Source organism: Ornithodoros turicata, chromosome 8, assembly GCF_037126465.1.
Source record: "Ornithodoros turicata isolate Travis chromosome 8, ASM3712646v1, whole genome shotgun sequence".
Lineage (NCBI taxonomy): Eukaryota > Metazoa > Arthropoda > Arachnida > Ixodida > Argasidae > Ornithodoros > Ornithodoros turicata.
Genome location: NC_088208.1, coordinates 37,283,422 through 37,770,121, shown reverse-complemented (window position 1 = coordinate 37,770,121; position 486,700 = coordinate 37,283,422). Strand labels below are relative to the sequence as shown.

At 46.6% G+C, this 486,700-nt stretch overlaps 34 protein-coding genes, 8 long non-coding RNA genes and 3 other non-coding genes across 63 annotated transcripts; 20 read left to right on the top strand and 25 right to left on the bottom strand.

Moving 5' to 3' along the window:
- Nucleotides 1-7,267: 7,267 nt before the first annotated feature.
- Nucleotides 7,268-13,981, bottom strand: LOC135366250 (patched domain-containing protein 3-like). The gene is made up of 5 exons (XM_064598921.1): nt 12,912-13,981; nt 10,510-10,842; nt 9,848-10,053; nt 8,903-9,240; nt 7,268-8,304 (listed from the first exon to the last, which is right to left on the bottom strand). Exons 1-5 carry the CDS (start codon nt 13,906-13,908, stop codon nt 7,374-7,376), a joined length of 2,805 nt encoding a protein of 934 aa, XP_064454991.1. The 5' UTR covers nt 13,909-13,981; the 3' UTR covers nt 7,268-7,373.
- A 1,396-nt stretch (nt 13,982-15,377) lies between these two features.
- On the top strand, nt 15,378-20,407 carry LOC135366249 (programmed cell death protein 6-like). Its single transcript, XM_064598920.1, has 3 exons — nt 15,378-15,563; nt 17,633-17,932; nt 19,996-20,407. Exons 1-3 carry the CDS (start codon nt 15,394-15,396, stop codon nt 20,270-20,272), a joined length of 747 nt encoding a protein of 248 aa, XP_064454990.1. The 5' UTR covers nt 15,378-15,393; the 3' UTR covers nt 20,273-20,407.
- Nucleotides 20,408-31,776: 11,369 nt separating this feature from the next.
- Nucleotides 31,777-82,190, top strand: LOC135367228 (unconventional myosin ID-like). The gene is made up of 22 exons (XM_064600389.1): nt 31,777-31,982; nt 65,573-65,781; nt 65,900-65,993; nt 68,005-68,170; nt 68,860-69,009; nt 69,086-69,205; nt 69,353-69,550; nt 71,616-71,758; nt 72,577-72,802; nt 73,081-73,140; nt 73,259-73,404; nt 73,577-73,631; nt 73,689-73,766; nt 74,208-74,374; nt 74,581-74,788; nt 77,273-77,394; nt 77,464-77,565; nt 79,079-79,223; nt 79,599-79,700; nt 79,885-79,998; nt 80,121-80,278; nt 81,041-82,190. Exons 1-22 carry the CDS (start codon nt 31,894-31,896, stop codon nt 81,204-81,206), a joined length of 3,018 nt encoding a protein of 1,005 aa, XP_064456459.1. The 5' UTR covers nt 31,777-31,893; the 3' UTR covers nt 81,207-82,190.
- Nucleotides 34,576-39,111, bottom strand: LOC135366248 (uncharacterized). The gene is made up of 3 exons (XR_010414122.1): nt 38,755-39,111; nt 35,309-37,161; nt 34,576-35,089 (listed from the first exon to the last, which is right to left on the bottom strand). It is a non-coding gene; the product is annotated as an uncharacterized LOC135366248 (long non-coding RNA).
- On the bottom strand, nt 40,624-46,943 carry LOC135367227 (uncharacterized). The gene is made up of 3 exons (XR_010414395.1): nt 46,638-46,943; nt 43,144-45,791; nt 40,624-41,674 (listed from the first exon to the last, which is right to left on the bottom strand). It is a non-coding gene; the product is annotated as an uncharacterized LOC135367227 (long non-coding RNA).
- LOC135366247 (uncharacterized) lies at nt 51,062-54,680 on the bottom strand. The gene is made up of 3 exons (XR_010414121.1): nt 54,415-54,680; nt 52,274-53,642; nt 51,062-51,589 (listed from the first exon to the last, which is right to left on the bottom strand). It is a non-coding gene; the product is annotated as an uncharacterized LOC135366247 (long non-coding RNA).
- On the bottom strand, nt 58,464-60,407 carry LOC135366246 (TNF receptor-associated factor 3-like). The gene is made up of 2 exons (XM_064598919.1): nt 60,083-60,407; nt 58,464-59,366 (listed from the first exon to the last, which is right to left on the bottom strand). Exons 1-2 carry the CDS (start codon nt 60,218-60,220, stop codon nt 58,863-58,865), a joined length of 642 nt encoding a protein of 213 aa, XP_064454989.1. The 5' UTR covers nt 60,221-60,407; the 3' UTR covers nt 58,464-58,862.
- On the bottom strand, nt 60,953-62,516 carry LOC135366245 (TNF receptor-associated factor 2-like). The gene is made up of 2 exons (XM_064598918.1): nt 62,289-62,516; nt 60,953-62,079 (listed from the first exon to the last, which is right to left on the bottom strand). The coding sequence occupies exons 1-2, from the start codon at nt 62,481-62,483 to the stop codon at nt 61,582-61,584; spliced, it is 693 nt and encodes a 230-aa protein (XP_064454988.1). The 5' UTR covers nt 62,484-62,516; the 3' UTR covers nt 60,953-61,581.
- A 2,380-nt stretch (nt 82,191-84,570) lies between the features above and the next one.
- Nucleotides 84,571-88,258, top strand: LOC135366244 (uncharacterized). Its single transcript, XM_064598916.1, has 2 exons — nt 84,571-84,804; nt 87,672-88,258. Exons 1-2 carry the CDS (start codon nt 84,736-84,738, stop codon nt 88,134-88,136), a joined length of 534 nt encoding a protein of 177 aa, XP_064454986.1. The 5' UTR covers nt 84,571-84,735; the 3' UTR covers nt 88,137-88,258.
- Nucleotides 88,259-99,972: 11,714 nt separating this feature from the next.
- On the top strand, nt 99,973-106,070 carry LOC135366243 (uncharacterized). 2 transcript variants are annotated; one of them, XM_064598915.1, is made up of 4 exons: nt 99,973-100,127; nt 100,795-101,095; nt 101,869-102,274; nt 105,420-106,070. In XM_064598915.1, exons 3-4 carry the CDS (start codon nt 101,885-101,887, stop codon nt 105,657-105,659), a joined length of 630 nt encoding a protein of 209 aa, XP_064454985.1. In that variant the 5' UTR covers nt 99,973-100,127; nt 100,795-101,095; nt 101,869-101,884; the 3' UTR covers nt 105,660-106,070. The 2 variants fall into 2 exon arrangements, with proteins under 2 accessions (XP_064454985.1, XP_064454984.1); XM_064598914.1 differs by having other exon boundaries at nt 100,653-101,095.
- Nucleotides 102,999-103,070, top strand: Trnad-guc (transfer RNA aspartic acid (anticodon GUC)). The gene has a single exon. It is a non-coding gene; the product is annotated as a tRNA-Asp (tRNA).
- On the bottom strand, nt 103,694-103,765 carry Trnaq-cug (transfer RNA glutamine (anticodon CUG)). The gene has a single exon. It is a non-coding gene; the product is annotated as a tRNA-Gln (tRNA).
- Nucleotides 103,773-103,844, bottom strand: Trnae-uuc (transfer RNA glutamic acid (anticodon UUC)). Its single transcript has one exon. It is a non-coding gene; the product is annotated as a tRNA-Glu (tRNA).
- An 8,397-nt stretch (nt 106,071-114,467) lies between the features above and the next one.
- LOC135367221 (uncharacterized) lies at nt 114,468-181,902 on the top strand. Of its 4 annotated transcripts, none has more exons than XM_064600381.1 (4): nt 114,468-114,618; nt 127,870-128,053; nt 179,345-179,879; nt 180,266-181,902. In XM_064600381.1, the coding sequence occupies exons 2-4, from the start codon at nt 127,966-127,968 to the stop codon at nt 180,405-180,407; spliced, it is 765 nt and encodes a 254-aa protein (XP_064456451.1). In that variant the 5' UTR covers nt 114,468-114,618; nt 127,870-127,965; the 3' UTR covers nt 180,408-181,902. The 4 variants fall into 4 exon arrangements, with proteins under 4 accessions (XP_064456451.1, XP_064456450.1, XP_064456452.1 ...); XM_064600380.1 differs by having other exon boundaries at nt 179,342-179,879; XM_064600382.1 differs by lacking the exon at nt 127,870-128,053.
- LOC135367224 (uncharacterized) lies at nt 117,895-120,338 on the bottom strand. The gene is made up of 3 exons (XM_064600386.1): nt 119,975-120,338; nt 119,084-119,302; nt 117,895-118,235 (listed from the first exon to the last, which is right to left on the bottom strand). Exons 1-3 carry the CDS (start codon nt 120,023-120,025, stop codon nt 118,044-118,046), a joined length of 462 nt encoding a protein of 153 aa, XP_064456456.1. The 5' UTR covers nt 120,026-120,338; the 3' UTR covers nt 117,895-118,043.
- LOC135367223 (uncharacterized) lies at nt 128,892-130,292 on the bottom strand. Its single transcript, XM_064600385.1, has 2 exons — nt 130,014-130,292; nt 128,892-129,805 (listed from the first exon to the last, which is right to left on the bottom strand). Exons 1-2 carry the CDS (start codon nt 130,098-130,100, stop codon nt 129,311-129,313), a joined length of 582 nt encoding a protein of 193 aa, XP_064456455.1. The 5' UTR covers nt 130,101-130,292; the 3' UTR covers nt 128,892-129,310.
- On the bottom strand, nt 134,072-135,414 carry LOC135367217 (uncharacterized). Its single transcript, XR_010414392.1, has 2 exons — nt 135,120-135,414; nt 134,072-134,912 (listed from the first exon to the last, which is right to left on the bottom strand). It is a non-coding gene; the product is annotated as an uncharacterized LOC135367217 (long non-coding RNA).
- On the bottom strand, nt 138,663-140,000 carry LOC135367215 (uncharacterized). The gene is made up of 2 exons (XM_064600373.1): nt 139,703-140,000; nt 138,663-139,496 (listed from the first exon to the last, which is right to left on the bottom strand). The coding sequence occupies exons 1-2, from the start codon at nt 139,787-139,789 to the stop codon at nt 139,002-139,004; spliced, it is 582 nt and encodes a 193-aa protein (XP_064456443.1). The 5' UTR covers nt 139,790-140,000; the 3' UTR covers nt 138,663-139,001.
- Nucleotides 147,887-149,243, bottom strand: LOC135367216 (TNF receptor-associated factor 5-like). The gene is made up of 2 exons (XM_064600374.1): nt 148,915-149,243; nt 147,887-148,707 (listed from the first exon to the last, which is right to left on the bottom strand). Exons 1-2 carry the CDS (start codon nt 148,999-149,001, stop codon nt 148,213-148,215), a joined length of 582 nt encoding a protein of 193 aa, XP_064456444.1. The 5' UTR covers nt 149,002-149,243; the 3' UTR covers nt 147,887-148,212.
- On the bottom strand, nt 152,757-154,065 carry LOC135366241 (uncharacterized). The gene is made up of 2 exons (XM_064598913.1): nt 153,794-154,065; nt 152,757-153,585 (listed from the first exon to the last, which is right to left on the bottom strand). The coding sequence occupies exons 1-2, from the start codon at nt 153,878-153,880 to the stop codon at nt 153,091-153,093; spliced, it is 582 nt and encodes a 193-aa protein (XP_064454983.1). The 5' UTR covers nt 153,881-154,065; the 3' UTR covers nt 152,757-153,090.
- LOC135366240 (TNF receptor-associated factor 2-like) lies at nt 156,379-157,675 on the bottom strand. Its single transcript, XM_064598912.1, has 2 exons — nt 157,415-157,675; nt 156,379-157,206 (listed from the first exon to the last, which is right to left on the bottom strand). The coding sequence occupies exons 1-2, from the start codon at nt 157,499-157,501 to the stop codon at nt 156,712-156,714; spliced, it is 582 nt and encodes a 193-aa protein (XP_064454982.1). The 5' UTR covers nt 157,502-157,675; the 3' UTR covers nt 156,379-156,711.
- A 1,308-nt stretch (nt 181,903-183,210) lies between the features above and the next one.
- On the bottom strand, nt 183,211-186,262 carry LOC135366239 (uncharacterized). The gene is made up of 3 exons (XM_064598911.1): nt 186,088-186,262; nt 184,554-184,783; nt 183,211-183,746 (listed from the first exon to the last, which is right to left on the bottom strand). The coding sequence occupies exons 1-3, from the start codon at nt 186,155-186,157 to the stop codon at nt 183,459-183,461; spliced, it is 588 nt and encodes a 195-aa protein (XP_064454981.1). The 5' UTR covers nt 186,158-186,262; the 3' UTR covers nt 183,211-183,458.
- A 1,767-nt stretch (nt 186,263-188,029) lies between these two features.
- On the bottom strand, nt 188,030-189,503 carry LOC135367598 (uncharacterized). Its single transcript, XM_064600887.1, has 5 exons — nt 189,464-189,503; nt 189,106-189,391; nt 188,853-188,865; nt 188,554-188,756; nt 188,030-188,180 (listed from the first exon to the last, which is right to left on the bottom strand). Exons 1-5 carry the CDS (start codon nt 189,501-189,503, stop codon nt 188,030-188,032), a joined length of 693 nt encoding a protein of 230 aa, XP_064456957.1.
- Nucleotides 189,504-192,353: 2,850 nt separating this feature from the next.
- LOC135367225 (peptidyl-prolyl cis-trans isomerase NIMA-interacting 4-like) lies at nt 192,354-193,927 on the bottom strand. 2 transcript variants are annotated; one of them, XM_064600387.1, is made up of 4 exons: nt 193,740-193,927; nt 193,227-193,347; nt 192,605-192,724; nt 192,354-192,533 (listed from the first exon to the last, which is right to left on the bottom strand). In XM_064600387.1, exons 2-4 carry the CDS (start codon nt 193,344-193,346, stop codon nt 192,375-192,377), a joined length of 399 nt encoding a protein of 132 aa, XP_064456457.1. In that variant the 5' UTR covers nt 193,347; nt 193,740-193,927; the 3' UTR covers nt 192,354-192,374. The 2 variants fall into 2 exon arrangements, with proteins under 2 accessions (XP_064456457.1, XP_064456458.1); XM_064600388.1 differs by lacking the exon at nt 193,740-193,927 and adding an exon at nt 193,485-193,730.
- An 83-nt stretch (nt 193,928-194,010) lies between these two features.
- Nucleotides 194,011-197,713, top strand: LOC135367222 (thioredoxin reductase-like selenoprotein T homolog CG3887). The gene is given in 5 exon segments (XM_064600384.1): nt 194,011-194,229; nt 195,883-196,120; nt 196,689-196,776; nt 196,871-197,013; nt 197,425-197,713. Coding segments are annotated over 4 exon segments (615 nt in total). The 5' UTR covers nt 194,011-194,059; the 3' UTR covers nt 196,990-197,013; nt 197,425-197,713.
- Nucleotides 197,714-197,806: 93 nt separating this feature from the next.
- Nucleotides 197,807-206,339, top strand: LOC135367219 (deleted in malignant brain tumors 1 protein-like). Of its 5 annotated transcripts, XM_064600377.1 has the most exons (9): nt 197,807-199,695; nt 200,692-200,730; nt 200,813-200,860; nt 200,932-201,096; nt 201,653-201,922; nt 202,890-203,023; nt 204,695-204,844; nt 205,835-206,125; nt 206,189-206,339. In XM_064600377.1, exons 4-9 carry the CDS (start codon nt 201,066-201,068, stop codon nt 206,303-206,305), a joined length of 993 nt encoding a protein of 330 aa, XP_064456447.1. In that variant the 5' UTR covers nt 197,807-199,695; nt 200,692-200,730; nt 200,813-200,860; nt 200,932-201,065; the 3' UTR covers nt 206,306-206,339. The 5 variants fall into 5 exon arrangements, with proteins under 5 accessions (XP_064456447.1, XP_064456445.1, XP_064456448.1 ...); XM_064600375.1 differs by lacking the exons at nt 200,813-200,860; nt 200,932-201,096; XM_064600378.1 differs by lacking the exons at nt 200,692-200,730; nt 200,813-200,860; nt 200,932-201,096.
- An 887-nt stretch (nt 206,340-207,226) lies between these two features.
- On the top strand, nt 207,227-217,347 carry LOC135366238 (deleted in malignant brain tumors 1 protein-like). Of its 5 annotated transcripts, XM_064598906.1 has the most exons (10): nt 207,227-207,378; nt 208,064-208,200; nt 209,634-209,672; nt 209,755-209,802; nt 209,956-210,029; nt 211,927-212,157; nt 213,312-213,445; nt 214,846-214,995; nt 216,636-216,926; nt 216,990-217,346. In XM_064598906.1, the coding sequence occupies exons 5-10, from the start codon at nt 209,999-210,001 to the stop codon at nt 217,104-217,106; spliced, it is 954 nt and encodes a 317-aa protein (XP_064454976.1). In that variant the 5' UTR covers nt 207,227-207,378; nt 208,064-208,200; nt 209,634-209,672; nt 209,755-209,802; nt 209,956-209,998; the 3' UTR covers nt 217,107-217,346. The 5 variants fall into 5 exon arrangements, with proteins under 5 accessions (XP_064454976.1, XP_064454977.1, XP_064454978.1 ...); XM_064598907.1 differs by lacking the exon at nt 208,064-208,200; XM_064598909.1 differs by lacking the exon at nt 211,927-212,157 and having other exon boundaries at nt 207,231-207,378; nt 216,990-217,339.
- Nucleotides 217,348-220,553: 3,206 nt separating this feature from the next.
- Nucleotides 220,554-231,052, top strand: LOC135366236 (deleted in malignant brain tumors 1 protein-like). Of its 2 annotated transcripts, none has more exons than XM_064598904.1 (8): nt 220,554-221,384; nt 222,691-222,729; nt 222,812-222,859; nt 224,976-225,284; nt 227,498-227,631; nt 229,233-229,382; nt 230,515-230,805; nt 230,867-231,052. In XM_064598904.1, the coding sequence occupies exons 1-8, from the start codon at nt 221,381-221,383 to the stop codon at nt 230,972-230,974; spliced, it is 1,083 nt and encodes a 360-aa protein (XP_064454974.1). In that variant the 5' UTR covers nt 220,554-221,380; the 3' UTR covers nt 230,975-231,052. The 2 variants fall into 2 exon arrangements, with proteins under 2 accessions (XP_064454974.1, XP_064454975.1); XM_064598905.1 differs by having other exon boundaries at nt 230,515-230,809.
- A 6,745-nt stretch (nt 231,053-237,797) lies between these two features.
- On the top strand, nt 237,798-240,395 carry LOC135366235 (uncharacterized). Of its 2 annotated transcripts, none has more exons than XR_010414119.1 (6): nt 237,798-238,588; nt 238,648-238,750; nt 238,814-238,896; nt 239,006-239,083; nt 239,261-239,391; nt 239,789-240,395. It is a non-coding gene; the product is annotated as an uncharacterized LOC135366235 (long non-coding RNA). The 2 variants fall into 2 exon arrangements; XR_010414118.1 differs by having other exon boundaries at nt 239,006-239,110.
- Nucleotides 240,396-259,932: 19,537 nt separating this feature from the next.
- Nucleotides 259,933-366,176, bottom strand: LOC135367213 (dual oxidase-like). The gene is made up of 31 exons (XM_064600372.1): nt 365,890-366,176; nt 330,900-330,992; nt 323,604-323,762; nt 319,115-319,302; nt 298,444-298,651; nt 297,695-297,861; nt 291,152-291,212; nt 290,349-290,445; nt 288,204-288,282; nt 287,431-287,527; nt 282,471-282,643; nt 274,416-274,594; nt 272,541-272,659; nt 272,246-272,383; nt 271,486-271,590; nt 271,215-271,420; nt 270,572-270,757; nt 270,142-270,364; nt 269,764-270,036; nt 269,209-269,251; nt 268,980-269,143; nt 268,390-268,620; nt 267,512-267,605; nt 267,377-267,426; nt 267,011-267,171; nt 264,001-264,121; nt 262,836-263,065; nt 262,489-262,653; nt 262,232-262,387; nt 261,206-261,334; nt 259,933-260,678 (listed from the first exon to the last, which is right to left on the bottom strand). The coding sequence occupies exons 1-31, from the start codon at nt 365,969-365,971 to the stop codon at nt 260,553-260,555; spliced, it is 4,503 nt and encodes a 1,500-aa protein (XP_064456442.1). The 5' UTR covers nt 365,972-366,176; the 3' UTR covers nt 259,933-260,552.
- Nucleotides 310,285-314,370, top strand: LOC135366234 (uncharacterized). The gene is made up of 5 exons (XM_064598903.1): nt 310,285-310,852; nt 311,398-311,604; nt 312,158-312,627; nt 313,091-313,379; nt 313,819-314,370. Exons 1-5 carry the CDS (start codon nt 310,394-310,396, stop codon nt 314,233-314,235), a joined length of 1,842 nt encoding a protein of 613 aa, XP_064454973.1. The 5' UTR covers nt 310,285-310,393; the 3' UTR covers nt 314,236-314,370.
- A 4,673-nt stretch (nt 366,177-370,849) lies between the features above and the next one.
- Nucleotides 370,850-373,783, bottom strand: LOC135366233 (neprilysin-2-like). The gene is made up of 2 exons (XM_064598902.1): nt 371,709-373,783; nt 370,850-371,633 (listed from the first exon to the last, which is right to left on the bottom strand). The coding sequence occupies exons 1-2, from the start codon at nt 373,552-373,554 to the stop codon at nt 371,053-371,055; spliced, it is 2,427 nt and encodes an 808-aa protein (XP_064454972.1). The 5' UTR covers nt 373,555-373,783; the 3' UTR covers nt 370,850-371,052.
- A 561-nt stretch (nt 373,784-374,344) lies between these two features.
- LOC135367597 (neprilysin-2-like) lies at nt 374,345-377,272 on the top strand. The gene is made up of 3 exons (XM_064600886.1): nt 374,345-374,573; nt 374,817-375,228; nt 375,351-377,272. The coding sequence occupies exons 1-3, from the start codon at nt 374,345-374,347 to the stop codon at nt 377,230-377,232; spliced, it is 2,523 nt and encodes an 840-aa protein (XP_064456956.1). The 3' UTR covers nt 377,233-377,272.
- Nucleotides 377,273-378,878: 1,606 nt separating this feature from the next.
- Nucleotides 378,879-387,328, bottom strand: LOC135367210 (putative glycerol kinase 5). 2 transcript variants are annotated; one of them, XM_064600370.1, is made up of 17 exons: nt 387,182-387,328; nt 386,258-386,375; nt 385,743-385,836; nt 385,551-385,626; nt 385,258-385,351; nt 384,395-384,484; nt 384,051-384,092; nt 383,672-383,809; nt 383,263-383,336; nt 383,144-383,204; nt 382,341-382,467; nt 382,173-382,277; nt 381,499-381,549; nt 381,383-381,426; nt 380,711-380,874; nt 379,983-380,116; nt 378,879-379,426 (listed from the first exon to the last, which is right to left on the bottom strand). In XM_064600370.1, the coding sequence occupies exons 1-17, from the start codon at nt 387,229-387,231 to the stop codon at nt 379,275-379,277; spliced, it is 1,614 nt and encodes a 537-aa protein (XP_064456440.1). In that variant the 5' UTR covers nt 387,232-387,328; the 3' UTR covers nt 378,879-379,274. The 2 variants fall into 2 exon arrangements, with proteins under 2 accessions (XP_064456440.1, XP_064456439.1); XM_064600369.1 differs by lacking the exon at nt 387,182-387,328 and adding an exon at nt 387,012-387,128.
- Nucleotides 387,126-389,231, top strand: LOC135367212 (uncharacterized). The gene is made up of 2 exons (XR_010414391.1): nt 387,126-387,348; nt 388,710-389,231. It is a non-coding gene; the product is annotated as an uncharacterized LOC135367212 (long non-coding RNA).
- On the bottom strand, nt 388,639-393,384 carry LOC135367211 (octopamine receptor beta-2R-like). Its single transcript, XM_064600371.1, has 6 exons — nt 393,136-393,384; nt 391,411-392,106; nt 390,547-390,905; nt 390,143-390,269; nt 389,229-389,282; nt 388,639-389,027 (listed from the first exon to the last, which is right to left on the bottom strand). Exons 2-6 carry the CDS (start codon nt 392,096-392,098, stop codon nt 388,660-388,662), a joined length of 1,596 nt encoding a protein of 531 aa, XP_064456441.1. The 5' UTR covers nt 392,099-392,106; nt 393,136-393,384; the 3' UTR covers nt 388,639-388,659.
- Nucleotides 393,385-395,388: 2,004 nt separating this feature from the next.
- LOC135366232 (uncharacterized) lies at nt 395,389-397,117 on the bottom strand. The gene is made up of 2 exons (XR_010414116.1): nt 396,811-397,117; nt 395,389-396,579 (listed from the first exon to the last, which is right to left on the bottom strand). It is a non-coding gene; the product is annotated as an uncharacterized LOC135366232 (long non-coding RNA).
- Nucleotides 397,118-397,286: 169 nt separating this feature from the next.
- On the top strand, nt 397,287-405,104 carry LOC135367209 (male-specific lethal 1-like 1). The gene is made up of 8 exons (XM_064600368.1): nt 397,287-397,821; nt 399,047-399,234; nt 399,308-399,531; nt 399,593-399,648; nt 400,225-400,292; nt 400,516-400,646; nt 400,723-400,795; nt 401,921-405,104. The coding sequence occupies exons 1-8, from the start codon at nt 397,387-397,389 to the stop codon at nt 402,027-402,029; spliced, it is 1,284 nt and encodes a 427-aa protein (XP_064456438.1). The 5' UTR covers nt 397,287-397,386; the 3' UTR covers nt 402,030-405,104.
- A 1,671-nt stretch (nt 405,105-406,775) lies between these two features.
- Nucleotides 406,776-409,875, bottom strand: LOC135367208 (small ubiquitin-related modifier-like). The gene is made up of 5 exons (XM_064600367.1): nt 409,729-409,875; nt 409,589-409,648; nt 409,138-409,215; nt 408,949-409,020; nt 406,776-407,426 (listed from the first exon to the last, which is right to left on the bottom strand). Exons 1-5 carry the CDS (start codon nt 409,744-409,746, stop codon nt 407,367-407,369), a joined length of 288 nt encoding a protein of 95 aa, XP_064456437.1. The 5' UTR covers nt 409,747-409,875; the 3' UTR covers nt 406,776-407,366.
- Nucleotides 409,876-410,139: 264 nt separating this feature from the next.
- Nucleotides 410,140-432,932, top strand: LOC135367206 (ATP-citrate synthase-like). Its single transcript, XM_064600364.1, has 27 exons — nt 410,140-410,300; nt 418,223-418,401; nt 418,984-419,106; nt 419,197-419,259; nt 420,008-420,106; nt 420,183-420,274; nt 420,345-420,424; nt 420,879-421,009; nt 421,665-421,783; nt 421,891-422,027; nt 423,313-423,374; nt 423,442-423,559; nt 423,962-424,110; nt 425,027-425,119; nt 426,020-426,188; nt 426,676-426,791; nt 426,918-427,022; nt 427,921-428,012; nt 428,109-428,213; nt 428,292-428,373; nt 428,482-428,720; nt 428,805-428,898; nt 429,124-429,429; nt 429,659-429,802; nt 430,631-430,744; nt 430,826-430,985; nt 431,964-432,932. The coding sequence occupies exons 2-27, from the start codon at nt 418,249-418,251 to the stop codon at nt 432,065-432,067; spliced, it is 3,249 nt and encodes a 1,082-aa protein (XP_064456434.1). The 5' UTR covers nt 410,140-410,300; nt 418,223-418,248; the 3' UTR covers nt 432,068-432,932.
- Nucleotides 432,933-433,669: 737 nt separating this feature from the next.
- Nucleotides 433,670-437,057, top strand: LOC135367207 (ribonuclease H2 subunit B-like). The gene is made up of 10 exons (XM_064600366.1): nt 433,670-434,069; nt 434,196-434,261; nt 434,405-434,512; nt 434,572-434,636; nt 434,742-434,853; nt 434,982-435,152; nt 435,764-435,845; nt 435,947-436,004; nt 436,280-436,357; nt 436,958-437,057. The coding sequence occupies exons 1-10, from the start codon at nt 433,982-433,984 to the stop codon at nt 437,039-437,041; spliced, it is 912 nt and encodes a 303-aa protein (XP_064456436.1). The 5' UTR covers nt 433,670-433,981; the 3' UTR covers nt 437,042-437,057.
- Nucleotides 437,058-438,240: 1,183 nt separating this feature from the next.
- Nucleotides 438,241-445,022, top strand: LOC135366231 (uncharacterized). Its single transcript, XM_064598901.1, has 7 exons — nt 438,241-438,491; nt 440,261-440,575; nt 441,060-441,335; nt 441,738-441,931; nt 442,130-442,388; nt 442,752-442,876; nt 443,655-445,022. The coding sequence occupies exons 2-7, from the start codon at nt 440,272-440,274 to the stop codon at nt 443,820-443,822; spliced, it is 1,326 nt and encodes a 441-aa protein (XP_064454971.1). The 5' UTR covers nt 438,241-438,491; nt 440,261-440,271; the 3' UTR covers nt 443,823-445,022.
- Nucleotides 445,023-445,605: 583 nt separating this feature from the next.
- LOC135367203 (remodeling and spacing factor 1-like) lies at nt 445,606-468,015 on the bottom strand. Of its 2 annotated transcripts, XM_064600360.1 has the most exons (18): nt 467,874-468,015; nt 467,149-467,240; nt 466,967-467,059; nt 465,583-465,782; nt 464,594-464,709; nt 460,999-463,241; nt 459,870-459,887; nt 459,601-459,660; nt 458,766-459,102; nt 458,535-458,641; nt 457,764-457,868; nt 456,628-456,707; nt 456,476-456,527; nt 456,174-456,381; nt 454,267-454,498; nt 453,970-454,070; nt 453,785-453,905; nt 445,606-448,440 (listed from the first exon to the last, which is right to left on the bottom strand). In XM_064600360.1, exons 1-18 carry the CDS (start codon nt 468,013-468,015, stop codon nt 447,054-447,056), a joined length of 5,694 nt encoding a protein of 1,897 aa, XP_064456430.1. In that variant the 3' UTR covers nt 445,606-447,053. The 2 variants fall into 2 exon arrangements, with proteins under 2 accessions (XP_064456430.1, XP_064456431.1); XM_064600361.1 differs by lacking the exon at nt 459,870-459,887.
- On the top strand, nt 449,944-453,649 carry LOC135367205 (uncharacterized). Its single transcript, XR_010414390.1, has 3 exons — nt 449,944-450,209; nt 451,492-451,730; nt 453,504-453,649. It is a non-coding gene; the product is annotated as an uncharacterized LOC135367205 (long non-coding RNA).
- On the top strand, nt 459,379-482,499 carry LOC135367204 (mannose-P-dolichol utilization defect 1 protein-like). 2 transcript variants are annotated; one of them, XM_064600363.1, is made up of 6 exons: nt 459,379-459,403; nt 469,597-469,662; nt 470,316-470,448; nt 475,879-476,083; nt 477,080-477,262; nt 478,952-482,499. In XM_064600363.1, the coding sequence occupies exons 1-6, from the start codon at nt 459,391-459,393 to the stop codon at nt 479,009-479,011; spliced, it is 660 nt and encodes a 219-aa protein (XP_064456433.1). In that variant the 5' UTR covers nt 459,379-459,390; the 3' UTR covers nt 479,012-482,499. The 2 variants fall into 2 exon arrangements, with proteins under 2 accessions (XP_064456433.1, XP_064456432.1); XM_064600362.1 differs by lacking the exon at nt 459,379-459,403 and adding an exon at nt 468,406-468,549.
- Nucleotides 482,500-486,700: the final 4,201 nt, after the last annotated feature.

The window sequence follows — 486,700 nt, the reverse complement described above, 5'->3', positions numbered from 1 at the left end:
GTACAAGCTTTCGCGTGGAGGTCCACGCTTCCTCAGGTACAAAGTGAAGTGGTGACACACATAAGTATATATAGTATACACGACTAAACACACTGCTGTACAAAGAAAGGGAAGAGGAGAGGAGATATGGTGCCACATGTCTGTGTACAATGAATAGCTGGGCAGACGGATAGGTGACCTCTAACCGTTTAAGAACAGTAAGAGGTGTTATGAACAAAAAGGCTCGCCAACCCAGTTTCGCGGAACGGGGGTCAGGAGTATGGGAAACGAGTGGCCCAGAATGGACAAAAGGGAAGGTTACGGATTATCTAACGGAGTACCAGACGATGACTGAAAGTGGGGATTCAAGAATTGTGCACAAATAAATGTAGATATATAGCTACTAAATTTACATAAGCGGATATAACGAGCCAGGACTAAGATTCAGACCATTTGGTGTGAGACACTTGAATTGCGAAATTAAGTAGGACTCTCTATTCTTACGTTTAATGTCGGTGCGGAACCCAGATTCTAGCAATATAATTTTCAAATCAGTTTCAAAATCGTGATTAGGTTGATTGAAGTGAATGGCGACAGGAGTTTGGCGGGCATTTAGGATATCAAATTTGTGGCCATAAAATCTTTTTCTCATTGTGTTGGAGGTTTCAAGATGTATTGTGAATTGCACTTGCAGCAGAATATCAAGTAACAAATATTGGGTGAATTACAGTGGAGTGAATGACGAATTTTCAAACAGAAGTCACCCAAAGTGCTACGGGCAATGGTGGACGGCGCGACAAATTTACAGGTCTGGCACCGTGTACTACCACAGGGATAACAACCCGGCGAGCGCTTCATCATGCATGATGACGTGAGGATGTCGCGCAAATTTTTCGATCTACGGAATGCTACTAATGGGGGAGTGGGAAAAATTTCCTTTAATTGCTCGTCAGCATGTAATATATTGAGGTGGCGTCTAAGAATGGAATTGGTATTGACAAGTGATTTATGATATGTGGTGGATAAAACTACATTACTTAAGTCCTCTTTGCGTTTCGGGGTGAATAAGGACTCCCTGGATAGGCTAGATGATTTGGCAAACGAGTCATGGATGAGTTCAGATGGGTAATTTCGTTTTTCGAAATCAGATACCATTTGCTGAGCATGTTTTACAAAATCAGTCTGATCTGAGCAGATTCGTTTCAGGCGCAAGAACTGACCATATGGAATACTCCTTTTCTGGTGATTGGGATGATAGCTTTCATAGTGGAGATATTGGCGCTTGTCCGTTGGTTTCTTGTATAGTTCAGTGGTCAGCCTACCAGATTTACATGACACTGTCACATCAAGGAAGTTGATGGATGACCTTGAATAGTTACAGGTAAATTTAATTTTGCTATGCAGAGAATTGAAGTGATCAAAAAATGACTGCAGAGATGCCTCATCACCAGACCAGAGGACAAAAATGTCGTCGATGAACCTGAGATATATAAGTGGCTTAAGGGGGAAAGAATTGAGGGCTGAGTTTTCAAAACGACCCATGAATAAATTGGCAAGATTAGGTGAGACCCGGGAGCCCATGGCAGCGCCATGAATTTGGACGAAGTGTTGATCGTTGAATACGAAGTTATTACAGCTAAGAACTAGTTCTAAAAGGGGGATGATAGCGGGCATGGGAAGAATATCGGAAGGGTGAGAATTAAGGAAGTGTTCAACAGCAGAGAGACCTTCGTCATTGGGAATGTTAGTGTATAACGAAACGACATCCATTGTTGCCAACAAAATGTCAGCATGGTTACTGAAATGGTCATGGACAGCGTTAATTTTGGAAAGGAAATCGTTTGTGTCTTTGACAAAGGATGGGAGAAGGGGTGGGATGTGTTTGATGCAGTGGTCAGCAACTAAGGATAATTTCTCTGTCGGTGTATTTATTCCTGAAATAATGGGTCTCCCAGGGTTATTGGGTTTATGAACTTTGATCAAAAGATAAAAATTACCTGGTGTGACGTTCTTAGGACGCAAGAATTTGGAAATATGGGACGGGATAAGTTTACTAGTGACGAGTTCATCAATTTTCTTATTAATAAGAAGACAAAAGGAAGGGGTTGGATCCTGATCGATAGCTCTGTAGAATGAGCGGTCACTCAACTGCCTGTCCGCTTCTGCGATGTAGTCGGATGTATTGAGAACAACTATACCGCCACCCTTGTCCGCTGGTCTGATGATAATGTCATTACGGGCTTTAAGATTTCGTAGCGCTACTTTCTCACAATTAGACAAGTTATCAGTGTGTACGATAGATTTCGAATAACTAGTCTTGATATCCTTGTGAACGGCCTTGATGTAATTATCAATGAGGGGGCTAGTTCTAGAGGAGTCCGGCGTCCAGCTAGAGGGGTTTCGGAAGGGCGCAGCATCTGAGCTAGGTTTATCGTGAAAGAAGGTTTTCAGGTGCATTCTCCTACCTAAGTTGTGCAGATCATGCAAAATTTCAAATTCATCAATATTACGATAACCTCCAACACAAACCTCCAACACAATGAGAAAAAGATTTTATGGCCACAAATTTGATATCCTAAATGCCCGCCAAACTCCTGTCGCCATTCACTTCAATCAACCTAATCACGATTTTGAAACTGATTTGAAAATTATATTGCTAGAATCTGGGTTCCGCACCGACATTAAACGTAAGAATAGAGAGTCCTACTTAATTTCGCAATTCAAGTGTCTCACACCAAATGGTCTGAATCTTAGTCCTGGCTCGTTATATCCGCTTATGTAAATTTAGTAGCTATATATCTACATTTATTTGTGCACAATTCTTGAATCCCCACTTTCAGTCATCGTCTGGTACTCCGTTAGATAATCCGTAACCTTCCCTTTTGTCCATTCTGGGCCACTCGTTTCCCATACTCCTGACCCCCGTTCCGCGAAACTGGGTTGGCGAGCCTTTTTGTTCATAACACCTCTTACTGTTCTTAAACGGTTAGAGGTCACCTATCCGTCTGCCCAGCTATTCATTGTACACAGACATGTGGCACCATATCTCCTCTCCTCTTCCCTTTCTTTGTACAGCAGTGTGTTTAGTCGTGTATACTATATATACTTATGTGTGTCACCACTTCACTTTGTACCTGAGGAAGCGTGGACCTCCACGCGAAAGCTTGTACAAATTAAACTTAAACTAAAATCTTCAGTGTCGGTTTCTGTATTTTGTTTATGTTTGGAAAAGGGGGATAAGAAGTTGAGGAGCACGGCCTTTGTCTGGGGTGCAGAACGGAAGGATTTGGAGGACATCCACCTCGTTTAGGTGGGGGGGGGGGGGGGGGCTTGTGGTTTCGGGGTAGTTGCATGCTCGTGTATGTTTGGCAGGATGTATGGGTTGAGGAAGCTAAGAGGGGTGGGAGTTCAGATTTGGAAGTCATTGTGTTTGTGAAGCGAGGAAGCAGTTCCGAGCAATTCGGACATCTCAGCTCGCTATTTTTACACTCCATTTTTACAAACGCACAGAGGCGGGCTTCATCCGTGGACAAACACAATGCTTGGGCTCATTTGGCTTTTTTGTGAATTACTTATTGACTTGCACATCGTTTGTGTTGGACAATCGTCCGTACTTGCACATGTCATCATTTCATTCCAGTCGGGCGTCTAAATTTTTGCTCGTTGTTGGTACTGAAGCCACGTGATCAGGGTTGGCAAAAGGGGGGTTACAGGGGTTAGGGTGGCCCCCCCTGAATTTGTGAAGGGGGCGCAAAATTCCCGTGGAAGTGACGCGCCAAAGTGTTATCTCAGGTGCCGCACGCGAATAAAATGCCCTCTTCCTGAATCGACCCAACGATCAAATTGCCAGCATAGCATAGTCAAGGCTTTGTCGATTGATGCGGTGGAACTCACGAAGGCATGACCTGAAAGTGTTCACGGGTTGCGGGATGTTTTACACAACTCTCAGTCTCATCTGTGCCATGAGCTGTCATTTTTGCCCCCTTTTCGTCATTCAGAATGCCTCGAATTTTTGGGACCCGGGCATGAATTGGTGATGGTGGGGGAGGGGGATGGAAGGGAGCACCGCCCCTGCTCATCAGTTTTTCTTCGCAACTTCTGCAAAGTAGTACGGGATACGCGAAGACAATATTGCTCACTCTACTAGCGTAAATTTTCTGCAATAATATATTTTATTGTAGTAAAATGTGTGGAATGTACCAGAACCTTTGCACACGTACCTATGTACGAAGGAATAACTTGAAACAACACATGTAATATAATACAAAGACATATATGCAAGAATCAAAGTGTCGGGAACGTAGCCCATCGTCATCGTCAGTGTATTTGTTGTTGGGAAAGAACTCGGTGACGTACGCCGGTGCGGGATCCGGGAAATTTGGTCAGAATAAAATTGGATTTTATTCTGGCTTTTGTAGCTTTGGCTTCGATCCAGCAGTTTATGTCCCCGTTTCTCCCGTATTTTGTCTCTGCGCGGCGGCGAATTGTTCGTAGCCGTTCATACTCTGTGTCGATACTTGTATACGACTTTGGAACGTTGACTTGCTTGCTGGTTGCTTTTAGGTTAGTATCTGCAATTTCCCGGGCAAATTCTTTCGGCATGTGTCCTTCATTGAGGGATGCTGTATTTTGCTGGCTGAAGCTTTTCCAGTTCTAGTAGATTCTTAATGTTCTCCTCTGGGGCTTTGGGTTGTATTCATCATATAGGAGATGAGGTTTGGATATATGGTCACTTCCTCTTGTCTCAACGTCAACTCTCCTGCCTAGGTGAGCTGCAGTGTCACGTGTGCATATGGTGAGGTCCAGTGGAGAAGAATACGTGGGTCCTTATACGTGCCCCTCCCACACACTCACCCACGCATGCGCGCACAGACACACACACAGATTAAATATTTTCGCCCTACGTACATATGGTCAGCTTTTAATAGTGCTGGAAAAACTAACGATATTAAAGGGGCTGGGACACGTTCTTATGGATGTGGTTCCTTACATCATGAACGCGAATCAGCTCCCGTGGCGTAGTGGTTAGGATGATCGCTTTCCACGCCGAGGCTGGGAGGTGACACGGGTTCGAATCCTGTCACCGGCTGTGCTGTCCGAGGTTTTCCCTGGGTTTTCCAAAGACTTTCCAGATGAATGTCCGCACAGTTCCCCCTGAAGTCGGCCCAGGACGCCCATACTAACCCCCTGTCCCCCACTCCTTTCTGCTGTCCTCTCTCCACCTGTCCACATCTGTACGACGCGGTGCTAACACAGAATAAGCATAGCGAGATAGAAGCCCTCCAACACGCTCTCACTCCCGAGCAATGCGCCGACGTCAGAGAGCTCAGAGTTGCGTCCATTCCTATTGGCAGCCGCAAGCACGTGACTTCTCGTGCGCTACCTCACTGGCGGCAGCGGCGGCGGCGAGGGCTGTGAGGTCAGAGATGCGTGAGTTTCGGTATTCGCGGTGCCCGTTTTCTTCGCTTCTAATACTCTTTTCGCCGTAAAGCTTTCAAGGCAGGTTCACATTGGTGCAAAGAACCGTCTCTGACGTTTATCTGGGATAACGTGGGATGACTAGTCTCAACCCCTTTGATTGAAATTTCCGAGTACAGACAATATCTGTGTATACCAGCTGTGACTACCATCGCATAAATCTATATTGCCCAAAATACTGCGCAAGATAAAAGCACTCAGGAAACTTTGCGCGTCAGTCTACAACACCTGAGAGAGGAGGAAAAATTTTTTCTCGCTGTAAATCCCCATTTGCGGCGCGAACGGCTCTGATTTCCAAGTAAGCCCTTGATTTTCTCGAGCGATCCCTCCGGATAACGAACCGATTAAAGCCGCGGGAGCACTACTTGTTCAACCAATGGACGTCATTTGGCCCGATGTTGTTTTTGTAAACCTTCTTTCGGAATTCCCGTCATTGGTGAATGAACTAAGAAGCAAACACAGGCTCACAGCTGTGTATAGTGTAAATGCAAGTAGTCTAATAAATAAGGCTCAGGGAGAGAGTTCCCGATATATGTATATTATCGGCCCCCTAGATAGGTCATTGTTTAACAGAGGGGCGTGACATATACATCGCAAACATTCTTTTAAAGGAAAAAAGTATGTGTGAATATCGTCGTAGTGACCTCGAGAGTTAATCGAAAGAGGTCATATAATCAAGAACCCTAATTTACTTTGACGAAAGAAGAAAGTCACTGAAAATGTTAGCCAGCTGTAGGACTCGAACCCACATCTTCTGGATTACCAGCCCAGGGCCTCTTTCCTTCTTTTATCGTTAATTTCTTAGGCACTTAAGGCTTTGTACATATTTGTCCTTGTATGTGTTCCAGCCTCAGAACACCAATTCCCATCAAGTAGTTTATTTTGTATATTATTATTTTGCGTTTCGCTTGCTTCAGAAGCTCGGTTCGTTAGAAGGAATTTGTGCATATTTCATCAAAATATTAAGCATTTCTTGGCTTTTCAAGGTCGTCAAGGGCAGTCAATTCAAAATATTGTTCAATATAGCATGTTTCTTGGCCAAGTCAGCCTTCGTGTTACAGAAGTCAAAGCTTGTACGGTATCATAGCTTTTAAACGAGCAAGCTTTCCCTGAAGGAGCATTGCAAAACATCCACAAAGTCAAGGAGCTCACCAGATTAACACTGATTAATTTTTGAATTTAATTGCCTATTTATTGTCTATATTAACTTTCCAGCGGTTCACAGACCCAGCCTTCTCCGGTGGTTCAACCGTTCAACTCAACTAGCCGGAGCTCAGAAGTGCGGTGCCAAAAAAAGCCAGCCTGAGCCAGCCCTACACTCTTAAAAATGAACTTCACCGCATAGCACGCTCCTAGCCAACCATCATCTCAAATGATATCGTTATCTGCCCTGATTTGTTGAAAACGGGAGGCGTACGCCTTTTTGTGACAATTATGAACAGCATAAGTGTCACAAAAAAGGCGTACGCCTCCCGTTTTCAACAAACCAGGGCAGATAACGATATCATTTGAGATTATGGTTGGCTAGGAGCGTGCTATGTGGTGAAGTTCATTTTTAAGAGTGTACCAAGAAAAAGTAGTAGTGCAATATTCGCATCACATTTTAGTGGCTCCATCTATCTTAACGTCAGTGAAACCTGTAGCTAACCTGTGGCTAAAGTGCTTTCGTGCATCGAGCCTAGCATGTTCTTTTTTTAAATGTTTCTGTCCAGTTTTCTGTCTCTCTGCGTGATTGGGCGAGAGACCCGAATCATATGGTCGCTTGGGCTTCTCTGGGACCACAATATGTCACGTGGCTGCAGCGCAACATATGTGCAGATGTTCAGGCTGAAACGGTGTCAGGCGCGTGGCTCGTTCTCGATTCCAGAGAATGAACTTCAAGAAGGAACGTACGCGCAGTAGTTTTAAGAATTTTCTTACGTGTGTATCATGTTACACAGACGCTCGCTGCTGCTGTCATTCGCCGGGAGACTCCGTGGGGGTTGCCAGACCATGCTGTCCGTCGTCGGTTCGCCGCTCAGTTTGCGTTTGACGTCTTTACTGAGTTGGCCATATGAGTCCGCCGTCAGTATGACTGGTGGAGGTGTCTTGCAGCCGTTAGGATGGGGCGGAATGAAGAACGGGTGGGTCAATATCGCTTTCTTCTGCTTGCGACACAAGGATTCGGAAAGAGAAAGCAGGACAGGAAGGAGCAGGATGCCATGCAGGGCACCAAACAGGATGACTAGAAGGACGGTCTTGAAGAAGGTCAGGAAGATGTAAGAAGGTGCAAAGGCCAGGATAACGATGCCTAATATAGTGGATAGACTTCCCTGGAAGATAGGCATGCCTAGAGAATGCAGAGCACACTTCATCTTATCGTTAGCAGTTAAGCCATCGGACGATAAGTAAGCGTACGAGATATGTGCGGAGTAATCTACAGAAAAACCTATGCACATGATGAGGTTAATCATAGATATGGAGTCCAGGTTGACATCCCATAGGGTCATGTAGCCGATAACACCGATTTCAATAGAGCAGATGGAGAAGGCGACCCAAAGAGCGCAAGACACACTCGGGATGAAGATAAGAGCAATGATCATCATAACAGCAGCAGCCACTCCAATGGACTGAATTGAGGTTTCGCGAACCAGGATGAATTGGTCGAAGAAGACAAACAGGGTGTGGAAGACCGTGATCTTCTGATCGGGGTAGGTGTCCGCGATGCGTCTCAAGTCCAACACCATGTCCTTCTCCAAGTTAGCGTCCGTGATGTTGGTCGCTTGTATGATGCACCTGGAGGCCTCGATGGCTGTGAAGTTGGCGTTGAATTTGATGTCCTTCTCGAAAGTGGAAAATGGAGGAAACCTGCAAAATGGAAGAGTACTCTTAGTGATTGCTCGAGGGAAGGAATTTATAGTTCTTTCTGGCTGCAAGTCGCCAGAACACTGAACAGCTGAAATGTTGCCCTGAATTTGTCTTGCTCAGTTGCTCAGTACTAGGATCATCACTGCTGCTGGTATAGCCTGCATACTGCGCCATTGCGGTGTAAGAAATTAAGGTAGCTACTGGTGACTAGTTACTAGTCTGAGACAATGACAGACAGAAGGACTACAACTGCCTTGAAAGGTGCACTTTGCACCAGAACACAACGTGCCAAAATGTCGCAACTGTGTGATGTTAACTATATAGTACAGTGTAATCCAGCATAATTCGAACCGGCACTCAGATCCTGTCAAAGGCGTGTGTTTCAATGAGTGGTGCGCGACAGTTTATTCGAACACGATTGCCCAGCCGCGCACCGGACGGCACGCTGCTGCTGTGTCACTGATCTCTGCTAGAACCTTTAAAATGTAAGCTTAATGAAGTGTCTACGTGACAGCAGCAGTGACAGCAATGAAAATGTCCCAGAGCTTTCAGATGGAGCTCATCTCGTAATGTTTGGAAAGCGTTTGTTCTTACCCACCTGAGCATGAATCGTAAACCCTGAATATAGTCATGCTGATCTCTCAGGTCAAACTGTGCGAAGTAGCCCTTGAGTGGTCCTTGCTTGGCCTGCTTGTGGAACTCTCGGAACCAGCATTCAGTGAGTGCGCTGTTCTGGACGAAGGAACTGTTCTCAAAATCTTCGATTATATGGACCAGTTTATTGTAGACTTCTGGATCCCAGTAGTCCATGGTCTTGTTCATGACTACGTGGATGCGAAGGGGAAACTGACGGAAGTACATGTCGTCTGTGTTGAAGAAGTCTCGTGCATAAGATGTGTCCATGCCGAGCTTGTAGCGTTCCAGTCCTTCTTTGACCTTGGTGGGACAAAAATACCAGTTAGCTGCTGCTTCTACACCAAATTACATTGAAGCGATGTGCTGCAGGATAACACATGCTTGTTGTCAGAGCTAAATGGACTGTTGTTTTGGGGAAGACCAATTCAGCTTACTTTTACCACGGGACGCTTCCTTGTCGGTTTGTATATGGAACCTGATTTCACCTGAGCATGGTGCCTACCACATTGCAGGTGCTTTTGTACACTTACCATGTACTCGAAATATGGCGATTTACTCAGCCAACTCACATCGAACGTATCTCTCAGAGCAGAGATTTATGTACGATTTTCGTTTCACGTCCAAGTGAACACCATGGTGAAGTGCCTAAATATAGAAATTCAGTGTACTAGGATCTACAATCCAAGACAAGGCAAAAGCATACAAGTTGCCTCGGCCGAGGCAACTTGTAGACACTCTCACTTCCTCTAGTCCCTCTCTTGTTAGTGTTTGCCTATGTTTGTTGTCTCCCTCTGCAGGGCTGTGTGGGATACCTCATACCTGCAGGGGAAATCTGCGAGATACCCCGTGACTTCCCTGCAGGCATAGCTAGCTATTCCCAAAAGCTATGGAAGACAGTTATGTGTACCTGTGTGCAACCCCAGAGTCCAATGCCGAGATACACAAGGAACAAAAGGATGACAAGGGCCTTGGTTGGTGGGTGGCTGAGCATTCCTCCCCAGGTGTCTCGGAAGAAGGTCATCATGGCGTGCTCCTTGTTGTCCATCGGGTTGTCTGGGTCATCAGGGTTGGTCCCTCCAGTGCATAGGAGACGGAACAGCCAAGATTGCCCTTCTGCAAGCACCATTTAACACTGTTAGCGTATTTGCAGTATATAATAGCCATCAATACACAAACCACAGCAGGCAACATGTCTGTGTCGTCTGCTGTGCTTTGTGCTCTCTTCTGGTCGAATGCGGACCCATATAAACCTGCCCCTCTATCAACTCTCAGTACATCAATATGTCATTATTTTTCTGTGACTTTGGCATATGTGACACTGCTGTAAACAGACTGCCCTGAAAATGCTGCTGCTGCCGCTTAGTGGCTAGTTTTTCTGTGATATAGCAGCACAGCATCGTTTTGGTCCACCTCGATCAGAGTACTCTTTGGTGGGATCCGAGGTGTTATCAAGTGGGAGGGATATCCCGACAGCGATTTCGTGATATATCAAGCCTTTTTGTCTTGCCTTCCGACGGGGACATGGTACACCGTGCAGAAGTGATCTTCATAATGCCTCAAATTACTTACTTGCTTGGGACTTTGGCATCGTGGGAAAACACAGAAGTCCATGGAGATTCTTCTCTTCAGCATAGCCGGAGAGCGCCAAGCATCCTCCAAAGAAAGTTATCTGGTAGAGGTAGGTGAAGAGCACGGCTACTGCAGTGTAGATGCAGAAGATATTCACCGATGGAAATGGAGTAATAGCTCCGATGCAGAAAGAGATGAAGTTTGTAAGCGAGGTGATAGTGATGGAGACGGCAGCTTCCCTGTACGTTTCGCCCATACGTTCCACGACGGGCCTCCGGGGGTCCGTTCGCCTCCAGGCGGCCAGGAGGACGAAGGTGTCATCCATGCCAATACCTTGAAAACATGAAAACTATGAATGCTATGCTCATTTCCGGTCTAATCTGACTTCCGGTTGTCCACCTGCAGTCAGTGCTTGATTCCCACTTTGACACTTTCGATGTTTCAATTACTACATGTAAGCCCGTTTAATTAATCTTTAATTAGCATCAACTACTTTCAATTACCCCGTAATTACCCTTGAATTAACTGATTAACTTAATGATAATCTTGAAATCCCTTTCCTTACTTACCTTTAATTACGTTTACTTTCCTTAATTACTCTCAATCGCCCATTAACTGACGTTAATTACCCATAATTACCTCCGGTATAACCTGCGGTGACCTTCGGTATTCCTTAATTTCGTTTAATCTTACTCACCTTTTTTGTTTTAATCGCCTTTAGTTACCTCTAATTACCTTCAATTACCTCTTACTCTTAATTACCTTCAACTGCTTCAACTTTAAATTATTTGCCTCCATTTACATTTACCCTCCCCTGTACCCTCTATACCGCTGTCTCGGTGAGACCTCACCATCTCACACACGGACACGTACACACACATACATACAGCTCTTTCCTCTTCGCTCACGAAGAAAAGCTAAAAGAATTGGAATAACACTGACATGCATGCTTCTGCATATAGTCTTATGCCTTATAGAATAGTCTTATGACCGCTGAGGACCGAAAGTAGTAGTCGTTCGGATTTTAAAGCGATTGAAATCCACAAAGTCACACAACCGATTCACATAATTTCGATGTTCACAACGCCCGCCACACTTTTGACTGGTTTCGATATCGCACGATACACACAAAAAGTTCGTTTTCCCACCGCTACGTGGCCGCGCAAAGCGCCACCTTTAGATTGTGCACGAGGCGTATTGCACTCGACTTTCAGTACATTGTGGTGCTTGGGGTATAATTTTAGCTGAAACGGAAGTCACGGCGACACGAAACAATCATATCGCTGCACACACACACACACACAAACAGCAGTGATCCATCCATCGAAAGCATACAGATTGGAAATCTGATATTCAGCATAATTCTACTCTGCTACAGCCTTCATTGAGATACGGCAATTACAAATAAATGCTGTTCCGCAAAAGGGTGATGTACGCTTTGCTGCATTCATGGCGCATAGCCGGGCGTCATAGCTTACAGATACAAATCTGTACAACAAAGTTCAGCAAAACGATAGGACGAGATGAAGGTAAGCCTCGGGTGCAAGTCATCCACGATCCTGTGGCAGACCATACACGCAACTCGCTATCGGTAATTATGACTCAGAGATTGGACAAATCCTTGAAAACATCATGCTACCACAAGATGTAACAACATGATACGACTGCCAAAGCAATCTGCTTTTGTCGGTTTCAACAACATTGCGACCACTGAGCCAAAAGTGAGTCAGAGCGTCTGACGCATCAGTGAACGCTATACCTAGGAAGAGAGAGACAGTCTAAAGGCCTCTTTCCTTCCGACCAAACCTGGGTGGCGTTGCTGGCATCTCCTGAAGATCGCGACATCGTAACGCCGCTCATTGCACAAGCACGGACGGCGTTACGATGCTGCGATCTTTAAGAGATTGCAAGAGGGATACCAAACGGATAAAGAGGGAAGCACTCGCCGTGGCTTTCCCAGAGAGGAAATCCCACCAATCGCAGCCAAGGAGCAATCTAAACCAACTGTATGTCCGCGAAATTCGAATTGCACAAACGCAGAAGAGAATGACATGACTGAACCGGAACACACGGCATTAACGGCACGCAATTCATTATCCCACCGATGACTCTACGCCTTTGAACTATAGCATATGAAACACATACTTCGCAAGGCGCGAACAATGATACGTGAACATGTGACACCCGTAAGTCCACGTGCCGATATCCAACGAACGTTCCAGAAAAGGGAACGCCGTCCGTTTACTTGCATGGCATCACTTTTACAAAACGATCGCTAGCTTGGTAGTGAGCATATCCTGCTTTCCGCCTTGTAGTACAGGAAGGAACGTACAAAGAAGGAACCACGCACATCAGAAGGCGTACAAGAAAAACAAGAGGACGAAAGTGAGCACACGACTTACCGAGCATGAGAAACGGAGCGGCCATGTTTATGCCGATGAACTCTAAACCCGTGTAGATCACCAGGCCAAAGCCAGCAATGACCGACACCCCAGCCGAGATGCAGCCCAGAATCCCAAGCCATGGTTTGCTGCGCACCGCGTCCGACATCACACACGTAGACACTGTAAACAGCAACATGATCACAACAGTAATGCTGAAGAAGGGAGTCACGATCGTTGTGTTCTTCTCCAATTCTTCGGCTAGCGATCGGGAAGTGAACCAGGCCATTCGCAGATGTTCCAGTTGGAGTGTCTCCATAAGATCCAGGAAGGCGTACTCCCATGCCTGCGATCGCAAGTTTGCCTTCCTGCTCGACGTGTCGAGGTAGTAGAACAAAGCCATAGCTTTGGCAGACTTGATGTATCCGTTGCCATCGGGCACAATACCACCCATAAGAGCACCAGTAAAGTACACCTTCTGCCTAGCCCTGTCAATCCGGAGCGGATACTCCAACTTAAAGCTGCCGTTCTCGATCTCATCGATGATGGGGTAAAAATCGAGCAGGTCATTCGGATAACACAGTGGCCCGTCTCGCGCACATATCTGTTCATACCTCCAAACATCGTCGTCCCACGCCACCGTCATGTTCTTGATGATGCTGTCCAACAACATGATCTCGTCCCAGATTTCGCGCCGAAGCAGATTACTCTCATCTTTCGTCACTACGATGAGCCTGCCAAACTTTTCGGGTTTCGTCTGCCTTCCGATGTCGAAGTTCCGCGACGTGTTCTGCGGGAAAAGCGCTTCGACGATCTTCCGTTCGTCGTGAGATCGGCCGTTCACGGGGCTGAAGAGGTATTCCGGGTCGTCCACGTAGACCATCCGTTGAAGTCCCGTCGCTAAGCATGCTGCTACGAGTAGAGGCACGATGACAAAGTATCCAGGGTAACGAGCAATGTACTCGCCGATCACCTGGAAAAGCCAGGAGACGGCGCGGTCCACACAGTCCATCCGCATCTCTACCTTCCAGTCGGTTGGCAACACGCGACAGAACGGCCGTCCGCTTCTGGCTAGCGCTGAGGATGCTCCGTCTCCCTCGCCTTCCGAGGACCGTCCAATGACTTGCGACATAAGTTTCCGCCGCGGTGTTTGGAATCTTGTGTCGACCTTGAGTGACTCGAGTGGCCGCTGGCAGAAGGAAGATTGCTGACAATGAAGGAGTTTCGGACCACGTCATACAGGGATTAGTTTGGGGAAGAAAAAGACCTTTGTGTTTTGAAAAGGGGGAGAAGACGTTGATGAGCATGGCCTTTGTCTGGGGTGCAGAACGGAAGGATTTGGAGGACATCCACCTCGTTTAGGGGGGGGGGAGGGTAAAAATTCAAAATTCCCATGGAAGTGACGCGCCAGAGTGTTATCTCAGGTGCCGAATGCGAATAAAGTCCCTCTTCCTGAATCGATCCAAAGATCAAATTGCCAGCATAGTCAAGGCTTTGTCGATTGATGCGATAGAACTCACGACGATATGACCTGAAAGTGTTCACGAGTTCCAGGACGTCTTACACAACTCTCAATTTCATGCGCGTTCCACGAGCTGTCATTTTTGCCACTTTTTGTCATTCAGAATGCGTGGAATTGGTTGGACCCGTGCATGAATTGGTGGTGGCCCTGGTTGATGGAAATGGGCACTGCCCCTGCTCAGCAGTTCTTTTTCGCAACTTCTGCAAAGTAATGTAGGATACGCGAGTGGCGAACACAGTTGCTCACTCTACTAGCGTAAATTTGCTGCAATAATATATTTTATTGTAAAAACATGCGTGGGAGGTACCAAAACCTATGCGCACGTATCTATCTACATACGAATGACCTGCAGCAATACATGTAATATAATACGAAGACACATAAGAATAATCAAAGTTCTGGGAACGTAGCTGATCATCGCCAGTGTATCTGTTGTTGTTGTTGTTGGGAAAGAACTTGTGTATAACAGATAAGTGACGTGTACAGTACGTATGTGTAGGGTTCACGTATCCAATACATATTTGAGACATAGAATATATTATGTATTTTAATTATTTTCCAGTGTCCCCTAGCAGCCGGCAGCCCAAAAGTGCGGTACACCGGTGCGGGATCCAGGAAATTTGGTCCCGGAATGTTCGGTCGCTGGCGGCGTGCCGGGAATAGTGGTCCCGCGGCGTTCCGTGCGGCCAAAAAATATTCGTATCAATGATATCAAACGCATATGAACCCTTTAAACTGAGTTCACTCGCCAGAACATTGGAACCTGGAGGGTTTCTCGTGTCAACCGGGTTATGACATTCAGTGACTGTAACAACGAATTCACAACGGCATAATGCCAACGTCATGCACGGTAGATACACGTTCAACATACGATCAACATCGACCATCAACAACGCGATCGTGATCTGAAGTATGTTCCACATATTCTGGGGGCCAAGAAGTAGCAAGAATCGTCATCAAGAAGAAGACGGCGACTCGTCGATGGCCGTGAAGGAAGACGAAGTTGCGTCTTTGGGGGACTGTTGGACTATAGTCACCATCACAGACTATTACTTTTCGTTCAAGAGTCCCCGTGCAATCCATCGAGTTGCTTGGTCCCCCGGGTCTTTGTTTGCTGGAGACGCTTGCGTTCTTGTGGAATTTCCGTACAGGTGAGTGTGCATGCGTGGCTGTCGAGAAAGGACATGCGCATATAGGCTGGTGCAGAATCTGCTTCAGGAAAGAATGGATATACAGGGTGTGTGCAGAAAAACGTTACCCGCATTTTTACATGTAACTCGTTGTCTACTTTGCCGAGGAACTTCCGGTGGCGCACGGCGGCGTATTTATGCGTCCGAAAGCTACAAAAAAATCCTGGAAGCCATACTCAGCGTAAAAAAATAAACAGAGCGCGAAAGCATGGTCTTCCATGCACTAGAATAGGGCGGCCATGGCAGTGCATAGTAGTGCATTTCGGTCTCAGGAGAGTTATGTGCAGGCACCGCTAGGGGTACTGCCGATGAGCATCCATGTGGGACATCGTTTCGATTTATGCACCGATAGCTCCCCTAGCGGTACTTGAACACAACTCTCCTACGTCCACCGTGTTGCCCTTTTACATACACCCTGTTGTCCACCATGTTGCCCTATTCTGATGCACGGAAGCCGACGTTTTCGTTGTTCCGCTTATTTTTTAAGCTGAGTATGGCTTCCACAATTTTTCTGCAGATTTCGCACGCATAAATGCGCCATCGTGCGCCACCGGAAGTTCGTTAGTTAGGTAGGCAACAAGCCATGTGCCTAAATGCGGGTCATGTTTTTCTGCACACACCCTGTATTTCGTAGTCCATAAATCAGATAGTAAAAAGTCCGCAAACCTTCCATTCACGCTACGCTGCAAGTGCTGAGGGCGAATACAAAAACTACAAAGATTCGGTAAATAAATACTGAAATGTTCGGCTTCATAACTTGAAGGTTCCTCGTACCACTGCGTAGCAGGTGCGTGACTTCCCTTACGTTAATTCTCTCATATACATGTGCGATTCTGTCGTATGTTTGTCGTCTGTCTGTCATTCGTAGAAGTTGACGAATGTGTGTTCATAGTAATTCCGTAGTGACTCGCAACTGCAGTACGAAAACAGCTATACGTCAGCTGTTACGCATGCCACCTCGGAAACGGAAGTTTGAACGGATACCGATAGCGAGTTTTAGTGAATAGCGTTTCTGGCCCAAACGGTTCCTGAACGGTTTTGCCACGACCCAGTCAGATGATTACGTTCTGAGTCACTTCCCCTTGGCTCATAGCGATACGGAAAAGGAATCAAAGGGAGCTCACGACTTCCTAAAACTCCCTAAAACACCTCTAGGAAAAACTCCCCATTAGGGAGTCTTATGAAACTCCCTAAAACACCGCTAGGAAAAACTCCCTATTAGGGAGTTTTAAACCGCGATCGCCCTCAGATTCCATCATCGTATCGCTATCAGCCGACCGGCTAGTGCTACGCTGATAGCTGATTGGCTGATAGCGATATGGAAAAAGGAATCGAAGGGAGCTCAGGGTTTCCCAAAACTCCCTATTGTCGGCGAGATATCTGATCATGGTACTTCCTTGACTTTCCATACGCTTCATGACTAGCAGCTGCTCCACAGTTTTTTCAACACAGACGAATAGAACAAAGTGCAAAGTACTTTGAGTATACAGCGGCAACATTATTGATGTTTGATGTTTGATAAATTCCTTTAACGAAACAAGTAAAATCGGGAGATCGTATAGCTGTCAGTATGAAGCTGTTCAGATACAATAAAAAATACTGGACGGTTACAATTGTGTGATGTGTAAAGCTGGGATGAGCGGGGACAAGAATATTACTGAAATCGGGAAAAAGCGGGACAGGAAACGCTGAAAAATCGCGACACTTTTCGGGACAACCTACCCGTCTCCTAGTATATCAAAGCTGCTATTATTAGCTTCGGATTATTTTAATTGCTTTACATCACCGAACCTGAAACTGAAACCGACACCGATGGTTTTGTGGTAGAGCCACAGCAAAATTTCCCAAAACCTTCCGTTAACAGCTACCGCTGTAAAAAAAAACCGTTAATACTTGGCCGGTCCGCATAAATAATGTATCATGCGACTATGGCAATTGGCATATGTACGGTACAGTGATCTGTGCACGACAAAGCCAACACCTCTTCCTGCATCCACTGAACTTTCCACGTCTTTGAAGTATCTCTGCAGATATCCTGTGGTCCCACTGACCAGCATGAGCAAGACGCCGTCTGAGACATCCCTCATTGAAAAGAAGGACGTGGCCTATCTGACGTCTGTCTTCAAGTCTGTGGACCGAGACCAGAGCGGTTTCATCAAGCATATCGAGCTGCAGAGGGCCTTGGCCAATGGGTGCTGGAAATGCTTCAGCGAAGACATTGTATGCCTCATGATAGGCATGTTCGACCGAACCTTCACGGGAAACATCAACTTGGAACAGTTCATCACGCTTTGGAACTGCATCACCGACTGGATAAACTGTTTCAAGGCGTTAGTATTCGCTTTCGGTACTTAATTGGCATCATAGTGTACTATCCTTTCCGCACTTAATAGGAGTAGCGGGTTTTGTGTGGTGCTGACGCTCTCGCTCGGAACTGCGGCCAAACAAACCTACAGGGTGTTCAAAATTAAGCTTTCGCTAGCAGTTTATAAATAGGCGAACAAAAGAAAACTGGTGCTATTTTATTCTGTTCCTTGAGTAAGAAACAGGTGCTACATAATTAGCAGCGCCTGTTTCTTACGCAAGTAGCGTAAAGTTATCATCCGATTTCCTGTCATCGCTGTGTTTGCGTAGCGCTTGTGAAAGCTTAATTTTGAACACCCTGTATATGACCTTTCTTGGAACAGCTTATGAGTATATACCGTGCCCCTCCCACACACTCACTCACGCATGTTCACACAAACACACATACACAAACAATATTTTTGCCCCACGTCATATGGTCAGCTTTTAATAGTGCCGGAAGAACTAACGCTATTAATTGCCGATCACAGACAGAAACTGTGTATACCCGCTGTGTACACCATGGCATATAGTATCTATATTGACCAAAATACTGCACAAGATAAAAGCAAGGCAACTTCGCGCGTCAATCTACGCAACCTGAGAGAGGAGGAAAAAAAATTTTTCGCCGTGAATCCCCATTTGCGACGCGAACGGCTCTGATTTCCAAGTAAGGCCTTGGTTTTCTCGAGCGATCCATCCGGATAGCGAACCGATTAAATCCGCCAGAACGCTACTTGTTCAGCCAATGGACGTCATTTGGTATTCCCGTCATTGCTGAATGAACTAAGAGGCAAACACAGCTGTATTTAGTGTTAATGCAATTAGTCTAATAAATAAGACTCAGGGAGAGAGCCCCCGATATATGTATTATCGGCCCATAGATAGGGCATTACTTCACAGAGGGGCGTGACATATAGGGACATTCTTAGAATTAAACATGTACAAACATGAACACATTTTATAAGAAGAAAGTATGTGTGAATGTCGTCATAGTGACCTTGAGAGTTAATTGACAGAGGTCATGTCGTCAATAACGATAATTTATTTTGTATATTATTATTTTGTACTGTTGAACGGCAGTTTGTTCGTTTTTGCGTTTCGTTTGCTTCAGTGCCCAGGTTTGTTGGAATGGATTCGTGCATATTTCATCAAACGATTTGGAATTTCTTGGCTTCCCAAACGTTCCAACTCAAAACATTACTCGATATAGCGTTGTTCTTGACCGAGTCAGCATTCGTGTCACAGAAGTGAAAGCTTGTACGGTATCATGGCCTTTAAACGAGCAAGCTTTCCCTGAAGGAGCATTGTGAAACATCCCCAAAGTCAAAGAGCTTACCAGATTAATGCTGATTAATTTTTTAAAATTTAATTGCCTGTTTTGATGTTCCTGAGGACCTAAACGCCTGCCTATCTCCGCCGCATTTAGTGCCTAAAATTCCGGGCCCTGGTCATTACCTAACGCTACGAAGTAGGCAGGTACGAGAAGCCTCTCTCGGATAGAAAGCACCTGATAGCTAGAGCTCCTACTGTAAGGTCACCCTTTATTGTTTGGAGGCTCCTGCACGGAACAAAAGGTGTGTCTTCCGTTGGATGAGCGGTTGAGAAGTGTCGCGTTCGAAATATCGGTCACTCCTGGCACGGCCCTTTTAAAGCGATAGGCCTTGTATGTTCGTCCGTGGTCTTATACGGCCACGTGACAGTGATCTTAAGCACCGCATGATTGCCAGACCGTGTTTGCGGCACGTTGAAACCGCCACAGTGACAGCGAAGTAAAAATAAATAAACGAGTTCACGAAACGTTAAGAGTACTATCTCTATAAAAACTTATTAGCATTTCAAAAAGAATTTCGCCAAAAATTGCTGTCTACGGTAGCCAAAAAAACAGTGATACAACCAGTTTTTTCTCTCTCTGCTTGTTGTCGAACGACTACAAAGTACGTAAAGAACAGCTAAGGATAAGGCAAAACGAGGAGCTCGAGCGAGGGTCACACATAGCTGTAAATGTTCACGTAAAACCCGCTTCGCGCCATTTCATGCACTCGCGCAGGCACAGCAAGTCCTGCAAGGGCCGCATCGACAAGGCGGAGCTGCAATCCTGCATGACTGAACTCGGCTACCGTCTCTCTCCCGGCCTGTGTGCCATCATGATTAGACGGTTCGACCAGATGGGTGACTACCGGATCGGCCAGGACGATTACATTCGGCTGTGCATCGTTCTCTACGATGCTCTTGACGCTTACAACAAATTGGATCCCAACAAGACAGGCACTGCCAAGATAAACTACGACGACTTTTTGCACATGATGTTCACCATGAGCAAGTGAGCGGGCTTGCAAGTTCATCGGGTGGCAACCAGCGATCCTTGATTTCATTTTTACGTGTGAAAGTCGACGTGACAGCGACCCTTCCAGCCGTTCCGCGAAAGGGCGAAGCAAATAAAAAGGCGAGAGGAACTGAAACGGTTCCGTAGCTTAATTTTAGCCGTAAATGAATGTATATATTATGCGTGAAAGTAGGGGAAGAGAGGTTGACGCAAAAGAGCAACAATAGTATTCGCAAGAAATGATCGACAAACTTCCTTGACCCCGGTGAGGTACGTGTACAGGTACGAAAGGGGTTTTCCGATAAATCCTGTCTCAGGAGCGAGAGTGCGAAGGAATGTGTAGCGGAAGTACGTCAGAAGAGAGGGAAGGACGACGCTCTTCCCTTGCATTGTGCAATTTTAATTAAATTTTCAGTTTTGTTTCAAAAGTAGCAACAAGTGTAACATGTGGGGCTGGGGTGAGTATAGCATGGTGGTAATAGAGGCTCCCAAGCCGCACCGTCAGTAAAAACAACAGCAACAATAATATTTCAAGCACTGTGGCAACAAGACATTAATAACCAAACAAAGCAGCACTACTGTTGTACTGAAGGACTGGTGCTAAAATGCCTATCAGTTTTCAGGCGCACAGGAATAAGGAAGCTCCTTCCAGAGTTTGACGCCATAGCATTGCTGTTGACGAGCCCCATAGTCGTTATTTGGCCGGAAACTAAAAAAAATACATTACTAATTAACTGTAGATTTACACAAGACAAGACAAGCAGGATTATGAACACTTCAGTTTTTCCAACAGCACTATCTAAATTCTGAGGCGTGAATTACTAAAGTTAAGTTAAAGTTAAGTAACTAAAGTTACTATTAAACTAAGGCGTTGCGCAACTTTTCAGCTGTTCACGTACCCTTCCTTCTCCCTGGACTCAACTAATTGGAGCTCAGAAGTTCGGAGCCAAAAGGAGCCAGCCTGAGCCAGCCCTACCGAGAACAAGTAGTAGTGCAATATTCGCATATCATTTTAGTGGCTCCATCTATCTTAACGTCAGTGAAACCTGTAGCTAAGCTGTGGCTAAAGTGCTTTCGTGCATCGAGCCTAGCACGTTTTTTTCTTTTTTTACCTGTTTCTGTCCAGTTTTGTGTGTGTCTGCGTGATTGGGCGGGAGACCTAAATCATGGTCGCTTGCACTTCCCCTACTTCCCCGGGGCACAATATGTCACGCGACCGCAGCGCAACATACGTGCAGGTGTTGAGGCTGAAACGATGTCAGGCGCGTGGCTCCATCTCGATTCCAGAGAATCAACTTCAAGACCGAAAGTACGCGCAGTATTTCTACGAATTTTCTTACGCGTGTATAAATTAATTCCAACTTGTTATGGTGGATGGCAGATTTGAACCAGTCAGCAAAAGAGCACCAACGTACGTTGTGCACGTGTGAATGCGTCCTCTCTGAATACTGAATCTTGAATTCTAAAATCCACAACGACGAACCTGAGCGGTGCAAAAACACGTAGACAGCACACCACAGCAGCACAAAAATATAGATAAAGATAAAAATTTAATCTCGAGTCCTCCTACATGACTCATATACTCATCATGTAGCTTCCGTTCCGAATCATATGATTCCTGCGTCAGTCCTGAACCCATCTGCAATTTCGGTAACCGCAAGGCAGGATGAATACCCTGTCCGAACGCCTTACCGTGACGCTGCTGGTGCCTTTTGATCAACTGCCATTCTTTAATCCAAGTATGCCTCATTGCCTCGTGTCATTAGTGACTTTGAGTACATCTTACGCTATCGTTATAGTGAAACTCAGTATATTGACTCAGCTACAACCACGTCCCACATGCGCGACACGACCATGCTGCCATCGAACATTTCTCATAGAGACACCATAGGAAGTAAAAAGAAAAAGAAATAAAAAAAAAATCTCGCAGTAGACAACTTCCGGGGAAGGCTACACATTTAGGGCGTGCACATCGAGGTCATCGTTAACAAGGTTACGGCTGATAAACGCAAAGTGTGCATTCAAGCCACCAAACTCGCGGTATTGAACCATAACTGGACGGCGCGTTTCATAATCAAAGGTGGTGGTGGTGGTGGTGGTGATGGTGGTGATGGTGGTGGTGACGGTGGTGACGATGGTGACACCAAAGTCCCTTCGGTACTGGTTCGTGAAGATGAACTTACCAGCGGCACTGCAGCCATATTTGTGGTACCACAATATATTTATTATTATTATTATTACTGTCACCGGCGAAAGTTGGTTTCGGTTTTCGTTTGCTGCTGTTTAGAAGCCTCTTACAGGAGTCGTGTCACTTTGATACAGCATGGACGCATTGTTCTGCACACCAGTATGTTGAAGAAAAAAAAAAACAGACGAGGTACAAACTCCTCTGCATACGCACGCGTCAAACTCAGACATAACAGGAGTGAGAACTATTAGGGCCATTCTCATTGGCACTTGTAAGCACGTGGCCTCTCCCGCGTTGCCTTACTGGTGGCAGGGAAGAAAGTCCAGTCCAGCGGTGACACAAAGTTGCTGGCGTCCCTATAGGCCGGGTTCGAACCCGCGATCTCGGGATCAGAATGCGAACACGCTACCGACTGAGCCACCGAGGCCGTTTTTCTTTTTTTGCAAATAACCACCGTTAATAATAAGCTCCGTACTGCAAAAGTTGATTCGCAGACAAGGATATTGCACAGAGTCCATAGTATACACTACTCTACACGGAGAATCGAGACAATGCCGTTTGGCACATTTATGACACTCCGGCAGCGCCGGTAACGGTTGCTGTACTTGTACTGTGTACTTGTTCTAGCGACAGCTCAAGAGCAAACGTGATTTAGTATCTTAAGCCAATACCATGCTTGATGTGCGCCGCTGTATTAGGAGGAACGACAAATAAACTTGCATCATAACGAGCAGCTCAGAAAGTGAGCCAGCCATAGAATTGTAGGTACCTTGAGTACCGCACTCAAAATAGTGTTTTTTTTTAAATTGATTAATTTGTATTTTAATAACGTCCTCCGCATTTCTTCCGAGAGGTATCTGTACTCTACTCTGTTTTACTTTCGTTTTCACTTTTTGTTACTTTCCGTTATTTTCTACTCAGTATTATAATTACTTTTATTTGTCTCTTTATTTTCAAATAATGTTGAGGTTCGCAACTACTTTTCGGTGCCTTCCCGTAAGCAATTATTATGAGAACATATGAGAACATATGAGACTCGTCTTGCGCGTTTTCTATAATAATCCGTTACTGCGTCATCAAAATTTTCAATTGGTACCGAATGCTACTTACAATTTTACCGACTACCGGGTTAATTTACTTCGTGTACGTACAAGTGAGTTAGCGAACTGGTACTGTTCATGAAAATAAGCGATTCGGAATAGCCACTGCCATCCGATAGATTTGCACAGCATTTTCCATCGGGCTTGACGTTTCCTATACAGTCAAACTCCTTTATAGCGAACACCTTTTTAACGAAAATACCACTACAGCAAATTTTTTTGCGGTCCCGCTGGAGCCCTATTGGTCCAATAATGGACATCCTTTTTAACGAAAATACCTTTACTGCGAAATTTTGTTGATGTCCCCTGAGTTTCGTTGTAAAGGAGTTTGACTGTATTCCTTCTGCTACTGTGCTGATCCCAAAGCTGAGCGCGCCGTATGTGCTTTTCTTGTTGTTTCTTGTCTGTCTGCCTCCGGTTATTTCTGTCTCAAACTTGACCTTTCATCCCCGCGACTTTTCATTCGAGGGGTTCATCCCACGCGAATTCAACGGTCCTTCACCTCCGGAGGAGGGAATTTGGTGACTCGCATTACGAAACTTGAGACTTGTCGCGCTGGCAAGTCAAGAGCGCTAAATCTGTTCCCCATTACGTCTCTTGGAGAAAATCGAATATTATCTACATTCATGGAGGATGAAATGAAGTGAGTTAAGACTGTAACTAGAGGCTCCGTTTGAAAACGGCCGTCTCTCAACCAGCGCCTTTCTTCGAAGAACAACCTTCTTGGACAGACAGGGGTTACACTGGACCAAAAGGATTTCAAGATGTCGTCATCTGCCTTCAAAACGCCGGGTTACCATTAAACAAAGTGTGCGCCTTTCTCGTTCCATTTTGTGATCCGACACCTATGTGCACGAAAAGCTAAAGCAATTTAGACGAGCACTGCTATATATACATTACGTGACGGCGGTATGCCTGCCAGAATGAGAGCAAGGTACCCAAGAAAAGACAGATAACAACAAAAAATAAATAAATAACACACATACACGACACATGGCAAGACTCCGTACGGGGCAGTGAAGTGTTCATGCGCGACAACAACAACAATAATACATGAAGATTAACAGGTGAAGCAGAAGTGAATGTGAGTGAGTGAGAGTTAGTGTGAAGTGAGTGAAGCGATGAAGCTGAAGAGGTGATGATGACACGTGTGAATTTGTTGAAGTGAGTGAAGCGATGAAGATGAAGAAATGATGATGACATAGGAACGACACGTGTGAGCTTTTTCTGCGAGTACCGATCGAAAATTCCGTCCTTGTGTAGTTAAATGACTCCTATGTGGGGACTTTCCCTCATGAAGACCAGTAAAATACTTTTGCTTTGTTGACACTAGTCGGTTGGAGTAAACGAGGGATTAGGGCCCAGGTCCTTCATCTTTTTCATTGAACGTCTTCTTTGGTATTTTGGTTTTGTGCAATGAAGTAGTACGTGTTCAAATAAAAACAACAACATCATCAATGACGGTGGGATCGGGTGATTCTCCGCAACCATTGCGGTACCATATCTCAGTGCATGTGTTTTAATACCGTAAAAGTGTTTTTCTTTTTTTCGCGCGGAACGATTTTCCGCGTTTTTCGCGACCGCCAAAGATTCGCGAATTTAAGTTCCCGCGTCAGCAATTGCCTCCACCAAAACGCGAAAATATGTTCCATCACGCGAAATAAACGACTTTTACAGTATATGAGTGAGATGACAATGAAAAAGATGAGGCATACACACTCGTACGCACACACAGGACACACCTAAATGAGATATCTCACACGCGGGTGCGCCGTAAGCCACGAGGATAGGAGTCTGTAGTAATACGTGTTCAACAGTCGCATGCGCGTCGCAAGGGTGCATGATTCAGCATTCATACTTCGGCCCTTGAGGTAGAGGTCCTCCCTTTGCCTTGGCTACGCTTGTATCGTTCTCAGTGTCATTAGTAGAAACGTGTCTTCTCTAGTGAAGCTCCTCGTTATGCTGAGGGGTGGAGCCGTTTTTTTTTTCGATGTTCTTTTCTCGGGGTGAAGTTACCCAAGCAGCACAATGTACTGAAAGTCGAGTGCAATAGGGGTGGACGGTATGTGTCTTATCAAAGTTCTGTAGTTTCACGAGTCTGTTCAAGGCCGCCCACCTATCCGTCCACCCCCATTGCACTCGACTTTCAGTACATTGTGCTGCTTGGGTAACTGAATTTCGAACTCGAATGGTATTTGGAATGGTTGGTAGAGAGCAGGAGGAAACGATGTTGTGTCTTGCTTGGCTAGAGTATGAGCTCTCTCATTCCCATATATGCATGTCCTTGTGTGATGATACCCACTGCAGGGTTCCTGTATATTGCCTTCAACATTTAGTTTCTTTACAGTTTGCAGAATATATCGGTTGCTTGCTGCTGTGGTCATCAGTTCTGCCAGGACTGAGGTCATTTCGGCGTCTCCGGATGATGATGATGTCCCTCCCAATCTGTTCGTAGAGCCGGGCTCTAAAAAGTTGTGGCGCTCGTTCGAACTTCTTTGTCTACTGCTGCATCTGTGAATTGTAGCAAATTTGTAGCGATTTGTAAATATTTGTGAAAATTTGTGAATATATGAATATAGATGATATTCGTTTCTCTCCCAAGAACGAAATCAGGCAACAGATTTTGCGCTGGTGACTTGCCAACGCGACGAGTCTTAAGTTTCATAATGAGAGACACCAAATTACCTCCTCCGGAGGTGAAGGACCGTCGAATTCGCGTGGAACGAACCCCTGGAAAGAAAACTCGCGGGGAGGAAAGGTCAAGTTTGAGATAGAAATATCCCGAGACAGGCAAGAAACAAGAGAAACACACACAACGCGCTCACATTTGGGGTCAGCACAGTAGCAGAAGGCGTATATAGGAAGCGTCAAGCGCGATGGAAAATAGTGCGCAAATCTATCGCATGGCAGTGAGCTATTCCGAATCGTTTTCTTTCATGAGCAGTACCAGTTCGCTAAATCGCTCGTACATACACGAAGTAAATTAATCCGATAATCAGTAAATTAGTAAGTAGCATTCGTTACCAATTGAAGGTTCGAATGACACAGTAACAGAATGTCAGAAAGTGCTGGAAACAGGTCTGGGAAGAACATCTGGGATGTTCTGGTACTTCCACGTAATAATTGGACACGGAAGGTCACGGAAAAGTAGTTGCGAAACTCAACATTATTTGAAAATAAAAAGACAAATTATAATACTGAGTAAAAAATACTGAAAACGTAGCTAAAACGGCCGTAGCAGAGTACAAACGCCTTTCGGAAGAAACGCTAGGGAAGATATTGAAATACGCAGTAACCGACTGAAAAAAAAAACAAAAACAAACAAACAAACACTATTTTGAGGGGGGTACTCAAGGTACCTACGTTATGGCTGGCTCTGATGGGTTCGCTGGCTAGAAATCACCCAGCGATCACTGGAGCAGTGTAATAGTTCACCCTCGAAACACTGAAGCCGAACAAACGCCTTTTGGTTATAGCCTGAACAGTCTTTTATCCATCTCATTTCATTCTCATATCACTCATCTAATGCCCCACTTGTAATGGAATAAGGTACTACCCCGGGTGGTGTAATCGTCATCGTGTATTTTGTTGCCTCCGTTGAGGCCCAGCCTAATTAGCCTGGTAGTTTTCCCGGCATTGTACAGAGACACCGATAGGGCACACCGGAAGTGTCTCCGTGATGTTAGTGTCCGATGGCCTGAATCGAAAGTGATTCACGGTTGGTGATCGAACGGTGTTCCACTTTGAGAGGAACCGGTTCCCACAAACTGTAATCATCTCTTCCACACCCTCCTTTCTCGTTATTACGGTCTGTGCTAAACCGACAGACGCGCAAACCTGACTTTGCTACAAGGGTATATAATATCGTTTTGTAATAGTTCTAATAATTCTGCGTATTGATTTTATACCCTATTAACGGTGGCGGTGGTGGTTCACTCTTCAAAAAAAGGGTGTACGTTGACTCCTTTTTCTTGCCATATACATCACTCCCTTTTGGAGGGTGCAATTACTCTCAAAAAGGAGTCTCCTCACCCCCTTTAGGGAGTGGGGTTACGCTTTCACTCCCTACTGGGGAGTAATGTTACTCCATTGTGGGAGTGAGGAGACTCCTTCTCGAGCGTAATTGTACTCTCCAAGAGGGAGTGATATATATGTGGCAAGAAAAAGGAGTTTAAGTACACCCTTTTTGTGTTGTGTAGTGTTGTGAAAGGGCTCGCCGCTGTCGGCCTCACAGAGGTGGGCGACGTCACGACTAACGAAGTGGGGGAATGTGCGTCCTGGGCCGACTTCTAAGGGAACTGCGCCGACATATAGTATGCCTGAAAGCGTCTGAGGAAAACGCAGGAGAAACCCCAGGCAGCACAGCGGGGTTCGAACCGGGGTACCTCCCTCTCTCGACGTGACATGGCCAGCACGCTAGCTAACCACTGAACCCCATTATCAAGTTCTTGACCAATAGCGCTGACGACGCAAGTTATCAGCGAAGGTTTCATAACGTGGGGACCACATGATATATCGTACGTGTGCCACCAAAGGTCATGGACTATATGTGCAATGGACAAGCCAAGACAACATGGTATAGCCAAGGTCGTGCTGAACACTGGGAGGTGCTGGGTTCGAATCCTACCTCCGGCTGTGCTGTCTGGGGTGTCTCAGGTTTTCCCTCGGTTTTCCGACAAACCTTCCAGACGAATAAGGCGCAGTGATCCCCGAAGTCGGCCGAGGACGCGCACTAACTCCCCGTGTCCCGCACTCCTTCCTGCAGTCCTCTCTCTATCCGTCCACGTCTGTACGTCGCACATAGCCACAGTTGCTTCGCGGCGCTAACGCGGAGTCCAAAACAAACAAAACAGAAATTATGGCTAAGATCCCGACATTACAGTTTCAACCCGACTTTTTCATTATTCTTCGGAAGCACAGCGCAGCAACTGTCAGTATGAGTGTCATACAGAGGCAGGCAGATGGAGAAAGGACAGTATAGGCAGGAGTGGCAGACCGGGGCGGGGGGGTTTGCGTCCTGGGCTGACTTCGTGGGGGACCTTACAGACATGCGTCTGGAAAGTTTATCGTCCAGACCTCAGCATGGCGTCGGAGCTTACGCCCCAACCAGCGAAATTCTGCATCCAATTCACACATACTGTAAACGCATTTTTATTCACGCCTGTATTAATTTTCGCGAATCGCACATTCAGTCATTTGCGAAATTATTCGTGTGTATTTGATTTCGCGATTCCAGGGCTGTTTCCTTTCGCGGGATAAACGTCAAACTGTGCTCGCGAGTACAATTTTTCGAGACTTTTTAGCGGCCGCGAAATTCGCGAAAATTAATACATCGCGAATAAAAATACGTTTACAGTATGCTGCTGGTTAACACCATTCCTCTTCGCACTGTGGTATTATAATTACCTTTTCAAGATGCATAGCTAGCAGTTACGGCAGTCTGATCTTGAAGGAAGTCTGTAAGTCGGAGAAAATATAATTATGACGCGAGACATTAAGGCCCAGAAAAAATAAAGCCTGCAGGAAGGTTCAACGCACGCCTTTGTTCCACACTTACCCGAATGGTGATTCGAGCAGATGGAATAATTGGTAGATGAGTGCTATTTTTTTTTAGCACGAGAGCAGCGGATAAACACGTAGAGCTGCGCCTCATGCATCGCTGGAGTTGACGTAATCAGCCGTCTGTTTATCTACGCCAGAGTGCATGGATAATGCAGATAAGGCCAGAAGGAGCGTGCAAACTCATTTGCTTGTCAGCTTGAACACCGGGAGTGTAGTCGTGTCGAACAGTTGCGATGAGTTTATGCTTTCGCGTTTATCAGGTTGTAACGACTCGGTGAAATGATTCGTGGACATTGGATATCTCACAAGATATACCAGGTATAGCCGCCGTCCGAAATCTGACATCAGTAACGTTGATCATTATCAAATTTCAGAAATCTGACTCCTGGAATGTATAGTCCACTAAATGTGCTCGCAAAGAAAAAAAAAAGAAGAAAAAGAAAACGGTAATAAAGAAGAAACGAGAGGGGAGGATGTGTTTATCAAGAAAAAAGAAAGGAAAGGTCAGCCAGACGGAGGTCGGCTTGATATTCCAAAAAAAAGGAAAATGGGAGACGAAAAGAAAAGGAAGAGAAGGAAAAAGGAGAAAAGGGGAAAAAAAGAAAAGGAAAAGACAAAGAAGAAAAGAAAAGGAAAGAAAGAAACAGGGGCTAGGAAGGTGAACGTAATTGATGAACTGGGACCGGCGATAGGTCATTAGTTGAACCTCTAAATACACAACGCGATAAGCTATTTACACGTCAGCATAGTATCAGCTATTTCGCTAGTACCGATACAAGAATACTGTCTATCGAATACTGAATGCGCGGTATAGTAGTTTATGCAGTTGTCGGGTGGCCAAGGAAGTGCGTGAACAAGCGTCCCGCTGAGTGCCGTTTTCAATAACTTGTTTTGTCGCCCAGATTTTCTCGCCGCGGCTAGTTACTACGTGGAAGCAGTGGAAGACCCGGGACTTATTTCTCTCATTAACATTCCAGTACTGCGTACATAAAAAAATTAATTGTCAACGAGCGCTACTTACACATTTACCGGGTAACTAAAGCCGACATAATTTATTTCACGCACAGATGAGTGATAACTGGTGACGTTTAGATGAAAGAAAGCGATTAGGAATCACCACCGCCTACCGATGGATTTGCACCTGGGTTTCATTGGAAGGGGTTGTTCAAGGTTTTGATGTTGGGCTGATGTTGAAATGGGTGTCACCTCCTTACTGCCAGGTCCAGGCATATGTAACATACGTTCAGGTAACATACGTTCGTGCAAAAGAGAGAGAAAGAGAGAGAGAGAGAGAGAGAGAGAAAAGGTAGAAAAAAAAAGAAGAAATTTGGGTGGTCGTAAAATGTTTTTGGGAATTGGAAGGCTGTTGGGTGATACTCGAAATATTCCTGAGCTTAAGATTAGATAAGATAAGATAAGATAAGATGACTAGACCTCTCCAAGAATTAAGTGATTAACTCAATTAAGGCATCCGATCGCTCCAATAAACTGCTTACTAATTTAATCTCCCTCCCCTTGCATCTCTGCCCACAGCATGATAAATGAGTGACACGGGCTAACGGACATCCGGTGAACATCCGCGAACACTGACTGCCCCATGTATGGACATCAACGTGCCTTCAGGAGAAACGAGCTGATAAGATAACACAGCGGTGCTACTGCTACAGAGAGGCTATCCTACTGAACTATATCCTGGCTGGGGTGCGACGTCATACAGACGTGGTCATCGTGACAGTGTACTGAAAGAATTTCATGTGTGTGGCTCGTCTTATCAGTGCGATGCTTCATTTCGCAGGAGTGAGACAAAGAAAATACCCCAGGTCCACACTTATGCTCCGCCACTTTCAGTACATTCTGCTGCTTGGGTCGAAATTCCACCGATAAGCTCCCAGGAGCATTTTTCCTGCAAGGAAAAGCACCAACTCATAACCCACGCAGGTTTATTTTAAATAAAAGTTTACTTTCAAATTTGTTTAAGCAAACTTCTGAATTTACGTGCAAGTAAGACACGTTTTAAAGAAAGTTTCAAAAGTTTCATTTGAGTAGAATTTGCGAAGAGACGTGAAGAATTAACATATTAGAAGTAAAATATATAATTGCACCTGATGCAAAGTCATCACACTGATGCAAATTTGCAATGCTACAATTGCTAAATCTTTGATGTGGCGAATAACGTTTATTGACACACTGACACAAATTTATTTCAATGAGAAAAAATATAAATGTAAATGTATGTATTCTGTCACCAAATACACCAAAGTACGTTTCGTTATTTATTATTATTATTATTTTTGCTGTGTCATATGGATCCCCTTGAGGCACTGCCACACACCCTACCCATCCTTCCCTCACTGAGTATGTCTTGCTCTATTTCCGCAACGCACAAAATCAGAGGTCAGAGGTGACCACCAAACTCGTTTATTTCCAAACACACTCGAGCGAGACGGATTCCTTTTCACTTTTTCAACTCTCGCTGAATACTCCACTTCACCGCACGCGTCACCACGGACAAAGAAGAAAAACAAAATCTACCAAAAACAGAACTCTACGCAACCGCGATGCGGTGGCAACTTCCTGTCTGGAGCAGACGACACATACCGAACGATCACTGACGTCACAGCTCTGGAACGCAGAAGCCTGAAAGAGTGAAAAGCAGGGGGAAAGAGATTCCAAGTAGAGGAGGCAGGCGAGGTGCGCCGGTGGACCCCGAAGGGCCCCGTGTGTTTCTTCCTGTGTTGTGTTCCGTCGTGCTCGCTTCTGTACCGAGCCACAATGGCCGGTTTCGAAGATGTCGGCATCGGAGACTTTGTTCTCTTGGAAAACATCACATTGGATGCGTTTATGGATAACCTCAAAGTGAGGTAAGAGCCAGCAAAAGAGTCCGCAGAGAGGCAAGGGCCGGGATCCCGATCTGCCGGGTGGCCATTGAGCGCAGCTGCTCGCGGGACGAAAAGTTTGAAAGATAACGCGGGTGTACTCGACGTTGTCGCTATCGTACTTTGTGAAAAGTTCATTCGGTGTGCGCAGTAATGTATAACGCTGACACGGTATGATGATCGCGGTTTGGGTTTGCGAAGCGACTCAAAATGTGACGTTCAGTCGCCGGGACGGTCCCCTGCGCGGCGCCTAACGTTGGAAATACTGTCTTGTCGTGTATATTGTCCGAAGCAGTGTTGTGAATGCTTAAATATTGTATAGGCGCCGTTGCTAGGCAGAGATAAGATTTACAGCGCGTACCCACATGGAAGTTATTGCAGAAATCGAGTTAGCTCAAAGGGGGAGCTTTTTATAGCAACCGCCTGTCAAGCAGACGAAACCGAGCTGTCGCATAGCAACTGTCTCGAGCATAACATGCAGACGAACGGATTTTGTATTTCGTAGCAGACGGTAACCATGTGTCTGGATGCGTTGTCGACTGAATGACGGCATGACTGTTCTTATCTATTTATACATTTACAACTGTTCTGTAGATACGTGAGTCATGAACATCGTGGTCATCGATAAGAATATGACATCATGTGTTTTGAATGGGAAGTAACAGCGCCGCGCCCACATGTGCGCTCGCGTGTCACGCCCTGAAATATGATCGAGCAGTTGAGCAATTGTAGCAGCGAGAGAGATACCACGTGACGGAATGCGTCAGGTCGATTGTGGCAGAACAAACACACGGACGATAAAAGAACGGAAATGTGCAGGTGATTTTGGCTTCTCAGTACGGCTGTCGTCACGACCAGGGGGTTGAGCTGATGGGATTCTGATATCTTTTATCCTTTTTATGTAGCGTGTATAGCGATTGTAAGGCTTCCACCTGTTTTTAGCTGTGTTCAAGCTTCTCCACATAACTACTAGCAATGCGGTAGAGCATCACCCCTGGCGATTAAGCTCCCCATTCACCATCAGAAAATAAAGTACTGAATTGTTGTTGTTGTGGTGGTGGTGGTGATGGTGAAAGGGCTTGCCGTTGTCGGCCACACGTATGTGGGCAACGTCACGACTGACGCCCTGGGGAAATGTGCGTCCTGGGCCGACTTCTAGGGGAACTGTGCCGACATATGTCTGAAAGCGTCTGAGGAAAACCCAGGAAAAACCCCAGACAGCACAGCCGGCACCGGGATTCGAACCCGGGTACCTCCCAATTGTTGTTGTGTACAAGCTGTTGAAGCTACGACCAATGTGAAGTCCCAGACATCTCGCGACGGGTTAGGGATTAAAAAGAAGAAGAAAAAGAAGGGGTTAGAACCACAGCTTGTTCCATCATATGGTGTAGCCGAGGGGGCAGTGACAAAAAGAGCAGTGGTGAGGTCAACACCAGTCATGGGCAACGTGTCGAATGACAATGTTCCAAAGTATTCGTTCTTTCTGTCAAATTTTGCGTTAAGTGGCTGCTCCGGAGCGCGAGTGCTCGGCACTCCCACCATTAGTTCGATTAGTTCGTACCACCCGTACCTCGAGTTTCGTACGCGAGCGCATTCTATGGTGAGCTATGAAAGGGTATCGTCATGAGTATCGTGATCCGTCACGTGACCTCTTCCCCCCTCTCCACGAAAGCTCTGCTGAGCCACTGTGTTGGTTTCGGTTTCGTGGTAGTAGCTTTGCCGATAGCGTCTTCCATTTCCTCGGCTTCTGCTACGTTTGTGCGTAGTCCATCGCAGTCAAGCAGGGTGTGGCGTTGTGTCTCAGCTGCCCTGCCACATAATTGGCACGTGGAATAGTACGTCTTGGAAAGAGTTCGCTTTTTCTGGTATTTGTTGGCAGGTACCGGGTTCGTGCCTGGAAAAGTATGACACTTACTCTGTCGCCTCTGTATTCGCGGGAGACGCCTGGTTTTGCTCGTATGTGTTGTATTCCCCGAGACTCAGCTTTTTCCTGACAGTTTCTTTCCAGCCTTCAATTGTGGTGGCGTCGATTTCTCCAGATGTAATTTTCGTCCATTCTCTTTCGTTCTGGCCCTTGTGGCGATCTCTCCCTCCTTGGAGGCGATAATGGCATGGGTCCTTCATGCGCGACACTGCCGGTAGGGGACACGCGTGCAACGGGCTGGAGATTCCCAACAAGTATGTGGCAAGCACCGCCTGAGTAACTTATGGAGTTATGTTTTACAGTTACTTTAAACGAAGTCAATAACTAGTTAAAAGTATCGAGTTATTGTAATGAGTCACTACAAAAAGTAACGAGTTAATGACTTGCCGAACACTGGTTAACACCTTAATCGCAGAAAGTCCGTGACCTTTCAGAAAAAGGACGGCGCACTCCCCCCTGAAGTCGACCCAGGACGCATACTAACAACTGTTGTCCCCACTCTTTCCTGCTGTCCTCTCTCCATCTGTCCACGTCTGTACGCCGCTCATAGCCACAGTTGTTTCGCGGCGCTAACACGCAATTTAAATGAATAAATTTATATAAGCACAAAGAGCGAGTAGTGCTCCAAGTGGTGGAGTAAAAAAAAACGCTGAATCATCGTTTGATTCGTAATTTATTGGCTGAGCGTAACACCAACAGAGATGGCATTGTCCACAATGTATCCTTGTTTTTCGGCTTCCGTTACTGATATGGCCCTGCCAAATCCCCATAATTTGCGGTTGCAACCATACGTCGGTCTAGTGAAGTACTGTAGCGTGTCAGACGAAAATGTCGAGATCGTCTTCGAAATGTCCAACGTGTGCGTCGTCGGATGGAAGAGAGTGAGGGTGTAGGGCGTCCGGAAGGGCCACGCGAGGCGCTGGTCTCTGCGACCCTTGCATAGGCCAAAGAACAATCCCAGCCAGAGTTCTCCGTCCTCTCTGCGAGACACTACAACGGTCAGTCGCACTGTATACCCGTTTAGTTCGTAGTAGTCGCTCGTGTGGTCGACTTTCCCTGCGACGTAGCCATCAGCAATTATTTCACGAATCCGTTCCACGTGCCATTGCATCGTAGAGGTTGACCTCTTGAGTCTCTTGAAGACTGTAGGTACGGCCGGAGAAGAAGCCTGAAATCATGCAATATGGAAGTACATTTTTCAGCGTCACCATTAAGACATTCCCACACTTTATTGCCAGTTAGGCGGGGTAATTAATGATAAGACGTTTTACATGCCTAATGGGACAACTATGAATAAGTTTACGAGCACGAGCAACTCAATAGTGATAGCATTCATTCATCTCAGACAAAGGTTCTCCCTGCGTACAGATGCAAAGATCCAACTCACATTTCTGGTGTCTTCCCCGCTCATGCAATATACAGCTGATACCAGATATGCGGCCAACAGGAAAGTCAAAGGCCAAAGTGACGGTGCCATGATGACCAGCGTGTTTGCAGACCTTCTGAATCGCAGGGCGAGTAATTTATATCCCATCGAATGAAGACTTATCAGTTAATTATCAGACCGAGATATCATTCAAAGTGTGATTGGTTGCACTCTTGACGACACCTTTCGTGAAGCAACTGTCACACTAAGACAATTGGTAGCCACAACTGCCAAGTGGAAATGCGCTCTCAACAATATTATCTGCATCGTGGTGCATGTACTTGATTGAATAACAATTGCGCTTATGCACACACCATGAGGAAACGTCTTTGTCCTCACAATCTGTAGAATGGAATGTGGGCGGAATGACAAGAATTTTGCCGCCTTGGTTTATTGTGCGGTGTGCGTTATACATCGAACTTGTTTTGTAAGTTCAGCAACTCGATCCTGCCTGTCATATCTTCAATGTGACGTCTTGTAGCCTAGATGCAGTTCTGACCCAAGCAGCACAATGTACTGAAAGTCGAGTGCAATAGGGGTGGACGGTATGTGTCTTATCAATGTTCTTTAGTTTCACGAGTGTGTTGATGGCCTTCCATCTACCCGTCCACCCCTATTGCACTCGACTTTCAGTACATTGTGCTGCCTGGGGAGCACATATGGATAAGGTGGTCTAGCGATAACGGTGAAATGGCGCAGACCAGCTGGCTCATAAGGAAAAGGGGGAGACCCCAGGCAGGGAGTTGGAGTTGGAATAAAGAGAAAAATATGAGGCAGGAGAAAAATCAACAGGCGACCATTTCTGAGAGAGAGAGGAATTGAGAAATTGTTGCCCGGTAATTTTCCCCCCGTCACTGGTCTTCTCCTTGTCAACAACGACTGTGCCCACCATGGCGTCATAGAGGAGAAATAAGTAATGCTGAGAAAATGCGAATCGCGAAAAACCCAACTTGCCCCCGTGTTCAAGAGCGTGTTGAGTACAGTAGTTATTTATTAATTTATTGATTCATCTACAAGTGGTATACAGATAGTAGAACGAGGGAGTTCGTACGTCGACGGTTTGTAGTTCGAGGACTGACTTCGAACGGCGCAGAAAAAAAAAAAAAAGAAAGAAAACGGGAAAAAGAAAAGAAAGAAAGCAACTGCCCCAAAGCCAGCTCTCATGCCGTACGGAGGAAAAGAAGGGGCAGCCCAGCTAACCATTGAGTAAACAAGGGTAGCATGCCTGCTGAGCATGGCCAACCTCTCTTTTCCTCTTAAAAAATAATAAAAATTCAAAAGGAAAGAAAACGTGAAATCATCGCCCTTGTCTAGATTTACAGATTGAGCTTAACGTGAACAGAAACGGCATCGTCCACTATGTAGCCTTGCTTTTCAGCTGACGGTACTGGTATCATCATGCGGAATCCACGCATAGTGTTGCAACCCTTTTTTGGTCTCTGGAAGTGGTACAACACTCTAGGTGTAAATACAGAGGATGTCTGCGAGATGTCCATCCTACTCGTCGTTGGGTGTAAGAGGGTAAGAGTGTAAGGAGTCCTGAAGGGCCATGCGAGGAAATCGTCATCAGGACCTTTGCACAGGCTAAAAAACAATTCCAGATAGACATAGCCTCCGAGATTCCATGCATCCAAGGACATGCGCACCGTGTACCCGTTCAACACAAAAGGCTCGCTGAAGATCTCTTGTCTTTCCACCTCTTGCGCTGCACGAATTAGTTCACCAATCCCTTGCACGTTCCAGCTCATCTCTGTCACCTGGCAGGTTGACCCATGGAGCCGCTTGAGAGTCGTCTGCATGGCCGGCGAGGTCGCCTGGAATGGTGTAACACGCAGCGTATTTTCCGTGGACAGTGTTGAAACGTTTACGCGCGTATTTTATGAATCGTGCGGGGTAATTACCATATTTTCCGGTGTACCTATAACGCGCAGCACTCATGTATAACGCGCGCACCCCTAAAAACGAGTCGAATTTGAAAAAAAAAAAAAGTTCGATGTATATAACGCGCAGCGCAATGTTGCTACAGGATTCTGTACTGCCACCATTATACGCAACAAACCGTGGCGGCGTATCATATATATGCATGCTTTATTTGAAACACATTTAGTCAAAGCCGTTATAAACTCCGATGCAACAGTGTCGGCATCACAGTATATACTTCAGTCTCCTCCTCGCTTTCGGTTTCTTATCCTATCTTAAATGAATGCATGATCATTGATTGCTCAACAGCATCGCTAAAGGTACTGTAAAGCAGCACCGATCAAATGTCATTTACTGTGGCTATTCGATAGTCCAAGCCACCAGGACAAAAAACGCGCAAGTTTCATTCCAATCGACGGTACAATTATTTAGAAAATTACAGTTAAAGATTACGGACAACACTGTACTAGGTATTCGAAATGAATCCGTACTCCTGACACATACGGCGGCAACTACATTGCGTACGTATAACACTGGGCCCGACATAACAATCCACCACAATCCACCATAAAATCCGCCCCTGCAATCCACACAACGATCCACATTTGAGGATAAACGGATAAGCGAACTGAAATGAAATGCTCCCGCCGTTGAAAAAATGTGTGAGACATTCTAGAAGCCAGACAGCGTCGGGACCTGTTTGTTCACAGAGGTTCACAAAGGGAGTTTGTTCGTTCGAAAGAGGCCGCGAACAGAAGGAGCGCGCAGGCGCAGCAGAGAAGTAGGGAGAGCCTCCATCGAACAGCGGCCAGCTCTGGGTTACTTCGCAAAAACAGGGGCTAACAGGTTAAACTGTTAACAGGTGTTTCAGAATGCATAGGTAAACAGGAAAACTAATAATATGGTTACCAAAATAACGAAGTTCCGATGTAATAGTGTGTAATACCAATTTTCAGTGTTGCCGACTGTACAGGGGGTTGTTTCGCACTAGGCGTCGCACCGCTCCACTACGCCGCATCTTTCATGGCAAATTAAAAATATTTATAGCGCGTTGTCGGTCGTACGGTTCCGCATGTGGTATTTAGAAGCAACAAAGTCTCTAGTCACATGACCGGCATATCATGCTTGTCTACTGCTTTACAGTACCTTTAAGCTTTCGTGAAGTCCAGTGCCCTTTTGTGCCTGATTTATTTGTCACTGACCCTAAGGTATGGGTGAATGCCACAGCACATCCTGAAAGAGGCTAGAATTTGGCACCGACCTGAAAAGGCACGCTACAGGAAAATATTTCCGGGTATAACCCGCACGATAACTCGCAGGACCTCCTCAGAGCACTTTTTTACTGTTTAACGCGCGCGTTATATAAACCAGAAAATACGGTACTGAAGCGCTTTTTTGACATAACGGCGCAACTACTGAACATGTGCCATCCCGAGCAGAGCCGTAGCGAAGGTTCTTCGTGACTGATGTGCGTGGATTTGACTTACATTTCTAGCGTCCCCGTCATCATCCATGACATCCGCTGTTGACGCCAGATGTACGGCACAGAGGAAAGTCAAAAGCAAAAGCGACGTCGTGGTGGCCATCTCGTATGCAGACTTCTTGGACTTGACTCTCTCAGGGCGAACAATATGTGTACGATCGTATTTGGCCTTACCAGCAACGGGGTCTCCGATATGTCGTTCAAAGTGGTACTAGCTGCAGACTCTGCGACCGCTTTCGTGAAGCATAGTAGCGCTAGAAAGATGAGGAAGCATATAGTTGTAGGGTGGAAGTGTGCTCTGGACAGTCTTATCGTCGATACATCCTGGCAGTTGTACTTGCTTTAATTACATCCGTCCTCCGTCATAGCGAAATGGCATTTTCTTTACATATGAAGAGGGTTGTACAGTTGGGCGATATTCGATAGCCATTCGATAGATATTCGATTCGTTGCCTATATAGCCAAGGCCGTGCTGAAGGCTGGGAGGCGTTGGGTTCGAATCCTATACCACCAGCTGTGCTGTCTGAGGTTTTCACCGGGTTTTCCGGCAGCCTTTTCTTTTGAATATCGTCACTGTTCCCCCTCAAGTCTGCCCAGGTCGCACACAGAGCCCCTGCCCCTCATTCCTTCCCGCTCTCCTCTATCCCATCTGTCCACATCTGTGCGCCTCTCATAGGCACAGTTGGCTCGCGGCCCTAAAACGGAATAAAAAATATATTATAGATAATATAATAGGTTCGCTTCCCATCGCAGGTTGTTGTGTCGCAGGACTCTTTTTCAAGTTTCTGTGCTCAAGTTGTTGGATCTGCGGTTTGTTTCGATGCAGTATTCCTGGTATTATCTGTCTTGTCTTATTGCCATCGTGTCATAGAGAGAGAGAGAGAGAAATACATGATGACGATGATATGGGGATGACTTCCGCTCATTGAGCAGAATGCTACCCCATTGCTATTGGGGGAAAATGAGAGGATGGTGATGAGGATGATGCTGACGACGCTGACAGGGTTTTAGAGAGAGTCGATCAGGCCGGTGGTTTGCAGGAATTTGATGAAGGGTCGTAAGACATCGTGTCATAAAATACAATGCAGACTCGATGATTGAATTGTGAACGACCAAGAATTTCTGGAAAATCATTTATAAATCGAAATGTAACGGTTCGTAAACCGAGGTTTCGTTAAAATGGAACGGATCCAAAGTTTCCTAATATATGAATTGAGAGCTAGAACTTAGTAAAAACATGCTTTGAAATATATGGGCCTTCTTACTCGGGGAGGGCTTATGCCTTATGGCTTGACCTGCACTCCTTTTTCCTGTCTTTCTCTCGCTCTCTCTTTCTCTCTACCTTTGCTATATCATATATTCAAAGTGACGCATTGTAGCCTAGATGCAGTTCTGAGCAGATAGGATAAGGCGGTCTAGAGATAACAGTGCATGCAAGGGCGCAGGCTAGTTGGCTCATAATGAAAAGGATGAGACCCAGAGGCAAGGGAAAAATCAACAGCCAACAATTTCTCAGAGTAATCACGAAATTGTTGCCCAGTAATTTTTCTCCTGGGACGGGTCTCCTCCTTGTCAAGGTGGTCTTTGTTGAGGACAGTTGAACAATTTTGTTAATAGCTGCCAGAATAATCGCGTAAATTCTACCACAATTCGTTAACTGAATCGCCAAACCCTCGAGAAAAGCTCCTCAAATTACAGTGGTGATAAAATTTATTTCGTACGGAACCAAAATGACAGGCTACACATTTTCATCAACTTACCCCGCCCTAAGGATCAGTTGAGGACATCAAAAAATTGCTGAGGGTTTAAATTTTGTCTTTTGTTTGAGCCAGCCGAAAAGGTCAGCCACGAGTAATGCACACGGAAACACAGGGCAGTGAGACAGCACCACGATGGCCATGTCATGTTTTATTAAGCTAAGAGCAGAAGTGAGCAAATTAGTAGAAGTCAATGCTCGCGAAAGTTACGAATGGACCGAAAACCTCGACCTCTTATCTCGACCACATCTGCAAAAAACAGCGTCTGACGTATTTCTGAAAAGCCACGTGCAGAACGTTAACTCGTTGATCCAAAGCCCAGACAACGACTGGTTGTGGTTGTGTCCATGGTGTCATAGACGAGAAATAATTATTGGAAAGAAGATGCGACGCGAAGAAGAAAAACTGTCCCCAACTTGCCCCCCGTGTTCAAGAGCGTGTTGAGTACAGTAGAGGTCTACAAGTGCTATACAGTTAATAGAACAAGGAACTTCGTAAGTCGATGGTTTGTAGTTCGAGGACTAACTTCGCACAGCACAGAAAAAAGAAAGTAAATAACTGCCCCAAAGCCAGGTCGCATGCATGCGTACGGAAAAAGGGAACGGGCAGACCAGCTAACGGTGGAGGAAACAAACGTGAAATCATCGCTCTTGTCTTGATTCACAGATTGAGCTCAACGTGAACAGAAACGGCATCGTCCACTATGTAGCCTCGCTTTTCAGCTTCCGATACTGTTATCAACTGCTGGATTGCACGCATCCGGTTGCAACCCTTTTTTGGTCTCTCATAGACTACAAACGTCGTATTGGAAAATGTATCGAATACCCGCGAATTGTCCAGCTCAGGCCTCGTTGGGTGTAAGAGGGTGAGAGTGTAAGGAGTCCTAAAGGGCCACGCAAGGAAATCGTCATCAGGACCTTTGCACGGGCCAAAATGCAATTGCAGCCAGACAATGCCTGACAATGACCTCCATATATGTAAGGACATGTGCACAGTGTACCCGTTCAATACAAAGGGCTTGCTGTAGGCTTCTTTTCTACGGAGTTTCACGTCTTGCATTGCACGAATTAGTTCACCAATCCCCTGCACGTTCCAGCTCATCTCTGTCACCTGGCAGGTTGACCCATGGAGCCGCTCGAGAGTCGTCCGCATGGCCGGCGAGGTCGCCTGGAATGGTGTAACACGCTCAGTGTATTTTTCGTGAACAGTGTTGAAAAGTTTACGCGCGTATTTCATGAATCATGCGAGGCACTTAAGGCTGGTTCACACTGTCACGTTTACGCTTGCGGCTACGGGTTACGGGCGCTTACGGGGGGGGGGGGGGGTGCCATGACGACGGAGAGATGGCGCCCGCAAGATCGTTTCCGCAAGGAGTTGAGGCAACTTCAACTTTTCTCCCGCAAGCTCCGTAACCGTAAGCGCACTGGCCAATAGGATAGCAGAAAAGTTCGGATGCCGCGCAAGCGTTTTGCCTCGCGCGTCTCCTTGCAAAGATGGCGGAAACACTGGATGTCTTAGAAGCTCTTATTCTCCAAGTTGAGAAGTTTCCACGAAAAAAGAAAACTCATGTATGACAATTAGCACAGCAGTGGGTCTGTCAGGTGATATCTTCACTCAATTAACCTGTCCGATGTAGCGAGTTGTACGTTGCACTGTCGACGATGGCGTTAAGTTAAGAACAAGAGCAGTGAAGAAGAGCAGTTGACAGTTAAAAACATCGTCAAGGAATGTCTGATTGTCTTCCAAAGCAGCCGGCATCGGGGTGCCGGACGCTGGACGTCATGCTACTCTATGGCTTTATTTCACTTTTCTTCGGAAGGATGGCGCTCTAGGAGGCCGCTCCTCATTGGAGGAACGGAGCGCCGAAACGTAGTAATGTGAACGATGGAGGGACGCACCGGGCAACGAGATGGGTACTACGTAAGCGCAACCCGTAGCCCGTAATCGCGAACGTGGCAGTGTGAACCAGCCTTTACGGTATTTTCCGGTGTACCTATAACGCGCGCACCCCTAAATACGGGCAGAACTTGAAAAAAAAAAAAGAAAGAAAAAAGGAAAAGGTTCGTTGTATTATTATTATTTGAAACACATTTAGTCAAAGCCGCTATAAACTCCGATGCAACAGTGTCGGTGTCATAGTATACTTCGGTCAAATCCAAACTCTTTTATTAACACCAAACTTTAACGCCTTACTTTACATACTGTACTTTAAGTCTCCTCTCCGCTTTCAGTTTCGTGTACCTTTTCAAATGAATTCATGATGATTGATTGCATAACAGCATAGTTAACCTTTCATGAATTCCAACGCCCTTTTGTGCCTGATTTTGTCACTGACCCTAAAGTATGAGTGAATGCCACAGCACATCCTGAAAGAGGCTAGAATTTGTACGTCACCGACCTGAAAAGGAAATCTACGGGAAAATATTTCCGTGTATAACCCGCACCGTTAGATAACTCGCAGGACCTCCTCAGAGTACTTTTTTTTTTACTGTGTGACGCGCGCAATAGACACCGGAAAATACTATGGTACTGATGCGCTTTTTTTTGACATAACGGGGCAACTAATGAACATGTGCCATCCCGAGGAAAGCCGTTGCGAAGGTTCTTCGTGTCTGGATTGCGTGGATTTGACTTACATTTCTAACGTCCCCGTCATCATCCATGACATCCGCTGCTGACGCCAGGTGCACGGCGAAGAGGAGAGTCAAAAGCCAAAGCGACGTCGTGGTGACCATCTCGGTATACGGGCTGCTTGAACTTGATTCTCTCAGGGCGAACAATATGTGTCCTTTTTCCGTATTTGGCCTTTTTCCAATATCGTTCAAAGTGTGGTACTAGCTGCAGACTCTGCGACCGCTTTCGTGAAGCCCTGTAGCGCTAGAAATATGAGGAAGCATATAGTTGTAGGGTGGAAGTGTGCTCTGTACAATCTTATCGTCGATGCATCCTGGCAGTTGTACTTGCTTTAATTACATCCGTCATGCGTCTTAGGGAAATGGCAACTTCCTTTGCGCATGTAGGTTGTACACTTGGGCGATATTCGATAGCTTTGCAGGTATAGAGACATCCACTCGTTGCCGGTATAGTCGAGGCCGTGCTGAAGCCTGGGGGGTGTAGGGTTAGAATCCCTACCACCAGCTGTGCTGTTGTAAAACTGTATGCGGCCAAAAACGGGTCTGCATCAGGACCGGCTGCGAGACGGAGTGACAAGTGGCTGTCACGACACATCCAGGAGAAGACGGACACCGAACTCCAGTTTCCCAAGAAGAAGACGGGAAACTGTCTCCCTTCTTCCCGTGACTCAACTGATTTTCTTGTTTCTTTGGCTTGTTCGAATTTGGAGGCCTCTGGACCCCAGGAAAAGCCATTAATTTTTTTTTGTCGCGAAATAAACCTCGCCGAGCAAAGACGTCTTTGTGCTACGTGGCTTCTTATCGGTCTTTTGTACCGAGCCAACGAGAGCTTCGAGGTGTCATCCATATATTGTGTAACGAGTGGGACCGATATCGCAAGAGATTATTCCAGTACAGTGGTTTCTGTGGTTTTCTCTGGGATTTCCCGATAGCCCTTCCAGATGGATATCGCCACTGTTCCTCCTCAAGTCTGCACAGGTCGCACACAAAGCCCCTGCCCCTCATTCCTTCGCCTCTCCTCCTCTATCCCATCTGTCTACATCTGTAGACCTCTCATAGCCACAGTTGCCTCGCGGCGCTAACGCCGAATGAAAAATATATAACAGGTAAGGATTCTCTTCCCATCGCAGGTTGTCCTGGCGCAGGAGTCTTTTTCAAGTTTCTGTGCTCGTTGTTTGATTTTCGTTTCGATGGCGTGTTCATGATATTATGTGCTTATTGTCTTACTGCTAGCGTGTCACAAAATACGATGCAGGCTCAATGATTGAATTGTGGACGGCCAAAAATTTCTCGAAAATCATTCATACATCGAAATCGAACGGTTAGTAAACCGAGGTTTCGTTAAAAATGGAAGGGATCCAAAGTTTCCAAATATACAGAGGCTAAAGAAAAAATGGAGTGCTCTACACAAATGGAACCAACTGTACGTGCTTGGCCAGTTGTGTGGTCTATCCAAAAATATATTTTTCATCGTCCCTTGTCAATTAATTAGCGATAATTAATTTTTAATTATAAAAGCTACGAAGTTGTTCCAATGAGAACATCTGATCGTTGATTCAAAGCCCAGACAACGACTGTGCTCACCATGGCGTCATTGACGAGAAATAATTACTGCTAAATAAATGCGGCGCAGAAAATTCAAACTGTCCCCAACTTACCCTATACTTCATCCTAGTGACACTCCTATAGCATGTTAAGTACAGTGGTTATTTATTTATCTACACGTGGTATACAGCTAATGGAACGAGGGTGTTCGCTCGTCGACGGTTCGTAGTTCGAAGACAAACTTCGCATAGCACAGGGAAAGAAAAAAAGAAGAAGAAGAAAAAAGTAAGAAAGAAAGGAAAAAAAAAGGCATCAAACTGCCACAAAGGCAGCTAGCATGAACGCCTACGGAAGAATAGAACGGGTAGCCCAGCTGATTAAATCTCATTACGGCCGAAGTCTCATTACGCCCGATGTCCCATTATGGTTGTTAATGTGGAGGACGCGTCTTTTTGGCCGTGATGAAACATCTTTGGCCGAAATGAGACTACCTTCAGCCCTATTGAGACTTCGGTCGTAATGAGACTTTCGGCCGTAATGAGATGTTACCGCCCAGCCAGCGGTGGAGTAACCAAACGTGGAATCATCGCTCTTGTCTTGATCTACTGATTGAGCTGAACGCGAACAGAAACGGCGTCGTCCACTATGTAGCTTCGGTTTTCAGCTTTCGATGCTGTTATCATCTCGCGGAATCCATACATTTGGTTGCAACCCTCTTTTGGTCTCTTGAAGTAAGGAAACGTGGCAGTTGAAAATGCGGAGAATGTGTGCGAGATGTCCATCCTTCTCATCGTTGGGTGTAAGAGGGTGAGCGTGAATGGCGTCCTGAAGGGCCATGCGAGGAAATCGTCAGCAGTGCCTTTGCACAGGGCAAAAAAGAATTCCAGCCAGACACCGTCTTCGCTGTTCCATGCATCGAAGGTCATCTCCGCAGTGTACCCGTTCAATACAAAGGGCTTGCTGGAGAAAAAATATTTCTTGCCGATTGGGGGTACCTTCGCCGCCGTGCTAATTAGTTCACGAATCCTTTTCACGTTCCAGTTCACCTCTGTCGCCCTGCAGGTTGATCCCTTGAGCGGCTCCGGACTCATGGCCGGTGAGGTCTCCTGGAATGGTGTAACATGCAGTATGTATTTTTCGTTGACAGTGTTGAAACGTTTACGCGTATTTTATAAATCACGCGTGGTAATTACCGTATTTTCCAGTGTACCTATAACGTGCACCCCTAAAAACGAGCCGAATTTGAAAAATAAAAAATAAAATAAAATATATGTTCGATGTGTAACGCGCTCCGCAATGTTGCTATACAGGCTTCTGTACTGCTACCATTATACGCAAGAGACCGCAAGAGACGCAGGGCGGCGTATGATATATGCAGGCTTTATTTGAAATACATTTAGTCAAAGCCGTTATAAACTCCGATGCAACAACCTCGGTGTCATGGTATACTTCGGTCAAATTCAAGTTCAAAATTATTTTATTAACACCATACTTTAACGCTTTACTTTACATACTTTACTTTAAGTCTCCTCTCCGCTTTCGGTTTCATGTCCTTTCTCAAATGAATTCATGATGATTGATTGCTCAACAGCATCGTTAAGCTTTCGTGAAGTCCAGTGCCCTTTTGTGCCTGATTTTGTCACTGACCCTAAGGTATGGGTGAATGCCACAGCACATCCTGAAAGAGGCTGGAATTTGTACGTCGCCGACCTGAAAGGGACTAGGCATGAAAATATTTCCGTGTATAACCCGCACGATAACTCGCAGGACCTCCTCAAAGCACTTTTTTTTTTTTTTTTACTGTTTAACGCGCGTGATAGACACCGGAAAATACGGTGCTGGGATGCGCTTTTTTTTTTTTACATAACGGGGCAACTAATGAACATGTGCCATCACGAGCAAAGCCGTATAGCGAAGGTTCTTCGTGACTGACGTGCGTGGATTTGACTTACATTTCTCTCGTCCCCCGCGTCATCCATGACATCCTCTGCTGACGCCAGGTGTACGGCGAAGAGGAAAGTCAAAGCCAAAGCGACGTCGTGGTGACCATCTCGTATGCAGACTTCTCGGACTTGACTCTCTCAGGGCGAACAGTATGTGTTACGGTCGTATTTGGCCTTACCAGCAACGAGGTCTCCGATATGTCGTTCAAACTGGTACTAGCTGCAGACTCTGCGACCGCTTTCGTGAAGCATAGTAGCGCTAGAAATGTGAGGAAGCGTATAGTCGTAGCGTAGAAGTGTGCTCTGGACAATCTTATCGTCGATGCATCCTGGCAGTTGTACTTGCTTTAATTACATCCGCCATGCGTCTTAGGGAAATGGCAACTTCCTTTGCGTATGTGTAGGTTGTACAGTTGCGCGATATTCGATGGCTGTGCGGGTGAAGACATGCACTGGTTGCCGGCATAGCCAAGGCCGTGCCGAAGGAGGTGACGGGTTCGAATCCTACCACCAGCTGTGCTGTCCGAGGCTTTCGCCGGGTTTTCCGGTTGTCCTTCCCGATGAACCTCGTCATCACTGTTCCCCCTCAAGTCTGCCCAGGTCGCACACAAAGCCCCTGCCCCTCATTCCTTCCTGTTCTCCTGTATCCGATCTGTCCACATCTGTACGCGCCTCTCATAGCCACAGTTGTCTCTCGGTGCAAACACGGAATCAAAGACATAATAGGTAATGGTTCGCTTCATTGCAGGTTATTCTATCCCAGGAGTCCTTTTCAAGTTTCTGTGCTCGTTTGATTTGCGTTTTGTTTCGATGCCGTGTTCATGGTATTATCTGTCTTGTCTTATTGCCATCGTGTCACAAGATACGATGCAGACTCAGTGACTGGATTGTGAACGGCAAAGAATTTCTCGAAAATCATACATAAATCGCAATCTAACGGTCCGTAAACCGAGGTTTCGTTAAAATGGAAGGGATCCAAAGTTTCCTAATATATGAATTGAGAGCTCGAACTTAGACATATGGGCACCAACCCTGTCTGGTGTTTCCTGTCTGCTCCATGTCTACAACACGTCATGGAGAAAAGGGGAAGTGCCGGCAAGCTGAAAAGATGCGTTAGTTGTCCCTCTGTTAAAGCCGAACAAGCAACCTTCTGATCTCTCCTCCTTTCGTCCTGTCAGCCTGACAAGTTGTCTCGGTCAAGTTTTGGAGCGGATGGTACTGCATAGGCTAGAATGGTGGCTTGAGGGACATGGAGCTTTCCGTGCAGAGATGACAGGCTTCCGTCGCCATTGCAGCGCCATGGATTTGGTCCTCGACCTTGTCACCTCCGTCGAACAAGCCAAGAGCCAGAAAATTGTCATGGCGGTTTTCCTGGACGTCAAAAGAGCTTACGATACCGTCAGTCACCCCTCTGTGCTGCAAGCCCAGGCCTCTAACAAACTGTTCTTATGGCTGACGGATTTTCTGCGCCACAGAACACTCTCTGTTCGCACGCATAAGGGGTCCATGCCGAAGATTGGTTTAGCTCATGGGGCACCACAAGGGTGTGTCTTAAGCCCAATCCTCTTCAATCTGGTAATGGCAGGCCTAAAGTCCAGCTTTGGCCGAAGAGTTAAAATTTCCCTTTATGCCGATGACATTTGTATTTGGACAATTGGGAAATCAAGGCCAGCCATACGCCGTCGTCTTCAGCTTTCGCTGGATAGGATTTGGGGGCATCTCACTGAAGCGGACATGGATATCTCGGCTGAAAAAACAGCAGCGCTAGCCTTTACCAAGAAGGATATGCGCCAGTGTCAGCTTTGCATTGGTAATCAGCCGCTCAGACAAGTTAAGCACCACAGATTTGTGGGCGGCATCCTGGACTCCAGCCTGTCCTTGAAGAAGCATGTCGACCACTTAGACACCAAGGCCCACCGGTGGATATCTGTCATCCGTCACTTTGCCGGAGCTAACTGGGGAATGGATGAGAAGTCCCTTCTGGCCCGCCATCACGGTTTAGTTCGTGGCACACTTGTGCACAGCCTCCCTGTCATGCATGGCGTCTCCCAGGCTCAAGAACTGCGACTTCGGTGTATACTTGCGCAAAGCCTGAGGATATGTCTTGGTGTGCCAAGAGCCGCAGAAACTCGAATGGTGATAGCCGAAGCCCATCAACTACCGACAGAAATCCTACGTCAGATGGAAACCATTCGCCATTACCTGCGCCTCAGAACACACCACCGTCGTCATCCTCTTCTAGCAAAAATTTATCGGCGAAGCCAAAGTGCTGTCTTGAAATGCCGAATCAAATTGAGGCCCAAGCTTCCTCCGTTCATAATCCGCCCAACAGGTCCAATGACACCTCCGTGGTCGCTTCCGCTCCCATTACTCTCCCTATCTGTCTCTGGCCTCAAGGTGCCAAACCTCGACCTCTTACCTCGACCACATCTGCAAAACAGCGTCTGACGTCATTTTGAAAAGCCCCGTGCATCACGCTAACTCTTTGATCCAAAGCACCGACAACGACTGTGCTCAATAGTAAGTCTGTCTCAAGTCTGTCTCAAACTGTTCCCGTGTTCAAGAGCGTGTTGAGTACAGTTGTTATTTATTTATTTATTTATTGATCTATGAGTGGTATACCGTTAATAGAACGAGAGACTTTCCACGTCGAAGGTTTGTAGTAAACATGGTGATAAACATGACATGAAACACATAAACATGGTAGTAAACATGATGGAGTAAACAAACGTGAAATCGTCATTCTAATCTCGATTTACAGATTGATCTTAACACGAACAGAAACGGCATTGTCCACTATGTAGTTTTGTTTTTCAGCTTCCGCCGCTGTTATCATCTGGCCCGATCCAACCATTTCGTTGCAACCGTCTTCTGGTATCTCGAAGTAGTGCAACGTGTCATTTGAAAATTCAGAGAATGTGCTCGAGATGTCCAGCGTACTCGTCGTTGGGTGTAAGAGGGTGACCGTGAAGGGCGTCCTGAAGGGCCATGCAAGGAAATCGTCATCCGGGCCCTCGCACAGGCCAAAATACAATAGCAGCCAGATGTCGTCTCCGCGATTCAGTACATCAAAGGACATGCGCGCAGTGTACCCGTTCAATACAAAGGGCTCTCTGGACTTGTCTTTCCAGCTTCCTACCCTGTCCGCCGTACGAATTAGTTCACGGATATCTTCCACGTGCCAGTTCACCTCTGTCACCTTGCAGGTTGCTTCCTTGATCCGCTCGAGACGCATGGCCGCCTGGAAGGGTGTAACATGCAGTATATATTTTTCATTGACAGTGTTGACACGTATTCAACAATGCGTGGCAATTAGGGTATTTTCCGGTGTATATAACGCGCACTCATCTATAACGCGCGCACCCCTAGAAACGGGCCGAATTAAAAAAAAAAAACAGTTCGATGTATAACGCGCACCGCAATGTGGCTACAGGCTTCTGTACTGCCACTATTATACGCAACAAACCTGGGCGGTGTATAATATATGCATGCTTTCTTCGAAACAGATTTAGTCAAAGCCGTTATAAACTCCGATGCAACAGTGTCGGTATCATAGTAGACTTCAGCCTCCTCTTTGCTTTCGGCTTCTTATCCTTTCTTAAATGAATTCATGACCATTGGTTGCTCAACAGCATCGTTATAAGCTTTCACGAAGTCCAGTGCCCGTTTGTGCTTGCACACCACAGCACATGCTGGAAGAGGCTAGAATTTATACGTCGCCGACCTGAAAAGGCACTCTACAGGAAAATATTTTCTTTTCTTGTTTTTTTTTTACTTGTTCGAACTTTGAGGCCTCTGGACCCCAGAAAAAGCTATTAGTTTTTTTAGTCGCGAAATAAACCCCGCCGAGCAAAGACGTCTTTTTTGCTACGTGTCTTCTTATCGGTCTTTTGTACCGGGCCAACGACAGCTTCAAGGTGTCATCCATATATTCTGTAACGAGTGGGATCGATATCGCAAGAGATTATTCCAGTACAGTGCTGTCTGTGGTTTTCTCTGGGATTTCCCGATAGCCCTTCCAGATGAATATCGCCACTGTTCCTCCTCAAGTCTGCCCAGGTCGCACACAAAGCCCCTGTCCCTCATTCCTTCCTGTTCTCCTCCTCTATCCCATCTGTCAAAGTTTCCAAATATACAGGATGTCCCACCGGAAATGGACCATGGGCTAAAGAAAAAACGGAGTGCTCTACACAAATGGAACCAGCAAAGAACCGGTATCCCAGGTTGTATCTCATTACGGTCGATGTCCTATTACGGTTGCTAATGTCGTGGACGCTTCTTTTTTCTTTTTGGCCGTCATGAAACATCTTCGGCCGAAATTAGACTACCTTCGGCCGTATTGAAACTTCGGCCCTAATGAGACACTTAGGGATTAAAGGATTTTCGGCCGTAATGAGATGTTACTGCACAGCTAGCGATGGAGGAAACAAACGTGAAATCATCACTCTTGTCTTTATTTACTGATTGAGCTGAACGCGAACAGAAACGGCATTGTCCACTATGTAGCTTCCGTGTTCAGCTTTCGAAGCTGTTATAATGTTGCGGAATGCATGCATTTTGTTGCAACCCTCTTTTGGTCTCCTGAAGTTCGGGAACGTGGCAGTTGAAAATGCGGAGAATGTCTGCGAGATGTCCATCCTACTCGTCGTTGGGTGTAAGAGGGTGAGAGTGAAGGGCGTCCTGAAGGGCCATGCGAGGAAATCGTCAGCAGTACCTTTGCAGAGGCCAAAGAACAAATCCAGCCAGACACCGTCTCCGGTATTGAATGCATCGAAGGTCATTTCCGCAGTGTATCCGTTCAATACAAAGGGTTTGCTGGTGTACCAGTATTTGATGCTGTTTGGAGCTGCCTTCTCCGCTCTACTAATTAGTTCGCGAATATTTCCGACGTGCCAGTTCACCTGTGTCACCTTGCAAGTTGATCCGTGGAGCGGCTCCGGACTCATGGCCGGCGAGGTCGCCTGGAATGGTGTAACATGCAGTATATCTATTTTTCGTTGACAGTACTGAAAAGTTTACGCACGTATTTTATGAATCATAACGCGCGCACCCCTAAAAACTGGCCGAATTCGAAAAAAAAAAAGTTCGATGTAAAACGTGCTCCGCAATGTTGCTACAGGCTTCTGTACTGCCACCAGTGTACACAATAAACCAGGGCGGTGAATCATATATGCATGCTTTATCTCAAAACTTCCGATGCAACAGCATCGGCATCACAGTATACTTCAGTCTCCTCCTCGCTTTCGGCTTCGTATGCTTTCTTAAATGAATTCATGATCATGTGTTGCTCAACAGCAGCTTTCATGAAGTCAATCCAGTGCCCTTTTGTGCCTGCATGATTTTGTCACTGACCCTAAGATATGGGTGAATGCCACAGCACATCCTGAAAGAGGCTAGAACTTGTACGTCACCGACCTGAAAAGGAACTCTACGGGAAAATATTTCCGGGTATAACCCCCACGATAACTCGCAGCACCTCCTCACAGCACTTTTTTTTACTGTTTAACGCGCGCGTTATATACACCGGAAAATACGGAACTGAAGCGCTTTTTTGTCATAACGGGGCAACTAATGAACATGTGCCATCACGAGCAAAGCCGTATAGCGAAGGTTCTTCGTAACTGACGTGCGTGGATTTGACTTACATTTCTCTCGTCCCCCGCGTCATCCATGACATCCGCTGCTGACGCCAGGTGTACGGCGAAGAGGAAAGTCAAAAGCCAAAGCGACGCCGTGGTGACCATCTCGTATGCAGACTGCTTGAACTTGACTCTCTCGGGGAGATGAATATGTGTGCGATCGTATTTAGCCTTTTTCCAATATCGTTCAAAGTGTGGTACTAGCTGCAGACTCTGCGACCGCTTTCGTAAATCTCAGAGCGCTAGAAATGTGAGGAAGCATGGAGTTCTAGGGTGGAAGTGTGCTCTGGACAATCTTATCATCGATGCATCCTGGCAGTTGTACTTGCTTTAATTACATCCGTCATGTGTCTTAGGAAAATGGCAGCTTCCTTTGCGTATGTAGGTTGTACATTTGATAGCTTTGCGGGTAAAGACATCCACTGCTTGCCGGCATAGCCAAGGCCGTGCTGAATGGTGGTAGGTGTTGGGTTCGAATCCCTACCACCAGCTGTGTTCTGGGAGATTTTCGCCGGGTTTTCCGGCAGCCTTTCCAGATGAACATCGGTGTATAAAAAAATGCGACACGAAAAACCCCAACTGTTCACAAATTGCCCCCGCCCCCGTATTCAAGAGCGTGTTGAGTACAGTTGTTATTTATTGATTGATTGATCTAAAAGTGGTATACCGCCGTTAATAGAACGAGGGAGTTGGGGCACGTCGGCGGTTTGTAGTTCGAGGACTAACTTCGCACAGCACAGAAAAAGAAAGAAGAGAAAAGAAAGTCAGTAACTGCCCCAAAGCGAGAAAGCATGCATGCGTACGAAAAAAGAACGGGTAGCCCAGCTAACGATGGTGTAAACAAACGTGAAATCATCGCCCTTGTCTTGATTTACAGATTGAGCTTAACGCGAACAGAAACGGCATCGTCCACTATGTAGCCTTGCTTTTCAGCTGACGATACTGATATCATCATGCGGAATCCATTCATAATGTTGCAACCCTTTTTTGGTCTCTGGAAGTGGTGCATCTCTTCAGGTGAAAATACAGAGTATGTCTGCGAGATGTCCATCCTACTCGTCGTTGGGTGTAAGAGGGTAAGAGTGTAAGGAGTCCTGAAGGGCCATGCGAGGAAATCGTCATCAGGACCTTTGCACAGACTAAAAAACAATTCCAGGAAGACATAGATATCGTAACCCCATGCATCTAAGGACATGCACACCGTGTACCCGTTCAATACAAAGGGCCCGCTGAAGATCTCGTGTCTACTTCCTTTCTCCTCTTGCGCTGCACGGATTAGTTCACCAATCCCCTGCACGTTCCAGCTCATCTCTGTCACCTGGCAGGTTGACCCATGGAGCCGCTCGAGAGTCGTCCGCGTGGCCGGCGAGGTCGCCTGGAATGGTGTAACACGCAGTGTACTTTACGTGGACAGTGTTGACACGTTTACACGCGTATTCTATGAATCGTGCGCGGTAATTACCGTATTTTCCGGTGTACCTATAACGCGCAGCACTCACGTATAACGCGCGCACCCCTAAAGACGGGTCGAATTTAAAAAAAAAAAGAAAAGAAAAGAAAAAGAGAGTTCGATGTATAACGTGCGCCGCAATGTTGCTACAGGCTTCTGTTGTGCAACCAGTATACATAGTTATTATTATTATTTGAAACACATTTAGTCGAAGCCGTTATAAACTCCGATGCAACAGTGTCGGTGTCATAGTATACTTCAGTGTCCTCTTCGCTTTCGGTTTCTTATCCTTTCTTGATTCATCATGATTGATTGCTCAACAGCATCGTTAAACGTTCAAGTCCAGTGCCCTTTTGTGCCTGATTTTGTCACTGACCCTTAGGTATGGTATGGTAAGGTAAGGTAAGATATGGGTGAATGCCACAGCACATCCTGGAAGAGGCTAGAATTTGTACGTCACCGACCTGAAAAGGAACTCTACAGGAAAATATTTCCGTGTATTACCCGCGCCGTTAGATAATTGGAAGGACCTCCTCAGAGCACCTTTTTTTACAGTGTAACGCGCGCGTTACATACACCGGAAAATACGGTACTGAAGCGCTTTTTTGGCATAACGGGGCAACTAATGAACATCTGCCATCACGAGCAAAGCCGTAGCGAAGGTTCTTCGTAACTGACGTGCGTGGATTTGACTTACATTTCTCTCGTCCCCCGCGTCATCCATGACATCCTCTGCTGACGCCAGGTGTACGGCGAAGAGGAAAGTCAAAAGCCAAAGCGACGTCGTGGTGACCATCTCGTATGCAGACTGCTCGAACTTGACTCTCTCAGGGCGAACAATATGTGTACGATCGTATTTGGCCTTACCAGCAACGGGGTCCCCGATATCGTTCACAGTGTGATACTAGCTGCTGACTCTGGTACGGCTTTCGTGAAGCCCAGTAGCGCTAGAAGTATGAGGAAGCATGTAGTTGTAAGGTGGAAGTGTGCTGTGGACAATCTTATCATCGATGCATCCTGGCAGTTGTGCTTGCTTTAATTACATCCGCCATGCGACATAGGGAGACAATATATGTACATATATGGCGATATATTCGATAGCTTTGCGGCTAAAGACGTCCACTAGTTGCCGATATGGTCAAGGCCGTGCTCTGAAGGCTGGAAGGTGTCGGTTTTCGAATGCAACCACCAGCTGTGCTCTCTGAGGTTTTCGCCAGCTTTTCCGGTAGCCTTTCCAGATGAACATCATCACTATGCACCCTCAAGTCTGCCCTGGTCGCACACTAAACCCCTGAATATAGTCCAATTGCCGGGAGTAGACATCTTTACTAGTTTCAACCGCACCGGCTTTCAACAAACATAACAAAATACAGTTAACGTTTCGGGTCCCATTCGGGACCCATCATCAGAATGACGTTGTCCTGGTCATCACCGGGTATTTACGTAGAAGAGGAGCGTAGCATTCTGGGAGGGGGCCTGGTTGTCGATTGATAGCTTCTTTTGTTTCTTTATGTGCCATGACTCCAGCTGTCTCCTCACCCCCCATTTGTTCTTTTTCGTCAGAATGCATGGGTTGTCCAGGTCTAACACGTGTCCTGTATTGCGCGCGTGTTCACACAGTTCTGTTGGGTTTGTTGCTGATTTCTCGATATCTTTCTTGTGTTCCTTCATTCTTGTTCGTGTCTTCCTTCCTGTTTCTCCGATGTACACGGCAGGGCAATCTTGACAAGATACCTTGTATACAATGCCTCGTTCTTCTTCCGGTGGTGTTCTGTCCTTGGGGTGGCTTAGTACGTTCCTCAGTGTTGTCGTGGGCTTAAATGCAGTTTTAATGTTCACCTGGGAGAGCACCCGTCTAATTGGTTCTGACACACCCTTCAGGTAGGGGATGGTAACGTACATGGGTCTTTCTTGACTACTTTCCGCCTGTTCCGGGCGTGTATTCATCATTCGGTGGTATGTATCACAGATAAATTGCTCGGGGTATGCCCTTCTTCGTAGACGTGTAATTGCTGACGCCAGATGTACGGCGAAGAGGAAAGTCAAAAGCCAAAGCGACGTCGTGGTGACCATCTCGTATGCAGACTGCCCGAACTTGACTCTATCAGGGCGAACAATATGTGTCCGATCGTACGTGGCCTTTTTCCGATATCGTTCAAAGTGGTACTAGCTGCAGACTCTGCGACCGCTTTCGTGAAGCCCTGTAGCGCTAGAAATGTGAGGAAGCATGTAGTTGTAGGGTGGAAGTGTGCTCTGGACAATCTTATCGTCGATGCATACTGGCAGTTGTACTTGCTTTAATTACATCCGTCATGCGTCGTAGGGAAATGGCACTTCCTTTGCGTATGTTGGTTGTACAGTTGGGCGATATTCGATAGCTTTGCGGGTTGAGACATCCACTCGTTGTCGATATATTCAAGGCCGTGCTGAAGGGCTTGGAGGTGTTGTGTTCGAATCCTATACCACCAGCTGTGCTCTCTGAGGTTTTCGCCGGGTTTTCCGGCAGGCTTTCCAGATGAACATCCGTCACTGTTCCCCCTCAAGTCTGCCCAGGTCGCACACAAAGCCCCTGCCCCTCATTCCTTCCTGTTCTCTATCCCATCTGTCTACATCTGCACGCCTCTCATAGCCACAGTTGCCTCGCGGCGCTAACACCTGATCAAAAAAATATAATAGGTTAGGATTCGCTTCCCATCGCAAGGTTGTTCTGTCCCAGGAGTCTTTTTCAAGTTTCTGTGCTCGTTGTTCGGTTCGCGTTTTGTTTCGGTGCCGTGTTCATGATATCATGTGCCTTGCCTTTATTGCCATCGTGTCACAAAATACGAAGCAGACTCAATGATTGAATTGTGAACGGTCAAAAATTTCTCTAAAATCATTCATAAATCGAAATGTTATACCCCTGTCACACGGGCATTTTCGATCCTGCTCGACCGAACCTGCTTGAACCCAATGCAGATCGGATGGTGCTACACGGCCGCTTCCAAGCAGGATCGAACTTTGATCCTGCTTGACTCAAGACAGTTCCCATAACAGGATTGAGAATTTCAAGACGGCTCGACGGACGCCATTTGCATCCTCGACCCCGGTGAACTGTCATAACTTAAGACGGACATGCGCGCGGAGCTACAAATGATGCTTACATCGGTATACGATAAATTACCACTAATATCGCTGTTATATAGGAAACGCGAAATTAATGAGTCCCGTTTATTCATTTGCACAAGTCAACCATTCAATGCGCATTGAAAGTGGCCGTGTAGCAGCGTCAAAACTCGAGCGTGCTCGGGAAGTTCGATGCAGATCGGATTCGAGAAGGATCGAAATGCCCGTGTGACAGGGGTATAACACTTCGTAAACGGAGGTTTCGTTAAAATGGAAGGGATTCGAAGTTTCCTAATATATGAATTGAGAGCTAGAACTTAGTACGAACATTCTTTGAACTACATGGACCTTCTTACTCAGGAAGGAGGGGGGGGGGAATGTTTATTAAGAACAAAAGAAAGGAAAGGTCAACCAGGCGGAGGTCGGCTTGCTATTCACAAAAAAAAAAAGGAAAATGGGGGAAGAAAAGAAAAGGAAAAAGGAGAAGAAAAGAAGAGGAAAAGATAAAGAAGAAAAGAAAATGAGAAATCATCAAATAATTGTTAAAGGCGCGTTGAAAAGTCTGCATGTTCCCAGCCTTCACGTGGCGCAATGAAGAGAGAGAGAGAGAGAGAGAAATACATGATGACTATGATATGGGGATGACTTCCGCTCATTGAGCAGAATGCTACCCCATTGCTATTGGGGGGAAAATGAGAGGATGGTGATGAGGATGATGCTGACGACGCTGACAGGGTTTTAGAGAGAGTCGATCAGGCCGGTAGTTTGCAGGAATGTGATGAAGGGTCGCAAGACGGACATCTGCTTTCGTGTGTCCCATGGTCCCAAAATGAGTCTGAGGTCAAGGGGTCGGCTGTCAATCCGCGCAAAGTCGTTTGCAAACAAGTGACGCTCCCTCCTATAAGTGGGACATGCGATGATCACATGGTCCGCGGTCGCTGGCACACCACACTCCGGGCACAAGGGACTACTGGCACACCCTATCTGGTAACGGTAGTACGGCGAAAAGGCAACATTCAGCCGTAAGCGATGTAGGAGGGACTTAATGACGCGCGGTAAAGATGTCGGTAAGCGACACGAGAATGTTGGGTCTACAATTCCCAGTATGGTACTGGCCGGGACATCCCGACGCCATTGTTCGACGGAGGCAGCCCAGTCACGAAGAAGGGACCGTCTGTCGCCCCTTGGGAGAACAATCGGAACACACTTGCCCTGGTGGTGAGCGGCCGCTGCGGCAGCGTCGGCAACGTGGTTGCCAGAGATTCCGCAATGACCCGGAATCAACCGCAATGAACATTCGACGAAAGTAATGAGTAATGCCACGCTCATTAGTCAGTCGAGATGTAATGCGTTACCATTACTCATTACTCGTTGGCAAAATGTAATTCATTACAGTTACTCAAAAGTGAAGCATTAGCGGTAATGCATTGCTCCCCACCTCTGCCAGGCCAGCACAATGTACTGAAAGTCGAGTGCAATAAGGGTGGACGGGTAGGTGGAACGCCTTGTACAGACTCGTGAATCTAAAGAACATTGATAAGACACATACCGTCCACCCCTATTGCATTCGACAGTACATTGTGCTGCTTGGGCAAACTGTCCCCAACTTTCCCTACTTTACCCTAGTGACACTCCTGGAGCGTGTTAAGTAAGGTGGTTATTTATTTGTCTACACGTGGTATGCCGCTAATGGAACGAGGGAGTTCGCTCGCCGACAGTTCGTAGTTCGAGGACTAACTTCGCATAGCACAGGAAAGAAAGAAAGAAAGCAAAGAAAGCAAGTAACTGTCCAAATGCCAGCTCGCATGAGCGCGTAAGGAAAAAAGAACGGGTAGCCCAGCTGATTGTATATCATTACGGCCGAACTCTCATTACGGCCGATGTCCCATTACGGTTGCTAATGTGGTGGACGCTACTTTTTTCTTTTTGGCCGTGATGAAACATCTTTGGCTGAAGTGAGACTATACCTTCGGCCGTAATGAGATGTTACCGCCCAGCTAGCGGTGGAGTAACCAAACGTGGAATCATCGCTCTTGTCTTGATCTACTGCTTGAGCTGAACACGAACAGAAACCGCATCGTCCACTATGTAGCTTCGGTTTTTAGCTTCCGATGCTGTTATCATCTCGTGGAATCCATACAGTTCGTTGCAACCCTCTTCTGGTCTCTTGAAGTTTGGGAACGTGGCAGTTGAAAATGCGGAGAATGTCTGCGAGATGTCCATCCTACTCGTCGTTGGGTGTAAGAGGGTGAGAGTGAAGGGCGTCCTGAAGGGCCATGCGAGGAAATCGTCAGCAGTGCCTTTGCACAGGCCAAAAAACAATTCCAGCCAGACACCGTCTCCGCTGTTCCATGCCTCGAAGGTCATGTACGCAGTGTACCCGTTCAATACAAAGGACTTGCTGGAGTAGAGGTATCTCATGCTCCTTGGGGATGACTTCTCCGCTCTACTAATTAGATAATTAATCCCTTTCACGTTCCAGGTCACCTCTGTCACCTTGCTGGTTGATCCGTTGAACGGCTCGGGACTCATGGCCGGTGAGGTCTCCTGGAATGGTGTAACATGCAGTATATATTTTTCGTTGACAGTGTTGAAACGTTTGCGCGCGTATTTTATAAATCATGCGTGGTAATTACCGTATTTTCCGGTGTACCTATAACGCGCAGCCCTAAAAACGGGCCGAACTTGAAAAAAAATAAAAAAATAAAAAAGAGTTCGATGTATAACGCGCCCCGCAGTGTTGCTACAGGCTTCTGTACTGCCACCATTATACGCAAAAACCAGGGTGGTGTATCATATATGCATCCTTTGTTATAAACTCCGATGCAACAGTGTCGGCATCACAGTATACTTCAATCTCCTCCACGCTTTCGGTATCTTGATTGATTGATTGATCGTTGATTGCTCAACAGCAGCTTTCGTGAAGTCGATCCAGTGCCCTTTTGTGCCTGATTTTGTCACTGACCCTAAGGTATGGGTGAATGCCACAGCACATCCTGAAAGAGGCTAGAATTTGTAAGTCGCCGACCCGAAAAGGAACTCTACAGGAAAGGCATTTCCGTGTATAACCCGCACCGTTAGATAACTCGCAGGACCTCCTCAGAGCACTTTTTTTTACTGCGTAACGCGCGCGTCATATACACCGGAAAATACGGTACTAAAGCGCTTTTTTACATAACGGAGCAATTAATGAACATGTGCCATCCCGAGCAAAGCCGTATAGCGAAGGTTCTTCGTAACTGACGTGCGTGGATTTGACTTACATTTCTCTCGTCCCCCGCGTCATCCATCGTCACCGCTGTCACCCTCGTCATCCCCTCGTCACCCTCGTCATCCGCTGCTGACGCCAGATGTACGGCGAAGAGGAAAGTCAAAAGCCAAAGCGACGTCGTGGTGACCATCTCGTATGCAGACTGCTCGAACTTGACTCTCTCAGGGCGAACAATATGTGTCCGATCGTACGTGGCCCTTTTCCGATATCGTTCAAAGTGTGGTACTAGCTGCAGACTCTGCGACCGCTTTCGTGAAGCCCAGTAGCGCTAGAAATGTGAGGAAGCATGTAGTTGTAGGGTGGAAGTGTGCTCTGGACAATCTTATCGTCCCGGCAGTTGTACTTGCATTAATTACATCCGTCATGCGTCGTAGGGAAATGACACTTCCTTTGCGTATGTCGGTTGTACAGTTGGGCGATATTCGATAGCTTTGCGGATTCAGACTTCCACTCGTTGCCGATACTTTCAAGACCGTGCTGAAGGCTTGGAGGTGTTGGGTTCGAATCCTATACCACCAACTGTGCTGTCTGAGGTTTTCGCCGGGTTTTCCGGTAGCCTTTCCAGATGAACATCGTCACTGTTCTCCCTCATGCCTGGCCAAGTTGCACACTAACCCCCTTGCCCCACCCCCCGCTCCTTCCTGCTCTCCTCTATCCCATCTGTCCACATATGGACGCCTCTGATAGCCACAGTTGCTTCGCGGCGCTAACACGGAAAAAACAAAAACAAAAGAAAAGAAAGAAAAGAAAAAAGGTAATGGTTCGCTTCTCATCGAAGGTTGTTCTGTTGCGGGAGCTTATTTGAGTTCCTGTGCCGGTGGTTTGATTTGCAGTTTCGATGTGCAGTGTTCGTGGCCGCATCTGCTTTGCCATATTTTATTGTCAACGTGTCACAAAATACGACGTACCGTCAATGAGCGATTGGAAAACGGCGAGAGCGTCGAGAAAGCTAATACAAACGCTAACATTACATGACGGGAGCGTTGTGTTAGCCTTCACGACGCATCAAGTTATCTATCGAGAATTCGGGTGGTCATTCCATGGCAATTTTTTTGTCCTTCTTTTTTTTTTTTTGCCTGATCCCGCCTGCTCTCGCCACTTTAGCCATCTCGTGGCACTTTTCGAGCGCCAAGAATTTGCAGGATAACACTTTTTTTTTTCGCCCGACCTCGAAGTGTCCGGGCAGCGGATTGCCCAACTACGTCCGGTGTCGTCATATCCGCGTCGCGAGGGCAGCGAGCGCCCTCATTGGCCAGCACGGCGAAGTTCAGGTGGGTAAGCAGACGACAGGACCCGGAGACGAGCGACAGCGATGCCCCTATAGCGTGATCCAAGCGACTAAAACCGCTAGATTCCTGGCACCCATCTTCTGGAGGCAACGGTCACGTGATTGAGCTCGGGCGCCGGCCTAGGAACTTCCAAGCGCTAGGTCGCGTTGCCATGAAATGACCACCGAAATTCGCTATAGACAATCAGCGAGCATAGCGTTCACTACAGATTCAGCTTAATACGAACAGAAACGGCATTGTCCACTATGTATTCTTGCTCGTCAGCTTCCGACACTCTTATCACCATGGGGAATCCGCGCCCGGCGTTGCAACCGTCCGTTGGTCTCTTGAAGTTCTTGAATGTGACGGGTGAAAATTCCGAGATGGTGTTCGAAATGTCCAACGCTTCCTTCGTCGGATGGAGGAGAGTTAGAGTGTAAGACGTCCTGAAGGGCCATGCGAGGAACTGGTCCGTGGGACCTTTGCACAGGGCAAAGAACAATCCCAGCCATAGTTCTCCCTGTCTGCGATCTACTCTAGCACTTAATTGAGCTGCGTACCCGTTCAGTACGAAGCGATCGCTGTACTGGCGGCGTGGTCCTAAGCTGTGGGCCTTGCTAATCATTTTACGAATCCCTTCCACGTGCCAGGCCATCTCTGTCTCCTTGTACGTTGGTCTCTTGAGCCCCTTGAGGATCGTAGACACGTCAGAGGAAGACTCCTGAAATCGCGTAATATATATTTTTAATTGACTCTACTAGACAATAAGTTGATAGGTAAATTAAAAACAGTACTAGAACATCCACACGCGTCTATTATAAATTAGGCATGGTAACTAATCGATATCGCACGTTAGTAAACGATCACGGTGCTTTTGGTTCATTGCTCTCTGACGTACTCTCACACCAAGGTTCTTCGTATCCGACTCACATTTCCAACGTCCCTTTCTCCCATGGGATCCGCAGCTGACGCCAGCCATACGGCGGACAGGAAAGTCAAGGGCCAAAGTGACGCCATGGTAGCCGTCTCGTGTGCAGAGTTATTGAGACTGACTCCCCGTGCGAAGGATATGTCCGGTCTTATCACTAACTTTGGACTTATCACTAACGGCGACCGCGATATCATTCAAAGTGGCAATAACTGCATTCCCGAGGACTGCATTCAAGAAGCCTATAGTCCCACTGTGACAATTGTCAATCCTACAGTAGCTAAGTCGAAATGCGCTCTGAACAATCTTATCTGCGTGACGTCCTGGTAGATCTACTCGGTTCAATTGCAATTGCGCTTACTGCGCGTCTGTCAATGCGTTATAGACAATCGGCTTTTTCTTTGCAGGTTGTACTGTGGGCGTTATTTGACGGGCACTGGCGTGATGTGATGTGATAGAAAAAAAAAAAAAGCTGAGGATTTAGGTCAAGACAAAGTCAGACTGGCTACCTCAGACCACTTAGACGCAGTTAGTTGAAATAAATAAAAAAAGGGGGAATACCCAGTAGTTGGGGGGGGGGGGGAGAGAAACATCTCGAACTAGTGGGAACAGTTGTCACAAACGAGGGACAAGAAAGTGTCACAAAATGTCAATCGGATCCGTTTCTTGAAGGAAAACTAGGAACGCTTTCAATGCAGTCGCTCGATGATGGAATGGCGTTTATGGAATGGCTGAGGACCATGGCTAACCTGGCTATGAGCTTTACAAGGTCGCCATGTTGAGTGCGATTTTGTCGGGGGCACAGAGCACATCCTCCTCAGGTGCTGCAAGTGTGCCGACAGTTGCAAGTAAATATCCTGCACAGAAGATGTCCCTCAGCAAGGACACTATAGCTTTGGCAAAGGCAAGCGAACAGTATCATTAGCAGCAGTTGGTTGAACCTCGGTTGACCATTTCTGCAAAATTTCGAAAGGTCCATCTACTGATTGACGTTGCTCGAAAGGTTTTCCGTTCTTCGAAACAATGTCAACCACGTGCGACAGCAGCAGGTCATCAGCGAGGTCCAAAACCGAAACCAAACCACCTCCGGCCCGCCTCCTGAGATCACCGCTGCTTGAGGATTCCTTGACCTGCAATCTTCAGTGGTACGGTACATTATTTAACGTGATTCACTAATTCTATGCAAATCACATCATGCCCATTGTGACGGAGCCTAGCGATAACCTTCCCAAAGCTACACAAGTGTCTGTCGCACCTTGGTCCGTTACGAGATCAAGTTCATTTCCGTATCTATATGCTGTCTCACGATGATCCTACCGATACGTTTCAATGGGGGCGCGCGAGCGTGCATACAGTGCCTTTGACTGCGTGCAGTCGGCCGTGTCATTCACCAAGGCCCCCCATGGATGCGTTTTGATTAACCGCACAAGGTCGCACCTGTGAAAGACGTACCTAGAAGGCGGCACAGCTACACACATAAGATCTAATCCAATAACAACAACTAATTCATTTGAATGATGATGAGTAGGGAAAAATATCCAATCCAACCCAATGTGATATGTTGCTTTCCCTATAGTTTGTTCTGCATTTTTATTTATGAAAACAGTGGCAAGCGACGCGAAGAACCGTTAGGGAGCGCGTCAAGGTCATGAATGCTTATGATGATGATGATGATGATGATGATAAATACTTGATGTATCAGTTATGAACTGGTCTCGGGTCACTAATTAGAACCCGACTGAAGATGCTAGTGTGGCATTGATGATATACACGTTGTTTGAGCACGTGGTGCTTCTTAGACAGGGGTCATTGAACACGGGATAACATGGCGTACAAGTTGGGGTTCGGGGTTTTCGGAGTTTATTATGGCCTCAGCGTTCGGAATATTCATCGTTTATTTATTTTTATTTTTTGCACCTGAGTTATTATCCGAAATTCTGAGAAACAGCAACGACTGTGCAACGGCGTACTCACAAAACGGGTGAGAAGCTACCTTAAAAGAAGCTTGGCGGAACTTTTACAGGACTACATCTCGAAAGGTTCCGTCTCTGCATTACCATCACCTGGCGACGTGACCCGGATCACCGGATGCGTAATAGCCCGGACGTTCCTCGCTATAGTGGCCAGACAACTTTCGCTTACGTCCCATCTTACTGTCTCCATTGCAACAACTCTCTGTCCGAAAGCAATTTGTGTGTCCTCATACACTTTGTGGACGACGGGAAGCGTGATTTACAAAAAAAGAAAAAAAAAGCAAAGGAGAACCCATGTGGTTAGACGTTTCTGCAGTAGGCCTGGAAAATGCTCTACCTTCTGAGACTCCAAAGTCGAGGTGCCTCTATACAAGGTTGGAGTTCACGCGCGTTACAGGGATGCTTCATGCATTGTCAACTAAAAGACTGCTATACAGTGAATTTAGGTCGAGAGAGTCTTCCTTTCTGGTAGTGGGGCTGGTATGCTGCAATCGAGAAACGAAAATGAAACCAAACTTTACCAGACCAGTTACCAAACTTTTGAAGAAGTAATTGTAAATATTGAGTCATCTCTGCTGAATATGCGCATCAACACGCCATGTTTCTGCGATCGCGCTTTACCAAGCTATTGCGGTCCGAAGGTCACGTGCTAGGCTCTCCGCTCTCCTCCTCCTCGCTCTTTTTGGAGTGACGTTTTACCGTGGAGAAAGGAACTGAATACTTTCCGTTTCCATGACGACACAGGCGGTTGCAAACGTTGCAAAGAGAGACGGCCACTGGAGAACCGCCTTCAGTATGGCGACCTTCGGGTACTTCGGGCAAGCGTGCGCAGCTAAAATGTCACTTCCGGCCTGTCTGTCGACGCCTCTCAGCGCTGTTCGGCGCCACTGTCAGCGGTGGCTTGAAAAAAATCGCAGTTTTAAAAACCCAACAGTCCGAAATCGTTCAAATGAGGGACTTTGCGTGTCGAAGCCACGGACTAGATCGTATGAAGCGGAACTACACATTTAATGTGCTGCATATGGCTTCTTAACCCCTTTAAACGCGGGACGCTGTTCTCTGTGACTGGATTGCTCTCAGATGGACGCATCCGTGCATCTACGCAATGACATCCGTGATGGACGCATCTACGCAATGACATCCGTGACATCTCTCGCCGTGATCTTATTTTGTTTTCGCCATGAAAAATAAACGTAAACTAAACTAATAATAAAACTGTTTAAACTGCTAATAGTATTGCGCGATTTGGGGCCACACGCTGTCCAAATACAGGCAGCCTAACCTCTCGGTCACGTCTTTCTTTTCCTTTGCAGATACAACGGTGGGAAAGTTTATACGTACATTGGAGAAGTATGCGTCTCCGTCAACCCGTACCGCACCATGAACATCTATGGCGCGGACCAAGTAAACGATTACAAAGGAAGGGAAATATTCGAACGTCCACCGCACATATTCGCCATTGCGGACGCTGCCTACAAGGAGATGAAGCGGAAATCCAGGGATACCTGCATAGTCATTTCAGGTCAGTTGACCTTCCATTCACCATGTTGGATGCGCTGAATTCCTCGCCATGGTTGAACGCGACCAACACGTTCTACGTGTGCTTTCTCTGCTATATATATTGCTTTGTCCTTGAAAAGGTGAGAGTGGCTCCGGGAAGACGGAAGCCTCAAAGATCATCATGAGGTACATCGCCGCAATCACGAACGTCACCGGGCAGCAGGAAATTGAAAGGTACGATTACTGCCACGTGTTTAGATATATAGGTGTGAATATGTCTATAAAAAAATGTTGCTTTAATAGTGTTACGCAATCGCACAGTTAAGATCGATCGTTCAGTTCGGGACATTGGTGTGCCAGAGGATCTTTAACCTGTATTCATTGTATTGCATATGCCGCTTTCAAAGTCGTTACGACTTTACGATATGACGTGCCGTGCTCGGCCGTTGGCAGCGATACAGGTAGAATGTACCCGGGAGCAACAATGGCCGTACAGTTGTAGGGCGTTTTCTTCGGTTAATGATCACGCGCATGCTCCAGTTCCCACTTCGCGGTGTGCTCCAGTTTGATGCGTCTGGTCAACTCTATGCATATCGGGACTGCTATCGATGTCTGCTGGTCAGTGAAAGCGAAAACGAACTTAACGTCGCTGCTTTCCGATGGCTGCGTACACCGAGCTTGGAGTGAGCATGTACTGTGAACAGATAAGATGAGGATTGTGTCTGGTTTTGCCTGGTACTGCGGACACTAACATGTATACTGGCTGAACTGTGACCTGGACTAACATCTCCATGTTTTTCAATTTCATCTGGTCTAATCTAACCTATATTTTGTCGTAAAACCCGGCATGGATGTCGAAATAGAAGTAACGTTTTTTTTTTAATTGTTCAAATGAATCATACCTCGTTACATTGTTTACGAAAATATGGGCAACAGCCCTCGGACGACCAGCTCCCGTGGCATTGGAGGCGAATGCCGGCACAGTTCTACCTGAAGTCGGCCCAGGATGCATACTAACCACTCCACTCCTTCCTGCTGTCCTCTCTCCATCTGTCCACGTCTGTACGCCGCTCATAGCCACAGGTGCTTCGCGGCGCTAGCACGGACACGTACCCGTCGTACTTTGTATTCGACGGTCCCTCGGTTCGGTAATCAAGAAACGTATCCTATCCCAGATCCAGTTCCAGATCGTTGCGTAGAGCTCCCATAGCTTTCTCTGTGGACCACGTCAACTGCTATCAGTTTCTTCTGCGCGTAGTCTCTTCTCCTTTGTCCCGTGTGATGGACCTTATGCATCTCCCATGAAGTCGCTATCAGACTTATGGTTGCACAACTGCGCTGCCATGCTCTACTAATAATAGCTAATGCACATAGAGTGAGCGATTAACCTTCAGGGTTCCCATAGCCTAGCTTTGTGTTGATCCGGTTTCGTAATTGAACGAGGAAGTCAAGGCGTCATTAGTCGCGCTTTCAGGCTAACCACTCTGTCGTTTCTGGTCGCTATCACACCGTGGTGCCGGCACGTGCGAGTCCGCGGGGCGGATAATTGCCTGTGGTACCTGACCTTAGCTCTTTGTTCGAGGAAGTGTCCTATAGCTATGTCAATATCTTTAATGCTTTCGCACTCGCTGGCTTGCTTGCTTCCTTCCATGCTAATAATGTGTGTATAATCGTATAACACGTGCATGGAAAACGCCGCGGCTCCGCAGCACATCCGTCCAGCGATTCGGGCTCCTCCGCCATGTTCTTTCAGTGCACCCGCCCTTAGCTACATGGTCGTTTATGAACCGCCCTACGCTTGTTTGCTCGTTCGTCTGTTTAAAGGTTTTTGGAGAGGTCGGTCAAAGCAGGGCTGACCTTGTTCCTGCTGTCTGCAATGGCTATAGCCGCATTATTCTACGTCGCGACAAATCGTGCACCGACACCGAAACTATAGCGTCCCCATACGTGGCATCTACTGCCGATGCAGTGAGTTCTTCGGCGGACTAACTCTGTTTGGGGTCGTCGAACTACATTTTGTGCCGTTCTTAGGTTGAATATGGGTCCGCCATGGGTTGAATATGGGTACCGCTTGTTGGACAAATGGAAGTTGCTTCGGTCTTCGGCGCGGGGTATTGTTTTGATCACACTGTATAGCCAAACGTTGCGCCTGCGACCCGTATTACGCGTTCGTAATGGTTTGTCGGACGTGTTTGTATATATGTATGTGACATGTTTCAACGTGACTTTTCTCCCGTACTCTCAGGGTGAAGAACATCCTGCTCCAGTCTAACTGCATATTAGAAGCTTTTGGAAACGCAAAGACGAACCGCAACGACAATTCAAGTCGTTTCGGGAAATATATGGACATCAACTTTGACTTCAAAGGCGAGCCATTGGGAGGCCATATCAACAACTATCTCTTAGAAAAAGTATGTGGATATTAGAGGAGGTCGGTTACGCAAGGGTATTGATAGTCATCAATAGCTCACCAGCTCCAGTTCGACTAGACAGAAAGTACTACCGACAGCGTCGACTACTTGATGTGATACAATATTTGACTAAACTCCACTGGCGGTACTGGTAGACAAAAAAAAACAACAACAACAACAACAAAAAGAAGGGTATCGTCAGCGGTGCCATACTGTGCGTGGTGATGTTGCTTGCAAAAGGTTCCCGTCTGACAGTTCTACCAAAATACCTGAAGGGTGCCGACGGGTCGGAAGAAGAAGAAGAAGCGAAGAGGAAGCTAGTTAGAACTCGGGCAACGAAGAATAAAACGAAGGTTCTTGCGTTGGGCATATTACTATACTGACCTACCCTGAATCTGCCATGGGCACTGATAGGGACAGAGTTAATGGTTTGCCTTATATATTGGCGACTGAGAGTAAAAATAGTACCACTGTGTGAAGTTAACAATTTAGCATTTATCTTGTTGAAGAAACCAAAATCTCAGCGTCCTGGAGGTGTTCACCCTGCAAGAATGTAGTACATCAGTAATACCGTCGCTAGCACCGTCAGTATCACATTAATGTCTTGTGTTTGTTGCTGGAAGGAGTATTCCTGCGAATGAGCTTTAAAAATTGCTGTAACGTAACCCGCTTATCCTTCGAACACGCAGTCCCGAGTGATCTACCAGCAACCAGGCGAACGAAACTTCCACGCCTTCTACCACCTCTTGTACGGCGCACCGGATGGCATGCTCTCCGACTTCGGGCTGAAACATGAACCGCAAAAGTACTTCTACACAAAACAAGGAGATTGTCCAAAGGTACCGAGAAAACGCTATTGCATTTACGGTGTTCACGCTGGAGAGTTCACGCTGCGGATGTTTTTATTGGCTTCAGGTCAACACTATCAACGATAGAGCAGATTACAAGCAAGTCTGCTCCGCTTTCAAGGTGCTAGGGTTTTCTCAGGAACACTGTGACACACTGTGGAAGATTGTAGCCGCCATCATTCACCTGGTAAGAGCTGTTATCGCTTGCGCGCACGGCGCATGCGAGTTTCTGGTCCCTTGTCCCCTTCTGCACTCCCCGCTTAGAAGCAAGCTCATCATTTACCTTCAACAGTTACGAGGTGTGTCTTTAAGTCCACTTTGTATTGTATTCTAGGGCGAGGTGGAATTTGTATTGGACGGCGACGAGGCGAAGGTGAAAGGGAGTTTAGACCGTCTGGCCAAATTGTTCGCAGTGCCGAAGGACATGTTACACAGGACCCTCTGCCAACGAGTCATTGCTGCAGGGGGTGAAGTCATGGAAAAGGCACATACTGTTTCTGAAGCCCTCTACGGCAGGGACGCTCTGGCAAAGGTAATGCCTGTGTCAGTGTTAGCGCCACGAAGCAACTGTGGCTATGAGCGTGCTAATGACTCCACATGATGTCTGTCTATATGGAAAAATGCATCTTATGGTGCAAAGGATCATTCGCACATGCGTTTCAAAAAGCGGCGCCGCCTCAGCGTTCGCGGCGCGGCGGAGAGGACCCTGCGATACATAGCCGAGCAGTCAGCCTGCAGACGCGTTTCGTTGTTGTCAAGAGTCAAGAGTACGTCAAGAGTTTACTGACACTTCTTGCGCTGTTCGTCCAAATTTAGATTGTGAAGCATTTCTGCTTGCACCATCACTCGTCAGAACGACAGACGGCTCTTTCTCGGTGGGAAACGGTGAGAACTCATGGATTTTCGGATCGATGAAAAACAAAAAGACAAATTTCGCAAGCAAAGCTCGTTCGAGCTTCTTTCAAAGCTTGTTTTCCAAGCTTGTTCATAGCTATACCCTGGTCTGAATATGTGCAAGGTGCGTTGCAAACGCATCATGCACGGCGGGCGGGAACGTCCGAAGAACATCTCGCTTCTCGACCATGAAAGGATGAAACATTCACGATAATACATGGCTCAAGTTCTGGAGATTGCGTGTTCCGTGTGAGATACTTGAGCACTGTACTGTTCGTTGATTCACACATGCGTTTCCTGAGGCGGCGGCGGCGCCGCGTCCGCGGAGACGCGAACCGTTTCCAGCCGCTTTTCGAGAAGCGCTCCGTGCTACAATTCGGCTTATTTGCACAGCGAAATTTGGCAATTTATATTTCAAGGTACGTTCGCTTCTCAGGATGTTTAATAAGGACGATGGATTTGATAATGGCTGGCTCTAACTCTGCCATCTGCATTTCCCAGAAAACATCTAATTAATAAGTTGATTAATGAATTTTAGCTTGAGGTCACGTGTTCCTGAAAACGAATAGGAAGAATAGAGATTGGTCGTTTTGATGATGTCGATGTCCCGCAGTTACGATGACTGCAGTTAGCACAAGAGCGTTTGCTCCGTTAAAAGGTCACTTTTGGCTTTAACGATTCAATTTGATTTTATATTATGAATAAAAGTTCCACGTTCTAGCGGGTAGTATTTGTTGTCTGCAAGTTTGTGAATGAACTGATAGGTCTTCAAAAGTTATGGTTTCGGGAAGAGGTAGGTGAAGTCGCATGCCCGTGTTTCTCTCCTATACCCACAACGAAGGCTCCACCGTTCACTCTTGGAGTAACAATGTTGCCAGGGGAGCGATGGATCTCACTCATCGTTTCGAAAGCTTTACGTAGCATTTTGCCTTATAGAAAAATAATGTGTTCCCAGAATGCAACGTAAGGCCTACACGTATTAACTGCATTGATATTGCTCTCTTTTCTGTGGCTCCTCGGGCGAGCAGTATAACACATCCTTATTAAAGAGACGGTCGCACCCATCCCAGTCGATTTCGAAATTATGGTGTCATTTTATTCTTCGTTGACCACTGACCACAGTATCAATAATCGAGCGCGAGGCAGTGGCGCAATTTGACAGCTCTTCAGTGGAATGCGTGACAAGAGCAAACGCCGGACGTTGAGAGTATGCCGGACTCCGGAATTTTTACAGGAAATTCATCGATTTCACTGACTTTCGAAATCGATTACCGCTATGTAAAGCCGCCAGGTTGCGCAGTGTCAGCACAACTGGCGGCGGCGGCGCCGCAGAAGAGGGTGGTACGCCAGGGCGCCAAACTCGCCAAGCGCCTGGCTCGTAGCTCTATAGGCGGATGATGCCGTTCTCTGAGCGAGACCCTTTCCACTCCTCCTGTTAGGGAGTGATGTCACGCTGATGTCGTTGTCACCGGAACCTCCGCAGCTGCTGGAGCAGCGCTGATCCTGAATATTCGTTTATTGAATGTCTAAGCACTTTTTGAAAAAAAGAAAGAAAGGAAACTTCTCTATCGTAGAGTTTCTGGATGCGACCAGCCCTTAAATTAATCATGACTACCAAAGGGCCCATTATGACACCGCATTATGTGCTTACTCGCCAACATAATAAACCAACATGCAAGCTTTCTCTTTGTATTATCACATAGGCTGTCTATGAAAGGATGTTCTCCTGGATAGTCGGCCGAGTAAATGAAGCGATTCAGGTGCAGTCCAACGGTTATGGGACGAAAAAGAACACTGTCATCGGCGTGCTTGACATTTACGGCTTCGAAATCTTCGACAACAACAGGTAAATGACAGCCAGTTTATCCCACCTTGTGCTTGTGTTAAGTTATTCAGGGAGGCAATAAACTCTCCTCCCTTCCCAAATTGGTTCTACTGGTTTCAAATATTTGCGAAGGCGTTATAATAACATTTATAGAGCATAAGTGTGAGCTTGCGTGGTATCTTGGATTGTGGTCGTCTACGTAGCTTTTCCGTAACATTAGATCAATTTCATGGTCGCACTTCAAAGCTTTATCCACTTGGACGCCGTTAATTCGAATTCAGTTCCACTTACGTTACGGAATTCAGTTCGAGCGCTCGATAAATGCCGTTTATGACTGGCCGTTAATTCGACAGCTCGGTACAGCGCTGTCGATGAGTTAATCGCGATTCCGGTTAATTCCACGGCTCGATACGGTGCCGTTCATGAGTCCCCATTAATTCGAAGCGTTGATACCGTGCAGTTTGTGAGTCGATGTTAATTCGAATTCGGTTAATTCGAGAGCTCGACACGGTGCATTTTATGAGCCGATGTTAATTGGAATTCTGTTAATTCGAGGGCCCGATACGGAGCCGTTCATGTGCCCCCTCAGTTCGAAGGGTTGATACGATGCAGATTATGAGTTGATGTGATGACGTTTGATGCGCGAGATATATACGGTGGCGTTTATGCGTCCCCGTTAATTCGAGGCCGCTTCGTGTAAAGTTTTACTCCGAACAACGAGCTTTCATTCCACATGTGCAATACCAAGATTTTGATATGCAAAACAATTGAGTATATTCATACTGGATATGCTATCTGTAGTGTGCTTACGTCATGTACTGTTTTCCAATCGTTGGCAGCTTCGAGCAACTGTGCATCAATTACTGCAACGAGAAGCTGCAGCAGCTCTTCATTGAACTGGTGCTCAAGCAAGAACAAGAGGAATATCGTAAAGAAGGGATCGAATGGCAAGATGTGAAATACTTCAACAACCGCATTATCTGTGATCTGGTGGAGGAGCCGCATCGAGGAATACTAGCCATTGCTGATGAAGCCTGTCTGCAAGTTGGCAAAGTTAACGATGTGGTGCGTCACTTTTTTAAGCAGTATCGCATTTACTCGCATAATGAACGCCCTTGCGCAACGACCACCCAATATGGGAGCTTCCACTCGTTAATGCTTTTAACTGGGCATATTTTTAGCACATAATTCTTGGAACGCGTGCTCAAACGCTTCCATATATAAAGGGTATAAAGTTGAATGCAGCCTGAGCTTCGAGATCCACCTTTTTCCTTGTGTAACGAAGCTGTAAAGTAAAGGAAAGACAGCTTATGTCTGCCTTCTTATCGAATCAATCGTTTCAGATGCTTCTGGAATCTATGGACAAAAAGTTGGCGAACCACAAGCACTACACGAGTCGGAGGGTGAGTATGAAGTTTCAGGTAGAACCTGGAAGAGTACAGCGACAAAACTTGCACATTGCTAGAGATTAAAAAGTACACTTGCGCCTCAGATCATCAAACAGTGTCTATTCCTTTGCAGCTTTCACCAACAGACAAAGCACTGGAGCATCAAAAACACTTCAAAATTATTCACTATGCCGGCGATGTGACATACTCTATCGAAAACTTCATCGACAAGAACAAAGATACGCTGTACCAAGACTTTAAGAGGCTACTCTACAACAGGTAGGTTTGATGGACGAAACGTCACATTGTAAAGCCATTGTTGGGTGCACAGCACATCATGAATTTCGTTAACTTCAATGTGCGAGCCTTGTCAATTGACTGTGTTGAGGCCTAGCTTTTAATATTTTGTACAGTTGAGCAGTGTTACAATTTTATCATCTCCCTTCCACAGCTCGGATCCACTGATAAAGGAGATGTGGCCAGAGGGCGCTCAAAATGTGAACCAGGTGTGCCACCATCTTGTTTTGTTCCTATCTGTATACTAACATAATAAATCTTTGCAGGTGAACAAGCGACCACTCACAGCAGGAACCTTGTTCAAGAACTCGATGATTGCACTTGTGCAGAATCTGGCTTCCAAGGTACAGTTCTGACGTACAGATAAAATCGAGTTTAATATTAAACAAATATTATTTCCTGAAAATGGCTGGAAATACTATACACTTGCATTTTGAAATTCAAGAATTTCCCGTGCATGAATATGCAAAACCTGTTTCATTAAGTCTATAAAATTATCATAGGTTTGAGGTTCCAAGTGTAGTGTTGAATTAAACTTGGCATAGCCTCGATAATTTGATTTTTTTTTTGCTTTAAGATTAGAGATGACTTCTTGTTTATTTATTCAATATTATGGGTCACATTTAACTGAATTTCATGTCCACAACTTTCCAAGTTGAAAAAAAATGTTTGGAAATTTAAAGTCGTTTAGTACACTGCCTCTATAACCTATCCTGTTCATGCTGACATAGCCTGCTGCAACGGCACGCCGCAAGTACTTACGTATCTATTGTCAACTTTGCCAGGAACCTTTTTATGTCCGTTGCATCAAGCCAAATGAACAAAAATCACCCTTGCTGTTCGACGATGAGCGGGTCAGGCATCAAGTTGGATACTTAGGTCTCTTGGAGAACGTGCGCGTTCGCAGAGCGGGCTTCGCATACAGGCAGGACTATGCACGCTTTCTCAGAAGGTAATGGACATTATTCTGTACATAATGGATAGCTTTGGATCTGATATACAGGATGTAGTTTGTTGCGTATCAATCGACCGGCCTTGGGTGGATCAGTATAGGCTCCTTGTCGAGCTGATTCCAAGGTCGCAGGTTCGAACCCGATCACGGCGGGGTACCAATTATGTGTAAGAATTTCTAGGCGTATATGCGTACTCACTTCCCAGGTACAAAATGATCACACAGTTTACATGGCCCAACTTCTACGGTGGAAGCGAACAAGAAGGCTGTCGTGTGATCATCGATGAGCTTGGCTTCGGAAAGGACGTCAAGTATGGGAAGACGAAGATCTTCATCCGTTCTCCACAGACACTGAGCAGGCTTGAAAATGAGAGGCTCAACATTATTCCTCGCATCGTTATCTTCTTGCAAAAGGTGAGATACCATACGAAATACAACGCGTCGCCACTAACAAACGTGCTTGCAAGGCCACATCATAGCCTTTCGAGGGCATTGACCATAATGGTCGTCCGACTAGTGCTGAAATTAGAGATGGGACGAATCCAGAATTTTGCGAATCCGAATCCAAATCCGAATCCAAATTCGAATCCGAATCCGAATCCAAATCTGAATCCAAAGAAGGTTCTGCGAATGCACGAATCTTACGAATCTCGAATCTTTCGAATCCTTTCTTTCCTTTCCTTTCGAACACCCGTCGACCAATGAGGCCTTCGGCGGACCCCGGAGGCGCCATTTTGAAAAAGAAACGAGCAAACATGGTCGGTGGATTCGAAAGATTCGATTCGCCGTTTTGGGCATTGGGATTCGGATTCCCGAATCTCGAATCCCTGTCTAGGATTCGTGGATTCGTAGGAGTCGTGATTGGCACATCCCTAGCTGAAATAAATGTCACCTCCTTATTGGCAAATACTGTGATTGTTAAGAGGGTTGAGCTTCGTTCATGAGCGCTTGTCCCTCGTGTACAGCCCACTATTTATACTACTTTGGCTACTCGAAGCGGAGTTAACCGTACTGCCGCTTCGACTGGCCGAGCGGGAGGAGAGCTAGCTTGGCGCAGAGCAGAAATACAGGGGGAATGGTGTTTCGGCATTCTCATTCCACTAAGAAGCATGCCCGTTGTCGTGCGCAGGAGGGTGCTCAAGTGAGCTGGCGCTATCAACGCAGCACTTGTTTGTGTTTTTGACGATCATACATGCTTGGTGCGTTCTAGTAGACATTGCCGAAAAAATCGATATCATCGTCCCGTTGGAACGCACCTGGAAATAAACGATTGTGCATCCGAACCGGTCATCCGTAGCGCGCTATTGTTTGAGTGAATGAAATGATAACTGCATTTTGTGGCAAATTTATTCAGCTCACAATAAAGCGGAATGCGAAAACGCTGGTAATGATTACGAATGGTGCTATGGAAACTGTGTTGATGAGTATTGAAGCAATAAAGAAACAAGAAACCACAGGACGGTTACGGTTGTGTAACGTGAATTTCAGAGATAGCACTGTAAGTCATTTTAGCTGTGTAGATCAAACAGTGCATGGCAAGTCAACGGCAGCGCCGTGAGATCATTCTTGAACCGCAAACAATCGCACACCGACCAACTGCACCCAAATGTGTTCTCACTGAATTGCCTCGTGAATTTGTTGCTCCTTCGGCTTTCACTTTGCCTTGACTCCTCTTTGCCTCCGCTGCGTACTGCAGGGTCTTGCCGCAGGGTCCGCATTGCTTCAGTGGCACGCACTGCTGGGTCTTCGCACCTATGTTATTTTGCCTCAGCTTGGACAGCACGCGCGTTGGGATCCTGACGTCATACTGTCTTGCCTGCGGCATCGGCTGCACAACAAGCTGGGTCTTCGTGAGCTCTCCGCTTCCGCTCGTGTTCGCGTGCTGCCGCAAAGCTTGTGCGTCAGCAGATCCCGGTTGGTGTCTGAAGCACTATCAAGGGTGTTTTATACTCAAGCGCCATGCTAGTGGATGGTAATGGTATGGAGGGCTAGACCTTAACCATAGTAATAGTAATAGCCATAGTAATGGTAATAGACAGTTACCATAGTAATTGGGCTTGCCCTCGCGTTGTCCTTCTCCTCCTCCTCGTCGTGGTCATTAATGGTACGCCATGCTGGTTGTTTTCGTCGTCACGAATACCGTGTTCGCTATTGCTTTCCGCGGACTACGCCACCTACGCCTAAAGCTCCCCGTACGCCGACGACGCCACGATCAAGGGAAACGGTGTAAAACGACTTTCACCGGGGCTGTGCCCCATCTCACGTCTTCTCGGAAGTTCTCGGAAGTCCGGCGTGTTTAGCACACAAATGTTGGTGCGCATGCTAACACACTGTTCATACGCAACAGCAACACGTAAACATGCTCACTTGCAACAGATCAGTGGGAACGGGAACACAGTAGAAGAGTTGGTGCTCCTGGTCTGCGCAAGGTACACTGTAGTTCGTTTAGAGAGTGGGCTGATCCTCTGAACTCATGATCTCGCTCCGGGCCAGGGGCGTGGTAGTTGACTTGCTGGGGCGCTGGGGCGCTAGGTGATCGTACAAAGATCCAGCACAAAATACATCAAATAATCCACATGAGAAACTTGTCACACCGTACACTAGCCTGCTCTTTACCTGGATGAGGTTTCCTTTTTTTCAATGAAATACCCCATACACTCGCAGCTATTGCCAAGCCAGCAGACACCACGGCAAGTGCTCGTAATCTTTGGCAGGAGGACCTTGCGTGATGAAGGCTGTTTTGCATAGATGAACGGCAGCACACTGTGAAAGTACCACACGACCGACAAGAAAAAGAATGTGATAACTATGCTACATTATTTAACAGTTGAACATGCTTTTTTCCCTTGATCTTTTGGGCGACTCACGTAAGCTTTATTGAACGTTATGAAATTTCAGATGTGGAGAGGTGCAATTGCCAGGATGCACTACCGAAAAATCAAAGCTGGACGCAAGATCCTGGCGCACTATCGCAAGTACCGGACAAGAAAGTACATCAGTGACTTGCGCGTGTGCTTTAGGTAACATTAATCTCACTTGTGTGTAATGCAACACGTTATGAGTTTTGAATGCGCGCCAATTTATCTAAGGAACGTGCATCAGATGGAAGACTACGGCAAGAACATCGCTTGGCCACCGCCCCCTTGTGTGGTCAAGGACGCTGTACCTGGCCTCAAGGTGATGTTTGCAAGGTGAGGTTATGTTTGAAAGTGTGAAGTGACGAACCGAAGTTAAACATTGAGTAAATTTCACGCTTGTAGTATAGACATGGTCCTGTAGATAGCCCCAGTATCTCATCATCCTTTCACTGTTTGTTAGCCATCTTTTCTTTTGTCATCTTTGTCTTTAATCTGTCTCGTCCTTCTTTCACAGTTTGTTGATCTAATCTTTACTTCCCAATTCTTTTATTTTCTTTTTTATTCATTTTCTTCTTCTTTCTTCACGTTCATTAATTTTCTTTTGTTGCGGAATAGCAAGCCAACGTCCCGTTTGGCTGAACTTTCCCCGTTTTTTCTCTTTCGTCTAATAAATAAATAATTCTTTGTTATCCCCCCCAATAAAAACTAACGTTTCTTCTTCTTCGCGTTACAAACAAACCTACATTTCATCCTCGTCGTATTGCACTTTATGTCTACGATGATGAGATCGCGTTCGTACATCTGGGGCGCGTTCCTCGCCACTTGGTAGCTTCGCGAATTCGCATTTGCTCCGCCTTCGGTGCGTGGAAGGCTGTTGAATGGTCGGGGGCGTGTTCACAGCCACGTCGCGGACATGCAAGTTTGCATTGAGTCCGCTTATCACCGTGCCAACAGGCGGGCCACGTGATGCGCCTCGCGGACTGAGCGCTAAGGAAGAATTCCCTGCCAGTCCGTCCGCCTGTGATCGCCTACGTTGGGAGAGGAGATTGAGTGGCAAACACGACGTTCGCTTTCGAAATAAATCTTTATGTGCACTTAAATAAGAAAGTCACCGCTGATGACGACCAAGTGCGCATATACCTCACTCATGGGATGCCTTCACTACCATTTGAGGAAAACGGAATAAAGAGAGCCTGGTCACAAAAGTATTTCAAATTAATACTATTAGCTTTGTGATCCATGTGCTGATACTAAACTTGTACACCATTCAAGTAAGATGTGTATCGTGCCCTGTCCTGATCAATGGCATGGCTTCAATATGAAACGGAACCTCTATGAGATCTTCCACGCAGTAATTTCATGAAGGATTAGACATGGCGAATAATACAAAAACAGTCAATGGACGATATAGAGTAGAATGCTCTATTCTCTAGCTCGACTGTTGGCGTCGGCTTACGCTCATGGACTTGCACTATGGCCATTGGACAGCCCTTGATATAGCGCTGACGAGGGCGGAGCAAACGCGAACTTGCGAAGCTAAGAAGTGGCGAGGAACGTGCCCATGTGGATTGGTCCGAGAAGTTCTCAGGACGCCATCGTGCTACGATGAAGTTTCGTAATACTAGCGTAGAGGCAGGTGAGCTGGGGAGCGAACTTCATCCTGAGGAAGCCTGTGCGGTAGGTGACACAGGAAAACACTGTGGTGTGTGTGTTTTTCTTTTTCGCCCATCACTCAGGATTCCCTCCCAAACATTTCACCAACAAAGATATTGATTGGGGATACTATCACATGCAACTTCCATAAGCATTGGCAAGCATATCACAAAGCAACCAAACTATATTGCAGATGGCGAGGGTGCATGCTTCTACGCAAAGTCCCACGGACCGAATGGCCCCAGCTGCGACTGAAGGTGACCGCTGCAGATGTTCTCGCAGGACGACGACCCCACTGGGGGCTTTCGAGGACATGGCGAGGAAACTACCTTGCAGATGTAAGCATTCATCCTTCTGCAGCGATGTTTGCAATTAGAGCTGTTGCTTAGCCAGAAGCTCTTGATTGAATCGTAGACCTACACGAAAAATCGGACTGTCTGTGACAGCCACAGGAGTAGTTAGCAAAAGAGCAGGAGGTACCACCTGTGATAAAAACATTACCAACCACTTCCGATAGTATTGAGAAACAGCATCTTAACCTTATAACAAATCATTCTTCATGAGCATTAGGAGTCATCTCCCAGTTTTTTTTTTACTTTACTATTTTTTCTGAAGCAGTTACCAACATGAGGAGCCACCCTGAATGTTTTCTACCAGTCTTTATTGATTGACGATTATCTTTGTTCGTTGCAATGTTGTGTTTTCTTATCCAGACATCTGAAAACGACGCATGCCTACCATACATCACATCTGTCACTGGACTAAAGACAAAGGACAAGTTCGATAAGATCGTCTTCTCGAGCTTTGTGAAGAAGGTATGGGTTATCTCTGGTCCTCCTCCTCCTCCTCCTAATCCCAGAATGGTTGATTATCTTCATCGTGATATCCTTCACATCGGCCTCTGTCTATCAGTTGATGACAGGTGCCTCTACTGATCTCCAAGATTGCTGGTTTGAACCCACAGTTTAGGTTGATGCTGATACCTTTCTCTCTGATCAGGTAAACAAACACAATCAGCCAGCAGACAGGGTACTGGTGGTCACTGACACGGGCATCTACAAGTTAGATAACAAGAAGTTCAAGTCCCTACGTTCGGCTATTCCCATCACCGATGTGAGTATTCTCTGTGGTGCTCGTAAGCCTTTCCAAAAGCCTTTTTCTGTCAGTGCTTGCTCAGTCAAGTTGGAAAGGAGTGTACCAGATGCCAGGGCAAACTTGTGTGTGGATTGTTTCAGCTGACAGGAATCAGTGTAACCCCAGGAAATGATCAGTTAGCCGTTCTGCACCTTCGAGGCAACAACGACTTGGTCATCTGCCTGGTTAACTCAGCCTCACCATCGGATTCACATCGTGTTGGAGAGCTGGTGGGAACGGTTGTTAGGCAGTGGCAAAGGTGAGACAAAGAGAGACTGAAGAAAGGAGGAAGTTGACTGTAAAGAGTGGGAGGCCATCAGTAGTGGTAGATATACAGGGTGTATGCTATAAAAGGTCGGTCACATTTTCGTGCAAGAAGTGATACCTCCTTGATGCTATACCTCTATCACGAAAAGACTTCCTCTGCCTCAAAGTGAATAATTTATGCTCGAGGAACCTACGAAACGATTGTGGTTATCTAGCATGCACTGTGTAACAAAATAAATATGACCATGCAAACTTTCACCTCCATCTATCGGTATTGCGCATAGGAAACACATGAAGACGAAAGTTTCCGTGGCCGTGTTAATTTTATTACGCAATGAATGGTAACCACAATTTTTTCGTAGGTTTCTCTGGCATAAGTGATTCACTCTATGGCAGCACAAGTCCGTCTCTCAAATAGATATAGTGTCACGCGCGAAAATGTCACTGACCTTTTATAGCATACACCCAGTAGATAGTTAGGGGGAGCCTGCGATGACCTGTTACAACTCCCCCCCCCCCCCTTAAAAAAACGATTTAGTACAAAAAGATTTCGAGGGTTCCTGATGTTCCTTGATCCGGGACCATACAGCGATGTGTAACTACCATACATATTTTGCTCATCGTCGGTCGTATCAAACTATCCACAGGTTTCACAGTATTTCCGACATTGCTATGGAAGAACTTCCCGTTTGTCCTGATAAAGTGACCGCTTGTTGTTGATAGTGCAATATGCAATACTGCCTTGCCATTGCAGGACGCAAAGCAGAAACCTACGAGTGATGGTCTCAAACCAACCGCAGTGTATGCTGGGAGGAAAATCAAAAACAATATCCGTGGAAACGACGTCCAGTGTGACGACACCAACGTTCAAGAAGGCTGCCGCCAACTGCATACTTCTCCTGTGGCCATCCAGCTCCTGAGGTTACTGCAACGAACTGCTCAAAATCAAACATTCTGCACCACCTGTAGTTTGCAAGTCAGAAGGCAATGGTGTTATAATTGTATTTATATACTTTTAATTTACGAGCCTTTGCAAACTGATGCAATTCAAACTTGTCATTTTTTTTAGTCCGGCCCTAAAATGAGTTCGGGGTGGAATTCAGTGGCACGTTCAGTTGTGAGTGAGAGCTTTGGGTGTGTGAGAAAAACACATGACAACTTCATATTTTAGTTTTATTGACATTGTTTCTAACTTGTCATGTAAGAAAGACACTATGGAGCTTCTACTAAACAATTATTCACTGATGCAAAATAATTTCTTTCGATCGGTATGCTAGATAGCATTCGACAAACATCTATGCAGATGTGTGCTTTTTAGGGCCACTTGTATAGTGACACTAGCTTAGCTGGGAAGCATGAATGACAATTTGATGTGTCCGCATACTTAAATAGCGCTGTATAGTGTTTCGTGGAAATGCATGGAGCATGTGTACATAGATAGTTATTGAATGGGAACCAGAAAACGCCTCCTGTGTCTCCTGAAGTGCTCATGAAGGTCTTGCTTTGCACGTGAAAACGCTTGATGAAACATTATAGATAGCCTAAAACAATATGTATAGCTTTTTTTCGTGTGTAATATTGTTGCCTCTTTTATGTTGTTTTGGTTACAACATCAACAAAGTGTGCCTTTGACGTGCCGGAGGAATCTACGACGTTTCTCTAATGAATTAGAGAATTGCAAATGAATTGTGTAACATACATCAGTGCCAAACGTATATCGTTGCTGTATCGACTATAATGGTCAATACCACGTCGCGCTGTTGATGGGGTGTACGTGACATAGCCCTTTTCGAGAGCCTTGAATGCACTGTATTTTAATGAAATGTGTTGTGCAAATTTGTGACAACGAAGTTGTGCTTTGAACCCTCACGAGATGGAAGAGAGTAAAATATTATTTTACATAATGCCGAGTCCTCGAGTCCTTAAAAAAAAGGTGTTTGACTTACGTGTTTCCACCCACATTTCCGTGCGCATAATACATATACATAAACAGCGCACGCGATTTGTCTGCACGTCATACTGTTTCTTTCTTATTCCTGTACATATATCTGAAAAATATCCAGTCGTACCTGTGAAGGCAAACACAGTGAAGACAAATCTCGGCACAGTTACGCTGTGAAGTCTGCCCAGGACGAACGGTCCCCTCCACGAGCAACATGCCGCCACGCCGGCAGGCAGATTGCTCGGAAATAGCGAAATACGGAAATAGCATACCACCACCACTTCATACCCGTGTTCAACTTGAGAACGGCACTGCGCCTGAGAAATTATACTGCGCCGCCACCAGGGGCCGCCCACTGTGCTTCTATAATTTCGGTATCGGCGCACTACTCGTCGCGACGTAGAGTGATGCGGCTGGCGTTGCAGGCAATATGAACAAGCGTAGGGCGGGGCTTGAATGTGCTTCTTTAGATGAACACCGCTATAGAAACAGGCCAGGTCCTTCCCTAGGCAAGCGGGAGACTTCTCTATGAGGAACGTTCTCGTTGCATCTTTGTTGCATGAACATATATAGAAGAGCTTGCTATATACACTCGTCGTGTTTCGTCTGACGCGCGATTAGGCAGCCTGTTATGCTGTACGCATGAACATTTCTGTAGTTATATTGCTCCGTTATTACAGTTCGCATAATTACTTGTCATAACTTATGGGACAAGATATGACCCGTTTGGCCGTGCTTCCGTCCTGTTTACTTTCGGTAGTTACAGTACTTGTTGCCAAATGCTACACGCTCGATCTAAACGCGCCAGCGTTTGACAGCAGTGTGCATTTCCTTCGGTACTATACTCCTAATGCTTGTCTGTGACAAGACAAGACACCGTCATGATCACAACTGGCTGTGAAAATCTGAGCAAGGCCAGAGGTATAACTGAGTGGATACAACATTCGCACGTTGGTGGTTCTCCCATACCTGGTAGATTCTCCAGACTTGCCAGACGTGTAGTTTGCCCAGGTGGCATACTATTCCGTCCCACGCCTTCCTACTGTGCTCCCTCCGTTGTTGGTAGTCTTTGGGCTGTTCACAGTTGCTTCGCGGTGCTAATACGCAATAAAAGTACTTCAGGAAGGCTGCTTATCCGTCGTAAGGCACGACCAGGGAACGCTGTGCATGATGCCTGTCCGGCAGAGCTGAGCCCCAGTGTTTCAGCATCTGTATAGTTCGCCTTATCTTATTGCTTATCCTGGGTGTGATGTACGCTTTTACTTTGTTCTTCAACCTTGTTATCCCGACGGCGACGTCATGCAATTGAGGTCACTGTCAGCACTGACATCATGGGAGCCTTCGTGGTATGCACCGCTTCACAGCCTCTGGAGCATGGCCTTTGTACTCGCCAGGTCAGGTGAATCAACATTCACCTACTCCCACGGAACCACCACTGTGCCGCTCTTATAGTCCCCTCTAATGAAATTCAGGGCTTTAATCTTGAAATGTGATATCACTAACCTGGCACGTGCGAGTAACAGCGTACCACCAGTGATGAGTAACGGAAGTGGGCATGGCCCGTATCTTTGTCGGGTAACCATTGTGCTTACGACTACGAGACGAGATGCTTGACTAGGTTTGCTAAATTTTGAGCTAGCAGATGACGCACTTGGTAAGGTGCTAATAGTCAAGAAAGAATGGTTAGTATTTGATGTGAATGGCATTCTTGTTTGAAATGCGTTTCTTTGTAGCGTCCACACTATCGTGTCACTTAGTCATCGCTACAGATGTGTCATACACGTATCTAGCCAAGGAAAAAATGGTCAGGTAACCTTCACAGGTTACGACTGCGCCAAGAAGCTTTCCCGCGTGACACGGCCAGAACCATTCACTGCGTACGGCGTCGTGGATGGCGTCTACTGCCTACTTTGCTGACGTCTCACTGACTACAGGTTATCCTGTCTCAATTACTGAGAAGGCAGACAGCGCGTCTCTTGTACATAATACGCGAAGTGGCGTACACTCCACATTCAACAATTCAGAAGGCAGAACTATAGTCATATCCTTACCTGAAACTCCGTAAACCGGAAAAAGCTCGTTATCCAAAGCACGCGTCTGTTATCGCTACCGGTAATTCCGTCCTGACCCTTACCGACATCGATCTTCGTCCTGTCATACAGTCTCGTCTCTCCCTACATTAGCCTGGTTAAAATTGCAGGTACGCTGCACCACTGAATGGTGTGTACTGAACTTGCAATGGGGGGGGGGGGGGGGGGTTGGATGTCGAGCATCAGTGGTGACTACTCTATCCTTGCCAAGGAAACAAACTACAGCAGTAATCCTAGCGTCACCGTGCTGTCTTCTTGCGACACGCGAGGAGCAGACGTCGTCCGAAAACTTCCGATGCACGGCTGGTGAGCACCGAGGGCACGGTGCTGCCAACGGAACACTTTCCCCGGCGACACGCTAGGGTACACGTGCCCTATAAGAGTCCACATCCCTTCGTCTGTTGGCTTCTTCTGCTTATGATGTGGTCTTCGGGAACAGCCTGCGGTAGAAGGACGAAGAACATGACACTATGGATATTTGTCCAGGTAAGCACGATGCAATATCTCGTGGTACAAGACTTAGTAGGCAAGGTCTGATTTGAGGTGACTGGATTGTGGAGTCGGGTGAGCGTGCATTTCAGTTAGGCGTACCATTCCAACCTGATCGCTTACAAGATCAAGGTTTTGCACCCTATTATACACCGTTAGGTTCTGTCCCGAAATTGAAGTATTGTAGTGCAATCCTGGATAATCACTAGTCAAAAGATCCGTTGGTAAAGTAATGTTTGGATGCATGCGCGAATGTATGTACTGCGTATGTGTGCCTGCAGTCCTATCCTGCGGCATGTGCAGCATGTCGTCACACCATCATGGGCTGACTCACGTTACGTATAGTAGGTCTATTCCAATTTATTTGTGTCGCTATTATTGTTCTTACATTATTTGGTGTCGTTTTCGCACGCCGTACTCATGACCATTGTATTACTGGCCTTAAAGAAGGACTGTATGATAAGTAAAAGCGCTATGAGCTCTTCTTGAGGCCCTTTCCCGCTTGTGCCGCCGCCCGCGATATTCGGCAGGCAACTGAACGCCACCAGTTGTTCCGCCCTCTTCTTTCACTTGTGAGGTACAGCAAGGATCCAAACATACGACTGGTCAGTCTTGAGTGCGCTGTAACTGAACCTTTACAGTATTTTCTGATCGATGGTGCGCCTGCGTGATTCGACATCACTTGTACGCCGTGCCAGTATAGTGACAGCTCATCAAGTTAACCTAGGCAGCCTCGACAGCCATTGCAGCGGTTTTCAACAACTTGCGGGGTCCCACTCTCCTTAGGAGCCTGTGACATCGTGGATGGGACAGCGAAAGATCGGTGCCCCACATGAACCCTGTGACTGACTTTGACTGCCCCCGGAGCTTGATTGGTTTTACTTGTTTTTTAATTTTTTTTTTCAACTAAGGAATAGCGAGCCTGGCTGACTTTTCCTGCAAAATAAAGGGACTCCCCCCCTAGCTACCGTGTGCATGACCCATTCTTTCTAGCACTCCCTTGAAACTAACCGACGAGAAAACCGTGGCGTCGGCCGGCATCTCGGAGTGGTCTAAACTCAGCGCACGCTGTGGAATGAGGCAGAGGGGAGCCAGTGCTTTATATTTCGGAGAAGGGCCCCTTGATAACGCTGTCCGCCCCTGGGTGGGCCGTGTCTCTGAACGCGCGGCCTATAAAACGGTCGTCGGGGCAGCATCGCTTGCGGTACTGTCCCCGAGAAGAATTTTTCCTATCTCTGGGTGTTCCTTACTTGATGACAGTACACATCTGTGGGAGCCGGTACTTCATAGACGTCACAGGGACGTCATCACACTTACATGTACCCAAATCAGTTTCAATCACCATATGCCCAAATCATAATATGAAGTTATCCAGGATCGTGTTGGTCGAATCCACATGTTCTCAAATAGACCCTCGTCTTTTGCGGTTCTATAGTTTTCTTCGAAAATCAGGGCCAAAAATTAAGCTACTGCTTTTAACCTTTTTTCGGCTTTAAAATGCGGTGAAGTGGGTTGATACCAGGACGATCAGCAGATTTTTGTGTTGTAAAAAGGTTTGGCATTTTAGTTGAACACGAAATGCGGAACGGCTGTGCTGAATACAGATTACCGCTCTCCAGTGCCCGTATTGCCGGCTGAATTTTAGGTTTTTGGCGAGTCGAGGTTCTTCGAGCTTTGCCCTAGGTGACGAAGATGCAAATAAGGACGTACACACGGTTCCTGCCGCGCTTAACCCTGAAGCAATAGGGCTTTATTCGCAAACAGATGACGTCCACTGACAGATTTCGTTCTATAAGATGGACAATTGATCATTTCCTTCTGCCCAGGGGTTGCCTTTTGTATACTTGGCCGTTACTGAGAGGACACAAAGATGCATCACGTAACACTCGGACTCCGGAATTGCATCGCGTGCGGCGCGCGTACTTAGGACCGTGACGATAGGCGTCGCCTGCGAGTCTCCGGCTTCCACGGGACAATCAGATGTGTGCTCCACATTTCCGCCTCCCTGTATATTAAAATGGCAGCGTGCATTCAATTGCAGATTCCATACGAGCGGCGGGACGTCATCCTCCGGAACGGGAAACCGACTCAAAGGGAATCTCTTGATGCGGAGTCGACACGCACGTACTCGTAGGCAGCTTCCACGTTCCAAAAGCACGCTCTTATTTTTTGCTACAAACGTCGAGGTTGAATTAGGAGATTCGTTAGGGCGGCGCATGCGCCGTACTTGAACAGTCCGTTTGGTCAATAATTTAATTTCAACGCAGCATGCTGAATAAAAAAAAAAAGAGAAATGAAATGCATCCAGGGAAGTGGGTGACGTCCTAGTGTGCGCGTAACGAAAGATGCAAGGAATACATGCGCAGCGCTGCGTGGACCAACGGTGATATTTCCACACACTGCCGCGGTGTGGCGGCGTGCTTCGGGGAACGTGCATCCAGGGCCGACTTCACAGGGAACTGTGCAGACGTTTGTCTTTAAGCGTCTGAGGAAAAGCAGAACGATTTCTTTTTCTTTTTTTCTTATCAAGGACCAAGGAGGGGAACCCGAGACAGGGATGAAGAGACGACACAACAAATTCTCAAAGATTCTCTTTTTTCTATGAAACAGGAAAATGTCAATGTACGCGCCCCACCTACATCGTAATTTATCTCCGTTTATGTATGTCGGTTGCGGCATGATAGAGTGAAAGCCTATCAGATGAGATGCCGCCGAGATTTCGAGCAGGTGATTGTTTTTTTTTGTTTTCATTGGGCCTAGTATACAAGTAAAAGTTATGCACTGGCCCAGTACGGTACCAGCCAAATCACCGACAGCAAAACAGAAGAGAGTCAGGCGCTCTAATCACATTATCTGTCTTGCAGAATGCCCTCAACCACAAGCGAACTCTGTTCGCAGCGACGTTCCTGCTGTGCATTATCGGCGCCTCTGGGACTTCCTACGGTGCACCCGCTCGAAGACTTGACCACGGCCACGCAACGTACCGATACCGAGATCATTATATGCCGGCACGTCGGAGCGACCATCACAAATACTACGCTGAGAAGTACTACGATGACTATGGCAAGCACGACTTTGAGTTTCTGCTTCCGCTGCTGCTTTTGTTGCTCGCCCCGCTGGCTGTCGGTGCTTTCTTGCTCCCGGTCACAGCTTCTCTGATGACCAACACGCTGTTTCTCGTGAACGGCGTCGGACCAGCAGCAGCTATTCAAGGTCGTCGACGCAGAGAAGTCAAGGAGGACCTTAGCCTGGACCTCGTGGACGCAATGGAAAAATTTGAAAAAGCGATGGAGAAATATGGTTTGTTACCTGACTCTGCGGCAGGCTGAAAACGTGCTGAAGGAGCTTGAGGGCAATTGTGGATGAAAGTTTGACGTTTGAATGTGTGTTTCCGACGAGCATGGACATCGGAATTGTACTTGGGTAATAAACACAACACTTGGGGCTCGAACTGATGTTCTTATATGCATTGTGGTGATCGAATACATTGAAGTCTTTATAAATAAGTTTTGTGGCGGCTAGGTTGCACCTGTTGCATATAACGCACGCGCGGCCTTCTGCACTGTTCCCTGCACACGGCAGTTGTCTTGTTAAGTATTTTCAAAATATCGTGTCATAAACGAATTGTATAAATCGTATTCATCTCATTTTGTTGTTCTGTTCAGCCACCGGTACCCAGTAGCCTTTAAAGAAGCGATTGCTGATATTCTTCTATAGGATACCCATGGGTGACGGCAACGAACTCGATGACAGTCGGATGATATCCACCCTTGGATAGCATGTCGTCTATTCTTTGCCGGTCACAGCACGGTCTCGTGCCGAGGCGCTGCGTGACCCTAGACGTAACCGGAGGGAATCTCCGGTGTTCTAGCGCAGAGCGTCTTCTTCTAACCCAGCGGTGCAGAGCGTGTTGCTCCTGAATCTGGGGCGGGAATATCAATGGGAAGGAATGCTATTTCAAGAGGGTCAAGAGCTGGCGCTAGTTAGCTATAGGTTCTCGTGTGATTGCAGAAATTCGCTTTTCAGAAACAGGGTTTGAAGCAGGAGAGGTAAGGAAAGTGGTGGGGCTGAAGAACTGAACTGTGCGGTGATGACTCATAGGGGAGTATGTGGCAGCGGTTGCAGGAACAAATCCAGATGGGAGAACGACAGGCTGATGAAAAGTAGAAGTCGCCTAAGTACTTTGTCTCTCAATAAGCTATTCGTCCGTGGTTACCACAGGGATGGCCTAGCTACCATGTAAACCACTCGTAAATTCATGAACGATAGCGTGTCACACGAGCGCAATGCATTCTGAACAGATCTTGGTCACCGGTCATTGCAACCGCCAACGTACGCGTGACGATAAAAATAGTGGCTCCAACGATCGAACGAAAAATCGTGCGTCAGCTGTTGTAACCGTGGTTCCACGGGCATGGCTAAAACTACCGATGGATGGATTACATTGGTGAACGGCATAGTTATCGTGTCGTCTTCGACGCAGTAAAGACATGAGGACGTGATCAGTCCTTTACAGGCGAAAGGGCAGCGCTGAGGAACAGTGACGACGGGTGTGTTAAGGTTTATGTTGGAATCGACGGAGAGTGCTGCAAGGCACGCCAGTCCACGGTGGTCAATAACTTTCGTTGAGAAGGACCGGATCCCTCTGCGTGGTGACGAGGTAAGCTTGAGAAGAGAATTTCATCCGTACTTTAGACAACAAAGTACCCCGTGATCCTTCAGGAAGCTCTGCCCTAAAATTATGTCATCTGAGTATGAGGCAAGGGCGACAAATTATACGAGGTACTGCACAGCGTCTGTAAAAATGTGGGCGGAGCTCTATACGATAGGAAGAACAGCTGTCCCTGTTCAGCTGGGTTCAGATTTTCCGCAAAAATTTGCTGTTTTCCGAGGTCACAGAGATGGCAGCGCCTCTGTCGAATAGAGCGGGGATACGTGATGAAGGTCTTATACTTATATGACATTGCCATGACAGGCACGTGTTTCAGCATGAGACAGATGTCTAGTGATGCGACAATCGCGAACAGGGGTACTTTCAAGGCTGTTGGTTGCCGCAAAAGACGCTACAGGTTTTTTATGACCCTACATTCTGCCCTACATCCTGGGTAGTCATCAGACCCCTCTTGCTGTAGTGCGGCCCTCACAAAGAAAGGCGAACGAAGTCAACCGTTCTCCACCGCCCTCAAGATATAGTCCTGCGTTTTACTGTGGGCATTTTTGTGAAGGGACGACAGGGTAAATTTACCTTGGAAGTCCTCTGGTGGCTTTTTTGGGGAGCGAAGAAGACCGCGACAAACTTGTCGCTCGAGGTATGACATATTCCATTCCGAGCTGCCGCTGGATAAAAACCGTTGCGACTGATTCAAAGGCTCACCATCGTATTCTCGCTTCTCCCTCAGGGATCGCTCGCGTTTAGTGCTCCTTCAAGCGGCATTGTCTTTCCGCCACATTCTCGTTTCGTCTTCAGGGATCCCTAGCTCAAGAACCTCCGGGCGACGGGCCCCCAAGGGCGACGGTGCAACATCGTTGTTGAGTTTGTGGGATACATCGTGACGTTAAGAACAGACAACTACTTGAGTTACTGCAATAATATTTGACAAAATTACTGAGGTTGAAACTGGCTACAAGGTGGCCCACAGAAACGGCAATCTCGTTGTCTGTATGATGACACTCGCTGTGATATGAGCGTGCCGGACAGCCGTGGACGTTGGCCATGGGAGGCGTGCTATAGAGCGCGTGCCCAAGAAGCACGCGTAATCTTTTCCGAAATAAAGGAAATTGGAGAAGATTTACGCGTAACTTGTGTCAGCCTATTGTGTGGCGACATGCTGTACGTGGCTCATGGGAGGACTGCGGATAATTTGGACAATCTGGGGTTCTTATGACGTACGCGGGAAATCTCCTACACACCGTACTGCCAGCAATGTTAACATCTCCCACATCTCCACCGTCCCCGGCCGGATTTCCGAAATACTCTTCCACCAGCCAAACTGTGCATTTGTAGTTTTGCACATCCCAGTGGAACCAAGCTTACAACAGATTACGCATGTTTTTTCCCGGCGATCGTGGGCACCGCCATTTTTATTGTCAGGTGCACGTTGACGGTTACAATGACCTGTGTCTAAGATCTGCCCAGAATGCACTGCGTTCGTGTGGCATGCTATCCTTTATAAATCGATGCACGGCAGGCCACCCCTGTGATAACAACGAACGAACAGTTTATATTGAGCGACAAAGTACTTAGGTAACTTCTGTATACTTTTCCTGGCCAGAAGCAAGACATCCCCAGCTTTTGTGGACAGCGACGCCTTGCGCCCTCTCGCGGTCGTTGTGTGAAACTTGCAGTTCAAACAATAGGCACGAAAGCAGGGTCTGTGTGCAGATTGAAAAGGGTTTTCAATCTGCAAACACTTTTCAATCTGCACACAGAACCTGTCTTCTTTTGGTAGGGGCACTTTGATAGATTAGCAATGTGTTTTTAAGCAATAACTTTTTTGTGTCGCGCAAGTTGATTAGTTGATGTATGTTTCTATACATGTTAAAACTAGTAGCACTACGTTAGGTAAGAAATACTTTTAGCTCACCATAGTCACACTATCATGCAGTATCACTACGAGTCCACACTTTTGCCGTGAATGATCATCATCGCTGTGGCGCTCGGTATCTTCCAGCACGAATATAACTTTACTGCATAATCTTTCACGACACAATTCCCGCGATCTTGCAGTCTACGAACAACTCGTTCATTACCAGAGCGAAGAGAATTCAAAGACAGTGCCCTGAGAGAGAGAGTAACCGTCAAGTCGCTGACACTGCATCAGTTGCCAAGTAGGTGCATCTTATGACAGCACCCATTCACCACTCCAGAGGGCGGTGCTGTTGAAAGTGACGCTTTCTCGCTTGTCGATGCACCCGTCAAAGCACGTCAAGCTCCGGTAGTTACGCGATACTCGGTCAACCATAGGCGCACCCCCCTGTGTCACATGTATGAACTATATATACAGGGTCTGCAACATGTCAAAGTGAATCAGACGGTGAGACACTTTCTGCTGTCGCGGTCTTGGAGTTGGGTGCGCTGCCCTCTCACTTTTGAAAAGTGCTGTGTACTGCCAGACAGGTGAGTTCTTTGAAGGAATCTTCTCGAAACCCTAAGCCCTCATCCGGGACATCCCGGGAGCTTCGATCCATCATAGGCTGTTTTCTTCATTTCTATGTTTAATGTGAGATAAGGAGTTATCGTGCTTCGATATGGTAGCTTTTCCTTAATTGGACCTTCTCTTTTTTTGCATGCTTTCTGTGTGCTTCTAGGTTGATATTCTCAATCGCCGCGTTAAAACCGTGAATGTCGACTATAAGGACGGCAACATAACCATACCATACCCATACCATAACCATAACGGCATATCGGCAGCATAACCATAAGGACGGCAGCTCCAGGTCACATTGTGTACAGGCTTTAATCTCCAATGTCCGCTAAGGTAGCGATTCCATGATAGCGAAACCCCGGAACGAGGAACAAAGAGGGACATGCTCGCCACAACGAGTGTGTGTATGTTCCTCCTTGTTCCCCATTTCGGGGGTTTCGTTACCGTTGATACATTTATCACCAGCTCGCTTACCGCCCCCGCCCCCTGGTGGTCTTTGTCTCTGAACGCGCGGCCTATTAAACAGTCGTCGGGTTAGTACCTGTTGCTGTGCTGTTCCCGGGAAGAATTTAAAAAAAAATCCTTTCACTAGATAATCCAGCGACGGATTCTATATCCTGGTAGCAGGGAGTCAGAACATGGTTGCTTCATTCATTCCACGCGAAGCGGTTGAGGTTATAGTAGTATCCACTAGTTGTCTACTGGTCCTATCCACCACTCTACGATTCATCACAAGTAACTGAAGCACATGGGTGTTTCGGCACACCAGGAGAAGCTACGCTGTGGAATAATTTTTACTAACATAGCAGTACACATTCTAAGCACCGAAAAGCGCTGGTAACATTGGTGTGCGTTATATTAGTATCATCTCCTCCAGCTTAGTCTTGATATCCATCCCAGTATAAAGCGAATGTTACTCCTGTATTCTCTACAGACATGGGTATTGTGTTGCGTCGCTTGTTGGTTATTGTCGAGCATCTAGTACGCAAATAAATCGATCCACGTTATGAATGCGTGCGCAATGTACACAAGGACCCTTTGTCTGCATTGTCCCAGTGAGACAGTGGCCTGAATCAGGACCGTGAATCGTGCAAGAATGGTTGACAAACATAGCAGACGACGCGTCACCTGCTATGCTCAGTGTTGCATGAGAGATCTCTGTATGCAGACGGCGCTCCAATGTATGACGTCAGCTTCTGTTTCATAAAACCACAACTGCGGAACGGTCTTATGTAAACTCCCCGATCTAGACCTCGAGGCTTTGTGTCACTGACCTCTGTGGTAAACAAGGTCATATCGGATCACGTTTGTTTGAGCGTGCACTGTGTCATATGTGTGGTACGGTAGGCTAACGCGAACTAACAGACGACTTTCGTGCGCATAATTGGTGATAGCCGAGTAGTCTTGTAACGGCGCAATCGTAACTAAGTAGGCGGACCAAATAAGTACAACGTCTGAATTTAAATGGCATAAAGCCAGGAAAGTGCTCATATTTCTCGTCATGAACATATCGAGCCTGCGAGACTGAGTATAACAGAGCGAGGACCACTAGACGCCGAAACCGGACATCAAAATTGGTGTCCTTTGAATAGTGGGCAGACCTCGTGATTATGCTGGATGAGTGGTATGCATTTGAAAACAAGAATTTCAGCTTTCATTCCCCGTATAATCATTTCCTGCCCTGGTACTACCCTACCCCACCCTGTTAATGTCTTGCCCTGGCATCATGATACTTCTGTACAGCGACTATTCATTAGCAGACGAACATCATCTCGTTTCCTTCATCTTTCATTCCTTATCTTCTGCTTTAATTCACCTAAGTGTGCGTCCATACATTGCAGACGACACCAGTACAGCATGGCCACGGTATACAGTCTACTGACAGCAGCGGTTATCCTCGCAACAGCTACGTTAACGACAGCATCCAAAGTTTTGTTGCGACACGACCGCTCTCTGGAATACATCCCTGGCATCGGATTGGTGGAACCACACGCTCTCTTCCTGATTGCAGCCCTGCCATTGGCTGTCATCTTTTCTGTGTTTTGGCTAGTGGTGCCCATATGGCTCAAGCTTGTGCACTTCTCGTTGCTCATAGGAGCCGTGCCTGGGGCAGGACTACCTCCTCCCGTACATCCTGCTGGGCGCAGAAGGCGGGACCTACATGATCTTACATTTCGTGCACTTCGAGCCCTCGATGAAAGTAGGCAAAAGTATTCGCCTCTGCTTAAACACTTCCGGGATGTTGATCATCTACGTAGAAAATCTGATACAGCTGAAAATCTTCACTCAGCTGCTGAGTGAAGCTGAGAAGTCAAGACGCTGTCGTGGCTTCGTGCATGAAGAACGTCTTGTGTGCTGACTATTGACTATTTCGAAGTGCTTCCACAAGAATGCTCCAGGCAATGCTTCAAGTTAAGGAGGATATGTAAATAATGTTCTTTTCTGTTGTTTTTATTAAAATACGGCAATATCATGAATTTCATCTAAATGTTTTTGCATTTAAGGCTCCTTGTGTCAGCTTGTCGTTATGAAAATGTAATGTAAACAAGTAAATGTAAGAAAGAATTGACGACAAAGACCAGGATATACCTTCGTTAGCATTAAGGCTTTGTCGTGTGGACTTCCGTTCAAATGTTGGAGTCAGCTTTTTCAATAGTGTGCCTGGAATCGGGGCGCCATTTTATGTAAGAGTTGCTGCAAAGCCTTGGTTGGCTTTTGTCCGGCTAAGTACCCATTCTGTAAATACACACGTACTAACGTCTTTGCCCAAATAAATTCCCTTATAATATCGGCAGTGCCTCTGACCCTCTGCATTTACGTGTGAAGCAGCCACAGGAAAATTTTCTGGGATCTTGGCGTTCTTGCCGGTGCGGCGGTGAGGTAGTCGGAATGTATAGCGGCATATGGTTGACAGAAATAGCGGTAAATATATGTATATTTACACATAAGAACATGGTTTATGACGAATCTCATTGCTATCCTGTTATATTGCTGTTCACCTTGCTCTAGGATTGGTGCACGTGGGTTGACCGACTGCAACGTCGGTGGGCTCAGGGAATCAACCTCACACTTGCCTCAACATGCCATTTTTATCATGCATAATCACCATGATGACTTCACACATGCATAAGCGTATGTTATCCACATGAATATTCACACCTGCATTTGCATAGTGTTGAAGACGCAGTTCGCACATTCGATATGAGGTGCAATGGGGGTGCAGGACTGCAGGTCAAGGTACCAGGAGAGTCGAAGTCCATCGTCATGTGTGGATAATCACTTTCCTTTAATCGCATTTTTCTATAATTTCTTTTTTTAACGCTACTATAGAACACCTACTCATTTCCTTCGATTTCTTCGTCTTTCTATATGTACTTACAACAGTGATTCTTAAATGCGAAAGGGAGTGTCACGATGTGTCGCCGAAGACGCTGGACATAACAGAAGACTGCGGTGTTCTTTCTGCAGGTGAGGTTCACTCCGCGACCTACTGTTGTAGATCAAGTCTAGATTCCGTGATGAAGCCCACTCAATATTAAATGGTGACACATATCATGATCAGATGGTGATCGCCGTCAACATAGACGGGGAAGCCCTGCCAAGATCAGATGCTGAAGTCCAGTCAGTGACGAAGCCTAGTCAAGCCATGTGAAGTGTATTTGTTTCAAACTCAAAACCTTTACAGTTTCAAATGCGAAAGTACCTAGTACGGTGCCGTAGTGGAGACGCAGAAAAGGCATGTAGCCCCGTATCTGGACCACTCGTTTTTTTTGTAACGAAAGAAAAGAATCACAAATAAACAAACACTTTTACCTGAAAGAAGAAAAAAGAATGAACTGAATGGAACAAGAATGAACGACGTATGTTGTCTGAACCATGTAAAAAATTAATTTTTATCGCCGGTTTCGTCAAAACGGTCCGCCATGTTTACGGAAGAGGCAAAAGCGCATAAGCTGCACAGTCTGATGTTGGCACCGCCTGGCGCGTGCCCGGATCCCCCCAAAATCTGTACGAGCTCTAACCTGGACTAACCTCAATGAGATGAGCTAACCTAACCTCATATGTACGCTTCAACGCTTCCCTACCTTTCACAAGATGGCGACCTCCGAATCCGATAGGCTTATCAAGGCCGTGGATTTGCTGCATCAGAAGTGCCAGGGTGTTAGACAAACGCCTATAAATAAGGGTTCAAGGCCTCACATTTTTTAATTCTTATGTTTTTGAATTGAGCACGTGACCCTCTTTCACTTGTAGGCAATGTTTAGCATTTAGACGCTCTCGCTAATTCGTAAGACCGAGTGGTCCTGGTACGAGACTGTACACACGTGAAAAGTAAAAGATCTTCCATGATACTTTCGAATGGTGAAAGGCATGACTACGTTGCTTACTGACGGCGACCACGTCGGTGCAATGTTGAGGGTGATGATGGTGATGTATCTGTGGTAGGACGCGGATAACAATGCCAACGGCTGAATGCAAAAAGGTACAGTGGCTCTCAGTGGTCGTCTGCATAAACTGTGACCTTGACTGCATTTTCCGCTCAATCCACAATAAAGACAACGTGCTGCTTTGGTCACCCTACCACACGTTTGGCTAAAGTCTAGGAACGTCTTCAACGCTTACTCAAATCGCTGTCGTCTTTTGTACAATATCTTGAAATTGTCGTTTCGTGATGTAAAACATCGATTTATTATCATTGCTATATTTTGGAAGCGTACCTATAACGGTACATGATGACAAATAACTACAACAACGAAAAGATCTCTTCCGAAGTATTCGTCCAAATATTTCTCAGTTTCGCGTCTTTATCTCTCTAATTGACTCCAAACGTGATTCCCGTAGACGGACGTAATTCCGTACGTCAAAGTCAAAGGACACACGCTGTCGTAAACCTTCATGGCTTTGGTTCTATATTTGTACAGGTGCTCGAAGACGTCGCCAGCGGGCTTCAAGTTGCATCTCAGGACATTTTCGTAAACTTCTCAAATGCTTGCTCCAGGGCGCGTAAGGTCTGCATGGTGAGACCCTCTGGGAGGAGGTCCCGACGGCGTCTTCGACCAGTGACAGTGGCAGCGGTGCTGACGGCAGCGCCAGCAGTGCTTGCGGCAAAAGTTGCAAACAATGCCCCTAATACGGGCAGGAAGATGATCCCTGCTCCGAACACAATGAGCAGAGGGAGCCAATAGATTATGTCACCGATACCCTGCAGAGAACCAAGAAAGGTTGCTGAATGATAGAGGTAAACCTGGTAAACTGCGTCCAGTATGAACGTAGACAACTACGTATACATAGTAGGGACTTCTGGCAGTAATCTTGTCTACAGACATTGTGTCATGCGTCTCATTGCAAGGGCTCTTAAGTAACTAAGGAAGTTTGACACAAAATACACACACACAAAAAGGGAACTTCAACACACACACGCACACGCGCGCGATCTCCGAGACATTACTCATTTAAAGAACACAAGTCATTGCTGGTGCTGATGGCACCACCTCAAGCGCGGACTCTAGCATGGATACGGCATACTGCACACACCTTTTCACCATGATAGACGTCGTGGTATCCGTAGGACTTGGAACTCCTTCCAGGACTGGACGCTGCCTGTTTGAGGTTCGATTCACTTTTCTTCTCGGCAGATGGTTTAGCTGTCGTCTGCCCGGTCATTGGGTTAGCATGGTTTGGGAACGTTCTTTGGGCTTCCAAGGAATGGATCATGAGCAGTAGGACCAGCAAAGTTCCAACATGCGTTCTGACTCCTATAGAGGAAGCTGCAAGACGATAATCTTGATCAGTGTTGCATGTCTTAGGACGCGTTCATCCAGCGTGTACCGTATAATTATAGAGCCAGCTATTAGACGTAACATGCCGTGTAAGTCCACGATTCGACATGCTGAGATCGACATTTCTCTACCAGTGACTCCACTTTTATTTACCGTGTGCATAGTTACGGTAACATGAACTGACTCTTACGCAAGTTCACTCCGCTATCAGATAACGAGTCTCTAGGTTTCGTCGCTCAAATTGAAGCAGAAAACGAGACTGTGTGCCAAGTTTCACCATCGAAAGATAAGCGGATATTAGTGAGTTTTAGTGCGTAGTACGCTATCGCCTTTGCGTACGTAGGGGATAGCATGATGATTCTGCTCACAGCGCTAAGCTCTCTTTATGTTTTGCACGTGCGTAGAATCAGTAACGCCATCCATTACGTACCCAAGGGCGATAGTGTACGATGCGTTAAAACTCACTGTAGTGTGGAAGACAACGAAGCCGTGCCCCTGTCACCGCCTGCTCCTGCGCGCATGTTATTATATGTTAGTTTGCTAGTGCAAGCGCTCCTGAACAGTCACATGTTCCAGCTGGAGTCGTTCTTTTCCCGTACTTTTTCCCAACACTCCTAAGGGGCGAAAAAAATGACTGTGAGGTCTACTTTTGAAGTCCCTGTACTTCAGTCGCTGTGCAAGCTGCGTGAAAGTTTACTTTTATTCTACCAACCCCATTCCGGAATCCATATAATGCTTCGAAATTGCCACTATCACAATGAGTGTTAGTGTTCTGGAAAGTTCCGGAGTGAAGATCTGAAGCGAACGCCATAAAACTCCATTTCACTTACCCATAGCGAGCTTGAAGAGACCAAGATCCACAGGGTCCACACGGAGTCAAAATGTGCGTCCCTCCCCTCCGGCATCTTATATACCTTTAAACGTACCGAAATCCGTCTTCCTCGATCCTGTTCGACATCCGTGTTGTGGCAGACCGAGCGCCGACAATGGGACGAGAAACAGCGTCCATTTCGGCTAACAGATTTACTTCGAGAAGATCTCTTTTCAACGAAGCATTCAGACCTTGACGTTGCCCATGGAACACTGCGAGACGCTTTTCTCGGTACGTGTCACGTATGCATATTACAACCCCAACGAGGTGTTCACAATTGGTGGTTCGTTCCTTGTCGGCGGGGTGATATGTTTGAAGTAAAGCAGGGATATACCAGAAGTGTGAACGAAGTGTGGAAAAATTGTTTGCGACGGCAGATTTTTCGAGCTCGATATTTCTTTTTGTCACGCTCAACAGCATGCTGTAAACAAGAGGTTACTTCGGCAGGTATAAAACGCCTTCGTCACACTGGGAAATTAAATGCCAGGATTTTTAAATCTGCAATTCCCGGTGAAATACAGCGTGTCCGACCGGAAGTCAATGTGACAGTTTGTGAAGATGGTCGCGTGGGTAGAAATTGAACGGAAGCTGGTTTTGTCTGGAAAAATGAGAAAAAGATTAGGAAATTTTTTTTTATTGCTGTTGATTAATCGAGCGTAAAAATGACCCGTAAATGAGTTTGGGCGATAGTTAGTTAAGCGTCCGCCAGCCATGTGGCGGCATCCTGTCTTTTGACGTGGTGGCACTTGTTTGAAACACCGCACAGAGTCAGCAAAACATCCCCAGTGTCGGGACTCGATCCTGGTTCAGCTGCCAGTACTGGAGTGGTCCGCTGTTATAGCTCTCTCATCCCTTACGCATAGTCACCTCACGACATAGCCATGGAGAACTATTATTCCGTCCCTTATGAGTTATGACCTATGGTTACGGCAAACGGCATGACGCTATGGCCCACTCAGGCCAGTGACCCAAGCCACGTTGCAAACAAATCTGTTTAGCCAATCCAATTCAAGACTTTGTCGTTCTCTTGTAATGTCTTGGCGGACTACATCTATACTGAGTGACTGCTTATTAGTTTTTGTCTGTGTTTTCCATCGCACGTTGCCAAGTATGTCAGTGATGTGGCCAGAGGTGGTCTACACTATTCCTGCGTGGACGTCGAGGTAGGAAAGAAGTTTACTGCGTTTATCTTGCGCAGATGTAGACCATGAAAACAGATGTCAGTGAAGCGTAAGACGTTCCAAAACCGCGGATTGCCTGTGTGCCGGATGTTGGTAAGTAAATTGTTAACTTTATCGGAAACGCCCAATAGATAACTTGCATGATAAGGGATATCGCCAAGTTGAGAATGCTACTGAACGATTTTCAGGGCGTCGGGAACTTTCGACGCAACCGCCTCCTATATGTAGTCTGGTTTCAGACTTTTTTGTGTGTCTCTAGTCGATCGGTAGTTCTTTCGTGAACCATTGAACCAGACTATTGCACGTGTCTTCGAAGATGGACTTTCCATGTGGTTGGACATCGGTGGGTAGTTCTCCTATAGGTGTTGGTGTGCACCCTTTCCTCCCGCACTCGATAAATTCCTGTACGTTTTAACACAACATTACTGTGCTTATGTGTTAGTCCGTAATATACCCAAAGAAAATATTTGCAGCTTATGCCTAAAGAAGCACTCCTAGGTAATATGCACGAATGTTTCTTCCGCAATTAAACACCCTATTTCGCAGAAGTGCGCCACCTCGACTCTTCAAATAACCTCCCTGCTGGAAACGTTCAACTGCCTTTATCTCCGTTTTAAGATGACTAATAATAACACAACTTCACCACTGTCATCCTCGCCGTACTACGCGTAACTCTGCAGACTCACCTCGGCAGGGACTGCAACGTCCGTCGTGCCCCATAACCCTTAACCGGCTAACCAACAGGCCCATTAAGACAATGCCTCACATAGATTCCCTCACATGGGCGTCAGCCTAGATACAATACAGGAGTCTTCTATATGACCAGCGTCGCGTGTGTGGTCTGCTACTCATTCCACTTCTGGTGCAGAACCGGAGGCTCATCGCACCGTATCATTTTGTCCGAGCCATTGTTGATGTATATCTTGTTTCGCCCTGCCGTGTCGTCCGCCGTGCACGGACCGCTGGTCGCAAGGTGAGACTTGCCTTGTATCGGAATCCCCCCTCAACAGAGCGTGCACTGCTTCCGCAAGGTGGAGCGCATCATCTGGACGGGAGAGACCCGTATCCGATCGCTATTCACACGTGGGTCTATTTGGTTGTCTCGGTGCGCGGTGACAGAAGACATCGTCCGGAGACATCCGGAAGGTCGGAAACGGTGCTCTGTGGTGTGGGTGAACGTGCATCGGGGGATATCAGCTGACACCGGAGGGCAGTTCTTGCCGGAGTTGAGGAAAAGAGTGTCTGTTGCAAGTGTACAGTTAGTGTTTTCCGGTGCAGTGCGCCAAAGGTACATCGACTGAGGCTTCTCAGGTGAGTGTGTTTTAATCTTATCTTTGCATAGAAATTAAAATAGATCGATACGACTATATAAAGCGAAGTCACCAGGCTGCTATACAAGGACAGTGCCGCATCCGGTGAATGTCTTGATATATGACTCATATAACTATTCTCACCTAACTCATACAACTATCCCCGTCGAGCCTCATATGATATGAGGCTCGACGGGAATAGTTGTACTCGACAAGGCTCGATGCGAACTGCTGTAATGGACAAACTTGCCAAAACGTTTACTGTGGGAAAACTTCAATCGCGCTTCCTTACCGAAAGCAGCAGCTAGGTATACCTCAGCGAGGTAAATGCGCATATTGGATTCTATTACGAGTACATTAAGAGTACAGCAGCCTTCTTAACGTTTTCAAAACATGTAAAAAAAAAAGTCAGTAGAACGTTCCACAGTTTTGATTTATCCGCAAAAGTTCTGGTGATATGTGACGTCACAGGACGGGGGCTTGATCAGCACCCAGGCTGCCCGTACCCTCGAAGGATTTGCTTTGGAAGAGGTCACGGGCTTGGCAGAACCAATAGGAATTATTTAAGATAGTCTTTCTTGACGTCTTCGCTAGCGGTCTCTCAAGAAAGCGTATCTCGTTAAACACGTGGCATAGAAGCAAAATGCTCTTTCACTGGTTACTCTCGCAGGAACGGAAATTGAATGCATGCATGACGTAGCTCTCTGCGCCTTTATACTCACTAGAGATGCAGTGTAGCACTTTTTAAAGTATACACACCCTCTGACATTGCAGAGCGACTCATCGTCCAATGACTCCTCGCCGGCCATCACACGTGCTCCAGACGACGCTAACCTTCATCCTCTTTCTGTCCGCCATACCATCGCAATCGAACGCGGGGAGCCGTCGAAAGTCGTCCAAGTACAAGACGACCTACTACATTCCCGCCGAACATCGCTCCACCTACTACTACCAATGGCCTTACCAGGACCCCAAGTTGTCCAGGCGCTCATATACCGCCTGGGACGACTCTTGGGGTGACTCGTGGAGCGGAGGAAGCGGGGGCATCACCCTGGTCCCTTCATTCAAGGGATTCTTGGATGGAACAAATAAGCACTTTCACCTCCACCGCGGAGGTGGAAAGGGTCATGGCTGTGGCATCGAGATTGCCTTGCTCGGGATACTGGTGTTTCTGCCTTTGGTACGTTGTGGATGCCTTCTCTCTTCTGCGTGACGACGTGTTTGAGAAAGTTGCCCGTAAATCATTTAGGACACGCGCGTGCTCTAGGCAGGGAATTCCAGCATAATTCTCAAATTCAAAAACGAAGCGTAGTGAACATAGACAATCGCAGCAACAGGGCCGTCAAGATTCATACGGTGGCACACACCAACATATGCTCCAACATAAGCATAGAAATCATAAGGAGAGAGGCTAGAAGAAAAGATGGGAGAGAGAGAGAGAGAGAGAGAGAGCATGGGGCCTTGTACGGGGGCGATACCTCCTCCCAGTGTCGAAGTGAGGGTGGCGCCGTGATGGATTCGGATTCGGCCACAGCCTTTCCAAGCGCGAACGCCAGACCGCTTCGGCGCCCTCTTATCCAATCCAATCCAAGTCGTGCTTTCCTCTACCGGTCTCCGTGTGCCATGCCGTGTGTGTGTCTGTGTGTGTGTGTTTTACCTGCTATATCGCCATATGTTCTTGGATTGCGTCCTATTCCATAAGGTACAGGAGCCGAGATTCAACATGCGAGAACGGCGCACGGAACTTGTATTAGATCTAGTGTTGGGCCTGTCGAATCGATCTTGACGGCTCACTTATTGAGATGCTCCTCTTCGCTAGCTTGGTTTCTGGTTATTATCAGAGTTCTATGAACGTGTAAGGCCTTTACCTGCTTGCATCAGCGCCACGAGCCCTTAACTCGCAGTCCTCGTTAGTATAGTGGTCAGTATCCCCGCCTGTCACGCGGGAGACCGGGGTTCGATTCCCCGACGGGGAGTCTTCTTTTTTTTCTGTTGTTGTGTGGCGTTCATTTATTTGGTTGTATACTATATTTTTATGTTGTTGTAATCAATCAGCTTGGCCGCATTTATGAGATTTCATTCATTGTATAAACTCCATTGTTTACACTGTGTACGCAACAGCTATGGTTGTCGGATCACGGCACCTTGCAGATCACGAAAGTGTCACAATTTTCCCATTGCATGGAAGCGAAATGCGTCACCCGTAAGCGCAGTACCTGGATCAAATGTCGGAATCATAGAGCGCTTACGATTCTAAAAAAATTAAACACCACTGACCTTTGATGATGCATGACGATTACTTGGGCGCCGCGTGGCGCGTGAAACTACACATTGAGGAATTTAGCAACATTTCTCTGTCAGGCGAACGTTACCATTGCAAAAATGAAAAAATGGCTAGGAAGCAAGAGAGCTGGTGAAGATTATGCGTAATGTAAAAACCCCGAAACTAGGGAACACGGAGGGACAAAGACAAAATCGAGACTTCGTGTTGTGTCTGCCCTTCGTGTTCCCTAGTCTCGGGGTTTTTACGTTATGCGTTACCATTGCGACCGGTTGCAGACAGATCTGTGAAAGGTAGTTGATCGGCTCCAAAATTTGTAGGTCCCACCGAGATTTGAACTCGGATCGCTGGATTCAGAGTCCAGAGTGCTAACCATTACACCATGGAACCACACAACTTCCGATGCCGGGAATCGAACCCGGGCCTTCTGGGTGAAAGCCAGATATCCTAGCCACTAGACCACACCGGAGCGTGACTTCGTGTGTATTAGCATTCAGTCGGAAAGATCGAGGAACCTGCATATTGACAAGTTACTGGGGTATTAGTTACACAATGGACCTTTTTGCGTCGTATCCTAGCAGCTGTCCAGCAAAACACGATCGGCGCGCGCCACAGCACACCTTCCCTATGTAGGCTTCCTACAGCCGAATCCCTACGCCATCTATTGAATATGTAGGGAACCCTCTTCGGCGCCGTTAAGATTCACAGAGCATGCGCAGAGGCGTTGCGAAAAAGGTCCATTCTAAGGGTGCAAAAAACTGTACACAGTTCACGCAGCAAGCTCATAACACAAAGTACTCGTTTCGCCGGACACTCCGCCTTCCTCGGGACTACAGTTGGTTGGCCTCAAAAAGTCACATGGTCTGCCACGGTGACGTCACAGTCAAGCTACAGGGCGCTATCCGGTGGTTCTATCACGTGATTTAAAATAGATTAGGGGAAACCTGAACGATAACAGTTAACTGTAAAACAGAACAACTTTATTTTAGTGACGATGATTGGGGCATTTCATCACCAGGGGCAACCGTATATACGTAATAACCTCATCGGCGTACAACAAATGATTAGTAATTTAGGTCCATGAAACTTCCAGCCAAGTGTGCTTTAGTCTGCTTTTTAGATTACTTCGTGACCTTCTAAGCTGTTTCTTTGAATATAAGGTGGTAAGAGCTAGAATGCAAGGCAGGTTGCTGTAGACGAGAAGTGGGTATCCTTACACCGTGTTGTGAGACAAAAAACGGAACACGAAAAGTCGTCACCGCCATCTCTGATGTAATCTGCGAACCCCACCAAACCATTCACGCGGCTTGAACTTCACGTGTGAGGTCTGGAATATTGCCAGGTGTGCAGTCTGCGCTTAGAGCTATATCTGTCCCTAGAAAGTGGGAATATCTTTGCTTCTCAACACTCACTAAAACACAAACAAGGGGAACGTCGTACTCTCAAAAGCAAACAATAAACATACAAAGCAAAGATCACAGTACCCTCCAGAAAACCTGAGATATCGCAACACCTTATCAACCATACCCGTCACCCTTATCAATGAAGATTTTCTGTTTGTGTGAGAGCATCACCGTAGGACTAGAGGGCGTTTTTCTAGTCGCGTAACCGCCCAAGCAGCACAATGTACTGAAAGTCGACTGCAATAGGGGTGGACGGTATGTATCTTATCAGTGTTCGTTAGTTTCAAGAGTCTGTTCAAGGTCTTACACCTACCCGTCCACCCCTATTGCACTTGACTTTCAGTACACTGTGCTGCTTGGGCGGCCCCTTTCGTCGCTTATTTAATTTATCTATGGAGACGATAGCCATTGATAACAACGACTGGGTGAAATATGATGGCGACCGTCTATCTTCTCCCTGATATTATCTATGACAATTTTTATAAATAAGACTCAACGACAAAGTTTATATTTATATCATTATATGTCTGTCAGTCACTATCTTAACATCCATTTCTCCTTACCCTGATTCTATCGCGTGCCGTCCTTGGTCTTTACGGACATACAGACGAAATGAAACTGAAACGCCTTATTCCTCGCAGATCAGCCTCATGGGACTTGTAGTTCCCCTCCTGCTCTTCATCTTGCCCTTGTTGATCGGTCTTCCCTTGTTGCAACCACCTTTCGCTGTGGGCCCCATTGTCGGCGTTCCAGGGGACGCCATCGGACCTCAGGGTCGAAGAAGACGTTCCGCGTCGTCAGGACGTCCCGTTCTCGAAGACGTCATAAGCGGGGCTCTGAGCATGCTACAAGAGGCCATTTCAAAGTACGGCGGACTCTAGAACTGCCAGAATACGTCGCATTTACGTCGCAAGTAGACTGCCATATAGTAGAAGGGAATGAATGAGAGCTTTGCGTTATTTATTGAATGTTGGATTATGTACGTGCGAGCGTGTTTGCGGTTGGTGTTGTTGGGTTTGTGTGTGTTTCGCGGGGCATCATTTCGGAGTATGTGGCGGTGACGTCACATCAGATGACGTCACATGCGTCACACGTTGGCAATAAAATTGAAGTATGTACGACTGGCTGAACATTTTGCTCGCGGTTTGGTATGCTGGAAGAAAACAGCCGCGGTTCTACTGCAGTGCAGCTGAATTGTGAGAGAAACAAAGCATCGCATGATTTCGTGTTTAATTATTGTGCTTCAAATAATTTATTTTAGCAAAATAGAATAAACTTTTTGAATGCTTCTATCCCTTTAAATACTTATTTCATTTCGTGTTTAGTGCAGATGTTTTTCTTTCTTCTATTTTCCCCAACTCTTCGACAGCGATGGGCAACGACAAGCGGTCATCAGCGGACGCTTAGCTCGTGTCATCCTTCGTCTGGGAAAGGGAAGTCACTCCTGTGAATAATGGGTATTAGAGTCACTAAATAGCTACGTAGCTATTTAGTGATTCTAATGGGTATCGTAACTTTCCGCCGTCATTTCGTAATATAAGCCAGAAAGTAAGAATATCTCGCAACTTCTTCCTCTACCGAAACGTGGAACGCTTGTTCGACATGACAGGATCCATCTTTGCCGTCTGCGAACATTCATCTTGAATCGGCGTCTCCGTGCGTAACCGCCTCTGGTTTTGAACTTACGACGTTGCTAGCGGAGAGGAAGTGGTCTTCATATGTCGCTCTCGAAGTAGGCCGGCCTAAGTCACTGTTGTTGAAGAAGATGACGCTCTACCGGGCTCTCATCATTGGATATGAATCATACGAGACGCCGTCCGGGGCCCTCATCTTCAACTTGTCGTTATCTCATAACGGGCGACAAATGCATCACTTCCGCCCGCGATTCGCCACGAGCTCTCGCGCGAGCCTATCAAAGCGCCGTTGGAGCGCGCGCGAACTTTAAATATAACGATAACGATCGCTAAGTGAAAGTTGAAGACCGCGGCCCCGGGGCAACACCACCTACTCGTCGACATGACGTAACAACTAAGAGTCAGCCAATCAGATCGTGTTTTCAACGACGGTAGCCAATCACGAACGTGCTTTCTGCGGTCGTAGCCATGGTGACGAACCATCGTCGTGTGCGAGTAGTGATTGAACTTCGCCGCGCACTAACTGGGAAAACTTTAAAATACAGCGCAAAACGGTCCCATATCTTTCTCAGGACCGATTTTCTGGAAAGCGTGTTGCACTTTTTGTCTGCAGATTCAGTTCTACAGGTTCCAAGTTACCTGCAGTCATTTGCGAGTTCTTGAATTCGCAGAACGGCGAATCGCTGTAGCAGACGAATTCGGACTTTATATGTCGCCGTAGCGAAGGAGAGAGAGGAGGCAATAAGCAAGCCTTCTGTATCTAGGTGGCGCTGCCCTGGGGCGGGAATGCCTACGTCACCCCCACCCACCCCCAGGAAAACGCTGAGTGGAGAATAATTTAAGTATTCGTTCCAACCGTAGCAACTGCCATTTTCGTACGGTATAGTATTTCTAGCATATGAGGTTACTGGTAGTAATTCTATAATGCAAGAAAAAAAAAGGGAATTATGGTGTGTTTGTCGTGGCGAATACCCGTTCGTACATCAACGTGAAGCAGAAGACGCTTGGAGGACGTTTTGCAGACGACAGTCTGTGGGTCTTTAGTATGCATCAGATAACGCTTGAACGTGATTCAGTATATCAACCATATAACATTGTAATTGGCAACTAGACAGCGCTGGAAGGGTGTTTAGTATGAAGCAGACGAAGCTCCAGAGGTCTTTTTATATCCTCTACCTAGCTTATACGACGACTAAGCGCGCTTCAAGATAGATGGTGCAGACGACACTTGAGTGAAACGTAGTCCAGATATACCGCTTACTAACGTGGCCTACCCTGAGGACAGAGGTGGGTTAAGAACACTTCTTCGGCTGCCCCAGACAGACCCCAAGGGTCCTCTGCATACACGCTCCCGTATAGGTCATCGTACGCTTTGGTACCTGAGGCACACTGTCGATGTATATCAGCAGAGGGTACCGTTATTATAGTGATCGAAGCCTGATGATCGGTGCGCCGTAGCAGGCGATTACGCCTTTTTTGAACGACCCGAAGTAGTTAATCCATTTATCAGGATAATGGGACAGTAAGGACGCGCACGGGTTTTCCTGGTTGACGACCAGATGAAGAAAATGCCGCTTTCCTGATTTTGGTATGGAGGGGGCGTGGAGGACCACAGGCGACCGCGAATTTTTTGACGATAGTGTTCAGTGAAGATGGCGCTTCGATCGAACTTGAACGTGGTTTAAAGACGACAACTGAGCCTTGAGCACTGAGCCGTGTTTGGCATGGTCGTTGGAAAGCAACGAGTGGCATTGGGGAATTACTCAAATTGTGATATTTCAGATGTCATCAGATAAGACTTCGGTTCTCTCTGAACTCGAATGTGATGAGTACGAATGTTACAAGTTAAAGCACAAACGCTGGCTATGGTTACCGATTGGTACTGTCTCCGCTGGTATTACTTGTATAGTAGTACTGGTGCATTGTGAATCGAGACCAGTAGTGGCTCTCCAACGTTTTATACTGCTTCGTACTAACTTTATATAACTTTGCTGTTGCGTGTAACTATATTTAGGTACTATAACTATGCTTACGCCCCCTCTCAGGAGGTATTGATGGATGAGTTTATAAGGAAAGTCACCAAAGGTTGGTCCCTATATGGACCGGGTTCACTGCACCCTCATTATATGAAATGAGCGCTGTGCAAAATGTGCCTGACTGCGTTTTTGTCTTGTTTTCACGGATATTAAAAATGATTACGAGGAAGTAAAACTGCACAAAGGGTAGGGGTGGAGACAAACTTCGTTCGCATGCGTGATTCCTGGCAGATACACCATGTGCGTCTGTCGCTATAGCAACCTCAGCCATTGTGTATGAAGCGGTATATACAACGCGACCGCCGCAGTTTCACTAGGTTCGAAACGGCGGAACGCGTGAAGGAGTCAATATTTCAATGAAGTTTTGCAACAGTCTGCACCGTTGTGCACCTACACTCTCACCTGCACGTATATTCCCTGTAACCGTTTCTGAGCAAGTCACTGACCCTTTTCATGGTCAGCGTCGAGTGCACGCGCAGGAAACCTGCCCCATGCACGGTGGAACGTTACATCATTTCATTGCCGTCAGGTGTCGCTTTGCATAAGCAAACTGCCACTTTTTCCTTACACGACTCAGGTGGAAGCACTTTCCGGGCACGACTCTTGTGCTCACGATGTTGATGACGGCTTCCATCAACGTCAAGTCTGCGCTGATTCGATACTCGATCTCGTTCCAGTTATTGCGTTGCATAATAATTACCGAGCTTGTTTTCCTTGTGTTTTTGTACTTTCCCCCTTTTTCTTGTTTCGCAGCACATGCATGTTACCGGAGCCGTGTTGTAGCAAAGTATGCTGTTGTACAGCACGTAATTCGATGCAGTTATTCTTGTAGACGTCGTTTTGCTATGCATTTGTTCTGAAATATTACACGCTATTAATAATGCGGTACCACCGTTAACTATAACAGCTAACTATACTAGCAGCTACTTAACTGTAGTAGCACTGTCGTTAACTATAACTGCTTAAGTACGTTTCTTGTATTTTCCCTTGGGACTGCGTAACACTAAATAACTAAGTAAGTAAACTGACGTTCCTAGTTACAGTTCGATCCATAAGTCGCTTCAAAACAATTCCTTTCAAATGAGTTGTGTTGACGTCTAGGTAAATGACGTCCTTCATTTTGCGTGGAGAAAATTTTCCAATTTAGCGCCCCCTTTAATTGAGATGAAAGATGTTGGGTTGGGTTGGGTTAGGTTAGGTTGGGTTAGCATAGGGTAATATAAATGCCAACGAAACTCTGTAGTTTCATTAGCATTTGATTACAAATCACGTGCTCTGACATCGTCAACCGGTACTTTCGAAAGCTGAGCAAAACTTACGAGGACGCAAACCAAAAGCGACGTAAATGTCGTCACGACAATCACGACGAACTAACACTTGTCAGATGACATCTGCGAGCTTCTGTATATCTCGCTGTATAGCACACTTATAAGTAGCTTAACCCATAGGAGATGATAGGCGTGTGATCTGGGACGGGTAGGCGTCTCTCCCCGCCCCGGACCTGCCGCCCTACTGAACTTGAAAAAGGGGGAACATGTGGGTCTCGAGGTCCGCTATAGCCGGTTTTCCTGTGCGTAACTGACCGACCGGGAAGCGACGGAGTCCGGTCTCTTCACGGTACACTCTTTAATTCCGCACACACCGGTGGAGGCACTGCTCGCATCAAATACCTTCGACACTCGTCAAGGAGGAGTGATTGCTTTGGGGTCGGAGGACCGTCGGCGGGTGGCTTGCAGCGAGGAGTCAACAGGGTAAGCACTTGAGTCCGGTGATTGTTCAGAATGATGTTCTTTAAAGCGTGGATTCCGGAAGATATGTGGAGAATTGAGTTCCGTGTTGACGTAATCTTTCGAGACGTGTTACAGAGCCCGTTTTGAGACACTAGCTGCTACGGTACGATCGAGTAGAAGTGCGTTGGTATGAGTTCATTAACTCTGTTTTGGGAGGTAGTTCTTTGCGTCAGATAAGAACGTAATGCGGCACGCGTGGTAGTTAAGACTATATTTAAAAAACCATCACGGTTGCGGAGTATGGTGAAAATGTTCCAGTAAGTAATTACTTGCTTTATGGAGAGACGAGTTAAGCCTATCCAAACATACATATAGATAGGAATGAAACGGAGCACGTGCAATTGGCAATTTGGAAGTTGAAATCCGTGCCCTCGTGTTTCTTTTGAAGACCGCGTCGACCCTCTGGAATCCCTACATCGAGAATTTGTTGTCGTGTGTGGAATGTTCCTCTGTCTCGGGTTTTTTTCTTCCATCATGTATAACCAGCTAGCCTGCGTCTTATGTCTTCTTCATTCGTGTTTCCTATTTTCAGAAACGCATCTAGAAACTAGCAAGATTATAGCAGATTGACATCGCGTCAACTTGCACATGATCAAGATGAGACCTGTGACGAGGTTTGGCCTGATGCTGCTTCTCGCATCGCCACTCCTGACAACGACGTCATCTGCTTCCAATGGAAAACAGGCGGTCGAATCTATTTTTTCGTGGGCAAACTTGCAGAGATATTCTCCAATTGCGTTGGCTATATCATTGATGGCCTTGCCTCTGCTGCCGCTGGTGCTTACGGGTCCTGCAAACCTCGCCGGGACTGGCCATGCTATACAGGGATTAAGCGGCTTTAGACCTGGTAAGTGGTTTCTTCAGGTGGTGCCACGAATGACGTTCGTCACTGTGACGGTTTGCTGCTACATTCCCTAACTTTACCGTTGGTTTCTCTGCATATGCCAGTGTGAGCCATTCATAGTTGACGCTTTGTGATTAAAGTATGGACCTGTTGTCGTTACAACCAGGCTTCCAGAGCCTATCTCTCCCAAACTGCAATTTTTGAGTTCTTTGTAGGGAAGCAATCTATTGCCTAACGTGCTTGCATCCTGCACGACTGATAAATTAAAAGTAAGCCCTGTAGCGAAATAGCAGTAGAAAGAATGGAGGTCCGTCCGCATGCAGCAGCTTTCTATTACGTGACGTAAGCTCCAGGCTAAACTATTCTAAATGAGGACTCCCAAACAGAAGGCTACAAACCCTCGTTAGTGGTTGTGATGGAGCGGCATAAAGTATCCTCTAATCATTTTGTGGTTGGTTGTGGTATCATGTTGCGTATCGATCTGTGCGTCAGTATGGCGGCATGTTGCTTGGGAAGGGTAGCCATCTGAAAGTGATCAGCGCCATGGCCGAGTGGTTACAAGCATCCGCACCTTGGTGAGAGCCAAGGTCGTACTGGAGACTAGGAGGTAGTGGTTCGAACCCTACACTGTTAAAACAGAATTTCGCCACATAGCACGCTCATATAGCCAATCATCATTCCGAATGATATCATTCTGTATATTGATTTGTTGAAAATGGGTGGAGGCGCCTATCTGGGACACATTACCTTGTCCCAGATAGGCGCCTCCCGTCTGTTTTCATCAAATCAGGACACAGAATGATATTATTCGGAATGGTGGTTGGCTAGGAGTGTGCTATGTGGTGAAGTTCTGTTTTAACAGTGTACACAACTAGCAGCGCCGCCTGAGGTATTTGGTGCGTTTTCCTGCAGACTTTCCAGACCAATGTCGGCGCCGTTCCCCCTGAAGTCTACCCAGGGCGCATATACTATCTCCCCCTGTCCCCCACTCCTTGTAGCTGTCCTCTCTATATCGACCCACGTCTGTACGCCACTCATGGCCACAGTTGCTTCGCGGTGCTAACACTGAATGAAAATATAAAAAAATTCCTGAAATGTGCAATGTCTATATCATTATAAATTCTAACTATTCTCCAGCGTACGTGTCCCGACGGTCGACGGAGGGAACGACGTCCAGCGGTGGCCTGCTAAGCAGCACTCCCGCACTCCTGGCTATGATGGCCCGTGTGGATGAAGCCTTCCAGCGCTACGACGTCGCGGAGCCACAATGTCAGTTACGTATTGTCTGCGAGCTTCACCAGGAGGGCCTCAGCCCACAGATGGGCACCCTCGCGGACAGGCTCGTCCGCCTTCTTGGGTAAGCAAGTGCCTTGTGGAGTACAGATTTGTAGGACAGGTATATATTCCAGGTCGACACTATCGGGAAACAAACGAATACTAAGCATTAACGAAATTCAGTGCTTTGGACTCCCTTTAAGAGGCATTAAAATGTTACTTTCTCGGGGCTAGAACGTTTTGTGTAAGACTATGACACTCCCACGCCCAGACGGCGTCAAAATCGAAGCGTTGTCGAAACGCTTAAATTCGCGGTGCCTCCGAGTGTCAGTATAGCCACTCAAATAATAGATAAAATATGACGCTTACGAAAGGCGCCAAATAAATTAAACTTACGGTAAGTGTTTTGCTGACAAAACGGGCCTCTTTTAACAGGCAGCTTTCAAACTATATAATACACGCTATGACACCTTTTGCAATACATGATGCAGCGTCGTGATATGGCTTTTTTAATGGCAGCAGGGTACTCGGTAAAGCACTAACGGGGTCTTACAGCGGATAAATAAGGCGCTTCCACAAGAATATCGATCATGTTTCAGTGTGGAGCAACGTATCCAGCGTTCCAGCTTTGGCGCCGGCACCAAGGCACTGGTCCAGGATCTGCTGAAGGCAGCTCGCTACGGCATGACACGCGAGGACTGTGCTCAGCGATACTCCAGATGCTCTTACGGTTCAGATGAGATCCTTAAGGGTCGATGAACAAAATCATTGTCGTTCTTTGCATCTTAGCGTTCCTCGTGGTCAGTTACTCTATTAGAGACCCTGTCACGCGCGAGGATAATCACCAGTACGTATCGACGGATGTATCGACCAGGGCCCCAAAACCATCGTAGTTGATGGCCCTCAGGTATTTGCTGGAATTTCATATCTCAGAACGCGTGTTATAATCTGGACGGTACTGTGAAGGGGAAAATGATAAGATATTCGATTAAGGATGTAGATTAGCGTCAACACACTAATTCCTTCAGCATAGATCACCTGACCCTATGCATAGCTGGTGGAATATCACCTCGTAAAAGCAATGAAACATCTCCATATGAAGTCCTTTAGTGCACGCATAATTAGCGCTCTTTACCGCTGCACATCCACGTGACTGGGTCTCTGATTACAGTAACAAATTACAGTCCCTCTGTGCCTGAAATTTCACTTGTACAGAAGTGCCGAAATTACCCTGTGTACATTACATCCCAGTTACAAGACAAGTAGACCCCACACACAAAATTGCTTCCGAAGTACGACATGCTTATACGATTCCCCTCGTCTGTAAGGAGTAGTCTTGAGGAAACCGGGCATTTGAAATGAGATCTCAGTTCTACGCTAAGAAACAAAAAGAAGGATTTCTGGGACTAATATCTCTGTGCTTTCAACTCCTTCACGCCTGGCTTACCACGGCGTATGCTTGCTCGGCGATATGTTTATGCTCTCCCACAATTCACCTGGAGCAAACAGACGTGAACGCCGGCAGACAGAAATGCTGCCAAGACACTCACTGCGCTATCAACGGTATACGTCTTGTTTATTTATTTTACTGTTACAAAAATGACCTGTATCCAAAATGTATTCATTCTGAATACTTCTGTCCATTCTACGAACGATCTATATTCATTTCTCAAGTTCTAATTATGTGACACATACTTCACGTTTTTTTTTTTTTTTTTTTCGCGTACCACACTGAAGCACCGCACTGACAACGCCCCCTGTAATCATCCTTATACACTAGAAGTTTAACTTCACCACCCCCTTCCTTGTGTACTATCAGCATACCACACATGTACAACAGGTACAGTCACAGAGGGACTTCACATATGCTTCGTATAACCCATTGCAACGTCGCTGGCCGGTTGCACTTCCCAGGCTGGATCCTCAGATCATTATCATGCTCTCTCTGTGTGAGTCTATCATGCCAAGTCTGTCACTGCTTATTTATTGCTGCCGTGAATTTTACGGTTATCGCTCGTCTCGCTTTTATCGATGTGCAGGAACTTGCTCTTATCTTGTGCGCTGGCGCTGCAGGTTTGTGTATCTCGTTTACCAGCACCAACATGTGCAAAGCATTTCAATTGTGCCATGCTGGCGGAACGAGCCAGTGTTCGCTTAATAAATGTCCACGAAGACAATGTGTATTCACGTACTTATTCTGTGCTGAAGCTCTGTCCGCACGTGCCAGCCCTTCGAACCAACCCAGGAACGACCAAAGTCTTGTAAGTATCTTCGGAAAAGTGCGCGTTTGAAGTGTGTTCCCACTTGACGACAAACGCCTGGTGATTGTCTCTGCTGTACTTCTATACGGTTCGACCAGTCAATTGTCGCAAACACGACTTGCTTTGTGTGGAATCCTGGCCATACGACTATCGTCTACGCGCGAGCCAGACCAGAGGGTATTTGCAATGCAGGCCTCCACAGGATAGGACTACGGATAACTTTGGGGAGCGGTTACAACCTCTAGTCTCCAAGTTCCGGGTACTTCCTATATCTTAGTCTCCTGGCTCTGAACTTTAATCCCAAACACGGCAAGTAGTCCCATAAGTGTCCGTGGATTTAGTCCAGAAAAATTGTAACACCTGTGGCGATGTGTCTACTCCCTAAAAGCTAAAATTAGACCCTTTTATGGAATAGGTAATAGACACTGCTGCGAAAGGCAAAACGAAATTCCTATTCATTCGAATATCGCCATGAATGTACCGATACAGCAATCTATCCATTGACTGGCAAGTATCTACCAACATCGCAACACATATGCATGATGCCGTTCCGTTTTTAATAGACCTCTGCCGAAGAAACGTCACCGTGACGTAATCGTGACGTTGGGAGACATAATGAAACCGAAACAACGTGGGCGGAGAACGCCGCTATTTCACAAAGCCATATTCCTTCACGAAGGTGACGGGTGGCTTCTTTGTATTAGTGGTGTACACGAATGAGGACACGTTTTTAGTCGCTTTCGTGCCTTCATTGCGTTTCCAGTCCATCGCGGAAAGAAAAGAAGGCTTCATCCCAAAACTTGCATCGTCTGAAAGTCGATATAATATTAGACTTCTACACGAAAAACGTCATCATGACGTTGGTAGACAGACTGAAACAGAAACACATCGGAAGGGGAGGGCTGGGCTCGACGAATGGGCACTTGTTCGCTGCCTTCTATTGAAAGAAAAGTGGGACCGAAGGTCGTGTGGAAGTAATTCCCTCAAGACCGTGGCCTTCGGGCGCAACCGACCTTGTGCGCCCCTGAGCCTCCATTGTAGTTCAATTCTACCAAATTGGTGGCGCCGTCGAACACTATGACGTCATTTGTCTACAAACAGGGTGATATCTAAAGTGAGCGGAATGTGGCTTGTTATTACGACTTAGTTCGCTCTTTCTTTGTATAGAGACACCACTTGCGCTCGGAGAGAAACTCGTGCCGTTCAGGCTCCAGAATATGGAAGAGCTGGTAGCCATCTTTAGAAAGGGCTACCGGTAGGATGGAGCAGAACAAGGCCACACAACTAACAATATGAAAAAAAAAAAAACGAAAGAATCTTACACTATGAGAGGCCACATTTAAACATGTCTTTTTTGCGACTTATTGATTTCTTTCTTTTCTTTCTTTTTGAAAAAGTAGTTCCTGTCTACCAAGTTGGCGGCGCTGTTGTACCATCTGACGTCATTTGTTTGTGAACAGGCACGGGTCTACTTAGAACCACATTTCTGTTAGCGCGACCTCTGTACATTCCATGTGGGCGTTCGACTGCTTTTTATGCACGCCCCTTTTATCATCGTCATCATTTAGTCATACAATACATAACCTTATACTCACTAACCGCATTATAGAGGCGACGGTGCTTGACCTTCAACGTCGTCATGAACTTGACTTTCACCTTTAACCGAGCATAGCCTATTTAATAACACCGGTCGTAATAGGATTATGGAGCCCAATATCGCATACAGAGTCCATTAACCGTGACGGGATGAATTGAGTGACGCTACTTATCCACTCATTCCTAACACGTGTATGGCCCCTCTAGGGTTATTATACCTAGGCTGCCATATTTACATATTGAATGATCTACGCTGCCTATCAAAGGCGGGAAAAAAAGCATGAAATAATGCGGTTAAGGTGTCATTGATCATTATTACGGGCACAACTTTTGGAGGGCTAATGCTTACAAACCGCAACAACGGTCCTTATCACTTTACATCCGCGTATTTTTATGTGACTTATGTTTCCGGGATTTCAGAGGATGCTACGAAAAGCGAAAATAAAGAGAGTGATCACACCTGCAGCATTCCACCCAAGAGGACCTCTATACAGGAAGTGAAAGGATTTTCATTGGTCTGTTAGTAGGTTTGCACGTAAGGTGACACTCGGTATCCGCAGTGAAATGGTGCACGCGAGGAGCAGCTGACGTTTTAGATGACACCGGGTTTTTAAAGTGAAAACCTCCGACAGAACGGAAGGCGCAATGCGTCTCCAGGGACTTTAGTACATATAACCGTTGAGCCTCATATCGATGACGTTAAGACGCGTTAGCCCATTTTTGAGCACCATTTTCACACTGTCGTTTGGGGTGAAGACTTCAGCCGCTGTCATTGTGCTTACTCTGTCGTCCGCGGGACATTAGCAGGGGCCCTTGCACGAACGTCGAGGAGACCCCTCAGTGATGTCCTCAGCAGCTACAGCGATTCTCCGGGCCCAGAGATCGCGGCCTCAGACAAGGCCACTTGATTTCGAGACCGCTTTTTACAGCGAAAGCTGTTTGTGCCGCGTTTCTAGAGATCGAAGCGCCGGCGTCGTCCGGAGGCGGAAAAGCGAACCTAGTATTAGTGACGGCGACGAAGTGTGCAATGTTACCATGGTTACCATGGCGCTTGTATTAGTGACGATGACGATTAAGTCAATGTTAGCATGGCGCCTGAGAAAAAAACAGGAAGAAATAGTAGTGATTGTGCCATGATTTCGCCTCATACGCCATACCTGGTCCTGCGGACGTATAAACCTTGCTGCGGGCACGAGAACGCAGAGCTCACGAAGACCCAGCTCGTCGTCCGGCCGAGACCGCAAACAAGAGAGCACGATGTAAGGATCCTAACATGCGTGCCGTCGAATCTGAGGCACAATAACATGGACGCGGAGGCCCTATACAGTGCGTGCCGCCGAAGCAGTGGCAAAGAGGCTTCAGAAGCAAGTGAAAGCCAATGGATCCACGAACGGCTTCAGTACGCAGTTCAGGAAGAACCCACTTTGGGTTCAGTTACTCGGTGAGCGATCGCTTGTGCCTCAAGAGTGATCTGACAGCGCTGCCGTTGACTTGCCATGCATTGCATCGACTAGAACTGGACGTTAAAATGAATGCCCAATACCGACGGTGCTGTCGCTGAATTCGCGTTACACAACTGTAACAGTCGTGTGTGTTTTCTTTTTCTTTTTCAAGTCTTCTCCAAGCGCTCTCGAGTGTTGCATTCCAATTAATAATTGGAATATTGGAATGCAAAGGCGCTCAGTGAAGTACTATTTATTTTAGATATGTATATGTGCAGATTAGCTTGATCATTATAGTATTATATTTACTTGGCGCGTCACCGCACTCGATCTCTGTATGGCGCGCACAATGAAGTTGACGTCACTGAACGCGTCTTGCGATGGCCGTCAGCCTTCTTTGGCGTCGACGTTCCTGAACGGCAACCATAGACCGATAAGGTCAGGATCTTCGGTGATGTTCTCATCTGGAATGAAGATTGGAGTCGTAAGTGCTGCGGATGCTTCGGCTTCCGGAAGGTCCATCAAGAGAGATTCGTTCGACTCCGACAACAAGAAGCTTCTTCTTCGTGACAGCGCCATCTGAAAAGAGAGTAAAAAGAATAATAGCCACCATATTTTCACGGACGAAAACAGACGAGCGAGATGGCGAATAATCGGCGAACGGTCGGGCAACATTTGGTTAAGAACGTCCGCCGGCTCAGAGATGATAGAAGTGAAACCAGCATGTCTATGGCCCTTATAGTTTTTTTTTTATAACAAATCTGTATCGCCTAGGAAAAGACACCCTGTAGTACCTTCGTATGTTCGCCATCGGTCGACAATGTACTTGGCTCGTTCCGAAAAGTGCTTAGATGTTAAATCAACGAATTTTAAAGAACAGCGCTGCTTCCGCAGCTGCAGAGGTTCCGGCAGCAACTACATCCGCGTGACGTCACTGTCTAACAGGACGGCGGCATCCTTTCGACTCTGATTGGTGGTGTAAGGAATGACGTTTTCGCCCTTTTTCAGAGAGGGAGCTCTGACATACTCGCAACATCCAGGGTGTGCTCTTGTTATGAATTCCATCGAATAACGGTCAAACCTCGTCAAGTTTCCGCGGGAGATTTTAGATAATGTAGTCACTGGTCCTCGAGGAATACAATGACACGATAGGTTCGAAATAGACTGTAGAAGATGCGACCATCCCTCTACCAAAACATGTAGAATCGACTTCGACGTCCGCCATCGCCTCGTGTGCACCTGTCGGTGTGTGCTACGCTCAACGTGGAGTACGCTATTCGCCGGCGGAGGAATACTTCTCTAACTGTAGCACTTAAGTTATCACGGTGTGTGCTAATAATTTTAAGAATAGTCGAGTCGCTTCAACGAGTAACAACTTGCACTTAGAGATAATATCGACGTTAGTAAAGAAAAGTTTTCATACTCACCTGGTCGCTGAGTTGGTAGTAAAGTAGCAGCGCTCCAATAGCGATAACAATGGCTATAGCGATAGCAATGCAGACCACGCTGCGGATACGATCGTTGGAAGTACGCAGGACACTGGATTGACGAAGCCATCGTTTTATCCGGGCTTCTCTCACGGATGCATCCAAATTCTCAGTTCCTCTTCCTCCTCCTGGGGAATCGGCGACGACATTGGTATGGTGCTGAATAATGTTGAGATGATGACGTCGACTTGATTGACTAATTCTTTTACACTTGCTTTAAAAAGGCACAACCTTTACGTGTAATAGGGGGAACTAGTCAGTTCTTAATTACTGATTAAGATATTAATATTATAAGATTAATAATTAGTAACTGCATGATATGTAAAATATGGCCCAGTCTACTTAGCCACTGAAATTAGCGTATGCTAAAGTGTACTAAGAACTTCTACCTTGAACTAACCGATGGATATTCCATTGGTTTCCATTTGAGAAGCAGTACTAAGTAGCGGCATTAAGGAACACCCGTGAAGACAGAGAAACATTGTGCAAATTGAGGGTCAAAGAAGTGTGGTTTTTGACCTTAGTCTCTGTGAAGTTACCCGAAGAGATCAGGGAGGGGCTTGCACACATTGAGGGTTTTATATTAAAAGCTTGAAAGGCAGTAGTAGTCTCGGAATATTTATTAGCGACGAACACCAGCATTTTCAGAGTGTGACCACAATAGCCCGCCATCTCTCTGGATGTGCGACACGTCAAGCAGAATATTGAACCTGCGCTCGTATTGTTTGTCCAATATTGGACGTGCTGCAAGGCTTTGTTGAGGTGTTGAACGGCCAGTGCATTGAGCGAAACAGTAGTATAGGAAAATAATTTCTTGTAGTGCGAGCTTACCTCAAGGCTGTCTGTCCTTCGCACACCGTCCCGTGCGTCGGTGGCTGCCATTTTCTCACCATCTTCTTCTTCTTACAGAAGACGCGTGACCATAGTCGCAGCTCTTCTTCTTTGCCACTTGTGTGGTGTGAACTGTCCATCATACTCGGTGGTGGTGGCGGTGATAGGGCTTGCCGTTGTCGGCCTCACGTATGTGGGCAACGTCACGACTCACGCCCTGGGGGAATGTGCGTCCTGGGCCGACTTCTAAGGCCATCATACTCAACCATAGACCTCTCATAACAACTACCAATCAAGCCAGAGAAGAAAAGCATCTCAACACCCTGTTGAAAAAAAGCCAAATAGGTTGTATGCGATCCTATTTATCCTATACAAATTGATGTAGGATCCTTTATGTCCTATTTTGTATCATGTGGGAAGGTTGTGGGATCCTACATGTCCTATATTCACTCACATATAGGTGAGTCATAGGATCCTACATGTCTCATATTAGGCTATGTAGGAGAGTTGTGGTGTCCTACTTGTCCCATATTCGGCAATACAGGAGAGTTGTAGGACACTACATTGCCTATATCCGGCTACGTAGCAGACTTGTAGGATCCTACAAGGCATCAAAAAGGAGCTATGGGAGATCTTACGTGACCTGTTTGGTTTCATGTGTGGAGGACGTGGGGAATTATTTTGAGATATGGAAGTGATATATTAACACAGCAACAAACATTATTTGATTGCATATATTTATATATATCCTTCAAAACTGGGGCCTAGAACGAACTAGTCATATTCAATCACGTTTGCCAACGCGCATACATACGGCAGGTTATCAAGTGCGAATTCTATTAGAACCGCTGCAAATAAATATATATTTTTAGGTTAAAAACAAGTGAATGGACTGGTTGCATTCATTTATGGAACATGCATAGAGTATGTCCATTACTAGTCGACGAACCATCAAGCATACAATGATGCGTGCATTCCTTTGAGTGCTATTTAAGCACAAACTTCGACAGCAGTGCGCAACAGGTCGAGGTGGCGGTTGAACCCCATCGAGCGACATTGCGGTGTCGATGGGGTTCTCGGTCTAATTTCTAGGACTAAACCGGTTCTATCAGGACGCGGTTTGTTGTCACGGATTCCCCAATCCTTCGCCTTCACGTACACGCTCACGGCTCGCGGGAATCCTAAGAGTAGTCGAGATACTTGAAAATTCCAGGCCTCCGTCTGCACTTCCGATGCATTCGGAGCTCCGTAACATCCGCCCCGCTGGTCATGTCGACACCAGAATTTCCGTCCTAGTAGGACTTGAGTCGCTCTACGATCGGTCAAATGGAACCATGGGTCGGTCTTTAGCGGTTCGGGGGTTGTGGGCAGAGACGCGTTCGTAACTCTGTTTTTCTAAGCTTTGACGCCCTTTTTCGGACGGAAGCCCGCGATGGACAGTTTTCATCTTTCTAGAGTGTACTCGCCTCAAATCGGTGAACGTGGCAAAATTTACTACAGCTGTCAAAGTCTTCTGGTTCTCGAGCTACAGGTTTCCGTGTTTACAGTACTCACAATACATGGGACTGCCGGCTGTTTTTTCCCTAAAACCGTTTTAATAGCACCTACAGAGTCGTGTTTGACATAGTTTTGAAGCTCTTGACGTGCTCTTTCCAACCGCTTCAATCCCGTAAGCGCGCGACTCTCCGTTCCCCAGATATGGGCTTTGGAGTTGGAGGGTCATGGCACTGGCGCCAGCAAGTCTGGCTGACGCCGCTCGGAGACGCTTCCGTGAGTGCCGTTCCTTTAGTGCCGTAATCTCGCTTACATAACGTCCAATTTACTGGAAATTTTGGATGCGTGTTCTTCGTTCTTTGCTCTACAACTTTTCAATTCGCACCTTCCGTCTATTTACTACAGGTTATGGCGTTATTCCCGAAATTCCTTAGGCTGACTCTTCTAGTTCTGCAACCTTCGGCCCTGTTTTTAGGTTTGAACCCTGTGGGAGATCTGAATCACCTATTAACGGATTCGTGCACTCCGAACACCGAACGGCTAGAAACTTGCGGGATCTTTTTATCTTTCTCCATTCTCGAGTGAGGACAACATGGCAAAAGCGGCTCGTTATACATGGGACTGGGGGCATTTTTTTCGATGTCGGTTGTTTGTTGGCGTAGAAATGTGATTGAAGACTTATTTTGACGGGAAAAACGTCCTCCTTCCAATGGCACTGGTCACCCGTACGCGCGACTTTCTGCTTTCTGGATGTAGCGCGAGGAGAGCATGGTGGAGAACCGTTACAGCCAGGTGGCGCCGTTGGAGCTTGGAATTCCTCCAGCTCATTTGGAAGGGAAATCTTAGAAGCGTTCGGACGCATGTCCAGAGAGCTCTCGTTCGGGAAGCGTCTTTCGTCGTAGTTTTGGTGGTTTTGGTGCCCCGCAGTGCTGTGACTGTATTTCATGCCTTACTAGTGGTATCTGGACCTGTTTCTGTGTGTGTACCTTGGAAGACCGAAAGCTGTTGGATTTCGTGAATTGAAGGTTAGTTGTGTGCATGTTTCGTGCACCTTTTGCGTTGTATTCTTCCTAGCGTGTGGGTTCCTATAACTTTATCCGCTCAGTGCGATTATTACCCTATTGTTACCTATTTCCTTATGCTCCATCTGTAATCTTGTGCTCTTACCCTGTTGGTTAACCTGTATCATCACTTAACATCAGGTTGATATCATGTGTGATGCTTCAGCGGCCCTGCTACAGGGTATCGGTGCTCTAAAGATACAGATCTTCCTTTTTTGGTTATTAATTCATAATAACTCAGCTTGAGTCATGCATATTTTCCCCGAGTGTGGAAGGAATATGTACAGAATGTAAATAATTGCGGATATTATGACTCAACGTGCATTGTTTTCACCCTGTTCAGGTAATGCCTTACTGACACCCTTGCTGTAGCCCCAGTTGTCATAGTTAATTGATCTTACTGCTAACAAACAAAACCATTGTCTTTGGACCTCAAGTAACAGCATATGTGGGAAGTCTGGTTAACTTGTGCACGAGTTTGGCATATTTTATGTGACACATAATGTATTATCCCTTGTTAAATCTAGCTTCCTAACTCACTTTATTGTTTCAGATGCCTACAAGAAATGTATCTTAGAGCTATCATCTAGCATGATCTGTAAAGGTGTTGAAGACGCTGTACATCAGGCAAGAGCGTGATTGTTCAACAGTCATGTCAGAGGGATGATGAACGATATCAATAAAAAATAAAAAAAACAGAAGCTGCATGATTTGTTATTTCCTAATATACACAGCACAATAGAGTGCACAAATTATACAGGATCACCACGAGAGACTTGGACCTATTTGCATGTAGGACCCAACGTAGGTCCCACAATCAAATAGGATCCTGTTTATATGTAGGATGCATTTGCATGTAGGTCCCACAACCAAATAGGATCCTGTTTATATGTAGGATCGCATTTGCATGTAGGACCCACAATTAAACAGGATCCTATTTGTATGTAGGTTCCTTCATCATGTAGGACCTGGTGTCATAATACCATATGGAGTCAAGTAGGAATTTCCAACAGGGCATGTGAGCCGCCATGATCGATACGGTAGGCCTAGCGTTTTACGAACGGTGGTACCTGCGAGTTCCCTGCGCTGTTATTTCATGTTTCAGCACATGGTTTCAAACCGTACGATACTCGTTCCCTAGAGAATCCAAGCGCGCAGGTGATGGCAGACGAAACAAATACACTTCGCACACGGCATGGTACGCGGAGCAGAGCGGAAGCGGAAGCGACTTGCATTGGATTGGATAGCATTGCGCCGAACGTGCCTACTCTTCATATGTGGAAAGACTGTGGCGGAATCCGATCCAATCCAAAATATCGACCATGGCGTCTCCCGGACTTTGACATTGGGAGAGAGTCTTGCCTCGGTGCAACTCCTTTGCTCTCCCCCATCGCTCCCTCTCCCAGCTTTTCTTCTAGCCTTTCCACTTATGATTTCTATGTACTCAACCGTGGAGGAGTGATCCCAAGCAGCACAGCGCCTTGGCCGGATCTTGGACCAATATTGGCAATGCCGTCCCGATATTGGACCAAGATTGAACCCATATTGTCAATATCGGTCCAATTATTGGGCCACGACGTTGCGATGCTTGGGATATGTCAACTTTTAGCGCCGGGACTTTGACGTCGAAGGGGTCAGAAAAGGTCCGGGAGGCCTCACACAGTGTCAGCACCCGAAATTGTTCATTGCGTCCGTGACCTCATTTTGACAGATCAGCGAATTCCCGGCTAAAACAATTGCGGAAGGCTTAGGCATATCCAGAGAACGCGTTGGGTTTGTAATTCATGAAGAGATGCGGAATGATTAGACGCCGTTACATCTAAAGTGAAATTGCATCCATCGAGCTGGGACATCCAAACACGAGAGAGCCAAGTATAGAGCCCAAATACTTGAATGCCGATGAGAAACTACGCTGAGTGGATGCCTCCAAGTTGATTTTCCAGCTTTTTTTTTAGCGTTAGTTTATTATCGCGTCGCCGGTTCAGTAGGGAGCTTTGGAAGGATGAAAAGAGATCTAGCAGATTAGAAGGCCTTTACAGTAACGGTTTCGAATATAGGGTACGCCAAGCACCCGATTCCTTTGAAGTGGTTGGCATCACATTGCTGATCTTGTATTTGAAAGCTTCCGTTTTTGGTTTTCTTTTGTATCCGTGGAACACTTCCGAAGTGCCTAAAGCTCCCTAATGTGTGCTTCCTCTTGATTTCCCTGAAACGCATCCAGCTGGCGGTCTTTCACACCGCTTACCCTTTCAATATCTGCGCGCGCACCTGTCACTCTCTGTTTTCATCCATTCTGCCGCGGAGTGGCGAGGAGGCTTTTGGTTCCACAGACACGGTGGTCTCCTGAAACGTTCCCGTTCAGAGCAACCACTGTAAAAAGAAAAGAAAAGGAAAACGAACGGCACGGGAAGCTACCGAAAGGCTCTTTCCTTTTTCAGGACAATGCACCGGTTCACAAAGCAGGCAAGACAGTTGTTCTGGAGGACTAGCGACTTGAACGCACGGCACGGCCGCCGTGCCCGTGCTGGAGTCCCCATCGTACTATTTTTTGTCTCGCAACATGAATACGTTTTTTTAATGGCGTGTTAGCGTCGCTAAGCAAGTGTGGCTATGAGCGACGGGCAGATATGGACAGACGGAGAGAGAGGACAGCAGGAAGGAGTGGGGGACAGGGGCATTAGTATGCGTCCTGGGCCGACTTCAAGGGGAACTGTGCACACATTCCTCTGGAAAGTCTTCGGAAAACCCAGGGAAAACCTCAGACAGCACAGCCGGCGGTAGGATACAAACCCACCACCTCCCAGTCTATAGCACGACCTTTGTGAATAAGTTTTGAAGAAAAAGCTGTTCTCGGAGGACTTGGAGGTGATCGGAGCAGCCGAAGCCTCCTCCGGAGAGTAGACGTCGGATTTCTTTTTCTGGTGGTTACAAGTTTTAGGAACTGTGCGAGGTTGAACTTAAAAATTATGAACTTGATCGATGTGCAAAGATGAAGTTGCACTGATCTTCGAGCCGAATACTTTGAATGACACTATAGCTTGCGTTATTCCTTGTCGGGCAGATAACTTTTCAACACATCGTCGTATTCTACGTATTCTGTCATCGTACTCTATAAAGTCCCGCTTTTAGCTTTAGCTAGGTTCGTCTTCTGCTCAAACGATCAATCCTTATCTAGTCCTACCCTCACTTTCGGCTCATCTTATCGCCTCATTTCCTTACACTACTGCAGTCTAAAGCAAACCGTTTGCATCATCACCTCGAGATGAGTAGTTGTCCTGTCTGCGTAGTCATGTGACATGTCTTGCTTTCGCATCTGGCATTGCGAAGGCCACGCCATGATGGCGCATGCGGCAGACCAGGAGTCACGATATGTTGTCTGCGGCAAACGATATTTTTTTCACCCCTGCGACCTCACTTGCCGCCTTGACTAACTCCATTCGTAGTCCAAACCGAGATTCCTGTTGGGTGCGTGCACTCTAAGAAAAAAGGGGTGAAACGGGGAGTAATTGCAGCTTCTACTCCCCTAGAATGCAATTACTCCCCATTTTGGTCCCCTAGCCCAACCTTAGTCCCGACATTTACTCCCCAGGACTGCAAATTATCACTGAACTTCGCGAATGGTCTCCTGAATGCAACAGCCAACGTAAATATGTGCCCTTGGTCAGTTTGAACGGCATAAGGCTGTGTAACTCAGCCAACGTAGCAATTTTCCAGCCACTCAGAGTAAGAAACAGTCAGCGCAATTTTATTCGCAAATTGTGCCCTACCAGCGAGCATGGCCGAGTGGGCTAAGGCGGCCGCTCGTTGGTGGTAACCAATGTCGTGCTGTAGACTGGGAGGTGGTGAGTTGGAATCCTACCACCGGCTGGTGCTGTCTGAGGTTTTCCCTGGGTTTTCCGAAGACTTTCCAGACGAATGTCGGCACAGTTCCCCCTCAAGTCGGCCCAGGACGCACACTAATCCCTCTGTCCCCCACTCCTTCCTGCTGTCCTCTCTCCGTCTGTCCCCATCTGTACGGCGCTCATAGTTCACAGTTGCTTCCCGGCGCTAACACGCAATAAAAAAAAAGTTGTGCCCTATGTATGGCGCAAGGTTTTTTATAACTCCACATATCACGGTTGACTGTTTGCTCCAAAGTATTTTCATGCATGCACACGAATTATGTACCTGGGACTCTTACAACAGCGCGTGAAATGCAGTCTCCACTTTGTGACATTCATTTACTCCCGTGCATTTACTCCCGAAAGGGACTATTTTTTGTGGCAACGCATTTAGTCCCCCAAAGGAGTAAAAGTACTTCTTTTTTTCTTAGAGTGTGGAATTGTTAAAGTGAACGGTTTTGCGTCGCAATGTCATTCTTTTTCCAAGCGTCTTGTGTCTTTCGTGAGTTAAACGCAAGTGTACGTGTGAGTGGCGAAGCAACGAATTTCGCGCACTGCTTTGCTGCAGTTCTGCAAAGACAACATATAGAGTAGCCAGCCCAATGTAGAGTGGGGCCAACCTCTCCGTGCTCTTCTTAGTTCAAATCAGCAACGTAGAAAAGTTTTTCTCTTTGTTTGAGACTCGTAGCAAATGGGCTACCATAGTTTCTACTCGGCGTTCTGTCACTTGTGTGTGTCACACGTTGGGTGCAGGGATTTCCCTACACCCCCCTCAGGGGGGGTGTACACCCTCCCTGCATTTTTGCAACACCCCCCCCCTGAAATTTCTCAGGTGACTTCACCCAGCTCGGCCACCAACACGTTCTGGTAGTGAGTCCGGCGCACCGAACTACATCCTGTGCTGTCAAACTTGGGCTGTAGGACCACAGTCATGCAGATGATCGTACCATGCATTTGTCCAAAATCATTTGAAAGTGACTGTGCAATGCATATATTGCACGTATGTACGAGCAAAAATGCGTGCGGCCACGCAAACTCAATGTGGATCATCAAGAGCCATTTGCGCCCAACTCAACCAAGCGAGGTATTCTAAGGTTTTCGGCGTTGATTGCTAAGTGTTCGTTGACAAGATGGTAGTCTCTTATCTTTGTGGGTCGTGTGATTATGCATCTTAATGTTGAAATGCCGTTCACAATGAATCTCTATTCTAATGTACGGTGTTCTAAAGTAATAACATGTACAAATAAACCGGGAAAGCTCTGCAGATATGTCACCGTTGTGCCACGATTCTTTTCGTGTCTAAGAAAAATTCTGTAAGTGGAACCTTCACCAAGCATGCCCCCCCCCCCCCTTGAAAGCTCGGCACCTCCCAGCTGTGAATTTCTGGGGAAATCATTGGTTGGGTGCAGCGAGACAGACACACAAGGAATTTTCAAACTGAACCATTGTACCTTTTCAGGATTACCTACGCATTTTGTGTGTGTGTGCCCCCCTACGGAGACATGCTGGGATCACGTGGTGTGCCTTGCGTACTACCTTCTGGACTTCTCCTGGAATGGTGATGTGTTCTGTTTACGTGCACGTTGAACATGTTGTGGTCACTGCTCCAGATCGACTCTGCCTGCGTTGGATCGCTGGTCATGGTCAGTCAAAGCTATTTCTTCGTTTAGCGGCCTATAGTTCGCAAGAAATGGTTTTTCAGTATTATTGGCATACAGGGTGTCCAAAATTAAGCTTTAACGAGCGCTACGCAAACACAGCGATGACAGGAAACCGGATGATAACGTTACGCTACTTGTGTAAGACACAGGTGCCGCTAATTATGTAGCACCTGTTTCTTACTCAAGGAACAGAAAAAAACAGAAAAAACAGAAACAGAAAAAAAAAACACACAGTAATCAAACAGTTGGGACGTAAAAAGTGTGACATTTGCTTTCATGTTTCATCAGAGATTTCGATGTGCAGTCTAAAGCTATATCCACTTTCTCTGCTCGATTTGGCAACGTCTCCCTTAGAGTCGTCGAACGGTTTGCTTTTGGGACCTCCTTCTGGAAAATATTATATCCTGTATAACGAATTGTCTATAAAAGGTTAATAAAGGTGAAATTTTAAAGAGTGGCCTGGGAAGCTGATGCACTATACCCATACCAAACGTGGGTGACGTTTTGGCCAGAGGCATGGCGGTCCTGCTGCACAAACACTGTTATACAACGGCTGACATACGGCGACGATAGTGACAATAACCATGATTGCATGTTAAACCAAGTGCAAAGGCTCGAAGACAAATAAGATATTAACTAACACGCCACCCCAGCGACTTTCAGAGTGCGTCATCTGAAGGGACAAACCAGCCACTACTCTCACTAGCCACTACTCTCGCTGCGCTGCGCTGCGCGTCTGGCCAAAACGTCTCTGGCCAAATGCCTCTGGCCAAAACGTCACCCACGTTTGGCATGGGTATAGTGCATGAGCTTCCCAGGCCACTCTTTAAAATTTCACCTTTATTAAGCATTTACAGACAATTCGTTATACAGGATATAATATTTTCCAGAAGGAGGTCCCAAAAGCAAACCGTTCGACGACTCTAAGGGAGACGTTGCCAAATCGAGCAAAGAAAGTGGATATAGCTTTAGACTGCACATCGAAATCTCTGATGAAACATGAAAGCAAATGTCACACTTTTTACGTCCCAACTGTTTGATTACCATCTGCGCAGTCATCACTTGCTTCGTGGTCCCAATAGACCTTTCGAGAAAAGCGCCCGCGGCCCCCAGTGAGCGACGCAAGGCACAGGTGGTGCTGGTTTTTCTCAAAGGGACTATTGTATGTATGTACGCGTACAGAGAACGACTAGCGCATAATGGGGCAAACAGACGGGGAATCATCATCTTAATCCTAATTTACGGATTGAGCTTAACACCAACAGAGATAGCATTGTCCACTACGTATCCTTGTTCTTCAGCTACTGATACTCGTAGCAGCTCAGGGAATCCCCATGACTTGTTGCAGCCGTCTCTTGGTCTCTTGAAGGAACCGAACGTTGCAGATGAGAATGACGAGATGGTCTTCGAGATGTCCAATGTCTCGTCCGTTGGATGGAAAATAGTTAGAGTGTAGGGAGTCCTGAAGGGCCATACGAGGCGCTGGTCAGTGCGACCCTTGCAGAATCCAAGATATAATTCCAGCCATAGTTCTCCGTCATGGCGAGCCACTCTAAAATGTAGTTTCGCGGTGTACGCGTTCAGTACAAAGTCATCGCTGAACTTGTTGGATTTTCCAGAGCTGAGGGCCTCACTCATCATTTCACGAAGCCCTTCCACGTGCCAATTCATCTCTGTCGTCCTGCAGCTCACTCTCTTGAGTCTCTTGAGGATCGGCAGGGCCGGAGAAGACCCCTGAAATTGTGCAACATGTAGCATATTTTTGATTGGCAGTATTCAAGCGTTCGCACCACTCATCATTATAAATGACGCGTGGAAATGAATAATGCGATATAGTTTACGTAACGGGTCAACTGGGAACATGTACGATCACGAGCAAAGCCGCGGTTCATTTCTCGGAGAGGAAGGTTCTTCGTTTGTGACTCGCATCGATATGACTTACATTTCGAACGTCTTCTTCTAACGTGACATCTGCAGCTGAAGCCAGACATACGGCGAAGAGGAGTGTCGCAGTCCAAAGGGACGCCATAGTGAGTATCCTCCGCAATCTTCTTGACGTTGAGCCGAAGGGCGAGCAATTTATATTCGATCGTATTTGGTCTTCTCAGTAAACGGGGCCGCGATATCATTCAACGTGACAATGGCTGGACACTTCACGACCACATTCAGGAAGCACAGTCGCACTAAGACAATGGGTGAGCGTGGGTGCCAAGTGGAAATGTGCTCTCAACAATCTTATCTGTCCCTGGTGTGCGTACTCGATGTGCATATTCTTAATGCGTCATAGAATGCGCTCCTTTTGTATGGCAAAACGAATGCAGGAAAATATTGCCCCGGAAAAAAATAGTCCCTGGTTGTGTGGGCGGAAAAAAGTGGTCCCGGGAGCGCTTGCGCAGCCAAAAAATACGGGGGCGTAGTATGCAGACAGTCGACGAAGCACGTCACAGTTCACTGATATACGGTGTCTCGGTTTTTGTTGAAATTGCGATCTACACCTGACTACGTCCAACGACGAGCACGTATACAGCGACCGTGAAGATGGAGCCACAGGATAGTAAGCATACGCGTTAGATTTCGCTCCCGGATGAGCCGACTCCTTGAACGCGCGACCGATACGACGGGCGTTGGGGCGGAACCGCTTCCGGTCAAGAGGTCCAACGCCTCAAGAGTTCCATCGAGTCAGGAGATCCAACCGGTCACGTGAGAGGCGAGTCAAAAGATACAAAGCGTCAAGAGTTCCAACCCGGTCAAGATATCCAACCAGTCAAAGTGTCATACTGGTCAGGATTCCCGATGAAAAAGAAAGTCTATCCCTAACCGTATTCGTTGCAGAACGATTGCGCTGTACGTAGTATGTAGTTATGAAGTAATATGCCCGGTAACAGTGAAGACTTTCCGGTGTTTTCTCTCTTCTTACCACACATGCACGCGCGCAAAACAAAGTAAGCGAGAAAATCCTGAGGTTGTGCTGTAGGTTACGGCGGCGAGTCCCCCTTTTGCCTTTGCACGTTTATGTCCATTGTCCCTAGCGCCGTAACACGCTAGCGGCGTAAACACGCCGTAACACGTATGCCAGAACGAATGCTTGTTACCAAGAGTATTAAGCTCAACTTACACAGAAACGTAGGCCGCAGGGCTTAAAACTTATCCTGTATCGCATTCTTTTCATTGGCCCCCACCCTTATCACATTATTCCATTCTTTTGCTGACCATGCTGGAAAATACAGTCTGACTATGCTTTCCACTCATCATTGACCTGTCACATTCATTGACCTCAACCCCAAAATGCAGGGCATACTGCTGGACTCGGAGTTGTCTTTGTACTTTTGTGTCCACGTTATGCTAGAACTGAAGTTTGCTACAATAATAATGGGCCCAGCTGCAAAGTGCTTTGTCTTTGTACTTTTGTGAACGCCGGAAAAAATTAAGGGAAAATTTGATACCGAAATCAGCTGAGGTCAGCTAGAAGCTACGGTCTTGAGGTGATTACGATGATCCCTGGACGCGACCTTCGGTCCTAGTTTTCTTACGATAGGAGGCAGCAAAGAGGTGCCCGTTTGTGGGACCCAGCCCTCTCCGTCTGGTTTGTTTTGGTTTCGGTCTGTCTACCAACGTCATGATGACGTTTCTCGGGTAGCGGTTTATTTCCTAAGCCACGGCGGTTGCTTGTAGGTTAGGGTTCTGTGGCTACTAGGGAGAAACATCCCATGTCATCATCACTTCTCCTTTATTTTTTTGGTGGTGTTGTTGTTGTTCAAGATCAAGACGTGCGACACATACTCCTTGCCTGCCAGCGGTCCGAAGATCACCGGTCGGGTCTCAGGCGCCGCCTTGCTCATCTTGGCTACCGAAAACTTTCCCTCGCGGTGTGGCCCTTCCTCGTACTCTGAAGTTGCGTCTGCCCTGACACGATTCCTTCGGGAATTTAAACCCCTGGGTATTCTCTGATACTTCATATGCGCAACGATTAGTGAAGGAGCTGTTTCTTCTGTATTTTTTCATAATTTTCTGTGTCTCAGTTCCTTGTACCTTCTCTTGTTTGCTTTATATAGCTATTGGGAATAGCGAGCCTACGCCGTGGCTATCCTTTCCTTTCCCTTTTTATTTTGTTACTTTATTATAACATATTCCCTTCCCCCTTGTTCAAGATCGGCGCGCCCATATGCTCCGCACATCCACTCGGACAAGATCACCGCGGTTTCGTTTTCCTTTCCACTTTCCACCTCTCACCAAGTTGCCCTTGGCATCTCATGTTTCTTTGTTATAAGAGAGAAACCGAAACGAAACGTTGAGTGTACCGTGGGGGAGTCACGACGCAAATACAACTGTTGCGTTTAGGTGATATCGTTCAGTCGTATTTGTTCTCGGCCGGTATAGTTTAATGAGGGTAGGAGCCGCCGCTGGACAAACTCTCGGTCTACTTAGAAGAATCTGGGGCCCCAATCCAAGGGAAAAAATGGGCATGCAGGTTGGTAACACTGTGCTGACGACCTCTTGAGCCCATGAAGGACCACCGGAAAAGCAGTCGTGTTATTCTGAAAGTTTGGGTGGCAATTAAGAGTTGATTAAGTTAATTAAGAGTTCATGGCTGATCATAACTTGTCGATGACGTCCGATGAGCTCCACTGCCTGTGCGGCGTCCGTTGCTTACGAGCATCACAATATAAGCATTACTGCCACGATGGTGGTGAGGAGACTGTAGGGGCGATTAAGGTAATGGCGGCCGCTGACAAAAACAGTTCGGTATAGCATATCTGTTTGTGTGCCAAGCGGGAGGTACACTGTAAACTGAAAAATACCCTTATGGGTGTAAATGGCCTGTCCTATAACTCACACCACTTTTTATACCGTATGGTCTGGAACGCCCTTTGCAGAGGGTAGATGGATAGAAATCCAGCGAATCGGTAGAGATGTAGGAAGGGAGTTGCCTGAGGACAGAAGCCGCCGATATTTCGAACAGAGACTGTTGCCCAGAAGAAGAACAGTGTCTGTTCGAAATATCGGCGGCTTCTGTCCTGAGGCAACTCGCTTCCTTAGCAGAAGGTGTATTCTGTGTGAAACACCCTTTGAAAGGGTGCTTTTCCTTGAAAACGCCGTCTATTGCACCCTTTATACAATGTTGTTTATATATGTTTAACAATCCTAAACCATCCTAAAAGTGTGTCTAAAGGCTGCAAAAGATGGTATTTTCAAGAAAAAGCGCCCTTTCAAAGGGTTTTGTACGCAGAATACGCTCTCTGAAACGGGTGTTCCAGACCATACGGTGTAAAATGTGGTGTGAGTTATAGGACAGGCCATTTACACCCATAAGGGTGTTTTTCAGTTTACAGTGTACCCGCATCATTTTCATTTTGTAACGTGCCCTTTCATAACATGTTTTGAGCTCCTTCTAGTAAACCATTCACTCTCAGTTGACGACCGCTATGTTGTCGTTATCAAAACTTCAGTTCCATTCTTCAGTTCCATTCATAGAAATCATAAGGTCTCCTTATGATTTCTATGGTTCCATTGGAATGGAGACACTCTATATGTAGATAAGTGTGTTTACAGGATAAGTGTTCACTTCCATCGTGAACTATACCTTATCTTTTATCAAGCTAAACTGAACGGAGTCACGGTAGCTCATACATCTTTGTAAGTACCTGCAGAAGGATGTCGAAGGCTTTGTCTTCTCATTCCATTGTTCCAACGTTCTCAGCTGCATGCACACTAAGGGGCCGTTTCCGCAGAACGAATCGACAAACCCCGTATCTGTGTACTGTTTACAGATGGCTCAGGCAGACACCCGCGTAAGATGTGCACAAAGTTTGCATCATAGCCTCTTATTTGTCTTCGAGCCTTTGTGCTTGGTTTAACATCATGGTTATTTCCACTATCGTCGCCGTATGTCAGCGTTGTATTGTTGTGTTGCCGTACCAGTGCTTGTGGAGCAGGATCGCGATGCCTCTGGCCGAAACGTCACCACGTTTGCCATGGGTATAGCACATCAGCTTCCCAGGCCACTCTTTAAAATTTCACCTTTATTAACCATTTACAGACATACATTGGATATAATATTGTCCAGGAGGAGGTCCCAAAAGCAAACCGTTCAACGACTCTAAGGGAGACGTTGGCAAATCGAGCATAGAAAGTGCGTGTATAGCTTTAGACAGCACATCGAAATCCCAGGTGCAACATGAAAGCAAATGTCACGATTTTTACTTCCCAACTATTTGATTACCACATGCGCAGTCATCACTTGCTTCCTGGACCCAATTGCATGTATGTACGCGTACAGAGAACGACCAGCGCATTGTTCAAGCACATAGTGAGCAAACAAATGGGGAATCATCATCTTAATCCTAATTTACGGATTGAGCTTAACACCAACAGAGATAGCATTGTCCACTACGTATCCTTGTTTTTCAGCTTCTGATGCTCGTAGCAGCTCCGTGAATCCCCATGGCGTGTTGCAACCGGTTGTTGGTCTCTTGAAGGAACTGAACTTTGCAGTTGAGAATGACGAGATGGTTTTCGAGATGTCCAACGTCTTGTTCGTTGGATGGAAGATAATTAGAGCGTAGGGCGCCCGGAAAGGCCATGCGAGAAGCTGGTCAGTGTGACCCTTGCAGAAGCCAAGATACAGTCCCAGCCATAGTTCTCCGTCAGAGCGAGTCACTTCAAAATTTAGGCGTGCGTTGTATCCGTTCAGTACAAAGTTATCGCTGAACTTCTTGGATCTTCCAGAGCTGTATGCCTCACTTATCATTTCACGAATCCCTTCCACGTGCCAATTCCCCTCTGTCGCCCTGCAGATCGATCTCTTGAGCCTCTTGAGGATAGGCACGGCCGGGGAAGACCTCTAAAATTGTGTAACATGCAGCATATTTTTGATTGGCAGTATTCAAACGGTCGCATCACACTTCATTATAAATTACGCGTGGTAATGAATAACGCCCTAGTTTATGTAACGGGTCAACTGCGAACATGTACGATCTCGAGCAAAAGCCGTGGTCCATTTGTCACAGACGAAAGTTCATCGTTTGTGACTGGCATCGATATGACTTACATTTCTGAAGTCTTCTTCTAACGTGACATCTGCAGCTGACGCCAGACATACGGCGAAGAGGAGTGTCGCAGGCCAAAGGGACGCCATAGTGAGTATCCTCCGCAATCTTCTTGAAGTTGAGCCGAAGGGCGAGCAATTTATATTCGATCGTATTTGGATTTCTCAGTAAACGGTATATCATTCAACGTACAGATATCATTCAACGTGACAATGGCTGGACTCTTCACGACCACATTCAGGAAGCACAGTCGCACTAAGACAATGCGTGAGTGTAGGTGCCGAGTGGAAATGTGCTCTCAACAATATTATCTGTCCCTGTGTGTACTCGATGTGCATATTTTTAACGCGTCATAGAATGCGTCATTGTCCCTTTTTTATGGAACGAATGCAGGAAAATGTCAGAGGGCGTAGATAAACAGCTTGCTGCTTGTAGACGTGGAGGAAAGAGTTGTGCACGTGGCAGAGCATCTTTTTTTGCTTTTTATTTGCCAACGAAATTGCTGTAATACGGCTCGGGCCGGTGTCTGGTTGTCCATATAATCATCAATTCATCGGGGAACAGAGGCAACAGTGTTCCCAAAACGATTTACTGATGGGAGCTTTCCGCCGTATGTTATTTGACGAGTAATGCGAAGCTGGTGGCAACGTTCGACACATTCTTGTCCGAATTTTCGAGTTTCATTTCCTTTTACTATAAGTGTAGCTGGGACGAAAATTGTGAAGTAAACTGCAAAAGGGTTTAGGTTATGCAATACATAATCCTTTTTAGATAGGATGTCTACAGTTTTATAGTACGTTAGGCAAAAACGGGAAGATGAAGTGCTTGGCATCGCTGGTCGCTCAGGCTGAGTGCCCACGATGGTGATCATGGTGATGATAGTGAACGCTATTTCCCTACTGACCCGGTGTTGCAAACTGTAGGGAAATTTGACTAGATCTAGGGGATTTCTAGGGGAAGTCGTCCTGGGGAAAAATTCCTGCGAAAGCTAGGGAATTTTACTGCCGTGACACTTGTACCAAAAATTTTATGATAAGCAGGCTCAAGCAAAGGAAAAACGCAACCACAGAATGTCTTGGGCTGATCGCACACCGTATCTTAATAGACCTCTCCCTGTTTGTAAACAAGTGACGTCATAGTATTCGGCAGCAACACCAATTTGGTAGAGTTGAACTACGCTATAGAAGCTAAAGGCGAACAAGGGCACGCCCCAAAGCCACAGTATTGAGGTGATTACGATGATCCCCGGATGCGACCTTCGGTCCTACTTTTCTTTCGATTGGAGGCAGCAAAGAGGTGCCCATTTGTGGAACCCAGCCCTCCTAGTCTGGTTTGTTTTGGTTTCGGTCTGTCTACCAACGTCCTGATGACGTTTCTCGGGTACAGGCTTATTTCCCAAGCGACGGCAGTTGCTTGTAGGGTAGGGCCCTGCGGCTACTAGGGAGAAACATCTCATGTCATCATCACTTCTCCTTCATTAATGTGGCGGTGTTGTTCAAGATCAAGACGTGCGACACATACTCCTTGCCTGCCAGCGGTCCGAAGATCACCGGTCGGGTCTCAGGCGCCGCCTTGCTCATCTTGGCTACCGAAAACTTTCCCTCGCGGTGTGGCCCTTCCTCGTACCCTGAAGTTGCGTCTGCGCTGACGCGATTCCTTGGGGAATTTAAACTCCTGGGTATTCTCTGATACTTCATATGCGCAACGATTAGTGAAGGAGCTGTTTCTTCTGTATTTTTTCATAATTTTCTGTGTCTCAGCTCCATGTACCTTCTCTTGTTTGCTTTATATAGCTTTTGGGAATAGCGAGCCTACGCCGTGGCTATCCTTTCCTTTCCCTTTTTATTTTGTTACTACCACCACCTAGGCTACCGAGAACTCACACCTCGCGGTGTGACCCTACTCAGCACTCTGAAGTCACGTGCGCGCTGACACGATTCCTGTGGGAATCTAAACTCCTGGGCATTCTCTGATACTTCATATGCGCAACGTGCGCAACGATTAGTGAAGGAGCTGTTTACTCTTGTTTTTTCTCACAATTTCACAATTTTCTGTGTCTCAGCTGCTTGTACCTTCTCTTGTTTGCTTTATAGCTTTTGGGAATAGCGAGCCTACGCCATGGGTAACCTTTCCCTTCCTTTCTTTTGTTACTTTACATTAAACATATTCCCTTCCCCCTTGTTCAAGATCGGCACGCCCATGTGCTCCGCACATCCACTCGGACAGGATATCATGGTTTCGTTTTCCTTTCCACTTTCCGCCTCTCACCAAGTTGCCCTTGGCATCTCATGTTTCTTGGTTATACTGAGAATGTGAAATAAAATGTTGCGTGTACCACGGAATCGCAACGCAAATACAACTGTTGTGCTTAGGTGATATCATTCAGTCGCATTTGTTCTCGGCGCCGTAGCCGGTAGTTTAGTGAGGATATGAGCCGCCGCCGGACAAACTCTCAGTCTACTTGAGGGGAATCTTGGGAAGTTTTCTTCCCCAACCCAAGGGAAAAAATGGGCATGCAGGTTGGCAACACTGTGCTGACGTCCTCCTTGAGTCGATGCAGGGCCGGAACAGCTGTCGTGTTATTGTGAAAGTTTGGGTGGCAATTAAGAGTTGATTAAGTTAATTAAGTGTTCATGGCTGACCATAACTTGTCGATAACATCCGATGAGCTCCGCCGCATGTGCGGCGTCCGTTGCTTACGAGCATCACAATGTAAGCATTACTGCCACGGTGGTGGTGATGACACTGTGGAGGCGATTGTGGTAATGGCAGCCGCTGACAAAAACCGTGCGGTATAGCATATCTGTTTGTGTGCCAAGCGGGAGGTACACTGTAAACTGAAAAATACCCTTATGGGTGTAGATGGCCTGTCCTATAACTCGCACCACTTTTTACATCGTATGGCACCGTATGGTCTGGAACGTCCTTTGCAGAGAGTGTTGCGTAAAACACCATTTGAAAGGGTGCTTTTCCTTGAAAACACCGTCTTTTGCACCCTTTATACAATGTTTTTTATATAACTTAGACCACCCTAAGAGTTTTTTAAAGTGGGGAAAAGATGGTATTTCTCGTGTGGCATATCAATGTAACCTCCTTTCTTCGCAGTTTTGCGCTCAAACTACAAGCCGTCAAAAAAGAGACGGAGTCAAGGGCTCATTTCCACGGAGTTTCGGCGAATTTATTTCGGCAATTGCCATTGTATTACGAGTGGGATTATGGCCTATACTGAGTAAAATGACCACGGGGAACCCATTTCCGCAAAGAAAACTTTAGGTTGCCTTGAGAAATTTCGAAGTTCAATTCAATATATTAATTTTCCCTCAATTGAAATGAAATAAGAATGTTACCAATATGTGGCAAAAGTTATTGGCAGAAAAAAAATCCCTTGACCACATGTCTCTCCGGGGCCTACGTTTTTTACTATGAATTTCCATCATGGTTGGTGGACCACCCTGTATAGCAGTGCTTGTACAGCAGGATCGCTATGCCTCTGGCCGAAAGGTCACCCACGTTTGCCATGGGTATAGTGCATCAGCTTCCCAGGCCACTCTTTAAAATATCACCTTTATTAACCATTTACAGACAATTCGTTACACAGGACATAATACTTTCCAGAAGGAGCTCCCGAAAGGCAAACCGTTCGACGACTCTAAGGGAGACGTTACCAAGTCCAGCATAGAAAGTGCGTGTAGCTTTACACAGCACATCGAAATGTCTGATGAAACATGAAAGCAAATGTCACGATTTTAACTTCCCAACTATTTGATTACCACCTGCGCAGTCATCACTTGCTTCGTGGACCCAATTGCATGTATGTACGCGTACAGAGAACGACTAGCGCATAATGGCGCAAACAGACGGGGAATCATCATATTAATCCCAATTTACGGATTGAGCTTAACACCAACAGAGATAGCATTGTCCACTATGTATCCTTGTTTTTCAACTTCTGATACTCGTAGCATCTTAGGGAATCCCCATGACTTGTTGCAGCCGTCTCTTGGTCTCTTGAAGGAAACGAACATTGCAGATGAGAATGACGAGATGGTGTTCGAGATGTCCAATGTCTTGTCCATTGGATGGAAGATAGTTAGAGTGTAGGGAGTCCGGAAGGGCCATACGAGGCGCTGGTCAACGAAACCCTTGCAGAAGCCAAGGTACAGTTCCAGCCATAGTTCTCCATCATGGCGAGCCACTTTAAAATTTAGGTGTGCGTAGTGCCCGTTCAGCGTAAAGTCATCGCTGAACTTGTCGACCTTTCCAGAGCTGTAGGCCTCACTTATCATTTCGCGAATCCCTTTCACGTGCCAACTCATTTCTGTATCCCAGCAGGTCGATCTCTTGAGCCTCTTGAGGATAGGCACAGCCGGGGAAGATCTCTGAAATTGTGTAACATGCAGCATATTTTTGATTGGCAGTATTGAAACGTTCCCACCACGCGTCATTATAAATTACGCGTGGTAATGAATAATGCGATAGTTTACGTAACGGGTCAACTGCGAACATGTACGATCACGAGCAAAGCCACTGTTCATTTCTCAATGACGAAGGTTCTTCGTTTGTGACTCGCATCGACATGACTTACATTTCTAACGTCTTCTTCTAACGTGACATCTGCAGCTGAAGCCAGACATACGGCGAACAGGAGTGTCGCAATCCAAAGGGACGCCATAGTGAGTATCCTCCGCAATCTTCTTGACGTTGAGCCGAAGGGCGAGCAATTTATATTCGATCGTATTTGGTCTTCTCAGTAAACGGGGCTGCGATATCATTCAACGTGACAATGGCTGGACTCTTCACGACCACATTCAGGAAGCACAGTCGCACTAAGACAATGGGTGAGCGTGGGTGCCAAGTGGAAATGTGCTCTCAACAATCTTATCTGTCCCTGGTGTGTGTACTCGATGTGCATATTTTTAATGCGTCATACAATGCGCTCCTTTTGCATGGCGGAACGAATGCAGGAAAATATTGCCCCGGAAAAAATAGTCCCTGGTTGTGTGGGCGGAAAAAAGTGGTCCCGGGAGCGCTTGCGCAGCCGAAAAATACGGGGGCGTAGTATGCAGATAGTCGACGAAGCACGTCACAGTTCACTGATATGTGCTGTTTCTGTTTTTGTTGAAATTGGGAGATGTACTTACATATTTTTTAATTTTCATGTGTTAACGGACGATGAAATCTGCATTGCTAGCATCCTGCTTGACTTCGGATCTTCACCTCACCGCGTCCTACGACACCCACGTACAGCGAGCGTCAAGATGGAGCCACAGGATAGTGTGAATATGCGTTAGATTTTGAACGCGCGGCCGATACAACGGGCGTTGGGGCGGGACAGTTAACAGTGTACCCGCATCATTTTCATATTGTAACGCACCCTTTCATAACATGTTTTGATCTCCTTCTAGTAACCCGTCGACTCTTAGTTGACGACCGCTATGTTGTCGTTATCAAAACTTCAGTTCCATTCTTCAGTTCCAATCAGGCTCCATTGAAATGGAGACACTCTATGTAGATCAGTGTGTTTACAGGACAAGTGTTCACTTCCATCGTGATCTATACCTTATCTTTTATCAAGCTAAACTGAACGGAGTCATGGTAGCCCATAGATCTTTGTAAGTACCTGCAGAAGGATGTCGAAGGCTTTGTCTTTTTATTCCATTGTAGCAACATTCTCAGCTGCATGCACACGAAGGGTCGTTTCCTCAGAACGAATCGACAAACCCCGTATCTGTGTACTGTTTACAGATGGCTCGGGTAGACAACAACAACATAGATGAATGGATGGATGGATGGATGGATGGGTAGACACCCTCGTAAGATGTGCACAAAGTTTGCATCATAGGTTATTATTTGTCTTCTAGCCTTTGTGCTTGGTTTAACATGCAATCATGGTTATTTCCACTATTGTCGCCGTATGTCAGCCGTTGTATAGCAGTGCTTGTGCAGCAGGATCGCCATGCCTCTGGCCGAAAGGTCAGCCACGTTTGGCATGGGTATAGTGCATCAGCTTCCCAGGCCACTCTTTAAAATTTCAGCTTTATTAATCATTACAGACAGTTCGTTGTACAGGATATAATATTTTCCGAGGTCCCAAAAGCAAACTCTTTGACGTCTATAAGGGAGAGGTTGCCAAATCGAGCATAGAAAGTGCGTATAGCTTTAGACAGCCCATCGAAATCTCTGATGAAACGTGAAAGCAAATGTCACGATTTTAACTTCCCAACTATTTGATTACCACCTGCGCAGTCATCACTTGCTTCGTGGACCCAGTTGTATGTATGTACGCGTACAGAGAACGACTAGCGCATAATGTCGCAAACAAAATGGGGAATCATCATCTTAGTCCTAATTTACGGATTGAGCTTAACACCAACAGTTATAGCATTGCCCACTACGTATCCTTTTTTTTCAACTTCTGATACTCGTAGCAGCTCAGGGAATCCCCATGGCTTGTTGCAACCGTCTCTTGGTCTTTTGAAGGAACCGAACTTTGCAGTAGAGAATGACGAGACGGTGTCCGAGATGTCCAATGTCTTGTTCATTGGATGGGAGATAGTTAGAGCGTAGGGCGTCCTGAAAGGCCATGCGAGGCGGTGGTCAACGGAACCCTTGCAGAAGCCAAGAAACAGTCCCAGCCATAGCTCTCCGTCATGGCGAGACACTTTCAAATTTAGGTACGCCATGTGCCCGTTCAATGTAAAGTCATCGCTGATCTTGACGGCGTGTCCAGAACTGTAGGCCTCACTTATCATTTCCCGAATCCCTTCCACGTGCCAGTTCGCATTTGTCTCCCAGCAGGTCGATCTCTTCAGCCTCTCGAGGATACGCACGGCCGGGAACCCCTAAAATTGTGTAACATGCAGCATATTTTTGATTGGCAGAATTCAAACGTTAGCACCACGCGTCAATATAGATTACGCGATCAATAATGCGATATAGTTTACGTAACGGGCCAACTGCGAACATATACGATCACGAGCGGAGCCGCGGTTCATTTCTCACAGACGAAGGTTCTTCGTTTGTGACTAGCATCGACATGACTTACATTTATAACGTCTTCTTCTAACGTGACATCTGCAGCTGACGCCAGACATACGGCGAAGAGGAGTGTCGCAGGCCAAAAGGACATCATAGTGAGTCTCGTCAGGAGCCTTCTTGATGTTGAGCCGAAGGGCGAGCAATTTATATTCGGTCGTATTTGGTCTTCTCAGTTAACGGGGCTATCCTTCAATGTAACAATGGCTAGACTCTTCACGACCACATTCAGGAAGCACAGTCGCACTAAGACAATGGGTGAGTGTGGGTGCCAAGTGGAAATGTGCCCTCAACAATCTTATCTGTCTAGGGCCCGGTTGGGTGTGCTCGTCTCGATATGCATATTTCTAATGCGTCATAGAATACGTCCTTGTTCCTTTTGCATAGAACGAATGCAGGCAAATATTGCCCGCCCCCCCCCCCCCCCAAAAAAAAAGAAGAAATAGTCCCTGGTTGTGTGGGCGGAAAAAAGTGGTCCCGGGAGCGCTTGCAAAAAATACGGGGGCGTCGTATGCAGACAGCCGACAAAGCGCGTCACAACCCACTGATATATGCTGTCTCGGTTTTTGTTGAAATTGGGAGACGTGCGTATATGGATATATATATATATATATATGATGATACAGATGATGAAATCTGCATTGCTAGCATCCTGGTTGACTTGGGATCTACACCTGGCTAAGTCCGACGACACCCACGTACAGCGAGAGTGAAGATAGAGCCAGAGGATAGTAAGAATATGCATTTGATTTCGCTCCCGACTCTTCGCCGACTTTCGCCGACTCTTTTAAAGCGCTGCCGATAGAACGGGTGTTGGGGCGGGACGGTTTTCCAGATCATATGTTTCCTTAGAAAAACGCCATTTAATATATTTCACTGCGTCGTGGCCTGCAGAAGACATCATAAGCGTGGCTTTCGTTTGGTCGAGCAAATGGCGTATGGCTAAACCACGTACAGTAACCCACCATATAACACACATTCTTTTTACCGCGAGCAGCAGGTTTACGTCGGGGTGGCGTTGATCAACAGCTTGCTGCTTGTAAATTTCACTAGATCTAGGGGATTTCTGGGGGAAGTCGCCCTGGGGAAAACTTCCCCCGAAAACTAGAGATTTTTCCTGCCGTGACACTTCTATCAAACATTTTATGACCAGCAGGCTCAAACAAAGGAAAAAAAACAACCACAGAATGACTTTTGCTGATCGCAGTTCGTACCTCAATAGACCTATCCCTGTTTGTAGACAAATGACGTAATAGTGTTCGGCAGCACAACCAATCTGGTAGAGCTGAACTACGCTAGAAGCTATAGGCCGAACAAGGTCACGCCCGAAAGCCACGGTCTTGAGGTGATTACGATGATCCCTGGACGCGACCTTCGGTCCTACTTTTGTTTCGATAGTAGGCACCGAACTGCCCAAGCAGCACAATGTACTGAAAGTCGAGTGCAATAGGGGTGGACGGGTAGGTGGAAGACCTTGAACGAACTGGTGAAACTAAAGAACATTGATAAGACACATACCGTCCACCCCTATTGCACTCGACTTTCCGTACATTGTGCTGCTTGGGTGGTGCCCATTTGTGGAGCCCAGCCCTTCCCGTCTGGGTTGTTTTGGTTTCGGTCTGTCTACCAGCGTCATGATGACGTTTCTCGGGTAGAGGTTTATTTTCCAAGCGACGGCAGCTGCTTCAAGCGGGGTTTTGTCTTGTGGCTACCAAGGGGAAACATCGTGTGGCGTGTACCTCGGAAGGCAGGCAAGGACCATCAGGCTGACTGTCGTTGTCAGAAGGAATGCGAAAGCGCGCAGAAGCGGGCCCGTGAGCTCGCGTCACATTTTATTGCAATCGTCGTCGACGGGCGGCACTGATAAGTGGCCGCTACAGGGCTCTCCCTGCCCGAGTAGCCCATGTAACGGTGTGGCGAGGTTTGACAGCAGGTGGGTGAGGGGGCCAGAGACAGAGGACCCTGTGGCAGGTGCAGCAGGGGTGTCGACCTCCTGGAATATGGTGGTTTTACCCTGTCGAGGGAGACCACCTCAGTCTGCGCTTCGATGTCCAGTGTGATGGTCTTGTCGGTGCGAGGAAAGGACCGTCTTGATAGGGTGAAAAGGTCTTGCGGGGGGCGTCATGCGTACGAAAAACGTGCGTGCATGTCTTGAGATCGGGGTGGAGAAAGATGGCCGGGGAATTGGAGGTCCTGGGGGAGGTCGGCGAAAGGCGTCGGAAGAAGCGTCGGAGTATCTCGACGTAATCAGACTGCCGAGTTTCAGCATGGGAGTCGATCTAGAAGTCGCCGGGGAGGTGCAGTGTCGTTCCAAAGACGAGCTCTGCGGCGGAACAGGAAAGCTCTTGCTTGAGGGCAGAACGAATGTCCAACAGCACAGTCGACAGATGGTCTACCGAGGTGACTTGGGCCTCACGAGCAATAAGAGGTGCCTTAAGCTGGTGGTGGAAGCGCTCTACAGCACCCTTGGAGGCCGGATGATAGGCGGTCGTTCTGATGTGGTGAACTCCCAGCAGGGTGTTCAGAGCCTTGAAGAGGGTGCTTTGAAATTGCCTGCCCTGGTCGGTCGTAATGCGAGTGGGGCATGCGTAGCGGGCGATCCAGGTAGAGACGATCCCACGAGCATCGGGGTCGGCGGTCATGTCGGGGATGGGTACAGCTTCAGGCCACCGGGTATACCTGTCGAACATGGTAAGAAGGTACCAATAGTCGCGGGATGGTGGTAGAGCGCCGGCAATGTCGACATGGAGATGACGGAAGCGGCAGTCTAGCAAGTGAAACTGGCCGACGGGCGATTTGGTGTGACGGGTTATTTTGGCCCTCTGGCAGGGCATACAGGACCTTGCCCAGCGTCTCACGTTTGCGTTTATGCCCGGCCAGACGAAACGGGAACACAAGAGACGCTGAGTGGCCCGGATGCCGGGATGAGCAATGCTGTGTAAGCTCTGGAAGGCTGGGAAACGGAGCGAAGGAGGGAGATACGGGCGCGGCGGATCACCGGAAACTTCGCAGGCGATGTCGCAAGGCGCCATGGGGAGGGCTATGTACTTGAGCTGAAGGGACTTCTTGCGTTTGCCAGCAGACGCATAATCTCGGAGATCACGGTCATTTGTCTGTGCTTCCGCGATGTCTTCGAGAGTGATGCCCGAGACACGGAGAGCCTCGATGCGGGAAAGGGCATCCGCTGCTTGGTTTTCAGCACCGTGTACAAAGCGAATGTCTGTGGTGTACTCAGAGATGTAGCACAGGTGACGAAGGTCGGTAGAGGAGTACACAGCACGGTTAGACTTGAACGCAAAAGTCAGAGGCTTATGGTTCGTGAGCACGTGGAAGGTCCGCCCGTTGAGGAAATGGTGAAAGTGTTCAAGCGCGTAATAGATGAGCAGGAGCTCTCGACTGAACGTGCTGTACTTTTCCTCAGAAGGCTTGAGTCTCTGGGAAAAGAAGGCCAGCGGGCACTAACCGGATGGGGAATATTGCTGGAGCACGGATGCGTCGACCATGAGGCGGAGGTCTGCCGAAGGATCAGGATGTACCAGTAGCGCGGCATCGGCCAAGGCGGTCTTGGCACGTACGAATGCATCCAGAGCCTCGGGAGTGAGGTGGAAAGGCTTTGCTGCACTCCCAGAATTGCGCAGCGTGTCATGAGAGGGCGAAGAATGTCGGCTCAGTGCGGAATTAAGCGGCAATGAAAGTTGATGAGTTCCGGGAATTCGCGGAGTTTCCGAATGGAAGTGGGGGCAGGGAACTGCTGTATCGCCTGCACTTTGGATGGGAGAGGCCGAATACCCTCCGGAGTTACCTCGTGTCGCAGGAACTGCACAAACGATTGGCCGAAAACGCATTTTGCGGAGTTGCGCACAAGGGCATGCTCGTCCCACCTGCGTAACAGCTGGCGCAGATGTTCTTCATGTTCACCGGGAGTCTTGTTGGCGACCAGTATATCATCGAGATATGCGAAGGCTAAAGAGAGCCCGCGCAGAACCTTGTTGATAAATCTCTGGAAGGTCTGCGCCGCGTTACGCAGACCGAAGGGCATGCGGACGAACTCGAAAAGGCCAAATGGTGTGATGATTGCTGTTTTTGGGATGTCTTCTGGTGCCACAGGGATCTGATTATATAGGCCTTTACGAGGTCGGTCTTGCTGAATGTGGTCGCGCCAGCGAGGCCTAGGGCGAAGTCGCGAAGGTGTGCAAGGGGATACTGGTCTGGGACTGTAGAGGCGTTCAAAGCTCTATAATCGCCGCAGGCGCGCAAATCCACTGATGACTGCGGAACCGTACGAAGCAGTGAAGACGACGGACTGGACGATGGTCGGAGCAAACCCAGCTGCAACGTATTTTCGAACTCTTGGCGGGCGATCTTGAGCCGGACGCCGGTGAGGCGGCGTGGCCGAGCCGTCACACGTGGACCCGTCATCACAATGGTGTGGGTGACAGCATGCTTCGGGACAACAGCCAAGTGCAGGGCTTCGCGACGGAAGGGAAGTCGAGCAGAAAGGAGGAATAGGGAGACGAGATATGCCCGAAATATGGCTGGGAGGCAGAGATTGTGAGGCCGGTATGCGAAGTCGGCAAGTTGCTTGCGGGCGATAGTTATGTCGAGCCCGAAGAAAGTCGGCTCCCAGAATTGCGTTAGGCATGTCGGTTGTGACAATGCCCGCATGATTTTCATTTTGTATAACGCGCCCTTTCATAACATGTTTTGAGCTCCTTCTAGTAGCCGATTGACACTTAGTTGACGACCGCTGTGTTGTCGTTATTAAAACTATCAGTTCCATTTTCTAGTTGGTTCTAGTTGAAGCATGATTACAGGATGAGTGTTCACTTCCATCGTGACCCAAGCAACACAATGTACTCAAAGTCGAGTGCAATGGGGGTGGACGGTACGTGTCTTATCAACGTTCCTTAGTTTCAAGAGTCTGCTCGAGGTCTTCCACCTACGCGTCCACCCCTATTGCACTCGACTTTCAGTACATTGTGCTGCTTGGGGAACTGCCTTATGCTTTATCAAGGTAAACTGAACGAAGTCATGGTAGCCGATAGAGCTTGGTAAGTACCTGCAGAGGGATGTAGAAGGCTTTGTCTTCCCATTCCATTCTACCAACGCTCTCAGCTGCATGCACACGAAGGGTCCGTTTCCGCAGAACGAATCGACAAACTCCTTATCACCAGCGGCATGGCCGAGTGGGCTAAGGCGTCCGCTCGTTGGTGGTAACCAAGGTCGTGCTGTAGACTGGGAGGTGGTGGGTTCGAATCCGACCGCCGGCTGTGCTGTCTGAGGTTTTCCCTGGGTTTTCCGAAGACTTTCCAGACGAATGTCGGCACAGTTCCCCCTGAAGTCGGCCCAGGACGCATACTAATCCCCCTGTCCCCCACTCCTTCCTGCTGTCCTCTCTCCGTCTGTCCACATCTGTACGTCGCTCATAGCCACAGTTGCTTCGCGGCGCTAACACGCAATCAAAAAAAAAAAAAAACTCCTTATCTGTGTAGTATTTACAGATGGCTCAGGCAGACACCAGCGTAAGATGTGCACAAAGTTTGTATCATGGCCTCTTATTTGTCTTCGAGCCTTTGTGCTTGGTTTAACATGCAATAATGATTATTTCCACTATCGTCGCCGTATGTCAGCCGTTGTATATTGCAGTGCTTGTGCAGCAGGATTGCCATGCCTCTGGTCGAAACGTCACCCACGTTTGGCACGGGTATAGTGCATCAGCTTCCCAGGCCACTCATCAAAAATTACACCTTTATTAACCATTTACAGACATACATTGGATATAATATCGTCCAGGAGGAGGTCCCAAAAGCAAACCGTTCGACGACGCTAAGGGAGACGTTGGCAAATCGAGCATAGAAAGTGCGTATAGCTTTAGACAGCACATCGAAATCCCTGGTGCAACATGAAAGCAAATGTCACGATTTTTACTTACCAACTATTTGATTACAGCTGCGCTGTCATCACTTGCTTCGTGGACACAATTGCATGTATGTACCCGTACAGGGAACGACTAGCGCATAATGGCGCAAACAAATGGGGAATCATCATCTTAGTCCTAATTTACGGATTGAGCTTAACACCAACAGATATAGCATTGCCCACTACGTATCCTTTTTTCTCAACTTCTGATACTCGTATCAGCTTAGGGAATCCCCGTGGATAGTTGCAACCGGATGTTGGTCTTTTGAAGGAACCGAACGTTGCAGTTGAGAATGACGAGATGGTGTTCGAGATGTCCAACGTCTCGTCCGTTGGATGGACGATCATTAGAGCGTAGCGCGCCCTGAAGGGCCATGCGAGAAGCTGGTCAGTGTGACCCTTGCAGAAGCCAAGAAACAGTCCCAGCCATAGCTCTCCGTCATGGCGAGCCAGTCCAAACTTTAGGTGTGCGTTGTACCCGTTCAATGTAAAGTCATGGCTGAACTTGCCAGCTTTTCCAGATCTGTGGGCCTCACTTATCATTTCACGAAACCCTTCCACGTGCCACTTCTCCTCTGTCTCCCTGCAGCCCGCTCTCTTGAGCCTCTTGAGGACAGGCAAGGCCGGGGAAGATACCTGAAATTGTGTGACATGCAGCATATTTTTGATTGGCAGTATTGAAACGTTCGTACCATCCGGCATTATAAATTACGCGTGGTAATGAATAATGCGATATAGTTTACGTAACGGGTAACTGCGAACATGTACGATCACGAGCAAAGCCGCGGTTCATTTCTCACAAGCGAAGGTTCTTTGTTTGTGACTGGCATCGATATGACTTACATTTCTAACGTCTTCTTCTAACGTGACATCTGCAGCTGAAGCCAGACATACGGCGATCAGGAGTGTCGCAATCCAAAGGGACGCCATAGTGAGTATCCTCCGCAATCTTCTTGAAGTTGAACCGAAGGGCGAGCAATTTATATTCGATCGTATTTGGTCTTCTCAGTAAACGGGGCTACGATATCCTTCGATGTGACAATGGCTGGACTCTTCACGACCACATTCAGGAAGCACAGTCGCACTAAGACAATGGGTGAGTGTGGGTGCCAAGTGGAAATGTGCTTTCAACAACCTTATCTGTCCCTGGTGTGCTCGTCTCGATGTGCATTTTTCTAGTGCGTCATAGAATGCGCTCCTTTTGCATGGCCGAACGAATGCAGGAAAATATTGCCCCGCAAAAAAATAGTCCCTGGTTGTGTGGGTGGAAAAAAGTGGTCCTGGGAGCGCTTGCGCAGCCGAAAAATACGGGAGCGTAGTATGCAGGTAGCCGACAAAGCACGTCACAGCCCACTGATATATGCTGTCTCGGTTTTTGTTGAAATTGGGAGACGTACGCATATATTTTTCTAATTTTCATGCGTTAACGGACAATGAAATCTCCATCGCTAGCATCCTGGTTGAGTTGGGAACTACACCTGAGTACGTCCACCGACACCCACGTTCAGCGAGCGTGAAGATGGAGCCACAGGATAGTAAGCATATGCGTCAGATTTCGCTCCCGGATGAGCCGACTCTTTGAACGCGCGGCCGATACAACGGACGTTGGGACGGGACTGTTTCCCAGATGATTTGTTTCCATAGAAAAACGCCGTTTAAGATATATTACAGCGTCGTGGCCTGCAGAAGACATCGTGAGCGTGGCTTTCGTTTGGTCGAGCGAATGGCGTATGGCTAAACCACGTAGAGTAACCCACGATATAACACACATTCTTTTTACCGCAAAGCTGCAGGTTTATGTGGGAGGGCGTAGATCAACAGCTTGCTCTTTGTAGATGTAGCTGAAAGGGCTGTGACAGAGCATCTTTTTTTGCTTTTTATTTGCTAGCGAAATTGCTGTAATACGGCTCGCGGCGGTGTCTCGTTGTCCATAATCACCAATTCGTCTGGCAACAGAGGCTACAATGTTCCCAGGAACGATTTGCTGTTGGGAGTTTTCCGCCGTATATTATTTGACGAGTAATGCGAAGCTGGTGGCAACCTTCGACACAGTGTTGTCCGAATTTTCGAGCTTAATTTCCTGTGACTATAAGTGTAGCTGGAACGAAAATTGTGGCGTAAACTGTAAAAGTACTGAGGGCTTAGTTTACGCAATACATAGTCCTTTTTAGATAGCATTTCTACAGCTTTACGGTACGCCAGGCATAAACGGGAAGACTAAGTGCGTCACATCTCTCGTCGGTCAAGCTGTGTTCCCGCGGTGATGATCATGATGATGATGGTGAACGCCATTTCTCAACTTACGCTGTGTTGCAAACTGTAGGGAAGTTTCACTAGATCTAGGGGGGATTCGTGGGGGAAGTCGTCCTGGGGAAAAATTCCTCCCAAAACTAGAGAATTTTACTGCCGTGAGACTTGTATGAAAAATTTTATGATCAGCATATTCAAGCGAAAGAAAAACGCTACCACAGATTGAATGGGCTGGTCGCTGATCGCATTCAGTACCTTAATAGACCTATCCCTGTTTGTAGACGAATGACGTCATAGTGTTCGGCAGCGCAACCAATTTTGTAGAGTTGAACTACTCTAAAAGCTAGGGGCGAACAAGGTCACGCCCAATAGCCATTGTCTTGAGGTGATTACGATGATCCGTGGACGCGACCTACTTTTCTCCCGATAGGAGGCTGCGAACTGGTGCCCATTTGTGGCAACCCGGCCTTCCGCGTCTCGTTTGTTTTGGCTTCAGTCTGTCTACCAACGTCATGATGACGTTTCTTGGGTAGAGGTTTATTTCCCAAGCGACGGCAGTTGCTTCATGTGGGGTAGGGTCTCGTGGCTACCACGAGGAAACATCACATGCCGTCATCACTTCTCCTTCGTTTGTTTGGTGGTGTTGTTCAAGATCAAGACCAAGATCACATACTCCTTGCCTGCCAGCGCCACGAAGATCACCGGTCGGGTTTCCGGCACCGCCTTCCTCATCTAGGCTACCGAGAACTTTCCCTCGCGGTGTGGCCCTACTCAGCACTCTGAAGTCACGTGCGCGCTGACACGATTCCTGCGGGAATCTAAACTCCTAGGCATTCTCTGATACTTCATATGCGCAACGTGCGCAACGATTAGTGAAGGAGCTGTTTACTCTTGTTTTTTCTCACAATTTCACAATTTTCTGTGTCTCAGCTGCTTGTACCTTCTCTTGTTTGCTTTATAGCTTTTTGGAATAGCGAGCCTACGCCGTGGCTAACCTTTCCCTTCCTTTCTTCTCTTTTTTTTTTTTTTTGTTACTTTGCATTGAACATATTCCCTTCCCCCTTGTTCAAGATCGGCACGCCCATGTGCTCCGCACATCCACTCGGACAGGGAACCGCGGTTTCGTTCTCCTTTCCACTTTCCACCTCTCACCAAGTTGCCCTTGGCATCTCATGTTTCTTTGTTATAAGAGAGAAACCGAAACGAAACGTTGAGTGTACTGTGGGGGAATCACGACGCAAATACAACTGTTGCGCTTAGGAGATATCGTACAGTCATATTTGTTCTCGGCGCCGTCGCCGGTAGTTTAATGCGGATAGGAGCCGCCGCCGGACAAACTCTCAGTCTACTCTAGAGGAATCTGGGGGAAGTTTTCTTCCCCAATCCAAGGAAAACTAATGGGCATTCAGGTTGGCAACACTGTGCTGATGCCCTCCTTGAGTCGATGAAGGACCGGAACAGTAGTCGCGTTCTTGTGGAGGTTTGAGTGGCAACTAAGAGTTCATTAAGTTAGTGAAGAGTTCATGGCTGACGATAACTTCTCGACAACACCCGATGAGCTCCACCGTATGCGCGGCATCCGTTGCTTATGAGCATAACTATATCAGTAGCATAATATAAGCATTACTGCCACGGTGGTGGTGATGACACTGTGGAGGCGATTGTGGTAACGGCAGCCACTGACAAAAATCGTTCGGTATAGCATATCTGTTTGTGTGCCAAGCGGGAGGTAGACGCATGATTTTCATTTTGTAACGTGCCTTTCATAATATGTTTTGAGCTCTTTCTAGTAACCCATTCCCAAGCAGCACAATGTACTGAAAGTCGAGTGCAATAGGGGTGTACGAGTAGGTGAAAGACTTTGAAGAGTCTGGTGGTACTCAAGAACATTGATAAGACACATTTCGTCCGCCCCAATTGCACTCGACTTTCAGTACATTTTGCTGCTTGGGTTGACTCTTAGTTGACGACCGCTCTGTTGTCTTTATCAAAACTTCAGTCCCAATCAGTTTCCACTGAAATGAAGACTCTCTATGTAGATAAGCGTGTCTACAGGATAAAGTGTTCACTTCCATCGTGAACTACCTTATCTTTTATAAACGTAAACTGAACGGAGTAATGGTAGCCCATAGGGATTGTTAAACAGATGGATGTCGAAGGCCTTGTCTTCACACTCCATTGTTCCAACGTTCTCACACATGAAGGGGCCGTGTCCGCAGAACGAATCGACAAACTCCTTATCTGTCTACTATTTACAGATGGCTCGGGCAGACACCAGCGTAAGATGTGCGCAAAGTTTGTATCAAGGCCTCTTATTTGTCTTCGAGCCTGTATGTCAGCCGTTGTATAGCAGTGCTTGTGCAGCAGGATCGCCATGCCTCTGCCCGAAACGTCACCCACGTTTGACATGGGTATAGTGCATCATCTTTCCAGGCCACTCTTTAAAATTTCACCTTTATTAACCATTTACAGACAATTCGTTACAATGGATATAATATCTTCCAGGAGGAGGTCCCAAAAGCAAACTATTTGACGTCTATAAGGGAGAGGTTTCCAAATCGAGCATAGAAAGTGCGTATATAGCTTTAGACAGCACATTGAAATCTCTGGTGAAACATGAAAGCAAATGCCACGATTTTTATCTCCCAACTATTTGATTACCGTGCCTGCGCAGTCATCACTTGCTTCGTGGACCCAATTGTATGTATGTACGCGTACAGAGAACCACTAGCGCATAATGGCGCGAACAGTCATCATATTAATCCCAATTTACGGATTGAGCTTAACACCAACAGAGACAGCATTGTCCACTATGTATCCTTGTTTTTCAACTTCTGATACTCGTATCAGCTCAGAGAAACCCCAATAGACGTTGCAACCGGTTGTTGGTCTCTTGAAGGAAGCCAACGTTGCAGTTGAGAATGACGAGATGGTCTTCGAGATGTCCAATGTCTTGTTCGTTGGATGGAAGATAGTTAGAGTGTAGGGAGTCCTGAAGGGCCATGTTTGGAACTCGTCATCGATACCCTTGCAGATGCCAAGAAACAGTCCAAGCCATAGTTCTCCATCAGAGCGAGACACTTTCAAATCTAGGCTCACGTTGTAAGCGTTCAATAGAAACGTATCGCTGTAGCTGTTGGCTTTTCCAAAGCTGAAGCCGTTACTGATCGTTTCACGAATCCCTTCCACGTGCCAATGCCCCTCCATCTCCCTGCAGACCACTCTCTTGAGCCTCCTGAGGATGGGCACGGCCGGGGAAGACCCCTGAAATTGCGTAACATGAGCAATATTTTTGATTGGCAGTATTGAAGCGTTCGCACCACGCGTCATTATAAGTTACGAGTGGTAATGAATAATGCGATATAGTTTGCGTAACGGGTCAACCGCGAACATTTACGATGACGACCAAAGCCGCTGTTCATTTCTCACAGACGAAGGTTCTTCGTTTGTGACTCGCATCGATATGACTTACATTTCTAACGTCGTCTTCTAACGGGACATCTGCAGCTGAAGCCAGACATACGGCGATCAGGAGTGTCGCAGGCCAAAGGGACGCCATAGTGAGTATCCTCCGCAATCTTCTTGAAGTTGAGCCGAAGGGCAAGCAATTTATATTCGATCGTTCTCAGTGAACGGGGCCACGATATCATTCAGTGCGACAATGGCCGGACCCTTCACGACCACATTCAGGAAGCACAGTCGCGCTAAGACAATGGGTGAGTGTGGGTGCCAAGTGGAAATGTGCTCTCAACAATCTTATCTCTCCCTGGTGTGCTTGTCTCGATGTGCATTTTTCTAATGCGTCATGGAATGCCTCCTTGCCCTTTTTGCATTGAACGAATCCAGGAAAATATTGTCCCGGAAAAAAATAGTCCCTGGTTGTGTGGATGGAGAAAAGTCGTCCCGGGAGCGCAGCCAAAAATACGGGGGCGTAGTATGGAGATAGCTGACGAAGCACTTCGCAGCCCACTGATATATGCTGCCTCGGTTTTTGTTGAAATTGGGAGACGTACGTATATATATATATATTTTTAATTTTCATGTGTTAATGAATGATGAAATATGCATTGCTAGCATCCTGGTTGAGTTGGGAACTACACCTGAGTACGTCCGACGACACGCACGTTCAGCGAGCGTGAAGATGGAGCCACAGTATAGTGAGCATATGCGTTATATTTCGCTTCCGGATGAGCAGACTCTTTGAACGCGTGGCCGATACAACGGGCGTTGGGGAGGGACGGTTTTCCATATGATTTGTTTCCTTAGGAAAGCGCCATTTAATATATATTACTGCGTCGTGGCCTGCAGAAGACATCGTGAGCGTGGCTTTGGTTTGGTCGATCAAATGGCGTATGGCTAAACCATGTAACCCACCATATAACACACATTCTTTTTACCGTAGAGCAGCAGGGCGTAGATCAACAGCTTGCTGCTTGTAAATTTCACTAGATCCAGGAAATTCCTAGAGGAGGTCGTCCTGGGGAAAAATTCCTCCGAAAGCTAGGGAATTTTACTGCCGTGAGACTTTTATGAAAAAGTTTATGATCAGCGGGCTCAAGCGAAAGAAAATAGCAACCGCGGAGTGACTTGGGCTGATCGCAGTCCATATACCTCAATAGACCTATCCATGTTTGTAGACAAATGACGTCATAGTGTTCGGCAGCACAACCAATCTGGTAGAGTTGAACTACGCTAGAAGCTAAAGGCGAACAAGGTCACGCCCGAAAGCCACGGTCTTGAGGTGATTACGATGATCCCTGGACGCGACCTTCGGTCCTACTTTTCTTTCAGTAGGAGGCAGCGAACAGGTGCCCATTTGTGGAACCCAGTCCTCCCCGTCTGGTTTGTTTTGGTTTCAGTCTGTCTACCAACGTCATGATGACGTTCCTCGGGTAGAGGTTCATTCCCCAAGCGACGGCAGTTGCTTCCGGTGGGGTAGGGTCTTGTGGCCACCAAGGGGAAACATCGCGTGGCGTGTACATCGGAAGGCAACGAAGGACAACCAGGCTGACTGTCGTCAGAAGGAATGCGAAAGCGCACTGGCGCGCTGAGGCGGCCCCGTGAGCTCGCGGCACATCTTATTGCGATCGTCGTCGACGGGCGGCACTGATAGGGGGCCGCTACAGGGCTCCCCCACCCCGAAGAAGGGCTGAAATAGAACAAGACACAGAGAGGGGAGTAGCCCAGGTAACCGTGCGGCCAGGTTTGACGCGAGGTGGGTGAGGGCCGGAGACAGAGGACTCTGTGGCAGGTGCTGCAGGGGTGTCGACCTCCAGGTATATGCCTCTTTTACCCTGTCGAGGGAGACCACCTGAGGCCGGGCTTGAATGTACCGCGTGATGGTCTTGTTGGTGCGAGACCGCACACGGAAAAGACCGTCGTAATGGGGTGAAAGGGGCTTGCGGGGGGCGTCATGCCTACGAAAACCGCTCGTGCATGTCTTGAGATCGGGGTGTAGAAAGATGGCCGGGGAATTGGAGGTCCTGGGGAAGGTCGGCGAACGGCGTCGGAAGAAGCGGCGAAGTAACTCGACGTAATCAGACTGCCGATTTTCAGCATGGGAGTCGAGCCAGAAGTCGCCAGGGAGGTGCAATGTCGTTCCAAAGACGACCTCTGCGGCGGAGCAGGAAAGATCTCGCTTGAGGGTATCTTATCTTTTATCAAGGTAAACTGAACGGAGTCATGGTAGCCCATAGATCTTGGTAGGTACCTGCAGAGGGATGCCGAAGGCTTTGTTTTCCCATTCCATTGTACCAACGCTCTCAGCTGCATGCACACGAAGGTGCCGTTTCCTCAGAACGAATCGACAAACTCCGTATCTGTCTACTGTTTACAGATAGCTCGGGCAGACACCAGCGTAAGATATGCGCAAAGTTTGTATCATAGCCCCTTATTTGTCTTCGAGCCTCTGTACTTGGTTTAACATGCAATAATGGTTATTTCCACTGTCGTCGCCGTATGTCTAGCCGTAGCAGTGCTTGTGCAGCAGGATCGCCATGACTCTGGCCGAAACGTCACCCACGTTTGGCATGGGTATAGTGCATCAGCTTCCCAGGCCACTCTTTAAAATTTCACCTTTATTAACCATTTACAGACAATTCCTTACACAGGATATATTTTCCAGAAGGAGGTCCCAAAAGCAAACCGTTCGACGACTCTAAGGGAGACGTTGCCAAATCGAGCAAAGAAAGTGGATATAGCTTTAGACGGCACATCAAAATCTCAGGTGAAACATGAAAGCAAATGTCACGATTTTTACTTCCGAACTATTTGATTACCACCTGCGCAATCATCACTTGCTTCGTGGACATGTTGTATGCGTACAGAGAACGAGTGGCGCCACTGGCTGGTGGCGCAAACAAACGTAGGTATCATCATCCTAATCCTAATTTACAGGTTGAGCTTAACACCAACAGAGATGGCATTGTTCACTACGTATCCTCCTTTTTCAGCTTCCGAGACTTGTGTGACCTCGGGAAATCCCCAAAGGTTGTTGCAACCGTCCGTTGGTCTCTGAAAGTTCTTGTATGTGACGGGTAAAAATTCCGAGATGGTATTCGAGATGTCCAACGTCTTGTTCGTTGGATGGAGAAGAGTTAGAGTGTAGGGCGTCCGGAAGGGCCATGCGAGGAACTCGTCAGTGGGACCTTTGCAGAGTCCGAAATATAATCCCAGCCATAGTTCTCCTTCATATCGTTCCACTTTAACGTTTAGTTTCGCGTTGTACCCGTTCAGTACAAACTGACCGCTGTACTTGTTGGCTTTTCCAGAGCTGTAGGCCTCACTTGTGATTTCACGAAGCCCTTCCACGTGCCAATTCATCTCTGTCACCCTGCAGGTCGATCTCTTGAGCCTCTTGAGGATAGCCACGGCCGGGGAAGACCCCTGAAATTGTATAACATGCAGCATATTTTTGATTGGCAGTATTGAAACGTTCGCACCACGCGTCATTATAAATTATGCGTGGTAATGAATAATGCGATATAGTTTACGTAACGGGTCAACTGCGAACATGTACGATCACGAGCAAAGCCGCGGTTCATTTCTCACAGACGAAGGTTCTTCGTTTGTGACTCGCATCGATATGACTTACATTTCTAACGTCGTCTTCTAACGTGGCATCTGCAGCTGACGCCAGACATACGGCGAAGAGGAGTGTCGCAGGCCAAAAGGACATCATAGTGAGTCTCGTCCGCAATCTGCTTGATGTTGAGCCGAAGGGCGAGCAATTTATATTCAATCGTATTTGGACTTCTCAGTAAACGGGGCATCGATATCATTCAATATGACAATGGCTGGACACTTCACGACCACATTCAGGAAGCACAGTCGCCCTAAGACAATGGGTGAGTGTGGGTGCCAAGTGGAAATGTGCTCTCAGCAACCTTATCTGTCTCAGCAGGGCCTGGTGTGTGTACTCGACGTGCAATATTTCTAATGCGTCATAGAATGCGTCCTTGCTCCTTTTTGCATGGAATGGATGCAGGAAAATATTGTCCCGGAAAAAAACTGGTCCCGGGAGCGCTTGCGCAGCCAAAAACATGGGGGCGTAGTATGCAGATAGCCGACGCTTTGCCGACGCTTTGCAGCACGATCGTGGCTGCTCCAGTACACACGGGACTTCAGGGTATACCTGGCATAATACATTATGTGGAGTAGACATATTATATATATATATATATATATATGTATATGCACATCTTGAAAAGTTGGAGTTGGGTCGGACGGCTACGTAATTATAGTTGAAATAAATGGGAGACAGGAGACGAAAGTACGGGAAGCAACAAAAAAAAAGGTTTATTAAAACTTGAAAATTCTAAAAGTTAGGGTGGATGTCTAAGTTATGGCGGAAGCTCCGCCTTCTTCGGGTCGTCCCGAAGAAGGCGGAGCTTCCGCCGTAACTTCTAGTGTCATTTACTTGTTTCTTTAATGACTTTTTTTTCTGCATTATAATTCACTGGCTTGCACTGGGGCATTGAGGAGTGCTCAATCACCCTCCCAGGTGTATATCGCTCGCTGAGCGACCCCTGGTTTGCCAATTCCGAACGATGCGCAGCTACCCAGAGCTGACGAGCCGCAAACACGGCGAAACACGTGTCCTCTGGTGCTGTCGCATCGTTCGATGAGTATATGTTTCTCTGCGTGCAGCCATAGAAGCCATCTTATTTTGTAATTTTGAATTTCAAACACGTCTAGTGTCATTTACTTGTTTCTTTAATGGCTTTTATTTTTCCTCATTATATATATATATATATATATATATATATAGGTATTCAATAAAAATCAGAAGTGGAGACGGTGCTTCTACAGGACAAGGAATAAAAGGGGAACTTTATTAAAAACTAAGAGGGGTACTCGACGTTTCGACAGCAGCGCTGTCTTCAACAGGCTGTTGAAGGCTGCTTCACGATTTTTTTGCGGATGATCTACCGAACGGATTTTTGTTCTGAAAACGGTTTTGGTACCTGGTGACCGAAGAGATCAGACGTTCTCATTGGAGCAACTTCGTAGCTTTTATAATTAAAAAGTTAATTATTGAAAGTTAATTAAGACATTGCCTTAGGAGTCTGTTAATGCCCCCGTAGGGAGTGCCCTTCAGCCACACATGTAGTACAAGATACTCAAAAATGTATTTAAGATAAGATAATAAATACTAACGTTAGAATGTAATTAAGATACAGTATAAATACATGAAAATTAAAGTAATTAAGATAGAGTACAAAATACTTCAAAAGTATTTGAAATACAGTTAAGATACTATTTATCATTGAACGCAAAAAGTCACTGGTCAATGCGGCATGTCGCCGCTATGTGACATGAATCACCTAAACTTCGCGCACTATATACGCTAGCCGCCGCTGTGTGATAGGAGTCATCTAAACAGAAGTCCCGAAAAGATGACGAAGGTATACCACGCCACATAACTCCACTAAATATATGTGACCCAGAACAAAGAAACTGCTAGCAAGTCCCTGCTTGGCGAGGCCAGAATTCGGCGTCACGGCGTCAGGGCACACATAATAGAACCACGGTCGTGATAGAACCCTCACTGGCCAAGGATTAGTACACACGGGACAAGATCTCTAAATGGGGACTTCAAAGAAGGGCCAATGTCCTGGTCAAGTCTGAGGAACTCAGGAAATTTCCATTGAACAAGCAAGATAATGGAAAGACGAGACAGAGAAAGTTTGAGAGGGTGATCCAAAATATGTAATTAGAGTATTGAGTAGAAAATACCATAAAATGTATTTTAAATAGAGTACAAATACACAAAACAAAAAGTATTGAGTAGAGTACCAAAATACCGCAAATTATATTTAAAATACAGTATTTTAAATACAATACTCCAAATACATACAAGTCTGCTTCAGCATATGCTATATTGCAATTGATTTCATCTCGGAAAAAGTGATTGATATATTTTTAAAAAATCTATTCACACTTGGCGTGGACACCCTGTATATATATATATTACATATTTGTTGTGCATTTTGTATTTGCTTTGTTCGAGGAAACCCCACAGCAATTGCTTTGACAAATATTCACTTGCAGTTTCCTGGGTTTAAGGTTCTTCGACTTATCCCCTTACTGCATACAATGTTAGTTGGTTGTTGATGATTGGTTGGTTGGTTGCAGCCTCAGAACACCAATTGTCTCTTGGTTGGTTGCTGGTCAGTTTGGTTTGGTTTTGCTGCGTTTAGTTTGGTTTGGCTTAATTTGGCTGGGGTTGATATGGTTTGGTTTGGCTGCGTTTGCTTTGGTTTGGCCGGGTTTGCTGGGATTGGTTTGGCTTAGCTTGGCTCGGTTTGATTTGGCTTTGCTTTGCTGGGTTTTGTTTGGGTTGGTTTGGCTTGGCAGGCTTTGGTTTGGTTTGATAACTCAGTTTGTGTTGGAGCAGGGTGGCTGCCTGTTCGGCAGCTCCATTTCACATGGGTGAAAAACGCGGTTCACGTGATGCTAGCGTTAGGAGCGGCTTGCTATGCCGTTGTCCTATAGGAAAGTACATAGTGCTTTAACGGCTTGGGTGCTGTGTTCCGTCTTCTGCCAGGTCCCCATCATTTTGCGGAAGAAGAAAGGTCTGCTCTCCATCTTTTGGAGCGCTGTTTGGAGGTGCATTGTGTAGTCTTTGTGGTCTGGACACTGGATCATGATATGGAACGTATAACTCGGTACTGTACACATCCTGCACAACCTTGCGGTGGATGCTCCCAGCTTGTGTAGGGCAGTGGCCGTGAACATTGCTCCCAGTCGTGCTGGATGGATTGCGGTCATGATGTGTCGGCTGATATCATAGAGGATGGAGGCTGTGGCTTCAGGGTCGATGAAGGAGAAGCAGTTATCTGGTCGAAGGGACTCCTTCCATGCTCTGCGGGCCAGATGGTGTTGTTCGCGATGAAAGCTTTTGTATCCTATTTCGCGAAGAACTGCCGATAGCTTGGTTTTGGTGAGGGCGTCTTTGGCTGTTTGTTCCGCTACTTCGTTCCCGGGAATCTCGCAGTGCGATGGTACCCACTGCCCCCGTATGATGTGGCCTTTGGCTGTAGCAGCGGTGTTTGCCTTCGAGATTTCGTATATGCGAGAATGTCAGTTTCGCCCTGTCTTTGAAGGGTTTCCAGCGCAGCCTTCGAGCCCGAGCAGATGGCCCAGTTCTCCGCTGGGGAATTCTGGATGTGCCTGAGGGCCCTCAGTACGGCGTGGAGCTCTGCTGTTGTGGACGATGTGGCATGGCTCAGCCTATATAGCGTTTAGCTGTGTCGCCGACGGCAAAAGCGCTCGATACCCTGCCATTACCGCAGGAACCTTCGGTGCGGGTGTGTGTGGAACCTGGGTAACTGCCCTTCCAATTGGGATAAGGAGAGCGTGGAAATTTGTGGAACGCGGAGTTGTGCTTTCAACAACCTTATCTGCTTCCCGTCCTCGCGGGCGTACCTCCTTCAATTCCAAGTAACAACTGCGCATCTTGTACAATTCCTAACGCGTCATGAAAGAAATTGCTTTGTCTTTGCGATATGTAGGATCGACTGTGATGGCACCTATTTTAGGGTACCTATTGTTTGATTGCAGACTGTTCACTCGCCAAGCAGGTCACTTATGCCACATTCTGTTTGGGCTTCTCAGTAAAGGGTTCCTGATATCATTGTTCGCGATAATAGTTGCACTCTTGCAAATCACTTCTATAAGACAATGAGTATAGGACAGTGACTAAGGCGTAGTTATCCAGTGGAGATAAAACATCTGGAATGGCTCCACGTATGTGCGTTTCCGATTTCGTTTTGTTGTAATCGCAAGAATTATTGCACATCTAGAACTGAATTTACAGTCCTGCGCACCGACGTTACACGACGAGCGTTTGCAAGTCCCCTATACCGGTGTTCCCCTAAAACAGCATGACTTTTTTTTTTCTTTCTTTTTTTTTTCAACACTGATATTATTCGGTGCTGGTGAAAAGGCTCGCCGTTGTCGGCCCCACAAAGATGGGCAACGTCACGACTGGCGCCCCGGGGAAATGTGCGTCCTGGGCCGACTTCTAAGGGAACTGTGCCCATGCACATATGTCTGAAAGCGTCCGATGAAAACCCAGGAAAAACCACAGACAGTACCGCCGGCACCGGGATTCGAACCCGGGTACCTCCCAGTCCCAGGATATTATTTGACTACGAAGGCTTCATCACGTCTTGCCAATGACGTGTCATCATTCGCTCATCACCTCATCATCATATCTCGTACTGACCAACGAGCCCTGATTGGCTAGTGGGCCAATTTGCACACTTATCGTTTCTACACGTACTTGTTGTTACTTTTCGATTCATAGTCAGTAGACCTCTACCTGTTTGTAAACAAATGACGTCATAGTGTTCGACAGCGCCGCGAGTTTGGTAGAGTTGAACTACGTTCAAATGTAGTGGCGAACAAGGTCGCGCCCGCAAGCCACGGTCTTGAAGGGATTACGATGGTTTCTAAAAGGGACGCGACCTTCGGTCCTACTTTTCTTTCAATAACCCAGCTCTCCCCTTCCGAGCTGTTTCGGTTTCGGTCTGTCTACCAACGTCATGATGACGTTTCTCGGGTAGAGGTTTGTTCTCACAACTTGCATTACTCGGCCGCTAAGATATCTTAAAATATAGTGTATATCGTTCAAAAGGAAACCGCCTCCGAATCAGCTGCCATTGGCATGCGGAAGTGACAAAGAACGATTTGCGCCGTGGAGGTTCGAATAAGTTGAACCTCTGTATCCCAGAGTGGGATAAGTCGACTTATCCTCTGCTCGGTATCTTTGCTGCAGTGATATCTACAGGGTGTGTGCAGAAAAACGTAACCCGCATTTTTACATGTAACTCGTTGTCTTCTTACCCGAGGAACTTCCGGTGGCGTACGATGGCGCATTTATGCGTGCGAAAGCTACGAAAAAAAAAAAACATCCTGGAAGCCATACTCAGTGTAAAAAAATAAACAGAGATCGAAAACATCGGCTTCCATGCATTAGAATAGGGCCGTCATGACAGTGCATGGTAGTGTATGGCGGTCTGAGGAGAGTTATGTGCAGGCACCGTTAGGGGCGCTATCGGTGAGCATCCATGTGGGACATCGTTTCGATTTCTGCACCCATAGCTCCCCTAGCGGTACCTGAACACAACTCTCCTGCGTCCGCCATGTTGCCCTATTCTGATGCACGGGGACAGATGTTTTCGTTGCTCTGTCTATTTTTTAAGCTGAGTATGGCTTCCACTATTTTTCTGCAGATTTCGCACGCAAAATTGCGCCATATCGTACCCCACCGGAAGTTTGTTAGTTAGGTAGTGCCTAAATGTGGGTTACTTTTTTCTGCACACACCCTGTACATGCCTGTATGCCACTGCCAAATAAAGATTTTCACCGTATCGCAATTTATTGACTCGCTGCAGGAGGGTAAGAAACAGGAAATGTATATGTGATTGCGTGTCAATGGGACGGAGAGGCCAGATCGGGCCCCCCTGCTCTATACACATACAGAAATGGTGTAGCTTAAATTTTGCTACGTTACACGCATGAACCTGGGCTTCCACTCGGGAGACATATATGTTCTCCCTACCTCACTTGATCTTGTCAGCACTACCGTGAGCGTTGTAATCGAAAAGAAGTGCGCACCAAGCTAATAAGTCATATTATGCTGGTCTTCTAGGACATTATTTTCAAGACTGTGCTCGTTAAATTAAACAGCACGAGAAGCCTGATGCTGGCTGCTCCACTAAACGAAGGTGACTTCACACTATACCTTGTGTCAACGCTGTTCACCATCACCAATTCACCATCTGTCCGAAAACCATGTGCGTGTGTGGTGTTATATTCGAAAAGGGGACATGTCGTGCTCCTAGATTTCGTCCAATTTCTGAGTGTCACGCACCCGCAGAAAGCTATTCTAACATTTACTAGTTCCACTCGGTTGATCTCATTCTCGCAATTACCTCTTGTGCCGAGTTCAAACTATAGCTATGGGGTGGGGAGGGGAGTTCAGTTTTACGTCAGTAAGTCTGTGGAACTCGGTACCTACCCATCTGAAAGACATTCCTTCGTTTCATCGTTTCCGTCATGCCCAAGCATCATCTCTTGATGACGGTGACTTAGTCACTGAACGCTAGATCACATCTACAGCTACCTCTTGAATCCCTCGTTCTCATTCATTCTTCTTCTTTTTTCTTTTTTTTTTTCGTTCCGTGTCTTCTGTGTTTGCCAATTGCTGTATATATCCACTCAGTTGCCTGTACGTGTTGTTTTCCTATTTGTTTCATGCGTATTTTTCCTAGCAGTCCTACACATTTTATTTGACCTTGGGTAGCCCCTCCACCAGCTCTGCTATATATGGGGTCCCCGTTGCTGTCATTGTACCTTGTATCTGCAATAAAGGATTTGATTTGATTTGATATGACATGCATGTAGAGTAGGCACATACATATTTGTTACACCTTTTGCATTTTCAGATTCGAGCAAACCGAACTACAGTTACTTTACCAAATATTCATTTGCAGTTTTTCCGGTTTAAGGTTTTTTGACTTATTGATTTGATTTGTAAAAGAAAGATATCCCAATTACCTTCCCTTATCCCCTTATTGCATACAGGGGTTCACTTGTGTGTTGCACAGTCATCAGGTCCATACGACACGATGGCAGATGCCAGTTTTTTTGCTCTAAAAATCATACAAAATGCGCATCGCCTCCGATGGGTGCTTTCCCATCATCATCAGTGTACGCAAGAAAGAGCTTGGAAGCACGTGCAGGCGTTGCGCTCTTGAGCATGTCAGTCGAAAGCTTGTGACGTAGTATGACAATAAGGTATGAGTCGAATGTAATCAGGGGCGGAGGGACAATGCCTTGAGGAATTTGATGAATTGATGAATGGATTTGATGAATTTTGAGAGTTGAAGAAGGTCTTTGGCTGCAAGTGAGACAGTTTCAAAGGGGTCGTGCGGGGTTATACCTTGTGGGGTTATGCCTGTGAAGGCAACGTCATACCTCAAATCAAAAAGCTGCTACGTGTAGCTCTCACATACTGTTACACTTGTGATTTTGTTGTGGTCCTATATACTATATATTTACACTTAGTAGTGAAGGTCATATACAATAACCTTGCCTTTACTTAATGTTTTCTTGTTATAGATAAAACATGGGCGATTCGTGGTTAAACATTATTTATGGTGATGATGTCCTCACAGGCATAACGCACGTACCTCATATTAACAAAAAACAAACAAACAAAAAATGATGGAGTGGTACAGTTACACCCACACATATACCGTTACATTTGTAATTTTGTTGTGGTTTCATATATTGTTGGTCTTAGTGGGAATATCATTATGCGAGGTTTGGATTCTTGAGTTTATATTTTACGTTATCAGTTCGTTGTATTACTATTTCGGAGAAAAATTATTAATAAACATAAAATAGTAAGCAACAAGGGCTCTTCCAGTAGATATAGAAAAAAAGGGCTACGTTTCTCGTTATCGACGGGAGGAGTTTGTTGGAGCGCGTAGGGCCGTTTTTCTTCTTAGAATTCCCTCTTACCAGACGCCTAAAGACCGGGAAGTTGTAAACTTTATCGCCCGTTTTATTAGTTCTACTGTCATCAAGACCACAGGCGGCATTCGTCTCGAAGCGTCTCTTCTTCCTTCATCTGCGCTCCACATCTATAACATCTAACGGTGCGTACCCAACGACCCCCGCAAACTTTCACCCAAAAACTATTGCTGTCGCCTTTTGATTACAACTTTCCTGTTCGTGGACGTTCAAAAGCGCCTCCCACGACGCGTTTCGACGAAGCTCGGGTCGTTCAACCGCTCCGGGCATCCACTACTACTACGCCTTGCACCCGGAGGCACTCCCCGAGTGAGCAGTCTTGGGAGTATGGACATAACCTCATTCTAAAAATCCATTCTCCTCCGAAAAAGTGCCTTTGACCTTCAGCCGAAGGAGGCCTACATCATCTTTTTGCTCTCGCGCACTGATTTTCCTTGTCGGCAGCGAAAGCTTGATCCACTTCTGTGTCTTCATTACGGTCGGACGCGTGTCTTCGCCGTGGTCGCTGCTTCGCCGCTTTTTCTTCGTTTTCTCTTCAGACCGGTCGATGGACTTTACGATGGACTTACATTTTTCTAAATGTGAAGTGGTGTCTTGACATGTTTCCGTTTACGTGTAGATTAATATTACTCATTCGTGTCGTAAGTACAGAGCTAGAATATATGTTTTCAATAATTATTTTTTCTCGGGTGCTATTTCCTAGTGGACCTCGTTCGCTGCTAAAATAGTTCTTGGCGATTATGCTAGTTTTGAAGCTGCAGTTTCGGTTTACGTTCTTGAAAAATAAATTGACGTACAATCTCCTCTGTAACGACTCCTTTGATGGGATCAACAGTATTTCAAGTAAATAAATAACGTGCTGGTTCTTCCTGACTACTGGACGTGGCGGTTGATCTTCTTTATGGTGTACTTTTGTCGCGATACATGCGCATGAATCGATTCTTACACCTTCGCGTTTCGCAGGGGCCAACATCTCCATAATTTTCCTGTCTATAGCTCACTTTAACTCACCCTGGTATTTTGTGTGCATCGGTGTTTGCATTTCCTTCGTACAGTCGCAATAATTGTTCATGATAACACGTGGTGCATCTGGATGTAGTGAGAGCAAAAGCTTTCCACATATTTTCATGCTGTCTGTCGAATGTAACTAGAAGCTTTTTCTTTATCATCCCTGCGTTGCGTGTTGCAAGATGTTGATTGATTGATTTGTAAAAGACAAAGATGTTTGTGAAGCTTCATCACATATCTTTCCTGCAAATTCTCATTTATATTTTGTTTTCTGCACGTACTAGTCATCGACAGTAATCTCGTTGAGCTTTGCCCTTCTCTTTTTCCTTTTTGTTGTCTCGTTGTTTTGCTTGAATTTTTCGAAATCTTTTAGCGAGGATGGTGATCATTCTTGTGAAGCACAGCTTCCAAATTCCGACACATTACCTTAATTTTTTAACTTCGTGATAATAGACTCAACTGAATAGCAATGCAGCATTATTGAAATGAAGTTGTACTCAACAGAGTTCAGTGGTGTAGATCATGCAGGTTGTGTGATGTTAGAAAGTAGTTCTCTTACCAGCTATAATTATTTGTTCTTATGTAAAAAAAAAACACTGTTTCTAACTTTTTTTTAAAACTAACACGCTTCTGTTAAAACTGGAATTACGAGCGATACAAAAGCACAGAAAACGAGTGTCACTTGCAACACTGTCTTTCAAAGCAGGGAAGTGTGGCACGAGAGATCCAAGTAGCCTAACCGCATACGACTTTATATTCAAGAGCGGACGACCCTTGTCCACGTGTCCAAAGTGGGCCACCATCTGCTGCTGGTGGTGAGTCAAGCGAGAACACGCTTCGATTGCTCCGATTAGCGGATATGCGGCAGGCGCGGTGCTGCGCCTCTGGACATGCACCTTGTTTTCCTCTGCTAACTTTTCTCGCCGTCTGCGCGACGGAGATGATCGAACTCGAAAGCTCGCGCGCCGATTGCCCCGTTAACTCTCTATCCGTCGCCTGCGGCTTAATGACGAATCCCAAGCTGGCTACATTGACGAGAAAATGCCAATGAAAAAATGGCTAGGAAGCAAGCGAGCTGGTGAAGATGATGCATCATGTAAAACCCCCGAGACTAGGGCATTGTCCTTTACGCGCGTAGTGCTCTGGCGTAGTGGTAAGAGTATCGCCCCCTGGCGATGAACTCCCCAATCATCATCACAAGATAAGGTGGTTGTTATTAGCGTTATATGTGGTTAGAAAAATTAGGAAGGTCGTGTGATGCCGTGGCAGTCGTGAAACACTTCGTTAGGTGTCCTCTTGATTTGTAGCGGACATGGGCAGTTTGGCACAAGTTGGCACAACAACAACTGCAACATAGATGAATGGATGATGATGAAGTTGGCACAATTGTCCCAACATTACCGGCAGCCAGACAGCTTGGTGACGTGAGAGTATAACGCCGCCACCACTGCTTATACGTATACTAGAATGTTTCCTGGATTCTCCCACCTCATATAGATCCTTGAAGGCATATGTCTGCTAGGACCCAAAACTTCGCCACGGAGCACTCTAAACACAGATCGTGGGGATGTTGCAGCCAGCCGTTGTTGGCCTCACAGCTGTGGGCACAGCACTTTGCCACGTAACAAGCTGAAATTCAGCATTCTGGCTATAGGTTGGCCATTAGCGTGTCCAGCGGTGGAGCGTCTTTAGAGGTCACCGTCGCACCATTATGTGCAGACCAATTGCTGTGGTAATAAAATGGCGTCCCAGTTTGTGCCCCCTTTCCTTTTTCTTAACACTTCTAACACATGGCCGCTGGAGACATTGACTTTTCAGTGCCACTCGAGGACAACCTCTCTCGCTGTCAGCAATCCCCGATCGCAGAAACAGGAAGGCTACCGACCCCGAACCTTGAAAAGCGAAAAGTATCGTTTCAGAATAGCTACATAGTATACAAACGGCGAATGCTTTTCCTGTTGACCTCCAGTGCCGTCTCGCCGTATCGGGTTTTTCGTGGTCCCTTATCCTCCCATGTGTCGTCTCCCTTCCGCATCCCGCTGGTTCTCGAACACGGAAGGTGTGCCACCATATTTCTTGAAGCCGCGTCTGTGACGCTAAAGACGGCCCTGGCAGTGACCTTTAATGCTTCCTTTTTTGTTTTTTTGTTTTTTTACGGCCTGCTTTCGTAGAGTCTCGCCTGTGCCTCGTACGCGGTATACAGGAAATCGAGTGCGGGGAGATCTTCTGGAAGATTGCGGATCTAATGTGGCTTCGTAGTTGGGTTGGAAGTTGTCATTGAACTATGAATTTATTTAGTGCCGCAGCTTAATCGACAGAGACAGACATAGAAATAGGCCACTCATTAGGCATTATTAGATATATGGCACTTATTAGGCGTACTAAACATAGACATGGGGCATTTGGTATAGACACAAGGTCACAAGGTTGGACACTGGACATAGGACAGTTATTAGACATGGACGTAGGACTCCTATTAGACCCTAGACACATTTATTAATTATCTAGCGTAAACGAATAATCTGCCACGCAGACGGCGCTTGGCTTTTCGCGTTCATGTGTCAAACTTTTTAACAGCTGCACACATAAATGTTGAAAGCAAGGTTCCGGACGGCTTTACTTTGCGCCTAGATGCAAATTAGCAAGGAAGTGACTGGTTAAAGTACAATATCCTAAAGGGACGTGCAACAACAACAGCAACTTTATTGCGAGATGATGAGGGGGGCGTGCAATTGGCTTGTATAATATAGTTTTTACCACTTATTACCTGGGTCTCTCATACCATGCCCCATTGCCCTTAGATATACACATCTTGCGTCACAGAACACGAATTTTGCGAGGCTCTGCGAAGTCTGGTGTCACGATTTTTCAATTTATCAATATAGCGAATAGAAATAATACATGCCTTCCATTGCTTGAATACAACGAATAGAAAGAATGCTCGTGCTGTGTAAAATACTCAAGTGGTATATGATACGTTCTGTTATTTCTATACAAAGAATGGAGATAAGGCACGCGTTATGTAAAACCCCTGAGTGCCGCGATATTTTGCGTTCGTTACTTTGGTGTAACGAATAGCATCAATTGACGAAGTGTACGTCTAATAAAAGCGTATACGAAGTTTCCAAAATGGATGCGATATGTAAAATGCTCCAGTGCTGCTCTCACTCTCTAATATTTCAATACAAATAATACAAAGAATACACGATATTGCGATACATCCCATTATTTTACTAACGTATACACCTTCCATTTCCGTACAACGAATAGCAGGGACACGTGCGACATGTTCGCGCTATACTGTGGTGTCAGTATTCTGAATCACGGTAAACACTGTATAAGATGGGTAGCTCTATATAGCAATCCAATCCGATAAGTACCACATTATGGACGCCGCATATCTAATATAGCGAGTGCAGACGGACCCTACATTACACGTCGGCTGTTACATACTTGGCGTAACCCACACGCCTTGCATTCTCGCTCTCTTTGTAAAGTACACAGTTCTACATCGTAGGCAAGCACGTCCTCAAGTATGTCAAGTTTCGCGGACTCGTCGTCATAATGGTATTCAAGGCAGTGGGCGTGCCTTGTAGTACATACTCTTAGAATGGCTGCCTGCGCTCCGTATATGCGGCGGATCATTACAAGGACATGGCACATCGGATGCGCATGCGTGACATACTCGCACGGGACGTGACCCCAACACGGTGGGTGAAGCAGGATCAGCAACAGTCTCGGTCACAGCAAAGGCCTATGTGGCATATTGTAACGCTGGCCAAAGCCAGTAGGAAAGCTCGCTGTGTCTGACCAAGTATGGCGTAAAAAACTTGGTTCACAGTATTATGCGACACGTTAGGAAATTCCAATGCACAAGTTCGTAGGAAATTAAGTGAATAAATATTTCCAAGGCCATGCTAACGACTGGGAAGTTGCGAGTGCGAACCCTACCACCGGCTCAGCTTTCTTGGTTCTGGATTTGTCGACACACTTCCCAGGCGGAAGTCTGCCCAGGAGCCATACTACACCCGCCAGGTCTTTCCTCCGCGTTCTTCTCGCTGTCCTACGTTCAGCTGCCCACCTCTACACACACACGGCATAGCCACAGTCGCATCGCGGTGCTGATACCGAATGCTACTCAATTAACAACTCAGTACAATCATCGTGCGCACGAAGCACACGCATTTCCGGAAAACAATGCCGCGTACACTCATCTGTTTTGGAAACATTTCTCATCGAAAAGCTATCATCCTGTCATCTTGATAGATGCATCCTCTAAACCATAATTACATATAACTCGTTTTAGACGAAGTGCCACCAGGTAAACTCTCTGTACGCTAGACGGCGCTATGGCATGACACGTCCTGGTGTCATAGCAGGGAAACTGCAGCTGTCCAGTTCTTGAAAAGAACCGTTCAATAACTTTGACCGCGGGCTGTCATCCCGGGGCGCTGCTTTGATGGAAGGCTTATCACGCTTTTCATACATGCGTCCTCATTTCGACACTTGAATCTGCTGCGCCTTTTATCGGGTCGCGTCTTTCTTTTCCATCATCTTCCATCATAATAGCAGTTTGTGATTTGAAAGCATGGACTACCGCATTGCCCTGTAACATTGAAAAGTGGTATACTGAATTATGCAATATAGGGCGCAGTTTTTGCGTCCTGTACTTAAACGTACGAGGACGTGTAAATACGTACACGACGCAGAAATATATCTGCTATACGCAGAGTATCGCGTGTGTGATTGTGAATTGAGTTTATTTATTTTATTTTATTTTTCATTAATGAACTGTGACGCTTACGCTTCAGCGAAGACAAAGACTATTTTCTGCAACGCATGAGTGATTTAAGTCAGAATATTGCAGACATGGTGTCGTGTTCGCACCTCTTACTGTCTGAGGTCGCAAAGTTCACCCATTATGTTAGTCTTCGTCACCGGAGCGACCCTCCGACGCACTATCAAGTACCAGGATGTACTTGAGTATATTTTGTAGATGGGCGCCAGATGTAGACCCTGTGATAGTCCCAGTCCTTCTGTATGCAGCCGTACCACACTACAGCAGAGCTATTTCTATGGAGCGTCAGGGTGTCCAGCAAAACGTGACAGAGCGTCCCCTAGAGGACCGTGACACCGTACACATCCAACACGCCGTTACGGTCATTACATCTCCATTCGTTGAACACGAAACTTGTGCACACCGCCATCTCTCACAACACGTTTCACATATCGTCTCTCACCGCCCTTCTGTCTTACTGTTCACGAAACAGATCGTACACACAACGCTTCCTCATCATCCGTTCGTATGGATGGCCATCAACACCGCTGAGTGCATTTCCAAGCGGACCCTATACGGTAATAGTACGAACAGGAGATGATCGAGTGAGTCTCACGTAAAAACCAGACCGTGACAGACTGTGGAGTCGCTTTCCTTCAAAGGCAGGGAAATATGTTGCGAAAAAATAAAAAAAAAAGAAGCGACCGGACACACGATGAATCTTTACGTGAATTCTCACGTAATGGCCTCTCTTATAGCATATACGAGGGGTGTTGGCCCACACGCCGTAAAAATGCAAGGACGTCGTCGTCGTGCGAGCATAGCGTGCTCCATTAAAAAAAAAAAAGAAAAAAAAAGAAAAGACCGTGCTCGAATACGATGCCATTTTTGGAAAACTTCGTAGTGGGTCATTGCACCAAGTTTAATGCGTTGTGTTGCGTTTAATGTTCGCGTGAACGCTGAGAAAGTATAGCGTGCATTAAAGGTATAAACTAGAAGGAAAAGTAAGAGATGTAGAAAGTTATGCGTACGGTATACTACTCGCCCGTGAATGGCGTGTTTCAAAGTCGATAGCGTAGAGAGGCGGCCTCAGTATGGTATCACGTTTCTTACTTTGCACCATGGCTGCGGGGTTGCCACTCCGAAGTTGGAATGATTCCTGAATCTTTCCTCCTTTATAGAGCCAGGAATGGAGTGGGAATGAAATGGTAACAACGAAATTATTAGTGGAAGGAATAAGGAATTATTACTGAATGGAATCAGTTCGCTTCTTCACAGGCATGAAATGGGAATGGAACGGCCTGGGTGACTCTGAGAAAGCTTTGTGTTCACCGCTGTGTTCTTTTGCACCTTGAACCCGCGATCACGCACCGCACTTGTCCAGGGTCACGTGCCCGACTGCCGGGCTTGTCTGTTGTCTGCTGTTGTAGCGACGCACCTTCGAAAAGCGTTCTGAACCACGACTATGGCAGATACCTCCTTCCTTGCAGCCAATGTTTGTCAACAGGAACATATGACGGTCGTACCTTTGATCAGCAAGATAGCTGGTGTTTCTATTCAATATTTTGTAAAAAAATATCCGACAAAGTCGACTTACCACGATGTCAGGTGCATTAGTGTCGTTCTGATGTAGGGAACCCCAGTGCCTGAACCCCTGTAGGTCTGAGGAACCCCTGTGCACGTTGCCTTTGTGCATTTTTGTTCCGAATGGCGTCACCCACCCCAGCACCGCTAGGCTGGAAAGTGTCAGACTTCTTACATACTCCATTTGTATTGCCTAGTTTATTTCTTTCCGGAATTGAAGGAATCCAGTGGGCGCTGTCATGCCATTCCAGTAATGGTAATTGACCATGGCTCCCCACTCCGAGGAATTGAAAGGAGTGGAATTAGCACATATCTCCGTTCATCGGAATGGAATTGGAATGGAATGGAATGGGGGAGGGGGGCGTAGGGGTACGAGCATATATAACCTCTCAGTTTGGAATGGGCTACCTAATTCTGCAACCCTGCCCTGCATCGTCGAGAAAAGGTCCACTCAAGAGTTGAAATATAGTTGATATCGTGTATGGTGAGTTGACATAGGATTTGAGATAGTGGAAAGATTGGTCTCAATATAGTGTAAAGTAAGATGCGTCTCCCCTATTTTTTTCAGTGGTTTATGCCACCTTCCAGGTGGGCTGGATTGGTCTTAGCCTATAAGCCTTGTGCATGTGGGGGTTTTGCCTGTTCCGAAGACTCCCCGTTCTTTGGCTGACAATGAGTTTTGTGCTGCTTCTCTTTTTTCTTTTTCATGTTTTTGAACCACGAGACACTCAGTACTTTTCAGCACTGAGTGTATACATTCACCTGCAGTAACTGTGCGCTAGAGTGACAGTGCCAGTGCGTTAGACGGTACTCCGTCTGCGAAAGGCTATGGGATGAATTTTAAAAAAAAGTTCAGTGGGCAAATCCAATTTGCAGGAGTGGAAGCTAGTATTGCAAGTTCAACGGGAAAGTACAATTAGCAGGAGCTGGAGCTCATACTGCATGTCTAACGAGGAAGCGCAATTTCGAGGAGTGGAAGTTAATATTGCAAGTCAAATCGGCAAGTGCAGTTAGCAGTAGTGGGTGCTAATATTGCAAGTTAAATATGCGAGTACAAGTACCAGGAGTGGGAACTAGGAAGTACAATCGTACATGGATCAGGTCGCACCGTGCGAAGGAAGATGCAACGCAATCATAACCGACAGGTTACGCCTACGTAGCAATAAAAGTAATGAGGATATAAGCATGTAAATGCAAACTACCTTCAAATTAGCACAATGCCAATTAACGCAGGGAAGTTAGAAGTGAGCAATGAAATAACTGGATCGGAAGAACAGTATAGGAGAAGATATAACAGCAGAATACTACGATGCATCGTAGTAAACGGTTTCTACTTTTGAGCACAATAAGGCAGGAGCCATGATTTTCTAAACATGATTTTAAAACTATAGCCACACACCGCTAACAAACAACTACCGAAACACACAGAAGCATAATCACTACACTCGTTTAGGGCGACCGCATGCAGACCACACCACTTTCTTGCGCGATTTCTGCTGAATCCGACTTTCCTGGTGCTAACCGACGATGATGCTGATGACGATGCTGCTATCTCGGCTTCCCTGAGCATCAGCCTCAATTAGCGAGTGACAGGGAGTGGGCGAGTGGAAGAAGCTGACCCATGCAGGATCTTCCCGCAGGCATTGGATGCCGAAAGTGGGTCTGCATGTGGCACAGAAAAAGCATGGACACTCGCGCTCCCCTCTTCATTTGAGCACGACTAGCATCAGTGAAAACTGCACCGGTGAGAAGACGTCGTGAAAAACGGTCCTCGGAATATACCATTGAGGAGGGTTTACCTTCGCGCTGCGGGAAAAATGTAAGTGCTTGCTTTCCTGGGAGATTTCGTCGCAACGCAAATGCAGTGTTATTGTTAGCAAAGTTAATATTGGGTCGATGTAAAACGAGCGTTTAGTGTTGCTAATCTCCTAGAGCGATTAGAGCCGTACTGCCAATTGATAACGAACGCCATGGATATTTTTTAGGTAAAAATCTGAAGGTGTTCCTCCCTCGTATATCTACCTGCAACAGTTTTTTTTTTTTTTTTTTTCATAAAGCTCTGTTTTCAACTATTTTATATTGCTGTGGTCCTGCAGTGAGATAACTTCGCTAGAATCAAAGTATCAATATTAATCCCCCCGAAAATCGAGTAACATCGACATCCAAAGCTCTTTGCTTTCTGTTTTCCTTTTAACTAGAAAAAGCAATACAAAATACTAGTCGTGTACGGGCGTGTATTTTGGGTGCCTCATATTACTTTTTTATCTAATCTAATATAATCTATCATTCGTGGCATAAAGAAAATGGCTTTGCATCAACGCTGCTTCATCTACGATCCACCTCATTCAATAGTACTCAAACCGTCTCCAAATATAAAGGTTGAAAATAACGATGTCTTGAAATATAACGATTATATTGACTGATACAACGATCCAAAAATAACGACGAAATATAACGATAAATTAAATGGTAGTTCGTTCATTTACCTCAAAAGAGGACTACGATTATGAGCGCCTCCTCGGAAGCCGGTTCTTGGATTCATTAAGGTCCTGATTTAAGGTCACGTGTCGCTCATGTCTGTGTGTTGAGAGCTGCTTATAGTACGATGATCTCGGATTAATGTTGCACGAAGATACGTGCGCAAGGCACTGCTCAGGCCCAGCTCAGAATGACTTCATTATATTCAAGGATTGGTATCCATCAATACCCTTTATTTCTTAAATTACGTTTATTTCACGAATTAAGTGAACACCCGTCGCTCGTGAAACGGCAGTTTCAATTTTATTTCGATACCTGTAGGTACAGAAATTTGGTCCATGTACAAGACGCAAAGCCTGACAGGGTACATGGACGACAGATGTGGAATCTGAAAGGATGTATCTATTCCATAGTCTATTGTACTCTCCGTCTCTTACGTCACAATTACTCAGTACTCTCAGTACTCTTTCCTTGCAATTTTCGTCCCAATTGCTTTCAGCTTCATTAGAAAATTCAAATTGAAAATTACGGGCAACAGTGTCTCGAAGTGGTTACCAAATGTACATTGTCCGTCAAGTATAGCGAAAAAGAGAAAAAAATAAAGATGCAAAGAACTTGATGATGTGGTACAAGCCTCTTATGGACAGGTCGCCCATGAAACATTGTGTATAATGCGTGCAGCGGACTGAGATCTCTCCGCGTGGTAATGAACCTTCTGGTAGATAAAATTAGTTCACGGACCCATCACTACCCCCGTAATACCCCCGAATACTGAGATTATGGTCATCAAAGAACAGGCAAAGACAACACACACAATGGTTCGTCGTCTACCACTCTTTCATGTGGACGGCTTGCGTCCGTCACCGTGGGACAAAAATTATGGATTGTTTCGGTAAACAATGCAACCCCATCCCTCTGCCCAGCTTCTCACGCAACGCCATGCCGTCGACACACCCATGTATAATATTCTCGCGTCAGAAATAAACCCATACCTTCTGTTGCGTGGGCGTCCCGCGGCTATTGAGTACACACTCCAAGCTTGTGCTCCCCGCACCCGTACGGATTCACTGTCTGGAGGGAATACTTCGGCGTCTGTGCTGAACCGTGACAAATTCGTGAGCAAGGGTTGCCTTTCAGGAAAAAGCAAGTGCAAATCAAAGCGCGGTGCGTTCCGAGCAAACAGCAGAGGCGTTATAGAGGTTGTTGAGCGAGTGTCAGCTGTGGTCAGCGGCCTTTTCGTGGAAGCTAGAATTGTTATTGTTCGTTGCCGTTTCGCGTACTATTCATGGACCTGTACGACTATAATTGAACTACTCGCCTACGCCGAACTCGTCTAGTGCTGATCGAGGGAGGAAATAATTATAGCAATTGTGAGATACCGCTGTGGTCGCGCGTGGCGACCCAGTGAGCGGCTCGAAGCTAAATTTTGACCACCAGAGGGCTCTGTGACCTTCGCTCGAATATATTCTAGGCACGTAAGAATAATTATTTTAAAATCGAATCGAATACGAAGCGAATAGTTTGGAACCATCCCTTGCAGGCGACAGAAGGAGCATACGGACTAATACACTGAAGAACACGAATAGTCGCAATTTACATCTATTCGTGTCCTTTAGTGCATTATTCAGTATGTTCGTTCTGTCGCTTGCAAAAGATGTGTACCAACCGGCCCAGTTGTTTCTGCTTAGGTTTAGAACCAGACTGGATACACATGCAGCACATGTTCGGACATGTACATGTGTACAGCATGTATACGAGATACATACATACATACATAGGGGTCACAATATAAGATAGCGTTCACACTGTCTTGTGCCGTATTCGGCCTTACGTGTGCAGCCTCGGAACTACTCGAATATATTCAGTAGAATATATTCGAGTTTTCGAGGTTCGAAGTTTCGAACTCGAATTCGAGGTTTGGAAGAAGCATCCATTCGATTAGAAGTTGAAGTACAATATAGAATTCTGTATTAGTTTCAAAAGTCGACTCAAACACAGAATTATTCGTTACATTACAGAATTAACAACAACAACTTTATTTCAAGATGGTGAATGGGGAATTTCATTGTCTGGGGCGACACTCTACCCCATTTCTGGTGGTGGTGTGAGGTATGAAATAATGTGCACCTGCTGGAGTCCTCAGACGGATTCGAACCCACAACCTTGGAACCAGTAAGCGCACCAGCTGCCAGCCGTAGCAGTTGGTTTCTAACGTGCGCACTAGCGCAGGCGCTTCGAAACAATATATCCATAATGAATAAAACTCGCAAGAAAATTATTGAGTATGATTTAAATAGGTACATTAAAGTCTCGTAATAACGAAGTCAAGAGGATCCAAAATAATTCGACATAAGCGGCAATTCGATAAAAGCGGAACTGCCACAGGGTTGCCGTTCGGGGTTTCACCAACTCGCGCTTCGAACGAGGACATTTCGAATAATCGCGTTCGAAACGCATGCATTTAGCTCGGGAAAGCATGAGACTTCGAGTAAAGGAATAATTCGAAAAAAAAAGCGATTTCGTTATAACGATATTTATTGTATTGTTTGTTAATGTATAGCACTATCGGTACACTGTTAGTAAAATTCGATGATGGCAACGTTACAACGTCACAATTAGTAGTAGTATTAACGTTCAACATCATTAATTATGTATTCTTTAAGTAATCAGTTCTTACATAGGTAATTATTCGGTACACGTAGCAGTCAAATAGCAGTAACTCTTAGTCGAACAACGTTCACCGCCGCGAGTTATCCTATTGCTTAGCTGTACCAAGAAAACCAAGGAACAGCTAGAACCAGTTAGTAGCCGGTAAACACGTGCGGATCGTTTTCCATTGCATCATTCGATATGTAGGGTATACCCTTTTTGGGCAGCGCTGACATAATCGCTTCCAATACTTTCCTGCAGTTATTGACCTCTACCCAGATGAGATGCGAGGGCAATGCCCGCTTCGGGTCTTCTCCACGTGCTTCGGCCGTTTTAATCTGCATTGGTTGGTTTGGTTTTAAGGAAAAAAATAAAATGCATCCTTGAGCGCAAATCTGCATCTGAGCAAAAAAATCTGCATCCTTGAGCGCATTTCGAAGTTTTCATGCGAAGCTGGATTCAATCACTGATTTTACGACTTCAACGTACGGGAATGCGTACCCGATTGAGTTTCGGATACTTGCTTCTTTTTATTTATCCTCTTCGTTTTATTTTTTTATTTTTTTTCCTTCTGACTTTCCCTTTAATGGAGTAGCTGAACTTCGAAATTTTTCTAGCATTACAGAAATTGAAATATTTCGGGTTTGAATAATATTGAATGGATTTTATAGGTTCGTTTTTCTAACCGTTTGAATTCCTTTTGATGTATATTATTTCTTCCGCGTGTAGTTCATTCTCGGGGTTGTCTTAATGGCACCTTCTGAAATTACTGCGGTGTGAACAGCACTTGACCGAGTCTTTTATCAATTATGCTTGTTCCGTACAATGGATTGTACTTACCATCCGTGAATATTTAAAAAAGCGACTGTTGCTGGTAGCCGTGCGCTGAAAAGTTATGAGGGATAATGGTTCCTGTTAGTATAAGTTGCACTTCTATCTCTCTTTAGTGATAGATGCCGTTCCGGTAGCTATCCGTCTAACGCTATGTACTCAATATTATTGCCCTTGAGGAAGGTGACACTGTGACGTCACACGTCGACTGCGCTCAATTGGGTTTCGCGGCTGTTCAAACAGAAAAGGTAGAAAGTAAACAGTATAGTAAGGAAATTTTTCAGCCTCTCTGCACGGCTCATCGTTGACATACTTCTTGAGGGCAAGGATTGCATATTGGGTGTAATATCTGAAAGGAGAATAGATCCTCACAAATGTTTCCAGAGACAGGTTGTGAATGAGAGCTGGGTCAACGTAATGACCTCACACTGTTTGGCAGTGTGTTTGAAAGATGGCCCTGTCGGAGCCATTCGGCTTGCATTAACTGTGTCGATTACTACTCCGTGCGACTTCGTTCTCATGCGAGGATCACCTACAAAATGTACATTTTCTGCACTACACGCCATGCTTTTCTGAAAAAAAAAAAGTAGTAGAAAATCCAATTATCCTAAACCTACTAAATTTTGAAAACATACTTTCTCGCAGCAGAGATCATGACGACGCTCCGTCGTTACGCCCTTGCCTCTCTGCCGCTTCTTTTGCTTCTCGCACTTCCTGTGCTCTGTCGGGATGCCACTGTCCTCAACAGCGCTGGCCAAAGCCTGCAGGACATCCACGGAACAGCCAGCGTGGCTGCTGGTGCAGTTGCCGCCTCTACGCCAACTCGCGTCACCAACCCTCTATTGGCCCTCATGGAGCCTGCCCTTCCAGCACTGAAATATTTCCTTCCACTGGTGGCCCTGTTAGCCCTGCCAGACCTTCTCAGAGGCCTGGGCTTTGGAGCGTTCAACACCTTCGGCGCGAATGCTAGGGGACGCAGGTCTGCGCCTCCCATGACTGGTGAAGGGTTTGTGGAAGGCGCCCAGCAGATGCTGACCCTGATGAGCAGGGTCGACGAGGCCCTGCTCAGGTACCATAAGATTGAAGAAGGGCCCTGCAGGCTCAGGGCGCTGTGCGAGCTTCACCAGAAGGGATTAGGGCCACAGCTGGGAGCTGTGGCAAAGAATCTCGTCAATGTGCTAAGGTGAGTCCAATGTGATTTTTATTTAACTGGATTCATTACATGCAAGATAACAAAAAAAGGATCACAAGGGACACACCGCTCGCTAATTCGGACAATACATTATGATCGCCATCTATTGTTGCTTTACCATCGACTCTGCGTGAAGCTCGGACTGCAATTCTGCACCATATGATCTTTCTGTTCTGTGGGAGGAAAGCAGCAGCAGTAGTGTTATAACGGTGGACAGTCTTAATCTCCTCTTGTCGTCGTTATAGCTGGGATGTTCTTGATCACTCTCGGTAAACCAACAATCCTGTTATAGCGACGATCATAACAGATTGAGACCTCTTGTGTTATACTTGCGATACCACAGACTATTATGAATGACAGTGTGTGTTTTTGCGCAGGATGCAAACACGAACTCGCCGTGCTGGGATGCCCGAAGAAACCAGGACCGTCGTCAGGGATTTCCTCAAGGCGGCCGAATACGGCTTGGACCACAAAAACTGCACGAAGATCTATGCTGACTGTCCAGACCTGTCGACGTAGCACGTGCCATATTTAATTGATGTCTCAAATCTGAGCTTCATGCGCGAAGATTTGCGGTTGCGACCTCAGCACGCTGAGGAAACCAAGCAACATGTGAACGATAGTCTAGCAAGGAACGATACCGTCATAAAATTGCCAGCACACGGAGAAGAAAAGGAGGGGGCACTCGCCGTATTTGATGGTGCCTTTGCTGGTCGCTAGAGGGCAGAGATGTATCGGTGACTTCGGGTGACTTGTCATTGGCAATATCATTATGGTCATTTGAATATGAACTTTCATGCTGCGGGGTAGTTCTCAACTATGCTGGGTTCTCAACTATCATCTGGCTACATTGATGTGCTTCAATGCTCATTGAATATGTTTGAGTTAAGTCCCACGTTGACAACCACATATTCTTCTTTAAGTCTTGCATTAGGCCGTTTGCGTGGATGTTATTCCACTACATAGCGAAAAGTGCACAGTCACTGTGCTACGTCAGGATTAGATTATGCGAGCCACAACGCACAGGAAAGTGGAAGGCACTTAGAGACAGGCACGAATACGCTGGTTAGGTAAAAGAAATAGGTTGGATAGTCTTATCGTTTTCAATGAGAATATACGTTGTGGTCTTCCGGCCACCGCTTTTGTGGTCACGTGGCTTATGTGCGTGATGACACTTGTAATGACGTGCCCCCAGGACAGGACATGAGTGCGCTCGTGATTGCATAACCTCATTATCCTTACCATTATCCTCAATGTATCCTCGATGTACCCTCGATGTGCCCCGTGGATGTCGACGAGGGAAGCCATATTAACACAAAAAATATTTGATTCCTGTATTTGGTGCGGTCCAACCCAATGTACAACGCTATCGCATCCATGCTAGACCAGTATCCAACGCGTGCTTTATTCTGATATCCAACAGAGTCCGTTCCGCGCTTCACTGCCAACAGAACCAGATACTATGGTATGACTATTGTAGGAATATATGTTTCCCTGTCACTGGCGTGTGGGATATAACGTGCGTACCATTCGTTACCACGCTGATGCCCACGGCGACGTGAGCTTCGGAGATGTGACGGCGTCTCATTTCGCCACTTCAAGTAGAAAGCCAAATGCTGGCAACGTGTCGTGGATACGTGGGTAAGATCTGCTGCTACCGACGAACACGTGCAGCATAAACGTTCTGTGTAACCGACAGCACATGCCCATGAGTGAAAGTGTGCGGAGATCGTTTTGTGAAAATGTGCGATACTTTTTTATTTTGTCCACTGCTTCTAGAAGCATGGGTATGAAACTCTTATGGCGATAAAGTGGAGGTATTATTACGGCCAGGTTGAGCTAGAAGAGCTCTTGGTCCATCGCAGTATTTAGGCATTTGCCTTGTCACATATGTTATATGTCCATCTCACATTTAATTCTGTACATAGTTTCGGCAGGTCGAGACATTAATGTGTATAATGAATGAAGTCACTAAACCCAACATATTTTCATTAAAATGGGTGTCAAGATCAGGTGTCTGTGTACTGTAGGTTACTTTGGTTGCACTGCCTACTACAAGCTTACTACAGGGTGTGTGCAGAAAAACGTAACCCGCATTTAGGCACATAGCTTGTTGTCTACCTAACCAACGAACTTCCGGTGGCGCACGATGGCGCATCTATGCGTGCGAAATCTGCAGAAAAATCGTGGAAGCCATACTCAGCTTAAAAAATAGACAGAGCAACGAAAACTTTGGCCTCCGTGCATCAGAATAGGGCAACATGGCGGACGCAGGAGAGTTCTGTTCAAGTACCGCTAGGGGAGCTATCGGTGCAGAAATCGAAACGATGTCCCACATGGATGCTCATCGGTAGTACCCCTAGCGGTGCCTGCACATAACTCTCTTGAGACCGCCATGCACTACATTGCACTGTCATGACCGCCCTATTCTAATGCATGGAAGCCGATGTTTTCGCGCTCTGTTTATCTTTTTTTTTTTTACGCTGAGTATGGCTTCCAGGATGTTTTTGTAGCTTTCGCACGCATAAATACGCCATCGTACGCCACCGGAAGTTCCTCGGGTAAGTATAGACAACGAGTTACATGTAAAAATGCGGGTCACGTTTTTCTGCACACACCCTGTAGAATGGGTCTGCGTTCATAGACAGGTGTATAGCTGAAACGACATTATGGGAAATGAGCCACAGATGCCCTATATCGCCTGCAAAGGGTGTAAGCCGATATCACCTTACGTAAGTATTCCAAAATGTAGTAGAATACGAGGCTGACAGTCTTATTCTTGCTCTGACTTCAGAGATTCCTTGTGTCAAACGTGCTAACAAGGGGTCCTTTCTTGTTGCTTCAGTTACGCAGTTGTCTCCATTCTAGAACCTATGTACAAATTCAATAACTACATCGCTACAGTCGACCGCTCTGTGTATGTAGCTCACTCGGACCACTCAAGGGATGCTTGGAGGTGGTCCAGCGCGCCCTTGAGTGGAGGGAGCGTGTGACGTCGCTCCTGTCATTGTTGTTGTCATCATTTTGTTTCGCAACGTACCCCGAAGTGTCTGGGACAGCCTTTCCCTTGCGTCTTGTTCTTCTGGGCACTGTGTAAGTACGTGCAATACGTACTTGCAGAATACGAGAGCAGATCCAGTTACAGACAGGTGACTGGGTATTCCACGCACCCCTGAGCCATAGTGTGTCCACTCCCGTTCGCTGCTAGGGTGTCGCCCCGGTCAAGAAATACATCGCCCTGCTTGTTCCGTAAGGTGTTGGCGAGATCTGTACATCAATGGCTACATGCTAAGGCAGATTGTCCTTGCAACAGGAAGCTCACTAAACCACCATGGTCAATTTAATAATATAACATGATAACATAAAAAATCCGCCTCGCACTAGTTGAGAGTCCAACAGCCTTTTGGTAGAGCGTCATTTCTAGCACACTCGCACTACCGACACCAAATGCCTCAAGCCTTTTGTTAGCGGAAGTTTCGAGTATTTGCAAGGACACCGTCGTGAAGAGCATGCCAAGAGAAGCTTAGCACAAACAGACGCAGGCGCTGTTATTTCCTGCTGACGAGGAGTTTACACTCGCCTCGAGCTTCCGGCTGGAGAATCCTTCTTGTTTGCTATTGGGCACTCCCTCTTGGGTACGTCAAAGAAGGGATATTCTCCCTGAATGAGAACTTCAAAGTCCCTGTACCGTATCTCTTTACCGAGATAAGGGACGTAGATGCAGCGATGAGACGGAATTATCTTTCCGGGAGTAAGTTCACCCTTGTGCATGTGGCGGCCGACGTAGATGAGCTCTCCCATCGCAGTCCTGCCACCGACGATGGCGTTGCGCGGAATCACGCATCCTCCCATTCGAACCTAGGATTCAGATAAGTTAATTCAGATAAGATAAGACATAGGACAGAATGCAACATAACAACTGCAAGTGCTTGTCCGCGTCAGTTGTGTTTCCTCCCGTGTCTTCTGCAATCAGCATGGATTTGGAGCAGGATTCAGAATTGACAACATCAGGATGTATAGTGCTGCAGTGAAGCGCTTGCGGGGTGCAACTATATCAAGTGCCGCCAGTTTTATGTGAACCTGTTTATGATGAGTATGGGTCTGGTTCCTATACCCGTTTTTATTTGGACACCTAGTATGCAGATTATGCACACACATAAGAGTCTTTGTTCCTGGCACTGAAGAGGTGGTACAGAAACGCGGAATATAGAGCCACAGGGATAGACAAGGTAACAAACAACTTTATTGCGAGATGATGAATGGGGGGTTTCATCGCCAGGGGGCGATACTCTACCCCATTGCTGGTGGTGATAGGCAGTGCTCGTGGTGATAGACATGATAGACAAAGCACACAACGCGTGTCCTATCTATATCTGGGGTTCTGTGATTCTCAGTGTCCCCGTCTCTTTGTACCGTCTCAGCAGCGCCAGGAACTTTTGTCTTTTTGGAACAAAGTCTTTTGTACCTGAGTGCCAACTGGCCCTTCCTCGGGCTTTGCCCCTATTGCTCGGTGCTCGCTACAAAAAAAGGTGCAGAACCTCAGAAAGGTTCATTTCGGCACCATTTTGTCTAAATATGGCATCGCGGGATCAAAGAAATTTACCGTAATATAGTCTATGCTCTACATATATGGCTGCGACAAGTAGGGCATGACCGTCTTCGTACCCAGTGGTAGCTGAGATTTGAGGACCGTGTGAGCACCTCGTACACGCTGCTCGAGTACTCTGCCTGGTCCAAGGAGACAAAGCACAGACGTGCCGAAGGCAGTAGTTTGCCTGGAAGGAGATTTCCCCGGAAATTTACTCGGGCTATGTAGAAAGGCTCTCCGTGCAGGTTCTGGCCTCCAACCATGGCATGACGAGGGACACCGCCATCGCTGCTCCGAACCCACTCATCTGTTGGGAAAGAAGGGTTTATAAGATAAGCCTGCTTCTAAAGGTGCGTCCTCACGATTCCGATCGGTCTTGCGTGTCGGCTTTCTCGGTGCGCTTTGCCTACGGCTCACTTTGTCAATCGGCAGAGTGAGGACGTACCTTAAGAGAACGATAAAGGCCTTCGTGAAAGTTTGCATTTCTCATTGTCGAGATGAAGGATAACCGTATGCCACCGCAAAAATCCGTCAACTGCTGCACAAACGATCACGTTTGACGTCAAACTGAAGGTCCTACAACACGCTGAAGGTGTCATTGCCAGAGCAGCAGAAATACCGAAATAAAGGAGAAATGCAGAAGACCAGCTCCCGTGGCTCAGTGGTTAGCGTGCTGGCCATATCACGTGGAGACTGGGAGGTACCCGGGTTCGAATCCCGGCGCCGGCTGTACTGTCTGAGGTTTTTCCTGGGTTTTCTTCAGGCGCTTTCAGACATATGTCGGCACACAGTTCCCTTAGAAGTCGGCCCAGGATGCACATTCCCCAAGGGCGTCAGTCGTGACGTTGCCCACCTGTGTGAGGCCGACAACGGCGAGCCCTTGCACCACCACCACAGCAGAAATACATTTAAGTCATCAAGGAATTGAAAATATGGCAGTGGTCGAAAAGCTATAGTCTCGCCATGGTTGCTTTCTAACATTTCCACCGGCATCGGCGAATGGATTTCGTAGTATCTCTTGAGCAATATACGAAGGGTTCACTCGGGAAGTTGCATCGAGAAGAGGGCTGTAGACCCAACATTTCAATTCGGTGAGATCACACATAGTTCTATGGTTCTGTGGGTCTCCACCTCGCCTATGATTGGATATTAGCAGAAATACTACGTTTACTACGAGTTTATTATATATATATATATATATCTCGATATAACGAGCCATAGTTCCCGCACGGAAACGGCAGACACAGCGTCGTAGCAACATAGACGCAGTGATATGACATGGTGACAAATACCACATTTGCTTTAGGCTTCAGCAATTTCGAAAAGGTTCTCTCTGTAGGTAGCCCTACACTTAACCGACTTATTGAGTGCGATGGAATCCCCCCCCCCCCCCCCTATGCGAGCAGCGCGGAAGCTAACCACACAGTTGTACGTTGTCTTGGTGTGCGTAAGTGCTTCTTTGTGCTTCTAGGAACCACAGTGTGCCGCGCGAGTGCACTGTGTTCTTGGAGACATTGCGTTCGTTGTAGTATAAGTTGTGTCCCTATAGGAGTGTTGCATTCAATGGATATCCCTTTGCGATGTGTGGTTCACTGTCATTCAGCAACTTACCGGTCAATTCCGAAGACTCGTACTCGGACTCGCTTTCTACGTGTCTTCTACTGCGGTCCGACATTGACATGACGAAGGGACCGCACGAATCTCACAATTTTTGCGCAGCGCCGGGCGACAGCCACAGGCTCTGCGACCCGCGCATTGCACTTTGTCTTTCTTCTTGAGCACATATGCGATGATGCACGTTGATGTCGATGTGTGTTGATTTGCCTGAGTGGACTGGTAGGCCGTTAGTCCAATATTGTAGCGTGATTGGATCATGTGATTGCCGCGAGATGTTTTGAGCAGTATTTTGAGAATAGTACGCCCCTGGCGGCACACGGCCTTGTTGCGTTGAAGTTTCGGGGTCGAGTACTAAGTGATGCACTACAGATGCACCAAAGAGAAACAATGGGAAGAAATGACACGTGAACAGCGGATAAGGTTTGGCTTTCGAGCCCTTCAATTCGCCGTGGGAAAGCCACGCATAAGTGGACGCTACAAAAATGTATTTACTATAAAAAAATTTCTCCTCTTTTTTCCTTGCAAACAACAAACAACAATTTATTGCGAAACTTTTTATTATTAAAAGTATATCCTACAAAGCACGCACTGGCAAAGACAGTACAATATCCACTCATATCGATGACATATTGCGCTAGCGCACATGGGGTGAATGCGGGAATAAATAATAGATGTAAGTTGGAAAAAAAAAACGACGCCAAACAAGAGCCCTATATCGGGGCAATAAATAAATAAATAAATAAACGAGTTGCACATTGCATACTAGAAGACAAGGAGGAGGAATTCTTACCGGACGGTTTCAAACAGACGAAAAATCTGAAAGAACCCTTCCTTCATTTCCCTTTCCCTGTGGAACGTGGCTCTGTGCACTAAGACGCTTTGCTTATCAGGGCTGTCACAGATTCGCCCTGGTGTTGCCATTATTTGCGTCTCTCTACCCATCCTCATCCTGATTATAGATTGATAGAAAATCCAGCGAACGGGTAAGGAAACGTTAGCCCATATTTCGGACAGAGGCTAGTCCAGACGAAGGCTATTCGAAATATCGTCCGGTCTTGTCCTGAGGTCTCTACCCATAAAGGTACTGTAAAGCATCTGAGCCACAATCCCAGAAGATGCGTCTTTGTGTGTTACTGGATAGCCCTCAGCACTCTTACGTCACAATTTTTGTTCCAACTGCTCTCATAGTTTTTGAGAAAATAAATTAAAACTGAAAATTGCGGGCAACACTGTGTCGAAGTCGCCGCCAACTGCGCATTGCTCGTCAAGTATGGCGGTAAAACTACATTGCATGCTCATAACAACGTGTCCAGAACAGAAGAAGTCGGCTACTTGTTGGCTACGTAGCCGTCGAGAGCAGCAAGCTAGGCGGGATCGGGAACATAGATCACTGTTTGCTTGACGAATTGGAGATTATTTCCCACCAGACGTCCCCTCGAGCCATTTTACCGCAATTTTACTAGCAAATTAAAAATACTGAGCTTTCCCTGTCACATGTATAACTTGTTTTGCATGGTTTACAAGCGTGAAGCTGCTGAACTACGCCGCCAACAAAACCTGTCTGTCTGCTGCTTTACGGTACCTTTAACTCATCCTGATTGGTCATCTGTGCATCTGCGCACTGACATCGTTTCGTCAGGTGGCGTCACTGACGACATACTCTGTAGGAATCTGAGTACAAGCTTTCCCACGAGAAGTTGCAAGTTGTTGGTGTTCTACTGGGCATTAGCCGGTTGCACAGTATAAAGTTTGCCGTATAACACATCTTACAGGGTGTAAGATAACCACGAGCAGCAAATAGCCTCACAGCGGAACAACAGTCCGTTGGGTCGACGCCCATGATGACACGCCCTGCACGTGCACGACGTCGCATGCTTTCTTCAGAGAGTCTTCAATCGGTGCAGAGGTGACGCACGTTGAATTCGTCCGTGGCGTACTACTGTGGTTTCTTGCGTGGATCTCTTGGGGCGGTAAGAGGAGTGTCGCAGGAGTAATTTGTATGACATCCACGTTGCTTTTGGAGTCCGTCTCTGGCTGCTCTGAGAAAGTCCGTGGTAGGTCCGCTGCCCATGGCGCTTGATACACCCCTGAAATAGTTTTTTTTTTCTTCTCAAATAATTCATAAACTGCATTATATAGGTAACTGCTCGTGCTTTGCTTCTATAATATATAAACGATTATATTCCAATTTACGTATATTACGTATATTCCAATTCCAATGCTGTTCCAATTTACGGTGATTGCTTACAGTTTACCGGAGCCGTTTTGACCCGGAAAAGTTCATGTCCGCACATATCTGCACAATAGCCTATAGGACGCTAATTGAAGCTAACCAAGCGTCACTAATATTCAGAAGAGACGCTGCTGCGTAAACACCTTCACTCACGCGTGATGGCGCAACGTACAGGCCCGATAAGTGAGCTGATCCGTAATGTTGTACCATATATATATGCTCCTTACACAAAGAGAAGTGAGACGGCGTCATCCAGGGCCCTCATGTCGGGGAGTAGTCCACTCTGAGAGGCTTGAGCGGTCAGTTGGCATACATACATCTTGCGGCAAGACTCGGACGCCTTGTCCCACCTTGTGAGTGCGTTGCGAAGAAGCTCCAAGAGTTGCTGGGTGTCCTCCGAACCCAGGAAGCTACCCAGACCGCTGTCACTCTTTGCTCCGGATGAAGACCTATTATACAGGCAACCAAAGCCACATAAGAGTCACGTGTTCCCTTTAGTCCGCGGACATGAACGAAGCGAAAGAACAGATGTGCGCATGCTGTAAGAAGTGTCCTCATCTGTCACCTTTTGTCCAACATTCTCAGTGGTAGTGGAAGTGCCATTACCTTAGCAAGGTGATTGCCTTTGAGAACGTGTATCCCATGTAGAGAGTGTCGGTAAAAGTGAGCATGATGGAACGCCACGGAACGAGAGACATGAACGATGTACGTGTCGAGTGTCCCGTGGCATTAACATGGATCTGTGGCGCCCGCTCTGCACTGGAGCCAGAAGTACATACCTTTTTCGCCGGAATAGGCTGCTGAAGAGGCCAGCTAGAGGAAGGCCACCTCCAGTTCCCAGCAGGGCAATGACGGCAGGAATTACTGACAGACCGTAGAGGACGCCGCCTACTAGAAGACCACCCAAACCTGCAGTCGCTGCAGGAAGCGCGCTAACGAGTGCTTGTCTCCTCTGTGCATCAAGCGGACCACGGAATCCTAGCGTGCTGTTGCTGTACGCTTGTACCTGACTGTAAGCGCAACAGAGAGCACAGACGACCAGGAGGAAACGGTGATATTCCATGACTGCGAGGGAGAAGATAAGGTCGCGCTTTAAGTCTGACATAACAAGACAGCGCTTGGCTTAGTTGTTCTTACAACATGCATCGATGTTGTAAAGGTGCAACAGCAATGTCATGCCTCGAATAGAAAGCATTTGCTTCGAAGATACAGGCACACTGTAAGGCACAGTGTTAGCATCGACTGTGATGGTTTTTTCTCCTGTCCTACCTCCATATGCCTAATTATATGTATATATATTAAATAACCTGGGTCGCCTCGCGCCGCTGGCTGTGTACAGAAAACAATGCATGCGCTACATATCCGCCAGAATATTTCTTAGCACGAGTACGAAACTTGGTTTATGATACTTCTATTGAATTCCATGGCACTTTCAGCACCTGGTCTGGACCTAACAAGTTTAGCTAACGATCGTTTTGTCTTTCCTTCTGTCTAAGGTTTCTCTTGGTTTGCAATGTACTAGCTCATCTACTCCCTTGCACATTAGCCGAAAACTTAGTTATTTCACTCTTTCAGCATCTTCTTAAATGTCTTTAAACCGCAAAACTCCGATATGTATTAACTCACACCATGTTTGCTATAAGCATTTTGACATGCTTCTTTGAACAAGAATATTATTCTTTCTCAAAAGTAAATGAAATACTAATACGTAATATTCAACCCTCCTGCAATTCTGTGGCTACATAAAGTCAATGAAATCCTGAACATTGTACAACAAAACACCTGTGCTTACCCACAGACGATCCAGGATAGCGACCACGACCAGACCGTTATGTCCACGATGCAGCACAGCATCAAGGACGAATGTGCGTGAAGAACACTATGCTCTTTCTTTTAGACGTGCCCTGCTTTATAAAGTAGACGTAGCGGAAAGAAGATTCGGCCGGATGAATCTGCAAGCAGGGCCATTCTCCGGCGCCAGGGACCCGGGACGGGTGGCGATCATGCAGGTGACATCTTCCGTCGCGCCCACGTGTTGCATATCATTTCGGTGACGTCATTACACCCCGCTACACTGCCAATACCAGATCCAAAAGAACCTCTTTGTTACCCCACATAATGATTTGTATGATTTTCCTTTGTATCCGGAATGCTATTGCACGTTTTAGCATCACAATACTTCTGTGCCATCCGTTCAAAGTAAAGCAAATTCGACAAAAGCGAAACGGTGCTGACAAGCTCGTGCTCTCGGGTTTATTTCGCTGTAAAGAAAATTCATCTCGCTTCCTCCAGACAAAGTTAATCAACCTGGTTCAGAGCATGGGCGTACCGAGAGTGGTGCGAGGGTGGCCGTGACCCCCCCTAACTCCATGGTCGTTTGTGAAAGTAGTGCGCTCTTTAATCATAGGTCGTAATGATTATTCTCAGATGTCATGATGGGAACCTATGAACACCCACACACTGCGCAACGTCCACCCCCAGAAAAAGATGTGGTAGGGGAGTGGGGGTTTGCACTCTTGCTTCCCCCCCCCTGGAAGCGCTTTACTCCCCTTGGAAAGAATCCTGGGAACGCCCATGGTTCAGAGTCTCCTTACTAAGCAAAAATATTTATGCTGTCAGTGAGCATTACGTGCTCCCGCGAACTTTGGAAAGAACGCGCAAAACTTCATAGTTTCGGATTTTTCCAGAATAGGTGACGTCACCACGAGCTGCGGCGTCTGTGTCTTAGCAACACGCCTGCACTTCTCGGTCACCGCTCTCTGCCCCACGTGGGAAAACTGCCAGCAGGTGTAGCATAGCTGAGCTGTAGTGAGGAGACAGAAATTGACCGTGCAGGGATGTTGTTGCCAGACGGGTGGTAGACCGCGCACACTGTGACGTCATACTTCTCAAAACTATAATTTAATTTTATGATACTTCCCCATCAGAAAGAGGAACAATAGTTTGGGGGAATGCAATGTAAAGCTCGTGGTTTGCAATGAAAAAAAAAAACAAAAGAAAAAAGAAACAAACAGTAGGATTCTTTCGACAAGAGATTTAAGCCCTAGCCAACCCTCAGCCCGCCATAGAGCCACAAACCATTAGTGAATGTGACAAACCGGTAGATTACTTCATTTGTTTGCTTTGCTCTCTACACAGGCTGATCTAATATTGGGAAGCAGAAAGTATACGAAGAGTGTTGGTAGTCCGTTGATAACGTCACTTCCGAAATACCGTGGCTACACTCTACAGCACCCAATCAATGAATAACGCTGAGTCATGGACGCTGTGATTAGTCCCGGAAGGTATAACTTCTCAGGTCACATTAGCGAGTGTTGGTAGACCGCTATCAGTAGCCCGGTAGGCTACTGCGTCTACCGCACCCTATCAACAGATAAGATGCTGAGTCGCTCTCTGTCATTGGTTCCGGTTTGTAAGATAGCCTCCCAGTCAGTTTGTCAATGGTTTACAAACACTCTCTATTATTTGTACAGCACCTGGAGATTATGATTGAAGTGCCCACCAGTGTTTTCATCAACACACACTTATCAGTTCACGGTATCTTCATGTGGTTATTTTTTTAAATTGCTTTTGCATTATCTCTAATGTCTATGCTCAGTTATTTCTGGCACCTGCTTCTGCTTGCAGGCACAACTTAAACAAAGTGTTCTGCTTCAGAACAATGTTTATGCAAATATTCTTGATCAAGTAGTTCCCATCGATAAGCCGAAAGAGTGGAGAGAAATACAAAGCAGTTGTCCATACCATTCTGGTCTGCAAAGGGTCCATGCCCAAATAGTATTCAGGGGATTAAAGACACTACTACACCGTCTCATGAGCCATTCACAGACTAATCGTGGATATAAAATGTCATTTTGCAAATATCGGCACTGACAAGCGAGTACGAAACAAACTATCACGAGCTCTTCCATGCTCCAATGATGGCCTTACCGTTGCTTCATGCAGTTATTACCCACAGAGTGTTCAACATTTCTTGTACTCTGCGTCAATTCCAACACCCCCCAGCAAAGTCGCTAAGTGCTACGTGTTTCAATGGGACAAGCATATTTTATTTTTTTCCTTCAACCATAATGATGTGATAACCAAACTTTGTCTTCACGGGTGGATCTGTGTAGACAGGGTTTCCTAGACTGCTGACAGGCAGAGCAAAAGCTGCATCCTGGAAAGGCCCCACCATGGATCCTCGGGTCATCCATCCCAAGTCGCCCTACATTGTACGAGCAGTGCAAAGGTGTGAGACCCATCTGCCAAAAGGGGTGCACAGCACACTCGACTCACCCCTTGCCGAGCTTTGTCTTCACTGTAGGTAGCAGCAACCTCGTTGAATTTCATGCCTCCCTTAATCTTCTCCAGTGCCTCGAGAGCCTTAGACTGTTTTTCGCACAAAATATGCCTAACCTGTCGCGTCATAAAGAGGCCATTGTGAGTTTCTACTCAGATTGTCAAGTGTACGAAGGTATATACATTAACGCTGCTTTTGTGCAATGAATTTTCTGTGACTCTCACAACAGTTCTCCACACTGTAATCAATGAGCAGATCGTTTCTTCATCACTTCCAATCTCTTCGGGTATTCACCTTCGCACAAAGCATCAGAAGGTCTGCACTACAGCGGCACTTTGGTGGTGTTCTCGTTACGGCACTAGTGCAGAGGTGCACCTGCACTGCTGAAGTGGTGCTATGTGACTCCATGGCGACGCAGAGGGAAGGTTTGAATTCTTCTCAGCGTCACCATGTACTGGTTCACATAGTGCAGGTGAAGCGAATGGAACTTCTGCATCTCCATGTGTTCTACTGGCTTTTAGCCTCTCCTTTTGCAATACTCATTGAAGATAAGTGTAGTACTTGTAACTACACGAATAAAATAAATTCAATGCACAAGAAGATCAGTAGTACGTTTACCTTGACGGCAGTTCCACCCTTGCTCTGTTTGCCCTTCGCTTCTGAATCGTCCCCTTTAGCTGCAGCGGACTTCCCACCAGATTTTCCTGCTTTTGCATCTCCTTTGCCTTTTGGTGCCATTCTGTGAACAAGTTCATTCTGAAACACCCACACACTCTCACTTGCCTCATGTTATGACACAGAGTTAATATAGGAGGATTATGAAGCATCCGCATCATACGCAGTGTTCAGAATTGTCGGCACCTAAGTAAGGTTTACCTTTACGGTGTCATAACACTGCGTAGTGCTGTCCTGAAATGTCATAGCATTGTGTTTGCATTATCAGCATATTATCAGCTTGGAGGCTCGTACAAAGCTTCTAATGGAGGTGGTATACGGTATGGAACGGTCGCAAACTGATTGTGGGCATTTTTTGCCAGTTCTTCCTGGTCTCTCCTGATCTGGATCGATGCCGCGTTTCCTCTCGTCCCCTATTCAAGTCGATCGGGCAATGAAAATTACAGGTGTACTCACATTTATAGCCTCATGCTATGGTCATACTGGTCATACAGTCATACAAACATAAACAATCTCAAAAGTGGCGCCCCTCGGCGTACGTGACTACTTTTACGTTTTTTCCGTTGCTGTCATTGTTTTACTACATAATTATATAACAACCGAATATCTCTAGACTACATTATTAAATAAGCGCTAGACCTGTGCGTTGCTGCCACTGACTGGCAGGCAGTAGCAGATTTAATAAACTTGCAAAACTTGTGCTTTGTGACGGCAGCTCTAGGTGGCGCAGGTGTAGTTCCTGCACTCCATTTTCTGCCCATGTTCACTCCGTGAGCATGGCTGATAATTCGAAGTTAATATACGGCGGCGTGTTTTTATTATTTTTAGCTTACAGTTTGCAAGATTTCTTCTTTAATCAAGATGAGAATGTTACCAGCCAGAAAGAAATTCCGAAGACCAGCTTCAAGACAGATTTTGCGAATCCAAAATTGAAGTTCCTCTACTGGTAAGCAACGCAATGAGCGAGCTATTTATCAAAAAACGGAGCTTTTGTGCGTTGAGAATCGGGATCGCTGCATTTCTGGTCGAGATAAAACTGAATACTGTGACACGAAATTATAGCAAGCACTTGTACGTGAAACGTGCTACTTTTTGTTGTGGTTCACAAGAAACGGATAGATACAGATTCATTGGTGGTTTGATAATTCAGGAAATGTGTCTGATAATTGAGCTCCGCCAGAAGTGGTTTGCCTTGAGAACGGAAGTACACAAATTAACGGACTAGAAACCTACCATTAGTGTGGCCATCGATGGGTCGCTGAACAATACACACAATTGATTATGTTTCATTGAGATGCTCGATAAACATGACCCTCAGGGTTTGTTGCGCAAGGCTGAATGTCATGTGTCTGGAAACAGGATATTATGGGAGCATAGTTGTAAAGCGTATTTTAGGAACATTGAGAAAACCTTTCTACAGCTCTCAACAACAATGCAGCGCTGAGCAGTTCAATTCAGAGACCCGCGTTATTCTTCAGCCGAGGTGTCGCAAGACACCTGTCCCAGCTGCAACATGATTTAGAATGTGTGTATGTGATTCTGGGTGTTTGCAGAACTGGGCTTGCTCAACCTACTGCACTGAATAACGCTTGACTTGGCACAGCTGTCACCGTTTTAATCCGTGCAAAATGAAAATACTCCGTTGCATGCATGTTTGCTTTAGTGACACAGAAACATTGGCTCCGTAACATGTTTCTAGATTGATGTGTATACAAACCATGGTATTTCATTTTGAAACGGTAAAAAAAAAATTTGAAAATGAATTTACTCTGATTTTGTATATAGCTGCGTGCTCCCGCCTGAATTCCGACGTCACTGGAGTGAGTTACGAAGACTGTCATAAAAATACGGTCTTCTGACTCGCGATCTGCTGCCGAACAGCCGCTAGCAACGTCTGCATTCATGCTTTCGAATCGCAACCAGTCTGATGACGTTGTCAGCTGAGCGATTGAGAATCTCGCCGGCAATGCCAATTACGTCACCGGGAGAGGGAAAGGCCATTTCCTGGCAGCAAGCTTTGAATATTTTTTTTTTGTGTGTGTATTTTATGAAAAAACAAACAAATTTTGCAAAAAAGTTTTGGTGTGTTGTTCTTGGAAGCCATCGGGGGCTCCATTCACGAGAGAATATAAATTTCTGATTTCGCGAAAGTGTGCTAGAATATTTGTTTATGAGGCACACAGTTGCAAGAATAAGAACGACAACTTTATTTGGTTGATGATTGGAATTGCCAGTTGTGATACTCGACTCTAATGCTTCTGGTGCCATTGCAAGAACACAGGGGTGCACATACAATGCAGAAAACATGATTTAACTTTGGCAGTCATATCCCTATCTCAACAGTACGTTCTTTCAACCAGCACATATGTGATTCATTTTCCCTCTCTAACATCGATAAATGACGAAAGAAATCTTGCACATACCAATTACCTCTCGGATGCGCCGACCATAACCTGAGAGTTGGCACACGACGACATGCTATCCCTCAGGGATAGTCCAGCGACATGGTTTGGTTTGTATTCACAGTTCTAAAAAGTGATTTCTGTTGCCCTATGAGCTCCGGCACGTCACATAGCATCTGTACTCCTTCGTCTCGCAGCTACTCGTGAGGTTACCGACGGGCGTATGAGCAGTACGCGGGGCTTCTTCAGGAGAAGTACCCCGCCCTGGCTCTGGAGGGGGCAGCCTTCCCACCCCCACCCCCTAGGATGCAACTTGCTCACGCCCTTGGTCTCCTCAAGCTGGGGGTCATCGCTCTGGTACTCCTCAGTGTGGACCCCTTCCACTCCCTTGGTCGCCCCACGCCATCCTTTGTTGGATGGATGCTGACTAACAAGGTCTGTAGAATCTTCATTCCGTGCAGTTGAAACGTGAACACACATGCACATACGTTAGGTGCTACGCAACAAGCATTTTGTACTTTGTTGAATAATAGCAGTTGAAGGCACAGCAAAACAACAGGTGATTCGCTTGAACACATAGTTTTGAATTCACTAGGTGCTCTCAGTTGCGGCTGCACTTAGAGAACGTAAGCAGAAACAGCAGTGTTTATTTACGGACAAAATAGTGATGTCCGTACGCCTTACGGAGTCGCATGGTTTCAAAGTGTTCGACTCCAACCCGCAAAACTAGAGTGTCGCGCGATTCCACAGACATAACTGTGCCCGTGCACACATCTAATTATTAGCTGGATGCACAAGGAGCATGGCTGAGTTGATACAGATTTTGTTCAGTGATGGCTTACGCTGAGAATTGAGAGGAGGTTGCATTCGGTCTCAGAATGCATTTGTGCGCTTGCGATCAGGTGATTATGTACTGAATCAGATTATGACAGAACTGACAATATTCATTGATCAGCTGAATGGATGTGTGGAATGATGAGTTCACCCTTCTGCATTTTTACAGCTGTACTCTTGCTTGATGGTATTCTTTGTGTGTGGAGCCATCGAAAGCAAATTAATATCCACGGGCGCTTTCGAAATCTACTTCAATGGTACGTTCCTCCAGACGATAGTTCTTCGGAGAGAGAGAGAAAAAAAAAGAGAAGTTCCCAAATGGAACTGGTTCTCTGTGCGTTTCCTGTGCAGATGTAAGAGTGTGGTCCAAAATTGAGACGGGCAGGATCCCGTCTCCACCAGAATTGTTCCAGATCATCGACAACCAGGTGTTCCTCAAGTCTCCCGTCCTGCCGTTGGCGGATACGTAGCACCGCGTCAGCACTTAGCTAAAGGTAAGAAACCACGGTGTCATTTTATTCCTCGTTGATCACTGACAAAAGGGATTGTTTAATCGACGTTCGCTATTTAACTGCTGTTCGATGGAATACATGCCGAGAGCAGACACTGAAGTGCTGGGAATTCATTGTCGCTAGAGCACTGATCTTTAAAATTTGTTGATGTGCTATAAAAGCACTATTCGGACGAATGAATTAGCCAAGTAGATTGGCGACCGATGGTGAGCGTGGTGGTATCTGTTTCATGGATGGGTTTATGCATGCTACTGTCCCCCTTAAGTAATCCTCCCTTGGTGCGCAGGTTGAAATATGTTTTTTCGGCTCAAACTAATTACAGAGAGAAAGCAACCCTGTGCCAGGATACCATGTAAAATCTCAAATGTGATTATGTCTTTTGTGTTATTTCAGGAGGTGCAATGTTTGTGCATGCACCAACCTCTCCACGTGGCTGCCCAGTGGGCTATCCTCTGTCACATGACACCTCCTGTGTCAAGCAGTCCCAAACTGCCAGCAGGAAGTCGAAGCTTCGCAGTCGAGACGCCTTGCCTGGTCAACACATCGAGAGGTTGTTCCGTTGCGCAGATGCGTTGTGAAAGTTTGGCACGCTAGGAGTCAGATGCGTGGGTGGCTTATTTATCGTTGGAGATTTTTCTGGTTTCTTTTTTTTTTTTTTAATAAATGTTGGAGACACTTTTCAGAGCTGGCAATATTATGAGAAATATTTCTCCTACAGATATATTTGATGTTTTCTTGAGCTGTCTGAATATATTTTGTACGCCGCTTGAGAACTCAAGATCTTTGGGGAAACGTGGAAAACAAGCGGAAAAAAATTGTGCGTGTATGTGAGCATGAAAGCTTTTTCACAAGTAGAACAGAAGTATACTAGGTGTTACCACAGAATGTGATGCATGCCACCACGTTATGGACAAAAAAGGCACCTGCTCAACGCCTTATCTCGCTCCTTCAGAAATGCAGATGTATAAAATTGCTGTCTGATCTGCTTCAAGCAATCGGCTCAGACAATTTCAAACACGCTTTCTGTGTCTACCAGTGACCGCTCATGAGGCTGATGGCGGGCTCGTCTTTATGGCTACGAATGCTGAGAGCATGTCGTGATTTGCGCAGATAACTATGCCACAACGTTTAAGCGATCCGGCTTTGCTTTACTCCATGTAGTGTAGACATGGGACAGCTGTGACTGTGAGTGATTGCATTGATTGCCTTGGCTTACGGAAACTCGTTCCCATGGCCAGGGTATCGAAAGCGTGACTTGCAGACTTCCTACGTCACATCAATAAGCGATCAGTCTTAGCTTGGTACAGGTAGCGTTGTGGTGCTAAAGCCTGCTTGGCTTTGCTTACCAACCAGAGTTGCCGCTTCCCACGTCTTTTGAACGAGATGCCGTCTTGTGTCAACCAGAAAAGAAACCAGAACCCTCTCTTCATTGCGTGGTGGTTTGTGCGTGTGTTTCCCACCAGGAACTGAGACAACATCTGTATCTATCCTACATCATCTTCGATTGTTCAAAGAGTAACACGACTGAACACCAAGGTGGAAGTCTGGCCGCAGTATGAAATTGACACTGAGCGAGACGTCTCGCCCACTCTTTAATGCCTGGTCTGACTAGATAATTTTCACACATCTGACTTGATAATGAGTAGATACCTTAGAACGAGTAGACGATAATAGAGGCAATATCCGAAAATTAAAAAAAAAAAGAGAAACTGAATCTTGATCAGCTTTTCACGGTGAACTTTTTGCATCAAGCTTAAAGGTTGTTGAGACGCTTTCACATATGTGGTTCATTGCAGTATGTACGCGTTGTACTGCACTCCAGAATACTGAGGAAAAAGAATTCTACTACGTGTCTTATACTTAGTGAGATACGAGCCCTTGAACACACTCCCGAGCAAAGCGTAAACACGTGACTTCTGGTGCACTGCCCACGACCTGCTAGATCATAGCCTCCTATATACCAGTATATAGGAGGCTATGGCTAGATTATTTATAACGACCATGTCATAATCGGCGACCCCTAGGAGGAGCCCGTCTGCACGATCCGCTAAGGGCGCTACTCATCGGCGAACGCGAACTTGCGAGTCTTACAAGTGGCGAGGTACGGACCCCGGCTGTGATAGGTTTCGCATTACTCATATTAGGTGACTCAAAAATGTTAAGTAAATTTAATTAATTTGTGCGCACGCGCACACAAATACACACACAAAATGACTTCCCAATGGAAGTGCTGCGGAAATCCACCCCATTGGTTCAGCAGCAACCATTACCCGCCTGATCTGAATCCCTGCGACTTCTTCGTTGCTAAACGCAAATTCTAGTATATATGATGACCTGAGGCCGATTTACAAAAAGGTTCGGCAGCTCCAGTTGAAGACTTCAAACGGTATTATTACCATTCCGGTCACCCCGTATGCTAGCGTTCACCACTGACAGAATCTCAGTGCGGTCGTTTAGCGTGCATACGAAATTTCGCTGTCCTCAACTGGTCCTCATCCTATTATCAAAGTCTCATTACCAGGACAGTAGCCTTTTGCACGCACTTTGAGGAGGAGGTTGACAACGACGAAGCAAACGCGAATTAGTGCGAGCTGCTCCCACCCGCTCACTGACAGTCGAGTTCTTTCTGCAGCGTGCCTGGTACATTACTTCTCTCGGAAATGGGTAAGATATGGCTTTCTCTTCGATCCCAAAGGGATAGCAACGTGTAGTATCATATAGGTGGTTTTGTATTTTGGCCCCTAGAGCGTTGACACAATAGGAGAAAGCGACTCTGAGCTTTGTTATTGAAGCGGTGGAGGACAGAGGTCATGAAGGTCGACTGAATGCACATAAAATGATAAGGCGGCCTCACAGTCTACAGGGATTTTTTTCCCGCAAGGTTCTCGTAAGCCTAGCTAAATTTCTACACGAGACGGGCAGAACGAAGGGCCTCACGAGAAGGCCTCACGAGAACCACCGATATTTGGCGAGTTAAAGTTCGTCAAATTTTTGATACATGGAAGTCTGTGGGAGATGCAACAAAATCTCTTCTCTGGGCACTCCCGGCCGCGATATTTGGTTCAAAATGATGTCATTCCCTACAGTAACATCCGGGGAATTGTTTGCAATCAGTAAACTCGACAAGCTTACTGCAGTTTTCCTGATCCCTGCGAATGAGAATAATGGTTTTGTCGTTTGCTAGCGTGTTCTGGCGTCGATTATATTACTTCCTTGAAGCGCGGGAGAAGAGCACCGCGAAGAAAATTTTTATGGAATAGCGGTACAGCATACTCTTTCCGGAAGCGGACTCTGTAATGTCCTTGGCAGAAACGCACAACGTAAACAGCCTTTGACAACTAAGACAAGACATGACTTGAACCAACTAGCCCGGTCTTCTGTTCGTCTAGGGCAACTCTGCCTACAAATCTAGACAAGACGTCTTTGACTGATTGCGGCGGGAACATGTTTCAAACTGTTGCTTGCACACTGATCATATTAGTCTGACGTGACGTTGTTACAACACATGCTCTTGAGACACGTATGCTATTCGAGTTTACGAAACATGTATATCGGCTTCCCCTCTGCCTGGCGTCCCCTGTTTTCTTGTACGCCCCACTCTCAGGGCGGAAAAGTGCAGTGCCACGGTGAGATTGTTTCATGAGCATTTCCTCTTCGCAGTACTCAGGAGGAAGTCAATAGCAGACGAAGACGTGCTTCGTAAGTTATTATTGGAATTTTAGATTATTTTTCGCGAGAAAAGCTGCGTTAAGAATGCGCCTAACAGACATAATTGCTGTAGTTTCAGACATGTCTAGCATAGACGTGCCTGAAGGCTCCCCCGATAGAGGTATTCAACGAACGCTTTTTCTGTGACAGCTCAATATAACTTCGACTTTTTTCTTCTTTTTCTTTTTTTAGCTTCGGACGTGTAAGGAACGATTCATCTAATTCCTTTTGCGATTCTCGTATTGAGAAAGCAGTCCTCGATGTATTAACACTTTTCTTATAGGAAAAAGCGGAAATTGGCCATCGTTGTCTGGGCGTTATTAATCATGGCAACAGTCATTGGCACTGGGCTTATCCGTGAGTAGAGACGTAGCTTCGTCGCCATAGGGCGCGTTAACTAGCGGCTCTACCCAACGCGCTCGGTCTACTCTGTCGCTCGTGCTCTGGTGCGTCTACTAAACGGTCTTTCGGACCGGAGTTTCCAAGGCTGTTCATTGGTTTTCCCCCTCCCCTTCCCCCATACGGTTCCGATCCAGACCAGCATTTACGCGCTCCGACGTGCAAGCTGCAACGTAGGAGTTCATCAAGAGTGCCACCTTCCGGAAAAAGGAGTGACACCGTTCACTATCGGCTTCGAGAACCATAGCGCTAGGGGTCCTGGTGTGGCGGACTGTTTTTCCTTATTCCTTTATTTATTTAGAGGGCGTTTCTGTTCCATGGTGTTTCAGGGTGTTTCTTTCGAGCTAAAATTATTACGAGCACAGCAATGTTCCAGCTGGGCTGGATCAGGCAGATATCGTATACTATCGTCAGCGTAAAGAATGCAGTTACCGCTAAAGACCGTGCTATAAGGCTTGAATTATCTCTCTGCCTGTTTCGTTACAACCGAATCAATGATTTGCGTTTGCAACAGTGCAGTACTATGCGTCAACATCGGATCGCGATGAAACGAAGGACGAGCCAAGCTTTTCTGGAGCCGATGGAGGTACTGGCGAACATAAGTCAAGCACAAAGGGAGAGACACACCTACCGTCCACAGACGATGGAGGTGCCGAAACTCTCGGGGGCACTACTACACCCACACTCAATGACACGACTGCCAATATAAGTACGACTACGACGACAACTACGTCGACGACGACTACGACAACTACAACGACAACAACCACAACCAGGAAAAATGGTACGCCATCTGAACGTCAAAGTCTCATTTGAAGTAGTGTGACATCAGTGTGTGTTATTTTTGTTAAGGAGCAGCGAACGATCGTGTCGAGGATTGTTTAGGAATACGGCCCTTCATGTTCTGTCTTAGCCTCTATAGTTCCCGCTGAGTCTCGAGGATACTTTGCGTTCGCAAGATGCATGTACATGCCGAACAGGCACAACCGTGTGTGGATAGCCTGGGCCATTACGCGGACTATGCACGGCTCCGTTGATGTGGCACCAGTCTTACAGGGCGCGTTTCAGAACGTTTGGGGGACGGCAAGTGTAGAAAGTCGAAAGTCGTAAAGGATTGGTCGGAGTGCATGTTAAAACAAGTGCGCGCCAACGAAGACTGACAGACAGACACAGGCCGTATACTGCAGCGCCATTTGTGGTCGTGTTGCCCGAGGTTTTTTCGTACACAGGTATGTATCGCCTGCACTGCGGCTCTGAAAAAATCGTGGCGCAAGGATTTCTACAAATAGAGATGACGTTCCCGGTACGGTGGTAATGCAGGGAGCACACCGGACACGAGCGTCTAGTAAGGTAATTCTGCACAATACGAGGGCAGTTGGCGCTGCGGTCACTGACGAAACTTTATTGCAACTGGCCCATAGCTAACAGAAGGCATGAGCCAAAACCTCGTAGACATAGCAGAAGACCTGCGCCCTACGCCACGTATGAATTCCTTCGTGAGCTTTTAATTAATGTGGGCCTGCCTTTCCGGAAACATCTCGAACGCCATTCGTGCACAGATAGCACCGGGCTATGGCGTATTGGAGCTGGGTGTGCCCCAAGAGCACGTCCTACTACTATACTAGAGACCTGGACATCCGCAATGCTCCCAGCACCGGGGTAGTAGTTCTGGCAATCGCCGCTTAGGGATTTGGCGCTAGCTCGCACTATTCGTTACTCTTCACTGTCGCTTGTTGTAACTTCCTTTTCAGTAATAACGGTCTGCGACACCCCAGTCCGAGGGCCAACACGCTCCTTCAAGTCTCCAAACTACCCGATGCCCTACGAGAAGGATATGATGCATACGTGGTGTATTTTCGCGGACGATGGTTGCCCTATGACTCTGGTAAGCGATACGTACATTCCATGCGACACGTTCATCATGTCAATGGGGCTTTCCATGAATTAGGTCTTACGCTAGTACAGAGCGTGGTTTTCAAGGCATGTCTACAACTTTTCATGTATGATTGCTGCGAGTGGTCAAACTCAAAGTTTTTTTCTTATATGGGTATGGGGAAATATCTCGAAATGGGTATGGGAAGTGGGCATGCGGAAGTGTCTAAATACTGAACGCTATGTCCATCAAGGGTAAGCGAGCAGGTTATGACCCACAGTTGACAAACGCTCTGTTGTAGTCAGAACTCTAGTTCGTCGTGGAGCTCTTTAGCAGTGCTTGAACATTGAAATGAATAAACTGTAGATGAGTATATTGATCCCAGGAGCGCTGGGCCTCGTGGAAGCTGCTTTGATGTATGATACGACATGGAGAGGTACCTTGTGTACCTTGAAAAATATTTGAATTCGCATTCAAAGAAACTGCTGAACTGGGGTGTAACCTACAATATCATCGGGTGCTCCGCCATACGGCAGAAGATATTTTTGTTCGTGATGACAAAGTGTAGGACTCCTGGCCGTAGTTAGGGTTCGAAAGTACTTTTCATTGAGCAAACGTCTGAACAGCGAAAAGAACGTGTCCAATGAGCGTGACTCGACGATGCTATATAGGAACAAATGCAATCGCCCAACATAACTCGGCTTGACAGGACGCTTGTCCTGATTCTAAAAGCACGGGAAGTTCCCTGTACGCTCTGAAGGTAAACTCAGGAAGCGGGTGTCGCTCTTTGGAGTCAAGACATATAACCCCATCCTACGCATATATCCTGGTCCCACCAGTCTCCGAGCTTTTCTGGTCTGGCAACTAAAACAATTCTAGAATGTACACGCGGCCGTCCCCTGTGCTGTCAGGCATATAGACGGGAGGACGACTGGTCGTTGACGGTAAACGCAGTGGCCCTGCGCTGGCGTTCACGTGTAGCCAGACGAGATTTTAATATGAAGGTTCGAATCAAACTGTGCGGCAACACACACGTGTACTAGGGCTTTAGGTTGGTAATGGGCCTAATTTATAGGGGCGGCGTTGATTCGTGGACGATGCCCAATGAACTCGACGTGCGTGCCGCTCGTCGCCTTTAAGCATCGTTGTCACGACTGTGGTGATGCTGTCGATCAGTGTCCAGCTTCCCTTGATCGGACCGCCCCAGTATGTCGAGAAAAGATTCTGAATCTGGGGTAGTCCTCCTGTATGGAGCGTGGCGGGTTTATCAGTACCACGTCAGAGCTCTCGTGATATCATCGCTTGGTGCTGTAGTTCTCTCAAGAAGGTTAACTAGCGACGTCAGGTTGGTGGAAACTGGAAGGACGACCCCAGTACCTTTACAATAACCTACGATACGCGACATAAGCACCTATGCCGTACTGTGCGCGTCACCGCAAGACAAGCTCTGCGAACTGCGCTCTGTCAAGTCTCCTGTGACTTTTTAGCCTCTGCTCCTAATCACTTGTGTGATGAAATAAATAAATAAATAAATAAATAAACTGGGTTGTTGAAAAAAAACGCACCGTCCCTGCGCTGTGCAGCCGCCACCTGTGACATAGGATGGTTGCGTGGGGTATTTCCTACCGAATACGGACTGGCATTCAGTACCTGCTTTTCTGAAAACTGGTCACCTATTCACAGACATTCCGAGACATCCAGTTGGACGTGCAAGAGCATAAGTGCCACGACACCATCTCTGTGTTCGACGGCGGTGATCCCAATCGTGACAAGGTGATTGGACCAGTATGCGAAAACGTCACAGTTAAGCTCACATCCAGCAAAGCGTGGGTGGTAAGTTTGTTAAGGGCGTATAGCAAGTGACAACATACGAAGTCATACACTGACCCCGCCCTCGCACAAGAATAGAATAGCTCCGCGCGCGCGAATGTAGTGCCGTAGTGCGGCACGGCCAAGTGGGAACTAGGGGGAGGCGGAGAGAGAGAGCCGGCACTACATCGCGAAGCGGGGGCGTCGTGCAAAGGCTGGTAGTCCAATCGCAGGAGCCTTCCACGGATGAGTGGGCGGTCCCAACTGTAGGAGTTGCCATTGACTATAGTTATTTGTCGTTTGCCTGCAGCCATTGGTTCGAGCACAATATCAAAATAATGCCACCAAGGAGCCGTCCCTGTGCAACAGTGATATGACATGAAATAGGTAACATTTCCTAACGAGAGGCACTTGACAGACTTTTTTTTTTTTGCTTGCTAGGGTTTGTATTTAAAATGTGTCCCTCCTCCTTCCCAATAAAACACTCAGCTGGTGGTACCCAGTCGCCCTGTTGTCTTCCGGGATTGCAGTATTGCTGCTCGTGCACGCAACATTGAACACAATACGATTTCAGGAAATCCCAGTGTTCCTTGCGCACGCGTTGCATCCTGGGAGATTACACTCATGAGGAGAACAGTTCTTCACGTTTCGTTTTTGCTGACCTTGACACCTGGTGGACACCTGGTGGCCAAGAGAACTTGAACCTGAACCTGAAGAGAGGAGAGACAGACCGAAACAGAGAGAGAGACCGAAACAGTTTGGAGACCTTCTCCTCTCTGACAGCCAAGTTCCCATTGTTCAAAGCGGTGCTAAGCACTCTGGGATTTTCTGAAGTCCTCTATTGCTCATAGTCTGGCAAAGAAAGCCGATGGAGACAACGATCAGGCGAACGCGGCATTACTTTGATCATATTTGATATGTCGAAAACGCTGAGAACGTAGTGTGAGAGCTGCGATAGAACATGTCATTCCTTGAGGGGACCAGGATCTACTGTCGTACTTCTTTCTGTCGCAGGTATTCCAGACAGACAACCAGACGGAGAGACGAGGCTTCGAAGCCAAGTACGACACGCTGCCATGCGACAAACATTTCCTCACCGCGACAACCGATCCTCTTACTTTCACGTTGAATGAGAATAGAAATAACGAGTCCTGGGTCATCGAGGCGACCATGGGGAACGTTCAGATAGACTTCACCCAATTTTCATTGTCTGAGAGTGAACACTGCAGCAAAGAGAAAGTCAAGATATTTGACGGCGCTGACGATAGGAATAGGATGCTCGGAGAACACTGCGGACAAGTTGACGTATGTATACGCGCCGCCTGTTGAAGTGGTCTTAACCATTCGGGACCGATATCTATTTTACAGATGCCTAAATACACATCGACCGACAAGTTCCTGTACGTCTCCTACTGCTCCGAGGGCACTAAAAAAGACAGCCTCGGATTCCTTGCAACGTATTGTACGGTTGGGATAAGAAAATAAAAGCGTGCTGTTTGCTGCAGCGGGCTATGCCGTATAGATGTGGCAATAGTGACTCCCGCAAAGTGACAGCTATACACTGAAAAAAAGGAAAAAGCTATTTTTATTTGGTTGCACACTTGTCCCAGAATGCGCCCGGCCGGATGTGCACACTAGGATGTGCACACTGTTTTAACGTGCACACTAGGCTTCATGTCTCCAGCTGTCCTCCTCCTATGCTCCTCCAAGCAACAGCTGCTCAGTGGTGCTCAGACGTATTTAAATTATTTATATCGTTGAATTTAAATGCGGTATTTGTATTGAAAGCTAGGATAGCTGGGACAGCATTTGATGGTGTCTTCTTCCATGGCGGTGTTTCGAGAACTGCGTTATGATAAGCAGTTCATCGTCAGTACAGCAAATCTGGACGACTACCGCGGTCGACGTGCGTGGTGCGGTCTCGACTGACAGGCCCGTCGAACGCGTCCGTTCACAGGGCGTTCATGGACTACTGGCTGTTCCAGATGGGACTACAAAGTGTGACAAAGGTCCCTGGTTCGATCCCGAGTTTCGACAGGAGTGTTCCAGATGGGACTACAAATCCTACAGTGATGCTGGTTGAGATAATGCTTTATTCGTGTGCAACTGTAACTTAACTCTTCCCCTCCGGTCCGTTCCCTCCTCTTCCTCTATATTCAACACTGGCTTCACATTATTCCAGTCTTCGCGGACTCGAGGTAAACTGATTACCTGATAAAGCGGGTGACCCCTGCACGAAACATGGCGAAACTGCTGCACAGGCCGTTTGAATCCAGATCATTTTTTCCCCTTATCTTTGTTGGGACAGCAGTTCGGACCACGGTACCACCGGCAACAGTCTTGTAGCCTTCCCTTTCCCCTAGCGTGATAAGAATGCTATGTAAGATAACATCTTTGTTAGGGAACTTTTGCGTCCTTCACGAGCCTGCGCCCCTCTGCGTGTGATTCTTCTCGACGTATTTTCGATGCAGCATGGCGCTTGTTCGCAGTACGATTTGACCGTCCCTATGGAACCCGTGATTCCTCTCTAGATCACGGCTTCCCTGTGGCACACCATGGTAAGCAAATTACTTCGTGAGCTAATCTAAATGAAGCATAGTGTTTCATGAATCTCCACCGCATGCAGAAACAGTGGTATTGTAGCTGTTCACCTGGTGCCACGTAGTAGTATTTGTATAGAGCGCCCCCCCCCCCCCTTCACCTGCCACGGACCAACCAATGCAAATCGTGCAAATTCGAGAAGAAAAACTGGGCGGGGGCAGGTGCAGTGTGACGATCGAGAAATTTCTCGCAGTTCCTGGCGTCTATCTAAGCAGCATACTTTGAATAGGTTTGAAACTGAGCTTTTCGAACTAACTCCGATCCCCTGAAGCGGCCTTATCGGTCATGACACCCGATATGTAATCTCATTTTGAACATTCCGATCCCTTACCTCTTCATCTACCATCTCGCTACGTGCAGAGGTGTGCGTGTTGTCGTTCCCAGGCTCAGCGGGGATGGGGAGTGGGTAAGAGTGGTGCGCGTTTTCGTGGAGTCATTAAATTGGATTTCTAGGTCTTCGTATGTAGTCCCCTCCCAAACCCCACGTTGGAAGTCTTGCTACACCACTGCGCTCCGGTTACCCCGTATACCAACGTTCACTGCTAACAGAACCTCAGTGTGGTCGTTTACAGATGGTCGTTTAGCGTAAATACGAAATGTCGCTGTCCTCAACCTCTCCTATTATCAATGTCGCATTACCAGGACACAAGGAGGGCACGCACTTGGAGGAGAAGATTGACAACGACAAAGAAAAAGTGAATTAGCGCGAGCTGCTTCCAACCGCTCACTGACAGTCGAGGTCCTTCTGCTGCTTGGTACATTAATTTTCTCGGAAATGTGTAAGTTATGTCTTTCTCCCCGGTCCCAAAGATTAGCAACGTATAGTGTCGTATATATACTTGGGGTGCGGGGAAGTAGCCGAAGCTCTTTGGCTAGTGTAGTGCAAATCCTGTGAGATACATGTTTATGTATTTGTTTTTCACCCTGTATGTATTTCACTGGCTTTGCACTGGTCTTTCAGTGGTGAGTCTCTCACCCTGACGTGAGGATATCATGTTCCACGTGACCTTTCGACGCCACCCACTCGAACGTTGCCCACCTTTTCACTGCTGAAGAGGTCCAACAAGGCCGAAACAGTTGTCCAGTGCTGGTGTGGAGACGTTTGGGTCTTGTAAACATCTAATATTGTATAGGTGGTAGTCCATTACCAATGCTAACGGTAGTTTCACTACCCAAGCAGCACAATGTACTGAAAATCCATGCAGTGCAATGGGGGTGGACGGTATCAATGTGCTTTAGTTTCATGGGTCTGTTCAAGGCGTTCCACCTACCCGTCCATCCCCACTGCACTCGACTTTCAGTACGTTGTGCTTCGGTATGTACGAACTAGTCAAGGCCAAATAACAGTTGTTTAGTTGTGGAACTTTTTTTTTTTCGTTTGAGATTTAATCCATAGAAGGCTAGCGTGACCAGGCGGTCCCACCGGACAGGATCAGGATCTCAGGGCTTGCCCGACAAGGGGGTTTGTAACGTAGGTAAAGTGAATAACAAGAAAGCTTGGTACTCCTGCTTCGCTGTACTCATTGTTGGAAGACCTGCTGCACTCAAAGTTTGTTTCGCGTAGGTGTTTGTCGACGCCTCGTGTGTATGTTACCATACTTCGTTACCATTTGATGCGCTTTTACAATTTTGAAGCGTAGCCATCAGTTTTGCTATTGTTCCACCTTTAGTAAGTATACCTTGCAACCCGATAGCTCATGAAAATAGCGGAATAGGGCGTTGACACAACAGGAGAAAGTGGCTTTCAATTGAGCTTTGTAAATGAAGCGGTGGAAGACAGAAAGGTCGCGAAGGTCGACTGAATGCACATAAAAATTAGGTTAAAGTGAGGGGCTGCACCTCGAGACAAGTAAACTCCTACAGGACAACTCTGTCATGTCCTTGGCCGAAACGCACACGAACACAGCACAACGTAAACCGCCTTCTGACAACTTGACTTGGCTTGAACGAACTAGGCCGGTCTTCTTTTCGTCTAGGTCAACTCATAGTTCATAATACTCGCAGTTCATCAATACGTAGATCATATTTTGCAAACATGCTCTTAAGGATGTTCTCTCTTGCTCTTAAGACATGTATACTATTCGTGCTGACAAGACGTGTATATCAGCTTCCCCTTTGCCTGGCGTCCCCTATTCTCTTGTACGCCCCACTCTCAGTGCAGAAAGGTGCAGTGCCATGGCGCGATTGTTTTATGACCATTTCCTCTCCGCAGTACTCAGGAGGAAGTCAATAGCCGACGAAGACGTGCTTAGTAAGTTTCTATTTGATTTTTCCGTTGTTTTTCGCGAGAAAAGGTGCGATAAAAATGCGCCTAACAGACATCATTGTTCAAGTTTCAGACATGTCTAACATAGACGAGCCTGAAGAGCACCCCGATCAAGGTATTAAACGAACGCTTTTTCTGCGACAGCTCAATATCACTTTGACATTTTTTTCTTTTAGCTCAGTACGCGTAAGGAACTATATTCTGTAATTCATTTTGTGATTCGCGTATTGAAAAAGCAGTCCTCGTTATATTACCTCTTTTCTTACAGGACGAAGCGGAGATTGTTCATCGTTTTCTGGACGTTATTAATCATGGCAATAGTCATTGGCAGCGGGCTTATCTGTGAGTAGAGACGTAGCTTCGTAGCTAATAGGGCACGTTAACTAGCTGCTCCACCCAACGCGCTCGGTCTATTCTGTTGCTCCCGTGCGTCTACCAAACGGTCTTTCAGAGATGTTTCCAACGGTCGGGTTCGAGGTCGGTTTCGTTTTCAGGTCGTGTTCGAGAACTGTAGCGCTAGGGTCATGGGTGCCGTATCATCATCATCATACGGCACAAGGGGAAGTATACAGGGAGTTTCAGTTCCACGGGGTCTCTGGGTGTTCCTTCGGGCTAAAAAATTCACGAACGGTTCGCCATTCGAAGAACCTCCTTCTAACAGGTATTTGTTCGGTATCATCCACAGGCTGCGCACCTTGTGGATGAGTGGGAGGCGCTCATTACTCTAATAAAAATTCGGATGAGTTCAGTGAAAAAAGCATCACTTCAAAAGCAGGGCGCCGTTTGCATTGAAATGAGTACTACTCCTTTTGGGGCCTTTTTCGAGGAAAACGCGCCACCGAAGCGGGTCACTTGTTGCAGTAGTTAATTGGTTTCAGTTTCATAATTTTGTCGTGGCTGGTCGCGGCGAAGCGCAAAAGGACGAAATTCTTTGGTGGATAAGGGAGTGGAAGAGCGTCCTGCGTGGAAGACGCCCGAGAAGGAGTAAGAGAGCAGCTACTTAACGCGCCCATTGAAAAAGTTAGCTATAGCTGTAGGACTCGAACCAACATCCTCAACGAATTTGACGTGGCTGTCTGTTAACTATGCCAAGAAATGTTACTTTGTTTGAAATATGGCAGGATTTGAACCATTTTGTTGTTCTTCGTATAAGCGTGCTACGTATAAAGAGAAGAGATTTGGATTCTCTTGCAGGGTATAGGGCACAATCTCGACTGTTTTTTTTTTTTTTTTTCGAAACGCTGATATTTAAATGATTACGATCACAGCAATGTTCCAGCTGCACTGGATCAAGCAGATATCGTATATTGTCGTCAGCGCAAAGAATGCAGTTACCGCTAAAGGCGGTGCTAAGGCTATCACTGTAAAGTTCTGAGCACACTCCTGTTACACCCTTCTGGGGAAAAAAAAAGGTTGCATGGGGGCGTTATATACGTGTAATAGTTACGGAGCCTGATCGTGAGGGTGTATCTGTGACCACTGACGTGAAAAGGGTGTAACTGAGGAAACTGTTTAGCATTGTCCTGGAATATGAATGCCGTGTACGCTGAGTCTAAATTTTCCCTCATACCAAAACCAATAAGAATCACAGACGTTATCTTGATGATGAGTTGATACTCCAAGGAATTCCACACTTCAGTGTTCTTATTTTTGTGTTTCTGTGTGTATATATAATCAAATTAAACATAGATATCTCACCCTTCGGTTTGACTGGAAGGCGAGCAGGGCTATCAAACTTGCAGACGCGCGCAAGACCAGCAATGTTCATAGTATCTGTTTTCTTAGCGAGCTTTTGGTTAGTTATGCCGTCCATGTGATGTTCCAAATTTATCACTAATTTCAAGCGCGTACTCCCTTATCTGCATACCAGACCGTATATTGGTTTAATATGGGACCAGTACGGAATTGCTGTCGGGAGAATTTGTCCACAATGCATTACATTTTCACGTTATGCATTTACTTTGGTTGGTATGTATGATACACTCTCTATGGAAACAAAGCTGCACACGTTACGCCATTGTTTAATGGTGTTGATTTACGACCGAAAATGAAATCAGTTACTGTACCGCTTACTTACACCCCAGATTGTGTCAAATTAGCACATGTCCGGGAGGGCGTACTTCCATCTTAAGGTGTTGATTTACACACACAAAAAAAGTAATCAGTTATGGTATCATCCAATTAGAGTTATCTCTCTGCCTGTTTCGTTAACTGAATCAACACTTTGCGTTTGCAACAGTTCAGTACTATGCGTCAAGGTCGGATCGCGATGTAACCAATGAACTCCCAAGCTTTCCTGGAGCCGGTGGAAATACTGGCGAACATAAGTCAAGCACAAAGGGAGAGGTACACGTACCGTCGCCAAACGATGGAGGTGTGACTCCCAATATAAGTTCGACTACGACGACGACTACAACGACTACGACGACTACGACGACGACAACGACAACAACCACAACGAGAAAAAATTGTACGTTAACTGAACGTCAAAGTCTGATTTGAAGTAGTGTGACATCAGTGTGAGTGTTATTTCTGGTGCGTCTTTGGCTAAGAACAGCGAAGGATCGTGTCGATCGTTTAGGAATACGGAACTTCATGTTCTGTCTATATTTCCCGCCGAGTCCCGAGGCTACTTTGCCTCGCGAAATGCATGTACACGCCGAACAGGCACACCCGTGTGTGGACAGCCTGGACTTGGCCATTACACGGTCTTTGCACGGCGCCGTTGATATGGCACCAGTGTTATACCGGTGCCATACATGGGCGAGTTTCACGTCGTTTGGGGGACGGCAAGTGTAGAAGGTCGTGCAGGTTGGTCGGAGTGCATGGTAAAACAAGTGCGCGCCAACGAAGACTGGCAGACATACACAGGTCGTACTCTGAAAGACATTTGTGGCCATTTCTGGATTTGTTCCGTACACAGGCATGTATCGCCTGCACTGCGGCTCTGGACAAATCGTGGAGCAAGGATTTCTACAAATAGAGATGACTTTCCCGGTAAATGGCGGTAATGCAGGGAGCACGCCGGACACGACCGTCTAGTGAGGCCACTCTCCACTAGGGCAGTTGGCGCTGCGGTCGCCGACGAAACTTTATTGCATCTTTATTGCAAGCTAACAGAAGGCACAAGCCAAAACCTCGTAGATATAGCAGAAGACCTGCGCCTTACGTCACGTACGAATTCCTGCGTGAGCTGTTAATGTCTGCAAATTAATGTGGGCCTGCCTTTCCGGAAACACCTCGAACGCCATTCGTACGCAGATAGCACCGGGCTAAGGCGTATTGGAGCTGCGTGTGTCTCGAGAGCTCCTGCAGCTGCAGTTGTTATGCGTTAAAACTTCATAATTGGAAGGGATTGAAATCGGAAGCTGTCTTTTATTGTGTTGTCTTTTAAGAAAGCGCAGAGCGCCTTCAGTGCTTTAGGTTGTTGTTGCTTTGTGGGCGATCCTCCAGCAATCTTGCAAAAGGAGAAGGGCCCGTTGTCCAGAGCCGCTAGAGTGTCTAATCCTGGCTTGGCTATATTCTGTGCATACTTTGTGCAAAGCTTCACCAGAAACATAGCGTATGCGCAGAGGTTCCACTGCTACAATCGTTCACTGTCGCTGGTTGTAACTTCCTTTTCAGTAATAACGGTCTGCGACACCCCAGTCCGAGGGCCAACACGCTCCTTCAAGTCTCCAAACTACCCGATGCCGTACGGGAAGGATATGTTGCATACGTGGTGTATTTTCTCGGACGATGGTTGTCCTATGACTCTGGTAAGCGATACGTACATTCCATGCGACACGTTCGTCATGTCAATGGGGCCTTTCATGAATTAAGTCTTACGCTAGTACAGAGCGTGGTTTTCAAGACATGTGTAGTTAAATAGTGTGGCAAAAGTTCCAAGTTCTTTTCTTATATGGGTATGGGGAAATGTCTCGAAATGGGTATGGGAAGTGGGCACGCTGAAGTGTCTAAAGACTGAACGCTATGTCCATCAAGGAGGTTATGACCTACAGTTGACAAACGCTCTGTTCTAGTCAGAACTCTTGTTCGTCGTGGAGCTCTTTAGCAGTGCTTGAACATTGAAATGATAAACTGTACATGAGTATGTTAATCTAAGGAGCGCTGGGCCTTGTGGAAGCTGCTTTGAAGTATGATACGACATGTAGACGTAACATGGTACCTGTTGCCATTTTTTAAGGCAGCATGCGGCACCGCTGATTGTTACCAGAATATACTGCGTGCCGAGTAAAACTGTGTGCCTTGAAAAATATTTGAATTCGTTCAAAGAAACTCTCGAACTGGGGGTGTAACCCACAATATCATCTGGTGCTCCGCCACACGGCAGAAGACATTTTTGTTCCTGATGACAAAATGTTGGAATCCTGGCCGTAATTAGTTTCGAAAGTATTCTTCATGGAACCAGCGGATCCACAGCGAAAACAAAATTGGCACTTTTGTGTCCAATGAGCGTGACTCGACGATGCTGTGAACAGGTGTAACCGCCCAACAACGGTCGTTGACGGCAAACGCGGTCTCCCTGTTGGCGTTCCCGCCTAGCCAGATATCACTATAAAGGTTCGAATCAGCAAATGCGCGGCAAGACATACGTGTACTAGGGCTTTAGGTTGGTAATGGGCCTAATTGAAGAGTTTAGGGGCGGCGTTGATTCGTGGACGATGCCCTCGACGTGCGTGCCGCTCGTCGCCTTTAAGCATCGTTGTCACGACTGTGGTGGTGCTGTCGATCACAGTGCCCAGCTTTCCCTTGATCGGACCGCCCCACTATGTTGAGAAATGACCCTGAATCTGGGGTAGTTCTCCTGTGTGGAGGGTGGCAGGTATATCAGTACCACGTCAGAGCTCTCGTGATATCATCGCTTGGTGCTGTAGTTCTCTCAAGAACATATAGTTAACTAGCGACGTCAGGTTGGTGGAAACTGGAAGGACGACCCCAGTACCTTTACAGTAACCTATGATACACGACATAAGCACCTATGCCGTACTGTGCGCGTCACCGCAAGACAAGCTCTGTGAACTGGGTTGTTGGGAAAAAAAACGCAGCGTCCATACGCTGTGCAGCCGTCGGCTGTGACATTGCGTGAAGTATTTCGTACCGAATACGGACTGGCATTCAGTACCCGCTTTTCTGAAAACTGGTCTCCTATTCACAGACATTCCGAGACATCCAGTTGGACGTGCAAGAGCATAAGTGCCACGACGCCATCTCTGTGTTCGACGGCGGTGATCCCAACCGTGACAAGATGATTGGAACAGTATGCGAAAACGTCACAATTAAGCTCACATCCAGCAAAGCGTGGGTGGTAAGTTTGTTAAGGGCGTATAGTAAGTGGCAACATACTAAGTCATACACTTTAGCCCGCCCCCACACAAGAATAGCTCCGCGCACGCGCTGTGTCGAGACCAGCAAAATGAAGTGATTGCTGGCAAATTCCTGGCGCGATTGCCACACGTTTTGACCAAGAGAATGCAATTAGGGCATGTCTGCGGGTTATGTAGTTGCATACCTCAGTCGACTTCAGAATTAGGCATGAGCTGGTTTGTTATGCAGCGATAAGGGCAGGACGCACTATACGTGTGGCAAGATCGTGTCGATTAGGTCGCAATGCATTTTTTTTTCTTTCTAGGGTTTGTATTTAAAATGTGACCCTTCTCCTTTCCAGTAAAACATTCAGCTGGCAGTACGCAGTCGTCCTGTTGTTGTCTTCCAGGATTGTCGTTTTGCTGCTGGTGCACGCGACATTGAATACAATAGACGATTTCAGGAAATCCCAGTGTTCCTTGCGCACGCGTTGCATCCTGGGAGATTAGTCATGAGGAAGGGAGAACAGTTCTTCACGTTTTGTGTTTGCTGACCTTGACGCCTGGCGGACAATCGGCCAAGAGAGGAGGAACCGAAACACTTTGGAGACATTCTCCTCCTTTCTGATAACCAAGTTGCCACACTCCAAAGCGGCGCTGAGCACTCTGGGATTTTCTGAAGTCCTCTATTGCTCATAGTCTGGCAAAGAAAGCCGAGAGAGACAATGATCAGGCGAATTCGCCATTACTTTGCTCATATTAGATATACAGTCAACCCTCGATTTATGAACACCCTCGATTCCCCGAAAAATCGTTCATAAATCGAAAATTCAGTTAACTGAGTACTATCGAGCAAATGCAACAGTATTTCCGAGTTGGGATTGTGTTTATAATGCCATATATTTTGTAATTTTGCTTTTGACCATGCCTTCTGCTGTATCAATCTCACAAAGAACAGACGTTAGCGCATTCACACTCTGTTTATTATGCAATACTAAATTGTTTAATTTTGCTTTGGACCATGCCTTCCGCTGTGTTAATCTTGGAAATAAGAGATGTCACCACATTCGCACCAGACTGGTCTCGGACTTCCTCCGGGATTTTTAACCTCCGTTTATTAATCTCCGAGTGACAGCGACCACCTTATTCATCAACTGAGGTCAGGAACACTTGGTCGCACCTTGTGCGACCCCGGAAAACCAGTTTGTTCGGATTTCGAGGGGTTAAGAACCGAGGGTGCAATACCTGGAAAACGTTTTGTCCGTTCAGGCGTCATTCATAAGACCACGGAATTATCCCTTTGAAGGTTTCTGTTGACCTCGGAACGATCCGTTCATAAATTGAGGGCAAAAACGCTGGGCAACTCCTAGTTGGTTCCCAGAAATTCCGTTCATTATTCGAATATCGAGGTTCATAAAACGAGGGAAAAATGAATGGAAAAAGTTTGGTTCCCCGTGCTCGTGTTCATAAAACGAGGGAATTCATAAATCGAAGGTTCATAAATCGAGGGTTGACTGTATCCCCCCCCCCCCAAAAAAAAAAAGAAAGAAAAAAGAATTGAGAACGTAGTGTGAGAGCTGCGCTAGAAGATGTTATTCCTTGAGGGGACCAGGATCTACTGTCGTACTTCTTTCTGTCGCAGGTATTCCAAACGGACAACCAGACGGAGAAACGGGGCTTCGAAGCCGAGTACGACACGCTGCCGTGCGACAAGCATTTCCTCACCGCGACAACCGATCCTCTTACTTTCACGTTGAATAAGAATAGAAATAGCGAGTCCTGGGTCATCGAGGCGACCATGGGAAACGTCCACATAGACTTCACCCGATTCTCATTGTCTCAAAGTGAACACTGCGGCAAAGAGAAAGTCAAGATATTTGACGGCGCTGACGATAGGAATAGGATGCTCGGAGAACACTGCGGACAAGTTGATGTATGTATACCCGCCGCCCGTCGAAGTGGTCTTAACCATTCGAGACTCATATCTATTTTGCAGAACCTTAAATACACGTCGACCGACAAGTTCTTGTACGTTTCCTACTGCTCCGAAGGCACTAAAAATGAGGGCCTCGGATTCCTTGCAACCTATTGTACGGTTGGAATAAGAAAATAAAAGCGTGCTGTTTGCTGCAGCGGGCTGTATGCCGTATGAACCATGGCAATGGCGGCACCCGCAAAGCGACAGCTACGCTAACAGAAAACAGTGGCAGAAGAAGCGATTTTTGTTTAGTTGCACAGTTGCCCCAGAATGCGCCCGGATGTGCATACTAGGCCTCATGTCTCCAGCTATCCTCTTTCTATGCTCCTCCAAGCAACAGCTGCTCAGTGTTGCTCAGACGTATTTCAGTTATTTATATCGTTAAATTTAAATGCGGTATTCGTATTGAAAGCTACGATAGCTGGGACAGCATTTGATGGTGTCTTCTTGAGGTGCAGTTCATCGTCAGTACAGTAAATATGGACGACTACCCCGGTCGATGTGGTGCGGTGTCGACAGACAGGCCCGTCAAGCGTGTCCGTTCAGAGGACGATCATGGACTTTTAGAACTGTCTGTTCCGGATGGGACCACAAAGTGTGACAAAGGTCCCTGGTACGATCCCGGGGTCGACAGCAGTGTTCCAGATGTGACTACAAAGTATGACCCTTCGATCGAAGTGACGCTGGTTGAGATAATATTTTTATCTGTCTAGCTTAACACCTCCTGCCCGTTCCCTCCTGTTCCTCTATATTCAACACTGGCTTCAGATTATTCCAGTCTTCGCGGACTTGAGGTAAATTGATTGCTTGATAAAGCGAGTGACCCCTGCACGAAACGTGGCGAAAACTGGCAAGCTACACAGGCAGTTTGAATCCAGATCATGATTTCTTTCCCTTATCTTGGTTGGGACAGCAGTTCGGACTAGAGCCCTGCACCATCCGCGGATGGAAGCGGATATCCGCGGATATCCGCAATATACTTGCGGATTCGGATGAAAATTTAGCACTTTCTGCGGTGTGCGGATCGGATGCGGATGGCTCGAGGGCGGATGCGGATCGGATGCGGATACGAAGGCAGCGGATCGGTAGCGGATCGGATGCGGATATACCGCGTGCTGTCATTTTTCCACCCGCAATTTATTTGTATTGCGCGCCGACAGCCGACAGCGAGCGCATGCTCTGGTTCACCTTTGACCATGCACGGCGCAGAGACGGGAGAGGAGGCATTCAGGCGTCTCGAATCGCGCGAGCGCCAACGAGGTAGCGTTCCACGCGTTCCAGAAGTCTCTCCATATCGCGTTTGTTGAAAGCTTTACCTTTGCTTGTCGTCATGACTGAGTCCTTCCGTGACAGCATGGAGGCATCCGAAATTATACCAACATGCTTCCGGCGGTCTTTACGCGTCTTTCGAAACATGCGGATTTTTGCGGATCGGATGCGGATGGTGCGTTTTGCTCAGCGGATCGGATGCGGATGTAAACTGTTGTGTATGGTGCGGATGCGGATCGGATGCGGATAACGTGTGCGCGGATGCGGGTCGGATGCGGATGCCAAAAACCTCATCCGCGCAGGGCTCTAGTTCGGACTACGGTGTCACCGGCAGCAGTCTTGTAGCCTTCCCTTTCACCTAGCCTGATAAGAATGCATGTAAGATAACATTTTTGTTAGGGAACTTTTGCGTCCTTCGAACGCCTGCGCCCCACTGCGTCTGATTCTTCTCTTCCTGATTTTGCTCTCTGGAATATCCGACATATTTTGGATGCGGCATAGCTTTTGTTCGCAGTAAGATTTGACCATCCCTATGGGGCCCGTGATTCCTCTCGAGATCACGGCTTCCCTGTGGCACACCATGGTCAGCAAATTACTTTCTGAGCTAATGTAAATGAAGCGTGGTGTTTCATGAATCGCCACGGCATGCAGAAGCAGTGGAGTTGTAGTTGTAGCATCGGCATGACTATGTGCACTTGTCACCATAGCAAGCTGTGGGTGTACTTCCTGTGTTGTCCATGTACACTTTACTTTAGTGGTGCTGTATGGTTCGTGTCTGATTCGATAGCCATCTCTGGATGACCACCTGACACCGAAACGCCCGCCACACAGCTAGTCGACTGCCTGCGGCACTATGCAAAGCTTTGTTTGCGTTCGACGACACTAGATGTCAAGATAGATGCATTGATTTAGGTTGAGGGGTAACAAATGGGTGTACATTGAAGTAATTCTACAGCCTGTGTAGTTTCCCTTTAGTTCTGTGCATCTTTACAAAAATTCTGTTTGTGACACTGGGCATTTCCATCCAGTTGGTTGTTTGACTGCACACTAACATATGAACATGTAGTGCTTGTTCTTCCTTCTGGTGTGGTTACTCTTGTGCCTGCTCTCTTGTGCGATCGGAATAAACTTCAGTGATAGCAAAATCGGTAGATACAGATGCTCTGTACTTCCACGTGTTTGGGATTTCCGTGGAACACTACCTTCTAACACTCAGAGCCTGCAAGAATCACCAGGTGACCTTCCAGTTTGTATTATTACTGGCCACTTGTGATTGCTGTGTTTTGCAGGTCTTTGTGTGGTTGGAATAGACCTCAGTGGTAGCACAATCGGTCGTCGATGTCCTGGTCTTCCTTTCGTTTGGGATTTCCCTGAAACATTGTTCATTTTAACTCTCAGAGCCTGCAGGAACCACCAGGTCGCCTTACAGTGTGTCTTATCACTGGTCACTCTCGTAATTGCTGTGTCCTGCAGGTACTTGTGCAGTTGGAATAGACTTTAGTGGTCGCACAATCAGTCGACGAACATGCCCTTCGTACTTGTGCTCGTTTGGGTGGGATCTCCCTCAAGCCATCCTGTCCCCTTTTGACACTCAGAGCCTGCAAGAACTATCAGGTGAAGCCGCAGTTTCTTGTGTTATTACTGGTCACGTTCGTGATTACTGTGCCGTGAAGATATTTGTATGGTTGGAATATACCTCTGTGGTACCACTACCGATCGATGGAGATGCCCTGCACTTCCTCTCGTTTGGATGGGACCTCCCTGAAACATTGTGCCTTTTGCTAATCAAGCCTGCAAGAACTATCAGGTGAAGCTGCAGTTTGTTTTATTACTGGTAATTCTCGTGATTGCTGCGTCGTGCAGGTCTTTGTGCGGTTGGAACATAGTACGTATACCTCAGTGGGTGCACAATCGGTCGATGGAGACGCCCTGCTGCCCTGATACCCCCGCTCGTTTGGATGGGATCTCTCAGTGCGGGGAAGCCGAGGGAGGTAACGCCGAAATCGAATTTGGGGGAATTAATGACGATGACGCTGTACTTTTGGAAGCCAGAGAACTGCTGACCTAGGCGGAAGCTTCGAATAACAAACCACAGCATAGGAAGCTAGGAAGTGATGTGACGTCCAGCGAATTGGGATTCAAGTGTATGGAGGCGGGGTAGTTTGTAGGCAATATCCAAAAAAATGAGAATCAGCTTTTCACGGTGGACTTTTTAGAGGCACTTTCATGTATGTGGTTCACTACATTATGTACGCGTTGTACTGCACGCCAGAATAACGAGGAAAAGAATTGTTCTACTACGTGTCATACTTAGCAAGATACAAAGCCCTCGAACACACTCCCTGCCGAGCAAAGCGCACACATCACAGAGCTCAGAGTTGCGTCCATCCCCATTGGGAGCCGTAAACACGTGACAGTAACTTATCAGTGTGTGATTTGCGGGGGAACTACCCATGTACTTCTATTCTAGTTTTTTTTAATCGTATATCAATTTAACAATATCTGAATCACAACTAAACTATTTTTTAGCTGTTGATTCTTGAACTGTGTTGGGACTGTAATACAGGGCTTGCCCTCACAGTCCCGCGGTTTGTACATTTCTTCAACATAGACTAAATGAAGATTACTTAAAAAATTGAGAGAAAAAAAAAAACTTCTCGTGCGCTGCCTCATTGTCGGCGGCAAGGGCTGTGACGTCAGAGCGGCATCAGTTTCGGTATTCGTGGTGCTAATTTTCTCCGCTTCTATTACCCTCTTCGCTGTGAAACTTTCAAGAGTGGGGCGTGTTTTCGTGGAGTCATTAAATTGGATTTCAAGGTTTTCGTATCAAGCCCGCTCCCCAACGCTACGTTGGAGTGCTGGCTACGCCAGTGCGCTCCGGTTACCCCGTATATCAACGTTTACTGCTAACAGAACCTCAGTGTGGTCGTTTACAGACGGTCGCTTAGCGTGAATACGAAATGTCGCTGTCCGCAACCTTCCCTATTTCACGGTCGCGTTACCCGGACAGTACCCTTTGCACGTGCCTGGAGGAGGAGGTTGACAACGACAAAGCAGAAGTGCTGCGCGAGCTGCTTCCACCCGCTCACTGACAATCGAGTTCCTTCTGCAGGGCGCTTGGTACATTACTTTTCTCGGAAATGTGTAAGTTATGTCTTTCTCCCCGATCGCAACGTATAGTGTCGTATGTATACGCGGGGTGGGGGGAAGTAGCCGAAGCTCTTTGGCTGCACGCAAAACATGTGTTTACAAGACCCAAAACGCCTCCACACCAGCACTGGACAGCTGTTTCGGCCTTGTTGGACCTCATCAGCGGTGCGCAGTGGGACAACGTTTGAGTGGGTGGCGTTGGAAGGTGACGTGGAACATGATATGCTCCCGTCAGGGTGAGAGACTAACCACTGAAAATCCCAGTGCAAAGCCTGTGAGATAGATGTTTATGTATTTGTATTTCACTCTGTATATGTATTTCACCGGCTTTCCACTGGGCTTTCAGTGGTAAGTGCCTCTCCCTGACGGGAGGATATCACATTCCACTTGACCTTCCGACGCCGCCCACTGGAACGTTGCCCACCTGCGCATTGCTGAAGGTGTCCAACAAGGCTGAAACCGCTGTCCAGTGCTGGTGTGGAGACTGAGGCGTTTGGGTCTTGTAAACATATGGTATTGTATAGGTGATATGATATATTTTATGCATTGTATAGGTTTTGCGTAGCTGTTTGTCGATGCCTCGTGTGTGTGTTACTATACTTCGCTACGATTTGACGCGCTTTTACAATTTTGAAGCGTAGCTTCAGTTTTGCTGTAGTTCCACCTTTAGTAGGTATACGTTGCAACCCGATAGCTCATGAAAATAGCGGAATAGGGCGTTGACACAACAGGAGAAAATGGCTTTGGTGATTGAAGCGGTGGAGGACACACAGGTCGCGAAGGACGACTGAATGCACATAAAATTAGGTTAAAGTGAGGGGCTGTACCTGGAGACACGTAAACTCCTACAGGTCAACTCTGACATGTCCTTGGCAGAAACGAACACAGCACAACGTAAACCGCCTTCTCACAATTTGACTTGGCTTGAACCAACTAGGCCCGGTCTTCTTTTCGTCTAGGTCAACTCTGCCTACAAATCTAAAGGTGACTTTAGACAGACAAGAAAGGTGTCTTGTGTTGGTCTAGGTCCACTCTGCCTATAAATTTAAAGACCCCTATGACTGACCCTGGCGGGAGCATGCTCTGTTGCTTGCACATAGATCATATTTTGCAAAAATTAGTCTGATACAACGTTGTTACAACACATGCTCTTAAGACATGTATGCTATTCGAGTTTGCAAAACATGTGTATCGGCTTCCCTTCTGCCTGGCGTCCCCTATTTTCTTGTACGCCCCACTCTCAGTGCAGAAAGGTGCAGTGCGATGATGCGATTGTTTCATGAGCGTTTCCTCTCCGCAGTACTCAGGAGGAAGTCACTAGCCGGCGAAGACATGGTTGGTAAGTTTCTATTTGAATCTTCGGTCGTTTTTCGAGAGAAAAGCTGCGTCAGGAATGTGCGTAACAGACGTCATTGTTGCAGTTTCAGACGTGTCTAGCGTAGATGTTCTCGAAGGCTCCCAAGATAAAGGTACTAGACCAACGTTTTTTCTGTGACCGCTCAATATAATTTTGACCTTTCTTTTTTAGTTCAGGAAGTGTAAGGAACGGTCCATCTAATTCCTTTTGTGATTCTCGTATTGAGGAAGCAGTCCTCGATGTATTACCTATTTTCTTATAGGAATGAGCCGAAATGGCCCATCCTTGTCTGGGCGTTATTAATCATGGGAACAGTCATTGGCACGGGGCTTATCCGTAAGTAGAGAGGTATCTTCGTAGCCATAGGGCACGTTAACTAGCGGCTCTACCTAACGCGCTCGGTCTACTCTGTCCGTACAAACAAACTGGCAACCAAAGGGGGGACAGCTTCCAAATATCAGTCACGCTTCACAACGCACTTGCTTCGTTACCAGATGCCAACACGTAAATGTAATTGCAACGCAGGGCAACCACCAGATATTTTCCATTGGTGACGGCGATACAACCAATACAACGTTGCTGTGAATCACTAGAGGCCCACGTATCTGGTCAGCAAAATCCTCATAGACACGGTGACGGGTGCTTGGGTTCCTTGTTGTGAACGGCAGCCGAGTACATGACGATTACATTCGACGAAAAAGTACAGCTCACATATCATACCTACCAGCGCAAGTGTAGCAAACGATTCACACACACAAAAAAAAAAAAACAGTTCATTATAGCGTCTTATCCGAACGCCTGCAACGAAGAGAAACGTAATGCTTCAGACCACAGACGCGACCAGAGACCTTGTGGGTGCGACTCGCAGGCGCGACGCGCGACTGCGCTCAGAGATGCGGGGCTGGGGCGAGCGTTGCTTGGCATTGCGCAACACCGGTGACGTAACGGGAGCAGCAGCACAGCGGGCATTGTTACTCGATCCACAGGAGAATGCGCGCGGGAGAGGAGGAATGCGGAAGAGAAATTTGAAGCGGGCGCTTCTCCCAGAGTGGAGCGATTTCGGCCGGAAAAAATTCTGGCATATTAGTTTCTCGGCGGGAAGAACAGTTTCTGGGAAAAAATTAAGGGGGGTTCGGGAAATTTCATTGCTTTAATGTCGGAGGCGCCCTGCTTTAGAAATTACGTTGTTTCGCGAAACTAATTTGAATTCTTATTTTAATATTCAGCGCCTCCCATTCATTTACACGGTGTCCAGCTTGTAGGAATTACAGACGCTTGTAAAAATGAAAGTACCTCGATTGGTGCACCCGTGTGCGAATTATTTAGCCTGGAGATTTAACTGAAACACCTTGTAGACGACAGTTATATGTGTAACACCAAAATATGAGGCAGTACAAACTATGAGAGTGGATGAGTGATAGGGTAGCAGAAGGATATGAGTAGCAAGAATTCTGCGGGTTTTGACGAGGACGTGTAAGCCATCGGCAATCCTCGGTACGGCACGCGAAACACGAGGAGCGAACAAAGCAGGAAGGGAGACGTTAAGTGGCTGCTCTGGACTGCGAATGTTTCACTCCTACCGTTAAGTGGTTACGATCGTACTCAGATTTTCGTGCGCGAGCGCGCTCTTCACGCCCCGGCTTTTGGAGAGTGCACGAAAAAGGGGTATCATGCTCAGTTATGTGACCTCTTACCTCCTCTCCACGAAGGCGAAGAAAGAGAACGTATGATATGGGCCGACAGCAGAGCAGAGAGAGTAGAAAAAAAAGGAAAATGAGAAACAGCAGCACAGCGATCGTGTTCAAGCGTTCAAGCGCCGTCTAATTGCTGCTACAGGAGCATGAAACTCGGAGCGCCCGAGAAGGAGTAAGGTAGCAGCTACTTAACGCGCCCACTGAAAGGTTAGCCAGCTGTAGGACTCGAACCCACATCTTCGGCGAATTTGACGTGTCTGTCAGTTAACTATTGAGAGAAATGTTGCTTTGTTCGAAGTATGGCGATCGTCGAAAAAGCCAAACTGCGGCGGGATTTGAACCACTTTGTTTGCTCGTCGTATAAGCGAGTATACGCAGAGGAGCGATTAGGATTCCAGCTGCGCAGGATCAGGCAGATATCGTGTACTGTGGTCAGTGTAAAGAATGTAGTTATCGCTAAAGGCAGTGCTAAGGCAAACGTTATCTCTCTGCCTATTTCGTTACAACTGAATCAATACTTTGTGTTTGCAACAGTGGAGTACTATGCGTCAAGATCGGATCGCGATGAAACGAAGGACGACCACATTCCAAGCTTTCCAGGAGCCGGTGGAAATGCTGGCGAACATAAGTCAAGCACGAAGGCAGAGACACACCTACCCTCGACAGACGATGGAGGTGCCGAAACTCACGTGGACACTACTACACCCACACTCACTGAAACGAGTGCCACTGAAACTACGGCTACGACGACAACTACGACGACGTCAACGACGACAACTACGTCGACGACAACTACAACAACTACGACGACGACGACGACAACCACCACAACAACGAAAAAGGGTACGTTAACTGAACCTTCAACTTGTCAGTCTGATTTGACGTATTGTGCGTGCCGTATACCGATACAGCAGCACGGATATACCGTACTGGCAACTTGCTCGCCAGGGTAGAGCCGGCACGTTTTGCGTCACAAAGAACGTCAGACTGGGATGCCAGAAGCGAATAAGCTATAGCGAAAGGGGGAAGACAGAACACGAAGGGTCGTGCTCGCCTTCAGCGTGCGAAGGAAGCAAGCAAACCCTAGTAGTTCATACAAGCAGATACAGGCAGATACAAGAATAAGTGACAATGTGACACCGATTGGGCGCTAGTTTCTGCCAAACTCGATGCAAACGGAGGCACATGAAAGATGAAAGTCACTGAAAAGGTTAGCCAGGTGTAGGACTCGAACCCACATCATAGTTTTCGTTCCCCTGGACGACTTCTTCCCTGTCCCGCAGTCCGTTTGTTTTCGATGCGCATCTTCTGTTCACATGCGCTGTTTCAATGCGCATCTGCCGTCTCGATCCATGTCCGTCTGGCTGATGGAATTGTATGAATGCGCTAGAATTGACCGTTTGATTGAGCGCATTCAAAGCGACAAGTCAAGTCGATGCGTTTCTGTCGCATTAATGTAAACGCGGCTATGAGTGATGGATCATCTGCTTCCTTTGGTACAACAGAACGTACGGAAAGGCGCACGCGAAGAATACCGGCGAGATGAAGCCCAGTGTTGCTGGACCCGGTCTTCCGTGGAGGAGCGCCGAATCACTGAAAAGAAAATATCCGTTTTCTAATTATCTGTGCCACCTGGGGATGAGCAATTATGTTAGCTGAAATGTCATACGGTTCGGATTGATGTCACACTGTTATGTCAACAGGAAGGGAGTTGCCTCAGGACAGAAGCCGCCGATATTTCGAACAGAGACTGTTCTTCTGGGCACCGTCCTCATCATGAGGACGGTGAGGCTATGACGGCTATGATGAGGACGGTGCCCAGAAGAAGAACAGTCTCTGTTCGAAATATCGGCGGCTTCTGTCCTGAGGCAACTCCCTTCCTGCATTCTACCGGTTCGCTGGATTTCTACCCATCTATGTTATGTCAACAGTGTGACATCAGTCTGGGTGTTGTTTTTGGTGCGTTTTCGGTTAAGGAGCAGGGAACGATCGTGTCGAGGGTCGTTTCGGAACACGGCCATTCATGTTCCGTCTTGTGTCTATATTTCCCGCTGAGTCTCAAGGATGCGCTACCCTATTCGCTGCCTCGAAAGATATACAGGCCCAACAGGCGCAACCGTGTGTGGACAGCCTTGGCCATTACGCGAACTTCGCACGGCTCCGTTGATGTGGCACCAGTCTTATACCAATGCCAAATATGGGCGTGTTTCGCGACGTTCGGGGGCCAGTAAGTGTGGAAAGTCGTGCAAGTTGGTCGGTGTGCATGTTAAAACAAGTACACGCTAACGAAGACTGACAGACAGACACAGACCGTATTCTGCAGCACTATTTGTGGTCGCGTAGCCCGAGGTTTTTCTGTACACAGGCATGTATCTTCTGCGCTGCGGCTTTGAAAAAATCGTGGCGCAAGAATTTCTACAAACAGAGATGACGTTCCGTACGATGTTAAGGAAGAGAACACGCCGCACACGACTATCTATATAGTAAGGGCACTCTGCACTAGAGGGCAGTTGGCGGTACGGTCGCTGACGAAACTTTTGAGCAACAGGCCCATAGCTAACAGAAGGCCTGAGCAAAAGCCTCCTAGATATAGCAGAAGGCCTGCGCCTTGCGTCACGTACGAATGCCCGCGTGCTAGGTGCTTTCGCAAAGAATGTCAAACGCCCTTCGTGCACTGATAAGTTTAACTGGGTTACGGTGTATTGGATCTGGGTTGCTGCCCTAAGAGCTCCTGCAACTCCAGTTGTTACGCGTCAAAATGTTATAATTGGGAGGGATGGAATTGGTCTTTTATACCGTTATACCGCTACCTTTTAAGAAGGCACGGAGCACTTTCGGTGCTTTGGATTGTTGTGGCTGTGTGGGTCATCTTCCTGCAATCTTGCAAACGGAGAAAGGCTTGTTGTCCAGTGCCGCTAGAGTCTGTTGGGGTTTAAGTTTGGCTTGGCTATGTTGTCGTCATCCTTCGTGCACAGCTTCTCCAGAAACATAGCATATGCGCAGAGGTTGCACGTGCTGCAATCGTTCACTGTCACTGGTTGTAACTTTCTTTTCAGCATTAACGGTCTGCGACACCACAGTCCGAGGGCCTACACGATCTTTCAAGTCCCCAAACTACCCGATGCCCTACGGGAAGAATATGCTGCATACGTGGTGCATTTTCTCGGGCGATGGTTGTCCTTTGTCCCTGGTAAGCGATATGTACTTTCATGCAACACATTCAGCATGTCAAATAGGCTTTTCATGAATTACGTTTTACACTAGCACAGAGCGTGGTCCCCAAGCCTGTGTAGTTATAATAGCTGCCAGTGGGCAAATTGAAAGGATTGTTTCCAGTGGGAATGGGTATGCGGAACTGTCTATAGACTGAAAGCTATGTGTAAGGGTAAGCGAGCAGGTTATGACCAACAGTTGACAAACGCGCTGTTGCAGTCGGAAATTTGGTCGTCATGGAGCGCGTTAGCAGTGCATGAACTTTGAAATGAATCAACTGTACATCAGTATGTTGACCTCAGGAGCGCTGGGCCTTGTGGAAGCTGGTTTGAAATATGATACGACATGGAGATCTAATGTGGCTCGTGTTGCCATTTGTAAGACAGCATGCGGCACCACTGATTGTTACCAGAATATGCTGAAAAATATTTGAATTCGCATTCAAAGAATCTGCCGAACTGGGGTGTAACCTACAATATCATCTGGTGCTCCGCCACACAGCAGAAGACATTTTTGCTCGTGATGACAAAATGTAGGAGTCCTGGCCGTAGTTACAGGTTCGAACCAGCGTCTAAACAGCGAAGACAAAGTTAGCACTTTTGTGTCCAATGAGCGTGACTCGACGATGCTGTGAACAGGTGTAATCGCCCAACATTACTACGGTAGGCATAATTTTGATCGATTATCCTCATCCTAAAAGCATGGGAAGTTCCCTGTATACTCTACAGGTAAACCACGCAGCTATCCCCTTTGGAGTCAAGAAATATAATCCCATCCTACGCATATCTCATGGTCCCACCAACCTCCGAGCTTTTCTGGTCTGGCAACTCAAACAATTCTAGAATGTACGCGCGGCCGTCCCCTGTGCTGTCAGGCATATAGACGGGAGGACGACTGGTCGTTGACGGTAAACCCGGTGGCCCTGCTGGCGTTCTCGTGTAGCCAGACGAGATATTAATATGAAGGTTCGAATCGGCAAGTGCGAGGCAAGACAAATGTTTACTAGGGCTTTAGGTTGGTAATGGGTCGAATTATGGGTTTATGGACGGTGTTGTTTCGTCGACGATGCCCAATGAACTCGACGTGCGTGCCGCTGTCGCATTTAAGCATTGTTGTCACGATGGTGGTGACGCTGTCGGTCACAGTGCCCAACCTTCCCTTGATCGGACACCCCACTGAGAAAAGACCCTGAATCTGGGGTAGTTCTCCTGTGTGGAGCGTGGCGGGTATATCAATACCCCCTCAGAGCTCTCATGGTGTCATCGCTTGGTGCTGTAGTGCTCTCAAGAAGATATAGTTAACTAGCGACGTCAAATTGGTGGAAACTGGAAGGACGACTCCAGTACCTTTACAATAACCTACGATACACGACATAAGCACCTATGCCGTACTGTGCGCGTCACCGCAAGACAAGCTCTGCGAACTGGGTTATTGGAAAAAACGCGGAAAGCGCTTCATTTCATCCCTACGATGTGCAGCCGCCAGCCGTGACATAGGATGGTTGCGTGGTGTGTCTAGTGACGAATACGGACTTTTATTCAGTACCTGCTTTTCTGAATACTGGTCACCTATTCACAGACATTCCGAGACATCGAGTTGGACGTGCAAGACCATAGGTGCTTTGACACCATCTCTGTGTACGACGGCGATAAGGCCAGTCCGGACAAGCTGCGTGGCACAGTGTGCGAAAACTCCACATTTAGGACCACAACCAGCAAAGCGTACGTGGTAAGTTCGCTAAGGGCGTAGTTATTTGTCGTTTGCCTGCAGCCAATGCTTCGAGCACAATATCAATATAATGCCACCGGTGAAGCCGTATCTGTGCAATAGCGGTATGCGACATGAAATAGGCAACATTTCCTAACGAGGGGCACTAACAAAAATAACTTGACAGACTCGCAAACCCGCAATGAAAACTCTGCTAACGCAACGACGGTCACAACAAGATGCTACCGGGGTCGACCAGTTCGCCTATGTCCGATCCGTCTATCATAATGACTGTTGATATACTATAATGACTGTTGAAGCTCCCTTTTTACTTAAAATATTCGTTGCAGTAAAAGTGTGTATTACTGGTTTTATCCGTGTCCTCCAACGAAAATGTGTTGTGCAGCAGCTATAGCTTACTCTTTCTGATGGCGGATTTGCTTGTGTGTGGCAGAACGGCGTAGCGCTTGGAAATTGCTAACAGGTGCCCGTGCCAGGTCACGTGCTCAAAAGCTAGGTGTTTTATTCGCTTGGGTCAGGCTAGGGGCATCGCAGTCGCTCGTCCTTCGGTTTCCTCGTCATGTTAACTCCAACGTGCGATCCATGCGGGCCCTCGCAGTGCGGATGTGACGACATCGCATATAGTTGGGGCAACCCTTTGCACGGCTGTGTCGAGGCCGGCGAAAAGTGATAGCTGGCGAATTCCTGGCGCTTTAACATGCGTCACACATTTAGACCAAGAAAACGTAATTAGGGTATGTCTGCAGGGTATGCAGTTGCATACCTCAGTGGATAAGACGTATCTTCTCTATTCCATTAAAGCAACCAGCTGACAGTACGCAGTCGTCTGTTTTCTTCCGGTATTGTCGTTTTGCTGCTCGTGCACGCAACATTGAACATTTCTCATAGTCCGGCAAAGAAAGCTGAGAGACAATGATCAGGAGAATTCGCCATTATACTTTGCTCACATTTGATATATCGCAAAAAAAAAATATGGAGAAAGTCACTGAAAAGGTTAGCCAGCTGTAGGACCCGAACCCATCCATAATTTCTTAGGCACTTGAGGCTTTGTATGTATTTGTCCTTACTATGCGTTCCAGCCTCACAACATCAACTGTCTCAGGATCTACTGTTGTACTTCTTTCTGTCGCAGGTATTCCAAACCGACGGCCAGACGGAGAAACGAGGCTTCGAAGCCAAGTACGACACGCTGCCATGCGACAAGCATTTCCTCACCGCGACAACCGAGCATCTTACTTTCACGTTGAATGAGAACAGAAATAACGAGTCCTGGGTCATAGAGGCGACCACGGGACACGTTCAGATAGACTTCACCCAATTTTCATTGTCTGAGAGTGAACACTGCAGCAGAGAGAAAGTCAAGATATTTGACGGCGCTGACGATAGGTATAGGATCCTTGGAGAATACTGCGGACAAGTTGACGTATGTACGCGCTGCCTGTTGCGGTGGTCTTAACCATTCAGGACCGATATCTATTTTACAGATGCCCAAACACACATCGACCGGCAAGTTCCTCTACGTCTTCTACTGCTCCGAAGGCACTAGAAGGGACAGCCTCGGATTCCTTGCAACATATTATACGGTTGGATGACCAACACGATACTTTTCATAGATATCAAGACGTGGTTATTATACTGAGTAAGAAAATAAAAGCATGTCATTTGCTGTAGCAGACTATTGATATCCAGTCCTGCAGTGGAGTACATTCCGCACCCAAAAGCCCGCTATAGGACAATGTTTGGTATCAACTGTCCTTATTTGAACTGAATTACCTTCGACTGTTCAAAATCCTTCGGTTGTTCCAGAAGCTATTGTCACGGTATGGTAGCAGGTATGACGTAGCATATGATTTCAAGTCTCGCGTGCTAAAGATGCACTTGACGTTAAGTCGAGGGGGCGTGTCAAATTACTGAAAACCGCTAAGGCTTCCACAAACATCTCTTTGTGAACAACGTGTACCACTCTGCTTGGCTTGGAAGTTAGAGCTGGGTGTTCCCGGACTGCAAAAATGGTCAGATTCGCAATACGGTTCAGTACTAAAATTCAGTATGCGCTGCATGACAGTTTTTGTTTTCCAAATTTCTGTCAACAACGCATCAGCTGTTCCCGCTGAAATCTTTGAAGGCAGCAGCACTACACATCACCGTAACATGGCCGTGCTTGAAACCGTGCTACGCCCTGGGAAGAATTTCGTCGTCTTAGGAAAGTGAAACGCGAATGGAATAGGACTTGTGCATTGGAAGTTTCCTTGTCAACAAACTGCAACTTCTCGTAGGTAAGACATGGCGCTCTGGGCTACACGGTGGGCTGCACACTTGCCCTAGAACGCGTCCCGATGTGCGTACCAGGCCCCATGTCTTCAGCTGTCTTCTTTTTATGCTGCTCCTAGCAACAGCTGCCCAGTGGTGCTCAGACGTATTTAAGTTATTTATATCGCAAAATTTAAATTTAAATACGGTATACGTATTGGAAGCCAGGATAGACGGGGCAGCATTTGATGTCGCCTTTTTTTCAAGGCGGTGTTTCGTGGACTGCGTTATGATGAACGGTTCATCGTCAGTACAGCAAATCTGGACGACTGCTGCGGTCAGCGTGGTTCGGTGTCGAATGACAGGCACGTCAAGCACGTCTGTTCACAGGGTGTTCATGGACTTTTAGAACTAGCTTCACATTATTCCAGACTTGTCAGAATCGAGGTAAACTGATTGCCTGATAAAGCGAGTTACCCAGAAAATTGCGGGCTGCTGTTTAAATCTAGATCGTGATTTTTTCCTTCTTATCTTGGTTGGGGCAGCAGTTCGGAACACGATATCACCGGTAGCAGTGGTGTAGCCTTCCCTTTCCCCTAGCCTGATAATAATGCTAAGTAAGCTTTGTTGCACTTTTCCAAAGGCAGACATTGTGAGGGAACTTTTGCGTCCTCCTCACGCCTGCGCACTGCGTCTGATTCTTCTCTTCCTGATTTTGCTCTCTGGGATATACGACGTATTTTGGATGTGGCATGGCTTTTGTTCGCGGTACGATTTGACCGTCCCAACGAGAGTCCGTCCGAGACCGTCCCAAAGAGGGACCTCTGGTTCCTCTCAAGATTACGGCTTCCCCGTGGCACACCATGGTAAGCACATTACTTCGTGAGCTAATGCAAATGAAGCATAGTGAATCGCCACCGCATTCAGAAACAGTGCCATACTAGCTTTTCATCTGGAGCCACAAACATGTAGTAGTATTGGTAGTAGTGAGCCAGTGTAGGAACGAAATATACGATGTTACCGGGCATTTTCCATCAATAATTTCTGTGTGTTGAAGTCTTCTTTATTCTTCATTAGCATTGGCGTAATTATGTTCACCTGCCACCATAGCCAACTGTAGGTTTACTTTCTGTGTTGCCGATGTGAATTTTAACCTAACTTTAATGGTGCTGTATGGTTACTATCTGATTCGGTAACCATCTCTGGATGACCACTTGACACCGGTATGCCTGCGACTAGTCCTATAGCTTTGTTTGCGTTTGCCGACATGTCAAGATAGATGCATTGATTTAGGTTGAGGGTGACAAATAAGCGCGTATTTAAGTAATTCTACAGCCTGTGTAGTTTCTCTCTAGTTCTGTGCATCTTTCTTAAAATTTATCTTTTGTTTGTGACAACATTGCACATTTCCCTCGTGGTTGCTAGCTCCTTTTGCCTTTCAGTAACTGCACACGAACGTATGAACATGTAGCGCGTGTTCTTCCTTCTGGTTACTCTTGTGCTGTCTAGTGATTGCTGTGTCGTGCAGGTCTTTGTGTGGTTGGAATAGGACTCAGAGGTAGCACAGGCAGTCGCTGTAGATGCCGTGCACTTCCTTCCGTTTGGATGGGATCTCTCCAAAGCAGCACTGTACCCGTTGTCACTCAGAGCCTGCAGCAACCTTCAGGGGAACCTAAGTTTCTGGTCTTACTACTGGTCACTCACGTGACTGATGTGTCGTGCAGGTCCTTGTGCGGTGGGAATAGATCTCAGTGCTTGCACACTCAGTCGATGAACATGCCCTGTACTTCCTTCCGTTTGCATGGGATATCCCGTAAGCATTACTGTCCCTCCTGTCACTCAGAGCCTACATGAACACTCAGGTGAACCCAAGTTTCTTGTCTTATTATTTTATTTATGATTGTTGCGCTACATCGCCTTGCGGCATACAGTAGCGGGGATACAAAACGAAGTATGAACACGTACATAACATTATGACAATCCCTGCACTAAACCATCATGGAAACAATCATTGTCCATAAAAGACGGAAATTAGTTACGGGAGAGCAGGTATATAACACGCGTCCAAGCTGGACAACCTCACCAAAATCGATGAATTTCACCGCCTATACAGTTTCCATGAGCCCAATCAGTACTCATTATATTATTGCAAGTAATATCACTTTCGTGCATGAGTATGAAGGAGGAGATAGGTTTAGTCTATGAACTTGACTGCACACTGTAGTTCCAGCCGTATATGGTTTTGGGAAAAAATGGTTACTAATGGTTATTACTGGTCACTCTCATGATTGTGTCGTGCAGGTCCTTGTATGGCTGGAATAAACCTCTGTGAAGGCACAATCAGCCGGTGCAGATGACCTGTACATCTGCTAGTTTAGATGGGGGTATCCCTGAAATATGATTACCCTTTTGACACTGAAAGCCTGCAAGAATTACCAGGTGGAGCCACAGTTTCTTGCCTTATTACTGGTCGCTCTCCTAATTGCTGTGACGTGCAGGTCCTTGTATGCTTGGAAGAAACCTCTGTGGTGACAATCATCCAGTGGAGATGCCCTGTGCTTCTGCTCATTTTGTCGGGGTCTTCCTGAAATATGATTAACCCTTTCGACACTTAGAGCCTGCAAGAATTATCAGGTGAAGCCACAGTTTCTTGCCTTATTACTGGTCATTCTCCTGATTGCTGTGTCGTGTAGGTCCTTGTATGGCTGGAACAATCCTCTGTGGTAGCACAATTAACCAGTGGAGATGCCCTGTGCTTCTGCTCATTTTGTCGGGGTTTCCCTGGAATATGATTAACCGTTTTGACACTGAAAGCCTGCAAGAACAATCAGGTGAAGTTACAGTTTCTTGCCTTGTTACTGGTCGCTCTCCTGATTGCTGTGTCATACAGGTCCTTGTATGGTTGGAATAATCATCTGTGGTGGCACAATCAGACGGTGGAGATGCCATGTATTTCAGCTCGTTTTGAAGGGATCTCCCTGAGATATTATTAACCCTTTTGACACTGAGAGCCTGCAAGAACAATCAGGTGAAGCTACAGTGTCTTGCCTTGTTACTGGTCACTCTCCTGATTGCTGTGTCGTACAGGTCCTTGTATGGTTGGTACAATCCTCTGTGGTGGCACAATCAGACGGTGGAGATGCCATGTACTTCAGCTCGTTTAGATGGGGATATCCCTGAAATATGCTTAACCCTTTTGACACTGAAAGCCTGCAAGAACTATCAGGTGAAGCTACAGTTTCTTGCCTTATTACTGGTCACTCTCCTGATTGCTGTGTCGTGTAGGTCCTTGTATGGCTGGAATAAACCTCTGTGGTGGCACAATCAGCCAGTGGAGATGCCCTGTGCTTCTGCTCATTTTGTCGGGGTTTCCCTGGAATATGATTAACCCTTTCGACACTGAAAGCCTGCAAGAACAATCAGGCGAAGTTACAGTTTCTTGCCTTGTTACTGGTCGCTCTCCTGATTGCTGTGTCATACAGGTCCTTGTATGGTTGGTATAGTCCTCTGTGGTGGCACAATCAGCCGGTGGAGATGCCATGTACTTCAGCTCGTTTTGAAGGGATCTCCCTGCGATATTATTAACACATTTGACACTGAGACCTGCAAGAACTCTCAGGTGAAGCTACAGTGTCTTGCCTTGTTACTGGTCACTCTCCTGATTGCTGTGTCGTACAGGTCCTTGTATAGCTGGAATAATCCTCTGTGATGGCACAATCAGCCGGTGGAGATGCCATGTACTTCAGCTCGTTTTGAAGGGATCTCCCTGCGATATTATTAACCCATTTGACACTGAGAGCCTGCAAGAACTATCAGGTGAAGCTACAGTGTCTTGCCTTGTTACTGGTCGCTCTCCTGATTGCTGTGTCGTACAGGTCCTTGTATGGTTGGAATAATCCTCTGTGGTGGCACACTCAGCCGGTGGAGATACCCTGTACTTTTGCTCGTTTTGATGGGGTCTGCCTGAAATATTATTAACCCTTTTGAAACTGAGAGCCTGCAAGAACTATCAGGTGAAGCTAACGTTTTTACCTTATCACTGGTCACTCTCCTGATTGCTGTGTCGTGTAGGTCCTTCGATGACTGTAATAAACCTCTATGTTGGCACAATTAGCCAGTGGAGATGCCCTGTGCTTCTGCTCATTTTGTCGGGGTTTCCCTGGAATATGATTAACCCTTTTGACACTGAAAGCCTGCAAGAAAATCAGGTGAAGTTAGTTTCTTGCCTTGTTACTGGTCGCTCTCCTGATTGCTGTGTCATACAGGTCCTTGTATGGTTGGAATAATAATCTGTGGTGGCACAATCAGACGGTGGAGATGCCATGTATTTCAGCTCGTTTTGAAGGGATCTCCCTGAGATATTATTAACCCTTTTGACACTGAGAGCCTGCAAGAACAATCAGGTGAAGCTACAGTGTCTTGCCTTGTTACTGGTCACTCTCCTGATTGCTGTGTCGTACAGGTCCTTGTATGGTTGGTATAATCCTCTGTGGTGGCACAATCAGACGGTGGAGATGCCATGTATTTCAGCTCGTTTTGAAGGGATCTCCCTGAGATATTATTAACACATTTGACACTGTGAGCCTGCAAGAACTATCAGGTGAAGCTACAGTGTCTTGACTTGTTACTGGTCACTCTCCTGGTTGCTGTGTCCTGTAGGTCCTTGTATGGCTGGAATAAACCTCTGTGAGGGCACAATCAGCCGGTGCAGATGCCCTGTACTTCTGCTCGTTTAGATGGGGGTATCCCTGAAATATGCTTAACCCTTTTGACACTGAAAGCCTGCAAGAACTATCAGGTGAAGCTACAGTTTCTTGCCTTATTACTGGTCACTCTCCTGATTGCTGTGTCGTGTAGGTCCTTGTATGGCTGGAATAAACCTCTGTGGTTGCACAATCAGCCAGTGGAGATGCCCTGTGCTTCTGCTCATTTTGTCGGGGTTTCCCTGGAATATGATTTACCCTTTTGACACTGAAAGCCTGCAAGAACAATCAGGTGAAGTTACAGTTTCTTGCCTTGTTACTGGTCGCTCTCCTGATTGCTGTGTCATACAGGTCCTTGTATGGTTGGAATAATCCTCTGTGGTAGCACAATCAGCCGGTGGAGATGCCATGTATTTCAGCTCGTTTTGAATGGATCTTCCTGAGATATTATTAACACATTTGACACTGAGACCTGCAAGAACTATCAGGTGAAGCTACAGTGTCTTGCCTTGTTACTGGTCACTCTCCTGATTGCTGTGTCGTACAGGTCCTTGTATGGTTGGAATAATCCTCTGTGGTGGCACAATCAGTCGGTGGAGATGCCATGTACTTCAGCTCGTTTTGAGGGGATCTCCCTGAGATAGTATTAACCCATTTGACACTGGGAGCCTGCAAGAACTATCAGGTGAAGCTACAGTGTCTTGCCTTGTTACTGGTCACTCTCCTGATTGCTGTGTCGTACAGGTCCTTGTATGGTTGGAATAATCCTCTGTGGTGGCACAATCAGTCGGTGGAGATGCCATGTACTTCAGCTCGTTTTGAGGGGATCTCCCTGAGATAGTATTAACCCATTTGACACTGGGAGCCTGCAAGAACTATCAGGTGAAGCTACAGTGTCTTGCCTTGTTACTGGTCACTCTCCTGATTGCTGTGTCGTACAGGTCTTTGTATGGTTGGAATAGCCCTCTGTGGTGGCACAATCAGCCGATGGAGATACCCTGTACTCTTGCTCGTTTTGACGGGGTCTGCCTGAAATATTATTAACCCTTTTGAAACTGAGAGCCTCCAAGAACTATCAGGTGAAGCTAACATTTTTGTCTTATTACTGGTCACTCTCCCAATTGCTGTGTCGTGCAGGTCCTTGTATGGTTGGAATAAACTTCTGTGGTGACACAATGAGCCGGTGGCGATGCCCTGTACTTTTGCTCGTTTTGACGGGGTCTGCCTGAAATATTATAACCCTTTTGACACTGAGAGCGTGCGAGAACTATCAGGTGAAGCTAACGTTTTTACCTTATTACTGGTCACTCTCCTGATTGCTGTGTCGTGTAGGTCATTGTATGGCTGTAATAAACCTCTGTGTTGGCACAATCAGCCAGTGGAGATGCCCTGTGCTTCTGCTCATTTTGTCGGGGTTTCCCTGGAATATGATTAACCATTTTGACACTGAAAGCCTGCAAGAACAATCAGGTGAAGTTAGTTTCTTGCCTTGTTACTGGTCACTCTCCTGATTGCTGTGTCGTACAGGTCCTTGTATGGTTGGAATAATCCTCTGTGGTGGCACAATCAGCCGGTGGAGATGCCATGTACTTCAGCTCGTTTTGAAGCGATTTCCCTGAGATATTATTAACCCTTTTGACACTGAGAGCCTGCAAGAACAATCAGGTGAAGCTACAGTGTCTTGCCTTGTTACTGGTCACTCTCCTGATTGCTGTGTCGTACAGGTCCTTGTATGGTTGGAATAATCCTCTGTGGTGGCACAATCAGCCGGTGGAGATGCCATGTACTTCAGCTCGTTTTGAAGCGATTTCCCTGAGATATTATTAACCCATTTGACACTGAGAGCCTGCAAGAACAATCAGGTGAAGTTAGTTTCTTGCCTTGTTACTGGTCACTCTCCTGATTGCTGTGTCATACAGGTCCTTGTATGGTTGGAATAATCCTCTGTGGTGGCACAATCAGCCGGTGGAGATGCCATGTAGTTCAGCTCGTTTTGAAGCGATTTCCCTGAGATATTATTAACCCCTTTGAAACTGAGAGCCTGCAAGAACTATCAGGTGAAGTTAACGTTTTTAGCTTACTACTGGTCACTCTCCTGATTGCTGTGTCGTGCAGGTCCTTGTATGGTTGGAATAAACCTCTGTGATGGCACAATCAGCCGGTGGAGATGCCCTGTACTTTTGCTCGTTTTGTCGGGGTCTCCCTGAAATATTATTAACCCTTTTGACACAGAGAGCCTGCAAGAACTATCAGGTGAAAATAATGTTTTTTGTCTTATTACTGGTCACTGTCCTAATTGCTGTGTCGTGCAGGTCCTTGTATGGTTGGAATAAACCTCTGTGATAGCACAATCAGCCAGTGGAGATGCCCTGTTCTTCTGCTGGTCCATTTCTCTGTCAGTGACTGCAGACAAATGTAGGCTTAGAAATGGTTCCTGTTCTCAGTTGCGGTTGCACCAGTGCTTCCTGCCGTTTGCAGATCCTGTACCTCAGCTGGTTTGGATGGGACTTCTTCGTACTTTACTATTCATTTTCACTGTTAGTGACTGTAACGAACAACAGGTGAGGGCATGCTTCTTATTTTGGCCAGCCGCTCTTGCTGTGCAGGCCGTGTACTGCTGTTTGTTTGGATGCCACGTCCTGATCCTTCACTGCTTCTTTTACCTGCCAGTTGCTGCAAGCAAAAACAGGTGAAGACAGGGTTCCTGTTTCGGTGCCTGGTTGCTGTAGCGTTTGTTGTCTTCTGCAGGTCCTGTGCATCTAAAATACTCATGTGGTAAAAAATCTAGTCAACCGTAGTGTCCTGTACTTCTTGTTTGCGTGGCTCTTTCTAATGCTGACTGTTGCCTCAGTGACAGATGAACAGTTGAAGACATGCTTACTGTTCTTATTTCTTGTTGATTTCATTTTTGCTGTGTGTGTGCAGGTACTGAGCGAGTAGAGCAGGCTTCACTGCTATTAAAACTGGCCGATGGAAGCGTCCTGTAGCGTCCTACTCATTTCAACGGGATATCCACAAATCATGGCGGTCGCTGTACCCTGGCAATCACTGAAAACGTGAGTAGGTGACTTCTCTGGTTTTTTATTGTCATGGTTACTGTCCTGCTTGCTACTTCTCTAAATACTATATGGTAAGGACATCTGAAAGCGGATGCATACAGTAGAATTCGATTTATGCGCCCGAAGTTCCTGCGCACCTGGTTCTCATATTGAAATTGATATCTCATATTGACATCCGCGCTTAGAGGCATAGCAAAGGCTAACAATAGAACAGATTGTGTCGAGTAACGTGTAGTTGATTTGGAGTGTAACTTGTTTGTGAAAGATTTGTTGGTTGAGAAAACCAGTGGTCGCGATGCGTAGTTCATTTAAGCCCGCCCATGACAATGCCGAGTCTTTTGTTCCGATACCTGTCTATGTGAAGTATCCTGTTCTGAGACCCGTGTTATTTCAGGTTGATGAAAGAAGAGACAGGGAAGTGGATGAAAGCCGACGGCGTATGATGATCCAGCCCGAACTTCGCAAGGGATTCTCGCAAGATATGTGATGTATATAGTTGTGCTCTTTCGTGTTTAGTTGTTCTCTGGATACATCTTCCCATAAAGGGAATAGCACGCGTACAGCTTGGAAATAACGATACACGAATTTTCACATGTAAGGGCAACGGTGAATTCGCTTGAGCCAACGTCAGGTTGGTCTCGGTTTCCTTCTCTCTCTCTCTCTCTCTCTCTCTCTCTCTCTTTCCGTTGGTCGTCCGTTGGTCGTCCGTTGGTCGTCCGTTGGTCCATTGCTTCACGAGGTGGCTGTATTCATTCTTGGAGGGGATGGAGCTTGAGCTAGCTCTGAAGTGGTACTACATGTAACGAATGCTGGCCGTGCTGTGTGTGTATTACTTTCTCACTGACGAGTGAGCGCGAACAACGCAAACAACACTAACAACACAGTGAACATCCCTCACAGCCGGTGCTTTCTTTGAAATGTATTTCGTGCCTGCTGAGTCAGTATGATGAATTGTTTGCTGTATTGTAATTGAAATTTGTTCTACGAAATATATATATTTCTCTCTACTTCGCCTTTCGATTTTATACATGTCACACTCGGCATATTTCCTGACATCTGCTCAGGTAGACATCTGGTAACAGGTCTTCAGTCACTGGAATGTACAAAGTTGGTCACGTGGGAGACTCATTCTTGTGCGCTTCGTTTGGAAGGACGTGTAATACTTTCTTTTCACTGTAAATACCAGTACCATGCATGCCCTGCAAAGGTGAGTTCAAGTGCCATGTTAGTTCTCCACCTGTTGGGTTTCCTTTCGTATTATGGCACCGCTTGTATTGCAGAGTGGTGAATATGCGTGATATTCATTTGTCATTGGGGGGGGGGGGCATTTTGCGACGTGCATGGTGGTTCCTGTACTCCTACCGTCGAAATATTGTGCACTGGTTTCGAAGAGTCTGCTGAAAAAACAATCTCATTGGGCAGCAGGTGTATCGCCGAACAGTATGTATGCTCGATGGTATTGGTTCGCTTGGGCATTATTTGTGTTCAGATCTCTAGTGCAATACGTCCTTATCTTTCGTGGGTGTCCACGTGGGGCATTCGATCAACTCCCTGGTCAGTATTTGTTTTCACAGCAGCAGTGTAACAAACACCCTACCAAAAGTTTAATGTAGTCCACAAGGGAACCCCTTTATTTGTGGTTACTGGATGTTGCGCTGGCAACATCTATACGAGCTAAAAAAAAAATTCTTGCACCGGGCCCACGCTGAGAATGGCGAGTTGGTTGGAACTACCGATTTTTGCTTGCATGATTTGTTTGAAATGCGAGTAGTGTGGGATATAACAATGTGTTATCTGGTAGAGGTTGGAACTAGTACTGTGTCGTTCACCTTTGAATCTATGCCATATCAGTGGCTGCGCGCCTGACCTCATCCGGAGAGTTTAGGGTAGCTACTCTCTGCGTCAATTCAATTCGATTGGGTCACGACCCCGTTTCTAAAACTGGTCGCGGGTAGCGACTTCGCATCGACTCGCGCTACTCCCTACCTGCTAGGGCTAGCTAAGAGTAGTGACATCAGAGCTGTCGTTTGCATACAAATCTATGGTAGTCTGCTTTCGCTGCAGGTCGTCTCAGCTGCATCATGGAGGACGCCCTGAAATTCCAGTGCGGATTCTACGACTTTATGTCCTCAGGGCAACGCGCACGGAACCATACAACACACATGAGGTCGTTGAATGTCAAGGTCAAAAGCTGGTTCTATGCGTTTCAGCTAGCTGCGGACCAGATCAGCCCTACAGTTACCCCTAATCCATGGTGCGAGTGCTTTACGAACACACGCAAATGACCCCATGCCGAAGTCAACACAGTCACACTAAGACGAAGGAGCGGCCGCAGGTTCTGATGTCACGAGGCGCAAATGTCACTGTGGTCTGGCTGTCACCATGTCGAGGATCGTACCCATGGTAGAGGTGCAAGGGTGCAGGCGAGCTGGTAGATTGTAAAAACGAAGTGTGTGAGAACGTGTCGTGTTGTCTTTTTTTCTGTTCCGTGTCTCCGGTTTTATCGTCGTTTTTATACCGTTCCCATGCCCGTGCCAAGACCACCTCGAGGATCGCCTACCCTCTTCGTCACGTGTTAGTGTCGTGTTGTCGTGTTGCCACCAGTTGTCGTGTCGTGTATGATTTACTTCCAATAAAAGGCGCCGCAGGAGCTTGCTTTAAGTTGCTATGAATAGACGCCACCACATAGACCCACGTTCGATTCCTACAGGTCCTACATTTCTTTCTAGCGAGCATTTCAAGTTGTAGAATATGACAGGTTAGCTTTCGGGTGGGATAGCTCAGTGGGCAAACCGACAGGGACGAGGGACGGAGCTCGGGGTAGCGGGTTCGATGCCAGGTCCAGGGTTAAGGCTTGGGGGTAGACATGGGCGCGCCGAGGGGAATTTAGCGGAAGCCGAGCAGTTGGCCAGCGGGGTAACGGGTGGGCAAAATGTGCGGGGGAGGATAGCTGAGTGGGTGGTAGGGGATAAGGATAGCCACCGGGAGGGAATGGGCAGCAGCCGGGACACACCCGAAAAGTAGGAAAAAGGCCATCGAAAACGGGCTTCGGGAATTGCAAAAGTATAAGAGTGGTGGAGGTGGCATTTCCTACTTGGAGGGCTGTCCCGGCTGCGACCTCGCGGGGGGGTTTTGCTGCCCAGGACGAGCTCTGCCCATGCCCAGAGCGAATATTTTCCGGGGCCGGGGGGGGGCACCCACCCCCACTACCCACCCCACACGCTCTTCTTCATTTACCCACCCCCACGACTCTTCTAGTCACTCCTTTACCCACCCCACGACTCTTCTAGTCACTCCTGCGCCTTCTTTCGCCTCTACCACCCACCCCATATTCCTTTAAACCCACCCCCACGCACTCACTCCTCCTCCTCCAACCACAGCAAGCCAAAAAAGTCCCCACGTGGGACTGTGCCCTACCATAATCCTTCCCCAAATCCCGAGTTCCAGGGGTGGCGCCAGAGTGCGCCCTGCGGGATGCGTGGCCGGACCAAGCCCGTTCGCCCTGGGGGTCCTACTTACTCCACCTGACCCACCAGGGGTCGGACTCGTGCCCTTGTGGCCACATGTGCATCCCTCGGGTAGACCACCCTTGGCTTCCTCTGGGTACTCCTCCTAGCCGTAGCCCACCACCCGCTACGATACCCCCGGACTTTAACCTCCCGCTATCGAGCTACCCCCTGCCACTTCACCACCCATTGCCCCACTACCCCCTGTCGTAGAGTGTTAGTCCCCACCACCCACTAGACTACCCCCTCACAGGACCCTGCCAGTAGCTACCCACCTGGCTCACCTAGGCTTCGAACCCGGAACGTTATGGACTGTTAGTGAAGAAACAACCACCCAACCACCTGAGCTATCCACCCACACTACTCTACTTCTCGGAACTTCTACTTATGTTGTCAAAGAAGTTTGCAACGCAATCAACAGATGGCGACTTAGCAGACGACGGAACCGGACGATGGTCGACCGAGATGCCTCTGGCGTGATCTAAGTGACTAAAAGCGCTAGATTCTTGACACTCATGTTCGGGTGGCAACGGCCACGTGATCCAGCTCGGGCAGCGACCTAGCCGAATTCACCAATGGTGATGTGTTAAAAAAAAAAAAAAGGATGCGAGTTTCGACAAAGTCGAACCACCAATAGACGTTTGTTCGCTGACTACTTTTGTTTCACTCCACCTTTTTGCGCGTTAACCTTTACCATGACGAACAAACAGGTACAGCGAGGAGTTTTACCTTCACAAGAAGGCTAATCCTCATCTCGCTCCAACTCATTATGCTGCACCTTACAAATGAGTGGACATGCAGGTAACGTTAGTCTTGGGAATCCCGGGTCATTTTTTCAATCTCGGGATTTTCGGGATCGAGAATAAAGCGAGACAGCGCGCATACACCATCTTTTGTGCACTAAATAGGAAGTTTCCTTCTTGTCTTTCTTTTTTTTTTTCATGTATCTTCTCAGCGCTCCGTACTTAACCTCAATCAAAACATCTTGTATAACTTAAATGACATCCATTGTGTTAGTAGTTAGTTGTGTTAGTATGCGGTGCTGTTTGTACAAACTGGCGAGGCCTTTTTTACGTTCTCCCCAAATACGAGAAGTCAGTCTTATGCTTGTAGCGCCACTCGATTTACCTGATACTGGACGAAAGTGAGCGTAAGCTTACAAAACTGGATTGTCGAAGCACGAAAAGCGACAGGAATTTCGTGGCCCCGGCTGTTTAATATTGGAGAAAAAAAAAAGCTGGCTGTCGAAACTCGAGGTGGTATATCTGCTAGCTCAGCGTTTCATGTTACGTTGAAGGAGACCTGTATGTATATGCAGACCCATCATAGAGTTCCCAAAAGTTTCAATAGTTTGCTACACCTGGAGCACTTGGCCGTCCGATAGGACAAATCTCACGATGGTTGAATCACCTTACTTCTGCGGGAAGTTGCTACCCTTCCTTTGTGTGCTCATCGCATAGATTTTCAACCGACCGCTGTAATCACCAACCCTTTTTTTTTTTCACGAGTACGGTGCCGCAGTCGCCGTTCGACAAGGACGATACCCCCTCGAAATGGCACAGCAATGCACGGAGCTACACCGCGTCCGTCACAAGCGTCAAGAATCGAAGCCTGGCCGCTACGCGCGAGGAAGGATCTATGTGTACGCCATTAGGATGCTGCTAAGGACAAGGAACTGTACGTAACTCAGACATGTGCTAGAAACTAAACCCTAACCAAAGCCCTAGAAGCTAAATAAATAATCCGACAGTTCTGAGTCACGATTGTGGCAAGTTTGCAGTATTCAACCAGAGTCCTCAAATCCCGAAATTCTTTCGAGGTGATTCCGGGGTTACTCAAATACTACAAATGTCCATGATAAAACCATGATGATCCAGGGATTTCGCGATAATCCGAAGCCCAAGACTAGACACACAATGCGTTGATCTTGGTCTCAAAGGACACACCCACTGAGGTGTGTCCTTCCTTCTCGACAACGGGCACCATAAAAGAATTATTTTACGAATAAACATTTAGGACACCACAAACGCGGCGGAATCGTTGGCTTTTTTTTTCAGTTCCACTAAACTGTGCCCTACTAACTACGCAAAAACGTGCATCAGCAGCGTAAGTTACTTTGCAGAGGCTTAAGAGCCAGCTGACTCTAAGCAGCAGATTCTCCAGTAGGTGTTTCTGTATCGGAAGGAAATTTTCCCCTTGCTCAAACATACGTGACCTCGTCACGTATGACCAGCAGAGTCAGCAAATCAAGAGCAGTCTTCGAACGTACTGAAGCCCCCCCAAAACACACCTTACCATAGCAGGGATGTATGCTGCTGCGGGTCCTTACCAACGGAGGCTATCGTGGAAGTTTCCCAGAGAATGCAACAGTAGAATCGCAAGAAGATGCCAAATGACGGGCAGTAATCATACACACCAAGCAAACCATTGACTCATGAACACCGCAGTCGATACCATCGCCAAAAGTGTGCACTTCACCGCGTGAGCCAAGGTACCCCTTCCGCTGCCAGTAGTTCTGCAAATCATTACAGGCGTCGAGTGTCAACTAACGGTTGTGCTACAAATGTCGGACTATGTAATGAAGTGTGACATGTGTAAGAACAAAACGGGAAGCCAAAGGAGAATATATTTGGCACAACACACGTTCACTACAATACAATACAATGCAATTAAATATATCAAATTGACAGGCAACAATTCACAGACACACACTACATTTCCAAACACTCCAATAAGGGATTGTCTGCGTTGTTTGTGTTGGTTGCGTTATCCAGTCGTGAGCATTGTTCACTCTGAACTGGGTAATCTCGCAAGCGCTACCTGTCACACGCTGCGGAGTGTTCCGCAAGCCCTCATTCATCGAAGATGACAAAAACATATGCGACGACCTCGAGGTGTTAACTAGCAAGGAAGTAGCCAATCAACAATCAAACGCCCGACAAGCCAACCAACAACCACCAATCGAACGACCGACCGACCACAGAACGATGAAAGGAGAGAGGGATAATGAGGTTGGATGTCGCAAGGGGAATCAGCCACACATCACATCTGTGTAACCCCATCCTCGTGTAGGTAAAGTTCCATGGTGTTCACGTGTTTTACACTCTTCCCTTTATGGGAAGAAATACGCAAGAAACCCTCAATATACAGCACAACTATATACATCACGTCAATTGCGAATATCCCTTGCGAAGTCCTTGGGCAGTTCGTGCCGGACCGGTCATGTTCCCTCGGTGCTCTGCGTCCCTTGTCCTCTGTTCCAGTGCTCTGAAATACAATACATACGTGTTACAACAGAATATTTCAACAGTATAATGTAAGAGCCAGGACATAATTGTTCCACATATTTTTATCTTTGTAGGCGCTCGCTGAAAAGTATGGCGATATGATCATAATATACATTTATGGAGAAACAAATTCACAAACATTCAACACAGCTACCAAAAGCGTACTGGAGTAGCCGTGTCAATGTAGAGTTGGGCCAACATCTCGATATTTTTTTTTTACCAACCAACTAACAGCTCCAAACGAACCATCCACTGACAGAGCGCGAGTGCCTGTAAGAGCCCTCTCACCAGCATCGGCAACACCTATCATATCTCAAGGCCTGCACAGTACAAACAGAGGTTTCCTACCTGTAGTAGGTCAGTAAATTACGCAGGTATAGCCAGGCACTTCTAGCAGTCCCTTCTGTGTTGACTAATCTGTGTCACTATCTGGTACATCTCTCCATGAAGCAGGAAGCACCTCTCCTGGTTTTAGAACAGCAGAATTCAACACCATGAGCGTGCAGGACCTGTAGAAAATACCAAGCGTTAGAGGAATTAGACAAACGCGAAGGAACATTGTCATTGCCCATTGGTGGTCTTGGTCATTCAAAGGCGGGAGGGACAGTCTATAGCACGCGGCACGTTTGTCCGAACGAGCAGCAGCTGAGGGTACACCCATTTGCTGGTTTTAAAACAGCAGAAGTCCACACCACACGTGTGCAGGGCCTGCAAAAATTAGCAAGCGGTAGAGGAAGTAGACAAATGTGAAATAACTATATCATTACCCGTTGGTGGGATGGTTATTGAAAGGCAAGAGGGATAATCCATAGCAAGTTGTGCATTTGTCCAAACGAGCAGGAACTGAGGGTACACCCATTCGCTGGATTCAGAACAGCAGAAGCCCACGGTGCACGTCTTCTGGGTCTGCATAAAATAGCAAGCGGTAGAGGAGCTAGACAAATGTGAAGGAACCATAACATTACCCGTTGGTGGGATGGTTATTGAAAGGCAAGAGGGATAATCCATAGCACGTGGCTCATTTGTCCAAACGAGCAGCAGCTGAGGGTACACCCATTCGCTGGTTTTGGAACAGCAGAAGCCCACGTTGCACGTCTTCTGGGTCTGCATAAAATAGCAAGCGGTAGAGGATCTAGACAAATGTGAAGGAACCATATCATTACCCGTTGGTGGGATGGTTACTGAAAGGCAAGAGGAACAATCTATAGCACGTGGCTCATTTGTCCAAACGAGCAGCAGCTGAGGGTACACCCATTCGCTGGTTTTGGAACAGCAGAAGCCCACGTTGCACGTCTTCTGGGTCTGCATAAAATAGCAAGCGGTAGAGGAGCTAGACAAATGTGAAGGAACCATATCATTACCCGTTGGTGGGATGGTTATTGAAAGGCAAGAGGGATAATTCATAGCACGTGGGTCATTTGTCCAAACGAGCAGCAGCTGAGGGTACACCCATTCGCTGGTTTTGGAACAGCAGAAGCCCACGTTGCACGTCTTCTGGGTCTGCATAAAATAGCAAGCGGTAGAGGATCTAGACAAATGTGAAGGAACCATATCATTACCCGTTGGTGGGATGGTTATTGAAAGGCAAGAGGGATAATCCATAGCAAGTTGTGCATTTGTCCAAACGAGCAGGAACTGAGGGTACACCCATTCGCTGGATTCAGAACAGCAGAAGCCCACGGTGCACGTCTTCTGGGTCTGCATAAAATAGCAAGCGGTAGAGGAGCTAGACAAATGTGAAGGAACCATATCATTACCCGTTGGTGGGATGGTTACTGAAAGGCAAGAGGAACAATCTATAGCACGTGGCTCATTTGTCCAAACGAGCAGCAGCTGAGGGTACACCCATTCGCTGGTTTTGGAACAGCAGAAGCCCACGTTGCACGTCTTCTGGGTCTGCATAAAATAGCAAGCGGTAGAGGAGCTAGACAAATGTGAAGGAACCATATCATTACCCGTTGGTGGGATGGTTATTGAAAGGCAAGAGGGATAATTCATAGCACGTGGGTCATTTGTCCAAACGAGCAGCAGCTGAGGGTACACCCATTCGCTGGTTTTGGAACAGCAGAAGCCCACGTTGCACGTCTTCTGGGTCTGCATAAAATAGCAACCGGTAGAGGATCTAGACAAATGCGAAGGAACCATATCATTACCCGTTGGTGGGATGGTTATTGAAAGGCAAGAGGGATAATCCATAGCACGTGGCTCATTTGTCCAAACGAGCAGCAGCCGAGGGTACACCCATTCGCTGGTTTTGGAACAGCAGAAGCCCACGTTGCACGTCTTCTGGGTCTGCATAAAATAGCAAGCGGTAGAGGATCTAGACAAATGTGAAGGAACCATAACATTACCCGTTGGTGGGATGGTTATTGAAAGGCAAGAGGGATAATCCATAGCACGTGGCTCATTTGTCCAAACGAGCAGCAGCTGAGGGTACACCCATTCGCTGGTTTTGGAACAGCAGAAGCCCACGTTGCACGTCTTCTGGGTCTGCATAAAATAGCAAGCGGTAGAGGATCTAGACAAATGTGAAGGAACCATAACATTACCCGTTGGTGGGATGGTTATTGAAAGGCAAGAGGGATAATCCATAGCACGTGGCTCATTTGTCCAAACGAGCAGCAGCTGAGGGTACACCCATTCGCTGGTTTTGGAACAGCAGAAGCCCACGTTGCACGTCTTCTGGGTCTGCATAAAATAGCAAGCGGTAGAGGATCTAGACAAATGTGAAGGAACCATATCATTACCCGTTGGTGGGATGGTTATTGAAAGGCAAGAGGGATAATCCATAGCACGTGGCTCATTTGTCCAAACGAGCAGCAGCTGAGGGTACACCCATTCGCTGGTTTTGGAACAGCAGAAGCCCACGTTGCACGTCTTCTGGGTCTGCATAAAATAGCAAGCGGTAGAGGATCTAGACAAATGTGAAGGAACCATATCATTACCCGTTGGTGGGATGGTTATTGAAAGGCAAGAGGGATAATCCATAGCACGTGGCTCATTTGTCCAAACGAGCAGCAGCTGAGGGTACACCCATTCGCTGGTTTTGGAACAGCAGAAGCCCACGTTGCACGTCTTCTGGGTCTGCATAAAATAGCAAGCGGGAGAGGAGCTAGACAAATGTGAAGGAACCATATCATTACCCCTTGGTGGGATGGTTATTGAAAGGCAAGAGGGACAATCTATAGCACGTGGCTCATTTGTCCAAACGAGCAGCAGCTGAGGGTACACCCATTCGCTGGTTTTGGAACAGCAGAAGCCCACGTTGCACGTCTTCTGGGTCTGCCTAAAATAGCAAGCGGTAGAGGAGCTAGACAAATGTGAAGGAACCGTATCATTACCCGTTGGTGGGATGGTTACTGAAAGGCAAGAGGAACAATCTATAGCACGTGGCTCATTTGTCCAAACGAGCAGCAGCTGAGGGTACACCCATTCGCTGGTTTTGGAACAGCAGAAGCCCACGTTGCACGTCTTCTGGGTCTGCATAAAATAGCAAGCGGTAGAGGAGCTAGACAAATGTGAAGGAACCATATCATTACCCGTTGGTGGGATGGTTATTGAAAGGCAAGAGGGATAATTCATAGCACGTGGGTCATTTGTCCAAACGAGCAGCAGCTGAGGGTACACCCATTCGCTGGTTTTGGAACAGCAGAAGCCCACGTTGCACGTCTTCTGGGTCTGCATAAAATAGCAAGCGGTAGAGGAGCTAGACAAATGTGAAGGAACCATATCATTACCCGTTGGTGGGATGGTTATTGAAAGGCAAGAGGGATAATTGATTGCACGTGGCTCATTTGTCCAAACGAGCAGCAGCTGAGGGTACACCCATTCGCTGGTTTTGGAACAGCAGAAGCCCACGTTGCACGTCTTCTGGGTCTGCATAAAATAACAAGCGGTAGAGGAGCTAGACAAATGTGAAGGAACCATATCATTACCCGTTGGTGGTATGGTTATTGAAAGGCAAGAGGGATAATCCATAGCACGTGTTACATCTGTCCAAACGAGCAGCAGCTGAGGGTACACCCATTCGCTGGTTTTGGAACAGCAGAAGCCCACGTTGCACGTCTTCTGGGTCTGCATAAAATGACAAGCGGTAGTGGAGCTAGACAAATGTGAAGGAACCATATCATTACCCGTTGGTGGGATAGTTATTGAAAGGCAAGAGGGATAATTGATTGCACGTGGCTCATTTGTCCAAACGAGCAGCAGCTGAGGGTACACCCATTCGCTGGTTTTGGAACAGCAGAAGCCCACGTTGCACGTCTTCTGGGTCTGCATAAAATAACAAGCGGTAGAGGAGCTAGACAAATGTGAAGGAACCATATCATTACCCGTTGGTGGGATGGTTATTGAAAGGCAAGAGGGACAATCTATAGCACGTGGCTCATTTGTCCAAACGAGCAGCAGCTGAGGGTACACCCATTCGCTGGTTTTGGAACAGCAGAAGCCCACGTTGCACGTCTTCTGGGTCTGCCTAAAATAGCAAGCGGTAGAGGAGCTAGACAAATGTGAAGGAACCGTATCATTACCCGTTGGTGGGATGGTTACTGAAAGGCAAGAGGAACAATCTATAGCACGTGGCTCATTTGTCCAAACGAGCAGCAGCTGAGGGTACACCCATTCGCTGGTTTTGGAACAGCAGAAGCCCACGTTGCACGTCTTCTGGGTCTGCATAAAATAGCAAGCGGTAGAGGAGCTAGACAAATGTGAAGGAACCATATCATTACCCGTTGGTGGGATGGTTATTGAAAGGCAAGAGGGATAATTCATAGCACGTGGGTCATTTGTCCAAACGAGCAGCAGCTGAGGGTACACCCATTCGCTGGTTTTGGAACAGCAGAAGCCCACGTTGCACGTCTTCTGGGTCTGCATAAAATAGCAAGCGGTAGAGGAGCTAGACAAATGTGAAGGAACCATATCATTACCCGTTGGTGGGATGGTTATTGAAAGGCAAGAGGGATAATTGATTGCACGTGGCTCATTTGTCCAAACGAGCAGCAGCTGAGGGTACACCCATTCGCTGGTTTTGGAACAGCAGAAGCCCACGTTGCACGTCTTCTGGGTCTGCATAAAATAACAAGCGGTAGAGGAGCTAGACAAATGTGAAGGAACCATATCATTACCCGTTGGTGGTATGGTTATTGAAAGGCAAGAGGGATAATCCATAGCACGTGTTACATCTGTCCAAACGAGCAGCAGCTGAGGGTACACCCATTCGCTGGTTTTGGAACAGCAGAAGCCCACGTTGCACGTCTTCTGGGTCTGCATAAAATGACAAGCGGTAGTGGAGCTAGACAAATGTGAAGGAACCATATCATTACCCGTTGGTGGGATAGTTATTGAAAGGCAAGAGGGATAATTGATTGCACGTGGCTCATTTGTCCAAACGAGCAGCAGCTGAGGGTACACCCATTCGCTGGTTTTGGAACAGCAGAAGCCCACGTTGCACGTCTTCTGGGTCTGCATAAAATAACAAGCGGTAGAGGAGCTAGACAAATGTGAAGGAACCATATCATTACCCGTTGGTGGGATGGTTATTGAAAGGCAAGAGGGATAATCCATAGCACGTGTTACATCTGTCCAAACGAGCAGCAGCTGAGGGTACACCCATTCGCTGGTTTTGGAACAGCAGAAGCCCACGTTGCACGTCTTCTGGGTCTGCATAAAATAACAAGCGGTAGAGGAGCTAGACAAATGTGAAGGAACCATATCATTACCCTTTGGTGGGATGGTTATTGAAAGGCAAGAGGGATAATTGATAGCACGTGGCTCATTTGTCCAAACGAGCAGCAGCTGAGGGTACACCCATTCGCTGGTTTTGGAACAGCAGAAGCCCACGTTGCACGTCTTCTGGGTCTGCATAAAATAGCAAGCGGTAGAGGAGCTAGACAAATGTGAAGGAACCATATCATTACCCGTTGGTGGGATGGTTATTGAAAGGCAAGAGGGATAATTGATAGCACGTGGCTCATTTGTCCAAACGAGCAGCAGCTGAGGGTACGCCCATTCGCTGGTTTTGGAACAGCAGAAGCCCACGTTGCACGTCTTCTGGGTCTGCATAAAATAGCAAGCGGTAGAGGAGCTAGACAAATGTGAAGGAACCATATCATTACCCGTTGGTGGGATGGTTATTGAAAGGCAAGAGGGATAATCCATAGCACGTGTTACATCTGTCCAAACGAGCAGCAGCTGAGGGTACACCCATTCGCTGGTTTTGGAACAGCAGAAGCCCACGTTGCACGTCTTCTTGGTCTGCATAAAATAAGCGGTAGTGGAGCTAGACAAATGTGAAGGAACCATATCATTACCCTTTGGTGGGATGGTTATTGAAAGGCAAGAGGGATAATCCATAGCACGTGTTACATCTGTCCAAACGAGCAGCAGCTGAGGGTACACCCATTCGCTGGTTTTGGAACAGCAGAAGCCCACGTTGCACGTCTTCTGGGTCTGCATAAAATAACAAGCGGTAGAGGAGCTAGACAAGTGTGAAGGAACCATATCATTACCCGTTGGTGGGATGGTTATTGAAAGGCAAGAGGGACAATCCATAGCACGTGTTACATCTGTCCAAACGAGCAGCAGCTGAGGGTACACCCATTCGCTGGTTTTGGAACAGCAGAAGCCCACGTTGCACGTCTTCTGGGTCTGCATAAAATAACAAGCTGTAGAGGAGCTAGACAAATGTGAAGGAACCATATCATTACCCTTTGGTGGGATGGTTATTGAAAGGCAAGAGGGATAATCCATAGCACGTGTTACATCTGTCCAAACGAGCAGCAGCTGAGGGTACACCCATTCGCTGGTTTTGGAACAGCAGAAGCCCACGTTGCACGTCTTCTGGGTCTGCATAAAATAACAAGCGGTAGAGGAGCTAGACAAATGTGAAGGAACCATATCATTACCCTTTGGTGGGATGGTTATTGAAAGGCAAGAGGGATAATTCATAGCAAGTCGTGCATTTGTCCAAACGAGCAGCAGCTGAGGGTACACCCATTCGCTGGTTTTAGAACAGCACAAGTCCACACAACACGTGTACAGGGCCTGCAGAGACATTCTCCAAATAACCAGAAACTGTCGGAACATTACTTTCTGATTTCGCACAGCAGAGGACACCCTAACATGCATGACCGCTAGAAAATGGACCGTGCTTGTAGTGTGGTACGCAATTCATATGGCTGACAGCTCTTTACCGATAATAGAGAGAGGGAGACTACTTCATGTATGGCAGCGGTCTGGTACAGTAGCTCCAGTACTGCAGTGGTAAGGTATAATATAGGTATCATATGGCCACATAAACGTAGTAGTGGTATGGTGTGGACGCATATGTATGACAGTGTTACGCTTTGTGTGATTCGGTGCGATGGAGAACGATACATATGGTAAAGTACAGGGTTGTACCATAACACTCTAGTAGTATGGTGTTGTGGTATATGCATGGTCATCGGAGAACATGGTGCGCAGATACGAAACCAGGACACAGCAGACGATTATACACCACGGACTACAACACGAGAAGATTCATTAACAAAACTTAATTAGCGAACTCGAGTTTTTGCCATGGAAACCCCTTCCAACAGACAGTATAATTTCGGGTCTTGTCCTAGCAGAGAAGAGCACCACGTGTGCTAGATGCACAGGCAACAAATAAACAAGCCAGTAAGGTCTAGTAACATTATGCATCGCAAGGTACAAATTGTCTTGGTTACACTTAGAAGCACTTGGCCATAGAGGACTGCATAAAGGCAATAACAAGAAGCAAAGCCCACTTACTGCTTTCTGGTTGTTAATGGCGAGACGCGTGAGCACTTGGTGTCATTCTCCGTGAAACAGTGTGAAAAGGTATAGCGAGCATTGAAATCATAAGCACAGAGGCTAGAAGAAAAGCTGGGAGAGAGAGGAAGTAATGGGGGAGAGCAAAGGAGTTGTACGGAGGCGAGACCTTGTCCAAGTCTAGGAGGCGCCATCATCGATATTGTGTATTCGACCATCACCTTTCCACACGTAAAAACCAGGCGCATCCGGCGCCTTGGGATCAATCCAAGTCGTGCTTGCTACCGCTGGGCTCCGTGTGCATAGCGTGTAGAAAATGGATTTGGTTTAGGATGTGCCAACTAGGGTTCGGAGCCCGCGATCCAGGAATCCTAGAAGCCAAAGATTCCAGCATAATTTCATGTCCCAAAGTGATTTGGCCTTGCAAAATCCCAGGGGATTTTCCAAGGCCAAATCCTGGTCTTTTAGGATTATAAATTTTGTCTCTTTTGACAAAAAATATTCGGTGGTGCGAGTGAAAGGGAAAGAGCTGTGTCCAATCGACTTTGTGTTTCAAGCGTCCCTTCAACGAAAAATATCATTTCCAATCCAAAACAGAAGCAACCTTGTCTTCCACGGCACATTACAACGATGTTAGCTGCTGACTCATGTGAACTACACAAGCCATAGTGGAGAACAGCCCTCAAGCAGCATAAAACTCCCATGAATCAGAGGGAGTCTTCCAATCCTACAACAACAAATATTGCATAATCTCTCCTTTTGTTCATGTGATCCTCTCACATACATATATTTGAAACGTGAATTTAAATATGTTTATAATTTGATCGTGCACTCCCAGCCGACGACGGCTGTTTCGTTTTACTTGAAACACTTCAGCCCGACTCAGGGAAGTGACACGATCGTGTTGGTGCTAACAGTGTGTCTCAGCGAGACATCAGTGTTCCACAGTGACGGCGAGCACTCCTGAGCACTCTGCGCATACGCACGACAGCATACAACCCGCTGTCAATGGCATGGTGGAGCGCTTTCGCCGATTCCTCAAGACCGCCCTGAAAGCCCATCCCACACCTTCCGCATGAGCCGAGGCTTTGCCTCTTATACTCCTGGGGCTGCACTCCGTCTACAAGCCCGATCTCGACTGTACACCCTCCGAATCCCCTGTGAACTACGCGTATTTGCCCCGTGTTCTCCCGCCGCCCTCCCCGATGCTCACGACTATGTCCGTCGTCTCGGCGATATTTTTGGCGTCCTGCGCCAGGTGCCTTCACGCCCGCATACCTCTCCGGCCGTTTTCGTCCACCCCGACCTGAGCACCTGCACCCACGTCCTGAAACCCCTCCAGGCGCCCCCTACAATGGTCCTTACTTGGTTATTAGCCGTGCACCCAAATTCTTTACAGTTTCCATCCACCACGCCGCCATGACACCATTTCGCTTGATTGTCTCAAACCGGCCTATTTTGATTTCCCCTCTTCCCCTTCTGATTTCTGAGCTCTTCACCCTCCCAGGTTCCAGCCTTTCCCGTCACCGCCAACCCGACCTTTCCCTCTTTCTGTGACGTATTACCTGTTGCCTCCTCCGTCGGCACTCAAGAGGGGGGGGAGACTCTGGCAGCCTCATCGTCATCGACGCTCCTGATTGCTCGGCCGCTTCATGCGCCACACCCGCTGCGCGTCATAAACATTCTTGTCATTCCTCTCGGCTATGAAGGTTCCTGACAAGGGTTGCGGAGTTGCCACTGTGGAGTTGCCACTGTGGAGTTGGAAAGATTCCGGAATGATTCCAGATTTATCACAGCTCGGAATGGAATTGGAATAGAATGGCAAAAACTGTCCTAGGACTGTCATTAAAAACATGGGCATCCGCGGTTCCCTTGCCTCAGTGGTGATAGACATCCTGTGCGCCCTGAAGTCCCTACAAGATCGCTCCCACTACGTTGCCTTTCAGTGGGTTCCAGGGCATTGCGGAATAACTGGGAACCACGAGGCCGACGCTGCCGCTGCCGCTGCACACCAACAACGACCTTCTATGCCCATTATACTCTCGAGAGGAGACAGAAGATCCCTCCTCAGGCATTTGTCCGATTCCTGGTCTACCCTACAGTAGCAACACGACATTCCAACTATGTCCTCTTTGGGGAATGTAGACCCAACGCTGTCGTACCGACTGCCTGCAAAGCTTCCTCGTCCTCTGAAGTCACTCATCCACAGGCTACGTCTGAATGTGGCCTTCACTCCGTCCTATCGATACCAGCTAGGCTGTGAGGCTAGCCCTATGTGCAACGAGTGTGGCGTACTTGCCAACGTTGAGCACATACTCCTCCGCTGCCGGACCTATGTCAACGAGAGGCGTACACTGCAGTCGCAGCTTGCCACCATTGGCTGCCGCCCCTTCAACTTGTCGACCATCCTCGGCCCTTGGGACACCGCGACCGACTCCAGGGCGGCATTACGTCACGTGGTTGACTTCTTTGAGGCGACAGGCCTAAAGGACTCACTATGACCCCAGCAGCGCCCTCGGACACTCCCACCACCACGATCACGTCCAGCATCGTCATCGCCACTTCGATCATTCCCGTCATCTCTCATCGTCATCACTGATCATTGTCACCACTCATATTAGACCCCTAGCTATGGGGTAGCGTTCCACTCCTAGAGTGGAAAACCTCCCCACTTCATCATCACAATATATATGTTGTTGTTGTTGTCCTAGGAATGGAATGGGAATGGAAGGAAGCAGTTTTTCGCAGGAATGGAATTGGAATGGAATGGTCTGGGCGCCCCGGTGGCTGCTGGGCTAGCCAGTATGGTTACCGGTCCCTTCTTTTAGTGATGGAATTAACGGAAACGGAATGGGGTTGCCAAGCCTATTCCAGGAGTGGGAATTGGCATACCTTTTGATTCCGAGGAATTGAAAGGAATGGAATTATCACAAATCTCCATTCCTTGGAATGGAATTGGTGGCCCAATTCTGCAACCATGTTCCTGACTCAGTTGCTTCATATTCATGTGCATGCGTGCTAATTTCATTGGTGCTTTTATCCGAACCCTATTTCTGCTTTTGTACTTCGAAGCTGCCTTATGTTCCTTGCATTGTTGCAAAACAAGCTGCGAGTGTAAACATCTGAAATAAAAGTACTATGCTGTAAAAGACATGTCTACGACTGACTATAAGCTGATAACTGAAGTGGACCCACTTACAAATGGGTTCCAAAGTGATAGCTGCATGAAAGTTTTTTCCGAAGTGGAACCACTTGCAAGGGTTTTCCCAATCAAGGGTTTTTTAAAGCGGACTATTTCCAAGTGGTTTCCCAAAGGGGTATTTGTTTCATAAACAACTTGCAAGCGGTTCCACTTTCAGATATTTTTCACCTGGGCTTGCAGGCATTTTAGGTCGTTAACAACCTAATCATGGCCTACCAAAACGGTTTCCGCGTGCCGCCACGTGACGTCTCGAGCACACCAATTTTTAGAATAACGATTGCTATGTGAGAGCTCATGATCGCGGCCCTGGTCGACTTGAACCCATGCAGCATCTACATGCACAAGTATAGCCTATACCAAGAGCTCGACTAAAACCAACGGTCAGCTACTACGTGCTGAGCTCTAAATCAGGTATGAAATCTCGAACGCAACCAGATAACAAAAAAATAAGCTACACCTACTGTGTGGCTGAAAATGCTTATGCTTCTTCAGCTGGGTGTCGCCACTAAGCCTTAATGCCGAACCGAATGTGTCCTGAATTTAGACTAAAGTAGAGCCGAAGTTTTTTCTTTTTTTACAAGGAATAGCAAGTCGAGCCGACTTGCTATTCCTGCCTGGCTGACCTTTCCTTTTTGCCTGCCTTCTTTTTCTTTTCTTTTTCCTAATGAACATATCCAGCCCCCCCCCCCCCCCCCGCCAAAATGGGCCATGATTCAGACATCTAATGACCCTTTTTTACGTTTTTTATATATTTTTTTTATTTTTTATAAGGAATTGCAAGTCAGCTTCTGCCTGGCTGACCTTTCCCTTTTGCCTGCCTTTATTTTTCCTTTTTGTTTTCGTAATAAACATATCCACCCCCTCCCCCCGAAAATGGGCCATGATTCAGACATCTAATGACCAGATATGAACCTGGTCAGACCATGGCCTATACTGCTATACTATATTAGTGGGTCAGACCAACCAATACATTTCTAAGAGAGTACGCATACAAGCACGTGATCTGTTCTGGCTTCGGTCACACAACAAAACACCCACATTTTTCTCCTATGTGTCCGGCACTGAGCTTTATCACTTATCTTGTTATGGGGATCCGCTTCCAACTACTGTGCATATGAATGCACAGAGTTCTCATGGACAAATGGTGGTATATATCATCATGTGCTCAAGTGGAGTCGAAGAAAATATATCACGTGTTGCACACAAGTACCATTGTGGCGTGGATAACACAAACGGGCTCTCTCAATTGTTCTCACAACTCCCACTACAAAAGCACATGAAAACGAACTGCAGGATATTAAACTTGTACAGTGCTGGACAAAAGTTTACGGAACGCGCGAGCGGTGTATTTTCTCCTCCGTGCGACACCCTAGCGGCGAGCGGAAGCGGGCCAGTTCACTCGTTCAGAGGAATGGGCGAGTGCGCTGGTTGCGACACACTGCGGTAGTTTCGGTATCGCTTGAATGTGCCGGCGAAGTGTTTTGGATTGGTGTCGCTACCGGCGCACTCCTTTCCTCCCTCTGAACGAATGAACGAGCCCGCTTCCGCCCGCCGCCAGGGTGTCGCACCGAGGAGAAAATACATCGCTCGCGCGTTCCGTAAACTTTTGTCCAGCACTGTACACTTGATAACCGGGCAACATATATTACGATGCGGCTTCTACGTGGACTACTCGTTCCATCCCACCATGGCGTCTGAGAGTGAGGCTCTTACCTGAGCGAGCCACAGAAGTGGCGTCATTCAGCGTGAAATCACCAGTCCTACGTGAACGAATCCATTGCACAGCGAGCACATATGTCCGGGCTTCCTGAAGACGCCATCATAAAGAGCAGATAGCGCGCAAGCTTGACACGGGCACAACACTTTTTTTTTCATAACATGTATGAGTCGGGCCAGTTGGTGACAGCTGCAGCAGCAAAACGTGGACTTTTTCTTTCCTCTCGCAGTTTCTGTTGTTTGAGTGAAGCTGGTATCCGAAATTGTGGAGGCGGAATCAATTCAATCAGGACAAATCCAATACCTAAGCCTTGCAAACACCCAAGCAATGCTCCTGCCGTCAACTGCCGTCCTTGAGAAAACCTGGTGTCTGGTGTTCTGTTCTTATCACGTTAGGGAGAGGGCATACGTGATATCAAACCAGCAAATAACCACACGTATCTCAAATCTGGATACTGAATAAATGCGTTGCCATCTTCTATCTGCGAAATGAGCTTTCAGGTTGACTGCTGCTGACGAACTCCTTTCGGGCTACGCATCATGGACACGATGGTGTTCTAAGTCTTTTGCATGTCGACAAATAGCTCTTTTTTTGCAAAAAAATCGTATCGTATAGATAAATTCTGACGAAGCTTACCTTCGTTATTTCTTGTTCGATATAACTGTTCACCTCAACGTCAAGCAAGTGTGCGTTGTGATGATCAGAGTTACCATCATATTCTGATAAAATTCGTTGCCTTATTATGCGTAATATAATTTTATCTTCGGCTGGCACGTCAACATACTATGAACGCCATTATTGGCAGCAAGCCGGCATCAGCATGGCTGACATTTCCTCTTCCCTTTCTTTTCTTTCTATTAAACATATCCCCCCCCCCCCTTATTCGTACCTATTGAGGATTCGGGAATGTGCATCAACTGATGGCACAGAGCCGCAGCAAATCCGGAATGGGTAAGAGTGGATACCTGCTAACAGCAAATGTTACAATGATACCAGGAACTGCAGAACAGGGCTTTCCAGCACTCTTCACTACAACTGAAGTCAACTTACAGAAGCAACCATTTAAATAAAACTTTATTTTTTCCTCCATCAAGTATAGGCATGCCATAATTGGCACAGACTACAGTCCTGGACCTCTTCGGCTTTGTGCTCGTCTGACACAATGCCTCACCATGCTTGCGGGCGACATAAACCACTTCGCAACTTGACATAAATTAAATAAGAGGTCCACAAAAACCAGATGACACAGCACTTTTTGAAAGGAAACCACTGAGCAACTCTGCTGTCAGCCTTCTGTTCACTGGCTAACAACTCACCATGGTTTCTGCTCAAGATCCACAACTACGCCGTTGGCAAACCGACATCTTAAAAAAAAATACGTTTTCCCCAGGAAGACACTGAAGCAGGGGCTGTGAGCCTCTGGGAGCATATTTGCTGCTAGGGACTTTCCAAGGGATTGCACAGGTCCTCGTTGCAGCACACGTCGATTCCCATGTAAATCTCGAGTCCCGAAGTGTCCTAGTATAAATGTTGACCTAGAGAACAGCTCATAAAAGCCGTCGTTGCCGCGCACCTCTTCGTAGGATCTCAGTAGTGCGGGACAAGTCTTTGCAAAGCATCACAGTGTGTGGGGATGTGGTGGACGAAGACCCATAACAAGCCAGTACCACCACAGTTCAAAAGTTCTCGTAGTGATGAATGAAGTAAGGAAGCTTTCGGCTGTTGTTGACCGTCTCGCAGGCGGAACTCACGCTCTTGGTTAGCGCTGAAGGGCCGCAGCTGAAGACACCCACTTTGCTTACCTACATGAGGAATTTGAATGCAGAATCTATTAATCTTTGTGTGTGGTTCTAAAAGATTCTTATATTGATTCATAGAGGCACTGGTCACAAATATTGTTCTGCGCCCCCGGCTTTATACCAGGACCATCGGCATTGCTGGTCTGAAAATTCCAATGGTTCCCAACAACACCCAAAAATATTGTTAAGGCCCAATGACGGGAGATCTCGTGAAGGACAACACTGATCCCTGATTCTCTTAAAGCAGGTAAACAGAAATCTTAAAGGGAACTGTATGTAGTGATTAAAGAATGCGAGCGTATATATAGAGCCGAATATTTCTAATTTGGAATGCTGCGTAGGCACGTTTGACAACATATTTATCCTTTGACTTCCGAAATGTATGTTTGCCTTTGTATGTATCTTTTTTCTCTTATAATGTAATGTACATTACTTGACTTGCGCTCTGACCCGCCCTATAACATGGCTATATATTTGACAAAACGTCAGTGCATTCAGTATTCTTTGTTCCAAAGCAAAAGTAGACATACGTAAGAGTGCTGTTGCTGCACGAATTTTAGGAAGGCATTCATATCTGGTCGACCGAAGTGGTTGATTGCTTTCAGACCAGTGAACATGCTTCTATTGGAGATCCTCTGGAAGTGGTTCTCGCAAATATACTGCAAACAGCATCATTAGACATTAGTAAAACCCACGCACAGGATGTCTATTGCAAAACCTTACACGATTGTACAACGGAAAGGTTGAGTAGACGGTCATTATAAAGATTGCACCACAGGCAGCTAACTCAAAACTGATACGTTTCTCTTTTTGCCACTATCCCCCATATAGTAGCCCTTTAAGGATGGCTGCCTTAAAGGAGCAGTGAGGTGACATTTAACGTCGCTCGAAATCCTGCCTCATCTGTCAGGCTGTCCACCAGGAGTCACCATGCAAAATATTTTCGCTCTGCGGTGCGTTATAGCTGTGCAATCGAATTTACAAAAAACAGTCGGAGAATGCAGCCGCGGACGCCCGACACGATTCTTGCGTGACGTACTGGAGGCTCCGTGCCTTGTTTCTTTGCTTTTTTTTTCTTCGCAGCTCACGCGCCGCTTATACATGCTTGAGCTGTGCCGCTTTGCGTCACTGGTCACGTGAGGCGGGTAGCATACGTCACGAAGTCCTCTCGTTCTGCGATGCGCTTTTTCACGAGAACTTTTCAAATGTGTGTGGAACAGAGCCCTCGCGCTTCCTCTGTAGGTCACCTGCGCTCATCGTTCTTTCGCAGGAACTCATTTTTATTCGTTGGAGAACACACTACACCGAAAAACAAAAACAAAAACAAACAAAAAAATGGTGGTCACCTCAGTGCTCCTTTAAGATATTCCTTCAATCATTTCCATGTTCATCTTTAAGATATCCACTTGCCCCACACATGTCGTCCCTAGTCCAGGGATTTTACTGTCATGTGACCTGACTTCATTGTCATAGAGTACTATAAGCTTCTGTCTCATGCAACAAACGGATAACATGACGTAAAAGCAAAGATTATATGCGCGTGCGAGGCGACATACCAGCATCGTCGTCCTCAAATCGAATTTATGGAAGAACTGCGTAATGAAAATGTGGATCTCCAGGACGTTGGTAACGTCCTTGCGCTCCACGTCCCGTAGCACGTCAATGAACCACTCGAAGTGCCGGTGCGAAGGACAGATCCACATGAAGTACACCTGCAATCAGTCGTTTAACTTTTATAAGCCTATTTCTTCGTTGAAGCCCTCCGCGAACGGAGATTGCATTCCGTGCAGCATTATCGTCTAGAGTAACGTACCTTCTTGCAGGCAACGCCGGAGTACCTATTCGTGGAGGTTCCAAATACGAGATCGTTGAGAATGGAAGCATAAGGTGTTACACCTATTCCACCTCCTACCATAACAGCAATCTCGAACTTGTACCAGTCCTGGTTACCGCCGCCGAATGGACCTTCTAGTCTGATCTGCAGAGAGAGGCAGCCATGCCACGTTAGCTGAGACGTCGCACTTCTTGGTAACTCGTCCAAGGTCTCAAAAAATGGGCACGGATCTTCTAAAGTGATTTTCAATGAACAAAATCTCTTGTTCGTTGCTCAAGAGGGACCACTCATGGGTTAAAAAGGATTCCTGTGACGCAAGCAGGTACCTTTGGCATGAGGTTGCCTTGAAGGTTGTTAGGATCGAAGTAGTTCCTCAACTTCCACGTCCACGGACCTTGTGCCTTGACGTGCACGGAGAGATAATTCTCGTGTGGAGCTGATGTCAACGTGAGAGAGTGGTACTCGTTGGGTCTAAAGCCCGTACAACCCAGGCGTACCCACTGGCCAGAGAGGTACTTGAAGTTTGGTGGCCGCGTGAATTTTACTTTTGTCACATCTGGTAGAATGGATACAACAAGGTGTTAAGGCAACACACAGTTCCTACCTATCTGTCTGGTCCTCCAACAAGAGGGATGTAACTCTGGCTGCACTTGTGAATTTTATTGTGCAGTCTTCTTTGGAATCTGTTTATTAGGTTTTGTGCACTGTCGGTGTGTGAGCCTATGTTGTGATTCTTGCTGCTGTAGCAAATATCTTTGCTTTTGCTGTTGCATAAGTTGTTTGATGTTGCGCACATGTTCTTATTGCATTGTAGATTATTGTGACCCCGCGAATACATTTTGGTGGGCGCGTGCGTTACGACGTTAGCTTACGTTTTCTTTTTTTGTTGCAGATTTGGTCGGGTGCCGAATTTAGCCTCTGTCTTTTTTTACTTTTTTATTTTACTTATCAACTTACCAACCTATCAAGTCTTTGGTGTCTCCGCAAACATGGTGCATGTGTGTGAGCAATGGCTACCGCTGTCTACTGCATGTGAGTGTATGGATGCATCACAGTGTCTGATGTCATCTCGCCGAGACTCAGATATAGGCACATTCTAAAGTAAACGCAGAATTTCTCCTTCTGATTGAACTCTTTGTAGCAAACTCGTGTTGAGTATCTGGTATTTGCAGTACACACGTCCGCAAATTTACACAAACGATCCTTTAAGAATCCACGAGGACCAATGGTACGCCACACAGATTCCCGCGACCAAAAGTAATGAGAGAAGTATGCGTTTATTCTCATCATCTTTCTGCCGTCCCTCTGCCGTGGTACACTTCTTGGTTCCTTACCTTCGTTGAAACCTTACCTTCCCTATAAGTTTTTTTTTTATTATTTCTTCAAACTGCTGTAAGTGAACTTTGCAGCCTGTAGGCACTGCACTCTCGACAAATTTGAATAAAAATTACAGGAAAGCTAAGTAATCTAAAGTTATGGAAGTTTTGTTACCTGACGGAAGTAGATCTGTCTCTAAAATGTCCAGCTCCATGTATTTGGTCTGCAAGCTGACAACCTTGTCCAGTGTGAATATTATCGCAGGTCCAACGAAGAACATCCAGAAGCGTGGAGACTACACACAGAATAGAGATGTCATCAGTAAAAAAAGAGGGATGCACATCCAAGCTACACGTAAGAGGGGGCGCTGAAGAGTTCTCGACATGGAAGAACGTGGCCTAGAGCCATAAACATTTATTACAACGCGACATCAACCTCGAAGTTCAACGCACTCGGTACATCGTTCCTGAAGCTTCTCTAACCCTTGAAAAAAGGAATCCGACGTCGGCTCTGCGAAATATACTTTGGCTGCTCCTACCAACTCAGATTCTCTTTCCTTTCAAACTTTTTTTCAGGTTTGGAATCCAAAATAGATAATGGGGCAAGATCCATCGTGTACGGTGGATCCTCAATTCACTCAAATAGCAAGTCTTTCAGAACCTGCATTGTCTTGTCTTCTTTGTGAGCCGGAGCATTGTTCTGCAAAAGGAGAACGGCTTTCCGTAGCTTTCCCGCGCCGTTTTTCTTTCAGAGCCTCCTTTAACCGACAGAGCAAGCTGCAGTAGTGTGTTGTGGTATTAACTGTTTCAACCTTCTGGAGATAGTCAGCAAAACATCCTCCCTGACCACGAAAACCGTGGCCATGACCTTTCCCCGCTGGTCTTGGATTTCTTCGGCCTCAGAGAAACCGAGTGCCACCTTGGACTGTTCTTTTCCCTCAGGATCGTAGTGATGCAGCCTTCTTTTATCAACAGCAACAAGTCGCTCAAGAAAAGTGTCATTAGAACGCTCAAAATGCTGCACAATCAACTTGGACGCATCCATTTTTGGCGTTCTTTTTCATCGGCATTCAGACACTTCGGAACCCATTTGGTTGACAGCTTCCGCATACCCAACTCTTCGTGAATTATAAACCCAATGCTATCTCTGGATATGCCCAAGGTCTCCGCAATTGTTTTAGCCGAGATTCGCCGATCTGCCAAAAGGAGGTCATAGACACAATCAACAATTTCGTATGTGAGCACCATTGGAGTCTCCATGGGCCCCGATCTTCAAGTTTCATATAGAGATCGTTATCGTTACATTTAAAGTTCGCGTGCTCCGAAGCGGTGGTGGTGGTGGTGGTGGTGGTGGTGGTGGTGGTGGTGATAGGGCTTGCCGTTGTCGGCCTCACGTATGTGGGCAACGTCACGACTCACGCCCTGGGGGAATGTGCGAAGCGGCTGTGGTAGGCTCGCGCACGAGGTCATGGCGAATAATGGGTCGAAGTGATGCATTTAACGGCGACCAGCTCCCGTGGCTCAGTGGTTAGCGTGCTGGCCATGTCACGTCGAGACTGGGAGGTACCCGGGTTTGAATCCCAGTGCCGGCTGTGCTGTCTGGGGTTTTCCTGGGTTTTCCTCAGACGCCTTCAGACATATGTCGGCACAGTTCCCTTAGAAGTCGGCCGAGGACACACATTCCCCCAGGGCGTCAGTCGTGACGTTGCCCACCTACGTGAGGCCGACAACGGCAAGCCCTTCCACCACCCACCACACCACACCACATTTAACGGCGACCAGCGTGGCTCAGTGGTTAGCGTGCTGGCCATGTCATGTGAGACTGGGAGGTACCCAGGCTCAAATCCCAGTGCCGGCTGTGCTGTCTGGGGTTTCTCTCAGACGGTTTGGTGTCAAAATTCCTTCGCTGAAAATTGGCACACCACTTCTTATTGGTTGAGTATGGTGTGCACTCATAGATTCTCCTTGGAGTTTTCTTCAGCATGATCGGAACTTCATGACGGGACGAATTCAACCTTTGATTGACAATCCTTGACAGTTTCACGCTTGTAGCAAATATGGTACTGTTGATAGCCCCGCGCATGGTAGTGCGTAGTCCAATTTGTCTTGTGACGAATTCAACCTCTCCATATTATTTTTTCTTCGTCAACATCAACATCAACATCAACGTAAAGTATGTCTGCCTGTATGTGTGGCGACATGTTGCGCGTGCCGCGGGGTAGGAGTGCCCTACGTAACCGGAAATTTCCCTTCTATTTCTATTTCCTTTCTACGCTGACGAGATCGCGTTCGTATCAGGAGCCATCCAATGGCCATGGTGAAAGTATAAAAAAAAAGATCATTGCTTTGTAGTGATAGTAGTGGCTCAGTCGCCTGACAGACCTGCTGCACAAGAGCACGTGCGGTCACCACCCGATGGAGCCCGACGAGAGCGCGTGGAGAATAATACATTCTGTTCTACATTATGTCCCATTGGCTGCTTCATAAAAACTTCATAACAATATTGCATGGAATATCTAATACAGGTTCAGATTGATATTCAAGTCGCGCCATTTGTCAGGACATGGCAGTACACATAGTTTACTTGGGTTGCGTTTACACAACAAGTTTAGTGTATCACAAAGCTAACAGGATTGAATCGAAACACTTTTGTCACCATGCTCTGTTTCCTTTACCCCCACCTGGTAGCAAAGGCACCCTTATGAGTGTGGTATTTGCGTTACCAGCGATGCCTTCCTTATTTAAGAGCACATGAAGGTTTATATCCAGCGCGAACGTCGTACATCGACCATGTTTTCGTCGTTCAATCTCCTCTCCCAACGCCGGCGATCATAAGCAAACACTCACCCCCCGAAGCGTACCACGTGACCCGCCTGTTGCTATGGTGATGAGCAGAGTTAACGCAAACCTGCGAATCTGCGACGTGCTGTGAACACGCCCCTAACCGTTCAAAGCAACGCACACGAAGGCGGAGCGAAAGCCAACTTGCGAAATGCAAGGAACCTGGAAGTGGGCCGAGAACTTTTCAGCACGCCTTCGTAAGTGTGACTGGCAGTCATGTCATCACTAGAGCGCCCTGCATATGGGCAGGTTGCGCACGAAAAATCAAACTTCACCGGCGTTATCATGTTAACTTTACGCATTAGGCGACGTTATTATACTACTAGTGCTTGGTGGCATCTTACCCCAGTCAACTTTGCTTGACCATGAAGCAGGCAGAGAATATAGAGTAGAATGTATAGGCTGTGCGTCATCCAGAAATAGCTGTACGCCTTCTGCCGTATTTTCGGGTGTGCAAAGATAAAAATGATGCACATTACAATGAAGAGTCCCACACCCGTTATGCCTGCAGAACAAAAGATAATTTATGAGACATCAAAATTAATAAATATAACAGAGAGAGTCAGGGAAAACCTGCGATGACTCGCGTACACAAAAATGTGTATAGACAGCTGGCTCCTAACTCTGGTATAAAGACTTGAGGCGCCCACGTACGTACTCGGATAGAAATCATTCACTCAACTAACAAGAATCACTGCGCACCGGCTTACCTGTAACTGTTTGGAAGACCCAGAACGTAATCGTGGATTTGAAATCAGAACTGCGAAGCAAGAGAGTTCGATTAGCATGTAATATCTTTGCGTAATGACCCGTATCAAGTGAATAGATCTTGAAGAGACACATACTCGAAGTGCATTTCCTTTGTCATGCATTTGAGGTGTTCTGCCGGCTGCGTCGACACGTGGTAAAAGTTTATGTAATGCCCTACTGTGTGTACCACTGAAAAGCAAGCAAAGATTCCATTAGCGCCTGGAAGCGGCCAGGAGATATCGGGGTAAAACGCCTCTCTTTTGTCGCCCTTTTGGTGCTTAGAAACAGAGACATCGAAAACAACTGGAGATATACTTGGAACACTAATTCCTTATTCATGTTTGCACCATCAAGCACCTGTGGCTGCGAGTGGTGTGCAGATATAAGCGGATGGAGAAAGGACAGCAGGAAGGAGCGGGATTAGTACGCTTCCTAGGTAAGCTTCTGGGAGAACTGTACGAATACGTCTGTTTTTTGTTTGTTTGTTTTTTCTGGTGGGAAACAGACGAGAAAGATCGGACAGCACAACCCGTGGTAGGATTCGAACCCGCGACCGACCAGTCTTTAACATGACCTTAATGTGTTAGCGCCACGGAATAACTGTGGGTGTGAGCGGCGTACAGGCGTGGACAGATGGGGAGGGGGCAGCAGGAACTAGTGGGGGAGGGGAAGTAGGGTTAGTGTGCATCCTGGGCCGACTTCGGGGAGAACTGTGCAGCCATTAGTCTGGAAGTCGGCCAGAAAACCCAGGGAAAACCTCAGATAGCACAGCCGATGCCGGGATTCCAACTCGCGTCACATCCCGCTCGCTACGCCACGCCACGCCACGCGAGCTCTGGCCTATTGTGATACGAAAGGAAACCTACGGAAACTTAAAGGAAACTAGGCAGACTGCCGTCGACTTGCTATTCCCCTAGAAAGTCGGCGCCAGCCAGACTGCTGTCTGTTGGCTAAGTTCAACAGGATAACTTACGGCTGAAGAACAGCGCAGTGAGAGCGACGATCTTGTGGAACTGAACATGGGAGTCCAGTGGGATGTATTGCTGAAGCGGTAGCTCTCGGATCTTCGTTATGAGATTTCGACACATGGTGAGCAACAGCAGGGAGTAGCAGAAGGACAGGGACGCGGCGGACCCTCGTGTAATGGAGATGCCGACGCCCATCACGTGCCGCAAGTCCATGTGCTCCGACATGTAAGAGTAATCTGAAACATATTGACATGTCACCGTTAACTTCAATTGTACACCACCTGGCGGTCTTGCTCTCTTCGTGTCGGGCGTCATTGCGTGGGAACTGAGCATTAATGTCGACGAGTTTCTTTATTGTTTTTCGTTTGTTTACTTTTTTTTTTCTCAGTCCTGCTCATGTTCCATTTGCTTTCAATGCACCGGATAGTCGGAGGAGCAAAAGAACTAGAATTGCTAAAGAACTGTGTTCGCTTTTGCGACCCTGATGCATTATTGCCCGTTCGACGACTATTCTTGCTGACACGACCTAGTTGATGTAACCACAGCTCCAAAAGAACAGACTTCATCGAACTGGTAACAATTTCGGTTTGCTTACAGATGTATCGCTCGATGAAAAGCACAATCGTGATGACATAAAAGACGAAGAGATAGAAAATGTGTTGCCGATTTTCCTCCAAGAATGTGGTCAATTGGTTCCATTTGAGAAGCGCCCAAGATGGCGGATCCTCCGGTGGCTGGTTGATCTGGAAGCTCGTCATCCTATGTAAACGGAATAACGTCCGTTACAACACCTTTCGTTATACTGCATGATAGTGATCTGTTACCTTGCAACGTTCGTTGATGTGTCTAAGAAGTTCTGGTTGGCTCCTGAAAAGCACCAGTAGAACCATTAAGACCTTAGGTCACGTCATAGCAAAGGCCACGATGACACAAAACTGCCAAGTTATTTTTGTTTCACAATAATGAACACTGCACAACTCTATGTTCAAAGCCAGAGGTGGTTATCTCAGTGTTCCTTCAATTCTCGCTGACTCACACCAATACTTCTGACACAACTTAACTACATGTGAGTAAGGACATCAGATCTATCTCGTGAGGATCATCAATAAAATACTTTTCCTGGTACCCTCGGCGTGTTCTGTCATACTTCTGCAAATAACAGCCAGTAATCTACCGCCAAGCATACGATGACTTTTGTATGGTATACAGTATAGCATTGCGTACTGCGTGGTACACAGTATACGATTTTATTGTCTTATTTTTGGTCTGTAGCCTCTTTACGTTCCTCTCTTAACCTTCACGAAAGGAACACATTTGACTACTTCTATCGCATGTTTCCAATTCTACTTGCTCCTTCTCGAGTAACAGAAAGTAAAGACCTTTGCAGTCGAGTCCAATCGAGATGAGATCGCCACGATGTTCCTTCATCATCTGCTTGAAATCGTCGTAGTTGAGCTCCTCCTTATTCTCCAGACCAGCAGACGCGTACATCCCACGAATGATGTCAGTAGTTTGATATTCGCTCAGAGAGTTTGTTCTTGCAATGTCCACAAGGGACCTGAGCATCTTAGTCAGCTCCTGCTTGTGAATGACACCCGTCCCGTGGTTGTCGCACATGTCGAAGATGATACGGAACTTGTCCTCGCTCTTGCCTGTGGACAGTAAGGCATGTTTCGGTCAAAATACACTGCGTCGTAGCTGCTGATGGCCACTGCAAAAAAAGACACATACGACGGTATGTTTCAAAGAAAGACTACCTCTTGTAAACAACACAACGGTGTCCAAGAACTCCTGGAAGCTGATTCGTTCGTCCTTGTCCTTGTCCACACAGTTGAACATTTGCTTGACGAACAGCGAGTCTGGCTTCATGCCTAAAGCGTCCGCGAACTCTTGCTTTGAGAGTGACGTCCGCATCACCATGATCACGTCGTTTCCCACATCTTCGAGCTTTCTCTTCTCTCCAGGTTTCAGGCCGAATGTCTAGATTGTAGTGGGAAACAGAAACTGACCGTGCTTTCCAGTGGTGTACATTTGTAAGAAAGATGTCAAAGCAATGCGAAGTCTGATTTCGTTTGTTTCGCGTTGCCTCGACATGCAAGTCACCCAACACACTCTACAAAGGGACTAGTATATGGCCGCAACTATGTTACGTGTACAAGCATCCCGGAGAACCAGATATCTGCTTACCAAAGCGTACGCTTCCCTGAAGAAATGCTCCAACCGCTTCTGCCTCTTTTCCTTGGTCTCGGCATTGGCCAGCATGTTTTCTCTTGTCGTGTTTATGCTTTCCAATGTCTTTTTTCGATTCACGAGGAAGCTCTCCAGCTTCGTCAGGAACTTCTTGCGCGAATGAACGCTGTCGAACTGAAGGACCTGTAGAAGAAAACACAACACATGTCCATGTAGCAGAGGAGCTTATCCTGTACCTTCTATGCGAGTCGCATCCAATAAGGGCGTTTGTCTACGTCTTCTGAGGAATGTTTCGCACCTGAAGGGTTCATGAATCCCGTCTGTTCAATGCATACCAAATGTCACAACAGATATACGAACACGGCCGACAACATATTCCAGAACCTCGTGAGAGTCTTCTCATTGTTAAACGTAGATAGGTCTAAGTCTATGCATGAGTGTCAAGTCCCAACACGTATTTCAGTGCCATGAATGCGTTACGATCATGGGGAAATTTAGCCTTTGGTTTCACACTTTATTATGTAAGCAAGGCATAAAACGAAAACAAAAGCTGTTCAACTCTAGTTTGTTTTCTTCACATATAGTCTTATTAGTCTTATAGTCTTATGCACAATAAGACAAAGGAGTTCAAGAGCCTCACCAGGTCATGATCCCTCGGAGACCTTACGAGACACATCGGCTTTTTGGCAGCGTCAGTTGTAATCTCAACAACCAAAGCGGACACAGACTTAAAATCGACTTTGCGAAGAACTTCTCCTTTGCGGTTCACGGTTGACAGCGACTCGTCAGGTCCAATCTTAACCTTGACGAACCGTTTGTGGTTTTGGTGAAGCCATTCCTTGACATCTGTGGTGGGCGAAGGATACAGCTGATCATCGCTGCTCTCTGGAGAAATGCGGTCTTGTACTTACAAAGCTTGTCGTAGTTCTTTCCCATAACGACCTCCTTTTTTGCCTTGATGTTTCTTCGCCTCCTGTTCTGCAGTTTGATGACTCCATATCCCAGTCCAGCACAGACTTAAACGAGAGGGTGCGTGTGAATTTAAATATGCAATGTGTCCGCAAGTGTCATTTTATTTCACACAGAGAACTGCGCTATGTCGTGGATCGAATTCACGAATGCTTTCGAATATTTCGGATTCCTTTCGAATACAGCTGCTGTGACATTTCAAGTGTCGCTTAGGAAGTATCGAGGACGCAGAATAAGTGCAACTGCAGCAGCTTCCTGCATCTCATCACAGGTCGTCTGATTAATTTCATTTCGATATATTAATTGTAACAATAAAGAATAACCCTATTTTTGGAGAAGCAATTTCACTCAACCCATGACGATGAAGCCTGGTCTTTGGCACAACAACAGGACATAACAAGACACAACACGAGCTCCTAAGCTCCACTAAAATCTTCATGCAACCTCAGCATGATGAGTCATTGTCATGTCATGTCTTTGATGATTCATCGTATAAACTAGCAGCATAACTATGACATCCAAATGTTTAGAGTCATCTAATTAATTCAACTGTCGAGTAAACGGTTTACAATGTGTAAAAATGCGCTTGAGAAAGAACATTCATGAGTTCGCTTCACCTGGTAACAGGGAGAGACGAACTAAAAATGATTCGCTGCAAGATTCGCTAAAGTAATCAGCAAGTAAACAAACAGAAGGACTTACTAATAGGAATAAAAGCTAGAACGAGGCACGAGTAAATGTAAGCAACTTCATTTCCTCTGAAGTAGTCCCATCCGTCCAAGATCATGCAAGGTTCCAGAAGGGAACTGTTGATCTGCTGTGGCTGTGGACAAGGGTCACCTGGGTGAAGACAGAGTACAAGATTGGCAAACACGCATCAACATCTTCAGTATTCAGCATCGTCGCTCAGCACTCGCTCTCAGCGCCGGCTGCTGGCAGTGTAGATACAATTATACTTTGTCTCTCGAAGTCTCACTTTCGTAGGGCAAGTATTTACCATTGACATGGAAGAACACGTCCTTTTGTATTTCGTCAGGCTGGATGTCCGTTCCTTGGATAATGATGTCGTACATGGTAATTTTGCGAATTTCTTCTATTTCCTCCTGTGAGAATATCCTGTAAAAAAGAGTAATCGTATTACGCGCTATTACACCCAAATGTTCGTCTTTTAGGTTGTTGTTCAAACGCGAACTTCGCTCATAACGCAGAACGCTTCGAAACGTTTCCAAGCCTTTTATAACTTTCTTCGTTTTGCTACGGCAAATGCGATACTGTTCAGCCGTCTCCATCTTCAACAGTGCATCAAAGGCGACGACGAGGACGATCAGAAATCGGCATGAGGGCGGCATGCTCTCGTGATGAGGTTGCCGTGGCGCTCTTTTTATAAGTGTATTACACTGCTTGAAAGAGATGAACCTGCTTTTGTCACCACTTTTGGTTTCGTCACTGTATGAGGAACCCGGGTGCAACAATACTTGGGATTGTGAAACTGTGGTACTCGTGGTCCAATACATCCGATGCACGCCGGAGTATATCGAGCAGAAAAAAAAATATTTTCCTATGTGGTGCAGTTGACGAGGTTGAAACCGTTCAACAAACTTCCGCGTCAGGCTCTGTCGTCAGAGGACGGAGAGCTTCGGCTATTCCCATTGGTTCTCGAAAGTACGTGACCTTGATGTCGGAGCCGGATTGGTTCCGGTATTCGGGGTGCCGATTTTCTATGTATATCACCCCCCTTGCCGCAAACTTTGAACGCAGGTTCGTATCGATCCCTATGACAGTCCTTTACACTTTTCCTCCAAACATGATGCGAAGTGTCACCCCCCGTCTTAATAACTTAACGAGAATGCCAAACCAAATTTGTTAACAGTTTCCCTGTTCACGTCAACTGTAATCAAATTTCGGTGCGAGTCACGGTTAACAGTGCAAATGGAATATCATTCTTTCATGAACAAACAGTTTATTTTAATTCCTGTTTGCTTTGTCACTGCGAAACAACTCTCGCTATACGCGACGTACGATTATGCACATATTGACGCATTGAACAGCACAGCGGGCGACACATCCATCTAGAAACGTCTAACATGGAGCAGCCGAGATACGATTTCTCTCCACCCTTTTTTTTTTTATCAAGAGCCGTGGCAACAACAAATCGTGAGTTACCAAAGAACGGTCTTCGACCGTTTCTTTTCTTTGCATTTTTTTTACCAACAACCTTCACACAAGGACATACTTTTCACCTGTACACACGTCAGTTTCGGTTCTAAGAAAAGCATTCACGCATCGACGATCACACAACGTCCAACGACATCTTTCGTCTGACAACAGGATGCGCGATTCCCCCCGGGAGCGAACGCGGCCGTTTAAAGAGACCTTGTGATCAACGCAGATCCGGTGGACCCGGCTTACACCAGCGCGATGAGCAGATGACAGTAATCATTGGTCGACGAGACCTTCGACAGTGATTTTCCCTTATTCGTGACGAAAGAGTAGCTTTCCAACGAAAAGGTTAAAAGGTGAAGAACTGCCTCTAGACACGTAACCGGCATCAACTGTTGTTCTGTAGATTGGCACCCTGCAGACATCTTTTATGTCTTATCTTGTTTGTTCGGTTCTTTATTGCCATAACATTTTCTGTTGTAGTGAAGTAGTGGAGAGCTTGTTGCAGCTAAAGCTATTTGTAGACGCGCATGCTCTAGCATCATGAAACACCCCATCTCATCGTCATCATCTATTGTTGTTGTTGTTCTAGCATCATTCGTGTCGTCAGAAGGGCTTTCGGATCATATCACTTGGATTCCAAGGCAACGTAAGGACCCTGTTAGTTTCCGAAGTTTTCAAACACACTTACGACGATTGCTGTAGTACTCACCCGTTGTGCACGTTCTCAAACCAGAAACGATCGGCGTCCCGAAGTCGCTCGAACTGTTCACGAATGATCTTCCGGAAGAGAGGTCCTGGACGGCCGTCATCTGACTCCAGCATGCCGCCCACGAACAGATCGACTTGGTCCAAGCGACCCTTGTACAGCGATATGAGCTTCTCAAACAACTGAAACGATAAGAATTGAGAAAAGTGAGTATTCGTCTTTACATATAAAAGCGAATGACAGCTACAAAGAAGAAACATTGCAGAAACATATGCAGACACGCAGCATTGGCACCAACAACCATTCTATTAACAGCATGTACCAGCAGTTGAACTTCGGCGCTATGCCCAAGACAACATACTGTTGTAGTAATATCGTGTAACAGTATTATTAACGCGGAACAATAGAGGTAAACACCAATAGGGTAATGGTGGGTAGTCAGGTAAACCTCAGGACTTGGCTCTCTGTTTGGGGTTGTACCATTCGCCACAGTGTACGCATGGATGGATGGATACTATGCATACCACCTATGCTCAAAGGTATCAAAGATATTTACTGGAAATGAGGCATTGTCCTCAGCATAAATTTATGTAAGGCCGTGTGTATCATACCGTCCTCGCTCGAAGGGGTTTCGACGCACATGGTCCAGTACGGTACGTAGTACATCTACCTAACAGAGCAGTCCTAAAAGGCCGCTCCTTGCGCCACCGTAAGTCGCCAAGGCTAAGCTACCTAATCCTAACTCCGTGATGTAATTTTCTCGCATTATATCGTGCACAAGTACCGCGTCCGCCGTTCTATATGCATGTCAAGTCATTCAGCGGGACAGACAGCACGCAGCAAAACGGGTTGTCAAGGGTCCTCAGCATCCTGCTGCGCGCTCTCGGACAGCATCACGCAGGACGACGTCACACGGGCGACAACAGGGTGCGACGCTATCCGTCAACGTCGTGCTTAATCCCAAAGTGGTTCCATCAACGCTCATAGAGGAAGACACTCTACTCTAGAGTAACAAGGCCCGTTCGCGTCGTTAAACACGAAGCTGTACCACGTATCGATGACCTGCTGGAAGCCATAGATTGAACGGCACCGATAGCCGGTGATGTCACGATTATTATAATTATTCATGTCATGTCTGGCCCGTCGAGCGAGTATCTCCATACAACCTGCTACAATGTATTTCGAGCGGCAAAACGTTTTATGCGCGCATTTTGTCAAGGATTTATCAAAACTGCCCATGATTTTGATGTCGTAGTGTTTATCCACCGGCGTCACCGACTTCGTAGCTATTTCATTTCTTTACGGGTCGGTCCCCATATCTTGATCGACAATCCACGTACGGTGGCACGAGCTATAGCCGTCGGCGACAGAAACATGATAGAAGTCGAACAAGACTCTGATGGTGGCAGCCACGGCATCCGAGTCAACAACGTAAATAGGACGCCAGGCTATTAAAAAGTTTGAATAGTGCCATCCGGGCATCAGCTCCGGTAGCAACCTGGGTGATCAGCTCCCTTCATCATAATTACAGGGTCTGCGATGAAAGCTCCAATCTGAGCGAATGAGTTCCCGTAGACGGACTGTTGACGGAAATTTGCGTAACTCGCGTCGTCCAGACGTGTCAAGCGCGTATCGATCATGTCCGCGTGCTGCCTGCTCTCGTTTTGGCGGAACGCAAATACAGTAGCAGAAGCACTGACTCGAAAAAAAGAAAAAAAAAAGACTAGGTACCCGACTAAAGAGCCCTTCGACGGACCACATTGCAAAATATAGAATTACAGCGCAAGAAGATCGTAGAATTAGTAATGGTTCAATTCATCTACATTTGTTTTCTTTGAGGTCAGCAGCCGTAAACAAGGACGATTTTTTCTGTGATAGCAACCATTGTTCTGTGAAGCAGCCATGGCTATGAGCTCTATACAGGCGCGAACAGACGGAGAGAGGACAGCAGGAACGAGTGAGAGAGAGAGAGAGATAGAAGGACAGCGCGTCCTGGGTAAACATCAAGGGAAACTGTGCCGACATCTGTCTGTATTGTCACCTGGAAACCCACGGTAAACCTCCGACAGCACAGCCTGTGGTAGTATTCGAACCTGTCACAATCTGGTCTTCAGCATGACCCTGAAGTCAACACTTACGCTATATCCACAACGCCACATCGCACGTACCAGGACGTGGGTTATCACGTCCCTCTTTGACGTCAATGCGCAAAGCTCTTCAAGGCAATGAAGGCTATGGCAACCTAGAGCTATGTCTAAGACACATCGCCTGTGGCGATGAAACTCCCCACTCTCTAAGGTCAAAAATAAAGTTGTTGTTTGTCTAAGACACTTAGAGAAGGACCACAGGGCGCACATGTCGACGGTGTTCAAGCTGCGTCGCAAAGTGTTTGGGTTATGGAGTTTTCAAGAAACAAATGCGGCAACCCAGACGTACGGCAATGGCTCACTCGACTATACTCGTATGTGATACACTGCACACAGGCACACAGATCAGCACTGTACACCGCGTTCGCATGTTGCAACTAGACAACAGTGGTACTTGCTTAGATTTCCCTGGAACCTGGAGTTACTGGCTCTTAGTTTATTTAAATTAGGTCTAGGCTCGGTGTAGGTCTAGGCTCGGTGTAGGTCTAGGTCTACTTTTAGACTTTGTGGCCTAAACTAAACGCTGTCTTGTATACGAATAGAAGAGCGACATCTCAGGTTGTCGCTTTCTATCTCGAACAACTACTGCACATCCGCCTTAAGATCGTTATGTGATTACTATGTAATTTTATCGCAAGAAGAATAAAATGATACATCTACTACGATGGTCATCTCAAAAGTGTTTTTAGTTTCCTCGATGGAATCTTTTTTTTTTTTTCTCTCTCTCTCTTCTTGCATACATCTGAACGTTGGCGGGAACTTCAAACCGAATGCTCGGATGACATATCAATATAGAGGTCAAATCAAGCTATCTCGAATCGATTATCTCTCGTTGCATCTCAGGTTCTAGTCGAAGTGGCAAGCACAACCATTACATGTTGACCAGCAGGACATGATAAGTCTTAAACGTCTTAGTCGCCCCAGGATGTTCTGTCTAGATAACTACATTCTCGCACGAAAAGCCAGATGCGACATTTCTAAAAAGGCAACTAATTGCGTGATCCCAATTAAGCATCGAGGTCTTTCCATTCGGTCTAATACATTATGATACCGGCGTGGCTCATCAATAACGAGATTGCCGGCAACCCCTTCGGCGCCATGAGAGCTCCTGTGGGAATTCTTGGATTGCGTGACATCGCGGACTCTGTCCTAACTTTTGAGAGCCGAATCAAGCCGGCTTCTTTCTTCCTGTACACTATTTTTTCCGTAGCATAGCTTTTGTAGTCAGACGAAGTGTTGTCACGGAAGGATGCAGTTCGGCTCTATTATGAATTAGGAAAGCTCGTGATGAATTACTCGCGGAGCATTTAGATATTTTTTGTTCATGATAACTTTTAGCCGTGAGCCGTTAATTATAATTTTCTCTCTTTTTTTTTTCTGTGCACGGCTCTTACCCTTTTTTGACAGCGAACCGCACTTGATTATAAGCCCTAACTTCCAGAAAGAACTGTGCCATTCTTCCAAACAGAGACATCGAAGAACAGTCGTCACTGGACCTATAATCCTGACCAGAACAAAACACTAGTCGGTACGACCTTGGTGCAGTCATCAAGTTCCTCCTGGACATGGGATCAGCACATGGCGTTCCTGGTGAATCTCATTGTCCTAAGGGGACTCTCTTTGGGACACTTTTAAACCACCTCAATGTTTTCCTGCCACCCATCCAGTTCACACCTACAATGCGTTCCATTGCCGATGACGTATGCCTACGACGCGATGCCCCAGCAAACGAGTTCTCGAAGTGCTCCTGCGTGCACACTTCCCATTACTGACTGTTTCATTTGCAGAGGTTAATTTGAGCACTTTTAACATCATTTTTCATCAGACTTCAATAATGAGACTTCGACGAGATGGCGAGTCTCGTGCGCATTTATCAAGGTAGCATTGTAGCAGGGCCACCATCGAAGACATACCCCATTTTATGCGCATTAAATCCTAGCGATTCTCCCTGGAGCATATTTTGAGAAGACGAATTTTGTGCAAGCATCATTTGCTGCTCACCTCAGCAGAAACCAGGTGCGTGTTAGGGTAGAGATGGATATCGCGTCTAATCTTGAGCAACGTGATGGATGCTGACGTGGTTTCATAACTGCTTGATTAATGACTTGCCAGAGTCCCATTAACGTTAGCGATATCGCCGTGAAGGATTGGAAAGTCGCATGGATTCACCAACTCCGGAGCCTTTAGGTTTTGGTACGATAAGAGAAGAAGAAACTCGAGCGAGTATCCGCTTTTGGTCGTTGCATCCTGTTGCTTGTCTATCGATATAGTAAATATTTTTGTTCCAGTTGGCGTCCTGACGATCAACTGCGTAACTTTGAGGCTGTTATCATTCAGACCTCTGCTTCATTCTCTTCATCTCTTAGGTGTGCCTTTCTTTTATCGCTGCCCTCTTACTTCCAGTACGTTCTGAGAGGATAACTTGCAAATGACAAATCGTTATTTCTCAATGTCGCCGTCAGGCCACCTCATCTATGCTAGCGGTCTTAAACCCCAATCTTGACACAACGACGCGTCGGTTTTTCTTTTCTTTTTGTGTCATCACCATGGCAACCTAGCTAAAACGTGGCCAATCGTATTTGTGGACAACGGCCATCAGCTGAGGTAAGGAGGAGAAAAACGGCTTTCTTTGGAGAATACAACTCGGGGACAACAGTTGATAATGAACAGTGGTGCCACAGGATGAACCTAGCGGTGAAGCGGTGAAGTTTCTGTAGTTCTGAGATGCTTCCTTGAATTTGAAGGCCCTACGCCCCTGCATGTTATATGACCTGCCTGGTTGAACGGGGATTATCACAGGTTTTCTCCTTCAAGGAAATGTATGCCTTCTTCCGATACGTAGACTGCAAGAGCCCGCGCTATTGGACTTTTCCGCCGCTGATCGGCAAAAGGTGCCGGGAAAACAAGAAAAACAAAGGCAAAGCGTCGCACCCGATGCCATCGGCAAACCACTTCAGATTGAGAATTACAGCACTTCCTCAAGACTCCATATCGACAATCTCTGGAACGTACCACAGTTTCGAGTTGCGTTCTTCTGTCCACCGGACATTCGCCTGCAAGTCGCAGGAACGTTTCGATTACTCCACGTTGGGGCCACACCCAGAGAAACCCACTAAGAGATTATCGTATCAGGCTTGCAAGTAACCTTCCTCTTCGGGGGCGTTGGTGTCAGGCCACTCCTCCTCGCAGCAGCGTCCCTTTAATCCGTTGCTCGCCGTCACGCGATTTCTGGTTGATATCGAAGTTCACGCGCAGTCTTTAAACGAAGCGATTACGATATGAAAAATAGCTCACCAAGTCCGAGAGCGCAAAGTATTTTAGGTAACGCGGGCGGTCATTTATTGATAGAACTGCTAAATAGAAAGCGAGCTTGTGACTAGAATACATGACGGTAAAGCCACGAGACTAGAAACGACGAGAACACACACACTCTGTCTGTCTGTCTGTGCGTGTGTTCCCGTTGACCATAGTCTTGGGCTTTTACCGTCCTGCATTTGTTGATGCTGCTGGAAGCCCTTGTTAACCACAGGCGTGACTTCGTGTTGTAATGTGATGACAGTGTAATTCGTCAACGCTTTCTTCTTCTTCGTCGTCGTCGTCGTCGAAGCCGGTAGTGGTGGCGGTGCTGTGGAAGAGCCCACCGTTGTCGGCCTCACAGAAGTCGGCAACGTCGCGACTAACGCTTTGGGGGGAATGTGCGTCCTGGGCCGACTTCTAAGGGAACTGCTTCGACATATGTCTGACAGCGTCTGAGGAAAAGCCAGGAAAAACCCCGGACAGCACAGCCGGCACTGGAATTCGAACCCGAGTACCTCCCAGTCTACACGTGACATGGCCAGATGCTCCAATGTCTGAATGGAGCCAGTATAGCCAAGCTGCTGCGGTATGGGTGTGGTGGAAACCATTGACGGCATGCTGGTAGATTAAGGGCAAGGTGGGACACGAAGTATATAGGTCAACCACGTGCAGTACGACACGTCCAACATCTATGGACCTATTCGCTTCGAAATCGAACGGTGTCGGCGCGCTGCGGAGAAACGATGAACTACCATTGTGTGGACGCGTCGTCTGCTTTTACACGTCTACTCAGCGTTTACTGCAGTAGGTGCAGCATTGCGGTACCGAACAGTAACAGTAACAGAATTACGACAAAGAACTATCAATTCCGAATATCGGCCTACGTGTTATCCACACTAGAAAGGTGATAGTTTCGCCCCATATAGGTCGATCTCGCAGCGAATAGCGTATGCATTTTTTCAGTGCTTGTTGTACGGGTACATTTTGCGAATTCGCCAAAAAAACACTTCACGCCAAATGTATTTAGCGTCTGCTGACGCGCTGGTTGTTGCATAGAATAGAAGCCCCGTAAAGGGCTCAGGTAGAAATTAGGCGATGATAGAGAGTTTGAGTAGATCGGAAGGTGTTCATAATGACATTATAACCTAATCACCCTGTTTCTTTGAAGCGGATGACATCACATTGCTAAGCTTGGATTTGATAACTTCCTTTATCGAATCGTTTTCGTACAGTTCTTTCCATTTACTAAAACTCGTTAATAAGTATAGGAAGTCTTAACACACAACGACGTCGTGTCGGTTTCTCTCTCTTTTTTTGTTGTTGTTGTTGTTGTTGTTGTGCGACAGACACCTGCAACAACGTGCTACAGAAGCGCACCAAGCAGGCAAATTATGTAGCACCAGAATGCGACGTAATGGTCACATAGAATGCTGATATGTGATCGTTGTACAGAGGAGAGCGATGACGTCATTCCTGCAAATCACATTCGCACATGTAGCAGAAAGACGAGCGACTATTAAACAGTAGGCCATCGGCAGAGTGTGTCCAACGATTATCCCAGATTCATACGCTCTTTCCGGTTTTCGGAAGCGCTGCCCAGAACTGCTTCGCTATCTCGCTTATCTTTCAACGCCATCGCCACGATACTCGCTTCTTACTCTCGACGGTTTAGAGGGGTCGTTAGAAAACAGGCAGAGGGCGCAGCTGTTCAACATCACCGGTGGAACAACTTCTGTAAGTATCCTTGGTGCAGGACACGCGCGTTGCGATGGGCAATGTACTTAGTTGGATAATTACGCGCATCTTCACGGGAGTAGTTGTTCGACGTGGGGTTCGCCTGTGCTGAACTGACGAAAAAAAAGGGGTATCAGACGAAGGAAATTGCTCTTCTTGAGTGCAACTTTACAGCTCTTCGGAGCGAATGTGAACATACAGGACAAGAAAGAAACACCCCTGGTTAAGGAAGACGATATCAGCAATATCTCATTGCATGATCCTACGCGCTCTTTTCAGTCTTCATTACAATAAACCATCGTACTTCTGTACATACTGACGTCCTTAGCCTTTTCCTGCGCAACCGCTTTAAAATATTTACGACACTGCAGTGCTTTTGCACCTTACTCATTTTCTGAACGTGCAAGGGTCACTCCACGTTCCACAGGACATCCTTCTGGTGCTACACTTGTATTGCTTCTTCCGTAATGCATTTCGCTGCACAAACGTGCCTTGTGAAACAAAAGCCACTGATTGGTCCTGCCTACAAGTGCCGATGAACGCTTTTTGCGTTAAATGGTGCACATACTGAATATCGTACACAAAACAGCCTATTGGTAACCCTCTGGTGGGACATTTTGCTACAATGCCAAAGAACCCTGGATCAAGTCTCAGACAGCGATGACATTGCTCGCGTGTCAAGAGTCGCATGCTCAAGACGCTGAAAACAGAAATTAAGAGTTCAAGAGTCATACGTTCAGAGTAACTACGTTCGAGTATTTTCGTTTAAACGTACTGTCATTAGCATTGTGTTTCGTTGCAGCAGCCACATGAACATGGAGCAAAATTGAGAAAAATATTTCTGTGGACCAGTGCATGGAGTAAGACGGATGAAGCTTACCTCTGGGTTCGCTTTGGCGAGCTTCTCGTTGATCTGGCTCCACTCAGTGATCGCCGGAAGGCCGAAGTAACGGCGTACGGTGTTGTAGTCTGGAAGACCGTTGTCTCGGCCTCGCATAATGTCCAGGGCTGCAAGGTCCCGCCGAGTGAATTCCATCGGGCCGAAGAGTTTGTCTGCGGGTTAACGGAAGGATATAAGAAGAGGTCAATTGATGTAGATAAAAACACAAGCAACAACAACTTTATTTGGAGATGATGAAGTCAATTTAGTCGCCGAAGGATGGCAGGACCAGCTGGTCAGTAATGCTGTTCATGATGTGTGGACAACTCAGTCACAAAGCAGCATGGGCGTGCAATCTTGTGATGGCTAAGTATATATATTTCTTTACTTCACTTATATAGTGTTGTCGCAGTTATATTCAGTTGAGAGCTGTCAATACCATTTCACTGGAGCCAAAGAGACCGGGAGTGTTTGCGTATTTGCCGTAGTTTTAACCATATTGCCTGGTCGGCATTTCGTGCACACCTCGGATCGACCTTAACATGCTACCGCTGCACAAACGCCCGTAAATCTATTAGAACGGAAGTAATGGGTATAACGATATCGAATTAGCGGACAAACAAGATTACAACGAATCGGTTGGGTTTTACCACCTCAGAACGCGTGTCGAAATGCTGAGAACCACACCTTGGTTTAGAATATAAGAATGTGTACATTCTATAAATTGCCTGCGAGAGATTGACGATGCCCGGAAAGCTGCGTAAAAACCCGATTGTTTCTTTCCAAGCTAATGTGTTTCCATAAGGGCGGTCATTCATCAAGCTAAGGTCGCTGCTGTGGTGAGGTCCACGGCACGCCCTGACATCGCTGTAACCAAGCGATGTGATAACGTAGCTGGACAAGCAGCACACGCGGACCCAGGCTGTGCAGACACTACCGATGCTACTGTTTTCCATTGCTTGTCAGTGTTATCCTTGCTTGAAGGCCTCCACAATCACTTTGAATTGCAATAAGTGTCCGAAAGCCTGGTTTCTATGAAAGTGTTAGTGGCAAAGACGCGCTATCGCGAAACAATTGACGAAACAGTAGACCTCAATTATAATATGTACCTTTTTTGTTATCAGAAAGTCCATTGTCCATAGCAAATAAGTTCAATAGTGTGTATTGCCATCAAGTAGAAAACCTACATATGGAGGTAGGCCCCTTTACACGCAACGCTAACCTACGTACTGGAGAACAACTCCGCAAGAAGGGGGATTGTGAGCGCCAGCGAGACCATGCGAACAATCCAGAACTCAGGAGGAGTTCAGAGTACGTATTGTCATCAAGTAGCAGAACTACCAGAGTCCTGAGGGCACAGCTTTAGAATTCCGGGTTCATGCGCGACGCTGACAATAATACAGACTAGTTTTTCACTGAAGACGAGAAAGTCTATATCTATGGCAACACCGTAACCCCAAACGTAACCCACATCACCACCAGCAATGGGGTAGAGTATGAAACTCCCCGTTCATCGCTTTAAAATAAAGTTGTTGTAACCTCGAGCGAGATTCTGCGGATAATTTATATTTCCTTTAAAAACAAGCGCCAAAAAAAGCCGCCCCATGGCGCTGGAAAGAATGTTTACCAAGGGTGCCTGAATTATACCAGCGGAGGAAGTTAGTATTGAGGCACGCTATATGTTTACCTTAAGCTTTATGCTCGTCTCCCTCACATTACGACCTCTGCAAGATGCTGAACGCTTCAGCAAAGTGCTTCAGACGTCGACACCTGGCGTTACAGAGCATAGCGGGGAAGTCGCGAGAAGGCCCCTGTGAACACAGAGGGTGCTGCTATAGTCCGTGCAGTTCATGCATGCGGAAAGAATGTTTCAGCATATACAGAAGGCTGTTCCTGACATGCCATCGCAGGAAACCGTGGACAGCGTGGTTGAGAACCGTGGCGGCGTCTTCAAACAGAAATTAGTAAACCCATCAAAGTGCAAATTGCTTTCTACCTATGGCAGACGTCCAGAAAGTCGCACGACCATGTGAACCTTGTTCGTTCCTCCCAGCCGTTTCTCCCAGGCGATTTTTCTGTTATTAGCGACTCTCACGCACTTTCGCCAAGTGTTCCCTCAGCTCATTACCGTGCTGACAATGGCAATGGGGAAAGGACGTCTGTCGCGAACGTATTATTTATGGCAGACTTGGACACCAACGGTGCACAGGAGAATCGTGTGCAATACGGTGCGCGACAATTAGTCTCTAAATGAATCATGAGGTATAATAAAAATGGCCACCCGTGCGCATTAGAAACCTCGCTCGAGAGGTGGTTTTCAGCAATATGCCTGAAGTTTTAGCTATGTATTTTAGGTGTGCGAAGACAAGCTGGCAAGACGCAACAGGTTTTCAATACAAAAAAAACGGAATGTTTAAAAAATAGCTTATCTTCAGCTCAAGTGCACTCCTTCAATATCTTTTCTGGACATTGTTGTAGCCTGGTTTTGTTAAGGATTATCAACAAACAAACAAAAATATTGACCCACTCGCGCTCTTCAGGTCTTCAGGAAAAAATCTGCAAAGTCTGTTGAAGGATTCCACACTCTACAGCAAAGGTACGAAGCCGCATCTAGCGTTTGATCGTAACAGACATTGAAATACCACAGGCCGTCTGTTCCCACAATCCTTTCTGTCGCAACCGCAATTAAATACCAATAAGTGGTCACCAGACAGCGCATTGCGTACGATTTGCACGCAATCCAAGTGGTGGCCCGAAGAGATGGACAAGCGTTACGTGGAATGAGATCAGTGGCTTCAACTTCCGCCGCAGTGGCGTTCCTCGTGCGGCGGGGTGGAGTCGTTGATCCGCCGACACGAAGAAAGCTCGGATTAGTCGGCGGGCCCCCAAGGACTCGCCCAAGAGGATCGCTGTCCGCGCGGGATCACGAAGCCATTGATTAAGAGCGTCTCCCGCTGGCCTCGCGGCGTCGGCCAGGTACGGCCACGTCGTTTGTCTTGCACGGCCCAGAGCACCGAACGGGGCAGTCAAAATTGGATGGTGGTCCCGTAGCTTTTTTTTTTCTTTTTCTTTCGAGATTTAAAAAGTGTGCATCCATTTGTTTAAGTTAGCACGTCCTTTAATGAGGGGTGTTCTTCTTAAAAAGTGGAAGGGAAGGCAGTATTTCAAGGTGCGTCGAGTGCCCTGGTTGGGTCAGTTAAGTGAGTTATTATAGGTATCACTACGCGGTGATCTTTATCGATTTTTTTTTCAGGAAGGGACGAAAACGTTCGTCATGAAGTACTGTTGTTACGCCACAGAAGCTACATCATTTTCGTCGCTGGTTGCACAAAATTCATTCAGTGTGCCACTTTTTCTCATGGACCACTTGCGCTTCATATGTCTCGCACGATAAACTGGACACTCAATAATCATGGTGGCAATTAAATATTTCTAGTAAATATTTCTAAATATGTCGTTGTAATAGTCAGCCACCGTGAAGTTTCGCGTGATCTTGAGTTTTCGCCTCCTTGGGTGTGAACGCACCAAGAACGGAATTTGTAAAGAAAATCAATACGCTCCAAGGCTAGCCGCTGACCGAATAGCCGTCTCTTGTTGCAAATGCACTGCATGCAAGGCCACACCAGCCAATGCACCTGTATGCGTGCTCTTGTGTGCAAAAATGTTCACGTGCTCCGGAAGGGTTAGTAGTCCACATTAAAATTACTCCGGTGTAGTGTGCGGCTCGAAGTTCCCGAAGTTGAGACAACTTTTTTGGAATCGTTTAGGCCGTGAGATCGTTCTATATGATAGAAATGCAACGTTGAGAACGACAACTCAAAGCAATACGGGCCGTAGAGAGTTTTAGCAAACCATTGATAACGTGGCTTGCGTCGAACCATATCAACCGGAACTGATCAGTGAATATGGTTCGAGTCACTCGCAAATGCGACTGCCTTTGCGTACATAAGGAATAGCGTTCGTGGTTCTGCGCATCCGCAAAACAAAAAGAGCGTCGCACAGTGAGCAGAACCACTACACTATTCCTTACGTACGCAAAGGTGGTAGCGTACGATGCGTAAAAACCAACTATTAGTAAGTGTTAGTGGAACGTGATAACGTGGCTTCCGAAGTACAATATCTACCGCACCCAATCAAGTGATAAGATTCTGAGTCAGGAACATTGTCATTGGTTTCGGCAAGCACGATAGCTTCCCAGCGACGCTATCAACTATCTGCTACTACTCGCAACCAGGAGTTCCGAAGTGGAACGGTACTTTACCGTTACGTACGGTACTTTACCGTTCCACCGTGCCTGTCCCTGTTGGATCTTTCGTCTCATTCCGGGCATGGCGAGAACTGATGAACGAAGCCCTAGAGACCTTTCAAAATAATGTTCAGCAAGTGACCAGAGAGACGCAGAAGAGCCACATTCGAGCTGTCACGGGCAGCAGCAGCGCAATTACACACTACGAGATTACTACCGTGCGGTGGACACACTCCAGAGAGAACCGTTATTATTATTTTTATTTCATTTTTATTTTTTGTCTAGCCGCATTGTTGCGATATCACGCATATTCTCGCAGGCAGGTTCATTACCATCTCCGCTGCTGTCTACAATGACAGTGACCTTGGAACATTCGCCTTGCTCAAGGCAGCGTCGCAGCTGGTAAGCAACGAGGGGCATTGTTCCAAGTCACGAGCCAGTGACGAGTAGTTGCCAGTGTCGTTCTATTGTGCAACTTCTATTTTTGTTGTCACATTTGGTACGACAAATTATGCTACATGATAACATTGTGAATTGTTCGGTCGCATCCTTGTCATTGCACCGTCACCCTCCGTTTCTAAAACTAGGAAAGTCCCATGACATATCTCTCATTGCGACACGTATAACGAATTTCGTATAACGAACTGTAGTGCAGCACATGGCACATGCTGCTGAGACGACATCGTGTCGTGTAAATGGAAGCATCGATCTTACCTCGTACGTCAGAGCACATGATCTGATCCTCTTTCTCGGCGATCTGGGAAGCCATACCAAGAAGAAGTTCTTCCACTCCGGACGCTGGCAGAACCTCCTTGAAAGGTTCAGTTAATCGATTAATTATATTGATACACGGAAGAAGGACTAGTCTACAAATGTAGTATTGATAAATAAATAATCTCCGATAACATCATTTCGGCACTTTTCACACGACAACCCTGCTCTTAGTCTGAAGACTATGTATAAAGACTATGAATACTGCCTCAGGTCACACTGTTTGGTGACACTGATGTGTCCTAATGGCGAGTATCATGCACTGCGGTCATGATACGTACAAGTCATGACATGTGCAAGTCACAGTAGTTGCAATACGTTTATTCTCCGCGAAACAGTTCCATAGTCCCAATGCTTGCAAGAACGCGAAAAGCCTTCGTCTCCTGGATGATGCAAATTACCTAGTAAAATGTGCAAAATCGCTTCAACATGCCTCAGTGTCCATAATCTTCTTCCATGAGAAACACGGTGTGCATTGCCCCTATTTACAGTGAAGATGCTATCAACGGTAACATGCGCAGTATGGGACGATCGAAAACAATTTCGGCTAACTGAATGGTCCCCTAGCACAATCTTCATACCTAGATTTATTTTCGAGGTTCGGTTTTGGGACTAGTCATGCCACAGAAAGAACATTCAGCCTTTTACACCAATACCGTCAAGTTCGCTAGTCGTAAAGGCCTATAACCAGCACTGTTGCCAGACGCTCTACTTACCTCAGACAGCCACCAGGTAGAGCACAGTCGCAGCGCCTTATAGCCATTCTTGGTATCCAGGAACCTACACTTTCCGTCTCTGGAACAAACAAGTACACACGAGATGTAGACATTACCATACGCGTAACCCAGTTGAAGCCCGCTCTGTGGACCGACAGGAAGGAAGATTGGGCGACCCTTATCAGTGTGAACGGTCCAGCCTGTTTTTTTACTGGATTGTGGAAATTGGTCAAGCTCGACTAATCGCTAATTATTCTGCGATTGGGGTCCAATATTGAGCACAAACGGCCGCACGGATGACTCACGGAATGCAGGAAGGCAAGGTAAGGCGACCTGGGGCGTTTAGCCTGGAGGAACGCGGAATCCTCAATCACTGCATGGCTAGCGCGAGAGGGACGTCACGAATGAGAGCACCCACGGGGGGAGACTGCCCCGATATGGGTGTGACACAACGGATGCGGATGGGAACGCCGCCACTGGTTCTTGGAGACCAGGAAAATCATCGGTCACCACAAGCTCGTTTGTACAAATTGAGAAACAGCAACAGGAGCGTAGGTGGAGCCGGAACGTTGAGGTAGCTATCGACGGTGACGTCGTTGTAATTAGCTATTACTTATTCTTTCTTTATTATTATTTTTTCCTGTGGAAATTGGGTTCAGCCTTGCAGTTGAATCCGGTATAGACAGTCACAAATGGGACTGTAGAGGAGCTGGTGGAAATACGTTTGCGGTCATATAACGCTAGTGCGTTCAGTGTCGTTGGGTATTCTGGGGTAGGCAGTTCGACTTCGTCGAAACTCGCATCCCCTTTTTTTTTCTTTATCACATCACATCACATCGTTGGGGATAGCGTTCGCCACCGTAAGTTTTTGTGTTAGAAGAATAATAACTGTCGATCGCACACTGTCGACCACTGTGCACTGTATGGTCGACAGATGGTCAGGTGATCGAGTGTCCACTATCGATCTTCGCGTCTATCCTGCGCGTGGAGGTTGCATTGATTTTTCATCGCTTTAGTAGTACGATAACGGGTCCTTCATGTCTACAAGTTGCGCACATGTGTATACTGTAGTCTGTAAATGCTACTCTGTGGCTAAGAGGAATCGTCGCTCGCACCACTGGGCAGACGCGCAATTTCAAGCTTACGCCACTGCAAACCTGAAAGCTGCATGCACAATAGCACTTCCCCTTCTGCTGTCGTCATCATCATCATAATCATCATGGGTATTTAACCAGCATGTGTTGGGTCCGGCCCCTCAAATCCATCCATTAGCGGGTACATGCTTTGAACTAAGGCCAGAGGCCTTAGAGGCCTGTCAGGGGGGAAGATAACTTAAAGCGTCCCTGTTTGACCTCCTCCGTGGAAAAAAAAAAAAAAAGAGCTCGACTACAGCGAAATCCACATTAAGCGGTTATTACACTCGTGTAATTTGAGTGGATGTAATTTCGGAAATGATTGGGAAAAGCACCTATAAATTAAGTGCCAACGACAAAGTGTGACAGTGGCCGAAGCAATTTGCCGCTTATATGTTGCCGAAGTTGTATGGCGTCCGTTTCTGCAGCTTAATCACGATGTCGTTTATTTATTTTTCTCGATGTAATCGGGACAAGGGTCAAAATATAGCTGGTGGCCCGTCCACGAAAATATGTAACGTCCAATTCACGTGACAGCTTCTGGGGAAGTGCCCGGGGCAAGCGTGTAATTTTGATAGCGAGAAACGGGCGGTTCGCGTCCTTTTTGAAGAGTAAACAGGAAGCTCGTTGATGTCGTCCACGGCATGCGAAGCAATTTGCAGTGATCAAGATGATGATGAACGCAGATTATCCTTTTATTATCGTTGTTATTCTTTTTTACCTTACTTTAATTCCTTTTTGATTTTCGTTCCTTCATGGATGGCTGGTGACTGTCCATGTTTTACTGTGTACAACTTGCTGTGTTTTCGCTGTGTAAATTATGTGCCTGGAACCCTTAACATTTTTACTGTATAAATTCTAAGAATGGTTACTGTACAATTGGTTATTGCGCGAACCGTAAGTATTTTTGTTCTGCAGACTTGACGAGCAGTTGGCAGACGGGCCTTCGCAGCTGTTCCGTAGAAACTTTTACGAATGGCCGTTGGTGCATGAGATGATGTTGCTGACTTACCTCCTGTATATGCCCGGTGGAATGGACGTATGCGAGAAGCGGAAAGCTGCTGCTTGGAACTCGTGGCTGATACCGGGATGCACGTCAGACTTGTAGCCTGAGAAAAGAAGGAACTTGGAGACATAAACCTCATGCGTCGGCAAACTATAGAAAGTGTAAAGGGAGCCTCACATATGGCCGGGACTTCGAACGGTGGTTACTATTGCGATTAGGTTCAGTTCCATAGAAAGTGTCTTTACAGGCATCGAACATTGCGGTGGTTTCCTTTTTTTTCTCTCTCTCTCTCGCTTTCTTTCTTTCTTTCTTTCTTTTTATTTTTTAAATAACTGTGCCTTTTTCAGCACTGAACATATTAAGCACGATGCATTTCTCAATCGGGTTGCGTCCGTGGATAGCCACGAAGAGTTTTGTCACACTTGTGTTTCGCGTCACTTAAAACGCTGTGCTCTCGTTGGACCACATCTGCATTACGTCACGAATATCAAGCTGATCTATTCGCTATCAACCCCCACAATCAGAGAGCGCTGCGAGGACGAACATGGGGAGAAGCCTCGCACCTAGAAGGTACTCTATTTGACATGTTGTTACAAAAAAAACAAAAAAAAGAAGAAGAAGTGTTTGTCCTAGATTGCATCTCTGGACATCGACCAATCCTTTCATTGTGCAGCTAGTACACAAGGCTATCAAAGGTCAATAGATATAATTTTCCTTGATGTTCTTTTGACACGTATACTAGGTTACAAATAATCATGAATTGTCTCTTCCCATCAAGAATTCGAATCTCTAATCAAAAATCCCCTTACCTGTGTATTCTGTGACATTCTCACCCAGAAGCGTTGGCACGTATTCGTACATAATCACGTTCTGAAAAGTAAAAAAAAAATCACACTTGTTTAAGTTCTGAAAAGACAGAAATCTTAAGTGAACGCTCATATTTAAAAATTTTATATCCTTCGGTGGGGTGACTGTGAAAGAAAAGAAAAAAAAACTCATAAGGATTGTGTTTTCCTCGCTCTCTTGTGTCTAGGGTCCTTCGCGGTCTCAGCAAGTTGCCTGCCGGGGCGTCCCAAGTTTCCAAATGTTTCGCGCTATGGACATGCACATTGGAGATATTGTTGTGAAGAAGGCAAACAGCCACAAAACCGCACGTAGTTTGAAGAGTAACGAGACCCCCTTAAGACAAAATATAGTACAATACCAAGCAGATGGTAGAATGGTAGAATACCAAAAGAATATCTAACGCCTGAGCTTTTTAGTTCCGCCAACTGGAGCGTTTCAGGTCGTACAATATTCGCAGAAGATGGTGAGGGCTTGTATTTAGAGAAAGGGCAGAACGACTGTACTTTCCACTTCCCATTCAAAACGAGTGCAAAAAATAATCCCTTTAACCCTACGGTGCCTAACAGTACAAGCTACTACGGCGTAGTAAAGCACTAACTTTCAAGAACACCCCATGCAATACTATTAAGATGCCCAAGTTGTTCCTATCGCAGTGCACACTCCTGACCCAGTGTAGGTCATTTCATCGAAGCTAATGCCTGAGCAAATATATTCATTGAAACGGCTCTAAAAATTGCGGTTGACCGCAGATACAGCACCTACAAAGATACAATCTACCAGATAACATCATTTCTGTTATAACACCTCTTAATCTTCACATTCTCGAAGATACCTTGACCACTCACGCATGATCACTCATGGACAAGAAATGCTTGCATCACCACCGTCACACCCTGAAGTGTAATTCAACATCCTGCTCCGAATAAAGAGCGTCATGCATCACGAATTATCACCATTGACTACGAACGCTTGTTTCCAATCATTCCATTAACATCGAAGCGGGCTAATGTATTGTTCTGCTGCACCTCGAAACAACGAAATCGAATTAGAACAGATCAACCCTGAGGGGGAGACCGAGAACTGGAACGCGACGAAGTAACATACGACTGCTCCCTCAGAATATATCAGGAGTTTTTTTTTTTTTTCATAAGTGTTGAGTTACTCGAGATAATATCGTCACGACCGTTCCGTTGTTGCAAACGTTGATCAGATTAATCACGTTTTCAATTAGTTAACTTTAAACTTGATGGGTTCTTTCGCACGCCATGCATGTAGCGTTAGAATTGTGGTAAGTTAAATTATGTCGGACGCTAGAAAAGATAGGTTCTCAGTATATCGACGCCGCGCGTTGTGGTGTTATAATGGAATCGCCGTATTATTTTCTTTCTTTTTTTTTTGAACTATCGCTTAGTTCGAAGTTTCAAGCTGTGTACCAACGGACTGCGCTTAGTGCAAACTGCGAGCAGGCGGCGAAAGACCCAGCTTGCAACTCTGCTTCATTTTTTCTCTTTGTCTAAATTAAAGGGCTGCCAAGGTTCTAATTATCTAGGTTTGCTTGAACGTGGTATTCCACGTACATCCGCACGCTGATGCACGGTGATATCCACTGTTATCGAATTACTCCCTTGAACTTTGTTATGAACTACTGTTATGAACTGTGTTATGAACTACTCTAGGATCATAAGAAGCCGAAGCATTTCGGAAGAGTGAACATCTTTCATCATTTCGGAAGAGGTCTCATATATTATAAAGACCTCTGAGTTTTCTTCAGGTAGCATTATGCAGTAACGGTAGGTGCCCCGCAAACGAGTGGTTTTCGTACCGCCGTGTACATTGTGTGTAGCAACCGAGACTAGCGTTGAACTATTGAAAAAAAAAAAGTTTAACTGCATCTTTTCACTGCATTACGCTTGAGCAGTTCGCTACAGCAGCTCCCATCGTCTCTTCCGCGTTTACGTTTATCTCAAGAACGTGTCTACCGTTTTGTGAAAGCAGTCGAGGCATGGGACGTAGCAAGACTAACTTCATCACGCCACACAAAACGTCATTGAGAGTAAGTCTGGAACGTTCTTCAAAAGGGGCGCAGTTCTTTTCCATTCTCATTAACTCTTTTCTTCGTTCTATTTTTCTTAGCAGTATGGTCGGACAGCATCCACAGCTGTGGCCTCACCACCACTTTCCTTTTCAATGAGGGCAATCCGATCTGTGCTCCCATTTTTTCTTTTTTTTTTCTTCCGTCTGGAAAATTAGTTTCGGTTGAATCATTTGCCTACGCCGTCTTTCCATTGGCTGAGACGAACGACCAATGGGAGAGCGAGATGTGTGACGCCAGGAGGGAAACGAAAGTAGAGCTTCTTTCAAGGTAAAGGGTTGGTAACGTTACGAAACTTTCCAGATAACGTCCAGTCTGTTGCGTTCCGATAAAGGACGTTGCTTCGGGGGATTACGTCCGGGGGGGGGGGGGGAGGTTTTCAAACGTGCGCGGACGTAGAGGGGACAGAGGGGGTCTTATAGAGTATGCGTCCGGGGGAGACTGCAGTAGCTCCTGTACAGACATCCATCTTAAAAGTCTACTGGAGAGCCCAGGAAAAACCTCAAGCAGCACAGCCGGTGGCAGGATTCCAATCACAGCCTCCTAGTCTGCAACACAACCTTGAAACCGCCACAAAAAGAAACGTAGTCTTCCCGCCGAACGCTGAGTACATGTCTGAATCGTTTGCTCACTGATGACAGTGAGTAATATTTTCATGAAGCCATCGTTAGATCAATGGTGAAGACACTATGAGGACCTCTTCACTGTCAGACCCATATTTCTTGAGTAGAAAGCAGCTTACGTTCATTTATTTCTGTCTGTCTCTCGGTCATATTTTCATCAACCCCTATACTGACTTTTCAGAGCATACTGCTGAAACAAAAAACAAAAAGAAACATGGCGCTCAAAACAAAATATGTGTGTTGCCTTCAGGCGCTTCATTTCCGTGTATATCACTAAACTTTGATGTTGATAAAGGAAAACCTGGAACACAGGAGTAAGCTATGGTCTGCGCTGTAATCTGTGAATGCTGAACATTACTATAAGGCTGGAATATAAACAAATTCAAACAACTAAGGGAAAAGAGATGCTGACGTCAGGAACGGAACCTGGGTCTTCTGATCTCCGGTCGAGCGTTTGAGGCTTACGTGTCGTGTCGTGTCGTTCCTAATTGTGTGGTCTGCCTCGGCCATTTATCCTTGTTTGCTGGAATATACGTTCTACGAACCACAACATCTCATTCAGTCATCAGTGCCCGTAGTTTAGGGGGTAAGATGATCACGTTCTACGCCGAGACTGGGGCGTGGCACCGGCTGTGCTCTGTCTGGGTGTTCTACCAAGGTTTTCCTCGCACACTGTACGGTAAATGTAGGTACAGTTTCCTATGAAGTCGGCACAGAACGTGCGATCCCGCCCCACGAGCAGCTAGCCGCCGTAACGCCAGGCAGACTGCTCGGCAATAAAATGTCACCAGCGAACCAGTAGCTGCGAAAGCAGGAAGAAAGCTAAGGATGCCAACGCCATCATCTTCCATCAGCTGCGGTGTAAGACAACCGACATCTTGTTCTTCGTATGCCGTGACCGAAACAACGAGGACCTTGGCAACTGCTTCCTCGTGCCCGTTGCGTAACTCGGGCGCCACGTCCGCTGCGATCACGACTTTTCGCCTCCCATTATTTTTGCCATAAACAACCCGCGGCTTCTTTCTTTTCTACTTTTTGGAGAGCAATATTTGTTGTGGTTATTTCATCCTAACGCCATGGAGGCGGCTGTAGCGTGATGCACAGCAGTTCCGGACATCATCTGGGAGCTGCTGTGCGTCACTCTGCTGCCGCCCCCTGGTGTTAGGACGCTATACTGCGGCTCCTCCCCAACGAGCCTGCTGTAGGAGCTGCCAGTGAGCGAATGCTACCGTGGCACGTGATCTTAGCATAAAATTCGGGTTGAATTGGACGCCTGGTGGATCTTTGCAGTATAAGACACCATAGTCGCGCGCTTATCGCATCAAGCAGTTCAATGAAGGCTGCCCTAGAAGTAAGTCTTCACTATGCGTCGCTCTGAGAGAACTAGCCCAGACGGGCTCCATCAGGCACGACACAAATACATAAGCTTTGTACTTGGGGCCCCAGAAAAGAAACATGCTGATGTCTTGCAAGTGTCGCTGACCGGAAATCAGGACGGGCTACGTTCAGATCCTGGCGTGGGCACTTTTTCCCCCCGAGTTATTGGAGGCTAAAAAAAAAAAACGTTTGGGTTTTGGGCAATCTCTGTGACGATGCCTTATTTCTTTGGGGCCCAAAACGTTTGGGTACACACAAACTGCCTTTTATTTATTCCGCACATAGTCGTTATACAGACGTACCCCGGTTCTTCCAGTGTGTTCGATGAAATGTTTTCGAGTAGCCAGTCCTGAACCCCGTCGGGACATGAACATCTCATTATTTTTCAGACCCGGATCTCGTTACACGGATTACACTTCAGTCACGAAATCCAACCTTACATCGCGTGTTGCCAGCGGCGACGAAACGAGGCAGTTTAATAGAGTTATGAAAAGTGTTGTGTACTGAAAACAGATTCCAATTAATTTAGGACCAAAGGCAAGGCAAGGGGCACGGAAGAAAGTAGCCTGGGTTCCGAGTAATGACGGACTGCGCGTTCCATATAATTACACGCGTTTTGTAGATGTCCGATAACATCTCGTGCAAGTGCTATAGGTGTGGCTGTTCGGCACGGATGGGTGCTGCATTGGCGAGGGAGCATGGCCTGCCTGCCTGCCTGCCTGCCGGTTTTACTAGGCCGACATCAATCAGCAATTTGCATGAGCGCCTGGCCTACGGCGCTCCCGCTGCTACTCGTAGGCGGCCTCTCTTCCCTTCCTCTCGGTGATACTGTCCTATTGGATGCTCGCGACAGCAAGAAAAAAAAACGATGAGCCTTCCCTTTTATTTTCAGAGACGGGCACCACGCATTCAGCATTTACAAGCGTGAAGTTAGACGTGACACAAGAAAATGGTTTCACGGGCCAGTACCAGGACTGTATCGATGGAACTGTTTCCGAACCCACATTTGCTCTCGCGAATCAATTTTTGGCCATGGCGAGAATATGTTTCTTCTGGCAGGAACCAAAAGGACGACGCGGCAAGAAGGCCCAGAAATGAAAAGGTCAAAACAACACGGAGACTCAGAAGGAAAAGGATGACACGACATGAAGGTTCAGGTCGCGTCGGTCCTTCTCGTTGCCCTCAGGCTCAAGGTTCTTGTGTGCTATAAACTTTTCACCAGCCCTCCGCTTTTATTAGTATCTTTTTTTTTTTTTCAGTTTCATCCAAGTTCGAATGAAACCAGTATCACCTTACGTGCATCTACTGTAACACTTTGTTTCCTTACCTTCCTTTCCTTCCTTGTTATTTTACCAACCACCACCACCACCACCACTTTGTTTCCTAACGTGCACGACAGCCAGGGTTGCAGAATGGGGTCACCCATTCCATTCCAATTCCATTCCGAGGAATGGAGATTTGTGATAATTCCATTTCTTTCAATTCCTCGGAATGAAAAGGTACGGCCAACTCCCACTCCTGGAATGGCTTGGCAACGCCATTCCATTCCTTTAATTCCATCAATAAAAGAAAAGGGACCGGTAACCGTACCTGCTAGCCCAGACCATTCCATTCCAATTCAATTCCTGCGAGGAACTGCATAATTCCATTCCAATTCCATTCCTAGGACAGTTTCCGCCATTCCATTCCAATTCCATTCCGGGCTCTGATAAATCGGGAATCATTCAAACTCCGGAGTGGCAACTCCGCAACCCTGATTACAGCTACACGTTTACACCTGTCGCAAAGAAATGTTTCACCGTCTCTAGAGTGCTGCAGTAATCGTAACCAAACTAATTTCTTTATTCCTACACAGTTGTTCCTCCTGCAGACACTAACGGCCAACTTTGTCAGCCGTATCAACATAAACGTCGCAGCAGTATCCCACGTTGCAACATTTCGAGGATGATAATTGAGTCGTACAAGATGGAGCCCTATGATTTGGTCAATGAAAAGATTATACTTCTATGCTGCCGCTGTGTATCCCATTTTTCTTCGACTTCCCGTGCTTGCGTACGAGTACTGCATGCAGTAAACATAAGGCTAAGGGGATGGGTGCAGTCGTAATCAAGAGGCCCCAATAGGGTGCACCATAGTCTTTCCAGAGCTACGTAGTTCCTGTGATCATGGTGACTCTTATGAACAGTGTGTGCGGCTGAATTTGCTAATACATCGGACCACGAGGGGGATACGCTGAATCAGAAATTACATGCTGTTACGTGATGCAACCACTGGGGTGGTCTGGACTACAACTGACAGCTATGGGTGGCATTCATAATGCCGCAGAATGAACACAATAGGAGGAAGAAACGCGTTTCTTCAGGACCTCCAGGTGGCGCTGTCAATACCGACACGAGAAAGTAAGTAGCATTTACCTGCATTGCAGCGATCACATATCGGCGAGCATGCAGAAATATGTCTTCATCTGTCCAGTCTGGATGTGCCTTCTGAATTTTCTGGGCGAGCACGTTGTGGTATTTGAAAAAAACGATGCCAAAAGCCAGTAGTCCCGGGTTCTGGTTGGTACGGGGATCGCCCAAAACTAAAAAAAGAGAGTCAGAGATGCACTGAGTGTTAACGCGCCCTACGATGAGAAGGCAAGCATATTGCACTACACCGCGTCTTCTAGGCTAGGTCATCTTTGGGACTTATGCTTCCAAGAAGAAGAACCTAGATCTTCGGAGATCCTCTAACGCACCAGAGCAGAAAAAATTCGTTGTCTGGGGCTCGAGTTATACGAGGGGCTCGAGTTATACGAGGGACTCAAATTATACGGTTATATCGTGCACAAGAGACATTACAGTTACACTAAACGGCCATCGTGAGAGCTTAATGTTCCCAGAAGGGAGTATAATCAGGCGTCGGTCACCGTCACACGGAAATTGGGGAGGTCCAGGCAAAGTCAGGGGGACAAACACGGTCTTCATGTAACTAGTAAGCGCAAAAGAGACAGGGGACCTTCATGGGCCTTCTTCTTAAGTCAACTTCTCCCACGTCAAACCACGAAATCAAAGTTGTTCACACAACTTTTTACTACTTAGGTCCGGGATTCTTCGTTATGAGGTTCATGAGCCGCCCTAAAATTACAAACAGAAGAACGCCAAGCATGTATGACTCTACTTACTAAACATCCGTTCTGGATTCATGATTCCCAAGTACCGCGCCGGTGGAGAATTGAACAGAGGCACCCGTTCAAGATTCTTGGGCGGAAGTCTCGAGTCTCCCGGCGAGGTACGAAACGTGCCGTTCTCGAAAGACCGCATCGTGTTCACCCACGTCTCGCTGGTGCTGTAAACAAAGGACGCGTCGATCCAACTCGTCGCCAAGTTTGTCTGAAGAAAAGACAGAGAAAGGTACCACAAATAAGCCCACGGAGCGTAGATTTGCAAGCGCGTATACCCCTCCACTGCTGTAACTATGTGCATGACCAAGAACAACATTTACAGACGATCACGGAAGGTGTTGCGATTTTCAGGTTAGTGACTTGTGATGACGCTGACGAAACGTCTGGCATTGCTGCTAGATATCGCAACACATTCCGTTCTGGTCTGCAAATTTGCAATGTAACAACGTAACACAAAAAGACTGCCGTTCAACAACTTTAACAACTGAACTTCTTGAGGGAACGACAAGGCTGCACTATGCTATTATATAAACGCGAGGAACTTTATGGAAATGTGTACGTCTAAAAGAGATATCTGCATATACGAACCGTTCTATATCCTCAGCGTTATACGACCAACATCGTCGCATGCTTCTAGACAATATTAACGGCACTTACACGCCATAAACATTTATCTCCAATTACGGTATACTATCGGTCCTCTCATCTAAGACGTACACCGTACTTAGTGGCATCAACATACGTATCCGAATCCTTGCGTGGAAAGAGATGACCACGCCGGATCATTTGCATTTTTCGTACTGGTACAGCATACCGTGTAGTACACAACGCTTAGCGAATGTAGACACCAGATCGTTACAGACAGATGGCTCTGTCAGGATGCCATCCAGGAAAAGTTTATTACCTGCCCCTCCTTACGGGCTTGGCAACATTTACTACACCAATCAATCGTACCGCACGGATTGCTAAACAAATACATCGAATGCCAGATGGAAGGGCCCTGCACAAGCAGCCCACCCGTAAAGCTCTCAGCCCTTGTCCCTGCATAGAAGATGCCTCCCACGTAGCAATCGTGTATTCCCACAACAAGCCATAAACGTGAATCTACTAGATGTACGTTTTATATCCTGGTCCACCCGTTAATGGCTGGGAAAGAAGAGCCATTAATGCGCAGGTGGCTTTTGTAATTGCGCGTGTCCAGCAGGAATATATTTGCTAACACTGCATCGTGCGCCTTGTTAGGGGTTCGATCAATGGCCGGAGCAATCGGAGTATCGTGACCAATGCGTTATTATAGTGCTATTGCATCGTGCAGTGACACGCGCCCGTGCTGCGATGGTTTTCGCTATGGCGGGCTATAGTTTTCGCAAAGCCTGGCGTTACGCGATGGTGATGGTGATGTGCGTTACCCCACGTTACGCCGGTGTGTGTTCGCCTTGGCTAACGCAAGGTTCTCTCTGTGCGCTGTTCTTTTCAAATCCTTCTGCAACTTTTGGAGGATTGTAATGCAGGTATGGAAATACAGTTAGCGTGTTAGCACGTGGCTGTTCTCTTAAATCGTTTCGGTCCTCACTTGTGATACACGTGTGTGCGTTAGATATGTTGTGGTTGCACGGTATTAGTATGAGAAATGCATTGCACTGGTTAAGCACAGGTTGCCGAAAATGTTTGGCTGGACATGAACTGCAGCCTGCTAATTCGGCATAGACCGCAGTACGTTCATTCAGCATAAATAGCAGCACGCACATTCAGCGTGGATTGCAGCACACTCATTTGGCACGGATTGCAGCATGCTAATTCTTCTAGCAGCGATAACTGTCCTCACTGACTGTGCTTTTAATTACACGCTATTGGATAAAAGGCTAAGTAAACATGTATACTGTAGCTCTGCACTGTCTGGAACCCATGAATATGTCTCCCGCGTGCGAACAAATGAGGCAAAAAGTAGTCACACGACAGATGTGAGGTAATGCAATGCCTCGTATCTCACCATCCACGTAATTTAACTGCTCTGCCATCATAACTACAACAGTCATCGACAATCTCGATCACCGACTACCAATGATCACCACCTAAATAACTAGTTGCTCTGAGATTAACGCGAACCAGAATTCAATTTGCGAGGTCCTGTTCCGTGCCCACACACACAACAAGAACGATGGCAGGGCGCCTGCGAAGGCGACACAAAGTAGAACCTTCTAAGACCTTCCGTTAACAACCTCGAAGACAAACGGAGTCAGCACTCGACAAATTATTTCAGCTTACAATCGCGAATCTCTCAGTCTCTTCTTTAACCCCTCACTTCCTAAAGGATACTTTGCTGCCGCATTAATTACTCGCTCCCTCAGCCGCGTTTCTCGCTTCAAGAGTTCGAAGCGAGATCCCTCCGTCTTTTCTGCTCCCCTGGTGCGCTGAAGAAACCCGCCGGGCACACGCCGTCCAGAGCACGCAAGAAGCCGCCCTATTAGCAACGTTACGAATGGCCACTTTTGCGTAGCCAATCGGTAATCAAGCGACAGCGTCTGTCGCTGCTGCCCCGTTGGCGGTTCTCAAACGGCTGCGTCATTAGAAAAGACCCGGCACGTCGACCGGCACCGCCATTAAACGGAGCCCCAAATCACGTCACAGCACAGCGCCACTAATTACGGACGTAGGTCTTATTTAGGCTTAACAGCACGGCTTCTTGGTCGCCCTCAATGTGATGCAGCGTAGCAGGCTATTCATATCCTTTCGCCCCCTGCAAAGTCGCCGGTGACAACCTGCTAGAAGGAAGCTGGATGTCAACGGTGCGAGCAAAAATGATTGGTGATCCGTAATTGTTGGGATGTAAGCGGTCGTTTGGGACGCTGGCTTAACCACTGCATGCGGGTAACCAAGCATCTTTCGTCTCTTTACGTGCTGGGTAGTTTTAAGCTGGAACTTTACGGAGGCAAGGATCCTTGAAGACTCTTGCAGTCGGGTTGAAGTCTGAAGCCCAGGAAACCCGTTCCAGTGATGCATCGGAAAGGCATGGAGGTGCTACAAACTTTCCTGATTGGTCAGCGCCTACGGTTTCTTCCATACCCTCGTGCCATACGAGAAGGTGACTTGTAGAACCTATCTCTTCAGTTATGCGGACGGTGCCCAGTACAACAGTCTATGTTGCAAATATTGACAGCTTCCCCTATGAGGGAACCTGCCTTTATCAGATCGCAGGACTTTCTAGTTTTCGTCCTTATCTTCCCAGTAACCCTGTCCATATGGATGAGACTCTGCGCGTATGCCATTTGCAGGCCGTCAGTCTCCTAGCCACTTCATCGCTACTGCACCAGAACTGCGCACGTGACCCCCCAGCAGAAAAAAAAAGAAAGTCACGTACCCTATCCACTTTCCTGGGCAGAACTACCCTTCTGGTATTCTTCCAATACCCTGCTGCGCTGCCCAGGTCAATTGCGCATTGACGTAAGGGCAACCCTTGCTTCGATATTCACGATGCTTCGACCGAACAGCCATTCCCCTCTATTTCACGTGAGTAAACTTCATAAAAAGGGCACTTCTGGAGCATGCCCTACACCTGAGAACCTCAATGGTCTTCAGTGCAGGGGTTTCCAAGCGCACACGCTATTATGACAGCGCCAGCAGGAGTCTTCTTTATTGCTCCTCATTGCCGTCGTGCATCTGTCACAGCAATCGACGTTCGACCAGTGGCGAGACGTCAGCCTCGCGTCGAGGCATGGTCATCACGTGAGCACACCCACCGGGAACCAGACGACACCCGCTGCGTGGTTGAGACGACGGCCGACATGTGAACGTCCGTGCTGTACAGAGCTCTTACTATAAAATAAGGTATTTTCTTCCCTTACTGGTAGGAATAAAGTTCAACGTCTAAAGGACTACTATTAACCGACAGAAGACTATGCCAAAAGACAATCATATCAACTTGTCCAGGAGAGGTATTAACGGCTACGCCTCAACGTGCCATACAGCGGCCGACTGTTGTTTAAGCTCAGCAAGGTTTCTTTCGCCCAACTGCGTTCTGTGTGGTGTAGTTGAAGACGTGGATCACATACTCCAGGACTGTCTGAGGTACAGTGCACACCGCCGTACCCTTGTGTCATCGCTGGCCCGCCTGGATAATCGCTCATACTCCACCAAAACGGTCCTCGGGTGTTGGCCTGGAAATCAGCTTATACCTGCCATGCGCGCCCTTGTGCAATTCCTCGTCTCGACGGACCTCTTTGACACTTTGTGACGCTCTTTGTGTGTTTGTTTTTTGTGCATTGAGTCGCACTTTCGCACTTGGCTGAGTTTTTCCCACTGGCGTCTAGGCATGTGTGCCTCACAAATGTATAGATTTGCATAGTTTTCCCTTCCTTTTTTCCCCGCCCTCCTTTCCCTTCATTTGTTTTACATATAATGAAGTATTTAAGGGGTCAAACGCCGTAACAGTGTGGAACAGTACCGCTTCCGAAGACAGCGCCTTGGAAATTCCCTCTTGTCTCTTGTTGTTATTAATGGCTGGAACTATTTATTGCATAAGCTGTCCTGTTTACGGCTGTGACTACTCTTTACTCACGCAAGTATTACTTGCACACTCCTAACTGTCTGCTGTTTTTAGCGCTGCTTTTTTTTTAATATTATATGTGCACATCATTGATGGAGCACCACAAAACAATGAGACTCATACTTTGTATGACGTGCCATTCTGCGTTAACGTAAGTCATGTATAGGAACAGCTGATTTCTTTGAAAATTGAGAATATTCGGTTCTCGATAAAGTAGCTCGTGAAGTTACGACCAGGAAGGAATAGGCGCAGCTTTCTACTTCCGCAGCGGATAGAAAACATCGTTCATCCACGGGCAAGCGGACGCGTAGACACGTGCCAGGAAAAGCTTTCACAACGCGGATCCTAGTTCACCTGCACTTCATGCTCACGTTTTAACCGTGTTACATTTAAGTTTTGAAATGTTTATGTATACGGTTAATCTCAGGTAACCTATATGACTTTGTGTTTCAGCGTTGAAATTAACACGCATGCACCTACATCATGACAATGAAAAAAATGGCTAGGAAGCAACTGAGCTGGTGAAGATGATGCATAATGTAAACCCCCGAGACTAGGGAACACGAAGGGACAGACACAACACGAAGTCTCAGGTCTCAAGTCTTGAGACTTCGTGTTGTGTCTGTCCCTTCGTGTTCCCTATGTAGGGTGCCAACTGGTCTGAAGAAGAAGAAGAGGTTAGTTCGAACTCGGGCAAGGGCCGAGAATAAAGGTTCTTGCGCTTTGCATATTACACCCTAGTCTCGGGGTTTACATCTTGCACCTACATCATGTTTACAGCAGGAAAATCGATAAAGTCCATCGATCCGGTGACAATAGGACCATCACGTCTGGAGTCTCCGATACTTCGAAAAGAAACCGTCCCACTAGAACAGCGGTCTCAGTCCGAGATATCAATTGCTGTTGACGTTGAGGCTTCTTCAACCAGCATGAAGACTAGCGGCATGTCCGAGTGGGTTAAGGCGTCCCCCGCTCGTTTGTGGTAGCCAAGACCGTGCTGAAGACTGAGAGGTTGTGGGTTCGAATCCTACCACTGGTTGTGCTGTGTGAGGTTTCCCTTGGGTTTTCCGAAAATTTTGCAGACGAATGTCGGCACAGATCACCCTGAAGTCAGCCCAGGATGCATACTAAGTCCCCCCTGGCCCCCTCTCCTGCCTGCTGTCCTCTCCCCATCTGTACACCACTCATAGCCATAGTTGCTTCGCGGCGCTAACACGGTACAAAAAAACTGCATGAAGAGCATAATGTAAAACCCCGAGACTAGGGAACACGAAAGGACAGACACAAACACGAAGTCTCAAACACAGCTCTGTTTCTCAACCACAGCTCTGTCTCAAACACAGTGTTTGAGACAGAGCTGTGTTTGAGACAGAGCTGTGTTTGAGAAACAGAGCTGTGTTTGAGAAACAGAGCTGTGTTTGAGAAACAGAGCTGTGTTTGAGACTTCGTGTTTGTGTCTGTCCTTTCGTGTTCCCTAGTCTCGGGGTTTTACATTATGCATCATCTCCACCAGCTCGCTTGCTTCCTAGCCGTTTTTTCATTGCATGAAGAGTTTCATTGCCTTGTCCCCAGAGATGAAACACCGCCCGAAGCGCAATTTACAACGGTTGGCACGCAATATACAGGATGTTTGCTCTAACGTGTCCAGAAATTTTATATATAATATTTTTATAATAATTTTATATATATAAAGCGAGCGATAAAAGAGAAACGAGCGCTACTTTTCAGCTACTTGACTAAGAAACAGGTGCTAGTAGTGAAGCAGTACCTGTTTCTTACTCAAGTAGCAGAAAAGTACCACTTGCTTTTCTTTTATCGCTCGCTTTAAATATAATTTCTGGACACGTTAGAGCAAACACCCTGTATATTTTTCGCTCGCTATATGTACGAAATATAAACCATGTAGCGACTTATATAAAACCGTATGAAACGTCGCAGCGGCGCAGTCGACATCAACACTCGATCATCATCATTCAACACATCCTGTTTGACAGCGTGATGTATGGTGATTATGCAGCCAACGCGGATTAGATTAGCGACTCGTTGGCTGGTGGGATGCAGAGAAAAAGAGAGCAGAAAACGCACGTTGTAGTACACGCAAGCACTGTAGGTTGTGCAGTGTGACCTGTTCGAAGACCTTAGTGCGTTATCGCTTGAGCACACGCAAGCGGTCAGACCACGTCTGAGGAATCATAACAGTCTGAGGAAAACATAATCCCAAGATCGTGATCGGCACTTTACTATCAGAACAGCAATGAATAATTTCTCTCGTATTTGAAATACACGGAGCGTCGCAGATGAGAGAAGCGAATACGTAGGCGTGTACCCCCCGGTACTCAATTTCATTTACGAGCAGGCTTCAATGCGGGCGTACAAGAACCCAGTCTTGCGCGGCAAAAAACAGAAGTAGCTCAAGACCGCGTTTGCAGCCGCTGAATGCGCAAGAGTCCGTGTGACTGTGTCGACCTCTTTCGGTTTCATTCTGCTCGAGGGCAACAATTAAAGCTGAGCTCATAAATCTAAACACGCGAACGCAGCCGTATAGGGTATCGCTAATGCTGGTTTGGTTTTACACACATGTCGTCGGAAAAGATAACGAGCATTCCCTCTCCTCATTTAGTTCGTCCGCTGCAACAACGGACTGCTCTCCACATTTCGCACGTCGCAGTCCTGGCGACTTCAGCAATTGCGGCAGAACTTTGATTTTCTGCACCGAATGCAACAGGTATAACATGTGCCAAGGCAATGTCATGTATACAGCTTGGACCAGAGGGTTTGTGGCAACTGTATCAAATATTCGTGTCGGTGGAAGGTACATACAGGGAGTCTCGGGTAGTAACTGAATTACAAGAAACTTGTTACTGTAACTATATTTACCGTTTGCAGTATCTCGTTACTTTTCTACATAGGTAACTGCTAACTGCAACTACTGGTAGTTACCGCTTTTGGTTAAAGTAACTGTAAAATGTAACTGTAACAAAGTTACCCCTGGCGTCGTTCCGTCAAGGCTTCAAGTACACTGCCGCTCTACCCTACGAGGAATTCCGCTAATTTTGTCATCTCATGCGCAGACGGGATGACCTATAGACTCACTGTATTTGTAAAACTGTGTAACTATGCAAGGACAGACCAGGTGGGAAAAAAATTTGCGAGAGTGAAACCTGCTCGTTTTTTAGAAGGTAGAAAAATTAGCGGAATTCCTCGTGGAGTAGAGCGGCAGTATACTTGAAGCCTCGACTGAACGACGCCAAGGTGTAACTTGGTTACAGTTACATTTTACCGTTACTTTAACCAAAAGCGGTAACCAGTTGCAGTTAGCAGTTACCTTTGTAGAAAAGTAACGAGTTACTTGAACGTGGTAGTTGTAGCCGTAACTACGCATGGTTACATCTCAACAATAGTAAATGTGACTCAGTTACCATTTTTGAAGCCTAACTGTAATTTAGTTACAATATTTTGTAACTTATCCAAGGCATGCACCGCAGCGTGTTCCGTCTTTTTCCAGCTTTTTTCCAACTTTTGTCCAGCACTGTACCCCCTCGATCCTATGGAAAACTGACGTCATTGGGAGTCATGTAGTTTACGGGAGGCTATGGTGCTGTTTTCTCTCTTCTTGAACCATCTGCGTATTGTTGTGAATGCTTATTTCGAAGTTGACCCATGACTCCCTCAAGCGGCCACTTCCGCAGCTCCGCCTTATTCCATGTCCACTCAACCGCCAAGAAACAGCGTCATTCCAGGCCGCGTTAATTATCCCTATGCCAAGAGTAATTATATTCGTCGTACTCACAAACACGGGCGCGTATACTTATACGGACCATTTTTCAAGCGTGCGTACGCGTTACACCGCTGGGTTTCCTGGTACCCTGTCCACACACTGGTTCGTAGCCATATCTCACCGTTCTTGCCCCTTTATGTAATAAACAATTAGGCGGTGCCCACCACGTCATTTAAAACAGGTCCTGTTTCATGGACTAGGGCTGCGCGTGGTCAGCACAGTATGAGCTCATTAATCAAAACGCTGTGGGTGCTCATGTAGTGTGTCCGTTTCCGATAAGCGAACCACCCACGAATGAAATAAAACTATATAGCCTCGCTCAACTTAAGAAGGAAAAGAAATGTAGTCCGTCAGCTCTCAAAATATTACTGCGCCGCAGATTGGGTGGCTGGGCACAGAGACGTCACTCTCCCTCTTCCGCCGGATAATGTAATCCATCACACTCACTCTGCTTTCGTATTGGTTGCTAGGACTGGCCGCGTGGCACCACGCGATCCTTCGATACTGGGAGGTACCCGGGTTCGAATCCGGGTGCCGGCTGTGCTGTCTGGGGTTATTCCTTGGTTTTCCTCAGATGCTTTCAGACATATGCCGGCACAGTTCCCTTAGAAGTCGGCCCAGGACGCACATTCCCCAGGGCGTCAGTCGTGAGGTTGCCCACCTCTGTGGGGCCGACAATGGCAAGCCCTTTCATCATCATCGTCGTCGTCGTCATCATCATCATCATCATCACCACCACCACCACCACCACCACTCGAGCCCTGACCCTTTGCGGCGCTGCAGTATCTCTCCTGGCGCACTATTGTGTCTCCTTATCTTCAACGGCGTATGTGAATGACGGACTAGATTTATTGTCCTTCTTAAGTTGAACACGAGCATAGAAAATGCTTACCGTAACTAGAGCAGAGAAATACTGCTAATCACTAGGAGTATAACGCTATAGCCTACATGTAATACTAACACAACCAGTGCTCTTTGTGTGTAGGCTATGCACAAACCCAGGCAGCAAAATATAATGGCCCAAATTATCAGTCAGTTATTATGAATTCGTTTTATACTCCGCGCTTTCAATGCTTTGCAGGGCTATCAAACGCGTTTTGGAGTAAGCAGTCCTGACTGAGTCGGAAGTAACCTCTCCGTATTTTGCTTTCATATCCACTTCAATCCAATCCAATCTCCCATTCGAGACAGAACTTTCGGATTACATTCTATCACGTCTCAAAACAGTCCTTCCTGACAGCTAACTCTTGTCACGTCCGCAAAGTGCACTAAACCGTTTCTGTACAACATGCACAGCCACAGTTGCGACGTTGTGCTCACACGAAATAAAAGTGTCGTATTGGTAAATAAATATGTTGGGCAGTACTAGAGCAGCAAAACAAACATAGAATGTGCGATTCGGCCTGTAGCACTCCCCGCGTGAAATAGAAAAAAGAAAAGAAAAACTAAATACTCGCTCTGCAACAAATACACTCCTTTCTGGATATCGATGCCAGCTATTATGCGTAACAACATTCCACTTTTCCTCTGCCGTGCATAGCGATACCATTCCGTGATCACTCCAGGCGTACATGCATTCCAAATACGGCAGCCATTACATACACCCAAAAAAATAAGAAGAAAGAAGAGAGACGAAGAAATAGATCATTCGATGCAGGATACGGTAGTCTGGAAACATTGTAAGAAGAAAAACACGGTGCGTATCGAAAAGAACGAAATAAAAAAAGAAAACCCTTCTTTCCAACTGTTCCAGCGAACACTCGATCGCCATGATTGAAAAGGCAAGATTAGAGATCAGCTGTACTTAATCAAGTCATGCAGCGGCAGCGGGGCGAATATCTAATTGCCGTTGGGTTCATTAAACCTGCCGTTTTCGCTTATATAGAGACCAAGCGTGTATAGGTAAAGTTATCGGTAGCACCTTCATAAAATAATCTTTGTCGTGATGCAGATGGGAGAGGAACAAGTTCTACGTAGAAATAGAACATAAAGGCCCGTTCTCATTACCAGTCGATTAAAGACTCTTCCGTTAATGCGATCCAGGCAGAATAGGAACGGAGAAATATATTAGTCCAGGGAGGGCGTGCGGCTAATAGTCTTCTACCTTTGTCCAAGAACTCTCGGGGAGAATAGCTTTTCGTGGAGGGGTTGAAGGTGCCGAAGCATCGTATTCTGCCCATGATAATTAACAACCCGTTCGTGGCTTGCATTAGCGTCTTTGGACTCCGCCGTATACGGTCAGTAAGATTACAAAGCAATGGAACTGACTCTGCAACAACGCCCACGCGGATGTGGTTATTCGGGTGCACTGTACGTAGAGCGGCAGGGGTAACAACTAAAGTCCCTCGATCGCTCGAGAGCGATCGAGGGACTTTAGTAACAACGACCTGCTTCTTGAACCATGGACGAGACCTTCACAGAATGTCGAATGTCGCACTCACGGATCTTTCGGAAATTATGTCGCGTTGCACGCGTGTCATTCGCCCGGCGATTTACCCACAGTTGACAGTAGTGCCGACACCACAGCTTGCTCGTCGACGTGACGTAACAACTAAGAGTCAGCCAATCAGGATCGTGCTTTCAACAGCGGTAGCCAATAACGTACGAGCTTTCAGCGATCGTAGCCACAGCCTGTGTCTGCGAGTTGCCGTCTGGTTACAGTCTGCGTCTGGTTGCGTCTGCGAACCAACGTCTGCGAATACTGATTGAACGGCCCCGCGTTCAAAATGGGAAAACATTAAAATACAGCGCCAATCTTTCTCGAGACTGATTTTCTGGAAAGCGTGTTGCACTTTTTGTGCGCAGATTCAGGTCTACAGGTTCCAAAGTTGCGTGCAATCATTCGCGAGTTCTTGAATTCGCAGAACGGCGATTCGCAGTAGCAGACAAATTCTGACTTTATATGTCCACGTAGCGAAGGAGGGAGAGGAGGCAATAAGCAGGCCCTCTGTAGGCCCTCCTCTCAGGCCCTCTGGCGTTGGCGCAGCACTCTCCTGTTCTTGCAGGTACGCAGCTTTCGGGTGTGCCTCACCCAGGTTCCTCAGATGCGACTTACACCAGGGGAGTATGGATTTCGGCGAGCTCGTTACGCATTACTCATCATCTTATTTATTCATTTTGTTAATGCTTGCTTCACTTAACTTTGTGGACGACTTCCTCAACAGTTCCCACTACTTCTAGTAACCTTAGTGAAGACGGCACGGGCATGTAAGATAATGTTGTAGTGGATGAGGAAATTGAACATATAGAAAGACAAACACAACGCAAGCCTCAAAACGTTGTTGCGCAGTTCAGTTGAAGAAAAGAAACGCAAAAGCAAAAAGCATATTGTCAGTCAGAGGGTGTGGCTTCGACTCCCATTGCTGTTGCCTTTTCTTCAAGTGCCACTCTTCAGTTAAGCTAAGCTAGCCTGGTCATAGCCTTCTATATACTACCGATTTTGACGATTTGGCGTCATTGGATAGGCGTGTAGTACATAGGAGGCTATGGCCTGGTATATTAGGCTTTAAAGAAACAAAGATCCGTTGGCCAGCTCGAGCGCAGTCGCGCGCATTCGTTCGTAGTCTCGCTGATTGTTCAGGCATCGTCGTTGAAGGACACATTCTCAGCACGACCGGGTGTCTTCGAGGATGCGGCAAAGGCAGCGCAACACCGTACGGCTTGTCCTTATTTGGCTCGCCACATTCATAACGTTCGCCATCGTTGGTATCAGCCTTTCCATCACCACCAACCCCATCTACTTCTTGCTCGTCATCGTCGGCGTCCTCATGTCCACACTTGTCACTGAGTACTACCAGTCTGAGCAGAGCAGAGCGTCCGGGTCGGAGAACACCTGCGCACGTTTGTGTCGAGCCAGGCTGGAGACTCACTCGCCCGTCTACGTGGAAGAGAAGGCCACTTTCTACCCGCTCGTCCACGCCTTGCACAGTGCCCATTCAGAGCCTTGCTTCTGTAATACGGCCTGCAGCTCCTCCAGTAGTGTCTCTGCAGTACCGCTGCGAAGATCCTGCTCGTCTCCGAGGGTTTACCAGCAGTGGGTCAACAACAGGAGCAGGGCTCCGACCGTGGAGTTTGCGCTGGAGCATGTGGTGCGTGTACGAATAAGCGAAACGTCGTTGGAAATCCTAACAGCTACTCTAGGCTTACTAGCATGCATTATGTTTGAGTAAAGTGACATCATATGGCGTCGAAGTGTCAGTTCTCGCAGAGAAGGCCCGCGTTGAGAATGGCCCGCTTGCATCAAGATTAGGGAGCATTCCTCAGTGGTGTCCTCAGTAGCTCAACGGTGCTCGTGCATTGAGCACTGCCAAAGCTACTGAGGATGGCACTGAAGAATTTCCGGAACATCCGTGTAAGCTTGCCCCTCTGGTCCACTTGAGCCCACTAGTCCATTACTGTGAACAAGAGTTGTACTGTCGCTTAAGTACAAACATAAATGTTACGTGCCAGATTTAGAGATATAGCATAGGTTTATAGTGCTACTATAAACGTTACAGAAATGTCCTGGGACGACAAATGTGTCCACTAACTTCGTCACTATACTTGTATTTTGTAACGCAATGCGATTTTTGTCGGAGTTAAGTTGACGCTTTCGAAGGAGGATTCTTTATCTTCTTTCTCGACATTATTGCAGAGAGCGGATGACGTCTTGTGGGATGAACCCCGCTGCGAGCAAGTTGAGAGCGTCAGCTACCACAAGCCTTACATCTGTTACGGAACCCGTACATTCGGCCTCTATGTACATGATTCAATTGGTAGTTCCCTTTCGTCATCACAGAACAGGGTTGAGAAAGATGAGAAAGATGACAGAGGAGGGAAAGCCACTGATGACAAACCACAGGTGAATCCTCAAATTTCTTGTTCTAGTGCTCGATTCTAGTGTTCTGCTACCCAGCAACCAGACAACCGACCACAGTCATAAAATTGTCATCAAATATTCGGCAGAAGCACACAATAATAAATATCACGTGAACTTGGCAAGGCCTGCTCGTGTTATGGGCCGCGACTTATTTGACCGCAGGCAAAGTCGTGCGAAACGATCGCTTTCAATGGTCATAGTTGAGCTGCAGCAGTAGTCATCTGTCAGAGGTAAACGTCCTGGAAGACCGAGATAGCGTAGCAGACGACAGTGTTGTATGCCTTGAGAGAATCACTATTTCTTGGACGGTTTCTTTTCTTTTTTTCAAATGTTTGAGACTGGATTTGAAATCGAGTACAGTGTCGAAATACGTATGTCATCTGTAAAACATTCGAGGTGGCGCAGGTAGATGACTCTGAACGCGGACTGGCTTCTCAAGCACACGAGTCCGCTTTCCAGCAGTGACGACACACCGTAAACTTCCTCTTGTATTGGCCCTTGTTAATTCTGCATTTTTTACTCTTCATACATTTAGCCCAACGAGAAAACACGTCCAGCGGACACTGTCATTGACATGGCTGGCATTGAAGAGTCCGAAGACTTCAAGCCCAGCGCTCCTCCACGGGAAGCGATCGAGCAGGAAGACACCGACTCCAAGGAGATCGAACCACGTCTTGCGCCGTTAAGAACAACATCGTCACGTCAGACGAACGTTTCCTCGGGCTCCAGGAAAAAAGAGGGAGCAAACGGAAAACAGAAGCGCCGGCTGCTCTGGAACATGTTCGCTCCGGGAGAAGACAAACCCGTGCTGAAAGACGTGCGGAGCGATGTGTCCAGCTCTAGTGGACCGTCGGTCGAAGAACCGGCGCTGACGCGACCCAACAGCATCGCTAGCGCACCCGAGTATCGCAAAGTGGTTGCCACCATCCAGAAGAACATTCGGGAAGGCCGCCGTCGAAAGGATGGCGGGAAGGAGAACGCCGAGAGTGCTTCACTCAGTCGTGGGTGAGTTATTTGTAATGGTATGGGTAACGCGGTCCTATAGGAAGCCAAGGTAGAGAACCTGGGCCAAATCCAAAGCTTTGCTGTAAGTATCCCCTCATTGGTTTTAGGTTGCTGCATGTCTTGTCCCTACCCGTTCTTGGTCCTTTTAGCTAGCACTGGGGCTCTGGTCGGCTTCTGGACGAGGATAGTAGCGGTGTTTGGTGTAATTAGTACATATCTGTATTGTTGATCAGCGAAGGAGAACAGACAACACACAGGACTACAGCTGACAGCAGGAGTCCGTGTCCTCGTCAGCGGCAGCCCTGTGTGTTATCTGTCTGTCTGTATTTCGCTGGTCAACGAAGTTTTGTTCTTGAGGTTATGGCTACCCGCTCTGTGACCTCATATGACCCTGTGCCACTCGTAATATGTGCTCGTCGCAAACTTATGAGTAACCAGTCCCAAGTATGATTTGTTATGTCAGGAAGGAACGTCCTGCGAGAGCGTCCTGGAGTAAGGGGCAGCAAGAAGTGAAGAGCTCAAGCAGATCAACTTTGGATTCTTCAGTCGATGATCTCGCGTTAGCAAGTCACAACCCTACGATTCGAACGGCTCTGCCTGGTGCGACCGCAGTGGCATCGTCGGAAAAGTGGCCGGAAAGCCCTAGGGAACGTTGGGAGTCTGAGGACCTAGCTCGTGCATCACTCCATAAGACGCTCGTTGGAGACCCCCGTCAGGAGATGGCCGTGATGGGGGAAGCGACGCCAGAGGAAGTGAGTGTGCCTGCTGTCTCTTGTGAGCTGCTATCCTTAATCCCACTATCACGTTGCGTTCCGAAGCATGTGATCTCACACGGGATTGCCTTGTGAGAGCTATCGAGTTCTAGTCCCTCAAGGAAATCCAGATGACCAGAGTGCAACCAGCTGTACGGTTTTTTCGTATGCTTGGGTGCCCTTTTCTGCTACCACTCAATCATAGCTGTACATCACCCCGTGCATGAACTTTCGGAGCAGGTTTTTGCATAATGTGAGGTCTGAGCGAACTAACGTCTCCGGAGCACTTGAAATATAAACCTTGCATCTTTGTCATGCTACTAGCAGCTACTGGCATACACCGATTCCGTTCTAGAGCGGTCGCTCTTTCTCGGCTGTTTCGTTGTACCTGTATAATTGTCTTCAATTATATTGTTTATTCCTTTGGTCCGTTTCGCAGGACGCCCCGATCGAATTCCTGAAGGAAGACTTGGTGGAAGCTCCTGATGAAAACCCTCGACCCTTAAGCCCCAGCGCACTGCGCCAAAAGGGCAGCCAGACTTCTATGAACGCCTTAACTTCAATCGGTGGCAGCACCGGAGGAGGCCAGGCCTTTCAGCTACCTCCGTGGGTGAAGGCGGAGCACGTCGAGGTGACGGTCATCAACAACCCCCAGCACGAACCCTCCTCGAGTCGCTTCCCGGCTTCAGAGAGCTCGCCGTCTGCTTCAAAGTCCGTGCAGGCCTCTTGTAAAACCTCAAATGCCGCAGTCCAGATCCAGGAGGACGGCGACGGGAAGGTCAAGGGCAAGAGAAAGTTTCGCTTCATACCCCGCTTTCTCAAGAGGAGATCCAAGAAGTACAAGCACCTCAAATGAGGTGTGGTCTCATAGTGATGATTCGTGGCGGTCGTCACTTGGCTACGCAAAATGTTAATGATTGAAACGGACTTTATATATGCGGGATATTAAATCACAGAAGTATCACTACAGCGTACTGTCCTGTGAATCACACCTCTTTGTCACGTTCTATTAACTGTGGAGGAGTATAAGACGCGTTAACTCGCGCTAGCTCGGATATGGTGGTCTTGAATCTCGTTGGTGAGGCAGTTCAGACTGCGGTCAGCGACGTCACTGTCGTTTGGATTAACGTGATCGCTCTAATGTTTCCAGTTTAGGGTAATGCAATACGGAAGAACGAACAGAACACTGGAGGTTCACGATGAGTTGTGTATATCGACTTCAACGCAAGTGCGCTTTAACATGCGAGTCAGCAAACACTTTGCTTGCACTGATGGTCTTCAGAAGGCACTAGCTCTACTGCACGACTGACGAATTCAGGCCCAGTTCAAACTTCCCTAAACCTGGTGTTAATCGCCAACTGTGTTTCACAAACTCGGGATAGCGAGATTTCCGGTCAAACAGGGTCAACTAGAGCAGTTGGTAAGACGGGGTCGACGATTAACAGCGAGTTTAATGAAGTCTAATCTCTGTTCAAGTGTTAACTGGAGTGTTTGGTGTGAACACCTTTGGGTGAGCTTCCAACTTGCAAAAACGCCTGCTGGGCCGGTTCATCATTTGAGTGGACAATAAGTGCACGGCCACGATCGTTTTCTGCTAACTCTAGCAGCATTTGCACCCCCGCTGAGCCCTGGCCAGTGCCCATGGCAAGTTCAAACGTTGAATTCACATTCATTGGGCCACAAACTTCCAGAGACCCCTAGTGGTCCAAACGCTTTAATCTACCCCACCGTGCTCTCCTATTGAGTTGCTCTGTGGTTTCCACAAGGAGAACAGAGAAAACAAGCTACCCATGGCGTCTAAGAGAGGGACCATGACCTCCTATATCCCCTCAGTACGAGATGGAACACTCTCGCAGGTTTCGTGTGCCGTAAGGCGCTAATCGTTAGACCACTATCATCACACTATTTGCTGTCGTGTCAACAGGTCGAAGAAAGACAACGCGTTATCTGTTGATCCTCGTGCATTCCGAATGTCATCAAACGAGGCAATTTATGTCGGACCCTAGCATTTGAGGCGCGGCGTGACGTGGACCGTATAAAAGGAATTCATGTAATCGCTGCTCCAGCCCCAATTGGTGGACTGCACTATCAGGCAAACGATCATCGACGAAGGTCACGCGGCAAAGTGCTGCATCGAGGTCCCTCTTTCGTCACGTTGTTGATTTATGAAGATGCCTGTCACATGGCATGCGTTTGCTGCTCGTACGGTCACCGCACCTGTCACGATTCTGTACCATAATCTCTGTAATAATAACCGATTTTTTTGTTGACATATTATTGTACGCTTTTAGGGTGCGCGTTTTGTGCTTAACGTCTTCTAACACCATGAAAAGATCTAAGGAAGCCGTCAAGTTCGTAGTGCTGCCTTCCATAAAGTGTATTAAAGTCTAACGGCTTCGAGGGGCACACGCGGGAAAAGTTATAGATTTAATTGTTTGATTTTGCGGGTATCACTTACTGCTTCGGGACCCCCATCTGCAATAGAATCCGCGCTTATAGCCACAGTTGCTCCGTGGCGCTAGCAATGAATCAAACAGACAATAGACTTCAATGGAATAATGGTTCCGATTGTAATGGTAGAATGTAGCACTCTTCCTTGAGGGCGATATGTATCCTCCTTTCAATTCAATTCAATTCATTTTATTTCACGGGTCAGGTGTGGGGCCACGGATAAAAAGCTGTAAAGTACAGTTTGACAAGGGTCCGGTCCCCATACAGCGTACAATCAGTATAGCACGTCAGAATAACTGAAACACATATGCTCAATAAATAAGATAACGCATGATAATGCTTTTGTGTCACACCTTGAAATTCGAAAGTGCACAGTTGAGTACGTGTAGAAGACATGATTGTAACCATTCACTAGCTGACTCGCACTTTCTCATTTTCCTTTTTCAAACATCCATTATGGGTACGGACGACTGCACGTGTTCATTCTAATTTTCAATGTAATGTGTAATATGTAATTTTTACTGCATTACAGTCTGTATTTCGTACCAAATTGCAAATGGTGCAGGTATGATTCATCCACGGCAACGTGCTCCCATTGGTCGATCCACGGGCGTACTCTGGATATCGAATGTGACATATCGTTAAATCGGGCCGCATGGGCGGGGTGACCGTTCTGCTGCGTGTGCCAGTCTCATAAAATATCTGGCGTAATCCGGTTGACTAACTCACGTGGTCTGATAAGCATGACTCAATCTCGACAAGAGATCTGGAACACTTCACCCGTTTGCTGCATGTACGGCAAAAAACGCAGCCCGCATAGATGATGCTTTATACTGCAGTTATCGGATAGCGGCACGTAGGAGACCTGACATTGTTGGGCTTCACCGACGAGCAATATTATGTAGTTTTCCCACGAATTTGTACAAATGCTTATCGAGTGAAATATCAGCGATACCAACAGCGCCCTGTTCAGCATTCTTTTGAAAACGGGAGAAATTCTAGATCAAAGGAAGATTTTAGTATCTGCTAAGATCGCTAGCAGAGTTTTTGAGATATGTGGAAAGGGTGAAAAATTATTCCTTCCGAATGCCTTTGTTAGCCGGAAGCAGCTTCTGGGTTTACGTCGTACACCGTCCTCGTGAACCGTTGTGTGAACCAGTCCCACCAAGTTTCTTTTCAGTGTCCTTCATTGAAACTACGTGATGACTGTTAGGGCTTCTTCAGGGCGCGAAGCTTTATCTATCCTGAAGAGAAAAAAAAAGACAAGAACAGGTCCCAGAAGCAAGGCTTGTACTGCCTTTGGCGACAGTCCCTTGACGCTGGACCGACATTCTGCAACACCGTCGTGCCCTGCAGATTTTCCCGAATTTTCTGCAAGACACCGATCTCCTTTATGTTCAATAATCCTGATGTGCGGCTCTGCTACCGTCTCTCCCTCCTCGTTCTTTCATTGTCATTTTACATCTCATGCAGTCCCGTCGGCATTGGGGTGGTGGGCCACAACTCAGGTGGCGAATTTCCCCATTCATCATCATCAGTGTATTTGTTGTTGTTGTTTGACAAGGATTCGAACCCACACCCTCTCGTTGCTGGTCAGAGATGCTACCAATTACACCATGCTGGCTGACCTCTCTTCAACGTACCAAACCACACTAGGAGACACGGGGACACGCACTCGCCCTCAGCACAATCTCTCTTACATTGTTGCCAGTCGCTCCCACATTCACACAGACGAAAACATCGGTGTACGGCAGGCATCTTTCTGACGTCTCAAGTATGCAACTGGGCGTTGTTGTAATGCTTGTGTCGATGTGTTCGTCCTATGTGTAATTGCCTCATCCACTACAAGGTTACAAAGTGCAGTCTCGTAAAATAAGCATTGCAGCTGCAACTTATTGCTCCTCCTGTTGAATACGTGGCTGTTCCACTCATAGGAAGATGTCACCAAATATGGCCGGGAGGCTTTCGATTGCTCTGACAAATGGCTTTCACTCACGCCTGTCTTTCTTACACGGAAAGAAGGAACGACAGGTCTTTGCTCCGCCATGGCGACATCAACATTTCGTGAGACGGCATCGTCTGTGTACGGAATGCCCAATGTGTGCCTTCCGGTCCATATGTCTGTGAGCAACCTAACCGGACGAAACTACTGGACACCACCCTCATTTATTAGCAACGCGACACATCACCGAGCGATACTCCGGCAGAGTTTTTTGAGAGATCGAATGAACGGATCTTCTACACCCCATATGTCATCACCTCGACACGGCGAATATTCCTAGAAAGTGAAGCCATGACGTAATTTATTGCTTCTGTGGCACACCCTACAAAGTCAAACAGAAAAATCGCTCGGATCTTTTCACCCAGTTGCGCGCAGACAGCACTACCATTAACCTAATAACTAGGCCTATAATTTCCACGGGCGGCTTAGTCACCATGGGTTCGTTCCAAGGGGATTCGCCGATGACACGCCGGAGCGAGGATGACTTCATAATCGTGTATGGACTAAGCGTCCCTTCGCGCTTAAAGGCTGGTTCACAGAAGTGCGTTTTCACTTGCGTACAACGGATTGCGTTGACGTGCGTTTCGTCACGGAACGAGCTGACGCATCCGTAGCCCCGCTCACATTATTGCGTTCCTCCGATGGGTCGTCACCTAGGCTGGTCGAGTGACAGGATTCTTTCCCCTGACCTCTTTGTAGTAGCTACTCTTGCTATGATAAAGGATAGTCACCGTGTAAAACGAAAGCCTCCAACTGAATCGTGCTCAAAAACGTGTCCAGAGGAGTTGAGGTGTCTTGCTATAGCTTGCCCCGGAAGGCCGGCAACGTCAAGACTAATGCAGGCCCTAGGCAGCTCATCCTTGTATTTCTTAAAAGAAGTTCGTATGCCCCTCATCGCCGAAAACTGTTCGAGATTCTTACTGGCCCAGCGGCATGTTGAAGGCCTGCGCGCTTTTCGGCGTTTTATCCACATGCAGCCTAGCAGTCCTATGGGTGTTCGCGAATGAGCAACATAGTCCTTTCAATTTCTAACTTAATACAACATGATTGTACATGTTGGACACACTCATACAATGTAACATGACTGAATGAAGCAGATTGTATTCATCTATTGCAGAGTGTGAGCATGCTGGTCAAGCGCGGAACGGGAAGATAAACGTAATAACGAAGGCGATAGTTCACTATTATCTTTCATTGACAGAAAATGAGACCTCTCGAAGAATACAGCTTCTGAAGTCTCTGTATACCCCACAATTAGACAGATATGTGCCGACAAACTGACCTGTTCTCGTGGGTTGTTGGGAGACTGGCCGGTCTTCGAGTCGTAGTGCGCCCGATGGAAAGGCATGTAGCGCTCTCCGGTGCACTTGCTGTCGTACATTTCGTCGCATTTGCGTATTGGAATGCGATGGAACTCGATAGGACAACCAGGTTCGCTCGCCATGAGCACCTCCGACGATATCACCTGCCCTGTAAAATAAGTTTCACAATAGTCATTTACTTATTCAAATACTTGGAAGTACACTGTTGGTCCTACACCAGTGGACCGAGAACGAAGTGGATCAGGTGGGAAGTCATGTATGTGCAGTTGGTTGGGGAGACGGTATAAGCGCATGATAAGTGTGTGTATGCGCGTGCGTGCGAAACCCAAAATTCCCCTGGGGGTAACTGAACCACCCAACCACGAGGTGGTGGTGGTGGTGTAACTTCCCGCCGAAGTTGGCCTCGCAAGGCGGGCAACGTCACGACTAAAGCAGCCCCAACCACGAGCAACGTGCCGCCATTGCAGCAGGCAGGCAGACTCAATCCACGTCACTCCACTGCAACCACGAAGGCATGAAGACAAGACAAGCAAAGACAGCTACAAGACTTTCGTCGTTCTGTCTTTCTAAATGGTAACGTAGGGAAAGACTACAGGAGACTAACATCTCCACTTTTTTTTCTTTTTTTTCTGTTTTTTTTTTTCTTTTCTTTTTTGCAACCAATCACTGCCTGAGTGCTTCTTTAGCAGTAACCGCCTCCCTCCCAATGCTGGAGAAAGTTTCTAGAATAGTTTTTGGGTGACTATATAGAAGCCTTAGACCTACATCCCGTTTCGTGCAGGTTGTTCCAGCACACATTTCGAAAGTCACATGGTACTACGAGCTGCATCAAAATTATTCCAACGTAATCTTCTCCAGTATAATAGAAGAACTGGAGCACGTTACAGTAGGCTTCATGTAAGACTCGCCGTTTTCATGCATGCTGCAACAGCAGTGTCAAGAGCGGTAATAGGCATACAACACAGCGTAACGAAGCGGCAGCTAAGCGGCAATCGTAAACTATCTAGTGCAGAGAGGCGACACGGATGCCGACCTGTCGTGTCCTGGCTAGTTCCAGAGGCGCGAAATTGCTGGTTCGAGCGCCTGCCCCTCAATTTGCCAGCGCAGAATGGCTTCGCTAGAGGCTTATGTATCACTCGGCGTCCATGCAACGCCCATTACCATCAATTACCTTTCACGTATGCAGGACGCAGCAGTTGACTCCCCATTACCAAATCACCACACTGCACCACCAGTGCCCCCTGGCGTGTATATAAATGTTGAGATTCAAATGTCGACGCATTTTACGCGCAAGGTAGACAAAATGGTGCCACGAATGCAAAATTATGATCGACGAGCTGGTGGGCAGACGGCGCTATTGTGCGCTTTCGTTTCTATAGCGGAAGTGACGTTTCAGTGTTACCCTTCACGCAACCCTTTTGGTCCATGTGCGGGTTGACTGCGTGAGTTTCGCCGCTTGATGGATTAAGTGATTAGTTAATATAGAATGCGGCATTCAAACGAAGGAGGTATCGAAAGGTGTAAAGTGACAGTTCATGCGCGAGTGAATGAATGCTTCCATTACTCAGATTGATAAGTTAAGCCGATAGGATTGATAAGTACAATGTAGGAAAGCTACAGAGCGAAACGCTGCAGGGAGCACAGTCAAAGGAAAGGTGAACTGATGTAAAGCACGCAACTGACTGCACGCAATAAAAATTATATTGTTTAGTCACCACTGTCAAATCCTGCCCTAAAGGCACTACTAACGCTTTTGGACAACGTAGGAGCGTTTGCTGTGAGGACCTAATTACCAAATTACCCAATCGAATTACCGCGACCAATGGGGTAGAGTACCGCCTCTAGTGATGAAACAGCCGAATCATCATAAGCAAAATTAAGTTGTTGTTCTTATAGTACATATTACATAAAATTTACATTCCACACTACGCAAAATCTATGAGGGCGCTAACAACAACATATAAATTAATGATGATGAATGGGGCTAAGGCGCGAAGCTACGACGGTATCTGCTATATACTTTCGTTGGTCAGAATGTTAATCGGCATATTTGTGGTGATGATGATGTGATAAAGAAAGAAAATTGGGTTCTGTGTCGAGACGAAGTAGAACTGGATACCCCAGGACGCTTACACACAGGATACTTACTTAGCATTGCCTTAGGTTTGAAAGGATATAGAGTTTGTTCTAGAAATGAGGTCTTCCAACCATTTCTGTAATCGCGCACTGGCACTTGACCTGGTCCCAAGTTGTATAAGTTTGAGGAGGGATGGATGGAGTGAGGGAGGGGAAATCTCTGTGGGTTGCGATTTGAACAGTCGGTGTAATGTGTTATGGATCTGTAAGAGCAAATGTAGTAAATAGGTTTCGAGTTCTGGAAACATTAGATTAGTATTTGAAAAGAATTCTACTCTACGTTCAATTTTGTAAGCGTCATTACTTCATACATTACTTCATAAATATGGGGTCATATTTTATTGATTGATTGATTGATTGGGGTTTTTTGGCGCAAAAGCGACAAAGGCCATAGAGCGCCAAAAACAGTGTCATATTTTATGAGTTTAAAAAAATATTAATGTCAACAAACGCAGCCCGTTGAGATTTTCCATATTTGCATAACAATCATTGTAACTACAGAAATTATGGGAATTACGCAATTATGAGTGATTACGTAAGTATCGGAGAGGAAAGTAACGAGTGCAACAGGCAGTCTACAATTCAACAGCAAATGCCAAAGCGCTATCCAACTTCGACCTAGCCGCCTCTCGACATACGTGTCTGGGGGCAGTGCCCCAAAGCCCACCACTCTACCGGATCAATAAAACAAAGTCCCCCCCCCCCACCCCATCCGTGTCCAAGTGAAGGTTCTCAACGTGTCCGGCCAATCTGATTGTTGAGAGCGAAGCGAAAAGGAACTTTGTTGGAACACTTCATCAGCATGCGTTCCCGCAGTCCACGTCCTGGAGCTCCTTACGGCGATCATTTAGACTACTTCATGCGGTGCAAGGAACTAAAACTAAACGCTGAATCTCTTTGGCCATCAACTTCTTACGCGAGACGATTAGACACACCGTCTGACGATAGCAGCCAGCAAGATGGAACAAGAAAAAAATGCACTACAGATGGCAACCTGGACCGTCTCTAGCACTCCTGGAAGAATCCTAAATGCATCGCATCAGCACTTACTAATCGATGTACAACTAAGACTAATTACGGAGAGAAAGTCTGGATGAGATCTGCTAGAAGATATACACGGCTGCTTCTAAGACACCGTGCATGCGATGTGGATGAGGTAGACGGGATATTAATGAGATACAACCATCCGATGCCTCACCTATCGAACAAGCAAGAGCACCAACACGCGGTCCGGTCTGTTATCGGCCAGCGCCGATTTTACACCTGCTTTCGTCTGGACGTCTTCATCATCCCCGGTGAATTTTGATCGGCTCTGATATCTGTTGTCGTACCGATGTCTTCATCTCAGACTTAGAAACGGGAACTGCAATGGAAGTTGTTGGTGCGTCCTGCCGTACTCCCAGTGTGTTCGTTCAACACAGTCATTTACAAACCTGAGTGTAGTGTACATGGATGTCGACGTGATAAACAGTGGATCCTCTGTTTCGTGCGAGCACCACTTAAGATTTAGACAGTCATGTGAAATTTTTTGCCTGTTAGGCAGCATATAAGTCCTTGGCTCAATATCGTCAGCATGTTGCGTATGGTCATCAAGTAGAGATCCTACACAACAACCTTATTTGATGATGATGATGATGATGATGATTGGTGAGTTTCATCGCCAGGGCTGATATCCTACCCCATTGCTGGTGGTGATATGAACCTACACGGTTTTAATTAAGGAAAGCGCAATGCTTGAACACATCGCTTCACCTACATGGTTCACAGGATGTGAACTGTGGTGCATACGGTTAACTTTTTGTTGAAGTTTGGAGCTTGGAGTTCTGTATGGTTAAGTGGACTACCTATTGAGGTACACCGACCCTTTACACCGACGTAAGCGCTGTCTTCTATTGAAGGATGGAGGACAGGACAAAGCGCAATGCTTGACCATCTCTCTCGTACCACTTACTTGCATCTATCACTACCACGTACCACTCGCTTGAAACTATCTTCTATTGAAGAGTTGAGGATCGAATGGAATTGAGTGCTTATATGTTTCGCTGAAACCAGTCGAGACAAATGTAATCACGCACACACACATAGATTGGGTGATGATGAGGTGGGCGATTCACCGCCGCTGAGACGGTACACTGCCCTATTGCACATCGGGAATCAGAGTTGCATTGAAGAGTATATTTTCTATGGTTTGCATCACGTTCATGTCACCGAGTGGTTGAAAGAGCTATATTCTTAACACTACTTTAATCCAATTTCGATACCACTCTAATAGTGCATAACAATGAAACAAATCTTGTATATAGTTGTCCTTACCGAAAAAGACAAAGAGCGTCGTGAGATTCCTGGTTGACGGGAGTCCATCTTCCCCCTTGAACAGTTCTTGGCTGAGTGCCCGAGGGCTAGGTCGGTCCTCTGCGATCATGTACACGCCGTCAGCGTACGATGGAGGGGCCTTGCGCACCAACTGGCCCTCTGGGAAAGGAAATCATCGAAAGTTAGAACAAGGTTCACATGGTACAGCAGGTGGAGGATAGACACTGACAGGCAGCGCTCACGACAGTCGCCTGGTATAGTTGTCTGGGCACATTGCACAGGTTTTCAAGGATGGCAGTCGGCGAAATGTAAGCGAGAATCGAACTCACGCATCACTGATTGTCGATCAGGTGTGTTGGCTCACATGCCAAGGCATCGCTCCGAAAGACAGTGATTGTCAAATATTTTTTTTTAATCCAGTGATTTTCGAAGTCATATTAGAATTTGTGTGTTGGTGTGTTTGTCCTCATTGTTGATCCTGTTTGTCCTCTGCAAGAGACGTAACTATTTTGCACGGGCTGCGTTCCGGCTTTTGTGTCGACAGTTCATCAGGACAAGAACGCTGTTAGCTGTCACTAATCTGACAACGAAATGATATTGATTGACTGAATCAGTGTGAGGTAAAGATGTTCATGAGACTCACCATGTTAACGGATAAATCCTTCTACCCTCACATTGTTCACTCCCAAAAAGAAATTAAGGGGGTACTAATAATGTTTTATGTTTTTTTATGTTTTTACGGAGCCGTTTTGCAAGTAAGGTGATAGAAGTTGAGAGCTCTGAATAAAACGATCATAACCGAATCGTGGTGTCGCCGTTGTCCGGCCTGGATAATATGCCTTTCAAGATAAGTCTTTGGGTGCTGGCCTCGCCAAGCACCTTCAGTGCATGCACTCATGCAGCTTTTGAAGTCATCTAGTCTTATTGGTATCGTGTGCCCAGCAACTGCCCGTAGGCTGTCTCTATAGGTACGGTTGGCGCCGGATATAACGTATTAGTCACCTTCCCCTTGCATTACGTCGCCTGCTTATTATTTTCCTGCTTTCCTTTTTGGAGGTCTTGACTTCTTCATTTGTTTGTACCTTAGCCTGGTCTTTCTTTGACTGGGTATTCGATGTTCAAGCTGCATCCACTGGTCCCACCGCGACTAACGACTCCACAGATTTCATTTTCGCCTACAAGGTAGCTGAAGGACAAGAAACTCGAGAGCATGCTAGCTTTAAATACTTTCTCTATTTCGCAGTTATACAGTGCTGAATTAGGGCCGCGGGTTCAGAAACTGAGACACGTGCGTCTCTCCTCTTAGTTCTCCAGAACTCCCAACACGTTCACCATACTTCTAAGCATTCTGGAGCCAGCTTGACCGTGTATGTCTCCCCCTCCTCTCCCCCCCTACACACCCCCGGTGACACCTATTTTATCAAAAACCGACACTTTTTTTTTTGTATACGACGCCACTTTTCTGCCGCATGAGCGATAGCGAAAGCAAAAAGACTGTGTTGAGAAAACGGTGGGACCGAAAAAGAACTGACGCTACAGCTGCGATTTCTTTCATGATAATCGCTCTTGTCAACAAAAGAACAGCCTTGCACGAAGAGAGACGGCAAAAAAATGGCGGTGACCTTCACAGACGAACGCGTTCAGTGCCCCCCCGCACGACGGAGACCCGGAAAGACATCGCGTGCCTTGCACACGGCGCATTCACACAAGACACCCAAAATGCTGCCCGAACGACGGAAGAGACCTTGCGGAGGCGAGAAACGTCAGTGATACCCGGCGGGCACGCAACTTTCTTGTAATAGCGGAAGACGTCTCATATCCATGTGTTGTGTTTGTCCATAGATGGAGCTCGCCTCGGCTCGTTTGCCTACCTGTTCTTACATTCATGCCTCCATGCCGCTTCGTCGTGTGAAGGAGCGTTTGGTATGGGAATATCATCACGTAGTTATGGGTTTATAATCCTAGGATTAGCGTCGCGAACAAACTATGATCATGACCGGCGCCACAATAGTCGATGCATGGCAAATTTTGCCCATTTCGCGGTTCCTTAGCCAGCATTGAAATCTCAACACACTGCGCCCTTGATGTAGGATCCTTCACAGATGCTGCCTAACTTATAATCGTATTTAACCTAAGAGCAACACCCCTTCTGCTGCAAGAGCGCTGCTCACAGTGACGTCTCGTTACAACGTAGGCAATGGTACCGGGGGAAGTTTTATACAAGCGGCAGTTCGATACAAGCGGAACTCCTACAAACTGCCACAGCAGCCTCATAAGCGTACAAAAGCGCCGCGGGAGTCTTTAGAGAGTATTCAAGCAACGAAAGAAATCTTGGGGAGGAGCTCCTCGGCAGCCTTTTAATTTACGTGCAAGAAAAAAAAAAGTGAGGAAAGATGTGAGCTGCGTTTCTCATTTGAATTCCTGTCGGCTTACCCTTGCAGTAAGCGGAGTTTGCCAGCTGTACAATTCGTACAATCGTATCGTATCGAAGAATCCAATTCAAAACGCGTGCATTTCGACTGGGGACTGCGTAGCAACAGCAATTTGATTGGGGAGTTTCATCGCCCAATGCGATAGGAGGCGTGGAACTTCGAATAAAGCGATAATCTGAATAAAGCGATTTCGTTATAACGAGGATTTACCATAAATGTTATGTGACATGTATATAGGCCACGACACGAAGAAGATCTACTGACAAAAATATTTCTTTCAATCTAATGGCTTGCTGGAAACATAGAGGGCAGAAGGCAGTGCCAGCGATGCCATTCTTAGCTTGAACACGACTGTAGCGCTATTTTTAACGCTCAAATGTTTACAAGTACAACGCGGCTCCTCTCACGAAAACAAACTCAGGCGTAGCTGAACCCAGGGATCAGAAAGGTTACCTATACACGCGCACCTCGAAACAGGAACACAAATATCTACTGAAAGCTACCCGTTGAAACCCTGTTTGTAGACATTGGAAGATTTTATCGTGGGTCGAGCAAACAGCCAGGCGTCGTCTGAGAGGACCTCTTTTGTTTGTCCTACACGAAAAAGCCTCGAGACCCGTCAGATGCCGAGACGCGATGGCGTGGCTGTGGATAGAAATCTGTCAAACTGTTCCGTCACTTCAAGACCTGCCGTCTTCCGCTTGGACGTGCATATGGGTGAAAGCAAGGTATGCGGACGTCCAGCACCTGAGAAAGTCACGCAGGCAAAGAAAGAAAAGGGGAGATAGAAGGAAGTATATTTAAGGGCCCTTCCTGCCATGTGTGAGATTACATGCTTTAGAATTGGATAGGATCGTGCAGAAACTAGTACTGTAACGGTGAAGTGAATTGGAAGAGCTTTAAGCTCTTCCAAGCTGTTTCGATCCCCCTTTTTCTTTTTCCTTCCTTTTCTTTTTCGTTTGCCCCTTCCCCCTTTTTTTTTTCGGAATAGCAAGCCGGCTCTCTGCCTGGCTAACCTTTCCTTTCTTTTTTTCTTAATAAACATATCCCCCCCCCCCCTCTTCCAACTTACATTTTACGCCAGTGTAATATGGTTGATGGCCAAGTATCTTAAAAGTACGTTTAATATTTTTCTGTGTCTCTACTGTACTCTAAATATTTTGACTTTGAGTTTAGTTTTGAGTTTTCGTTTTAGTGGTACCGAAGAGGTCATGCTGCGTACCATGTCTCCTCTCAGCGTGAGAAGGAGTCAATCACTCCCGCACACATACCGTGCACATATACAGTGACACCAGGTATGGATGTGATATGAAGCTCAACTATGTTAGTGTTGTCTTTCTCAGCAACATACACGACGCGACCGCATTCTTGACTGGAAGATTTTCGATGCCGCAATAGGAGAAGAATGGACTGAAACTCGGTATCTGTGGCCTGAATCGGGAACAGTCGACTAAATATGGTTCACCATGGACTACATGGAACAAGAGAAACGCCATATAATTTTTCTTAATTTTCTTACTGCACCGCTAATGGTCTCGAATTGTAGACCACTACAGCTACAAAGCTACACCATTGCTACCGGTGGCTACAAAGCAGCGTTATAAGAAGGCATAAACGGTATAAGCATGCCAAGGATCTAATATAAGCATGAACTGGGTGGACCGGTATACAGGTGGAGGTATCGCAATATTGTGCCTTGGGCGTACGTACTGACACGCCCACCAACCATTGTGGTAGCAGATGTTGTTGTTTCTCAAAACTCGTATTCCTAATTAACGATCGAATGCATGGGATCGTTGTAGGCGGTTGGAAGGAGCCCTCGGCAAATGGCGATCGCGGAGCTTCCGGCTTTACCGAGTATGACGTCACGCGATCTCCTTAGCGTTCTTTCCTCGATGACCCAAACACGCGTATTTCGGTTACTCGCAGGCATGCTCCCAGCGTAAACATGTGGAGCTATGCGTGTTGTCTTCCGATCGATTCGAAGCAACCGGATTCACATTCATCAAAAACACTCAAGGGCAGTGTGTTCTCGAGCGAGCGACGTCAGCGTTGTGTAATGGTAGCACACATGACCGGCAATCAGGGCGGTGTGTGTTCGATTCCCGCCATGCTGACTTTTCGTCAACTGCCATCATCCCGAGATCATTGCTTGGACGTTGGTGACGCTTAAAGGGGTTCCGACAGGTCATCCCAGGTTATTCAAGACAAACGTTAAAGATGGTTCTTTGCACCGATGTGAGCCTGAATTGCACGTTTCAAAGCGAAGAGTGCAATAGAAGCGGAGAAAATGGGCACCTCGAATACCGAAACTGATGCGGCTCTGACATCACAGCGCTCACCGCCGCCAGTGAGACAGCGCACGAGAAGTCACGTGCTTATACGGCTGCCAATGGGGAATAGACGCAGCTCTGAGCTCTCTGACGTCTGCGCTTTGCTCCGGGTGTGTTCAGAGGCTCGTATCTCTCTAAGTGCGACATGTAGAAGAATAATTCTTGTTTTCCTCAGTATTCTGGCGTGCAGTACAATGCGCCCATGGTGTTTTGAACCACGTCTATGAAAGTGTCCCAACCACTTTAGGTGTTTTATTCGTCCGAATTACTGGTTCACTCTCTGCAATTTGCGTTATTATCAAAAGCACCGTTGCAGTACGGCTACAGGACAAGTCTGGCATCACCATTAAAGGTACCGTAAAGCAACAAGCAAGCAGATTACACCCCTGTCACACGTGCAGTGTTCAATGATCATTCAAAGCAATCGCCGTTGAATATGCGCGTAACACCAAGCGTTTAATGTGTATTCACCTCTTCTAAGTATCTTGTATCTCTCTAAGTACGACATGTAGAAGAATAATTCTATTTTGCTCAGTATTCTGGCGTGCTTCTCAAAGACCTCTTGAGCAACTTTAAAGAGCAAACTTCTTAAAGAGCTTTGGAAGTGCTCTGACAAGTTAAACGTTATATGCCTGGTTGCGCTACGCAGACTCCGCGTTCAACTCCGCGGACGCGGTGGAGGGGGACATAGGGGAGCCGGTCCTTCATATATTGGAGAAGGGCCTCCTTGACAACGCGGTCCGCCCACGGGTGGGCAGTGTCTTGGAATGCGCGGCGTATAAAGCGGTCGTCGGTGCAGTTTTCTTAAAATCACCCTCAGCTCAAGTCTCCTTTCAACTCCGCGTACGCGGTGGAAGGAGGCAAACGGGAGCCGGGCCTTCACATATTGGAGAAGGGTCCTTTGATAACGTGGTCCGCCCCCAGGTGGGCCGTGTCCTTGAACGTGCGGCCAATAACACGGTAGTCGGGACAACATCCCTTGCGGTGCTGTTCACGCGAGGAATTTTTCTAAAATAAAGTATGGATCGCGCGCTGTCGGGCGGTGCACGGGAACAACCCTCGTAGTGTACCAGAGGTAATTCAACTCGTTCGTGCCGGTATCCCCAGAAAAGGTATCCGTTCTTTGGAGGGAGAGAGTCCTTCTGGGCGCTGTGGAGGTTGAACGCCGGTGGATGACATCCAATGTTCTCTTCCGAGTGGAGCATGGTAATTTTTGCAATAATTTCTGAACTGTACTCGTTCTCGTGTCGTTATCCCGGTGGCAGCTCTCGGAAGTTATGTACTGTTGCATGGAGGCAACTTACACGTACATCGACCTCTGATCAGATATAAGTTGGGGCAGAGGGTTGGCATTCAGTTTGTGTAAGCCTGTGTTCGTTGGCGGCGTCATAGGGAGGCAGTCCCTGTGGTTAGTCTTCCACTTTGATGCCAGTACATCTCTTCGCTTGATGACAATTAACGCACACATGTTCGCTCCCTTAGGCGCGTTGTTATCCTGCTTTCCAGAATAGTGCGTTTTCAGTGCTCCTGTTTGTGTAAAGGAGTCTACCTCGATAGATAGCTCTCCTGCTTGATGACAATACATACATGTTCCGTCTTACGTGATGACAATACACACAGTTGGCTTGGTTTGGCAAGTACGAAAAGCACTCCATCCTAGAGAGTGTTGTTAGCTAGCTTGTAGAACTGTAATGTAGAGTTAGTCTGTGAAAAGGGGACTACCTCCATATGGAGTTCTCCTGCCTGATGGCAATACATTGTTCAATGACCATTGAAACACTGCCCTCTGCAGCGACTATCCCGTGTTTGGATTGTTCGCTTGGTATTGCCAGTACGAAACGCAAACTCTCCTAGAGAGTGTTGTTATCTAGCTTGTATAGGGTCGTAACGTGAAGTTAGTGTTTGTGAAAAGGGGGCTACCTCCATAGGTAGTTCTCCTGCTTGAGAATGAGAATACACACGTGTTCAATGACCATTGAAACACTGCCCGTGTGACAGTGGGTAGCACATATGTGGTGTCATTTATGAGCTTGTTACTTATAAATGTTACTTATAAGTGCTTTTTACTAACGTCGCTGTAAGTAATATTTGAACTGTCGTCAAAATTGATAAAATCGGTCAGAGCGACACTTGATATGCAACGACCCTCATTCTAGCGGGCAACACTGGATGTATACGGCATTTTGTTCTTGTGATTTTGGTTTCTACGCGTGTATATACCCAGTGTTATGCACCTGCGATGACGTTTCGCCGCCGGACTTGACGGGCAACGCGAAGTCGGTGTCTACTTTGGCACAGTGCTGCCCGCAATTTTCAAGTTTCATTTACTATAAAACTATGAGAGTAATTCATTGGGACAAAAAATCCGTGTCGTTCGGGTCCCGAGGGCTTACACTATTCAATGAACTCATTTTATGAGATTGTCCTTCAACTGCTTTGCGGTACCATTACACATCTAGAAGCATCCAGGCATAAGGAACAATGTCCCAGCGCGTACGGACTGTTCATGGCAGAGAATTGAAAAGTCTTACCGACTGTTCCCCAGTCCTGGTGTGCGAGGTTGTTGTACCACCCGTCGTACCTCTGCTTCTCCAGGTACATCCTCGATGACATCGATTCCGAACCTGCACAAGCAATACAACTTCATGTGAGATTTACGTAACCTGTACAACATATCTTCCCGGTGTACGGATACATTACAAATTCATGTACTGTACATCACATACAGGAACATCTGATATCACCAAACGGCACTGGTAGGCTAGTGTCTTGCGGATATTTGTCTGCACAATACATTCAGATGAGGTACCGCTGATAGGAACGGGTAAGTGTGACGTACTTGAAAAAATACCAACGTCGTCCAAAGCACTACGCAACAGGGACGGACAAGGAAAAGACAAACACAGTGCTAGAACTGTTCCCTGCCCGTCCCTGTTGTGTAGCGTTAATTCACCAAATTAGTTATCCACCAAATTTTCCCCGTTTCAACAACGTGATGTTGAGAAGGCTGTCAAGTGTACCACACTAGTGTATCGCTTGCACGCTTCGATATCCGTCGAGCGCAACAGTGAAGCGCGCATGACCATGAACCGTAATATGGAACAGGCAACGAAGACCATCGAGTTCAATGTTTTGGCATCAAAGTGAACAGACTTCCGATGCCGTAGTTCACAAGAAAAGATGCACGGAATAGCATCCATGTACTCTTTTGAAGGTCAACAGAAAAAAAATAAAATATATAAAAATATTCAAAACACAAAAATTATTTTAAAATATTTAAAAAATACATAAAAAATATATTTAAAAAATATTCTTCGGTCATTCCGGGTGAACATATAGAGCTCGTTAAAAACACGACGCCACGCCACGGGTGTACCATTTCCGTCCACCCAAGGCTCCGCAACACGCAGCAATATAAATATATCAACGTCACTTCGACGTCATCACCTCGCCCATATCTTTCCAGAGAAACCCCTTTAGATGTCAACACCCTAAATGGGTTAGTGTCTCACGTTCTGCAAGGTGCACCTCCTCAAGGCGTTGCTGCCCGCACGGCAAGCAAGTGGGTCACATCACGGTTAAAAGCGCTTCCGTATTCTCAAGATCAACGGAGGGCCGTGCTTCCGATTGTCCACGGCGAGAACTTTCAATTTGTGCTCTTTGATAATTCCGATTTGATTCAAGTGTCCTCCCAGCACCAGCGGTGTGGCTTTGTCTCCGGAAAGCCTTCCGCTCTTTTATCGTTGAAGCCAGGTACGATGATGACGACGATGAGAATGGCAGTACAAAAGACCGGCTACGCTAAATGAATTCGTTCCGTCGAGAAGGAAACTCACGCCGAATGGTTCTCGATTGCTATCATTCGCTGAAGGCGTGGAGGATTATCGAATGCGATTGTTGCGGTTCCTGTTTCGAATGAAGAGGGAAATGAAATGGAGCGCACGTCCATCTGGCGTCGATCAAAGGAACGGCCAGACTGTTTCGAAGGAATGAAGCGCACGTCCATCCGGCGTAGGTCAAAGGAACGGCCAGAATACTATTTCGGTTTCATTTTGTCTAGGATTGTCGATACTCGACATGTGCGTGATAGTACAAAGATGGCGGTCTATGTGTGCGCTGTTTCTGACCATTGCAGGAGGAGGCAACACGCATAAATGCGAGGCTAGGTGGAACTCTTCTTGCCACTGAGGCGGAACCCGGGCCACGACAACTGTAGACAATTGACCTCTAGTCATACGAGCCTTGTTTCGTCAAATTCGTCGATCTTCCTATGTCTCACGCCTCAGTCCCAATGGGAACTACCAACCCTTTACTTGATGTCCCTTGCCGGGTGGAACTTGCACATTTAAACACGCCATTTTGTAGCCAATTCGGTGGTACGACACCCACGCACAGACCAGTTGCCGTGACTTAGGGGCAAAGATGATGGCCTTCCATTCTGAGACTAGACAGTGACCCGGGTTCGAATACCCTCGGTAACTCTGCGACCTGGCTGTTTCCCTCTTACGCTGTAAGGCAAGTGTCGGAATAGTTTCTTGTGAACGCGAAGAAGAACGTACGGTTCCCTCGAGATGGTTGCCAGTAGGCAGGCAGCTCGGCAGTAATACGTCACCAACGTACGTCACACACAAATGATGCAGAGGTGGGATTTTTATGCGCTATCAAATCTCCCCTCTGCGCCATTAACTTCTGAAACTTCCGACTTTGGGACTTCGCACTCCCAGTCGGTACCGACCAGAGACCATACGAATAATATATCGGGATCATCATGCAAAGGATGGTCGCAGATCTAAAGGTGGCTGCAAATGACCATGACAGCCAGTGAGGAAATGACAAGAAGGCGATGGATTGCTGTATGTAAGAGATGTCCCACTCTTAGACCACGCTGCAGATTGCGCGTTTACAAGAGATCAGTGCATGAACATATTCATGCACTTTGAAAACTTTATCTGTACTGTCTAGACATCCCACACCTCCTACGTATAGAGAGATTATGTGATCGGTTATTCTTAACGATGATTAAGTCCCCTTGCATCCGACTCGTTCGCTTTCTTTTTCGATCTCACGGGGAATCCCTCAAGAAGGGTTGCAGATTTTAAACCGGTATCGCCAGAAGGATGTCGAATTCAAGAAGACGGCAAGGCCGTGTTAAAGCCTCGTGACGTCATGTTAAAGAAGCCGAACACAACCGGTAATCCAAAGGGACCTTTCTAGGGTCATTGCACAACGCTAGACAATGGAAAACGACAGGATGCAACAGGAAACAGAAACGTGGTCGTGGCAGAACAAAATGTGCACCTTTGCCCCCTCTTGCGGGGCGAAATTCAAGGCGAAGGGCATATTAGAAACAATGTACCAGTCGGTGGATTATGAAATATGCCATGGGCGGATCGTGAAGGTTCAGGATGTGAGGAAGGGGGAACCAATAAACGGGATGAGATCATTGTTTAACTGCGGAGGAGAAAGTCATAACTGATTCTTCAGCAAAGCGCTGCGTGCTTCAAGGCCCCTTAGGAATATATATATATTAGGTATATACCTTAGGTATATACCCCTTAGGTATATATATTTTTGCTGGTAAATATTTCTTGCAAAGTTCTCGTCATTACTAGCAGTCCCCTTACGGATACTTTCTGCTCCCTGTGTTCTCTTGAGTGTGAACTATATTTCACGTCCAGAGTTGTGGAAAAACAGACGTTATACTATGGTTTTCTTTCTTTCTTTTTTTTCTTCTGTTTTTTTCGTAAGCTAAGGCTGTTTACAATTCGCGTTCCTGTTGGCATTTTCAACATCAAAGTGTTGGGCTCAAAAACTCAGTAGGCATTCAATTTTCAAAAAACGTTTAAAACTTGAGCGTTATATAATCAGACGGTTACAGCAGCCAGACCTCCCTTACAACAAAAAAAAGGCAACGTGTAGCGATCAATTGCGCCATGACATCATTAAAGGGTATGGAAGCCGTTGTGGCTGAACGAAGTATATATACGGACACTTATTATCATTGATATAAATTAATGGTGTAATAATGACAGCTGTGCAGTGACAATTCGTTCTGTATGCTGATAAGCAGCTTTTTAGTATACATAATGAAAATGTTTAGAAGAGCGCAAGAGTTACACAAACACTGCTCGCATCGTTTATCAAGAAATGTGTGTAAAAAGTATCCAAGGTCATATTTAGACACGAAAATTGGCAGGTGCAGCGCGTTCCCGAGCTCTGTTCCTGGGTAGACTTCACAGGGAACTGTGCCAAAAAAGTGCCAAAAAAAGTGCCTGTGCCTGTGCCTCGTAAAGCATCTGCTTTGATCGACCTGTTGAGTAAGGAGCCTGGTACAAGTGCAAGAACCTTATATTTTCACTTCATTGTCTACTTACGAAACAGAGAGAGAGAGAACGGCAGCAGAATTGTAGAAACCACCCTACAGCGCCATCTCGAGCCCAACACACTGATACAATCTTACACGCAATCAGAATTCGCAATATCAGAACAAACATAGCAAGGCTATAAAACGGATGAGCGCATAAGGGGAGCAGGCGCGTTTTCTCCTCTCGTAGTCTAGTTCACTGACTTGGGAAAATGTTCTCCCTCTACCAATGACGATCCGCAGGTTCGATTAATCAACCGTATACTTCTATAGCGATCTTATCGCTTCACGATCCCAGATGCGTTCCTGCAACAAGGGACCAACAAATTGAGAGCTACAGATTGTTGCATAAGGACTATTCGTCGTATACCTATGTGGGCAGTTGTTGCATAAGGACCACTCCTTATACCTGCATAGCCGCTGCAGTTAGCTGTGGATTCACGAATCCCATCACGTTTTCGGTTATTTATGGTGCTGCTCTGAGTTGATGCGCAGGACAGCTCCTTTCATGGAACCTTTCCGAATATTTATTGTATAGGAAGTGCGCGAAACAGGCCATATTGTTCGGGTTCAGTTTGGGAAGTGGTGGTACCGAGTGAGTGATTGAGGGTAGCTTTTGTTAGGGTAAAAAATTGAGATTGATGGTGCATAGGTACTAGTGGAAATGGGCTTCTCTTCCGTCTGTATCGTCTTGTATGGACTCTACGTTTAAAAGGAAATGGATTTCAGTGTATAGGATGACTACTTAGGGATGCCGAATAAGAAACAGTAAAATATCGAGATTAGTTGTTTTGAGTCTCAGTTGATAGAGCTGAAGTTACAGTAAGGTACCTACAGTCGAGGCTGCTAAAGTTTGCTTTAAGCTCTTATTACACCTTTTTGGTCAGACTATCACTGACTCTTCTCGACGGGAGGAAAGAAAACACGCGACATTTCAAGCAAAGACATTAAGATCAACTTCACGCATAGCTCTAATGACACTAATTGACATAAAAGTTTGAGATTTGTATATGAACCGCCATTCATCCCAACAAAGATTATCTTTTGACTTGGCCTCGTTCTCTCCTTCCTGTTTTCTTCTTTCCTTTTCTCTTCTTTCTTTCATTGATTCGTTAAAGACCACCACGGGACACGAGAACTGAAAGCTGCTTCACTATCGCCATGACGTCATGACATCCTACGGATTGGCTTTCAATAACGACTCTTCTTTTACTTCATTTGGAAGGGAAGTAACACTGGTAACCTGACAAACATGAACTAGCAGACACGCGTTTTCGTTTGCAGACGACACTAGCACCGTGCGAGGTATAGATGCAGACGACAAGACATTCTCGAAGTCAAGCAGTCGATACCGGAGCAGACAAGCACTGCGTAGCCATCGGGACAGCGTTTATGACATTTTTGTAAGAGGGCGTGGAAATGTGGAGAATTCTTGCATCCTGGAGTGATACTGGTAATTCCGGACGTCTGTCGACCTGCAGCCGCCTTTATCTCGTACATTGAAATGAAAAGTTTAATACATATTGCTACGCCGACAGCACGCCAGGCAGTAATCGTCCTTGAAGAGTTGTTTTCAGAGAATGTGGAGGACTCTGTTCTGTGCACACACAAGAGCCTCTCCGTGGGCGACATCTTTTCTTAGAAATTGTTGGACGTTCCGAAGATAAATAGCACTTGATGTTGTGAAGCAACAGTGTTTGAGAAGATGATCATGTATCGCTACACAACATCCCACGCTTTCCTGTATGAATGACTATATACCGTGACTACGATGCACGGTTGCCAACAATATTCGGTTGCTTTCACGCGCTTAGTGCGCCTCTGCCTCTCTTTAAATCGTGGTGGTTGAGACGCCCCGTATATTCCTAATAAATGCATATTTCAAAGAATCGCGTTGAAGGAACTAGCCCCCTTCAGTCTAACGGGAAAGTGAAAGGTACACAAGCTGACTGGCAATGGAATGCAATAAAGGCTTTGATATAGCGTTAAAACTTGTGGAGTTCGGCTGGTGATCCGTCGTGAGCAATAGCGAAGCCATATAGCACTCCCTATAGTAGCTAGACAGTAACTCCCTATAGTAACTAGTATAGTAACTGGAAACATCGAAGATGCAGATATACACGTGCACTGAACTTGGTTATCAGTTCAGTGTGTGTGTGTGTCATGCTTCTCACTGCGGGGCTCACTAGTACTTCTAGAGTACTACTCTAGTACTCTCTGCCTTATTAATGAAGCTAGCAAGCACGCAGTAATGGACAAAGGTGAAACCCCCCATTCACCATCGTAAAAATTAAGTTGTTGTTGTTGTTGTTGTTGTGTAGCAATCCTTGGGATACTCGTATGTTCGATTAATGATAAGCATTTTTTTACAAGGCTACAACTCCCATCTCGAATGCTTAAGCACCTGCTCAGTCACAGTAACCTTGGTTTAGCACTTCGGGGGTGTGCTACGCGAATATTCATGGCACTTACAAATACTTTCTCCCTTGATATATATCTCAATCGTCCGTTATGAAGCTACTGCTGAATTATTTGGACTGCTGCCCAAGTAAGATATGCGGGTAAATAATTCCTGAGGCGTCATGCAGCCTCAGTTGTATAGTGCCTAGATGCAGATGAATCTCTCATTGCTTTTTCCAGTAGTCGTCCAAGCTTCGTTTTGAAAAACACTTTGGTAAGAGCAAGCTGGCTTGAAATGAGTTTCTGTTACATCTATCGAAGACTGAAGGATGTTACTTTAATAGAAGACTCGGACGATGCACACCGAATGGAATCCTTCACTGGATCGACAGCCTGTGCACGTCGGTGTCAGCAGCCAACGCTGATACGCTGGGCAACCTGTGCAATCGTATTGCCAACTGTAGGGTGGGACAAGCGAAAACGTGCACACATCACATTTCAAAAATAGTACTGCTCTCGCCCTAAAAACGAAGAGCAGGATCAACTATTGCTAGGAAACCTGTGCAGGTCGCCACAATTCGTGTCAGTAGTCAACACTCTGATATGCCCTCAGTCAGGGCTGGGTCCGCTTGCACTGAATTCGTGCTAAGATGACAACACAAGAAAAACGCATAACCACCGATTTGACAGTGCATTTCGCGCGAGTTGGACGATAACGTCGTTGAGGACTGCAGCACGTGGTTGAAGCAACGCAGAAAAGAAAGCTCGTTGAAAAGTTAGGACCCTAGCACGATTTTTATGCAAGCGGACACTCGGGTTGAACAAGGTCTCACCGCTACCCATCAACATGACTACAAGAACACCATATTCTCACTCCGCCCCTGTGGCGGATCCGGGGGGGGGGGGAGATTTCCCAACCGCCCGTAATTCATCACGTTAAATACTAGGTATCCTCCCTCTCCTTCCCCGCTACGCGCTTCGACAAAGAAACCCCCACCCCTCACCCCACCCCAAAGTGGGGGTCTGGATCCGCCCCTGCTCCTTCCTCAGGGGGGTGTGCTACTCAATAGCCTTGGCATGGCTTCCTGCACGCGCAGCGAGCGCACGCTCAATGCACTTCCAAGGCTATTCTGAGAGCCCCTTGAATGCACACTATAGCCCGTAGGTGCCTCTCAGGGCGGAATCAATCCTTAGGATACGCTCCAACCCCGTGCCTCGCAAAAGCACTCCAAATTATGTTATATGGGCGTCAGCTTCGAATTGATATGTGGTATGATGTTTAAATGGCCACTCTTGGGTCAAAAGAACGATATTTCATTGCCAAACCATCGTCACCCAAAAACTCCATGCGCAGTTTTATAAATCCTATCAGGTCTGTTATAACTTATAAGCTGTCAAGCCTTCACAAGTTTCGGTTTCACAAAGGGCTCGGCGGCGTCATCGTGTACGTTCGCCTACTGGACAGGACGCCAGACGTCTCTCCGGGGCGCACCTTCGGTCCGCCGTTGTACGATGGCAAAAACTCACTACCAAAAATTAAGCATGGTTCTACAGCAAGATTTAGACGCTCGTAACTCCTGTTTGCACTTTGCAATGTTTGCATCATGTGCAAACCAGAGCAGACGCAAAGGCGACCGTGGACATCCAGCGGGCTGAAGTAAGACCTGGAAGCAAGAACCGTCCGACAGCCTTCCGATTTACGTAGCCTTCTTATGTATCACAGAAGCAAGGTTTCGTCATGACGTGTCGCTAGAAAGCGAAGCCGAGCTGTTACCATTACGGCTGACCTCCGAGTAAAATATTCCATTAGTGAAACACTGCAGCAATCGAAGGTCATCCATGAGAGCGCAGAGCCCTCGTCACTCATTACAAAAACTGACCCGACAAGCTGGCTGCACATTTTGCCCCTTGCACACCCTTGGGTGCCTTTCAATCCGTCACGCTTCTGAGAGACGCACACGGTTGTTGTGTAACAATGCATGCAACAGGAAGAGTAACACGATGCATATTGGAAGTTGATGCGAAACCTCCGTTTGTTACTGAGCATCCCGAAAACAGGGCTCGGATATAGCGACAGGGAAGCACAAAGTGCCATTATGCAACGTCATGGTGTCCGTGACAGCGTCTGGAAAGCACATACGCCATACGTAACAATTTTCGTTTGTTCCGTGTTGCTACCGTGATTCAACGTGAAAATAAATAGATCCCCCCTCAGCTGTGACCATGAGCATCACCTTCAGCGCAGCAGCAGGGAGTCGACCTCGTCACCTCTCAATCTTTAACATGGTCGTGAATCTACCACCAACTTTGTCCACTTGACCACTGGCCGAGGGTAAAGTCGAATGAATGAATCAGATATAGCTGATGCTTCCTTTTTGTAATCGTTCTGACAAGTGCACATCCTTAAGTATTTATGCACGTGCAGTTGAACCGGTAACAGGAGAGAACTTATGACAACCAGAAGAATACGTGACAAGAGGATGACGAAAGGCTGTTCGGGCATTGACGATTGCCGGAGGGAGCGGAAATATTCGGGCAAAGAATAATTTTTTTACGCTGCCGCTGCCCTTGAGGGTAGAGAAGGAGACGACAGTTACTGTGCTCGCGTTCTCTTCAAGCAACACTTTCCCATCGGTTCGTCCAAGGTTCCTTGAGCCGCTCCAGGAAAGGACATTAGGAATATCGGCGGCCACACCGAGACGGGTCCGTCACATTTTCGTCCCATTTTCAGTTCCACGGGATGGAATCCTTCTGTACACTTCTTAATGCGTGTTAGGGCCGCGAAGGAACTGTGACCGTTTGCTCTGCATGCAGACGTGAACAGGAAGAAGAGGGAGACAGGGGACTAAGCGTTCTGGGCACTTTACGGGGCACTGGGGACTAAAGTACTGAGTACTTTATTCTGGGAGAACTGTGCCCACATTCGACTTGAGAGCCCGCCCGAAAATCCAGTGTAAATCTCGAAGAGCATGGGCAACAATAGGACTCCCCTTCCCCCTCCCCTAAGTCATCTAAAGTCATCAGAACGACCTTTGACAACGTCCTTTTGTACGTGAATGAACGTAACATGGTCGAGGCTAGAACGACACCTATAGTAGACATCTATAGGAGAACGACACCTATGGACAACATAACGCTATGGCTTCCCACGCCAAAACAAGAACAAGGAAAAGCCTGCGCCTGAGGTAAACGCCCTGCGAATGTCAGTGCCGGGGTTCAAACCCGAGGCTCTCAGGAAGTCCGCTGCTGATACTACATTATTATAATAATAATAATAACTGGGGATGGGCCATGCCTTCACCTATCTTGACATGCTGTTCTCCCCACAAACACACACACATAATAATTTATAGTATTATGGGAAAGACTATGGGAACTATTATAAATAGTGTAAAAAGACTCGGTCAACAACATCGCTACCCCCAAATTCGGGTCGCACCATCGAACGTGGCGCCCCCACGTACCCGTCGCCTTATTCACGTGAAGTCACGACTTGACGTTCGTAGGTCATCTAGAGCATCTCTCGCCCACTCACGACGTTCAACAAAGAAACTACGGCGGCAACGCAAGGTCGACTCCTACACCATTCAAGATCGTGCACTTGACCCGACGTGCCATCGCCATTTGTTCTCGCTGTGGCGGCTCAAAGGCATCAATCAGTGTAACGGTTGTTTACGCTATCTATTCGCATCTATTATCTCTCATTATTCTCGCATACAAATACCCAAAGTTATCTTCGACTTGCACTGGTAGCGTGTACGACCGGAGTGTTGGGAAGCTTTGCTCTTTTCTGTTCCATGATTGGTACCGTGAAGCATCTTATGCAACAGACCACAGGCGAAGAGACTCCAAGTCATGTTGGGATCCTGCCGTCATTAGGGTCATGCCGAAGGTGATGGGTTCGCCTCCTACCACTGGCTGTGCTCTCTCACGTTTTCCCTGTGCAGACCTCCCAAGTGGGTTTAAGCGCAATTTCCCATGAAGCCGACCAAGGACGCATTCTAACCCCATGACTCCTATCCCTTCCTGTTGTCCCCTCTCCATCAGCGCGCCCGTCATAGCTACAGTTGCTTCGCGATCCTAACACAAAATAACAAAGAAAGGTGAAGACAGACGCACCTGGGGGTTACATCTTTGATATAGCAAAACAAATACTCTTACACCTCAAAGTGTCATGCCAGTGCGATGACAGTGCGATGTCCTGTTGTGGAATGCCTCACACACATGATGATGGTGGAGGTGGTGTTGTTGATGATAATGAAAGGGCACGCCGTTGTCGGTCTCACAGAGGAGGGCAACGTCACCACTGACGCCCTGGGGAATGCACGTCCTGGGCAGACTTCCAAGAGAACTGTGCCGACATATGTCTGAAAGCGTCTGAGAAAAGTATGAAACCCAGGAAAGAACCCAGGCAGCACAGCCGGCACCGGTATTCGAACGCGGGTGCCTCCCAGTGTCGGCGTGACATGGCCACCGACGCAGCATGCAACGACGCGAGCAGTTTGTTCCGGTACCTCGACGACTACCGGCAGCCCTTTTACCCCGCTTATTTTTCCCTTGATTGGGAACCACATACAACTTCTTTCGGGACATGGCTTGCCGCCGCAAAAAAGCAGGCCTGATCGCTTAAACGACATGGTATAGCCGTAAGAAGTCCAAAAATTAGGACTGTGCTTTCAGCCCTAGAGACCAGGTTTATGGACACCAGCAGTCATCAGCCGCTGGTAGCCCCAAAATCTGCGCCTGAAATTATCTGTGGCGATTCGCCGAAGCAGAAGACGTCGCTATACTCAATATGCAAACGTGGCGAAGGACCGTGAGGAGGCATTCCTTTATCCAGGTGGCGTCTCCACTGGGTCAGTTTTTCGCCGCTCTGAACGCGAACTCTTTTTAGGCACGTACTCACATATATCTTCGGTTCTAGTTAATACACCTCCCCGGAGCACTTTACATCTGTTACGCTCTCATTAACTCGTAGACCAGGGAGGTTCAGCTCGCAGTGTACACATTCATGAAATGACGAATGGATCCGTTCCAACCATAGCCTTCAGAACAAATGGAGTGGATTGCCCGGGTTGACTTCGTATCATAGCTCAAGATTAGGAAGCAGCTCTGCGTGCAGGATGTCATTTTTCATCGTTAGGAATGTTCCGCCTGTATAAAGGCCGTGATTTGCTTGCGAGACTGCATTAAGTACGATCGGTTCTGCATCATTGACAACATCATATAGTTTGACTTTCGGCGATCCTGTTTTGTGAGAGTTGCCTTTTTCATCAAGGGGGTTTCCGCTAACACGCTACAGGCAAGTTTAAAGTGTCTTCTACAGGCTGGAGAGCTATCTGATAAAAAAATATTGGATACAGAAATATTGAAAGCGTTGAGGCAGCAATGGAATATGGAGCTAAAATGGCTCCCTACTCGACCCTTTATGAATGCTATCAGCGTCGGCGGATGAGTTTATAACCTTCCCGCTTACCGATAAAGAAGTTGTGGGTTCAAACTCAGCCTGGAACGCCAGCAACTTTGCTATTGGTTGTTGAATAAGCAGTGCATTCGGTGCATTCATACCATGGGGTTGCCCACATACGTGAGGCCGACAACGGCAAGCCCTATCACCACCACCACCACCACCACCACCACCACCACTTCATACCATGGGCCAACCACTGACAGCGTGCCTTTGTCCTTCCGTGTGTGACGGCAAAGAAGTGAATCCAACACTTTTCTCTTGTTATAGTTTTTCGCTCGAAAGCAGCGCTCCTTTGCCTCTAACGGAGAAACCACGTCGATCACGTAACACAGCATGTGTGACGCAATCAATCGCGCCCGCATAAAAGAGCATCTGACAAGCGACTGATGGCCATCTTCTCGACGCGCCCTGTGACGGTTCCATAATGCAGCCATGCGGGCCGCCATCTTTTGAAAGACAGTACTGCCTAGCAGCTGATTGCAAAGTGTCTCGTCCTGCTTCAGGATCTCGTAGTTCGATCGATCCCGACCTGAGTGCATTGATGTCTCGCTATCAATCACGGCACAAAGGAGGCTGTTCCATCAGGAAGGACATACTGCCCTCCATGCGGCGCGTTGCACCTCTGCATTCGAAGGGGTTAGATGTGCAGGCTACGCGTGGCGACGCTTCTATCCCAGATACGTACTGCAGGTGCCTGCACTATTATTACATAGTAATCCTGAACCAAAATAGCATCGGTGTTCAACCACTGCTAGGTACTCTGAAGTTTCGTTTTGAAGAAGCAAAGGTGGATATCTCTGCCTCGTCTATTCGTTCTCGTACTAGTCTTATCTTTGATTTTCCACAGTGCTGTACGAAAGGTTAGAGAGCTTTTCCTTTTTTTTACCTTTGAATACTACGCTTAAGATTTCGCCCTGTCACACTGAAAAAATTACTTGTCACATGGTCAAATCTACCTCACTAATGCCATGTCCTAAGAGCACTGCTGTCCTTTCTGTATACTGGAGTACTTTGAGGCTGATCCTTATGTCTCCATAAAAAAAATCCACCCTACCACCACCACACACCAAAAAAAAATTCTGTATAGGAAAAAGAAGAAAAACTCGACCACAACAGCAACACCAATACCAATACAACAATAAGTGTACACACAACAAGTGTTGCAGCCCCTTCGTTCCATTAACAAGGACAGCAAAACGCAATATGAAGTTCACTTTCGTCTTCGAATGGCCTGTCAATCATTCAGTCCCAGCAAGTTCCATTTAATCGCAGCAATTAAGAGGGGTGCGCGTCCTGATATGCATAGAATTCCTGAGCACATTCAAATCACGTAGCAGGTACGGCACTCCCCAAAAACACGTAATCATTAAACAGGCGAAAAGAATGAACGCGTGATTTAATTCCACTACCTCGTCCGTCCTCAACGTCCAAAATCCAGAAGTGCGAGAAAGCACCCCGCAAAGCGTACGCCCCTCCCCCACGTGGCCGTTCCAGAAAGCCTGCATCTTGAACTCTGTTCCGTGAGCACATATGCCAGGCACGTTCGCAGTAAACACACCTCTCGGGTCAAACACAATTCCCCGGTGTGTCCACAAAGGCAACGCGGCGCGCGCAGTCTCAGACAAAGGAAGAGCTTGTCGCGTGACTGTTGACAGGCTTGTTGGTCAATCGCGCTCTCTGAAGCGAAACAAACTGCCCGTCCACAGAGGTTAGGCTGGCTCTACAAGCGTGCGCGCGCGCGCGCGTGCTAGGCTCAAAGCATCGTTCTGTTTCGGCGGTGGCCGTCGGGGATTTCGAAAGCGCCCGTTTTGCTCGAGTGCATGCTGGATAGCCGCGGAGATTTCATGTGTCTTTGGGAGATTTCTGCAGAACGCGTTTCACAATGCTCTTATACGTCCTCTTGCGGGTACAGAGCAATCTAGCGGATATTTTCTGCGAACTGCAGCATCGAGGACGATGGTTTAAAAGAAGTGCATGGAAAGAGATCTACCCTTGGGATCCTAAATGTCTCCCATTCGCCTTTCTGCATAAATAAATAATAATAAAAACAGGTTAGATTAGAGAAAATAAAAAATGTGGAGCTGCTAGTCCACACAGGGTGAGGGCTGGGGCCACTCCAGTGCTTGTGGTCAGCTAAAATATATCACGACAAAAAAACTGAAAACGAAAGACAGCTTGGACAGCAATCCCCGCGAAGTCCCTGATGTAAAATGCCAGACTAAGAGCGCAAATAAATATCTCGCAACAAATATCGCGTGCCTTGTGAAACAGAACTAAGGCAGCTTTCAGTCGTTCTTGAATGCATGTGTGCCATACAAAAAGAACTGGATGACGTGTCCGTCCTACTTTCGAACCAGCATACCAAATTCTGCTGTACTATGTGTGGAGGAGTAGGGTGGCTTGAACAGAATATCTTCCAAATTCTCACAAGACCGAGACTTTGTTGTCCAAGTTTCGTGTCTTGTTTGCAAATCCAGTTATGTGGACAGACGACAGAGGAGTGTGCAGTGCTCGTACATATGTTGTAACCAGCGTAACTTGAGGATGGGACAAAGAGGGGCACAAGGAGGACACTGTGGCTCTCTTTGTCCCGTCCTCAAGTTGCGCTGGTTACAACATGATGTGTAGTAATTACCAGCTACCCCACTTTGCTGTTTTAGTGCTCTTACAGCTTGGGACAAAAGTTCACGGAACACCGGAGCGCCACAATTCTCCATTGATACGACACCCCAGCAGAAAACAGAAGCGGGCACACATACTGAGAGATGGATACAATAATAGAAAAGTTCAGAAAGTCCCAGAGTGCTTAGCCTCGCTTTGAACTGTGGGAGTTTACTAATACGAAAGAAACGGGTGGCTTCCAAACTGTTAAAATTTCTTCCCTACCGGTCCATTGTCCACGACGTGTCAAGGTCAGCGAAAGCGAAATGTGAAGGATTCATTCTTCGTTCCCCCGCTCAGCAAGCGCCCAGGATGCAATGCGTGCGAAAAGAGCACTGGGATTTTCTGAACTCGTCTATTGTCGTTCACCCGTATGTTATTCGATATCTTCCAGATATCTAGCAGGGGGCCGCTCCGGTGAAGAAATACACCGGTGCCGGTGTTCCCTAAACTTTTCTCCTAAGCTGTACATGCTGCTCGACGGACCATCATCCAAGACTTTGCTGTACTTTTCCAGTTGCTGTGCATTTGCATTCAGCAAAGTTTCCTCCAAATCTTCACCACTGCCATCGGCAGGGAAGTTGTGGTTGTTGTTGCTTTACACCTACGCGAATGGCATTTAGCCAACCAAGCGGAGGCCAAGATACAGCTGATGTATCGTGGTTCATCACGCACAGAAAAAAAAAAGAAAACTTTATTTTCAAATGAATGGGGAGTTTCCCAGTCATGTGCCACGTCCAAGGCGTCCAGGGGTTAGGATGATCGGTGACGAAGGATATGATACTCACCATGATGTCTAGAGTTCTTCCTTGTCTTACCCCTGACACACTGTGACATATATTGGACGACGACACAATATATCTCCTGAGCGACGTGACGTCAGTCACGTAGGTAGATTGCTGGATTTAAGGAAAGCCTAGCCTAGCCTACCCCACCCCACAACCAGGACAGGGGTGGGCCGGCAAAACCATTGCAGTGACCATTCGTCACTACCACAGTTTCCAGCACTGAAGAACTTTTTTTATCAGTTGTGATATTGTCATATTAAATCACCGGTAAAGCAAGCATGAATTCTGGCTCCCTTATATGTACCTTTGAGTAGCTAGCTCTGTCTTGCCTCTGTGCACACATAGAACTACCTCTGAGTGCTCCGTAACCTTCGCGGTGGGTCACGTACTTTCATCATAAGATGCATATCTCTTTCTTCTTTTTTTTTTTTAATTGAGGGGGCGGATAAGGAGCTTGGTGTGCTGCAGGTACACGAAGAAACAGAGACGACGTGGAACGGAAATTCATGGTGGCACTGAAGGGTTAAGCGTGAATCACTTCCCCGTCACTTCATTCTTTCCTTTGCCGACTCTCGTTCGACTAACTCTCTTGCAATGAATGGTGTTCCATCCGTCTATTGTACTCGCCACGTACTTTCACAAGCCTGCCCTTTGCGATATAACTGTGCTTCCTAACAAGCTCCTCGTAGTAGATCCCCTGCCACGTATTCTCAATTAATATCAGCACGCTTTTGCAACAACTCATTAATCACTTCCGCTATGCAAATTCCGGGGACAACGGGCCGCAGGAACTCACCGCACCCAGACAGCGCGCCGTATTCCCAGGACGCTACGAGATTAGATAGACCGCGCAAGGCTTATTCAGAGAGCGTCGCCACCGCCTTATGTGCGTCCAATGCCACTCGTGTCCAAGGAGCGTCCAGGAGCCCTTGCTCCAGATGTGCTCCGTCTAAGGTCGACGGCGGCGGTCCGACCGGAAGGATCGAAGTATATACGACGTCCAGTTTCATACACATGTGTGACGATGAGATCCTGTTGTCGCGGGTGATGACGACCTCTGTGACGGAGGTTGTCGCGAAGGTCGACAGCTTCTTGGAGAGGTCGCCGGCAGATCGGTCCTGGACACGCCCTGGTCACTATAGGCTTCGCGACATTACTGCACTTGAGTATCATAATTGTAGGTAAGCAAGGCTTGATCACTCGCTGTCAGGAAGTTAAGTGGTTGTCGGGAACCTCGCATCAAGGTAAAAGTGAAAACACGGAATTTTCGTGATTGTCCGTCTGGATTCGTTCTCTGTCAAATACGGGCAAGTCATTTGCAAAGGTCAGTGTTCTCCTTACGGCTCACAGACTGCCAGAATGTCTCACGAACTGCTGGTACTATAGTACTGATTTACTACATAAACGCGAACTGTAAGTAGTGGGAGGGAAATAAGAAACCAGCTGCATCCTTGGCCATCCTGCCAAACGATCCACACGATCGACACGTTAATTGACTGTATAACAGCTATCGCTTAAGAGGCTCGCTCATATAGCTCTTTTCGGTGACAAAGTGCATTCATACTGCGTATTTTCATTTCTATGTCTATTTAATACCTAATGAATCTAATATCGAGAGCAATAAAATATAACGCATCTAGTTCCTTTCTGATCGCGTGTTTGAGACAGGCAGTGACATCTATAGATTCGTCAGCGGGAATGAAATACTTTCTCCTATTTTCTTTTTTTTTTATGTTTCATCACAGTGACAACGCACACTGTGTCCCTCATAAACAGCGAGGAGTTAGTCGAGGCAAGCTACAAACATGGACGATACAAACACGTAAGCCTCCAATGTTTGATTTCATTGTGTCCCTGCCACAGTTCCTACATAAGGCGTTTCGATTATTGGGCTTGTCGTCAACGTTGCTCTTTGTGTATCACTAAATTGTGCCATTGTCTTTACTCTTTTGCCTCCATTGAATTAGCCTGTATTGCTCCCGTTATGTCAAATATACTTAATACCCGTGATTTTTTTTTTTCAGTTTTTATCTTTTTTTACGGATATTCCATAATCTGACCAGCTATACGCGTTCCACTATTCTTGCAAGCCAGAAAAGAAACAAAAGTTCACGACAGACCACTTCCTCTTTCTATAAAACCTTCGAAATGCAGTGGGCGGAAAATCGATAATGGTTAACCACAGCCGCTGATCGACAAGATACGCGATATTATGTGCTACACTGTCCACCTTCAACGCTATCGACGCAACGCCGTCAAGGCTTTGATCAGCATCTGTACCATTGTTCAGGATATCAATAGTCACACTCATGGGCATTGAGATATTAGTTTTATTCGGAGCAATTGGGCGGTGTCGATGCTGTCTCCACACAGGAAACCGGTTCCATTGCCACGACCTAGGAAAAAAGGTTCGAGCATGGCCGCACCTGGCTATGACTAAAGTTTCCATTTTTCGGACAATAAGTTCTGTATAACAACTCATAATGAGTGCGGTAATTACCGTCACGCAGCATTTTGGGGAAGGTGAATTCATCCGCGAGATTTCATTTTCACCAGCGCAGTACTTCAGCTACACTACTATCTTGAGAAAGTTGTCGCACGCTCCGACCGTGTTCGTGCGTACGAATGTGAGTGTGACTGGGAAACGTGCAAGAGGGGTGGTGTACAGTGTGAGTGCGTGCCATCGTGCGCGAAGGTTGGTCTGTTGATAAGAAGGTACTCAGCATGGTGCAATGGTAGCATCCCTGATTGGAAGTCATAATACGCGTGCGTGTTCGACCAACGCCGCCCAGAGTAAATAAAATCTCATCGCTGAAGCGACGTGACGTATGGTTAAGAGTCCGCCGACATGTTCTTTAAGCGGCCGTATAGCCATAAACTACGAGCTAGCCACCATCAGCCGAACGGGCAGCCACTGGTGTGCCACAGAAAGCCTGTGTTTGAAATCGTTGAAGCAGACGACAGCGTACATAACGCAGCAGACAACTTCAAAGCAGACGACAGCGCGGCAACGAAGCAGACGACAACGTATACAACGATCCTCTATATATGGCCAAATGACGAAGGTGTGAGAGGAGGCATTTAAGCAGGCTTTCTGTCTCTAAGACAGCGTTGGCTTGACCCTCGTGCCCTTCCATCAACAACCGTTCTTCAGCTAAAGTTGTTTTTGCTTATCATGCAGGACGTATACAGTCTGCAATATCCCAGGTATTCGCTCAGACGCTCTCTCGTAGCATGACAGCAACTTTTATCGCTGCGCGAGAGACCACACAAGACGCCATGAAAACAACTCTCCGACGACGGGAGCACCGCGTCGCACCTCCGAGAATCATCCACATGGGATCGGGTCGTTCCATCGCGTTTCGCCGTAACAATTCAGGAATCCCATGCATCACTGTCACCGGTAGCCATATTACGTGTCACGGAAAGTGGATCACTTTGCAATCTCAACGGATTAAACCCGCCTTCTCCGACGAGCGGTGATTGTAATCTATATCCACCTCTATACCACAGGCATGCGTGCGCGAGAAAGGATTCTCCGCCGATCCGGGTCATTGAGATGGATGCACCGTGCTCGTTAGATTTGGGTTTCGATAGTTACAATTCAATTCTTCGGCTAAAACCAGTAACGTTCTTCGAGCAACCTCTTTGGGTTGAAGGGGTGTCCCGAATGTAAAGTAATTACTTTACATTCTGGCAGAGTTGGAAAGCATGGCGGAATGGTACGTTAGTGCACATCGATAGGACATTGCTTTGTGGGCATGCGGGCTGTACAAGTCGACTCAATTGAGAAACTGACCTCCATACGTAACTGTAAGTTACGTATTTACCTTCCGCTAGAAGCCAGGAATGATCTGGTTAGAGCCAAAGGTTTGTTTGATCTACATAGTCTCATAATTTTGATGTTTGTGGGATGTATAATCGGTTTCAGAAGGTTTCTCAAGTGCGCAGTAGCAGACCAACGGAACAGGCATGCGACAGGAAGACAGTGGCATAGACAAGAACAGCGTGTAAAAAGCATCTGATAGCAACATTATTGAGTTTACACATGCACTGACATTACCATTATAATGAGCTCTCTATTAACTACTAAGCCCCTGCTACGTCTCCTACTGAACAAGGTACCAGAATGGTTCGACTAGCGTCATTCCGGTGCTGGTAGTGATGATGTGCTGAGTCATTTCCAGGTGGTGGCCAGGATTGACAACCAATGGTCACCTACAAGAAAAGTTAATCCTTCTTTCTGATTCTCTTTGCGTTTCGAGTCTACTGCCACAACGTGTTTGCTTTTTAAAGGCCTTGCAACGCTGTTGCTATCCACGTAGTATTGACCATTCCAAACAGTGCACGTCAAAGCAGACAAACAAGAAGTCAGCACAGACTTTGTAGCGCGGAGTGCGTACAAGGGCAGCTGTCACTGTGCCACTTCATCCTTGTTGTACGTCCGCCATGAACTCGTCCGCCAAGCAGCTCTCTCGTAGTGCACACAGACCACAGCCAACACTACACACGCATCATCACCCACCGACAAAGATGTTACTCCTACAAATCCCACCTAAAGGTTATACGTCACAAGACCCCTGGCATTTTATCTCACCTCTCATATACTATTTCCACCTGCAAGCGCACAGCAGGAACCTGGTTTTTGTATGCACACACACTTTAAAGCGAAAGTGCACGTATCTGCCAAGAACGGACTTCAAGACGACCTTGCATCTCAAGGCGTTCCGCCAGACAGCGCGGAACAAGGGAGGTGGTTAATAAACGGGCACTCTTCAAAGTCCGCTACACGCCTATCTATTGGAGATTGACGCCAATGTTGCTCATCCTTTTTTTTTTTTTTTTTTTTCGTAAACACCACAGAGGATACTTTCGGTCAAAGTAAACGTTCGAAAAAGAAATTCCAGCGCTGTACCAGGAGGAGGAGGTATCAGACTCTGCTCGGTGAGCCTGTGCCAGTTGGCATAGATCCAGTTAGTCTGTGTAACGGCAAGCCGCTGTAATCCTGCTCTTGAAAGTATTAAGGGCGGAAGTTACGCAGGTTTCGTACTCGGTGAGCTGGTTGCTATGTCTCTATCGTATAGCGAGAAACCCGGTTCAGATTTAGCGCAGGCGCCGGCCTCGAAGAGCCAGCCTCTCCTTTCTTGTTTAACCATTCCACTTTTTTTTTATATAACTCTGAATAGCACTACTCCAGTTGGAAAACTCGGTAGTTCAAGAATGCAGTAGGAATCGCCGCGGACCTAGAGGGGGGGTTGGGATGCCCCCGCCCCCATTTCTATTGTCACATACTGCTTCAATGAACCTTATGTATATGTCCTCAGACAAACTCCTTGATCCGCCACTGACTATGATTATAACTGCAGCTGTAGCTTAGATGAAACGCATGGATCAGAAGGTCCGGATGGGGTGTCAGGGCAGGCTACTTCGATACTCGTAGCTCGGGAAGAATACGTACGAACAGCAAAAACCCAAGACAGCGTGAACAATAAACCTCGTGAACGTATACAGTCAGACAAGGCCAGAAAAGGATAAAGAAAGGAACAAGTCAAGAAGTAAAAAAAATGAAAAGAACGCAAGCTGACAGAAAGTAAATCTGTAGCAGTGTTCCTTTTCTTTTGTTCTTTTTTTTTTGTGTGTGTAAGCGCCACGAAGCAACTGTTGCTATGAGCGGCGTACAGACGTGGATAGATGGAGAGAGAACAGCAATGAGGAGAGGGGGACGGGGGTTAGTATGCGTCCTGGGCCGACTTCAGTGGGAACTGTGCCGACATTCGTGTGGAAAGTCTGCCGGAAAACGCAGCGAAAACCCCAGACAGCACAGCCGGTACAGGGATTCCAACTCGCGTCACCTCCCAGTCTCTGCGTGGAAAACGGAGTAGTGTTCCTTCGCTTGTGCCAGTGCTTGCTGAAACTGCACTGCACACCCAAACTTATTTTCGATGTGTCTGTTCACTGTCAACCCGTCCGCCGCGTCGAAACGCAGTGCCGCGGAATGCTTCTGAAAAAGTGTTCGTCGCCTAGCAACGACGCATACATACAAACTATCCATACCTACATACTCGAACGAAAACTACGGTACAACGTGAAATAATGCATTCTATTTCCTTTTCCAGTTACGAGAGCTGGAGAAGCCTGCCCTCTTCGTAAGCGCCACCGTCTTCATCTTTTTTTTTTTTTTTTTTAACCAGATCATACCTAACCGATGCTTTGGTGACTTTGGGTGTATACAGAATTCCAATGCGCACTAGCTATATGCCGCTGCAAGGCTCCTGCACTGCAAGGTTCGTGACAGTCAAAAGCTAGATCGACAAAAAAGCAGTCCGTGTACACCTACCCAGACATGCTGCCCAGGACACGCCGTGTCTACACGTGGACATAAATCAATGTTCAAGACCGCTGCCCTACAGAAAGGGGCGTGAAAGGCCACCAATGTTTTTTTCTTGACACCCACACTGAAAGGTTATGTTTTCTAGACGCCACACGTGGAGGATTGGCGGCACAAACGTGTTTCTCCAAGGCAGGCGTTAGACACACTACTGGTGTTTTCCGTTCACTGTTTGCGAAGCAGACAGGCAGTTTATGGTGACGGCGTGGCTTAACAGCTTGTTGGTTGTAAACTCAGTGTAACAAGTTACAAGTGTCAGAGGGAACGTTTAATAGTTTTAATTTCCTAGCAAAATTGATGTGAAACGGCTTGAGGCGACATCTCGTGGGAAATAACCCCCAATTCGTCAAGCAACAGTGATCTGTGCTCCAGACTGACTTGTTGCTACTGACGGCTACGTAGCCAACTTCTTTCGTTTTTTTTTTTTTTTTTTAATAGTTGAGCGAGTTGTCCGTATGCAATGTAGCTTTGCCGCCGAACTTGATGAGCAAAGCGCTGTTGGTAAACACTGGACACAGTGTTGCCCGTGATCCTCGATTTTAATTTTCTAAAAAGCTGAGTGCAATTGAGACAAAAATGGTGACCTGAGAGCACTGAGGGTTCAGGCTAACGAACAGATATATCTTTGCAGATTGCACCTCTACTGATTTACGGTACTTTCAGACGCGAGGCATAGTAATGTGGGAATTACCCGAGAGAAGAGACCATCTATGTAAAATCTTGCTTTTGCGATTGGCAGAATCAACTTTGATCTAATTACCTGCTCGGGGAAACGAGCCTCAATACTACAGTATGACGTCCGCGATCTAGAATCTGGAAAGAGATACCGTATCTTGAGCTTGAGGGCACACACACAGCGGGAGACGTGACATAAGCATCCCGAGAGCCTTTCTTTATTACCAAGACGCTGCACGCAGCCTTTTTCTTTTTTTTTTTTTTTCTATATTCGGTGTTAGCAACGCCAAGCTACTGTGGCTGTGAGGGACGTATACAGACCTGGGCAGACGTGGAAGGACAGCAGCAAGAAGTTTGGCATAGGAGTGGTTTGTTTGAGTACTGGTTCAGGGAAAAACTGTGCCGACGTCAGTCTCAAATATCGGCCGAAAAGCCTGGTGAGAAAACTATGTTAAAAAAAAAGAACGTTGGAGACACTTTTCTCAAAGAGTCTGCGGGAGCACATCTAGACAGCACAGCCGATGCCGGGGGTTCCGATCCCAAAGTCACCTTCCAGTTTCGTGGTGGAAGGTGACCATCTCCGCCACTAACTCCGCCATCGACGCTGTGCAACGTCGAGACCTCTGGAGACAGGGAGGTTTCATCGCGGTCAATTTTCCGTGGGTATCATCACCACCGATTTCAACATCCAATGGAATCTTACCAGACCCATGGCTCGGACATGCTCTGGGTGTGACTCCTCGCAAGACGTCCTTTGCCACATTGAGTCCTACACTGCGGCATCCGGAGGTTCTGCACTTTCCTGACAGGGGCTTTCCCGATAACTTCCGGCCAACGACGCCGTCGCTACCAAGGCCGTCCGACAGGACACGTGTTCTTCAAAGGCCGTGATCTCGAAGAAAAATGCCGAGCAATTTTTTTTTATGCTCGTTTACTCCGTCTAATACTGTGTCATAACCTGGCCTTCGGTCGAACTGGCTTCCCTTTTAGCATTGGCCCTGTTAAAGAATCACCTTTGTTCTTCCGTGGTCGAGGCACGAATGACGGATCCGTTCCCGCTGGTATTGTTTGAGGAACGCATTTCCTTTTCTCGGCTACTTCCAGCTGCATCAGCGGTAAAAGTGGCGACTGTGCGAGTCCTTGAACGGGTGTCCGGCATTCTCGCCTGGCTTTTAGCGGAGTGGCCTCCAAATTAGCGACAGTGATACAGCAGCTGCAGGCTCGCCGCCGCGGCCTTGCCCGGTGCGTACGAGGCTTCCTTCCAGGAGCCCCAGGGTGCTCACAGGGAAGCGGGGATGTGTCACGCGTCTTCCGTGCTGTATCCGGGCGGATATGGTCGGGACTTCCTCCTTTTTGTGTCGAAGATATCGTGGTTACATTAATGTTGTACTTACACGAAACTGCTCAGTTCTGGTTTGCTTGGTTTTGACTATTTCAGTCGAGGTGGCGGCGCGATATTAATCCGATTGCGTGCTCACAGGTCTGGCTACGCCACTGGCTATAAGCAGAGTTTCGTAATTCAATCCAATCGGACTCACAGCAAGTATTTCGGCAGGTACTTGTTTAAGAGTGTAGCAGTAACACTCAAGCACGCACAGCACCAAGGCGGCAAGTGTTACTCCCTTTACTCTATCGGGGTGGCTCGCGGGTTGTGGAGGTCCCCAGACAGCATGACGGTTCCGGGCGTTGCGTAACTACGGTGTCAGCGATTTGAGTGACGCCTGCTGGACGCCGTCCGCCCCGTCGCTCTCCCACATTACAAAACAAAGATTGAAAAGCACGACTCTGTGCGTGTACGTAGCACGTCCTGGTATCCTGGCAGCTATCCATCTAGCAAATAGAATTTATCGCAAAAACCGGGCTGCCACTTTGCTTGTTGCCGGGGCGTGGTTCAGCAAGACGCGGACTTTGGTACGGAATACGATACGACTAGGCCTATTTGTGCTGCTGTCTTTTATTATTATTATTATTATTGAATATATAATAATAATATGTGCTTCTAGCACAGAAAGACACTCGTAGTTGTTATTTGTTCTGATGGGGCTATAAGGCAGGAGTGGACAGCAGCTCATAAGAATACAGACATTGCACCAGAAGAGTACGCAGAGAGTACGTGCCCCCGTACTGCCATCTCATCCTCTTTGTCTATTAGACAGTTGGTATTGGTAACGTATAAATAGGTTTCGTTGTACGAGTTAGAACCCTGCACCATCCGCGGATGGAAGCGGAAAGCCGTGGACATCCGCAAGATACTTGCGAATTCGGATGAAAATTTCGCACTTTCTGCGGTGTGTGGATCGGATGCGGATGGTTCGAGGTCGGATGCGAAAGCAGCGGATCGGATGCGGATATACCGAGTGCTCTAATTTTTCCATCAGCAATTTATTTGTATTGCGCGCCGACAGCGAGCGCGTGCTGGGGTTCACCTTTGACCATGCACGACCAAGACGGGAGAGGAGGCATTCTGGCGTCTCGAACCACGCGAGCACCGACGAGGTAGCGTTCCACGCGTTCCAGAAGTCTCACCATGTCGAGTCTTGCTGAAAAGTTTACCTTTGCTTGTCGTCGTGAGTCCTTCCGTGACAGATGGAGGCATCCGAAATTATACCAACATGCTTCCGTTGGTCTTTACGCGTCCTTCGAAACGTGCGGATTTTGCGGATCGGATGCGGATGGTGCGTTTTGCTCAGCGGATCGGATGCGGATGTAAACTGTTGTGTATGCTGCGGATGCGAATAACGTGTGCGCGGATGCGGGTCGGATGCGGGTACCAAAAATCTCATCCGCGCAGGGCTCTAGTATGAATGCGCGCTGCGACAGCGTTTTGTTTACGCTGTGCTGATGGCAACGCCACTAAGCTTAACGTCTGTCTAGTCACGTAAGAGCCCATTTCGTACACGAGCTATGCGCTTATAATGTCCAGCTGCAACTGTCTTATGACTACGTTACTTTTTAAACTCCATGACGAACGCCTTCTTTAGATGGTGCAAGGTGGCTTCCCCAATAGCAGAACTCGTGTGAAGCTGGAAACAAAAAGACGACGCAGAAAGACTAGTGTGGACATAAGAACCTCTGAAAGAAGCCGAGACGACAAAGACGACACACCCAGCATTCATTTGCATAATCACAAAACCGACTTCTTTCAGTCGCAAACCTGTCCAGAAAAGCATGGTGATGAGACCTTGAAGCAGCTCTGATCATTCAATACGCTGTCTCCAAGTGCATGGCTGCGTGAATACACGAGCTGCTGCCGTGCGTTTGACTTTAGTACCTTTTATTAGCTGTGCTGTTATTACTATTTATCTGGGAGTATGATTACGAAATACGTAGGTAGTATGCTGTTGAGTACTTTATGATAATTAAGCAGCTTTCGACATCTTTTTTACTCACAAGTAGAATAGGGTGATAGAATGTTTAAGAATAGCCTTCCTGTTTACAATGTTTTAATTACTGTAACTTTTTATTACCCTGAGTTCATCTTCTATTAAAGAAAACCTCGTGGGTGCTCTTATAGTTCTTGGTCTGTTGTGTTCCCTTCCCATTACAGTATAACGTAAAAATGCAGATTAGTAAGTATTATGAGTACGAAGAAAAATCTCGAGAGCTTTGCGGGCACAAGAATTGTTCAACTTTTTCTATCGTACTTAAACTATAGAGCTCGTAAAATCAGGGAACATCATAAGGCATAGCATGTGTGTACAACGTACTAGTTCTTCAGTGCAGGGCGCAAAACGCACTTCACAAGGCGTACTACACGCAATTCACATAAAAGGCTTGGTCATTTATAAATCCCTCGAGTCCCATAAACTCGTAAGTCATCTACAAACATAAATCCATCATATAAAATAGAACTGCTGCGTTTCATTTTCTTTTTTTGTTCTGGTATTTCTGTATGTGCTGGGTCACGTCGTTGACTGTGGGTTGTGTCACACACCATTAGCGACTAAGTTCATCACCAACACTGCCCCAGTGATATGTGCGCGTGTCGGACTTTTTATGCAACGATTAATCAACGTAGGTACGGCAGTATGGCAGCCACAGAGACAACCAAAACTCACAGCTGTCAAAGCGTGACATTTCAGCCACCGCAACTTGACTGGTATATTCCTTCAAGCTGCTCTGCGGCTACCACGGGTTCTTCTGATCATCCTTTTGGTCTCTAATAGCGAGAAGGGATTAGCGATGATAAATCTACGTATCATATTCGATAAATGAACGAACTTAGCTCAAAAAAGAAAGTCGATGTAGAAGCCACTTAACTCATTACCAAGTGAGGACGGCCAAGAATCTGTCACCTCGCGCGTGACAGACTGCGTGTCCGCACCATCCATCATCCCGCACTTCAGATTACAACTTATCCCACGTGATTTTGTAATCTCGTATCCCTCATCCTTGTAACAGTTGGCAATCTTACACCTAAGCGTGCTTCACGCCGAATATTTCCTTTTTCAGCAACACGTAGCTTCCTACCACGCCCTGCTTGAGAGACGCAAGCCAGTTGTATGGCTTCAAGGCATGGATGGTTCGAGACTGTTTGGCGCATTGTCATGGTCACATATTTTGTCTAGCAAGCTTTGTTCAACGAGATATGCGCAATGATATAGTCGAGTACATAATTGCATTTCTTCTTTATGTGAAGACAATGTTGAAATGTCTGGCCAGCGGCGATTGAGTCGGCAGGGTGTAATGGTTAAGAGCGGTGTTGCCAAATTTCGTGCCGGATAGCTAAAGCTAGCCTGTATTAGACATTATACTTTCGAAAATAATGAAAGTACCGGAATCCTGGGTTTGCCAGCACCACGCATTACGTTAACGGATAGGCAAACGAGCCGAAGCTATCTCCATCTAGTGGCAAACACAACACATAGAGCCTTCAAGTGCCTAAGGGACGAAGCTAGCAAGTAATTCACCAAAAAACCAGTCAGTGCCAGCGCCAGGGGTTATCACTCATTGATTTTTATTTTTATTTTTTTCGTGAATTACTACTGGCTGACTTTGTGCCTTAGTCACTTGGAGGCTCTGTGTGTTGTGTTTGTCCCTAGGTGGAGCTCGCCTCGGCTCGTTTGCTTATCTTTTATCATCAGCCGCCTGCCACGTGTATGCATTGAAATTTCAATTTATTTCAAGACCAGCAAACAAGAGTAACATGTGGGGCTGGGGTCAGTAACATGGTGCTAGTAGAGACTACCATGCCGCAATGTCAATTAAAATATATATATATATATATATATGTGAGTGAGTATTAAAAAACATGTATGAGTGAGTGGAAAGGAGTGAATGACCTGTCCGTCCCGATTACTTGTGCTTTCCCAGTCCACAAGAAGGCCATGCCAATGTGGTGCAAAGGTAGTATCCCTGACCGGTAATGAGGACGGTCCAGGTGGTTCATCCTCTGGCGCTGGCACTCATTGCTTTTTTTGTGTGTGTGTGTGAATTACTTGTTGGTGCACTTGTTGGTGCATCACCTAAACGCTTTCATTGCTTAGACTATGTCGTCAGATTTCTCGGCTCACAGTTTGTGTGTTCTTTGTACCGCATTTTCCACTTTTGGGGGGAAGGGGATCTTAACCTCCCCATTTATGTACCCTTTATTCCCGTTTTGTCAGTCTGGGACTCTGCAAGGTTTCTCGCTCAGGTTTTATTATCTTTTGTGCGAATTTCATCCAAGACTACTCGTATCGGAGTAACCAGTCTTCACCACACATTATTTATCTTTCTAATCTAATGTAACCTATAGCACTACGCATATAAAGAAGTGCTGCAAAGGTGCGCGGTACAACGTGAACAAGTAAACATCCCAAGCACACGAAGACGCGTTCCAACCGAACTTCCATCTCCACAACCAGCACACCACATAACATTCCCGCGCGCTTAGCAAGATAAATTGCGACAAACTATTGCTAAACTCCTCAATGAGGGGAGCAACAGTCTGAGGTCCTTCAAATCGAATTAAGACGCTCACATTGGCCTTCGCCAATGACGCTTCGCCAGTAGCTTGGGATTTCGCCGCGCCAAGGAATTCATTAAAAATTGACGCCTTTCATACCCCGGCCTTGACGAAGCTTTCCTTCCTAGTGAATGTGACTGAAAAAAAAAATATAGTGTCCACAAGCTCTGAGTTTACATGTGTTAGAAACAAGCAATGCCTTCACATGTACTCTTTTCTTTGCAGGTGATGAGCTACTTAGGCCAAGCTGACGTTACGTAATCGCTTTTCTCTAACGGGTCGTTATCATATGAAGTCGTTCGAGTCGCAAGCGAGGTCATTGGAGATGGTGGCGCGCAGGTCGCACGTGATGTTCGGCCGAGAATTTTTCTCCCGTTTTTTTTTTTTTCTCAATACGTCGTTTCTGGGCATTGCGAATCATTGTGTCATTCAGTCTGGGCTATATTAATGGGAATCCTAATTAACGAGGCTTGGATATCTGGATATCCTTCCCCCAGGAGCCTTCTGGTGTACGTAAATAAATCTGTGTGTAAGTTTTCTTCGTAAATAAATTTTTATCTTTCCAAAAAATATCTTTAAAAAATCTTTATAAAAATCACTACAACTTTGTGTTCCACTCCTTTGCTTCCGCATATTTTCCTGTTAGTCCACAGCTCCCGCTCTCGAGATTCCTATTCTTGCTCGCATTTCCTAACACTTCCAAGGTCGCGGGTTCGACACCCTGCGTTCGCGAATGACTAACGAATTAAAATTCTGCCGGCTCGTACAATGTCATTCAGCAGCGTCATTCCTAATGACCACGATCATCACAAGCGTCGTTTTCGAGCAATATACCCGTGTAGCCAAGCGAAGCCAAGCGAAGCCACACGTACGTGACTAGCTCCGCTTTCTGCAATCAACGACAACGGACAAAGACACCAGTTTAAGTACTTATGCATACATCCCTCACGCTCTGTATATCGCATACAATGACACACACACGGGGAAGAAAAAGCGAACTTGTCGCCGGAAGTCGCGGTAACAACCGACTCTACACAATGGTGTCTACATCAGAAGTCGCTGTGCTCCCCCAGTAGGAACCCGGAGAGTCCGCGTGTCACTGCAGATGGCGGTGCATTTATTTTTATTTTATTTTTCATATTCTGTGCTAGCGCCGCGAAACAACTGTGGCTATTAGCAGCGTACAGACGTGGACAGATGGAGAGAGGGCAGCAGGTAAGAGTGGGAGACAGGGGGGTTATAGTATGCGTCCTGGGTCGACTTCAAGGGGAACTGTGCCGACATTCGTCTGCAAAGTTTACCGCCAGGGAAAACCTCAGACGGCACAGCCGCTGGTAGGATTTGAACCCACCATCTGCCGGTCTTCAGCGCGGCCTGTTTTGTAACCTGCAGATGTAGCTGCATGTCGTCGGAGCGGCAGAGGAAGTTGTTTGAGGGCCAAAACTATAGTCATTGGATTGAATTGGATTGGAAAAGGAAATAAAAATATGGAGAGGTTAGTCCCGACCCAGTCAGAACTGGCTACTCCAAAACGCGTTTGTGGGTGAAAAAAAAAATATATGAGCTTTAGCCGAAGCGAGGGCATTCTGCCAAAAAGTCATCCAGCTTGTCGGAAACGATGAGGGAGACAACAGGAGAAAGAAAGAAAATGAAGAAGAGCATGAGCTGATGAAGTTGAGCTTGAGTTTGAAAAAGGGTAATAATAATTGGGAGCAGATATACGCGTAAGAAGTGTTTGAAGAAGTGTCTTTCACGCGGTCTCTTTGATTTATACACAAAAAAATACACGCAGTTCCATTTCTGAGTGCTCAAACGCTTCGAGTCTGTCTGCTGAACTCCAGGCACCGTTTTCCCTGTCGCCCTCGGCACCACGTGCACAATGGCAGTCTTTACAGATAGCTGTATACCGACGTCTGTCTGTAAACTCCTGCGAAAAACAGCTCAGTTCCCTCCTAATTGAATCGACCTGCGTCAAACTTGAACTTCCTCCCGATCATAAACGAACGCACCCGTGCGCACCAAACCATTAGTCCAATCTATCCTGTGGAGCAATTTGTCGCATATCATACTGTGCCTCACAAAATGTTGCATGAAATCTGAAGCGCGCTGTTTAAGTTGGGCTGTCATCTGGAACGGAGCCTCGCACAAGATAATGACGGCGGAGGATCGTCGGCCTGATCAACATCGTTTGCAATGGAAAAGAGGGACATCATCGTTGCATCACGTCCTGAGGACGGGGGCAGCTTCCTTAAGGTCACGTGGTTCCACAGCGTACTACTAAGGCCTCGAAGGAGTGCATTAACTCGGTAAAACGAAATGACCGGTCTTTATCGTCGCATGTGGAGCGCTAAGGCATACAACATCGAACACAGCAGAAAGTACAAGTTGTAGATAGGGAGGTAAGCCATTGCCCATTTGAAGAATTCTCATTCGGTAAGTCTTGTTTCTTAAAGGCCAAGTGGTTATGAAGGCCTTCTGAAGGACGTATTTTTCCTTTGGTAATTCTTTTATTACGTGTGTGCACTACGAAGCAGTTATGGCTGGACAAGAGGCGAAAGGACAGCAGTCCTGGGCCATGGGGAGGACTGCGCAGACATCGGTCTGGGAAGTCTACCATAAATCCCACGACAAACCACAGCCAGTGGTGGTCGGAATTAACCGCGAGGCAAAGCAACAATGACATGACTTACAACGCGGACGCTTGAAGAATAAGAAACACACAACACCCTTCACATGACAGACCAGCTCAATGCCTACAGGTCAATCACGGCACGGCGTGCCCTCCTCAGAGACAGAGTGCAAGCCGTGTCGTGCTGTGGACCACACATAACATAAGCGTCTCAGCCGACATCAGACGAGATACAGAAGATCGACGGCATCACAGAAGCCATCTTTCACACCAGCACGTGGTCTGATGGGACACCGAGGGTAGACGGCCGATGACCGCACCCAATTTGGCTCCGAGGACATGACAGCATAATGGATAGGAGAGGAAACTTCAAATTAATTACCTCTTTTTTCGAGCTAGATTACATAGCACGTACAACACACTGCTGTGAACGAAGGGCAGGGATGGCTGCTTGTCATTAAATTGTCAGCGATACATTTTTGAAGGAAGTATGACCCGTAATTTTTTAACCTAGCGTGAGAAAGAAGTGTATCGGCGAGCGGTGAAACATTGTACTATAATGTGACGCGGAACATTATCACGTAAAGGGAGGAGTGTCGTTAAAAGGCCTCGCATGTGCGAAGATACGTTGGTAGAACCTTGTGGTTCGTGGGGCGGGCCATCAGACGCTTCGGCAAGCAGTACCATCACCTCCACCACGAACGTAAGTACACGCATCTTATTTTCAATATTTGTGTGGAAGCTTATCCAAAGACCTGTGGAGAACAAGTACGAGAACTTGGGAGTTTTCATACGATAGGCTGATACCATGCTTGGCAGCAATACGACACGTAGAGCCGTTGTGGACACTGCGGTCCCCTCCTGATAGTTACATATTAAGCATACTCTTCTCACGTCCTTTCGTTGCGAAGAGCCTACGATGCCATTTTTAGCTAACCAGGAGCTAGTCTTGGCGCATACTTGACCTGGTACATCGTTGGTACACTTGCCGCCCTCTTAAGGTTCCTCTGTAGCGGCGTAGAATAGAATAGAAATAGAAAGAAAAAAAATGGAAACGCACCAGTGCGACCAGCTGTTCCAGGACGCTCTGTAGCGCCGTCGAACCTCTGATCCTTGGAATGCCTTCTCATGGTCATTCACAAAAAAAGATGACCAAATAAAGCGAGAGTCTGCCACGAATTTTTCGTAAGCTCCTGAAGTTCTTTAACAGCACGCAACACACTAGACGCCACGCAGACCAAATGACAAGACCTCCTCTTGCCTGTCACGCTGAGAACAAAAGAGATATTATGAGACACACCGACGACGTCTGGCAAGGTCTGTGTCGCGCGTGCAGACACAAGCCTTGGAAGAAACAGAGCCGGCTGTGACCTCAAACTTGTCAGGCGACGGCATGAATGAGGGGCCCCAAGAGGTCGCCCTCTCTTCATGACGACCTCTCGCTGCACTCTTATATAATAACCACGTCAGAAGAGCATCTCATTCTTGGCCTGCGTACAGGTTGAAGGAGACATACATAGATATGGAAATGAAGGTGGGACGCTTCTTTCAGAAATGAATGCAGTAGCCTGAATGCTTGTCGCGCTTGGCGGTGCAAACGGTTGACGCTCGCTACACACGACGTGAGCGCAAGACGCACGCCGTAATTTCGTAACCGCCAGCACATATCGGCATTATAGAGAGTTCTAAAACTTTTGGGCTCCAAAGAAATAGAGTAAGCGCGACTGCGCATGTCCAGAACCCAAGATGCGATTTTGCGTCCCGTGTGCGTATACTGTTTTCCGAAAGTAAAGTGGGGCTTCAAAGCTGGCCTGCATTGCTCTCGCGGACGACGGGAATCTGCGTGAGCGGTGTCGTCTGCAAACGGTCGAAACCATCGAGAAAACAAAAAGTTGTGTCTTACGGTACCAGTTATTTTTACTACTAACGACGCAATATGTTCCGTTTTGTTGTACTTATTTATTTTTATTTTATTTGTTTTTGAAGTCTTGGTTCTTGCTGTATCGGCGCTGCGAACCGCGACCGCAGGAGCACCGCTCTGCGTTGGGAAAACTCTTCTATGAGCCGTACGCGGGGAGCGGCTGGTGCATGCATGCATGCATTACAATCCTCCGCAGTTCTCACGCGTACAATATAAACGACGAAAGAAAAAGTTACGAGGCAATTTGTAAGCTGTGTTTGCGTATTACGGAACCGTGAATAACTCTGAAAATTATATTTGCACAGAATAAATATACAAAAAACAAGGGAAGTTCTTGAACAGACAGAACAAGACGAAGGAGTTCTAGGAATTTGGAGAAACAAAAAGAAAAGAGAGAGCACTCAAGCGTGATGCCAAGACCAGATATTTTCCCTCGAATGGACTTGTGACTTTGCAATTCCAGCACAAAAGAGAGAAAAAAAAAACATATCCAAAAACACTTTAATTCCACTTTAATGGTTCGCAATATAACCTACTCTCACTACAGAGCACTGTAGGTTGCACTAGTGATGTTAGGTAACAAGACACGCACGCGCGGTTGAGGTCTAGGAAAAAAAAACACCTTTTTGAGTATACAGCTCCATTTTTCTGTGACCCGGTAACACGCGCATGCACAAACGGCGCCAGATTTTGCTCTGAATTATGGACTACGAAATAGCAGCATTTCTCCTAGCACCCCCTGATGTAAATGACTTGAATATTTTTTTCTGATATGAATATATTTTAGACGAATGTACACAACAGTAGCAAGTGGGACGCTTTCGAAGGCCGAACCCGTTCCGTAAGGTGAAAACCTGACTTACAAAACGGTCACCAAATAGCACCTGATTGTTGCCCCCCCCCCCCCGCAAAAAAAACATTGTGCCGCGTCAGTTGATCCGAAAAACATTAGACCCCTTCCACAAGTCCTCCAACAACAACAATACATGCTGACGATGAGACGGGGTGTTTCACCCCAGTGATACAGAATACCGTAAAATTACCTATAGTCTAATGTCCTACCCGCCGGTCGCCGCCGAAGATTTGAACGCTAACAGCGATTTTTCTCCACTGTAGTGTATCGAAGAACTTCATAATCATCCAGAAGAGAGAGAGAGAGAGAAAAAAAAAAGAAAAACACCCGAAGCATGTATCCAGGGGACGTAATCTACGTATACAGTGATCTGCAGAAAAGATACCACGTCCGGCCGAAGGAAACGTCCTTGTCTCTTACCCCTTCAGACTCAGATAAGTGCAGATGCAAATATTAACGGAACATTCATTTATTTGACACCAGCAAATCTTATCGCGATTTCTTGGTGCCGGATCCATTAGTGGACAGTTCATCTCGCAAGGTAACACTAGTCGAATATCGACTGTGCAAGATCGGCCGATCTGCTGTGCGTAAGATCTACGGTTTGATAGGCCTTAAAATGACCGAGTGCACAATGTATAAAAAGCTGAAGAACCTCTAAATGTGTTCAATGTGAGACGAGAGAGCCTTTAAGAACGCCAAGAAACTCGACAGATGACAATGAACATTGTGGCATTGCTAGGGACATCTGATTAAAATGCTACAAAAAAGACGTGTTATCAGGCATAAAAAAAATGAGTGTGGGGGGAAGTACTTTCTTTAAAGAACTGATCAAAACAAAAGTGCTGCAGAAAGGACTATGGGTGTCGCACGCAGGGGAAAAGAGTGCGCGTAAACCCCCCCTCTCCGGTCGAATTCTTACATTTTGTTGTATTTGGTGTACATATTTAGTGCACTTTGAAAAGCGATATCAACTTCTGCCCTCATGTAATGTCATCGTACAAAACCGAAATACTGCTGGCTACGCCGCTGTGAGCGAACGCGTGGTATGTGTGTACTTTATTTCCGTGTACGTCTGAATGACAGAATGGTTATCACCTGGCTCGCGACCTCACCTCACCCGGCTGATCAAGATAACGGCGCTAAAGACGCCGTAAGAAATGCATGGAACGTCCCACTGCAAGTATTTTAAAGGAGCATTGTACCGCGAATTCATTCCAGAATTCATGCCGTTCCGCGACCTCAGACATGGGCAATTTGCAGAAGTTGACGTCTGTCGATGCCGATAAGGATATAAAACAGGTGTGAAAATTCTGGCGAGTGTCTCGTTCGGGACTGCATAATGACAACACACACTTTTTTTCACAAACACTGACAATACTGCACTGAGCGACAAGATCGGACAGGGAACCACCAGGTTCTTACCTTCGTCACAAATGACAGCATGTTGTAGCAGAACACTGAAATATATCCACAAGGCACAGCGCATAATCCAAGAAGCGAGCATCACGATTTCCACAATCACACAGTCAGAATCACCGCTCAATCACATAGAATCAGCAGATAATCACAACAGATCCATGCGTTCCACCGTGGCCCATCAAGTCGGGTCAAATCCACAGTGCCAGGCGGTCCACACGCGGCGACCTGCTCGTTCGCTCTGCCTGTTGGTAACAGGTGAGTCGGTCAGGTAAGACGGCGGCGCAGGCGCAGTGGAGGCCACTTTGACGTACGCTCGCGATGTACACGATCACGTGGCGGAAGCTGTGGGGAAAACACGGAGCGGAACAGAACGGCTTCCGGTAAAGACGGTAGGGGGAGAAAGCGGTAGTGGGCACGGCGGTATGGCCAAGGCAGTTGACCAAGGCGAGGGCGATGGTTTTTGATAGGGGGATGGGGCATTGGGTGATGGAATGGTCAAGTAAGGACAAACGGAGGACGACGGGAGGTGTGGTATTCTTCACGGTCTCCGTAGACGGTAATGTAAGGTTTGCGAGGTTACGATCTTCGGTATGATCGCTTTGGAACTCCTTGCGTGTGCATCTGGAGCAGCGTGCTCATGAAAGAGATCCTAACAGCGAGCAGGAGTTCGCCTTTTGAGGGTGACGGTGGACAACATGCGACCTGAGGACCTGTATGCTGACGGATATTCGTCTTTTTTTTCCCTCGAGATTTTCTTTTCTTTTTTTTTTTTTTTAGTGCTTGTTTCCGCTTTCCTTCGTCTGGAGCTCAAACAAATGGCAATCAGCCTATGGTGTGCTGAAAAACCCCTAACGTTCGCGAACTTCACGAATTGCGAAAGTCCTCGAACTCCCAGCCACGCGAAAATTTTCAGCAACAATTGAGAGCACCTATAGAAAAACGCTGTAATCACAGACTTTAGTTTCACAGTCGGATGCGCACGCCACTGTAAATATTTGAACTGCTGTGCAGCACAGGGATGTTCATAATCTTGGGCTTATCACGTTTGGGCTTATCATGTTCATAATCTTGGGCTCATCACGAAGCGGAACCGTGAGGCCACGAATTAGCTTAGCACAAATTTTAGCATCTCAAACTGGGCCGCGAATATGTTTCCTGTGCCTGACTCGCAAAAAACACTGAGACCGCGAAAAGAAAAGGGTCTTACATATTCCCCACTCTTGCCGTATATTGAACGCATGCAGCGTAGACTTTCGTGATGTTATCATTCCTTATACCGCAGAAACGCGTGAGAAACCGGACAAGAGATATTTCTCGCTAATGTGCAGCGAAGGAAATACAACGTTATTTTGGTCTTACGCGGAAAGGAAGAGGGAATTTTGCGGGAGACGCCGAGGAAATCCTGCGTCTTTCTCAATAAGAATCGCGCGGAAAACGTTGTGCTTTTTCCGTCAGAAACATATCGTTATACCCGGTATATGCGCCTTAAGCAAAACCCGGAACATGCGGTCAGTGATGTCTCCAGACCTCCCCACTCTCTACACCCCTTTATCTGTTTTTTACCTCCGCATCCCCACAGCAGTGGCGTAGCCAGACCTCTAAGGTAGGGGGGGCTCGATACGAAAACTCGCCCCCCCCCCCCCGCTGATCCTGTGTCGACAACACACACATACTTGTGCACACTGCAAACTGAGGATTAAAAAAAGGAACGAAAATAGTTGTTTTAGACGTTCACTGTACGATTACATATATAGGCTGTCATGACCAATGAGGTGGTGTCACGAGATTGTAAGTATTTTGAAAAGCTCATACTTTGAAAACCATTCAAGAGTGCTTCTTAGATAGACGCCATGAACTGCAAGAACTTTCGCGATCGTCACTTCTCTCCCCCCCCCCCCCCCCCCCATCGCCACATATATTATGTTCTCGGATTTGCACGATTTGTGTGGGTCGGTCCGTGGAAGGTAGGGGGGGCTCGAGCCCCCCCTAGCCCCCCCGTGGCTACGCCATTGCCCCACAGCCACAGGCGGGGCACTGCTATTACAGCAGTATAGTGACATATGCAGGTAACGATACGTTGAGCTGTTTGACGTAACTGTAATAATAGTGAGTTTTAGTATACAGTGAACCCTCGTTATTATGACCATGGTCGTTCCCGAAAATTTTGGTCATAATGCGGAATTGTCATATTAACGGGGAGGGGGGATTTGCAGAAGTTTCACTGCATTGTTCGCCAGGAGTATGGTCGTAAAGCGCGTATGTCAGATTATCGGGGGTCATATTAACGAGGGTTCACTGTATCGTACGCTGTCGCTTTTGCGTACTACATACTAAAACTGAAGACGTGACGACGGAGGGATTAACGGAGGGCTTATTGATATACTAAAACTCACTATTAGAGGATAAAGGGAGAAAGAACAAACACGATGCTCCACTACCAACAAACGTTTACAGATCTGACCAAGTTCCTTGCCAAGATGAATGCTTGCCAGCAGGCCAAACTCGATGTGCTGATCAGCGTTAGCGGTTCTGCGCATGCGTAAAACATTAAGAGAGCTTCGCGCACTGCGCAGAAACACTACGCTATCCCTTGCGTACTCAAAGGCGATAGCGTAGCGATGCACTAAAGCTTTATTTACTATTATTTTATTTATTTATACATTTACATTTATTTATGTATTTTATCATTCATGTATATTATCATTTATATTTATATATTTATTTATTACTATTATTTCAAGTTGGCGCGCTCCAAACGTCACCGTCGTCACGTCACGAATGGTCATCGCGCGAAAGCTCGTGACGAATCACAGCAAAGCCATGGACTTATCGCGCGGTACGGATATGGTGAACTAGAATGGTAAACTAGCCCGCCATAGTACGGAATAACGAAACATTGAGCATGGAGCCCCTGGCGCAGGGTCGACGCACCGCGGTATACCGCGAATAATTACCTGATCCTGGCTCCTCACAAATTCCCGAATTATTGAGCCCGCGAATTTAACCACTTATACAGCACGTTACGTCTCAAATGCCTCGTGCTGCGCTGAAGCCAGGGTTTCTCATAACAAGACGATAAATCGAACTACGTTAACTAAAGGGTTCGTTATAACGACAAAACATGAGAAAAGACGCAGTAAGGAATAGTGGCGAACATTCATGGCGGTCGCGTCATGTACGCGCACGTATTACATAAAAGGGACGTGTAACACGTGATCGCAAACAAAAAATGTTTAGCTATTAATATGCTAGTTATGCTATACCGAACCATGAGAATGGGTGACAAAAATGAATACTGCAATAAACGTCACACATGTAGATACAAAGTTAAGAGCCTGGACGCGTTCTTGCTCTATATATGGTGATTGGCGGATCACTTGAGTATGTAGAACAGAATCTATTGAATCGAATTCTACCGAAATGAGGTTATAAACCCGATTTTTCCCGGAGGTACATAGTTATTCACGGTACATCTCTAGCACAGACAGACAAAACAAAATAAAAAGAGCACAAAAGCCGAGCAAAACCTTCTGCAAGCAACATACGTGAACCTGGCATGTTCGAAACAAATGATATAGGTACTATTGCCATGTGACCTATACAGCTTGCAAAACTGAACTTGCAGGTGCGCTTTAGTTGATGAAAAGCTTCTTTTTACCCGATAGCACGCAAAGCAGAAAATTGCACAACTACAAATGCATTCATTGCAGAAAATAAAAACATTGGGGGAGACGCCTCGTGGAATGAAGGACACCCAGCACTCTTGCTAGAGTCACTATAAGCGCAGGACACGTCGGGAGACACGCGGGATAATATTGGACATCACGAGGGAAAGTAAACGCAAAGGGAGGAACTTCCAGTGCCCACAGAGTAACGTAAAACGGTGGTCTCCATTCGGGAAGTCAACATTTGGTTGATAAAGGTTGGTTTGTTTTATTTCACCCATGGGTGGTCACAGAACCGCGTGGTTGACCCGTCGATGACTAAGATCAAGCTTGTGGACATTGTACTGCCCTGTACGGGAACAAACTTTATCTTCACCACATCTTCGACGGATGCATTTCGAGTATATTGCATTCATCCTCACGCAAGAAAATCTCTTCCCATCAGTCTCTCTCTCTCTTAACCCTCCCAGCCCCCTTTTCTGCTACTTATCTTTCTCGTTTACCTCTTACCTTCTCTCCTCTGTCTGTTCCACCTTTTTTCTGCCAAGACTTGCACAAACAGACGGCTCCAAAGCCACACAGCCATAATCACGGGTTGTCATACTCGAAATAATTTAAGGCTCGCCGTCCGCTTGTGTCAGTTGAAACACAAGTCAGAGAAAAACCTGATTCCAGGCCGCGTAGCTTGAAAATGATATAGTGCTCTTCACTGTCCAACAACTACTCCATTACTTACCCGCGGCCGGCAGCGCACGTATATACCATTCTAAAGTTCGCTCGCTATGATAAATTGTTCACGGAGTTTTGCATTTCGAGGTGCCGAGCTTAATCTTGATTCCAGGGGTCCGGTCCTTTTACACGGGAACGCAAAATTGATTTGACTGGAGAGGTCGTCGCCTGGTTGGCGTCTGCAGGACCGTTTGTCGTTCGAGACGTTTCAATTTAGTCTGTTGGTGTAAACCACCATGACCTCGTAACAGAAGTGACCGTCCTTTGAAAGAATGGCTATGCGCACGCTACACGTGGCGTTCTGTTGTATGTCCCACTGTGCATTTATGGTTCTTATTTTACGCAGGGCCGGTGAGAGGGAGACAGCCGGGGATGGAGCCACGGACTCTTCAGGGGCCCGCACGACCGAAGGCCCGACGGTTGCGAACACCAGGAGAAGTGATGAGTGGAGCCCGGGCAGGACTCATCAAGAATAATCCCAGAGGCCTGTAATTTCTCAGACAGAGATTCAGATACACAGCTAGAACAGCTTAGCTTACCAACTTAGTTCCAGTAATGATACGAACGAATCTGTAGTTAACAAATTTTATCGTATTGCTGTCGTGAGGGGGTCACGAAGTGCTCCTAAGACCAAAATCGTCTAGATTCATGAGCATGTGTGATCACGGAAGGCATTTCCGTTACAGAGCCTACAGTAACTACGCGAGACTTACACAGTGAACCACAGGAAAATCTCATTCATAACCACCAATAAATTAATCAGCACAAAAAATCACGCCTTCCTTCCGTCTTTACTCTTCGCCGTAGTGGATAAAAATCCGCAGCGGTGTTTGGCAACCATATCGGAGTCGGGGGGACAGCGGAAGGCTTTGGCGAACTCGGGCATATTCTTCAGCGGCCCGTTTACCCTGAATGCAGCAGGCGACGAGAACCCGTGATGCAACCTTTGGTGAAAGTACGAATCGTCGTACTTCTCGCACCGACCCAAAGCGAACTCGATGAAGAACAGTTGGTCTCCCGCATACTGGGGCACGCTCCTCAGCTTGAAGATGGGACTGCCGCGAGTGGCATGCTTCTGAAACACCCTGAGCGCCGCTGGAAGGGTGAGCAAGTCCAGGAGGTCTCCATGACTGGCCATGTCATTGGAAGGTCGGTCGTGGTAGTACTGCTTCCGTAGACAGTCTTTGAGGAACTCCACCTTGAGGTGCGTGGAAGGCACTTGGGCCCTCTGTTGAAATGTGCGGTCCACAAGGTGGCGCATGACTGTTCTGGCGATATTCAATCCCAGGCGGGGGACGTGATGTACCATGAAGGCATCTGCGGTGAAGTTGGACTGCACTGCTGGTGCTGGTACTGAAACGAATAATAATGCGCGACATTTACCGCTAGTTACCAAGTCCAAGTGTACAATCAACATTTGTTACTTGCCATGCAAGACCTTTTCGTCGAAATCTATCCACGGTTCTGGACTCAGAAAGTCTCCATGCCAGAAGGTCTCGAAACCAGCGTCAGTCAGCTTCTTCTGCATGTTCCGCTGACGAGCTGTCAGAATCCCGTTCCAGGACATCAACAGGGAATCTTCCGTGTCTACAAAAAGCATCTTGGCGAACTGCATTCGAGACCTTTGACGCTGCACCCAGTCCGGAACGAACAGCTGCTTCTGCAAGCCAAACAGGTCATCCCGGAAGCGCTTCACCATCTTCGAAGCCACGTTCAACTGTTCAGCCACGCTAATGACTTCGTTGAGGCTGTGCTCTGTTAGGGCTTCCACTGCCGTCGACAGTTGGTGCCTGTTCCTTAGGCGAGCTTTCCAGTAGATATAAGCGTAGAGTTCAGGCATCACCCTGGAAAGTATGCGAACACATCGGAAGTCAGCCGCGTCCCTCACTTGGTCACCGTCCTCCCAGCCTGGAACTGAAGCTCCCGCTATGGTCGCAATCTCCAAATAGTCGTCAAAGTTGAGAAACAGCGCATATTGTATGTGCATACGGAAAGTGAGGTAGTTCAGAATTGTGGCGGCACCGAAGGAGTTGATTATGGTAATCAGCCTTTTCTGGAAAGAGCCACCCTTGATGAGTACTTCGGTGTCGTAGTATATCTTAGTGACACCTTTGAACAATGTGCCCAGAAAGACCGTCCAGTCCCAGTGCTTGCTCTTGAGCAGAAGGTTCACTTTGGATTTGATGTAATTCTTCGCCTCTCGTCTCTCTCCTGCGAGGTCTACAAGAGCTTGTTCTAGTTTGAGCAATTTGGGAAGATATCTGGTGTCAGAAATGCGCTCCACAGCAGCGAGGTACCATTCGTCGTGTATGTCGCGCATCTTCACGAACCCCCGAAATATGGTTCGTGGTGGGTCGATCCTAATGACAAATTTTTCCTTGAAGCCCTCAGGTGCCTTCTGGACGGATACGCCGACGATGGCTGCGATGTCCGACAGCTTCAGCAGTTTCGCTGCAGTCCGCGAAATATTCAGCCCGCTGTCTTTCCGATAAGGGAAGTCTTTTATGCCGTGGGCCTTGAGGATATTCACGAACATATGATCGGCTCCAGGTTCGCCCTTCCCTGCTCTGCACGCTTCCCATAGACGGTAAGGCCACTTCAGGGAAGCGTCGTCTGTACCGGCCTTCAGCTCGGCTACCAGGACCTTCTCGATCTCTCTCTTCTTGATGTCATCTTCTGATAACTTTGCTTCGCCCAAGGTAAGTTTCGTGTGGTTTAACCACGTCTTACAAACGAAATGGTAGAAGTCGCTGCAAGGATTTAACTTTGGGTCCACAGAATCCGTAATGGTTTGCGAAATCTTGAGACACCCTGCACCTTCGCAATACTTAACTGAGTGAGCCGTACGTTGACGCGGCGTGGCGCGTTTGGTACTACTGCTGGCACGTTTCCCCGTACCCCTCCGGATGCTCCTTCTGGTGCTTCTTGAGGTACCTATCCTCACGTTTCCAGTTGCATCGGGTGCGAGGCGACGTTCAAGACGCTTTACCATTCGCTGTGTACCTGCGGTTGTCGTGACGGATGCGTGGTCCGTGGAGTGATCTGTGGAAGAGCCGTTAGCAGTGGAAGAAGCTGAAGTGGTTTTCTTGCCCATCTGGCTTTCTGTGAAGTCGTACTGAAGAAAGAGGATAAGCACAACGCCAAGCGTGGCGAGGAAACCCAGGAGAATGAAGATATCGTAATCGCCGGACCGGTATATGTTCCTTGAGGCGCAAGCAGGTCGGCGGTCGACGAGGCGATTGACGATTTCGTCGTTTTGGTGGACTAGTCGCATCTTAGTCAAGGGGCCGATGGACGGAAGAAGCTTGAGGTAGCGTGCAGTCTTCCCGGTACGAAGGCAAATTATGAATTAAGAACGTGGTTCACGTGACAGAACGGTGACGGCCCGGTGCATGCGCGGGCCTACGTGCGGCACAATGTTGGTAATTCACTGTTGTGGTGGGCCAAACCTATCGGTTCCGGCCATCACCACCACCACCGATATCAGCAGCGCTGTTACCCTAGCTGAACCCTCGTTACAAAGAGGCCGGCCAGGGGGCACCACTATCCATCCATCCATCCGGGCGCATTACGTCAGTGCAGCAGCGCCCTGCAGCACTAGATTGTGCTTCAAACCCAAAACAAATTACACCCGTCCATTAGCTTTTTACTGAATGGATATAACGTACAGTACGTGAATAGAAACAGTGCAGCGCGCACAGAGCAAGTAGGCACCTTACGTCGGGTTTTGTACATTCGTTTAGAAAGAGCTTGTGACTCCAAAATGACCACTCGCAGCAGCGTAGTCAGAAAAATATTTCGAATGGGGGTTCCAGGGGGACTATACGTGGGGGGAAGGGTTTCCGACTCCATTCCCTCTCCCAAATGCACTACCAAAGGTACGATTTCGGGGGGTATGAACCCCTAAACCCCCACCCCGGCTACGCAACTGACCACTAGATTCGTCACTGGTAAGATTCGGTCTGGAATAGAAGAAGGCAGAAGAATAGCATAGACATTTGCCTTACTTCTAATTGCTTCTCATACAGAATGCATACCTAGAGCACACCACCCCACATACAGACATGACACATATGACATACGTCACAAGACATGATACAAAAACTCAGCCGCTCGCGAAACTCTCGGAGAACGTACAAGACACGTCTGAACACATCCAGAGACGAGGCGAAACTGACGACGGCTCAAGGTCTAGCCGTCTAACTGCCGTCGGTCCGCCGTTCCACGTGACGGAGAAGAGCGAATCGGCTTGCGGAGCGCAGCCTGGCTCACTCTTCTCCGTCGTCACGTGCCGTACTGTACACGGACACCTCGATCACCCCGCTACGCATCGTGGATGTCGGCAGTTCCCTTAGAAGTCGGCCCAGGACGCACATTCCCCCATGGCGTAAGTCGTGACGCTGCCCACCTTTGTGAGGCAACAACGGTGAGCCCTTTCACAAGGGCTACCACCCCGCTACGACGCCGGCTTCTCTTCAAGATGAGGCTTCTAATGCTGACGCATTAAGAACACGGTATCTCCCTCATCTTCCTTAGTCCCCTTAGTGGCTTACGACCACGTTTTGAGAGGAAGGACATCAACACTGGCATCGTCAGTGCACGGCCACCGCGCGTGGGAAGAAATAGAAGGAGATGGCCCTGAGGTAGAAGAAGAAGAAGGAGAAGGTTCCATGGAGGCAGCGGTGCCATACCCGGTACCATCCGACACTGACGCATCTTACCTCCAGAGCGCGTCCTGGACAAGCGAGTACAGGGCCTGCATCGTCTGCGCAATTTTTATCGTTGTGTCTGGTGCAATCGTCTTTTCGCTAGGTACTTATCGCATCTTCGGCAAGCCGTTTGAACCTCAGCGTCGCGCATTCCGGAACGGCAGCAACGCAGACAATACTGGTGATGGAAAGGATTCATCATCGACGTGCCGCGATAGGGAGTGCCAGGATCTTGCAAGGTAAGTGCAAGGCCTTGGCGCCTCACTTGTGTAACACCTTTTATGTCATTGGTTAGTCTGTTAGACAGTATAAATTTGCCCGCCACGTACGGACACGGGGTCACCGTACTGCCTCTCTACAGGTACATCGAGAAGTCTCTCTTGGACGCCGACCCCTGCGACAACTTCTATGACTTCGTCTGCTCCAACTGGAGTTATCAGGCAAGTCCCAAGCTCGATGATCTCGCTGTCATATCCGAAGACGTTCTGAGGGCCTTAGACCTCGAGGAAGTCCTTCTGAAAGAACTACAGTCTGGAACAGAAGACGTCACCCTGTCACCCTTCTTCGACATCTGGAAGTGGTGCCGCGACCTGTACACAGCACACGGCGAATCAATAGAACCTTTTCTCAAGATACTCTATGCCACTGGGTTGTCCCAGTTTCCGTTACCTTCCGATGGCGGCCGCCTGTCATCCGTCGCAGGAAAAGTGTTCCGCATCACAGGCCTTGCCCCTTTAGTGAAGATTTCTCTAGATCCAGTCGACAAAGTGATCCAACTGGACCGCCCAGATACTCTATTCCCGGACTTTGTCCAGGTATCCAACAGTCACCGGTCATGGTACATCGAATCTGTCAGAAGAGCAGCCCGACAGGATTACCGAGAACTGTTCAACTTCGAGCAGGACTTAGTGGTGGCCATGAACGGGCCTGCCCCTGACGAGAACTACACCACTCTTCCCTTGTTTAAGCTACACGATGCACAAGATTGGAGCTGGGAACAGTTCCTGAAGAACGCGCTCGAAGAAATTTTACCTGTGACACGTATAACAAGTGTAAAGTTTCAACCGAAGCACTTCGAGAGTAGGTTCCTGAAACTTCTGAACAACTACAAGAGCGAAGACGTGCTGAACTATCTTGGTTTCAGGGTGTACCTCTCTTATGCACCTTTGCTACCGGGAAAACGATTTTGGCAAATGATACATCCAGCCATAGCACGACGCCCAGGCTGGGAATGGAACCGAAATAAAAAAGACCGGAATTCAGCTTGTGCGCGAGCAATTTCAAGGGCAGATCCTGCACTGGCCAGCGCAATCATCCTGCGCCGCCTGAAAAATGACCATGCTGAGCCCATCCTGCGCAGCATGCTTGAACACAGCAAGAGAGAAGTCCTACAGTACCTCGGCGAAATGGCTTGGGTAACTTCACTTTTCCTCGACAAACTGGGCAGGAAGTACCGCAAAATAAGACCAGCCTTCTTCGTACCTTCCGAGTGGCGGAAGTATGACTTCCGGCTAGATCAGTGCCGCTTCTTCCGGTGTGACACAACAGAACTTCCTCTCTTGGAAGTTTTCCAGAAGATCGTTGCCCAAAGGCAGAAAAGACGCTTCCAGAACCTGAAGAAACCCTTCCCAGATTACCCGTCCGATGTCTTGCAGACGGAATGCAGTCTCGAAGGAAACCTGGTCTTCGTCCCTCTTGGTGCAATCAACCTTCAATTCCATCAGGACGCGTTCTGGAAGTACCATCTTCCGAGAATGCTGGTTTCATTTAGCGAAGTTCTCATCGACGTTTTCCGACGTACAGTGACAGAAGTTCAGAAGCGGTACGCAGACCTGCATGGAAGGTTCACGGTTACCGGAGAGTGTCTGCGACGGCAGCACTCTGGAATGGTCGAGCAGGTACCAATACCGCTGTCATCCAACGCAACGTCGAAAGCGGACCTGCTAGACTTCATGGCAGTGCAGGCTGCCTTTAGGACGTACAAAAAGTTCGCTGCGTCGGATGTGGAAGGGACATTGCCAGGCCTTGTCTTCAACAGTGCACAGCTCTTCTTTATACACTTTGCATTGAGTCGTTGCGAGAAATACAATTCCAGCTACGAAGAGCAGTTACTAAGACACGGCCTCAAGGGTCCAGCAGCATACAGGGTGAACGGACCGCTCAGGAACATCAATGAGTTTTCGCAGGTCTTTCATTGTCCGCCACAAACATACATGAATCCAAAGAAGAAATGCATATTCTAACTGACCAAATATTAAACATTGAGTATTTTTGAAGGACCAAGCCAGTCTCTCTCCAAGCCGAATTTGTGCTAACGTAGTGTACGACAAAACTGTTACGGTACCCTGTATGGCTATGTTTCTTCCCTTTTCAGGAAAGCATCTGCACTATCCGTACCAAAAAAACAGCACGTAAAATTCAAAGTATCATCTATAGTTCCTTGATCATGATCTTGAACATAGGTTCGAATAAACCCTTGCGCATGTTCGAACTACCATGCGTTTTCACCCTTTGATATGCCAACGAAGGCATGTATATCACAACGGGGAAAACGTCCCGTAACTCGAAGACTGGAACGTCAATTCGAACGAGGTTGCCAGACTACGCATCGGCACGACTTGCAGGGTAAGTAACTACTTGTGCCGAGCGAAAGAAGAGCACGGAACGAATCACCGTAATGGTGCGCGGTAACTCGAACGGCATGCAACGACGCCGCTTACGGCATATCATACTCAGCAAAGCAAGTATAAGCCCGCAGTTTTACAGGGTCAAGACCCTATAATTCTTGTTGACTACATGGCCAACAAAAAGGAGTGTATGACGGCCGATATTTTCTTGAACTAAGTTGGCGGAATTCACGTCTGGGAGTGTCCGGATTTGGTTGTGTTCAACACCCGTAGCGATACTGACAGAGTCACGGCTCAAAAAACGAATGCAAGTGCGTTACCACGAACCTGACTGAAGACCTAGCGGGCCACACCGCGTCTCCGATGCAGCCAGCATGCGCTACGAGTGCATCGAGCCCTCATTCAGAGCGCCTCTATTTAGTTCCGCTTTATTCGAACCAGCCTTCGGTCCCCTCGGAGTTCGAATAAACGGGATTGCACATAACTCCGATGGGACCCGAGCGTCAGTCCGAATTATCCGGATGTTCGAATTAAGAGATTTCGAATTAACGGGGACTGTACTTACACTTGCCGCAAGTGGTTAGTTTCACGGTGTTAATTCGCATATTTGGATGGAAGCACAGGCACGTTTGGAGTATTTTGCGGTACATATTACCACCGAGAACCATTGGTCAATTTTGAGAGCATGAGAAACACTGAATCCACGATGCTGCGCTTTGTAGAATACATCCACGATGCTGCTCTTTGCCCACCTCTGCAAAGCGCACCACGATGCTCAAAGAGGTGGGCAAAGCGGACAACGATGCTGCGATGCGCTTTGCTCACCTCTGAGGCCGACAACGGCGAACCCTTTAACCACCACCACCACCACCCACACTTTGTAGAATGCATCCTCCCCATGGATGTCTAAAAAGAGGCGGAACCCGAAGGTTTCGGTTTCTTTATATCACTGTCCATGGCGGCAGACTGAAAAGTGTATGCTATATCATAAGAAGAAACCCCAAGCGGACTCACGATGACAAATTTACAGCACTTCCACATGTCACCATGGCACTTAACTTGTTTCGGTTTACACTGTCCTGACAAATTTGAGCTGCTATCCCAGAGTTGTAAGAGTGCTTGCAGGATGGAGCCGATGCTCCTCCTGTCTCTTTATACCTGCATGACACCCTTGTAAGAGGGTTTGCAACCCAATAGTTAACGTGCTCGTTAACAGTTTAACCAGCATGCAAATTGTAATCCAGATATTTTTTGCAGAAATTATTGCTATAGAAAATGTCATTTATTGCAAAACATTTATTAATAATCTCATTTTCTTGATTTTGTACAATTCACTGAGCAGTGTTACTGAGCAACGTTATTATTGTCGGAGTAGCTCAACTGTAATAAGACAGAGAGCTCTTTTCGTACAGTATCTGAAGCTGGCACAAAAATACACATTCACAACCTTAAAATCAGAAATTAGTCACACAGCAGGAAGTCCACGTGCATGGGCACCCTGCCTCCCTGGATAACAGAAATGTGACACAATGGAAATGTATATGACACAATAAATCTATAAAATCTGCAGGTATTCGGGCAGTTTGATAAAAAAAATCACCGGGATTGGAGTGTCAAATATAAGAATATAAAAATGCTATCGATATTGAAGGAAAAAATCATTTCCCGTTATGCCACTGGAGGAAACGTCCAACCGCACGCTGCCACTCCTCGTAGACGGGTTGGTAAACCGCATATTGTTCTTTGCGTGTCTCGTACATAGCACAGCCTTGCCTCAGTTTCTTCAACTCTGCCGTGTCTTTCCAAACACCTGAATGGAAAAATACCCTCTCTATGAAGTGGCGAAGATTAAGTATCGTAAGTAGGACCAGAGAAACTTGCATACTGCTGCAAATAATCTCGTAGTGCGCTTGAAATTGCAAAAAATATGCGCAACTTATGCTCCAACATTAAACTTCATGTTCCCTAAGCAACAGAAATGTGCCATTAAAATGTCACGCAATAATAAAGTGCACCTCTCATACCGACTGTTGCTCGTAATTCATTACTTTGCATGCAAGCGCAATTAAACGTACATGTAATTTAGGGCCGGGCACAGAAAGCCGCATGAGATTGATTGATTGATTGATTGATTATATTTAAAGGGCCCACAAACAGCCGTGGCCTTCGTCATAGCTTCCCCAACGTGAAAGCTTTGTACTTCAACACAGGTCTGCATACGTGTACTGTCCCCCAGAAAAACTGACATCTGCATACAATACATAGAAGAAGATGAGGAGGAGGAAATAAGAGATGGAAAGAAAAATCTCCCAAATTACCATCCCACCTCACCATCACTCTACAAGAGCACATTGAGAAGTCCTCACCAATTGCGAGGCCAGCAAGGAAGGCAGCTCCCAGGCAGCTGGTGTCCCTGTGCTGGCTTCGGCTGATTGGTTGTTGCAGCAGGTCCGCAAGGAGCTGAATCACAAACTCATTGTTTGCGACCCCACCATTGAAACTGCATTTAAGACATCAGGTACCATTTCTCACAATCTTTCCATTGTCTTTTCCATTGATAGATTTCTTGTAGTTAGAGGACGAAGTCTGCATGTATTAGAAGAGAAGCCTTCCTGTTCCAAATCTAGTTCTGCTGCAGACTGCTGAATTTCAAAATCGCACCCCATAGTCAGTTCACCTGATGCCAAAGGCTTGCCACCCAGCCATTTCATTGCTCACGCCTGGTGCCAGTTGAAAGGGAACACCAGCAACATTTTATTAATATTTTACCACAGAATGCATCTCCTTACAATATATATCTTTAAAAATAAATTATCTGTGGCAGTACCTCCCTTGTTTCCTATGTATATGGTAACATGAACAGCTCACACTCAACAAACAGCAAGATATGTGTGCACTCCGCTGAATGAACAATTTCTCTCTCCATTATTTTTCACCCTCTCCTATCCACTCTCTCCAGTTTCTATTATCCCTATTTTCCTTGCCCAGTCCCCGGCTTCTACTTTTCCTGTCAATCACTCATACGGTACACTTCTTACAGGTTTTAAAGGTTGCAGGTTCTGCAAATCTACCAGCGGCTTGGAATGGGACCTACCGAATGCGTTTCACACGCAGCTGGAGCTCCTGGGTGAGAATGTCGTAGACTTGCTTTGTCCGGAACGCTAGTGACTCCAGCACGGCTCTCACAAAATGCTCCTTGCGTATCCTCGGAGAAACGCCCAGGAAGCCAGAAGTGGCATAGGCGTCGTTCATGGGTGCCTGAAAGAGCAAATGATGCCCTGTCAAACAGCTTTTGATTAGGTAGATATCCACGATGCCAGAAGTTCCTGGAGCAATACGGGTACACCTCATGATAGCGGCAGGACGACAGGACAGGACAGGACGAACATACTCGCACACAGTGTCCACAGGGAAACAAGACTTGGATCGAAAAGATATGGGGGATGCCCAAATGCCGCTGTTAGTTTACTGGACTCCACTGATGGTAACTGATTGGTAACTGTGGGCCTAATGTTGCAGTACTGATGTTCTTATGATGTTGAGCGAAGAGAGGGCACTACAACTTCCTTTGCTTTCCGCATTTCTCTCTTGCAGCTTTCCTTAAAGTAACTTTTTAAGGTATCTATAGAGGCAAACAGGTGCAGATTTTTTTACGTTTCCTGTACTTAATGAAGGCTTTTTCATATTCAGGACATTAACTGATATGACACCTTTGGTACTCAACGTTACACGACCTTGAAACCGTACTGCCATGGTACATGCTTACCTGCAGACCACTGAAAGCTGGCACAAAGAACAATCCTTCAGAACCTGATCAGAACAGAGACATAGCATGTTCAGCATCACTCACTTTCAGTTATTTACGAAAGATGAGCTACTTACTAGAAACAGATAATGCCATGCCACTGCTGTCATTCACGTTTTTGTAGAGTCCTAAATGGGAAACAAGGCATTTTGATTATCGGTAGGGGTGTGCGAGCACTCGAATATTCGAATACGAATCAAGTAACTTGGTATATCCGATTGATTTAAATAATTTTTGGGTATCTGCCGGCAGGCAGGGATGCAAGCGAAGACACCCGAGCGTGCTATTATCACTGCGTGGTTTCGTCAACGCGCGTGAGCTTCCAATGATAGGCAATGATGGGCAACACATTAATGTCATTGCACATGTCTGTTAAGGAGAGGAACTTCTACAGGACTCATTAAGGCATATATAAAAGCACATCTTCAAAGTGGTGTGTAGATGTGGCTTCGTACTTTGCAGCATGGCAACATTTGTATCTGCTCTCTTGAACTGGAACTAAACCTAACAGAGCAGGAGTCGAGTGGAATCTTATTTTCTCGAACTGGCTCAACCAAGACTTTGAAGGTCGCCTCACACGTTAGAAACAGTCAGTGTATTGCATAACTAGGGACATATATACGTAAAAGTCTTTCAACAGCCCAAAATGTTAAACTCAAGTTCCATCCTGTCAGTTATATATTGGATTCATCCATTCCACTGAAGTCTTAACTGTGACCTTTCACACTCCAATTTCAATGCTCTCTCTCACCTGCTCTGTGAGCCCAGTCAATGATGGTGCCTGTGTCGTAGGAGCTCCCCTCTGCCAGGTAGGTGACGACATTATTTATTCTCCATCCAACCACAGGATAGATGCCTTGCAAGGATCAGAAGATGGCGAATGTACACCTGGCAGAAGTAGAGGGGAAGGAGGACTCACCAGTGACGGACGAGTGTGCCTCTCTGCCTGTATTAACATTGAAGAAAGTGCCCGTACCCATAGTGCATTTGGAATCCCCCAGCTCGAAGCAACATTCGCCGAAAGCAGAGGCCTGCTGGTCGCCGGCCTATAAAAATTGTAACTTTAAAAAGCGGGCAATCACTCTTAGTGTAGTTTGGCTTTAATTGCTTGCAAATTTTTTTTCTCTATTTTTATACGTGTATGAATACATGTAATGTCATTCAAATGAAAATGAAATGAATAAACTTAAACTAAAATAACTGAAAAGAATCATATTTCTTCCAAACATCCAACAAAACAGACACAAAAGTATTGCAGAGAGCGATGCACAAAACAGTCTTGGTTTTTTTTTCTCTTTCAGTTACGCATCTGATCAAACAATTTTGCATCATCAATGATAACTATACCTGGTATGATGATCAATGGTAATATATAATGTATCCCTTGTCAAAAAAAAAACATCTTTGAAATATGTGGTGACAGGCTGCACTTCTGAAGTGGACTGTGGCTTGTGGATGGATAACCTCACACGTCTATTATGTTTACACTTTCTATCCTCATTTATATATGAACGTATGAGTAGATTCGGCCTACTAAAGCATGCAGGAACATGCAAAGGCACATTCTTATATGCGTGAAAGGAAAGAAAATGTACACTTTGTTGAACTCTGAACCTCATTCTGTGCTTACACCTAGGCTGTGTTCAGAATGTCAACTGCATTCACAAGAGAAAGGCAAAAAACTACTATGGGAAAACAGGAAAGAAAGCCGACGTAACGTACCAGTGCTGCAATTGGAATGGAAGCACCAAAGATGGAAGGTTCAGTGTGACCGAAGGTGCAGCTGAGGAAGCAGTTTGGCATACTGTACCCACATGCATAGCAGATGACCTAGCACTCACCTGGTATCCCTGACAACGGGCAACATCTTTAATGGAACGTTTAGCATTTTCATCGTGACTGGAGACCACTCCATCTGAAACAGCATATCAACCAGCAAAGAAATTTTCAGTTCGTCAGTTGCACTTCTAGGACCCACCGACGTGGATTTAACCAGAGCAGTTGTAAATAGGGCTGTCCAAATAGTCATTTTGAAAGCAAAGCATGTATGAAACAGATAGCTATAGAACCGAAGCAAATACAAAGCGAATATGGTGCAATCCAGTCAACGGTCATGTGTATTTGAACGGGGAAGAATGACCAGTAATACAAAAAAATGAACGTGCTAAATTGTCATCAGAATCCGCAAGTATCTTGCAGATATCCGCTTCCATCCGAGGATAGCACAGGGCTCTATGGGGAGTCCCTTACCTGAAAGAGGTCATAGAACCCAGTGATACAGGCACATGATGGCTCAGTGGCGTGCACTTGGCCTGCAGTGAGCCTCCATAGCAGAAATGTGTCCAAGGTACCCATGACAGCTTTGCCAGCATCTGCATCCCTCCTGAGCTGCAAGCCAAACCAAAAGTCACGACACAGTCCAGCGGAAACTGCCATAATTTGTGGCTGCATGAAGGGAATCTACAGTAGGCAATTCCACCACCATTATGAAGCATACACGATTTTCTCGTAGGCGCCAGATTATAACGGCAGGTTCTCCAAAAAGTGTCCTATAATGTATCAGAGGCCTGCGGTGGCCAGAAATTATGGCAGTACCTTCGTATATTCAGGGTCTAGAAAAAGCAGTTACCTCTGAGAAGTTGCTGAGGGCCCAAAGAAGCCTCATCGCCACCTTGATAGTGTCATGAGGAATATGATACTGATATTAGTTCTTTCACAAAAAGGAAAATTACATACGAGAAGAAATTGCAGTCAATTAATATAAGAGGAGCGCAAAAGCGAGCCAGTGTAGGCATGACATAGCAGTATATTCCAGAGTTTGGGGTGAAGACAAGGGGAGGAACAAACAAACATACAACACAGGACAAGTGTTTGTTTGTATTCACCCTAAACTAGGGCACGTGCTGCCTCTGCCATGCAATCAGTTGTCCCATTTGGCAATATGTACTGACAAGCATCTTGATTGTCACTCACCAATCCAGTTTGGTACCTGAGGAGGCTGACAGCAAGAAATCGTTTGCTTCCAGTCATGAGATAGAGTGCCCTTGCTGCAGCTTTCAAGCACTGAAACAAAGAGCACGACCACACAGGATGTTGACAAGCAGGGCTCGTACGTAGAGAGAATTTGAGAAATTTTTCGTGGCTTTTCAAGAACCCACATGAGCTCTTTGGGGTAATATCTCTAAGCTTGGAACTGGTCCTGTGCATCATACTGCTACAGGAAACATTATAGAAATATAATATCAATGTGAAGCAACTGTTACACCTCTTTATACATAAGCTTGGCTGACACTGTGACGATGCTTGTACAGTGACTGTAAGAGATATTAAACGCGCTTGGATCTCTCAGTGTTGCCAGAGGAGGAGCAACCCTTCTTGATGCCTCCCCACCCTCTTTTGCCGCGTGGAGTGAGTGTAATGCCACTCGGTCATCACCACAGATGATTTCAAAAAGAAAAAGAAAGCCCGGGGCTTAAAACATGCGATTGCAATTGGTAGAAGAATGTTCCAGGATGTGTTGGTTGAGAAGAAACATCTGCCAAATGAGCCTGATACTGAAGTGGAAGGTCTACGACCATTGTTGTCTGTGGATTAGTTTTCTCCAGCTGAAAATTGTTTCACACCGACCGAAATCTCCACTCGCACATCGCGTCCAACGTTGTCTCCTACGAGCAGTGGCACCTTTTTACTAAAATTTCACGACAAGTGAACTTTCTACTGACTGTCGGAACTTTTCCCCTTCTTTCTGTTCTGTTTCTGTTTCTTTCTTCAGTTCTGCTTCCCCCTTCTTTCCAAGTGTTTGCACCTCTACCACCTTGCCTAAGGCTCACACTCACCATAAGCCTGTAGCTGCAATTCCACTCACGACAGAGGTTCTCCGCTCGGACGTCTTTCCACGTGATCAAGTTGTGGTACACCTTTCCAGTCTTCCTGGAACGATAACTTTGCAGGTTAGCGTTTTACTTCTTTCGGAAAACTGTATTCATTCGATTATGAGGCACCCCGCATTCCCACGACTCCCATGATCCAACGACTGACGTCCCTCGGACGTCTGAGGGACCACGTGCTGCGGAAGGCAGCTAGCATGTCACATTTGAGTAAACAGTACGCCGGTAGTAAACGGGCTTACCTATTCCAAGTAGTAAACGTGCCACGTTGTGTACAAATTCCCAGAGCGCTGACCTCTTGTGGCGCGAGACCAGCATCTAATGGTAACATTAAGAAGTTTATGTTTACAAAGAAACAGCTTAACGAGAACAAGTGTAGGAAACCTAAGAGCATGCAAATCGGCTAATAGCATATACTGAAATAGTCAACATACTCTGTATTGCTGCCTTTACTGTGGTCACAAAAGACTGCCAAAGCTTTTCTGGGTCCATTTCAAATGTTCTGCTAGATGGATTCAGCAATTCCACCTGCAAATGGAAAACGATAGAATGGATGCATCATGTTCATTTATGTGCATATGTCCGTTATACGTCGGCATTCCTTCAGTTAGGGTGTGTGGGGTGGCAAGAAGTGATCGTTTTTTTGCTATGTGAACGGGTATCAGGATGTCTATTACGGTCAGGGGCGGATCCAGACCCTGTTTGGGAAAGGGGGTGTCTTCGTTCGAGCGCGTAGTAGGGGATGGGAGAGAGGGAAAACCGATGTATAAACTGACGTTTTGGGGTTGTGATGACCTCCCCCCCCCCTTTCCTGGATCCGCCAATGACTACAGTGAAATGTGTGGAACACAGGCAACTTTGGACAAAGCCTATGGAAAATTCCGCTCTCTTCAACCCCAAGCGCAAGCGGCAGTAACCGCAGCAGGCTCAAGATATCACAACAATGTACCTTGTCAGACGCAGACCCACAGACTTGAGCACGTGAGTCGTAGATGTGGCATCGCAGTACGGACGTGCCGACGTCGACAGCCGCAATGAACTTATTGGCACATCCTCCAAGGTGACCCCTAGTGAGTATGTACAGTGAATATGTGCAGAGTTTCACGAGAATGAAGACATCACAGGAAATTGAAGTCCTACCACACTTGGGGTGTGGGGGATCAGCAACACGAAGCATGAAAGAACTTTTTGTTACAACTATATTTTCCTTTTGGTCATGTAAATGTCGTAAAGGTCCGTGAATATCATGAATATAGTATATAGTCATTACGTATAATCTGCGCGATAAATCACAGCTTATGTCACGCGATTCACTGCCTCAGTGAAGCTGCGATACAGATTGGAATGTCAACCTGAAAGAGATCATATAATGTGAAAGACTTATAGTTACATTTGAGAATAGTTCATACCCAACAGAATCACTACAGCACGGCGCCCCGTCGACAAGCAAGTCAGCCAAATGTATAAAAATTTAACTAATTATTCGTCCGTGCTACTATTTCCCTGCTCTAACTATATCCGATGCTCAACAAGTTGGAGGTACCAGTACGTTATTTCGGAATTACGCATTACAGAGAGCTATATTCACATTTACTTCCAGTTACAACCCCAGCTGCTCTATACCAGAGCCACGTTTCGTTTGCAGAGAGCAAGCGAAGAATGCACTGTGGAAAACCCCACTGAGTACAAAATACTCGTTTTACCATTTTCCTTCAGCATTTGCACGTCGGGTATAGCCCATTTCCAGAGAACGCACGCTGCGCGTGAAATGTATCAGTCCACGCATCGAGGTGCATGGATTGCACGGGTACGTCATGCACGGTACTACGTATTCGTACCTCGTACTGCGCATACTGTAAAATATTATACATACGGTGGTGATGTCATATCTGGCGGACCTTCATCAGTATTTCTTCTCGTCATGCTTGCTTCGCCACTACTGTAAGCTGTAACCAAGAATAGGAAATAACCCGCGGGCAAAACAAAACTTGACGACTTTGGAAACAGGGTTGCTAAGCTGCATTCCGGCAACGTGCCAAGGTGATTGTTGATTCGTCATTTTGAGGCGCCATTTTTAAACATTCGGATGTCCCCCGTTGTAAGTTGCGAAAGCACGTTGAGAAGACGGACGTAGAAGGTTTAAAGGAATTTCAACAAAGAAATGGCTAGTCTACTTCTCCAGGAACCATCTTTCTAACTAAGGTCCTAATCTTGTTTTCGTCTCCGAGTGAGGTGCACTGCACAGGTGAGTGGGTATATACACCCCACAGTGGGTACTCCCCGGAAGGAAAGAATAAATTTGAATGAACGAACAAGGCATGCATGTCCCATTAATGAAACCATTACGGCGACCAGAACTATGTTTGACGGAAATAGAGAAAAGTGCTTGAGAAACCTCGAAACCTCGCTGGATTTTTACCCATTCTCGTATACCTCAAGACTGTTATCCCAAATAACTCATCTCGTAACGCACACGATAATAATTTGAAGTCATAGTCAACGGTATGGTTATGAACTAAAACGTGGGTTGATATTCCTAAACTGGTTTCGTACCGAGAGGGGAAGGAAGGGAGGGGGCGTGCCCTCTCCCCTGGCAGTATGAAAATGAACTGGAGCTGCGAGACACGAACGAAGAAGGCTAACTGTTAAAAAAAAAAAAAAAACTGCATAAGTGCTGGCAACCATCCATAACGAAAACCCGTGAACAGGGTTAAATAAATAAAAATGGGACGCACACCACACAAGTCTCAAGACAAGGTAACCTGGCGGATAAATTCCATAGTTGTAGAAGCCCGAGCTTGGGCACTAGGAAGAACCCCGTGTGCGTGTCTGTCGTTAATCCTAGTGCCCAAGCGTTTGCGTGTCTACTCGACTATCTACGTCCGTGTCTCGTAGCCAGTGGCATCACCCTACGGTACGTATGTACGGGTCGCCCGGTGCGGGAGCTCTTTGCGTCACCCCCCCACGATCTCTTTCCGTACCAGATGGTGCGCGATATACACCAATATCATACCACAGGTAGAAAAAAACACGTACACTAGAGGTACGTAACGAAACGCAAAAAATAACACATACTCGTAATGTCGCGCAAAGTGTGCAACCAATAGACGCTGGATAATAGAATGACGACAATCGAAGGCTTTGATATATAGGGGATGCGCTGCATAAGGTTGCCGACATCTGACCATGGCGACCTGTGAGTAAAGCGCATGAAATTCCTACAGCCGGTGATCCTGAAGCTCCAGAGGGGGGCCATGGCCCCCTTTGCTCCCCTCTCGAAAGCTCCCATGGTCCACAAGGCCCACAACCATAAGCACAACATAAGCAGACTCGACTTTCGAAATCCACACACTAGATCCGTACATCTTTTATTTCTTTTTCCTTGTCTAAATCTCTCTCAGATCCCCTGCCAGCGTTCTCAGTCTCTGTTGGCGATTCAAGAATCGTGGACACAGCCCTGTGGAGAGGAGAAGCTGGTTCGTCTTCCTGGGGGACTTCATCGTTTTGCGTCAGGACGTTTCCTTCGCTGTGATGCTTGCGCAAATTGTCGTCTGCAGACGACGAATGCGAGCTGGAACTAGAGTTGAACGGTGGCCGTCGCGCAGTGATTGGAATGAGCGGAAGGCTCACCCAACTCGTTTGCGACAGGAATCGCTTGGGCCGAGGAGGCTTCCCAGTGGCAGACTTTGGAGCACACGATTCTTCTCCTTCTGCAAGAGCTGACAGCAGCAGACATTCAACCATAAATGTATTAGAGAGCTAACAGACACGCGTATCCCTACAGCTGATACTGAGCACGCTTTTTTTTTTGCTTTTTTTTTTCTCGTAAATTTTCACGAACTCGCCGTCAGTTGATCAGGGACATGCTGGACATTGTGTGTTGATAATGGCGGACAGCCACTTAGTAAAAGAATGCTCACCTGCGGCTGCTAATTTATTTTTGAAGCTCGATGACTTGTGGGGTCCCGTGCTACCTGTAAGTACAGATGATAGTTATGGATAAAAGCGCAGAGCGAACGCCAAGCACCTTCCCTGCATGACACTGGTGATTCGTGGGCAAGAGCTTCATAAAGGGCGCTCGCTTATTTACGTCAGTTGCTAGCTGTTCTTTTCCTTTTTTTTTATGCGTTAGCATTCGAGTCCTCGTACGCAAGAATTGCGGCGTGGTCTGTCTGTAGCCACAGCGCGGCGCGCATGGGCGGTGAATGTAGAGGGAAGGAGAGGACGCGTGGAGAACGCGCGACACTGCGCACCGGCCAGTGCAGCTGTGGTATTCGACAGGTTCAGACGTGTCAGCGTGGTTGCGCCATGGTTCATGAAAGCTGTGCGCAAGAGCGCCGGCGAAAGAAGGCAGAGGCTGCGAGACGGCGCTGCCAAGCTGAGTCGGAGGAAGCCCGAAAGGCTCGTTTGGCTGTGGATGCTGTCTTGAGTTAGCGCTGCGTGGGGTCGTGTGAAGGGTTGTGTAACGTTTGTGAAGGGTCGTTGAAGGGATGTTTTTTTAATGTCTTATGTAACAAAAAAAAGCAAAGACAATTTAGAACGTTTGTATCACACCCAATCCTATGCATGTATTTTACTGTGTTGTTCCCTGTAACCTTCTGGGTGATAGAAGCACCCAAGTGTTATTTTTGATGCTCGTAGTTACCGTTTGGCGTATCAGCTTAATATAATACATATACACATTAGGGATCATTCGAGAAAGAGCGAAGAAGCTTTGCACCATCAGCACAACGATAGCCATAGCTATGATATTAAGTGGCAAGGGCATTTTCTTCCTTTCTCTTCCTATAGGCCCTTTATCGTCTACATTCGTGTATGCCTGATATGCCCTCACCTTCTCCGCTGACGGTACCCATGCCTCGCCCAAGGAGGATCTCCATGTAGCCATGTCGAAATGACGGACTTCGAAAAGCGTAGATGATCGGGTTACAGGCAGAGTTCATGTAGCCGAACCAGTAGCCCTAAGCCAAGTGAGACGAAAGGAAATTAAAATGACTGACAGAAGCAAGAAACTTCTTTTTTGCACTCCTGTAGCAGTTTGGACAGGAAGCCATCACGGCTGCCCCGCGTCGACTTCTCACTCCCGATCGAATTAAAAAGTAACTGATATAGATAAGTAGCGAGGTGAATGTTACTAACCATTATAGGCTGCTTCAGTCAACGAATAATACTTAACAGGCACAACTTGAGTAAGCTCGGAGACGCCCTGCCCGTTCAGCAGCAACAGTGAGAACTTACTATGGGGTTCAGAATGTAGGGCACTGCTGCCTTGTTCTTCGTAATGTTCACGAAGACGCTGTACACGATGTACGGCGTCCAGCACAGAAAGAAGCAGACCAGGACAAGGACCAAGGTGATCGTAATGCGCTTCTGTTGAATTACGGAGCTGTGGAGGCCTATGTTGGAAGTGGCCTGGACGCGGCTCAGGTGGTGTCCGATGGCACGGAAGATGCTTACGTAGCAGAACATCATGACGCCCAGGGGAAGAAAATAATTGGTGAAACTGATAACCAAGGAGTGGAGGCTCTGCAGTAATGTGCGCGGGTAGGCCGGACCACATTGGGACGCGCCTCGTTTGTAGACTATATCCGTGATTCCTGTGTAAGAGAAATATGCAGAAGGAAATTAATCTACAGGACAAGAACGTATAATAAAGAGAAGTCCAGTTAATTAGTAATTAATAAACCGAGGCAATTAATTTGGCCCGGACGAGGGTTCTCTTACGTAGGCGCTACCAACTGATCCACTGAAGCAGTCGAGCCACCATATGGGCGTTCCCGCGATTTTTTCCAAAGGGAGGCAAAGTGCTTCCAGGCGGAGGGGGTGGGGGGCAAGCGTGTAACCCCCCTCCCCTACCACCTCTTTTTCTGGAGGCGGACGTTGCGGACTGTTCAGAGGTTCCTACTATGACATTTGAAAATAATCATTACGGCCTATGACTAAAGAGCGCACTATTTTCACAAGCGACCTTGGATCTCCAGGGGGGCACGCCCCCCTCCCCCCATGCCCCCCTTTCGGTACGCCCATGCGATCCACAGAAGCTGCGTTCACAGACGTTTTGTTTTAGGAGAAGAGTCAGAACGTAGAAGTAACACCACTTACCGAAGAACGGAGTGACGGCACAGAATAGCGGCCACAGCCAGGATGCAGCAATCAATATGATGATCCTCTGCTTTGTCATCGCCCTGCTGAAGGGTCGCGTTATGCTGATGTATTTGTGCACACTTATGTACATCAGCGTGTGAATCGAGCACATCAACAGCAAGGCCATCGTGAAGCCGTTGAACTCGCAGAAGTTGTAGCCCAGGATCCAGTCCCCCTTCAGCAACGTAATCAGGGACACGGGCATGTCCAGGACAGCGACCAGGATATCCGCAACGGCCAGGTTGACGATGAACATGTTGGTTCTCGTACGCATTCCTCGATGACGGAAGATGGTTAAAATGACCATGACGTTGCCGACGATGGAACACAGTATGAAGAGCACAAGAAGAACCGCCATGATTGAAACAATGGTGTCGCCGTAGTAGTAAGCTGTGTTCTTTGTCATATCGTCGAAAAGAACATGATGGTGCTTGCTCGCGGCTGCAGTTGTAGTGCGCGTTTCTTGGTATTCGATAAATGTAGTGGCGTTCACTTCTGGGACGGACGAAGGATTGGGGAATATAGGAGCACGTTGGGGAAACAGGGAACGCCAGCTAGTAGTGAGCAGCTTGGATGTGGTCGGCACGCTTGGAGGAATGGTGGGTGCCCTTACGGTGTAGAACCATTTTGAGGTTGTACGGTTCATGATGAAGCCTGCAAGGCGGTACACGTGGATTTTAGTACACGGCTCGCGAATAAGAAATGATGAACGGAGCACCGACAACAGCGACGGAATAAAATATCACTGGGTAATGGTAAATTGTCTAAAAGGGCCAATTGGGAACCTGGGTGCTAAGCCCAGTCCACTGCATATATCCGCTCAGCACCTCCTCAGCACTCCAATCCTCACTGAGTGGCACCTGCTCAGTGGAGATGCCGTCAACTCACTCCGAGCGCAAGCATCTTCGAGTGGACGCTTCACCCCATAACGAGAGCTAGTACAGGGCAGAAAAGTCTGGCAAATCATCCAGGCTCAGTTCTATTCGTATTTGTATTTAGTGCGCCGCATCAGTTCCTTTTCGTCATGTTGTTCACTTGCTTTGGTATCGCTTTCGGGTGCAGAATAGTAGTTGAAATTATATCGTCAACTATGGAAACTATTGTTGCCCATGATAATTTTCGATTGCGGCTAACTGACACTTTCGAAGTCTTGCCAGATGACTTCCCTGTTCAGGAAAACGGGGCTACAACAATATGACTCTGTATGACCGTGCATGACATGACTAAGTGTATACGACAAATACATACAAAAAACTACATTAAAATTGTTGCGCAATTACCAAAAAATTGGATATGGTTATAAAATTCCGTTGAGCCTGAAGACATGAGCACATTGATTTAGTTTACCGTAAAAAAAGAAAGAAAAAATGTGGGTTGGTTGGTTGGTGGTTGGTAAAATAACAAGGGGAGGTTGAAAAAGACTGCATGGGTAAAAGATACACATCTCCTAGCCGGCTCCTGTAGCTTCTGCCATAAACAAGTGCATTGGAGCACGCATGCATCATTGAATCATGCTTCCAATGCTCAAATAAACAATACTTAGATTCCGGGTCCCCGCATCTCCTCATCATCTAAGGCTTAGGGCCCCTTCATGGAACACTTGGGCTCAGACGAAACCAATACATCGCGCTTCACAATGCTCCGAAAGAATACGCCCGTGCAGCTTACTCCCATCTCACGTACCCTTCTGGCACGACGTGCTGACCTGGACCAATGCTCCAGAGAGTTCGGTACTACAGGACCTGCGAAGAAGTGTCCTCCTCTCGTCAAACTACGGTATTCTTCACTATGCAGCGACGAAACATCAGGGCTGTTTCTCAACTACAGGCGCATCGCAGGTGCGGAACTTGCAAGAGGTCGCGCACAACATAGGAAGCGCTCGGTGATAGCGACGGGGAGCACGAGCCCAACCCATATGGGGCGACGGAAACTCGCCAAGCCTGTCTGCACGTCCTATCTGTACTACCGACGGGAAAGAAAGAAAACCATCGTTGAGATTCCATTCATGCACATAATGTGGCTAAAGAATGTCCTTTAGTGTAGGACCTCTTGCACAAATCTACAATGGGTTCTGGAACTTGGAGACAATGCGGGAAATTAAGCTCGTCATTGACATACCATTATGTTCGAGTACTCAACTGAAGTGTGGTTGTGTTTAAGCAGGTAGAAAGCGAAGGTCCCATGCAAACAGTGATTGTAATGTTGGGGAGATTCACCAGTGGAGCTCCAGGTCAGGGACTTGAAGCACTGTAGCTCTGCAAGCCCTAAAAGGTTCTTTGAACAGACACCAATGATGGTGGAAAAGCAAGCGACATCCACGATTTCCACTCGTTCAATAAGCGGTGCTGTCATTTTTTCCCCAATTTTACGCAAAGGATTTCAGGGGGTACTGGCCCTCAAGCAACACAAGTGGTTTACCCAGAATTTCGTCCGGGGGGGGGGGGGGGAGTGAGCTCTTCAAGGGGGTGTGTTTACACGCTCTTGACAAAATTTGCGCAATCTCACAAAATTTTAGGGGATCTCCTCTAGATTTCGGAGGTGCTAGGGTGGGGTAGAGGGTCTGGATAAATCACTGAGCAACACCTCTTCGCTCGATTGCCCTCCTTCGATACATGGGTATGTCAAGGTGGTGATGGAACTGCCTGCCGTAGTCGACCACGCTCGGCGGGCAACGCCATGACTATAGTGCGTCCTGGGTCGACTTCACAGGGAACTGTGCCGATGAAAGAAACCCAGCGTGGTGGTGGTGGTGCTAATGAAAGAGCTCGCCGTTGTGAGCCTCACAGAGGCGGGTTAACGTCACGGCTAACGCTCTGGGGGAATGTGCCACCTGGACCGACGTCTAAGGGAACTGTGCCGACCTATATGTCTGAGGAATACCCAGGAAAATCCCCAGACAGCAGCACAGCCGGCAGCGGAATCCGAAACGGGATACCTTCCAGTCTCAGTGACACGTGACAGGGCTGTGACGAGAAACCCAGGGTGGTGATGATGAAGGGGCTCGCCGTTGTCGGCCTCACATATGTGGGCAACGTCACGACTGACGCCCTGGGGGAATGTGCGTCCTGGGCCGACTTCTAAGAGAACTGTGCCGACATACTATGTCTGAAAGCGTCTGAGGAAAACCCAGCAAAAACCCCAAACAGCACAGCCGGCACTGGGATTCCGGGTACCCCCCAGTCTCGACCTGAGGTGCCCCGCACGCTAACCACTGAGCCACGGGAGCTGGAAGAAACCCAGGGAAAATACCCAGTCGTCTGCTGCAGCCAATCACCGTAGATTTCTGACACAGAAAGCCCATGCGGCTGAAGACGGCGCGTTTCCTTGGTCACGGCCGCTTAAAGTGCGGTTCCAATGGACCTCTACCCGGGAAACGTCACCATGACGTTGGTAGACAGACTGAAACCGAAACAAATCTGAAGGGGAGGGCTGGGTTCCACGAATGGGCACTTGTTCGCTGCCTCCTACTGAAAGAAAAGTAGGACCGAAGGTCGCGTCCCTTTCGGGGACCATCGTAATCCCCTCAAGACCGTGGCTTTCGAGCGCGACCTTGTTCGCCCCCTAGCTTTGAGCGTAGTTCAACTCTACCAAATTGGTGGCGCTGTCGAACACTATGACGTCATTTGTTTACAAGAAAGGAGAGGTCTATTGGAGAGATTGCATTTGTAGCCTCTGCACAGTTCTCTTAAATTCCTCTACATTGCGATGCGCTATAGCAACATGGAGAGAGGCCAGCAGGAAGGAGGAGGAGAAAGGGTGGGTATAATATGCGTCCTGGGCCGACTTCAGGGGAACCTGTTCCCACGCACGGGTTTCTATGCATGGAAGACGTTTTCCTGCAACTGCATGTGCAAACAATGTTGCATATATATAAATCTTGCCACATGTTTATCTTGCTCAAAATATGAGCACTTTGCAGTTTCCTGGTTGAACATGTACATTTCTTATAATTTATTCTTCCAATTTGCCATTGACACCCTCTTTGCCATAACTTGAATGGTAGCAAGCACACAGGTGAGCAGCGAAAAATGTGTAAAAATTATCTTCGTCTGCAGACCAGTTTACAAACGCAAATACTGCTGAAAGCATATCATGTGCATGGCAACGTATTCAGATTTTCCACTGATTTTTAGGGTTCAAAGGCTAGACAAATGTACTTCTGGTGGCTTGTCTAAAATACCATCTCAATACTAATCCATAACGATGGCAAGCACAGCATGTATCCACACCAGGCTGACACACGTTTTGTGTAAATTTACTCCAATTACCCAAAACAACATAAATCATCCCATTTATACCATACACTCTCAGCAAAAAATAATAATAATCGAAGCCAAATGAAAGCCAGCTTGCTTCCCAACACTTGTTGCATCGAAGCTCTCGACACTCACACACGACACTTTAAACGACAATAAAGTCATTTTTGTGCGTTGGTATAAAGGCACGGACACTTCAATAACTCTGTCCTCCATGTTATTTACAAGAGGATCTCCTGGTACACCCTGTAGCCTGCAGTTTCGTTTTCGTTTTTAAAGACACTACTGACTCATTTATGTGTGCATGTGTGTTTCCAGAACATCAGGTTAAACAATTCTGTCTGAAAGTATGCATCATATAGAACTATATTGTGTAATCTTTGTCCTATCCACAAAATAGTGCAACACAAACATTGTAAACATGCAGACGCAACCTAACATGCCGTCTTTGCCGTTCGTGATACTACATTATGTCAATTCTGGCACTTCATAGCAGCACCGCAGTTACAATGATAAAATATAAATATTTGGGCATTATTTTAACCTCATAGAATTATATGTACACTGCTGTCACACACTCCATGCATTCACTGGAAGATGTGCGTACATTAAGACAGTGTTAGTGCGCTCTGGTTTCCATTGCAATGCTCCTTTCCAAAGCAAAGTCGTAATTCAGTGAAAGCGTTCGCTGGACGGTTTCAATTCTTTGGAGGAGGAGGCTTAAATCGGTTCGCTGTGCTGTGCAAGATAACGACGAGTTCAAGACAAACGGAACTCCGTCTATTCCACTGCTCAAACTGAACGCTCCCGACTGACTTCCTTGTGCTGCTGTGCCCTGATGGTCCTCCTTCCTTAGACTTGGGTAAACAGTCTGAAAAGAAGCAACAACAAGGTAGCTCGCACAAGTTCGGCAACATGTAAATTGTGACGCCAGACAAGCCTTTTAACAGATTACAGTTCTACACTGAGCTTGAGAGGGAAATTAGGATCAGAGTTCGCTAACAGATTTTCCTGAGTCACAATATGGGGAGTTATTTTTGCTCCCACTCTGAAGAAGTGTAATGACTGAACAACTTCATTAATTTTCGCAAGTCACGCTTACAGTGATTGGGTACGCGACGGTCTCTTGCCCTTTGCTTGCGCTGCCTCTTCTTTCGACCATAACAAACTCATCTTCTAGTGCTTCGTCAGCTGGCACGACAGCTGCCTGATCCTGCGATTTTTTCTTTCCAAATATACCGAACATGTCGAACATTACTGAACCAAAATAGCTTTAAACTCTTTCAAAGATACAAGCTAAGCAACACGCAGCGCTAGACGTCAACTCCCTAACATCAAAACATTGCAGATTTCATAGCAGATAGCACAAGTTCCAGCCTCTTGCGAACTCAACGGCTGACTGTTTTCGAATGCGACGCCGCCTGTGGCGATTTTTCAAACTCGGATTTCGTGGATATAGTAATACCTCACCCAATAATGTACTACCTACAAAAGTGTACAAGCAAAATTTCAGTTATACAACACGACACAGTATTACACTAATTTTCTGTGAATAATGAGAATGGTAATGACGTCATATACATGGCGCTTGGACGCTGCGTTTGTAGGCGTTTGTGGACTTTTAATCTGTGGTGATGGGATAATGTCCTCTACAACTTGACATTGTATTCGCCTTCAAATGGTCGTCGATGCCTTAATGACGGGCGATAGTATGAAATCCGACCTGCTGGGCAGCGAGCGACTGAGGATCGAAAGTCGTCAGTCTCGTCGAAATATGTCAAAGAGCATCGCAGTGCTAAATGGTGATCACGCCGTGGATAACGGTAGCATTGGGAACCTTGAAGCCGCCTTCCACGACCACATTTCGTGCACAAAGTCATCGGAATTGGCTCAAATTGAGGACGGCTCGTCGGAGAGGATTACCCTGCCCTGCGAAACCGACCACATATACGCGAACTGTAGTGAAGTGAAGGGGCAGAATAGCAGAGACGATGTCGAAGTGCAAAAGTTGGGAGGAATTGTTCTCAGTCACATAGACTTAATAGAGCAACAACAAGAACAGCTGTTGAAGCGAGATAGGCAGTTGCAAGCGTTAAAACAAGAAAAAGATGCGGTAAGGTGTCTGCGTTGAAAATTTACGGTTCGGCCACCTTTTGTTTACATGCTGTTTGTGTACATGTCGGGCATTGGCACATGCCGGTGTACATGAAGGCGGCTCATAAACAAATGCTCAACATGTCATCATTATACGCATCTTTCAGCTGGTATGGAATTGTTTTTGATGAGTGTGTTTAGTGCAGCAGGTGAACGTAAAAAATGCAAAAATAAACAGGGGTAGAAAAGAAAAAAAAAAAAGGGCCTCGCATTGATGCCGATAGCAGAGCGGTTTGCGTGAATTGCAAAAAACGATTTGTTTTGTTTGTTCGTAGTAATGCCGGCCACATTATAATTTGCACACCGATATGGCATTTTTCTTCTTTTTTTATTGTTCGCTCGCACTGAGCATATCAAGAAGTATTGAACGCCGCGTGCACCGGTTTGTGCATAAGATGAGCGGTCGTGCGTTCGTGATGTGACCGTAAGTTCCACCTTCCGTTCTAAACTTTTGCATGTGCATGTGAACTTTCGAAAGCAGCTTCCGCAGTGGCAGAGATAGAGCTGGTGACGACGCTATTTAGTTCGCACTATGTGCCTTTCAAAAGTTGTAAAGGTTTGCGCGCAACATCGGTGTGCGTGAAATTTGGATGTAGTATGCTAGCAGACGACAGAGAAAGATATGGCTAACATGGCTTCAGTGGGGTGCAGAATAAATCTGTTTCGCATGTTTTCTTGCTGTTGGTGTCGGAGTGGTTGACGTAACTTCAGCTACCTTTACGTTCCTTCATCTCTCTCACTTTTTCTTCTTCTCTTTTGACCCTGCACGGAGGCGTTATTTATTTTATTTTTATTTTTTCAGCAGGCTAAACTTGCTCGACGCAGTGTTGTGAGAGCGACAACTGCGTGTACTTTCTGAATTGCCTTTTGTTGAAATCAAAATGTTCTGCGTGGCCACGTGCACCAAAATTTATATTTTGACTAAACTTCATAACTGGCGGTGTGGTGTGCGGTGAAAGCAAAAGGTGGTTTCCTTCCAACTCTTGCTGTGGAATACAAATCCACTGTGCTGGTTTGTTGCACACCAGAGGGCCAACTAAGCTAACAAAACCCTAAAAAAAATTATTTATTTCTTCCTTTCTTTCTTTCTGGTTCCACCAATCATCGTCATCATTCACATGGTTGATTTTCCCAGAAACCTGCAGTGACGCAATGCCCCTTTTGCAACGTCCTTTCCCTTCCAGCTGAAACAAAAGTTGGAACGTCTGGAGAAGAAATTGTCACAGGCCACTCGCGACACCGCAGCACGGAGACCAACTTTGGCCACTGTTGCGACGCAGACTGATGCCCGGCAGAGTTCTTCCAGTCAGCCCTCGGGCACTTCCCAGAGACGTTCCAGGCCCGTGAAGGCCATCCCAAGGATACGCAAAAGGTACCGATCCTCATTCAGTCCTACACAGCGAGGACTCTCATCAAAATTCTCCGCTGCGGTTAACAACGTGCAGGGCTCGCTCGAATGACTCCGCAACAACGCCGTCTGCGAGGGCTTCTTCCGCAGAGTCGAGCGTACGTGCCGGGACGTCTCGGCCGCCGCCGGCAAAGAGAAAACAGGTAGAGGCCCCCCACGTGGAATCTTCCATACTGTGGACAACGACGCCCTACTACAGCATTGTGGAACAGACGAGCCTCGGCATAACAGCGGAAGAAGAGACATCAGAGAAGATTGAAGGCAAGCCCGCAGTGCATGCCTTCCGCGCATGTCCCTAACGAGTAATTTGTTCATGTTTCAGTTCCCACATGGAGGTTTCACCCCATGCCCAGCGGCTATTCCATGGAGGGCACAGAGGTGAGTTGGGATTGACGCAGAAGGGTGCCTCACATTGAATGGATGGCAGTGACATTATTTTAACAGTATCATATGGCGGCAGACAGACAGGTCTAAGCGGCATAGTGTAACATTTTTGTTGGTTGTGCACCCGGCACAACGAGTTACTCGTGTGACAAGGAACGCTAAATTTATTTTTAATTTGCTAGTAAAATTGAGGTGAAACGGCTCGTGGTGACGTCTGGTGGGAAATAATCCCCAATTTGTCGAGCAACAGCGATCTATGTTCCCGACTGGCTCGATGCTTATGTTGACTACGTAGCCGACACATAGCCGAATTCTTTTGTTTTAGACACAGTGTTATGCGAATGCAACGCAGTTTTGCTGCCGTACTTGACGAGCAATGCGCTGTTGTTGGCGATTTCAACACAGTGTTGGCCGTAATTTTGAATTTTAACTTGCTAAAAAAACCACGAGCACAAATGGGACACAAACTCTGTGATGCAAGGCTACCAAGAGCTCGGGCTATAGCCTAGATAACCTTTTTGATGTTGCAGTACGTTTAACTGTATCGCACGTGCTGCTTTTTTGTTTCAGGATCTCGATGACAAGATATTTGCAAAGCGCCACCAGAAACTGGAATTGGACGAGAGGAGACGGAAAAGGTCAGCACTTGCTTATTTGTTTGTTTGTCGATACGGGACACCCAACAAGGGAGTCATGACAAGAACAGAACATTTCTTTTTATAAATTGTAACTTTGGAAAGGTCATGTTGTTTGTTTCACTTACTACACTATAGAAAACACTTTAGAAAATGGACGCTAGCACTGGCGGTAATGACAGTGCCTAATAAGATGTTTGAAGGTACGGCTCCTTTCTCGCGGCAGATGGGACATCCAGAGGCTGAGAGAGCAACGCAGAACGGAGAGGTTGCTCCAGAGACAGCGGGCAAGCCAAGAGGACGCGGATGACATCAGGAAAAGGCAGCTCGGCTCTTTCTTCTTCAGCCCCAAAAATGGTGGGTCCTCGGAGGTTCACCAGTACGGTATTCGATGCGTCGAAGAGTTTCCATCTTATTTATCCTCTTATTGCAGTGCACTGCATAGAGGTGACGGACAAGCTGCCTGTTGTAGCGTTCGGTCACCCTGTCCCCAGCTTACAAGCAGAGTAAGTTCCACCTATGAATCATGGGGTTCTGTTGGGTTGTACGCTTGGTGAATGCTGTTTCTCCATGTGGTGTGAAATGTAATTAATCAATCCGAAATTAATTTCTACATTTTGCTTTCACCACTTACATTTCTTGTTCACATCACGGGTATGTTGTGAAACCCTTCACGAATGCTCTTCATGACTGATGTCGTGTCTCGAGACAGGGTTGCCAGGTGAAAAAAGTCGCCAATGTGCCATCAGAAAGGAGCCGATCTCCCTTGTACCTAGCCAATCCAATTATATAGCCAGTGGTGTCATACAGAATGAAGGACAACGTACCGACTCACAGAAGGCTGATCGCCAATGAGAAAAAGGAATGAGCACACAGAACGATGAAAAGTACTCTAATTTCACGCGTATTAGCCGCGGCTTATGCGTGATTCTTTTTTTCTTTTCCCCCTGGCACTCTGCGGCTTGTGTCTCATGTTCTCTTGTGTCTCATGTTTTCCGAAACAGTACCGCCCTGCCAGTGCACAAACAATGTGCAACAGGTCCACGTACGAGCAGACTTACCTTCCTGGCGCCATCCCTGATACTGCTTTAACAAAAGGGGTGACAGTGATTCATGTCTTCTGGAAGGGATCTGGCTCAGTGATTCATGTCTGAGCGTCTCGACGGAAATTATTGACACAGCTTTCAGAAAGCGCCTTAGTGGGCCGCTCTGTAATATAACTGATGTTAGCCTCCCTTCTGTCGAATAAGTGATAACCATTTTCGCTGCATTAAAGTCGCTATCGATTTTGTATCTGCGTCACTGCACAAATCAGCCGCGTCGTATTGCCCGCGGCTTATCTGCCGGAAAATTTTCAAAATATTCCTGAAAACGGGCCCCGCAGCTTATCTGCGGTGCGGCTTATACGCGTGAAATTACGGTACTCCAGTTTAGGTGCGCAGGAGTCTCAATTTTTAGCACGAAGAAGTATCCACGAAAGCAATCGTAAAATAGCCAAGGTGCCGTTGCCCAAATTCGACGCCACGGCAGACGGAAAATGGCCCGACTTGGCAGAAAAATGGCCGTACCTGGCAACCCTGGTTGGGTGCCGACTGAAGGAAAGTACGCGTCTCATCCGCGATCGTTTTCAGGGAGTTCTCCTTGCCCTGGTTCGACACGGCCGAACGTGAACGCCGGGAGCAGAGCAAGCAGACGGCGAGACGACCAAGCAAAAGTCACAACCCTGGACACCGCCGGTAACAGTGACGTGCGGCACATCCGGTGTTGCTCTGTGTATACCCAGCTGCAGGAGTGTGTGGCTGCACAAAAGACGCATTTAGGACGATTGTACCCCTGCACATATTCGATCCCCGTTATCCTGAACTGTGGAAGATCTTTCGATGCTCTTGCGATCTCACATGCAGGAAGCGAGCTCTCGGAAGTGGCCCCCCTTATTTTTCAACGGCTTTCAACGGCTCTTTTCTGTTCCCCGGGCTTGTCCGATTCGAGGTGTTGACGAAGATGTGTCTGAAGGAAATTTGGAACCTGGAAGTCGTAAATTGGTGGTTGACGGAACAAAAAGATTTTTCGGAGTAATCCTGCCGATTCTGATGCACTAAATACATTCGCCACAAATTCTGCTCAAAATCTAACAGCTGAGCAAGCTCAGGGTTGGAAGCAGTTTGGATGCAAACAAATGGAGTGGTTAGAAGCGGGCGAATAATTCTGTCTCCCTCACTTGGCAACACTGGGTGCGTTTCAGTTAGCTCGGGCCTCGTGATTATTTTTCCGCGGTATCTCGGTTACTTATAGTCGTGGCAGATTTAAGAAATTTCCTGTAGCAAAACGTTGGCCTAACACGTGCTGTTTAACTCAGAGTAGAGCATGTCCGTGTAAGAATGCCGAGCAGGTTACCACACTGACCCAAGTATAAGGCAGCACACTACTGAACATTGGATGGATGTCCCTCGGACGTCAGTCAGGGTTCAAGCCGTGGATGGGCAGCGCACCATATAATTCAACAAATATGACAAATGAACTCTTAACGGTTAGAATTTGATTGTACAGGTAACAATAGCCCTGTAATTTTACCGACTGTGTGCCGAAAAAATCATGGCTACAAGTGCAAACAGTGGTTGCAGTCTGAATTGTGCGTGAAGTCTAAGAGTGAGGATCGATGTTGGAGGTGTCTATAGGCTCTTAGGAAGACCACATTTCATAAGTGCTGTAAAAAAAAGATAACAGGCTTGTTTCAAGCTCTGCATTATCGTATAAAAATTTTCTAACTACCTGTGCAGTGAACGGGTAGGCGTTATCCCCTACATTCACGATGCCTGCTCGACTTTTGTAGTGGGAATCTTTATGGCTCCGGAAAGCATGTTCTGTTCCAGTTGTAATATGTTGAATTTTATACAATGCAATATGGCTCCTACTAGCCTGGTTCAATAGTAATAATACTAATAAAAGAACAGAATAATGAAATGAATCTTAATCATATTGGCTAACCCAACTGAGTGCAAGCAGAAGGGGGCCTCTGTTGTTTATGCAGGGGAAAACACTTTGTTTTTTCCTTAATTTTTCTCGTACCTGATACTTCTTTGACGAAGACCTCAATTACTGTCAGCGGACATCGTTATGGAATCCACTAAAACACAACCCACATCGGAGAATTCAGCATCGGTGCACAATCCACACAGTTGCATGGCCGTTATTTGTCCGACGGATGATGTATCGATTGATTGGTGGCACCGCAAGTCACGGAAAGCATCTGCCTTATAACTGAATAAGTGCGGGTACTTAAAATGTGGTACTTTTCACCCACAGACACCCTGCATTGAACACCCTGTACATTGAACGTTGTTGCATAGTCATTACTATTCTAGGACCCGCATTATTACTTTGCAGTGTTTGTCTTTGCATTCCTTCCTGTCATAGACGCTTTATATTCATAGTGTACCTGATGCTACTTAACATTTTTTTTAATTTTATTTAAATCTTACTAGACACGTTATCGTTTCCCTAACCCCCATCGTTTCTGTGGTAAGCTTATCTCCTCTCAGAGGAATCCTCACCCGAAGTCGCCCCCCCCCCCCCCTTTTTTTTTTTTTTTGTCGGAGGTTTGAAATGTAATCGATACAGTGCGTTCTACCGTGTATGTGACAACCCCTTGCTTTGTTGGCAGTGTTGTGGCACAGTTACGTAAATTGTGTGGCAGAAGTAACGCGTTAGGAAAACCAAAATGATGATGCAATACGATTACGGCGTTCCAATGCGAGCAGAAGTGCATTAGATAGAAATTAGCGAGGCTGTGTTCTGTCGACTTGTTAATCGATGTATTTTTGGAAACGCTGGCAGAGCTTTGTCAGGACCGTAGAGTCACGGAATCGTGCCGTAGTCGCTCGCATGTAACCTGCACCGGCAAACCACGTAATTCTAAATGAACTATATAATAGAAAAAAAAAAGAATCGAAACCATGTACAGCCCGAGAGTTCTCACGCATCTCGACACATCCCTCATGCCAAAATGGCCCTAGTGTGTTTCGAATACGGCAAAGTGTGTTTGTAATGGTGTTGAGCATAGTTTCATGAGTATCTTACAAGGGTTTGTCATTTCCCAGTGCAACATAAATTTGATTACATGGATGCATTTGATTTACACGGACACATTTCAGTTTGTATTGAACGTATACATCATCTTGAAATTATCATGTTATTACTTGATTTTTTTTTTTAGTTTACAAGTTCCTCTTTCATGCGCTTGTTATACCAAAGCGACTAAAACTTGTACTAAAACTCTTCATTGTTGTCAGTGCTACAACTTGCCATTTTACACAAAAAACGAAGAGGACATCTGTGTCGATTTCTAAGCGTCAGTAACACCTTTATTGTCTAGAGATCGATTGAGATATCGAGATTGATAGAGATATTGATAGAGATGTGTAGAGTCTCCAGTCGGGAATTACGAAATCACTTCATGCCGGTTACGTGCGAGCGAGGACAGCACTTCACGAAGTATAGTTGAACACGTGCGATGCATAAGAGTTGCACCTTAGAAAAGAGAGAGAGAGATGTGTATCGGACTTTGCGGATCGAGAGCTTAAATCTGTGGAGCTATTTTTCATACAAATGTACATAAAGAGAAGAATTTATATACGAGCATAATAATGCAGCTTTCCAGGAACCCTGCAAGTTTTGGACTCTGATTGAATCGTGCAGGACTGAAATGAAATTCTATATTTGCTGCCGTTTTGTAGAACGCACACCTGTACATAGCGTTGTTAGCCTTCACCGCCGCCGCTCTGTGTTTATTGTATTGTAAATAACCGATGCATTTTACCCACTTGCAGAGATTGTGTTTTGCATTGTTTGACAGTTGTCACTGCGAGACTTCCTGTACAGAAAAGACGGTAGAATAAAACATTTGCAAATCAGAAAAAAAAATTGCTGCGAGTGTCACTTAATGAGGGGTAGGAAATGACATTCAACATTGTGCAAAACCCTCTTTCATTCATCAGGCAGATCGTGTATTGATTCAGCCACCAATATGGACATTGCCAAGCGCTGCACACTCAGCACGGCTGTCTCCTTTCTGGTGATCGTCGAAAATGTGAGAAGGCCCAACGTTGTTACGCGATGTCAGCAGATTTGCACGACCTCACGCCAACGCATGTACACATGTATACTACAGTTGTATCTGCAGGCTGCGTGTATGTCACAAAGTGAGCTACAAAGTGCAAACGGGTAAAAATGAACACATTTATCTGTTGCGCTCCGAAAGTGTGGTGCAGTGCCATTTGTATCTTCAACGCATTTTTGCCGTTTGCAATATTCCCCGTAAAAATTTGTTGCGGTCTGTAATAAGCTACGAGGCAAGAAAAACTGTGCGCGTTCAGCGGTTAAACAAACAGATGTGGAAACAAACAGCATGCAACGCTTGGCATCTTAAATGATCACAATAATACAGTTTGTAACTCATAAGGGGCGTACGCAACTCATCATACGTTGCCCGTGTCGTCAGATTATGGGTCCAAGCGCATAGGATGGTATGTTGTCTACACAACTTCTCAATGGAAAACACGTGACGCAGAGATCTACTTTAACAGAAGTACATACTACACCACTGTAAAGTGATACAAATATCGCATCCAAAGTTGTTTGTGTTCACGCTTGAACCGGTAACCGAAATCACATTTTTCGGTTCGGGTTACGGTTAACTGCCGATGGTGAACTGCGGTTACGGTTCTTAAAAAAATTTGGGTGCCAAGCAGTTTTCAGTTCCGTTCCGGTGTCAGTCCCCGGTTGAAACCCTATCTCACTATGGATGTACTACGCGTGCTTCCTCGCCATATTTTGTTACTTGTTGGAGAATATGACAAAAACAAAAAAATTATGGAGAGACGTTTCATTGCTTCTTTAATAAATCTGCCTACCAACCCCCCCCCCCCCCCCCCCCCGCCAGGCTGTGGGTCTGCACGCTGCCCCAGCAATTTGGTGGAATGCTACAAGCTGCTGAGACACAACATCCTCCACGAGAGACGTTGAATAAGAGTGGCTGCAGAGCACTGTGACACCACTCACGCCCATGGTTGGAACACGGGGTGTTATTGCTTATCACACCATCATCCAAAGGGATCAACCAGCGAGGAAGAAAATGGAAGCGTACGCGATTCCTAATGCAATTGAATCTGTTTATAGTGACCCAGCACACAGTGAAATAATGCACATAACTACATATGTAATGTTCTTCAATGACAGCATCTTCTGCAGTTTGAGGACTTCCAGAACATGGATGAGAAAACAGCAAGGAACAGACTTAGCAGAAGCACACCCCCCCAAAGTGCAGGGGTGCCAAACTCGTTTTTGGCTGGGTGCCACACTGCACCCACGTGCAACATCAATACGGTTTATTCGGTGCTCGGCTCATCGATTGGAGCGAGAGAGAGATAAAAGAAGAAAAAAAATGTACAGTCTCATCAAGGCCGACCGTAGATGCACCTCCAAAGCATAGCAAAGGAAGAAATAAAACTTTATTTACACACACACTTGGCTCCACATGAACCTGAACGTCCCAAATTCGTAGTACACAGTTCCACTGGTTACCAACATCATGCTCAACCAGGCAGAGCCAGTAACAAAAGTGTTGCCCCCGCGATTGTGACTTTTCTCTGGGGAAGAAGGAAGAGGTGAAAGGACAAAAACTTGCGAATACCCCCCCAGGACCCCCCCGCACTAAAAATACTTCGAACTCCAGCATTCAACAAGCGTCCTGGTGCGCGCCCTCGTCCTAATTCCGGTCATCTGACCGCGGTGAATGCCGCGGTGTCCATGCACGAATGCAATGCAAATTATGCAAGATCAGTTTTGTGAACAATGGCTCTGTGATTATTGAAACGAAAGAGGAAAAAAAAAACAGTATATATATGCAGCAGCGCGAAAGTTCCTTGCACTCCTTCTCTACAAAGTATGGCGGGATGTCTTTTCTCTGCCCTGTCCTATCGTTCAGTGTACGGGGGTTGGCAACACTGGCATTCTGCACGAATTTGCACATGTTGGTAGGGCGGACTGGCACAATGTGTGACGGTCCCTGCGGCTGGAATGCTAGCGGCCGCCTGTCTGTTCCTGGTAGACCTCGATGACGTCGTCGTTGACCATTTCCAGCTGGAACGAAGGAGGAACTCTTATAATCATAGATTCAGAAGTTACCCGTCAAAAAGAACTCGTTACGAGTTAAGTTACCGTGCGAAAAATGTAACTAAGTTAATAACAAAGTTCTTCAGCCTGAAATGTATCACAGTTACTGAGTTACTTCCAAGTTACTTCGGACACAAAATAGCATTACGCAGGCGCAGCGCGCGTGAGCAGTTGAGTTAGACCTTGAGTTGCCTGCGGAGGAGTGCAACACGCTTAGATCGTTGTCGTTTATGTCCAACAATAGACCTCTCCCTGTTTGTAAACAAATGACGTCATAGTGTTCGACAGCGCCACGAATTTGGTAGAATTGAACTACGCTCGAAGCTAGAGGTGAACAAGGTCGCATCCGAAAGCCACGGTCTTGAGGGGATTACGATATGTTCCCTTAAAGGGAAAAGGGGTCCTGCTCTTCTTTCAATGAGAAGCAGAGAACAAGTGCCCATCTGTGGAATCCCGCCCTCTCCTTCCCATTCGTTTCGGTTTCACTCTGTCTACCAATGTCATGATGACGTTTCTCTGGTAGAGGTCTATTCGAATGCTTTGCATCTTACTCCCTGTGGGCGCACAATGGTACAGCTTCATTTCAATGGCAGCGGTTCTTACTTTCCCAATAAAATACTGTCATTGATTGAATATCACGTTTCATTGCAAAAAATGCCATGAAGGAACCGGAGAGAAAGCAAGAAAATATGTGGATGTGAGTGAAAAGCGAGTAAAAAGTAACTAGGAACTTAAGTTACTTAGGCAAAGTTACCTGAAAAAGGAACGAGTTCCTCTGAGAGTTACCACGGCGCAAAAGTACCGAGATAAGTTACAAGCTACCAAAAAAAGGAACTTAGTTACAGTAACGAGTTACTTCGAACTCTGCTTATAATGATGACACAATGAAAGGTAAGAGCGCCAGCATTTGAAAGAAACAAAGCGTTTGCTGCATGCCAACCAATCGGGGGACTGCTGTGGGGGTAGCAATGCTAGAGCTGTGCCAACTTTACGGTCCGTAAAGGCATGGACGTAACTTTACGCAGCACTGAAACGGCATAATTTCTCTGCGGTGACCCCCTTGTGGCAGTCAGAAGCAACCACGACTCTACAGCACTCTCCATTGGCATAAAGTAACACCAAAGTGCAGAAATTTCTAGCAGGATGAAAGATGCGTTACCTCAACAGCATCATCCAAAAGGAACAGGGTTTATGATTAAGCATGAGGGAGACCGCAGTTTACACTTCCTCCTCGAGGCTTGTGGTCCCCCACTGGCCCTTGCAAAAAATTACCGCTGTGTCATGCCTCTTCAGAAGGAGGGAAAGGGAAAAGCGTAAACTGCGGTTTCCTTTGTGCTCAAAATCATGAATGACAGGACAAATGAATCTGTTCCTTTCGTACTGCTGCCAAGGTAACAGCATCTTTAATTCCTATCTATCTTTGAACATACAATGTACTACTCTTACTAGCTACAATGTGTAAGTATCAAAGTGCTGTGAAAGGCATTACCTGCTTCGGTGTCTCGTCATCATTGATTCTTTTCCCATCAAACAAGAACCTTAGCGAGTTAACAGAGACTGCCTGCGAAGTAACAATTATTTGTTTGTTTGTTTTTCTCAAAAATCGTCTATAATTCAGGCATCACAGATCACAGGGCAAGAAATAGGTGGTCTCCCCGAACAAGGGAATCAATCTTACCACACGTTCACTGTACGACTTCTTAAGCTTGCCCATCTGTGTGGTCATCTTGACCCTGAAGTGAATTTCATTGCCGTCCTGAAACAGGGCGTACAACTTCACTACCGCATGCAATACTCACACTGCAGTATCGTTTCTGGCAGACGCACAATACGATATTTATAGACTTGACTAAGTGTGGAGCTATAAATCAATTACGTTAAAAAGTAGCACTGAAAGCACAACGGACACACAGTGAATGACTGGTGTAAAAGTTCCTGAAACAGGGCGCCTGATTGAATGATTTCACCTGGAGCTCGATTAAACATGAAACATGACGTTAGGCTTACCAAACATCACGCATAACGGACACACAAAGCACATGCTATGTAACAGTTTCAGGTGTAATCTTCACAGCATCATCTGCTTGAAACGCACACCGAATATACCATTTTGAGTATCTAAAACCTACCTGGCCAACAACTTTTAGCTTTATGTACTCTGACGAGCTGTCTCCCTCAGGTTTAGGGTCCTACGAGAACAAATTTGACGCCGTCCGTTTATGAAGGAATTCTGGAAACTTATACGCTTACGTGTGAGAAGATGACTTACCTGACTATGGTCAGACATCTTAATCAATTATCTCACGGCTAGCTTTAATCAACAAACTGAAGTTCTAGTCTCAAACAGAGAGCGGCGAAGCTAGAGGGACAACAACGGCGCGAACGAAGCCGCCATAAACCGAGATAGATGGCACCGGTGGCACTAAATAATGTAAACTAAAACGTGATTTGCGTTTTCATAAGTGTTGTCAATTTGCGTTGTATTTTTTAGCTAGCACTTATGCAACTGTGTCCTGCAGCATGAAACAAAATTATATTAAAATTACATTTCATTCACCGTTTCGTTTTTTTGCACCTTTTTATTCTCCAATACGTTTTTCTATTGGCTCATCCCTGTGTGACGTGTGGGTCGTGTGTTGTAGGAAGGGTTTCTATTGGTTTATCAGGCAGACGTAATACATGATGCGGAAACATTTTCAGTGGTGTGAGATGGTTTGACCACGGTCAGATGTGAGGTGTGTTTATAGCGTTACAGCGAAACCTAGGAGTTGTGGACGTTGCTACGTGTTCACTGCACTTGCGTTTTCATCAGTCCTTTGCCCTACCACAAGAATCACAGAGGTAAGATGCCGCACTTGTGGCAGAGCGGTGGAGGTGTACCTCGTGAGGTTCTTACATGAGCAGACGACAGGTAGCACAGGTAGGCCTATGTGAAGGCCATGGTTGTACAGAGAAGCCGGTCTTTGGGTCATGAGTTCTTTGCCCGCTTTGAGGGCGTTCTCTCGACACTATCCTATGACGTGTTTGACACCACCTTATACTTCTTGCACGTGGCACCACTCTGTCTGGAGGGTAAACAAAAACGAAGAAATAGCTGTAATGGAGGCTGTGCACAGCGCGAAGTTGTGCCACTACTAGACGAATTAATACATTTGCCACGCATCGTAGCCTTCATTCATGATGAGATCATAATCGTGTCAACCTTTTGCACGCAATATAATGCGTTTCGTGTCCGCAAGACAATTCCAATTGTGGTTACTCTGGAACCTGCTCGAAAGATGCTGGGCCAAACGTGATTTTGGCATGAACCGGTGCTGTCCAGTATTTACCCTTGTGTTTTGCAGTATCTCGTTCGTCTGCCCCTAAAATTTCCTCTAGCGCATGCGACGTTGTCGGACATGTGCAAAGGCAACCAGCTGTAAAGTCTTGTCCAAATGAGAGATATAAATCTGGAGCTGGCGGTTGTTTGTTTGCTCAGTGACCTAGCAAATACATGGAAACGTTTCGCAGTAATTAGAGATGTAGCCCGATTCTTTCGAGATCCAGGTCGCCTTGCTGGTTGGCGTCCAGAAGTGGCGAGATATATATCGTAACGATCGGTGGTCCTTGTGTACACGTTTATTATTGGTATTAGTTCTACGCAAGGCAAGGAAAAAGCGAAAGGGTATGAATGGGAGCCAGAAGTGGTTTATAGGGAGTATCCTATGTTCAGAATACTCTTGTAGTACATTTCCTTTGTGGGTGTCCTGAACTATGCATTTATTGTTAATGTTGTACAATGTCGTACCATACAGTGCGACTATAATTATTTTTCTTGTACTCTCTCCATGTTTATAATGTTGAACGATGAATAAGTCCTTCGTAAACCTCAATTCATATATGAAACTGAACTGTCATTCGGAACCCCCCTCTTTCGCACAAAACAGCAACGGCACACTCTTATTAGGATAGGAATCCTTTTATTGCGATGGGAGTCCATGTATTACGATAGTCCCATGGCATTTAATTTTTTTTTAAAGTTCGGCATAGTTACTTACTGGGCATGCAAGGTTTCGGTTTCGTGTTCTAGAGATTATAGGAAAGTGTTGTATACTAGATATCGACACTTTGGAGTTTGTATAACAAAGAAAAGTGTCTGCAGTACTGCTAGCAATTAATGTTGTAGTAAAATACGGTACTTTTTTTTTAAATTCAGTGTTAGCGCCGCGAAGCAACTGTGGCTATGATCGACGTACAGATGTGGACAGATGGAGAGACAACAGCAGGAAGGGGTGGGGGACAGGGGGGTTAGTGTGCCTCCTGGGCCGACTTCAGGGGGAACTGTGCCGACATTTGTCTGGAAAGTATGCCGAAAAAACCCAGGGGAAAAAAACCAGAGACAGCACAGCCGGTGACAGGATTCGAACCCGTGTCACCTCCCAGTCTATGCGTGGAAGGCGACCACCCTAACCACTATACACGGGTGCCGGTAAAATGCACCCTTTGGAAACGAAGTAATGCTTGGTAATGCCCCCTATAGGCCTTCGATACGTAAATGAATTTTTTGAACAACAAAAAAAATTAACCGTAACCGTTCCCGAATTCCCCCCCAAGGAGCGCCGATTTTCCGAAACCGCTTCGTCCAACCCCTTTTTCTCGGTATCGTCCATAATGACATACTCGAAACGTCATCGCGAGCTATTTTTACGCGGAAAACATTCCACAATAAATAACTAAAAAGTAGAAAGGAAAAAAAGAAATTGGATGTGACGCTATATCTTTCGATCTCTTACAAGACGAACCCCTCGTCTCCTCCCCTGCCGGCATTGACGCCATCGAAAGGGGGGAACCCCTGAAATACAGACGTCATGACTTCGCGCAGTACATGACAACGTGTGTGTGTGTGTGTGTGTGTGTGTGTGTGTGTACACGTAACTATGTGGCGTTAGCAGCGATCGTGTCCATGCTATTTGAGGCGGTCAACACGGAGTACGTAGTAGGCTAGCAGTGCAAGGTCGATGCTCGGAGTGGCTTGTCCTCCTCAGGAAGAATCAGGCGATGCGTTTCTGACGTCAGCTGACGTCGACAAACTTGCGGGAAAAAACGTGGTCGGCCGACGGGTGACTTCTGTTTCTTTTTCCTCCAAAGAGGTCCGGCCTGAGCTGCAAGGGTGAGCTTGAATGGCGTGTAACTTTTCGTGCTTGGTCTTGCAGAGCTTTATGTTTGTTTGTTTTTTCCTTAAATTCGCCGTGTACAACTGTCGGGCGATATCACCTTGTATGACTGGGTTTCTATATTTCCCGCCACTGGGTGTCTAGATGTTACAAAGAAGCTCAGATTCTCACACTGACGGACTATAATCAAACGTCCAAAGGGAAGCGATTCTTGAATGAAATTTCGAATCTTCCAGTCAACTGCGTTCGTGGTTTTTGTCGCAAATTGGATTGGAGAAGTGTAGTGGTGGCTGCTGGTAAAAGATTTTCTTTGGTCGAATTACTGCACTTCGCTCGCGAACTGGGAGCAGAAGTGGAGTTTAACTGAACACCCTTTAAAAACTGACAGTTGCGGTAGTCAGTTGTGTGGCAGTTTTTAAAGTTTACACATAACGCAGTTTTTTTTTACGCGCAAACACAAAGTTTTTCCGCACGATATTGTTACATACGTGTACGAAAAATACACAGTTGGTCGTGCAGGTAATACATATACAGGCCAGCCACTTGACATTTGTGAGTGGGAAACCCGAAGCTTTTCTACAATTTGCGTCCGCTACCTCCGTTCCAAAGGAGCCCCTATTTAACTTTATCGCAAAGAGGTGGGGAGAAGGCTGTGCTATAATATTTTTTTTCTCTTTTTTTAATCAAAGCTATTACGTACGAGGTACATAAACTGCCGACCGGATGTTTAGACGCGCACGTAGCCGCGCTCTCACGGAATGCCTTTCAGATCGTATCTTCCCCACAGGCTTTGACATTTGCAGTGCAACCAGCCAGTGCAGCTCCTTCCTTCGTTTTTCTTTTTTGTGCACGATGATCTATGCATACTGGCAATCTCTAGCAGTGTGGTATTTGTGACGTGCTTAGCAGTCGAGGGTGGCGACCCGTACGATGTCCCTGTTATAAGCTGTTGCCCGGTCTTAACTAATGCCTCTCTCTTTCGTATAATTGTATAATAATTCGTATAATGGTTACCGTACAATGTAGCCCAGTTACGTAATTTCCGCAAGCCAATTTTTTGTTGCGATTTTTGTTCGTTTTATACGGACAGAAATTCGCCTTCTCGCGCGCTATAACAGCGCGAGGTGAACAACCCCGAGGCTAACAACATGCGGCTTAACGGGAGAGCTCTGCGACTGACTGGCTGGCTCTGCGACTGATCGATGCTGGAAATCCCACTTTGAGAGGACCTCGATATTCTTGCCGGTCGCGAAATTCACGCTCTCGAAACGAGGAAAATGCTCTGTTGCTTCGTAAGATGATATACCGTGTTTGAAAACATCCCTATTTAACCACGTGTTAGTTTTGCGGAGTCAAACTGACATGTCAAATTGACGGACATCACAAACAGTACATTCGTAAAAAAAAGAAAAGAAAAAGTCTCCTCGTTTCCAAAATAGTGCACGGCGAATAAGGTTGGTCTCTCCCCAAAGCACCCCCCCCCCCCAACCTTTGTGTATTAGTTGTAGCCATGCACAGTACGCTTTCATGCCGAGTGCAGTGCCCTTTGCCCATAAGGGCACTCGTACGTGACGACAAGCTAAGCGTAACCTTTATTGTTATCGCTGATATATGAGGAGACTGCGATTATCTGTAACCCTTTATATACTATATTAGATAACGCAGGCGTCCAGACCGTTATCAGGGGCGCTTCCTCTATGGAGGCGGTTCAAGTGCAAGGTTACACTTTGCTACGGCCCGAGACGCAAGTACCTTGTAGCGCAGTATTCGTTACGGAGGTTTAGCGCATCGTACGCTGTACACATTGTCCGTTATTGGGTGTCCGGGAAAGCAACATAAAGAGAAGCAGCAGGTGAAAATGAAATGTGTGGTGGCAGAGGTTTCAAAAAAAATGGCAGAAGGAAGAAAGCTGATTTCTACTGAAAACCTGTGGTTTATTTATAGTTTATTGGCACTGATGGGTATTTCGATCTGACGAATACTGATTCTTCAGTATTTTTTTTTTTTCTACCTTGAACACACTCCTATACTGTCAACTATATATACATTGTCTAAACTAAATGTGTACATTTTGTATAGAATGTGTGTTTGCTAGTTGAATAGACATTCTGTATTATGTGGCCGGTCAATTTTGTATAGAATGTCCATTCAAAATCCTTTAGCGGGTAGTTAGGATCTCTATACACGTTTTATCAACACCTTCTTTTTTATTCGCGATTACTTCATTCGGTGTTGCACGCTCCCAGGACCGTTGTTTCTCTGGAAGCGGTCCTTTTATGGCGATCAATGATTACAGTCAAACGTACCCCGAGGTAACGGTGCTAATGAAACGACGTACTCATCAGTTACCTTAGTAATCGTTCATTTTTAAATCGTTTGTTTTTAAACGTAGTAGATGAAAATTTGATAAGTAAACCAGCCGATACGCGCGCGCAAATCAAAGATGCGCAACAGTGAAGCCTCCATCTCCTCAAACATCGAGATAGGTCTTCGACAGATCCACACAGAGCTGCGGAATTCGCACCCACAATTCTTGGTTACGGTTCGCTAGTCATTGCACCACGCTGGCAGAACTTCCTGACGAGCAGAGACAACTTCCAGGACTTCGGATTTTATTTACGCATATGGCAATAGCATAAACGCGGGCAAGCTGGTGGACTAACTGCATGATGATAAACCTGAACGATGGGCAAAGTCGCATACAGGACAAACATTCCTCACGCTATACTCTGCACAGGATTATATATTCCTTGCATATCCCTCCTCTCCCTCTCTACTACTGTTACGGTAGGACCTACACGGCTAGTGTTCCCAGCGTGACCTTGGTGCTATCAACAAGGAAGGGACGGCCATATCGACTCCACTGCGCATTTATCGCGTTCGATTCCAAAACGAAATTATTTTACTACGCCAATCTCATTGGCTATTACCGAGACCTCTTGTAGCACCAGGTCGAGCAGCATCATAAAACTGCCAGTAGCAAGGAAAGCAGCTTGCTTGTGTCCTGTCACGCCCCGATTATCCAGCGAGGAAGTAACCGTGAGAAGGATAATGGCAACTCATCAGGAAACAACTTGCCGTCTCAGGGCCACGTGCAGTAGCTACCCTGTGGTGCTGGCTGGGATCGGATCGCGGAGACCATACACGCAGTACGCCGCATCATTTTCGCTGGTCGAAATCGAAAGGTCCAGGTTCCAGGAAAGGTTCCAGGTTCTGCGTCGAGAGATAAGGTAGCGTCGTGTGAGTGGGCGATCTCAATCGTGGACGGACTTATCTCTTATCTCTTCTTGTTATGTCTTCGGGTCGTGGGTGGTCACTGGTCAGGACCTGACCGCCAGGTGCTTGGCTTTCGAGGCTAGTACGAGATATATCTGCACGATTGTAGGCACGACTCCCCTGCAAAAGATTTAAACTAATCAGATAGTCTTGAAAATAGTCCAAATGCCGGAGATTGACATCTTTAATGGGTATATACACCGGCGAACAAAATGTTTTCGTTGTTGTATTGGTTGCTTATCGGTGTATGTACCCATTAAAGACTAATCTGATACGTGGTCCGGGAACTTGCTTGTAGACAATACCCAGATGCCTTTTTTGAATATTTGGTGCAAATAAATATTAAATTCTGTAAGTTCAGTAACGACGATAATTCGACGTTCTAATTCGCGGGACTTAATTTCTTTGTTTAGCGTCCGCTGAAGATCACATAGAACACTGTACCGCTTACTTAAACGTTCCTTATACAGTGAGCGACCCTGTGGATAAGTTGCTGCCGTTCTCGGCTGTCCTTGGGGCAAGGAAGGGAAGGGGACACCGCGATAAAATCGTCCTGTTAGCTATAATGGGGGAAAGGGGGGTCGTGTCTTTCAACGCTTGCAAAGAAACGTACGGTTTTTTTTTTGTTTTTGTTTTTTTCTGCACGGACCTACATTCTACTAAAGTATGGTTCTTTCGACCGAAATGAGGCTTCACTACAGCGAGACCCTTGACCGATATATTTTCGGTCGCTATGATGCTCTAGATAGGAATCTGGATTCCTCGAGCGTGATGAAACGGAGTCCTTCTCTAAGCCGTTGTAGGGTAAATGAATAATGTAATGTACCGGCGTCTTCCACTGCCGTTTAGTACATCGGGTGACCATCGGGTAGGACTAGTCGTCTTTAACCCAAACCCGTCCGGCACATTAGAGGCCGACCGGATCCGCCGCCAGCGAGTATTCGGCGTTTTTTTTTTTTTCCTCCGACGGTCGATGCAAGGCGCTTTTTTTTTTTTTCACCGCGAAATATAAAATTAAAACCCCGCTCTCTAGGAGGAAGTCTCCTTTCAATAGGCTCCGACGCCTCGGATGTCTGGAAGTCCTCGTCGCAGAAATCAAAAGGCGGCTGCGGGATTAAATGCCCGGAGCAGTTGGGAAGTAGATAATATGAAAGGCTAAAAATACCTGTCGGACAACACTATAGCCCTATCTCAAGGTCGGCTCACATATAGTCTCGCACTCGGGCGATGCTTATCGTGTCTGTCCACATGAGATGACTGGAGGTATCTATACGGGTACGAGTGGATGGAAGTTGCGTGCTATCTGATAATGACCAGACGACGCTATCTGATAACGGTCAGACGGAAGTGCAGTGGAAGTTCACGTAGATTAGAGTGGATAGGATGTTGGAAGCAATATACGAAAATTATATGATAAAAGGAAGCTGTTAAATCAAAGAACAGCAACGTGATGTTTGGCGATTGGCTTATCTCGTTTTCGGAACGGTTATCGCGGACACATTGCGGTCAAGGTATTAAATTATCAATATCGCTAGCTTCTTCTGCTATACAGGCTGAGCAAAAGTCAACCTTGAAGTACTCGCCAGGGGACTTAGCATTCGTTTTGTTGTTCTTGAGGAGGGACCTTTAATCATCTGAGACTGAGTGTCGCAGTGTATTATCAGTCGCGTCATATGCGTCTGACCATGAGGCGGTCACGTGCGTTGTGGTGAAGCCACAGTTGGTGCTGTAGCTATGAAGTATCCGTGAGCCTAATGAGAAAATTGGCTTTCGCTTGCGTAGTTCAATCTCGCATAATGCAGTAATAATAAAACTGTAACGCAATTACTGAGTAATTTTAGTGGTCACGTGAGCGTTTTTATAACTACTTTTATAAGGACGCTGCGTTTCTATATATCGAATTCTTAGTATATCGTACATATCGCGCAGTCCAACGATTGCTTTGCCGCTATGGCAATTCTCAGAATGACGCATTGAGGAAGTCGTCAGCGACATAATTTGTTTTGTCCGTTTTTCCGCCTACGAATCCCTTCCTCCATTTGATTCCTTCAGTAAAGGAAGTGACGAAGGTAGGCCAAGGCAGCGACACCTATCTTTTGACCTGTCCTGCGAAGGTGGCTTACCCGCAAGAGGGGTATCGTTGCAGGGAATACAACTTCACGGGAGCATCATGTCTTCTTGTGTCGTAATTGCAGGCAGTAAAAAAAAAATGCATTTTTTTAATCTTCGTTTTGAGCAGTCAACATTTTACGCAAAAAGGGAAAGAAATAGATTACACGTTAATAATCCAGTACTGCAGGACAGTCACTATACTGGTCATCCTCGCTCTTTCAGTACACCAGCAGAACTGAGAGGCCACCATGTCTGCAAAGGCCATCAGCGAAGCGACCGGGAAACGTCTGCTGAACCAGCACCTGGCCCCAGGTGTCGCCACCGTATGCCGTTTTGCCAGCGTCACACCGGAGACCTCCTGGGACGAGCTCGTCGCCAAGAACCCATGGCTCTCCACTGAAGTACGCAAAGTTTCTTTTCGATACCTTGCATTTACTAGAAAGGAGAATCCTTTCCCAATTTCAGTGGGTTAGGATGCCCTTCAATGTAAATGGAGCCAGGTGGCACAACTTAAGGCCTTAAACATCGAGGCAATAAGGAAAGGCCAGACAGCAATGGCCAAGACCGGTTATGATTGTGACATTGCTTTCTGGCTTTTGGCTAATAGCAACATATGTTACGCCCTAGTCAGACGGGCGCACTTAAGGCCTTAAAATGTGAAAGCCGTAAACGAAAAGTGAGACTGACTATCATGCAACATGGCAGTAATAAGCGCTTAAGGAAGAAACAGAGTTACAAAGAGAACAGAGCTCCCAAAATTCCAAACATCCAAACTGCCATTCGAAAGTATGCCTCTCTCTCTCTCCCTCACTCCCTTCGCCCAGCCTCTCTCTTAATGTCTGTTATGATTTCTTCACTTCGGTTTCACATGCACACTTTATAATGAACTCAGTAGTGTTCAGCATGTCACAGTGTGTAGCCACCCTGTCTGCTGTGCATGTATTATCATAGAGTTGGTACTTAGATTGAGCTGCATCTTGCAGAAACTGGTGGTGAAGCCCGACCAGCTTATAAAGCGTCGTGGAAAGCTTGGCCTGATTCACGTCAACTCGGATCTTCCGGGCGTTAAGGATTGGGTGCAAGTACGAATGTGCAAAGAAATTGAGGTAGCTATGCTTTACAGTATAGGTTTTCCACTTTCATAAGCCCAGGTTTTTGAATTAATCCTTAACGGACTCCTGTTCTTTGTGGTGCAGGTCGGCAAAGCAAAAGGTCGTCTGAGGAACTTCATCATCGAACCATTTCTGAAACACTCCCAGGTATGTGAAGGGTCTATGGAAATGTTCCAGACGTTTGTGTGATGAAAGAAGGAAGTCACTGAGAAGGTTAGCCAGCTGGTAGCTCCTACCAACTGGCTAACCTTTTCCCAGTGACTTCCTTCTTTCATCATTAATTTCATTAGGCACTTGAGGCTTTGTGTGTATTTGTCCTTTCTATGTGTTCCAGCCTCAGAACATCAATTCCCAAGATGTTTGTATGCCCTGCATCCAGTCAGTCTACAAAATCTAATATGGACTACAAGTTAATGTCAGTTCAAATTAACTGATGTTACATTAAGAGGAGAGACAGTTTCTAATTAAGAAGGAAGCTTCAAATGAAATGAGATGCAGACTACTCAATATTTACTGCACATACATGCAGATCGTGGCATAACCACATGCATCTGCACAATCTATTTAGAGGAGAATGTTTTGAGTGCAGCTTTTGTCAGCATCTAGTCATTTTGACGGGGCAAACGTGAAGCAGGGAGAAATTAAATTGTAGAAATATTTAGTGAACAATGTGCAACAAGCCATTGTTGCTTTTACATCCTCTGCATCCTGCAATTTGTTCATTTTGCAAGTTTTATACACCAGTGCACTAGACAAAGGAAGTACGTATATCAACAGTAGTATAAAAATGAAGTTGTAAATGCATTTTTGCATTAGGTATCCAAATATGGAACTGATATGGACACAAAAAATTGTGTGGACCCTAATGAGAGCGACTCGAACGCGACTTTTTCAGGACGAAGAGGCTTACGTCTGCATTTACTCACACAGACATGCTGACATCATTCTCTTCCACCATCAAGGCGGTGTTGAAATTGGCGACGTTGATGCCAAGGTGAGCATAGTGCATTCTATGTCGATTCAAGCACAGTGAGTAATGCTGATTTTTAATATTTTTTTTTCTATGCTAGGCATTGAAACTGGAAGTCCCAATTGATACAAAACCCTCCACAGATGACATTAGGAAAACTCTTCTCAAGCATTTACCTGCCTCAAAGCAGGAGTAAGTAGAAAACACTAAATCTCTAGGACGCTTTGTTGATTAGATGCTAAATTATCAACTGCATTTACAGATTTACAGCAAAATTTGTGGCTGCTCTATATGACACCTATGTGGATCTCTATTTCACCTACCTCGAAGTCAACCCGCTCGGTAAATGGTCCTCAGATATAGTGCACATTTCTTTGGGGGACAAGCTACTATATATTTCGTCACAAAACCCAGTGACATGGCTGTGTTTTGTGACAGAACTGAAGGCTCGGCACCACTGCTGGCTGTCCGCTATAGAATGGTATCACTGGAGATGATCACTTTTGCCATATACTGTGCTTGTTATTGAACGGTAGTTTCTAGCTTTTTTGTCGATTTGTGACAGACGTGAAAGCGGATATGCGTTGAGATGGCACATCAGTTCCACATATTATATGGGCGTCTTAGAAATCTGTAAATCTCACAACAACACAGCACTGGGTTTAAGTACGTTTCCAGGAAATTCCCGTTTTGCAAATTTTTTGTGTTCCGTCACCGAAGGCCTAAAGTGCTGCGTAATGCACCGTATGTATTGGCCGGTAAAGTGCCTAACAACTTTTGTGAATGTTACGGGTAGTGCTGACCAACAATAAGGTGTACATATTGGACCTGGCCGCCAAGTTGGATGCGACGGCGGAGTTTGTCTGCAAGGCGAAATGGGGAGACGTGGAGTTCCCTCCTCCATTCGGCAGGGATGCATCGGAAGAGGTGGGGCGTTTTTCCATTCTTCTACGTTGATGCGCACAGAGAGGTGGAGGCATTGGAGATCTTGCCGACCGCATTTCAAATCTGAACATCAGTGATGGCCATTAACTACTTCTACAGTAGTTTAACTATAACTACTTCGAGATGGAGTAGTTTAACTAGTAGTTCAACTACTTTTCAGGGGAGGTAGTTAAAACTACTTCTTTAACTACTGCAATGTATTTTAACTACATCTGTAACTACTTAACATTGTCCATCAACACCAATCCCATTCTATAGTGTTCTTGGACACCTAAATATGAATCACAAGCAGTGATAAAAGTGAAGATTTAGTACACATGCACGGCACAATTGCTCTGCAACTCCGTTTTCATCAAACAAGTAGCTCAAGGTAAAAATCGGAAGCACAATCGTGCCGTAAAGCTTGCGGCAAAATCGGAAGTAGTTGGCGCCTGCAGTAACCTAACTACTGTAGTTAACTACTCGAAATAGTAGTTTAACTAGTAGTTGCCACTACATTTCTGCAAGTAGTTGATAACTACTTTTTAACTACAATCAGGTAGTTTAACTAGTAGTTTAACTACACGTAGTTAACTACTGGCCATCACTGCTGAACATCTCCGTTCAGTGTCCTTAATCGAATCTCTCGTAAAACTAGGAGGCATACATTGCGGATCTGGACTCAAAGAGTGGAGCATCTCTGAAGCTGACAGTGTTGAATGCCAAGGGAAGGATCTGGACTATGGTCGCTGGAGGCGGAGCGTCGGTCATTTACAGGTACTGTGCGCACGTTACTTTCACACACGCCCTGCAAAGAGTCCGCCTGGACAGTTTGCCCCTGTTGTGCCGGCCCTGTTTTCTTACTGCTTTGCACGTTTCCGTAGTGACACGGTGTGTGACTTGGGAGGCGCATCGGAGCTGGCTAACTACGGAGAATATTCCGGCGCTCCCACGGAACAGCAGACGTACGAGTATGCGAAGACCATCTTGGGTCTCATGACCCGCGAGAAAAGGACAGAAGGCAAGTTCTTCATTGGGAGTTTTAATATTTTCCTGTTTTGAGAAACAAAAATGTTAACATGTAAGGATATTAATACTATTAATCAGTGATGGCCGGTAGTTAACTACATGTAGTTAAACTACTAGTTAAACTACCTGATTGTAGTTAAAAGTATTTAGCAACTACTTGCAGAAACGTAGTGGCAACTACTAGTTAAACTACTATTTTAAGTAGTTCACTACAGTAGTTAGGTTACTGAAGGCGCCAACTATTTCTGATTTTGCCGCAAGCTTTACGGCACGATTCTGCTTCCGACTTTTACCTTGAGCTACTTGTATGATGAGAACGGAGGTGCAGAGCAATTGTGTCGTGCATGTGTACTAAATCTTCACTTTTAATGCTTGTCTAGTGAAGCCTCATTTGGTGCGAATAATTCTGCAAACTAGTTTATTGCGTAGGCACAGAAAGAATCCCGCTGCAAGCTTTGTATTTGACGATCGTAGCAATGGCTTGAGCCAAAGTTTATCATTGGTTGTGATTCATATTTAGGTGTCCAAGAACACTACAAGGGATTGGTGTTGGCGGACAACGTCAAGTAGTTATAGATGTAGTTAAACTACATTGCAGTAGTTAAAGTAGTTTTAACTGCTCCCCTGAAAAGTAGTTGAACTACTAGTTAAACTACTCTATTGCGAAGTAGTTAGTAGTTATAGTTAAACTACTGTAGAAGTAGTTAGTGGCCATCACTGCTATTAATGCTATACTTACTCCCATCAGTCATGTGCTTGCACATCTAACGCACTATGACCCTAACAGCATAGCTGGCCTGTTTTGCACAGTGCCAGTGCAGTGTTGTGAACCTCTCTATGGTGCAACATTTTTTTTTTGTTTTTTGTATGTCTGGCATTTACAGTTAGTTGTTCCGAATAATGCCGAATACTAATTCGGTTTTGTTCAACCTTCAGCAGCTAATAGCATAGATTGTCCGAGGCTAAGGTTCTGTTAGATGCATTTCGAGATGCAGCCTAACTCTGTTGTGGGTTAGAAACATCTTGCTCGAGTGCTGCAGCAGAAAGCAGCCCTACCCAAGCAGCACAACATCTTCGCTCAATATTGGACTGATATTGGCAATACTGGCCCAATATTGGTCCGATATTGGTCCCATATTGGACCAAAATGTTGTGCTGCTTGGGTACCAAATTGCTGGTTCCAGTCGTTATTTAACGTGAACGTACCCCTGAACACGTCAGATATAATCAAATAGATGGAAATATAATGTGAACTCAACTGTTCCATGCTTCTCCAGGAAAGGTACTCATCGTCGGTGGAGGAATTGCCAACTTCACAAACGTGGCAGCTACATTTAAGGTAATGCCCAATCACTTAATACTTAACACCCATTAGCGATACTAACAATATGCTGCGATGTTTCCAGGGTATTGTGAAGGCCCTGCAAGAGTACCGTGAGCGCCTGGTGGAGCACAATGTTTCAATCTTTGTCCGACGAGCTGGACCGAATTACCAAGAAGGACTGAGGGTCATGAAGGAAGTTGGTGGGTTGGCTTTTTGAAGTAGCCGGTGGTTATAAGCTACAGCTAGAGCTGCGGGCATTCAAAAGTACATGTAATTTAGTAGTAATAAAGTAAAGTACATGTAAAGTAAGGTACCAAACATGTAAAGTAGTACAGTCAAACTCCTTTATAGCGAACACCTTTTTAACGAAAATACCACTACAGCAAATTTTTTTGCGGTCCCGCTGGAGCCCTATAGGACCAATAATGGACATCCTTTTTAACGAAAATACCTTTACTGCAAATTTTTTTTGCTGTCCTCTGAGTTTCGTTGTAAAAGAGTTTGACTGTAGTAGTAATTTAGTAATCTAGTTTAGTGGGTTTTTTTTCCAGTCTCGGGGTTCGTTATGAAGTACATCTAATTGTTCATACACATGTTTGCAGGAAACACGCTTGGTGTTCCGGTGCATGTCTTCGGCCCGGAAACCCACATGACAGCCATTGTGGCAATGGCCATGGGCAAGCGTGAAATCCCAGCCATGCCCGAGCCAAATGTCACGACGGCAAACTTCCTCCTGCCTGGCGGCATGAAGGTGGGTCTCTGGTGTCTTGCATGCTCTAATGTATGTATGAGTCTTGAAAGGATATCTGCTGAATGTAAACTACACTCATGTGAAATATTATCGTGCTCTATTTGCAACCTTCCTCGTGGAACGATATAGCGTGCTTAGAGCCCCTAGCCTTCAGCGAATCCGCGATCACGCGAATTTCCGCAGAATTCGCAGTGTCTTGCGGAACCTCCTGTTTCCTCCAGAATCATGTTTTTCGCGGAATATTACAGAATCTTGTAAGAATTTCAATCGATCTAGGATACTTTCATGGGTTACACCCGTTCAGTCTCGTCTGCAGTGCCTGACGCGACTGATACTGCTGGCATTTGCACGACTGAATGTGCCGCACCGAAAGAAAATTTAACGATAGGAATGCCCAGAGAGAAATTGTAGCTATCAGAGAAAATTATTTTTCTTCCGTGTCTCCGGTTCCAGACTTCAGTATGCACCAGCTTGTCTGCGCCTTCTCGCTTCTGTCGAAATTGTCAGAGTTCAGTCTAGTTTTCTTCGCGCATTGAAAAGTTACGGAAGGCTTTTTACTTTTTTTTTTTCTTGCCCGCGGATTTACTTCATGGAAAAGTAAATTTTCCACTGCCGAAAGCTAGGGGCTTGTACTGTATTGCTTGAACTGTACCTGTGTTGCAAAAATTTTTTTTTTTTTTACTCGTTGGTAGCTGGTTTAGGTTGCCCTTGAGGTTTCCGTACTAACCTAACTTTTACAACCCTTGCAGACTTATAACATGGTAAGATGCAGAAAATAATTATTTTGTGGGTTGCCACCTCACGTACGGCATTAGGCCTGTCTTACAAATGCTGGAAGGACATTGGCTACAAATATTTGCAAGAACGAAAGCTTAGGGCTTCACTGCATTTTTTTTTTTGCGTTCGTTTCTTCCAGACTCCCCCTCCGCCGTCGAGTCCAAAAAAGGACTTCCGTCGCCCCTTCATGGACAATGCTGAGACGGCGGTGCAACAGTCGTGGTTCACTCCTGTGAGTTTTTTTTTTTGTTTTTTTTTTGTTTTTTTTTTGTGCCGCCATTTTTCTCTCTTGTCCCTGTATGGGCAGAGTGCCGCCATAAGATTGCAATTTTTCCTTTGCTGGACTTTCCTTTCTTCCTTGACAGTACCAACCTATGCGCTCAATTTGCTCACCTTTGATAGCTTGATAAACGTGCTAGATTCCCAAGAAGAATTTGAAGCGATTGCCCTTCAATTTGCAGTTTATGAATCGTGAAGGGGCACAGTGTCGCTATTTGCAAGTACCATATAAATAGAGCCTGAAGTTTTCGGGAATTTTTTCTTTTTCTAAATTCGGAGGGTAAAAATCGGGTGAATAAACACGGCACTAAATTCGTGCGAATTCAGGTGAAAAAAAAACTCCCAATATGCTAAATTTGGGGAGAAATCGGGCTCAGTTACTCAAACTAACTATAGTGGTGTGGTACAAACGGTGATCTGACTGCATTTGCTGCCAAACAAGTAAGTTAGCGCATTCCTACAGACATCCCAGTGAGGGCAATCTGCCGGGTAAAAATCGGGTTTCACCCTAAAGAGGCAACCTTCAATTTGGGGCACAAGTTCGGGGAAGAATCGGGTAACACCCTAAAACTTCAGGCTCTACATATAAAGTACCCTAATTTGACCTGGCATTATTATTATTATTATTATTTTTTTACCTTTGTCCACAATGTACACACCCCAACTGCATTCGAGGTGAAATCAAAGTGGAGGTTCACCTTATACCTTAGCTGCATTCATAATACCAACGCAGCACGATTTTACTTTCATCAACTGTTGCAGAAGATGCGTGTATTACTCTCCCATGCACAGTATTCCTCCCTGAATCTTTACTGTGATGGTCCCCAAACTACATTGCAAAAATATCGTGCAGAAAACCAAGGCCATTGTGTGGGGCATGCAGACCAGAGCAGTGCAGAGCATGCTGGATTTTGACTTTGTCTGCTCACGGAAGGAAGGCTCCGTTGTTGCAATGGTGTACCCATTTACTGGGGATCACAAGCAGAAGTTCTACTGGGGACACAAAGAAATTCTCATCCCAGGTAACACTTAACATTCAACATTATTTCATTGTTTGGTTCTCTGCAAGAAAATTGTTGGACAGGGAGTAGGATGAGAGTACAGAAAAAGGAACTTTTGATTTCTCAAAAATTTAAATCCTTTAGGGGTAAAAAAAAAAGTTCAAAAAATTAGAACAGCTTCATGTGACACGAAATAGTACACGATCGTGATAAATCGTCGATGATGAGTTACACTTTATTGAAAAGGGAAGAATGCCGTTGACAGGACTGGTTTTGTGCAGTTGTGATTACCACTGCACTGACATGGTCACTGTTGTGTCTGCGCCTAGCATTCACTTTTTCAGGCTGTATTTCAGTTAGTCCAAATTTTCCAATATTGTGAACAATTAAATTTTTAGATTAATTTATACGCCATTTTTTTGCTTACACAATTCTGTACTGTACAGCTCCAAAGTTCCCATTACTGATCCCATGACAAAATGCTCAAGCGTTAGCCCATTTCTTGCAGTGTACAAGAATATGGCAGATGCGATGAAGAGGCATCAAGATGCTGACGTGCTCATCAACTTCGCTTCACTGCGATCTGCGTATGAGAGCACCTTCGAGACCCTGCAGCACCCGCAGGTATTGCATGCGACATCCTGCACACAACTCCTGCACTCCGACAGATCCTGCATGACAACTATAGCACTGAATCTATGTGCTATTTCGTGTGCTTGAAACAACTTTTTTGTATGTTTTGACTCCCAGATCCGAACTATTGCCATCATCGCAGAGGGTATTCCGGAGAACATGACTCGTAAAATGCTGAAGGCAGCTAACAGCAAGGGAGTCCACATCATTGGTCCTGCAACTGTGAGTGGCATGTTGTAGCCTCTCTCTCTCTTCTTTTTTTGGGCTTGAACAGCGAATAGTATGTAATGTCCCCTCTGGTCCGAAGTGAAAAACTGATCGAAACCATTCCAAACATTGGAACATGATTACTGTCCTTGAAAACAATCCTAATGCATTTCTGCTGCATACATAGGGCCTGACTTTTTCGGGTTATATTTTTCCATAACCTCAGGGGGTATAAATAACGGGGGGGAGGGGGGTAAATATCGGGTTATATTTTGCTTCAATGATTCGGGTGTGATCAGGTTGAACTGCATCTGATTCGACCCAATTCTGGTTAAATCTGATCGAATCGGGTTTTAATCTTCTGGGTATCTGGTTTGACAGTTGTGTATGATCATATTTATGCATTTACAACACAGTTTTCAGAGTTCTGCATTACTTGTGATGACTTTGGATCCCCTGGTCTAGCAGTTTTCAGGGAACTATCCAGTTAAACCCTTTTTTTCTGATTTCCATCAGGGGTAAATATCGGGCCTAATCGGGTATAACCCCAAAAAGTCATGCCCTGTGCATACAGTACTATGTGCAACAGAAACACATTTTCACAGACAGCCATCATGCTTAGTGGTTTTCACTGGTTCAGGTGGTACTCAGACACTATGTGACATTCGGAGAAGTACGCGTTGGGGTGGCATTGTGTCGGGCGATATGTATCAAAGCTTAAGAATGTGCACCGTCTGGTATGGCAGAAGGCAGGATACCTATACATTCAACATTCCTAGGCCAGACCTTATCTTGCAGATTAAGCGATTTCTCAAGTGTTCACCAGTGTAACTGCACCAATTGTAATTGCATGCAAATACTGCATTGCATTGCGGAAGTCAGACAGTTTAAACGGCGGCGTTTCCCTTTGTAGGTTGGTGGTATTAAACCAGGCTGCTTCAAAATTGGCAACACAGGAGGCATGATGGACAACATCTTGGCTTCGAAGCTGTACAGGCCGGGAAGGTATGGTAGTATTTAGTTACTTCATTTTTTTTGCATTGAGCTATATATGCTGGATGTTAAATATTTAAAGTTAAACACTTTATGTAAATTTTGCAGTGTGGCCTATGTGTCTCGTTCCGGCGGCATGTCCAACGAACTGAACAACATAATCTCTAGGGCAACCAATGGTGTTTACGAAGGTGTAGCTATTGGTGGAGACAGGTGAGCACAACCTTTTTGATACCACAGGGATGAGCTCAGAATATTTCAGAACTAGAGTTACAATCTTCACCTCCTTAGGTACCCCGGTACCACATTCATGGACCACCTTGTGAGGTACCAGCTGGACCCGCAAGTCAAGATGCTGGTACTCCTCGGCGAAGTAAGGACTGCATTGAAACATTCCTTTGTGCACGTGGACACGCTGTCGTATTTAGTACTTGTATTTAGTACATGTTTAGTACTTGTTAGGAACGTGTACTTTGTGCAGGTCGGTGGAGTGGAGGAGTATGAAGTCTGCGAGGCCCTGAAATCCGGCAAGCTGAACAAGCCCCTGGTGGCATGGTGCATCGGTACGTGCGCCGGCATGTTCTCTTCTGAAGTTCAGTTTGGACATGCTGGTGCATGTGCGCATTCCAATCGGGAAACTGCCAGTGCCAAAAATGAAGCCCTGGCAAAGTCTGGAGCTCACGTGCCTCCAACTTTCGATGCCCTCGGAGAGACCATAAAGTGAGCGGAAGGTTTCCGACGTTTGTGCACATTATGTGCACATTGTGTGGTGCCTCACGTGTAAATGCACTTTTCTTCGCTTAGGAGAGTGTATGATGACCTGGTGATTTCTGGCATCATTATTCCCTTGCCCGAGGTGCCACCACCGACAGTTCCAATGGACTACAACTGGGCTAGGGTATGATAGCTGACTTTGGATCTTTCATAACTGGGCATTAATTACGCCAGTAAATACAGTGATTACTTGAAACATTTGCAAGACCCACTCGATCTTTCGGCATCTGAAATTGCTAAGACGTTTGTAAGACTTTTGTGAAACATGCATTCGTGGCAAAATGGCTAATCTCTACGCATTGTGCCAGAAAACGACAGATCCGTCCAGACTGACTTTGGGTTATTTCAGGAACTTGGTCTGATTCGAAAACCAGCGTCGTTCATGACTAGTATCTGCGACGAGCGTGGGCAGGAGCTGCTGTATGCGGGTATGCCAATCACGTCCGTGATTGAGCAGGAGCTGGGTCTGGGCGGCGTGCTCGGCCTCTTGTGGTTCCAGCGACGCATTCCACAGTACGCCTGCGAGTTTCTCGAGATGGTGCTCATGGTGACTGCCGACCACGGACCTGCGGTCTCTGGGGCTCACAACACTATCGTCTGTGCTCGAGCGGGAAAAGATCTCATTTCATCTCTCGTTTCGGGGCTCCTAACTATCGTAAGCAGCTTGGGTATTTTCCCACACTTGTGCTTGCTATGAACAGCCTGACTAGCTCATAATGTTCACTCATAATTATTGATCACCTATTTCAGAGTTCTTAAGCCTCGTCTAACAATCGTATACATTACTTTCTTGTCAGTTGCAGAAGCGTCTCTTTGATCATACTACAGCTAGAAAAATGGCGTGTGTTGCGTGCTGATGGCGTTGTTTTCTGCACTAATTCTAGGGAGATCGCTTTGGAGGTGCTCTGGATGCAGCAGCCAAGCAGTTCAGTGAGGCTTACGACAGCCGAATGATTCCTATGGAGTTTGTCAACAGTATGCGCAAGAAGGGCATTCTCATCATGGGTATCGGACACAGGGTCAAATCGGTAAGTCTTCCACTGTTGTTTTTGTTTTATGAGATGCCCAGCAACCTCTTCAGGAGCAGCTAGTGGGTCTACAAATGGGTACAACAAATGAAACGCGACTTTTCAGTCTTGTCATTATGTGTTTGACAGAACTTGTAAATTATGCAAGTGTTGGGAGGGCCAACACATGCCTTACAGCGGCAACATAGTGGGGGCACCTAGAATAATATCAGTAGAGGCACTTTCACAATGTGCTAGATATTTTTAAAGTGGTACTTATTGATTTGCAATTACAACATTACAATTGTTTCAGTTATTAGGGTGCTTATTAACTGATGCACTCCTGATAGATGCATATGTTATACTAATAGAGCACATTGTAAATGAAGTGTAGCGTAGGTGACGACTGAGAGAGGGCCTTGAAGCCGTGGGCCCCACTGTTGATACTCAAGACGAACGTTTTGAGTGGTATCTGAAGAGTAACGTGCTTTATGTGAATGAACGTGCAAATTACGTAAAAATTCGCCTCGTAACACTAAAAAATTCGAGACACCCTGCATGGAAGTGAGAAATACCCCACAGCCCAAAGTTAGAAGGGGGGACGCTGTGCCCCAGCCCCCTCCAGCAGACTGGAAACTCCCCTCCAACGAAGTGTTGTGATTGACCCGGGACATAAGATACGAAATGATCATGTTGCTGTAAATGATTGGGAGTTTCTGCACAGCTTCCATGTTAGCCTGACCTGATGTGTGTCATTCTGTGCGCTCATATACAGGATATCGGGTTACCTTGATGCCGCTTTAATTGCAATTTACCAAAGATTTAAGGTCTAAATATTGCACCCTGCAGCTTAACAACCCTGACATGAGAGTGAAGATCTTGAAGGACTATGTCAAGAGCCACTTCCCATCCACCCCCGTACTGGACTACGCACTCGAGGTTGAGAAGATCACCACTTCGAAGGTACGCACCACGTCTAGTTTGTAGCGGAACGATTTCGCTGGTAGAATTTGGATTACTTAAGCTTAACCGACGCCTTCTCAGAAACCAAACCTGATTCTCAATGTGGATGGGCTGATCGGTGTTGCTGTTGTGGATCTGCTACGGCACAGCGGTTGCTTTACTCCCGAAGAAGCGCAGGAATACATCGACATGGGAGCACTAAATGGGCTCTTTGTACTTGGAAGGACCATTGGGTTCATTGGTGAGTAACTCGACCGCAAAGTTGCTTCATGTGTCATGTTCCGTGTGTTCCATATAATGTCGTGTACGGTACTATATTTGCCCCGCCTCATTGATAGGCTGTCTGTAGTGCTTTCACGCATTGTCAACTCCACCTGGTGTAAGCAAAGCATCATCGCTTAAACGATGTGACGCCGTCATTAAGAGTCTGCCAATCGCGGCACTGCTTTTGTTGGTCGTACCCATGGAAACGAGCCATTGGTTGTCACAGAAAGCCTGTGTTTTGAAATCGGCTACGGAGATTGGCTGAAAGACATGACATCACGCCTCCGTATGTCCATGTGGCGTAGGAGTGAGACGAATTATTAATTAGGCTTTCTGTATCTACATGCCGTTTGCATCATATGATATCCCAGTTGACGTCTTTATGTGCATAGTGGGTACGCTATACACCGGAAAATATGGTACTTTCAGGTTGCTCTCGAGTACCCTTCTCTGCTGCAACATGCTTTAGTACGCTTCGGAAAATAACCATGAATGCTCCTCCTGCCTATTTCACAACACTAAACTGACAACCTAGAATGCCATTTTATTCATCACCCCTTATCATTAAGGCCCGACTTCTTAGGTTATACTCGATTATGCCAGATATTTACCTCCCAATTCAAATCTGAAAAGCAAACTGTCAAAACAGATACCATGCCACCTCTTAGATGCATGGACTACATATTGATGCCCTGTGTCTACTGGTGTGTCCTGTATTATGCCGAGCAAACTGAAGATTTATGCCTGATCCAATCCGATTCAACCGGAGTTGGGTTGAATCGGGTTCAGTTCTTCAGTTCAGTTCAGTTTTCAGTCCAGTCCAGTTCAGTTCTTGAAGCAAAATGTAACCTGACATTTACCCCCCAGTTTTGTTAAAAAATATGACCTGAAAAAGTCAGGCCCTACTTATCCTTCGCTCTGCCTTATCGTGCCTTATTACGCCTTTTCCTTCCAGGCCACTACCTCGACCAGAAGCGATTGAAACAAGGGCTCTATCGCCACCCATGGGACGACATCTCCTACGTCCTGCCGGAGACCGAAGGGGAGAATGGCATCTGAGCGACACCTCCTTTCCATCGAGGCCACCCTTTCCCTTTCTGTACATAACTTCGGTTCTCACTTCATTTTCCCTTTCTGAACATGTCTCCGTTGACATATTTAAAGGCGCCCCCCCTTGCCTCTCGCCGCGGCTGCTTAAAATTGACGTTTCGATTACTTAATGTCAAGAATGACGGGAGTGTAAAATATTGTATCTCGGTTCTAAAAGCTTGCAGACATTGTTTTTACTTATCACTTCCTGCCTGGCTCTCTAAAGTGATTACACGTCATCGCTCGTTGTATTTCCTGTGCAGCTTGCTTGAAAGTGTTAGATGTCGAGCCGCAAACAAGCAAACGCTTGCTAGTAACTTAAAGGGAAAACTGGTTGTGGTGTACTCCTGATAGCTTCTACTGCAGCTCCGGTGCATATCAAACTTTAATTTGTAGTCCCAAGTCTGTGATCAATTTAAGATCAATTTAAGGTTATTTTTTTAATGTTTTCCGCAAACCAATTTCGATTTTCATCAATGCTGGTTGTCTCCAGCCAATAGTTTTGCGATCCCCATCAAAATTATCACTAAGCGTTAAATAAACTGTAGGGGCTGTAAATTTCTTCAATTACTCCTTCACTGCAATATCTAACCCTCCCTCCCTCTCTCATGCCTTGGGTACTTCAGGCACACACAAAAAAATATTTTGCGCTTTGTACATATATTGAGTTGCATTTACACCACCTGAATATGTTTCATGGGGGGAAAGAAATTTCGTAAAATTGCCGGTGTTTTTTCTTTCTTTTTTTTTACTGTTATGGTGCTCTTTTGAGATTTACGATGTTGATAATGTGCATCAATGAAGAGTTTTATTAAAATTTGGTTACTTTTCTGGATTCTGTTGTTTGGTCCTCTTCTTTTAATGCGTGCAGACAATCATACTTGCACAAATTATTTTTGTATTTTTCGAAAGCATTCACTCATTTCGAGAATACATGGAGTTTGCCTCAACTGTTGTGGGATGTTCGAGTAGATTATAAGAGGATATTTATTGAGGTTAAGGTTATTGTCAGTCAGTCACATATATGTATTCGATGTCTTGCATGTACCATATGACTCGTGTCCTTGATGTGTAGGAAATGTTTAGATGCAGCCTGTTGTATTGCCATTAACAGTGCTGTTGTGTGGAGACAATAAAAACTACAAGTGGTGTGACATTGATGGTGATGGGTGCATACAGGTGTTTCGATAATATTCCGTGTGTACGTGTGCAAGGACATGCGCAGCTTGGTGCACTTGCTGAACTGCACAAACAGTGGGAGCTGACAAGTATTTAAGCACAATGAAGACTTTGTGCACAATAACAGTAACAGAACTTTGTGTTGGTAGAACACACCAGCCCAAAATCGAAAAATGTATGCCCTTTCTCTGCGTAAAGAGTGGCTAGAAAGCTAGACAAGCTGGGATATCCTCATGACGAACCATGTGACTGGGGTAGATTAGCAGCTGTGTTCGTGTGTTTCTACCCCAGTCTCAGCGTTCGTTATAAAGATCATTTCTCTTCGTCCGTGTTTCATTTACGAACCTGCAACTTAAAAATGTGTCCTGCTACCATTTGCCTCGAAATTTTCATGAGTTACCTGTTGCTTTCCTGCAGTGGTTTCCATTTGACCTCAATTTCACCTTCTTTCTGACGTAGATGCAGCTTTGCGTTGTCCTTAACGCAGCTTAGAATTCACGTACAAACAGTCAAACTTCTGAACACACTCTGTTGCGTGTTGGACGCAGAGCTTGCCGCTTGCGCACATTTCTACTTTCGCGCTCGATCCAATAACTGCTTACTATCGGCACGTGCATCAGCCCTCCAGTGTGACGTCACCGTGACGCAGGTCACGTTCCCGCGAAGTTTTGTTTGCAACAAAGTTTTCTTGTTTTTCCAAGTTTAATGTCTAACAGCGATGATCACGATGCGACATCCGACACTGAGTCACCTCAGGAGTCTTCCTTTCTTCAACGAGTGTTTTATTTTCCACGTAAGCGATCATTTTCATGCTTTGCCTCCCTGTTTATCCAGAGCACGCATTGGGTACTCGTGTCGAAGTTCATGTATGGAGTTTACGTGTCTTTTACTTCATGACGTGCCTCATTAAAACTTCCAGAGAACCTATTGCCAGACAAAAGTGAAGTATGTCACGTAGCAGTCACTCTGCGTCATCCGAAGGACGGTAAGGCAATACCCCCTTTGGTGTTCGTTTCTTTATGTCTACCCACAGAAAAACAAAAACAAAAAGCGAGAGAACGTTACCACAACCACTACCCTATATCATCTTCTCGTCACATCTGTATTCTTTAGTCTCTTCAATTTCAGGTACACCTGCTTTGTTTTTACGACCAGAAGATGGTGAATGTTACTACGAGCTTGTTAAGTTTTCCGAGAAACCGAGATCCTGGTTTATAGGAGACACCGTGGAATCATGTAAGATATATAAAGATGGTATTTGTGAGGAACTTAAATAATCCCCCCCGAACTTCCAGGTGGTGAGCTTTACATCGTAACAGCGATGGACTCAGTGTACTTCTCGCTGTTCTATTTGCAGAAGGTTAGTGAAATCATATTCTCACCTATAATTATTCTTTATTGGCTTTCACGCTTTACCTTGCAATAAGGTTGAAGATTAACACCAATACAAAAACAAACTTTACAGAGCGAAAAATTCCGGCCACTGGATGACATCTTTGACGATCAGGAATTTTCGCACGCTCACAACCTGAGAACCTGGTGCGAAAAACGCATTAATCGCGTAGCCGACACGAAAGGTGGGATTTTTTTTCTTCATCATTCGAGTCAACGTTTGCTGCAAAAGGAGTGGAATATCATTAAGTGGATGCATGTAGTCAATGAGGAGGTACCATTATGAAATAAATTGATTTGTTGTGGACTTCAGAAATATCTGGAGGAAGCCTGAGAGTGTTCCGAATGAACCAGGAAAAGACGGTCGACTGGCTCAGTCGCCGAGTGCGTCGCGTGGCTGACGTTCTTGAAGCACGGCGGTTGTGTTCGACGTCGAGTGCCGACTTTGTGAGGAGCAGCAAAGATGCCCCCAAAGTTGATCCAAGTAATTACTTTTATTACTACTTTTACATCCAGAGCATGTGACACAAAGTAGCCAGCACATTGCTGAGACCTTGAAATACAGAAGCCATTAAAAAAAAAGTTCATACAGTGACACAATAGCATAATTGCTTTCCATCGTGTACACATTGCTTGCACTTTTTTTTTCCTGTCTTTCTCTCTCTCTCATCCCTTCCTGCTAGTTAGACAGCCATGTGACAGCATCAGCTACCAAGTAAATGTGGACGAAGTATTGATAAACACGATAGAATATATAATTTTCCAGTAAATGGACTTTATTGAACTAGTTCCACAGCTAATATGTTTCGAGAAATGAGAGTTGAAAGACGGGGGTGTTGGTATGGGACTGTATTCCAAAAGGGGTGGGGCACAAAAAACAGCAGACGACTTGTCTGTGTCGTCTGCTGTTTTTGTGCTGTCCCCCACTTTTGGAATACGTTTTGCCACGTCTGCAAATTTTGGGCTCACTCTTAGGCGATGCATTGTAGATAGCTATAGTATAACACAATGCTCTCAGACAGCATATTATATTTCAAAGAGCCTTTCTTGGCCTGTTCATGTCTTTCATAAGTATTCTATTTAATAAATTTCTAGTTGAATATACTCAGCAAGCCTTCTTCATCGTGAGGGACTATGTCTCGGAATCCCTGGCCTCGAAACTGAAGACTGCTCTGGGGTAGATTTCTTTTCATGTTGGCATCATTTTGTCCCTCAGAATCTTGATTAAACGAAGCTGGATACGACTTTGGATTGTATGACTTTGTTGTATTCTTGTAGGCTAGACAACATCTCTGAAAAGAAGCCCTCACCTCATGCTGAAGAAATGCCTTCAAAGGTATTTTCTGTAGATTTGATTCACCTTGATTCACTTAGAATATTTCCTCAATGATTGAAGGGTTCAAAGTCAGAAACTAAACCTAGACAACTTCTGTTTTTATGTATAATTAATTGGTACCTGTGGACTAAATAGTAACTAAATAGCACTATTAGATCATATTTCAATATTACATTTTGCATGTGGCCTTGTAGAACTCCCCCAAACACAAATGTCCCTGAGCACTGCAGTGATATTTGTTATATTTATTACATTTCTGTAATTATAACTTTCAGAAGAAGAAGGGCGATTCTGTAAAGCCATCTGAAGACTATACCAACGGTAACGGCACACCGAAAGAGTCAGCTCCAAAGGTGAACGTGATTTCTGTGTGTAAGGAACTCTAATGAAGCAGTATTTTGGATCTATTAGGTTCTTAAGTTTCATCATTTTACTTCCAGTAATGTTTCGGCAGAGTGCTAACTTTTAATAGCACAATTTTGGGTGGTTTGCTGAAGTGCTTCTGGGTAAATTACAAGTTCAGCTATGACAACCCCCATTGAATTAACTCCATTAAGTGGAACACCATTCATGGGCAATAATTTTTTAAAATTATTATTGCTATCAGGTGGACGAGTCTGTAGAGAAAAATATAAAGTGTAGCAAGAGCAATACAATAGTAAGAGCAGGGAATTATTAGTTTTGTACTCAAAGCTACAACTTTTGTGTAGAAAAAAAGGATATCACATTTCTTCCAACACAAAGTACTGCATAATGCACGTCCATATCTTCTGTTTTTGTTTTACAACTTTGTGCCGTAAAAAACTTCACTTTTTATCACATTTGGTGTTCGATAGTCCATTCAATGTCAAACTAGCATCACTCGCCCTTCACTGCAGTTATACTCTTCTGCTCTGCAAACACTGTTTGCATTCGTGGCTGACTGAATATTGTGGTTCTTATTTGTATTTTAGGGCACAAAGGCTGCACCAAAGAAAGAGAAGAAGGTCAATATGACTGGAATGCGAACCATTTCGAGTTTTTTTACAAAGAAATAAACTGTTTTTTTATTTATCTGCTTATCATTTTTGTGCTTGAAGTACAATTGGGGCAAAAACAGGCGAGACGAAAAGCAGTGGAAATGAATCTGATATAGCATGCCCAGTGGCGTAGCCACGGGGGGGGGGCTAGGGGGGGCTTGTCACTCCCCCCCTACCTGCCACGGACCGACCCACGGTATTCGTGCAAATCCGAGGAGAAAATAACATATGGGGGGGGAGTGACAGTGTGCCGATCGCGAAAGTTCTTTCAGCTCACGGCGTCTAAGCAGCACTGTTGAATGGTTTTCAAAGTATGAGCTTTTCAAAATCCTTCCAATCTCATGACACCACCTCATTGGACATGACAGCCTATACATGTAATCGTATTGTGCACGTCCAAATCAAATATTTTCTTATAGTGTAGTGTGGGTTTCTTTTTTTTTTCTTCTGTGTCTTAGTCGTGACGCTGCCCGCTTCCAGCGTGGCCAACCACGGCAAGCAGTTTTCATCTTCACCACCACCACCACCACCAAATATTTTCATTCTGTTTTTTTTAACCGCACTTTGTACCGTGCATGAGTACGTGTGTGTTGTTGCACCCAGGATCAGCGGGGGGGGGGGCGAGTTTTCATATCGAGCCCCCCCCCCCCTACCTTGGAGGTCTGGCTACGCCACTGAGCATGCCACTAATAACGCAAAATATCAAAATGGGTTCCCAACGCCCATCACAGGCGCCATCATAGTAGCCATAATTCACATTTTTATTATTGCCACTATGTGTTTCGAAACCAACGAGAGGCAAGTGCTTCAGGAAATAATTCACAGTGATGCTGCTAATAAAATAAAAGCGGATAAATGTGCACCCTATTCGTGAGCTACTGTGTATGGCGCGCGTACAACGTCCGTAAATTACGCCGTTATCCACGTAAAGCTGTCGTAACGCGGTCCGTTACCGCTTAAACAGCGTATCAGATCTGCCTGGAAAGCGTGCTTCACCTAAGGCTTCTAAGTTGAGCAGAGAAGCCCCGTTTACGATTGCTCCCTGTTATCTACTCTATTACGCTCTGTAATTACGTCCCTTTTGATCGAAACAATTACCTCATACCAATCACTCGTAATCTACCGTGTAAGAAAAAGAATGGAACACACATTACAACTACGACCTACTCCCAGCAGGCCCCCATTTCTTTCGCAGACGACACGTCGGAAGAGAGTATAAATCAATTGCGCTTCATATACCTGTCGCCCACTCGCCGGCCCTGCGGCTGCTTTTTTGCCGGCTGATTTTTTCGAAATACGCAGCTTTTTTTTTTTTGCGTTTCTCGACTTTTTTCTGTTCTATACCCCATATTGCGCAAATCCAGGATCCTTCCCGGCTTGCGCCGCGGTGGTCAGCATCGATCGAATTCCAGCTTCACTGGTCGGGACTCGCTAGAGGTATCACCCCAAGATAGAAGGCACTGTGCAGGTACGGCAAAATCCACTTATACTTCCACTTATTCTCTGTAACCTACCACCGTTTTCCTTTCACTAAACGTCGTGGCTTTACAAGCCGCGTAAACTGATGGGCGATAAAGCGGCTTAACGTTCTCTGTACCGGCGAACCTGTCCTCTGTTGTTGATGGGACAGCGCAGAGACGATTTTAATGAACGGCTCATAAATTATGTAAAGTGTCGCGTAACGCGCTCAGCGTCGTTAATGAGGTACCGCGAAATATTCGGAAAGAACCAATGCTGTTTACAGCCTTCGATTTTTCGACAGCATTTTTCTTTCTTTTTTTTTTTTTTTTTTACTTATTGAGCCGTTTGAAGAACAGGTCTCAAAATTGAGAACTGATACAACTCGCTTTGGTTGAGCATTAATTCTTGGTCCTTGTGCGGTATAACGTCACACTTAATTTCTGGAAAAAAAAAAAAAAAAGGACAAGACAGTTACACGAACCGAACGAGTCAATATTCGTACATCATCATTTCACCTATGTGCCCGGACATTGTAGTTCGCCAGTTAATTGGGGACCACTGTTATGCAGAAACGATAATCACATTGCAGACATAGGTAATGTTCATTCGCAATGTCTCGAACAGCCAGCATCGTCATCCATTGCGCGAGAGCGGGTACGGAGCCGTCCAGACCGGCCCGGTTAAATGTCACATGCCATTGATCAACACCTGCAGTGCGCTGTCCTTGGGAACTCTCAGTAAACAGCGCAATGGCATGGATTTAAGTGAGGATTCCGTTGGACTTCGGGGAGCAAAAAAAAAAAAAAAAAACGTTTTTTTTCGACGTCTGAACTGATTCTTTCGAGATAGATGATTCCTGGCAAAAAGGAACATGTCGTATGACTCCATTGCGGAAGGCATTTCCGTCACACAATGAATGCTTAGTTCCGATATATTTTTGGAGCAGGTGATCTTGTTCCGTGTTTTATTTTTTTCTACATTACGATACTGACCTAAAAACAAACAAACAAAAAAACTAAGTGGGGTTTAACTGGGATGGTGCTTTCGAATGCCAGTTTAGACGGGATCTTGTGTTGTTCTGATGCAATTCTGCGAAAACGTGATAGCTGACTGCTTTTTTGCTTCACCTTTCACTTTCCTTCAGAGGCAATACTGATTGTTCGAGGCGTAGATACCTCAAAGAAAAATGAAGATGTAATTTGTTTTATTACGTAAATCAACGCGACTCAAAACCTCAATGCGCGAAATGTGAGTGTTGTCGCGGTGAATATTACGTAGTAATTTGTAGCAATTTTGAAAGAACCAGAAAGCCTTCATAGGTTTCGGTTTCGCGAAAACTAGGTGACGTCATCGCGCGCGAGAGCATTTGTTTCCCGGCAACCTCGCAGGCGTCTTTCCGGTCCTTCTGAGTCCTAATGTGTCGCCCGTTCTCTGTTTTGTCCAAACTTAGGCCTTTTTTACAGTATGGAGTTGTGGTCCATGTCTCTCCAGCCCGCGTTGTAATGTGGGTATGGCAAGCAGAAGGCGATCCAGGAACAACAATGTTGTCAGGCGGGAGTCAGTGGCACGCACCTTTTACATCATAAACAGTATCGTGGTCCAAATATCAACTACTCTCTCATTTGAGAGTTGATGTCAACGACATACCTCCAAGGCAACGTTATCAATGAGTAATCGTGCTGTTCTCTGATTTTTTTTTTCCCCAGTGGAACAAAATACTACCTATATCAGCACGCACAAACAGAGTAGTGCTGATTAGCTTTATTTACCATGCAGATTGCCATAGCATGTTGCTTCAAGCTGTCGCGGTCGCATTGACTGCGGCCGGCCTAGCCCTATGTCTGGACCTGGAAGCCGTCCAGAGGACCACTCACTTCCCGCAGCACAAACGTTCGGGCGGCGATGACGTCGGCCAGCGGGAACGGATCTTCTCCGAACTGTTGTCGCGACGTATGGCTAAGCTCTTGCCCGTGCTGCTCCGCGAGCAAGAAGAAGGGAAGCACTGGGTCGAAAACGAAGATCCCACTACGGGACTGCGCCGTAATCTCTTGTTGCCTCACTCGCAAAGGCTGACTTCCCGTTTTGCTCCAGGTAATGCCGCCTTCTTGTAATTGCAAAATGTTGGTGCTGAAGAGTGGTTGGTGATTTATTTGATATTGACGATCCGTGACATCTAGGGAGTTTTATCCAAGTCATCTCGTGCCAGCTCAAGTGTTAGCCTCAGGGATCCCTAGGGGCAAGTGCGCCTCAAGGGGCATCTCTTGCAAGGGGCGCCTCTTATTGCCTCAGTCACGCAACTATCTTCGTTGTACAATTGTGCTGTCTTCTCTTAAGCTAGCGATGCAGCAATGTGTCCACAGCCACTCTTGACACTTAAAGGCTTCTAGAAGGTGGCCCAACGCGTCCTTGAGTGTAGGGAACGGCGAAAAAAAAGCGTTGCGGTGCGGCACTATAGGCTCTAGGGATCCCCGAAGGCGAATACGGCGGTTTTTACTTTCACTTTATATCTAGTGTACCGTCTGCTAGTTCAGTACTCGCTTCACAGAACACATAAGTTCCGAATATATGTCTGTAGTGCACGGAGCCCTGAAAAGAATGGCCAAGAAGAAGTTACTAGGCGGTCGCGGCGAGAAGCGAAATAAGGCCTCGGGCAACCGGCGGGTTCCGCGGCTGGACGGCGCCATGGGAGCCATGAGACGCCGGTCCGTCAAGGCAGGAGAGCGTCGACAGAAAGGCAGCCTCACGAAGCGAGATGCCAAAGTGCTGGGAGAACTGAGGCAGATCTTCAGTGATGAGCAGAAGCCTGATCCAAAGACACCCCAGAAGAGAGATGTCGCTGACATCGGCAAAGGCGAGTAGCAGCGCCTCTTTGGGATGTCTGACCTTTTGTCCACGGACATGTTTTTAAAAGTAGTTTTGAAATTTTTTCAGTAGTCAAGTTTTTCAAGTACCGCAGCGAGTAACGAAGTGCATTTTGCGAGTACCATTTTGAACTCGAATTTGCGAACACTCTCGAGTTGGAGAGTCTCATCATGACGGTCATGTCCAAAAACGTAAAACACGCGGTCCGACATTCGACTGCCCGCCAGTAGCGTCACCAGTAAATTATTTATCCATGAAGACGCTGTCTTTATGGTGCAACTCCCTTGCGCGCCTGAAACGCTGCGCTTACGTCACAGTGGGGCGGAGCCTACGGGAGCAGGGGCAACTCGGTACAGAATAACCGGAAAGACGCGTTATTTTCGTCCCGTAGATCAAGCGGTTGAAGGCCAGAAGAACGAGACCGACGAGGAGAAGTTCAAAAAGTGGCTACTGGACGAGTATTACCGCACCATGGCGCTGTCCTTTGCTAGCATGCGCAAGAAGCGCATGGCTTCGTCTCATCAAGCACCGTCCCTTCAGACAGATGGGGAGTCCAATCAAGACATGGACGATGACAGGTTTCAGGTACGGTGACCATATCAGATGCCATCGGTATGGAGTACCAGCATGAATGTGGGATGGTGCCTGGTACCATGCATGGAAATCCCAAAAGAACAATGAGTACCGCCGACAGCGGTGCGTTTACCCCTTACCTCGGCATCTCTAGAAAGTGTTCACACGATGTTCCTTGGTGCAACCGTAGCAATGATGTCACTATCGTAGGCTGCCGAAGATCGCCTGCGTGGCATGGAAGAATCCTTGTTGACGGAAGCCCTGGCACTGGAGCGCAGTGATGCGGGAGGACCTGACGAAAACCGAGTAGCTGCTCGTCTGGACGCCGCCTACGACCTGGAGAGCGTGCGGCGTGCTCTCGATCACTTGCACAGCGCCCTGAGGATCATTCAGATGCAGGACGAACAGGACACTTCTTCGGGGAGCAGCAACAAATTGGAAGCACAGACCCCATCTTCTAATCCTCAACGTAAGATTTGTCAATTAGTACAGCGTAGACTCCGACATTGCGCGTCACGTAGACGTCAAGCTACGAGTATCTTACGCAATAATCCAGTCCAGCATCTCGACGAAATGAACTGCTGGCGCGGGTGTAGAGCGGGAAAGCCGGCCAGCGCGAGGTAAGGTAAAGTGCTGTCCCTACGCAATCGTTCTGTTGAAGAGTTCGAGTAACTACAGAGCACGATCATGTTGTGTAGTGAATCAACTGAGCTTGGTGCATGTTTGCTGGAAAATACCAGCCGTGTGAGGTGTAAAACGATAAACGCGATAGAAACCCTCTGAAAGCTGATGCGTGCGTTTGCTAATGCGTCCTTTTTTTTTCGTTATCCAGAGTGCAGAGTCCTGCAGGTGCTGACAAGTGGGTGCTCCGCGTTAGAAAATCTCCTACCCGTTGACGCTGCATTTAAAGCGAGGCTTGTTACAGCGTGTAACTGGCACGAGGTCTGTTATACATGCGTAAGTATTCAGACTGGCATTACCTTTACCTTTGTTTCGTGACAGCGTTATGCTGTTTCTGCAGTTCCAAGATAGTGTCCATGTTCCTAAAACAAGCACTCCGCCTGTAAAGCGTACTCTACCGCTTCACTACTCATCGTTCGGAGAAGCCGAACCACAGGTCCTTCTGCAGAGAAAATTGTGCTCAGTTTATGTAAGGGCTGTACGTAGAATTACTGATGTAGTGTGCTTTGAAAGATCAGAGCCATGTAAGAAGAACAGAGTCATGACAAGGACCTGGATATATTTATCACAAGGCGATTTTGTCAATCAGTTTCCTCTCTCTCGAATCATGCAACTCGAGGCGCCCCGAGATGTTGCCAGCAAACAACATGTCGCATACGGTACCCTCATATTTCACGGTAAAACGCGAGAACAGCCAACTGGGAAAACATGACCCTGGTATTAAAATGTTCGGAAAATATTTTTGCTTTGAAAGGATATAAAATATTTCGCTCTCATTTTTTAGTGTTTTGCTGGTGGGCTCCGCAACTCGGCTCTCAAATTTTGGTAATTTTTCGTTACTTCGATCCCTAACGCCCCTAGAGCTACGAAATAGGAAAACTAGTAATCCGTTACGTCCACGCAATGTAAATTTTGTAAAGCTGTCGAAAGGGACCAGTATCACGAAAATCGGTTAAATATTTACCGAAAGACAATGCAAAGTTTGTCCCGCAGCAAAATATACATCGAGCAGCGCTGTCAACGTCTTCTTTCTCTCTCTCTCTCTCTGTGCTAGGGGTCGCTGTTCGACCTCACACCCGAGGACTGCGACGAAGGTTACTCCGATGGCGACTCCGGCGGTCAAGTGCTGGAGCTGCTTCGAGAGCGACGTGTATTCATGAAGCGCAGTGCACCAGCCGCCTGCTCGGCTCCGTGCGTACAAGAGTTTCTGGGAAGTCCCTGAACAAAAAAAAAAAAAAAAAAAAAGGGAGAGAAGGAAATCCTTGCGTTGTCCGGTTGTTGGAAAGTCAGTGGTATTAAGCAATACGCTTGCTTCTTTCTGTGGTATGATTACCGTCGCGTGCCTCTACGATCGCTGTCTGTTGCTCGGTTCATTATCCGCGTTATATCCCGATGATACGGTATTTTGGAACGTTATAGTTATGCGCACGTAGTAGCACAAAGCAGATATATACACACGACGTATATAGTTTATAAGTAAAACGGGCGCGGAAGTTGAGCTGCATGTACTCAAGCTGGAAATAAAGTATTTACGTAAAAATGTATCGCTAGAAAGCTATATATTTCACGTGTTCTATAGTCATGAAAGGGGAAGCCACAGCTTCTTTCCTCCTTTTTGTCGACGTAAGTTTTGTCGAGTGTAATTTTGTCGGCAGTAATTATATGTCGTCAGTATATTTTGTCGACAACTGTTTTTGTCGCAAGTAACTTTGTCAAGAATGCTTCCATCGACAGTAAACGCATTCACATTTTATCAATGGCGCGTGTATCGAAGGTGATGTTGTCGACGGTAATTTTGCCGCCATCAATTTTATCGATAGTAGCTTAGTAAATAATCGACAACCGTTTTATAGAAGGTACCCAGGTAAAAAATATCTGCAATTCCAAATGGTTTGAAACAATTTCCCACTTTAAACCACTGTAACTGCACGCATTTGTTTTGCCGATAATACTTTTGAGGCTGATTATATCGACAGCAATATTACCACCATACACGTATCGACACATAGATAACATTCTGTGATCAGATATCTACCAGCTCAAATACCACGCTGACAGAAAGTTGTAACAACAAAACGCCGTTGTTGATACGCAACGGCACAGCTATAAAAGAATACAAGCTAACGAACAACGTAGATAGTGTTACAGTGCCACAGTATATGGAGCATTTACACAGATATCTTCATAATTTCGTTGTTACCAGCTGAATTGCCTTCTTCAGCGAGCAGACACTGTTCTCGATGCATGCACAGGTTTTGCGAGGAGTCCCGAATTATTTTGCGAAAGGATATTATGGTTGTTGTTCGGAAGGGTTCATGAGGGTTTCGACGAGTCACCATGGAATATTTTGTTGTCGTGGTAGTGTGACCCAACTATTGCAGTCCTGTGTGAATGCTAAAATAAATTACCAACATTTTTCGTACCCGTTTCTCTCTTTTACTCATTGCTCTGCATAATCCTGAACAAGATTCAGGTTCAGGCCTACAAGATGTGCCTTTTAAGAAGCGCAGTTTGCAACCCTGAAAGCTGCACTCGTGACGTTAATTGATCGATGCAATGGGCCGTACACTCAGGTTACACAGTGGAGCCCCTGAGGACTACAGAGACCTGTGGTGGGGGTACGAGCTCCCGTGGCATAGTGGTTAGGATGATCACTTTCCACGGCGAGACTGGGAGGTGACACGGGTTCGAATGGGTTTTCCGAAGACTTTCCAGATGAATGTCGGCACGGTTCCCCCTGAAGTCGGCCCAGGACGCATACTAAACTATACTAGTTCGCATACTACTGAGTAAACAGGCTTGTCTAAGATGTAAAGCTGTCCGAGAGTAAACAAGATATCCAAGACTCTGAGAGAGTGCTCTCTCATGTATAATGTGTCTTTCCAAGCAATCTGCCTGCCAGGGGACAACTTATCTCGGGGGGCCAACACCATAGGGAGCTGCTGCTAACTTTCACACCCACCCAGAACTTCCAGTGCTGCGGCCTGGCTTAAAAATATCGAGAATAGTTCTTGGATTTTTTTAATAAAAGCACCAGATGCAATTACACACACACATACAACCGTACAGCACGCAGGCCAGTCCCGCCATATTTACAAGAAATGCCTCTTTCACCGAAACTGTGTGCTCCAGGGGAGACTCAGGTAAGAGCGCTACATTTTGAGAATGACAGACAGTCACCCGTGAGTAGCCCCCGATGTTATTATTATGTCACCGCTTTCACTTTTATATTAAAAAGAATAAAGAAAAGAAAGAAGACATGACTGGAAGTTATGTGAGACGTTGCCCATCGGAGGCAGATTCAGGACCAACGCTTTGGAAGGTGCCCCTTTGTACAGGAGGGGGGGTGGGAGTGGGGGTAAGCTCCCCGACGATACTGAACCTGCCCCAGGACATGCAGGACCTCTGTATGCATTTTGGATGGTTACAAATGGTACAAAGTCAGTTAAATGCACCAGAGAGTTGCAAGGTTAAAAGAAACACATAAACTGCTGTACATAAGCCACAAGACATACACGTAAATGTTGTGTCACACAAGACCCTGTGTGGAGTAGAGTACGAATGCTTCATAAATACATATGTTGTGGTTTAAACGATAAGTTCTGATGTTAAGTTCGATCGTAACACTCGCGTGGGTTTCGAGGTACTTGCACTAAGATGCTGTGACCCTGGTAACTGAATACCCAACTGTGATAGGACATCAATTAGGAAAAACCAAATCAATATTTTCGCCACGTGGTCACAATCATGGGAGACCATCCATCGAACATGACATACATAAAAAGCAAAAGTAACATGCAAATCAACATTTTTCTGTTATTGCTGTCCGACCTCGAATAAAATTTTAACACTCAGCATACAACAGACAGCTGAATTACTGATATAACAGATAGTAGAGCGACAAAAGTACAGTTCTACCTTGCAACCCACTAATCAAGGAAAAGGGTAACACTTCAGAATGTTGATGAGAATACAAAAGTAGGTACCTATGAGGATGATGCAATGCTCAATAGATTCCCTGAATGTGCTAGCACACTGGAGTAATCAGCTTTGTGCTGCAGCATGCAGGAATTCACATGCTTTCTGTACAAATAAAATTACACTAAAATTCGTACAAAATAAAATGCAACTCGGCTCTTGGCAACAGGCTCGTTTCTCTTTCTGACGATCAATAGCTGCCAATAAGAAAAATGTAGCCTGACCCCTTCTGGTCTGTGTCCAAAGCCCCCACCACCCAGTCAATCTGTTGCTTCCCGGCATGTCCCCGATTCTTCCCTGGAACATGCTCCCGGCCACATAATCTTCTACAAGACATGCCCTTCTTGGCAAGCCCCTGAAGCCTGCCATTCCATGACCCCCGTCCCCGACAGTTTCTTTTCATAATAAAACCTTTCCTTCCCTAATATCCCTATCCCGAGTCTCCACTGATGCACTTTCTTTCCCATGCACACCTTCATTCCTGCGAAATGTAGGAAAAAATATCTGTCACACTCTTGAGTTCATCTTCCTCCCCGCCCTCTGCCGGATGCGCCCGCGGTCGCAATAGGTTGCTGATACTGAATCCGCCGTCGGCAGGAGGTGGACCGCTCCAATGCGGCGGCGGGGGACCGTAGTGCCCATATTGGCCTTCGTGATGCGGCGGAGGAGGACCCTGCTGAGGATGAGGGGGCCCACCGTACCAGCCCCCACCCGGAGGGTACGGCATGTACCTTGAAGGCGGCATCATCCCTGGAGGTGGCCTGGGATGTGGGGGGCAGGCAAACCCTCGCGGTGGGCCCCAGTGGGGAGGGGGATGATGGGGCATGCGAGGTGTGGCATCTAGGCTCGTCAGCTGAGGAGGGGGACTCGGTGCTGAGGAAGTCATGACAGGTTCGACGGGTGCTGGTGCAAGGGGTTGACTCCAGGTGCCTTCGAGGGGAGCGCAGTCGCTGTAAGGGTCTGGAGCAAAGCCGCGCTCGCTCGGGCCATCATCGGGGAATCCCTTGTCAGGCACATCGTCGTCGGGAAAGCCGCGGTCAGTGAAGCTTTTATTTTCTGGTAGGTTGCGAGGGGGCTCAGACGGGGGAGACGGTTCAGGAAGGGATTCTTCCTCGAGCGGAGGCTCGTCGTCCATGGGGACGTCCTCGTCCGAGGGTGGTTCTGGAGGGGGTAACCTCTTCTGTTTAGGCGGCTGTGGCGGAACGTACCGCTTTACTGGCTCAGGCCGCTTCTCCTCAACTGCGGATGGGGGTACAGCTGGGGCCGCGGCTATTACTGACGATGGGACTGAAGCTACCTGCGCGGTCGCGCTCGGAGCTGGGGGCTCAGACGTGGCTTGGGGTGCTGGTTCGCTTGGTGGAAGAGATTGCTGAGGCGGAGCCGTTTCAACTTTGGTTGGTTCTTTCTTTTCAGGCTTCTCGTGCTCCTCCTCTTCATCAGAACGAATCACCTGTCTGTTCTTCCCAAATTTTATACTTTGTGCACTACTGGATGATTCTTCACTGCTCCCTTCTTCTTCTTCATCATCATCATCAGACTCTTCCTCTTCACTCTCTTCTTCAGAGTCTTTTTTGACAGGCTTTTTGGCCGTCGCTGCTGAGGTCCGGGCTGGTGCCTTCTTTGGCTTCTCATCCTCCTCCTCTTCTTCTTCTTCTTCTTCTTCCGAACTAGAAGGGACACGTTTCTTGTTTTTTCGCCCACCTCGCCTACTTTCATCCGAGCTCTCTGCGGTGAATTCGGCTTCTTCCTCGGAACTTGAGCTCTTTCTCCAGCTTCGTCGCTTTTTTGTTTTCTTCTTCTTCCCTCTCCAGTCTGTGTCACTTTCATCTGAATCTTCAGATTTTGGTCTTCGTCTTCGTATGCTGCAATGGAAAAATGTGCTGTGATGTCACATACAATGTATGGTTGTTATATGTCAGAGATTATAAGCTCAGCCCCTCAATAGAAGAGACTAGACATTTTTTTTCAGGAAGATGATTTACAGAACTGCCATTACTCAAAATTGAATTTACTCAAGTGTAGCTAAATGAACTGTAGTGCTGCATCTCCAAGCCGCAAAAACGTGTGTCACCCGCGTGAACATTTCTTGTTGTGGCTCTCACAGTGACACCTAGAAGTACGAAGTTTTGATAATTATTAGAGGAATAAATTACCTATCATTTGAGCCTGTCCAGTGGTGATGACGCTCGGGACGCAAAAGATTTTGCAGCTGTTACATAAAGTGACGTAGCATTTACAATAACCGAACAATATCGAAGGCATCCCAAAAAAAAGTGTCATTAAATTATGATAGAAACTACACCACCTAAAATCACACTGTCAACGGCATTTGTTCTTACTAGGTGTGCAACCTCCTTTGAATGTCATCTAATTTGAGTTTTAGTATTCAGTTTTTACGAACTGAACTCTGAAATCTGCCAAGTAAGAGTTGCTTTTTTACCTCAACAGTGTAAAGTGTGTGCCAAATTTACTGAAATTCATGATGATTGACACAGATATTGAGGAGCTATCCCATCGGAAAAATCCGCCAAACATCATGCGTTTTCGGAGCGCCCACAACCTAGCGCTCGACCTCTTTTTGCGCGCCCTCGCTCTTTAACCCAGCCTGCACAGGGGTAGTAGAAAAAGTGAGCCGAAACGTGCTGCAAACGAATATTTTTATGTACTTGCTCCCGCACCAGATAAGATACGCATGGCTTATCGCATCCCGCTTCCGCTGGGGTCGTGCCTTCCCTCTTCCAATTTCAAGATATCTCACTTTTTCTATTATCCCTGCGTGGGCTGGGTTAAGGCTAACCGCCTTTCGTTGGATTGCGAGCTTGGGAGAGGGCAAAAAGTGATCGAGCGCTAGCTTGTAGACGACGAAAATACACGAGGTTCGGCGAAGGGATGTCTCCCAATATCCGTGTCCATTATCATGAACTTCAGTACGCTGACGAAGCGAGCCGATACTTGGGCACGGCTTTGCAAACAAAGCTGCTTGTAAGGGCGAGAACGTGGCTATGATATGTAAATCTGGCGAAGTTTCGTTTACGTTTCGTTTCGGCATAGCATCGGCTGCTGCCGAAGGATACTGGTACCGGCATTAGGGTCCTACGCGCACGAAGAGCCAAGCGAACAAACAACAACAATTTTATTTTAATGATTATGATTGGCGAATAGACTACTGAAAAATACTTCACAAAAGTACGCTGCCTACTGTGATAGTTCCGATTTCGCGCGGGAGTTGACGGCTTTTCGTTAACTGCCGTCTTTAATACCCCATTGTTTGGGCACAGCCGAAATGTTGTGTTTGTCTCAATTGAACATGATTGAGAAAGCGGAAGGACAAAAACGCTTCCAACCCACCCACCCAACACGCTCTACACATTCTCGAACTCCCATTGTCTCCATTGTACGTCCAGCCCCTGCAATTTACGCTCAAATTTCTATTTTATAATAGGATCGTTTTTGCAGAAAACATCATACGAGTTATATTCGCGGGTAAACAATATAGGCTACGATATTCGTCTGAAAACCATATCCCGTTTAGCACTGCAAAAATACAGAATACAGCGGCACGACGCAGACGACACTCGTGCTCAGTTGCAGACGACACATTTCGTTCTTCAGGTGCCGCGGCTCGTGACAAGTGAGTTTCACAAACTTTTGCGGCTTGAAGAATTTATTTTAGGCATTGTTGTGTTACGCTCGAATGGCTGACGGAGCAGTGACATAATATGTTCGCTGTTAGCCGGACCCTTTAGGTTTTTGCATGTAACGCAGCTGTGGTGTTCCTAAATTAGGGTTAGCAACGGGAAACCGAAACGAAAAAGAAATGCAAAAGCTTGCAGGATGACATCACATTACTGCTCGACATTTAGGGTTTCACAGAACGTACGACCGTATTTGCAAAAGTTATTTCTAGCCACGACTGTACTCAAATGTTCACAAACATACTTCACACTGTCTGCCATGCCAAAGACGCAAGTCATTCCTTACTCCTTCAGTTGGATTGTTGCACCTTTTGCAACCGCCACACGCACCCTTTGACATGTATGTGCACTTTCTGACGTATTGGCATCGACCTATTCAGTCCCCTTCCACTGTCCCTCTATAGTAATAAATTGATGGTCGTTGTCACTAATCATCTGACATGATATGTGAAGTCCTGCACCCCTTCGCAATGGTTGCCACCAACTAAATTGCAACAACCTGCTTCTGCATCATGTGCTTCTTGTGTCCTAGTCAGTGACCACAGTCATTCATTTCTAGCCCGCCTGCTTCAGGACATCCACCAAGCGTGCTCTGTCTTGCATCGACTTGCTTCAGCATACCACCCGTGCACTAATCATGGGTGTACTGAGAGGGGGCAAGGGGGGGGGGGGGTCGTGCCCCCCCTGGAACTCCAAGGTCGCTTTTGAAAATTGCGCGCTCTTTAGTCACAGGTCGTAATGGTCAGATGTCATGATAGGAACCTCTGAACACCCACACAGTGCACAACATCCGCCTCCAGAAAAAGATTTGGTGGGGGTGGGTGGGGGTTTGCACTCTTGCCCCCCAGAAGCGCTTTGCCCCCCATTGGAAAAAATCCTGGAAGCCCCTTGCAACTAAAGCATACCACAAAGCAATTTCATCACGATCTTGCTGGTACGTGGGTCCTCCATGTGTCTCCTGAACAAAACAACTGGGATTCGCTGTTACTCTATGTAACATTTGCCCATAATACTGCTGTTCAGTTCACTACACAGCCTAGTCCATTTTGCTTAGCGTACAACAGCATGTTGCTTCTTGTCTTGAGTTTTTACATGTCACCGAAGCTTCCACACTAGAGCCATTTTCTGTTAATTACACAACACCAGTGTTACTCTCTATCCAGGCGTGTTCTTTGTTAACTGCGACCCTCTGAAACCTACTACTCGCTGTCCTTGTAGGCACTACTCACGTCCCTCCCACCCAACTTCTTTACTCCTGTACCATCCAAGTCTACTTATGTGGACTGCTCATCACTACGGACACTGCCCATCACTAACACATCACTACACCTGCAGCATGGTGATAGCAAGAAACTAAAAAGTCGCAAGGAAGCCCTGAGAATAAGCTATTTTCTAGAGAAAAACATTTGCTTCTTCATGGTACTTCCATTATTTTATCATGATGTTCTTGGGCATTGGTAAGCTTACACTATGTAGTTCCTATTGCTGCCTCTATTACTTTGTTCGATACAGTGTGAATGCTCTGGCTGCGTGGCACACTTACATATGTGGTGATTACTGTGCTCATGTGCATTGGTTGATTGTCAATCAAGAGTAAGAGTGCAGCACTTTCAATGATCTGTTTATGTATTCTTTTGATTGCTCTGGCTGGCTGGCCCATTCTCATGTGTATTTGTTCCTGTGCTTCCTGTATGCATTAGCTGGTTGCCATGTGTGATAATCAAGCATTTAGCAGTATTAACTTGCAGCTTATTCTCGGACATTGGTAAGTGAGCAGCGCTTTAAATTTTCTGTTTACTCATTGTTCGATTGTTTTGGCTGGCTGGCACTTTTGCATGTACATGTTACTGTGCTTCCTGTGTGTTCTGGTTGGTTACATGTGTGCTAATCGAGCATTCAGCTGTATTAACTTGCAGCATACTCTTGGACGTTGGTGAGTTACCAGCGCATTCAATTATCTGTTTACATGTTGTTCCATTGCTCAGGCCTGCTGGCACTTTTGCGTGTGTATTTGTTACTGTGCTTCCTGTGTTCATTGGCTGGTTGTCATGTGTGCTAATCGAGCATTCAGTAGTACTAATTTGCAGCTTACTCTTGTAGGTTGGTAAGTGAGCAGCACATTCAATCATCTGTTTACACATTGTTCAATTGTTCTGGCTGGCTGGCACTTTTTCATGTGTATCTGTTACTTCCTGTGTGCTTCCTGTGTGCATTGGCTGGTTGTCATGTGTGCTAATCGAGCATTCAGTAGTACTAATTTGCAGCTTACTCTTGTAGGTTGGTAAGTGAGCAGCACATTCAATCATCTGTTTACACATTGTTCCATTGCTCAGGCCTGCTGGCACTTTTGCGTGTGTATTTGTTACTGTGCTTCCTGTGTGCATTGGCTGGTTGTCATGTGTGCTAATCGAGCATTCAGTAGTACTAATTTGCAGCTTACTCTTGTAGGTTGGTAAGTGAGCAGCACATTCAATCATCTGTTTACACATTGTTCAATTGTTCTGGCTGGCTGGCACTTTTTCATGTGTATCTGTTACTGTGCTTCCTGTGTGCATTGGCTGGTTGTCATGTGTGCTAATCGAGCATTCAGCAGCGTTAACTTGCAGCGTACTCTCGCACGTTGGTAAGTTAGCAGCGCATTCAATTATCTGTTCACATATTGTTCCATTGCTCTGGCTGGCTGTCACTTTTGCATACGTATTCGTTACTGCGCTTCCTGTGTGCATTGGTTGGTTGCATGTGTGCTAATCGAGCATTCAGTAGTACTAACTTGCAGCATACTCTCGGACGTTGGTGAGTAAGCAGCGTTTCAATTATCTGTTTACATATTGTTCGGTTGCTCTGGCTGGCTCTCACTTTTGCGTGTGCATTTGTTACTCTGCTTCCTGTGTCCATTGGTTGGTTATCGTGTGCTAATCGGGCATTCAGCAGCATTAATTTGCAGCTTATTCTAGGAGGTTGGTAAGTGTGCAGAACTTTAAATTATGCTCAGTACGTGCTACACCTGCTTTCTAATACCTATTTAGTTCATACCTACAAGCTCAAATAGTTAAGAGCATCTAGTTTCATTGATGAACTTTCATGCAGAATCTGCACAGAATGTGAATCATCACTTATAGTTAGGTTACCAATGGGCCCCCATATCCTTCATTATCATCTCAGCATATGTGTTTATGCTAGCTGTCATATCCAATGTTGTGATATATCACAGTGTTTTATGTTCTTGACAGATAAACTGCATGAAACAAAAGACCAAGTACCCTGCATAATTGGGTATATAAATAGAGTAGAAAGTACCATACTCACCTCATGAGAGCTCAGTGATGTGCACTGTAGACATTGCTCCGCGTGTCTGAGATACGCCTTCCCCACAAACAAAGTAAGCACCAACTGTTTCTTTGTGTACATCCGCGATGACACAGTGAAAGCCCCACCCTAATTTGTTACTCCATGATTCAGCAATATCAATGTAAATCTAACGATGTTTTGTTGCACATTCCAAAGGCCTTACTTTGATTTTCTTTTTCTCGGTCCCTCATCTGAAGATACTTCTCTGTAATTGACCTTCTTCTTGGCCGCAGCACGCCTTGTTGTGTACGCAGATTCATCGTCCTCATCACTGTTGTCTACAACTAAAATAAATTCACCATCATTAGGCGCACGCCATGTCGCTCGGTGCCGGCAATCAAGGCTCACCGAAATCATCCAGGTCCCGTCGTCTCCTCCTCCTGCTTCCACCCCACTCCGAACCGGACGTGGGTGCTCCTTCACTGCACGGTTCCGACCCACTCGCGGCACTACGCGGAAGTAGAGGTAACTCCAATTATTTTGCAAAACATGACAGCATAATTTCGCATTCAGAGAGAAACGGCTGCAGTCGCTAACTGATGTAGTGGAGGACTTATTCAAATAACCCGATATACATCAGATAAAAAAAAAAAAGAAGATGCGCTCGAAAAGTAGTTTTTTTTCAAAACCATTTTGTGTAGATACCTGGAGCCCTGGTACTCGTCCGTGTCATCAGCGTCGTCTTCTGAGGAGAAGTCGAGGCTCGTAAGTTTCCGCGGCCGCTTTTTCCGTTTGGGCTGTAACCGCTGCATCCTAGCCTTTTCCTCTTCATCCTCCGACTCCTCCTCTGCTTCTTTATCTTCAGCGGCAGGCTTTTCCTCATCTTCTTCTACTCCATGGCTCAGGCCAGACAAGTCTTTCCCGCCTATGCTTACCACTGGGTACACAGCACATCATTGTTGTCATTGTCAGTGGGACTGTTACGCATACGACGTATATGTACATGTAGTACGTACTACGTAATATACCGAGAGAGAAACATGAAGTGTGCTCGGCAGAAGAAACATAATCCTAAAAATGCAACTCTTTTTTTTTTTCAAAAGTGTCATTCTACTTATTGGCATGGCCTTTCACGCCAGTTTTCTGACCCCGCAGTTATGTTTCGAAGGGGTTAGATTGTATCTCTAAATCAAGCGAGCACGTAGAAACCAGACTGAGGTAGGCATACAACCACAAGTGTTAGGCATGAGGGTTTTTAAAGTTTTAAAGTACTATAGCCACATTACATGTAGCATACCATTCACTATATGCACTACAGAAATAAGAAAATCCACCATATGCTATGTCTGACCCCACTATGCATCATTATAAACAGTTTACGCAGTAAAAGAACAACTCAGTTACTGCTTGTGGTACTTGAAAAGGAACTGCTGCTCCATGTCTTGCGGGAGGGCATTGGCCTTGCTGGCTACATAGGGAAGAACCTGAAGGGACAGTCTTCTGTGTTTGATTTTGACCAGTTAACTAATTTGGTTCTAGATAATTGGCTGCGAATTTGAATAATTTGAATTTACAGTCGAACCTCGATATAACGAAACCCACGGGGACTGCAATTTCTTTCGTTGTATCGAACATTTCGTTGTACCGAATTGAAGGTCACGGATCGCGACCTTTGCGAGGGTGCGCGCTGTAGATAAGCGTCGATAACTCTCGCGACGATGCGGAAATGTTTTTCGTGAAAAATGACAACAACTACAAATACAGCGCCAAGGTGCACCTACGGCATTTTATTCTTGCGTGAAATAGCCGGTTATGCGCGTCTGCGTCGTGCCTAGAAGACGTGGTGTCACGCATTGTTCGTACGCCGCCGAAGCCTCCGCAGCTTTCTCCATATCGTGTTGCGATCTCCCGCAAACCTTATACGTCTATGACAGTGCGTTTTCCGTAAGGCTCTCCGTTGCTATGGCATGTTTGTCCCCGTCAAGAAAATCATCTAGGCTGATTTCTTCATTTACGCCGCCACGCGAACGAAGCGTTTCCCACGCGCGCGATAGCGCCTTGCGTCTCGTGCTCTTTTTAGTTGGCTGCAACCGGACAGTTCAAAACAAGCGCGAAAAGGAGAAGCCTCGGAAGAAAATCCCTAACCTTCCAATGACTCAGACTTCCTTTTGTAGGCACCAGATTCCTCCCGACCATAATCGCGCGTGCCATCTTTCGCCGCGGGAACAGGACGCAGCTCGCGCCCTTTGTTTTCATGACCCTAAAGTCGGCTTTGGGGTCATAAACCTTATCTCGTTCTTTCGTTGTATCGAGGCGGCGGCTAAAAAGTGTTTCGTTGTAGCGGGAGTTAAAATACATTGATCTCTATGGCCATCTGCCGGGGAATCCAAATTATTTCGCTCTATCGCGAATTTCGTTGTATCGCGTTTCGTTGTAACGAGGTTTGACTGTAATTGAAATATTTTTCATGGCGACTGCGAGCTTCGTAACAACGAATGCATGTCGCTTTAAGTCGACAGCGCGTTCAAAGTGATCAACACTGTACAGTGTCCAACAGTTGCTTCCGCTGCAACATGTAATGCACAATTAAACTGAGATGGATGACCAATTACCTTTGGCAGACTGTGCGGCCCTGATCTCTGGCTCCACAGCCTGGAAGATCATTTCATCATACTCTTGGAAGCGATAGTTGATCACTTTACGCTTCCGCGCAGAGCGTTTTGCAAACGCCTTCTTCTCCTTCTCCTCTTCTTCCTCGTCCTCTTCTCCATCCTCTTCCTCGTCCTCTTCCTCACCTTCTTCAGATTCTTCTTTTTTCTCCTAGAAGGCAAAAACGTGGTAATATCGAGCGACCTGTGCCATTAATGGATTTAGGGTTAAACTCAGCGGGCATTTCTACCTGCGTGTCACTTACCGGCTTCAGAACATTATCGAGACTGATTCCAACGTACGCCAACCTCTGCTTCCTGAAAAGAGTGATACACGAGAGATGGGTCACTTCTACAGACACGGTGACATAGTGAAAACAACGCAGCTAAACAAAAAAAAAAGCACAGCGAAGCTCACCTCAATTCTTCCCTCTCTTTCTTCTTTGAAAGCTGGTCGTAAAGTTTGATCTCTTCGAGCAATTTTTCGCAAAGCATCCTCTGTACACAAAATACACATTTATGAAACCTGCTGTGCAACAAGACACATCCGGTGCATCATGTCTAAGGCCATCGGCTTTTCTGCTGCAGAAAAAATTCAAAATTCCGCGGCACCGACTCGTAAATTCTGCAATTTTCTGTGGCGAGCAGTAAGCGGTTGCTTGAAACAGGAAACGCTTTATTTTCTTGTATAATGCGGAAAAAAAAAATATTTTATAAAATTACAGATTCAAAGCACTGTTTTGGCTCAGCATTACATACACGACATTTTGTATCCTCCTCCGTTGCAGTGTGTCGCCAGCAATCATTTTATACCTGCTCGAAGATCTTGTAGCATCTACCGAGTTTATAGGATCTTTATAGGAAGGTGTTTACAACACATGCCCTGGGGATGTAACATCTTTAGGACACCCTTTTTTTGTTCCTGGGCTGTAGGCATTATTTAAGAGTCTTAACCCTTTGAAGGCAACCTCCCAGACATCAAATCAGAATCCCCCACTGCCACCGCTAAATTTGCACACGGGAGGGACGCCGCCCCTTCCTCACGCGAAGTATGCACAATAAACTTGGGCTAACGTTATCTTAAGCTAAACTACAATCTGTCTGTGTCTGTCCTGCAGCACGGACAGTTTCGTAAAGCAGTCTTCACCTCACGCAGGGAAGCATCGGGTGAAGCCCACTTTTTGGGAGGTGTCGTTCGTATTCGGCGAATAGTCGAATATCCGGAAACCCGAATATTGGGTATTCGATTCGCGAATCAAGTACTTAGAGTGATTGATATTAGATTCGAACTCGAGAGCTTGAAATATCCGCACACCCCAAAAATAAAGGATTCCGTGAAATTCTGTGCCAAACGAAGGATTGCGCGATGAATTCTGAATACCGCGAAATTTAGCCCGCGGAAAATGGAGGGCCTTAGTCATGTCGCACCAGCAACACTGTCTGCACTAAAGAAGGCACTAAATAGACTCGGACTAAACGGGCCGAGTTATTCCGGGTAAATGTAAAATGCAAAATGTAAAAATGCTATTATTTGCAAGCATAGGGGGAACTCACATGTTCACAAGGTGGGCAGTACCAGTCTCCATCGGGAATGATCATGAGGGCAGGTTTGAGGCATGACGTGTGATATCCAGCATCACAAGAGTCGCACAACAAGATCTGAAAGGCAATTTCGCCAAGGTGACAGGTGAATTGACAGAATATCAGACAAATGGTTTCTGAATATCGCTGCTAGATCGATAAGATAAAAAGAAGGCTAAGTGGGAGTTATGTTTAGATGAGAGATTGATGTTGAATTGATGCTGCAGTGCACATTCCAACACGAAAGCACACCGTTGTACCGGAAAGTGCGAAAAAAAAAAAGGAAAAAAAGAAACGAAATTTGCTTTTTTTTGTTCTATAATTATGTTCTTAGAATCAAATACATGTGGCACATCTACAAGTGTGTACAGCAATGTAACGCTCAGATATAACGAAGCAGATAAAACTGAGGTGGTATTAGGGCAATTAAATACTTACTGGACATGTCTCACACACATTCTGCATAAAAGGACGAAATGTCTTAACCTCAAACCATTAGGAACAGAGTGATTACACATGTCTACCAGCTTGGCTGTGACTGCATGCCATAGCGCTCGAGGATATGTAGTAGTTTGTGGCAATCCAGCCTCCTCACTAACACGAGCAACCAACATTTTGCCGTGTGCAGAATATTCACCCAACGTCAACGCAAGTACATGAAGCGAGCGCATTTAAGACGGGGCTGGCACGACACTATTACAATAAGCGCACATGCAACACAGCAAAATAAAAACTACTGCTCACCCATTCAGGATGGTCACCCTTGCCACACTTGCTGCATGGTTTCTCGTCGTGGGTAGTTTCACTGTCTGATCCACTGTTTCCGTCTTCTTTCGATACTTCCGTTTTAACTGCGTCATGTAAGGACAAAAAAAAAAAAAAAAAACACACACACTGAAGAGTACTCAGAGGCAAAACAAAATTAACTGAAGTGAGTTGAACTGAAGAACTGAAATGCAGTTCTTTTGTCCCCACCTCTTCGAACTGTCCGCGCTCGTCGTATCACAATGACCTCGGCGTTGGGGTCTTCTTCCTCGCAAGCGAATTCGTCTTCGGGGTTTGCCTCGGGGAGAACAAGTAGGTGGCCAGCTTCATCTGGATCCTCCTCTTCTTCATCCTCAAGTTCCTCCTCCTCCTCTGTTGACTCTGATGATTCAGCCTCCCAGGGCCTCCGCCGGGGGGTTCCATTGGAACCTCCCCCTGCCCCCCTTCGGCGCTTTTTCTTGCTCTTCTTCTGCTGCTGTCTCAGCAGCTCCTCTTCCTTACGCCGTTTCTCGGCAGCTATGGTGGCGCTCCCTTTGTGAGAGTGGGTCTGGAGGGAGCATCGTCCGTAAAACACTGAGGAAAATGTGCTTAGCTAACACAGAATGCTCGTAACGCAGGACTGCATTAAGCCTGGTTTGCGTCCTTGAAAAATTTTTTTCACTTGATGCCGCTATCTTTTGTTTGCAGCTCATTCACTGGTTAGTGTCCTATGTACGACTCACAACGTCTGAAACGTGAGCCGCTGCATGAATCACCCCGCAAATGACTCACATTGCACAAGTGACAAAAGGACAAAACACAGGACAGTGTTTTACATCGCAGCCGAAAATCACGAATGATGTCTGAAGGTGAGTCACCATGTGAATCACACAACTAGATGACTCAAAATCTCACGTGTGACAAAGGAGCAAAACACAGGGCAGTGTCTTACATCACATCTCAGAATCACATGTGATGTCCGAAATGTGAGTCACCATGTGAATCACCCAACTAGGTGGCTCATATTATGTGTAGTCAAGAAAGAAGAGACAGTGTTGCATCCTACCTTGGTTTTTGGTTTCACTGTTGGGACATAGTCTCTGTCTGCTTGCCTCCCACCACGTTTCTACGAGAAAAATACACGATGTACAGTGGAGGTCTTTAGTCCATCTGGCCTTCAGTTAGTGATATTACTCATATCATTAGTGGACATAGTAAACCTTACTGCTACCCATGTGAGCCTGACTACGATCGAACTTCACATTGTACATATAAGCAGACCCTATTCATTATGCTCTACTGCAGTAGCCTACATAAGAAGTCATATTGACATACCTTGTTCGTATTGGTTGGCTGAATGCAAGAAAGAGAGGAAGGAGTACTTAAGCATCGTAGTTATGCAATGTGTATCAATATTGTGTGGACGTGTGCCACTTGCATTTCAATCCGTGTTTACTGGGACTTATCACAGTACACGCACGTACGATACTATTACAAAATGACGTTATCTTTATCACCCTTATCACATTAGCATTGCCAGATTCCTAATAAGCAAAGCTGACAGTTATGCGACTGGCTTATCGGCATCTCGCCCAAATTTCACGCAGTCACAATGTATTGGTGAGACCCCAGCCGTGCTAGCATAGGTCTCTATGAAAAGATATTCAAATTTTTTGACAAATTGTTACAAAAAATTATTTCTCGCGATTGTACTTTTAAATAAGGTTGCCTTCTATCAACCAGTGTTGCTAAGCGGTCTTCACTGCCATCACGGATCGATCAGCTCAATAGCCTGATACATCTTGCAAGATCTGCTACCTCTCCATGTGTAGAGCCCCCAGCTTTCTGCGGTGGAAAATTTCCGTGAAGTGGGATTTACAAATCCGCAGGATTCAGTGGGTGGGAAAAAACAAGCAAAAGAACAAGCAGAAAAAAAAAAAGAAAAAGAAAGGCCAGCAATCTCTCAAGATCGCACACCAACTCATCCTGCGTGCTTTTCCAGCCTTTTGTAACTTTCCAGCGCACAAAGAAAATTAGACTCAACTCTGTCAATCTCTCTTCGGGCGTCGCTGCTGTTACATTTCCTTTCGTAACGGCATATTCACGTGTGTGCACATACACGTTCAATCGTGTCAGCACCGTCTGTATCAGTTGCGTCAGGCATTGCATTAGCGACTGGTCAGGTTTAACCCGCGAAAACGTCACAAATCGATTGAAATCCTTGCATAATTCTGTGAGATATAGAATATTCTGCAAGAAAAAAACAAAAGAAAAAACAGAAGATTCTGAGGGAAACACCAGGTTCCGCGAGACATGGTCAATTCCGCGGCTAGCTGGGGGCTCAATCCATGTAGTACATGTGAAAACTTCAGCAGCATACAGAACATGCAAGATACATAAATAAGGCATAAAACCGTCAGATTCCGAGCCCTCAAATGTAACATCAAATACAGCACAGCCTTACCCTAGTTCCCCTCCTGTTTCCTCTGCCACCTCTGCTCCCCCTTGTGGGCTTCTCTTCGGGCAGGAGTGCTTCTTCTATTGCCATACGTTGCGCTATCTCTGCCATCTTCTTCTGCTGCTCGCTCTGAATTCGGCAGCTCCGTCTTCTCCCAATACAGTCCTCTGGAGGTGTGGAAGGTGCTTCTACCTCAGGAGTCGTGTCCTTCCGCGGTCGACCCCTTCCACGTCCGCGCCCTCTTCCGCGTGCGGCACCTCCTCTTCGTCCCCTCCGCCACGAGCCACGGCCTCTTGTCATGGGTGTCTCCCTCTCGGCCTCCACCGTTCCAGGCTCCATTTCGACGTCCGCTTCTCGACCGAGTCTTTCCGAACCGCCTTTTTTTCCCTCCGCGTCTGCGGATTCTTCCTTCTCGCTAGTTGATGAGTCGTCTTTGTCGTGTTGTATTTTGTCGGTTTTTTCTACGGTTTTGGGAGCTCTCTCTCGCTTGAGTTTTTCTTCGTTTTCTTTGGTGCGCTTCTCCTCTTGGTCCCTGTCCACCTCCCGACTACTTCTCCTAGGTCTCTCAGTTGGGGATCTTTCCGTCTCCGCTGTGCCTTTCCTCATTCTTTCCTTTTGGCTTCTTGGGCTTTTCACGCCTTTCCCCTTTTTCACTTCGTCACTTTCTGTCAATTTCTTTGCTATGTCTAAACCCGCACCCTTTTCAGAGTCTACTAACGTTTGACTTGAATCCTTCTGTCCTTTGTCGTCTGCCAATACACCAGCACCTTCTGTGCTCCTTGAAGCTTCAACCGTAACTGAATTTTGTTCTTCCGCGGCACATTTCGCAGCTTGCTGCTTTGCAGCAATTTTGTCCTCCTTATCGGCATTCTTTTCTATGCTCCTACTTTCCTCACGGACATCTTGAGAAAGCTTCTCGCCCTCGACACGTTTCGCACCACTCTTGCTACTCCGCTGAGTACTTTTCGACGACTTTGATTCCGCCTCCGGCTCGGCAATTTCCGTAGCTTCCACCTCATCCACTTTTGCTTGCGCCCCCTCCGCGACTGGGCATTCTTTTATTGCTTTTCTTTCAGATTTTTCTGTCACACGCTTCTCAGCGCCTGCTTTCTCCAACGTGGCGTTGCCCCTCCTGTCTTTCCCTTCCTGCACAGGCTCCTCCGCGCTGTCGTCCTTTTTTGCTTCCGAGTCATCCCCTTCTATTCTTTCAACGTCCTCGCTACCCCGTTTACACTGCTCTGCTGACTTGCTCTCGACGGTTAAATTATCACAATTTGAATCTTGCTTCCTATTGCTTTTCTCACTTAGCACACTCGAGTCCCGATTCAGCTCCTTTGATTTCACAGTTACGCTATCACCCTCCACCGCTACTGGAACCTCGGTTTCTACATTAACCGTGCTGCCCTCCTTTTCAGAAGTTTCAGATGTTTTAGTTTTGGCATCCTCCGCGCCTTCGTCTTTCTCTTTCCTTGCAATAGACACAGCGCCAGTTTCTACATTATTTTGTACAGAGACGGACGGGGCGTTGCTGTCTGTTCCCTCATCAACGCCTCGTACTTTTGACGATGATGATTGTCCAGCTTCACCGTCCATGCCGTTACTTCCGTGACAACCGTCGTCCACACTTCCGCGCTTTTCCCGTCCTTGCACCTTGTCCTTCGGAGAGCGTTCGACTTCAACGTCGAGCCCGTTTGCGCGTACATCGCCACCGAGTCTTGACACGTCCGCGACCTTTTTGTTGGCTTCTGCGGCCTCCGCAACGGCGTACTTCGCGGGGCTCTCCACTTCGAGTTTCTTTGCTCTGCCTTCAACAACATGTTCTTCCAGGTCCCTCTTGGTCCCTTTAGATGAGGTCAAGTCTAGTGCCGAAGACTGCTCTTCTTGGAACAACGATCGCCTGCAAGATGGAGCAGGAATATCAGTTTTCGCGGAAGCACCGCTTTCCTTCTCTGTCGTTTCTTCCTCAACGCTTTTGATGCCGCTCGTTGTGGTTTCTCCATTTTGCTTTCCCTGCTTTTCTAACTCTTCTGCCTTTGCACAGTCATGCAGTGGCTGCAGTGGCGAGTGTTGTTCCTTCTTCAAAGACAAGGGAAGTTCGTCTGTAGGTTCCTTCTTGATTGCATCTTGCTCTAGGGCCTCCCGCTTGATTCCAGGGGTGGGAAAACGGGCATCCAGCGTCTCTTCGAGCGGAGGATGCTGGCCGGTGTCCGTCAATGGAGGCTTCAGGTCCTTCCTGTCGGGCTTCTCTGCTGCGGAAGAGAGAATTCAACGCCAAAAATAACATTATCAGAGACAAGTCTGTGTGAGGCTGGTCGTGAATTCAAAGATTCTTAGCGTCACCTGGCGTCTGTACACCAGGCCTGTACAAGATACAAAAAGTATTTAAGTTAAAGTAATTAAGTTAAAATTAATTTTAAGGTAATTTAATTTAAGGTAATTAAGCTAAAAGTATCTAAGCTAAGTTACTGAGTAGTGGGCGAGAAACGTAACCGAGTAGAGCACTAAATGCCCAATCTTGAAGAGTATTCACGCTAGAGAATTGAATACCCTTAAAAGTAACTCCTTACTTTCGGGATACTTTCACATCAGAATTCGCTATCAGAGGAATACGAAGAGCATGAAGTTGAAAATGGCATTACCAAAAAACTTTATTAGCTCGCGGGAGCAACTGCATTTCGAAAGTACTACCCGATAGCCCGCCAAGCTTTGTTTTAAGAACATTACCTCCAATACTGGACAGGCGCGCAACAGATGCGAATTAACACTCAACAGAAACGACAGAATTTACTGTCCTCCTTCTCCTTATCGTTGCTTTAACCTCACAAAAGTGTTAATATTCGGTGTGCCCTCTCTTAACGTGGCTTTTGACACGCGTCTGCTATCCTACCCGATAGGGGTCTCAATGGTTCACCCACGTACCCTTCAGGACAACGCATCACTCATGCATTCTCTCAAACCAGGGGCGCTGCACGCTACCCCTTTCCAAGAGGGACCGTGAATGTCCCGAATATCTCAGATGCTAGGGGATGTGCACAGCACAAAGCGCATTGCCGAGATAAGTGGGAATATTTCTCGGGAAGGTAATGAGCAGAAGTCATTGGAAAGAGCATTTAAGTTAGATTACGAAATACTGACCTTCGAAAGGATTTGCAACATGCCAAGTTACTCGCAATAGTATTTAAGATACTTAACTTTAATGCTCAACTCAAGTTACCGTACAAGTAGAGCCTGAAGTTTTAGGCTTTTTACTCGATTCTCCCCCGAATTTAAAGTTGCCTCTTTAGGGTGAAACCCGATTTTTACCTGGCAAACTGCACTCACTGGGATGTCTGTAGGAACGCATTAATTTACTTGTTTGGCAGAGAAATTCAGTTACATCACCATTTGTACCAAACCACTACAGTTAGTTGAGTAACTGAGCCCGATTTCACCCCGAATTTACCATACTGGAAGTTTTTTTCACCCGAATTCACATGAATTTAGTGCACATGTTTATTTACCCGATTTTTACCCCCCGAATTTAGAAAAAAAATATTTCCCGAAAACTTCAGGCTCTACGTACAAGGCACATATGGCAAGTGCCTTCTCCTGTATCACCTACCTTCTGTTAGGTTACTCTCTCCAGTTTCGCTGTCCAATGAGGTGCTCTCTTCCTTCTTGACAATCCCGTCTGTAGCCTCCAAGTCTGACAATAGGCTGGCCAGCTCATCTCTTGTTCTATGAGGGAATGTGCATGGTGATAGCCATCAATGGCGATGCACTGCTATGACAAGTTCAGAGCTTTTACCCATGTTCTATACATGCTCTAGATTCTAGAAACAACACTTTTACTTACGCCCTGGTGGCTCAGTGGCAAGAGTGTTTATTCAGTTATTCCCAAGTTGCACACTCTACACATTGATGGCAGCAAGAGAAGGTGGTGAAAGTAGACACTCTCTGGGAATGTCCCTTTCCTTTTCGTATATTCGCACTAGTACCAGTTGGGACTATGGGAAACTAGTTCTAGCTCTTGTGGTCCGTTTCTACTATTTCTAAGTCACACAGGCGATGTAGGTTTTATGATTTTATGCCATTCTTCAACCATCCCACGAATGTCTCGCTTCTGTGTTGTCACATCATCATTGCACTTGGTCCCAGATTGGACAGCCACATGCACAACAGCTTCTTACACGACAAAATTATGTGCTCTGTCATTCAGTCAGCTGCGGAAGACAATGATAATGCGGAAGTGATGATTAATCCAACCCATCAATCAATACCCAGGGGTTGAAAATAGTCCAAATACCAGGGATTGACATCTTTAATGGGTATATACACCGGCAAACAACAATACAACAACGAAACGTCAAACTTTTTTCGTCGTTGTATCGCTGTTTGCCAGTGTATATACCTATTAAAGATACCCAGGGGTGTCAAACTTCAACAAGACCGTCCGTTTTAATACCCATTCAACACTACCTGTAATAACATCAGCAGCAATGTAACTGGGAAGTCACAGTGGTCCACATACCATGACGCGTAATGTCAAAGACATGCGATATCTCGACAGTGAAGCCACTATAGGGACTGATGAACGTAAAAGAGCCATACCGCGAAATCAGCTGCCAGGAGCGTTCGTCGTCCGGATGTTCTCTGTAGAGGCGGAGGTTCAGCTGCTGGTCCCTCTGCAGCCAGTAATTGTTCCCACGAATGTCCTTCCCGAGGGGCCCCAAACGCAGGGCGCTGGCCTCGCGCCCGTTTACGTTTCCTTTCAAACGGGCGTTGCCATCAAACTGGGCCTCCAGCAGTCGCTGAAACATGTGCGAGTTGCAGTGAAGACCCAAATACAGTTACACAGGTTATAATTAGACCCTGAAGTTTTCGGGTTTCATTTTTTTCCAAATTCGGGGGGTGAAAATCAGGTCAATAACTTAATGTAAAAAATTCATGCAAATTTGGGTGTAAAATTACCATCAGACTGAATTCGGGGAGAAATCAGACTTTAATGCAGCTTAAACATTCGTTCTAGCGCTCATCCAGAGTGCCAGAGGTATCAGAAGTAGAGGTCAACCATGTATTTTGTGAAAAATTAGTATGCCTTTACCTTCAGGTGCATAGCTTAGGTGCAGTTTTGCGGGTAGAAATCAGGTTTAACCCAAAGCAGGTGGACCTTGATTCGGGGTGCAAATTCGGGGAAAAATCAGGTTTAACCCTAAAACTTCAGGGTCTAGTTATAATGGACAGCAATGCTCTAGGCATACAGGCAACGTAAATGACCTTCGGGAGAACGAGACTTCTCCGAACGGAGTTGTGTGACCACTGCCACACGACAATAGAGCTCCCTTTAGAAACAGATCGGTTATCCCTTCCCTGACCGAAAAGGTGTATCCGCTAACCCAGTGCCACCTGATGATTGACAGCTTATGATTACCTAAAGCAAAAAGCATAATATTAACATATTTATTAAGCATTTACAGCAGCTTCTTAAACATATAAGACCCTCATGAGGCCTACAACAAACAATTTTTAATTCAATACTCTCGTACAATGGTATTCGGTACCCACCTTGAGACAGGACAAAAAACATTACTGCCAAGCTTTTGTTGCTACGCGATGTGGTTTTGAGTTTTTTTTATATTTTTTTCATCTTCGGGAAATCAAGAGGAGAGCACCAGGGAGAAAGGGCTAGGGAGACTTACGTGCTCTGTTAATGTGAATATGTGTAGTTTTCTTTATAAGCATGCAAATATGCTCTAAACACGTAATCTTTTGAATGTTTTTGCAGTGCAATCACTGTATAAGCAACCATTTTAAATCATGCAGGTGCACTACGACGTGACGTGGATGTGTCATGTGCCTGCCTCAGCCAATCACACACACATTTAGATTTGTAGGCGGAGTTCACTTGTCCAAAAGTGTACATCCTACAAAATCTTTCACCGGATAAATGCCTCATTAATGACAGAACTCAAAGTAAAATAAAGGTGGTACCTACCTTGAGAAGTGATAGCTTGGTGGCCAGCTTGGCCTTGCGATAGCCAAAGCGTTCCAACTCCCAGCCTTCCACGTTACTGCCTTCATGACAAAACTAAAAGAGACGATTTAGAAAAAAAAGGCTTTGATGAAATTGTTCACGGCGTCCGCGTTAGTCGCAGACAAGTTTTCTCGGCAAAATACCTTGATGAGACACTTCTCCCAACGGTCACGGGTGACACGCTTGTTTGCTTTACGCAACAGCACAACGTGAAGTTCGATGAGAGCGTCGCTTACTGCAAAGCAAAATAATGTTGTAACGACTCGTCTCCGAAACATGTCTGCCAAATAAACTTTGAATTTGCTTTTTTCTTGCATTCGCTGCAAGGTTAGTGTGAATTGTTGTTTGTACTGTAATGAAGGAATGTTACACCACAGACCAGACACCGACAGAGAGAGACAAATATCGAACAGTAAACACACAATCTCAGCCACACGACCACAAAACGCTAGAAATTTCATGCTGTATGGAGAGTTCAACGGCACAGATCCATGAGTGATAACTCGTACCGTCAAAATTTCGAGGTAGAGCGAAACACAGAGTAGATGACAGGCCAAAGACCCCGCGGTATTAGGTACTGAAGCACGAGCAGGTATACAACTAAATACTTTTTGCGTTATATTCATGTGGCGTGCTTCAAAACAAAATCAGCCGAGCTCTCAGAATACGAGTGCATGTGTACACAACATCGTCATGCGCAATATTATAATAGTTAGGGCACCATCGTTACCACGATACTCGATGTAGTGTATATCTGTGGGCACCTGCATTCTGACAACATCGGTTTTAAAGACAACATCGAAGGACCGAGCCGCGGTTAATTTATGACGCTTCCTGCGGTAACTCACGCGACGACACGGTCACCTACCGTTTTTTGTGTCCTCCAGCATGGACTGCAGCTCCGATATTGTGACGTTTACGCCGCATAATTCACCAAAATTCAAAACGAAGGAGCAGATCACAGCGAAGTTTGGATCATCATGACAGTTTTCGTCGGCAATAGACGCCATTTTCCAAACGCTCGACGACAAAGATTTTTTTCCAGGGTCGACAGACGAGTTACCTCAGTAACGGAAATTGAAAAATGTTCGCAAAAAATATTGCACTTTAAAAAGCCTCGCTGGTAGGGCGTCTTAGCTGAAGCTATTTGCAAACATATATCGTGAGATTTATTTGCAACATTTTTTGCGCAAGATTTTTCTCTGTGTTATAGTTGTTACAGTTACCACGCTCACTAATATATTCGAGCAGCAAAATAAGTATGAATTAGTTCGTGAAAGAAGCGTTTCCTTTGATTTCTGAAGCTGGTTGAGAATACAAGTAGCCAATGCAGTTTACTCGGGAGTTTAAAGTTTATCGGTGGAGTTCGCCGGTTCGGTTCAAATACGCAACTTTCTAGCTAGGCCGATTCAACTGCCTTCCACGGGGACGAGTTCCCGTTGCATTGAATACGGTCATGAATCAAACGATTAAACAAGTCTTGGAATTACTTTTTCCGGGGAAATGCTACAACGAGGTCTTTGTAGAGCACAACTTCTTTGACCGTAAGTTACAAGCGGTTTGAGATGTCACGAATTTAGACTGTAATTACCTGCCACGTCCTACTATCGTCTGCTCCACGTAAACATTCGGCTCAGCAACGTCCGAACTTGATAAGTAATCTGTGTTTGCTGGAGAACGACAAGCAGGCCGAAAAGACGATCGCTGCTGGGTCATTTGGAGCAGAAAAATGAAAGAAATATGGAGTGCATGGTTTCGCAGTCGTACTAAAAGATGCAGATATAACCATGGGTGTTCCCAGGGTTTTCTCCAAGGGGAGGGGGTGCATAGCCGTGCAACCCCCCACACCTCTTTTCCTGGAGACGGGCGCTGCGGACTGTGCGGGTGTTCGGAGGTTCATATTATAATCATTACGACCTATGATTAAAGAACGCACCATTTTATGTGACATTGGAGCTCCAGGGGGGCACGGCCCCTTTGCCCCCCTCTGGCCTCCCCTCTCGAACGCTCAATCAGATCCCTGCATATAAATCCCCCCCCCCCCCCCCCCCCCACACACACACACTTTTCTCCGTATGGAACGTGCGCTAGTTTACAGTTATTGGGCTTGAATGGCTGCGAGGGAATAAAAAACGTGAAAATCGCCAAATCTCCAAAATTGCAAATACTAGTTGAAAGTCCTATGTGTTCCTGGGCTTTTCTCAGACATTGTAAAGCAAACATTGGCATAGCTCCGTGTGAAGTCTGCCCAGGATGCACGATTGCCCCAAACAACATGCCGCCCTGTCAGTAGGCAGACTGCTCGGCAATAAAACACCACAAACGAGCCTGTAAAACTGAGCAGGAGAGCATATTTTGCCATAGCTTCCTGCGCTTCATAAGCACACTGTACGCCGATGTCAGTTTGTGAAGAGCGAATGTTGTGAAATGGAGTATGTGAACCTCTACAACAGGCTTCTTGTAATGCTGTTCAACGATACAAGTGTCGCATTTATCTGTCACTGTGCTTGTTTCTTAGATTCCATGAAATATCACCTCTATCTTTGGAACTAAAAGAGCAGAGAATGATACATATACTTTACCTGTTCCAGCTGGCTGCCTAAAAATTGCCCTGAGCAAGACCCTCGGCTATGGCATCATTGTGGGCTCTACCCTGGGTAAGTTTCACCTTTTCGCACAACACTGGTTAGAATTCCACCAAAATACTGGTAGCGAGTCTCCTTTTTGTCCCAGAAAGAATCTATTCACGTATTACAACCTTGGCTTTCTAACAAAGCTGCCCATAGCTTAGTGCAGTGCAACTCAGTTGCATAAATTGCAGGATGGAACTTCATTAAAAAGAAACAAATCCATCAAGGAGTATGTGCTCAAACTTTGGGTACCTACATGCATCATATGTATGGTTAGGGGGTAATAATTGTGTGCATCGATGTGGAAGCGAACAATATCAAAGAGTTCTGATCGATTGCAATAATGTTGAGGTTACCGTTGGTCACCCTAGTAAGAATTATGCCGTGCGTGACAAGGTACCTCAATTGTTCAACTCAGTCTCGCGTACTAACTAAACTACAAGTAACCTGCAACCGCAACTAGTGACTGGTTTTGGTTAAAGTAACCGTAAAATGTAACTGTAAAGTAACTATGTCACTTTAATGGTGGTAACTGTAGCTGTAAGTAGTTACATTTCAAAAAAAGAGTAGCTTTAACTCGGTTACTTTTTTAGGTAACTTACCCATGGCCGGTTCAACTTCTGGTACTCTCTTTCACTTGATCGCATGTGCTTTGATTCATTTGCATTCTCTTGTTGCAGTGAAGGTGCCCCAGATTGTCAAGCTATGGAAAGCCCAAAGTGCAGAGGGTATCAGTCTGGCGTCAGTCCTGCTAGAGTTGGGAGGTATCACAGCCACCACAGCCTACAGCTTTGCTAACAGATACCCCTTCAGGTAGGGTTGGGTCAGTTGTTCAGCAAGTGGAGGGCAAAGACAGGATTGAGGTGTAGGGTTGTGCGAATATTTGGATTTTTTATTTGGGCGGGGTTCGCACCACCTGGTGGTCGTCAGTGGGTCAAGCTCGGGAACGTTGTCGTGTCAAGTCCAATCGTGAGGTCATCGTCCTTGGGGTCGGAAGGGTGTCATGAGTCCGGCTGAGAAGAAAAAGAAAAGGAAACAGTACCTTTTCTAAGCAGTTAAAGTTCTTATTGTTGGCAATATACCAGGGTCTTCGTTAATGGGGGACTGGAATTTGTATATAAGATAAGGTTCCCGTTGTTCTTGTGATAGATCGAAAGCAAAGTTTGATCGAAGAGGAGAAATTGAAACTACGTTAATTGAATGGCTCGGTTGGCTGAAATGGCGCGAAACTGGAAGATTAGTTTTTTTTGTCACGTCTGATTGGTGGTTATTGAACCTATTTCTTTTAGAATTAGTTCAATATGAAATGGGCGTCCACAGCTGGGATGTGACACGCTTGACTTATAAACGTTTATATAATGTATATATATTACACTATATGTTTACAAATTGAAATTAGCCGAAGCTCTGTGGCTGCACGTGGAGAGTATGTTTACAGGTTGATCGTACACTCCCAGCCGAGGACAGCCGTTTCGTCCTACTTGGGACTCTTCAGCCCGGCGCAGGGAAGTGACACGATCTTGGGTCGGCACGAATAGTGTGTCGCAACGAAACATCAGTGTTCCTAAGCGGCCCACGGTGACTGCGCCACCTGTGGAGGCCGCTGTGCAAGCCAGAGAGTGCGTGTACAAATGCAAATTAGCCAGGGCCCAGTGGCTGCTCGTTGGGAATATACTATATGTAATATAATTAATCATAAAAATAATAATAAATAATATAACAATAAATAATAATAAAAAATGGGCATAGTCCGTTGATGGGCACATAAAATAAGAAAATAAAGAAATTATAATATAATATTATAGATTCACCTTGGAGTTTTCTTCAGCACGAACAGGAACTTCATGACAGCCCAAAGTTCAAGCTTTGAAATAGACATGGTTCTGTGGATAGCTGGAGCAAAAATGAACACCCCGCGTTACAGATTCGCTTTAGAGTTACTTAATACTACTTACATACTTGATGTTAACCTGTTAGTTAATGTAACAAGTGCCATTATGTGGTTTACAAACTTTCAGCATGGGGATTTTGACAGAGAAGAGGCCGGAAGATCCGGAAGTCTTCCAACGGTGTCAACACCCGAAATTGTTGATAGCGTCCATGCCCTCATTTTGGCAGATTGGCGAATCTTGGCTAAAACAGTTCCAGAGACCTTAGGCACATCCAGAGAATGCATTGGGTTTATAATTCATGAAGGACTTTGGCATGCAGAAGCTGTCAGCCAAATGTGTGCCGGAATGTTTCAATGCCGATGAGAAACAATGCCAAACGGATGCCTCCAAGTTAATTTTTTAGATAGATAGATAGATATTTATTTAATTGTGCCCATGAACGATGTTCCGTTAAGCAGTTTTGTTAATTTTGTTAAGCATTCTAGTGACGCTTTTCTTGAGCGACTTGTTACAGTTGATGAGACATGGTTGCATCACTATGATACTGAGACAAAACCATGGTCTATGGAATGGTGGCACTCGGGTTGTCTGAGGCAGAGGAAATTCAAGACTGAACGATCAGCGGGAAAGGTTTCAGTCACGGTTTTCTGGGGCAAGGAAGGTGTTTTGATGACTGACTATCTCCAGGTGATGACTATCTCCAGAAGGGTGAAAGAGCTAATGCAGCATACTACTGTAGCTTGCACTGCCGGTTAAAGGAGTCTTTGAAAAAAAAATACAGAAGAAAAACAGCGCGGGAAGCTACGGGAAGGCATCCTCCTTTTGCAGGACAATGCATCGGCTCACAAAGCAGGCAAGACGTGCAGGTTCTGAATGACTTGCCATTTGAATGCATTGATCCGCCGTACACACCGGATCTTGCCCATCGGACTATTAAAAAAAAAAAAGAATTGTTTCCAAACCCGAGAAAAAGTTTGAAGGGAAAGATATTCTGGGAGGACTCGGAGGCGATAGAGCATCCGAAGCATATTTCGGAGAGCCGACGTCGGAATTCTTTTTTCAGGGGTTAAAGACTCTTCAGGAAATCTGAGGCCAGCTCTCTAGAGAATAGTCGTTCGTGCTTGTCCGGTCGAGAACTTTTCAGCACCCGCCCTCGTACATGTCTCTACAAAGCGAGTGGATACAATATCATCATCCGCAGATATCCAAATTATAGAGCACGCTTCTCCTAGCGCACCTATGCTTTAGGTGAAGCTGACTTGCAGAATCGCGATACCTACAACAGATGCCATTTTGTTTACCTTTGCAAATCCTAAGAAAACCCTTACGTTTTGCGAACGTATCGTGACTTTATTGGCTCGCGTTGTTGCTTCTAGTGAAACTTTGCGGTACCTCCCGTTTGGATGACTGCAAAAGCCCTACACTGTGGACACCAAGAAAAACAGGAACAGTGGAGGCATTAAAGTATATGCGCACATTGAAACTTGTTTCTAGATTTTGCACACCAAGTACCCTTCTTTTGAAACGTATCCAATTGTTGAAATGCTATTCAAAAGAATTATTCAAATTTGTGCAATTGAAATTACATGCCTCAAATTGTATTATTTCAATGTGCCGCGAGGTTGTTACAAGGTTAATTTCTTTTAATTTTCGAAAACACGGCGAAATGATATACGACACCTTGCTGTAGAGTCACTAAATAAGCTTCGCCTCAGAGTAGAGACTAGTGACACTGGAGTACCACAGTCGAGCGAGAGAAGCCATTTTGTTTCCGCGCCACACCAGCGCCTTACCCAGTGATTCTACTTTGCTTCGGACTGGCAACATTGTTGCTCCGCAACGTTGCTGGGAGACATACTTTGGGTGCGCGTGACGATGTCACCTTCCTCTTCGCGAAAACGAAACCGTATGGACGTCTGAATTTACTTCGCGCTGCTTCACACTGCTACGGCGCCTTCTTTCCAGTAGTTAGCAGTACAAAGCCTGTCGTTAAGAAAGAACAAGAAGCTAATATATATATTTGCTGTTCCCTGCGACATGTGTAACCAGTGATCACATACGACAAGCAAGTCTTGTACTTTTTAAAAAGATTGTTCGAAGATCTCTTTGTTGTGGATTTTATTCATGAATAACTCGCAAAGCTGTTTGCGTCTCCGCTGAACACAAGAATTGCCCGTTAGAGCGCATGCGCTCTACGGGGTGTGCAGTTACATCTCTTAGGCTCATAGATTGCGCCTATTGCCCTTTTTAGTCCCCTGACGCTCCTTTTTTACTCCTCAGCACCGCAAACAGTCCCCAAAGTCCCCGGGAAGGGTTATAGTTACTCCTCTTTTTCTTCAAGAGTAAATTGTACGTTCCCTTCAATAAACGAATAAAAGTTGCCCTCATTCAGCAGCAGTAACACACAGACAAGGATGCAGTACCGCATGTATTCACTGTCCAAAAACCCATTTCGTAACCGAATTAAAAAAGACTTATCGGGCCGTCTTTCCCACAGACTTCCAGCATCACGCTCCGCTTGACGCTGAACCCTTATTAATCCCTGCGCCTGATACACCCGTTCTCCTACAACTCAATACGAGCGTATATGCATTTTTGCCTCGTAATTTCGACGGAGCTTGGTCGTTAAAACTCTGAAGCGGGGGGGTTTGCGCTTTGGGGAGTCTCTCCGCATCTCGAGAGGGGAAAACGCGGTGCGGCGTCAAAAGGAAAAGCAACCTCGTTTTCTAAATCCGTTTCTCTGTCGTATACGATAGTCTGTAATTAATCTTAAACAGATTTTGACACTTTGTTCCGTGCATGCCCGAGTATCTAGGACAAATGAATTACTTTTCTGTGTGTTCAAGGATACGTGAGATACAAGCCTTCGAACACACGTGCGCGTCAAGCTTTGACGTCAGAGGAGTGAGAGCTATTACGACCATTCCCATTGGTTCTCGTAAGCACGTGATTTCTCCCGAGCTGCGTCAGTGGCGGAGACTAGCTAGCGTAGCTATTTAGTGACTACATAGGTTTGGGTATTCGCGGTGCCGATCTTCTATAGCGTCTATTCAAATTTTATTCAAATAAATTTAATTCAATTAATAAATTAATTCAAATAAATTGTCTTTCTCGTTTACCCGACATAAAGTGTTACAACCCCTTCAACGTCCCCCGTGGTGGATGATGACGCCCCCAGGTTGCGGGTAGTCGTCGGTTGGATTCGAACACGCGACCTTAGAATGTCTAAGTGGACCGTGACGCTGCCAGCTGATCGACGGAAGATGGAGTTGGAAACCACGAAACCGGGCGTTGCGTTCGAGCATGACTTCAAAATAAGAAAAGTTAATATTTCCCCTAAAAACAGCACGCCCGATGACTAGGCATAGCACGCGACCTCCGCTGATGCATCACGCTCCGATCAGATGCGTTCTTTAAAGTTTTCCAGCGTGGTTTACCCGTTTTCAAAATGGAAGCGCCGTTTGCACAGCGGGGGGATCCCCGTGCCTCGGCGGGCGTCAAAGGGAAGGAAAAGGTCTAATGAGGGTTGCGTAATTAGCGGTCGGGCGGGCCGCGTGAAATGAGGCGTGCCCTGAGGGAACCTCCCCACACGCTCCTTGGCGAGGATGAAGATGGAGGGAAAAAAAAGGAATCGGGGGGAAATAATGCATTTTAGCCCTTAGTCACGATGAGGGAGCAACGGGGTTGGGAGTCAAGTTTGCTGGGAATTCGTGCGGCCGGAGTTACGCGAGAGCGTGGCTTTTAAAGTAGCATTGTCCCGTTGAAACCACCGATACAGAGACATTAAACTGTTACGCCGTTCGGCTAGAAATATTCTACCTGGAACGAAGACTGTCTGAGATGTTGATTGATTTGGATTGACTTGATTCTTGTCTGCTTTTGGCCGGCGGATATAGGTCATATATCTCCATAGAACGCTATACTTGCGCGAGACGTTATCGGACAACGAATGGCATCGCGATCGAATTCCAGTGCCGGCTATACTGTCTGAAGTTATCAGGCAGATTGTTTCCAACAGGCGGCACCACGGTTTCCCCTGAAGTCGGCCCAGGACGGACACTCTGTCAGCTGTCGGTCACTCATAGCCGCAGTTGCTTGCACCTTTCTCAAGTTTCGCCTTTTCATTGTCGCGTCCCACAAGAAGGTTTTGAACACAGGGTACCTTAACGTCCCCATAAAAGGTCATGCCTACGCTATTTGTGCCATGTTACCGAGCTTCGGACCAGGTCCGACCCCGCAACCTTCGAATGCAGTATAACGGGATACTTTTTCCAGCTGATCCACAGACGCTGGCCCTATCCCTCTGGGGACGACTTTATCTCTTTACATGTGGAGTACCGTTTTCTTCCAGTGCCTGGGGCGAGGGCCTGTTTTTGGCCTTCGAGACGGCCCTCATTGCGATGCTGGTGTTGCAGTTCCGCGGCCAGCAGGGTCGTGCGTGGGCCTTCTTCGCGGCATACATCGGTCTGACGTCGATACTGTCGTCAGGTGTAGCGCCAATGCCACTTCTCGCTGCCGCGCAAGTTGCGAGCGTCCCCATTGTCATCTTCGGGAAGGTGAGAGTTAAGGGTTGCTGCTGGGAGGGTCCTTGCTGAACTGCACTAATAGGCACACCTGCTGGATGAGCTACTAACCTGCACGCTATGTGATCCCAAGGTTTCGGGTTCAAACTCGGCTGAGGACGCAGACGTGCCCGTGCTGCACCTACACTCTATAAATAGAGCTTCACCGCATAGCACGCTCCTAGCCAACCATAACCCCGAATGAAAACGTTCTCTCCTTTGATTTGCTGAAAACCAGGGGCGTATGCCATTTTTGTGGCACTAAACCTCTACACGAGAAACGTCATCATGACGTTGGTAGACAGACTGAAACCGAAACAAATCGGAAGTGGAGGACTGGGTTCCATGAATGGGCACTTGTTCGCTGCCCCTTACTGAAAGAAAAGTAGGACCGAAGGTCGCTTCCCTTTCAGGGACCATCGTAATCCCCTCAAGATTGTGTCTTTCGAGCGCGACCTTCTTCGTCCCTAGCTTCAAGTGTAGTTCAACTCTACCAAATTGGTGGCGCTGTCGAACACTATGACGTCATTTGTTTACAAACAGGGAGTGGTCTCTTATGAACTGCAGAATGCTACAAAAATGGCGTACGCCCCCGTTTTCAGCAAATCAGAGGGAAGAACGATGTTACTCGGGATGATGGTTGGCTAGGAGCGTGTTATGCGGTGAAGCTATGTTTTTAGAGTGTAAGAACGGCAGGAAATGTGGTCCATCGACCATAACAGCTCTGGAGAAGTTATACTCCTGCGCCACCATGGTGCAGCCTATAGCGCTTCTTTAGTTTCTGTGTCGGCGCACTATTTGTCGCTGCTCGCTACATTGAGTGGTGCGACTAGCTATTGCAGCCAATAGGGACAAACGTATAGGGCGGGGCTTAAACATACCGTTCTTAGGATGGACACGACCATAGATACGTCGTCCTGAGAGAATATTTATTGATATTATATATAATAATATGTAGTTTAATCAATATCTCTTGGCTGTTTTTAATAGTTGATGCAGGCGTGGCGGAACTATCGGCAAGGTCACACGGGTCAGTTGTCTGCCATTACAGCGGGGCTGCTGTTTGGCGGTGCTCTGGCTAGGATATTCACATCGCTCACCGAGACTGGAGATCCGTTGATGGTAGCCACCTTCGCTCTCGCCGCCGGTGCGAACTGCACCCTTTTCACTCAGGCAAGTAGTAGGATGACTAGGGGAAAACGTAATTCAGCTCCTCCTAGCGGACGTACCTGGGTAATGATCGTGAGGTTATGTACTGGTGCCCACGAACAAATTTCACAGCTGTTTCTATACTTCCTGCAATTTTCGGTTGCATTCGTCGTTTTTCGAAACAGAGCTTGCATTACGCTTTAATTTCACCGCTTTTAGGTACTGTAAAGCAGCAGAGCTGCAATCTCAGAAAATTTACCCATACATAGTTTATTCACTGACGTCACCCCTCCAGTGGCCACTAGCTTCGAAAAGGCGACATCGCCGCCATAATGTAGGTCCCTCGAAGTTTGGTTCCGGTTTTCGTTCCCTGCCATATGCTATTTGGGGACTATGGGCCTCTCCGTGTTTGTAAACAAATGACGTCATAGTGTTCGACAGCGCCACCAATTTGGTAGAGTTGAACTATGCTGGAAGCTAGGGGCGAACAAGGTCGCGCCCGAAAGCTACGGTCTTGAGGGGATTACGGTGGTCCCTGAAAGGGACGCGACCTTCGGCCCTACTTTTCTTTCAGTAGGAGACAGCGAATAAGTGCTCATTCGTGGAACCCAGCCCTCCGCTTCCGATTTGTTTCGGTTTCAGTCTGTCTACCAATGTCACGATGACGTTTCTCGGGTAGAGGTCTATTAACGTTGAAAACATAGAAAACACTTGGATTGTGGCGCAAATATTCACACAGTATAGTAACTTTGAAACAGCAAACGTACTGTGAATCCTATGGTGGATGGAGGCATGGACACTCAGAACCTGAGGACTACCTTATGGCGGCAAATCTGCTAGCTACAGTGGCGCTCTCCTGCGGATGACGTCATGTGAATCAAGCTTATTCGATAACCTGAGTCCTCATTGCTCTTGCGTTCCAATTTTCGTTCCATTTGCGCTCATAGTTTTTTTTTTTTTTTAGAAACTTAAAACTGAAAATTACGAGCAACACTGTGTCGAAGTCGAGACCAACTGCGCATTGCTCGCCAAGTACGGCGGCAAACCTACATTGCATGCGCATATAACACAGTGTCCAAAACAAAAGAAGTCTGCTACGTGTCGGCTACGTGTCGGCTACGTAGTCATCATGAGCATGCAAGCCAGTCGGGAACATAGATCACTGTTGCTCGACAAATTGGGGATTATTTCCCACCAGACGTCGCCCCGAGCCGTTTTACCGCAATTTCACTAGCAAATTAAAAATACTTAACCTTCCCTGTCACATGTATAACTTGTGCTGGGTTTACAAGCAACAAGCTGTTAAACTATGCCGCCAACATAACCTGCCTGTCTGCTGCTTTACTTTATATACATTTAAACAGAAAAAGAAAGACGCTATCACGTGCTTTTTATGATGATCAGAGTCACCGTGCAAAATATTTCAATTAAATTCGCAATCCATAACTTACAATTTAATTTTATAACCGCGTCACTGGATGCCCCTTTCGGTTTTAGACCTGCCGAGCCTTTAAAATTCGTTTATTTAATATCTAAGCACTTTTCGGACGAGAAATTTAGCCGAGAGATTCTCGGCCGACGTCGAACATACTGGTATCTGTTTCATATAGATGCGTTTCCGCATTCGACCCCATGTTTTCCCATGGTTTCCCATGTTTCCGTCCACTTTCCGTGTGCAACGAAACGTTATCGAGATTTCTCTTCCTATTTCAGGTGCTTTACTACTGGGAGGCGACCAATAAGCGCCTTCTACAACAGAGGAAGAAAGACTAGTCGCAGCATTGAAGCAACATTCCGTCGGGCCCTATTGCCTGTACAGCTATACGCTCGAAAGCTGCGGTATTTTTATATTAGAGTGTCTATACAGCAATGTAGGTGTAAATTGTGAAGCAGTTGAACATACTCAACCATCAACATCGCTCTGGACCGCATATTACATAACTATATTCCGAGACAACATAAAAGCTATAATGTCACGGACACAGAGATATATCTCCGCCTGCGGGAATGTAGTCAGCACATTGGAAGTGCGCCGGGCAGATGGGCAACATTGCTCCGCATCTTTGGTAACACGCATATTTCACGTGTTGGCTTTAAATACGTGCAAATGTGATCTAAGTACGTCTTCTCCGACGAGTGTTTTTACGGCATGATTAGTGATTTCCAACACGAAGAGATTAATGACGAACTCGACTGGTTGATCCGGAGCGACGGCTTTTTGCCGGCCGATCCGTATCGGAATCGCGTGTTTTTCTGGTCGTTTCAGATCGACTTACTACTACTGACTGACGACTACTGTTCCGCGATGTAACGGTCCTGCTTGCTTTCTGAAAAAGTTGGGATTCAGCCGGAACTCCGACGAGTCTTATCAATAAAAGCGCTAAAAGCACCACGACGGCACGCATTAAAGGGATCATGAAGAGCTGCCCGGAAAACCTGAGTTCCCAGTGTGAATGGCCCGCGAGGATGGCTTTTATCAGAAATGTGTCCGATTTTTGCCATATTGCATTCAACGCGGGCACAGTCCACGCGCAAAAATAGCGTCGATCGCCCGACACCTCCCCCCCACAAGACGCCTGACGTCATTTGCTCACTCCAAGGTTCCACCAAGCCAGTCCGCCAGTGGGGAAGGTAACCTGCTCCTGACGTCACATCTAGTTAATCTGCCGTGCCGGCAACAGTCGGGTCGCAGCAGTCGCATTTTTTTCGGTCGTGGTTTTCAGTTATAGTGTCTCCGTTATTTTATGTTTGGTTAAAATACTCCGCATGTTGAATGTATGTTGAATGAATGGCCAGGAACGCATTTTTTCCCTGTCATAAGGAGTAATTTAGTGTCCTTTCACCGTCATTCGTGCGCTGTCACACGGCATCATTTAGTGACACTCTGCAGGAAGTGCACTAACGATTTGGCGAGCTCCCCAAACTCACTTCACTTGGGCGGACCGAGTGCGTAACCTCGACGGCAGGTTTTGAGTTACAGGTAATCATACTGAAGAAAAGCAAAAGGTCCTGGCAACCACAATATCTTCATTGTCATCTATCAACATTGCCATCATAGTTTAGTGACACTTACTTAGGTCGTGTAGCAAGCATGCGGTGAAAGTGGCAGTCGCTTGGGAAGAGGCACTTGACGAAAATGACACGAAATTAGCCTGTGTGACGAGGGCATTATACACATGTTTACAGATGTTTTGAGGATCGCTTCATGGTCCCTTTAAAGCCCCGCAGACACACCGAGCGCACTTACAACATCAATTGATTGCACGCGTTGGCTCACATCCTTGTATCCAGAAGGGCCGTATCCTTTCCTTCCCCAACCGCAGAGCACGCACCCATTTCTGCCCTCTGTTTTCCAAAACACCTCCCAAATCTCGCTCTCCCTCTGTTCTTGCATGCGATAAGTTTGTTGCTGAAGTGCTCTCTGTGTGTCTGCGTGGTTATAACGTGTGTCCTTGTCATGTTTTTAGCGCTTTTATTGAGAATATCTAAGTACCAACAGGCCCAGCGTGATACTTTAAGCCCAACGTATCCTCTGTCTTCACGTTCCGGATCTTGCGAGGCCGAGCGAAAGCGAGCGTTGGGCGGAGTCGCTGAGTTTGCCGGATGTGAGCGACGTCTTTCGACCGACAGGATCTGCAGATTCGGTCCCTCGGTGACGAATTTCGTTGCTCTGTAGTCGATTCAGATGCTCGCTCCAGATCTGCCAGATGATCTCGCAGTGGCGTAGCCAGAGGTGGGGGGAGTTCAACCCCTCCCCCCCCCCGCAAAATCGTACATTTGGCAGTGCATCGTACCTTTGGCTGCGTAGACAGCAGCAGCTCAGTGGCGTAGCCAGACCTCAAAGGTAGGGGGGGCTCGATACGAAAACTCTCCCCCCCCCCCCCCCGCTGATCCTGTGTCGACAACACACGCATACTTGTGCACACTGCAAACTGAGGATAAAAAAAAAGGGAACGAAAATAGTTGATTTAGACGTTCACAGTACGATTACATGTATAGGCTGTCATGACCAATGAAGTGGTGTCACGAGATTGGAAGTATTTTGAAAAGCTCATACTTTGAAAACCATTCAAGAGTGCTTCTTAGATAGACGCCATGAACTGCAAGAACTTTCGCGATAGTCACACTGGTCCCCCCCCCCCCCCATATATTATGTTCTCGGATTTGCACGATTTGTGTGGGTCGGTCCGTGGCAGGTAGGGGGGGCTCGAGCCCCCCCTAGCCCCCCCGTGGCTACGCCACTGCAGCAGCTACCATTGCCGTGAACACTAGTGCTGGCGGCGGTGCGGCTTTCCGCGCGGATGCCGCGACGTTACCGTCAGACACGGTTGCAGCACGTGGTGTTCGAAGTTCACGGGTCATTATAAAGTCTGTACTTTGCCTTCGAAAACTCGAGACATGAACGTCGTTATCTGCAACTTCCTCAGTGTTCACCTCCTCGAAGCATCGAAGGCAGAGATCGGAAAACGTTTCAGCAATTCCCAAAACAGTCTTCAGGCCTCATAATCCTGGTGGCATAACCCCTTTGGCTTTCGCAGAAGATTCGCCAGCCCATGGTTCAGAGTCAAAGCACACTTCGTACGTACACATGTGATTCCGGTTTTGATACATATACCACGTGTGATATGCGGCCATTTACACGGAGATCACCGTTGAGCAACGCCCTCATTCTTAAAACCAGTCATCGGCTCCAGACGGTGCCTTTTAAATTCGTCCCCTGGTATACGACATCGGTCGCCGGGGCCATTATTTCGTCAAACGGCGCCTTCACGTTTGTATAGCGGATGAACTTGACATAGAACTGTATTGGAACACAACTACTGAGTCGACGTGTTAGCCAGTCGTGTAACAAATCGCTTGTCAGTGATATTTATTACACGCGCTATTATAGTAGGTTTGAGTCGTACGTGTGTTCCGGACTAATTTCGCACAAGTTTGCTTTGCGAGAATAACGGAGAGGTTATGGGGAAGTCTGAGCCGTCTGGTGCGATTCTCCAGAATAGATAGAGAAGAGCAACAAGGTATGCATATCTACTTAACCGTACGGTATAGGTGGTCGTATGGGGCATTAGTGTTGCGTATATATTTGCAAGACTGGGTATTTGATATGCTCGATGAGCACGATGAAAATGATGCGACAAATTAGGGTAAGGTAGCTCTCCCTCACCAGATCTCACACTCATCAATGTCTGGGAACCATAATATTTGCATTGTGTATGAGACGTTGTAATATAAATGATTAATAATTGTTTGTTACGTGATTCGTTGTCGATTCTTTGGCGTGCGTCGCAATGCCTCATTGAGTAGTGCCATGATTGTCGCTGGCCGCCAGCACCATGTTCAGCGTTCCCGTCTTCTTTGCCATGGCCGTGGCTTGCCAGCAAAGAGTGCCTAAAGTCACCACTTGGAGCGCTGAAAGTCATTTCAGTGTTGTCGTTGACAGAAGGAATCACAGTACCTGGCGGCTGTGTACTTAAAGTATCCCCCTGGCAGTGGCGGTAGAAAATCAAGTGCCCGTCGTCGTTCGTGTTCCGAGCTCCGGGCACTGCTTCTGGTACACGCCCTAGAGGTCATGTGCCCTGGCCCTGGCGCGAAGTCTTTACCGTGGAAACTTAGCCTCTGAAATTCAGCAACGTATACGGTCTGCCTGCAGCGGCATCAGTGGCCAGTGACCAAAATTATGTTTGAGAAGTCCTGCCAACGCAGTGCAATGCTTAGGAAGTGTGAATTCAATCAGGAATTGTGAGTTCAAATCAAGCCTTGCATTTTGGACCACTGTCTTTTTTTATTATTTATTTATTGTTTATGAGGGTGACAGTAGAACTGTATACAGGCAGGGACCGTGCCATAAAGCAGCCAGAGTAGCTGCTTGACGTATCAGCTGTCTTGTACGTATGATTCATAAGTCCTACACATCGAGTGGTGATACAGGAGCTGCAATAGTTGGTAGAACAGCAGCGTGAGCAGCTACGGAAGACGTGAAAGGGTGCAGTGAACACCTTCAGCAATGATGAATATCCGTTACTTCGACATGTCTTCTTTCTCCAACAGCACCAGGTTGACCACCCTCGGCAAAGCTCTGCTTATCTGGAAAGAAAGGTAAGAATATAGCACCGACTTTCTCCTGACGAAGCAGAGTTTTTTTCTCCTTCCTAAGAGTTTCGTTTCCTGTATGTTCTTTTTTTTGTATTTTGCGCTCCTCACGGCAGAGGTGGGGAAGTTACTTTTATTTCGTAGAGCACTACCGTTACGCGTTACTTTATTCGTTGCTGTTGTAGTAGTATGTAACACGTTACTAACGCCTTTACTTCTGAAAAGTAATGCCATTACTTTTGCATTACTTCACCAGGAATCGTTATACTATGTGCCACATTCTGGTTGAGTCACACAAGGGCATTCCGAAAATGAATACAAGCAATGTTAGGCACAAACAACGATCACATGAACACAACTTACAGATAGGATTTATTACAACGCAGAAGTAGTTGGTGTCCAAAATTTTCATTTGTGATTTGTGATTGTGATCCTATTGGCTGAGAGGACGTCCTTTGCAGTGACGTGACCTTTTATCTCACACAGTGCAAATCCGAAAAGCAAATCCCTTGGTACTTCGTCACTTGTTCAAGGGGTTGAGGCTATTTTTCTGTCGCTTTCTCCCCCATTCGTTCAAAAAATACCAGAGGGAGAGAAAAATGAAGGTGGTGAACATAGATGACATCACAACAAGTGTAGGTCAATAATCCTACTCTTGCGTTCTTCGTGGGTGCCGATGGGACCTTCTTGTCGTTGTTAGAGACGAATAGAAAAATTCTGGGATTCTCCCGGATTCCGCAGGCACGCTCCTCAGCTCAAGCTTTCAAGTTTAGACAATGAAGCAATGTTCCCGAATACGCAGGAACGCATAACGCCGTTACGCGTTAGTTAGTAAAAATGTAATGACGTTACTCTTTACTTTTCTCCCAAATGTAATGCGTTAGCATATTTCACTACTCGAATGTGACGCATTACCGATAATGCACTACTTTTGTAACGCCTTACTCCCCACCTCTGCCTCACGGATAACCGAACTGATCACGTGGTCTCTCCACTGGCAAACATATTACGAGGACGTGAAAGCCAAACCGCCATCCATCCATCCATCCCGTTTGGAAAGCTGCAGTCCTGGATCCCGTCCACCGCATAAAACACATCGAATCGGTCGGCTTTTTCCTGCGCTTGAACGCACCCACACACTCAGCGGGGACAATCGTATAGGTCGGTCGGTCCCATGAAAGCCGCTTCCTTTTTTTTTTAGCCGTGTCCCGACCTTCCATGAGCTTTCGAGCTAAAGACCCGTGCACAGATTTGTCCCTCGACCCCGCGCTGGTGGGTCCGCGGCTCGAACCCTGTCAGAATTAGTTCCACTCTTATTTTGCTTGTTTGTGTCTGATCGCAAAGATGAGTAGAGAACCTAGTACACTTTTGTCTGTTTCTCTTTTTGTTATGCATGGTTCAGGTGAGCGAACGCACTCGAATTTGTCCTGCTTCCCAATAGAGGGCAGTCTGTCTGTCTCGCGCTATTCATCCGCCCGTAGTGACCCATTGTGAGCGACTGGAGAATGGACGGTGCGGAGATCTATTGAGAACGATTTGGGTCTTCGGAAAGCTGATACGATTTGTGGGTCTTGCGTTTGATTTGGTTGTTTAGATGCCGAACATGTCGATGACAGCTTCGAGTGTGTTTTGCTTTCTTATCCCCCCCCTTTTTTTTATTGAAATATCAAAATTGGCGATGAAAAAGTGGCTAGGCGCTCATCTTTTTATTGGCTATAGTTCGAAGAGTGCTATAGTGCAGCGCTCGTAGCGGGGAAAGTTTAAGTTACATGGTCGCGTACTACAGTCTCCTTTCGTCTCGTATTGGGGTTTTCGTGTTGGTTTACTTTTTCTTCCCTAGCTGTTCCTGCTGCTTATACCGTAGAGTACATGTTTAGAATGTAACAAAAACTCTTAACTGCAGTATGTACTTCGGTAAATTGCAAGCTGTAATAATCGGATTCTTAACTATTTACTTTGTAATAATTGTTTAACTATGCCTTCTTTATGGTATTGAACCTAAACCCATATCGACTCGAATTTGCTTTTAGTGAAGCGGAATGAAATTAAAACCTTACTTTCTTTTGCGTTTATGAACGTTGTACTCGAACCAAAGCATAGCAAAAAAATGAAATAAAAAGGGAGATGGTTCGGTTCCCACTCAACTTTGTGAACGTGTAGCAAAAGTCAACGTTCGGTAAAATTCAATTTAACAAGAAACCTCAAAACAAATACTTTTTTTTTCTTGCATCTTCATGCATGTTGTGTGGAAACAACGATATGTATTGTTTAAATTTCGCTCTTTAGCTGTTGACGCTTTTATTAGTATACTTCGTTTTATAGTTTTTATTTGTCTTCATATGTGTTTTCCTCTACTTTTCTCTGTGTGAATCAACGCTCTAGGCACGCAAATTAAGGCCCAACTGGTTAAATTCATACCACCTGGAATTCAAGCGGTCAACGATAAATAACAAGTGCGCGGTATGCGTATTTGGCGCACCTGCTGCTGTTCAAGTGCCATATCACGTGTGCCAGGTCATTTGTAGTGGTCGATGAATCTGAATTCCACCGAACCATCAAGAGCCATAAATACTGGAATAGAATTGAAAACTGAAACTGATTTCAGTTTCGCACCCTGACTTGTTTAAAATCGCTCTCTGGCCACGCGTGCTGACAGGAAGCCATTGGTTGAACCATCATATTTTCTGTCGCCTTCTTTACCGAACTCTCGCTGCATTAATCAAAATGCCGAAATAATCGCATCAACAGAAAGTACCCAACATTCGATACACCCGGAAACTCATATTGGCCCGTTCTTTAATAACCCGCAAACGCGTTTACTTTTCTTTCCAATATGCAAGTTATATATATAGCGTGCGCTCTTAGTAATTAAGTGTGGCAAGCTGACGGTTGGCGGCCGCACGGTGAAGGGCGTTCTTAGCATAACAAAACTCATCCAAGATGGCGGGGTGCGGGGGGAGAGACTGAGAGAGAGAAAAAAAATCTGAGTTCCTGGCAACAATGAGTGGTGGTGGTCACAGCTGGTGCTTCTAATAATCGCATTAGTATCGGCTCCGGAGTCACAACCATTGTGATGCAAGGTGGTCGGTCGGCTGCCGCAACGGATGCAGCACCATACAGGCTGTGGGTATCTGCGGTTTGGGACTCAATTATTAAGTGCTTCCACAGCTTGCGTTGGTAACGGATACGTTGCTGCATGATCTGGATGGAAGGGTACTCGGGAGAGGGGGAAGGGTTGGGATATGATGAGTTTTTCCCCCGAGATTAAGGGTTCGGAACTGCAGTGGAATGTGTATTTGTGGATGTACCCACTTATGTACCGAGTTCACGTGGAATGAGGAGAAAATATCCCAGAAGCGTGGGGCGTCT

Coding starts and splice junctions, on each gene's coding strand:
- LOC135367219 (XM_064600375.1), top strand. Junction 201,923..202,889: donor AACCACAACCAGGAAAAATG/GTACGCCATCTG, acceptor CTTCCTTTTCAG/TAATAACGGTCTGCGACACC. Junction 204,845..205,834: donor CATCCAGCAAAGCGTGGGTG/GTAAGTTTGTTA, acceptor TTTCTGTCGCAG/GTATTCCAGACAGACAACCA.
- LOC135367216 (XM_064600374.1), bottom strand. CDS start 149,001: ATGGCGTCCCTTTGGATTGCGACACTCCTGATCGCCGTATGTCTGGCT. Junction 148,708..148,914: donor TAGAAGAAGACGTTAGAAAT/GTAAGTCATATC, acceptor ACACAATTTCAG/GTATCTTCCCCGGCCTTGCC.
- LOC135367598 (XM_064600887.1), bottom strand. CDS start 189,503: ATGACATTGCTGTTGCACCTTTACAACATCGATGCATGTT. Junction 189,392..189,463: donor TTACAACATCGATGCATGTT/GTAAGAACAACT, acceptor TCTCCCTCGCAG/TCATGGAATATCACCGTTTC. Junction 188,181..188,553: donor GCCGTCTCACTTCTCTTTGT/GTAAGGAGCATA, acceptor AAACTATTTCAG/GGGTGTATCAAGCGCCATGG.
- LOC135366236 (XM_064598904.1), top strand. Junction 222,730..222,811: donor AGCCGGCGAAGACATGGTTG/GTAAGTTTCTAT, acceptor TCATTGTTGCAG/TTTCAGACGTGTCTAGCGTA. Junction 230,806..230,866: donor AATACTGCGGACAAGTTGAC/GTATGTACGCGC, acceptor TCTATTTTACAG/ATGCCCAAACACACATCGAC.
- LOC135367211 (XM_064600371.1), bottom strand. CDS start 392,098: ATGAACCGTACAACCTCAAAATGGTTCTACACCGTAAGGGCACCCACC. Junction 390,906..391,410: donor TGCCGTCACTCCGTTCTTCG/GTAAGTGGTGTT, acceptor TCTCTTACACAG/GAATCACGGATATAGTCTAC. Junction 389,283..390,142: donor GGGTACCGTCAGCGGAGAAG/GTGAGGGCATAT, acceptor CTGTACTTACAG/GTAGCACGGGACCCCACAAG.
- LOC135367203 (XM_064600360.1), bottom strand. CDS start 468,015: ATGGCGTCTATTGCCGACGAAAACTGTCATGATGATCCAAACTTCGCT. Junction 459,103..459,600: donor CAGTGAAACCAAAAACCAAG/GTAGGATGCAAC, acceptor TGCTCCCTCCAG/ACCCACTCTCACAAAGGGAG. Junction 456,382..456,475: donor TCGATAATGTTCTGAAGCCG/GTAAGTGACACG, acceptor TTTGCCTTCTAG/GAGAAAAAAGAAGAATCTGA.
- LOC135367221 (XM_064600380.1), top strand. CDS start 127,966: ATGGTGATGTGTTCTGTTTACGTGCACGTTGAACATGTTGTGGTCACT. Junction 128,054..179,341: donor GCGTTGGATCGCTGGTCATG/GTCAGTCAAAGC, acceptor ACTTTCTCGCAG/CAGAGATCATGACGACGCTC. Junction 179,880..180,265: donor AATCTCGTCAATGTGCTAAG/GTGAGTCCAATG, acceptor GTTTTTGCGCAG/GATGCAAACACGAACTCGCC.
- LOC135366234 (XM_064598903.1), top strand. CDS start 310,394: ATGCGGCAAAGGCAGCGCAACACCGTACGGCTTGTCCTTATTTGGCTC. Junction 311,605..312,157: donor CCACTGATGACAAACCACAG/GTGAATCCTCAA, acceptor TCATACATTTAG/CCCAACGAGAAAACACGTCC. Junction 313,380..313,818: donor GGGAAGCGACGCCAGAGGAA/GTGAGTGTGCCT, acceptor TCCGTTTCGCAG/GACGCCCCGATCGAATTCCT.
- LOC135367210 (XM_064600369.1), bottom strand. CDS start 387,124: ATGACGTACCCGTGCAATCCATGCACCTCGATGCGTGGACTGATACAT. Junction 386,376..387,011: donor GCAAATGCTGAAGGAAAATG/GTAAAACGAGTA, acceptor CATACTCACTAG/GGGTCACCTTGGAGGATGTG. Junction 385,627..385,742: donor AGTAAAGGCAGCAATACAGA/GTATGTTGACTA, acceptor TGTTACCATTAG/ATGCTGGTCTCGCGCCACAA.
- LOC135366231 (XM_064598901.1), top strand. CDS start 440,272: ATGTTGCTTCAAGCTGTCGCGGTCGCATTGACTGCGGCCGGCCTAGCC. Junction 440,576..441,059: donor GACTTCCCGTTTTGCTCCAG/GTAATGCCGCCT, acceptor ATATGTCTGTAG/TGCACGGAGCCCTGAAAAGA. Junction 442,389..442,751: donor CCCATCTTCTAATCCTCAAC/GTAAGATTTGTC, acceptor TTCGTTATCCAG/AGTGCAGAGTCCTGCAGGTG.
- LOC135367206 (XM_064600364.1), top strand. CDS start 418,249: ATGTCTGCAAAGGCCATCAGCGAAGCGACCGGGAAACGTCTGCTGAAC. Junction 420,275..420,344: donor TTACCTGCCTCAAAGCAGGA/GTAAGTAGAAAA, acceptor CTGCATTTACAG/ATTTACAGCAAAATTTGTGG. Junction 423,560..423,961: donor GAGGGTCATGAAGGAAGTTG/GTGGGTTGGCTT, acceptor ACATGTTTGCAG/GAAACACGCTTGGTGTTCCG.
- LOC135367215 (XM_064600373.1), bottom strand. CDS start 139,789: ATGGCGTCCCTTTGGATTGCGACACTCCTGTTCGCCGTATGTCTGGCT. Junction 139,497..139,702: donor TAGAAGAAGACGTTAGAAAT/GTAAGTCATGTC, acceptor ACACAATTTCAG/AGATCTTCCCCGGCTGTGCC.
- LOC135367208 (XM_064600367.1), bottom strand. Junction 409,021..409,137: donor AGTCGTACAGTGAACGTGTG/GTAAGATTGATT, acceptor GTTACTTCGCAG/GCAGTCTCTGTTAACTCGCT. Junction 407,427..408,948: donor ATGACGAGACACCGAAGCAG/GTAATGCCTTTC, acceptor CCTTCGTTCCAG/CTGGAAATGGTCAACGACGA.
- LOC135366239 (XM_064598911.1), bottom strand. CDS start 186,157: ATGTCAATGTCGGACCGCAGTAGAAGACACGTAGAAAGCGAGTCCGAG. Junction 184,784..186,087: donor CGAGTCTTCGGAATTGACCG/GTAAGTTGCTGA, acceptor CTTTCCCAACAG/ATGAGTGGGTTCGGAGCAGC. Junction 183,747..184,553: donor CAAATCTCAGCTACCACTGG/GTACGAAGACGG, acceptor TCTGAATCCTAG/GTTCGAATGGGAGGATGCGT.
- LOC135366250 (XM_064598921.1), bottom strand. CDS start 13,908: ATGCGGATGGACTGTGTGGACCGCGCCGTCTCCTGGCTTTTCCAGGTG. Junction 10,843..12,911: donor CGCTCCGTTTCTCATGCTCG/GTAAGTCGTGTG, acceptor CATGTTTTCAAG/GTATTGGCATGGATGACACC. Junction 10,054..10,509: donor GATGCCAAAGTCCCAAGCAA/GTAAGTAATTTG, acceptor TGGTGCTTGCAG/AAGGGCAATCTTGGCTGTTC.
- LOC135367207 (XM_064600366.1), top strand. CDS start 433,982: ATGTCTAACAGCGATGATCACGATGCGACATCCGACACTGAGTCACCT. Junction 434,854..434,981: donor TCGCGTAGCCGACACGAAAG/GTGGGATTTTTT, acceptor TGTGGACTTCAG/AAATATCTGGAGGAAGCCTG. Junction 436,358..436,957: donor CGAAAGAGTCAGCTCCAAAG/GTGAACGTGATT, acceptor TTTGTATTTTAG/GGCACAAAGGCTGCACCAAA.
- LOC135367224 (XM_064600386.1), bottom strand. CDS start 120,025: ATGGCAGCCACCGACGCACGGGACGGTGTGCGAAGGACAGACAGCCTT. Junction 119,303..119,974: donor GAAGGACAGACAGCCTTGAG/GTAAGCTCGCAC, acceptor AACATTATTCAG/CACCATACCAATGTCGTCGC. Junction 118,236..119,083: donor ACTACCAACTCAGCGACCAG/GTGAGTATGAAA, acceptor CTCTCTTTTCAG/ATGGCGCTGTCACGAAGAAG.
- LOC135366233 (XM_064598902.1), bottom strand. CDS start 373,554: ATGCGACTAGTCCACCAAAACGACGAAATCGTCAATCGCCTCGTCGAC. Junction 371,634..371,708: donor CGACGAAAAGGTCTTGCATG/GCAAGTAACAAA, acceptor TATTCGTTTCAG/TACCAGCACCAGCAGTGCAG.
- LOC135366246 (XM_064598919.1), bottom strand. CDS start 60,220: ATGGTCACCACGACGTCGCTTTGGCTTTTGACTTTCCTCTTCGCCGTA. Junction 59,367..60,082: donor ACGCGGGGGACGAGAGAAAT/GTAAGTCAAATC, acceptor ACACCATTCCAG/GAGACCTCACCGGCCATGAG.
- LOC135366240 (XM_064598912.1), bottom strand. CDS start 157,501: ATGATGTCCTTTTGGCCTGCGACACTCCTCTTCGCCGTATGTCTGGCG. Junction 157,207..157,414: donor TAGAAGACGACGTTAGAAAT/GTAAGTCATATC, acceptor ATACAATTTCAG/GGGTCTTCCCCGGCCGTGGC.
- LOC135367223 (XM_064600385.1), bottom strand. CDS start 130,100: ATGGCGTCCCTTTGGACTGCGACACTCCTCTTCGCCGTATGTCTGGCT. Junction 129,806..130,013: donor TAGAAGAAGACGTTCGAAAT/GTAAGTCATATC, acceptor GCACAATTTCAG/GGGTCTTCTCCGGCCCTGCC.
- LOC135366243 (XM_064598915.1), top strand. CDS start 101,885: ATGACTCCTCGCCGGCCATCACACGTGCTCCAGACGACGCTAACCTTC. Junction 102,275..105,419: donor TACTGGTGTTTCTGCCTTTG/GTACGTTGTGGA, acceptor TATTCCTCGCAG/ATCAGCCTCATGGGACTTGT.
- LOC135366238 (XM_064598908.1), top strand. CDS start 209,999: ATGGCAATAGTCATTGGCAGCGGGCTTATCT. Junction 210,030..211,926: donor CATTGGCAGCGGGCTTATCT/GTGAGTAGAGAC, acceptor CGTTTGCAACAG/TTCAGTACTATGCGTCAAGG. Junction 212,158..213,311: donor AACCACAACGAGAAAAAATT/GTACGTTAACTG, acceptor CTTCCTTTTCAG/TAATAACGGTCTGCGACACC.
- LOC135367213 (XM_064600372.1), bottom strand. CDS start 365,971: ATGCTCGCTTCTTGGATTATGCGCTGTGCCTTGTGGATATATTTCAGT. Junction 297,862..298,443: donor GAATCCAGAACGGATGTTTA/GTAAGTAGAGTC, acceptor CTCTTTTTTTAG/TTTTGGGCGATCCCCGTACC. Junction 270,365..270,571: donor TCAGGGAAGCGTACGCTTTG/GTAAGCAGATAT, acceptor ACTACAATCTAG/ACATTCGGCCTGAAACCTGG.
- LOC135367204 (XM_064600362.1), top strand. CDS start 468,462: ATGAATCAAACGATTAAACAAGTCTTGGAATTACTTTTTCCGGGGAAA. Junction 470,449..475,878: donor GCTAACAGATACCCCTTCAG/GTAGGGTTGGGT, acceptor GTTTTCTTCCAG/TGCCTGGGGCGAGGGCCTGT. Junction 476,084..477,079: donor CCATTGTCATCTTCGGGAAG/GTGAGAGTTAAG, acceptor TGTTTTTAATAG/TTGATGCAGGCGTGGCGGAA.
- LOC135366244 (XM_064598916.1), top strand. CDS start 84,736: ATGATGTGGTCTTCGGGAACAGCCTGCGGTAGAAGGACGAAGAACATG. Junction 84,805..87,671: donor CACTATGGATATTTGTCCAG/GTAAGCACGATG, acceptor TCTGTCTTGCAG/AATGCCCTCAACCACAAGCG.
- LOC135366249 (XM_064598920.1), top strand. CDS start 15,394: ATGGCCGTGAAGGAAGACGAAGTTGCGTCTTTGGGGGACTGTTGGACT. Junction 15,564..17,632: donor CTTGTGGAATTTCCGTACAG/GTGAGTGTGCAT, acceptor GTATCTCTGCAG/ATATCCTGTGGTCCCACTGA. Junction 17,933..19,995: donor TGGATAAACTGTTTCAAGGC/GTTAGTATTCGC, acceptor GCACTCGCGCAG/GCACAGCAAGTCCTGCAAGG.
- LOC135367209 (XM_064600368.1), top strand. CDS start 397,387: ATGGTCGTCGATGCCTTAATGACGGGCGATAGTATGAAATCCGACCTG. Junction 400,293..400,515: donor GACGAGAGGAGACGGAAAAG/GTCAGCACTTGC, acceptor TTCTCGCGGCAG/ATGGGACATCCAGAGGCTGA. Junction 400,647..400,722: donor CTTCTTCAGCCCCAAAAATG/GTGGGTCCTCGG, acceptor CTCTTATTGCAG/TGCACTGCATAGAGGTGACG.
- LOC135367597 (XM_064600886.1), top strand. CDS start 374,345: ATGACACATATGACATACGTCACAAGACATGATACAAAAACTCAGCCG. Junction 374,574..374,816: donor CTTCTCCGTCGTCACGTGCC/GTACTGTACACG, acceptor CATCTTCCTTAG/TCCCCTTAGTGGCTTACGAC. Junction 375,229..375,350: donor GAGTGCCAGGATCTTGCAAG/GTAAGTGCAAGG, acceptor GCCTCTCTACAG/GTACATCGAGAAGTCTCTCT.
- LOC135367228 (XM_064600389.1), top strand. CDS start 31,894: ATGGCCGGTTTCGAAGATGTCGGCATCGGAGACTTTGTTCTCTTGGAA. Junction 65,782..65,899: donor TACCTGCATAGTCATTTCAG/GTCAGTTGACCT, acceptor GTCCTTGAAAAG/GTGAGAGTGGCTCCGGGAAG. Junction 73,141..73,258: donor AGCACTACACGAGTCGGAGG/GTGAGTATGAAG, acceptor ATTCCTTTGCAG/CTTTCACCAACAGACAAAGC.
- LOC135367225 (XM_064600387.1), bottom strand. CDS start 193,346: ATGGCACCAAAAGGCAAAGGAGATGCAAAAGCAGGAAAATCTGGTGGG. Junction 192,725..193,226: donor AGGGTGGAACTGCCGTCAAG/GTAAACGTACTA, acceptor ATGACGCGACAG/GTTAGGCATATTTTGTGCGA. Junction 192,534..192,604: donor AAGACAAAGCTCGGCAAGGG/GTGAGTCGAGTG, acceptor CGTACAATGTAG/GGCGACTTGGGATGGATGAC.
- LOC135366245 (XM_064598918.1), bottom strand. CDS start 62,483: ATGATATCGCGGTCGCCGTTAGTGATAAGTCCAAAGTTAGTGATAAGA. Junction 62,080..62,288: donor GAGAAAGGGACGTTGGAAAT/GTGAGTCGGATA, acceptor ACGCGATTTCAG/GAGTCTTCCTCTGACGTGTC.
- LOC135366241 (XM_064598913.1), bottom strand. CDS start 153,880: ATGGCGTCCCTTTGGCCTGCGACACTCCTGATCGCCGTATGTCTGGCT. Junction 153,586..153,793: donor TAGAAGACGACGTTAGAAAT/GTAAGTCATATC, acceptor ACGCAATTTCAG/GGGTCTTCCCCGGCCGTGCC.